Source organism: Lepidochelys kempii, chromosome 11 (genome assembly GCF_965140285.1).
Source record: "Lepidochelys kempii isolate rLepKem1 chromosome 11, rLepKem1.hap1, whole genome shotgun sequence".
Lineage (NCBI taxonomy): Eukaryota > Metazoa > Chordata > Testudines > Cheloniidae > Lepidochelys > Lepidochelys kempii.
Window position 1 is genome coordinate 2,864,319 of NC_136390.1, and position 568,939 is coordinate 3,433,257.

General features: G+C 54.2%; 1 protein-coding gene across 36 annotated transcripts; it reads left to right on the forward strand.

Moving 5' to 3' along the window:
- Positions 1-73,894: 73,894 nt before the first annotated feature.
- Positions 73,895-346,699, forward strand: TNS1 (tensin 1). Of its 36 annotated transcripts, none has more exons than XM_073304965.2 (34): positions 73,895-74,107; positions 89,963-90,077; positions 102,548-102,585; positions 189,705-189,743; positions 203,528-203,569; positions 212,927-213,033; positions 214,635-214,806; positions 217,677-217,727; positions 219,977-220,099; positions 221,504-221,568; positions 223,016-223,099; positions 228,312-228,424; positions 229,551-229,611; positions 233,104-233,179; positions 233,687-233,816; positions 240,622-240,687; positions 243,677-243,838; positions 278,137-279,924; positions 285,741-285,827; positions 301,520-301,716; positions 302,024-302,162; positions 307,044-307,136; positions 318,120-318,303; positions 322,314-323,182; positions 325,426-325,512; positions 330,108-330,239; positions 331,071-331,163; positions 331,921-331,998; positions 332,799-332,870; positions 334,338-334,506; positions 335,879-335,947; positions 337,532-337,564; positions 339,326-339,491; positions 340,366-346,699. In XM_073304965.2, the coding sequence occupies exons 1-34, from the start codon at positions 74,027-74,029 to the stop codon at positions 340,441-340,443; spliced, it is 5,859 nt and encodes a 1,952-aa protein (XP_073161066.1). In that variant the 5' UTR covers positions 73,895-74,026; the 3' UTR covers positions 340,444-346,699. The 36 variants fall into 36 exon arrangements, with proteins under 36 accessions (XP_073161066.1, XP_073161072.1, XP_073161070.1 ...); XM_073304971.2 differs by having other exon boundaries at positions 302,024-302,099; XM_073304969.2 differs by having other exon boundaries at positions 243,677-243,793.
- The last annotated feature ends 222,240 nt before the right edge of the window (positions 346,700-568,939 follow it).

Here is a 568,939-nt window from a genome sequence, read left to right on the forward strand (position 1 = left end):
AGGGAGGGGGCTGGGATAGCAGGGGCTGTGGGTCGGGAGTGAGGGGCACTGGCAGAGCTGGGGGTGGGAGGGAGTCCACGGCTGGGTTAGCAGGGGGGCTAGCAGCAGTCAGGATTGAGAGCTGTCAGCAGAGCAGCTGTGGGGCTCCGGGCCAGGACAAAGGTGCATTAACAGAGCTGTAAGCAGAAGCTTGCATTGCACCTACCCCCTCGGCCCCGCAGGCTGGGCATTGGAGAGGCCCCCCCCGGTCCCTGGCCCTACAATTCCCCCATCAGTATCCCTCCTGCCTTCGCAGTACGGGCTCTGAGCAGCTCTACGGCCGTTAGTCTCTTGCCGCTGCGTGAATCTCAGCTGTGGTGGGCCCCGGAGAAGGGCCCCCGAGCTGGGATCCACCTGTCTGAAAAACTGACACATGTTCTGACATAGCCCTCCAAGCTCATCTCCTCAAGGAGCTGGGCCTTGTCCCTGCAGCCCCTGAGAGTGGGAGTCTTGGGTTGCTCCCGGGCCGCGGAGCGCTGCAACGGAGTATACCAGCTGCTTGAAAGTGCTGGGTTTGTGCCCAGGACAGCTGCAGTGAGTCATAATTACAGACAGGTCCAGGGTGGATACAAATTGGAAGAGTTTTTTTTTTAAATTAAATAAAATTCCTTTTTAAAATTTTTTTATAAGTTTTTCTTTTTAAAAATGAGCCAGTTTAAAATGAAATCAGAATTAATACAAAATATGTTGAGGCCTAAACTTAGAAGATTATAATAAGACATTTAAATAACAAATAAATAAGCTGAATCCATGACCCTCTCTTAAAAAAACCACACCCCTCTTTGAATTAAAGGTTTCTTTTCTAGATAAAGAAAGAGTCAGTGAAAGCATCTAACTTTTGAGGTCAAGTTTCAAAAATATGGTACGGTTGGTAGCCTAGGTAATTTAGGAGATTGGCTTCTTCTCGAGAGACATAGGCGAGACGAGAACTTTAAGCCCCAGTTACTTTCCCTTAGGCGTATTTGAAAATTTTCACAGACCAACCTGAAATAATCAGTTTAATTCACTGACTACAGTTAATCCCTCTATTTAATAAATTATTTATTGTCAATGTGAAACATCTTTTGATCAGAGAAGTTTGGGTCTAAAACATTTAAGGTTGTCTTGTCTAATACAAATAAATTTTCTATACTGGTTTGCGTGTTTAAATTCCAGTTACCATTCTAATGCAGATTGACACAAAACATGAGCAAAAAGTTAATTATCTAGTGTGACAAAGTTCCTGTTCTACCTTGGTGGGTCTTGCGCTTATTGGCGGATTTGCTCGCCTTGGAGCTTCACGGCAGCCCTCAGCTTGGCCGTTTTTCTGAATTCACAGTCCAGGTCAACTCCTCCTGTGTCTGACCAGGAGTTGGGAGGATTTGGGGGGAACCCGGGCCCACCCTCTACTCCAGGTTCCAGCCCAGGGCCCTGGGGAATGCAGCTGTCTAGAGTGCCTCCTGGAACAGCTGTGCGATAGTTACAACTCCCTGGGCTACTTCCCCATGGCCTCCTCCCAACCCCTTCCTTATCCTCACCACAGGACCTTCCTCCTGGTGTCTGATAACGCTTGTACTCCTCAGTCCTCCAACAGTCCACGTTCTCACTCTCAGCTCCTAGTGCCTCTTGCTCCCAGCTCCTCACACGCGCATCACAAACTGAAGTGAGCGCCTTTTTAAAACCCAGGTGCCCTAATTAGCCTGCCTTAATTGATTCTAGCAGCTTCTTGATTGGCTGCAGGTGTTCTAATCAGACTGTCTTCCTGATTGTTCTGGAACCTTCCCTGTTATCTTACCCAGGGAAAAGGGACCTACTTATCCTGGGGCTTATATATCTGCCTTCTGTTACTCTCCTATAGCCATCTGGCCCGACCCTGTCACACTAGTAAATAAGCAACATATCATTCACCATTTTCTAACCTACTAAAAGTGTTCGGTTAATAAGAATCTGAAACTAGTAAGCTATATAATTGCTTAAATGTATATAGTTATGGTGTACACTTCTAGGTAGCAAACGGATGTACCAAATCTACCGTAAAGTGTCTGTTTAGTTGTAAGTCGAGGTGTTTTAATGGTGATATCAACTAACGAGTGCATCTTTCTTTAGAAAATAGCTGGAAAACAAATGGAAAAGCTGATTTAAATCGGCCCACCCTGGACATGTCACAATGCGTATTTTCCCGAGACTCAGACGTTCCAGTCCTAACAGAATAGCACAGCTATGGGAACAGGTATAGCAGCTACTGGGACTGACCACTGTAATGAAGTCAGTGTTAAACTTCAACTAACCCTTTATTAAATTACGCATAACTTTACTCAGATTCCTTTTTGGTCTGAAATTTCGTAGGCTCTGTTTCAGTCCACAAATAACGGTATTTTAGTGGGGGGGGCTGTGTACATGCACGCATGTGCTGTGAGAGCTTTGGGAACAAATATATCCGTCTCCGCACCCCCCTCTTCTAATCCAGCTGGAATTCTTGCATGCACGTGAGACTGTTTCTATATTGTTTTTTATAAACACCTACACTGAAGGCTGAACCCAGTCTTGCATCACCGGAGACTGCCATTAATCGGGGAAAAGATAAGGGACGCTTAGCATTATTGCAGCGTTAGGGTTATAATCAAGCAGTCAGGTCAGGAACTTCTGGAAGTTACGTCTATTGAGTGTTTAATTCTGCTCTGGTGCACACGTATTTTTTGTGTGTCCCTGTTTTGATCCTTAACACAGTGTTGAATCCATTCCATAAAATACACAGGCTGTACACTGTGGCAGAGATAACGTTATAGTTCAGAGTTCAACAAACGTCTGGTGATTTTTGAATTTGACGACTTCTGAGCACTTGATTTCACAGACTTAATTTTCATTAACACTGCGCCAGAGCTGAGGAAACAGAGCCAGGTGCTGAGGAAACACATCCCAGGGCTGGAGTGTGCAGTCCAACCCCCGCCCCCCCCCCCATCACGGGCGTTAGTTCGGTCAGAGGCTGACCCTCCAGCTGCTCACGCGGCAGAACCCAGCCAGGGGCTGAGCAGGCTCGGCTAGGCCTGGTGCTTCAATCCCCGTTGAGGCTGCCGTCAGCCCAAGAAGGGTGGGCAAGGGTTGGCGGAGAGTCGCAGGCCGAACTGCCGGCCGCAAGCAGCCCCAGTGTCGCTTCTCACCGCCCCAATCTACAGAGCCAGAGAGGAATAAGGCTGCTGCAGCCAGAATTTCCTTCGCTCCGGCTGCCATCCTGGGCTCGCCCAACATGTGACCCTGGCTGTCAGAAAACTCCCCAGCTCCCTTTAACAAGCGACTCTCCCCCCTGCAGTCACTGCAGAGGACAAACTGCGGGGGGCCAGCTCTTGCTTAGGGAGGGGGAGTTTGAGCTCTTTACATTGGCTTTGTAGTGACACGAGCTCCTAACCAGCAAGGATTCTTTTAAAGAATTTGTTTAGCTCAAATAATAGCAAGAGCCAAGAGATTATTTGAGCTAAACAAATTCTTTAAAAGAGGCAGGGTGGGGAGTAAACAAAAGCCTAAATTACAGCACGTAGCACGTAAACGGGAAAGTAGAAGTGCTAAAATGGCTTGTGAAGAGCAAATAACTGAAGGGATATAGACAAACACTTTAAGGAGATCAAAAGCCTGGGAAAGAACGGGTGGATTCAAGAGAGCGATTAAAGACGACAAGGACATTGCTGAGAAGCTAATATTTTTGTCTGTGTGTCTTCTGCCTTTATCACAGAGGGTGGTGGAGAGAGATCTGTCTCAGACCGGTTCTCTTCTAGTAAGAGAGGTACCATCGGGTCTTGAGATAGCAGCAGAGGCGATCCCGGACCAAGCTGATAATTTATAAAGTAATCCCCGCCCCCACTTCTTCGAGCTGGACTTCATCCTAGCCTTAGTAGTATAAGGGCTTTACAACTGAACCCCACCCCTTGACCCCTTAAACACCACCCCTTGACCCCCTAAACCCTGCCCACCTATCACTGGAAGTCTCGCCCCATGGGGGTATTACTTCTGGGGTCAAGGTGGCCACATGACCAGAAGCAAGGTGTATCATGTGATGCCTCTAAGAGCTTCTCCCACTGCCCTCTACCAATCAGGTTGGGTTTCGTCCCCATAGGTCCGCCCCGAGAGGAGATTTGATCAATCAGTGGGAGTTCTGGGGCAGGGTGATCCATCTGGAAGTGGGTCATGTGACCCCTTTAACAACTCCTCCCACCTCCCTCTACCAATCAGGAGGGGTTTCGGCCACTGGCGACCTCCGAGAGGAGATTTGATCAGTCAGGGGGGTTTGGGGGTGCGGTAACCCATCCGGAAGAGGTTCGTGTGACAGCTCTAAGAACTCCTCCCACTGCCCTCTACCAATCAGGATGAGTTTCAGCTGTTGTGGACTACCCCTGAGAGGATATTTGACCAATGGAGAGGAATTCCGGGGCAGGGTGACCCGTCCAGAAATGTTTCATGTGACCCTTCTAAGAACTTTTCCCATCACCCTCTATCAATTGTGATGGGTTTCGGCCACAGAAGACTGACCTGAGAACAGATTTGACCAAAATAGGACAGGTTCTGGGACGGGGTGAACCACCCAGAAGAGGGTCGTGTGACCCCCCTCTAAGAACTCCTCCCAGTGCCCTCTGCTAATCATAGCACAGCACCATCACCCCATAAGTCCCAGCGTCGAGCAGAAGAGGCCATCTTTTACCAAGAACGCATGTTTTAGAAATCGTGGAAACATGGACTCCTTCACCACCCCCGTGAGAACTTCGGATTTTGTTGTAGCCCCGAGGGTCTTTGCCCATCCGTGGAGAAAGTGCTACATCAGCAACAGTTCCAAGGAGGAGGAGGGAGCGACCGAGGGGAGCCCTTTGGCCCAGCCGTTGATGGTACGCCAGAACCCAAACCCGAAACCCAACTGCCTGTGGGACACCCCGACGAGCACGGTGGCCTCTTGTCGTCCACCCCCGTAGAGGAGGAAGGCGAATGCAGCTTGGGGGAGTCACCAGCGGACAAGGTGAATGGAAAAGATGTCGCCCAGGTAAATGAATGATTAAGAAGTGATGGACGATGATGGGGCGTAATGGGTTAGGAACTGGGGGTTGTGTAAATCTAAAAAAACAAGCAGTGGGAACTTACACTTGTTTCTTGTCTGAAAATCTCTCAACAGCTCGACGATGCCTTTCTAGAGGCCTCGGAGGCCTTGGACAGTGTTTCATCAAGCAGCGAAGATGAACCGGGCTCACCTTGGTTTTGCTCAGCGCCGATCCAAATTGTTGAAGAGGACTCCGAGGATGACGGCTAGGAGGAGTTTAGGAGGAGGCTTGGCATGGAACTAACTGAGCCAGTGCCACGTCGTGAGCGTAAAAAAGCCATGCAGACTCTTGTACGCGTTGCTGTTTATGCTGTCCTTAACCACTGCCTTAGGGAAAAGCTCTTTGAAGATTGTGAGGGCTGTGTCATAGATGTGCCAGCCCAACGGCACCATGACTGTGTGACTTGGACTTCAGTGGATAAAACTGCCAGCTCCGGGGCCTGTGTGCTGAGCTGGGTTTGGAAAGCTTATTAAGCACTGTGATTGCCATAGGTTATGCTATGCAATGTCTGTGCCTCACCCAAGAAGATTTAGTGCAAGGGGTGACCTTGATAAACGCTGTGCAATTCAATGGAGACCCTGTGTTTTTAAAGAAAATGACCAAACCAGAAGATGCCTGCTCGCAGCGTTACATTGACCGTCTAGTCCACGCAAAAATTACAGAACCCTGCTTAAGAAAAAGACTCTTTGTATGAAATCTAAAAGGATTACGTTAGAGAACAGTGAGGGGGCAAACATGCGATATAAAACTTGGTAGCTGTAAATTAAAAAACAAACAAACGTTGAAAAGGGCTTTATGACTATCTGTGTTTCTGTTGGGAGGTCTCTGGCCCTTACGTGAGCTAAAAGTTTTAATGAAGCATCTTAGTTTGTTTTCAAGGAGCTGTATGTCTTTTAAATAAAAAATAAATTGTCTGTGAGAACCTAGCTCTTGTGGTTTTGTGTAAAAGAGAACGATTTACAGCAAAAAGCTGAAATGTACGTTGTGGGAGGGAAACAAATCCTAAAAATGTGTTTACAATGAAACAAAGCAAACAAACCAAAAAACCAAGGAGGGATGGTTCAGACATGTGGGTGAGTACAACAGAGCTGACTTATCCTGTTGCACTGAATGGTTTTAACCACACCCCCACTGAAGAGCCAGGGTGACTGTGAGTACTCACCCTTGTTGCCGTAGGGTTAAATTTGATAGGGGTGCACCCACAGTCAGGGTGGGGATAGTGAGTTCTGATTACAATGAAATGAAATAAAACCTCAGGAATTGGCAGATGCTATTGGACAGTTTAAATATAACCCCTGGAGTTGGCAGAACTCTATTGGACAGTTTAAATATGGCCCAGGAGTTCGTTGAACGCTATGGGTCATTCTTTCTAGAAAACACCCCCACCCCAAACTTTAAGCATGAAAGAAACATGTTAAAAAAAAACAAGCCCCAAGACATTCATTGATATCTGCAAAGGGTCCCCACTTGGAACTGTTTAATACTGTAAGAAGGCCCTACAGAAAAATGTATTTTAACTAAAAGGAAAAAAAGAAAACGAAAAAGCCCAGTTGTGCAGACAACTGGATTCCCCCACCCCAGAAGGCAAAAGGGACTGCTGGGAGGGGGGTGGTGCCTAAAGCCCCTAAGTATCTATTATTTCAGAGCTGTGGTGATTAAATTAACCTGCTAACTACTATTTTGAAGTCTGTTTGAAACAAAGAGTTAGGACGGTATAAAAACCTCAGGTATTTTGGAGACTGTCTTTGTCAACAGAAACTCTCTTGAATTGCTGCTGGACTGCAAGAGGAGGAGGTATGCTCCCTGTTTTTAACTCTGAAAATATATATTATATAATGCCACTCTTTGGTGTAATTCTCGCGGGGCCTAGCAACTGCGGGAAAATTTACTTTATAAAAAATATTTTGAATAATGCCAAACAGACACTGTCTGTTATGCCTGAGAATATCGTGGGGTGTTACAGTTGTTGGCAACCTCTGCATACAGAACTGCTCTGTAAATATCCCTTTATCAATTTTGTGGAGGGGCTGCCTGATGCTTTTGACGATGACCGTTTGTTTCCTACCAATAAAGTAAAGATGATTATCATAGACGATCTGATGAACTCTGCTTGTGAAAGCGATGAAATCGAGAAAGCCTTTACCAAGTACTTGCATCACAGGAACTGAGCATTATGTATATTGTTCAAATCATACTTTGTCAGGGGAAAAAGAGTCGCACGATTAACCTAAACACAAAGTACATGGTTCTGTTCAAAAACCCCAGGGATAAATTACAAATCGCTACGCTCGCTCGGCAAATGTACCCCAGCAAAGCTCAATTCTTTCTAGAAGCTTTTGCGGATGCTACCAAAAGACCTTATGGTTACCTGGTGGTGGATTTAAATGTTTCCACACCAGAAGCTTATAGACTAAGAACTGGTCTTTTCCCTCCAGACCGACCGGCAGTTTATACTTTGAAAAGAACAACAGCCGGGCATAAAAAGAGATGAATTATTGGCAGGCTCTGTGGTTAATGGTTCTAACATGCTCGACTTAGTCAGGGCCATCACCCAGACATGTTCTGTTCCTAGCAGACATACCTAAAGGATGGGACGTGTTTATGAATGCCATGGCGGAACTGAACGTACCATCTTCCTTCATGGGCAACGCGGCCAACGGAGATCTTTTGGAACGCCTGAAGACCTCGACCACTGACACCAGGGTGGATCGAGAAACCGTGATCCCTTTTTTGCCATCTAAAAAAACGAAAATTGGCTAAAAGATCCGAATGGCTCAGTGTGTAATATTTTTTCATGTTCTAAAATTTTTAAAACTGGTAATGTTTTGCTTTAAATAAAACATTTCTATACTTTTTTTTAAAAAAAAAATTTGTGTACTTTTTCTGAATTGGTCATTGTTTGTTTTTTTAAAAAAAAAGAACAAAAAGCCCACCAAACATCAATTGTCTTTAAACCCCTGTTTGGTCACCATCAGCACAGGTGACCATGCAGAGTCCACCATCTCAAGAGACCACGCAGTCCCGGATTCGCAGACGAGCTCCAGCACGGTCCGAACAGGAGGTACTGGATCTCATTGCATGTTGGGGAGATGAATCTGTTATGGCAGAACTATGTTCCAAAAAAAGGAATGCAAATACGTATGGTAAAGTCTCCAGGGCCATGACAGAAAGAGGCTACTCCAGGGACACAGAACAGTGTCATACAAAAATCAAGGAGCTCAGGCAAGCGTAACAAAAAGCCAGGGAGGCGAACGGGCGCTCTGGGTCACAGCCCCATACACGCCGCTTCTACCGTGAGCTGCATGCAATTATGGGGGGTGACGACACCACTACCCCACCACTGTCCGTGGGCACCTGCAAGGGGGGAGTAGCACGGAGCGGGGAGGATGAGTTTTTGGAGGACGAAGAGGAGGAGGAGGAGGAGGACAGTGCACAGGCAGCAAGTGGGGAATCTGTTTTCCCCCCTAGCCAGGAACTATTCTTAATGCTGGAGCCAATAGCTTCCCCCTACTCCCAAAGCATGCCCCCGGACCATGACCCTGGAGAAGGCACTTCTGGTGAGTGAGAGCTTGATCGGAGCCACGTGGTGGAGGGTGGGGGGAAACCCAGCCGCGTTGGGCTGTTCGCGTTTAGTTTAAAGGGCTCATCCCTGCTCAGAGCCTCATCGGAGCCCAGCGGTGTGTGTGTCTGGGGGGGGAGGGGAGGGAGGGTGTTGTGTGAAGCAATCATCCCAGAGAGCCCACAGGCTGCCTGCAAGCTGAATTCTGTTGCCCGGCCGCGTGTGATGGCTTACTCACACCAAAGTGGCAGGCACTTCAGTATAGGAGGTAAAATGAGACCTTGTACAGAAAGAATATGTGCTGTGTACTATGAATTGCCTGTTTCACTGAGAAACAGTGTCCCCTTTGTTCTCTAAAATGTATCTTTTAAAATACTACCCTCCCTTTTTCTCCTCCTGCAGCAGGTGCAAATGTTTCAACGCGGCCGCTATCTACTCCGTCCCAGAGGCTGGTCCAGATTAGAAGGCGGAAAAAACGAACTCGGGACGACATGTCTGCCGAGCTCATGCAGTCCTCCCACACTGATAGGGCCCAGTTGAATGCGTGGAGGCAAACAATTGCGGAGTCTCATAAAGCGTTACATGAATACGAAGAGAGGAGGGATGGTATGGTCAACCTCATGGGGGAGCAAACTGACATGCTCTGCTGTATGGTGGATCTAATGCGGGAAAGGCAGCAAGACCACAGACTGCTGCTGCAGCCCCTGAATAACCACGCTCCCTCCTCCCCAAGTTCCATAGCCTCCTCACCCAGATGCCCAAGAACACGGGGCGGGGGGCGGGGTGGAGGCTACGGGGACCCACACAGTCAACTCCAGAGGATTGCACAAGCAGCAGAAAGCTGGCATATCCTAAATTTTTATTTGGTTTTTGGACTTGTCCTTCCCTCCTCCTCCACCCCCCTAACCCAACCCCCACTCCTTCCCCCGTCTAGCTTCTGATTTCTCTCAATGTTTTGTGCAACAAATAATAAAGAACGGTTTTTAAACAATTGTGATTTTATTTCCTTTAATATATATATAGGGGGCGGGTAACTTTAAGAGAAACAAACACAACTCTCACACCGTACCCTGGCCAGTCATGAAACTGGCTTTCAAAGTTTCTCTGATGTGCAGCGGGCCCTGCTGCGCTCTTCTAATCGCCCTTTTGTTTGGCTGTGCGAAACTGGCTGCCAGGTGAGTTGCCTCAACCTCCCACCCCGCCATAAACGTCTTCCCCTTACTCTCACAGATATTGTGGAGCACACAACAAGCAGCAATTACAATTGGAATGTGGGTTGTGCTGAGATCTAACCAAGTTGGTAAACTGCGCCAGCGTGCTTTCAAATGTCCAAACGCACATTCTACCACCATTCTGTACTTGCTCAGCCTATAGTTCAACTGCTCCTTACTACTGTCCAGGGTGCCTGTGTACGGCTTCATGAGCCATGGCATTAAGGGGTAGGCTGGGTCCCCGAGGATAACTATAGGCATTTCAACATCCCCAACAGTAATTTTCTGGCCTGGGAAGTAAGTCCCTTCCTGTAGCTGTTCAAACAGACCAGAGTTCCTGAGGATGCGAGCGTCATGCACCTTTCCCAGCCATCCCACGTTGATGTCACTGAAACGTCCCTTGTGATCCACCAGTGCTTGCAGCACCATGGAAAAGTACCCCTTGCGGTTTATGTACTGGCCATCCCGGAGTTCTGGAGCCAAGATAGGGATATGCATTCCTTCTATCGCCCCGCTGCAGGTAGGGAACCCCCGCGCATTAAAGTCATCCACAATGGTCTGCACATTTCCCAAAGTCACTACCCTTGATAGCAGCTGGTCAATGATTGTGTTGGCTACTCGCAGCACAGCAGCCCCCACAGTAGATTTCCCCACTCTAAACTGATTCCCGACTGACCGGTAGCTGTCGGGCATTACAAGCTTCCACAGGGCTCTGGCCACTCACTTCTCAACTGTGAGGGCTGCTCTCATTTTGGTATCTTTGTGCTTCAGGGCAGGGTGATGGTTGTAACTCTTTATAAAGTCAGGTAACACAGCGATGTAACGAAAGGTGTTATGGGCTGTAAAATATCTCCACATCCTAGTTTTTAAAGTTCTGTTAAATCACTCCACAAGCTCTGCTTTGACTTCATTATTAGTAACAAAATGGTGAACTCCATGCCGCTTTAACAATCTGCTTAAAGGTTTGTTTAAAAACTCCTTCCTCCAATCGGTTTGTAATTTTTGAGGCACGCGACCTTCGCTGAAAATAGCTTTAAAGGCCTTGGAGACCTCACCACTTGTCTTGTCTCTTAGGCCTAAGGCCCAGGCATATTTGGATAGAGTGTCTATCACTGTAAGATGTACTTAAAACCGCTGTTGTGTTTGGAGAACCGGTGCATATCCACCAAATCTGCCTGCCATTGGGCATCCACATCGGAAACAATGGTCTTGTTTCTTTTAAAACATATTCGAGCTGGTTTGTGTAAAGTGTAAGCATCCTGGTCTGAAAGCCAAGCTGTTACCTGTCTTCTATTTAAAGTTTTACTATGCTTTTTGGCCACTTGAAAAAGAGGGTTCACCATGCCGAAGCTCCCAACTTCCCCGGGGGTGTAATATATTTTCTTTAACAGAGCCGTCTGTGTAGACATGATGGTTACTGGTATCGTCTTTTACTAATGGAAGTATGGAGGTGGACACATTCATATTGACACATTTAAATAAGTTTTATTAATCGCCTGGTTTAACACACCCTTTTAAAGCTGCCTGTAAAAATGGATGCCAGGACCCCTACCATAAGGGAGTCTGAGCTGGTTCATTCTTCCATTTTGTCTTTTTCCAGACTTTCCTCTTGAGATTTGTGTCTCAGACATGAACAAAAACAGCTGATGCACGATACATTTACTCCCACAGGGCTACCGATGTGTAAGTTCTCAAAGGCCTCTAGAAAGGCATCGTTGAGCTGTTGAGAGATTTTTCAGAAAAGAAACAGTGTAAGCACCCCACTGCTTGCTTTTAGATTTATACAATCGCAGGTCGGTTCCTAACCCCATTACACCCCATCCTCAACTGTCACTTCTTAATCATTCATTTACCTGAGCGACGTCTTTTCCATTCATATTGTCTGCCGGTGACTCCTCCAAGCCATGATCGCCTTCCACCTCCAGGGGGGTGGGCAATGAGAGGCCGTCACACTCATCGGGGTGCCTCATGAGGGTTTGGGTTTCAGGGTCGGGTTCCTGCGTATCCATCAACGGTTGAGTCAAAGGGCCCTCGTCGGAACTGTCACTGATGTAGCACTTTCTCCACACAAGTCCAAAGGTGATCGGGGCTAAAGCAAAGTCTGAAGTTCTCACAGGGGTGGTGAAGGAGTCCATGTTTCCACGATTTCTAAAACACGCATTCTTGGTAAAAGATGGCCTCTTCTGCCCAGCACTGGGACTTATGGGGTGATGGTGCTGCGCTCTGATTCGTAGAGGGCGATGGGAGGAGTTCTTAGATGAACCACTTCCGGACGGGTCACCCTGCCCCAGAATTCCTTCCCGTTGGTCAAATCTCCTCTCAGGCTAGTCCCCAGTGACTGAAACCCCTCCTGACTGGTAGAGGGAGGTGGGAGGAGTTGTTAGAGGAGACACATAAGCCACTTCCGGATGGGTCACCCCGCCCTGAAACTCCCCCGATTGGTCAAATCTCTGCTCAGGGTGATCTTATGGGGGCGAAACCCCTCCTTATTGGTAGAGGGCAGTGCGAGGAGTTCTCAGAGGGGTCACATGACACACTTTGCTTCCGGTCATGTGGCCGTGTTGACCCCAGAAGTAATACCCCCATGGGGCGGGATTTCTGGTGACAGGTGGGCTGGGTTTAAGGGGTGGGGTTAGGGTTTGATTGACTGTAAGGCCTTATACTACTAAGACTAGGATGAAGTCCAGCTCGAAGAAGTGGGGGCGGGGGTTACTTTGTAAATTATCAGCTTGGTCCGGGATTGCCTCTGCTGCTATCCCAAGACCCGATGGTACCTCTCTTACTAGAAGAGAACCGGTCTGAGACAGATCTCTCTCCAAAAGCCTCTGTAAAAAAGGCAGAAGACGCACACACAAAAATATTAGCTTCTCAGCAATGTCCTTGTCGTCTTTAATTGCTCTCTTGAATCCACCCGTTCTTTCACAGGCTTCTGATCTCCTTAAAATGTTTTTTAGTGTTTGTCTATATCCCTTCAGTTATTTGCTCTTCACAAGCCATCTTAGCACTTCTCCTTTCCCGCTTACATGCTACCTGCTGTAATTTAGGCTTTTGTTTACTCCCCACCTGCCTCTTTTAAAGAATTTGTTTAGCTCAAATAACCTCTTGGCTCTTGCTATTATTAGTGGCCTTGCTGGTTAGGAGCTCGTGTAACTACAAAGCCAATGTAAAGAGCTCAAACTCCCCCTCCCTAAGCAAGAGCTGGCCCCCCGCAGTTTGTCCTCGGCAGTGACTGCGGGGGGGAGAGTCGCTTGTTAAAGGGAGCTGGGGAGTTTTCTGACAGCCAGGGTCACATGTTGGGCGAGCCCAGGACGGCAGCCGGAGCGAAGGAAATTCTGGCTGCAGCAGCCTTATTCCTCTCTGGCTCTGTGGATTGGGGTGGTGAGAAGTGACACTGGGGCTGCTTGCGGCCTGCGACTCTCCGCCAACCCCTGCCCACCCTTCTTGGGCTGACGGCAGCCTCTACAGGGATTGACGCACCAGGCCTAGCCGAACCTGCTCAGCCCCTGGCTGGGTTCTGCCTCGTGAGCAGCTGGCAGGGTCAGCCTCTGACCGAACTAACGCCCGTGATGGGAGGGAGGTTTGGACTGCACACTCCAGCCCTGGGATGTGTTTCCTCAGCACCCGGCTCTGTTTCCTCAGCTCTGGCGCAGCCCTCTGGGGCCTGATCAGCTGTTGAAGGCAGGGGGATTCAGAGCTAGAATTTCGTATCCTGCTAAGCATAGCTGGGGCTGGGCGGGGTGGGTGGGTGGTTAGCGGCTCCGTGCGTGCGGGGGCTCTTGGTGCTGCCACTTGCAGGGGGCTGGCAGCAATTCTTGGGAGAGATGGTTAGTGCTGGGGCTGCAACACGACTGCCTGGCATATGCCAGGCTGGGCTCTGCAGAGTTAGCACCAAATGAGGCTCGGAGCAACCCCCTGCCTCGCCCTTGCCTGGGGCTGCTCAGAGTCCCTGCCGGCGGCACCGCAGCTGGTGAGGGAGTAGGGGGAAAAGTCTCCTCCAGCAGCCGGGTCTCCCCTCTTATGGAGTCCACCCCTTCTCTGCTTGCCACTGCCCCCTGCCTGCCAGGAACGACTCACTTCTGACTCCCACACCCTGCTGACCAGCCATGGCTCCTGCCTGGGCCAGGATGGGAACACCCCACGGGGCAGGGAGTTTCAAACTATGGCTGGGGAGAGGATACCCCAGAACCAGCCCCGAGGGCTTTCTCCCTGCTCCGACACTCTGCAAGTCACTCCAACTGGGTTCTGGCTCCCAGCCACCATGCGATGTGGCTGCTGCCCCCTGCCCCTAGAACCTCTCCCCGATTTCCCCCCACCCCTCCTCCCAGCCCAGCAATACTGCTCAGCCGTGACTTACAGCAGGGCAGGCCGTCCAAGCCTCCTGCTCTTCTCTGGCTTCAATTGCCCATCATGTACCCCAGGGGAGGCAGGTGGGCCTGGTTATTTAAGAGCATGCAGGGCACCAGCCACCGCTTGTATTTCTGTCCTTCAAGGTGCTCCCCGCCCCCAATCCATCCGGGCAGAGAAGGCGAAGGAGCTGGGTGGAGAGTCAGTCCCCAAGATTACTGGGATCAATTTGCCTTTGGCCTCGTGCCCCACGAAGGCTAGGAGAGGTGTCGTGCACACAACCCCACTGGGAGCTGGCGTGAAGCACAGTGTGGCAGAGCGGCTACCCTGGCTCTTTGCCTGCATGGCTGGTGGTAGCTGGGGTGGGCAGGGCTGGGGCTTCCTCTGAATGCATCCGATGAAGTGAGCTATAACTCACAAAAGCTTGTGCTCAGATAAATTGGTTAGTCTCTAAGGTGCCACAAGTCCTCCTGTTCTTTTTGCGAATACAGACTGACCCGGCTGTTACTCCGAAACCTGTGAATCTCCGCTATCCCTGTACAGGCTGCAGGGGGACCTGGCTGGGGCCAGTGCCTTGGGGGCGGGGAAACCAGGGTGAGACCTTTGGGAGGCAGGATCCCTCCCTTGGGCCTGCTCCTGCTGCAGGTGCTGGGCTTGCCCAGGGCCAGGTCAGAGGAGACCCTGTGGCCACAGAGCCCTCCTGCATCTGGCTGCAAGGAGCCTTGGTTCCATCTTTGTCCCAGGGAGGTGGGAAGGTTGGGTCTGGGGGAAGTTGGTTGGCTTTGTGTGTGGGCAGAGGAGGCCAGCTGCCCCCCCACGGGCAGTGTGTGTGTGGCACTGGCCCCGGACTCAGGGGGCAGGGAGGGATAATAGCTGCTGCTCTCAGGGCAGCCTTCTCGCTCAGCCTCCCTGGGCAGTCCTGGCGCTGGGAAGCCAAGAACCCAGTTAGTCCCAAGGCACACGTCCTCCCCAGGCTGAGGGGAGCTGCCTGCTCTGGAGGTGAGGAACCCCAGGCTGTCAGAGCCCTCTCCCCCTTGACTCCTCCCATGGGACAGAGCAGACTTGTAGGGGAGCCATCCTCAAGGGCAGGGGATGGGGCTGAGTCAGTGAGGGGGCTCCCTGGAGCAGGGAAACCCCTCTGTGCCTAGGTCCTCCCACCCGCTGTCCTGCCCCAGAGCTCACTCACCAGGGTCCTGCAGGCTTCGCTCAGGAAGGCGGGGATGGCGGGGGCCGCCCCCTCGGCCAGCTGGCTCCGCACGAGCGTGCGCAGGGGCTGGCAGCTGAGGAAGGGTGCGCAGCACAGCAATGCCACCCTGCACGCCTGCCGGGGAGGGCGAGAAGGGAGCTGGGTGAGCCTCCCTGAGCACCACGGGCTGCCAACTCGCAGGCTCTGCGTGGCTTGGGGAGACTCCGCTGGGCCGGAGCAGCAAGGAGCCACCTCTTTGCAGAACCGCCTCTGGCCTGACGGTTGATCCCAAGGCCACCACAGCCCCCATCCCCAGCTTGGCTGGGTTGAGGGGAGCCAGGCCTGAGTGCTGGGGCCGGGGAGGGACAGGGAAGGGGCCATTCCCTGTGGGTCCCTGTCGGGCCGTTAACAGCACTGCCCAGTAACCAACGTACTTGGTCTCCCCTCAATCCCAGGCACTAATGGGGGCTGCTACTCGGGGGGCGGGGGGGGGATTGCTGCAGGAGGCTGGTCATTCCCAGACAGCAGCTAGGACACAAGGGAGGGCAGGGCAGCAGCAGTGGAGGGCCAGCCGGCCTCAGCGACCTGCCCTTCCCTGAGGCCCTGCTTGGGTCAGGTCACGTGCTGGGGGCCACAGATAGACCTGGGCCTGGCCGCTCAACAGGGCAGGCTGTGAAATGGAGCCAAAGCCGCGGAGAGTCTGGCTGGGCAGGGAGGCTGGAGGTGCCTGTGGGGAACGGAGGAGGAGAAGGAAACCCCACAGGTCTACCCCACAGATACACTCTGAGGGCTGGCAGAGCTCTGTGTGGGGTGGGGGGGCTGGACTAGTGGCGGGGGCGGGATCCCTGTCCTGGGTGCCACAGGTCAGCACTGAGGAGATCTGCGGCTTGGAGGGCAGAGGTTGCACCATCCTTGCCATGTTGTTATAATGCCCCCAGCCACCCCTGCCCCTATGAGCTCTCAGCTGCACTCACCTGGGGGTCCCCATCCTGCAGGTGAATGAGCAGCGTCCCCAGGCTCTTCTGCACCTCAAACCTAAAGAGGGACGACTTCTTGGAAACCAATTTGCTGAGGTGGCCAAAGAGCTCCATGGAGGCCCGCCTCAGGCCGCTGTTCTCCTGCAGACATGGGGTGCAGGGCGGTTAGGGGGACAGGCTCAGGCCCTCACATGCTTTGGGAATCAGCCTGGCAGCTGCAGAGCCCAGAGAGGTGTCAGCTAGTTCAAACGACAGGGCAATTCTCTGCAAACTCCCCTCCTTCCTGCTGGGCCCCAGGGCTGCCGAACAATTGTGGGCCCCGGGCCCACGAATGACTCTATCCCTGCCTCCCCTGACAGTGGAGCTGAGCTGCCCCACAAGTCCAGGAACACACCTGCATCGGACACTGAGCCCCCTCCCTCCGCGTGAAGGCAGGTCCTGAGCATCTCCCCCTGTGGGGTGCCCTACAGCGCCATGGGGCCTGCCCTGCTTGGTACTTACATCCTCAAAGAACGTTCTCGCCTGCAGGGCCAGCGAGACGGCGACGTGCGCCTTCCGAGGTGCCTTGGGGTCCCGCAGCATCCAGCAGAGCCCTTCCATGGCGTCCAAAACAGCCCGGGGGTCGCAGCATTCGCACACGGTGCAGACAAAGCTCCCCAGGATCTGCTTTCATTTCTTCCTGACCTGCAGAGAAGGGGTTGGACGCCGCTCGGTGAGCAACGCTGTCAGCTGGAGCGTAACCACGGTCCGGGCAAGTCAGCCTACAGCCCAGTCTGCTCCACAGGAGCCATGGGCTGGGGAGAAGGGGAACCAGGAGCTTCCAACCCAGCCCTCTCTGCCTAGTACCCTGCCATGCCAGACCCACCTTGCCCGGGAACTCGGTGACTGCGTTCCTGAGGCCGTGCAGCGCTCTGCCTCGAATGTGGATGTTGCTGTCCTCTGTCCGCTGCAGCACGGCCCTCACAACCTGCTTCCGCATCACCTTGGGCTCATTCTCCATCAGCAGGGGCTGCCGAGGAACTAAAGGGACCGAAAGGAGCTGTCAGCGAGGGCTGGGCGAGGCCAGTGGGTCCTAGCCCGGCCGGAGCAAGGGGAAGGGAGTATGATCAGGGGCCAGGAGCTGACTTAGATCCGTACCGACTGCTGTCCACGAGAGGCTGGCTTCAGCTGAGCTTAACAGAAGTGAGACGAGCAGGGCAGAGCGCTCCCTCTGGTTCCAGTGGGGTGCTCCCAAAGCAAAGGGATTAATTTACAAGCAATACACCACCAGGACCATCTCTCATTGCCTGACCAGCAATTGGCAGGGCCGGTGTAACCACTAGGCGAACTAGGCGGCCGCCCAGGACACCAAGTGGTTGGGAGCGCCAAAAAGCACGCTCAGGGGAGGCGGTGGAGTGGAGGTGAGCTGGGGCAGGGGGGGTGCCGCAGGGCTGGGAGCTGCTGCGGAGGGAGGGGCGCCGCAGGGCGGGCAGGGGTGGGGAGCTGCCGCAGGGCTCCCCGGGATGCTCTTCAGGGCCTCCTTTGGGTGGCTCACCATGGGCCTGGGAGAGAACAAGACCTGGGGTTTATGTGTGCATGACAACCCTGCACATGTCAGAATCCGGCCCAGTCCCGCCCCCCCCCCCCCATCTCTGCCCCACTAGGCTCCAGAGCGAGAACGGGACTCCTCCAGCCTCTGTCCTCACCTGCTAAGGAGAGCGAACCCCTCGGGCTGGGCCTCCTCGAGCAGCTGCCAGCCTCGCTCCTGGTCCATTAGCGCCACAGCCGGCTGACTGCCCCCGAGGAGCAGCACCCACGCCAGGGCCTGCGTGGCCATGCTGGGGAGAGAAGGAGGCAGGAAACGGGGATGTGGGGACGCCTGCTCTCTGGGCGGGGTGGGGGGCAGGCCTCCCTTGCTGCAGCACTGAAGGGATCAGGGTGAGACTAGAAGCTGCCCCACTTCTGCCTTTGGTTCCCCCGCAGCCAACTGTGTGGGGGGGGGTGTCTGCAGATGTGACCTACACTCTCCTCCAAAGATGTGAAACTTGCCGCCGCCCCACCCCCCGCCAGGAAACTGACCCTGGGGAGAAAAGTACATGCCGTGCCCCCTGAACACCCTGCTGCCCTGAGCCCTGCCCCCATGAGCTGCCCACTCTGAGGACGGGCCCCATTGGGGATGATGGCCTCCGAGGGATGACGGGCCAGAAGCAGCAGGTTGAGCCTGCTGGAGGCTGACCTCAAGGCCTTTCAGGCGCTGGCCGGTTCTCAGGGGTTCTGTCATGGAGCCCCGGGCGATGCTCTGGAGCCGCTCCCTATGAAGCCAGGCAGGACTCTGGGGAAGTCTCCTCTCTGGGGGCAGCCTGTCTGCAGGACACACAGCTCCCCCGGCTTCCACCTTCCTGGGTCTGACCTCGGAGCATCCAGCCTCCTCTGCCCCTCCGTGCGCTTCCCACAGCGAGTCCGCCCAGGCGGGGCTCCTGGGGAAGCCAGAGGGTCCTGCCCCCCAACTTCGCAGTCAGACGTGACTCTCAGCCAGCCAGTAACACAGAAGGTTTATTAAATGACAGGAACATGGTCTAAAATAGAGCTTGAAGGTGCAGAGAACAGGACCCCTCAGCCGGGTCCATTTTGGGGGGCAGTGAGCCAGACAACCACGTCTGCCCTTCACTCCATGTCCCAGCCAGCCCCCAACTGAAACTCCCTCCAGCCCCTCCTCCTCTGGGCTTTGTCCCTTTCCTGGGCCAGGTGGTCACCTGATTCCTTTGTTCTCCAAACCTTCAGCTTTCACCTTGCAGGGGGGAAGGGTCCAGGCCATCAGTTGCCAGGAAACTGGGTGTCGGCCATTCTCTGTGTCCAGACCCCTGCACACACCTGCCCTCTAGGGCTCTGCAATGATCATACACCCTTACCCCATCACCTAGATACTTAAGAACTGCCATGGGGAAACTGAGGCACCCCCACAATATTCGGAGGAAACATTAAGAACAGTCCCACTTCATCACAGGTTCATGCCCTCCTGCCTGGGCACTGCCAGGGGCGCTGTGTCACAGTGAGGGATGGGTGGAGGTGGCTAGGCTCACTTCTCCCCGATGGGAACCAGAGGGGCTGGGGTTAGAGCCCCCATGGGGAAAGCAGAGACTCCCGGCTCAGGGGTGGGGGCTGGTGTGAGGAGGTGCCCACCCTTGGGGGGAGGCTAGGGCTAGGTGCTGGGCTGGATCTCCTGAGCTGGGGGGGGGCAGAGTGTGGGGGCTGCGGGCCAGGAGAGCAGGAGCTCCTTCCCCATGGGGCAGGGGGTGGGGGGTTCAGGAGGAACAAGGCTCCAGTTCTGGCCACGCCATAGCTCTGGGGTGGGGGGTTTGGAGAAGGCTGTAAAATGGGTGCTGTGCTTGTCGGCTCCGGGCAGGACGCAGGGCAGGTGCTGCTGGCCCGGGGGAACCTGGCAGGCTGGTGAATCGGAGAAGACCAGCCTCTAGGGGTGGGATGAGGCGTCTAAAAGATACCAGGCTGGGATTCCGGGGGGGAGAGGGCATTTTCCAGCCGGGGGGAGGGGGTGCCCTTGCGGGGACATGCTCAGTGTAGGGGTGTCAGTGGGGGCAATGCAGTTAGGCTGGCCCCTCTCCTGCCTCAGCCTGGAGGGATGCCCTGCCGGGAGCAGGGGGGCCATGCTGACAGGGGGGGTGACCCTGCTCACATGGGGTCTCTCCTGGTCTGTGTTGTGATGGGGGGGCCCTGGAAGACTGTTCTGGCCTCCAGCCAGCCAAGCCATTGCACAGCCGAACCGGGAGGGGGTGGACTGGTTAGCACAGAACGAAGTGGGGGAGGGTGAGGGCCGTGTTAGGAATAGCTCAGCCGGGGGAGCCCTGAGCCGGGGGTCCCAGAGCACATGGAGCCCTCCAAGGGACAGGGAGGCTACTGGTGACAGCATGCCGGGGCAGGGCTCTTCCCGGGGGCCTGTGTGCAAGGGGAGGGTCTGTGCTGCGTGTAACCATGGTGCTGTGGAGTGACCCCATTAAGGCTGGGCTCAGAGGCTGGAGGGGGGTGTTTTATCCTTTCCCTGGGGCCAGCGCTCACCGCTCGTAAGGCCAGGGCATCTGCAGGAGGATGCTGACCGCAGCCTTGGTGTGCTGTCTGGCCAGTAGATGTAGGACGTCTCTTGTCCCTTCACTCAGCCGCCCGCCCCGGGGTGGGCACAGTGTGTAGGAAAGAGCCGCATGCAGATCCTGCACCTGTGGAGGCAAAGCGGGGGGCTGAGACCCTACCCCCGCTGTGGGTGCCTGGCAGGCAAGGGCCAGGAGGAGCTGGGCAGGCTCAGAAACAAGTCTGCAGTCACATGGCCCGGCAGATGCCATGGATAAACTCTCCCAGCAAGTGACTGAGCCGAGCGGGGATTGGTACCTTGAAACCCCCACCCCTGATCCAGCTCCGTAGCACGAATCCTGCTGCCCAGTGACACCCCACCACCCTGGCTATCCCGGCGGTCCCTCCCCTTGTGACAGCACGCCTCTACGTCAATCCGTGTCCACTGGGCAAAGAGTCAGTGGACACGGGGGACCCCACTGCGGGCTCTGTTCCCCCAGCTGCGGGATGAGTCTGGAGACAGGGCACATTTCCCAGGGAATGAGCCGGGCAAGCCAGGCCCCTGGGATCAATGCCTGCAAACGACAGGGCCGTGCCCAGCGGCCACTCTGCAGACAGGGCATGCATGGGTCCCATTGATCAATGATGGTGAGAAGGGACGTCTCCCCTCCACATCCTCCCTTGTGCCCCGGGAAGTCTAGGCACGGGGAAAGATGGAGCTGCCCGAGATGTCCAGTGCCCAGCCATTACTTGGCCCTGTAGCTCGGATTCTTTCTCTCTCAGCACCGCCTCCATGACGCCCACCAGCTGGTCAGCACACTCCCCCTTCTCCAGCAGGCCCGCCGGCAGGTGAAGCTGAAGGGCATCAGGTCACGCGACGGCAGGTGCTTCGCGATGAGCTGCAGGGAAAAGCACAGGCCGAGTGTGAGCAGTGAGCCCCGGCCCGGGGAGGTGGGTTCGCTCTGTGGGGAATGGGGACAGAGACTGGCAGCCTGTGCCCAGGGCTATGTGAGTGGGCATTGGGGCCCATACCCGGGAATTTCCATCTGCCGGCTCCTCATCGAGGGAAGGAGACAAGAACGCCCCCTTTCCCACGTGTGTGTCTGTCTCTCACAGTCTCTTTTACTCACCAGAGGGCTCTCTCTGCAGCTGGCATCCTTCTGCATCTTGCTCAGCACGGTCGCCACCGCCCCGTCCTGGTGTCCACGACGGCTGCACAAGAAACCGGCAGCGCTCAGGCAGGGCTCTCGGAGCCGGATTCTTCCACCTCCCCGTCGAGCCAGGTCAGAGGTGCCAAAGAGCCAGACTCTGGCCGCAGCTGGGAACGCCCAGCTAGGGTGAGCTCTCAGCTGGCTCCTGGGCCAACTGCCCACCTATCACCCTGATGTAGAAGGTGTGTTGGGGCTGGGGTGGGATCAGGGGAGGTCCCAGATGGTCCCAGGCACCTGGTGAAGAGTAGATGCCAGGTCTGGTGGCCTCCTAAACATCGAAGGCCTGGCTTGTCAGCAGCCCAGCCATGTAGCCCTGCTCTGCCATGGGTTTCAGGTCCTAATGGGCAACTGAACAGAAAATCAGGGCATGGGTTGGGGAGAGCCCAGCTCTGTCTGTATCACCCCCCCCCCACCCACTCCGTGAGTGCTGTGGGGGGCAGCAGGGTCTTTGAAGCTATAGAACGTGAAGAGATGGGCGCTGGCTCTCACAGCTCGGCTCCTCTCCTGGGCTCGGGGAGAGCAGATCCACGGCTGCAGGTGCTGGGGAGCAGGGAGAGAGCCATGTGAGCAGCAGCAATGCCGGGGCGACCCCCAGAACCTGCTTCCTGCCCCTGCAGGGAGAGGACATGGAGCATTTAACCCCTTCTCCTCCACTTCTGGACACTGGAAGTCAGCGCTCCTCGGGACAGGTCTGAGGATCTTGAGCTCAGCACTTTGAGGATTCTCCCCATTGATCCTGTGGGGTCTCGGGGCTGTTTCCTTCGGGGCACAGGAGCACCAGCCCAAATTTAGGAGGCCAAAGTGACACTCCCTGGGGCAGGACTAGGATTGTCGTGCTGGATCCCAGGGTCGGGTGTATGCCCCGTGGGGACTGGCTAGTTCCCAGCGGCCGGAGGCCTGCTCAGCCCCTTTGGGATCAACTGGAGCCTTCCCTCTTGTGGTTCGGACAGAACCCGAACAGCTGGCCCATCCCCAGCTGGCCAGTGCTAATGGGCCCCTCCCTCTCCCCCTCCTCCCTCCCTGTCATACCAGAAACAGACGCAGTAGCGTGGTGGGGTGAGGTGCTGCTCCAGGAACGTCTGCAGCACAAGATCCAGGCCCTCCCAGGGCAGTTGTTGGAGAGACTGAATTCACCAAGGAGCTGAACTGACTAAGAGCTGAAATCACTGAGTGTTGTGTTAAGTAGTGGGGGAGCCTGAAGATCTATTGTGGAGACGTTTGCGGGACGGCTGGAGTGCCTTGTGGCTGCGGAGCTGAGCGAAGGAGTTCGTGGGGCGGCTGGCGGAGCGGAGCGAAGGCCTATGGAGCTGTGGGGTGGTCAGCTTCAGATCATGTAAGGTGCCTCTTACCCCCGTCCCATCTCCACCCAGGTTGGGAGGTAAAGCTCCGCAGATCAACTTTTGAACTCTGGGGCTGCCCTGACCAGGGACAGAGACTTTTGGGTCATTGGACTTTTGGGACTTTGGGTGATTTGGGGTTGCTGGACTCCAGAACCAAAGGGAAAGGGCATGCCCCAATTTGCCTGGGGTGGGTTTTTTTTGCTCATGGGTTGTGTTATGAATCCTGTTGGTGGTGTTTCCCCAACATAATGCCACATTGTTTCTCTCTGTTATTAAAAGGCTTTTTGCTACACTCAGACTAGGTGCTTGCGAGAGGGGGCGTATTGCCTCCGGGAGGTGCCCACCGGGGGTGGTAAATATTTGTCCCAGGTCACTGGGTGGAGGCTCGAGCCGGTTTGCATTGTGTTACTGGAATGGATCCCCTAGATATTGAACCCAGCTCTTGTTGCTGCCAACTCTGACGGGCAGAAGGGTTACATTTTTGGGGGCTCGTCCGCGATGCCAGTACTCCTCGCAAGCACCTGTTGAGTGATCCACTACATTGGGAAACAATTTATATTTTTTTTGTTTGTGCTTATATTTTGAGAAAATTACTGTTTGTATAATGGCTAATATGTCAGGTTTGTTGGGCCCTGGCTCAGCAGCTTCTAGCTCGGAGGCTGCAGCCTCGGCTGATGATTACACAAAAGCTCTGGGGCAAATATTGGAAAAGGTTGTGCTGTCCCATGCTGCGTCAAACTCTTGTCGTAAGTTAAGATTATTTGCTGGGGAGGAGGAGTTTGAACCCTGGTTAGAGCATACCACTGAAATGCTGCAAGAGTGGGCCGTACCAGATGCAGAAAAGTGAAGATGCCTCATAGAGAGCCTTGGCGGCCCAACATTAGATGTGATTCGCACCCTGAAGCTCATTGACCCTGGGGTCAGTGTGAAGGACTGCCTAGAGGCCCTTGAACACAACTTTGGGAGCGTAGAGGGCCCTGAAGACAGCTACTGTAAGTTCCTTAATTTCCGACAACAGAAGGGCGAGAAGGCTTCAGCCTACATACAGAGACTGGAGAGACTGCTTCAGAGAGCTACAGACTGGCTCAAATTGTAAGAGGAACTCAGTATCAGAACCCGATTCCACTTCATCTCCAGCTAAGAGAACGACGGGAACATCCCCCAAGTTACTCCCAGCTGATAAAAGAGGTCAGAGAGGAGGAAGAAAAGCAGGCTGCCAGTGAGTTTTGGGAAGCCCAAACATCGGATCCAGCCAGCACAACACCACTGCAAACGGCCAGTGTACTGATGGTGAGCACCAGAGAGGAACTTGTCCAACAAATGCAGGTCCTGACGGAACGGATAGCTGAGCTGCAAAGTACCGTTGACCGAGTTAAGACTTCCAGGAATAAGAAGCCTCAAACTGTGGCGATTGAGAAGCCCGCACTTAGAGCCACCATCCCACCCAGGCGAAGGGGGAAAGGTCAGTTCTTCTGCTACCGATGTATTGGATGGACACAGTGGTCAGGATGGACACAGTGCTGCCAAGTGCCGTAATGAAGAAAACCCCTCCTTAGTGTATGGAAAGCTGAGGATCAGTTGGGAGAGATCCGGTAGCTGCCAGAGGGTCTGGGGACAGGGACCCCCCAGGTCTGCAGGATTTGAAGATTCCCCCAGAAAAGACTGTCCAGCTGGGATCCCCGCAGGACTGATAGGGCCTCGAGCAGAGGTCATGGTGAGGATTGAAGGGGTGGAGTGTAAAGCAGGGCTTGACACTGGATCTCAAGTGACTATTATATTTCAGTCATTCTACCAACAGATGCTTAGGCACCTGCCTATACAGCCACTGACTGGCCTTGGCCTGTGTGGCCTCAGCATGGATGAATACCCCTACCAAGGGTATGTCATAGTGCACCTGGAATTCCCAGAGGAGGTTGCTGGGGTAAGAGAAGAGGTAGACACAGCTGCCTTAATATGCCCTGACCCTAAAGGGACTTCTGATGTGTCTGTGCTGATAGGGACCAACTCCAGTCTCTTCAAGGTACTCGCGGATTACTGCAGAAGGCGGGCTGGGGACCAGTACCTGAATACCCTGATGATCCATACGCTTTGTGCTGAAGCCTATAGGAAAATTGAGAGCGCTAAAAGGGACACATCTGAGCTACCGCTTGGGGCACTGAAGTACGCGGGCACAACCCCCTTAGTAGTGCCTGCAAGGACGGAGCAAGAAGTGCTTGTCATGAGTACCTGTCTGAAAGGCAGTAAAGGGACGTTAGCAATGATAGAGCAGCCGATGGGAGGAGAGCTCCCTGAAGGAGTGCTGGTCCCCAGGGGAGTCATAACCCTACCTGCTGAAGCCCAGGAAAGGGTGACTATACTGATTGCTAATGAAATGAGTTGTGATATTTTTGTGAAGCAAGGACAAAAGACAGCAGACCTCTTTGAGCCTGAGTCGATTGTAAAACCCCAGTGTGAAACTCAAGTTCCGACAATAGACCCAGCAAAGTTTGACTTTGGAGATTCACCAGTGTCCGAGGAGTGGAAATATCACCTGAGGAAGAAACTTTGTGAAAGATCCAAGGTGTTCTCACTGCAGGAGTGGGATGTGGGATGTGCAAAGGGAGTAGAGCACAATATCAGACTACATGACTCTCGACCTTTCAGGGAGAGATCTAGGAAGATTGCTCTCTCTGAGATGGAAGATGTGCGACATCATCTTCAGGAGCTGGCTGCGAATGGCATCATTACAGAGTCCCGCAGCCCATACGCCTCACCCATTGTGGTAGTCCATAAAAAGAATGGGAAAATCCGGATGTGTATTGACTACCGCACCCTAAACAGCCGTACTGTGGTCGACCAGTACACTATGCCTCGAGTGCAAGATGCCTTAGATTGTTTGCTGGGAAGCCAGTGGTTCTCTGTGTTGGATCTTCCAAGTGGATACTACCAGATCCCTCTGGGAGAAGAAAATAAGGAGAAGACAGCCTTCATCTGCCCATCAGGGTTTTATCAGTTGTCACGCTGGTAAGGAAAGCGATCCGGCTGGTTTGACACGGAGACTGCTTGAAACACCCTGCGGGTCGGGAGTGAGGGGCACTGGCAGGGCTGGGCAAGTAGGGGGCTGCGGGTCAGGAGTGAGGGGCACCGGCAGAACTGGGGGGGCAGGGCTGGGCTGGCAGGGGGCTGCGGGTCGGGAGTGAGGGGCACTGGCAGAGCTGGGGGGAGCCCAGGGCTGGGCTAGCGGGGGGGCTGTGGGTCTGGAGTGAGGGGCACCGGCAGAGCTGGGGGGAGCCCAGGGTTGGGCTAGCAGGGGGCTGCGGGTCGGGAGTGAGGGGCACCGGCAGGGCTGGGCTATCAGGGGGCTGCGGGTCAGGAGTGAGGGGCACCGGCAGGGCTGCGGTAACAGAGGGCTGCGGGTCGGGAGTGAGGGGCACCGGCAGATCTGGGGGGAGCCCAGGGTTGGGCTAGCAGGGGGCTGCGGGTCGGGAGTGAGGGGCACCGGCAGAGCTGGGGAGGCAGGGCTGGGCTGGCAGGGGGCTGCGGGTTGGGAGTGAGGGGCACTGGCAGGGTTGGGCATTTGACATTGGCACGTATCTGTCCCACGCTGGAGCGGGTGCCAGGCAGGGATCCCCAGGGCCCGGATGGGGGGGTCCCCAGGGTCCCCTCTCCCTTGCAAGGGTCCTTCTGCGCGGCCGCAGCTGCTTGCTTTTGCAGCCACCAGGTGGCGCTGAGAGCCCGGGTGTCCTGGGTCCAGCCCCACCGCCCCAGGCTGTGCGGGAGGCAGGGGCTGCAGCGCCGGGCCCTGGGCAGGGGCAGAGCCTGGGGCGGGGATCCCACGTCTCCAGGGCGGGATGGGAGTGGGGCAGGGGCTGCCCTCCTGGACCTGATCCAAGGAGCATCTGAGTGAACTGCAAACAGGGCACTGAGAGGCAGAGTGTGCAAGGACCTCGGGGCTGGGCTAGCAGGGGGCTGCGGGTCAGGAGTGAGGGGCACCGGCAGGGCTGGGGTAACGGGGGGCTGTGGGTCGGGAGTGAGGGGCACCGGCAGGGCTGGGGTAACGGGGGGCTGCGGGTCAGGAGTGAGGGGCACCGGCAGGGCTGGGGTAACGGGGGGCTGCGGGTCAGGAGTGAGGGGCACCGGCAGGGCTGGGGTAACGGGGGGCTGCAGGTCAGGAGTGAGGGGCACCGGCAGGGCTGGGCTAGCAGGGGGCTGCGGGTCAGGAGTGAGGGGCACCGGCAGGGCTGGGGTAACAGGGGGCTGCGGGTCAGGAGTGAGGGGCACCGGCAGGGCTGGGCTAGCAGGGGGCTGCGGGTCAGGAGTGAGGGGCACCGGCAGGGCTGGGGTAACAGGGGGCTGCGGGTCAGGAGTGAGGGGCACCGGCAGGGCTGGGCTAGCAGGGGGCTGCGGGTCAGGAGTGAGGGGCACCGGCAGGGCTGCGGTAACAGAGGGCTGCGGGTCGGGAGTAAGAGGCACTGGCAGAGCTGGGGGGGCAGGGCTGGGCTAGCAGGGGGCTGCGGGTCGGGAGTGAGGGGCACCGGCAGAGCTGGGGAGGCAGGGCTGGGCTGGCAGGGGACTGCGGGTTGGGAGTGAGGGGCACCGGCAGGGCTGGGGTAACAGGGGGCTGCGGGTCAGGAGTGAGGGGCACCGGCAGGGCTGGGGTAACGGGGGGCTGCAGGTCAGGAGTGAGGGGCACCGGCAGGGCTGGGGTAACAGGGGGCTGCGGGTCAGGAGTGAGGGGCACCGGCAGGGCTGGGCTAGCAGGGGGCTGCGGGTCAGGAGTGAGGGGCACCGGCAGGGCTGCGGTAACAGAGGGCTGCGGGTCGGGAGTAAGAGGCACTGGCAGAGCTGGGGGGGCAGGGCTGGGCTGGCAGGGGGCTGCGGGTCGGGAGTGAGGGGCTCTGGCAGAGCTGGGGAGGCAGGGCTGGGCTGGCAGGGGACTGCGGGTTGGGAGTGAGGGGCACTGGCAGGGTTGGGCATTTGACATTGGCACGTATCTGTCCCACGCTGGAGCGGGTGCCAGGCAGGGATCCCCAGGGCCCGGATGGTGGGGTCCCCAGGGTCCCCTCTCCCTTGCAAGGGTCCTTCTGCGCGGCCGCGGCTGCTCGCTTTTGCAGCCACCAGGTGGCGCTGAGAGCCCGGGTGTCCTGGGTCCAGCCCCACCGCCCCAGGCTGTGCGGGAGGCAGGGGCTGCAGCGCCGGGCCCTGGGCAGGGGCAGAGCCTGGGGCGGGGATCCCACGTCTCCAGGGCGGGATGGGAGTGGGGCAGGGGCTGCCCTCCTGGACCTGATCCAAGGAGCATCTGAGTGAACTGCAAACAGGGCACTGAGAGGCAGAGTGTGCAAGGACCTCGGGGCTGGGCTAGCAGGGGGCTGCGGGTCAGGAGTGAGGGGCACCGGCAGGGCTGGGGTAACGGGGGGCTGCGGGTCAGGAGTGAGGGGCACCAGCAGGGCTGGGGTACCGGGGGGCTGCGGGTCGGGAGTGAGGGGCACCGGCAGGGCTGGGGTAACGGGGGGCTGCGGGTCGGGAGTGAGGGGCACCGGCAGGGCTGGGGTACCGGGGGGCTGCGGGTCGGGAGTGAGGGGCACCGGCAGGGCTGGGGTACCGGGGAGCTGCGGGTCGGGAGTGAGGGGCACCGGCAGGGCTGGGGTAACGGGGGGCTGCGGGTCGGGAGTGAGGGGCACCGGCAGGGCTGGGGTAACGGGGGGCTGCGGGTCGGAGTGAGGGGCACCGGCAGGGCTGGGGTACCGGGGGGCTGCGGTCAGGAGTGAGGGGCACCGGCAGGGCTGGGGTAACGGGGGGCTGCGGGTCGGGAGTGAGGGGCACCGGCAGGGCTGGGGTAACGGGGGGCTGCGGGTCGGGAGTGAGGGGCACCGGCAGGGCTGGGGTAACGGGGGGCTGCGGGTCGGAGTGAGGGGCACCGGCAGGGCTGGGGTAACGGGGGGCTGTGGGTCGGGAGTGAGGGGCACCGGCAGGGCTGGGGTAACGGGGGGCTGCGGGTCGGGAGTGAGGGGCACCGGCAGGGCTATTGGGGGGAGCCAGGGTTGGCATCGCAGACCTGTGGGGGCACCAGCAGAGCTGTAGGAGCACTGAGGGGTTCTGGGATTGACACCGGTTCAGAGGTGAGAGAGCCCCCTCCCCTTTCTGCAGCACCTGGGTTTTCTGGGGATCCCCCACCCTGGGCTGGCTCTGGCATTGGCCGTGTGAGTCTCTGGCAGCCTCTGAAGCCATTCAAACGCCTGCCCCTTCCCACTGTGCCCCCAGCCCCGCTTCAGGGGGCAGCGCCCTGGATCGACACCCCCCAGAGCTTTGGGGGAAGCTCCGCTCCAGCCCCGCACAGTGTCGCAGGGTACCCAGGGGCTGCCGACGCAGGACGCCCTGAGCTGTTTCCGGCATGTCCCCTGGGGGAAGCTCCGTTCTGCTGCCGGGGCTCAGACCCTGGGCACAGGTCCCCTCCCCATCACTGCACGGAGGCCATAAACTCCCCCCTAGAGCCGCAGAGGGCCAAGGGCCGGCTGAGCCCTGCCAGATACATTCCTGCCATAGCTCAGCTAATTAAAGTCAGGGCTGGGGCAGGGGGTTCACCTCTGTGCTCCTGGAGGGCATGGGAACATGGCCAGACCCTGCTGAGGGCTCGCGGCATCGGCTGGGGAGAGCAATGGGGCTGAGATCACCCAGGGACCAGACCTGGATCTCCTGAGCCCTGGGTCAGTGCACTTGCTGCAAGGCCAGTCTTCCTCCTGCCGTGCTGGGATTTCCATGCAGCTGGACTCAGCTCAGGTCTGCAGCTAGCCCTCTGTGCCTCAGTTTCCCCATCTGTAAAATGGGGGGTAGTACTGGCACCACAAGGGTGGGGCTCAGAATGCCTGTAAAGTGCTGCTAAGTCCTTGGATGGAAGATTGATCTTTATCCGTCCTCAGACACCCCTCGCTCTCCCCTGACACCCGTCTCTCTCCGCATATAGCCCTATCTCTCCCCACACGCCCCCTCCAGCTATCTCTTGTCTCTCCCCATATACCCCCATCTCTCTCTCCTGGCTGGCATAGCTAAGAACGGCCAGACTGGGTCCGACCCAAGGTCCATCTAGCCCATTGCCCTGTCTGCCGACAGTGGTCAATGCCAGGGACCCCAGAGGGAATGAGCAGAACAGGGAATCGCCCAGTGATCCATCCCGTCGCCCATTCCCAGCTTCTGGCAAATCAGGTGGTAGCTGCTGGCAGTGGGCTGAAATCTAGCCGACGCCCAGGGCCTGGCGAGGCCGCTGGCTGGCACACCCAGCTGGGCTGCGCTGGATGCAGTCGGCCTCCGTCGCTCTCCTGGCCCTGCTGCCAGCCATCCGGTTTAGCTGCCGGCCTTTCCTCAGCCGGCCCCGGGCCCTCCGTGTTCTCCAGCAGGACATGGCGCCCCATTGGCTCCGGAGCGAGGACGGGCCTGCGGGGCCCTCGGGCAACGAGCTTTGGCCAGCTCTGGTTCTAGCTCTGTCTGCCCGCTGCAGAGAGCTGAGGTGCCGGGCGTGCCGGAGAGCAGCCTGGCAGGGTCGCCATAGCAAACCAATTACCCCAGAAGGCTGGAGAAAGGCCTCCGGGTGCCCAGGACACCAGAGAGCTGGGGGGCCCTTCTGGGGGCGCAGAGGAGCCAGGCTGCCCCAGCGGGGCTGGGGGGAGAATCAGGTGGGTTTCAGCCCCTCCGGGGTAGCCTGGCTGCTGGAGTTGCTGGGAGCACCCCCACGGGACAGTGCTCCTGCCCCACTCCCCACAGCGCCCCCTGCGGGGAGAGGCTGGACCTGGAGTAGCTGGAGCCCAGGATCTCCCAGGTGAGAGACAGAGGCAACACCCGGGCTCTCTGGCTGTGCTGTGTGAAAGGCCAGGTCCCCATTCAGAGCGGGGTTGGACCTTGCTCCCTGCCTCTGGGGAAAACCCATTCCCTGTCTCCGTGCGGTGAGGACACAGCCTGTCTGAGGCTCTGCAAAGCCAGCTGGTGGTGTCAGCCGGGCCTGGCGGGGGGAGGTTTTTCCATTTGAACACGGGGCTGGACTTGAGCCCGTTCCCCCCTCTAACTCCCGCCCCTTGTAGATGACCACGTCATCAGGCCCGATTCACCGGATTAGTGCCATTAGGGAATATTAGGGCAGTGAAAAGGTCAGTGGAGCGGGAGCCTGGCACAGCCAGACCCTCCTTTGCAGCCAGGGCCTCGGGCTCCTGGCAGAGGGGGCGGGTAGCTCTGCATGCAGAAGAACAGACCCGCCGGGACTCGTGTAAACCAGTGTTGCACGGCCTTTGAGTTCGTCTCGCACCGGCCTTGTCTTTGGGGACCGAGGCGGCCAGGTTTGGAGCATGTGGCTGTCTCGCGGCATGCCCACCACTCGGGCAATGAGGAGAGCAGATCTCTGGGGGGCTGCTCCCCTGAGACCATTTAGAAAACCCACAAACAGCCACAAACGACGGCTGAAACTGGCACCTTGCCTGGGTGGCAGAGCTCAGCGCTGGAGGTAGGTTTTGCACCATCCCTAAAGGCTGGGAGCATCTGGACCCAGGAGCTTGGTTCTGACCCGTCTTCCCTCGACAGGCACGTATGAGAAGCCAGGTTCTGGCCTTGGTTACACCTGCCAGGATTGGGCCAGCTGGGGGAGATCAGCAGAGCCCTGCACCCATACGCCAGCTGAGGGTCTGGCCCACGGAATCAATAGGGTTCCTGGGCAGAAGCTAAGCTAGCCATGCCCAGCCCCACCTCTAGCCCCGAAGGGTCCCCAGGCCTTTCACACAGACTGGATAATAAATGGAACACTTGCCCACCGCTAAAATGCAGCCACCTCTGGGGTGTGGAAGGCGGCTGGTGTCTGGAGGCCTGATCCTGCAAACTGCTGAGAGGCTCCCAGGAGATGCTCCAGTCTCTCAGCCTCCAGCAGCTCCCACAGCGGGGCCCCCAGGCCCCACAGGAACTGCATGACTCCCAGCTGATCCTGCAGCAGTTACCATGGCGTTGGCCTGACAGCTGTGTGCGAAAGCAGTCTCTCTCCAGGCAGGAAGGCAAATGAATACAGTAAGGCCTTGGAAGCCAGGACCCCTGGGTTCTCGTCCCAGCTCAGGTGGGGCAGGGGAGTGTTGTCTAGTGGCTAGAGCGACTGGGTTGGGAATCAAGTCGCCTGAGTTCTCTTCCCAGGTGTAGTGAGGAGCCGGGACGGAGAATCTGGGGTCTTTGTTCCGGGTGTGGGAAGGAGCAGTGTCAAGTTGCACAGGCCAGGAGACCTGGGTTCTATTTCTACCTTTGCCAGTGTGTGACCTGGGCCAACACGCGTCCCCGCTCTGTGCCTCAGTTTCCCCGGTCTGTAAAACGGAGGTGGAAATACTCGCTTCACTCGGGTGTGGACAGAGGCTTCATTAATTGTTTGCAGATAACTTCCATCAGGACTCGCTTAGCAGGGCCAGCAACTCGACCTGCAGCCGATCCCTGCCCCCATCCTCCTTCCAGCATCAGTTCGGGGGCAACCAGCTTCCTGCTTTCCCACCTCTAGGACCTCGGAGCCTCGTGACTCATAACACCAGAGGTGGCAGTAACGTCCCTGCTGCCTTGTCCGTCCAATAGCAGGCGCTGGTGAGTCGCCCTCCGGGGTTGCTCCAGGTGGAGAGGTGTCGGGGGTGGTGATGCACCCAGCGAAGCAGACTTGCAAGGGATTCCCCCCTCCACGCCGATCTCCGTCCCCCCTGCCTGGAGGACACAGGGTCAGTGACTTGCCCAAGGTCACCCAGCGCACAAACCGTGCTGTATCAGCCAACGGCGCGGCCTGGCCTTCTCCCCTGCCCCACCCTCGCACGTGCCTGACATTCCCGCCAGCCATAACCCTGCAGACACCAATGGACGTGTTTGACTTTACGCACCTGAGTCCAATTGAAATCAACCGGGGGGGTCCTGCAAACTCTCTGTGGCAGGGGCTTGAGTCTCCCTGTATGGACCTGTAACGATCCAGATAAAGATGTGAGACATAGATACACGCAGACCCACTCTTCGCATTGATTCAGGACGAGCTGGCCTTGGCTGAGATCTGACTGAGTCCAACCCACGCCGCTTGGCAGAACAGCCGAACCCGCTGACAGCACGGGGCGGAGAGGGGGGGCATTGTCCCTACAGCGCTAGACGCCACTTGCCACCCAGGGGTTGGAGCTGAGCCCCTCATTCGTTCAGAGTAATTGCTAGCTACTCAGACGAGCTGGGGGTTTTGTGAGCTCCCGGGAGCAGGGTTCCCTGGCTGTACAGCGCCTAGCGCGCAGGGATCCTAATCCAGAAATACAAATACTCAAAACTCTTACTGAGCCAGGCATGGGGCCGAGTGGTCAGAGCAGTGGCCTGGCCCTCAGGGGGGCTGGGTTCTGTTCCCAGCTAGGCTGCTGGGTGATGTTAGGTGCATCCCCATGCCTCAGTTTCCCCATCTATAAAATGGGGATGGTGACACTGTCCTGCCTTATGAGATCCAGGGGCAAAGAGAGCCAGGGCTGTATTATCATTTTAATTCCTCGCTGGGACTACTTGAGCCCCGGTGCAGGCAGCGTTAGCAGGGAGGCTAAGGACGGCACTGGAAGAGAGGCTAAGGACGGAAGCGAGGATCCCCTTCCTTGTGCCCAGAGACAGGCCCTGTTGGGGACAGGGTGGGGTGTCGGGGAGCTGACCTGTTCTAAGCACTGTGCTCTTCTCCCAGGCTAGCTGTCTGGCACCAGCATAAAATCCCCTTGCAAACAGTCCCTGCAAGCAGCCGCTGGCCGGAGGGTGGGAGTTTGTTGGCCTGGCTTTGCTTGTGCCAACTCCCAAGCAAAGCAACGTGAATGCACACGTCTCACTTGCAGGGAGCGAGGCCGGAGTGTGCACCTGGGAGAGGGGAGGGGGGCACCTGCATAAAGGAACCCCGGTCCGGTCAATTGAGTGCTGTGCTCGAATGGGGCCAGCCAGGGGCTGATCTGTGGGGATGTTCGACAGATGACAAGTGCTCCCCAGCCCGGTGTTCGACCTAGAGGCGCAGGTCTCCTGGCAGATACATTGAAAGAGATCTCCACCGGCCCGCCCGATGAGCTCCCCTGAACTGCGCCGGGATCCCCTCCACAAGGTGGGGTTCTCTGGGCCCTGCCCCATCACCAGCAGAGCTGGCATCAAACCTGGGGGTCAGGGAGTGCAGGAAATCCAGTTTCTGGGTGCTGCTGTAGATGTTTGACCTTGGCTGGGGGGCCTGGAGGGGACAAAGCAGACATTGCACGCTTGTTAAATTGGGGCCAGGAGATGACACTGAGGGAGAAAGGCCCAGATCCAAAAATGTATTTAGGCTCCTAACTCCCCCTAATCTCTGGGCCCCGAAGCCCCCCGGTGTGGCAGGGGATTGGTGCCTGGGGCTGAATCAGCTCTCCGGCTGTGCCCACGCCCAGCTGTGGACAGATCCCTTGTGAAGGGGAGCCAGGGGCAGGCTGGGGAATCCCTGGCAGCATGGGGCTGCAGAGCTGTGCCCCCAGACAGCCAGAGAGAGGTAGCAGGGGGTGGATCTGGCTTTGAACTGATCCACACAGACCTCTAAATCGGGGAGGGGGAGCCCAACCCTGCCCTCCCAGTAGAAGAATTCAAAGGCAGTGGTGTGATTCCACTTCCCCCCTTCCCCACCCCTTTGATCTCCCAGGATTTATTTGCTCCTTGCAAACTAACCGAGCGGGAGCTGCCTCGGAGGTGAGATTAGGGCAGATCAGTGCTGCCGAAGGGCAAGAGAGCTCCGGCACCATGGGGGAGCTGCACCTGGACACAGGTTCTGGGCTGGACGTGTCTAGGCGAAGAGAGGTCGCAGGGGCGTGGGGAGGATGGAGTAGGTGACCTGAGAGAATTCCTAACGGGAACAGAGCTCTTCTCCGAGGGCCTCCTACCTGCCTGACGACACAGGCCATGCCGAGGGAGCGAGCTGTCTGGGGCCCGGAGAGAGCAGCCCCTGCACATGCCGGCCCCTGAAATCAGCCAGGGCTTTAAGTCAAGACTGGACGGCTTTCTAAAAGTTCTGCTCTGCCCGGGACTCCCATTGTGACCTTGAGCGTATCTCGTCCTTGCTCCGGGCCTCAATTTCCCCATCAGTGGAATGGGGTTAATGATGCTGATCTGCTTCTCCAGGGGTTTTAGTCTAGGCCTCTGACCCTTATGAGGATTCAAGGCTTAAAACGAAAGCCTAAAAAAAACCATTCTCAGCACCTCTCCCCAGCGGAGGTTGGATTGTGGGCCTGTAAACCGCTGCTCAGTTCCCTGGTAGAGGGAAAAGGCCACCTGGACCCTTTAAGATCCTCGGGAAGTTTGCAGGCAATTTGGGCGGGTGTCTGAGTCTCGCTGGTTGCTAGGTAAGGACTGGGGCTGGTTCTCACTCTGCCTTGGTACTGACGGGTTCTTATTAAAGGGACGCGCCCTCGTTACTTCCACGTGAAAAGGTTTGTAGCTCCCATTGTTCCAGGTCCCCTCTAAGATGAATAGCGAGGAAGGGATTCATTTTTTTCGGTGGTGTGTTGGCCTTAAGAAGCGGAGAAGGGAAGGTCACTTGGAAGGAACATTCCTTCTAGGCACTGGAGACCCGGCTAGGGCAGGCCCCTCACACGTGGGTTTGACTCCTGCTGCCCTGTGGGGCGCCCTGCTCTCGGAAACCAGAAGTAAATGTAGTTTTGAAAAAGCAGTGCGGCCACGCTCCTGGTGTCCTGCGGGCTACAGGACCCCTTACGCTAGGCCCTGGACGTCCACGCTGCGAGCTGGAGGGGTGAATTCCCCCACGACACCTCCCCGTTCTGGCACCCTGCTCTGGTCAGTGTCTGTCTATGTTGGGGGGTGGCTGGAGGTGCAGGACGCTGGGTGCAGCTGGATTTGCTGGGTGGGGTCGGTTCATGGACTTGGGGGGTTCTAGGCACCCCCTGTGGGAGCTGCCCCGGACTCAGACCCCAGCCGGAGGTGCTGCCGGCGGCTGGTTGCTGGAGGGGAGGCGGCTGCTGTCTGGAGCGGGCTGTTAGCCCTGGGGGAGTGCAGCCCAGCGCCGGCCACGCCCCGGCACCTTCCTGCGGGTCTGCCCGCTCCCAGCCAGCCAGGCGGGGCTCCGCGGAGGGGGCCCGAGCCAGGAGCCGCGGGCCGGGGCTGCCCCATGGGATGCGCCAGGAGCCCGGGGTGCTGCGAGCTGGGCCCTTTGGCGCGGAGCCGGGAAGGGGAAAGCCTGGAGCAGCGCGGGGGCCCATGGAGCCAGGGGAGGGGGCAGTGGGGGGAGGGGGCAATGGGGTGCCAGGGGAGGGGGCAGTGCGGGGGAGGGGGCAGTGGGGAGGAGGGGGTTGCGGTGCCAGGGGAGGGGGCAGTGGGGGGGAGGGGGCAATGGGGTGCCGGAGGAGGGGGCAGTGGGGGGGAGGGGGCAATGGGGTGCTGGGGGTGGGGGCAGTGCGGGGGAGGGGGCAGTGGGGAGGAGGGGGTTGCGGTGCCAGGGGAGGGGGCAGTGGGGGGGAGGGGGCTGCAGTGCCGGGGAAGGGGGCAGTGTGGGGAGGATCTGTGGTGCCGGGGGAGGGGGCAATGGGGTGCTGGGGGTGGGGGCAGTGGGGGGGAGGATCTGTGGTGCCGGGGGAGGGGGCAGTGCGGGGGAGGGGGCAATGGGGTGCCAGGGGAGGGGGCAGTGGGGGGGAGGGGGCAATGGGGTGCCGGGGGAGGGGGCAGTGGGGGGGAGGGGTTGCAGTGCCAGGGGAGGGGGCTGCAGTGCCAGGGGGCTGCTGACCCCAGGGGCAGAGGGCAATGGGGTGCCGGGGGAGGGGGCAGTGGGGGGAGGGGGCTGCAGTGCCAGGGGTGGGGGCAGTGGGGGGGAGGGGGAAGTGCGGGGGAGGGGGCAATGGGGTGCTGGGGGAGGGGGCAGTAGGGGGGAGGGGTTGCGGTGCCAGGGGAGAGGGCTGCGGTGCCAGGGGGCTGCTGACCCCAGGGGCAGGGGTAAGCGGACTGGGCAGGGGCAGGCGTGGATGCTGTTAATACCCCCAGAGCGTCTCCTGAGCAGCCCCTTGTGATGGCTGTGGGGAGACAGGGGGCAGGCGCTCCGCTGTGGGGCCCAGCATGGGGCAGAGCGGCAGGGCAGGGAGAGCGCCAAGAAGCGGCACAGGGACGGGGCTGGCGAGAGACCAGGCTGGCCCCGGCTGGACGGCCCAGCTGTGAGGGGCGGGGGCGGGGCGGCGCTGTGCTCAGCCGGGGGCCCGGAGGGCGGGTAATGCCAGGCTTGGGTCCTGACCTCTGGCCTGGGAAGCTGGAGCTGGCTGGGGGTGCTGCCCCTCAGCTGGTGGGGAAGGAGTCTTGCGACAAACTTTCCCAACTTCCCAGGAAATCCGGGAGAAGGGGGCGTCATTCCCTCTCCCCCAGCCCAGCCCCAGGGACCCTGCCCAGCCCCTGCCCTCATGTCCTGGTGGGGGGCTGCCCAGGGCAAAGCAAGGAATGAATCCGGTTGGGTGAGCGTGGGGCCCGATCCTGCCCCTCTGGACTTGGTGGTTGGGACCCGGAGCTGGAGCGTCATGGGATTTAGCCTGCTGGGGCCTGATCCTGCAGCCAGTGTCTCACTGAGGCAGGGGAGGCCGGCAGGACTGGGGTGGGGCTCCTGGGCCCACGGGAAGGAAGACGCTTGCCCCGGTGGCCCTTCCATCGCTAGTCTGTTATTGAAGATCTCACGGCTGCAGAAAGCAGGGGGGTCAGGGGAGAGAAGATGGTTGTTACTCTGGGCTCCGATTCCCTCTGCCAGCCAGGATCCCCCCTTACATCTGCCATCCCAAGCTGCTGAAAGAAGCAATTCAGGGCACTCTGGAAGCACCTTGCCCAGGCCAGCCCCCACAGGACCCCGCCAAGGAGATGCCGGGCATTTCTAAGCCCTCAGAAGTTCATGTCTCGCTGTTCTCTGCCAGATCTGGCTGGTTGGAGCCCAAACTTCTGTCCAGGCCGCTGCATCGGCTGTGTGGAGCCGGACCGGTTCATGCTGCAGCCGCCCCCACTCAGGCATGCACTTGCATGCCGGCGAAGCTCCCCACAAGGAGCTGTTACTTGCACTCTTGAGGGAGAGGGTGACGGCTGGCGCCAGCCAGGGTGGGAATTCCAGCCCTGCCTGTGCAAACACCAGCCTCTGAGAACAGCCAGGGCGGGGATCCCCCCGGGCATGCCCGAAGCACGGGTGCTTTCCGGGATGGCTCCCCAGTGAGCGGGTCAGGGGCATGCAGGGCTCGCGCAGGCATCAGGGGAAGGGGTACGGCCTTCGCCATCTGAAGTGGGCCTGCTCCCCCGCCGACAGGGGAAGGCAGGGATCAGTTGCACACATACAAACTAGGCAATGATGCCTGGGCAGGAGAACTGCGGAAAGGGATCTGGAGGTCCCAGTGGACCACAAGCTAAGTATGAGTCAACAGTGTCACGCTGTTGCAAAAAAAGTCAGCACCATTCTGGGCTGTATTAGCAGGCGTGTTGTCAGCAAGACACGAGCAGTAATTCTTCCGCCCTACTCTGCGCTGACCAGGCCTCAGCTGGAGTATTGTGTCCAGTTCTGGGCACCACCTTTCAGGAAAGACGTGGACAAATTGGAGAAAGTCCAGAGAGGAGCAACAAAAATGATGAAAGGTCTAGAAAACATGGCCTAGGAGGGAAGACTGAAAAAATTGGGTTTGTTTAGTCTGGAGAAGAGAAGACGGAGAGGGGACATGAGAACAGTTTTCAAGTACATAAAAGGTTGTTACAAGGAGGAGGAAGAAAAATTGTTCTTCTTAACCTCTGAGGACAGGACCAGCAGCAAAAGGCTTCAATTGCAGCCAGGGCGGTTTAGGTTGGACATGAGAAAAACGTCCTGACTGTTGGGGGGTGAAGCCCTGGAATAAATTGCCCAGGGAGGTTGTGGAATCTGCATCACTGGGGATTTTTAAGAGAAGGTTGGACACACACCTGGCAGGGATGGTCTAGCTCAGGGGTGGCCAACCTGAATCTGAGAAGGAGCCAGAATATGTCAGCAGCCCCCACCCCATTCAACCCCGCCCCCCCTCTCCCAGTGCCTGCCCCCCACCGGCAGCCCTTCTCACACCTCCCGATCAGCTGTTTCATGACATGCAGGAGGCTCTGGGGTGGGGGGGTAGGAGGAGGAGCGAGGGAACGGCAGGCTTAGGGGAGGGGGTTAGGGTTGGTTAGGGAAGGGGTGGAGTTGGGGCAGGGCCCGTGGCAGAGCCAGGGCTTGAGCAATGAGCCCCTTCCCCCCCCTCCGCGCCTCGGCACGTTGGGAAGTTGGCGCCTGTCGCTCCAGCCTGGAGTCGATGCCTGTACAAGGAGCCGCATGTTAACTTCTGAAGAGCCGCACGCGGCTCCGGGGCCCCATGCTGGCCCCCCCTGGCCTTGAGGCTGGATGCTGGTGTGTAGGCATCAACCCTGCCCTCTGGTGCATGGAGTCAGATCTGCTCAACCTTGCGTCATAAACTCCATACTGCTCCCGCTAATGGAGATGCTCCTTTAAGATCAGGAGCTAGGGGCCCGTGCTTTGGGAAGAGGAGGTTTGAGCTCTTTCCCCGCTGTTGTCTGACAGGCCCTTGGCTCCGTTCTGCAATCTGCAGAAGCTGCTTTGCCGCCCCAGCTCAGGAATGCAGGGGGCAGATGGTGGGGCCAGCGTGGGGCACCGTGGATCTGTCCCCGTGCAGATGCTGCTGGTGCCGGCGGTGGACGCCTGCCTCTAGCCCAGCCGCCAGCTCTGCTGCCCGCGGGCCCCCAGGGGAAGCCCCCCTCACTGGAGGCATCATTGCACATTTCTGCTGTGCCTGTCACGGTAGGCGAAGCCCCGCAGCCCGGGGCCGGGAGCGGATCGCGGGAGGCCGGTGCGCTGCGGGCCCCTTCAGGAGCCAGGCCGACAGCTGTCAGACAAAGCAGACTGAAGCCCTCTGATGCCGTGTTGCCACCCGGGGAGATGGGATTGAAAGATAGCTCAGTGGTTTGCGCATTGGCCTGCTAAACCCAGGGTTGTGATTTCAATCCTTGAGGCGGCCATTTGGGATCAGGGCAAAAATTGGGGATTGTTCCTGCTTTGAGCAGGGGGTTGGACTAGATGACCTCCTGAGGTCCCTTCCAACCCTGGTATTCTATGATTCTATGATTCTGAGCGTCAACCGCAATGGGCAGCGCCGGCGGTAGCCCTGGAGGTGCCCGGCGGCACCGGGAGCCGAACGAAGATGGGTTCGGGCGGAGCCCCTCTGCCTCATCAGGGGTGGGCGCCAACTCTGCTGCCCCGGAGCGCATGGCTTCATGGCAGCCGCCGTGCTGGCCGGCTTGGTAATCCTGGAGGCTGGCAGCCAGGAGGTGACGGTTGCTCACAGGTGAGGCTGGCAGCCCGTTATGAGGCAGTCCTCCGGTGAGGTGGCCCCAGCGCTGGGCTTCGCAGTGCCAGGGGGCCGGCACCGGCTGTTCTCAAATGCTGGCAGCCTCCGCCCTTAGAATCTGTCCTGCTCCTGCCTCCCACCCCTTGCTATTTACTAGGCCAGAGAGTTGCCTGCAGGTCGGAGCTGGAATTCTCCCTCCTTGCAATCCTGCCATGCCCCAGACCCGGGGGGCTGGGGCAGCTGAGCTCCCCCTTCCCATCCCGGAGTCTCCGCCCTACAGAGCAAGGGACGGGAAAGTCCAGGGTAGAGCAAATCTGCCCTGCCACGAAACGCCTCCCAGATGTCCGCGGCTCGTTAGGAGACTAAATTCTTTTGCTTTGTTCTAATCCTTACCTGCAGATGATCCTTTGTCTGTGACATCTCAGTTGGTTGCCATAGAAATTGTCGGGCAGGGCGTGTGTTTGTGTGCCGGGAAGGGGGAGAAGTCAGGCCGCTCAGAGCCAATTCCCCAGCATGGCTCTAGGGGGCGCTGCACTGCGGGGGGGGGCATCTTTCCGATAAAAACGAGGGTCCTGACCCCTTGTGCATTAACCTCAGCCTCTTGGCCGGATCCCAAGGCAGCTCATCCCATTCTGCCTGCTTGAGTGCCTCTCTTCCCATCCTAAGCTGCTGCCTCGTGTGGCTGCCCGCTGGGAGCCAACTGCTGTGCTTCGCCCCAGAGGTGGCTGCAGCTCAGGGGCAGGCAAAGCAGTTCAGCCTGTTGGGATCCTTTGGGAGGAGAGGCTTGGTCTAACGTCCTGCTATTACCACCGACCGACAGGAGCTGGTCTGGGTCCGTTACGGAACGCAGGGACATTTCCTAGCTTGCTTTTTAAAGGGAGGTTGGAGTCTCCACGGCAGCCAGAGGGAAGGAGAGACGCTCTGCCGTAGGGAGATCGGGGGGCTAAGCAGGGAAGCCCCAGATCTCAGGACATTTCAAGTCACACAGACAGAATCCCAATCAATCTTTCGCAGGAGAGGACGGGGCATTAGCCTCTGGAGGAATGGGCTGGCACAGATCTCTCCTCTCTGACGCCCAGGGGTTTGTTAGGACCAGTTCCCACTGGCACTGAACTTTGCAAATATTTCCCCCCTTAAAGCTGAAATTTTTTAGGCTTGGCTTCTGCTCAGAAGTGAATTTTCTCCTCACCCCATTTTGAGAGACACCCTCCAACACACTTGGACTTAAAGTGTGTGTGGGGGGAAGAGCAGACTTTATGGCACCTGGCTAACTCAAAGGCTCCCTGGCCTTTAAACCACCAGTGACCCCCTGTATCTAGTTCTCAGGGGAGTGGAGTCAAGGAGGCAGATCTGGAGCGCTGATAAATCCTCATTGCTCTGTTGACTTCAGTTGTTATTCTTAGCTAAATCGTGCCCTGAATTGTTCTGGGCACTTGATAATAAAGAAGATCCCCTGCCTTCGAGATTCATTCCCTACAAGATGCTTCTCTAGCCGAGGATCTGCTCCACAGCGTGCATTTGGAAAGCCTTCCTCTGAAACTGCCCCTTAGGAATGAGTCCGGATTAGCTGTGTGCACTCCCGGGAAACAGTCTCACCCAGTGTGACGCTGCATGAGGGACCCCAGCCCACGCCGGTCCCATGGCCTAGCACTGCATGCCAGTGTCAGGACAGTGGTGACGGGCTGTGGAAATGCCGGCTGACTCGTGCCGGAGCGTGTGTATCTACATCTCAGTGAGCGCAAGCCCTGCGGTCACACAGCCCCATCGGGAGGCAGCGAGGTTCAGATTTCCCTTTCGGTTCCTTGCTCGTCTCTTTGAGCCAAGGAAATGAAATGCATAAACCCATCAGCTGCCGCGTGGCACCTGGAGCCGTAAACCTGCAAACGACATGAAATGGAGCAGGTTCACCTTTAATCAACCTCCATTGCAGGGATGATTAACGGGAGAGGAAGGCTGGCCTGGCGCTAGCGTGCTGAGCTGGGATGCAAGAGATTTGGGATCAAGTCCTTGCTTTGCTGGTGGCCCCTGGTGCAACCACGGGTCAGTCACTTTGTCTCTCTGGGCCTCAGTTTATCTGTAAAATGGAGCCAATAATCCACTGTTGGTTTGGACTGTAAGATTGGAGCAGGTGACTTGATTGTCAAGTCCAAGTACGGTCACAGGGAGAACATATCGGGGACTAAACACAGGCGGAGGAAGTTAGAACCAGACCCGACAGCTGGAAGGCCACGCCAGACAAATCCAGACTAGAAATGAGGCAGTTTCTCACGAGTGGAACAAACCGCCCAGGGAAGCGGCGGCTTCTCCAGCCCTCGACGTCTCCAAATCCAGCCTGGCTGTTTTTCAGCAAGACGCTTGAGCCAAACAGACGTCCCTGGGCTCAGCACTGGCGTAACAGGGTGACATCCTCAGGCCTGGGCTAGACAGGAGGCCGGACCGGGTGCTCTAATGGTCCCCTCTGGCTTCCAGCGCTCTGCGCCTCGCGAACCCTTCAGCCTCTCTCTGCCGAGGTGCTGCACCAGCAGGCAGGCTGGTAGCTCTCCCGCGGGAGGAGCCCGCGTGCCCGCGTCCTGAGGGGGCCCAGGCGTGTGCAGAGGGCCCTGCATGCGGACGGTGGGGGCAGCTGGGCTGACGCAGCTCAGAGCCGGGCTCTACGCGACGGCACAGACTGGGCGTAGTAATGTAGCCCGTTCGCTGGGCGTACGCGCAGCACGCAGCTCTGGCAGGCCCCGATGTCACGGGGGCCGGTACACAGTAATAATCCCGCTTCAAGGCCGTTGGCACGAGGCGGGGCCCCTGCAGCTCTTGTCTCCATTCCCCTTCTCTAGGGTTGCCAGTTTTGCTTGGACGTGTTCCTGGCGGTTTCAGCACATGGCAATCTTTAATTAAAGATGAGTCTTTGATTCTTGGCGACTCCAGGGCAATCCTGGAGGGTTGGCAGCCCTAGCATCCCTTCTCAAGGCAGGTGATTGTACAAACGGGGCCGGCCAACACACCCCACGGACCTCCCCCTTGCCTTGGCTGTCCTGGGAAGGACACCCCGCTCCCCGACAGCCCCCCAGGGCAGGAACGGGCAGGGGGAGAAACAGGAGCTCTTGCCAGATGGGTGTAGACGTCCCCACACGGCGCCTTCGGGAGCGGGCTAAGGCTGGTTGGGTTCGGCCGGCTCAGGAGGCCAGGGAGGAGGGGACGACGGACGTGTCGTGGCACCAACCCGTCCCCCAGTCCAAATCTCTTATCCGGGGGAGAGGCAAAGGCTCCCGGCGAAGAGTTGGGGAGAACCGTCCCTTCCCTCTTCCCCCGGCCCGTGCGGCGCGGTGGCTGAGAGGGCGAAGGCGCGACGGGGGGCGGGGGGGGTTACCTCCGCACATGGCAATGGCGTGCCCATTGCTGGGTCCATGGTGGCCCCAGTTACCGACGCAAGGGCTGGAAACTGGCCTCCTGGGCTCCATCCATGTACTGATCCCAGAGAAGGCGAAGGGGCGACTCTGTCCCAGTCTGGAGGGGAAGAGGTTTCCTAGAGGAGCCAGCTCTTTCCTCTCACAGACAGAGGTCTTGCAAAATCTGGTGGGACCCCCCCAGGCTAGAAATGGGGGCACGTTTTTCACAGCGAGGGTAACGAATCACGGGAGCAGCTCACCTAGGGACGCAGGGGGTGGTGGATTTTCCATCACCGGGAGTCTTTTAATCAAGACGGGGCGTCTTCCTAAGGGCTCTGCTCCAGTTTGGATTTTGCGGGCTGGAAGCCATGGGTGGGTTCTCTGCCCCGGGCTATGCAGGAGGCCAGACTAGATGGACATAGTGGTCCCCCTCTGGCCTTAAACTCCATGGCCCTCCCCTTCTGTCTTGCTTCTCCTCTCTGGTGCATAGCTGCATCGCGACACTGCCCCGTCTATGTGAACCACGGGCGGTTCAACCGTGTTTGAGGGGGGAATCTGGCTTAGTCGTCCTTACCCCCTCTAGCCCCCATACCCATTGGAAGGGGGGTTCCTCTCCTTGTCCCCCAGATTTGGGGGGCAGAATTATCCCAGAATTTCTCCCCGTTCCCCTGGGTCGAGCCCAGGAACGTGCGTTTGGCTAAAGCAGGGGTCTCAAACTCAAATGACCCCGAGGGCCACATGAGGACTAGTACATTGGCCCGAGGGCCGCATTACTGACCCCTCCCCCCGCGCCGCCCTCGGCCCCGCCCGCACTCCACCCCTTTCATGAGGCCCCGCCTCTTCCCACCCCTTCCCTGAAATTGGGGTCAGTCCTGATTGGGAGAGGAGAGCGCCCCCTACTGAGCTCCCACCTCACCCCATGCACAAGCCGTACCATGGCCTGTGGGTTTTTTTCTTCAGTGCATAATAATCCCAAGCATTTACCGAGCGCTGACCATTGCACCGAAGGCAGGCAAGGTGTTGTCCCTCTTCCACAGACAGGGGAAACTGAGGCACGGAGCAGTGGAGTGACTGGCATGAAGGCACCCAGCAGAGCTGTGATCCGACCCTGTGGTCTGATCCCTCCCTGGCATTGCCGCCCCCCCCGCACCGGCTGCTGGGGATTATAAATCACTCTGCACGGCAGAGCAAGCCGCAGACGGAGAAGGGCCCGCCCTGGAGCACCTGGGCCCTGGGCCACAAAGCCACATTGTGCTGAGTACGGGCGTTCCTCTGCGCGCTTCCTGCGCTCTCGCTGCAGGCCAGGGTGGGTGGGATTTAAAGGGAACCCGCCGGGCTCCAAGCCCAGAACTGAGGGGGGTTCCCATTGCCTCTGACCTCCCGTGGCAAGGGGGAGTGCGGCTCTTTCGTTTCGCTGGGGGAGCAGCCCTGGTGGGCCCTTGTGCCCGCCCCTTGGCAAATCCCCACAAGCCAGTGCCACTCACGCCCTTGACCGCAGATCCAAGCAGGGCTGGTGCTCCCAGGCATGCAGCCTCGCCCCTTCCTTTGGGAGTGTGTGCTGTATTGGGGGGCTGGGTAGCAGAGCCAGGCCCCCTGCTTCCCCCCGCCTCATGTGTCTGAGGGAGGAAACAGCCTGAGCCAGTCCTTCTGCTAAGTGGGGTTAATTTAATCCCTGGGGCCTCTCCTGGGGCAGCTGGAATTGAGGGAAGCGTCCGCATCTTTAAAGGGGCAGTGTCCCATTTCTCCATTGGGCAGCGAGGGTCCATCCTGCTTGCGCGGGCTGGGGTGGATTTGCAGACTGCGCAGGCAGGGAGGGGACCGCTGGGCAGTGGGCGGCCGGCAGGAGGCTAACGCTGGGACACGGGGATGGAATCATAGACTCATAGGATATCAGGGTTGGAAGGGACCTCAGGAGGTCATCTCGTCCAGTGCTTCTCAAGCTATCTGATGTGGGGGACCTGCAATTTTTTTCCCCAGTGTGTGCATAGGACCACCACTTTGCATAGCACTGATCTAGTCCAATCCCCTGCTCAAAGCAGGACCAATCCCTGGAGCGGCGAGAGAATCAGGGCAGGACAGGAACAGCCAGGCTGGCAAGCGGTATCGAGACTCGCTGCGCGTTGGAGAAATGGGGCACTGCCCATTCTGAGCCCAGCCCCCTGCGGATGGTAGAGCAGCCTCAGGGCTGCTCTGATTTACATGCTGCTGCCCGTGCCCCCTGGTGGGCTATGGGAAGCGGAGATTAGCCAGAGCTTGGTGGTGCCATAGAAGGGGGGCAGCACAGTGGGCTGGTCTCAGAGGGCCGGATTTTGTTTACACAGGCGGGGTTACTCTGGGGTGATGGAGACCAACGGCCGGAGCCGTCACTCAGGGCCGTGCAGCAGGAGAGCCCCAGAGAGCGGCCCAGGAGCCCCTCAGCTGCAGGCCCAGGGGCTGAGAGCGAGGCACGTGGCTGATGTGGGCAGCATGGGGGGCTGCTAGCACTCGCTGACCCCCGGTGGGAGGGAGAGGAGAATCCACCCCCGAGGCCTGCTTGCACCCCTGGGGCGTGCTTCCCGGACAGAGACACGGGCTGCAGCCGCTGGGTCATTTATTCTTCATGACCATTTGATCATTAGCTGGGGCCATTGCACCTGCTGCAGCCCCGCCCTGCCCGTGGGGCTCTCCCGGCTCTGACTCGGCCTGGCCTCCCCACAGCTTCTCCTCGGCTCTGGCGCTGCCAGGGGCTGGGTTACTGTGGGGATTGGCGCTTTCGCCTGCCGCTCCCTCCCCGCCCCGGCTGGGCTCTGGGAGCCCTTTGTGTTCTCGGTACACAGGTGTTTCTCAGGTTACCTTCCCAGAATCTGTTTATCGCTTGCTCTGCCTGGCAGACGGGGCTGCGTTAGTTTCCCGGTGTGGGTGTGTGAGACGTTGCGTTCTCCCCTGCACCCAGATCTCTGGCTGTCCTGGGCCCCGGGCACCCACTTGCCCAGGGCCAATCCTGGCACGGAGCTATCCCTGTCAGCCCCAGTCCTGTGCAAGCAGCCAGGCCAGCTGCCGGCCTCTCCAGGAGAGGCTGTGTGGTGTAGTGGGCAGGGCTCCGGCCCAGGTCCCGGCCGCTTTGGGCTCTGTTCCCGGCTCTGCCGTGTGAGCTTGGGGCAGGTGTCCTCTCTGTGTGACTCTCTTTCCCTTCCCACCCTTGTCGCTTGAGACGGCGAGCTCTTACCGTAACGGGGGAGGATGGCCAATGAGGCCTCGCGGTGCCCAGGGGTAGGAACCGAGGGCTGCAGGGATCTCTTGGGCTGAGCCTCATGCGAGCTGGCGTGGCACCGGGGAGCAGGGCCATGTGCTCTCTGGGCAGACGCCGGCGCTGGGCGATCCTGCCCGGCAGCTGGGGGAGCGGGAGCTGGGCTGGTATGTGGGGTCCATCGCCCGTTCCTTCCCGGGGGGGAGAGGCGTGCCCCCAGCAGGATGGTGCAGCGGGGAGAGGGGCAGTGAGGAGCGGGGTGCTGGGGCCACAGACGTGCCTAAGGGAGACAAGTGCCCAGCGTGAGGCTCTCCGGGGGGGACCCCCGCAGGCCTGTTTGTTCCTGACATCCCCATGTTTGTTCCCCTCCCCACCCGCTGCTCTGCTCGTGCCATCAGCTCTTGCGCTGGGTCCGGCCTCTCCTGGCCCCGTGTGAGCTCTTCCGCTGGGAGGGGGGTCGTGAGCGCCGAGCAATGGCCCCCGCGGAACAGGGTTCGGGGAGGGGACCTCCAGGGCGCCCTCTCCCTCTGGAGTGCCCTTGGGCTGGGCGCGGTCCCTGCTCTGCTGTGTTTTGTCCCGGCCCCTTCGATGGGCCAGGCCCAGCTGGAGCTCGTCCCGGAGCGAAAGGAACGAGGCCTCCCATGTGTGACCCTGTGGCTCCCAGGAGGTGCTGGCAGCTGTTGTCACTGTCCCAGGGGCGACTGGCCTGGCTCCGGAGGGGGGGGGGGGGCTTTCCCCCGCTTCCCAGGCCCCCAAGACAACACCCCAGCTGGCTTCCTTCACCTCCCACCTTCTCGCCTCCTCCCCAGCCCAGCCCCCTATTGCTCCAGTCACACCAGGGCTGGCTGAGCGGGACCCTCTGCAGCTGGGTGTTCTCTGCCATTCCCAGCAGGGACAGAGAAATACCATGGGCTGGGGGTGGGGGTTCCCCGGGCACAGGGGCTCGTGCCCATGGCACTGGGCTGGATGTGCGAGGGGGTCTGCACATGCCAACGAGATGTAGGGGGGGATTCCTTTGGCTGGGGGGGGGAAGCCCTCTGCAGGGTGTGGGGCGCATCCAATCCAGGCATGTCTAGCGGTTCTGAATCTCGGGGGAGGAGGCTCTGATTCCCCCGTGGTGTCCCGTTTGCAGCCGTCTCCAGCTCCGTCTGTCCGCACGTCCATCCTGGCCTCCCTGCTAGATTTTGCTCCTTCTCCTCCTTGCTGTTGTTATTACCTCGGGCAGGGCTAGCAAGGCTGCTTGGTAACTCGTCTGGCAGGCCCAGCTCCAGCTTGCCGCATTGTTCTTGCAATTACAGCAGCTGGGATCTGTGCCCTGCTATGCCAGGGACAGTACAGCCACATGGTAAGAGACAGCCCCTGCCTCAAAGCACAAGGCCTGAATCGACCAGGTGGGCACAGGGTGGGACGGGAGGGGACAGGCCCAAGGCCATGTGGCAGAGCCAGGAATAGACCAGCGCAGTCACATCCAGTGCTGTCTCTCTGGCCCGAACCGCCTCCTGCAGCTGCAAAGTGCCACCGGTGGCATGTGACCCCGCGTGTCTGGGCCCCAGGAGTTTCCACCAGGAAAGCGCAGATACCGTGGATGCCTTGGGTGGCTCGTGGGCCCCCTGAAAGCGAGCGTCCCACATTAGCGGGCCCTTGGTCCGATGCGCCGTAGGGGCCAGGCTGCGAGTTGGCTTCCATCAACGCCCCATTGTGGGAAGGAAGCAGGAGCTTTCCGCTAGCCAGGACTCATGTCGCCCTCTAAGCTGCCGCTTCCCAGGGAGGGACGTAGGCCCCGATCCTTCTAGGTTGATTGCAGTGGGAGTTAGGAGCGTGAATACCTTTGAGGACCTGGGGTTCAAGCCCTGGTGCTACAGGCAGACCCTACAAGGAGGATCTGCTCCCCCCGCCCGCGAACCCGGCAGTCCGTATTGTCCAGGAAGGCAGCGACCGCGGCAGCTCAGATACATTGGAGTCGAGACCCGCAGGGGCGCCCGGCCAGGCAGCGGGAAGAGGGCTGTCATCGGGGATGTGGGCGGTCAGGCCTAGTGGTGGGAGCCAGGGGTCAGCTCTGGAGGCAGGCCCGATCGCTGCTGCGGGTGTGTGCATTGAGCAGTCAGAGGCCGGCTGCTGCTGTTGGCTTTCCTTCGAGCGCGCTCCCTGGCAGTGAACGCTGCGGGCCACCCTGGCACCCCTTTGCCAGGCCCTGGGCGTGGGCCTCTCTCCCTCCGAGTGGAAAGCGGGGTCCGAGTGTTGCCCCAGGCTTGTGTTTCCTGCCGCACAGCCCTGGGCACCGGCAGCAGCATCGCTGTCCAGATAAGCGAGGCCCTTTCGCCCGGCTTGATGGACATCCCGGTGAGAGATAAAACCCGTGTGACCCCACTGGCAAAGAGCCCTGCCGTCCCAGCCTCCGTTGCCCTGTCTCCGGGACACACAGCAGCGCCCCAAGCTGTGCACAGTTGGACAGCCAGGAAAGGTTTAGTCATCGAGAGCATGACAGGCGCCCCCAAGCCGAGGGATCGGGGTGTAAGGAGCCGTGGGGCCACCGACAAGCCATCCGGGGCTACCTCCTGCCCGGAATCAACTGCTGGACCAAGGTTTATCTCTGCCCATAACTCCCTTGTGCGTAGGGTGACCAGACAGCAAATGTGAAAAATCGGGACAGGGTGTGGGGGGTCATAGGAGCCTATATAAGAAAAAGACCCAAAAATCAGGACTGTCCTTATAAAATCGGGACATCTGGTCACCCTACTTCTGCTCCCCAAACACCGTAGTGCACTCCTGCGAGGTCAGAGCCAGCCTGGGACGTCCCTCTTTAGTCTTCACGCCTGCCCCCGCTGGTGTCTTGACTTAATGTGACCCACAGTGTCTTCCTCCAGCCCCACTCCTCCTCACCGGGAGAGCCATGCAAATGCCCAGCCTTCCTGGCAGCTCAGAGCCTGTGTATGCAAGCCGAGAGTAGCATGCATTTCCGCTGATGGCTTGGGTCACCGAGCGGAGAGCAAGCTTGTAACTGCTGCGTTTGTAACCAAGCTGGGAGGGGCTGCTAGCACTTTGTAGGCCAGGATTAGAGCTGAAATGGATCTGGACAAATTGGAGAACTGGTCTGAAATCAACACAGTGAAAATCTGAAATTCACTAAATGCAAGTGCAAAGTGTGTCACTGAGGAAGGAAAAATCAAATGCACGACAACAAAATGGGGAACAACTGGCGAGGTGGTCGGGACTCCTGAAAGGGCCTGGGGGTTCCAGTGGGTCACAAGTTGAATATGAGTCAGCAATGTGATGCTGGTGTGAAAAAGGCAAATCTCATACTGGGTGTATTAACAGGAGGCCATTGTCCTACCCTGCTCAGCACTGGGGAGCCCTCAGCTGGAGTATTGTGTCCAGTTCTGGGCGTCACACTCTAGGAAAGACAGAGGTGGATTATGGTTTTGTGGGGCCCTGGGCCAAAGCAAGTGGGGGTCCCACCCCACCCCTTCTGCCTGCAGCTCCCCACCCCCGGTGCTCCTGCCTGGGAAATGGGGTTGGGGCACAGGGACTTGCCCCACGCCGCCTCTGTATGCCCTTGCCCCAGTGCCCAATGGGGTGGGGTGGGGTGGGATTTGCCGGGTGGCTCTAGAGGGAGCGCGGGCTGGCTCGTGTGCGTGTGAGCTGGGTCCTGGGTGGCCCAGAGGGTGCATCCCACTCTCTGCAGCCGGGATGCTTTAGCTAATCGCCCTGAGCCTCGGGGAGCGCTGGGAGGCTTTCCAGGCTGGCTGCCCCCTTGTACACTGCAGGGCCCTGCTGACTTCTGCTGCCTGTCCCACAGCCTCAGTTATGGGGCCCCCAACCTGGGATCTGATCCCTCAGCAGCCGGAGCTGCAAGTGCTCAGGGTGACACACTTGGGAAGGGTCCCGCCCCACATAGAAGATAACAGCCTACTGCTGCTGCCAGTGAATGCTGGAGTTCCTCCTCGAGCTCTGTGCTGAGGGTCTAGGGGTGCAAACCCTACCACATCTGAAAACCAGGCTTTCGCCTCGAGCCCCGTTCTTTCATACCTGCTGGTGAGTGGCTTTTCAGAGCCAGCTGCTAGCAATGCCCCCCCTCCCCCGCCCACAAATAACAGCATGTAGCTCCTCCCACCCCCAGCTGAGTGGGATAAAAGCCCCGCCCCTTGGCCTGCCCTGGCTACGGGAGCTTTGGGGAATTGAGCCAGGGAGTAGCCTGGTTTGGAAGCGGGCAGGCGAAGGAAGCCAGTGAGTATGAAAGCTCTGAGCCGCTCGCTCCATACGGAGGGTTCATAGGCAGTGTGATCGGGGGGCTGGGTCTTTGCGGTTCTCACCCAGCGCTGCCCTGGGTTTGCTGGCAGAGCCGGTCATTGACGCAGAAGTTCTCAAACATGCCCCTGGCCGTGGGCATCTCTGTTTCTGGGTGCCTGGGTTGAGCCAGCTGAAGGGTTGGCAACCAATGGGAGTGGGCAGGGCCCAGCACTTCGGAGAGTCTGGCCCCTGGAGTCCCAAGTTGGGCCCCCCAAATCAAAGGGGGGCTTTTGGAGTCTGAGAGTTTCAGGCCAAAAGGGACCACCAGCTCCTCCAGCCTGACTCTGACCCCCTCTATGTCATAGGCCACCAACCCTGCCCAGCACCTGCACGCTGACCCCTCCCTGCCTCAGTTTCCCCACCTGGAGTAACAATACATCCCGGCAGAGGGAGGGTTAATTTGCAAATGAGTTTCACATGCTGCTTGGCTCTAAATCAAACTCGAGGCACTCGGGGCTCAGCACCTCTGGGCGCAGCACCAGCTGCCAGAAGGGTGGCTGGAGGCTGAGACAAGCCATGAGTTCTGGCCGCTCCGGACGGATGCGGCAAAGCCAGGCGCTCGGAGAAGGGGGCTGGGAAGCCCCTGGTGTGAGGTTTATTTCCTCACCGCTTGCAAGGCAGAGCTACTTTGGGCTCTCCCCTCTGCCCAGCTCTGGGGACCCCCACGCTCCCATCCAGCCGAGCCGGAGACCCAGCAGTGGGCACGTCGCTGCTAATGGACCAGCCCTGCCCCCTCCTTCCCATCCCCTGCATCCCATTCCCCAGAGCCCGGGGAGCCCGTTTGCGCCCTTGGCCAGAGCAAAACGCAATGAGCTGGGTCTGTGTCGCTGGAGGTTCCCTGCCTGTGCCCTTGCAGGGGGCGGGAGGGGGGCTGCAGGGACTGTGGGCTATAAACCAAGCCAGGGCGGCTGCGGGGAGTGGGCGGCCCGTAGGCTGTGGCAGCTGGAAGTGCGTGGCTCAGCGGTCCCATCGGCACCACAGCCTGGCCCCCTGGGGCTCACGCCCCCCAAGAGCCCCTGGGTTACTCGCTGGTGGCGAGATGGCGTGCGGGAAACCAGCGGAGCAGCGAGGGGAAAATGCCCGCTGGCCCGTCCCCCCACCCTTGGGCTGATGGGCACCTTACGCCCCGGATCGGTCAGTGTGCGGCCGGCATCGAAAGCATCTCTGGCGACTCCCACCCAGTTGCATCTCCCTGGGACCCAGGGCAGGTTGGCAGCCAGATGCCCCTGGGCGCTTGCCCACCTGCAGTGTGGAACCCAAGCGGGCTGGCTTTATCTCCTGGCTTTAACGGGTGTTGGCGAACCTGGCGACGCGTTCTCCTGGCGCTACGTGACGGGTGTCCTGCGTGGGCTGCCAGCCGGGCCCCGGGGGCATATGGCCCTCAGGGTCTCGCTTTGGCTGCTGTCCTGCTCCCCCCTGGGTTGACACCACACAGCGCCGTGGGGGGGTTTCTCTGGGGCTCGTGTGCCTCTAGCCGGAAAGTGCTGGGGCAGCCCCACTGGCCCAGGAGCTGGGCTCTCTGTCCCAGGGGTGTGGGGTGGGTTTGGGGGGCAGATGGGAAAGACTGATTTGGGCCAGGAGGGAACGGGGACCCGGCTATTGAGCTGTACTTGCATTTCCACCAGACGCCTGGGCCCGGTTCAGAGCCGGGCCCCCAGGAGACCAGCGTGGCTACGTGCCACGGATGAATGGCAGGGAGGGGGCAGAGGAGTGTCTGTCGGGGGCGGCTATTAGAACTGGCTTTGGGCGCCCTCCAGGCTGGTGTTGGTGGAAGGGCTGCCGACTAGGCCACGTCCCAGGCCAGGCCTGGTCCTTGGGCACCCAGTGAGCCTGGCGTGCTCAGCCCAGTTTGCCCCGCTGAGCTTGGTCCTGGCACTGCACAAAACTTGCTCGGTGCAGTGCATCACTGTCTAGGCGGTGGGGCCCTGGCACTCAGTGGGGATACAGGGGGGCTGAGCCTCACCCACTCGTGGGAGCTGGAGGGTGACCCCCTGCTGGCTTCCCCACAACCTGCGACCCCCCCCCCCCTTGGGCTGGCAGGTGGCCAGCGGCTGGGCCAGGGGCAGGCAGGTTGGGAGGGCTGGCAGTCCGAGGGGCTCAGCAGAGGAAGGCTTGGCGTGGGGTTGGGGGCGTTCTCCACTCCCCACCAATGTGGGAGGGCAAATTCCTTGGGGCTGTGCCGAGGGGCCCTAGAGCAAGATCCCTCGGGGCTATGGGAAAACCCAGGCTCCCCCCACCCCTGCTGGCCAGATCGAGGCCCTCCCCACCCCCCCAGCAGCTCCCTCTCTCGTCCCCCTCCCCTCCCCTCTCCTGCCTGCTGCAGTGACTAATTGGGAGCATCCTGTGATTTCCCTGGGGGGTGGGGGAGGTTAATAGCATTAGTGGTGGAGCCTAGCTTGAGGGTCCACTCCCCTGCCCCTTGCCCGTTCGTCACCTGCTGCCCCATCTCCATCAGCAGAGCTGGCTTCCAGCCCGCTGGGCAGGGGCTCGGCTCCCCTGTCATGGAGCATTCCCCACAGAGCCCCTCTCTGCTCCCCCACCCGGATGGGCAGGATCAGCTGTTTCCCTAGGCTCCTCGCTAGGGATGGGGGGGACCCCAAGGGGTGCTTCGGGGGAGGGAGGCTGGTCTAGTGGCAATTCCTGCTGCCTTCTATGTGACCTGGGGCTGGCCACAGGATCTTTCTGTGCAGCGGTTCCTCATCCGTAAAATGGAGCAATAGATCCCCCTTCCCCACGCCAGTCAGCTAGTGATCTCCTCTGAGCTGGGCAGGGACCGTCTCTCGCTGCGGCACCTTACACAACGGGGACCTGATCTCAGCCGGGGCAGGGACCATCTCTGTGTGTCTGTACAGTGCCTGGCACAATGAGGCCCTGGTCTGCCCCCGGCCCCGACAACCTTGCAGTCGAGCATTGATCCACACGACTCACATCTGCACATCTCCTTTCTCTCAGAGATCAAATCTAAGAGCAACGCTGTCCAGTGACTCCTGTTGCTTTCGAGCTTTCTGGGTGACTTTTGTTTCACGAGACGTGAAAATTCCTTTGGACGACTGAAACCTCCTGAGGTCTACGCCGCGCTCTGTTAGCGGCACGCCACCTATCATCAGACGTGAATAGCATGTGTTTTTTGGCTCATCCTTGCTGGGTGTGGTGCTGTACAGAAATGCCGTAAGACAAGGTCTCTGGGCTGAGGACCACACTATAATCCACTTGGCCTAGAGTGTCAAGAATGTGACACTTAAGTGTCAAGGGATGGAACAAAACCACTGCATGGTAGTACGCCAGCATTTGCATCTGTAGCATGGAGAACCTGCATTTAACATGGAGTACGCGCATTTGGAGGCCAGTTATCCCTTGAAGTAGAAAAATTGCAAATATTCATTTTGTAGAGGAGAGAGACTCGTGTTGCTGACCAAATGATTAGTTTTCAAGTGTGATATGTAACCACAGTCATGTGGAGTGTGTCAAAAACCTTGCTAGACATCCTCGGCTGCAAGCGGGGAAATATGGTCTAGATGAGATTTCCATAAGGGAGGTGCACAACTGGTTGGAAATCTGTACCTAAAGAGTAGTTCTCACGTCCTCCCAGTTTGCCAGTGGACCATTATCTAGTGGGGTCCCACAGCGGTCGGTCTTGGGTCCAATACTAGTCAATATTTTCATTAACACCTTGAATAACAGAGTGGAGAGGATGATGCTTACAAAATTTTGGGATGACACCAAGGTGGGAGGGGTTGCAAGGACTTCGGAGGAGGGGATTAGGATTCAAAATGCTCTTGAGAAATTGGAGAACTGGTTTGAAATCAGGAAAATGAACTTCAGTAAAGACCAAGTGCAAGGTCCTTCACTTAGGAATCAAACACGCTGCTTCAAAGTGAGGAATAACTGGCTAGGTCGCGCTGCTGAAACGGACCTGAGGGTTCTCGTGGATCACACCTCGAATGAGTCCCCTGTGTGATGCTGTTGTGAGAAAGGTGATTGTCACTCAGGTGTCTTAACAGGAGTGTCGTATGTAAGACAGAGGAGGTCGTTGGCCCGCTCGGCTCAGCACTGGGGAGATCTGAGCTGGAGTCCTGCTTCCAGTTCTGGGCGTTGTGCTTTAGGAAAGATGGGGAGGCACTGTGGGGAGTCCCAAGGAGAAGAATAAAAATGAAAACCTGACCTAGGGGGAAAGGCTAAACCCTGGGCGCATTTAATCTAGAGAAGCCTGAGGGGGGAGCTGATGAGTCTGTAAACATGTAAAATCTTGGTGTAAAGAGGCTGGTGATCGATTGTTCTCCATGTCCACTGAGGCTTGGACAAAAAGAAATCAGCCCAGTTTGCCGCAAGGCGGATTTTGGTTGGATTTTTGGAAGAACTTTCTAACTCCGTGGGTGGGGAAGCTCTGGGACAGGTGCCTGGGGAGGCCCATCACTGAAGGTTTTTACGAGCAGGGTGGACAAACCCCTGTCAGGGCTGGGCCTAGATTTCCCTGGCCCTGCCTCGGTGTGGGGGGCTGGGCTGGCCGAGCTCTCGAGGTCCTGTCCAGCCCCACGTTTTGATGAGTGCAGTGCAGTGTGTTGGGTGGGGTTTAATGTTTGAAATGTCCATGCTGGTTCTAGTGCGGGGCGGGGGCGTCGGCGTGCCTGGCAACAGGGCCGGTTCTTGGCACTGCAGGGGTTTCCAGGCTCTGTACCAGCAGCCCTGAGCTGGGGCTCCCCTCTCTCAGCCAAGTGAGCAGACCCTCCCCCCATTGCATGGGGGAAACTGAGGCAGGTAGTAGGGAAGGGCCTCACCTCCATTTGCACTGGCAGACCTGGGACTAGAACCCAAGAGCCCTGCCTCCTAGCTCCGCACTGTAATCGCTGAACCCCTTTGACTAGGAACCGTAGCACAGGGTGTCCCCTGCCAGCGCCCCAGGCCCCTCCGCTCTGCACCTCACCATGGGCTCTGTTGAAGCAGAAAGGACGGTCTGGCGGTTAGAGCACTTGCTGGCACCCAGGCTTCAAATCCTCGCTTTGCCCCAGCCTCCCGGTGTGACCGTGGGCAAGTCAGCTAGGTGCTCTGTGCTCCAGTTTCCCATCTGTCCCATGGGGTAACAGCCCGGCCCTGCCCCACTGGGGCGCGGGAGGATAGAAACGTTGATGATTTGCCTGCGGAGACACCAGAGAAATCCCATAGATGAGCGGGAAGCAGCAGAATCTCCCTGGAGGGGACTCCCCCTGCCCAGCTGGGCCCAGAGCTAGGGCTTGGCGAGCGCTCTCAGTCCTCCCCTTGTGCCTTGCTCATCCCTGCCCTGCATCCCCGGGGTTTTGGCACAGCATCGCTCGGCTCCAGGGACGAGCCCGGTGCCCTAGCAAGCGCCGTGAAGGACACGAGCTGCCGAGCGCGCGGAGGGGCCAGCAGCTGCAAGGCACAGAGCCTGAGCGACCCGCGCTGCCGGGGGAGGAGAGGGGGGAGAATCTCATTAGCTAATGGGGGGTGGGATTTGCCGGACGGCTCCGGAGGGGAAGCAGTGCCTGGGCTGGCTCGTGTGCGTGTGAGCTGGGCCCTGGGCGGCCCAGAGGGTGCAGCCCGCTCTCTGCAGCCTGCCCCTCGGGGAGCGCTGGGAGACTTTGCAGGCTGGCTGCGCCTTCGCACGCTGCAGGGCCCTGCTGGCTTCTGCTGCCTGTCCCGCAGCCGGGGTCTGGCTGTGCCGCCCGTCAGGGAGCGGGGAAGGTTTAGCCGGCGTCTCCGGCACCTGGACGGGGCGCACAGCGAGGGACTGAGGGGCGCTGGCCCCAAGAACTGCACCCAGGTTGCTCAGGAGGGGCTGGGAGCTGCCTGATGGCCACCCGGCTCTGCGGTGCTGATGGCACGGTGAGGGGCGGTCGGGATTAGCCCAGCCATACGCTGGGAGCCACTGGTTACTTCAGAGCTCAGGAACTGCCCAGCATCCATTGGAGTTTTAGCTGGAAACCACCTTCCCCTGGGGGCTGCAGATTGTGGGGGAGCCAGGAAGGAGTGAGCTATGACCTGTCTCAGCTGGTGCTTCGGCTTGATGATCCGCTGGGGGAAGTACCTCTTCTCCTGCATCCTGCCCCGGTGCTTATGCTGGCCCAGGAAGGTAAGTGGGGGCGTGGGACATGGAGGTTGCGGTGGGGGGGAGCCTGGCTTCGTATCTGCAAATGTGGTAGCCCCTGGGGAGCCCTGATTTTCAGGGGTGCCGTTGTGGGAGGAGGGGGTGGTGGGCTGGCTAAGGAAGGGCAGGAGGTTGCCTGCTGTGGGGGGATCCCTGTGGAGTGGGGCATGTCGATGGAAGAGCCCTCGTGTGGGTGGCCTGAGCCGGCGCTGTCTCAGGCAGCAGGGGCAGGCCAGCCCGGCTCTGGGGTCTGGGATCCAACTTTCTCATCCTGAGACCATCCCTGCTGCTTGCACCCCTATGTGTCTTGCCACTGGCCTGTCGCGCCCCCCCCATGGGAGGGGACCCTACTGTGGGGTCCTTGGCCTGGCCAACAAAGGGGGCCAATTGTACTGGTGGGTGCCAGGCTGAGACCCCCCCCAAACTCATTGCATGTAGCCCCTGAGCAGCTAGGGATGGGTGGCAGCTGGGCAGAGGTACCCTCTCCCATTGCCAGTCCCTTAAGGTGCCCGGACCCCGCCACTCACCCTTAGTGGGTTTTAGTTGGGCAGCGCCCAATGCTGGGGCCTGCCCAGGGAGGGGGAGGTAAGTGGTGGCTGGGGGACCTGGCTGCATGGTGTGCAGGGGTGGGAAGAATGGTGAGGGGCCTAGGGCAGCGACCCTGGGAACAGAGAGTGAAAAGGGCCTGACCTTGGAGTGGGGCCAGGTGAGGGGAGACTGGATTGAATCCTGATTGGGGCCCAGCAGGGAGAGCAGGGGATGCTCGTCTCTCTCAGCAGGGTCATGGGGGCAGCCGCTGAGCTTGAAGGGTGGCAGGTTTGATAGTGACCCAAGTCAGCGTTGTTGGCCTGGGGAACTCACTGCCACAAGAAGCTGCTGAGGCCAAGAATTCACCATTAGGAGAGGGGGATCGGACGTTCTTAGGGAGAATAAGTATAGCCAGAGTTAAAACGACTGACAGTCAAACCTGGAGTAGGGCCTGAGCACCTTCTACTGAGCACCTCCATCCAGAGCTTTTCCTGGGGGACATGGGAACTGCAACCTTAGCCCAGCTGTTTGGGACAGGAAGTGAAGTCCCTGGAGGAGGCCCAGGACACTGCTGTCCTGCTTCAGCGCAGGGGGCTGGATTGGAGGACTGCTCGAGGCTCCTTCCAGCCCGACAGGTCAGTGATTTAGGGCCTCTCCACCATGGCTCGCGGCAGTACTAGGGGTTCTCCCCAGACGTTTCCTGTTCCATCAAGGCTGCAGCCTGCTACTGCTTGGCGAACCCGGCGGCAGATGGAACGAGCGTGGCTGCAGCTGGGTCCATCCGGCGCAGGCTTTTGCTGGCAGCACGGGCCTGTGCTCAGCCCTGTTAGTGTGACCAGTAACCACCGCCCGCTCTCCCAGCTGTAGCTGGGAGATTTAACTTTTCGTTCTCCTTCTAAAGAGTGCGTGCGTTTCCCCCACACCCTGCCCACCCCAGACCTGCTCTGTGTCGCTTCTCAAACAAAACCCGGCCGGCATCTTACAGCAGCGGTATTATGAAGCACTGGCTTGTGCCTGAGGGGTCCCCTGCTCTCTAGTGGTTGGACTCAGAACTGCACTCTTGTGTGTCCTAGACTCTATACTGCTAACAGCAAATGGGGTTTCTCTGCTCTGTCCCAGATGGGGCTGTGAAGTTCCCAGTGTCGCTGTGAGGTGTTGGCTGGCCGGGTTTGTGGAGTATTGTGGTGTGTAGATAAGGGCCCCACAGAAAGCTCCGGGAGAGTGGCTTGTCTTCAGTAAGGCGCCCCAGGGACTCTGAGATGGCTGCTAACAATCCAGTGTGTGTGATCTCCTCTCTGCACACATGGGCCCTGGGAAGGGTGGCAGAGGGGCTCATGAACAGGCAGTTTCCGGTACTCCGTATTGCTGTAATTGGGGCTGCCGCTGGGGGGCGCTCAAGCCGCAGGGCCAGATTGTCCGTCCCAACCCCACTGTAACTCTAGGGAGGTCAGAGGAAATGCCCCTGATGGACAGTGGCTCCTCCCAGTGCTCATCACACCTTGGCTCGAGAGGGGTGGGGGACAGTGGATAGGAGCGAGGCCTCTGAGCTACGAGCTGGCCAGGCCTGAGCAAGAGAAGGGTTCCTGCTTGCGGGGGGGGGGGGGGGGGGGGGAGTTGTTTGGCTGGAGTCTGAGAGGGTTTCCCGGATGTGGGCCTGGTGGGGGCTTTGCAAAGGGATGCAGAGTCCGATCTTGATGCCCCTGGCTGGCTGCTCCCTGTCTGGCAGGGCTAGCATCCAGGCAGGAAGAGATGCTGCTTTGCAGGTTGTCACGGAGCCCCCATGAAGGATGCTCTGGAACTGCTCCCCATGAAGCCAGGCAGGACTCTGGGGAAGTCTCCTTTCTGGGAGCAGCCTGTCTGCAGGACACACGGCTCACCCGGCTCCACCTTCCTGGGTCTGACCTCGGAGCATTCAGCCTCCTCTGCCCCTCCATGCGCTTCCCACAGCGAGTCCACCCAGGCGGGGTCCTGGGGAAGCCAGAGGGTCCTGCCCCCCAACTCCGCAGTCAGACGGGACTCTCAGTCAGCCAGTAACACAGAAGGTTTATTAGACGACAGGAACATGGTCTAACACAGAGCTTGTAGGTGCAGAGAACAGGACCCCTCAGCTGAGTCCATTTTGGGGGGCATTAAGCCAGACAACCCCATCTGCCCTTCACTCCATGTCCCCAGCCAGCCCCCAACTGAAAGTCCTGCCAGCCCCCCCCTCCTCTGGGCTTTGTTCCTTTCCCTGGCCAGGAGGTCACCTGATTCCTTTGTTCTCCAACACTTTAGCTCTCACCTTGCAGGGGGGAAGGGCCCAGGCCATCCATTGCCAGGAAACAGGGTGTTGGCCATCCTCTGTGTCCAGACCCCTGTACACACCTGCCCTCTAGGGCTCTGCAAGGATCCCTTATCCCACCCCCTAGATACTTAAGAACTGCCTAGGGGAAACTGAGGCACCCCTACAATATTCAGAGGAAACATTCAGAAGAGTCCCACTTCGTCACACAGGTGACCTGCCCTTAGGTTGGGGAGTTCAAACATGGCCTGATCGGAGCTCTGCCCCTGCCTCTCTCGGAGGCTGACAACTGATGCCCGGGCAGCAGGCGAACCGGGGCAGTGAAATGTTCTTCCCGGACCCTGCGGGATCCGCTGATGCCTCTGAAATCTGAGCGATGCCCTGACCCTCGTCTTCGCCGTGACGCACAGCCAGGGTCTTTGCTGCTCGTGAAACGATCCGAGAAATCAGATCTGCTCCTGCCCTCGTGCAGCAGCTGGCAGGACGGTGCACGGCTGGGCCCGGGGGGGTGGGGGGCGTGTTCCCTAGTGCTTTGGCTATCTAGTTGTAGCACGCGCGCGTGTGTGAGAGAGAGAGCGAGCACTGACTGCCTTAACCAGGGTGCAATCTATTATGTGTCTTGGCTCCTACGCTGCTAAAACCAAAGAGTGATTCCTCTGAACGTAGACAGGACGGCTGGGCTGGGGAGACAGGTTCTGGCACTTGGGGGATCCGGATTCAGTGCCCAGCCTGTGGGGCCTTGGGCCTGGTGCCACATCTCTCTCGCAGTCTGTATAAGGGTGATGCTCCCTTTGTTTAGCCTGTGAGCGCCTCAGGGCGGGGCCGGTCCCTTGTTCTGTGTCTGTGCAGCGCCTGGCAGCCCCATCTCTGCTGCTGTCAGATCATGTCACAAGTTCCGCCCTCCCTGCGACGGGTCATGTTTCGGGTTGCTGGAGCCATATGCCCTGGACCCAAACTGATCTCAATCTGTTACTGGCATTCCCAGGCCCTGCTGCTCCTTCATGGCCCAGTCCTCGCTGGCGCAAGCAGCTCCTCTCAGTCCAACGTTGCCTGTCGGTTTCACGGCTGTGCCTCTGTAGATCTGGGATGAGCTCCGGGCTCTGAGTTGAAGGCATCCTGCAGCAGGGAGTCCCGTGGGTTACGGTGCTGAGAGCAGCCTTTAAACCCGGCCTGGTCTGACCGCGCCACCCCTTTGGTTCACAACGCAAACCCGTGTTCTCCCTATTATGGGATGGCAGAGGGGGCGGGGTGCCTGGGCTGGGCCCTGGGCAGTGTCATCAGCTCTGGCGACTTGTGTGGGGAGTGACGGGTGCTCCCCCGGGGCTGGAGCCAATCTCTCAATGACACGAGTGGGCTGCAGCTTCTCGCGAATTTGAGCTCTTCGGTTGGCTGCTTGTCCCATTTGCTCTGTCTTTGGGGGCAGAGCAACCAATCAGAGCTGCTGGAAGAGCACCCCCCCCCCCAAGAATGGCTTCAGGTTGCTGAGAATTGGGGGGACAAAGACGCCAGCTGCTCGGGGCAGCTCCTCCCCTGCTCCCCCTCCCCTTCTGTGAGCAGTGGGGACAGGACGGCACCTCTGCTTCCTGCAATGCAGGGGGGAGGAGCCCCCTCCGGAGCTGCCCCCGACTCTAGAAGGGGCAGAGGGGACCACGCTGCAGCCGCCCCCACCCCCAGGGGTGGGAAGAGCCCCAGGCAGAGCAGAGGGGAGGCTGGGGGGGGGCAGAACCAATGGCTAGCCAGGGTTCATGTTGTCTCCTCCAAACGCGCGCAAGCAGCCAAGAGGGCTACAGGGGGATCCCGGCGTGTTCCCGCCGGGGAGGACAGACGGGGCGTCTCCCGGCGCGTTCAGGCCACTGCTGTGTTTGCTCACTGCTCTGTTCGGTGCAGCTGGCCCAAAGCCTCTCCCGCCCGGGGCAATGGCTAGTCCCGGGGCAAGGCTCCTGGCTGGCTGTGCAGTGCGGGAGGGGCCTTGCAGTCTGTCTGCATGGCCCTCTCTCCTGTGGTGTTCGCGGCCCCAGCTCTGCCAGTGTGACTCCAGGCTGAAGGCAGTCGGGGTGGGGTGGCCCTGTGGAGCCAGCGAAGGGGCCCCAGCTCGTGGGCGCTGCCCCCTCCTCCCCAGCAGGGGATACATGTTTGAGGTCCCCGTGGGTGGCACATGGCTGGAGCTGCAGCCCCAGGTCTAGGAGCGTCCGGACACCCTGTGCCGGACCCATGGTTTGGAAAGGAGGCGGGAATGTTTTCAGGAACGTGGGACTGCCCCTGAGGCTGGGGACAGAGGGAAGCCTGGGTTACCCGCCCAGGGCGGCTGGTCCTATGGCACAGGCAGAGCTGCGAGGAATTTTGGCCTGAGCCACTGGGCATCCTGCCTTCCCCAGCGGTTGAGCTGGTGAGCTGAGCCCGCTGCATGGAGGGTAAAGGGCTGCCCCGCGCTGGCGGTCACGTGGCAAGACCTGCCCTCATGGTGTGGGTGGTCTGGGGGTCTGTCCTGGACCCCCAGGTGGGAGTGGGAGAGAGATTTTTACCTAGGGACAGAACATGGTGTGGGTGACTCAGCAGGGGGCACTGGCCCCTGAGTCCCTTCAGACCCCAACACCCCAGCGGGGTGCTGGGGGTGGTGTGCTGCAGGAGGGGCCGTGTGCCATAGGGAGCGTGAAACGGACCCCTGGACGATACTCAGCGAGTGGGTTTCTGAGGGGGAGAGCTGTCTAGATCTGACCAGGACACCACAGCTAAGGTGGATACATGAATTTGGCCTGCCTGCCGGTCCTTCTGCGTTCCAGCCAGGCAGTCTGTGAGGAGAGCCAGTAAGAGCGGCGCTGTGTGCTGTTAGGCAGCTCCTGTGTTCTGCCCCAGAAGTTGCTGCATTTCAGTGGAAGGTGAAGTGCTTTGGGCAGGATGAAAGGTCCCGGAGAAATATTTATCGCCACTTTCCAAACCATTAATGGATCCTCCAGCAGCCCTCTAGCTCGGGAAAGGTTGAGGCTGTTTTACAGCTGGGGAAACTGAGGCAGAGAATTTGTGGCACTGTCTGAGTTGGGGTCAGCTCTTGGGGGTGTTCCAGTGCCCCAGTCCTGTGATGTGGCCTGTAGCGCCCACTTCTCTGCCCTGGAGCAATGCGCCATCTGTCGGTGTTATCAGTGTGCTCTGGTGGGCCCAGCCACTTGCCGGCCACGGCCCTGAGCCTGTTTGGCCGGACAATACAAGTGCCTGAATGCAGCCGGCTAATAACCGTGCCTGCTAGCGTCTCCCTGCAGCCTCCCTGGAAATCTGCTCACAACCTACCAGCCACGACACGTCTTCGTGATGGCGAGCTGCATTGCTGCCCGGGGAGCCGGTGGTGGCTTCTGAGCCCTCCTGTGCTGTCCAGGATGCCGAGAGAGCTGGGGAAGGCTCCCAGCACTGGCAGCTACTCGGCATCCAGGACACCTGCAAATGTGGCATTCAACAGGCTGTTGCTCCTTGTGTGTGAGGACGCAGGCTGGCAGCGGGCTCTGACGGTCTAATCCAGGCCTGCCTCGGCATTCCTGCCCATCGCTCCGCTCTGTGTGGTCCCGCTTACGGCAGGGCCGTGCTTTGCTCCTGCCGCTTTCGAGACAAACGACGGGGGGGGCCCTTCTTCAGCTAAAAGACCCGGGGATTTATCTCCTCCTTTACAGGCTGAGCAGCGGCTGTCAGAGGAGCCTGTGTCCCTAGTTCTTACGCGTTCTCTCTCCCCGCTTTGCGCTGCCTGCCGGGGTGTCTGTACTGAGGCAACGAGCTTTTCGCTCTCTCCAGCCTAGCTTCAGCCTGGCACCGTTCCCAGAGTCAGGTGTGCACAGAGCACCTGACGGGTGCTCGGGGGGCTGCCTGGCGCGCTGGGTCATTACCGGACGCTCAAGGCAAATCCAATGCTTTCCGCCCAAAGTGGTTTCGGCGTGGCTGTGTGGTCCAGGGGTTAGAGCGCCAGACTGCCAGCTGTGGGGCCCAGGTTTCAGTCCTATGTCTGCAGCTCCTGCTGGGTGACCGTGGGCGTGTCCTTTCCTCTCCCTTCCTTTGGCTTGTCCGCTTCGCTTGGAAGCGCTTCCTGGCTCTTGCTGGGTGTCCGTGTGGTGCAGTGCCGTGGGGCTGTGGCAGTGAGCTAGGCCTGGTGGCCGCACCCTGGGATTTGGGACTGCAGGGCCCAGGTTCAAGCCCCGCTTGGTGATGTGCAGTGGGGCTGCCCATGTGGGCTGATCCAGCTGTGCGAAGCACCAGGAGTTGTCTCCCTGCTGCAAGATTCTTGGGAAGGACAAACTCTCCCCCGCCCCCTCCTTGCAGAGACCCCCCTCCCCCCCAGCTATTGGGCAGTTTGCGGTCATTTGTAGCCAATGGTGGACATGTTTTTTGCATAGGGCAATGGGAAGGGGAAAGTGAGGGTGGAGCCTTGTAGTGTTTGAAATTCCCTTTCCTGGTTCCCGCTGATGACTCTCTGAGATTCATCTGGAAAGAATCTGACTCTCTACGAAGCTCTTAAAATGTTCCACAAGAAACCCCGCAATTGCCCAAAGCTGTAAAACGCTTGTGACGTGTATCCAATGCAGCGTAACCTCCCTCTGCAGGGCAGCTTTTATAGCCACTGCATCCAGGGGGGCTTTGGGGTTGGGGGGCACAAGACAGCAGAAGCCGTATGGTGTAAATTACCAACCACGCCGGGGGGGAAGCATCGGAGGGTGAATAAACGAAAGCAGCTGCATCGTGGGGTGAATAACGGGGGAAGGGAGAAATGAAGAGGTGCGAAAGCAATCTGTTGGCACAGGGGCCAGGAGAGGAGAAGGAGCAGTCACGAGGCACAGGGGTTGTATGGAGGGTGTTCTAGAGAACTGTAGCAAGGCCTTGCTTGATCCAGCATCACAACCAGCCCCTGCCTCAGTTTCCCCTGTTTGTACTTCTCAGGCTGCACCCAGCTGCTTGCAAGTCCATTAACACCAGACCATGCAGAGCAGGGATGCTCTGCCAGGCCCATGCTGGTCCTCTCCCCTGATCTTCTGGCCCCAAGTCTCCCCATTTCTGAGGGAGCAGGCTCCCTCTTCTAGGCAGCCCTCCCCGCAGGCTGCAATCCCCAAGCCAGGGCTGGATGACTGAGCACAGGACCAGGCGAAGCCCACCCCATGCCAAGAACGATGCTGCAGGGATGTGGAAGAGATGCAGGGGAGGTTGGAGCTCGAGGAGTGGGGGGCAGAGGGGTGCAGAGAGAGGGGCACGGAGATTGGCACCAACTGGCCTGAGCCAGGAAGTTTGCAGCCAAGGGTGGTTTTCGGGGAGATGCTTTATTTACATTTGGAATGAAATGCTTAAAGGGTTGCAGAAGTAATATAGGAATACATCTCTGAAACATGAAAGACATTGAGAAGTGGGGGGTGTGTGTGTGAGAATGGGTGAGTGGTGCCCTCTATGGCTGGAACACAGAACTGTTTGCCTGTGTGTCCTGAGCCCTGTACTGCTAACCGTAAATGGGGATTCTCCTGTTGCTCAAGTTCCAGAGGCCTCCCTTTTGGAACAGGAGGATCTGAATGATGCCCTGGTGGCTAGAGCCAGTGGCCTTGCCTGGAGCGGAATTTGGCCCTTGCTGTCTGTTGCAGTGGCTCTGGGATGGTGGCAGCGTGGGAAGGCCAGGAACATGAATCTAGGTGGCCCTTTTGCAGAGCTGGAAGGGGCTTGGGGCTGGCAGCTTTCTTTAAGACCTGGAGCCGGTCCAGTCCCTCCCCTCCAGCAGTGCAGCGAGTACAAAGGATCGTATGAGGGACAGCAGAGGCCCGTTGTGTGCTGGAATGGCCCGTCCTGTGGCTAGCTTGCAGGGACCTCTGTCCTATTAAAGCTGCTGCATCAGCACCCCCGGCTCTTTAATTAAAGCCGGGCCCTGCGCGGCTGTTTGGCGGGCAGAGTTATTGTCTGCTAAATGAGATCTTCCTGAGTGGTTTTCACTGGGAATTAATCTTGCGGCTGTTGGCAGCTTAATGGCTCACCGAGATGCTATCGGCCGGTCCCCGTCTCGCCTTTCTTGCCTGAAGTAAGATGTGGGGCTGCCCTCGGATCCATGGGGCCTGGTGTGGGGCTGCTCTGTCTGATCTTCTAGCGCCTCCCCCGGACTCTCCCCCTTTCCAAAATAAGAGTCCGAGGGAAGGAGCCCAGCCCTGAAATAGCATCCTAATGGTGCTGTGCAGAAGGGAGGTGATCTCGCTTGTTTCGGATCACAGCACTGTCTGCCCAGGACTGGGATGGCCGGCAGGGACATGAGCTGTCTCTGGTTCCCCTGACTCTCCATGGGAAATCTGGCCTGAATCTCTGCAAGTTTGTGTTATAGTAATTTAGCATCTCCCCCCCACTAACGGATTCATTTTCACAATGCCCTGAGAGGCAGGCCAGAGTTGTTATCCCCCTGTAACAGATGGGGGAAACTGAGGCACGGAACTGACAGGACTGGCCCAAGGTCACCCAGGGAGCCTGGAGCAGAGCTGGGAATTGCACTCAGCTCTCCTGCATCCCAGCCCTGTGCCTTACCCACAGGCTGGCCTCTCTCATTTGCAAATGTCCTTGAGATGTGGGCTAAGCAGGAGCCCCGAGAGGGGTGGTTAGCAGTTTGGGGGCTAGGCTGGGACTCAGCTCCCTGCTCTGCCACAGACTCTGTGTGACCCATGCCTCAGTTTCCCCTTCTGTCCAATGAGGATGGCACAACCTCTCTCTGTGAGCTAGGGAGGTGCTGAGGATAAATACATTCAAGAGTGTGAGCTGTGGGGGCCGGATAAGCACTTTGAGGAGATGGCGCACTCTGGTTCTGGCTCAACCCTTTCTGAGCCCCTTGGGCCCCGCCTGCAGTAGCTGACGATGCTGCCTTGGGGGTGGGTAACGAGGCATCAGTGGCTGCTTTGCTCCTTTGGCTAAAACCAAAACGTGACGCCCTGTTGTCTCTCCCGGTGCTCGGGCTCTGATTTGCTGTGTGTTATGAGCTTTGGCACTGGGTGGCCGAGCTATGGACCAACCTCAGGCCTCCTGCAGCCCCCTCCTCCAGTCCCCAGCCCATGCATCTAACCTCTCCCGTCTCCCTCCCCTCCTCTCCTCAGGCCGCGCTGTGGCCCTTTGCACAAGCTGGCGCGAGAGCCGTCTCCACCGCAGCGTGGGTGAGCGGCCGGTGGATCGGAGCGGAGCCCGGCGCGTGGGGATGGCGCAGGGATGCTGGATTTCTTCGGAAGGGGGCTTGCTTCTAACACCGGAGAATCCCGGCTGCGAGTGATGCTGGCGGCCAAACTCCAAGGGGTGTGACACGGGGGGGGCGGTGGTTCGGGGAGCTGGGTGTCTGAACCGGGCTGGCTTTTGGCAGGGGGATCTCGGGAGGGGGTGGCTGACGGTGCCCGGCTTCTCTGGCCCCCTGAGAAGGGTGGGCTGGCTCCCCGCCCCCCTGCCCAGTGTGGCTCAGCTCGGTTGCTAAGTGGCCAGTTCGCTCGTTGACCTGTCCCAGCTGGCGCCTGCTGGCCAGCGGGGGACCCTGGCCTGCTGGAAACCAAGAATGGCCAGCAACGGGGCGTCCGGCGGCTCCCCCCTCTAATGAGCCCTAAATCACGCTAATGGCCCGCGCCCACTGTCCCTTGACCCTTCCCCTGCCCCTCTGGAGGGGCCCAGCCTCGCTGTGCTGCTGAATGGGCCGGGGGGGAAGATTTATGGAGCCGATGGGACTTCGTGAGGGCGCCTGCCACGCCCTCTCCCTTACAACGGGCCACCTGGGCCATTGCGAGCTGTGATTAGCGAGCCAGCACTGACAGATGAGCCTGTGATTGCCCCCCAGCCCAGGAGGAAGCCCCTGGGGAAGGACACGGCCCCTCCCCACCCCAGGGACTAATGAAGTCCCTGATTTAGGGACACTTAACCAGATGCCCCGGGAAGGGTCTGATCTGCCTTTGTGTTGGGCTGGCAGGGCTGCCCCAGCTCTGGGGGGGCCCCGTGCAGCTCTCAGGGGGCCCCAGCCCTGGAGCACAGCATCCAGCCGGGGCACCTCGTGACTGGAGGGCTCTCTGCAGCCCCGATGGGGGTCAGGGAAGAGACAAGTGATGCGGGGGTGATGGGTGGGCGGGGAGCTGAAGTAGTGTCCGTGCCTAGCTTGGCCCGAGGCTGAATGTCTTCTGGGCATTTAGCTGTTGCCGGCATGGCACCCATGCAGCCCCCCAGCGTAGATGTGATCTGCCCCGGGGGCTGCTGGTTTGCAGCTGCAGGAGGCTGTTCTGATGCCAGTCGCGCTGCCCCGGGATTTATCGTCTCTCCGTTGGGTGTTTGCAACAGCAAGTTCCAGCGGTGGCTAAAATCCCCGTGTAGACGAGGATGTTTCCACCCAGGGGAAGTGGCCCCAGCATGTGTAGGTCTGGAAGGAGGGGGAGGGATTGATCGGGCGCCAGGGTGAGAAGGGTCTGGCTTTGGGTTGCAGAGAGCCACAGGGGTTGCACTGGGCTGGGGAATCCTCTCCTCTGGGGAAGGGGTCGGAGTCCCACTGGCACAAATTAAACCAGTCCTGTCCCTCTGAACTGCTTGAATTCCCCTCTTGCACCCAGGTCCGCTCAGAAACACACCAGCGTCTCCTTTCCTTTCACCAACCCCATGCCCCAGGCCCTCTCAAGGAGGCGTGGGGACCCACCCCGTCCTAGCGAGGTGATGGAGCAGCAATTGGAGGCAGGGAAGAGTCACCCACCATCGCTATTTCGAGCCCAGCCCGAGGAGGCCCTTAGCAGAGATCTCGGGGCTCGTTCAGGTAGCGTTGCCAGGCTGGTTTGGCAGAGCCAAGCCCCAAGCGTGCGCTGCCTTGGGGCGACCTAGCTGGGAAGTCAAGTGCCTCTCTTCGCTGATGTAGTTACTGGCCTCCAGGAGCCGTCCCGCACCGACAATCGATCCGAGCGCTCCCGGGACGGACGCACCCTGCCAATGCAAGGAGCCAGCAGGCTTGTGCTCCTGAGTGATTTGATACCCGACCGCCGTGAGTCAGGCGGGCGTCATTTTGTCGTGTAGACGTGGCCTGAGGGAGGGGGAGCTGCGGCTCCGAACGAGGGCCTCTGCGCACATCTGGGTGGAGAAGGTGGGAGCTAGGGTGGCCAGTTATGGTTGGCCGTATTCCTGGAGGTTTCATCGTCTTTAATTAACGATTCAGCTCTAATTTCTGGAGACTCCAGGACCATCCTGGAGGGTTGGCAGCCCGGCTCTTCGCTTTGCTGGGCGTTGAACTCTCGGAGCGGGAATGGGCCCTTTTCATGGGAGGGGAGCGCGGGAGCAGCCAGCAGTGAAAGCACTTACGGGGCGATAAAGAGCTTTAATGAGCCGCAGGCCCCGCAAGCTGTAAACCGAGAGCGAAGGGGAGAAAGCAGGGGTGCCAGCCGGGGGCGGGGAGGGAGGTTTGGATCCACGCCGAAAGCACCTGAGCTGCTCGGGCTGGGAACTGCCGTTGGCACGAAAGGGATTTCGTTGGTTTTCTGCTGAGCAAAACCCTTGGGGTGATCAGGGCGTCTCCATCAGCGCCAGGGCAGCGGATGCTGCAGGGTCCCAAATACGCTACGACCGGCACCGGTCCGACAGCACCGTTCTCCGCCCTTCACACCAGACCCTTCCCAAAGCACTCTGCTGTCCCTGCCCGGAGTTGTAACCTGTTGGATCCTCAGCGCACCGGGGGCCCCCCGATTTATGGGGACAAGGGGGAAGCCAGACTCTCAGGCGGTGAAGCGGTGCCATGGATTTCTGGCTGGGTGCTGGGCCGGTGCTGGGGGCGGGGGAAGCCTGGAGGTGTCGGGGCGGGAGCCTGCGTGTCTGTCAGGTTTTTGGTGACGTCCCAAGTTTTCCATTTGTTTCCTCCCTAGGGAAGAAACTCAAGGTCACCGGGCGCGATGCAGGAATCTCTGGGCAGGGGATCAGGCTTGCTGATGGCCCAGCAGGAGGGATGCGGCTGAGCTGCGGAGTTCGGCTCCGGGTCTCCGCTCCCCCTGGGCTGGAGGGGGGCCTGGCTCTAGGGCGTTGGTTTGGGGCTCTCTTCCCAAGCGGTGCCCAGATCAAGGTGGGGTATGCAGCGAACACCCTTGCCCTGCCCCTGCCCTGCCCAGGGGTTCAGAGTATGGGAGGGGACTCTGGGGTGGAGTGAGGGCTCTGGCTGGGGGGGTGGGCTCTGGGGTGGGGTTGGGGATGAGGAGTTTGCGGTGCAGGAGAGTGATCCGGGCTGGGACTGAGGGGTTTGGAGGGTGAGAGGGGAATCGGCTGGGCAGGGTTTTGGGGTACATGAGGGGGTGTGGGGGTTCTGGCTGGGGGTGAAGACTCTGGGGTGGGGCTGGGGATGAGGGGTTTGGGGTGTAGTAGGGTGCTCCGGGCTGGGACCGAGGGGTTCGGAGGGCGGGAGAGGGATCAGGGCTGGGGCAGGGGGTTTGGGTGTGGGAGGGGGTGAGGGCTCTGGCTGAGGGTTCAGGCTCTGGGGTGGGGCTGGGGATGAGGGTTTGGGGTGCAGGAGGGGGATCAGGGCTGGAGCAGGGGGTTGGGGCGTGGGAGGGGGTGAGGGCTCTGGCTGAGGGTTCAGGCTCTGGGGTGGGGCTGGGGATGAGGGTTTGGGGTGCAGGAGGGGGATCAGGGCTGGAGCAGGCGGTTGGGGCCTGGGTGGGGGTCAGGGGTGCAGACTCTGGGCAGCGCTTACCTTGAGAAGCTCCCGGAAGCAGCGGCAGGGACCTCCTGCCTGAGCCTGGTCCTGCTGGGCCAGATCCTCCATGAGCCTGCAGCAGCCTCTCCATTGGCTTTGGCTCAGGCCTGGAAAGTTGGGTGAAGCCCCCTTGTTTCTGGGGTCTTCTCGGACCCTGGAGCCCTTGGCTCTGCCCGCCTGCCCTGAGCGATGCCCGTTCTCCAGCAGCACCAGGACGCGGAGCCCCTCGCTGGCTGGGGTCCCTCGGCTGGGTATCTGGGCAGAGCCTCTACCCAGGGCCTCAGGGGCGATGGTCTCTCCAGCTCCGCATCTCCCCAAAGCTGGAGGGCATGTCACTTCCTCCCCAGGCGTCCAAGCCTCCTCTGCCCCATCTGCCCCCCCCGCCTCACCCTAGGCACCTTGGTGCTTTCCCTCCCCAATATGTCCTGGCCCCCCTCTTTGGTCCTGGCTCCGCAGCCCCTACCCCCGCTGCTTCGTTTCTTCCATGGCGTCTCAGCCTAACCCTTCTCTGATGGGTCCCCAAAGTCCCCTGCCCCCTTTGCGGCCCCCTGGTCCTTTTCTGGTGCCCTGTGGGGTGTCCCCCGCCTGCTCCTGAAGCACCTCCCCAGAGGGGCATGGGCTGATGGGCCAGGCCCTCCGTCCCCAACGGGAGCCAGGGGTTGTTGGAGCCAGGGTTGCCCTCAGGGAAGGGAGCCCGGCGGGTGTGGGGGACTCGGAGCAGGGAGGGGGTTGCGTGTTCCCAGGCAGTGGGGGAGGCAGGGAGCCGGGGTGGTCCCGTCCCACTCTTGGCTGCCACGGCCCCATATATAAAAGGCAGCATTGTCTGGGGAACACAAACAGGGGCTCGCCTGGCCCTGCCCGGCTTGCAGGCTTTGTCGCAGGATCCTATTGAGCTTGGGAGGGAGGGTGAGAGGGGCTGGGGCACAGTGAGAGGGGAGGCAGGCAGACAAGCAGAGCAAGGGGGGGCAGCCTGGCTCTCTGGCTGCTTTAGCAGGGCCTGGGGTGCAGGGTGGGCAGAGGGGGGCTGTGATGGGGGTGGGGTTGCAGAGGGGGAATGTGTGAAATGGTGGGGGGGCTGTAGAAGGCTACGGGGGAGGGGATGTGTGAGGGGGGAAGGGGGCGAGGGGTGCGCACCAAGGTAGCGGTGCCAATTCTCTGGCCCCACGGGCACTGTGAGGGCTCATAGCGCAGCATCTCTCTCCCTTGCCCCCCGGCCACAAGGCGGCTGCTGCGGGAGCCTTTGGGGTACAGATGTTTGGGGAGGGGGGCTGGAAAGCACCCCCACAAGAAAGGACCCAAGGGAGCGTGCAGAATCCTTCCCGGCCTAGGTGCAGGTGATGGCCAGGTGTCTGCCAGGCCCCAGCCATGTGCCAGGCACCAGAGGGCACGTCCCCCGACCCCAGGGGCACTCTTCATTGGAGGAAGCAGCAGGTGGGGGTGGCTGGGGTGCCGTGGGGAGGGATGTAGTCCATGGAGGGGTCATTCTGGGGCATCTCCCTGGCCTGGGCCAGCGGCTTTCCCTTGCTTGGGGCATCCTGGCATGTCCGCAACTGAAGCCGTGATGGCGTGTGTGGCGCTGGGGGGAGGGGAGCTGGCATTCCCTGGGGCTGGGGTCGGTGTCAGGCCTCGATAAAGGCTCTGCTGTGTCGTGGAAAATTAACAACGCGTTGTGTTTGGCAGAGGGCAGGTTGGCAAAAGTTCACTGTAAAGGGGAGGGTTCAAGGCTTTTGAGAGCCCTTGGTGGGGAAGAGCCCCCAGCGCCCTTCTCTGCATTCACCCTAGCCGCAGGACAGCGGCAAGGGACCAGACTGCTCCCTGGGTATCAGGCTGAGCCCCCCAGCTCCCCCCTCCCCTCCCCAGGACTGCAGGAAAGGGCTAAACTTTGCAGTGTTAAGCCCCAAGCAGGTTCCTCCTTCCCTCTCCCCTCCTCTTTGCGTCTTTCCTTGAAAGCGGCCGGCCCCCCTGCTCCTCTGGGCCCAGGCACATGTGGAAATTGGATGGGAGAGACCGCGGGTGTGTTGGTGGAAGGAAATGGGAACCAAATGTTGGCTTGGACCTTGAGGGGAAAATGTGTTTGCAGGGCGAAACTGTTCTTAACGAGGGCCTGGCTCGGGGGAGCCGGGCGCGCAGCTGGTTGGAACGTGCAGGAGCCGGTGGTTGGCCGGAGCCCTGTGCAGCTGGAGAACGGCGCCCGGCTTTGCTGGAACAGGGGGGTTCCCGGTGTCCCGGCCTGGCTGGCGCTGCCCTCGGCTTTTGCAGGGCTCTGGGGTTCCCTCAGAGGTTTGTGCCCTCTGGCTTTGGGCGACTGAGCTGGGCAGGAATAGGGGAAGTGCAACAGGCCGGGCAAAGTCTCCCCGTTTTGTCCGGGCCCAGCTATGCAGGGTGACCGGCTGGCTGGCTAGCACGGGGGGCCGGCAGTGAGGGGACCCAGTCATCTCATCGCCAGGTGGCCCGTTCCAAGGCAGGTTCTCATCTGATGGCTGCTTGGAATAGTGCGCACGTCCCCCGACCTCCACCCCAGCTGGTACTATCCTTCTCGCCAGTTCCCCTGAGAGACCACAGGCTGAACGTCTGCAGAGACGCGACCCCCGAGGGCCCTGGGCGGGGGCTGCGTGCTGTGGGCAGCTCAAAGTCTGCCTTTGTTCCGGGGACACATGGGGGACCTTGGTCTCGGCCTGGCACCTTTCTACCCCCTCTGCCAACTTTCCAAGCGGGGAGGGAGCTGGGAAATGGCCCGTCGAAACCCAGCCAAGTCTGTGCTTTGCCACCAGCCTGGAAACGGATCTCTCCCGGCGCTGAGCTGGGCCAGAGCCAATGCGCTGGGGGGCTGAGCTGGGAACCGGATCTGCACCCAGACCTGCTCCCGGCCCTGCAAAGCGAAGGAGGCTTCGGCAGGTCCAAGGTGGGGCAGGTGGAGAGGGGATTGCCCCGCTGGGGGAGGTCTGCTCGGGGGGGCTCTCAGTGGGGAGATGGGGCTGGCAGATGCCTGGGGAAATCCGGGCGCTTGGGTTCTTTAAAGAAGGGCCAGTCTATGCAGCCGGGGGAGGATTTTGTAGGCGCCTGGCAGGGTTTTCCTCCAGGCACCGCCTCCTCCTCGGAGGCGAAGGAACTGACCCAAGAAGAAGAGAAAAGCTGGAGTGACAGGGAAAGGAGGCAGGGACTAGTGGAGCGGCTGAGAAACACACTCGGGTGCTGCCTGCCGGAGAGATGGGCTGGCATCTCTTCTGGCGGGGCTGGCCCGGCTGCCCCACCGCCGCCCCACGCCCTGGGCTGCCATGCCCACGGTCTCGCTGAGCCTGCCGGGGGCCCGAACTGGCGACAGGATGACCTGGGTTTGCTTGTCCTGCATGCTCTGGGTAGGTGGAAGCCGTGCAACCTTGCCTGGGGACAGGCCATTCCCAGAGCCTTCCCCGGGGATGAAATTGGAGGGGGGCGGTTGGATTTATGGAGGGCTGGCAAACGACTAAACTGGCAACGCTGCATGGAGCACGTGGAGGGGGATGGGGGAGTTGGGGGGGGGTAGGGAAATCCCTGCCCCCCCCCACACTCTGGGCTGAGCTGTACAGTCATCAGCTGGGGGTGGGATGGGACATGCTTCCCAGTGGGGGCGGGGCTGAGCCCACGGCCTAGGCTGGGTTGATTTATGGTCTCGGACTGAAGTTCCTGGCAGGGCAGCTGTGGGGGGGAGTGTGTGTGTGGGGGGGGTGCTGTTTCTATCACCCCCCCCACACACACTTGGCAATCGATCCATTTACTGGTGTTGGTTACAAGTGTCTGCAGCTCCGGCTGGCGAAGGGGGGGGGCGGGGGGACTGACGGGGGGCGGGAATAGCAGCCCTGTGACCTAAGAAGGGGGTTCCTCTGGAGGCTGCTTTGCAAGGAAATTCTTGAAGCTCTCCGGGAGCATGTGGCTACCGGTGCTGCTAGCCAGCTGGCTGTGCTGAGGGTGGGAGGGAAAGTCTTGGGCTGGGCCCGGCTCTTCTAGTCTCTTTTCTTTGCTCCTTTGCTAACTGCTCCAGCATCACTTTTTGGGGTGCCTGATTTTGCATTTCAGAGGGGGGGTTTGTCCCCCTGGGGGTCCCTGCTCTTCCCTCCCCTCCCCACAACCTTGGAGGGAGCTCAGCACCTCGCAGCACCTGGGAGCTGAGGCAGGGTCAAGGGAAAGTGCCCCCTGGTGTGGGAGGTGTCTATGTCTCGCTGTAAGGGGCTGGGGGAGGGATAGTCCCCTTGGGATAGATGGCATCTTCCCCCCCCGCCCACCCCACCCCCACAGTGCCACAGACTGGGGGGATGGCCGGGTGACTGGTTGCTGGGGGGAATGGGATCAGATCCAGCTGTGGGGCTGAGCTGGCGTGTGAAGATTGGGGGGGGCACCTGGAGTTATGAAAGGCCATTGGGGGCAGATTTTTCAGTGTTTTATTCTTGTTTCGTTGCCAACAGGCCTGGGAGCCTGGCTGTGGCCCTGGACACCACTGCGCTAGGCGCTGTACAAACCTAGACCCACTGGAGAGTCTGTGCCCCATAGCTCTGCTCTGTGGCTCTTCCATTGCCCCCGGAAGCCCCTGCCTTTCTCTCTGCCCACCGTGACACCCCAGTGCAGCCCCCTCCTCCAGCAAAAGTCCCACTCCTGCCACTGGTGAGACTGGGAGTGGGGGTGTCGGGCTCTTGCCCCGCAGGACGACAGCTGATGACAAGCGCTCCACCCTTCCCAAAGCCCCTCCCCCCCCCCTTGGTAGCGCCATGGCCCTGTTGCCGTAAATGCTTTGAGGGGTCCTGGGCTGACATAGCCAGGAGGGGCCGGGAAAGCTGTCCCCGGCCAGACCTACCCGGGCCCGTCTCAGGCTAGGCTGGACCGAGTGCTGGTGGGCAGGGTGGCTGGCCCGGACGGGGCCTGTTCTAACCTCACGGGGTGGAACCAGCCCCTGGGGCAGGTGGATTTGGAGGTGGTGACAGTCCAGGGATAACAGGAGGCCGGGGAGGAGTGTAGGCGAATCGGGGACATGACAGCAGAGATCGGCAGCGAGAATGGGGGTTGGCGCTTTCTTCCCCCACCCGACTCTTTAACGAGCTAATGAATAACCCGCTGCTGACGTCAGGGCTTGCGGGGGGGGGGGGGGGAAGCTCTTTGCACCGGTCTAGTCCTGCTTGTTCGAGGTTGAGCTGGGACGCAGAGGATGCCAGGCTGTCTCCGAGAGGAGAAGCTGGGGACCCATGCAGGGGAAGGCTGGGCAGGCAGCTCTTTGCTTGGGTTCTGTCTCCTGGATCTCTCTCTCTCTCTGGGGCGTTGCCTATGCGAGGGCCCCCATCCCTTCCACGGTCACCCGCTTGCAGGGATCATTGGAGCCGGTGGGGCTGGTCCGCCTCTGGGCACACTGGGGTTTCGCCAGGTTCTCGAGGATCTCCATTGCTAGTGAGGAGATGCCGGTGGGCAGGGGCAGGATCCGAGTGGCCGCGGGTTCGAGGGGCCGAGGGGCCTCTCCGAGCGCTTCGGGGTCCAACCCTGCCACTCCCGTGGGGAAGGGCAAAATCTTCTTCGAGCCGTTCAACAGCTGAGTGAGCTGAAGCCTGGGAAGAGGTGGCCTGTGTGATCTGCATTTCCAAAGCACCCAAGAGTAGAACCTCCATTGTGCCAGACGCAGGCCAAACAAGAGACAGGCTGTGCCCCACAGAGCTTGAACAGAAAGACAGACGGAGGGTGGAGGCGGAATGGGCAATTGCCCGAGATCACCCAGCACAGCTAGTTGCAGAGGTAAGAACAGAACCCAGGTGTCCTGACTGCCTTAGCCACTAGCCCAGCCAGCCTCACAGCAGCTAAGCTCGGCCTTGCATAGATCTCCGATCTCAGTGGCTCTCTTGGGCTGGGACAGCCTGTTTTCTGGACCTTTTGAAAATGCCAAGTGGGATTTAAAGCAGTGGGAGCGTGGTGAAAAAGCAGAGGGGAGCTGCTTCCTTCCAAATACATCACAAAAATAGTTTCTGAACACTTCTGCCTTGTCTGTATTATCAGGGACAATTCTACCATCCTGCTCTAGTACCCAACCTAGACCACAGCTAGTTTCTTTTGTTCCTGACCGATTAAAACCACAAGTTCTTCTTATCCTTAACCTAACTAGCCAATACCTTTAGCTTCCCTTATCAGTTGTCTGCATGTCATAATGGCTCATTCAGAGACGTTGCTATCAACGCGCCCCTCTTTTCCATGTATGGCTGGATCTGGGGTGGAGTGCTCTTTAATGGTTGGAATAAAAGACGGGGAGTCAGGACCCTGGGTTCTATTTTTGGCTCTGCTACTTGCTTTATCTTTCCACAATTCTCCCTTTGCTTTTGCCCGTCTGGGAGGCCCATTGTGTCTAGATGTTTTGGGGTATGGGTGGGGAGGGGGTGAGTTGAGCAATGTCACCTCTCGTCTCCCGCTGCAGGGACTTCAATGCTGTCCTCTTCCTGGCTTATCTTGTAGTGAGTCACCCGCAGCCAAGGTCTGGCTTTGCTTTGCACCACCTTATCTTAAGCAATTAGAAATAAAACCTAGCGTGACAGCTCGCGTTGGGCACAGGCAGGCGAGCGGGCAGCTGCGCTCGCCTGGCAAGAAGCAGAGAGTGCTCATGCGGATGAGGGCAGTGATGGGGCAGCTGAGAGCTAGATCCCAGGAGGAGACCTCAGCCCTGGGATTAGCTAGATCAATGCCTTTCCCCCTGTTCTGTGTGCTGGGGGATAACGGGAGAGGACTCCAGGGCTGTGGAACAGAACCATTAACAGAGGTGCTGCAATTGAGGCCAGCATTCCAGCCATGTGCCCTCAGCCTGACTGCCTGGTGCCTCCTCCAAACTCGTCCCTTCTGCACCCTGGGCTCCTCCCTCCACGTTCCCTGCAGGGGGCTTCACTTCCCAGTGCATCGTGGGAAAGGCACACGGAGCAATGCGCTCTGCTGCGGCCAGTGGGTTGGTTTTTGGTTTGCTTTGGCCGCCGTGTTGTGGCGTAGCTCAAGAAGAGGGGAAGTGAGGAGAGCTGGTGCCCCCTAGAGCCGGGAAGGGACAGTGGGGTCTCGGTCAGTGACTGGTGGTTGACACTCATGGTCTAGGGCACAGTCGGTCTCCCAGGGAAGAGGTGGGATGATGCCCCAGGGCAGAAGTGCACGATTGCCTTGTTCCGGGGCAACCCCTTTCTCCTTCAACCCGGTCTGATGGAGCCGTGCGAGGTTGCGGGGTCAATTCAGTGGCTTATTGGTGTGATGAGTGTTGCTGCGGTCGATACAGTCGGGGGGTGTGGGGAATGAAAGGGGGTTCCAAAGAGGATGGAGCTCAGCTGTTCTCAGGGGTGGCAGATGACAGAACAAGGAGCAATGGTCTCAAGTGGCAGTCGGGGTGGTCTAGGTTGGATGTTAGGAAAAACTTTTTCACGAGGAGGGTGGTGAAGCACTGGAATGGGTTCCCTAGGGAGGTGGTGGAATCTCCTTCCTTAGAAGTTTTTAAGGCCTGGCTTGACAAAGCCCTGGCTGGGATGATTTAGTTGGGGACTGGTCCAGCTTTGAGCAGGGGGTTGGACTAGATTCCTCCTGAGGTCCCTTCCAACCCTGAGATTCTAGGATTCCCCATGGGGCCGAGTGTGCCCCTTGTTTGATGACTGTCAGTGTCTCTGTCGGATAACATGGGCAGAGAAGGCAGGTGGGGCAAGAGGAAGCAAAAGACCCTGTTGAAATGTGAACTGGCTGAGTCCGGCTGTTGGAGCCTGTGCGTACGCAAGCCAGGACATCCCCTGCAGCAGGGACACACAGACGCACCCACAGATCAGGGCTGTGCCCTCCAGCTGGGGGCAGCAGAGAGACCCCCCCCCCCATGCTGCGCACACACTGGGATTGGGGCTCATGCCCTCCAACGGGGTGGCACCCAGGCACACCAGGACTGTCCTCCCTCGTGGAGAGGGACGGACGGACAGTTGCCTTTCAAGGAATTTTCCTGACCTAGCTGTGCCGGTGGCCAAGCGCAGCCAGAGGGAGCGGAGAGAGGCCGGGCTTGGCTTGGCAATCTTGCGGCCCTGGAATTGCACGCAAAGGTGCGGGCTGAAGGCTGCCCGTCGTGTCCCTGAGCGAGGGGAAACCGGCCCTGCGAGATCAGCCCGAACGGCCCTGCCTTCCGGCCTCCCCGAATGCCACCGGCGGGGCTGAGCCAAATCTGCCTCAGCAGCTAGTTAGAGGGTGTGGGCGCTGGGGCTTCTCCCTGCCACAGGCTGGTGAAGGGGCTGGGCCACCAGGGCACAGCATTTGCAGCCTTTTGCACCCTGCCAGCCCCCTACTTCCTTCCTCACCCAAACGTGTCCTAATGATTACACCGCCTCCCGCAGCCCCCACGGCCAGTTCGCCGCCATCCCCTTACGGCTGCCTGCTCCTTTTCAGCCACCCTGAGCACTTAAAAAGCCACCCCCTTCTCCCCCCAGCTCCTCTCCCTGGCTCTCCCTAGGCAGAAATGGCGGGGAAGTGAGAACCTTGCTCCGATCCCAATTCATGGGCAGCCTTTGCTGCTCAGGCCCTACCGCGGGAGAAGCTTTTGCCATGCTCCTCAATTTCAGTTCCGCCTTGTGGCCATTGCTTCCCTTGTCTCTGAAAGGCAGCCGCCTCTGGGGTGGAGCACGGCAGCTTTTGAATGGCACACAACACCACTGTGCGACAGTCGGGTGGGAACGGAGGAAGAACAGACAAAACTGCATGGGGAATTCAGGGAGGCAGAGTGGAATTGCAGGGCTGATTACTAGGGTGTATATATAATACCTTGTAGTCCTGCAAAAAAAACCCACCATGGGATCTTAAACGGGCAAAACGGCCTGGCTGTTTGAGTTGAGGTGGACTTGGGTGGTCTCTGGCTTCCTGCCGCCATGCATAGGGCTGCTGGCAATGCCTGGAGGGGCAGGCGCCAGGTGCAACATGGGGGAGATCGTCATGTCAGATGTGGGGTGGGGAATCCCCGCCTTGGGTCTCTTGGGGCTGGGACTTGTTCTGTGGTTAGCAGACCCCTTTGCCGTTTGAAGCTGCTGGGAGCGAAATGAGGATAATCGCGGCTAATTAGACAGCAATTAAACTGGCGTGATGCTGCTGATCGGGCATCCGTGGTGCTGGGGTGGGGGTGGGGGTGGGGGGTCACCTTTGGCTGCTGGACGGCGCTGGGCTGGCTCCTGAACTTCCAGGCCCCAAAGGCACCGAACGCTGGCCCAGAGGCCCCGTCTCTTTCCTGCCCAGCCTCCCATGCCCGAGCACAGAGCCGTGCCCGCCTGGCGTAGTGTCTGAACCAGGTTTGGGTCTGTCCAGGCCGGGGGAGCCTGTGCTGAGCTCCGTCCTCCTCCCCGCAGTGAGGGAGCGGCTCCTGGATGCCCTGGCTCAGCTCTCTGCGCGCTCCCCAGGGGCGAGGGCATGGGGCCAAGTGGTAATTGACGAGGTCAAGAGGCAAACCCACCCCTGGCCGCTCAGCTCTGGAGGTCAGGGTTAAAGAGACGCCAGGCTCCTGTCGCTGAGCGGAGATGCCGGGACTTACCCGGCATGGGGGGCTCGGAGACCCTTGTTTATCTAAGCTGCTCAGCTGGCGGCGCTGGGGATCGGCGTCCCTCCTTGCCGAGCCCTGGCCTGGGGCTTTCGTTGTTTGCAGGGGCCAGGGCAACCTGCCTAGCCACGTAATCACTTTTAGGTGTATGGTGGGAGCACCTAGAGGGCCCGGCTCAGATCAGGGGGGCCCAGGGCTGCACAGACTCCATCTGAGAGTTGGGGGGGTGGTCGGCACTGCACAGGCTCCATCTGAGGTCAGGGGAGGACCCCATCGGGCCTGGTGCTGCACGGACCCCTCTGAGATGGGGGGGTCCCGTCGTGCCCGGCACTGCACAGACCCCGTCCGAGGTCGGGGTCCTGTCGTGCCCAGTGCTGCATGGACCCTGTCAGAGCTTGGGGGGCCCCCTTGTGCATGGCACTGCACAGACAAGTAACAAGAGACCGCTCCGGCTCCAGGGCACTCCCAATCTAACTGCCCCAGAATAGGGGTCTCCGTTACACTCCTCCGTCAGGGAGCCCAACCGATGCCACGTGACCGATCCGGATCCAGCAGTGCCCGCGCCGGGAGCGTTGGCTCTGGTTTCTGGCAGACCGTTTTCAGGGCTGAATGCAGCCCGGGGGTGGCGCTCAGGGCTGGGGGCGAGCCCTATTCCCAGGGCAGCAAACATGGGCCCAGCAAGCTGGATGAATGGTGTGCATGCAAATGAGTTTGGACATGTAAATTAGCCCATGGGTTCATTTGCATAAAGGGCCACACCTGGAGCTGTCCAGAACCTGGCAGCTGTGAGATGCGAGTGTGGCTTGTGCATCCAGCTGGGGAGGGGAGCGGGCACTACCCCCCCCCCCCCCCCAGCTGCTCCAGGGCTGGCTTGAAGCTAGTTTGCTTTTCCCATGGGCAGATGAGCAGGGCCCCTAGCCTGGGGTGAGCGGCCGGCAGGGCTGGCCTCACGCGGGGCCGTGCCCGTCCCATGATGGCAGTGCTGGGCTGCGATCCCTGCTGGGCAGCAACTCCAGGGGGCTGTCCTCATGCCCCCTTCTGCAAGAGAGCCCCCTCGGACCTGCCAGCCGGAGCCGGGCCCCGCGCCTGAGGGAGAGGAGCTGGGCTGGAAACAAACAAGTTAATCCCCCTCTCCCGCCCCGTCCCTGCTGGGGGCTCGTTTTGTGTCTGGGTCCCAGGGCCAGGGCCTGGGAGGAGGGGTGTGAGCTAAGCTGCCTGGGAAGGTGTCGCACACCCCACGCTCCAGCCGTGGGAAAGGGGGTACCCCCCCCACACACACTGATTAGGAAGCAGCTCACACTTAGCTGTGGCCGGCACAGGCTGCTCCTGTATGCGCTGAGCTCTGAATAGGAGACGTGTCCCCAGCCCCTGGGGGCCCGGGAAGCGGCAGCTCGAAGGGGCCCACGCGGGTGGCCCCCGAGGGCTGCGTGGAGGGCACTGTGGCAAGAAGCCTTTTGCCTGCACTTTGCTCCAGCATCAGCCTCGCCGCCTCCGCTGAACTTCTCTTCACAGCTCCCCACCGCATAAGGCAGGTCGGGGCTGTCTGCCCCATTGCACAGATGGGGAAACTGAGGCACAGAGCGAGGCACAGGGTACCAGGTAGAGCTGGGGGATCGAACCAGCCTCCTTTGCGGCAGCTTTACTGCCCAGGCACTTCTGCCCCAGCAGAGTTTGGTAAAGGCCTGCCCTTCTCCCCTGCCTGAGGGGGCCTGAGCTCCGCAGCTGGGTTGTGTGCACAGCTGGGCCGGCCGCTGCCAGCTGGGGGGAGCCAGGGTGTGGGCCGGGGGCCACCTGCTGGCTCTCCCTCTCTGAGATGGAAAGAGCGTGTTCCTGGGGGCTCCAAGGCATGGCTGCCCGCTCGGCACTGGGTGTGTGTAATGCCCAGCCCCACAGGGGCACAGAGATGCAGCCTTGTTATGATCTGGGCTAGTTGGGAGGGGCTGTGGGCACAGTACCCTCCTTGTCATCTGGCTTCTCTGGTGGGTGGTAGCCGCTTTCTTACCTCTTCCCACCGGTCTCTGTATGCCCCGCTCTGGTGCTCTTCTTCCAGCGCGGTGGTATCCTGATGCCCCCCAGCCAGCCCTCACCCGGCTAAGAGCACTCAGACGCTCTGTGCTATCCGTGCCCAAAGAACGCCCCCTCCTCTCTGCACCTGGCCAGAGGCCTGCGCCTGTCCCTGTCCTACCCGGGCCAGGCCACGGTGCCCGGGCACTCTGGACCCCCTGGCGCTGTCAGTGTAGCTTGTTCGCGCCAGGGATGGAAACTGCTGCCCGAGCTCGCCAGCAGCCCGTCTGCCCAGCAACACCTGGTGCCGGGAGCCCATGTCCCTGGCGTCCCACCCCTGCCCTGGCTCCAGAATGAGGCAGAGCCCCATGCAAAGTCTGTGTCCTGACATACAGCCCACCCTGTGGGATCAGTCCTGAAAGATGCCTCCTTCCCCAGCCTCCCCGCAGGGCAGGGACACCGTCACCCAGTACGGGGAGCTGGGGAGTGCAGGAGACAAGTCTGTCCCAGACTCTGGAACTCATTGCCACCAGGGAAGAGGGAAAGCATCCCCCAGCGAGGGGGCCTGGCCTGGCGCTGGCAGGCATCACTAGTCTAATTAGGGCTTTGCTTGTCAGGAATGGGTGGATTTCGTTTGGTTTAATGACTTTCCCCAGTGGGGAGGAGGGAGTGGGGGACTCCTGGGGGCCAGGTCGCTCGGCAGAGTAGAACCCCCCCAGTGCAGTCTCCAGCCGCCCCGGGACACCGGCACGGCCCAGCTGGGGAGCGCACAGAGGTCAACCCCGCCCGGCCCCTGTGGCCGAGCCCCTTTGGGGCCCGGAGGAAGGCCGGCCAGGGGGTTCGAGGTCAAGGTTTGGGACGTTCCTTAGCGGCAGCTGCGAGCAGCTGGCCCTCGTTAGAGTCGGGGGCCGGAGGGGGGGGCAATGAGCCGAGTGGCCGGTTCCTATCCTGTCCCCGCAGAGAGTCTGAGCTGCCCCCCGGCGTAGGGCTCGGCGCCCCATCGCCCGGGGGATGCCTGGTTCTGCGCCCGAGGAAGAGCTGGGTGACCTGACCTGTCCCCCCCCGAGTCTGGTTTGCTGGAGGCGCCCTGGCTGGCCAGAATACAGGGGAGGGGTCCCGGTGAAATGTGCCCCTCCCCACGAGGCGGCACCGCAGCCCCCTGCTCTGTGCCGGCGAGCGTCTGGGGGCCTGAGGCGATTGGCCGTGTTCCCCGGCGGGGGCCAGAGTCGTCCCGCTCCCCCCGGCAGCCCCTGGCCTGCCCCATGGCCGAGGCTGGAGGGGCAGAGAGGAGCCTGGGATGCAGACGCAGGGTTTAGTGCCACAATGCCTCATTCTTCAGGCCGGCTTAAATAAACAGCCCAGGCTGCAGCTTCTCTCGGCAAGCGGGGCTGTTTGCCGCTCGCTTCGCCCAACAGCCAAGTCCGTCCCTGGGGGGGTTAGCCGGGATCGGCCGGGCCGGGGCTCAGCCCGGGGGGTGAGCCGGGATCGGCCGGGCCGGGGCTCAGCCCGGGGGGTGAGCCGGGATCGGCCGGGCCGGGGCTCAGCCCGGGGGGTTAGCCGGGATCAGCCGGGCCCAGGGTCAGTCTGTGGGGTTAGCCGGGCCCAGGGTCAGTCCAGGGGGTTAGCCGGGATCAGCCGGGCCGGGGCTCAGCCCGGGGGGGTTAGCCGGGATCGGCCAGGCCGGGGCTCAGCCCGGGGGGGTTAGCTGGGATCGGCCGGGCCGGGGCTCAGCCCGGGGGGGTTAGCCGGGCCCAGGGTCAGTCCAGGGAGTTAGCTGGGATCGGCTGGGTCCGGGCTCAGTCTGTGGGGTTAGCCGGGCCCAGGATCAGTCCGGGGGGATTGCCAGGATCGGCCAGGCCGAGCCTCAGTCCATGGGGTTAGCCGGGATCGGCTGGGCCCAGGGTCAGTCCGGGGGGTTGGCCGGGATCGCCCGGGCCCGGGCTGAGTCTGGGGGGTTGGCTGGGATGGCCCGGGCTCAGTCGGGGGGTTGGCCGGGATCGCCTGGGCCGGGGCTGAGTCCGGGGGGTTGGCTGGGATTGCCTGGGCTGGAACACAAGGTTTCCGAGTCGAGCCCATTGCTGAGGTTACTGTTGTTTCTGGGCTGGGGCAGAAGGCAGCTGAGCGAAAGCCACCAACAGCCGGGCGCTCCGCGGGCACCCGGTTCCCGTCCAGCTCGGCCTGCTCCAGGGCAGGGCTTGAAGCTGGGCGTGTCTGGCAACCTGCCAGCTGGGAGCCCTGATCCCCGGGCCGTTGGCACCGAGCCGCCTTGGCTGAAGTGTCAGTAAAACAGGCACGTTCCCGTTAAACATTTTGCTTGTATGGACCTGGCGTTTTCCGGCGCGATACCCGTTCGGTGACGAGTCGCTGGCCAGCTGCAGCTGGGGGGAGCTGCCCCGGGGAGGGGGCTGCCCCGAGAGCCCCTCAGCTCAGTGGGGCACCAGCAAGGGGGCGAAAGGGGTCCTGCCCCGGGACGCGCGTCCGGCTGTGGGGACAGTGGCCTCATCGCGGCACAGAGCAGACCTGCCCTGCACCAGATGGGCTGAGCTACTCCTTTAGCCAGGCCCTGGGCTGGAGCTGGGACAGGGGCTGGGGGTCTGATCCCCAAGGGCAGCCTGGCACCCAGATCTGGCTAGTCCTGCAGAAGGGGATTGCTGGGCGGCTCCCCTGCCAATGGAAACCGGGCGGGCAGTATCCTGGGCCCCTGGGAGCTCAGCAGAGCCCCGGTGAGTTCTGGCCTGGCCTGATTCAGAGCCGAGGCACTGGACTGCCCAGGTGTGGGGCTGAGGCTGTCTGCTGGCGCCCCCAGGTCACTGTCTGTGTGTGGGGCCAGGGCTGTCTCTGGATCAGGGCTGCCAGCATGGGGGGCTGGGGCAGCTCCACATTCCTGCTGCGGGGAGTCCCCTGGGCCCTGTCTAGGCCCCAGGGCTCCCCCAGTTTCCAGCACGTTGGTCCCCTAGAAAGGCTCCGAATGGAAGCGTTGAGGCAGTGAGAGCGAGCTGCCCCCGGAGCCCCCTGGCCCGGGCCCGGGGCGAGGTGGGATCTGAATGCAGATGAGCCGTGGCCGAGCGGCTCATGTGTCCTGGCCCCAGCCCTTGCCAGGCCGGGCGCACGGTGCCGGCATCGGTTTAACAGCCCCTATTCTGCATCAATCACGACGCCTGGCCCTGGCGCAGACCGAGCCTCAAGTGCAAAGGGGCCGGCATGCTAATGAGCGCAGCGTCTCCAGCAGCCCCTGGAGCGGGCGGGGGCAGCCCAGGGGCCTGGGCAGGGTGGTGTGGAGATGGGGCCCCTGCTTCTCACCCAGGGGGAGCTGGGCTCTGCTTCTGCCATGGCTGGGGGGGGTCCTCTCTCACTCCCAGTCAGTCACAGCACGAAATCGCAGTGGGGCTTGGCACAGACTTGTCCTAACGGGTCGGTTCAGCTCCAGGGACACTCAGAGCTGGGTTAGCAGGGGGCTGCGGGTCGGGAGTGTGGGGCGCCGGCGGAGCTGCGGGGGGGAGCCCAGGGCTGGGCTAGCGGGGGGCTGCGGGTCGGGAGTGTGGGGCGCCGGCGGAGCTGCGGGGGGGGAGCCCAGGGCTGGGCTAGCGGGGGGCTGCGGGTTGGGAGTGTGGGGCGCCGGCGGAGCTGCCAGGGGGAGCCCAGGGCTGGGCTAGCGGGGGGCTGTGGGTCGGGAGTGTGGGGCGCCAGCAGAGCTGGGGGGGGAGCCCAGGGCTGGGCTAGCAGGGGGCTGCGGGTCGGGAGTGAGGGGCGCCGGCGGGGCTGTGGGGGGAGCCCAGGGCTGGGCTAGCGGGGGGCTGCGGGTCGGGAGTGTGGGGCGCCGGCGGAGCTGGGGGGGGGAGCCCAGGGCTGGGCTAGCGGGGGGCTGCGGGTCGGGAGTGTGGGGCGCCGGCAGAGCTGTGGGGGAAGCCCAGGGCTGGGCTAGCGGGGGGCTGCGGGTCGGGAGTGTGGGGCGCCGGCAGAGCTGCGGGGGGGAGCCCAGGGCTGGGCTAGCAGGGGGCTGCGGGTCGGGAGTGAGGGGCGCCGGCGGGGCTGTGGGGGGAGCCCAGGGCTGGGCTAGCGGGGGGCGCCCAGGGCTGGGCTAGCGGGGGGCTGCGGGTCGGGAGTGTGGGGCGCCGGCGGAGCTGGGCGGGGGGAGCCCAGGGCTGGGCGAGCGGGGGGCTGCGGGTCGGGAGTGAGGGGCACCGGCAGAGCTGTGGGGGGAGCCCAGGGCTGGGCTAGCGGGGGGCTGCGGGTCGGGAGTGTGGGGCGCCGGCAGAGCTGCGGGGGGGAGCCCAGGGCTGGGCTAGCAGGGGGCAGCTCGGAATCAGGGCTCTGGGCCCCCTTGGCTGCCAGCGAGGTGGGCACTGAGTCTGGGGAGCTGCTCTTCCCTCTCCCCGGCAGTCTTGGCTGGGCCCTGCTGGTTGCTCTGCCAGAGGCCAGGGCCCTTAACGTGACTGGGCAGGCCGGCCAGTGCTTGGAGTGCCCGGCAGGACATCCGGGGGTGGGGGGATCGTGGCTGGGATGTGTCCCTGAGCCCAGGGAGAGACGGGACAGGCCTGTCTGGGCTGGCATCTGGCATGCTGCCGAAGGGTTCTGGCACTTTGCAGGGCGGGTGAGGGCCATGGGAGGGAGCCGGCTAGGAGTTTATCCCTGGGGGGGGTTGAGAAATCCATAAACCCCACAGCAGGTCCATTCTCCCACTGGCCTCTCCTTGGGGTCCCCTTGTCTGTGCTGGGCCAGGAGATGCCCAGAGCCCTGGCCCAGATGGCAAAGCCGTCTCTAGCATGGAGCTGCCATTGGCCCAGTGCCCGGCTCAGCTCTGGACTGGCTCTGCGGCAGGGGGAGACAGTGGGAGAAGGGTGCCAGGCGTGCCGTGACCCTAGGGAGCCAGCAGGCACTGATCCGAATGGGGAGGTTGGTGTCCAGCCAGTCACGTAGGGCCTGAATTAGCCTTTGGCATGCCCGAGGGAGGGAGTGCCAGCCGGCCGGGTCGCTTGAGAAACCTTCAGCCCCTGCCGCTCCGGATCCGTCTCCTGGAAGGGTTCCCAGTGGGGCAAGCTCTCTGCAGGGAAGGATTGGCCGGCCTCTTGCTCAGATCTGTGCTGGGGGCATGGTGCCGGGGCACAGCCCGGGCACTTTGGCTGCCTGCTCCTTGATCCTTGCTCTGGGCTCGTGTCACGGAGTCCCCGGGCGATGCTCTGGAACTGCTCCCCACGAAGCCAGGCAGGACTCTGGGGAAGTCTCCTCACGGGGAGCAGCCTGTCTGCAGGACACACGGCTCCCCCGGCTTCCCCCTTCCTGGGTCTGACCTCGGACCATTCAGCATCCTCTGCCCCTCCCTGCGCTTCCCACAGCGAGTCCGCCCAGGCAGGGTCCTGGGGGGGCCAGAGGGTCCTGCCCCCCAACTTTGCAGTCAGACGTGACTCTCAGCCAGCCAGTAACACAGAAGGTTTATTAGACGACAGGAACATGGTCTAACACAGAGCTTGTAGGTGCAGAGAACTGGACCCCTCAGCTGGGTCCATTTTGGGGGGCAGTGAGCCAGACAACCACGTCTGCCCTTCACTCCATGTCCCCAGCCAGCCCCAAACTGAAACTCCCTCCAGCCCCCCCTCCTCTGGGCTTTGTCCCTTTCCCGGGCCAGGAGGTCACCTGATCCCTTTGTTCTCCAACCCTTTAGCTCTCACCTTGCAGGGGGAAAGGGCCCAGGCCATCATTTGCCAGGAAACGGTGTCGGCCATTCTCTGTGTCCAGACCCCTGCACACATCTGCCCTCTAGGGCTCTGCAAGGATCATACCCCCTTATCCCACCCCCTATATACTTAAGAACTGCCTGGGGAAACTGAGGCACCCCCACACTATTCAGAGGAAACAGTAAGAACAGTCCCACTTTGTCACAGCGGGGCTCCGAACCCAGGAAGCGAAGCTGTGGGTAGCGATGTCGCCCCCTAGTGAGCGGCTGCATCGACACGGAGGATAAAAGCCCTACTACTGGGGCGTTCTCGCGCGAGCTCCACAGTGCCGCGGCTCTGCTCCCAGGGCCACCAGGCTGGGCCGATGGCTTTGCTACAAAGAGCTGCTGGAGGCAGGGTTGCTTCCACACCCCTGTCAGGCTGTGCCCAGGGGACTGCCAGCCCGGGAAGCGCCCCTGGCTGCACTGGGTGGTGCGTGTGGGGGGGGGAGCTGTGTCCGATCCACTTTTGGGGTGACGTTGGAGGAAGCAGACCTGAGTGGAAAGGGGTCTGGACTCAAGTGGCTGGCAGTAGGGGCATCTTACCCACATCTCTTAGGGCTGATGCGGTGTCTATCACTGTGGTGTCTGGGCACTGGGGTGGGGGCTGCCAACTACCCCCACCCCTCGCAACTAGGCAAAGGCGCAAGAAGAGCAGAGGAACGTTTTGTTAAATGTTATTGGGTGTCACTTGTAACGTCCCAGCCAGCGCAAGTCGCCTGCTCCCTGGGGCCCAGCCCGGCCTGGCCTCCCCTGCTCCGTCGGGGGGCTCTGGGCAGTGCAGCCGGGGCAGGGGTTTGCGGGCTGGGGGGGGGAAGGGGCTGGAGCTCCCTGGAGGGTGGGTGGGCTCACGCCGGCTGCGGGGGAAGGGTAGGACGGAGGGGGTGAGAAACGCCTGCATCCCCCACCGGAGTTGGAGGATGTGGCCTCAGTTTCCCCAAGCAGTCACTGGTGCTAGAACCTGGGCTGTGGCTTAAAGGGGGGAGAACCAGCCACTGGCGAACACCCAGGTGCAGTGCGTAGTGCCCCTTTAAACAGCTTGTGAGTCTCTAGCGGCGCTCACTGTGTGCCTGGCTTCAGGTCTCATCCTCACTGCCTGCTGCTGGGTCTTGGCTCTTTACAGGACAAACCCGAAGCAGGCGTAGGGGCACCGGGGAGGACGGTAACTGAGGGCACTAACCATACACACCAGGCCGGGCCTGGCTACACACACACGGCTGTTCTGCCTGGTGTCCGGGTGCTGCAGGGATGTGGGACACAGTGAGCGCCGCCCGGGGGCCCACAGACTGTTTAAAGGGATCCCTCCCGATTTCTAGGTGCTACACGCGTGCGTAAGGCAGCCTCCCTGCCCCCAGTTTGCTGCCAGTCCTGGCACGTTTGGAGGAGCAGGGGGGATGGGTGTGGCCAGAAGACAGTTCCCCAGAGCTAGCGCTATGCCCATTTACACCTGCTGAGGATTTGGCCTGTAATCTTTTCCTCATGTAGCAGTGAGTTCCACAGGTTAATTGTGTTGCATAAACAAGTGATTCCCTCTGACCCTGCTGTTCAGTGGTGTTGCCTTTTTCTTATTCTTGGGATTGATCTATCCTCCTGGGGGTCAGACTTCACGCTTACCTGAACACGGGGGGGGGGAGGGGCATGGGGCAGATGCTCAGCTGGTGCAAATCAGCGTCTTCCACTCAGCCCAGCAGAGCTGCACCAGTTTGCACCTGCTGTTGAGCTGTGTTTATTCTGCAGGAATGGGAGCCAATCCATTGTGCTACTAGAGGGGAAACTGAGGCACGGGGTGGTGAAGTGACTTGCCCAGGGCTGCTGACTGAGGCAGTGGCAAAGGCTAGGTCGAGCGCTGGGACTCCAATGTCTGTGGTGCTCAGCCAGTTGCTGGTTGCAGGGGCCGGGGGCGGGGCGGGGGGGCTCAGCAGGTTGGAGCCCAGCTGTGGGTGACTGACCGCTCTCCTTTCTGCCCCCCCACAGCCTGAGGACCTGGAAGCCCCCTCCTCCCACACGTTCAAGGTGAAGAGCTTCAAGAAGGTGAAGCCATGTGGGATCTGCGGGCAGGCGATCACGCGGGAGGGCAGCATCTGCCGAGGTGAGTTCACAGGCTCCGACGCAACCGGGGAGTGGACTGAGCCAAGCTGGTGCTGTGTGGTGCCCACCGGGTGGCCTGCCATGAGATGAGCGGGGGAGGTCTCAGCCCAGTTCCCAAGGGAGGAGAGCCGGGTTCACAGCCAGGCTGGTGGTGTGATCTGAGGGGCTAAGGAGGGAGCAAGCTCCGTCCGGGGCGGGGCACCAGACTCCCACGGGGCCACGGGGCACTGCCACGTGCCTGGGAGCATCGGTGACACTTTTGGCCTTCACACCATCCCCTGTCAATGAGTTCCACAGGCAATGAAATGTTCTGTCTTATTTTCTGTCCCTTTCCTAGTTCTTCCTAGCACACTGCTAGCCTTTTTGACTGCTGCTGCCCATTGAGCTGAAGTTTTCGGAGGACTACCCACAGTGACTCCAAGATCTCTTTCTTGGGTGGTCACGGCTAATTCAGACCCTGTCCTTGGACGTGTAGAGTTGGGATTATGTTTTCCGATGTGTGTTATTTTGCACTTATCAATGTTGAATTTCATCTGCCATTTTCTTGCCCAGTCACCCGGTTTGGTGAGATCCCTTTGCAACTCTTCACAGTCTGCTTTGGACTTCGTGATCTTGAATAATTTTGTATCGTCTGCAAACTGCCACTACGCCGTTCACCCCTTTCCCCAGATCATTTATGAATACGTTGAACAGCACTAGTCCCAGTACAGACCCCTGGGGGACCCCACTGTTTACCTCTCTCCACTGTAAAAACTGACCACTTATTCCTACCCTTTGTTTCTTGTCTTGTAACCAGTTACTGATCCACGAGAGGACCTTCCCCCTTATCGCACGCATGCTTACTTTGGTTAAGAGACCTTGTCAAGGCTTTCTGAACTTCCGGTACACTAGATCCTCTGGATCATCCTTGGCCACATGTTTATTGTCCCCCTCAAAGAATTCTAATAGATCGGTGGGGCGTGATTTCCCTTGACACAGACGGTGTTGACTCTTCCCCAATAAATTGTGTTCAGCTACGTTTCGGATAATTCTGCCCTTTACCATGGTTGCAACGGCTTTGTCTGGCATTGAGGTGAGGCTCACCGGCCTGTGACTGCCAGATTCGCCTCTGGAGCCTTTTGTAAAAATAGCCATCACGTTAGCTGCCCGCCCTGTCCCCTGATGCAGGGGCTGATTTCAGTGGGGTGCCGTTGCAGTTCTCCGGGCTGGCCACAGGATGGCACCCCAAGACTCTGCATCAGGAAGAGCTGTGGGTGCGGCTTGCTGGCCAGCGCTGGATAAAGGGGGCTGCACCTCTCTGGGGCAGGAAGGGACCATATGTGGTGTGCTGGGCTAGGACCCCCCCTCAGGGATCTTCCCAGCTGCTCAGCCCCTAAGAACCACCTTGGCCATGCCCAGCCTTCACTGGGTGCTGGGGAGTCGGACCCTGGGGAGCAGGGATCCCCTTGTCCATCAGTGACTGTGCAGCCAGGAGGGATCCAAGGCCCCTGCCCTGAGCCCGGGAGGGTCTGGGGTAGCGGGGGGTCCTTTGCCCCAGGCCGTGTGCTCTCTCTGGGGTGAGGCTCCGTCTCCCTGTGGAAGGGGCTGAGAGAGCAGGAGGCAGTGCTCAGAGGAGGTGGGGTGGGGATGAACCAGCTGGGCCCACATGGGGCAGGGCAGTTGAGCCCCCTAGCTCGGCCCTGGCTCCTCCCTCCGGCACCTCGGAGGGGATCGGAGAGAATGGGGTTTCCTTTCTGTGGGTTCCCAGCACGGCGCGGCCTTGAGTTATCGATAGGGAACCTGGATCCAGAGGGGCCAAAAGCCATTTCACAGAGGGCTTGTGGGCCAAGGTCCTGACCGGACGTCAGGGCGAGCCCAGATCCCCGGAGGACGGGCCCAGTCCGAAGGGGTTGGCAGGGGGATCCGTGCAGCTTGCACTGGAGACCCTAGTGCTGAGGGGCTGGCAGGTGTTGTTTGACTGAACGCAGAGGCAGTTAGATCTTGGAGAAAGGAGGGCCGAGCCGCAGCTCTTGTTTGAAGCGGAGCAAGGGGGTCTGTTTTCTCTGCCTGGGGCTCCCTTCTCCTGGGCCGTTCCTTGGGGGCTGAGCTGCTGTCTACGTGGGCCGGGAGCGTGGGAACAGAATATTTCTCCCTCATGGTTTTTCCAGGCGTGCGGAAGGGGGAGGTTCCTGGCCGGGGGTCCCGGTCGAGCCTCCGCCCGAGAGGAGAGTGGGCAGGGGTCCCCGGAGCTGGGGGGGCCGCCTGGCGCTGATCTAGCGTCCAGCCGGGCCTCTGGCTCAAGTGACCTGTCCCTGCCTTCAGACGGCTGGGGGGCAGGTCTGAGCTCACCCTGTTGGCTGCTGTCCCCATGGGGTCACAGAGCTCAGACCTGTTCTGGGGGGCCCATGCTCAGCCTCATGCCTCATGCTTGGGAATCAGCCTGCGCTTTCCTTTGCTCACCCCGCCTCCGCCCATTAGCTCGGTCCCACCCCCACTGACCCCCTCTCTCTCCTTGATCTCGGTGCCCTTCAGAGCCCCATAGCTGGTCCCTCGGGCTCCCGGAGGCAGGACGGTGCCCGGCGCAGCCTCACCCCACCCAGAGGGGCACCACAAGGCCTGCAGGTGGGACGGCTGCAGGGCGGGGATTGACCGTGACATTTCAGGGGCTCTAGGCGCAACGTTGGGTAGCCTGGCTGGAGGGAGCTGTGTCCGTTCACTCCAAGGCCGAGAAACCGCTGTGTGCTCCTCAGAGCCGCTCCCCTGAGCGCGAGGTGATGCCCGGGCCTAGTGATCTTTGCTCTGGCCGCTGCTGGTGATGTGTTGGGAGATCCCTAGCGGGGAAGGTGCTATAGGATCGCAAGGGGTGTCCACAGCCTCCGCGCTAAGTGGCCAGCTGGGCTCCGTCCCTGCATTTTGGGACCTGGTCCTGCCAGGAGCAGAGCCCTGCTGCCCACTGGGGCGACGGGCAGGAGCCCTGAGGAGGTGGGAGCGGGCAGCACGGCCCTGTCAGCTGGCACGAACTGGGGGAGATCAAAGCAGAGAAGGGGTAAGGAAGGGAGAGGAGCCCTGTCACGGCCCCCACCGCAAGGTGGGGGAAGCCAGCATGGCTCTATGTGGCCCATCCCTTCAGTGGGCGCTGTCCCCATGGCTGATGTCAGCGGAGACATTTCAGACCCCGATTCTCCCCTTGTGTGACCGTCCTGGTTGGACCCCACAGAGCCCCGATGGCAGGACTGGGGTCTTGGCATGTTCAGTGCTGCCTCGGAGCTGGCAGGGGGAGCTCACACATGGATTTGATGGTGCCTCCCCCTGCCCAGTTTAACTATTTGTTTTCCTGTCATGTCCGAGTGGTGGGCATGGGGGCGGGGTACCGGTGGGTGTCCCCCAGCATGTTGAAAAGCAGGTCGGGGTTGGAAAGCAGGGTGCCAGGCATTCGCTGTGGGCCAGGATGTGCCGCCTTTCGGGGATCGGGACCTGCAGCAGCTGTGCGCATGTCGTGCTGCCCACCCCGGGGCATGATCATGTCCGACTGCACTAGCCAGGATGGATCGGCCCCGGCCTGGCCTGGTGGGTAAGGCACTGGAGTGGGATTCAGGAGATCAGGGCTAAAATCTGGTCCTGCCACAGGCTCTTGGGCCAATCACTTAGTCTCTCTGGGGATCACATCCTGCTTGTCTTGGCTGTGTAGATGATAGATTGCCATCAGGGCGGGGACTGTCTCTTACTCTGTGTATGTACAGCACCTAGCGCGATGGCACGTGGATCTCGCTCGAGCCCTCTAAACATGCTGCTGGAATACAGGGAGTGGGTGGAGGTACCCTGGTACTGCAGCAAATAACATTATCCATTCGGCACGGGGTACTTCCCGGTTTGCCTTTCTGAGTCAGTGCCGGGCCATGTATAATGCCAACGGGCGTGGTGCTTCCTCTTGGATGAGACTCGGGCCTGAGACCTTGTGATCATTAAAGAGCTCTGGATGCTTTTTGTGCTGGGGCGGGGATGTTTGTGACTTAAATTCCTTCTGTTCTTGTAGCTGGAGCAGGCGTTCTCTGCTTCCTGACTTAAGCGGGGGTGTTGTGTGCGGCTGTTTAACAGTGGCTCCGCTCCACCTCAGAGGTGGCTGCATTTCATCAGGGAGTGCAGTGCTTCGGGAAAGGTTTTACTGTAAGCTGGATGGGGCCGCAGCTATGGAAGGTCATTCTCTCTCTCTCTCTCACATGCTGCCCAAGGCATGTGTATAAAGGCGGAAGAACACGTGCACGGAGGGAAAGGAGGATATGAGCTGGCCGTGGCAGACCCCGGCGCAATTCAAGTCCCACTGATATGGATCTGTGGCGAGGTGAAGTCACTGGGCAGTGAGCCGCAAGCTCCTTGGCCCAGCCAAGTCCCTGTTATCAGGGCGGTCAGGTGCACCCCTGCTCTGTGCTCATTTTCCGATGGCTCTGCCGAGAAGGAAAAGCTTATTCAGGTTGCAACAATGCTGGCTTCCTGTGTTCCCTGCTGCACCAGGAAATAACCCCAGAGAGGAGAACCTCGAGGCACTGGGCAGCTAGCAGGGCTGAGCTTTGGGGTGGGGCGGGAGGGATCCCTTCCCGGTCTCCTCCCCTTTCCAATCAGGGACTCTGTGGTGCTTGTGTCCCTTTGCCAGCTGGAAAGGTGGTGGCGAGAGAATGGCCTTAGTAGCGTGATCGAAAATCCTCGCTCTTGCTTATAACAGCAGCCCCTTTGGAAGTTCAAAGGCAAATCCGCTTCCTTCCGCGCTGGAAGTTGTGGGTCTGGGTTGTGTGCTTGCACTTCCCGGTTTGTTGTTGTAGGGTTGCTGCTGGGATCTGCCGGGGAGCTGCTGGAGGTTGCTATTGTGTGTTGCTATTGTAGTGTTCCTCCTGAGTGCACAGGTGGCGTTTGCAGACCCTGGTTTGTTATTGTAGGGTGGCTCGTGATTGTGAGGCTGTTGGTTTGGGTTCAGCAAAGCGTAGGGAAGAAAGTGCCCCGGGGAGAGTTGGCCTGGATTAAGGAGCGATGAATCGGCTTAAATAAAACAACTGACCCGCATGCGCGCACGCCGGTATGCATGCACACGCAGAGTTTTTCCTCTGTTTTCCCCGTCTGCACTTGCCGGTCCAATGGTCTGAAGGGATTTCTAGAAATCTCAGAAGAAAGCATCTCTCTGCAAGATTTCTTGCCCGGGGGGCTCAGGCAGTTGCGTGCATCTGGAGGAGGTTCTGAGAAGCATCGGTCCGTTTGGGTTCTTAGGCACTCTGGACCTCTCCAAGCTCAGCCGTTGTTAATACTTGTCGTACAGACAGCCCGTGGTGGAAGATACAGGCTGAAATATAGTTGAGATTGGAAGAGTCTCTTCGGCTCTGGTTATACTGTGTGATCCAGTGGATGCTGCCTCAGACTCAGAAAAGCTAGGTTCTGGCACTGACCCACTGGCTGATCTTGGGCAAGTCATGTCCTTGCTCTGTGCCTCAGTTTCCCCATCTGTAAAATGGGTATGATGCTACTCCTCTCTTTTGTAAAGTGCTTGCAGCTGTGCAGGTGAGAAGCTCCGTCTAAGACTGAGCTGATTATTATTAGCTGTTGTCAAGGCTGATTCCCCACTCTGGCACTTCAAGTGCAGAAGGTGGGGGGCCCGCGAGGATTAAAAAAATGAATACTGGCCACTTCAGGCTGGTATTAAACTCCCGAGGTCACCGCTTTTCTTTGGCCTTGGATGGGTAGATGCTGCCACCACCCAAGTGCAAACCCCTTGAAACCCAGGAAGGAAGACTTAGGACTTCCGTCCTGTGGGGGACCCTCAAGCCCTTTCACCTCCCCCGGCCGGGGAAGAGCTGCGAAAGAAAACCAAGGAAATCCGCTGTTGCCACCAGCTCATTGAACGACATATGCACAGACCTCTTGGGACACTAAAAATCCAGTCCTGTTCTTTAAAAAAGGTAAACGTTATTAAACCCAAAAAGAAAGGAAATACGTTTGGAACTTCGGCTTTTTGCTAGATCTTAAAAGAAACAATTACAAAAATTAAGCATCAAGATCGCGCTCTTGAGGTTCAGCGTAAAGGTTACAAGCAAAACAGAAGCATCTGGGGTTAGCACAGAGGCGTCCACAAGCCAGTAAGAAATATCCCTAATCGCGTCTTTCTAAACATTCCTGATCTACTTACACATGTGGGTTGCTAAAAGTAGTTCTCGGTACGATCTGACGATTTTCATATCTGACTTAAAGCTTCTCACAGCATAACTGCTCCCTGTTCCCCTCTTCCCCGGAGAACAACAACAGACAAAGGGGAAGTTTTTTCCCAACTTTAAAAAGTTCTAGCCTTCCCATTGGCTCTTTTGGTCAGGTGCCCACTCCTTTCCTTTTACCTGTGGGCTTCTTAACCCTTTACAAGTAAAGCAAGTAGAGAACAGCTACTAAGAGGGATTTTATAGCTAACGGGCTGAGCTACCCCCCCCTTAATTTATCACAGCTGTGCTGCTGCTTGGGAAACATGGAACCAGATTTCCCAGAATGAAAAAGTGCAGTAAAATTCCCCTGGGATGTGAGAGTCAAGCTGGGGTCTTTGTGTCCCCCCGCACCATCAGCAGCAGCCCCTTCGTTCCCCCCATAACTCCGGTCACAGTGCTGATGGGGATGATGCAGGAGCCGGAGTGGAATCCAGCTGTGAGATCTAGCAGGAGTTTCAGATCAGACTCCGGAGACTCGCAGGGGGCAGATCGCAGTTACCTTAAAAAGTGGCCAGTTCAAAACCAACCGAAGGGAACAGTGTGTAACTAGCCTGGCCAGTCGCTGCCATGGGAAGTCACTGGGGACGAGAACTTCGCACAATTCAAGGAGGGACTGGACATTTACATGGCCCTAACGGATATGCAGCGTTAGCATAATTAACGATGGTGGAAATTTCAGAAGGGTTATTTCAACTTGATGCTTCAGGGCTTGGGCAGATCCCTAGTAGAGACAAAAGGCAGATTATCCCCCATCTGCGACTGCCGGGTTCGTACCCGTGTCTCTGAACCCACTGTCAGAGGCCGGATGCGGGGCTAGATGGACCTGGGTCTGTCTGTTCCTATGACACATACCCAGGGCCTTTTTTACAGACCCTGGTCATGGCAGAGACTCAAAGGGCACTGTGCAAAGTCATTTCCTCCTGGCCTTTATTAATGTGACTTCCCATGGGCTCTGGCAGAGATGGGGTTAAAAGGCCACCCCCAATAGCCAGGTCTTCCTGACGCCAGCATGGAAGGGGGGGCAGGTGAGTCTCGTTCGGAGGAGATGGGGCTGGGCAGGTGTTGCAGGGTGGGAATGTTGGGGAGGGGCTCCCTGCAGCCCTGTGTTGCATGGAATGTGGTTTGGGGCGGGGTGTACTTTGCATACTGAGCCCCCTCCCCCAAAATCTCTTCAGTTGCACCCAGAGGGGACCCTTCCCTTGTTTGAGTAGCTTGCAGTCTGTTGCCCGTCTCGGCCATGGGTGTGTTTCGCAGCCTTTAGGGAATGTTCTCATCCCCAGATGGGGAAACTGAGGCAGCGGTGGACTGTGTTACTGTGCCCGGCGGGTAGGTTCCAGAGTGGGGCTGAGCACCCAGGAGTCTTGAGTCTTGCACTAGTGCCTAGTTCAGCCAGTCTCCCTGGGTTAGAAAACCCAAGGTAACGAATCCTGTCCAGCACAGGCCAGGCCAGGCCCCCCCGCCTCTCCCCGCCAGGAACAATGACTGTGTTGTATCAAAGGAACAGATGCTGTTTCTGGCAAGGCTGCAAACTGCAGTGTAAACCCTTGGGGGCAGGGGGCGGGGAACTCTACCTGGCCCGGGGGCTTTGCTGGGACTTGCCAAGAGCTGGCGGGCAGTGCCTACGCCGTGTTGGCATCCACAGCAGGGTTCAGAAATGTGAGCGCCAGCCAGTTTAGGACAGGGCTGAAACCCGGGGTTATGGAGGTCCCACTGCAGCAGGAATACCGTGGGCCAGCCCCCCAGCGCTGGGTTTGCTGGTGGTCTCCTGGCTCATGCCAGCTGAGACCTGGCCCGTTGTGTGGGTATTTTACCCAGCTGGTGGGTCTCCTGGGAGTGCACAGGGCAGCAGCTGATGATCGGCTTTGTCTGTGCCCAGCCGTGGGCAGCCTGTCTCAGCTCAGCCATGTGGCGATTCTCGAATGCCGTCCGGCGGGATCGCCACCGTATGCCAGCCCCATGCCTCCGTGGGGTAGAGAGCTGGGATCTGACACAGCCCCCTGGGGAAATGCGCCGTAGGGCTCTCTCCAGGGGCCTGATCCTGCCCCTTCTGAGGTCCGCGCAGGATCAGTCCCTGAACCTCACAGCTCTGCACTGGGCCAGCCCCAGGGCAGCTGTCCAGGCTGTTACTCCAGCCTCTCCTCCCTGCTCTGCCTGCCCCAGAGAACCAGTTCCCCCGGGCCTGATGTCTATGGGGCTTCCTTCTCCGAGTCCCGTTGAAAGTTAGGCAGCAGGAGCCGGGAGGGTGTCGGTGGGGGAGGACTTAGTGTGTTTGCACATGGCACCTGTGTGTACATGCCACAGGCCCGGCCGTGGGTGCGAGATGATGGGCCCGCGGCACTCGTGAGAGGCGTGTGCCCACGCACACGCAGCAGGGGCATGTTTGGGGGCCAGGGCAGGCCAGGCATGTGTGCCAGTGATGTAGGGAACTCCACACGCCTGGGAGCTGAGCTGTGTCCAGGCAGCTCAACGGCCATGGGTCCAGCCCTGCTTTGTGCCCGCTGACCGTGCAGATCAGTGGTCTGCCAGACTGAGCGTGGGGTGCTGAGGGAGACGGCCCAGCGATACCTGGTTGGGTTGGGCCACGAGCCTGTGAGAATGGACTTGTGAGAGGAGCTCTAGGTGCTTCCGACACAGCCCTGCTGCCGTTTTACAGCTGGGGAAACGGAGGCACAGAACAGTTAAGTGACGTGCCCAAGACTGCAGAGGAAATCAGAGTCAGAGCTGGGAAGAGAACCCAGGAGTCCTGGATCCCTCTCCTGTGCCTCACCCTTCGTCCCTCTAGATTTGGCCAGCTGCAGAGAGCCAGGGCCTGTGCCTGGCAGTGAGACACGGCTGTGTAGCAAGGGCAGAATGCCCCATGCAATCCCACTCAACTGTATTCCCCAGGGAGGAGCTGGAGGGGGCAGCGGAGGGAGGGAAGCCCTTTAAAATATCCCCTGCCCTGCCCCAGCCGTTCGCTTCAGTCCGCCTGGGACCTGTCCTGGTCCCTGGGCAGCACCTCTGCTCTGTGCCGAGGGCCCCGGTGCCTGGGGTCTGGGTGTGAGGGAGGGAAAGTGGGAGAGGGACAGAATGTGTTAGAGGGATGTTCGATCCCTAATGGGGACAGAAGGGTTCCCAGGGATCGCTTTGCTGGACGGACTGCAGCAAATCGGGTGCGTTTTGGATTGAAAGTGCCGATCTGCCTTGAAGCGGCACAGCGGGGCAGAGCCCAGGTGTGCTCAGTGACTCCCGCTCACATGATGTGGGGGGTTTTCCTGCCTGTTGACCGGTAGCATGTTCCTGGACTCTGCGGTCAGACTCTAGTGTGGTGATGCCAGGGAGCTGCGCCGGCCCTGCAGGGACCATGGCTGGCCTGGCTTCTTGCTGTTGACATCAGCTGGGCCAAGATGTCACCACCTGAGAATAAACCAGTGTATTGTAGGCCCCGATCCTGGAAACACGTGCTTGCTTTTAATAGGACTGCACCCCCATGCAGATCTGCCTGGGAGCAGGTCTCTGGAGTTTGCCAATCCCGTTCTTAGACAACTGCCTTGCAGGTCAGAGCGACCCTGCAGGAGTCCCTTGGTGGTTCTGTAATGCAAACACTGCAGCCCTGTCTTAGAGAGAGGAATGGCAGGAAACTGACCTGGCTGGTTTCACGCTCCCTAGCTGAGTGAGCTGCACACACAAAAAGGGGAAGGTAAATTACACAGCCTGCGGGCTGGAAAAAAGAGATCTGGGATTTTCAAATGTTCTCTCAGTTTCGAATCAGGCTGGAGAAGGGAAGCCTGGGAAGGCGATTCTCATTCTTGATGCTGAGTCTTGAAATTGTGTCAAATATCGAATTTGCAGCTTTGCATCGGGGGCTTCTGTTTGCAGGTTGCACCATTCGTGGCATGTTAAATCAACCGTGCAGCTATGCAGAGACCTGGTGTTTTTTAGCTGTTTTAGCTGATATAATATTATATGATGTATTTAGTGCTTTTCATCCGTAGTGCTCAAAGGAGCTCAGTGTCATTTCCACCTGTAAAATGGGAAAACTGAGGCACGGAGCGGGGAAAGTGACTTGCCTACGGTCACACAGAGCTGGGACTCGACCCCAGGTCTCCTGAGTTCTAGCCATGCTGCCTGCACATCTATGGGGAGGATCCCCGCCCAGATACTATGGTGATGGGCAGTTGGAGACCATCGAAGTACCCAGGGCTTCTCTGATATAGTGTTGGGCAGTGCTTGTACGGGCCCTGGGTGCGATGGGCGGGCTGAGGAGCAGAGAGACGTGCCCTTCCCAGCCTGTGATCACCTAAACAGGGAGTGGAGCGTCTCGGTCTCTGGCCCCTCAGTGGGAGAAGAGAAGGAGGGTGTCACCGGGCGAGGGGAACCGGGGGCTGGCCTGCAGGACTCCAGGGTGGCTGGAGGTCCCGAGAGAGGGGCGAGGGAGCGATGGATGAGCACCGCAGAAGTGTGGCTGTGTCCACCCTGCTCTGAAGAGCTCACCTGCCGGGCCCCAGGCACTGCCTTGCCTGGCCTCAGGATCCCATCGTACAGGGATTGCGCCTCTGGGGACAGCTGGGGCCCATCGTGTGCAGAATGAGGGGTGAGCTGCAGACTGGCCGCTGGCAGGAGTGGGCGTGGGGGAGGGCAGGTAAAGTAGGGGCTGGATGTAAGCTGGATACCTGGCAATGCTAGTGGAGTGCCAGGCTTGGCCCGGGGCCGCGGGAGACGCTAGCCCTGGTCTGAGCCATGGCCCGGGTGGCTTAAGACACACCCTGCAGCTTGGACATCAGGGGCTGTGTGGGGTGACTCAGGATGCCGGCAGGGCTGGGGGCCGCAGGCTGCACCACCTGGCCTGTCTCCAGCGCTCCCCAAGCAGGACTGGATGGTGGCGTCCCTGGAGGAAGCCATCCGGCAGGGGCCCAAGGAAGATGCATGTTGCGTCCCTATCTCTGGGTTCTCCTCAGTGAGCAGCTGGAGAGCCGAGCGCCCGGGAGGGCTGCCCTCAGAGAAATTGGCCCGTTTCGCCCATCACATTGCTGGAGGTGGCCAGCAGCAGCCAGAGCCATGGCTGTCACTTGTCTGGTGCAAGCCTCGGGAGGTCTGGGACATCGCATGCAATGGTGCGTTCTCCAGCCGTGGCATCGTCCGGTACCACAGTGACCTCGCACCATTTCGCTCCAACCCGTCACAGGGCACTGCCATGTTGTGGTATGGCCAGGCTCCCCGTGCCCGGCTGGTGGGTTGGCAGGGCAGGCCAGGGCTCCTGGCACCAAGAGGAGTGACGTTTTCTGGCTCATGACCTTTGTCAAGAAGGTGGAGGGTCCTGTCCCCCTGCTTTTCCACCCCAGTGCTCCTTCCGCCCCGTACCCCAGCTCTGCCGCTTCCCCTCCATCTCCCCCCTGCTAGCCCAGCCCCGGCCCACCCTGGAACTGGAACCTGTGCCCCGCTCGGCAGCCTGGGCCCAAGGGGAATCCCTGACCCCAGCCCTCCTGCTCGTCCATGCCGGGCCCATCTAAGAGCGCCGGCGGTGCTGAAGTGCCAGGCGGGTCTGGCGTCATGGATGCCCGGCACATGGCGAATGGGCACCCCATGCGCACCCCGGCTTTCGCTCTACACCCACAGCCCAAATCTCTCCGAGGGGGGCCCCCCTTCTGCTCAAGCCCGGGCTCTGCCCTGCCCAGCAGGGTCTGCGGCGAGGGGCTCCACAGAGGCCTCAGACGGGGGGCCGCGAAAACTCCTCTTTTTTGTTTCCTGTCCTGGGGCAGGGAGGCAGCTCCCCAGCGCCGATGGCTGAGCAGCCGGCCAGGACAGGCAGGAGGGGACCGGGCCGCACATTCCTGCTGGAGCGAACTGCTTAGGAACATGACTCCTGGAGCGAGAGGGCGGGCCAGGCCTGCTCCCTGCGTGCTGTGCAGTCAGGAGAGAAAGAGGAAGGGGGAGAAAAAGGGGTAGGCAGGCGAACCCTGAGCCCCGGGGCAGGCTCTGACAGTGCGACAGGCAGCTCGGCACAATGGGCTCCGTCTCCTCCCGAGGAGCCGGGCTGCTGCTGCGGGCTGGCATGCTCCAGCGTACCTGTGCCGCCGAGGCGATCGTTGGCTAGGGGCCAGGCGCTTCGCTTTCCTCCCCCCGCCCTCCGCCCCGGCCTGCGCCTGTGTTTCCCGCAGCAGCCCGGAGAGTTTGTTCGGGTTGGTGTTTCTGTCCTGGGTAAGCCGGCCCAGTTCCCTGCACTCGGAGCCGGGGAGGTGAGCTCCCGACTGAGTCCTGGTTTCTTTCTCTCTCTCTCTCGCAGGGTGCAAGCTGTCCTGTCACAGGAAATGCGAAGCCAAGGTAAGGAGCTGCCCCCCCTCGTCCTTTCCGAAGGGGTGCAGCAAAGTTTCCTTGTGTCGTGGGTCCCGGGCGGGTTGGAGTCGCTCTGACTCTGGAAGGGGGAAGCCTCTCTCCGCTCTCCTTGGCTTCGTTTCTGCACTTGGGTCCTGATTGTCGATCAAGGTGACACGCTCCGGGGTCCTGCCAGGGCTGCAGTGTCCGGTTACAAAACGTTGCTGGGGTCCTGGGCTGCTGCTCAGGGGAAAGTGAAGCTCATCCCTCCTGTTCCCAGCGCCGGGGGCTTTTCCTTTGTACGTACGGCAAACAGTGGTTCCTTTCTGAGCTGCCGCTGGGCACCCAGCGAGCCTTGTGCAGAGGTGGCTGCTGCTTTGCAGGTGAACGGTCTTTCCTGCTCCCCGGCCCCTAAAAGCACGGTGAGATCCTGGCCCTGGGGAGGTCAGTGGGATTTTTGCTGTTGATTTCACTCTGGGCGTTTAAAGCACACACATTTCCAACTGGTTTGCCTTAGCTCCCCGGCGTGCTTGGGAGACGTGCCCCCTTCACGGCCGCTAGAGCGGAGTCCTTGTCCCGGCGCCGTCCGGCCTGCTCGGGTGGTCACTGGTTGGTGATGGCTTGGTCTCGAGCCTGGGGCTGCTGTGAGCTTGCCTGGCTGATCTATTCGGCGCTGGGGAGGCCTCATCTGAAGTATTGTGTCCAGGTTGGGGCCCCACACTACAGAAGGGGTGTGGACAAATTGGAGAGAGTCCAGCGAAGGGCAACGAAAATGATCAGGGGGCTGGAGCACATGATTTACGAGGAGAGGCTGAGGGAACTGGGATTGTTTAGTCTGCAGAAGAGAAGAATGAGGGGGGATTTGATAGCTGCTTTCAACTACCTGAAAGGGGATTCCAATGAGGATGGATCTAGACTGTTCTCAGTGGTGGCAGATGACAGAACGAGGAGTAATGGTCTCCAGTTGCAGTGGGGGAGGTTTAGGTTGGATATTAGGAAAAACTTTTTCCCTAGGAGGGTGGTGAAACACTGGAATGCGTTACCTAGGGAGGTGGTGGAATCTCCTTCCTGAGTGATTTTTAAGGTCAGGCTTGATAAAGCCCTGGCTGGGATGATGTAGTTGGTGTTGGTCCTGCTTTGAGCAGGGGGTTGGACTAGATGACCTCCTGTGGTCCCTTCCAACCCTGATATTCTCTGACTCTCTGGTCTGGGTTTGTGGCTGCCCCCGGGGCACGGCTTTCCTTCGGGGGCACATACATTGCACCGCCCGCGGGCATGTGGGCAGGGTGCAGCCGCAGGCCGGGTGCATGGGGCAGATTCTTGTATCCTGGGTGCCTGTCAGTCCGTGCGCCCGTGACCCATCGGGCTGCAAATATGCAGTGGATGCAGCAGGTAAATTTGGGGTGACGTGCAGGAAGAGTCTAGTCCGCTGGCCTCCCAATGCCCCCCGTCCTGCTCCTTCTCCTGCCTCTGGTGCACGGATGCTTGCTGCTCCTTCTGGCTTCTCTGGGTTCCTCGTCTGCTGCTTGGGCTTCTCCTCCCCAGTTGTTTCCCCTGCTTCTCGGAAGCGCCGTGCACAGCATCTGTTCCGAATCGCGGCGCACAGGCCCGCATAAGGCCCAGTTGCCCTGCTCCATGGAAGGGTGTTGATGGAGAAGGTCCTGGGGCCTGACAGCCTCCATCCTTGCATAGGGGGAGAGGAGGCTGGCACAGAAGAGCTGGGTACGAAACAGGGTCTCGGCCACCGTCTGCTTGCTCCGTTGGATGCTGCGTGGGGAGGTCGGGCGCTGGGGGGAGAAGGGGAGGAATCTCCTCAGGTTGGCTGACGGGGCAGGTGATGCTAGGACCTGGCCATGGAGAGGGGGCCGGAGCGCCTGGGAGTCACTAAGCTGGTGGTGTCTGACACAGCATCTCCCCACATCTCTTCTCCAGCTGCCAGGAGCCACCCTAGTGCGACAAAGCCCCGAGCTGTGTCTCTCTCCTGGGGTCCCCCCTCTGTGCCAGATGATCGCTCTGGAGCCAAACGGAGCATGTAGAGAACGGAGCTGGTGTCACCCATGGGACGGTGTGTCCCACGCCCCATGGTACAGAGGAAGGCGAAAAACCTCCAGGGCCTCTGCCAATCTGCCCTGGAAGAAAATTCCTTTCCGACCCCAAATATGGCGATCAGCTAAACTCTGAGCACGTGGGCAAGATTCACCAGCCAGATACTACAGAAAATTCTTTTCTGGGTAACTCAGATCCCACCCCATCTAACATCCCATCACAGGCCATTAGGCCTATTTATCATGAATATTTAAAGATCGATTAATTACCAAAACCATGTTATCCCATCATACCATCTCCTCCATAAACTTATTGAGTTTAATCTTAAAGCCAGATAGATCTTTTGCCCCCGCTGCTTCCCTTGGAAGGCAGTTCCAAAACTTCACTCCTCTGATGGTTAGAAACCTTCGTCTAATTTCAAGTCTAAATTTCCCAATGACCAGTTTATATCCATTTGTTCTTGTGTCCACATTGGTACTGAGCTGAAATAATTCCTCTCCCTCTCTGGTATTTAACCCTCTGATATATTTATAGAGAGTGATCATCTCTCCCCTCAACCTTCTTTTGGTTAGGCTAAACAAGCCAAGCTCCTTGAGTCTCCTTTCATAAGACAGGTTTTCCATTCCTCGGATCATCCTAGTAGCCCTTCTCTGTACCTGTTCCAGTTTGAATTCATCCTTCTTAGGCGCCAGTCTGTGCTGCCCCTGCGGCCGTGGGCGCCGGACAGACTGCAAAAGTGGCCCAACCGCCCCTCCCTCATGCCAGCAGGGAAGGGGCCTCCCTGCTTACGCCACCCAGCTCCCGTCAGGAGCCAACGGGCAGGGGCCAGGACCCCCTTTATTGCACTCTGCCGAGTTCACCCACTTACTTCCCTGGTCCTTCTCGCATGAACAGAGAGCAACAATACCCGAAGTCCAAAGGCGCAAACAATTCGATGTTTATTGGGGTGAACTTCCAGCAAGCATGATTCCAGTTTCCTTCCTTAGTATCCTCCTTCCCAGCTCTGACACTGCAGAGCCGTACACCTGTGTCCTTGTTCCCATTCCCCCCTTAGCCAAACATGATTCCAATTTTCTTACCCACATTCCCTTTTCCCATTTTCCCCACACACACCCACCCACCCACTTTCTGATTGACTGCAGACTATATAGTAAAACTTGAGTTCTGCTTTGCTATACCTTAACCAATCATTTTCCTGAAATTTAACTAACCAATCCTAACATATTGTAACATGATTATGTAACCAATTATATCCCACCACTTTAATTAGTTTACACCCAGCAAAATTAATTATACAGCAGACAGGAACAATCACAGAACCAGACAGAGATTATACAGACAAACAATAGCAAAGTGGGAACTACAATGACAAGACAACACAGAAGTGAGGATTTCACATCCCAGCTATTGATAAGTGGGTTCTTGACAGACAGGATGCTATCAAACTAAGTTTCCTTTTACATTTTCTAGGCACTTCCCTTTCTCTGGAGGTGATAGGAATACAATCCTGTCCTGATAGTGCCTAACAGCCCAATCGCACCTTATTTCAATGTGACTAGTTTGGAATGGGAGGATGTGACCGGTCGCTTCCCAGCTTAGGGCTGCCTCTGCTGCTTAACCAAAGGCCTTAACCTAAGAACAGGGCCCCAGATTGTCGCAGTGAGAGAAGGCCCTTACACCGGCAGACAGTGATTTTGATTCTTTCTTTTGTACCTCTATCACTAACCAAGTGATAAGAATACACCTAAATTCTTAGAGTCTAGGCCTTGGCAGACAGGCCTGAATATCTGTATCCTAACAGCGCTCCCTGTCTCCTGTGCCCATGACTGTAGCCCAGTGCACCGGGAGGGCATCAGAGGAAGAGGATGGAGGGAGAGATACCAGCCCTTTGGTTTGGCTTAGAGCGGCTCAAGTGGAATAAATCAAACTCCCAATGTTCCTGGCCAGGCCAGCCCGTCATTTTGGGTCTCTGTGGCTACGGCTTCAAACCCCAGCCGAGACCTTGAGCTGTCACGTTTCCAAACCCCCACAAGCCACGAGCGCGTCCCATCCACCGCGGCGGCTGCTGCTGCTCTCGCTTACCCAGATGGGCTCCGTCTCGCTCGTTAGCCTAACCAGAGCAAAAAAAAATACATAAACCTGACCTTGGGGATGAGGTTATTTCCCCCTCCTCCCCTCACAAACGTCCTCGAGATTTTACACCCTATAGGAAGAGGAGAGGGGGAAATCTCAATAGCAGGCATCCAGTGCCACGGAGACCCTACAATAACACAGCGGGGCTGGGCAGTAACAACAATGGGTGTTTGCAGAGTGCCCGGGGCTGCTGGGGTTGCAGCCCTGGAAAGGGCTGGAGTCGTTTTATTTTTGGTAAATCCATCACTGGGGCTACCAAGAAACAATTAAACAACAACCACCAAAAAAAACAAAGAGTGCCTTTAAAAAAACTCCTTAAACGCTGGACTGGCACCTGGGCCGTTTGTACCATTCTCAGGTGCATGGGCAGCGTTCTCTAGTTCTAGTTTTTCTTTGAGCCCCCCCCCCCCAATAAAAACTCCCTGGCCCAGCTGTGCCACAACAACTGGTTTTCTGCATATAAGAGCCAGGGCTGGCGTTAGGGGGTAGCAAGCAGGGCAATTGCCCAGGGCCCCGCGCCACAGGGGGCCCCACAGGCTTCGGCCTCAGCCCTGGGTGGTGGGGCTCAGGGCACCGGGCTGCAGTCCCTTGTGGCGAGGCTTTGGCTTTCTGCCCTGGGCCCGAGAGTGTCTAATGCCAGCCCTGCTTGGCGGTCCCCCTGAAACCTGCTCACAGTCCCCCAGGACCTCTGGTTGAGAACCCCTGCTCTAGTTTAATACTAGGTTGGGTATTTTAGGGTTGTGGGGGGGGCAGGGGAACATTTGCTTTTGGTGCAGGGAGGGGGGACCCATCCTAAAAGTTAAAATTGCCAACAGATATACTAGCTTCGTAATTATTAGTCTTGGAGCAGCTCCGGGCCGCACTGTGCAAGGGGCTGTACGACCGCAGAGCAAGAGCCAATCCCGGCCCTGAAGACTGTACGCTCTACACAGACGCCGCACAGAGAGGAAGGAGGAGGCCCGAGGCTCGGAGGCAGCTGGTTACGCTCCCGCGGTCCCGCAGGGGGGCGGTGGTGAAATCAAGACTGGACCCTGGACCAGCTGTGAACTTACGCAGCGTCTTTCCCCCTCACAAGGTCCAGTCACGGCAGCGCCCCTTTAAAAAGCACCAGCCCAGGCCGATCACCTGGCCGATCACCTGACCGGTGGGTTCTGTTTGCTCTGAAGCAGAAGAGGTTTGGCTGGCGGTCTCGGAGCGGGCTGCGCCTATAAACCAGCGGCAAAGGCGGGGGAATGGGGCAGAGTTCTTGAGGCGACGCCTGCCGCACAGAATATGCTCGGCCCTTGGGGACGGCCGGCCCCTGTGTAAGTTCCCAGCCAGCAAACGGTGCAGAGACGAGAGCAAGCCAGAAGGATGGGTGCAAAGTTACCGTTGGGAATTCATACTCCAGTTCCCTGTGCGTTAGGTGGGGGCGTCCATTAGAGACCTTTGCAGCAGGGGGGAGCGGGGGCAAAGCCAGCCACAGCCAGCCACGGCCTGAAAGAACAGGCCCAGCCACTGGGCTGGGGAACTTGGGAGATCTAGGTTCAAGCCCTGCTCCGCCACACTGTGCTGTGACCTTGGGTCGGCCGCTCCGGGTATGCCGGCACTGCAAGCAAAGCCCGGATCTGTGGGACTCGTGTTCCCAAGCCCGGGTTCGAGCGTCCACACGGCACCGGGAACCCGGGCTTTGCAATGCGCTGACGCGTCCACGCTGCAGTCTGCAGACCCGGTCCGAAGCGTGCGCTCTCGTATTGCGGGTGGGGGGTTGCTGCACGGCGGGTTGCAGGAGAACTGGCGGATGTTTGTCGGGTGGTCTTGCCGCGTCTCCCGTCCCTGGCTCTGCAATGGGGATAGCAGCCCGCCCTGCCTCACCGGGTTGGGGGGGGCCGGGGTTGTGAGGATAGATATGTCGCACAATGAGGTGCTCGGATGCTCCGGGGATGGGGGGCCAGAGGGCCCTTCCTGAGACAGGTATCTCTGCATTTCAGAGGCTGCGCCTGCACTTTGCCAGGCTCAGCGTCTCGTTGGCCCCAGAGGGTCGCACGCAGAGAGGGCTGTGTCCACGCACGCATTGAAGGCTTGTGAGGTGCTTGGAAATCCTCAGAGGAGCAGGGCCAGGGATGCGACCAGCAGAGACTACGGTTCCCAGCATGCAATGCACTGCTCAGCTCAGGATGGAGCACTGCATGTTGGGACTTGTAGTCCCCACGAGCACAGCGGTGGGTTAAAGTCACGGCTGGTTGCAGCCTTTTCAGCCCAGGTGTGTTCGATGCCCCGAGGGGAGATGCCTTCCAGCCCAAGCGACTGCAGGATTTGTGTCCCTTGGGAGACGGCTAAACCTGGGAACTTGGGCACAGTTGTTTCCTCTCTCCTTTTTGCATGCAGAGGGCTCCGTAGGGCGGACGATCCGAGCGATGGCTGAGCACTGCTGTTGTTGCAAAGGCAGGGAGTTGAGGTCTTCAGACAGCTAGCCCCTTCCTACGCCTGCTGTGTAGAGTGTGTAACCCTTCTGCCCGTCAGAGTTGGCAGCAACCAGGGCCGGGTTCAATATCTAGGGGATCCATTCCAGTAACACAATGCAAACCGGCTCGAGCCCCCACCCAGTGACCTGGGACAAATATGTACCACCCCTGCTGGGCACCTCCCAGAGGCAATCCTTCCCTTCTCACAAGCACCTAGTCTGAGTGTAGCAAAAAGCCTTTTAATAACAGAGAGAAACAACGTGGCATTATGTTGGGGAAACACCACCAACAGGATTCATAACACAACCCATGAGCAAAAAAAAACCCACCCCAAGCAAATTGGGGCATGCCCTTTCCCTTTGGTTCTGGAGTCCAGCAACCTCAAATCACCCAAAGTCCCAAAAGTCCAGTGACCCAAAAGTCTCTGTCCCTGGTCAGGGTAGCCCCAGAGTTCAAAAGTTGATCTGCGGAGCTTTACCTCCCAACCTGGGTGGAGACGGGACGGGACGTAAGAGGCACCTTACATGATCTGAAGCTGACCACCCCACAGCTCCATAGGCCTTCGCTCCGCTCCGCCAGCCGCCCCACGAACTCCTTCGCTCAGCTCCGCAGCCACAAGCAGCTCCCGCCGTCCCACGAACTGCTCCACCAGCCTGTCCACGAGGCACTCCAGCCGTCCCGCAAACGTCTCCACAATAGATCTTCAGGCTCCCCCACTACTTAACACAACGCTCAGTGATTTCAGCTCTTAGGTGACTTCAGCTTATAGTAGGGGAGCCTCAGTGCTGGTGCACCGTTAGCCCAAAGTGAGCTCAGCAGCCTGTAATTAGACTCCTAATGGAATCAAAATTAGCTCTGATATTCCACAATGGAGAGAGGAGGAAGTGCATTAACCTCACCAAGGGGCCCATGCCACCAAGTATTAATACTTATCCCCAACCTCTCTCTCTCTCAATTCACAGAGTTTTGGAACCCATGACCCTTGCCTAGCGAGTGCCACTTAGTTGATGGTGAGTCCCTCCATCATAACAAAAGGCCAAGTACAGTTCCAAGCACAGTTCCCATAATCAGGGTAATAACAATTTATTCTTCCTGCCCCAATAACAGAGACACTGGGGATCCCACAGCAGCCAAAGTGACCATTTGGGCAGCTATGGCCTCGTTCTAGGTAGGGTGGGTGTGCCTATGCAAATGAGATCGGCCCCTGAAGTTCTTTTCCACAACTTGCCACACCTCACCACCAGATGTCAGGGTGGAGCTCATCCTGACACTGCTTACAAGTAGAAGGAGTTGATTAGATTGAGTCGAGTCAACTTAATCTGCTGCTGCACCTTGAAATCCTAGTCTGCAACACTGCCGACCCCAAGACCTCCAAAATCCCGAGATTGGCTTAAAAACCATGAGATTTTTTTTTTTAAAAAAAAAAATACATGGCTTTAGGTTCTTGTTCGTTTTCTGGTGGTGTCGTCCTTGCAGGTCACGGTCTTGACCTTTTCCCCCAAAACCACAAGGGCTAAAAATGTTTTTTTTCTCTTTTTTTTTTAAAGGAAATCTGTGTTTTTCTGGTAATCCCTGGGTCCAGGAACTGGGGCTTTAGGAAAAGCAGCACGCATCACGAGGCTCGTGATAAAATCGTGCAAGGCCAGGCGGTGTGGGGGAATGAGGCCTGCCGTGTGAACTGGAGGGGAGTGGCACCCCCCGGAGATCGGAGGGGAGAACTGCACAGGATGGAATTGGACTTGTCGTCTGCATGACGCGCTGATAGACACTGAACCGCACAGAGGGTTGGGGGAGGGACTCCTTCGTTGCTTACAGTCACCGGCAAATTGGCCTGTACTATTAATAAGGCTTACCTCAGGCTTCAGGCATCCTTCCCTCCCTGCATTCCTGGTGTTGGAGCTGCTGAGACCCCCCCTGCCCCGGCCCCCACCAGAGAGCTGTTTCCTTCAAGCCTGCTCCAAATGCATTCAGCCCTTGATTGCTCAAATTGCTGCCATCTGGTCAATGTTACGGTGAAACTTCCTGTGGTTGGTTGTAAAACACCAGGCCCGGGTCTTGGGGCACCAGGGCTGTCGCTTGCCGAGACGCTGGACGTTTTTGCTCCTGAAGCGTCCCGGGGAAGGAATCCGCCTCGGTGTGGAAGGAATCCGAGTCCTTTGCCAGGGGCCTGATGAAGTTCATTATAGATCAGCTCTTCCCACGGCTGCCCTGACCTGGAGGGACCCCCTGCTAGGGAGGGGAGGGGCCGGCAGCCTCCAGAGCTCTCCTAGGCCTCGGTGCCTCTGCTGAGTAACAAAGGGCCCCGTTGGTGCCAGTGGTGGGGTGGGGTGGTTTGGGATGTGGATCTCTCCCCTCTTGCTCCTGCGCTAGTGAGATCAGAATCAGGCCCTGGGGGACAAAAGTCTTCCCCTCATTCCCCTGAGCTCTCCAGCTCCCCAATATCCTTGCCCACCCACACGAGAATGGCCGTCGGATGAGATCCAGCCACCCCCGGTTTGTCCTGGTAGGGCTGGTGACGAGGACGGGGCTTGTGATTGCAGGGTGGCCCCCGAGGGGCCACACACGCTTGTTTTGTTATTGTAGGGTCTCCTCTGAGGGCTGGGCTGCACGCCACGGCTCACGGCAGGGCTGTTCACACGGCGTGGGTGGCTCACCCCAGGGGGATAGCGGGGTCCCTCGAGAGAGAGCCGCGTTCACTCAGGTGGCATTTCTGACCTGGCCAGACACAGGGAATGCTAAACCTCTTTGCGGTGGCTGCTCCCAGGAGAGATCCCTGCACGAGCAGATGAGCCGGGGCTCTACCTTGCAGCCACTGGTGCCTCCGGGTGCTTTACACTGCCTCATAAAATCCTTCCCTTCACTGCACCCCTTTCCCTCCCCATGTCGTGTCTCAAATCCCCGTCCTGAAATGCGGCCTTGAACCATGCACCCGGAGAGAGCGCTGTGTGGTGTGCTCAGCTGTCCCGGCATGAGCAGGATTTAGGGATACCCCTAGTGGTGATGCTGGGCAGTGCAGGCTGGGAGCTGGAGAGCCAGAGAGAGCCCCAGGCTCTGTCTGCGTCCAGTGGCCTCACCACCCAATCCCCTTTATTGTCCTCGCCGGCTCTCGACCCGGGCCGGGAACGCTCCCCCTCGCGTACTGGAAGTCGTCACTTGCAGAGAAAAAGCAGTGGGATCATATTTACTTGCAATGCATTCTTCGACCACTAGATGTCTCTGTGCCGTACAGAATTGCAGGCAGGGCGTGGCCCCTGGTAAACATTAGGGAGACCGCAGACCAAGCTGGGGTTCAAGCGGTGTGGAAGCTTCTTTGTATGGTTGAACACCGTCTGCTGTAACTGGCTCCGTGAATACCGCGGTGCCGAGCGTGGGAGAGGCGCTCTAGAGAACAGGATACATGGGTTCTGACAGGCGAGGTCTGCTCCATCGAACGGCCATGGAACAATCCAGCGGCGGCTTTAACTTGGAGAGGTTTCCAGAGCTGCCGCAATCAATGACGCTGTCAGCCTGGAGCCTCTCTCCCGGACAGAGATCCAGAGCTTGAACAGCAACATTTGGATGGGCTTGTGCCATAGAAAGTTGGCAAAAGTGGGGCTCTGGAGTCGCTCTGCCAGGAGGCTGGAAGAATTCCATTTCCCAAGCGCTCTGCTGCGTGTTAGCGTTCTTCCCCGTGGGACTCCCCAAGGGCGAAATGATCTGTCCATTGCCTCGCTGGCAGTGGGGCAGAGGTGGGTGGAGGGCAGTATGCAGTCATTATGTTGTCAGTAGTGACCAGGGAACTTCGGGAACGTGTGAATTCAGATGAAGAGGCTGAAATGTGGCTGCTTTCGGACCTCTCCCAATTCCTTTGGGCTCTGCTGACTTGGAGATGTCAGCATTTTCACGCCTGCTCCCAGCCAGGCCCTGGAAAACAAACTGTTCCTCTCCAGCCTGATTATTTTGCATCTGAGCGTGATTCAGAACCTGTCACGGCGAGTGGGGGAGTCAGGGCCCTGAACCCCCCTCTTCCTGCGATTCCCCGTAACTCTCAGCCAGCCAGTAAAATGGAAGGTTTCTTAGATGACAGGAACACAGTTCCAAACAGAGCTTGTAGATACAACCGGGACCCCTCAGTCAGGTCCCTCTGGGGGGCAGGGAGCTTAGACCCCAGCCTTGGGCCTCCCTCCATTTCCCCAGACCGCTCCAAACTGAAACCCCCTCCAGCCGACTCACCTCACGCAGGCCAGCCTTCCCCCAGTTCCTCCTCCAGCCTTTGTCCAGTTTCCCGGGCAAAGGTGTCATCTGGCCCCAACCCCCCTCCTGGCTCAGGTGCAGGCTCAGGTATCGTCCCATCCCCAATGCCGACAGTCCCAGTAAAACTCCCCTGTGACATCCCCAGGTCAGTCCTCCCCACTCCCTGCCCCGTCACAGAACCCAAGCAGGGTTTGGGGTTTCTGGTCGGTTCCTATTCTGTCTGCAGTGGTCTGGGTCAGAGCGGCTGCAAAGCGCCGGTTCAGTGGGCGTTTGGAGCCTTGGGTCGGTTCTCGTTTTCAGCCGCACCGGTTCGCCCCGTCTGAACTGGGAGTGGGGCCAGAGCGCTGTTATGGCTGAGGGGCTTTTAGGCCTCTCTCAGGACACAGAACGTTGTGGCCTTTAATTTTGCATGGGCAGAACAGTAAAGGCTGCAGTAGAGACATATACTGTGCAGATAGCCCCTTCTTCGCTCGGGGAGTGCAGCCCCTCTGGGGTGGAGCCCAGCAGCTGCGGAATGGTGCACAACACTTCCTTGGTGCCAAGGTGATGGATGACACTGAAACACAAGGATAGCAGGAGGCTGAGTGCATGTGTGGGACAGGTTCTTTAAGAAGAAGAATCATAGAATATCAGGGTTGGAAGGGACCTCAGGAGGTCATCTAGTCCAACCCCCTGCTCAAAGCAGGACCAATCCCCAATTTTTGACCCAAATGGCCACCTCAAGGATTGAACTCACAACCCTGGCTTTAGCAGGCCAATGCTCAAAAGTGGGGAGGCAGAAGGCTTTGTTAAAAACATGGGGTGGGGATGGAGAAAAGCTTTAGCAGGATCTGAGGGGGGCAGAGGTTTGAGACAACTGAGCAGCTCCTTAGCTGCATAAACAGAGGGGCAGGGTGGGTGCCGCACACCGCCTTGGTAAGGGCCCACGTGGGCTCCTGTGCCACGAGCGGCTTGGGCATTGCAGCGCCGGGAGGCCCTCGCCAGCCCCCTCCCCAGCGCAAACCTCAGCTGAGGGGTCTCGTCTCCCTTCGGCTGCGTCTTGTTGAATGCTGGCCCGACAGCCCTGCAGCCTTTCTCCCTGCCAGGGGTGTCAGCAGGGCAGGCATCCTGCCAGACCCGGGATGCGGGGGGTTCGGAAGGGATCCCCGTCTCTGGCCCTGTTCGCTCCGTGTCCTGTCTGCCCAAGTGCTGCGTGTGGCCGACGGGGGTGCTCGTCTGTTGGCAGAGCCACTGGGGATGGGCCGTCGTTGGCAGACACAGCCCGTGGGCCCTGATCCCTTGCCGAGGGCTCAGGAAGCAGGGAGATGAGGGGAGTTGCTGATCAGACCTGTGGAAAGCCACCTGCAGGGTCATTTTAACGATTCCTCAACCCTCCCGGATTGCCTGGTGTTTGTTCTGCCCTGGCGGCCGTTCCACGCCCTCCCTGGCAGCCCGTCCCTTCGCCCAGGCTATTCTTAGCAATTTCATGTTCTTTCCTAAATATTTCATCTAAACTCCCCTCCTGCAGCCCAAGTCCCGTGACCTCTTGTTCTGCCCTGGGCTGCTCATAAGCAGAGATGATCCCTGTCTTTGTCAGGTCCCTGCTGCTTGTTTGTCGGCAGCTGTCCCGGCAGAATTCCACCCCCCGGCTCGGCACGTCCAGGTCACTTGCCCTCTCCTTGCAAAACGTGTTAGCATTCGGGGGGGAGGGGGAGCTGTTACCCGTATCCCGGTGGTTCACCGAGGCTGCCGTTTAGATCCTGGACCCATTGCACTCGGCAATGTCTGAAATGGAGGCATGGTGAGATCAGGTGATGAGGCCAAGGTCACACGGAGAAGCGGTGGCAGAGACTGGAATTGAAGCTGGCTCCCCCGAGTCCTATTTGAGGACCTTCCTCGTGAGGCCATTCGTCCTGTTGCCTTCCTCTTGGCACTCTCCCGTTTGTCCAGGACCGAAACACGGTGCCCAAAGCTTGCGGGAAAGCTCTTGAGGTGTTGCCCTGAACATTGGGGATCTTAAAGCTAGCAGGAGGCTGGGGTCTGGCCTGTCCCTGCAGTGCTGCTGATGACCGGGGCGTGAACAGAACCAATCGGACCGGTACAAACTCTCCCTCTCCATGTAGGTCCCAGAAGGAACTGGAGACTCTAACGCCCAGACGGAGAGACTCCAGCTAGTCCCGCTGGCGAGGTGAAATCCTTGTAGCTCCGCACCGCGCCTGAGCTCCGGCGGGCAGACCTGGCATCGCGGGCTGGAGGTGCCTGCAGCCCCAGTCTGGCTCGAAGCCCAGCCCCAGGGGCTTGGTAGCTGCCGTCCCAGTCCGGGGCTATGCGCGCAGTGCCGTGGCGAGCCACGCAGGACAGGGGCACTTCCCCTTTGTCCGCGGGGGCTGCAGCCCCCCGCTTGCAGCCCGCGTGACTTCACCTGTGGGAGCATCCCCGCGGCCCCCCGCTCCCCGAGGGGCTGTCCGGCCAAGGAGACGTCCCCAGCACCAGTGTCGGGAGGGGCTGGCTGCCCCAAGTCCGGCCTTGGGCCTTGGGTGGGATGGGACTCGGGGTGGCCAGCCTGTCCTGCCGGTCAGCCGCAGTGGCCACGCTGCTATTCGAGATGGGTTGGCGAGTGTGACGGGGAGGGGAGAGAGGGGTGTGTGTGACTGTGCGGGGGGAGTGTGATGGGGAGGGGGGAGGGGGGTGTGTGTGACTGTGCGGGGGGAGTGTGACGGGGAGGTGACTGTGTGGGAGGAGTGTGACGGGGAGGGGAGAGGGGTGTGTGTGACTGTGCGGGGGGAGTGTGACGGGGAGGGGAGAGGGGTGTGTGTGTGACTGTGCGGGGGGAGTGTGACGGGGAGGGGAGCGGGCTGTGTGTGTGACTGTGCGAGGGGAGTGTGATGGGGAGGGGAGCGGGGTGTGTGTGTGACTGTGCGAGGGGAGTGTGACGGGGAGGGGGGAGGGGTGTGTGTGACTGAGCGGGGGGAGTGTGACGGGGAGGGGGGAGGGGTGTGTGTGACTGTGCGAGGGGAGTGTGACGGGGAGGGGAGAGGGGTGTGTGTGTGACTGTGCGAGGGGAGTGTGACGGGGAGGGGAGAGGGGTGTGTGTGTGACTGTGCGGGGGGAGTGTGACGGGGAGGGGAGCGGGGTGTGTGTGTGACTGTGCGAGGGGAGTGTGATGGGGAGGGGGGAGGGGTGTGTGTGACTGTGCGAGGGGAGTGTGATGGGGAGGGGAGCGGGGTGTGTGTGTGACTGTGCGAGGGGAGTGTGACGGGGAGGGGGGAGGGGTGTGTGTGACTGAGCGGGGGGAGTGTGACGGGGAGGGGGGAGGGGTGTGTGTGTGACTGTGCGAGGGGAGTGTGATGGGGAGGGGAGCGGGGTGTGTGTGTGACTGTGCGAGGGGAGTGTGACGGGGAGGGGAGAGGGGTGTGTGTGTGACTGTGCGAGGGGAGTGTGACGGGGAGGGGAGAGGGGTGTGTGTGTGACTGTGCGGGGGGAGTGTGACGGGGAGGGGAGCGGGGTGTGTGTGTGACTGTGCGAGGGGAGTGTGACGGGGAGGGGAGCGGGGTGTGTGTGTGACTGTGCGAGGGGAGTGTGACGGGGAGGGGAGCGGGGTGTGTGTGTGACTGTGCGAGGGGAGTGTGACGGGGAGGGGAGCGGGGTGTGTGTGTGACTGTGCGAGGGGAGTGTGACGGGGAGGGGAGAGGGGTGTGTGTGACTGTGCGAGGGGAGTGTGACGGGGAGGGGAGAGGGGTGTGTGTGTGACTGTGCGGGGGGAGTGTGACGGGGAGGGGAGCGGGGTGTGTGTGTGACTGTGCGAGGGGAGTGTGACGGGGAGGGGAGCGGGGTGTGTGTGTGACTGTGCGAGGGGAGTGTGACGGGGAGGGGAGCGGGGTGTGTGTGTGACTGTGCGAGGGGAGTGTGACGGGGAGGGGAGAGGGGTGTGTGTGACTGTGCGAGGGGAGTGTGACGGGGAGGGGAGAGGGGTGTGTGTGTGACTGTGCGGGGGGAGTGTGACGGGGAGGGGAGCGGGGGGTGTGTGTGACTGTGCGAGGGGAGTGTGACGGGGAGGGGAGAGGGGTGTGTGTGTGACTGTGCGAGGGGAGTGTGACGGGGAGGGGAGAGGGGTGTGTGTGTGACTGTGCGGGGGGAGTGTGACGGGGAGGGGAGCGGGGTGTGTGTGTGACTGTGCGAGGGGAGTGTGATGGGGAGGGGGGAGGGGTGTGTGTGACTGTGCGAGGGGAGTGTGACGGAGAGGGGTGTGTGTGTGACTGTGCGAGGGGAGTGTGATGGGGAGGGGAGCGGGGTGTGTGTGTGACTGTGCGAGGGGAGTGTGACGGGGAGGGGAGAGGGGTGTGTGTGACTGTGCGAGGGGAGTGTGACGGGGAGGGGAGAGGGGTGTGTGTGTGACTGTGCGAGGGGAGTGTGACGGGGAGGGGAGAGGGGTGTGTGTGTGACTGAGCGGGGGGAGTGTGACGGGGAGGGGTGTGTGTGACTGTGCGAGGGGAGTGTGACGGGGAGGGGAGAGGGGTGTGTGTGTGACTGTGCGGGGGGAGTGTGACGGGGAGGGGAGCGGGGTGTGTGTGTGACTGTGCGAGGGGAGTGTGACGGGGAGGGGAGCGGGGTGTGTGTGTGACTGTGCGAGGGGAGTGTGATGGGGAGGGGGGAGGGGTGTGTGTGTGACTGTGCGGGGGGAGTGTGACGGGGAGGGGAGAGGGGTGTGTGTGTGACTGTGCGGGGGGAGTGTGACGGGGAGGGGAGAGGGGTGTGTGTGTGACTGTGCGGGGGGAGTGTGACGGGGAGGGGAGCGGGGTGTGTGTGTGACTGTGCGAGGGGAGTGTGACGGGGAGGGGAGCGGGGTGTGTGTGTGACTGTGCGAGGGGAGTGTGATGGGGAGGGGGGAGGGGTGTGTGTGACTGTGCGAGGGGAGTGTGACGGGGAGGGGAGGGGCGGGGAGTGGGTGTGTGGGGGGGGGGCGAGGATGGGAGAGGGGAGTGCAGGGGGGTGCGAGTGTGAGTGTGTGTCGGGCAGGGCCGGGCCGGGAAAGGGCTGTACTATGCCAGCTGGGGTTGTGCATTGTTGCCCCCTCGTGTCTGTCGCACAGAGACCACCTGGCACCTCCCCCCCCCGTCACCCCCCCAGAGGCAATGCTTCCTCCGCTCGAGGGTCGGGGCCGTTCCCGCGCCCTGGGAGGACCTGGATCGCTTTGCGTGCGTGTGTGTGTGGTGTGTGTGGGGGGATTCGGTCCGGCAAGGGGGGGCCGCGTGCAGGAGACTGCCAGCCAGCGCTCTCCCCCCTCACCCTGTGGGGCACGGGGCTCCTGGCCCTGCGGCGAAGGGGGTGCGGGGCCGGGGGAGCAGCCAGGGATGCTAATTCGGGCCCGACGCACAGTGCCTCATCTGGGAAGCATTAAGCCGCTGCAGATGCCCATGTAAGGCTGTCCCCTTGGCCGGCGAGCGGCCAACCCTCGGCAGCGAGGCCAGGGGTCAGCGCGGTTCTGGGAATTTTTACGTGCTTACAAATCACTGCTCCCTTCTGGCTGGGGTTGTGTGGGGGCGTGGGGGCGGGAGCTCCCCCTGATTCAAGGCTGTTCTTCCCCCACCCTCCGAGACTGGCCTGCGAAGCCTCCCCGGGGCAGCTACAGGGCTGCTTTCATTCCCAGCTGAGACCTCGACCCCTCTCTCTGTCTCTGCCGGAACGGCTGACGCCCCTTTGATCCCAAAACTTGAGGCAGAGCAGCGGGGCTGTGAAACCTGCGGGAGCCTGGCTCCCTGCCACTCCCGACAGAACAAAGCGGGAGCAAAACCCTCCTGTCGGGCATGAAAGCCTAATCCTGCGGGCAGATCCCACCAGGCTGGAAGGCACAAGGCGGGGCTGGGCTGCCCACTCCCCACATCAGCACATCAAGGGGAGATGCAGGCAAGGAGGCCCCCCTGTCCTTAAGCTGTCTTTGTGTGCTATATTGAATCCTCCTGGGAGGTAGGCATGCATTCCTCAGCTAGGGAAACTGAGGCATATAGTCACCCAGGAAGTCAGTGGCAGAGCCAGGGGTAGAAACCGCAGAGCCTTGTCCTTGCCTGGTGGACACGTCTTTCTCCAGCTACGGCTGTGCAATTAACAGCATGCAAAGCTGGAGAGCCCAGGAACTCGGGGATTCGTAGAGCAAAGCCAGAAGGGGCCATTCTGTCCGTCTACTCTGACCTCCAGGCCAGAGAACCTCCGACAGGGAGTCCTGTGTCCAGCCCATATCTGGTGGTTGAGCTAGAGCCGATCTCCGAATGATGGAGACGCCGCCATGTCATTGAGTGATAGGTTCCCAGGCCAGAAGGGCCCGTTGTGAACATAGTCTGACCTCCTCGATAACGGGCCAGAGAACTGGCCCAGAATAATTCCTAGAGCAGAACTTTTAGCCAGACATCCGTGTCCTTTGGAAGCTGTGCCTGTGGAAACTGGTAAACTCAGATCACGGGAGGATTTTCCAGCCTCGCCCCTGGCTGGGAATGCCCAAATATCACCGTTGATTAGCCCTTTGGGATGGGGACCATCAGTTCTGTGTTTGTACAGCACCAAGCGCCGGGGGGCTCCTAGAAACTACTACATACATAATCTTCCGGAAAAGGCTCTCAGGGGCGAAGGAGGGGATTGTGGTTTGTAGCGTGGGCAGGAGCAGTAAACAGAGGAAGTCTCTCTCTTTGCCAAGAGCCAGTTCTCTGGAAACATCCAACTCGGCCTTTGGCGCGGTCGGGCTTTCAGGTGCCTGTCGGAGCCTCCCAAGCTTCTGGAGTTCCCACGCCATGCCTGGGAGCTCCCCGTGTAGAGCCAGAGCCGGGTCTGGCCACCCCTGAACTCAGAGAGGGGATGAAAGGTGTGTCTGGATCTGAGCTTTGCCTTCCACCCCCATCTCTGTTCATGGCCCTTACCAGCTTCTTGGGTGCAAAGCTCTGTTGGAATGGGGGGCGCGGAGCCATGACTGTTGGTTGAAATAGCTTGCACTGGGTGAGAGAGGAGACGGGTGTTTGGATCCGTCCTCTGCCCTGCATATTATCCGGTGTCCCGATTTGCTTTCACGGGTGCAGTAGCCGGGGTCGGGGGACCCAAGGGACCGATCTGTTTCTTAGCAGCCGGATTGCAGGGAGGAATGTGCTCACTGGGTGAAAAGGAAACTGCGAGCCGTTTGGACACAGCTGGGATACGTACTCTCTGAAAAGACAGTGGCAGGCAAAACCGGGCCTGGGCCAGAGGGCGGCATGGGCTGCAGGCTGGATCCGGTGCGGGTTTTGCCCTTGCAGTCAGCAGGAGGAGGACAGTGGCTGGTAGCCGAGTAGGACTTTGTGTGGGGAGTCGTGGTGAAGTCAAGGGGCCTGTAGGCAGGAGTTCCCCCTTTGCAGGATCCGGGCGCGTGGCCGGCATGTTTCCTCTTCGCTGGCTCGCCTCGGTCACGCGGTCTGGGCCTGAGCGGGTCTTTCTCATTTGGTTTAAAAAGCCAAATGGATGAAAATCAAGGGGTCTGTGGGCCGCACTGCTGTGCTGTAACTGCGTTCGTCGCCGCCCAGTTCCCGTGGGGGGTGTCGGAGTAGTTAGAAATAAGAACCATCGTTTGCTGGGGTGGGTGGAGGGTGTTTTGGGCGAGAGCCGGATTTTTATAGGTACCTAGAAAGCATGAGACTGGCCCTTTCTGTGATCCCCTCCCCTCTGCACAGCCCGGAGCCTCGCTGGCCCCTTAGCCGTCTCTGCTGCCCATAACCCGAGACGTATTTGTGTCTTCTCCAATCTGCTCCTCGCAGCGGTGGTCCGGGCCGCCCGGCCTTGCTACCCGCCCCGTATGGCGCGCTAGAGAGCAGTTCCCTTCCTGCCATCCTGCAGCTATGGGGAAGGGTTCTTGCAGGTTTGCCTCAAGTGCCCCAAAGGTTTTTAGGGGAAAAAAGCAAAAAGCAAACAGACAGTCGTCCCCCATCCCCCAGGAGAGATCTACCGGCTTGCTGCAAGGACAGCCATCAGCACTGGGGAGGAGCAGTGGCCCAGCCCTTGGTTCCGTTCCCTGCCGCAGGTTTACTCTGTCTCCATGCCCTAATGTATAGTAATGCTCACGAGGTGCACGGGCCCTGGGAAGCGGGCCATGGATGTTTATCTAGATCCCAGGCAGCGAAGGGAGAAGCCCGGCACCCACCCACACACGCACACAGTATCGGCGCGTACGCGTGTAATACGCACTTAATACAGAGCAAAGAGAGAGCAGAGAGCCCAGATCCCAGACTGGGGGAGGGTCGGCTTTTTGGGACTCGGGGTACATAGCCATTAGCGCCGAAGCTCTGTGGGGGTTACCGAAGGGGGCTCCCCTCTGCCGGTATGGCATTGGTGCCCAGCGGGGTGCTGCGCGCGCTGTGCTTGGGTTCACCCGAGGCCCTGCCGGCTCCTGGGGATCGGAGGCTCTGGTACCCCTTGGCGTCCTGGCTGAATTCCTCTTGGCAATTCAGTTGGCAAGGCCACTTCTCTACCATCTGCAACCCGGGCCTGTCTTGCAGGAAGGGCTGGGGGACTGGAATCGCTGACACGTGTGTGTGACCCCCCTGAGGGTCGCCAGCCCCCTGGGCCGGGGCGTCGTTCACTTCCTAGCCTACGGTGCCGGTGCCGTGCAGCGTTGGTGGCCGAGGCTCCGTTTCGGGGCTGGGTGGAGTGATCGCAGCGCGCCCGATGGCTCCTTTCACGGCGCCTTCCCCTGGGCCCTCTGGCCCTGGGCTATTTTCATCGCTCAGCAGCTGGAAGTGGATCCAAGCAGTTTGTCGTCGTCCCCCCAGCCCCCGACCACCCCAGCTTGGTGTTTGTCTGACAGCGATTCTTACAAGGGAGAGAGGGGTGCCTGGATGCAATCAAGGCGGGGAGTCGCGTAGGGTGCTGCGCTGGGACTGGATCCATTGGCCACTGGAACCTGGTTGCTTCCCAAATTCCAGGATGGAGGGAGCATGGGAAGGGGCGATCGGTGACCCAGCCCCTCCTGGGACGCTGAGAATGCTCATGTGTTCAGTGGATGATTTTGGAGAGGTGCCCCCCGCCCCCATCCCCGGGGCCTCTGGGAAGGGAAGGCCTCTGTGCTGCTAGCTGGCGCCGAATCCATGAAACGGACGATCCTTCTGCATTGATTTTTTATATAGTGCTTTTCATGGGGCCGGATCACTGGGTGGGGGGAGTCATAGCAGGAATGGGAGGGGGGCAGATCATGGTCTCTGGGCCTAGTCCCAGCACACGAGCAGGGCCCAGGGGTTTCCTGTTCGGATTGGTTCAGGGGAAGGGGTCTCCCAAGCAGGTCCTTGGTAGCTGCTGTCTCCCCCCAGCATCGCGGGGCATAGCTGGATCTTTATAGCCCCAGATCATGGCCTGGCCCCGCCCGCCCGCCTCTCCCGCCTGCTGGCATAGAGTATCGCTCTGTGGCACACCCCTGTGAACCTGCAATGCTGGTTCACTGCGTCCTGCCTTCACCTGGCACCACCCTGCCAGTTCTGCTGGCTGTCGGGCCTGCCACACAAATGGTCTGAGGACAGGATTAATCTCCCCCTAGTCCATATGTACAGAATACTGTTTCACTTGATTGGGTGCAGCTGGTTCTGGGGAGGAACCCAGTAGCCATTTATAAAAGGGCAAGCAAGGCTACTCACAACTTGCCTCCACCTGATGTGGGAGGGGAAACTGGGGTGGGTGCAGGTTGGAATTGAGCCAGGGGATCTTCAGTGACCATGCGGGCTTATTTCTTCAGGTGATTTTTACTGGAAATGTCAGTAAATGCGCCTTGGCGTGCCTCGCACAGCTCAAGGTTTACAGCAGCTGCATGCAGGACAATATCTCCACTGGCAAAATCCAAGGGGCTGCAGGTTGTGGTTGACTTGGTTTCTTAGCAGCCCCCACCCCCATTATGTTTTGGACCAGTGGAGAGTCCAGCAGGAAATACCCAATTTGTCCCAGTCAGGTTACCGTGGAGAGCACAGGACGCCTGGGTCTATTCCTGACTCTGCCACTGCTTGCCTTTCTTGGGCAAGTTAGTTTGCCTCTTTGAGCCTCAGTTTCCGCATCTGAAAGACAGGGCTCACAGGGGGGTAGTGGCTGGGCTGCTCCTGTTCATGCTGCCGAACTCTCTGGGCAGGGGAGTGCTGTGGCAGGGCTAAGGGCCCGTTCCTGGGGAGGTTTGAGTGGTTGCTTTCCCTTGGAGCAACTCCCAGCCACCACTGCCCAGGCTGGGTGGAAGATGTATCCCATCCTTCCCGGGGGGATTCGGCCGCTCTAATTCTGTTTTCTGACACAGCGACCCTGACCACGGTATTGAGATGGGGCCACAGGTTAGATTGAAAGGCCTGGAAGGAGCTAGTTACTCTTCGCCAGCTGCTCCCGGCTGCAGGGGTGCAGGTCCCGGTCAGTTGGAGACTGTGTGGCTGCAGTGAGTATAAAGGGAGAAGATTTTATGGAGGCGGCTGGATGCAGACAGGCACCAAGTCCAGACTGCGTGGCCATGCGGGGTCTGTCTCAACGCTAGCCTGGAGTCAGCAGGCAGGGAATGAGCTGCCGGCTGCTGTACGTAGTGTCCTGGTCACAGGTGCACCCGAAAGTCCCCAAGCCCTTTGCGGCAAGGCTGTCCTCACGGCGTCTGCAGAACACTTGGAACCAGGAGGTACCCGGCGGTTCATCCCCGAGCCAGACTTCTCGCCCTGCCTGGCCCCCTGCGATTGGGCTAGTGAGCGACCGACTGGGTGTTGGTTCAGACTCTGCATTCTCTGGGGAACCCAGTTCTTCTCTGCAGCGGGAACGTGTCCGTGCAGCTCCGCAAATTGTGCATGAGCGTGAAAATCCACCGCCTGTCTGTTAATATTTATTGGCCTGGCTTGCCAAGCAGCCCGTGGCTTCTCTGCACTTAACTGCGGCCGGGGGGAGGGATAAATATTTCATGGCTTGCAGGCCAGCGTGGGAATGGCTGGTTCTGCCCCCCGGGGGAACCCGGCTGCCGGTTTGCATCCGCTTGCTCTGAGAAGCAGGCTCTGCTGTGGTTTGGAGCCCCTCAGCCCTTTCTCTCTGCCCTCTGAAGGCCACGGGCTGATCCGTGTGGTCGGGGGAGCTCACGGAGCAAGGAAGGTGTGTGCGTCCCATGGACCCTGCACACGGACCTCAGACCAGGTATACAGGAACCAAGGGGCCAGGCTAGGAGAAAGGCCGGCAGTCCTTGGCGCGTTCCTTCACTGACTGGGCCTATACTGGAGTCCTGTGGCCAATAGACTGACCATCCCCTCTGGCTGCATCCCTTCGTGAGCTGGAGGATCCGGCCTTGCCATCTGTCAGGAACAGGCTGGATTTCTCATTAGCTCAGTCTTCTGAGGAGGTTGGGAATCTGCCCAGTCTAGTCTCCAGGGATCGATATTGTCATGATACCGCGCCCCCGATCCCACGTCCTGAGCTCTCAGGCTCGTGAGCTGGCTGACGTGTCCCCAGGTCGTGCCCTGGCTCGTGCCCATGGTGACTGGCACAGCGCTGTCCATGTGAAAGACGCACGTTGTGCCCTAATTCCCCCTGTCTCTCCCCGCCCCAGCGGCAGCCCTCCAGCGCCCTCCGTCCCCAGGGGATAGACGCTGGCCGGTGCCTAGTGGGGGCGCTGGTGGACTGCGGGGTCGTCTCTTTAAAAGGACAGCTTTGGTGCCCGTCCTGCCTTTGGAGAGGGGGGCAAATGGGCACAGAGCTGTGAAGGGAGGTGCAGGACAGGCGAGGCACATCGGGGTGTGTTCCTGGAGTGGCGGAGGGTGGGCTAGGAACCCCAGTCCCCTTCCTGAGCCAGCACGGCCGGGACCTGGAGTGGGATCAGCCACTGGGCCTGGAGGGGCATAATGAAGCTTTGTAAAGGCTGGTTTGTGGCAGGAGGGGGAGATTTCTCGCTCCCGCCCTGTGGGGTGTCCAGAGGTGCTGAGCAATCCAGCTGTCCCCAAGATGAACCACGCTGCTCCCTCCTGCCTGCTCTTCCTGCCCACTGGAGCATTGGGGAGAAGAGGGGCTGGGCAGGGCACCAGCTTGAGACTCGCGAGACCTGGGTTCAAGTCCCTGCTCTGCCACAGACTTCCTACGTGACCCTGGGCAAGTCACTTAGCCGCTTGGTGCCTCAGTTTCCCATCTGTGCAATGTGGCTAAAGAGCCCTGTCTCACAGGGGGCTGTGAGGCTAAATACACAGAGGGGGGGAGGCGTTCAGATCTTATGATAAGGGGGTACATGCACACCCTAGCTATCCGGATCTGCCAGCCTCCTTGCCCACCCCAGGGAGCGGAGCGTTCCTCACGGAGCATTCTCTAGCGCCTTGGCCAATCTGGGTCTCAATGAGCCAAGCACCGAGGTTTCCACCCCTGCCCTTGGGAGATGGTTCTTGCCTCATGGGCAGACATTACCAGTGTGGCCTGCATGGGTCTCAGCTCGTCGTCCCGGGATCATGTGCATCAACGTGGGATCTTTGGTTCCCAGAGGCCCTTGCTGCGGCTGCTAGGGTGGGGCGCGGCATCCCCCCATTCGCAGCCTCTCCGGCGTCCTGGCCCTGGCACGGGCAGAGAGGCTGGGGATGGAACCCGAGGTGCGTGTGAAGTGGGCGTCCCTTCCGTGCCTGTCCTGCCGCCCCACACAGCTCGGCTGGAGCTAACGGGGTCGCTCCATTAGCCGGCGGCAGCAGTAGGGGGCTGTTATCCTCCAGCGGACCGGCCCCAAGTGGGGCACATGACGCGGCTTGTGCCAGTGTGGTGTGTCTGCCCACCCAAACATTGCAGCCTTGTGCCAGGCCTCGAGAGTCCTGAAGGGACCAGAGGAGAAAGGGAGGGTGATGCAAGGTGCCCAGCCCTGGCCCGACTGCTGGGAAGCAAAGAATGCCAACCCTGCCGGCTATAGGGCCCAGGAGCCCTGACTCTCGGCCCCCTTGGAGATGGCTGCTGTGTCTCAGACAATTAGGCTACCGCCTGAGGGGGGCAGGGCTGCCCCTTGAATTGAGGAATTTCAGTCCGGTGGGAAACAGACGGTCCACTAGACACGTGTCCAGTCAAAGCAGGCGGGTGCTGGCTCCTCCGTGGCACAGAACCGGTGAGGACAAGGGGAGGCGGTAGCCCTGCCCCCCTCAGGCTGTTGAGGGGGCACCTCCTTCCCGCCCCAGCCCCCCCTCAGTGAAACGATCGCTGATTTCTCCGGTGCCTTCTCCTTGCTGGTACCGACTTGGCCTTCCCGTTGTAGCCAGGCCAGGGGGAGAGAAAACCAGCGGTGCCCCAGGTAGCACCAGTAGGGGGCGCCCTCGAGCGGGGAGGGGTGTTCATCTCCGCTCCCCAGCCCCCCTGCACCTTGCACTGCCTTCTTGGAGCCGTGCAGAGGACACTGCTCCTCGCTGGCCCACAGCCACAAGCTGCTTGTTGTTGCAAAATATCCCGCCCCCGCCCCCACCCCCCGCGAAATCTAAGCTAATGGCCATTTGTACATTATTAAACAGGCTGCTGGCCAGCGTCCAGCAGCGCCCGGGAGCCGAGGGGCAGTGCCTGAACGCTGAGTTCTGAGACAAACAATTGCCCCAGGCACTCGGGACAGCTGGGAGAAGCTTGGAGCAGGTATGGGGGGCCCCGGACCGGACCTTCGCCCCAACCCCGGGCACGGCCCTACCACCCGCCAGCGAGGGGGCGGGAAAGGCACAGAGCACGGCCGGAGACCCAGCGCTGGTTCCCCCTCTCTCTTGTGTGCAACCCCCCCAACAGTTCGCTCTTCCTACCGCTGGGTGTGCAGGGGACCCGCCCCCAAGCACCCTGCACCAGGCTTGGAAGGGGGCGGTGGGGCTGCTCCCTGCCCCGCTGCACAGACCCAGTGCCGGCGTCCAGCTCCAGTCAGCAAGGGAACCCAAGTCCAGGGATGGGGGACTGGTCGCTCTTCAGCTCCCAGGGCAGCGGGTAGCTCGGGGAGGGTCATGCAGCCAGGTCTTGGGAGCAGGACAGGCCCGTGTGCCGCCAGCATCCCCATTGGAGTCACCCTCCTCCTTACAAGCCTGTTTCCGGGGTCGTTTCTGTGCAAGGGATCGCTCGCTTGTGAACGTCTTGTGGGTGCCGTGGGGCAGGGCTACCCACGGGTCACCGCGGGGGTGGGGCAGGGCCAGAGCAGGGGCGATGGGAAATAGCCATGCGTGGCTGGAGCGTTGGGTGCCGGATGGCACATGCCGTAGGGTCTGGGCAAGCTCTGCCCCCGCCATGCATCGTGGGGGGTCAATGCTGGGGGGAGGGAGGGGACAGCCACGCAAGCCAGGCTTAGAGGAGCAATGCCAGGCTGCTTGGGTGTACCCCAGCTCCGTAGGGGAGTGGGCAGGGGTCGGAGGAGGGGCACGAGTGCCAGGAACTAGCACAAGGGCACTAGGCCACCAGCAGCGCCTGGCGTCGCCCGCGTTTCTCTGTCCGGGAACCTGGCTTGGGCCAAGCTGGGGGCGGTGACGGGGAGGCCGCGGCGCCTGGAAGCCTTCACCCCAGCAGCAAGCCGTGCCTGGCAGGGTCGCTCGCTGGATTCCTGCCGCTGCTCTGCCCAGGTGCTCCCTCTGGCCCCGGGCTCCAGGCCTCTCGCGGGGGCCGGCGGAGCAGCGTGCACGGGTTCCGGAGCTGCCATTCCTCGGGTCCGCCTGGGCCATGACACAGGCTCCGTGGCGCGTCCAAACCCACCGAACGCCAGCGGCAGAGGCCAGGCCTCCTGTGTCCCAGTTCGGTGCTCTAACCACTAGACTCTGCTGCCTCGTTAGGCCGCCATCCCCCCGGGGCTGGGGGTGGAACGGTGACCTGTGACACTCCGGCCTAGGGCTGAGCCTGTGTCCATCGACCGCAGGGGCCATTAGAGACCCCCCTGCCCAGGCCCAAGCCGGCTGATGTTGCAGCAGGTTCCTCCCTCGTGCCCACCGTTCCCCTCCTCTCTGGATGGAAAGGTAGCAACCCCGTTGGTCTCCACAACACAGGGCCGGCTGGCCGGGGCTTTGTGCACTGAGGAATGCAGGAATGTGTGTCCTTGTGCTGCCGAGTGGGCCCGGCTGGTGCCGCGGCTCTGGGTAGCAGGGGTCAGTCGCACCCTCCCTGCGCGGGCAGGTCGTGTTTACTCAGTACGGGGGGTGTGTGTGTGTGAGGGGGGAGGGGGGGCGGGGGGTTGTCGCTGCAAAGATATTCGGCGGCTCTCTGAGCTCCAGGGGGTCACTCGGCCCCGGAGAAAAGCCAGGCCATGTCTGCGGGGGCTTGGCATCGGCCCCAGCAGCCCGGAGCCCATCTCGTGCCCAGAGTCGGCAGGGTCCCTAGGCAGCTCCGCAAGCTGCCCCGGGGGGTGGGAGCAGTGCTGGCTGATGCCCCACCTGTGCTCTCTGCTACCTCCAGCCCGTGCAGCCCCCCAGCACCTGCAAAGCACCAGAGGTGTTTCACCCCGCCCCCCCAGTCAACCCAAACTCGCCCTGCTGGGGGAGCAGCGGAGGGACTGCGTGGGCGGGGACCAGGATGCAGGCTGATGTCTCACCGTCTGGGGTGACGTGATGGTTCCTCCTACATGGTCTGGGGTTTTCTGCAGGGATTGTTTGGGGATGAGTCACCCGGCTGGGAGAACTGAGCCCCACCTGCCCTGCGATGGGGGAGGGGGGGCGGGAATGGCTCCCCAGCCCCCTCTTACACACCTCAGCTGGGACCGTGGAGCCCCCAGCAATCACCTGCTTCTGTGAGCCCCCAAGCAGCGGGCAGCTCCTGACCACAGCCTTCGGAAGAGGTTTGAGACCTCAAACACGACTCTGTGGGCAGAGCTGCCCCATCGCCCAAGCCATGCAGGGCGGCAAGCCGTCCTGGACTTGTGGGAAGTGTGGGGCGGGGAGCCAGGAGATGTGGATTTTATTGCTGATGCCCTGAGAGAGTCACTGAGCGCCCGGTGCCTCGGTTTCCCTGTCAGTGGCTTGAGGATGCTGCTGGCTCTCCCGCGGAAGCACTGAGACCAAATGGGTGAAAAAGTGCGAAGCCAGCGGGGCCGAGGGGACCCCTGGGTGCAGTCAAGAGTTTAATCACGAACACGTGGGTCTCCAGACTCCGTCCCATTGCAAGGATAGTCCTTTCTTCTATCTGTTCTTCTTGGGGCACGGGCAGGCCTAGCGCCGATCCTTAGCTGCTTTGCGACTGTGAAGGGGATCTGTCCTTGCCACACGGTGGAGCTGTCTGAGTGCGCAGGACCAGAGCAGCCCTTTACCTGCGGAAGGCCTGGTGGCAACTAAGCCATCTGCGCCCCCTCCGGAAATCAGTGATATGTTGTAAATCTTTGTAGAAGGAAATGCCCTGCCAGGCCCCAAACTCCCCCCACAACCCGTCCCATGCAAATCGCTCAGCTAATCAGGATGGACTAATCCAGTCTAGGAGCTGCTGATGCTGGGAACTCCAAAAGGACGGGGACCCTGCATCCCGAAGGCACCTGGCCATGCCGTGTTGTGCTCTGGGTGGGACGGGGGGAAGAGCTCTCGCCCCAAACAGCGGGCCACTCCTGCCTTGGAGCACGTGAATTGCTGGCTCTTGGGGCGTCAGTCCTGACGAGTGCAGAAGCTGTTGTTAATTGCAGGAAAGTGTCCGTGTTTGGTACGCATCCAGAGTTAGATGGCGAGCCACAGCAGATGTACCTTGGCAGGAGCAATCAATGCTAAGGAGGATTTTCCTTCCCCTTGCAGCTGGATCTCAATTCAGGTACCACCCCACCATCCTAACCTGGGCATGGGTTTCTAGCGGGAGCTTTCCTCTCTGATCTCGCTGGCGCTTGCATCCTTTGCTTATCATCAGCAGGCTGGGCAGCAGTTCCCCTCCGCCCCATCAGTGATGCCATGGTCTAGCTAGAAACAGCCCCGTAAACAGCCATGTTAAAGTCGGCGGCTCTCCCTGTTGGGCTGGGCTTGCAAGAGCCCCGTCGGCTTCTTCGCTGTCTCCACCAGCACCTGTTCTCGTGCTGGGCGTGGAGCATCCATGCAGACGGAGGGGCTTGAAAGCAGGGTCGTGGCCCTGGTCCACATGTTTCTGGGTGGCCCCAAATGTCCACCCGTGATGGTCACCTCTGAGTGTCTTGTTCTGGGGTGGGGGTAGTTCTCGGCCTAGTTCTCCGCTCGGTTACACCGATTCCATGGCAAATGGAAGCGGCTGGCGTAACGGAGAGGGGAAGGGTGGCCACAGCATTTACCCCGGGCGTGTGCTGGGGGCAGCTGTCTCACGGCAAGCTCGCGGCGGTGGTCCTTGCCCGGCACGGCCTTTCAGGACATCGGCCTTCAGCGGGATTGGTGGCCCAGAGCAGTGATGAGAGACACCTCCCAGAAAACAGGCCCCTCCTTTGCTTCAGCAGTGCCTAGAGGAGTCAGGCAGGTAGTTTGGGTAGGGAGCAGTCTCCGTTCCATTCGAGGAGAAGAAGGGTGGATAGTGAAGAAAACAGCTGGGCCACCTGCAGATGAGATGTACCGGGAGATCTGGGGGTCGGAGAGGACTCAGAACGTGGGCTTCCCCTAAAAACATACCGAGATGCCCCTCCTCTGGCCGGTGGGGAAGTAACGGGTGGCAGAAAGGGATTTGAATGAAGAGACGGTGATCTGACGTGGGATATGATGGGTGGGCCATGCGTGTAGGTAGGACTGGAGGTGTCACGAGGATCCTTGACACGGAACCCACTGGGTGAAACAGCTGCTGTCCTGGGATTCCCATGTTACAAGCCACATCCTCCAGGGAAGAAGACATCCAGAGACAGAGTAACCCTTTCCCTGCCCGTTAACCTGCACCACCAAACCCTGCAGGGGGAGATCTAGCCTCTGTACAGGGAGAACAATATTTGGGAACGGACCTGGGTCATAACCCAGCAATCGCCTTTCCGTTCATTAATCTGGAACCTGTCGCCCTGTGTGTATTTACGCCGCTGGCTGGGCCCAGTTGTTTATCCACATGGGGTCCGGCATGTCCCAGGATTTTCTGGCCCCTTGGAAGCTATAAAGTTTCCTGCGATTTCCCAAGAAAACGCGGCTTGCAAGGCTGAGCAAGCAGCTGCTGGAATCTCTGGAATCTCGTCAGGCCCGGAGAGGCACGCAGCGTGACGTCGTGCACAGCTCCCGCTGGTCAGCTCGCTTGTACCCCTAGAGCCACGAGAGAGAATGAGTGACTCGCTTATCGCGCCGAGGAGCCCAGAGCCCTCGACGAGCTTCGCTCCAGTGCTGACATGCAGCCACCTCTGGGGTGGAACGCAGCTGGCAGGAAGCAGGCTGCTGCATCTCAGTGTGAATGCAGGGGGGAATGTAAAGGAGGCAGCATTGGAATTTGGCAGGACTCCAGGTGTTGACAGCCTTGCTCCTGGGGGAAAGCCCGGCGTCTGCAACGATTACAAGACGGCAGGGGCCTTGGCCGTGCACCTCCTCTGAAAGGCCCCTCCGCTGCGTCCTGTCTCCACAAGGAAGAGCACCCCGTCTTGGGTTAGTCTCCTGCAGCGCTCGGGGTTTTCTTCCCCATGGAAGGGTCTCACGCGAGTGCTGGCCCAGGCCCAGTGTGTGAGGTGTGCCCCAGGCTGTCCCTGTGAATGCAGGCGTGGCTGTCCGGGCTGGACGTGGCAGGCTGATTTCTGTGGTTCGTATCCTCTTTAATTCGCAGGGATTTGAGCTCTTCTCCAACGGCTGCTCAGACCAGCTCAGGAACGACCTAGGCGCTGGCCCCGCCCGTCTGGCCTTGCTTCCACCATGGAGCTCGCTCGGAACGTGTTACAAACCTCTCGTGGGCTGGGGTGCGCTCCCCGAGATCACCAAGCTGGCGCTCTTCCCATCACCGGCCTGCCTACGCACCACGGGCTGCAATGCACCAGGGCTCGCATAGCTAGCAGGGAGGACACCAGAAAACTCCCCCAGCTTTGGGGTTCCACCCTGCAACCCCCGACCTTCCCACTGTATCTTCCATTCGAGTCAATGGCAAAACTCCAGTGCACGCGGGATCAGGCCCTTATATCCCCACCCGAGCATGGGCTGGGGGAAGTGGAGTTGGACTGAACCCTGGATTCCCCAGGGGCCAGGTGCAATCTTCGCCCCCATTGCAGCCTGAGAACCGCCTCGTGCACGGTGCTGTACAAGGCGCACTGACCGTCCCCTGGCCCGGAGGTCTGATGGGCAGATGCCGCATCAGCCTCAGGGACGTTGTGACCCCAGTGGGGGATCCAGCCCTGATCCCCATGCAGCATGCGGGGTGTGTGCCGGGGGGAGTGACACGTGAGCCAGATGGGGCAGGGATGCGAACAGCTGGGCTGTGATCAGTGCAGGGATGGGGGGAGTGCTGTCAACCGGCCCGTGGTGCCCACGCTCCAAATCCTGGTGCCGCGGCCACCTTTGAGATTCTTGTCCTGGCCTCTCACAGCCCTGCCCTGCCCTGCTCCCTCCTCTCCTGCTCTCTACTCCAGGAGCCGTGCCAGCCTGGGTCATCGTTGTCTCCCACCGCTGGCCCCGGGCCCTCCCCCAGCTGGTCTGTACCCCACGTTCCTCCCTCCTGTCTCCTCTTGAGACCCCCTGCTTCCCCGACACATACAACAGCTTGGCCCCGGTCCCATGGGGAAGTGGAGGGGCAGATGGGTTCAGCTCAGGGGTATTTAGTTAATTAAAAGACAGTGGCACCGATGTGTACAAGTGCCGGATTGTATCCCTCGCCTGTTGTGCGTCTGAGCTCTTGGAGGCAAGGGCTGGGTCTTCCCGTGTGTTCAGGCCCTGCCTCGCACAGGATGGGTGCCGGCAGAGGACAAATTCACTGCAATAAGAAATCCATGAAATTGTCTGAATGGGCCACCTGTGGGCCAGGCCATGTGAGTTTGGGGGTGCAGTGCAAGCTAGAGCGTGGCAGGGGGGCTGAGCTGTCCAGGAGGTGGCTGATGGACAGACACTGATCTCGACAAAGAGAAGGTTAACGGGTGACTTGACTACAATTTACATGGGGAATAAATATTTCATAAGGGCCTGTTTGATCTAGCAGAGAAGGGTCTAACAGTGGTTGTCAACCTGTGGCCTGTGGACCCCTGGGGGTCTGCAGGCTATGTCTAAGATTTCCAAAGGGGTCTGTACCTCCATTCAAATATTTTAGGGGTCTGCAAATGAAAAAAGGTTGAAACCTGCTGATCTAACAAGACCCAATGCCTGGAAGTTGAAGCTAGAGAAATTCAGATTGGAAATAAGGCATAAATTTGGAAGAGGGAGCGATTTACCAAGGGCCATGGTGGATTCTCTGTCTGTGGCTATGTTTAAATCAGGCCTGGCTGGTTTCCTAAAGGATCTGCGCTAGGGATGATTTGGGGGCTGTTCTCTGGTCTGGGTTACACAGCAGGTCAGATGAGACAATCCCAGCTGGAATCTGTGGGTCTGGTGTAAACCCACCGAGCCCCGCTGAGTGTGGTGTCTCTGGTGAGGCATGCTCGTTTTAGTTCCTTCCTCTGAGTCTGACCCCCGACCTCTCCGGTTTGTCTGTTCCTTCCCTCCGGTTCACCTGCTCCGTGGGATAAGTTATGAGCTGTCTGGGGCCGTCTGCCCAACGCAAGTGGTGCAATAGGTGTCTTTATCCTTGGGTTCCCAGGAGTTATTGCAACATAAATACTACCTGGCTCACACTGGCTGTGGGGTCTGGCCAGGGACCTGGCTCCCCTTGAGGGAGTGGAAAGGGTGCATGGAGGAAGGGAAATGTCTTCTCACGGGGCTGCTCTTTGGTGAGCAAAGCCATGAAGGCTGTATGGCTCCTCTGCCTTGCCTGAGGCTTTCCGTAGGATGCAGCTGGGGATGGGAAGTAGGGTAGGAAGCGGACGGGAGATGTTAAGCGAAGATTTGGGCCGGCGTCTGTGTGTTACGTCACTGTGCCCAGGAAACAACCCAGGGCAACGTGAGGGTCGTCGGGAGTTGCAATAGAGGTTTCTCCTCTGGCTTGTTTTCAGTCCGACCCTTTGCCCCCATGAGCAGCAACGCAGACCCGTAACCTCTGGGCAGAAGGGCAATGGTTCTCCCCGTCCCTAGTGACATTGGGGTCTCTCTCTGTGGCCGTCCAGAGGCACCTGGGATCCTGCCAATGTCCGTGTGCCAGGCTTGTGCCCGGGGGGAGGTCTCTGTGCTTGCTCATGCCATTCTGTCTCTAGGCAATCGCTGGCAGGAGGGCGTGCTGCTCGGCAGGATTTCCAATGCTCTTAGCCCCGAGTCCGTATGTTGGGCTGGAAAGGGGAGGCCCTTGCCTCCAGGGTGGAGTGCTTGATAGTCACAGGAACCATGGCAGGTGTCCAGACGATCAACCATCTGGCCTGGGGATCCTGGAGACGGTCCCTGCTCTCTGGCTGGCTGGAAAGCAAGGTCCTACTCCTTCCAGATCTGGCTGGGCTGGGCTGGGCTGGGCTGTCAGCCTCTGGCCTGATCCAGTGGGGAGATTCCTGTTGACCTCAGCGGGCTTTGTGTCAAACCCATAACTGCCAGCAGCCATCTGTGTCTGTGCTCTCCAGCTCTCAGTTCAGCCCAATGGGAGCCGAATGCAGCGACGTTGGCAGTCTCTTAGCCAGCTCCTATGTCTGCTGAGGGAACTTGCTGAGGAGCAGGGAGATCCCTTCCCTCTCCCCCGAGGGGGCCACCTTCTGGAGCATCCCCCAGCCCCTGCCTGCCTGGGGAGTGAGGGGCCAAAGCTTGAGCACCCCTGGTTGTTTTGTTTTGCTGCTTATACCTGTGGTGGGGATGTGGCTGGAACCAGAGAGGCCTTCCGGCTAGCTCAGAGCCCAGAGAGCTTTCAGCACCAGATTTTGATCTGGTCTTGGGTCCTAACCCCCCGCCAGTGGTTCGCAAACTATGGGGCGGGCCTCCCAAGGGAGGCATGGGAAAATGTCAAGCAAGGAGTGAGCTCTGTGGGTGTTTTTTGAAGGGCTCTGGTTCATGCAGAAGGGCTGTGCAGAGATAGAGTGGGAGGCAGAGATAAAGGGGACAGCCGGAGCCCCACCACCCAGGCTTGGGCTCTCCTTCCTCACCCCCAATCCTCACACGCCAATCACCTATAGGCAGAGGGGCTCTGGCTGTCAGACCTGGGTTGGCAGCAGCAGAGCAGAAATAACGGTGTCAAAGAGGCACAAAGTCCCATTGTGAAAAGTGATATAGTTGAGTATCACTTTTCACATTGCCACCCTTCTGTGCTGCTGCTCTCCGCTCTGCCTTTCGAGCTGGGCGCCCCGCCGGAAGCCGCTGCTCTCCGCTCTGCCTTCGGAGCTGGGTGCCCCGCCGGCAGCCGCTGCTCTCCGCTCTGCCTTGGGAGCTGGGTGCCCCGCCGGCAGCCGCTGCTCTCCCCTCTGCCTTGGGAGCTGGGTGCCCCGCCGGCAGCCGCTGCTCTCCGCTCTGCCTTCGGAGCTGGGCACCCCGCCGGCAGCCGCTGCTCTCCCCTCTGCCTTGGGAGCTGGGTGCCCCGCCGGCAGCTGCTGCTCTCCGCTCTACCTTGGGAGCTGGGCGCCCTGCCGGCAGCCGCTGCTCTCCGCTCTGCCTTGGGATCTGGGTGCCCCGCCAGCAGCCGCTGCTCTCCGCTCTGCCTTGGGATCTGGGTGCCCCGCCAGCAGTCGCTGCTCTCCCCTCTGCCTTGGGAGCTGGGTGCCCTGCCGGCAGCCGCTGCTCTCCGCTCTGCCTTCGGAGCTGGGCACCCAGCCAGCAGCCGCTGCTTTCCCCTCTGCCTTGGGAGCTGGGCGCCCCGCCGGCAGCCGCTGCTCTCCGCTCTGCCTTGGGAGCTGGGCGCCCTGCCGGCAGCCGCTGCTCTCCGCTCTGCCTTGGGATCTGGGTGCCCCGCCAGCAGCCGCTGCTCTCCGCTCTGCCTTCGGAGCTGGGCGCCCCGCCGGCAGTCGCTGCTCTCCCCTCTGCCTTGGGAGCTGGGTGCCCCACCAGCAGCCGCTGCTCTCCCCTCTGCCTTCGGAGCTGGGTGCCCCGCCAGCAGCCGCTGCTCTCCGCTCTGCCTTGGGAGCTGGGTGCCCCGCCAGCAGCCGCTGCTCTCCCCTCTGCCTTGGGAGCTGGGTGCCCCGCCAGCAGCCGCTGCTCTCTGCTCTGCCTTGGGAGCTGGGTGCCCCGCCGGCAGCTGCTGCTCTCCGCTCTGCCTTGGGAGCTGGGTGCCCCGCCGGCAGCCGCTGCTCTCCGCTCTGCCTTGGGAGCTGGGCGCCCCGCCAGCAGCCGCTGCTCTCCGCTCTGCCTTGGGAGCTGGGTGCCCTGCCGGCAGCCGCTGCTCTCCGCTCTGCCTTGGGAGCTGGGTGCCCCGCCAGCAGCTGCTGCTCTCTGCTCTGCCTTGGGAGCTGGGTGCCCCGCCGGCAGCCGCTGCTCTCCGCTCTGCCTTCGGAGCTGGGTACCCTGCCAGCAGCCGCTGCTGGTCTCCGCTCTGCCTTCAGAGCTGGGTGGTGGTGTATGTACTTTAGAAAACGGTTCCCTAATCCTTTAATGCACCTCATCTCAGCAGATTTCAAATGGAAACAGAGACTTGACTAGACTAGCAACCAGACCAGCCTGGGTTGAGACAGCATCTTGCCAGCCCGGTGAGGATAGGGTTGCTCGATATCAGGATGGGGGATCTGTCGAGTTAGCCCTGGCGGTGAGGGGTGGGGAGAGGAGAGAAGGTGGGAGGTGACACTTTGATGGGCCCAACAGATGCTGCTGTCTGGCTATGGAGCAGGTTGGGGTCTGTTGGATAAAATAAGTCCTCTCCTTGTGTCCTGCCTGCCTATGGGGATGGGAACCCTGCTCTTGGGAGAGACCCAGCTCATTCTGCAAAGAAGCAATCAGGGTTTGGGGAGGCAGCCTGGGCTTCTCCTGATGGAGTGGGGCTTGTGGGATCTTGTCTCTGGCTTGCGGAGTATGGATGGGGGGAGACACAGGGCTGGGTTACCCAGCCTCTGACCCCTAGCCAAAATGTCCATCATTATTAAAGGGCTAATTTTCGGATGTGCTGAGCTTTCACCCCCCGGCTGAAATCGATGGTGGTCTCTCTGCCAAATCGGCCCTGATGTTTACTTCAGTCATGTATGAAGTGCCCATCACCAAGAGGCATTTGGACTTAGTGCATTTAAAAAACAAGTCAATATGTGAATAAGAGACTTGGCACAGTCTCCACCCTCCGTAGCCCGAGGATCTAGATCTGCCTAGAGCGGGAGACTGGAGCACAGAGATGAAATGGCTGGGAGGGAAGTGGTCCCAACAGAGAGCCCTGCGGAGCGGTGGATGGCTGCTGTGCTGGGGAGCAGGCTCCAGCCGGGGGATTGCCAGCCTTGCAGGATCTAACCTGGGGACTTTCTCGTCTGGAAGAGCTTGCAGGGGGTAGGTTCCCACTCTCTGTTATTTATCTGAGATTAGGCCTCTAACGGGATCCCATTTTGCATGGGAGATGCCTCCTCGTGGCCTCTGTGGCTGAGCCTGCAGTGAGAAGAAGAGGAACAGAAGCAAACCTTTTCACACTCGTTTAACTTCACTTTCCCCCCTCTCCTCCTTCCTTCCCCCTCCCTTCTTCTTCTTCTTCTTCTTTTTTTAAAACACGTTGCCTAGTCCTGCTTTCAGAGGAAGCCATCAGATCTGCCCCTCGCTTACAAACCACAACTGGAACCAGATGTGCAGTAAAGCACACTGCGGAGAGGGAGGGAAAGCCGGGAAAGCTTGAGTCATCAATGGCTGGTTGTTTCTGGGGAGGCGGGCTGGGTTTGGGGACAGCCCGCGTGCAGAAAGGAAGCCAGCAGCAAAAAATGAATTAACCTGGCCAGGAGCGACGGGCTCCTCCAAGGAGAAGCTCGGGTCTGCAGTGGCTGTTGTAGCGACCGTGGTAAGGCGCATGGGCATTGTGAAGGTAGCTCTGTGGATTCCTTATTTGCGGCTGATTGATTGGTGCCCAAGCCAGACCCTGCAGCTGCCCGGATCAGATGAACGGTAACAGCTGGGGAGCACGGCGGCCAGTAACGAGGCCGTGTCCACGTCTCCTGCGGTGGCAGGTTAGCAGTGGGGTCGTGCGCTGCCTGCGAAGGAGAATCCAAGAGCTCAGCGCTGGAGCTGGGAGATCCTTGCAGTGTCGGGAGGGGGCAGTATTTGCAAAGCGGCTTTGGATGCCTGGTAGGGAGAGGACAGGAGACCTGGACTTTTAGACTTTGCCTTGAGTAGGAAAAATGGTCTCATTAAGATACTGATCTGGCCCTCATTCCCTTTCCTCTGAGCACCTCCCAGCATTCAACGTATTTATCCTCAGGACACCCCGGGAGGTAATTCCGTCATTTGGGGAAACTGAGGCACAGAGTGGCTGAATGACCTACCCCAGGTCACAAATGGATTCTGGCAGAACAGGGAATTTGAACTCATTAAGTCCCAGGGCAGGGCCCTTACCAGTGGGACATGCTGCTTGGGTTCAGCCCGGGCTTAGCTTGCTCATGCTGGGCAAGGAGCTGCAGCTGTTGGACAGCAGGGTCCTAGAGGCTGAGGTGTGTTGGGTCACGATCTACCGGGGTGCGGGGGTGGGGAGAATGATGCTCAGGGGGTTGGGTCTCTACGAACCGCCATGTGGCCAAGGGTCCGAGCCCTCCAAGAGGGAGGATTGCCCAGTGGTCAGAGCACCAGCAGGACTTCAGAGACCCGGGTTCAAGTCTTTGCTCTGGCAGAGGTGCCCTGTGACCTTGGGTAGGTCACTTATTCTCTCTGTGCCTCAGTTCCCCTCTGGCTGATGGGGGCGCTGGTGCTGCCCTGCCGCCCGGGGGTGCGGTGAGAGTAAATACACTGAGGAGTGCTGTGCCCAAATGCTGCGGTGATGGGGGGCCAGCCAAGCCCCCAGCATGGACAGACGGCGATACGAGGCATTGCGCTGGCTGGGAAAGGCAGCTGGGGTTCGGCTGAGGCAGGGCAGACTAACGCCCAGCCAGCTCCCCTGCTTCTCCCCGAGGGCTGGATGGGGCTCGGCCCAATTCTGTGTCTGCACCGGTTCCCCAAAACGCGGCGGGTTGGCTCCCTGTCTCCTGCCTTCCTCCCACCGCCCTCTAGTGTCTGCGGGTGGGCACGGCACTCCCTCGCACCTGCTCTGTTCAGCGAGCGGCCGGTGTCTCAGCACAGACGTGCAAGTTGGGCCGGTGAAACCTCGCCCTCTTCCCCTTGCCCCGGTGCCTTTCGTTCAGATTTTACAATTCAGTCGCTCTGTTCGGCTGCTGTCCAAAATACTGTGAAGCCAGTTTATCTGCAATGACCATAGGTAGTCGGAATGTTAGCTCGAGACCAGATAGCACCAAGGCCCAGCCCTGCTCAGCCTGGGAGAGCTGCCGAGCTTGCAGCCCAAGGAGGTACGGCTGCAGGCCCGGGCTTCGCAGAGGGCAACAGAAACAAGGGAGAGGAAAAAGGGTAAATGTGACCAGCGTCTGTGTGTGTCGCACCATAACTGCCTGCCGCTGGGTGCGTCGGCTTGGACCCGATTCCCTTGCATGCTTTCCTGTCTGACAGGTCGTTCAAACTCCCAGCATCCAGCCAGTCACGTGCAGGGATCCTCCTAAACCTCCCCCACTGCTCCACTTCCCCTGATATTGGCGAGTCCCTGCTGGCACCAGCTCCAGATCGTACCAGGGTGGATGGGCCAGGGCGCTGCTGGGCGTGTGTCAGGGGCTGACTTCTCTCCAAGTTGTTTTTCGGGTGCTGGGGGGTGGCTTCTGTTGTCACCTCTGAGCATGGCATAAAGAAGGCAGGAGACCTGGGGTTTAGTGTTCTCTTTGGGGTAGGGACTGTCCATTTGGTCTGTGTTTGTACAGCACCTGGCGCACTGGGTTCCTACTCCTCGGCACTGGGGGAATACACAGATTATGTAAGAATGAGGAGAAGGCAGAACAGGGAAATATGCATCCGTGGTGGTACAAACCCCTCTGTCTTGCCATGGTGCCGGTGCCATTTGCTGGGGTATTGCCGTGGGATGCCAGGAGATGGGTGTCGATGGGACGGGAAATCAGGCCCTATAATGAGGCGTCTGGAATCCCCAGGGGCGTGGGCATGGACAACACCCTCTCGTGGGTTGTGGTGCCAGCTGGACTGTTTCCTGCAGGGCTGAGTTCGCAGCAGTAAGGATCACACCGTGTCTGGCCCCGGCCCCGAGTCAGGGATGTACAAGGGGCAGGCCAAGTACTGCCTGACGGCCGTCAGGAGAACGGTGCCCTCGGGGTACATTGTTCCATCACTGGCCTTTAGTGGGTTTTATTTGCCCCTTTCTCTGTAGCAGCTGGCACTGCCCACTGTCGGACACAGGATCCCAGCTCCCTTTGGCTCTGATCCGGGCTGGCAATCCCCAGTGGGGCAGGGAAATGTCCTCCCCCCTTGGACACCACTGTCCTTGCCCAGGACGTCCCCCAGGCTGATCCCGAAGCCCGGTGGGGTAGGTGCCACTAGATCCAGACCAAACGCTGCAGGGCGCCGGGGCTTTCAGGTGACTTTCCTCCCAGCCCCGGCATGGCAGAGATGCCAAACACTCCAGCCGGGCGGCGGGTGATAAGGGCCAGACAGGCCGCCCCTCCGTCTGTTTGCATAGGAGCCTTTGGAAACAGGATGGATGACCTAGTTTGTTGTTGTATCTGACTCCCCCATCCTGTGCTTTTCCAGCCCCCTCTGCCTTGCCCGCCCTCCCGTTACACAGATGGGCCGGTTTTATGCCTGCCATGCCCTTTAAGGCGGGGGGGTGGGGGGGAAGGCCCCAGGCAGCCGGCAGTGGTGGGGCTGGGAGGGAAGAAGGAAAAAAAAAAAAAAGAAAGAAAGCTTTCCTAATGAGTTGGAGATTGGGCGGGTGGGAAGGAAACCCCCCTTCGCGCAGTCCTGAAAGCTTTTGCTCCGCACTTGGTCGCTCCACGCTCCGCTCTCTAGCCTCACCCTCCCCAGACGCTTGGGGCTGCCTTGATTTCTCCCTCCGCCTGCAGGAATCCAAGCCCCCTCTCCCCCCGCTCCCTGTGCCTGGCTCTTTCTCTCTTCCCGGGGGGGCAGCTCTTTAATTTCTTCACGCCCGCCAGCCTGCGCTTCAGCAACGCCGGGACCCTCCCGCGCCCCGGCCCCACGCTTCTCCCACCCCACTCACCCCGCCAGCCAGGGGAACGCCAAAGGGGAAGCGCCCAGTCCTTGGATGTAACCGGCTCGGAGGCCGAGTGAAATCGGATGGATTTTGGGAGCGTCATGAAACAGGTAAGAGCCACCTAAGGCTTCTGCCGAAGGGGAAAGCACCGCCCGGGGCTGGGGGAAGGCTCCCTCTTTGGAGGCGAGGAGCAGCAAGAGTTTGGGAGGGCTGGGATGTGGGGCAGAGACTGTCGGAGAAGATAGATGGGGTGGGATGCCCAGCTGTGCTCAGCAGCTCCCTAGGAATCTTGTTCTCAGCCGTGACATGGGGACCAAATCCCGCGGCAGGTGTAACCCCCCGGCAATCGGCGCTGTCCCGCCAGGGATAAGGAGGAAGTCTCAGTGCGTTCTGTGCCCTTTGCTCCATGCAAGAGCTTTTTGGATCACGTATGACACTTGTGTGGTAAGCCAGCATTGCTGCGTTTTGCCGATGTCTTCCCCGGCTCCGCCTTTGGGACAGGCACAGGAAATCCTCTAGCTCCATGTCTCTCTGCACGGTGCCCGCCACCGGGGTCTCTGACCTCACAGGTGGCAGGGGGAGGGCAAAGACGTGGGTACAGCAAACGTGCTGAGGTGGGGGACGGGACGAGTTTGGGTCCGGCTGGAGCAGCTGGGAGAAGGCGGGGCAGGGGTGGGGCTGGGAAAGGTGTCTGCAGTTCCCGGCTGTTATCTTAACGGTGTAGACAAGACCTGCTGGTGCCCGAGTGTGAGCTGGGGACCTGGGGACCGGTCACTGCAGTGTCTGTGTGTGCATGCAGGGGATGAAGGGGGAGAGGAGGAGGAGGAGGATGCCATGGGCAGGGCTGGGAAGAATGTGACAAAGTATCAACCAAAGGGAGCAAAAATGTTTCCTTGACCAGCTGCAACGGGCCGGGATCCCGAGCCAGCCCCACCGACGGCTCAGGTCCCTCTCCCCCATCCTGCTTGAGAGGTGCCGGCCACTTGGCGTTTTCACTCCTTCCAGAGAGCCGTGGCTGTATGGGACAGCGAGCCCGTCCTCCCTCCTGTGGGAGCACACAGGGACCTGGAGAGCCAAGGGTTAATTCTGCCCCCCAAGCCCCTTGTCTTGGCTCACACTGGCTGGTCCAACCTCTCCCCGGGGGCTGGGGCTGGGGAACGAGCAATGGTTCATCCAGCGGGTTAATGAGTGCCCAGATGATTCAGTGGCATGGAAATTAAAGAGCTGGGATCTAGACATCGCAGGCTCCTGGGGCTCGCTGCCCTGCGCCCCTCGTGGTCCCCGGCTGAGAGGGTCGCGAGGCCGTGCCGGGGGCCTCCTGGGCCCAGGTGTCCTCTGAGCCGAGGGGCAGGGAGCACACGGACGATCAGGTCCAGGAGAGAGTTAAGCGAAAGCTGCTGCTTGCCTAGCTTGGCCCCGGCTCCCCGCGCAGCTGTTTTTAGGCTTGGTCTCTGCTGTGTTCCTAGAAAAGGAAACGGCCCTCACAGGCCTGGAAAGGAACCAGGCATCAGCGTTGAGAGAGAGAGAAAAAAAAGCAAAACAAAGGCCTGGATCGGAAACTCCTAATGACCCACTGCAGGAGCCAAGGGGAGCTTGTGCAGAAGGGTGTGTGGAGACAGGGAGTGCCGAGGGGGGTCAGGGCAGGGGGCTGGCGTGGATGGGGGGAGAAGGGGCCATGCCATGCTGGGGGATCCCTCAACGTCGCCCCACAGAGGTCTGCTGGTGGGTTAGGACAGTCCGATGCACCTCACTAGCTGGCTGTGTTCCTCGGTGAGGTTGCGGGGGGCGGGAGGTGGGACGTGTCTCAGCCCAGATCCTACCAGATAGGAATTGATAGCTACCGAGCCAGGGCGTGTCGCTGGAACACACCCGTCCTCCATGGGTCAGGCCCAGAGCGGGCTGCGTCATACCCTGAGCACTGGGCAAGGTGGGCCCTGAACGGGGGAAGCACGCCCTGTTTTGCGATGGATGCTCGGAGGACTTCAGTCCCCAGGGCCTCACCCCAGCAGCTAGTGAGTGGATCCTGCATGGACCCCAGAAGCCAAAGCACGATCGCTGCTGAGAACCCCTTGGGCTTTCTCCCTTCAAGCTGGGGGACCGCTCACCTGGGCGGAGAGCCAGTCCTGCTGTGGAGGTGGGGTGCTGGGCCCTTTTAAGGGGCTCATGTGTACTAGCAACCCAGGAACGGTGCTGTTCCCAGACTAATCTGGTGGTCTTTAAGGGACACGCCACCACGGTGAAGAGGACAAGGTGCCATCTTCTCATCCAAGAACGATCTAGTACTTCAAATATCTGCTTTAGCAATTCAAGCGGGGCGGGTGGCCCGTTGTTTTCGGGAGGAGCACAGCGCGTTAATGAGACTTCCCCGGGGCTGGCTGGCTGCAGACTTGACAACAATCAGAGGTTCTTTCCCGCTGCACCATGGACTTCTCTTTCCCCCGCCGGCCTGGGCTGGAGGCTGCTCCCTCCTCAGCCCCTCCCTTATCTGCACTCTGGCTGGATGAGACAGCTGTCAGCGCCGGGGGTCGCGTGGCTGGACCAGCGCCGCGTTTCCCATGCCTCTCGCCAGAGAACGTTGTGTACGTAGGAGAGCAGGAGTTTGGGGCATGGGTTGCCGGGTCCTGGCAGGGTCAGGCACTCCTCATCAGTGACTGGGGCTGGACAGAGAACTGCCCCGGGATGAACCTGGCTTGCAGGCTTTATTCGGAGTTCTTTGGTGCAGGTGGTTAGCTGCCCTCGGGGCGTTAAGGTTTGCACTCGACAGCTGCCAGTGGCCTGTAGAATAAGCGGGGGTCCTGTGTATCCCCTGACCCACGAGCACCATAGAGCTGTCAGCCGTGGGACCGGGGACCAAACGCACTATGGAAACTGACCCATCTCCACCCCAGCCCCGGATGCTCCTCTGATGCCCTTGATTCCCTCGGCTGCCCGGGTCTCTGCTGCGGGGCGACTCCTGGCAGAAAAGAGCAAGTGACTCCTCCTAATAAAGTCAATGCCGGTGGCTGCAGCAGGGGTGGGACCAGCCTTGCAATTCAGCCCTCCCTCAGCCGGTGCTCCGGTGCCCCAGGGTCTGGCCTGGGCCAAGACAGCAGGGGCTGGCCCTGCCATGGTAGGGAGAGTGACCGCACCCTTTCCCGGGGGGGGGGAAATGTCGCCAGCAGCCTGTCGTGCTTGACAATCCTGAGGACCCGGACGGCGGGCTGAGCCGGCAGCGTGGACTGGGCAAGCCCAGGGGCGCTGCTCTGGCAGGGAGAGGACGTGGTTGTGGGCAGGTTCCTCCTTCACCCGGTGTCTCCTTAGCAGGGTGTGTCCCCGCTCACCCCACTCCCGCGACAGCCCCGCTTGACCGGGGGCTCCCCGGCTCCCAGCGGCAGGGGGAGGGCCGGGTTATGCAGCTTTCCAGGGGGGCCGTGTCCGTGACGAAGGGCCCGGAGGATCAGCTGACTGGCGCGCGGGGGCCCTGCCCGAGGAGGCCTGCTCCGGGTGGCTGGGCCGTTGTTTCGTGGCGCGGCTGGGGTGGGGCGGGATGACTGCGCGGGGCGTTGATGGGGGGGGGGAGCGGAGCCCTCTGGGGTCCTGGCGTCTGTGCATGGCGAGGCCGCTCTGAGTCACAGCAGCCGGGGCAGCCCCCGCCGCGGCACGGTCTCCGCTTTGGTGGAGTGGGCATCCCGCAGCGAGCCGGATGGGTTCCCAGGCCCTGGTGCCAAAGAGCCCCTCCCGGCCGGGCGGGGGAACACACCGCAATCCCAGCCGCTGAGCTGCTCCGCGCCTCTGCCGTCAAAGCTTTGGAGGGAGACGCCAGTTTTGCAGCCCGGGGCTGTTGTGCGTGTTCCCGCCCAGCGAGTCCCCTGGGGCCCCCCCGGCCTCTCTTCACAGGAACTGGTCCAGCGTGGCCAGGCGTGGCCAGTACCTCCCTGTCCTCAGACCTCCCTGGGCAGGCGACGTAGTCTCGGGGGCACCTCCCCTCCCAATCGTGACCCCTTTCACCATCCCCATGGCAACACCCTCGCCCGCTCCCTTGGCAATGGGCTGATGCTTATGGCATTTCCCACTGTGACGTGGGAGCCAAGCTTTGGCCTTCGTTCAAGACAATGAAACTCATTCTTGCCCCATGCTTCCTTGTTGCCTGGTCCGTCTCCTCCTCCATGCCTCCGTCCCCACCCCGGCATCTTCCACTGCCCCGCTGGGCAGCCTTCCTCCCCGCTCCCTGCACCCCGGTGCCTTTCTCCTCCCCTCCTGGCCCAGGCTAGGCCCAGGTGAGAGCCGTTTGCCCAGGAGAGGTGCTGCTCCTATTACACCATAAAGCCGCCAGAACGTGCCTGCCCTGGTGCGGCCCGGCTGTCCAGGTCATGCAGAAAGCCCATGGACAAGACCTGGCTAGCGGGTCTCTTGCACCGGTGCTAGAGACTAGCATGGGGTGCGGGGCAGGCCGTGGATGGGGGCTGGCAGCTCCAGGGTGCAGATGGAGGCAGGAGCGGAGCACTGCTGGGTTTCCCCTGTGCCTGGGGATCCCAGGGGAACCGCACCGGCTAGGAGTCCCTGCTAGGGTCAGATTGGGGGGCGATCCCCCAGGGAGCCGGGGCGTCTCGGCAAGCGTCGGGCGGGGCAGGATTCCTTGCTTCCACTCCTCTTCAGCTGTCCCTCTGGGCAAGTGGCTCAGCAATCCCCGAGGGGGGTTCTGCATGTGCCCTCTTTCCGGGGGGGCGAGGAGGGGGGTTGATCTCCACACCTGATTCTGGGGTCAGGCTTTTCAGCGGTTCTTGGCCACTTTCTGGGGGCGTGATGTGAAGGAGCTGACCCAGATCCTGCTGGAATCGGGGGGGGGGGGGCAGCCCCACAGCAGCTGATGGCTCTGATCTTTCCCCCGACCCTGAGGCAGTTCCCAGAGCTCCGTCCAGCCAGGGCTTTGCTCCACCGGTCCCATGCGCCAGGTAGAGCCTGTCTCCAGGGCAGACACAGGGTGGGGAAGAGGGTTCCCTGGGGCTGGGCATTGGCCTGGAATCCGGAGAGGAACTGATCTGGATCTCACCCTCCTTCCTGGAGGAGCCCATTACAGGGGGCAGGGGCGTGGTCAGGGGGGCTGGGCACAATGCTGAGTGGCTGTGGGATGATTTACCAGGCTTGGGGAGGGGGCGTTATGGGGACGTCAGGGTGGGGGGTGCTCTGAGAGGCAATCAGTGCTATTCCATTGGCATTTCAGTGCCAGGTCAGGCCAGTTGTGCCAAGTCCCCCCAATGCCTTTCCCCTCCCATGCACGCTCATCTTACTGGCACCATCGTCACGGGGATAGGATGCGGGGACCACACCTGGGCGGGTCGGAGGCCAGCTGGCAGGCGATGCTACCAGGGCTGGTCGATATGCTGGCAGTCAGTTGCAGCATCCCCTCTGCCTGCTTTCAGCCTCCCGGCTGGACACCCTGCCATCTGGTCCCCATGCAGCTTGCTCTCCTGATGCAACATTGGCTTTAGCCCAGACCTTCTGCTTGGGAGATTTGGCGTGGGCCGGGAGTCTGGGTAGCCCTGGCAAAGTCAGGAGCATGGCCACCCTGTCTCTCCTGCTTCGGCAACCTGCGTTGTTCTGCCTCAGATTCTAACCCGTGCGGCTGAGTGGATTTTTTTCGCCTCTGTCCGATCTCGTCGGGACGGTGAGAGTCGGGGATGGGGCCAACGTGGGCAGCAATAAACGGGGAAGGGACAAAGTGGAGAGCTCAGACAGTGGGCATCGGCCCCCTAGTGCCGTGAGATCCCCATGTGCCGTGAGATCCTCTTGGGTAGGTGTGGGCTTTTGTCTGCCTCCAAATACCGCCAGGTTGGCTAGTGTTCAGCCCGTACACACTGCATCTAGGTGCTGGTGGCTGCAGGTACGATGATGAGTAGAGTCGGATGCTATTGGCTGCACGGTGCTGTCGTGTCAGGACGATCGGCGTCCCATGTCTGGCCAGGAGTTTTCAGAATACAACTGTGCTTTCCAGCGTGCGAAGGGTCGATAGCCTGGGACATGAGTGTTTTGCTCTTGTGCCATGGATGAAACGCTCTGGGCTGATGAGCCTTGCCAATCAGTTCCGTCTCTTCTTTTCCCATAAAATGTAGGTGAGACTTCTCTAGTGGAGTTGTTTCAGGAAGTCCTGCCTTCCGGAGGCAGTATCTCCTGGAATGCAGGAGGAGGAGGAGGGGATCGCCAGGCTCAGAAGAGGAGTGGTGTAGACAGGCTTCCGAGCACAGCTCCACCCTCTCCTCCTTGGCCAGCAGGATGGGCCATAGGACTTTTGGGGGGCAAGCCCACAGAGGAAGCCATAGCATGGATTTGCCCTGGCTTGGAGTCTAAACTCACCCTTGGTGTGGAGGAGCGGAGCCCATGCAGGGATAATCCGGCATCTTCCGCCTGGGGGACGCAGGCCATGACATGCGCCGGGGGCGCAGGAATGCTGATTGAGTGCAGTCAGGGTTGTGCATTCCTGGGCATGGCATTCTGCTGCCATCTGGGCTGGGTAAACAGCCGAGGCAGGTGGCAGGGTTAAGTCGGGAGAGCTTCTGCAGACTGGAGCCCGTGGGCCAGAGCCAACCCTCGGTGCAATGCACCCGGGCTTGCACTGGTGCCTTGGAAATGTTGCCTTTTTAGGCCTTGGAGCTGAGGCATTTCAGCAGCGAGCTCCAGTCCCAGCTGTGCACAAAACCCTCCCTTCTGCCCACGACACCGGGGAGGGAGCTGCTGGCTAGAGGCTCACCCGAAAGGGCCTAGAGCGAGCCCTGCCTCTGGTCCGAAACGGACAGCTGCCTTCCAGACGCTGCCTGCCCAATCAGATGGCTGCCTCCTGTTTGCTAAGGGTCCTTGGAGTCGGGAAACAAACCGATGTCTAAGGGAGACCTTCTTATCCCTCAGCCGACTCCCCGGGGGGGACGTCTACATGCAGCGCTGTGCCGGTGTGTGATGTCAAACTGATTCCGCTAACCCAGTGCAGAAAACCGTGTGGACGCGCTTTGGTTTAAACCCGGGTGATTTCAGGAGGTCAGTCAGGAATTGGTTTAAGCTCAGGTGCAATCAGCTCCCCTTCACCCCCAAGGTGAAATGAGTATCCATGCAGGGGCTTGCTCCGGTTTGAGTTAAACCGGTTTAGCTAAGCTAGTGGAAATCCCCTGTCCTGCAAGGGCTTCGATGGTCACACTGGTCCCTTCGCGCCTTAGCATTGGGCCTGGACAAGTCCTAGCAGACAAGGAGCAGTGCTTCTTCCTCCGTCGGTCCTGCCAAGCCGACACAGATCCCGGGGCAGCTGGTGGGGCTGGCAGGTAATCAAAGCCGTTTTGAAACTTGCAGCCCGAACAGCTGTAACCTGCAGCAAGTGGTGAGCGATTAACACGCAGCCCTCAGTGTTGTTTTTAGATCCTGCAGCATCTGATCAGGACCGTGGAGATGGAGTGCGACTGATGGAAGGCAGGGTGGTGGGGATCCGGGGAGGGAGCCGGGGTCTTTCTGATTTGGAAAGGAGATGGGGAGATCTGATAAGGGGATACGGAACAAGGTGTGGAACAAGGAGTTCCTGTGTGCCCTGTCCTGTAACATGAGAACAGGATGGCACTCAATGCAAGTCTATTCGACTGTTCGTACAGCTCCTTGCACCATGGGGTCCTGGCCCATGGCTGGGGCTCCTATGAGACTAGCTAGTGGCTATCAGTCTCTCTGCTCCAGGGAGTGACCGAACCGTCAGCTGGAATCAGGAAGGGCTTCCCCAAATGGCACAATAGGGATCCGTTTGATCTGTTCTTAACAGAGAGCAGGTTAAGGGGTGACTGATCACAATCTCTAAGAACCTACCTGGGAACAGAAATCTGAGAAGAGAGGGCTCGTCAGTCTAGACCAATTCAGACTGGAAATAAGATGCCACATTTTAACAGTGAGGGTTACAAATCATTGGAACAATCTGCCAAGGGGCAGGATGGATTCTCCATCACGGGACTTTTTTAAATCAGGACTGGCCAGTTTTCTCACCGATTTGCTCCAGGAATGATTTCAGGGCAGTGCCCTGGCCTGGGTTATGCAGGAGGTCAGACAAAATGGTCACAATGGGGGTCCCTTTTAGCCTTAGATTGAATCTGGGGAAATCCATCCTTTTTGCCCACCCCAAACTGAGCAGTGAATTCTTACTCCTTTGCTGTTTGTTCACCCTTTGCAGAAACCATATGCAGATAGCGAGAGAGGGAAGGGACAAAGTGCACAACACAACACTCTGTGATCTTAACCAGTCGCTTCGTACATAAACAGAGCACCCGGCACGTCAGCACAGAAGCCAGCAGATTTGCCCTGACCTTTCTAATGCAGTTGGATGTGCAGCCTGATGCGGGAGCTGTGGATGGGCTGCGATCCCTGTTCCTGAGCCTCAGAAAGATCAAAGACCCATTGGGTCACACCTCGTCCATCGCTCTCTGGTACCGGGGGTTCCCCCGGGGTTTTGCCAGCTTTAGTTCGAATGCTCTCCAGCATTCCACCCCTTCCCTTAGGAGAATGTGCCTCTGGCTGAAGAAATCGCAGGGGGTTTTTCCTGGTTTTTTGCCTAAAATTCCCTTTGCTCAGTTTCCTTCTGGTTAATTCTCACTTGCATTACGGCAGCCCTGGAGAACCCAACCGAGATCAGGCTTCCTTGTGCAAGGTGCTGTCCCGACACCTAAGGAGGGACAGTCCCTGGGCTCACAGCCTATATAGACAAAGGGTGGGAGGGGAAACAGAGACAGGGAGTGACCCAGCAGAGGTAAGAATAGAACTCGCGATCTCCTGAGTCCCCGTGCGGTGCTCTATCCATTGGCCCACGCTGCCTCTCTTTCATCTCCTTCTGCCTGCTCTACCTCCTTATCTCCTCCCCTGGCATGAGCAGGCCCCGGGGTACCCGCTCTCAGAGCATGCACAGACGAGCTGGTATCATAGCGGGGCGTACCTCCCGGGGCAGCCTGCGGGCCCAGGACGGCTAGCTCCGAGCACAGCCACGTGTGCTGAGCCAGGGGGCTGCCTTTCCCAGAGGGAGCTCAAGCAACACGTGACTAACCGCCCCGGGTGGAATCCTGGGGCTTAACAGCCTCCATCCACCCGCAAGGCAGCAGGTGTTCCTTCCACCCCGGGGTGCCCGTCCCCAGCCGGACTGCTGCTCCGGGCAGGCCGGGTGACTAGGATGCCAGAGGAGTGTTGGCTAATCCATCAGCCCAGAGCCACTGAATCCTGTCTTCTGTTTCCCTATCTAAAGGTCCCCCCGCCCCCAGCCCTCATATCCCTCCCTAGACCTTGGGGGGAGCGGGGGTGGAGTCAGCTGGAGTAGCGGCCGAACACCTGGGGGATTCTTAAGTAAAACCCGGTGACCCAGCTGGAGAAACCCTGTGTCTTGGGGCTCATCTCCCAGCCCCTGCTGTCTGAGCCTGACACGCTCCCCCCCCCACCCCCAGGCCTTTCCATTGACCTCAGTGGGCTTTGGTCCTGCCTTTGTCCCTTCTTCAGCTTGACAGTCCTCAAAGGGAGAAAAAAAACCCAAATCTGGAAACAGACGGACACCGGTGAATGCAGAGGCTTTGCAGGTAGAGCTCCCCACAGAGCCGCTTCCCTCACCCCTTCTTCTCTGCTGTCTCCTCTCCCCTTCGCCCCCAGCCTGTCGGGATTATTTGCTCTGTCTGCCAGTGACGTTGTACGGGGCAGGGACTTTGCTGTCTGAACCTGCTGCTGTTTAAATAACACAGGTAAGCGACAGGTGAAGGCTGTTCCTAGGATTGCTTGGAGGGTGGAACAGGGACCCCCTCATTGATATGCAATTGAATGAAACCAGAATCCAGGCTCTCCCTGCTGAACAGGTGAGTGATTGCTGTCTGGGGAGGCAGTAACCCTTGCAATGCTGAAGCCTGGATCTGAGCATGGGGGGCAGGGCTGGGGGAACAGCCCGGCTCTGAACCCCGGAGCACAGTGCATGCAGGGATGAGCACGCGGCAGGGAAGCAGGCATTGCCAGACTGTCTCAGAGCCGAGGGCCGTCCAGCCCAGTGTCCTGTTTCTGACAGTGACCGGCACTAGCTGGGTCAGAGGTGTGAGAACCCCCAGGAGCAGATAGGAGATAATCTGCCCCAACGTCAGGTCTGATCCTGGTCTCTGAGAGGTAGACATCGGCTCAAGCCCTGAAGCAGAAGGTTTAATAGTCCTTCCACAATTATTAGGACAAGGCTGGAGATTCTTGTGCTCTTTGTAGATGTGCAGCTTCTCTTTGAATCTTGGCCTCAGTGACTTCCTGTGGCAGTGAGTTCCACAGGTTAATCACACATGGTGTGAAAAAACGTTTTCTTCGCTCAGGATTGAATTTCTAAATTCACTGCATCTCCCTGGTTCTTGTGCAATGGGGTAGGAAGAACAGAACCTCCTGATTTCCCCTCTTATAATCTACCTGCATGTCAGAGTTTTTTCCCCAGGCCCTGGATCACTGCTGTTGGTTACGCCAGGTGCAACCAGACTTGTTCTTTCTTTCTTTGCTGTATTGCATCATTTTCCCTTCACATGTTCTAGGGCTCATGCTCTACTCCTGAGGGAGAAGCGTCCGAAGCGGTTGTTACAGGATAGAGACAGCAGTTAACAAACGCTGTGCGGAGCGCTAGAGCTGGGTGCAATTTACTGGCTGGGCGGCTGTTTGGGAGAAGGTCACAAATATCCTGCAAAGGCTCTTTTACTTAGTATTGGGAATGGACCCGCGATCTGATCCCCTGGGAGCTTTCGGAAAGGGTGAGGGCCCTAGGGCCCCAATCCGGTGCCCTTTAAAGTCAATGGAAAGTCTCCCCTGGCCTGTGGTAGCTGGATGCGTCCCCAAGTGTGCCATGAAAGGAGAGAGAGGGCTGGAAGCGCCATTGCATTGCACTGTGTGTCACCATTCCCCACCACCACCCAGTGCAAAGCAGTAGCAGCCAGACCAGTGGCAGTGGAGAATCAGGCTCCCTGAATGTGCTTACGCTGATACCAGGAGGGGCTGGGTGCTCAAGGGGAAGAGGGAGAAAGCTGCTTTGGGGGGAGGGTGACTTCCCCAAGAAGAAAACTTTTTCCTTTTGGTTCTGCCTTGGGTGGGTAAGCTTTTGGCATCAGGCGTAAGGCGGGAGGGCATTGGAGCGGGGCTTGATGGAGAAGGCAAAGCAAAATTTTTTTTTTCGGGAGGGACTGGCAGGAGAAGAGGGAGGTTGTCCCAGGCATTGGGGGTGCTGTGAAGAAAGGGGAGTGGGCAAAATACCGGAGCATCCCGACCTGGGGCAACTGAAACACAGAGGGGGTGAGGCACAGAACTTCCTCTGAAGTGTGAGTGCTGGCCACGGCTGCAGATGGGTGCGGAGGCCCGGGGCTCTGGGTGGCACCGAGAATTCTTCCCGCACGCTGCTTGGCTGGCTGGTTCTTGCTCACATGCTCAGGGTCTAACTGATCGCCACATGTGCGGTCGGGAAGGACTCTTCCCCCAGGTCAGCTTGGCAGGGACCTTTGGGGTTTTTCGCCTTCCTCTGCAGCGTGTGTCCCTGGCCAGCGCTCTCTGGGTGTATCTCATTTAATCATATCCCTGCCATTGCGGGCACTTCTAGCACGGTTCTCTCTTATCGGTTTCTAGATAAACTAGCCTGAATTGCTGGGCGTGGTGTGATCCAGGGGACAGCATTCCCCAGGAGAGTCCCAGGAAGGCCATCTATATCCCTGGTCATGATCTAGCCTCCAGGGCGACGCCCAGAAAGCAGCATGCTCCTAGCACTGCGTTTAAATCTCCAGGCTGGAGAGGGTGGGGTCCTGGCTGAAATCATCGGCTTCTGATGCCAGCTGAGCCACTGACTCACCTGTGGCTTTGGCTTCCCTATGTCTCAGAGAGATCCCGAGCGGGGAACAAGAAAGCAGGGCCCCCACCGAAAGCCAGATGCTGTGTTGGAGCATCAGCGGCCCTGGAAAAATAAAACTCCAACCCCCGAGTGTTTGGAACGGGATAGTGCTCACGCCTTCCCACTCCCAAATCGGATGCGTGGTTCCCCCCAGAGCATTCCTGCCCCCCTTGCCTGAGGGCCGATTGCGAAACCGTCTATCAGGTTGATGGGCTCCTTGCCTGGTTGGGGCCCTTCTGCTCTCAGGGCCCAGTGATTGTCCAGGATCGTGCTGGCAGGCAGTGGTTTGGAGGGAGGAGAGGGGAAACAGCTGAGAAATTCTCTGGGCGTGGAAAACCCCTCAATGGAAACATGCCGTCCTCTGTGTGCGTTCCTTGTGCAATAAACAGAAGATTAGTCGGGGCTGTCAGAACTCTGCCGCTAAAAGAAAAAAGACAAGACGAGATCGAGGCAGGAGCTTCTCCAAAGGAATTCAGTTTTGCCAGCTGATGTGCTGTGGCTGGTGAAGGCAAAGATTTGCAGCTGGCTGGAGACAGGAGTGGGACTGGAATAGAGAGGAAGGGCCAGCCTTGGTGGTAAAATACCCCTGGGACTGGCGACTACACTGGGACGGGCTGTGTCAAGTCCTGGGCCAGAACGACACCAGCATTTGCAAGACCAAGAGATCGAAACTCGTGTGCCTCCTTTGAGAGAGGGCAAGGCTTCATTGGGGTGGCTGGGAATAGAGCGTCCTCGTCAATGGCTACCTCTGCAGCAACAGTGTGCGATTTGAAGGGAAAGGAAGGGAATTATTCCAGCCTCCTTGGTAGATGGTGGGACAAGGAGCAACCGCCAGAAGCCGCTAAGGAGAAATTTAGACTAGACTGTGATGGGTTAGACCCCCTGCTTTCGGGGTGGCACCGGAGTCCCACTGGGGTCTCACTGAACCCACCTGTCTCACCAGCCTGGGTTTCCTTCACTCTGGGCTGCTGTGACAGGTTCTCAAGCCCCCTTCCAGCACACACACAAGTAGGGACACACCCAGCTGTAGAATCACACAGAGTCTGTGGTCAGCTCTCTGGGGGAGGCCTCAGCTAGGGGATTGCCCAGCACTCCTGTGCGCACCCTCTCTGGAGTATAACCCCCAAATTATATTACCTTGCGCTGTACAGAAATCCATATAGCGTAAGCTCATGAAATCCTCCCCACCCCGCAACGTGGAGGAAGACATTCACAGCTTTTTGCCTTTCCCACCAGTTATGATGGGTTTTGGTATAAACCAGAAATAAATTTATTAACTACGAAAGGTAAATTCTGAGTGATTAGAAGGGATAGCAAACAGAACCAAGCAGGTCACTGAGCAAACAAAACAAAACACACCAACTAAGCATCATACACTAAAGAAGCAGGTTACAAATAGTCATTTCTCACCTAAATGTTTTTTTAGTCAGGTTGCAGAGTTTCTGCAGCTCAGAGATTCAGTTATTTCTCTTTACAGGCTAGACACCTGTCTCAGCCTGGCCTCAGCCCTGGCCTTTCCCCTGCTTAGTTCCTTTGTTTCTTCAGGTGTTTTCAGCAGTCTTCCTTCTTGGGCAGGCAGGCAGAGAAGAGCCTTGATGGACTCACTTCCCAGCCTTAGGTAGGATTTACATAAGGCAGGAATCCTTTGTTTCCACTGGAAAAATCTCAGCTGTGTCCAAGGTGATACTCTGCACCAGGTGACATCATTCCATGCCCCATCTTGCCTAAATCATAGAATCATAGAATAACAGAGTTGGAAGGGACCTCTGGAGGTCATCTAGTCCAACCCTCTGCCCAGAGCAGGACCAATCCCAACTAAATCCTCCCAGCCAGGGCTTTGTCAAGCCTGACCTTAAAAACTTCTAAGGAAGGGGATTCCACCACCTCCCTAGGTAACGCATTCCAGTGTTTCACCACCCTCCTAGTGAAAAAGTTTTTCCTAATATCCAACCTAAACCTCCCCCACTGCAACTTGAGACTATTACTCCTTGTCCTGTCATCTGCTATCACTGAGAATAGTCTAGATCCATCCTCTTTGGATCCACCTTTCAGGTAGTTAAAAGCAGCTATCAAATCCCCCCTCATTCTTCTCTTCCGTAGACTAAACAATCTCAGTTCCCTCAGCCTCTCCTCATAAGTCATGTGTTCCAGTCCCCGAATCATTTTTGTTGCCCTTCGCTGGACTCTCTCCAATTTCTCCACATCCTTCTTCTAGTGTGGAGCCCAAAACTGGACACAGTACTCCAGATGAGGCCTCACCAATGTCGAATAGAGGGGAATGATCACGTCCCTCGATCTGCTGGCAATGCCCCTACTTATAAATCCCAAAATGCCATTGGCCTTCTTGGCAACAAGGGCACACTGTTGACTCATATCCAGCTTCTCGTCCACTGTAACCCCTAGGTCCTTCTCTGCAGAACTGCTGCCTAGCCATTCGGTCCCTAGTCTGTAGCGGTGCATGGGATTCTTCCGTCCTAAGTGCAGGACTCTGCACTTGTCCTTGTTGAACCTCATCAGATTTCTTTTGGACCAATCCTCCAATTTGTCTAGGTCCCTCTGTATCCTATCCCTGCCCTCCAGCGTATCTACCACTCCTCCCAGTTTAGTGTCATCCGCAAATTTGCTGAGAGTGCAATCCACACCATCCTCCAGGTCATTAATGAAGATATTGAACAAAACCGGCCCCAGGACTGACCCTTGGGGCACTCCACTTGATACCGGCTGCCAACTAGACATGGAACCATTGATCACTACCCGTTGAGCCCGACAATCTAGCCAGCTTTCTACCCACCTTATAGTGCATCCATCCAGCCCATACTTCTTTAACTTGCTGACAAGAATACTGTGGGAGACCGTGTCAAAAGCTTTGCTAAAGTTGAGGAATAACACGTCCACTGCTTTCCCTTCATCCACAGAGCCAGTTATCTCATCATAGAAGGCAATTAGATTCGTTAGGCATGACTTGCCCTTGGTGAATCCATGCTGACTGTTCCTGATCACTTTCCTCTCATCTAAGTGCTTCAGAATTGATTCCTTGAGGACATGCTCCATGATTTTTCCGGGGACTGAGGTGAGGCTGACTGGCCTGTAGTTCCCAGGATCCTCCTTCTTCCCTTTTTTAAAGATGGGCACTACATTAGCCTTTTTCCAATCTTCCGGGACTTCCCCCGATCGCCATGAGTTTTCAAAGATAATGGCCAATGGCTCTGCAATCACATCTGCCAATTCCTTTAGCACTCTCGGATGCAACGTATCCGGCCCCATGGACTCGTGCACGTCCAGTTTTTCTAAGTAGTCCCGAACCACTTCTTCCTTCACAGAGGGCTGTAAAACACATCTTAGTTATGCCATATCGCAACAGTATTTCTATGAAGAATATGGGGTGTAGTGTCACATTGACGTTAGGTGGAAAAATCCCCTTTGACAGTTCGGGCAATGGGACAGTGGACAAGGCACGCCAAGGGGGCGTCTGCGGAGGCCTCGCTGTGTGAGACGCAGGAATGGGTTAGCGATGAGCCTTCATGGGAAGGATGCTGTAAATTGCAAGATGAACAGGCTGGGCACCCACGATGTCTCTCCTTACCCTATGGTCCATGCTTCACCACATCCAACCCTGGGCCAGGGCTATACAGCCCCCTTAATAACGCGTGGGCTTGAGCTGATCTCCCGCTGGGTCTGGAAGCCCTTTCCCTCCACCTTCAGGGTGGTGCTGTGCAGTGTGGTGGGTTGTAACTTCTGCCAAAGCCCTGGCCTCTTTTGGAGACTGGCTGCCAGCCTAGGTGGACCTCGGGTCTCCTACGACATGGCAAGATCCCCTTCTTCCTACTGCAGCAGCCTCTCGCAACACAAACGCTGCCTTCCAGGCCCCGCAGGGCTCACGCTCTCTGCGCAGGGAGTGACAGGCATGCAGCAGTGCTGCATGCTCGGGGTGTTCTCTGCAGCATCCAGCCCCTGACCACTGAACGCTCCCAGAGGTTCCAGGCCTGCCGTCTCCAAAGGAACGGTCCGCCCCGGCCTGTAAGAGTTAACAGAGAGCCAGCACTTTGCTTAGCCCCGCAGCACTGAGATCTGTTTACAGTGAAAACAAGACTTGCGTAGTGTGAAATGACTCCAGCCACAGAAAACAAAGCGCAGGGATTCAGCGAGCAAGGATACAGGAAACCAGTGGTTACGTATAAAGCAAGATCATAGCACGCTCTCTCGAGATTCAGCTTAACTAACTGGGTAGCCTCCTGCCTAGAGAAGCTTAGCTGCCCCAAAGTTCTTTGCGGTGTTTTTTGACATGATGCAAAAATGGCGGGGAGGAAACCTTTTGATGTGTTCCTTGCCGAGGGTCCTCCTTCGCGCCCTGCTCCTTGTCCCTTCCTGTGAGCTGCTTTCTGAATTCCACACAACCTGTCCTTGACATTCAGTTCAGACGGGGGGGCCCACGGTGACAGAGCCAACACTTGGTTTACACGTGAAGAGACAGAAGCCTAAGCAGCTCTCGTCCGGCAGAAAGCCAAGGTTTCACCTTTGCTGGTGACTTGTCTACACTTAATCCGCTAGTCGTTGTAGCACTTCACCGGTGAGAGAGATTCTCCCGTTGGCATCGGTAATCCTCCTCCCCGAGAAGCCGCAGCCTGGTTGGTGGAAGAATTCACCCTTGAGCGATGTAGTTATGCTGACCTAATTTTCTAGTGTAGACCCAGGCTAGCACCTTGACACAGCCTTTGCGGCTGCATTTTCAGAGTATGGACCGAACTCCTTACGCAGTGTTGGTACGTCCATTTCACAGCAGTGCCGAGGATCAGTGTGCCACCCCGCTTTCCTTTGAGACCTCGCGGCTGTTCCTTGGTGGAACCGGAATCCTGTAACCCCTCTGCACCCCTTGTCCGTTGGCATTCATTGGTTCTTGGGTCCACCGGAGGGACTGGCTTGCTCCTTGCTAGATCCAGCGTGAGGAGGTGGGGGGAGTGGATGGCGCTGTGGTCTGGGGGGGAGGTCTGTGCTGGAGAAAGGGGGTGTGTTCTGAGCAGGGGAGGAGAAGGAGGTGGCATGGGGCACCGGACCAGAGAGGCTGATCCAGACATTGTAGCTGGCACGAGGGAAGGTGCGGACTGCTCACGGGAGAATTCAAGCGCCCTTTTCCTGTGCTCTCGCGCCCCTCCCCACCTCTCACGCTCCGTTGTGCGGAAACGGGGGGCTCTGTCTCCCCAGACGTCCTCTGCTCCCCTTGTTTATTTCCCCGCCTGAAATCCTCAGTGGGTGTTTTTGTGACAACCTCGACCGTCCCCATGGCAACCGGGTGACTCGGAGACCTCCTGGAGCGCGGGTTGTAACTGCAGCTGGGGACCTGGGAGCAGCTGGGCTCATGGAGCAGGGAGCCCTGCTTTCAGGCCAGTCCCGAGGAGCGGAGAGAGATGGGAAGGAGCTGAGGCAGCCCTGCCGAGCGCCCCGTTCCGATCCCTTTGTAAGGCCCAGCTCTTCCCCGGATCCATCCTCTGCCAGCCGCCTCGCCGCTGCCGGGCTGTTCCCCGGCACTCAGTCCTTCTTGTGGATGCCGGTTGCTCCCCAGGCCACAGACCCTGGACCAGGTGTTTCTAAGGAACATAGGTGCTGAAAAAGACAGATCGGCACCGACGGAGATTTTCAAAAGCGCCGTAGCAAGCTCGGCACCGAAGACCCACTGAAATCATAGAATCATAGAATCATAGAATATCAGGGTTGGAAGGGACCCCAGAAGGTCATCTAGTCCAACCCCCTGCTCAAAGCAGGACCAATTCCCAGTTAAATCATCCCAGCCAGGGCTTTGTCAAGCCTGACCTTAAAAACCTCTAAGGAAGGAGATTCTACCACCTCCCTAGGTAACGCATTCCAGTGTTTCACCACCCTCCTAGTGAAAAAGGTCGCTAGAGGTTGCGCTGGATCTTAGGCGCCTGAATCCCTTTGGCAAAATCTGACCCCCTGGCTTACTCCGTGCGTTGTGGAGGGCTGTGTGCCGCTGCGGCATTGCCGACCTCCCCGACGCTCAGCTGAACTCGTGGGACTCGGGCGTCAAGGAGAAATGGAGCATTCGTTCTTCGCAGCACGGTATCGTCCCAGCGGCTCCCACTGAGAATGGGGCCCTGCAGGGCCGGGCGCCAACGGCATCAAGAGGCCCAGATTTGTAAAGGTGTTTGGGGATTGCTGTGCCCAGTGCTGCAGCACCTACCAATCCTTTTCCAAAGGGATTTAGGAGCCAGACACCTATTGACAGTTGATGGGGTTTAGGCTCCTGAGTCCCTGCCCCAAAGAGCTTACAAGACAGATGAGTGGGAGGGAAACTGAGGCATGGAAAGGTGAAGTCACCCAGCAGGTGGGAACAGAACACGGGTCTCCTGAGTTATAGTCAAGGGGCCTACCCACTGGGCCGTGCTGCCTCTCGCTGTAAGTACCGCCTACTCTTACTAACGATAATACTTAGCGCTTTGGCTTGCTCCAGCCGGCAATGCAAGGGAATATCATTCTCTGTGGTTTGTCGACAGGTCTCTGTGGACCACAGTGGTGTCTTAGGGTGAAAGACCCCCTTCCCCCCGGGGAGCGGCGGTATGCCAGTGAGGAGCGCTGCAGCTGAGGGGCTGCGTCTGTCCGGGGAGGCTGCTCCTCCGGGGGAGATGCCCGGCGCAGGCGAAGCAGAGTGGGTTCTCATGCCTGCCGTGGCTGGAGTTGCCGGTGCTTGGAGGTACGCCCTGCGGGCAGCCGTGGGACAGGGCCGGGTGTTTGGGTAACCAGGCCCGTTGCGATGGGGCCGGGTGCCAGAAAGGAACCTAGCACCACACCACTGACCTACCACCAGCTGGGGACTGGCCCGGGAGTCTTCTTGCCAGCCTCGGCCGTTGCTTACGCGGGGCAGCGCTGTTTCCATGTGAACACTAGTGCTCTCAGAATAGCAGGGTAGCCGCGGCAGCGGGATGGCCCGGCTGCCCGCAGCCGATCCCGTCAGAGACCCTAGGTAAATCCTCGGGGGGGCTCGCCGCTCCCAGGGCCCATGCTGCCCTGGCTCTGCTGTTATCAGCCTGCTAGCGCGATCACAGGTATGTCCACCGGCCTGGGAATTACCTCTGCGGCTGCAGCTTGGGGGCCAGCGGGTTCCTCGGTGCAAAGAGGAGCATACCAGCATGGGGGCCTTTTCTGGGCCGGGAAAAGCCAACCCCTGAGCTGCAGGCTGGGTGCAAACGGGAGGCCAGCGGGGCAACTGTGCTTTCCCCCTGCAGCCGTACGTTCTTTTTTCGCTCCTCTGGGATTTCTCAGCCCTCTGTCCTTCCGGGTCCCAGGGTTAGCAGCAGGGAGGACCGACTTCCTCTGTGTGGGTTTGCGTCTCCCTCGCCGCTTGACCTTCCCCTCGTGGGAAGCAGGCAGGGCTGGGGGAAGGAGGCCAGTGAGGAAAACATCTGGGGATGTTTTCAGCTACTTTGACAGTGGGAACATGGTTGGGTTTTTGTTTATTTCACGCTGCCAAAGGAAGCCAGACCCTAATCCCCTTCCCTTGCAAAGCCCAGCCTGGCGCGTGTGCCCAGATGCAGCCTCTCCCTTCGCAGGGATCTCAGGCAGCTCCCTCCCGTCTGTAACATCAGCTGGGCTTGCTGCGCATTTCAGTTTAACCCTTTCCGTGCTGGTCTCTCTCCTCCCCTGGGCACCTGGCCCGGGGGCACTCAGCAGCGAGGTCAGTGCGCTGGGCACGCACCAAGCCTGCGTGCGTTTCAACCTGGGCGTGCTTTGTATGTTCATCGGCAAAGCAAGCGCCCCCCGCCCTCCAGGCCTGAACCCCACTGCTCCCAACTGCTCGGATTATTTCACTGTAACTGATCTCCAAGGCCTCGCTGAGAACAGGCATAAAGCGCCTGGCTGCCGGTTTGGTGATTAACTTTCTTGGCTGTGGCTGGCTCCTGAGAGACCTTCAGCGGGGGGGGGTGGGGGTGTCGTTGGGGGGCAGAGTCTGTTCCTAGTTACTGCTCCCTGGGGCAAGCCCCGGAGATTTGAGTTTAAAAATAGAACAAACAAATCCTGCTTGCAGTGCTGGGTTTGGTTTGTGCGGGCTGGCGAGCTCCTTCTTCAGGAGACCTCCCACCAGCGCGGCCACCCCCTGATGTCTCCGGATCTGTCTTGTAGCCTCTTTGCATCCCCAGCTCCCTTCTGGCCCGGTGCAGCCGTGTCCCGCCGCTCTGCTGCTTGCACCCCGGTGCGGCGTCTCTGGGCATCCCACCCTAAACACTGTGTCATGCCCAGTGCGGCGGCTGCATCTCCAAGCTCTCCGCCCGGCGTAACTCAGGGGGGTCAGCCTCCAGGTGATCCCGTGTGGCCCTGCAGTCCATGATGACTGCTCTCCGTGTGGGGAGAGCCCCAGCCGATGGGGCGCGATGGGAATCGCCACTCAGGAGGGGCTGGAGTCTATGTGGCTCAGGAGTGAGGTTTGGCGGGGGAGCTGGGTGGGGAGCCCAGGGCTGGAATAGCAGGGGGGGGCCGCTGCACGTCAGGCTGGGTGCACTGGCCGAGCTGTGCGTGGTGAAAGTTGCATCTGCCTGACCAATGGCCTGGTCCCGACCCCAAAATTTGTCTCTCCCTTTAGGAGCACCACATTTATTGCCCAGCTTCCGTCCTGTCTTCTAGCCCTTAACCATCCTCGTCTAACGTTGGCTCAGTCCAGCACGGCAGGCGGTGCCCAAGAGATGCCGCTGATTGGCTCCTCCGGGTCCCCATCGGGGATCGGTCTCTGATGGAGCCCCCAGGGCTTGCAGAAGGAATTCGGCCCCCCTGAATTTCCGACCTGTCCGCCTGTCCTGCGGGGCAAGTCTGCACGTCCGGACGTGGCACTGCTTCCGTTGCACCTTGGCCACATTGGGCACATCGAGCCCCGGCATCTGCACGTCACGGTGCAGCGTGCTGGGGCCGGGACGGTATTTCGGGCTCACGAGCTGGGCTGCCACCTCGCCCAATTGCTCGGTTGACATGAGGGTCCAGCTAGCGGGATGAGCACCAGCCCTGAAGGAAAACCTCCAGGAGGCTTCTTCGCTAGCAGCCGTTTTCGGGGGGTGGGGAGGGGAACAAGGAGCCGTTTCCCCTTCCAACGGCTGCCGCCGGTGCAGAACGAATGTGCGCAGAGCAGTGCGAGTGGCCGGATGCTCCCGGGGGCTCAGGCAGGCCCCTGGCAGTGCTGTCTGTCACCGGTGATTGGCAGGAACGTTTCTGAGGGTCCCGGCTTGCAGGGAGTCACACCCAGCTTTCCCCAAGGCGCTCTCCTCCGCGGCACAGCGGCTGGGTGGGCTCCTGGAAGGGGGAAGGGAAAGAGATTTTCTGAGCGTCGCGGCCAGCTCCTCCGTGGCTGCGAAGGGCGTGGCACTGATGGGCATACGCCGGCCGAGAGTGTGGCCCTTTAATCTGCCAGGAGTCCCCAAGCCTTCCCCTTCCCAGCTGCTTCCTATGGTCCTCTGTCATCATTCAACCGCTTTGGCCCCCTGTTCAGCCCCCCTTCTCTTCCACTGACCTCCCGTCCAGCCCGGGCCATGGCCTCTCTCCTGTCGGATGTGGAGAGTCCCGTCTAGCTTTGTGCACCCAGGAGCTCTTCCCTCTCGTCTCCCTGCTGCCCTGCCTCTTCCGCACTCGGCTCGACCGAGCCTCCTCTGGCTGGGCCCCCCGGAGCCCTTGTCGCCAAAGGCCGTGGGGCTGCCTGCGGCGCCGTGGGGGCTGCAGCGTGTGCAGATGTAGGTACTGACGGCAGGGAAGCCGCGCGGGCGAGCGGCTGGAGTGATTACTCAGCGGGCCAGGCGGGCTTTGCGGGTCTCGGCAGCCAGGCTCGCTAGATCCAGGCTCGCTCGGGTACGTGGGCTGCAATTCCCCGCCCCCGCGACTGCAGTGAGGACAGACCCTCCCATTGCTTAGCACGGCTGGACGCTGCCGGGAGCAAGTCTGCCCGCTCCCACGCTGCCCGTCCTATCTTTGCTACCTCTCCCTCCCGTTTCTCCTTCTGCCTCAGGGGGCTCCCCGGATTATGGCTACCCCCACCTCTGTCAGTCTCACCGGCCGGTGCTACCTAGGTGGATGGGCTCTCTCCTGGGACCAGGCTTTATGCCCCGTTGTTGCGCTCGGCCTGGAGGAAGCGGGATGCAGGAGACTTTTCCCCTGGAGCCGGGCCCGCTCGGCTCTGCTGCACATCGGGCCCCGGCAGGGCGTGGTTGGCGGGAAAGTTTCTGTCTCATTGGAATCCCCGCGAATGGATTGGGGGAGATTCCGAGGCACCCCGAGGGCAGGTGTGTTTAATAGCAAGGAGGTGCCGATGCAGCAGGCATGCAGAAAGACGCCCAAACACGCCGGGTTGGACGGGGCTTGCGCTGTGATCGGCAGAACATTACCCCTCAAATGCAGCAGGCCGCACGGGCAACGCGTGATGGGCTTTCTGTGCAGTGCTGGGGCGGCCGGCCTGGAAAGACATCCGGATGCTCCCCGTGGTCCGAATAGGGGCACAGTTGTGTTTGGATAATGGAGAGGGCAGGAGCCATTCAGCAGCGGGGTGGGCTCCCCCATGGCCGGGGGCTCCTCCTCGCAGTCCTGGCTTGGGGGTCTCTGCTGTGTTATCCGCAACCCTTCCTTGTCCCCGAGCTGAGAGACGTGCTGCAGGGGACATGTGTCTCGTGCATCTCGTGCTGGGGGATGAGGGATGCGGCTGATAACTCTCGATGGGCACTCCTGGGGTGCAGCCCCCGGCCTGGCAGAGGAACTGTTTTGTGTGTGTGTATGGGGGGGGTGTCGAGGGAGTGAAATGAATTGCCATGGAATAACGCTGAGCAAAGGCAAGTGTCGGCTGATACCTGGGTACCTGTGGCATGATCACCCGTAGCGAAGGGAGGGTGGGAAGCCTTGTGGCTAGACTTATTTATTAACCCTAGAGCAGGGAAGGCTCTGGAGGGCTGGGGAGGGGGCGGCTGGTCGCAGGGGCATTTTCCGTCGCTGATACAGCTTTCCGTTCCCCCTCCGTGGACAGCTCAGCTGGGGAGCGCTCTGTGTGATGCTCCAGACGCAAGGTGTGCGGTGCAGGACGCCTGCACTATGGCCAGCCCCTTGCATCAAAAACCTCCTGAGCCCGCCCCTTCGCCCCAGCCCTCCAAATCAGGAGACGGGCTTAAAAATCACGCGATTTTCTAAGCTGTAATAGACGCGGGGGTCTGCGCTCCCCTCGCCCTTTTAAACTCTCCTCTGCCCCCGTGAGGCACGGACACCGAGATATCTCTGCCATGTCGGGCTTCCAGCAGCTTGGCTTGTGGTCCGATCACCAGAGCCGGCAATGCTGCACCATGGCTGGAGGCTGGGGTTGTGTCCATTGGCAGCAACCCCTTTAGAAGGGCAGGTATTTCCTGGGGGTAGCCCCTTCCCCGTGCCCCACGGGTGCCGTCGGGAGCAGAAGAGAAATCTCCCATGCATGGGCTGGACCGGGCCTATGCTGATGCGGCCGTGGAGGGGAATAGGGTGATGAAGCAATTGCCCGCTTGCAGCTTGAGGGCTGCCAGGAATGCAGCTCTGGCTGCTCCGGGGAGGGATGGGTGACCCGCCCCACCCTAGGAGCAAACAGGTGGAGACTAGGGAGAGCCATGGCTCTGCCCCTCTTTGTGCCAGCTGGCTGGTCGTACGCACCCCGTCCAGGGACATCACAATTTAGTCTGTCTGTTCCCCCCCACGGCAGCAGAGCCGTGAAAAGGATCGTGTTTCCGCGCGCAGCACTGCCTCCCGGTGGTCTGCCGAGGGCAGTGCCCCTACCGTCGCGGGCGCGGCCGAGCCCCACCAGGGGCGACGTTCTGGAGCAGGACGCCGGGTTAGCGTCAAAGCCCCGAGCACAGCCCTGCCCCGGGCCAGGGATCGGACAGCCAGGAATGTTTATGGGAGCCTGTGGGAAAGGAAGGGACCTACGTCAGAGATAGGCCTAAACAATCCTCCGCCATGCAGGCCGCCTCGGCGCTGGGTGCGGGCCAGCTTTCAGTCCTGGGCCTGGCTCGAGCTGGAAGAGGCCACGCTCCCTTCCTGAGGTGCAGCGGGGGGGCGCTGGGGGGAGGTGGAGGCGGTGGAGCTAAGTATCCGCTGCAGCCCCAGTAGGGCCTGGGCTGTTTACGGCTGGAGGAGCCGGAGGGCACCAGCGGAGGCTGTTGGTTGGCCCCTGGCATTTCCTGGGGCTGGGATGGCGGCCCTGAGCCGGTGAGTTTCACTTTCTGTTTGATTGATTATGGGGGTCCAGGGCCCCCAGGTGCCCGTGCTCGCGTAGACACACTGGGGCTAGCTTCGATCCGGCTAGCACGCTAAAAATAGCAGCGTCGGCCCGGGCCTTGGCACAAGCTAGCCGCCTGAGCGCGATCCTGTCCGAGACCCTGGGCATGCCTTCAGCTAGCCTATGGACCGCTAACGCATCCCGCCACCCGTCCCGTCCCGCCTCGCCTACGCTGTTCTTTTTAGCCTGCAAGGGCCAGCCAAGCTAGCATGGGTGTGTCACTTCCAGCTGCCATGTCGGCGTACCCCAGCCTGGACCATGGTTCCTGGTCCCTCTGGGTCCCTTCCTAGTTAAAGTCTAAGGCGCTCTCCTGCAGGGAAGCGCTTTACTCCCTTAATCCGCGATTGAGCTAAATCGATGTAAACCGATTTCAGAGGGTCCGGTGCCAGGGGTTACGCCGGAGAGACGAGGCGGGGGAGGTGATACCGTTTATCAGACCGACTTCTGCCGGTGAGAGAGACGAGCTTCCGAGCTTGGGGTTACCCCGGTTTAATTCAATTGATCCAGAGATGGACAGAGTCAAATTGGTGCCATTTCTGGGTGGTTCCTATTTCATGCTCAGAATGTGGCAGCCAGGGCTAGGGTAACCAGATAGCAAGTGTGACAAATCGGGACAGAGGGTGGGGGGCGTAATAGGAGCCCATATAAGAAAAACCCCAAATATTGGGACTGTTACTATAAGATCAGGACATCTGGTCACCCTACTCAGAGCCCCGTTGTACCAGGTGCTGTACAAACCTGTAGTTATGACCGTCCCCGTCTGAAAGCTTTAGGACAACTGGCACTTCGGCCTGAAGGAGGCTTATGCTCAAATAAATGTGTGAGTCTCTAAGGTGCCACAGGTCCTCCTTTTCTTTTTGCGGATACAGACTGACCCGGCTGCTCCTCTGAAACCTGTCCCTTCCAAGAGACACTCGGGCGAGCAGGCGCATTCAGCCAGGAAAGGTGATTGAGCCGGAAAATTCTTTTATGCCTCGCTAAGAAGATTTGACTCTGACGTCATCGCGTTGGGTCTGTGAAAATCAGGGGGAGTTGGGTGGAAAAACCCAATGGAAAAAATGGGGGGGAAGAAACAGAGAGGCGGAGAGTGAAAAAAATTCAAATGAAACGATAAGTCCGGTATCTAGGGCAACACCTGAGGCTGTGTGGTCTAATGGATGGAGCACTGAACTGAGACTTGAGAGCTGGGCTCGATTTCCGGCTCTGCTGTTGACTTGCTGTGGGACCGTGGGAGGTCCCTTCCCCTCTGTGTGCCTCAGTTTCCCCTCTCACCCCATTGTCTGGTTTATTTGGATTGTAAGATCTTTGGGGCAGGGACCGTCTCTTGCTGTGTGTCTAAGCAACACCCAGCACAACGGGGCCCTGATCTCAGCTGGGGCAGGAACTGTCTCTTGCTGTGTGTCTGGGCAGCATCTGGCATAACGGGGCCCTGATCTCAGCTGGGCAGGGGCTGTCTTTCCCTGTGTGTCTGGGCAGCGTCCGGCATGTTGGGGCTCCTCCATGTGACCATAACAATAATTACGTGGTTCCTACATTTTGGAAAGCTGAGCCAAACTTCGGGAAAGTGAAACCAAGTCTGCCCCCCTCTCTCTTGCAGCCCTACCATCTTGTTAAAGCCCTACATACCTTAATGCCCACAACTTTGTACCCCCACTGAGGGCAGGTCACGCTGGGAAAATGCTGTATACCGGGTACACAGAAACGTGCATCCAGTGCATGCGCTTGCTAGCAGCCTTGCCTCTGGTGCTGCTCGGAGCCTTAATATACAGCGCAGTCTTCCTCTTTTGCTAGAAAAACATTTTTTAAAAAAATCCCATCACTCTTGAATGAAGCTCTTATGTTCACAGCGCACACGGAGAAGGGCTATAAAAGCATAACGCTTCTTGCTGGAAGGTTGCAATGTAACCCAACTTCATTTCTTAGAATCCAGAACCTTAACACCCCAGAACTGAAAACAGAGAGAGACAAAGCAGGCTGCTCCATAAGGCAGCGAGGCACAACTCCCCCAACCTTGCACTAGGCTGGCTCTCTGCAGACTGGCTGCTGACAATGCAGAGCACAAACTTCCCTTCAAAGCCTTGTAGCGTGCAAACAGGACCAGGAAATCCTTTATAACTTGGAGTGAAAGCTTGTAATTTTAACACTGGTTTCAATGTATTGCAGAAACTTGGGTGTAAATGAGAGGGGTAGTAAGGCTGGTGTATGGGGCAGAGTCCTGAACTAGTTGGTAGGTTTGCAAACCCTCCTACTCCAGGAGGTTGATCCTCCCCCTTGACATCAGCAGATCAAGGCAATAAAGAGTTTGTAACAATTTCAGTGAATTTCGCTCTTCTTGCTCTTTGTGACTTGTCCACATCTGGATCGCGAGCGTCTCAGGTTCATTTGCAATTATGTGCAAACCTCCCCTGTGAGTAATTCTTCCTCGGCACATCATTCGCCAACCGCCCCTGGCCAAGGTCTGCAATTCACTCGGGGTTGGCCAGTGCTGTAAGTCACATGCTATTGTTTCGGTGCCCCGATTGGCTGAATGATGTAACTGACCAGTACAGCGCTAACTGCCAATGTGGTCGCTCATGTTCTCGTGATGTCCATTGCTAAGGTACCTGAGTGCCTCAAATGCACTGGCCTGTCGACAAAGGTCCTATAGAATTGAGCGGAAAGTCTTCCTGAGCGTATTTTTGAGCATCCTATAAAATTGACTGCAAAACTGTATCCCGGCGGAACGATTGTTTAAAAACCCAAGCAATCAGAGAACCTAAAGAAAGGATCTTTTAATATTTGTTTAGAATTGTAGAGTAATTTCCATAGACCCTAGAACTCTGGTTTTCTCCCTATGAAACCTTTTCCCCACCAGAACCGGTGAGCATGTGAGCTAAAAAAGGTCTTTTCATGGGAGTTCACACTAGCAGCATCTGGGGACTGGAGTGTTCGTGGAAAGCAACTGCAAAAGGGTGGTGAATATGGACGAATTGCATTCCCCTTTGCTGAGCTCTGATTTACCTCCGATGTGCTGCTTATATCGTACATGTGAGCCCAAACTCTGAGAAACACAAACTGGATCATGGCATCTTTTGAGGTATTTATGCCTCCCCCATTAGATAGTGTCTCACAGTGTTTAATGTATTTATCCTTGTGAGGCAGTGCAGGGCTGGGAAACCGAGGGACAGAGAAACATCACATGGGCAGGGGATTGAACTGGGGTCTTCCAAGCAGTAGGCTAATGCTCTGGCCGTTGGACCGTCCTTCCTGAGTGGACGAATCGTGTGGAAGGTGTGGAAAGGTTCCGGTTTACTCGTAGATCTGGATAACCGGAATGGCATGCAGCTGGATGGGATTTTAGTTAAGGGTCATATCTACCCGTGTAAATGTGAAGAGAAGTGTCTTTGTATACAAGCCCTCATGGGCTGCCTACCCGAGAAAACAGCATGCCAGGAGAATCACAGTATCACAGGAGAGTCCTATGACCAGATTGTGTCAGAGCTCTGCAAAACATGCCACTTCCTGGCCTGAGACACGGTTTGGCCGGACTATGCAGTTGGGAGACTTCCCTGGTCAAATGCGATCCCTTGAGGCAGTGGTTTACGCTAGTGTAGATGGGCCCGTTTGGAGGACTGCCCCCTTTGCTCCATGCCGTGGCTAATCGAGTACCACTCCGGACCAGGCCGGACCCAGAGACTGTTGGGGTGGATTGGCTGATGTCTGGTTCCTGCAATGTACAATGCATCCCTGGCCCTTCTGGGTAGCTCTCTGCATTCCTGTGCAGGGCAGAACGTGAGGGGCTGTGCTGATATTTGGAGGAGATTTTGAGGAATGTAAACACAGGAGCAGGGAGGGAGAAAAGCTTCTGTGTTTTCAATTAGCCTGCCTTGAAATTCGAGGGAGGCTGATCAAAGGTGGGCCGATTGGCAGCAAAGGGAGCGGCTCCTGGGAGGAGGAGAAGGGGGCAAATCTCACATTCCATTCTCTCTGACAACACCTTTCCAAATCCTGCAGGCCAAGGGAGGGTCTGCGGATGTCAGGGCAACCTCCCCGCCGCAGTGTAAGCCAGGTGCATGAGACCCAGTTCTCTGGCACCCAGTGCAGAAGGGTAAGAAGAAACAGCTTCTCCACCACCGCAGTAGTGTATTCCACCCCAGAGACAGCTGCATTTCACGTGTGGCTGAAGCCAGGCCTATATATTGCCTGCAGTTTGTACAGCATCGGGTGAAAGACACTCTGGAAACACAAGCTCATATTGTTACCTAGGCTGCCTGCACCTGCTTTCTTCTGGAAAGGGACTAGGGTCCTGATTAGCGCTGTCGCCTTAATGAAGGTTCCTGCAACAGCCTCTTCCTCCTGGTTCATCAGATAATTTCCCTTTGCTCATTCCAACCTCTCCTCCAAACTCCTCGGTGAAGTCTCACAGGACTTCTGCTTCAGTGGAAGGAACGTGTCCCCTTGTCCACACCCCTTGGAGAGCCGACCAGCTCTCGGCCAGCTGCTGGCTGTCGGCTGTTTGGACTGGGTAGGGCCAGTTGGGAATTTAGTGAGCGAATGCTTTTAGTTGGAAAATGCTGATTTGTTGAAACCGAACCTTTCTGTGGGGATGGGTCGCTTTTGCTGAATGTCCCATTTTGGAAAAGAGGTTGTGAAGTTGAGCACCCGCCTGCCCGCCAGCCCCTGCCGCCCCAGTCCTGGGCCACCGGCTGGCCCACCCCAGCTGCCCTGGCCTGTCCGCCCTGAGTCCTGGCCTGCCCGCCTTAGCCCCAGTCCCCACCGGCTTTGGGGGAGAGGCTGAGCAAGGGGGGAATCTCGGGGTGGAGTGTGGGCGGGGCCCCGCCTGGCTGTTTGGGGGGGCTTAGCCTCCCCTTGCCTATGATACCCGCCGCCCATGGCCGGTCGCTGAGTCGATGGCTGGTTCTGTGGCATTAGAAGACCAAAGACAAAGAGCAGAGCAGAGCTGGGGTGCACCGGGTTAGCCCGCGGTGGCTGATAGCCCCCGGTGGCTCCTAGGGAGTCAGGCCCCATAAATAAAAGACGTTCAATCAAGGGTGAGCGGGGCTGCTGGGGAGAATGGGAGCGTTGCCCCTCGTCCCACCGGGAGGAGAAGAGCAGGACACTGCGTCTCACGCAGCAGCGGCCTCTCCGTACGCTGATCCCCTTCCCAGCCGGCAGGGCTAAACTCCGCTCCAGCCGCGCGTTTCCTCCCCAAGCCTTCCCAGCCATCTCGTCAGGCCAAGGATTCAGCCAGCCAGGTGATGGACACTCCTCGGGAAGCGCCGTCCCGCAGGAACAGTGGTTTTTTCCCCTTGCATTGCTTTTTTTCCCCTCCATCTTGTCCCTTTGCCCCAAGACCAGGAAAAAAAATTCTATATAAGGGAATGGCAGAGTCTGAAAAACAAGCAGGGAGCAGGGGCGGCTTTCCAGGAATGGCACGAGGAGGGGCGGGGGGTCAGGGCCGACGGGCCGGGGGAGGAGACGTAGCAGCGCTTCCCAGAGGAGCGAGCCGTGCTGAACGCGGCCCGCGTGGCACCTTGCCCGGCAGCGGGCGTTGCAGCGTGGCTCGGTGGCAGCCCGGTGGGGCCTGCTTTCTGTCGGCTCGGCTCGGTCTCTGCGGGGAGCGTGAGCCTCATGCTTTAGAAGGCGCTGAATCAGGGCCGGGTGCTGCTGTTCGGAGCGGGAGCGACGGTCGCTGCCCCGGGCCGTGGCTCTCGCCAGGGATGCTTGGGGCCTTGGGGCGGGTTGGAGTGGTGGTGGCTGAATGGCTTCTGGCTTGGGGTGCGGGGAGCTGGGTCCCATAGAGCTGCCTGCCCGGCAGTAGTGAGGGAAGCAGCCGCGTGGCGTCATCTCACAGTCACTACCTTTCTTAACTGAACGCCCCCCCCATGCCACTGTCTGTGGCACAGCGCCCCCTGGCACCAGAGTGGTGCATGGGGGGGTCAGCCCCGGCTGTGAGGGGAGAGCGCCCCCTACTGAGCCCCCTGACTCCCTGCAGCACAGCGCCCCCTGGTACCAGAGTGGGGCTTGGGGGGGGGGTCAGCCCCGACTGTGAGGGGAGAGCGCCCCCTACTGAGCCCCCTGACTCCCTGCAACACAGCGCCCCCTAGCGCCAGACTGGGGCATGGGGGTGGGGGGTCAGCCCTGGCTGTGAGGGGAGAGCGCCCCCCACTGAGCCCCCTGACTCCCTGCAGCACAGCGCCCCCTAGCGCCAGACTGGGACATGGGGGTCACCCCTGGCTGTGAGGGGAGAGCGCCCCCTACTGAGCCCCCTGACTCCCTGCAGCACAGCGCCCCCTAGCGCCAGACTGGGGCATGGGGGGGGTCAGCCCCGGCTGTGAGGGGAGAGCGCCCCCTACTGAGCCCCCTGACTCCCTGCAGCACAGCGCCACCTAGCGCCAGACTGGGGCATGGGGGGGGGTCAGCCCTGGCTGTGAGGGGAGAGCGCCCCCTACTGAGCCCCCTGACTCCCTGCAGCACAGCGCCCCCTAGCGCCAGACTGGGGCATGTGTGGGGGGGGTCAGGCCTGGCTGTGAGGGGAGAGCGCCCCCTACTGAGCCCCCTGACTCCCTGCAGCACAGCGCCCCCTAGCGCCAGACTGGGGCATGGGGGGGGGTCAGCCCTGGCTGTGAGGGGAGAGCGCCCCCTACTGAGCCCCCTGACTACCTGCAGCACAGCGCCCCCTAGCGCCAGACTGGGGCATGTGGGGGGGGGTCAGCCCTGGCTGTGAGGGGAGAGCGCCCCCCACTGAGCCCCCTGACTCCCTGCAGCACAGCGCCCCCTAGCGCCAGACTGGGACATGGGGGTCACCCCTGGCTGTGAGGGGAGAGCGCCCCCTACTGAGCCCCCTGACTCCCTGCAGCACAGCGCCCCCTAGCGCCAGACTGGGGCATGGGGGGGGTCAGCCCCGGCTGTGAGGGGAGAGCGCCCCCTACTGAGCCCCCTGACTCCCTGCAGCACAGCGCCACCTAGCGCCAGACTGGGGCATGGGGGGGGGTCAGCCCTGGCTGTGAGGGGAGAGCGCCCCCTACTGAGCCCCCTGACTCCCTGCAGCACAGCGCCCCCTAGCGCCAGACTGGGGCATGTGGGGGGTCAGCCCTGGCTGTGAGGGGAGAGCGCCCCCTACTGAGCCCCCTGACTCCCTGCAGCACAGCGCCCCCTAGCGCCAGACTGGGGCATGTGGGGGGGGTCAGCCCTGGCTGTGAGGGGAGAGCGCCCCCTACTGAGCCCCCTGACTCCCTGCAGCACAGCGCCCCCTAGCGCCAGACTGGGGCATGTGGGGGGGGTCAGCCCTGGCTGTGAGGGGAGAGCGCCCCCTACTGAGCCCCCTGACGCCCTGCAGCACAGCGCCCCCTAGCGCCAGACTGGGGCATGTGGGGGGGGTCAGCCCTGGCTGTGAGGGGAGAGCGCCCCCTACTGAGCCCCCTGACTCCCTGCAGCACAGCGCCCCCTAGCGCCATGCTGGAAAATTGGGACCACAGGTGCCCAGGCTTCCTCTTGGAAGTCTCCCCTCCGCGGACTTGCCCTGCCTGCCTCGGGTGAGCTGTTATCAGTCAGGCGTCTTCTCGTTGCAGCCCCCGGCCCTCACGCTGCTCGGGGGGGGGACAGGGGCCCCAGAAAGACAGCAGACGGCTGCGGTCGGCGTTTCCTGCTTGTGTTTCAGGCCTGCTGGCTAATCTGCTCTTCGTGGGGGGACTAGAGGAAAGGTGAGGAATGGGGGCGGGCGGGGGCAGCACCTTGTTGGTGTCCGGCTGCCCCGCGTTGCACCAGGCCGGGTGCCGACAGAGTGCAGGAGCCCGGGTCTGCGACGGGCCGTGCGTGCGCGGCGGGGGCGTGCAACCCGTGCTGGCCCTGAAGGAGCGTGCTGCCCAACGTGATCTCCGAGGCGGCCGCGGCCCTTTGGAGCTGGCCGCCTTGATCAAAGGCAGGCCGTGATTCGGGGCGACAAGGGGCGGCGCCCCCGGGTCTGACTAGCAAGAGAGGGAGCCGACGTTCTGTCTCGCTCGGGCGCAGTGTCTTAACCCCTGGAGGAAGCGGAGAGAGTAGCGGACGAGGTTGGGCGGATGAGTCTGCTGTGGATTTATTTAGCAAGCGCGGATCGGCTTGGCTACAAGGCCTGGCGGTGGGGGATAAAACCCGCAGGTTTAGCTAACAGCTCTGTGTCTCACGTACTGGCCTGGGCACCGGGTCTCTGATCTCATCAACTTCTGCCCTCCTGCCCCGAGGGCCCCGAAATCTTGTCAGGCCCCAAAATCGTGAGATTGGCCTAAAAAAACATGAGATTTTTATATATAAAACCGATGTTCTGGGGGCTTTTCCTTTCCCTTCTGCTTTATGAGCCTTTAAGTCACGTTTTCTGGCGTTTCTCTATAACCAGGAGGCCGAGAAACTTGCTCTTCCTTTGAAAGTGAGAGCCGCGATTCTCCTCCAGTCACGTGTCTCTGGGAGCTGAGGCTTTAAGGGGAACCACAAATATTGTGAGAGGCGATAAAATCACTGGTTAGCGCTGTGCAGCATGGTCCCCGGCTCCATCCGTTTCCCCCGGCCCCACTGGCGGGTGAAGGCCTTTTCTGTGTTGCTCCTGTCCGTTCTGCTGTATTTTCACCCTCACCGCACGGCTAAAGACTCCTCCATGCTCCCTTTGCCCATCACATGCTCGATCCCGGCAGGTCGAGGGGAGGCATGACCCTCTGCACGAAATGCATCTGCCCCACTGGGTTTGCTGTTAGTCCGCGGGCTGTCCTGTCCTGGTTGTGGGGGAGCCGTGTTGGACGTGCGTGGAGACGGGAGGGTTGTGAGTCAGGGGTTTTGAGGAAGTTGCCCGGGCCCACATCAGTCCAGGCAGACAGTGAGCGCCTGCAGGGAGGGAATGTCTTACCCATCGCGACGGTGACTCAGTGCCTTGTGGGCATTTCCTAGCCGTCCTCTGAAACCCGCAGCGTTGGCCTGTGCTGGAGGCAGGACTGGTGGGGCCGTGATCGGCTAGGACGGGAGATGGGTCATTCCGTTATTGTCCACTGGGGGGGGGGGGGGGATCTTGCCCCTACCCTGGTGCAGTTGGGGTTGGCCACAGCTGGAGGTGGGATATAGCAACTAGATGGACCAATAGTCTCCTCTGCTGTGGGCAGGAGGCGGGGACACTGGACTGCAGGAACCCGGGGCCAGATCCTCAGCTGGTGTAAATGGGGGTAGAATCGTAGAATCTCAGGGTTGGAAGGGACCTCAGGAGGTCATCTAGTCCAACCCCCTGCTCAAAGCAGGACCAATCCCCAATTTTTGCCCCAGATCCCTAAATGGCCCCCTCAAGGATTGAACTCACAACCCTGGGTTTAGCAGGCCAATGCTCAAACCACTGAGCTATCCCTCCCCCCCAAGCTCTGAAATCAGGTGGCTTGACACCAGCTGAGGATCTGGCCCTGGCACCGGGGCGCCCCCTGCTGGGGGGGTCTGTGGCAGGCATTGCCCGGGGCAGTGACGGCGTATGCTGTGGCCAGTGTCTTGGCATGCGAGGCTCAGGCCGGAGCAGGCTGCCCTGGAGGGTGCCCCCAGGGATCTCTGCTGAGCCGGACAGGGCAGGAGGTAACAGTGCTCACTTCTCCCTCTCATTCCTGCCTCCCGACCCCGATTCCTGTGTCGTCATCCCCCCGCAACATGAGCCTGCCTTGGGCACGGCAGCCCCCTACGTAGCCGTGCCATGGGGCCAGGGGTTGCACCGCGGGCTGTCACCGGGCGCTGCTCGCCCCCAAGGGGGCTTCTGAAACGGAGCCTGCTGGGGCTGTTGTTTTAAGAGCAGTACCTCTGCTGGGAGGGCCGTGCAGGCAGGCAGAGAACAAACCCGCCCCGCAGACAGCTCGAGGGTGCAAACACGGGGCGTGAACTGGAGCACTCCGGCTTCCTCAGGGCCAGCGTGGGCATTGCCTGCCAAGCTCCACGTCGCGGGGGGTCAGCTCGGAGGCGTATCCACCTCCCTGGGGACTGTAGCCTGCCCCCAGCAGCGCTGGACTCTCTGGTGCACGACCTTTGAACGGTTTCAGAGTAACAGCCGTGTTAGTCTGTCTTTGCAAAAAGAAGAGGAGGACTTGTGGCACCTTAGAGACTAACCAATTGATTTGAGCATGAGCTTTCGTGAGCTACAGCTCACTTCATCGGATGAACGGTTTGCTGGGGACCTTATTGCCGTCCCTGGTGGTCATGCAGCACCAGCGAGCGGCCTGCCCGGATTTCTGAGGGTGCTGGGGGGCGGTGAGGGACGGTGCGGGAGGTGATCTCTTGTATTGGGCCAGCTTCTGTGATGAGACCCAAGCTTTGGAGCCACAGAGCTCTTCCTCGGGGCTGGGAAAGGGTCTCGCGGCACGACGTCAGGTGGAACAGATTGCTTGGCAGGAGTAGCTAGCGCATATGGTAAGGGACCATTCCAGATACAGCGGCCCATTAACACCCCTGCAGTCGTGAGACAGAAAAGGGGGGCTAATGGGTAACAGGTTGTTGTCATGAGCCACAAATCCAGTGTCTCTGCTCAGTCCATGGTTTTTAGTGTCTAGAGTTATGAATTGAAGCTCCCAGGCTCGTGTTGTGTGGGTTTCCTTCGAGGACGGAGAGGTCAGATCGAGAGGGATCGCTTTGTGAAGTGTTCGCCCGCAGGCCGGAGGGTGTTTGGGTCGTTTATCTGTGTGAGGTCATTCGAGAGCGCGGTGATTGTCTGGTTTCACCCCCGTCGCTGTTACTGGGGCATGTAGTCCACTGGATGGGGGGCAGCATGTGTCAGACCCATGGAACTTGAAAGGTGTGTTGTAGGGGGTGAGTGAGCTTTTAAAGTCCCCTAACGGGACTTCTGCGTCCCACACAGAAGGTGCAGACGGAGCTCCAGGCAGAAGATCCGGGGTGAAATGCTGGCCCCATCAAAGTTAATGGGACTTTTGCCATTGATTATCCTGGGCCAGGATGTCACCCCCACTTCTCCTCTTCTAGACACCAGCTTTTGCGTCCCTGAGCATGCCCTAAGGAAATGGTTTATCCGCATCCTGTGTGAGCTGCCTTGCTGGAGAAGATCTGCATGCACCGGCCTGGCAGGGCACCTGGGAATACCCTGTAGGGGGGGCGGGGGGCAGGGGCTGTCTCCTTTCCACCTCTCCCACTTGTGCCTCCGTTCCCTCTTGCCTCCGTGTGCCCCGTGCCCGTCGGACAGGTGCCCTCGCCTGTGTGTGCAATGAACGAATATGGGCCGGGATCGGGGCCAGGTCACTGCAGCTGGTGCAAGGCTCCAAGGTCCCTTCTGGGGGCAGGCTTTGTACCTGGGAGCCTGATGCCGAGAGGAACCGGCACATTGTGACTCCAGTTGCTGTCCCAGGATCAGGTCCTCGCAGAGAGTGGGGCTCACAGCCCTGGAGAACGACATCCTCCATGGAGCCACCGAGCCGGAGCAGGAAGGGCTGCGCGGGCTTCTCTGATTTGCCGCCACCCAGGCCTGGAGGGGCGAGGCCTGTGGTCAGAGCAGAGCCCCCTCTCTGGCCATTGATTCTACCGATACCATGGTCCCAAAGATGGTGGTGGGCGGGTCCTGTGCCCTGCACTGGACCTCCCCGTCGCTGGGCTGGGAGCCATGCACACTGCTGAGCTCTGCCCCATCTCTGCCCCCCGCCTACAGTGTGCCAGCACCTGCCCCCTCCTCACACCGACGTGCCCTCGCAAAACTCCCTTTTGGAAGCCGCTGAGTGGTGTGGGAAGCCAGCGCCCATCTTAGCGGCTGGCAGAAAGCCCCAGGTGGTGGGCACGGGGATGCTAGCAGCTCTCCAAGCCTTGGCGTCGGCCACAGCCAGATTAAACTTGCGTCCACCCCTGCACCGACCCACCCCGGGCCGTCACAAATGGAAGGTGCATTGCTGGTGTGCGAGCATGGCTCAGGGGCTGGTTCCGATTCTTGCCAGGATAAAACTTGTTCCCCATTTGCCCGTTTCACTGGCCTGCACTGACTCTCGGGCACCTCGGGTCACTTTCCCTCCCCTCTCCTGGCTGCTTTCGGTCCAGCGAGGCGGGTCCGGAGTTGATGTTTAGCGCCCAGTTCCATTACATGCCAGACGCCCCCTGCGAGGGCAGCCGCTGGTAGAGACGAGGCCTGGATCTTTAGTACGTAAACCCACAGACGACTTGGGGCCTACGTGCTTGAGCGAGATCAGTGGGGTTGGGCCTGCGGCCAGTCTCAGGTACCCTCTGGCATTAAGGGGGGCTCCCAGCCTTTCCCACCCTCAGATCTTGCAGTGGGGACGTTTCTCCCAGTCACTGGTCAGTGGGGCCTTTAGCGTGTTTCGCGGGAGAACGGAGACGGGCCGGGGCTGTGTGAACTATAAAGGGGATTCTGTCTTGGGGCATCCGGACACAGACGGACCCTGGGGTTCTGTCTGTTGCGCCGGTTCCCAGTCTGCATCACCATGAGGGGTCTCCCGCAGAGGCCTGGCCTCGGCAGCCAGGGGATGGGGGCTGCCCTGGCAGATGCTCTGGGAGAATGGGTTCAAGCCCAGGGTTAACCGGCATCCCCAGCCAGGCTGGCTTGAGCGTGTGTGGGGAACGCAGGCCACCGTGTAGCTGGAGGGGGCTGAATGAAACCCCATGGCCCCATCCCGGGAGCTTTGTCGTGCGAGGCCTCAGCCCTGAACTGCCCTGCACAGGGCATGGGCACTGCACAGAAGAGGAACCTCAATCCTGATCCGCAGCCCCCTGCTAGCCCAGCCCTGGGTTCCCCCCGCTCTGCCAATTGCCCCTCAATCCTGAACCGCAGCCCCCTGCTAGCCCAGCCCTGGGTTCCCCCCGCTCTGCCAATTGCCCCTCAATCCTGATCCGCAGCCCCCTGCTAGCCCAGCCCTGGGTTCCCCCCGCTCTGCCAATTGCCCCTCAATCCTGAACCGCAGCCCCCTGCTAGCCCAGCCCTGGGTTCCCCCCGCTCTGCCAATTGCCCCTCAATCCTGATCCGCAGCCCCCTGCTAGCCCAGCCCTGGGTTCCCCCCGCTCTGCCAATTGCCCCTCAATCCTGATCCGCAGCCCCCTGCTAGCCCAGCCCTGGGTTCCCCCCGCTCTGCCAATTGCCCCTCAATCCTGAACCGCAGCCCCCTGCTAGCCCAGCCCTGGGTTCATCCACCCACCAGATCTGCCAATACCCCTCCTTCCAGACCGGCCCCCATCTCTACTGATCATAGAATCATAGAATCATAGAATATCAGGGTTGGAAGGGACCCCAGAAGGTCATCTAGTCCAACCCCCTGCTCAAAGCAGGACCAATTCCCAGTTAAATCATCCCAGCCAGGGCTTTGTCAAGCCTGACCTTAAAAACCTCTAAGGAAGGAGATTCTACCACCTCCCTAGGTAACGCATTCCAGTGTTTCACCACCCTCTTAGTGAAAAAGTTTTTCCTAATATCCAACCTAAACGTTCCCCACTGCAACTTGATGCCCCTCACTCCCGACCCGCAGCCTCTGCTGTCCCAGCCCTGAGCTCTTCCCCCCACTCCCTCTGCTCTGCCGATGCCCCTCACCTGACATGCCTCCCCCTGCAATTCACTGAGTGATTAAGGACTAAAGTGAAGCGACTTCTCCCAACCCCAGGACACTTTGGATCTCAGCTCCCCGGGTATCCCATTTCCCCATCAGCTGGCGCGTGGGTTGCACCCAGTGTTGTAACTTGTATTGCTTGTATCCCAGGGTGGGGTTTTTCCCGCCTTCCTCTGGCCACAGCGCAGGGGTGAACCCCTGCGCTGAGGTGGGACAGAGACCCCCAGTTCCTAGACTCCCGTGCCAGATAGCCAGTTTTGGGGGGTGGGAAGGAATTTCCCCCCAGGTCACATTGGTGAGGTCACTGGGGGGTGCGTCCGCCTTTCTCTGCAGCATGGGGTGTGGGTCGCCTGCCAGGATCAGCCTGGCTTCCCTCCACTGCCATCACAGGGGCCTCAGGCACTGACCGCACCTGAGTCCCCCTGTTCTCTGCCTGAGGACTGAAAGCTTTGGTCTAACAGGTTGCAGGAATACAATACAGGGCTCAGTTACGGCGTGGAGCTGAAATGCCTGTGATCTACAGGAGGGGAGACTGACCCACTGTCCGGCCCCTTGGGCCTCCCGCTCTGTGAAAGGCCTCGCCCGCAGGATCTACGCTCTCTCTTAGGGTCTCAATCGGGGCCCAAGCGGGAGCTCCCTAAATGCTGGCACTTCATTATTTTTTTTCTTCTCATGCAAATGTCTAGAGACACTGTGTAAACAGCCCTCGTCCCGTAGCCAAAACTCGGCTCGTGAGCAGGTCCAAGCAGAACATTCCAAGCGCGCTGTGGATCGGCGCCAGCCCCGGAGGGCAGGAGAACGGGGCCTTTTATGGTAGCATTTCTCCATTCAAATCGAAACCCCAACCCAAAACAAAACAGAGCCGGGAACACAAACACGGCTGCGAGAAGACGCAGCTGGGGAGCAGCCCGGGAGGGGGGACCTGGGGGTTCGCAGTAGAAGGAAGAGCCAGTGATTAGCAGCCTGCCTGGCGCGGCGTGAGCAACGGGATGGACAGGGGGTGGACAGGGAGGACAAGCAAATAACCCTGCTTGTGGCGGGTGGCCGGGGAGGAGAGACTGCGTTTCCTTTTCAGTGCCGTTGGTGGATTACTGGTAACGAATGAATCCAGCTCTGGACCTGACCGGCTTGAAGGCCTCTACAGAGCCATGCGGTGAGCACAGACGAAGGGCAAGATTCCCACCCTCTGCCCCCCACAGCCCTGTCAGCGAACTGGAGGGAGCATCTCTCAGGGGATGAAACACCCTAGTCAAGGCTTGTCCCCCTCTGATGAGCTTTCCACCGAAGAGGCCAGGCCCTGCCTGGCGTGGGGAGGGCCTCTGGAGATGTGACGGAGGTCGACCTTCTAGTTACACACCGGTCCCCGGGACGTGGGCAGGTGGCTCAGAGCTCTGTGGAGAAGCGAGTGAGAACTTGAGGATACAGCAACTCCTGGACCAGATCAGACCAGGCAGGCGTGGTGGGCAGCCCATGTTCACGAGCTTGTCTACACACGGGCATTTACCGCAGTAGCTATGCTGAAATAATTATCTAGGTATAAGGCCCATGTGGACTCTCCTCTTCCAGAATGAGAGTGCCCGCTTGTGGGTTGGCTTTATCCACGTTGGAGTGATTGTTTGGGAGTAGCTCCTTCGGTAAGTTTCCGAGTGGAGACAGATCCTGAGTGGGGGAAATGCGCTCCTTGGCGGTATAAGCAGGGGAACATCAAGTAGGAGTAGGGCAGACGCATTACTTCTGTTGGCAGCATTGGTACTCTGAAGAACAGGCCTGGTAGGGGGAGACTTGAGGAGTTGGGGTTAGCTTGAGAAAGAGAGGGTTAAGACATGACGTAATCATGCTCCTTTGTAGGAGAAGGTTTCTGAGAGTAGGTGGCTCTTCCATTGAGCAGAAAAAGGAGTGGTGACATCTGTGGCTGGAAGTTGAAGCTGGAACAAGAAATAAAGCATTTAATGGTGAGAGTCATTAACCACTGAAGAAGTTACCTAGGGATGTGGGAGAATCTCCTTCACTTGAAGGCTTTTTAAATCAAGACTGGCTCTCTGTCTGAAAGATCTGAATTGGAAATGATGGGACTTGATAACAGAGGCGCTGGATGAGGTTCCTTGGCCTGCCATGTGCTGGAGATCAGACTTGATGCTCAGAACGGTCCCTTCTGGCTTTGAAGTCCATAAATCCAGTGTTCCATGGAAAGAAGGGGAGGGACTCTGGATTCCCACCAGTGTAACCAAGAATTAGCCCTAAATTTGTCGCTGTTCCTTCCTGGTCTCCAGCCAAGTGATTCTTTGGGTGGGTGGGTCCATGGGCGGTCCAAGGACAGTCTGGCTCACCGGCCCCTGGCAGACTGATGGGAATTACCAGGGGTGGCTCCCTGCAGTGCAGCAGTTTCTGGCCAGTGTTTCTGAGCCGCCAGGAAAGACAGAGGCCTGTGGTGGGAGCAGCCCCGAAGGAAGCCTCCTTGGGAATAGGGAGCGTCGTCGTCCAGACAGAAAGAGATTTGGCCTGAACCTCCGCTGAAACTCAGCCCATGTTGGATTGCTTTGGGAGGTCTGAAATGGTTGGCATCTTCTAAATCATGTTTGTCTTTCCAAGTTGAGACTGGGAGCAGAAGTGCCAGGACAGAAGAGACCCTGGCTGGATAACTCAGAGAACCTCCAGCGCAGGCAACTGGATGTTGGGGTCTTCTCCCATCCAGACGTTGTGATGACTCCCGTCAGTGGGAATGCCCAGATTTTAGCAAGGGACAGGACCCGTGAGCTAAGGGTCCGAGCCCAGGCTTGGGAGTTGAGAGAAGTCTGTTCACTCCTGGCTCTACTACGGACTCGCTGGGCATGAGAAGCCACAGGGCTGCAACCTGGGTGACTCCTAGGGGCTGGGGGCTGGGATCCCAGGGTGGCTGCCGTATCCACGCCGCCCCCTCTGCAAAGCAGGGAACAGCAGCCTGTGAGCCCTCCGGGTGCACGCACCACTGGATCTCCTGCCCATAGAGGTCCCACCTGGCGGAGCCGACCACATTCCCTGATTGGCCCAGGTGCACTATTTCAGGCCTAGGCAAAGCACCTGGAGGCTGTTTCTGCAATAAGGCAGGTCCCTGGGTTGCTGCTGCTACAGATCCTGCTGTGTGGTCCTGATCCTTGCTCCTGGTTCCAGTTCCCAGTTTCTTGCCCCCGCTCCTGACATCTTGCGCTGTCTCTGTTCCCCTAACTCTACTGTGGCTGGCGTTCTTCGCTCTCTGCTGCAGCTCATAGAGTTCAGCTCCGACCTAGTCCTACGGTGTGACATTGGTACGGACTTCTGCTTCTGCCCTTAACCCTCTGCACTGAACTTGGACCATGTTCTCGAGTCCCCTCCACCCCAAGCCCCCACCTCGACCCGGATCCCATAGCTGGAGTCCTGACACTGTATGACCTGGGGCACGTCACTTGCTCTTTCTGGGCCTTGATGTTCCCATCTGTAAAATGGGGACAATTACTAAACTGGTGATACTAAACTGGGAGGAGTGGTAGATACGCTGGAGGGGAGGGATAGGATACAGAAGGACCTAGACAAATTGGAAGATTGGGCCAAAAGGAATCTGATGAGGTTCAATAAGGATAAGTGCAGGGTCCTGCACTTAGGACGGAAGAACCCAATGCACAGCTACAGACTAGGGACCGAATGGCTAGGCAGCAGTTCTGCGGAAAAGGACCTAGGGGTGACAGTGGACGAGAAGCTGGATATGAGTCAGCAGTGTGCCCTTGTTGCCAAGAAGGCCAATGGCATTTTGGGATGTATAAGTAGGGGCATAGCGAGCAGATCGAGGGACGTGATCGTTCCCCTGTATTCGACATTGGTGAGGCCTCATCTGGAGTACTGTGTCCAGTTTTGGGCCCCACACTTCAAGAAGGATGTGGATAAATTGGAGAGAGTCCAGCGAAGGGCAACAAAAATGATTAGGGGACTGGAACACATGAGTTATGAGGAGAGGCTGAGGGAGCTGGGATTGTTTAGCCTGCAGAAGAGAAGAATGAGGGGGGATTTGATAGCTGCTTTCAACTACCTGAAAGGGGGTTCCAAAGAGGATGGCTCTAGACTGTTCTCAATGGTAGGAGATGACAGAACGAGGAGTAATGGTCTCAAGTTGCAGTGGGGGAGGTTTAGATTGGATATTAGGAAAAACTTTTTCACTAAGAGGGTGGTGAAACACTGGAATGCGTTACCTAGGGAGGTGGTAGAATCTCCTTCCTTAGAGGTTTTTAAGGTCAGGCTTGACAAAGCCCTGGCTGGGATTATTTAACTGGGAATTGGTCCTGCTTTGAGCAGGGGGTTGGACTAGATGACCTTCTGGGGTCCCTTCCAACCCTGATATTCTATGATTCTATGATTCTATGATTCTATAGCATTGCAGGACTTCAAGGGACCTCGAGAGGTCATCTAGTCCAGTCCCCTGCCTTCATGGCAAGACTCAGTATTATTATCCAGACCATCCCTGACAGGTGTGTGTCTAACCTGCTCTTAAAAACCTCTAATGATGGAGATTCCACAACCTCCCTGGGCAATTTATTCCAGGGCTTAATCACTCTGACAGTTAGGACATTTTTCCTCATGTCCAACCTAAACCGCCCTGGCTGCAATTTAAGCCCTTTGCTTCTTGTCCTGTCCTCAGCAGTTAAAGAGAACATTTTTTCTCTCTCCTTGCTGTAACAACCTTTTATGTACTTGAAAACTGTTCTCATGTCCCCTCTCAGTCTTCTCTTCTCCAGACTAAACAAACCCAATTTTTTCAGTCTTCCCTCCTAGGTCATGTTTTCTAGACCTTTTGGTTGCTCTCCTCTGGCCTTTCTTCAGTTTGTCCACATCTTTCCTGAAATGTGGTGCCCAGAACTGGACACAATGCTCCAGTTGAGGCCTAATCAGTGTGGAGTAGAGCGGAAGAATTACTGCTCGTGTCTTGCTTACAACACTCCTGTTGACACATGATGTTGGCTTTTTTTGCAACAGCGTGACACTGTTGACTCATATTTAGCTTGTGATCCACTCGGACCCCCAGTTCCCTTTCTGCAGTTCTCCTTCCTAGGCAGTCATTGCCCACTTTGTATGTGTGCAACTGATTGTTCCTTCTTAAGTGGAGTATTTTGCATTTGTCCTTATTGAATTTCATCCTATTGACTTCAGCCCATTTCTCCAGTTTGTCCTGATGGTTTTGAGTTCTAACCCTATCCTCCAAAGCACTTGCAACCCCTCCCAGCTTGGTATCGTCCGCAAACTTTATAATCATCCTGACTGCAGAGGTGCATGTCAGTCTGACTTTCCGGTTGGTTGTGAAGTGCTTTGAGATCCTGGGATGGCAGGTGTTAGTAGAGGGCAAAGCTTCACCGTGTGAAACTGGCTTTAAGATTAGGACCCAGAAGTATGTCTTGGCCACACCCCGCAATGCCCAGGGGTGTTCGCGTCGGGGGTCTTCATAGATTTTGAGTCCAGAAGGGACCGATATGATCACCCAGTCTGACCTCCTGCATCATCCAGGTCAGAGAACCCCCTATTGATTCCTGCATGAAGCCCGTCATGCAGTTGTAGTAGAGCTAGACCCTAGTTTAAGATGCTCTAAAGACTTCAAGTGACGGAGGATCGACCCCGCCTTTAGATCCATTGTTCCAGTGGTTAATTACCCTCACCGTTAAAAACCGGGGCCTTGTTCGTAGCCTGAATTTCTATAGCTGCAGCTTCCAGGCATTGCACCGTGTCCAGCCTGTGCTCTCAGAAGTCAGTTCCCCTTGTGGGGGCTTGGATAAATTAAACAGAGCCCGTTCCTTCAGTCTCTCGCTGCAAGCTGGCTTTTCCAGACCAGGAATCTTTCCCGTAGCTTTTTTTCTGACTGCTCTCCGGCATTACCAGGCTTGGTTTGGCTGGTTATAGAGATGTGGGCCAGCTGTGGAATTCAGAGCTGGCTCCGAGTCCAAGACTTTGGGACGTGGGATTTGCTTTGGGGTGCTGGGAAGTTGGACCCCTCAGCAATGTTCGTCCATCCCAGAAATCTCAGCACAGGGCCTGAGAAACACTGGAATGATGGTGCAGAGACATTCCGGTCACTTCCCTATGTCCATCCCTCGGAGGGGGACATGCAGGGGCTTGGGTACTTAGCAGCTCTTGCTGGGAAGTAGCTGTGGCTTCCCTGGCATGCGTGTCTTCGTGCCGTATCAATATCAACAAATAGTTTTGAGCCACAAGCTCCTTCCAGGAAATTCTGGGTTGGATTGCCAGTGCGAGTGGCAGGATATACTGGGCGGAGCGGAGCTTGGCGTGTGGTGCGGGGCTGGGGACATGGGAAAGTGAACCAGCAAAACTGGGCTTACGCTGCCCTTGACGCTGTTTTCTGCAGTGGGTAAAGATCACCCTGCGTGTAGAGGAGAAAAGGGCCAGCCCAGGAGCAGCATCAGAAGAGGTTTGCTGCCCGGCGTGAGTCCCAGCTGTTGTCGCAATCAGGATGATGGCTGGGCCACTCTGTTCTGCTCGGCAGGAGCCCGGGTTTGAGCCCCTCCAGAGCTATTCGATACCCAGACCCTGAGTCCTTTGGCAAATCCGGACCTGACGCAGGGACCAAGAGGAATACGGAGGAAACAAAGCCCGAGGTTAATTGGCAGTAATTTGCCTCTGGTAATTACTGGAACAATAGCTTGGCTGTTTCGTCTGACATCTGCGGTCTTTTGCTCCACTTCAAAGGTTCCATGCACGCTGCTTAAAACAACTTTACATAATGACCCCGGGCCCTGAGCCCAGGTTCTTCAGCACTCTGAGCACAGGCCCCTGTCATTTGAACTAAAGGAGCTACTCAGTTGGCAAGTAGCAGTGGTAGGCTGTTACCCTCTGCAGCCCAGCCATTAGAGGAGGCCACTGTAGCAGTACGGCCTTTTGATAGCAGCCGAGACCTCTCTTCACACAGGACCGTAGGCCAGCCCTGCCTCTGGAGAGCAGCGTCCGTAAGAGCAGACATCGCTGTCGTCAGCTACTGCAGCTGCTTGCCTGCGGCTCGAGGGATCGAACTGACGATCTGCTCTCTGAACATCCAGCCCCAGCCCCTCAGGTCGAAGGGCAGTCTCCATCAGGGAGGCACAGTTTCAAAGAACTCTGGTAATTAACTCATTAGTTAATTCAGCAAATGAGCTCTCAGTGGGATTACCCCTAAATACTCCCCTGGTATTAATACAGAGCACTGCTTCAGCCTTTCCAAACATGAATCCTCGGCCCAGCAGCTTCATACCCATTCAGCAGATGGGGAAACTGAGTCACGGGGCAGGAAAGGGACACATCTGAGCTCAGAGAGAGCCTCAGCATCAGAACCAGCAACAAAAATGAGGAGTCCCATTCCTGGGCTCAGATCGAGATCCTCAGCCTCTCTCTTCTGTTGGGGTTTGTTTTGTCATGCCTTCAGCTACTAGATAAACCCTGCAGCGGGAGACCCATCCGTCCATCAGTGTCCGTCCCCGGGGTATCTGAGCACTGAGCCAGCCCCTGCGGGCTCACCCCGGCTGTCGCTGGCTGGGCACTACCCCAGCAGCTCGCCGGATAAGACACAGTAACGCCATACACCACGATTCACTTTTTCAGCATCTTTCATTGAAGCTGCTTCTCACGGCGCTGGCAGAGGGCTGATTTAAGGAGGCGGAGAAGGGACACGGGGCATTCCAGGTGCTGCGCCGACGGATGCTCGTGCGCGAGCACTGGGCAGATGATGTGGGCTGCCGGGGGGACTCTGATGCTTGGTGAGCAGAGGGTACGTGGAGGGAAGACGGCTGAGAGGCACAGGGAGGGACCTGGCATTGATGACCTTGACCAAAGGTTAATGTCCCCGACACGTGGCAGCAGCCAGTGGCTACTGCGACGAGCTACCAGTGTAGATCAGCTTGCTGGTGCGGCTCCGATCCGGAGCATTTCCTTTCTTCTGTGGGAGGTTGCTGCAGCTGTTGTGTTTCTGGGGGCAGCAGGTGGGAGGGAGAGGAGCGGTGGGAGAGGGGGCACATCATGTTTTCGGGGGGGAGCTGCAAGGGACATACAAATACCTTCCAGCACTGAGGGGCGCATGGGGGGACAGCTGGAGCTCCGGGTGGGCAGAGAAGCTGCTTTCTGTGTGTGTGTGTTTTTGCCCAAGTTCGATCTTTGCACAATAAAACTGTCCCCAGGAAGAGACTCAGGCCGGGCAGTGAGAGCCAGCCGGAGTGAGGGGAAACTGAGGCAGCGGCTAGCCCGAAGCTAGGCTCGGTAGGCGACAGCCTGGACGTAACGGGCGAGCGTGGGAATCCATGCTACGTGAAGGGGAGCGACTGCTCCCACTTTCGAACACTGGGGCGGAGGATTGTGCAGAGCTCGTGAGCTCTTGCTCTGACCACGCAGTCTGGCTACAAGACCCTTTTATTCTGCCACAGCTGCCATCCGGAATAGCCAGCCTCCTTCATTTCCCCTCCAACAGCTCTTCTCTTCCCCTCCCTTCCGGGCGAGGGACCAGAGCCAGCATGAGCATCTTTGGATGAACCTGCACGGCAATTATTCGCTCGCACCAATGTGAGACGGTACACGGGACGCTAGCCATGCCCCGGGAGGCTTGGCAAGATGCTTCTTTGGGCATGTGAGATGCCGGCTACGAGGAAAGCCAGAGGCCAGCTGCTTGCGCTGAGGTCTGTGCAGCGTGGACAAGAGACGTTGCAAGGGGTGGTTGGTCTTTGCAAGGACGGGGCTGCTGGGCTCAGCAGAGGGTTCTGTGCTTCTTGCATGTGGGGGGGGCAAGCAGGTGAAATGCGCCTGCTGAGTGTGCCTGGGGACCCCGCCTGTCCGTGGAGGCTCAAGCCACGTTAGCTAACAACAGTCGTGCAGCTGGTGCGGGGCGTGGGGGAGGGACTGCAGAGCAGAAATGTTACATACTGGCCCCCCAGTGCCCAGCAGTAGCAGGTGCCATGGCCTAGCAAGATGGTTTCTCGCTGGAGGAGAAATCCGTGGCACGCACTGAGTTCACGCTTCGCGTAACTCGTTTATCCAGCGGCCTAGGGCCCAGGTGGTCACGAAGGGCAGGGAGGCAACGGCTGCTTTAGCCGTCCCAGCCCAACTCTACTGCCCAGTTTCCAGGGAGTAATGCTGCCCCAAGAACGGACTCCGGCTAGGGCGATTCAAGCTCTCCTGCCCTTTGCAACAGCTCCCCCAACCAGAAACTACATCACAAACTGAACAGCCGCGCAAGCATCGTCTCCTGCTACGCGAGAAGCCGGTGTAATGCCGCCACCTGGTGCCTCCCACCGTAATGGGGCTAACCTGCCACGCGGTCGCCTTCTCCATGCTGGAGCAAAGTGCCGGCGTTCCCACTCCTAGCCTGAGTTCCCCAGTCTTGGCTCCTTCAGGATCCTACCATCTAGAAACAACGAAACCCGCCTAATTTCCAAAGCAGTTGTCAAAATCGAATCGCTCTCCTTCTTAAGAGGCAAATCGATTCCTCTTCCCTGGCAGACAAGTCACCTGCTGTCTGCCCTTCAGCCTGGAATGTGCCAGGAAACCGTCAGATCCCCCACCTCAGCCCATGATGTGAGAAGGGGCTGGGGGTTGAAAACAAAGGGACGCATGGTTCAGGCAGAGAAAAGGAAGTCCTCTACGCTTAAGTTGGCGTAGTTCACTACTGGTGGGAGTGGGGGCTGGGGGGGTCATTGAGGCAAATGCTGAGGCTGGACTCCAGATTCTGTAACTTCTTTGCTGTGTGAGCTGAAATGGTGTTTCAAGGGGAGCCACCCTCATGCTGCAGGGCCGATCACCAGCAGGGGTCAGGAGGAATTTCTCCTTCCCTTGGTATAACACAGCTCCGTTGATCAGGCTCATTGGTATGTTCCCTCCCACCTCTGAAGGATCAGGGGTAGGTCACCACCAGAGTGGATGGAGCCACATGGAACGCTCCCTGTTCTCGGCCTCAGAGGCCCTGCTGGTTTGTTGCACATCGATCCGCGATGGGCTGGGTGCGTGGGTTAAGCTAATCCAGGAAATGATCATGGGGGGCGTTTTGCAGATGTGTGTGCGAGTCCCGTCCCAAAGCTCTGCCGTGATTAGAGAAATGCCCTCTGGAGGGGGCTGATTGCAACATACCACCAGCCAAGGAGCCTGTGTGAAAAGCAGTAGCCAGCCAAGTATGCTCAGATTAATGCTTGCAGTTGATACAGCAGCTCTCCCTCACATAGACCCTGGGCGGTCCGAGGACCGGGGAAGACGAAGCCAGGGCCCTGGCATGTTTGGGGCAGTTGGGTCCACGGGCAGGTCTCCCTCTTGTGAAGCAGTTGAGCATTGCACAGAATGGTGTGGTAGCCATTGCCAGTGGGTTCTAGGCTGGGCCGTCACCCCCTTCCTTCTGCACGTCCCTGCGCGGTTCAGGTCTTCCCCGGCCCATGTGAAGGAGCGCAGCCATTCGCCAGAGCTGACCACAGCCGCATCGCTCAGTGGAGCAGGCCTCCGTGGACGGGGGGAGCAGACATGAGGGGGGGTGTCCGGGGGCAGGCTCCTAGCGGCGGCCCCCCAGCCCAGGTCACGCCGCATGTAAGATGACCAAGAGCCCGGTCTCCGCTTTGCCGCGCCTAGGGACTGGTGACATTCTAACGCCGGGTCTTCTTGTGTTTGCTTCGCAGGCGGCTACCCCGTGTGCGCCTCCCGCCAACTCTGAGCTGGTAAGTGGGCCGACCCCTCTTCCCCGGGGGCACTGTGGCCGCGGCTTCACGGCGGCTCTTGCCACTGCAAAAAAGGACACGGTGAAACAGCATTGGCACCTGGGGAGGGAGCAGAGCACGGGGCTGGGAACCAGGGGAGTTGCATTCTTGGCTCTGCCACGGAGCCAGCGGTGCCTCAGTTTCCCTCTCTGTCCAACATGGGCCTGCCGTGGTCCTTCCCTGTGGCAGGGGCAGTGGGATGCTGTGAGGGGAGGAGCAGAATTATTTGGAACAATCTGTAGAGCCCATTAGGGTGTCAGTGACCAACTAGCTGGCAGTGCTTAGGTGACCCAGAAGGAACTGATCCCCTGTGGGTGACCTGGAGTCTAGAAGGGCGTGGACGGAAAAGAGGGTCTGGTATAGGGAGAGGAAGGATGGTCCGGGGGTTAGCCTGGGATGTGTGAGACCTGGTTTCTAGTCCCTGCTCTGCACAGGTTCCCTGGGTGGCCTTAGCCAAGTTACTTAGTTGCTCCGTGCCTCAGTTTCCCCTCTGTAAAATGGGGCTAATGGCCCTGCCTCACAGGGGGGGTTGTGAGGGTCTGTGGATTGAAGGCAGCGAGGTGCTCTGATAGTATGGTAAGCGGGGGGTTAGGTAGATAGGGAGGTTGGCATGAGAGGGTGGTCTCCGTGTCAGGGGGGCTGGGGCTGGCCCAGACTCGCCCTGGCAGAGTTTGGGTGGTGGGTGAGCGAGGGCTGTTCGCAGCCAGGCTGGTGCTGGGGTGTTTCCGAAAGGACCAGACAAAGGGCATTGAATTCCCTCCACTTGCCAGGTTCAGCAGCTGGCTGCGTGTACTCCAGAGTGAGCCCGACTGGCTCTGAGAGCTGCCCTGGGACACTTCATCCGCCCCTCTCCGTCCTGTCCCCAAAGCCCCGTACAGCACCAAGGCAAAGCACTGACCGAGCTGACAGCTCAGAAATGGGACCCATCGGTGTGCCAGTAGGGGGCACTGTTGCCTCCCGGTCAATACTGAACTGCTGCTGCCCGGCAGGATTTAGCAGGCACTGGATAGCTAAGAGAGCCAGCTTAGCGAGGGGAAGTCAGTCCCAGCTGGTGGCTAATGCTGATCAGGAAGTTTCTTGTGGAGCAGGTCTTGGCGCCAGGCATGCTGGGGTAGTTACATTCCGCTTGCTGCAATAAGGAAAGCCCCGGCCGTTTCACTTCTCTGAACTGCAACACTGGTTACTGCCACCGTCCCCCTTTCGGTGGCAGGTGAATTCCCTCCTGATGTGACGAATCTGGGCTGTCGCTGTGCTCAAGCCCCGGCGAGAGAACGTGGATCCCCCTGCTTGGAAAGAGGTCTCTTGAGCTGTGGGAGAATCACCATTAGCAGTATAGGGCCTATGGCACACAGAGAAGCACTTCCAATTCCCTCCAGTAGAGGACAGTGGTGCACATACACACTTGCCGTTTATATGTAGGGGTGGCGTCACAGTAGCAAACGGCTGGCGTATGACGCATTTTGGCCTCAGGATCCTCAGCTGGTGGCCTGTATTCATTTTCGGAGGCCTAGTCTCCGCGCAGCTGACTCTTGAGGAATTGTTGCTTGCCACAGATCAGCAGTTCAACTCCCCGCGCCTCTTGCTGTTGGGTCGGCATGGGAAAGTTATTCAGAGCTCAGAGGCAGCTCAGTTCTGGTTCAGCCCGCTCTGTGGGCCTAATGCATGTGCCATCGGGGGGCGATAGCAAAGGGGGGTGCAGGGGATAGGAGGCAGATGCAGCAGGCTTTCCTGTTCTCAGGGTCTGGCCTCTCCTCTGCCACCTCCCCTAGCATTAGCAGTCACAGGTGAGTCAGCAATTACCGGGAGCAGGTGTCTATCTCGGTGCGCTCGTGTTATGGCCCTGTGCACTTGGAAAGCCCGCCAGGAAATCGGCCTGGGAAACCTGCATTCTGGTCGGGACCCAATTCTCCTTGCCGAATTCTAGGGGACGGTTAGTCAGGATGTTTGGGTCGGTCCAGGATAGAAACAGGGCCGAGGTGCAACGCGCAGATTCAGATTCAGGTTAGGATCTGGCCCTGCCCAAACCCGTGGGCTCTTGGCCCCGGGATTAGTTCAGATAGAGATACGGGCCAGCTGTACAATTCAGGGCGAGATCCGCAGCGGGACCCCGAGCCCCCTTGATGTCTGGGGAGGGGCTTGGGCCAGGATCCATTTATAACTCATGAGTCTTACCCCATCCCAATGGCATTCGGTTCCCATCACACCAGGGGCACGCTCAGATTCCACCACAGCCAAGTAATTCTTGTCCTCGCCTCCCCGCAGTGGTCTCATTTGAAATTGGTGGGACTGCAGGGCTTCATGGCCGTGCCAGGAACAATACAGCTCCGGACGCGGGGGTCTGCCATTTTGAAGGGCGAGCCGGGAGAATCTGTTCCTGATGTGGGCTCACCCAGGTCTCAGTTCCCTTCTTTGGGCATGAAGCTCTGCCATCCTCAGCAGCCTAAACTCGTATGTGCCACGGGCAGAGAACAGCTGGGACCCACCAACGCCTGATGCCTCTGCAGTGGTAGGGAATTGACTAGGTGAAATATACCCAGATGATCCCAGTTGATGAACCATGTCCCCGCCAGCCCCGCTCCTGAGCTGACCCGGGGGGGAAATTCCGACTCGGATGATGACCCTTAGCCTGGCCCTCCGACTGCAGGACAGCCTGGCAAGCCCTTTGTCTCTGCACGCTGCCATGGTGAATTCCTAGCGTGGGTTTGTGGGCAGTCACAGAGCAGGGCATTCGAGAAGCGACGTGGGGCCGGCGCTGTGTCTTCCCTTTGCCTGATTGACAACCGAATCCCTAGGGAGCGGCTCAGGGCACTGAGGGGCAGTCCAGGGCCCCGATCCAGCCGGGCACTGGTGCACGGGCCGTGTTCAAAGGGACTTTAATTGGCACGAAGAGCTGAGCGGAAGCGGGGCCTTGGCTTTTTGCCTTGTCTGGGCTCTTTGAACCTGTGGGCCATCCCTCTGAGCTTGCCCCCCTGCCCGCCCAGCCGCAAGCAGGACATGTGCTGTGTCGGAGCCTTGCAGCTTGGAGATAAGGGGGTTGCTTGGGCACCGTGCCACTGAACGGTTATTTTGACATCTCGGCGGTTAATGTAAGAAGCCAGCAAGAACTCCCCCGCTGTGCCCAGGGCAGGCTTTTCCCTGCCCAGAGAACCAGCCGGGCTTTCCTAGAGGCTGGGTCCTGCCCGGTGTGGATGTGGGGTGCTGAGCTGGGCGGCCCTGATCCTGCACTGACGGAGTTAGTCTGAGCCCAGTTTCTTCGGCAGGCCTCCAGCTGCCGGCGGGCGACAGGGGCCCAAGAGTGGGTCTGATCCCAGTCAGTAGAGGACAGCGGGTTGCCGGTGCCGTAGTCAGGATGTCTGCCCCACAGCAGCAGAGCTCAGTGATTTATACCCCTCTCCAGACCAGTGGTCCCCAAACTTTTCAGGGTCGTGCCCCCCCTTACCCCTGTCCAGCCCCCCCAACCCCCACAGGCCGTGAGCGGGGTTGTGGCTCCGGCGGGGAGTGGGGGGGGAAAACGTGGATAGGGGTAAGGGGATCAAGGCTGGGGGCAGGACTGGTAGCCAGGGCGCAGGGCTGGGAGTGGGGCCGCCGCCCCCGGTGGGAGGCAGACAGGGGTAAGGGGGCCAAGGCTGGGGCCACAGCTTGGGGTGGAGCTGGCATCTAGGGCCCCTGGGCATGGAGCCTGAAGCAGAGCCCTGGGTGCGGGCTTGGCAGCTTGGGCCGGGAGCGGAGCCTTGGTTGTGGGGTGAGCAGCTGGGGCCGTGGCCAGGAGCAGATCTGGGCAGCGCTTCCCCCCTGCCCCCCATGGGGGCTGGCCTGGGCCCCAGCCTTGCCCCTCCCTCCGCCCCGGAACGGTCCTCTGTGCCTCCCCGGGACGGTGCGCCCCACAGTTTGGGGACCTCTGCTCTAGACCATAGTGTGAGGTGGGGGCTCAGCCCCACAGCTGGCGTGGAGGCAGGAGGCTGCTGCTGTCTGTGTGAGGCCAGTGCTGGGCACCTCCCGGCAAACAGCAGAACACGAGCATGAGCCGTTGCCGCTGAGTTTCTGAGCAGGTCCTGCCCTGCCAGCAGCCGGCAAAGTGCCCAGAGAGCTGGCGGCGCCAGTCCCAAGCAGCCAGAAGCCCTGGAGCAGCCCCGCCCGGTGCCCTGCCAAATCACAAGAGTCGCTTAAAAATCTCGAGATTTTTAAAAAATTTAAAATTTAAAAAATTAAGGCCTGGGGGGATCTTTGCCTTCTGTTTCTGAGCGTTTTGGGGGCCCCTCGTTTCTTGTTTTCAAGTTTTTCTCTGCCATCCCGCATGGGGCAGGGCAGGAACTTGTTTGTTTGGAAATGCAAGCTGAGAGTCTCCTCCAGTCCCATGACTCCGGGAGCTGGGGCTTTAAGGACATCGACTATCTCAAGAAAATCAGCAGAGTTGGGAGGGCCCCCTTGACCACGTCAATGAAATCCTCGCCTGACGCGACTGCGAAATGGACTGGCGCAGCCTGCAGCAGGGAGGGCGCATGTGGCTGGGCCCACTCCACCCTTCAAGGGCAGCGCTGTGACTCTCAGGAGGGCAGCTCGAGCCAATTAGAGGCAGGCGTAGAGGCCGGTCCGTTCCCCACCTGCCCTCCTCTGGACGGGTAGCCACCACCATGTGCCACTGATGGCCCGGGAGGGGGACACGCAGTCAAAGATCCAGAACTGAGCAGGGCCCCGTGCAAAGGCTGGGCTCTGTTTTCCTTCAGAGCCTGGGGCGTTTATCTTCCCACCCGGGGAGATCGCTCTAGCAGATGTGCCCGGGGCTCCTTTTCTTTTCTCTGATGCTGTTTAGATTGAGGAAGATGATTATTTTCACCCCTTGTTTTCCCTGGAAATCTTAATGTAAGTCAGAAACAATTAAGCTGACAGGCTGCAGGGATTTCTTCGCCAGAGCAACAAACAGGAACAATTCCCAGCAGGTCTCCGCTGATAGAAGAGGAACAGGGAATTGCTAAAACAGCTGTCCTGTGAAACAGCCCATGTTGTTCCATCTGAACTGTGAGCCGTGTGTGTCCTCGGGGCCGAGGCGCTGGCTTCTCTTGTCAACAAGATCTCCTCTCTGCTCCGCTCCGAAAGCTGCGGCAGGCGTCTGTTGAAATGTCCCACTGCTTTGTTATTGTAGGGTTACTTGTGAGTGGCGGGCTGGGCTTTGTCAGTGGAGGGCTGGGCTAGGTTTGTTATTGTAGGGTTCCTTGTGGGCACCAGGGCGTGCTCGCTGGTTTTATTATTGTAGGGTGGCTTATGCATGCTGATCTGCCGATGAAGTGAGCTGTAGCTCACGAAAGCTCATGCTCAAATAAATTGGTTAGTCTCTAGGGTGCCACAGGTCCTCCTGTTCTTTTTGCAGATACAGACTAACACGGCTGCTACTCTGAGATCTGCCAACAGCGATTGGTTGTTGCAGGGATGGGACTTTGTACACAAGTTTGTTATTGTAGGGTTGCTCCTGAGAGTTGGTCTTTGTGTACTGTTATTGTAGTACGTGGTTGCTCTTTGCTGGCTGTGCTGGGTGGGGCGGGGTTACCCCCTGTGCTCGGAACGGACCCCCGAGGCTGCCATGCACTTGCCATAAACCAATGAGGCCCCTTCCCCCAGCCCTAGTCACTCGGGTGGTCTCGGCGGGCGGGTCTGGGGTTTAGGAGGAGCCCGAGGGCGCTGCCTGTCCTGGGATCTCCCGGGGCACAGCCGGGCTCAACTCTCCAGGGCTTTCCCTGGCGCGGCCATCATGCCACCTCGGGTGCCCCCTGTGAAACAGGTGCCTGTGAGTGACTCCATCCCGGGACGCGAACTGGGGGGGGGCTGGGAGCAGTGACAGATGGGGGGGTGGGCTTGGTCCTTCCCCTGCCGGGCCAGGCTTGGCTCCTCCCTCTGCGTCGCGGACGGTCAGCTGGTGCCGCAGGTGGTCCAAGCCACAGGGGCGAGGAGGGGGCCCTCCCTGCTGTAGCAGCTGGCAGGAGCTCCCGCCTCGCCCCAGATACCCCGGTGATGGGCACAGTGCAGGACAGGATTGAGTCTCCTCCACAGACCTCGACCTAGGACCCGAGGGACGGGATGTTTCACTACGTCCCTGATCTCCTCCCCAAGGGGTATCATTGAGCCCCGAGAGGCCAGGTGCCCACCCCATCTCCTGACTGATGTGCTGCCCCCCAGTGTTGGCAGGGGGCGTGGCTGAGGGCGGCCTCCCAGTGCGTCTGCTTGTTCGTGGTTGCGTTTTAAGCCCAAGATGTACCAGCTGGAAGCCAGCCCCCTGGGGAGCCTGGAGTATCTTTCCCCTGAATCCCAGATCCAGGCCTTGGTGATGTGGTTACAGGCAATGGGAGGAAATTACCATGGGAAAACGGGCTACATAAATCAATCCGGAATTAATTGGAAACACCATCCGTGCGAAAAGCCAGGGCTCGTGCTTCACTCGGGAAGGAAGGTGGCCAGTGGGGGCTGCAGAGAGAGCCCATTGCAAAGGCCCAGCTGGAGGGGAGATTGCAGAAAGGCCGCTGTGGAGGGGCTCGAAGCAGGAACGAGGGGGCTGGGGCCTGCTCTGAAGGCTTGGCCCAGGCCCCTGGAGCAGCAGACAGGCCGATTTCTGACTTGCATCTGACAGTGCAAAGGAGGGAGGGGAAGAGAGTCTGGCTGAGCGCGCATGGGGAAGGGCAGTGTGCACGAGGGAGTGTGCGTGGGTGTGGCTAAGTGTGAGATGCGTGAGCGTGCATGGGAGTGGGTGAGAACGTTCACGGGAGCAGGTGAGTATGCGTGGGTGAGAGTGTCCATTGGAGCAGGAGTGGGAGAGAGGGTGCCCGGGGAGGGGGAGTGTGGGTTGAGAGGGTACCCGAGGGCAGGGGCGAGAGAAGGTGCCCAGGAGCGGGTGAGCAGGTGACTGGGAGTGGGTGCCCAGGGGTGGATGCGAGGGGCCCCAGAAGTGGGTGAGCAGGTGACTGGGGTGGGTGCCCGGGGCGGGGGCGAGAGTGACCGGGGGGTGGGTGTGGGTGTGAGGGTACCTGGGGGTGGATGCGCAGGGGCCTGGAAGCGCGTGAGAGGGTATCAGTTAGCTTTGCGTGTCGTGGGAATGGATCAGTTGATTTTGCATGTGCACCGTAGCCCTGACGCACCTTCTCGTTGTACGTTAAGCAATGTGATAACATCTGTCCCATGTTCTCTTCTCCTGTCCCCGTACGGAGAAGCGTGTGCAGCGTTTTGGCAGGGTCTGCTCTGTCCTCTCTTTTCCAGCCCCTGTGTCCCAGGGTCGGGCTTTCTGTGCGGGCGTCTTGCTGTCAGCCGGGAGGCGTCGGGGTGACAGTCCTGCAGGCCAGTATTAACAAGCGCTGAGTGATTTTCGGCCTGATGCCCGGAAAGGACTAAACAGCTGCCTCCTGCCACACGGGCCCCTGGGGGGCGCTCGGAATCGCTTGTCTCGCTTGCAAATCTTGGCTTGACATCTCCTGTGTGTGCACGGAGCAGACACCCCCGGGGCAGCACGCTCCCCTGCATCTTCTCAGGCCAGGCCGGACGTACCTACGTTCTCCTTTGGGGGTGATCTCTCGCAGGTACTTCCCTGGCCCCCATGACTGTCTTCTCTGAGCACTTCCCAATCTGTGGTGGCTGTCTGCTCACACCTCTCCCCGCTTCCCTTGTGAAGCAGGGCAGGGCTATTCTCCCACATTGTACAGAGGGGAAACTGAGGCATGGAGCGACTCAGGCTCGGATCCACAAAGGTGTTCAGGCTGAGGGGCCGGAGGAGCGAATTCAGGGGCCTAAGACCTTTGTGGCTCTGGACTGAAGTGACTTATCAGGGGTCCCAGAGAGCGTTTGTGGCGGAGCAGGGATTTGAACTGTGGTCTCCCAAGTGCTAAGCTCACCATTGGACCATCCATCCTCTCAGCTCTGCCTGCCTGGCTTAATCACAAGGACCCCTGCCTGATGGGAAGCAAGCGAAGAGGCACCGTGCTCATTTCACGCCAAATCTTTCCAAGCAATTATCTTCTGCGCTTCCCTCACCAGTGCACCGTGATGTGTCTCGCATTGATCCAGCTGCTGTTATCACAGCCTGGGGTTTAATCTCTCCATGGCACATCCATGCTGCGAACGCTGCAAGGAGCCCGCCGGTCCCAGAGGAAGCTCGCCAGCCCGCTCCAGGATACTTATCTGGAGAAAAACACACAGTCTTGTCCGTTTGGGACCGTTAGTGCAGTGTCAGGAGGAAGCTGATGGGGGTGTGAGGAGCCCAGCCCAGTCTGGAGATTATGGCCCAGGCTGGCTTGCAGGCCCAGCGCATGCCTGAAACGAGACGGGGAGTCCTGTGTTTGGTGGAGCCAGTTCATGGCTAGAGCCGGGGCTGGAGCGGGGGCTGTGTGGGGAGTGGCGGGTAGGGCAGATTTGGGACACAGCCCACCTTGTAAATACCTGCCCCATCGCAGGCAAATGAACGAGGTGGCTCCAAAGGCATCTCCCATCACTGACAATGCAGAAATAGACCAGGGTCTCCACGCGGGACTCCCTGCCAAAATGGGCTTACCCCGCGTGCACCTCTGCCCGGATAGGCCGGGGCCATCAGTAACGCTCGCCGTCCGTGGAGGTGCCATCCTCTCCGATTGGCCCTGGCCCCCGGGCACAGTGGTCTGGAGGCCCCGGCCTGCCCTGTTTAGCTCACCCGTGTCCACTGAGCTGAGAGAAGCCTGAGCTAGAGACAGCCACGAAGGCCTTGGGCCAAATGGACCTGATCCGGAGAAGTACTGAGCTCCGATTTCCATGGGAGCCGGGGTGCTGAGCCCTGCTCAGAATGAGGTCCGTAGTTGATGGGTAATGTGGCCTAGGAGATCTGTAACCAACAGCAACAGCTGAAAGCTCAGGGCTGGGGATCACAGCTCTGGGGGATCTGCGAGAACTATCACAGCTTCACTCAGACAAGCTCATCGATCCTTGGTTAAATCACCGTCGCTTCCCTCTCCTGCCCCAAGACCTCCATGTTACCGCTGCCAAGAGCCTAGCTGCCATGGGGATGGGCACAAATCAAACTCTACAATAGCTAGTAGCAGGAGAGAGGCCTCATAGGGATCCTCTCGTGAAGCTGCACACCGGCATGGCAAAGATGCTGGTGGAAACTGACAGAGTCCCATTGGCCAGCGTGGGGGGCTGGATACAGTACTCCCCCAGAAAGACGGCCCCCGCCCTTTCCCCAGCAGCTTGTGTCTGGAGACCGCCCTCAGGCAGGAGCGTGGCTGCTCCCGACGAGATGAGGCAGGTCTCGTGAGCCACCTGTCGGGGGATATTCTGTGCAGAAGGGGAACGGTTTTGCTGCTCCGTCTCCTAGCAGGAATGCGGTGGCTCAGGTTTGCCCAGTTCCTCTCCTCGCAGGATTCCTGCTCACCGAGGGGGCTTGGCTTCTCCCTGGTGGAGCTGTGCCAGGAGGCCGTGGCTGCTTTGCTGCTGGAAGTCTTTCTTTTCGCGTACCCTGTTCAGAAACGGTTCCTTAAGTGGCTGTTGCGTTTGTCCCCCCCCAGCCCTCGTGCCTCCTGGGAATTGACCCTGGAAACAGCCAGAATGAGAGATCCCGCTTAACCCAAGAGCAGAGCGACTTCACTATCACCTTCCCCTACAATTTGCCGTCCTAACTGGAATTCGGCAACTAGAAGGCAGGACCCCGCGGCCCCTCCTCCATTGTCAAGTTTGCAGGAGATGGGGTGGTGTTACATCTCCAGGGGCTTGTTCCTGGTTGGGTTAGGATTCCATCCATCCTTCCACAGCCCTGTCTGCCTCCGCGTCTTGCCTGCGTCTTGATCTCAGAGACTTGTCAGATGGCTACACGGCTATCGGTTCGCACCGGTGCTCAGTGCCGCTCTCTTGATGCTTGGAGCCGCGTCAGACGCCGGGTACTGGAGGCTGCTCCTGCTGGGTTGCCCACTCTGAGCCACCTCTCGGGGAGCAAAGATGGTGGACGGGGAATCGTTTTGCTGCTTGCTTTCCTGGAGCCGGCTGGAAGGGGGAACATTACTGAAGCTCCCTGGATGTGTTGCCTTCCCAGATCCATGCTGACCGGCCTCCCTCCCTGCTGCTTTGGAGCCTTGACTCATTAGGCAGAAGATCCAAGCAGGGTGTGAACCACCAGTCCATAGTGTCCTGTGTGGAGCGGTCGGTGGCCATGCACGATCCTCGGCATGAACTGATTTAGGGCCAGTCCCAGCTGGGTCTCAGATCCTCCAGCCAGAACCTCGGTTGAGGGCCCCCAGCACCTTGCTGTGCCAGGTTCCTAGAATGGGCCTGGGGTTTGCCAGGCAGAGCATGCCACGCTCTTGCTGGGTGGCTCTGTGGCACAGCACTTGGCCAGCTCCGTGCTGGTAAATAACCGTCCTTTCCTCGGGCCGTTCCTGGGGTAGAGTGTGAAGGGATGCGAGGCTGGGAGGCTTCAGGTAACCGAATGATGCTCCAAGCTGCAGGGACCAATACACACCCTGTGGTGGTGCTTGTCTGTGTGTTCCTAGCAAAACCTCTTCATGAGGAAACTGGCAGCAGAAGAGTTAAACCGTGGCAGGCCGGGGCTGGTGGCAGGTGTTGACAACAGGGGGCGCTACCAACGCTCCCTCTCATTTTTGGCAGGCCGTGTGCGCAAAAACTGTCTTCTGTGCAAATTGTTGTGCGTCTGTGCAAATGTTTGTGGGCGCGGTGTTTCGCCGTGTGTGCAGGGTTTGGGATCTGTGTGCGTGTGGAGGGACCAGTGGGCTCTACTACCCCTGAAAGGGATCTTTCCTGGCTCCCGGTGCAGCAGATTTCTGCCATCCCAGTGAAAAAGGTCCACAGTGATTATCTGCAATACACAGCCGTTTAGTGAGAAGGAGTTACACGAGCGGTAAAGGGTTATATTAAGCACATAACTCCTATGTTAGACATTAAGAGCGATACATTCCTCTGAACAAGTCTCTCTTTCACAAACAGGCCCTGTGCTAGCCTCACGCAGTTCCTGCTTGGCAAACAGAGAGGGTGGTTACCAATTTCTTCCCTCCTGGTCTGTTCTTCCCAGCCCTCTGCTCTGTCTCGGATTCCCTCGAGGCCAGACCCGCTCTGGTCACAGTCCTACTCCAGCCCATGGAGCAGAGTTTTGGCCACTCTGTCTAGCAGCGTTGCTTTCTTCAAGCGTCACCAACCACAGTAATGCACTTTGCTCGATTTTTGTACTCTTCTTCCTCAAAGGAGTCCCTTGTCTTAAAAGCGTGCCCAGTGGGCGTGTGGCTACTGATTTTACCTAATTCCTGTTTTAGAAGGGGCTGGGGGAGTGGAACCAAAGGAAGATCACCGGACGTTTACTCACTCATCAATCATTCACTCGGTCTCTCTGCCTGAGGTTCCTGCTGGCAGGTCGCTATAACCAGGTCAACCTGTGCTCCATGCTGGAACTTTATACCTGTGATGTTCACATCGCATGAGCCCGTGGTTGCCGAACAGTAGGTTCAATATCGATCGTGCTTGTGGATTTTGCCAGTTCTTCATCAAATCTGCTTCCGCTTAAAGGGACCCTGCTCCCAGGATCCTCTGCAGCCCTTCAGCCATGTTTAAGTCATGTCAAGTTATGCTCACACCCTTCATTCAGCATGGCCACATGACCGTCCCAACAGCAGGGAGCCAGTGGGCAGCAGAGGGCATGGGTGGGGTCCGAGGATCGTGAGTGAGATGGGGAGTTCTCCCCCGCTGGTTGTCCTTATTTACATCGGTTCTTCACAGGGCCGGCGGGCAGCTGGGAGCGCGGGAGCAGATCCAGGAGGTTTTCTAAGCGATAGGAGCACTGCGCTCAGCTCCCTCGTTTCTCGGGTTCAGAGCTTGGATTCGTGAATGGCATTAGGCCTGGCAGGCCGAACACTGTTCCATGCAAGGAGCCCGCGAGGAATTGACTTTCTCCAGCGGGGGCTGTTTGGAAGCAGAGCTGCTTGCACCGAGCCAGCCCCACATGTGAGCGTGGAAAAGCCCAGCGCGGAGGTGTAAATCACCCCAGCCCTAGTCCAGTGGGGCAGCCAATTGTGATACCCCCAGCGAGGGCTTCGCGGCAGAAAAGTGACTCTTCTTTTGTTAGTATGTGTTTATATAGGGCCACTCTATAAAATAACCGGTCCCTGTCCTGTGGCATATACGGGGTACTCTTTCCCATTCAGACCCTGGCCAGGACATATACAAACCCATCTCCAAGACCAGGCTCGGTTTCTTAACTATCTTCTTATCTACCTGTCAGTTTTCACTCCTTTATCTCTTCACACTGGCAGCTGTCAGACCTGGTAAAATCTCTCTGCAATAAAAGGAGAAGTGGACACTGTGAAAGATCACAGCGTTTTACAACGAGAGCGTTGCTGACCAAATATGGATTCACCCCCCTCCCCCCCGAATTTCCATATATGCACATTGTCTCAGTTAACACTGGTTTGGGGCAATTCCATGAGGTTTTATTCACCTACTAACCTTTCTGTCAGGGAATACAAGCTACCTGCTGTAAATAATGTGAACTCGTCGTTTCCGGCTAGAGCTGATCAATCACTATGCCGCCAAGCATGGGCGCTGACTCTGTGGGTGCTCTGCGGCTCAAGCACCCGTGGAGAAAAAATGAAGGGGTGCTCAGCACCCACCAGGCGCAGCTGTTCAGCTTGGCCACCAATCAGCTGTTGGGTGGCTGCTGGAGCCACTCGGGGAGGGGGGAGAGGGGCGAGTGGCAGGTGGTTGGGGGGCCTTGGGGGAGGGGCGGAGCAGGGGCAGGAAGAGGCGGAGTAAAGGCGGAGCCTTGGGGGGGGCACAGCGAGGGCGGGGCCTCAGGGGTAGGGGCAGAGTGGGGGTGGGCCCTCGGGGCAGAGTGGGGGTGGAGCACCCATCGGGGGAAAATATAAAAGTCAGCACCCGTGATGGAAGCAGGTGTTTAACGTGCAGAACATGCCGACGCCCCATCGCTCGTTGAGGGCGGAACAGGTGCTGAAATCAGCATGGCCAGCTTTTATGATTGTTGGCACGGCCTCGCAAGACCCCGGTCGCTGGCGTCAGAGAGACTCTCTGCGCTCCCTTTTTCTTTTCTTTTTTAAAGTCAGTTTTCTGGACCTCGTGGTTGAGACAAGCTTGTAAACGTGACCTGAGCGTGAGCTGAGAGCTCTGCCACCAGACCGCGGGGAAAAAAGCATCCACCATTTTTAGCGATCTCAGGATTTTGAAGGCAACCTTGCGAGATCGGGGCCCGACTCGTGCTTTGCGAATGCGTGGCGTTGGCGTTGGTGTTCTTTGTGGAGCGGGGACCGTGAGCCTTAACTCTCGGGCACGGCGACCCTTCAAGCTGGGGGTGGGACTTCCTGCTGTAGGAGACACACCCGCGCTACGCTTTAAACAGAGGATAGCCACGGTGGTGTCCAGGGCAAGCTGCCCTGCGGATGGTCTCATGCGAGACACGGACACAGACTCAGGTGGCTAGCCCCTCCCACCACAGCCCCTCTGCTATTTTTAGCATGCTAGCACGATCAGAGCTGGCGTGCGTACGTCTCCTTGAGCTGGAATTTACGCCCGCAGCTCGGAGCGTAGCCGCTGCTCTGTGAAATCCCCATCCCATCCATATAGAGCCGTGGCCAGGTTTCCAGGGATTGCTGGCCTTTGATGCTTTCCTTCCAGCCCTGAGCAGGGAAGGGAGCGGGACAGCTTAGCCGCTCCTGGGAAATGCGGAAAAATCAGAGGCCCTTTTGCTGTGGGCGGAGCCTTAACCGTCTCCTCTCTCTCTCTTTCCACAGCCATCCAACGGGGAGAGCACCACCAAGCATGTAGACGCCACAGTAAGTGACATGCCCTGGCGCGTTCGTATCGATGCCAGGGTTCGGGCCGAAGGGCGGGGTCCGGAGTCCGAGACAACCGAGTCTCTGTTGGTGTTCTCGTGAAGGGACTCCCACTCTTCTCCCTGTGTCGGTTTAACGACACCCGTTGTGGTGTGTTGCCCCCATGAGGGACTTATTTTGTTAGCAAGGGAAGATGGAGGCCTTGAGATTTGGCCCGCTTCCTGCTCAGGAGCATGTCCATTGAGCCATTTCCTGTCCTGAGAAGTACTATACTGGGAAGTGCCACTAGAGGACGACAATACATGACCTGCAAATGTTGCAGCTGGTACATGACATGCTAGATTTGAGGTCTTCTTCCCGAGCTGAAATCAGAAACTGTCCCCTCGAATAAGCCGTGGGTTGCACGCCTGCTGTGAATTGAGCTGAACGGCCATGCTGCAAGCACCGTGGCCGGGCCAACTGGCTTTGGAAACCAGAGAGCGGATTTCAGCTTTCTCACGGAGCTGGAACGCGTCTGGGAGCATTTCTGCAGAGCCGAGAAAGGGCTGATAAAACGTTGTCCCTCTTAATTTTAATTCCCGCTGCATCCTGGGGGCCAGCAGGGAGGGGCAGTGGACGGTCTGAGGACCCATGCAGGAGGTGTCATGGAGTCAGGCCAGCACGAGAAATCTCCTGTGAGATGACCACCTTGCATATGCTGCTATTGAAGTCTTCTCCAAGGAGACCCATCCAATCTTTTGCGGTTCTCCCAGCACCACGAGCCCGTACCCCCATCTCCCCAGACGAGAGAGCGTTGGAGCCTGGCTCCGCGGCTGTGGGCCTAACCATCCAGCCCAAACAAATTAACTAGTGAGCTAAATCCTGTGGAATTAAACTGAACGAGGCTTCTGTCTGCAGCAGCAAAGCGGCCCTTTGTTGGCATCGGGTTTTTTTCCATTACGTGAGCAGCTGTAAACATCCTTGCGGGCGTCTGACAATAGGTTTAAGTGCTGTTTGTGGCCACGAGGCAGCAGCAACGCCCGGGGCTGTGCAGTTGAAATTCGCATCTGATCCGCACCGCCGTTCCATAGGGGGCATTGTTAGCGGGAGCAGAAGCTGCCAAGGGGTGGGGTTGCAGCAGCACCCAGAGACCCCATAGTACCAGGCACTGCCCAGGCACAGGGTAAAAGCCTCTGCCCCAAAGATCTTCCAGGCTAACGAGACCAGAGAAGGTTGACTGGCCCCGTTTCACAGATGGGCAGTGGAGGCAAAGTGACATGGCCAAGGTCAAACAGAAAGTTGGTGTCAGAGCTGGGAACTGAACCCTGAGTTCCCGAGTCCCTGCCACAAGGCCGGTCTCCCTGGCTAAGGGCGCGTATGTGGCTAGTTTGCTGGAGCCGTTGCCGATCAGAGTGTATTTATTGGGTATTAGAACTTGGATGCGTTACCGGTTTCAGGAGAATTATCCTGCCAGGACCCAGCGCTTCCCTGCGCTCCCTTTCCACCCCTGCTACGGTAAATATGCGGGGGCGTGGCTAGCGTAATGCAAACGGCCTGGAGCTTCGTTAATTGCCAGACCTGCTGCCCGATCTGTCTTTTGGATCTTTGCTTCCCAGTCAGATTTGGGCACGGCTCCCCTCTCCCTTCAGGGGTCTGCGGCAGGGGAGCGGGGGGGGGGGGGGGAGCCGTCTGTGAATCGCAGCTGCTGGCACCGTTTAATCCCATGAATCGTGGCCAGCCTGACCAGGTCTCAGTTAATCAGTCCAAGAAAAGGTCATTGCAATCCAGTCGCCGCCCGTGGGACCGTGTCGCCCCCCTGTGTCAGATGGGGCTGATGAGACCTCCTTTGTAAAGGTGCTTTGAGAGCGACTGAGGAAAAGCCCGGTGTTAGAGCGAGGGGCTGTTGTTACATCATTTTCGCCTGACTTTAGCAGGCAGGTTCAGCGCAGGCTTCCCCTGCCCTGTGCTGTCAGTGCACCTTAATACCGATTTATTGCCTCGCCTTCTGGCTCTGCAGCTAGGCAGAGCACCTCTGCAGGGCAATCCAGCCATGCCCCCCTCTTGGGAGCGAGGTGGGGGAGGGTTGGGGGGGGGAGTGTGACTTGGACAGAGGTCTGCCGGAGCCACTGTGTTCGTTGCAATTTACATGAAAAGTCTATTTTGCAGGGAGTGCCAGGAGCCGGTGTCAGGCGGGTGGCGGTTGGCTGCAGCCCCCCAAAACCTCCGCTCCTGCTTTGGCGGCTCATTTGCCGCTTCACTTGCCTGCTCTTCCCTTAGAAGTGAAGTGAAACAGGCGTGACTCCTCTCCCCCCGGGGTCCCCACCCAGCACACCCATGGCAGCCTCCAGGGCAGGAGCTGGCATTTCACGGTCTTCATGGAGAGCAAGGCGCTGGCGAGGCCGGGTCACCTGGCAGCGCCTGGCACGCTGAGCAGATCTGTCTGGACAAAGGGATGCCCGGGGCAAGGCATTATGGGAGACCAGAGCAGTAGCTTTGGGCCAGAGGCTGGTTTGTCACACCAGCACGAAGACATTTGCCCCCCCAGATTTTCCCCGGCCCCCTGAAAACTCTCTTCTGCCAGCAAACCTGCAAGAGACTGGACACCGGTTCGGTTGCTGGGAGTGCTGGCAGTCGTTACAAGTTGGACCCGAGACCAGAATCGGGGGAGCTACACCCCCAGGAAGGTGTTGGAGGAGAAAGTGTCTGGAAAATAGAGAGGCCCTGCTGGGTGTTCTGTGTAACACACGAGGCCTGGACATTTAACTGGCTATCAGGACTAGCCCGAGTTCTCACAACGAGTGCGGAAAGGCTATTAAACCTCATGCAAACCAGGACCTACTGTGGGGGCAGATCCTGCCCCGTCTGCTACTGCCATGTTCTTCTCCCCCTGGGGCTGCTCTGGTCAGAGACGGGACCGTGAGCCAGATGGAGCCGAGGGTCCGCGCCCGTCTGGCCATGCCTGCGCTATTTGCTCAGCGCTACGCTAGGTAAATGGGCAGTGGATGGGGTCCGGTCTCACTCATGTGGAGCCAGCCCCGCGAGGCAGGGATCGCCCCAGCCTGTTGCACGAGAAGGGATCTTTTGTAGCTTCTCCCTCCCTGCAGCTCGGATCTTGGCTGCTGCTCATCAGAAGCCCTTAATAACATTAGCCTGGCCTGTTCTTATTGCTATCAGCTGATAGCTGCCTGATTCTTCTGCTGGGCGGGAGGGGGCCGGAGGAGTGGGGCGGGGGCGGTTCCCTGAGCGAACGGACCAGGAGCTCGCTTGTGGTGAGCCGCGAAGTGGAGGGGACGGGGGAGCTCAGACCTAGAGGCAGAATGACTGAGCGCGGGGCCTGTTCCAGCCTCACACCCTTCCAGTAACCCCACCGCAGTGACCTAGCTCTGCAGTGGGCTGCAGCTCAGATTCGCTGCCCCGGTGGGGGGATTGCTTGGGAAGGTCTCGGGGCAGAGGAGCGGCCATGCCTTGGAGGCGGATTAGCAGGAGCTTCACCTGGTCCAAGGTAAATCCGTGGGCCAAGGGGGGAAGGGGCCGAGGCGGTGGTGGGAGGGGAGAGAGGGCCGCGGGTCCACGCTGCTCGGCTTTGCCCTGGGGTTTACGCACCCCAAGATGGGGTTGGAAATGGGCTTGTCGCCTCCCCAGTGGTGAAAGATGGAGTAGGAGGGCCAGGGGGTGTACATCACTGTGGCGATGGAGCGGGAGATGCTCTGACAGGCCCTGGCCATCAGCGCAAGAGATTTCCCGGGGGCTGTCCGGTCTCATTTCCTTAAAGGAAGGGTACAGAGCGGGCAGCAGGCAAAGGCTGCTGCTGACCTGCTTCGCGGCCATGTGATTCCTCCCTCCGAACGTGCCCAGCCTGGCCCGATCTCAGAGGCACGTCGGTTCTAGCCCCGCGGGGGTGGGTGTGGTCCGGCGGTTAGCACTGCGGACTGGTGCTCCTGGCTCCTGGGTCCATTGGCACCCCTCGCTGATTCCTGCTCGGGCTCCTAGGATGCCCTCATGCCAGCTGGGAGCAGCAGGGACTGAGAGGGGCCACGGGAGCGAACTGCACATGCTGGAGGGGACCTGGCACGGTGCGTGCCCCGTGCTGGAGGCCACTGGGCGGCGTGGGCAAGGATCCCGGCATGAGTGTGATTCCCCGGTGCAGGGGGCTTTGTCTGTCCGATCGTGCCCGATATACTGACCCCTGCTGCCCTGAGGACAGCCTGGAGCAGGAGGGCAAAGGCCAGTCGTGGCTCCAGGCACCCCGGAAGCCTGCAGCCCAGTGCCTCTCTGCTTCTGGAAGCGTGGTGTTGCCCTCACTGTTTGTCTGTTTTTGGGCAGAGGAGGAGGGGGGGGCGGGGGTCACCATCGGAAGCCTCGAAGGGGACGCCCACACTGCGAAGACAAAGCCGCGGTGCTGACGGACCCAGAGGCTCGGTGCTGCGGGTTTTTCTTTGCCGTGTGGACGTCCCCGAGGGGGAGCGAGCCAGGTGTTTGGGAGGTAGGGCCGCCCGGTGTCTGCTCAGCCCCCTCGTGCCCTGCAGGAGGCCGTGCCGAAATCCAGGTCCATGCCCAGCCCCCTTCTGGGTTCACTGCAGCATTCAAGCAGGCCGTCACCTGGTGGAATCCCAGCGTCCACCCAGCAATGTCCGCCTGACGGCCACGCGCTGCAGTGGGTCCCGTCCACACTGCAGCCAGCAGTCGGACGACCCGTGCTAGCGGGATCTGAGCTAGCAGTGTGGAGGTAGCGGCTCTGGTGGAGCCTCGGTCTAGCCACCCGAGCGCGGACGCAGGGAGTCGGGTGGGCCTGAGCTCCAGCCCAAGCTGCAAACAGCCACACTGCTACTTTCAGCACGCCGGCTCCAGCCCTGCTGGCAGGAGCTGTCTCCCCTGCCTGGGAGGCTCGCAGGCAGCTGCAGTGTAGACCCAACCTAAGGCGATGAGTTTGGACTCGGAGGAAGCCCAGCGAGTGGCTTTTTCTCCGCAGCTCGGCCTCATCGCTGATTTCCGCAGCAAGCTCCCAGAGGCTGAGATGTCAGGAGCCACATCTGAGAATGGACGCAAACTCCTTGGGCGCGTGGGGCGGCGGGCTCAGGATTAGCGAGCCTGGGCTTGGCTGTCAGTCTGTGTGAAAAAGGCATTTCTCGCGGAGAAAGGTGGAGCTCTCGGCTGTCACTCACGGCGGGTCCTTAGACAGAAGGATCGGGAGCAGAACGGGCTCACGGAGAACACTGAGGGCCTTCTGCTACGCTGGCTTGACCGGTCTGGCTCACCTTGAAAGGTAACTTGCCCACAACCGGGAGCCGAGGAAGGAGATCGTGGCCGTGATGTTCAGCATCGCCCTACCTGCTGCCCCTGAAGCCCATGGTAAAACTGCCCTGGATGTCTTCGGCCAAACACAAGAGTCCTCTGGAAAACCCCTCCACAGCGTACAGGCCCCGTGGGGGAATGAGCCCTCCGTTCCTCAATGACAACTGATCAAACCATTGCAAAGGTGATTTGCAGCGAGCATGACGGGTCTCCTTTGCTCTCGTTTAGGATTATATTTTCCATTGCGGTGGCCCTGGGGATGTACCCAGCATGGATTCACCAAGGGAAGGTCATGCCTGACTAATCTAATCGCCTTTTATGATGAGATTACTGGTTCTGTGGATGAAGGGAAAGCAGTGGATGTATTGTTTCTTGACTTTAGCAAAGCTTTTGACATGGTCTCCCACAGTATTCTTGTCAGCAAGTTAAGGAAGTATGGGCTGGATGAATGCACTATAAGGTGGGTAGAAAGCTGGCTAGATTGTCGGACTCAACAGGTAGTGATCAATGGCTCCATGTCTAGTTGGCAGCCGGTATCAAGTGGAGTACCCCAAGGGTCGGTCCTGGGGCCGGTTTTGTTCAATATCTTCATAAATGATCTGGAGGATGGTGTGGATTGCACTCTCAGCAAATTTGCGGATGATACTAAACTGGGAGGAGTGGTAGATACACTGGAGGGGAGGGATAGGATACAGAAAGACCTAGACAAATTGGAGGATTGGGCCAAAAGAAATCTGATGAGGTTCAATAAGGATAAGTGCAGGGTCCTGCACTTAGGACGGAAGAATCCAATACACCGCTACAGACTAGGGACCGAATGGCTAGGCAGCAGTTCTGCGGAAAAGGACCTAGGGGTGACAGTGGACGAGAAGCTGGCTATGAGTCAGCAGTGTGCCCTTGTTGCCAAGAAGGCCAATGGCATTTTGGGATGTATAAGTAGGGGCATAGCGAGCAGATCGAGGGACGTGATCGTTCCCCTGTATTCGACATTGGTGAGGCCTCATCTGGAGTACTGTGTCCAGTTTTGGGCCCCACACTTCAAGAAGGATGTGGATAAATTGGAGAGAGTCCAGCGAAGGGCAACAAAAATGATTAGGGGACTGGAACACATGAGTTATGAGGAGAGGCTGAGGGAGCTGGGATTGTTTAGCCTGCAGAAGAGAAGAATGAGGGGGGATTTGATAGCTGCTTTCAACTACCTGAAAGGGGGTTCCAAAGAGGATGGCTCTAGACTGTTCTCAGTGGTAGCAGATGACAGAACGAGGAGTAATGGTCTCAAGTTGCAGTGGGGGAGGTTTAGATTGGATATTAGGAAAAACTTTTTCACTAAGAGGGTGGTGAAACACTGGAATGCGTTACCTAGGAAGGTGGTAGAATCTCCTTCCTTAGAGGTTTTTAAGGTCAGGCTTGACAAAGCCCTGGCTGGGATGATTTAACTGGGAATTGGTCCTGCTTTGAGCAGGGGGTTGGACTAGATGACCTTCTGGGGTCCCTTCCAACCCTGATATTCTATGATTCTATGTGGGGTGGCTGAGGGGTGCCTTTAAAGGGGCAGATCCTCCTGAAAATCTCCCAGCTGGGTGTGCGTGTGTGCAGCCAAGCAGGAACCCCCGCTAAAAACTGTCCTAGGTGGGTCCTAAAGCCCGGCCTGTCCAGTGTGTGGAATAAGGATGGCTCCTTGACCAGACCTAACAAGGGCTTCCCGCTGCGTGTCCTCTTGGGGACTCCCAGTAGGTGGCGCTCTTCTCTCAGAGTCAGTACTGAACGAATGTGCCGGCAGGAGCCCAAACTCCTCCTGCAGTTTCACCCTGGTACAGGATTCATTGTCATTTAGTGTCCTAAGCCGTTGTATGCCGGGCATTTTTTTAAACAGCTGCCACGCTCCACCCCAGAGGCAGCTGCATTTCTGCAGGGGGTGTAGCGACTCTTGGCTCTTTAGGGCTGGAGCCTCAGCTGGTGTCCCCTGGCATAGCTCCGAGAAGGATCCAGCCAAGGAACTGGTCTGCGGTTTGCTCAGCGTTGTGGGGCCCTCCGTGAGGTCAGATTTTACCACTCAAGTAAGATGAGCATTTAAACGACTTGTCGCTGATGGCTGGAGATCCTAAAACGAATGAGGTGTGAATGCACGGAGGGGTTTTGGAAGCCCCACTCTGTTTTTCAGCTGAGGTCATGAAGTCACCCAACAAACCGGCTGTGGATGAGATTCTTGAGGCTGGGGATCGTGTGTAAATAGACGCTTCCTGCTTTGAGAACTCAAACATTTCCTCTGATGAGCCAAGCCAAGGCAAATGCTGGCTGCTCAGGCAGCCTGGCTTGTTAGGTAGCAAATGTGTCCTGCTGGTGGTATAGACCTGGCCTCTGCTCGGTGGAGACCAGCCCCCCATCCGGTACAGCACAGGGGCCGGGAGCACACGCACGGACAGTTCTGTGCAACTGGCGTGGCTGAGACCAGAGAAACTCATGACATTAATCGATCCATCTGAGTTTCACTTGGAAATAGATCAGGAAAAAAAGAGGGGAGGTTTTCAATGCCCCTTCCTCTCATCTGGCCCATACATGATAACTGTAGGGCTCTGAGAGATGGACTTAACCCTTTGGAAGCCAGCTGGATCTTAGATACAAGGCACCTGCCAACGGCTGTTTGGGGGCGGGTTGTTGGCCTGCAGGAGGCGCTAGCATGGGTAAGTTTCCCGTAGCGATGACCTGGGGAAAGGATGTGCTAGGGCAAGGTCCCATGGCTGGAAAGGCTCAGCAATCTCTTTCCCCCATGTGGCCTCCCTCAGCGCTGACCAGAAGAGAGAATGCAGCTTGGCTGGAGCAGATTTGTTGCCAAGAAGGCCAATGGCATATTGGGCTGCGTTAGTAGGAACGTTGCCAGCAGATCGAGGGAAGTGATTATTCCCCTCTCTTGGGCACTGGTGAGGCCACACCTGGAGTATTGCGTCCAGTTTTGGGCCCCCCACTACAGAAAGGATGTGGACAAACTGGAGAGAGTCCAGCGGAAGGCAACGAAAATGATTAGGGGGCTGGAGCACATGACTTACGAGGAGAGGACGAGGGAACTGGGCTTGTTTAGTCTGCAGAAGAGAAGAGTAAGGGGGGATTTGATAGCAGCCTTGGGGGGAGGGATAGCTCAGGGGTTTGAGCATTGGCGTGCTAAATCCAGGGTTGTGAGTTCAATCCTTGAGGGGGCCATTTAGGGATCTGGGGCAAAAATTGGGGATTGGTCCTGCTTTGAGCAGGGGGTTGGACTAGATGACCTCCTGTGGTCCCTTCCAACCCTGAGATTCTATGATACCTGAAGGAAGGTTCCAAAGAGGATGGATCTAGACTGTTCTCAGTGGTGGCAGATGACAGAAAAAGGAGTAATGGTCGCAAGTCGCAGTTGGGGAGGTCTAGGTTGGATATTAGGAAACTCTATTTCACTGGGAGGGTGGTGGTGAAGCACTGGAATGCGTTACCTAGGGAGGTGGTGGAATCTCCATCCTTAGAGGTTTTTAAGGTCAGGCTTGACAAAGCCCTGGCTGGGATGATTTAGTTGGGGTTGGTCCTGCTTTGAGCAGAGGGTTGGACTAGATGACCTCCTGAGGTCTCTTCCAACCCTAATCTTCTGTGATTTGCAGCAGGAGCAAGGGACTCACTCCCAGGCTGGCTGGGGGTGCTGTGTGGATAGGGAGTGTGAGGGGGTTGGGGCTGCGCTGTGGAGGGGTAAGAGAGGGATCAGGAGTTTGGGGAGGGGTGGGGTACTTTATAGGGTGGGAGGGAAGGTGGAGAAGCAGAGGTGAAGTGTACAGAGTACAGGAAAGGGCTGACAAACAGAGGACAGGTTTTCCTGACCTGGGTAAATTTTGGAGACTTTGAAATTGTTTCCCACCCTAAACTGAACAAAAAGACAAAACCTCTGAATTTTCAAGACCCGACTAGCCCGGCTGCTTGTGATTTGTTACCGGGATGGGGAGGCAGGCGTTAGCTCTGAGATCTGCGTGGTCGGAGACACTGTTCCCCGAGCTGTGAGCCCTGCTGTCTGTTTCCCTCTCTGATGAACCCCCACGATGGTAACTTTGCTTTTCTCTCTCTTTTCTTTAGGAATCCACGAAATCCTCCAAAAGTGCCCAGCCACGAGGCAGACCTTCCAGGTACAACCCCTGTGATTGCCCCCCAGCACCATGCCATGGGCAGAGACTTCTCCCCCGGTGAGGAGAGCTGCGCTGGCCTCATTCTCTCCCCAGCAGTGTGAGATCAGTGTAGACAGGGTTTGTTACTGTTCGATCTACTCAGTCTTGTGTTTAAAATCAGAATCTGGAACTCGGCCTCCTCTTGGGGCCTCCTGCCGATGGCTGGTGCTGTGGTTTGTGACCATGGCAGCGTGGAAGCCTGAAGTCTGAGGTTATAACCAGGTGCCAGCCTAGGGTATAGCGAAGAATTTCTTCCCCTTGTGCTGGTGGTTCATTAGCTGATTGCTCCTCCGCAAGTTGGTAATTGACCAGAGCTCTCGCAGGGTGCTAGGGGGCGCTGTGCTGCCTAGGGGGATATCCCAGGATGGGGCGCTCTCCCCTTCGAATGGTTCCTGTGGGACTGAGCTTCAGGAGGGGGACCAGAATTTTCCCAGCAAGACTAAGGCCAGCCCCCACTCCCTTCCCTTGAATGCTCCAGGCTGATCCCCATCTTGGTGTCTCCCCACTGTGTTCTTCAGCCCCTGTCCTGTAGTGCGCTCAGCTCCTTCAGCTTCCAGTGAAGGCAGTGGGAAGGAGGGATGCTCAGTGCCGGGCAGGGTAGGGCCCATTTCTGGGGTCCTTGTGGGCTCACCCATACTTCAGGTGCCCCTTTCTTCATCTCCTCTATCTCCTCGGGATGTCTGTGGTCTCCAATCCTCACCCCCTGCTTAGAAACACTGCACGCCCTTGTCAAGGTGTGACCTCTGCATCCTTGCAGGGCAGAGCATTGCTCCCCCAGGCGGGCATAGGCTGCCTTGGCAGCTCTCTCCCTCAGGCTTATCTAGGACCCCACAGTCTGTTTGCTTGGCCCGTGGTCAGATGCCAGGAGCGAGAGAGGCCCGTGGAGTGCGTTCCAGCCAGGCTTCACTTGGATTTAATGGATTATTTTTTGTAACCGAGATAAGCTCCCGGAGATATGGAACTGGTTGCCAAGAGGCAACAATAGGAGTATGTAACGAATGGCACTTGGAGATGGGGATGGGCCGGACAAGGTGGGGCCTGGGTCAGCACAGGAAGGATCTCTTGACCTGTGGGGCCTTGTAGGGTGCTTGCTACTAACTCCCCACCGGTGTCGGGCTGGGTCTTTGGGAGGGTTAGCTCTGGACACGGTTTCCAGGAGCCGGGCTGGTCCTGCTGCTTCCTGCTATGGTCAGTGGCCGTTTGGACAGCTGAACCCAGAGCCATGAGCTGCACCAAGAGCACACGGCTGGGTGCAGAGGCTGGCACGGCAATTGACCCCGTCTCTGCGCCAAGGCAGCTGGTGGCTAGAGTAGGGCCGGGGCAGCCACCACACCTGAACTCCATGGCTAGAGCTGCCATGGGAGTCTCAACGTGTCCTCGCTCGAGCCCCTTGACCTCTCCATGTCCATACCTTGCCCTGCCCATCTGTGGATCGGGGATGATAATAATTAGCTCACGGGTCTTAATGACCTACAGCTTGCAACATGCTTTGCAGTCGTCTGGTGAAGGAGGGTGCTGCAGGAATGCCACCTTGTTTGGGTTCCAGATCTCTAGACCTTTGCCCCGCAGGCCTGTAGCGCCCTGCTGGGACCTGAGTTGGCTGCTTCTTGTTGGCCCAGGAGCGTGAGCATGGCCCAGACCACAGAGGACAGCTGCGAGCTGGACCTGGTGTACATCACCGAGCGGATCATCGCCGTCTCGTACCCCAGCTCGGCCGAGGAGCAGAACTTCCGCAGCAACCTCAGGGAGGTGGCCCAGATGCTCAAGTCCAAGCATGGAGATAGCTACCTGGTAAGAGTCACCGCCTCGCTCCTCGTCTGCGGGTGGCCAGTTGGAGGGCCTGGGGAGGGATGTCGGGAAGGGTGTGGAACTGACTGTGGGAGAGGAAGCTGTAGGGGTGGGGATCCTCAATTCCTGGGATTGCCAGGCCATCCACCTCCCCGCAGCATGGGGAAGGTCCTGGCATCATGTTCCAGAGCCAGACGGGGACTCGGGAATCTCAGGAGGGTGTGAAGTGGAAGCCCAGATTCCGAGATCGATACATTCATGGTCACGAAGGTCCATTAAGAATATAAGAATGGCCATTCTGCATCAGACCAATGGTCCATCTAGCCAGGATCCTGTCTCTGATAGTTGCCGGTGCCAGGTGCTTCAGAGGGAGTGAACAGAACAGGGCAATTAGCGAGTGAGCCATCCCCTGTCATCCAGTCCCAGTGTCTGACAGTCAGAGGTTTAGGGACACCTGGAGCATGGGGTTGTGTCCCTGACCATCTTGGCTACTAGCCACTGATGGGCCTGTCCTCCATGAACTTATCTCATTTTTTTTTTAACCCAGTTATGTTTTTGGCCTTCACAACATCCCCTGGCAAGGAGTTCCACAGGTTGTCTGTGCGTTGTGTGAAGAAATACTTCCTTATGATTGTTTAAAACCTGTTAATTTCATTGGGTGACCCCTGGTTCTTGTGTTCTGTGAAGGGGTACATAACGCTGCCCGAGTCACTTTCTCCGCACCCCTCATGGTTTTATGGACCTCCCTCATATCCCCCCCTTCGTTGTCTCTTTTCCAAGCTGAACAGTCCTGGTCCTTTAAATCGCTCCTCACATGGAAGCTGCTCCATCCCCCCAGTCATTTTTGTTGCCCTTCCAAACCCCACCTTTTCCAATTTGAATGCATCTTTTTTGAGATGGGGCAACCAGAACTGCAGGCAGCATTCACGGTGTGGGTGAACCAGGGATTTAGAGAGTGGCATTTTGATATTTTCTGTCTTATTCTCTATCCCTTTGCTAATGGTTCCTAACATTCAGTTCGCTTTTGTGACGGCTGCTGCACACTGAGTGGATGTTTTCAGAGAACTCTCCACAGTGACTCCAAGATCTCTCTCGGGTGGTAACAGCTAATTTAGACCCCATCATTTATATGTATAGTTGGGACTCTGTTTTCCAACGTGCGTTCGTTTGCATTTACCAGCACTGAATTTCATCCGCCGTTCTGTTGCCCGGCCAGTCAGTTTCATGAGATCCCTTTGTAACTCTTCGCAGTCTGCTTTGGACTTCCCTATCTTGAGTAATTTTGTATCATCTGCCAACTTTGCCGCCTCACTCTTGGCCCCCTTTCCCAGATCATTTATGAGAATGTGGAGCAGCACAGGTCCCAGTGCAGATCCTCGGGGGACCCCGCTATTTGCCTCTTTCCGTTGTGAAAACTGAGCTTTCTGATCATCCAGTCCAGGGGGCCTCGGCCTTCTCTCATAGGAGGATCCTGCTCCCGTCCAACTGGGACACGCCTCCCATTTTGCCAGACTATCACATCACCTGTTTGTGAGCCTCCCCCCCCCATCCCCCCGGGGCTCTGACTCCAGGCTCTCGTCTGAGCTCTGGTTGAGACGCCCAGATCTAATCAGATCTCCTGGGTCACGCCGGCGGTGGCATTGCACCCAGCCATCTGGCTGCTCCGTCATTCTTGCGGTAGTCACTCAGGGTCGTGACTTTAGGCTGCAACAGGTGCCTGTCCGCCTCTGCCCGCCCCACAGAGAGACCCTGGAGCCAGGCATGGGTCCCCACCTCCTCTCTGACACAGGAGCGAGATTCCCTGTAGCTCCAGGCACCTGGCCCTGCTTTCGCCCGAGTCACATCACCGGCTGTGTGACGCCCCGGGCAAGGCAGCCATAACGCTCGCGGCCGCTTTGCTGCGCTCCAGGGGGCCGGTGGCTAGCAGCCTCATGGAGACTCCCCCTCAGCCATGGCTCTGCTGTGGGACAGGCCCAGCCCCGGGGTCCCCACCTGGCGCGCAGGGAGCACGAGGGGGCTGTACCGGCCCTGCAGGCTGTGGGGGGAGAGTTTTGTCCCTGAGGGTGCAGTGATATGGGTGCGGAGTCCTGTTCCCAGCCCCAGTAATGAGCGGGGCTCCAGCAGCTCAGTGCTGCTGGTTCAGGGGGGCAGCACGGGTCTCCTGAGCATCCCGGGGCACCGACGAAATCCCCCTGGCTGCCCCTTCTCCGCTGCACCAGAGCCCAGCTCCCTGCCTTGCCTTCCGGCCCTGCGTTATCCCACCCTGCTCTGAGCCGAAGAGCTGCAAGATCTTGCTGCTGTGACTCCATCCTTCTTCCCCTAGCCCCTGCCAAATGTCTGGGGCTGGGGCCGGGTCTGTGCGGGGTGGCCGGGGATGCTGCACGCTGTCCCTGGGACTGGTACCGGTCTGTGTGGGGTGGCCGGGGATACTGCACGCTGTCCCTGGGGATGGGGTCGGGTCTGTGCGGGGTGGCCGGGGATGCTGCACACTGACCCTGGGGCTGGGGCCGGGTCTGTGTGGGGTGGCCCAGGGCTGTTGCACGTTGTCCCTGGGGCTGGGGCCGGGTCTGTGTGGGGTGGCCGGGGATGCTGCACGCTGACCCTGGGGCTGGGGCCGGGTCTGTGCGGGGTGGCCCAGGGCTGTTGCACGTTGTCCCTGGGGCTGGGGCCGGGTCTGTGTGGGGTGGCCGGGGATGCTGCACGTTGTCCCTGGGTCTGGGTCTGGGTCTGTGTGTTGTGGCCCAGGGGCGCTGCACTCTGTCCCTGGGGCCGGGTCTGTGCAGTGTGGCCCAGGGGCACCGTCCCTGGGTTTGGGGCCGTCTTTGCTCCACCATTGCTCTTCTCCTAACTCTTTCCTCTCCTTCTCTCCCAAGCTTTTCAATCTGTCCGAGCGCAGACACGACATCAGCAAGCTGCACTCCAAGGTAAGCTCCGGGCACTATTGTGGGCTGGGAGAGGGGACAAAAGGCCCAGGAGGAGCCGGAGTCGGGGCGGGTCACAAGGCAGGTGTGTTTCCACCCGTAAGCAGTGAGTTTGGCGGGTCCCAGCCCAGCGCCCAGTGGGCCACGTCTCCAGAGCCCCCTCCCAGACAGCCCCGGTGGAGAGGCCAAGAGTCATGGAAATGGAGCACCCCTCTGAGCCCCACAGGGGGTCCTTCAGGGCAGGGGAGGCCCTGGGGCGGAGGGGAGGTGAGACCTGCCCCTTTGTGGTGCCCAGACAGCTCTCTTCCCCCTCCCCCAGCCCCAGAACCGAAGGGGGGGACTGGCAGTGACGAACCCCAGGTCACTGGCGCCCCCGCGGGTGTGTCTGGGGCTGCAGAAGTGCCCAGGAATCCCTGAGCCCTGGCAAGGACCGGCCTCTCCTGGCAGCCCAGCCGAGCCCGCGCCGTCGCGGGGGCAATTCTCCGTGGTGTCTGGGCTCTGGGGGCCGGCCTCAGAGCCACTTTGTCACTCCCCAGCCACGCCTGGGGGCTGCCAGCTGCGATGGGGCCGGCCCTGATCCCAGCGACTCTTCGGAAGCTGGTTGAGTGACTGGCTGAGATCAGAATGGGGCCTGGACGCCAGAGCCCCAGAGTGGGTGGGGGGCTTAGCCGGAAAAGGGGACTCCCGTGAGGACCCGCCAGCGGCGAGAGCGTCCGCGTCGGGACAGGGCTGCTGCCAGCCCTTTGGATCCCCCACTGGCTGAGTGTTCCTTCGCCCCGCGGATGTGTTTTCTTTGTCCGCCAATCCCATCCTGCTCCCGCTGCCTCTGGCGGCCTCACGGGCTGTGCGAGGACTGGGAGCCAGGCGCGCGCCGGGATCTTTCAGCCTGTCCCCCAGCTCCGTTCCCGGGGAGACAGCTGGAGTGCTGCAAGCCCCCTCGGTGTGCCAGGTGGGTAGCACCGGGGCAGCGGGAATGGATAGGCGCGGGGGCTGTCTCCTGGGAGCAAAGAAACCAGCACAGGGCCAGGAGTCCCCTGGGTCTCTGCAGCTGGGTAGCACCAAGGAGGAGGGGAAAGTCGGCTGGGCCGGGGCTCGGGGGTGGGCTCCGGCCCCTTTCACCTCCTGCTTTAGTGGTCCAGGGCTTGTGCCAATTCACTCAGTGGCTGGAGGGATGCTGCACATCCCTTGTACCCCGCCTGCCCACCCAGATCGCTGCCTCAGATTGGCTCCCTTTGTGGTCAGTCCGAGCGGGCAGCCGAGGCCGTGGGCTGTCCCTACTCACTGGGCCGAGCGGGAGGCAGAGCCCCCAGCCCTGTCCTTGGGAGAGACCCTGCCCCGCGCCTTACGGGGGCTGGCTCAGGCCCTGGCAGGGTGGGACCCCGGGTTTGTGGGTGGCTCCAGCCTCTGTCCCCTGTGCTGCCAATCAATCAGGGTGGCACACGGCCCCTCCCGTGGTACCATGCCCGTGCCTTGCAGAGGGGACCGCCGGAGCAGGGATGCGGGCCGGGCTGGCACTGGGCACAATTAACCCCTTCCCGCCCATGCACCCCACAGCCCACCTCCCCCAGGTCCTGGTTCAGCACGTCCCATCGCTGTCTTCATGTCCTCCTCCGTCGCTGTCCCACCTGTGCCCTTTCCCCCAGGCTGATGGGCGGGTAAGGCCAGCCAGCGCAGCGTGGGTGAGGCTCTGCCATGGGGCTTGATGGCACCACACCAGAGCTGCCTAATCTCAGCATCGACGGCTCCAGGAAGGGGCAGAGCAACGGGTGGGTGTGCCAGGGAATTGGAGTGCCCGGGGGCTCTCGATAGGGGTTCCTGCGATCCATCCCATAATGAGGTGCTAGTTCCTTTCCATTCTAGGTGTGGTGGAGGGCAGGGCAGGCTGGGGGCCAGGGGCTTGGTTGCTTTGGCCCCACTGCTTAGCCCAGGGTCTTGGGCAGCTGGCATGGTGCCCTCCCATTCCTGCTGGGTACCAGGTGTGGGCAAGGCTCCCTTGTGGAGATACCTCAAGGCGGAGGCCTGTTCTGCCCCTGGAAGGGAATCACCTGCATCTCTCAACCAGCGGCCCCGTGAGTGGGTCCGCACACCGTGGGTCCCACCCGGGGCAGGTTACCCGGCGGGCGGCAGCGCCTGTGAGGCCAGGCTGGCGTGAGGAGCCCTGGGCATCTACGGCAACCGGTAACCAAAAGCCCCAGAGGGAGCCTTCGTCTCATCCAGCCTCCTCCTCCTCCCCCCGTCTCTGCCCATCCCAGGTGCTGGATTTTGGGTGGCCCGACCTGCACACGCCTGCCCTGGAGAAGATCTGCAGCGTCTGCAAGGCCATGGACACGTGGCTGAGCGCCGAGCCCCACAACGTGGTCGTCCTCCACAACAAGGTGAGCGAGAGCGCCCCCTCGGGGGGCAGGGCCTGTTCGCCAGTGGCCTGGGCCAAGCGGCCCCGCTCGCGGTGGGGAGAGAAAAGCAGGGGGTTGCTGTCTCAGGGGGCAGGGCACAGGGACACAGGGGAGGGGGAGTAGGGCTTGCGGGGAGACGGGGAGCAGCTTGGAACACTTCCCGGAGGGGCTGAACGAGGGACAAGGGGTGAGATGGGGCGCAGGGGCAGGTCTGTGGCCCGGTGACATCTTGGACTCAAAGGAAAGAGCGCTGCGGCCAGCCCTGTGCCCCCCCTGGCAAGCCCCACCCGGCCTTCAGTGCCAGCAGCGACCGTGTCACCCCCGGAGGCTTTCCCAGCTCCAGCACCGGGCGCTCTCCCAGCCGGCAGCCGGGCTGAATGGAGCCCGGCCCTACACGGGGCTGGTAACTAGCCCGTCTGTGCTTTACTGAGAGGGTGGGGAAGACCCCGAGGAGCAGGTGTTTGTAGATGCTCCCTTAAGAGCTCTCAGCGACCCCTGGGACCTACGTCTGAGTCAGTGCCCAGTGCGACGAGCTAGAAACTCCTGGGTTCGTTGGGTCCTTGGGGTCAGACCGTGCCATGGTCACCTCCTGTGTCATATCCTACCCCACCCCCTTGTGCAGCCTGGAGTGTGCTGGCTGCCTTTGAGCCACCCCAGAGGTGGCTGCAGTTCAGCGGTCCTGGCAAGGTGCTTTGGGAGGAGAGAGGTACAGACGAGATCCTACAGACAGGGAAATTTAACCCACAACTTTCCACTCACCACTGAAATGCAGCCACCTCTGGCTCCCAGCTGTTCTTCCTGCCTCTGGCGCAGCTTGTCAACTCAGCTGTCCCGCAGGGAGGGGGCCCAGCCGCACCATGCGACCGAGCAATCTGGGGGAGGCGTGCGACCCTGCATGCCCGCCCCCCCACTCGTCACCTCTGGCCTGGTAGATAGGGGAGTGAGGGGACACGCACACAGTCAGGCATGACAACACACTCCGTGTGCGTGATACATAATTAGAAACACAATAGCTTCCAAATCCAGACACAGCACTTCCCTTCTGTTAAAAGCTTCTGCAGGGGGTTATTCATCTGGCTGGCCAAATACAAGATCCCAGTATGGATGTCTCGGATTCCTCTCGCACCTCCCTTCCCTAGCGGATCGCTCTGGGCGGTGCAGGCTGGAAATATTGTGAACATTTTGCTGGCTGCTGCAATGCAGCCACCTCTGGGGTGGAACGTGGCGGCGGGTTACCAGCGCCCAGCAATGCGGCGCGGCACTCGGGGCCCGGTCTAAAGCCTGTTGAAGTCAAGGGGAGGACCCTGCCGCTGGCTGGCGGGCTCTGGGATGTCTCTGGTTGCCCCCTGGGGTGCCCAACGCCCTCTTTGTTCTGGTCTTTTGCAGGGAAACCGAGGCCGGATGGGAGTCGTGGTTGCTGCCTACATGCACTACAGCAACATTTCAGCCAGGTGAGAGGAGCCTGGCATCCGTGGGTGTGGGGCACCTGGAGCAGCACCCCCGGCGTCTCCTCTGGACCCTCTTCCCACAGCCTAAGTGCCCCCCAGGAGATAACCAGCCCGGGGACCCGCCTTTCAGAGCCCGGTTCAGGAGGACGCTGCTTCTCTTCAGCGTCCTCCCGCTTCCCAGCCGCGGTAATGGTGCCTTTGGCCCAGCCCCCCATTCTGGGCTGGGCTCTGGTGCCCACCCCTTCTTCTGCCTGGGGGGACCATTGGCAGCTTCTCGGCTCCTGGCATCTCCCTGGCCTGGCTCAGGGGGGACCATCCGCCCGAACCAGCCACCTGGGAGGGCAGCAGGCGGGGCAGACACAGAGGGAGGAGAAGAAGAGACCACCTCCTGGGGGGCAGGGACGTGGGGGCCTGCAAATGAGATATGGGGCCCTTTGCCTCCAGGCTAGCACTTCAAACCCAGCCCGGTCAGCTGCTGGGTGAGAGGAGAACAGGGTCCCTCACCCACAGCTGTCCCCAGCGCCCTGGGTTGGCAGCAGGGAAAGGTGGCCAAGGACTGACAGGACCAGGGCGGCTCCTCGGTTGGGGGCAGAATGTGGGGGGTCGGGGGATGCCCCTGCCCCTATGCTAGAGGACTGCAGCCTGCAGGGTTCCTGGGGCCGGGCATCGTGGACTGGGTCTCCGCCCGCCCGGCTCAGGCTGCAGGGGGAATTTCAGGTCTGTGTCCATCCAGCCGGCTCCGGTTTATGTCCGTAAATCCGGGGGGCGAGTGGGAGCCGCCTCCCTGAGCTGGGGTATCCGGTGCAGCCCTGTGGAGACAGCGTCCGGGACCCAGGCAGCGTGGGTTGGGGGCGAGCTCTGGAGTGTGGGGCTGACTGGGAGGGGGAGAGGCGAACTGGGCAAACACCCTCCTCCCGCCCCACGATGCTGCCGGGGCACCTCAGCCCTGACCCACAGCACCCCCTGCTCGTCCGGGCCTGGGGTGCCCCTCAGTCCCGACCTGCCCTGGCGTCTCCCCCAGCTCTGCTGGGGCCTCTCAATCCTGACCCACAGCCCCCTGCTACTCCAGTCCTGGTTTCCCCTCCTCCACAGCTCTGCCAGGGCCCCTCAGTGCCAACCCGCAGCCCCCTGCTACCCCAGCCCTGGGCTCCCCCCAACAGCTCTGCCGATGCCCCTCACTCCCGACCCCGCAGCCCCCTGCTAGCCCAGGGCTCTCCACCCCTGGCCCCCAAACAAGCCCTGAGGGACGTTTCCCCAGGTCAGATAAAACCCGAAAGGCCTCGAAATAGCCCCAGTGAGCTCTCCGGCACCTCCTGTTTATAAACGTGTCGGGCGGAGACCGAGCCCCCTTGCCACGCCCTCCCGTGCACTGGGCCTTATTGCCGCCCGCCTTGCGTGCAGCCCGGAGCCCACCCCGCCCCTCTGACCGCGTGCACCTTCCCCCCCGCAGCGCGGACCAAGCCCTCGACAGGTTTGCCATGAAGAGGTTCTACGAGGACAAGGTGCTGCCGGTCGGGCAGCCGTCGCAGAAGAGGTCAGTCCTGCGGCGCCTCCCTCCCTGGCGGCCCGAGCTGTGAGCACTGGCCCGGGCCCCTCCTGTGGTGATGGAATTAAAGGTGGTGACTGAGCCGGTGTTTGATCGGGCATGTGGTGCCCGGACATGGTGTGCGCGGGGCATGGATTCAGGTGGGAAAAGGTGCCCCTTGGTGGCAGGACTTGGTGTGCCTGGTGTGTGGTGCATCAAATTGGGAGGGGGAGAGGCCCTCCAGCAGAGGTAGCTGGGTAAACTCTGGCCCCCCTATGCAGGTTAGAGGGCTGGAAAGCAGGAGCAGGATGCCTGGCCTAGATCCAGAAACTGGGTCCCTTCTGGCTCTGAATCTGATCCAGACCCAGATCATAGGCATGGGTTTGGACACAGGGGCTTGATGCATGGCGGGTTGGGTTTGAGATTCTGGGTCGGCTCTGTCCTTGCTTTAAAGGAAAATATCAAGACCCCAACCGAGAGCGAGGAGCTGAGGCAGTGCGTGTGGGGGGCTGGCCCTTTGTACCCTGGCTCCTGCACTCAGCCAGGATCTCAGGGTGGGGCTTTGCGTTCCCACAGCCGCGGTGGCCAGGGGAAACTCTCCTGACACGGGCTTGGGGACGAGCCTCCTGCGGACCAGCCTGGCCTGCCAAGCACCCTCTGCGTGCCCCTTGCTCTGCCAGAAGCCTTGGCAGATTAACGGTGCTGAGCCGAGTTCTGGATTTGTTCAGCTGACTCCCCAACCCAGAGGAACCTGGGAGAATGAATGCCCCACCTGCGGGCAAGTCTACAGCCCCCACAGGGACAGACACACAGACAGCAGGCGGCTGCAGGGCAATGTGCGAGCAGCCAGCCCAGGACCCGTCCGGGCTGTTGGGAACTGAAGGTGCCTCCCAGGAAAGGGGATTTGCCTTGCACTGCAAATCAAGCTTTTTCGCTGAGCTTTGACGCCCACGGCTCTCAGTGACCTGCACCAGGCCGACAGATGCACCAGGCCGGGCTCAACAGGCTGCAACCCGGCATCCACTTAGCAGGGTAAACGCAGTAAAATGCTTCCTTTCTCCAAGCAGCATTTGTGCCACCTGTAATTGCCCAGCTCTGGGTATGGGGCATGTGCGTGTCTCAAGTTATCTGCAGGGCACTATCCATATAAAGGCACACAGGGGCTGGGTCAGATCCCGGACGTCGGTGCAGTTCGAGTGACCTCCCTTGCGCTGGGTCTGTTTGCATCAGCTCGGGATCGGGCCCCATCTACCAAGTGGGTGTTGGGCTCTGTCAGTGGCTGCTGCTGGTCGCGGGTTTTCTGGGCAGCGCCCTGTCAGGTCGGCCCATGGCATTGTTCCTGCCAACATCTGGCCGGCGCGATCGGGGACTCGGTAATGGCCCCGTAACTTCCACTTCCCGTGCGTGTCACGGGTGCTTCAATAGAGGAGCAGGCTGCCCATCAGATTACACGGGCCCAGCTGCCGGTTACAGCCACAGGGCCAGCTCTGCCACCCGCCCCGCGTACTCCTTGCTTCTCCCTTGAACCAAGTAGGGACCAGGCACTGCCTGGTTGTCTCGGACAGGGCATGGCGCCAGCTGTTTCAGAGCGTGGGGTGCGACACCCCCTAGTGGACAATTATGGGACAACCCATGAGGGAATTGCCCTTCGAACTGCCCTCTTGGGTGCACCCTGGCCCATGCTGACACAGAAGCCTGGGCCAAGTGGCACTGCCCTCTCCTGTCCTGAAAGGGACCTGGCTGGTATCGAAGTGACAAGAGCCCTCTTGGCATATGGGGTGCAGGTCAGATGAATGGGGCAGTGCTCCACCCGGGCCCCCCTGTTGCGGGGAAGGAGCCTGCAGAACTCCCAGATATCAAGCGTGCGTTCCCCTCTGCTCCACTAGGGGGCACTAGAGGCCTCCCGCCGTCCATGCCGCTGTCCCAGTTTATCCCTTCCGGGGGCTGGAGCTGCTGAATGGCAGCCGGGGGGGAGATTTTCCTGGTGCTGCAGGGGGATCCGTAGAGATTTCGAGCCCGTCTCCTCTCCCATCGCTGCCTCTGCCTCCAGCTCTGCTCCCCTGGGCTTTCCCTCGCTCTCATGCCCCCGCACCCTGGCCTGGAAACCAGGGCAGCCCACGGGCAGGTGTGAACACAGCTCGGAATCCAGATCGCTCTGGCTGGTGGGAGAAATCCAACCCCAGCTCAACACCTTGGGATCCGCGCAGGGCAAACGCCAGTGCCTGGGGGCCCAGAACACCCAGCGGCTCACTGGGGCCGGGGGTTTGATTTAGGAGCGGTTTGGGTGGAGGGCCCACGTCCTCAGAGGGATAAGGTGAAAACAACAAGAGTCTGGTGCCTACATTTTTGAGCATCTGGGCTGAGATCTTCTGTGGGGGAAGCTTACCTTGCAGTTTGCAAGCTTGTGGGTTTCACTGTTTTCTCTCTCTCTCTATTTCTGCATGCCCATCCTGGCACTCTTAGTTGAGCCTTCTAAGGTAGATCAGTTCTTCCCCAGTTTGGGTTACTGTGTCAGTCATTTGCTGGCCCCACTCCCAGAACCACTATTAGAACAGAACCTCGTTAGGTTTATCACATCTCTTGGGACTTCTGAGCCAAACGCATGTGCGTATCTAGTGTGAGCTCTGTATGAGGAAAGGAGTTAGAATCATAGAATCATAGAATATCAGGGTTGGAAGGGACCCCAGAAGGTCATCTAGTCCAACCCCCTGCTCGAAGCAGGACCAATTCCCAGTTAAATCATCCCAGCCAGGGCTTTGTCAAGCCTGACCTTAAAAACCTCTAAGGAAGGAGATTCTACCACCTCCCTAGGTAACGCATTCCAGTGTTTCACCACCCTCTTAGTGAAAAAGTTTTTCCTAATATCCAACCTAAACCTCCCCCACTGCAACTTGAGACCATTACTCCTCGTTCTGTCATCTGCTACCATTGAGAACAGTCTAGAGCCATCCTCTTTGGAACCCCCTTTCAGGTAGTTGAAAGCAGCTATCAAATCCCCCCTCATTCTTCTCTTCTGCAGGCTAAACAATCCCAGCTCCCTCAGCCTCTCCTCATAACTCATGTGTTCCAGTCCCCTAATCATTTTTGTTGCTCTTCGCTGGACTCTCTCCAATTTATCCACATCCTTCTTGAAGTGTGGGGCCCAAAACTGGACACAGTACTCCAGATGAGGCCTCACCAATGTCGAATAGAGGGGAACGATCACGTCCCTCGATCTGCTCGCTATGCCCCTACTTATACATCCCAAAATGCCATTGGCCTTCTTGGCAACAAGGGCACACTGCTGACTCATAGCCAGCTTCTCGTCCACTGTCACCCCTAGGTCCTTTTCCACAGAACTGCTGCCTAGCCATTCGGTCCCTAGTCTGTAGCGGTGCATTGGATTCTTCCATCCTAAGTGCAGGACCCTGCACTTATCCTTATTGAACCTCATCAGATTTCTTTTGGCCCAATCCTCCAATTTGTCTAGGTCCTTCTGTATCCTATCCCTCCCCTCCAGCGTATCTACCACTCGCTGAGTTCTGCTCAGCGAGCTTACCTGGGCACAATAACATACCCCAGCAAGCCTGCACCGTCTCCCAGGTTAGCTGGTCTGTGCGTACACAGATCAACCACAGCAGGTGATGCTGACGTGGCAAGTCAAGTTTGGATCCTATTGGAGGCCTGGAGGAGATGATCCGCTCAGTGGACTAAGGCCCAGCTTTGAACAGCTAACGGTCTCGAAGGAGTTCTCTTTTGGCCAGTCAGACATTCCAGATCAGGCTGTTCCACTTTGGAGAATTCAGTGGGGACGCGTGGTCCCAACAGCCTTGTGCTTTGTCGGTGTTGGGTAGGTCATGAGGGCCAGGTGGACTGGGGGTGACCAGAACCGCACACAGCATTCGAGGTGGTGATGTACCATGGATTTAGACAGAAGATATCATCATGCCACTATCTTATTATGAGAGGGGTAGCCGTGTTAGTCTGTATCCACAAAAACGACGAGGAGTCCAGTGGCACCTTAAAGACTAACAGGTTTATTTGGGCATAAGCTTTCGGGGGTAAAAGCCCCACTTCTTCAGATGCATGGAGTGAAAATTACAGTGCATATTCGTAAATGATCTGGAGAAAGGGGTAAATAGTGAAGTGGCAAAGTTTGCAGATGATACAAAACTACTTAAGATAGTTAAGTCCAAAGCTGACTGTGAAGAGTTACAAAGGGAATCTCACAACACTGCATGAGTGGGCAAGAAAATGGCAGATGAAATTCAGTGATGATAAATGTAAAGTAATGAATACTGGGAAAACATAATCCCAGCGATACATACAAAATGATGGGGTCTAAATTGGCTGAAAGATCTTGGAGCCATTGTGGATGATTTTCTGAAAACATCCACTCAATCTGCAGCGACAGTCAAAAACGTGAACAGAATGTCAGGAACCATCAGGAATGGGATAGATAATAAGATAGATGCAGGCATACAGTCAAGTTCTAGGCCGGGGCCGATACCAAGGATCAGAGTCCGAGTCAGGTTTCAGGGTCCGGGTCAGGAGGCGAGGTCCAAATCAAGGTGAGATCAAAGCCAGGAGTTGAAGAACAGGGAGTAGGAATGATGGTGACAGCTAGAGGAGAGGCGCGCTGTTGTCTGGAAGCTTCCTGGAATGCTCCCTGGGTTTATTTATATAGGGGAGGAAGCCAATCAGGAGCCATGGGGCTGCTGCCTGTCAGACCACTTGAGGTGGGACTTCCTCTGGTCTGTGTCCTCTGGGTTGTGGGTAGTGTAACATGAGCTGGTTATAGCTTCTCCTTGGCTGGAAGCATGGAGATGCCTGCCGCTTGGCAGCTTTGAAGGCCCAGGTTTGAGACCCCTTGGGCCTTCTAGCCAGTCCTGAAACCCTCCTCCCTGGCTGTGAAGTTTCTGGCCACCCTGTTTCTGCTCAGTCGGTGCCTTTGAGTCTCAGATGAGCCTGGATCCCATGGTGTCAGCTGCCAGGGTGTCTCCTTTGGAGCAAAGGATTCTGGGGACGTATTGGAATAGCTTCCAGTGCAGGCAACTGAGCCGAAGGGTTGGTTTACAGACGGAAAGGGCTACTGAGCGGGGTATCCGGGTGGAAGGAAAGAAGCAGAGGGAATAGGGGGCAGGTGCCCAGCCCCCTCCTGCAGCGGGGAGACCAAAGCAGCTTGAACAGGCCATGCACAGACACCACTAACCTCCCGAACCCACGCTGGTTTCTGCCCCAGGTATGTCCATTACTTCAGCGGCCTGCTGTCCGGCACCATCAAAATGAACAACAAGCCCTTGTTCCTGCACCATGTCATCATGCACGGGATCCCCAACTTCGAGTCCAAAGGCGGTAAGTGTCCCCCCGGCTCCGGCACGGGAGGGCTGTTGGCTGCCCCCCAGCGTGACTCTACTTTCCAGGGGCACAGAACCTGCATGAGGGGTAGGGGGCATGGGGTGGGTAGGGTATATGCAAGCGAGACTGGAGGCTGCGTGGGCTCCAGGGTGCCATGGGCTGCCGTGTGTAGCTTCCTGCCGGTCACTATCAATGCCTTGTTGACAGGATGAGTTTGGGCCTCAGCCGTCTCTCCCCTCGCTAGGCAGGGTGACCGCTTTTCGAAAGGCTAAAGCGGGACGGGACGCATGCAGGAGCCTCACCCCTGCCCCTCCTTTCCCCCCAAAGGCTCTGCCCCCTGGCCAGGCCAGAAGCTGGAGCCGGGCCATGGTAAGCACTGCCCAGGAAGCCCAGGCCTCTGCGGGGAGCCCCGACGTCTCCACCTGCCCTGGTGGGCATCTGGGTTGCCCGAGAGCAGCCCCGGCCTGTGTCCTGGCCCCCTGGGGCACGCCACCCAGAGCAGGTGGAGGGAAGGGCAATCACCCTGTCGCTAGCCACTGTGCAGCTCTGTGGTGGGAGCCCTAGTGTAGACAGAGCATCTTTGCCAACGGCTCATGGCCATTTCCAATGGATTCCAGAATGGAGCTGCAGTTGGGCTTATTGTGGGAACTCAGCGGTGGCCCTAACTCCGGGGGATTGCTGGCACCCCGACACACAGCCGTTAAGCAGGGGGGTTGCCATCCTCCAGTCACCAGCCCGGAAGCTGCATGGGCTCCCCTCTGTTGTCATCAGCAGGGCCTGGCTCACCCCTGGCTGGTGCACTGAGTTCTCTCCAGTGCTAGTTGTTAAGGACTCTGGACCCCAAGGGCTGTGATTGGGCCGGGGCAGCCTGCCATGTCTCACTGCGGTCTGTCAGTAGGAAGGGCGGACAACGTGTAGGGGCCTCTCTGCTCCCACCTCCACGTCTCCGGGCCGTCTGTTGTCCAGGCCTGGGGAAGGTGCTGCGAGAAGCAGGCAGGCTAGGGAAAGGTCCCCAGCACCCTGTCCCACTCCACCTGGCTGGGCTGTTTGTTTTCCTTCCTGGTGACTAATCCCCTTGGCTAACGAATGCTCCTTCTCTCCATTTCTGATCGGTGTCTTCTAGGTTGCCGGCCCTTTCTGAAGATCTACCAGGCCATGCAGCCGGTGTACACATCTGGGATCTAGTAAATATCAGCTCTCTCTTGGGTTCCTCTCTCTGCCTAGAGGCCCTTACTTCCAGTCCCTGTGACTGTCTCCTGCCTGAGAGATGGTCCCGGTGACCCAATGGGCCTTCTGCATCTCGGACTCCGACGAGCTCGGGTGTTGGTGTGAAACATGGCTGGGTCCTGTAAGGGAAGGGGAGAGCTTGGGGTTGAAACAAGCTGCACTTTGCGCTTATGGTTAATGTTGGCCGGGGTGGGGGGAGATTTTTCTGGGGGTCCCAAATCCGCCATTGTCCCCCCGAGCCCCGCTGCAGACACATGCCGTGTAGACTCGCCCCCGACACGCGCCTGACCTGCTCCGAAGAATCCCGGCGGCATGGGCGGATCAGCGCATCTGACCTAAAAACTGCCCTCCCCTTCCGGTGTGCTTGGAGACGCCCTTCAGTTCTCCACGTGCCCAGTCCCCAGGGACTGCCACTGCCTGGGCTCTGCTGGAGGAGTCCCGCCGATCGTTTTTTGATGCCTTTTCTGCACAGGCCTTTCCGTAGCCCTCTTCCTCGCCCACCCTCCCTGCAGTGCACCTGGACCTTTGAGCAGCTCAGCAGCCGTCTGGCTGGGAGGGCGGGGGACCCTTACTTCCTTAGCAGGAATGGAGCTCTTACTCTGCTGCCCAGAGAGCAGGGGCACATGCTTTCTCCTCCGGCCGGGAGAGCTGCACTCCAGCTTGTCCTTTGACATATCACCTCGTGGGAAGTTTCCTGGCTGGCTCCAGAGCCCAGGTGACGGGCAGCCCCTGTCTCAGGGCGTGCGAGCGAGGCGCAGTCGAATGGGAGACAGACGATGCACTCAGGGGGAAGTTCTCTCCCACGCAGCCAAGCAGCGCAAGGCCCTGAGGGCTCAATGGGGGACTTTGATGGTGCCCAGCTTGCACGCTGGCAGATCCTGCCCTAAGGGAGAGAGGGGAAGCCCAGGACAGTGGTCGCAAGGACAGCTGCAGTGCTGGGACACGGGACAGTGGCTGGGAAGCAGGGATGTAGCATTGTTTGTGCTCATCGGGGATCCCAAAGCACTTTGTGCATCTCCCAACCACTTGGGCTGAGGAATGGGGCTGGGAGTGTCACGAACGGGCTCTCTCATGGCATCTCCCGCCCCGTATTTCGGGGCTTCCCCCGCCCAGGAAAGCAGATGTGGGCAGGAGTGGGTGGGGGGAAGCTCAAGCACAGAATGGCACCCACCAGCTACCTCCAGCCACTCAACGACACATCGAGGCTGGGGCAAAGGTTGGGGTCAGCTCCCAGACAGGCTTCCCCAGCCCCACCTTCCAACTCTCCCCGCATTGAGCTGTCTTGCCTGGCACCCGCCTGGCTCCGGTGCTGATGTGTGCAGTGGGGAGCAGACAGTTTGGCTTCCATGTGCTAATTTGAAGCTAGAGCCCTGGGCAGTGGGGTGGGGTGGGGTGTATGTGCCCTGGTGGACACACTGGGTATGTCTACACTGCACTCCAACCCCGGGCTCTGACTCAGGTTTGAACCCAAGCCCCCTTCCGTCCACATGCAGATCCGTCTGACTCAGGTCAGCAATCACCGAGGACCTGGGTCGTAGGACCCTGCTAGGGGGGTGCGTCACGGTGTGAGTCCTGCTGCGACTTGGGTCCAGTCGCTGTCATTTTGCAGTGTGGACACAGCTCAAGCTGCAGACCTGAGTCAGAAGGCCTGTGTAGTGCGGTATGGCCGCGTTAGCCCGGCTGTGAGACCTGGGGCCAGCAGTTGTAAATCCAGGTTTACAAGGCAGTGTGGACACTCACATACAGGCATTGGAACCACCGAGTCCACAATTCCGAGTCCCCTAGGCGCGGGTTTGCAAAGCAGTGTAGACAAGGCCTCTGTGAACACCGTCACAGACAAGGGGGCGTGGAAAAACGCTTGTCTCTTTTCTTTTTCTTCCCTTGTCCCCTTGGCCTGTCTGACTGCACCCCTCTTCTCCCTAATATGTGACCTGCCCATACAGGACACGCCTGTTTCTAACCAGGCCTGATGCCATCTCTTCAATGAAATTTACTACAGGCCCACTCGTACCTTTCAGCTTTTAATAGCCTGTCTATGGGAAGCTGTTAATAAACCCCAAGTTTATCTCACCCGTGAAAGCTGAGCCCCAAGGCCAGTGAGTGACGAAACCACTTGGATTAACTCTCCTGGACCATTACATCCACTGGGCTGGGGGCGGGGAGGGCAAGTGAGGAAGTTGCTGGAGGTGGAAGTGACAGGCCCAGAGCCCCATAGACAGTTAGGGGCAGAGCTGTGGGGTGCTATGTATCCTGGGTCGTATCCTGCTCGAACCTCTAGACTAAGGAGTCGTCTGGTGTCCCAGTCGGGCACTGCTCCTGTATAAATGTTGATCGTTGGGTCAGGGCCCACTGGGAGAGACGGGGATGCAGTTTTGCTGCTTCTCTTTGGTTTTCCTGGGACGCTGTTGAATAGTTTAGACCCCAGCAGCGACCAACTGTATATTATAATCAGCTGTCAAACGTGCTCCAGACTCTAAAGATCGGCTTTAAAAAGGGCTGCAAAATGGCAAATCCAATAGGTAGTGTTTTTCGTAGGACCTATACAAAAACAATGGCTGTCACTGACATGATACTTGTGAGCTCCCCCTACTGGCTGGGCTGACACGGTCAGCAAGGCTGGCGTGCCGATGGGGCACGTGAACAACCACAGCTGGGCTGATTTTACGCCCCGTTCCCAGCTCAGAACTGCAGGGATTCCCCTGGGACTGTGGGAGCTGAGTGACTAGCTCAGAGAAATTCCTGCTGGCCCGAGCCGGCTGCGCTAGGAGCTGCTACTCTCAGCCCCCATTGTGAGCGTCCGGGTGAACAAGGCCCCGCCTCACTGGCCCCCCAGGCAAGTCCTCCCCCAGGCTCCAAACCGGCATTGGGGTTGCCATGGCTTTTTCTCCACCGTCCCCTTTTGTTTTGGAAATTTCTCTGCCCCTCCTGGGTCCGTGGGGGCATCTCCAGGTTCAAAGCCTGGCAGCTGGGCTGCACCTGATGGGGGGTGGGGGGGGTAGCAGGGAGCACACTGTGGGGTGCCATGGGGCGCCTGGGGTCTGTTCCTGTCTCTGCCGTTAACCTGCAGCGTGACCTTCGGCAAATCATTTCCCCGCCTGCCTATTTCGCCCCTGAGCTCTTCGGGGCAGGGACTGGCCCTGTCTATCTGTACAGCACCGAGCGCAATAGGGCCCTGATCCCAGGTGGTGCCTCCAGGCGCTGCTGAACTGTATACAAAGACCGTGATGATTTTCCTGGCCTGGGGGGCAGCTGGAAACAGCAGAGGCTGCATGATGGAGCCTTTTCTCATGGCATTTCCAGCCAGGCCTCGGGTGAGCTGGGGAAAGCACCCGCCTCGCTAGGATTTCTCTCCTCGCCCACCCCCGGAGCTGCTTGAGATTGCCTGCCCCTTGGCTGATGGAGTCCTTGGGCTCTTGCATCCAGGCTGAGTTATTTCCCTCTCTCCGCAGCAACGTGCAAGGAGACAGCCAGACCAGCATCTGCATCACCATCGAGCCTGGACTGCTCCTGAAGGGAGATATCCTGGTAAGAGACTGAGAGCAGCCTGCCCTGAACCTCCCATCCAGTGAGGAGCTGGGCCCACTGGGGCTGCCGGGGGAGAAGAAACAGCCCCTGGGGGAAGGTAGAGGATAGTCCATAGGGGTAGGGAGACCCCAGCTCAAAAGCTGTGCAACACCGAGCCCTAGGGGGAGCTGCCAGCGCCTACCCCACTGTTCTGCAGGTGATGGGGAAGGGTTCCCAGCTTTGCATCTTGGTGCAACGGGGTGAACTGGTGCCTTGCAATGGCCACGTGCTCACATGGCATCAAAGCCACCTCCACGCTGCATGGCCTTTGGAAGTCACTGCAGGATCCGTCCACTCTGCCCTGTTGCAGTCCAGCCAGTTACCCAGATAGGAGGGTGCGCGACAGCTGGGAAGAGAGGAGAGAAACCACTCCTGCTAGGCCAGCTAGATAAGGAGAGGCGGCGAGACTGAGACCCGGCATTGCCCAAGGCCCAAGAGGGCTGACACCTCTTCCCTTCTCCCGGACAGCTGAAATGTTACCACAAGAAGTTCCGCAGCCCGACCCGAGACGTCATTTTCCGGGTGCAGTTCCACACCTGCGCCATCCATGACCTCGGCATTGTCTTCGGGAAGGAGGACCTGGACGAAGCCTTTAAAGGTGATTGCGTCGTTCTTGCCAGGCGGGGAGAGGGATGTGGGACCCAGCCTGGATGGGGGAATCTTGTGCCGCTCATGGTTTGAGGGGTTTATTGATGAGTTACTGTGACGAAGTGGGACTGTTCTTAATGTTTCCTCTGAATAGTGTGGGGGTGCCTCAGTTTCCCCTATGCAGTTCTTAAATATCTAGGGGGTGGGATAAGGGGGTATGATCGTTGCAGAGCCCTAGAGGGCAGGTGTGTGCAGGGGTCTGGACACAGAGAATGGCCGACACCCTGTTTCCTGGCAAGTGATGGCCTGGGCCCTTTCCCCCTGCAAGGTGAGAGCTAAAGGGTTGGAGAACAAAGGAATCCGGTGACCTCCTGGCCCAGGAAAGGGACAAAGCCCAGAGGAGGAGGGACTGGAGAGAGTTTCAGTTTGGGGCTGGCTGGGACATGGAGTGAAGTGCAGACGTGGTTGTCTGGCTCACTGCCCCCCAAAATGGACCCAGCTGAGGGGTCCTGTTCTCTGCACCTGCAAGCTCTGTTTTAGACCATGTTCCTGTCGTCTACTAAACCTCTGTTTTACTGGCTTGCTGAGAGTCACGTCTGTCTGCGAAGTTGGGGTGCAGGACCCTCTGGCTTCCCCAGGAGCCCCGCCTGAGCGGACTGGCTGTGGGAAGTGCATGGAGGGGCAGAGGATGCTGAATGCTCCGAGGTCAGACCCAGGAAGGTGGAAGCCATCTGAGCTGTGTGTCCTGAAGACAGGCTGCTCACAGAAAGGAGACTTCCCCAGAGTCCTGACTGGCTTCGCAGGGAGCATTTCCACAGCATCGCCCGGGGGCTCCGTGACAACTGGTGGCAGAAGTGGAATCTACTGCACCCCGTGGGTGGCGCTTCCTGCAGTAAGTGACTGGGGAGCAGTAAAACGAAGGGGGATTGATGGGGACCAGGCATGCTGAAGATTCAGAGAGAGACGGTTTCGGGGGGCGGTTAACCCCTGGGAGTGTGTGACCAGAGAGAAGGACTTTTGCAGTAACAGGGTCCCGCGGGGGATTGCAGCGAGCGGTCCCAGGGGCGGAGGAGTCTGCAGCTCGACCCTGGCAAAGAGGGGGTGATCTTGAGAAGGGCTGGCACACTAGGGGTTCTCCCTGGAAACCGTGGGGAGCTGAGAGCACACAGGCCTGTGAGTCCACAGCAACTTGGGAAGAGCGGAGTGATGGCCTGTCACCATCTCCTTAAGAAGGACATTGTAACCCTGTGCGGAAAGAGAGGGTTGAGCATTGGAAAGTTCACCAAAGCAGAGTTCATCGTGCAGCTGGAGGAGGATGACTGCCCTAAGGAGCAGATTCCTGACCCCCAGTGGGGCTATCGCAGGATCTGGGAGCAGCTGGAGTGGTAGCCAGGCATCGCCAAGACTCCTGTCCCCGACCAGACGAGGGTCTTCACGATCGGGTTTCCCATCGGGGGATCGGAGATGGACGGGATTGGAGCTGAGTCGGAGAGAGCCAGAGGACTGTCAGAGACAGCGAGAGCCTGAGAAAGAGCTGCAGAAGCAGCAGCAGCATGAACTGGCGGTGGGGGAGCGGAGAGGCCTAGGGGACCCCCCAGGGGTGAGTGGGGATAGACCCCGGGGGGCCAGTTCCACAGGGAACCTCGAGACTAAATTGCTGCCCCTGGTTAAGGGAGGGGGGTATGTGGATGCCACCTCACTGCCTTTGAGCAGGCTGGCGATTTGAACCAAGGGGACCCTGCGGAAAAGCCCCGGTGTCTAGCTCCCTTGCTGGGTCCCAAGGCCACAGACTCCGTCAGCCAGATGGGTGGGGAGGTGGACACGCTCCCACTCCTGACCCCAACCTATATGTCTGTGTGGAGTTTCCTGGGGCCAGGCCCCTCGGACCTCCGGTGGGAGCGAAAGGTGATGGTCAATGGGGAGACATTCCTGGGGTGGCGAGATCCTGGGACAGAGAGAACTGTTGTCAGGCCCTGGGTGGTGCAACCTCAGAGGCTGAGGGGCTGAGTGAACTGGGTGAAGGTCCCAGGGACGAAGCCCCTCGCCCTGCCTATGGCCCAGGTCCCTGTGCAGACCCAGGAGAGGTCGGGCTGGCTGGTCGTTGTGGTTCTTCAAGATACCAGCTGCGAGACCCTGTTGTGGGGTGACTGTGTCTCTTTGGGACAGGATCCAGGCCCTGCTCCGGTAACTGCCAAGGGTTTGAATTTGAATCCAGGGAACCAATCGGTGAAGAGGGTAAGAGCAGAATTTCTGGGAGGGGTGAATTGTTGCACAGAAAAGCCCTAGGGAAAGGAATCCTCATGGAGTCTTTGCAAGCAGTTTACTGCAACTGAAGGGTGTGAAAGTGATTTAATCAAGAAAGCTTCAGTTCCTAACAGCCAGAAATTTTCTGTTGTGAATGGATCCACTGACTGTCCTGTTGAAAGATCCAGTGTGGATAGCTTTGAGAAGGTCTCAGATGAAGTGAAAGTTGTTAAGAAAGTTAAACAGTCCTCTAACCAAGTGGCTGTGTTTGGCCAGCTTGTTGGGGAGAAGACCCAATCCCAGTTTGACCCCCTGGGATTTTGGGGGTGGCCAAAGGGCATGGGCTGCAGAAACCTTCCCACATGCGGCCTGCGAGTGCTATCGACCACCCCCGACCTAAGGGAGGGCGTGAAACTGGAAGGTGTAACTCCTACCAAGGAATTGGAGAGATGCTGGGGCATCCATGGGAACGTTGGTGGCTTCGAACTTCCCCAGGTCACTGGCTAAAGTGACCCTGCTCAGTTCGATCTCGAAGGGGGGAGAGATGTGACAAAGTGGGACTGTTCTTAATGTTTCCTCTGAATAGTGTGGGGGTGCCTCAGTTTCCCCTATGCAGTTCTTAAGTATCTAGGTGGTGGGATAAGGGTGTATGATCATTGCAGAGCACTAGAGGGCAGGTGTGTGCAGGGGTCTGGAAACAGAGAATGGCCGACACCCTGTTTCCTGGCAAGTGATGGCCTGGGCCCTTTCCCCCTGCAAGGTGAGAGCTAAAGGGTTGGAGAACAAAGGAATCCGGTGACCTCCTGGCCCGGGAAAGGGACAAAGCCCAGAGGAGGAGGGACTGGAGAGAGTTTCAGTTTGGGGCTGGCTGGAGACATGGAGTGAAGTGCAGACGTAGTTGTCTGGCTCACTGCCCCCCAAAATGGACCCAGCTGAGGGGTCCCGTTCTCTGTACCTACAAGCTCTGTTTTAGACCATGTTCCTGTCATCTACTAAACCTCTGTTTTACTGGCTTGCTGAGAGTCACGTCTGTCTGCGGAGTTGGGGGGCAGGACCCTCTGGCTTCCCCAGGAGCCCTGCCTGAGCGGACTGGCTGTGGGAAGTGCACGGAGGGGCAGAGGATGCTGAATGCTCCGAGGTCAGACCCAGAAAGGTGGAAGCCGGGTGAGCTGTGTGTCCTGAAGACAGGCTGCTCACAGAAAGGAGACTTCCCCAGACTTCCCCAGAGTCCTGACTGGCTTCGCAGGGAGCATTTCCACAGCATCGCCCGGGGACTCCGTGACAGTTACTTTGCCTGCTTGGTTTTCACATATCTGCTCCACTGCGGTTCTGATACAGCTCCTATGACTAGGGTGTCTGGGAACATAGATATATCAGCTCCGCACTGGGGGACTTTGGTGATTTTCAGAGGACTTGAAATATCAGAATCCCAATGTGCTCCCCAAACTGTCTCTGCTTCTCTCTCTGTAGCATATCTAGCTGTTATCCAGGTTCAATCCGCCCGGGGGACCTGGGGCGACGCCTTTCTCCACATTAAAAGTGCAATGGGATCTGTAATGACCTCTTTGGTTTTGCATCTTATCTAAGATGGTTGCACAGCACTTCCCAACACCATGGTGGCGCATTGATCCAGTGCCAGCCCACTGGAAAGGGCATCACCAGGTCCACGTCCTCCAAATCTGGGCTGTCTTTGGCCTCTCTAGTCCCACCCCTCCTTATTTGTGAGATCCGATTAGCTCATTCATGGGCTGCCTGCCTACCTAGGCTCTTACGTGGCCCTTCTACCACCACGTCTCAGCACCGGAAGTTGGGAATGTCCCACCGATGCACATGGAGGTTCACGCCTGCTCCTGTCTAGGGCAGCTGTAAGGAATATCTGCCAAGCTCAGCTCATTGGGAAGTTGCTCTCGACATCTCGTCCAGCTACCAGTGGGTACCAGCCTGAGACGGGGGTTTTCCGCTTGATGCAAACCTGCCCGCTAGACCCGACTGGGAGTTTTCATACCTGCATCCTACCCTCCACGTCCGTGTGACCACAGTGAGCTGAACGTGGTCAATAAACACACAATGCCTGGAGAGTAGATGGTATTTTTCTTGCCTCCAGCAGCACTGTATATCCTAAGTGGTCCCCATTGATAATTCATTGGGTCAGTCAGTCTGTTCATCCATCCATAGGCTGCTGTTGGGTGAAGGTCCCTTCAGCTCTGCCCCGGTCATTCCTCTGAATCATCTCCTCTCAGTTCTGCTCGGGGTTCCTGCCACTCGTCCATCTACAGCTGGTTGGTCTACAGCCAAGAAAAATCAAAATTTTCTGACCACAAAACTTGCAGTTTTCTACAGCCACCCATCCATTCTGAGCCACTCGTCCACCATTATCAGCCGCTTTTAAGCCCTACTGGAGGACTCGTGCACAAAGCTGGTTGGAAATCTTTTATCAAAACAAATTTTTTGATTAAAAATAACTTTTTGGTAAAAGGGAAATTTTAGGGGAAAAAATTCCATTTTCGATGAAAACGAAAACGAAAAAAAAAGAAAAAGAATTCAGCGAGAAATTGAAACAAAATCAATTTTTTCCCTTTGTTGAAATTTTACGGAAGACAAAGAATCATTTCCTGACCGGCTCTCTGCTTGAACCTCTGCTGCTTCCCTCCATCCTCATCTCCAGGTCCCTGCCCTACCTCAGGGTGAAGGTCTCTTCTGCATTGCTCCTGTCCAGCCAGCCCTACCGTCCGCTCTCCTCTGCAGATCACTGACCTGGGGGTGATCTCCCTCTGTAGCAGCTGCTCTGTCTCTCCGCCCACATCACTGCAGGGGAGAGACCTGGCATTGCTCCATCCCTATCAGCTGCTTTCATCCCCGGTGCAGGCTGAAGGTCTCTTCCTCGCTCCTCAGGCCGGATGGGTTTGCCTGCAATCTACACGTGTGGCCAGGGATGTCACCCTGCTCGCCAAGTCGTCTTCCTCAAGCTGCACCATGGGGTTGAACTCGCTGGGGGTGGTTGCCCCCCTGGCATCTCTCATGGGTTCTTCAGCAGACTGATCCCACTGCCGGAGTCATGCCTGGGTCACTCAAACCACTGTTCACTTGCCGGCTGGTCCGGTAACACGTGCTGTTACTCGGTCTTCTGCACCGTCAGAGCGCCACGATACAAAGGCCTCCCCTAGCTCCAGCAGCTCGCCCTTGGACACAGGTCCGCTGGATTCAGCGAGTAATTTACAACCATGCCCCAGAGAGGCGGGGAGGTGAAACATGACGCTCCGGAAATACCCGAGGTGATGCACTTCACGCGGGGGCTGTGCCAGCAACTGTTGCCCTAAGCCCTGGAACAATATTAGTCACTCCAGCATGGACACTGTGACGTTTTTACAGCTTGCAAGGGCGGGCAGGGGATGGGTGTCAGACTCTAGACCATGATGAAGTACTTTTGATGGAGCGTGATGCTGAGGATGTATTTCTTAATGTAATGACCCCTTTGGCCCTGGAGCAGGCTCCCCAGCTCAGGTTCCCCTGCGTAGATCTCTCACCTTCGCCTGTTTTAAGTCTCAAGAGTTGATTGAATTGGAGAGCGAAGGGAGGAAGCCACATATTGCAGCTGGTGGCCAAGGATCACTCGTTATTTCCATCGGAGGCGTGTCTCGGGCCTCCCCCAGTGGGAAGGACTCCCCATTACAGCAGCGACTGACAGTGGGGTGGAGAACGTTGCTCAGATGTTCTGATGTTGAGCACGGTGTGAAAGGCAGATGGGGCACCCCCTTGTTGAGTGGCGGGGGACACCTTTCTTGGGGGTGTGTTGGCGGCTTATGGGGTCCTCCATCTCTATGGAGTCAATCACTGGAGGGGGCTGCCATCCAAAGGCCGGTCTCTGTGAAATGGTGTCATGGGCCTTAGTCCATTTCCTAGCTGGGATTCAGCCGTGTCTCTAAATCGGCACTGATTGGCCCTTTGTGGTTGACCCCAGCAGGGAGGCTAAGAACAGAATGGCCATGGAGGTAGAACGCACGCTGGCAATTGTGGTTCAGTGGTGGTTGAACGCACACCGGTAGGGGACTGTGCTCCTGGCAGGACTGTGTCATCCCTGCTTTATAGGCATCAGACCCTAGGCGGCAGGGGATGGATCACTTGATGATTCCCTGTTCTGTTCATTCCCTCTGGGGCACTGGGCATTGGCCGCTGTCGGAAGACAGGATACTGGGCTAGACGGCCATTCTTATGTTTTTATGTTTGATGAAGGGGGGGCTCTGTCTCCTCAGTTGGGAGTCTGACATTTTACCCAGGCTAAGCTCTCATGGTGGAAACAGCAAAGGGTTGCCCATGGCCTTGCCCGTCGGTGAGCCACTTCTGGACTCCCCTTGCCAAGGGCCGCTGGGGTTGTGGTGGGATCAGTGCTAAGGCTCTAGTTAGGTGCAGGAGATTCTCGTGATAAAGACCAAGGTCCCTGTTATTGCCCGACTGTCCTGAATGCAGGTGCTTGTGTGTCGGTTTCCTTGGTGCTGGCTTTGGGGAGGTGACTTGGCTGCTGCTCCCGCGGGTTGGACATACACTGAGTTTCCTGTGTTCCGTTTCCATCCTAGACGACCGGTTTCCGGAGTATGGGAAGGTGGAGTTTGTGTTTTCGTACGGCCCGGAGAAGATCCAAGGTACGGCCGGTGGCCCTTCTGCATGGGGCATTGCAGCCCAAAGTTACTAATCCCTGAGCCCCTTCCTCCCCCTTCCCACCTCTTCCAGTGCCTGCCACCTCTGCTCCCGTCCCCTTCAGCCCCTGCTCTTCTCCTTGCATCATTCTCCCTGCCCCTGTGCCAGCACCCCACTGGTGCTGGGCAGCTCCTTGGTGGGTGAGTGTGGGCGAAGGGGCCCTGCTGCCAGGCGCTGAGCATGCCCCCTGTGTGGGGGCCAGTCTCGTACTGCTCAGTAATACAGCCTCGCTTGCAATGAGGCATCCCCATGGTGACCTGTCCTGGCAGGGGAGTAGCCCCCATCCCCTCCTCCACCTTCACGGAGGCCAGAGCCCATCTCTGGGCAGGACACACAGGGAGCTGCTGGTCCCGGAGCCTTTCCAGGAAGGGCTTGTAGGCCCCCTCCTTGGGGCCGGTAGGGGAACTGGGTCCCAGCCTCGCCCCTGGGTTCCAGCCCAGAGCCCTGTACTGCGCAGCTGGGCTGGACCTTTTCTCCCTATTGCAATTTTCCCTGGGAAACTTCCTACCTTGCCTCTTTATGACCCCTCTGGGTTTCCCAGTCTCTTCCCTGGCTAATCAGGGTCTCTCCCAGGACCCCTGCCTGAGAGCTTTCCTCCCTCTCTCCCTGCTCTTAGCCTCTTTTCCTGCTCTGGCTCCCCTCTGCTGAGTCAGGGCCCTGCAGTCTCTTACCTCCAGCTCTTTCTCCACTGGACCCTCTTGGAGCTTAAACCTGGCTCCTTTTACACAGGAATCATCTGGTTCATAGGTTCTTAGAGTCCAAGGCCAACGGACCATTGGGACCATCTCATCTGACCCCTCCTCCCCCCCCGGCCATAGAGGTGCCCCAAAACAATTCCTAGAGAAGGTCTTCTGGGAAAAAAAATCCAATCGGGATTGAAAAATTGTCAGTGATGGAGAACTGACCATGACCCTGGTAAATTGTTCCTTCCAAGGGCGAATTACTCCAACAGTTACGCCTCATTTCCAGTCTGAATTTGTCTAGCTTTGACTTCCAGCCACTGGATCATGTTAGACCTTCGTCCGCTAGACTGAGGAGCCCCTTATCAAATGTTTGTTCCCTGCGTAGGTGCTTAAAGACTGTGATCAAGTCACCCCTTAACCGTCTCTTTGTTAAGCTACATAGACTGAGGTCTTTGAGTCTGTCATTATAAGGCAGGTTTTCTAATCCTTTAGTGGCCTCGTGTGGTTCTTCTTTGACCCCCCTCCAATTTATCAACATCCTCCTGGAACTGTGGGCACCAGAACTGGACCCAGGATTCCAGCAGCGGTCGCACTAATGCCCAATCCAGAGATGAAATAACTCGAGATCCCCCTGTTGATGCAGCCCAGAATCGCATTAGCTCTTTTGGCCCCGGCGTCACGTTGGGAGCTCATGTTGAGTTGATTACCCACCACGACCCCCAAATCTTGTTCAGAGTCACTTCTTCCCGCTCAAGAGTTCCCCATCCTGTGAGTATGGTCTCCATTCTTTGTTCCTAGATGAATATGTTTACATTTAGCTGTATTAAAACACACAGTGTTTGCTTGAGCCCAGTTTACTAAGCGATCCAGGTTGCTCTGGATCAGTGACCTGTCCTCTTCTTTATTTACTCCTCTCCCAACTGTTGCGTCTTCTGCAAACTTTATCAGTGATGATTTCAGGTCATTGATAAAGATGGTAAATAGCGTAGGGCCAAGAACCAATCCCTGCAGACCTGACTAGAAACATACCTGTTAAAATGATGATTCCCTATTTACAGTTACATTTTGAGACCTATCAGTTAGCCAGTTTTTAATCCATGTAATGTGTCCCAAGTTAATTTTATATTATTCCAGTATTTTAATCAAATGTTGCTCAGTACCAAATCAAATGGCTTACAGAAGTCTCTATATATTATGATATATACCTTTATCAACCAAATTTGTTATCTCATCAAATAAAGTTATCAAGTTAGTTTTCCATAAACCTATGTTGATTTGCATTGATTACATTACCCTCCTTTAGCTCATTGTTAATTGAGTCCCGTAGGAGCCGCTCCATTATCTTACCAGGGATTGATGTCAGGCTAACAGGCTTATAATTACCTGGTCATCCCATTTACCCTTTTAAAAATTGGCACATTTGCTTTCTTCCAGTCTTCTGGAACTTCCCTAGTGTTCCAAGACTTACTGAAAGTCAACATGATGGTCCAGTGAACTCCTCAGCCAGCTCTTTTAAAACTCTTGGATGCAAGTTATCTGGACCTCTGATTTGAAAAGTCCAACTTTAGTAGTTCCTGTTCAGCATCCTCCAGAGATACTAATGGGAATAGAAAGAGTGTTATCATCACCATATGAAAGTGGGGCTCATCCTGTAATCAGGGTTGGTTTAGCCACAGGCGCTCTACCCCAAGAGAAAGCCACTCTGTTACAGTACCCCTCAGTCTGTGCATCTGTATACATGACCTTCTGTCACTGTCCATCCCCATACATGTCCTTGTGTCTGTCTTGTTTGCGCCTTTCTGTCCATCCATATACACGCCCCTCTGTCTGGCCCCATCCATCTCCCTCTGTCCGTCTGTCTGTTTGGTCAGGAAGAGCTTCCTGACAGTTAGATCTACTAGTTCACAGGATGCCCTGAGCAGGGAAGTGCTGGGAGTCCAGTGTCAGGCAGGATAACCCCTGGTGAATGACTGATTGGAACAGCCTGGCTTTGGCAGAGAGACAGAGTAGGTCCTGTGATGAGTCTTTCCCATCTCCAGAGGCTATGATTCCTTTCCTCTTCCTTTTGTCCTGCCTTTTCCCCCTCTCTCCTTTCACTTCCTGTCTCTTTCTAATAACCCAGCTTCTCCCATCTCTCCGCACACCCCCAATCCTGCCCGGCCTGTTCCCATCTCTCCCCTTGAAGTTCCAACACACCACACTCGTGTGTAGCTTCGGCCTCCTTTACTGACTCACCTCCGCTTGCCCCCAGGGATGGAACATCTGGAGAACGGCCCCAGCGTCTCCGTGGATTACAACACCTCGGACCCCCTCATCCGATGGGACTCCTACGACAACTTCAACGTCCGCCGAGAGGACAGCCTGGAGGGTACGTGGGCTGGTCCCCATGAGGCCCACAAACCTCCGGACACAGGTCATTGTTATAACATATTATTATATTGCTGTGGCCCCTGTGAGAGCCCCTGATGTGCCAGGCACCGTGCAGACAAGTCATAAAGAAGGCAGCCGCTTCCCCAGAGAGCTCCCGATCTTGGGGGTCAGACAGGTGGATGAGACAGACAAATGGCGGGCTGGGTGGAGGAGGTGGCGATAGGGCCCTCTGGTCTTCCAGCTACGTCTGTGTGCTCGGAAATAAGTGCGGGGAGCTATTTAGATTTATAAACAAGAGACACCTGTCTTGAGGCTGCGGCCGCCTCTGAGAGCGGATTAAAAATACAGTAGCTCAATATTATTGATGGGAGCGATGGAGCCAGGCCCATGGCGTATGCTGGTTACGCGGCAAGGCTAGGACCAAGCTATTCCCCACGTTGGCATGCTCAAGACACAGCAGCCATCTGGGCCATCAGCCCTTGCAGCTCACAAGCTGGGGGTGAGGGGCGCTCTTGCAGGATTGTTTGGGGGGGCAAAGGGTCCCTCCTTGAACCCCCTACCTCCTTTATACAGAGGAAGTCTAGCATCAGCATCCCCTGCATGTGACCTGCGGAGAGAGGGGGTCTTGCAGGGAAGTTCAAACCTGAAGTTAACAGGCAAAAGGGGGTATAGGAATCCGAGTGTGTTATTTATGGAGCCCTCATCCCTGTTTAAGTTCTAACCCCCGCCTCACTGCCCGCAGGGCTCGGTCCTTCCAGCTCAGGGGCGGGCGCCTTGGCGGGGTAGCGCTGGGGGGAAGCTGGCATTGCAGCTGCCCATGCTGGAGCTGCTCGGTGGGATGGGACAGGCCTCCTGTCTCTAGGGCTGTGGATCCAGCCCCTCGCTACCAGTCTGGAGTTTGGAGAGGGCATCCTGGCCTTGCCAAGCCTGAGTGAATCCTGAGTGCTGGGTAGATTTTGCCTTCCCTGGGAGAGGGGCCAGGGGTCTCAGGCCAGAAGGGCTCAAAGTGCCCTGTGCTTGAGGCAGATACGGCTCAAGAGAGCCAGGGAGCGGGGCAGAGGGCAACACAACCCTTCTCTCTCGCTCCTTCCCTACCTGCCGTTCCTCGACAGCCCTGCTGGTACTGGCGGCTGGGACAGGTTGGGGCCCGTCACTTGCTCTGGGTTCCAGGCCGCCGAGAGGTGAGGCTTGCAGGGCGTGGGCAGGCAGGGAGACAGGCAGGCAGCGAGTGGTGCTGCATGGCGGAGAACCATCATCCCACCTGCCTTCCGTACCCAGGCCTGTCAGCTCCTCAGGGTCTCGGCAGCCTCTTCCGTGGCCTGCAGGCAGCGAGGGTGACGGGCGGCCCCGGCCCGAGAGAGCTGGGATCGTTGTGGGTCTGAGTCGGGGGCTCAGATAAGCTGCCCAGAGTGCCGGGGTTCGTGCAGACCGCCCCGTTCTGCAGAACTGGGCTGGGGATCTCACTGGAATAGCTTCCCTGGCTCCTGGCCAGAGCCCAGACACGCCAAGTTCCCAGAGAAACGAGACGCAGGGCCAGACGGATTGACTCCAGCAGAGGGTGATTATCAGAAACGGGAGCCCTGCTGGCCGGTGCAGGACTATCATAGAATCATAGAATATTAGGAGACCTCAGGGAGGTCATCTCCAAGACGCAGAAGAAGACTCGGTCCCTGCCCCAGGATCTTGTGACCCAAATGCACCATTAATATATGTGGGGAGGGGATGGCGGGGACCTGGGCCTGGGTGGCGGGCTGTTACTGCTTCAATGCTTTGTCTTCCCGACATGCACGTGGACCACGGCTCGTGCTTGTTCTAGATCCCAGCAAGGCGGGCGATGGCATTTGGGATCTCGTCCCAGACAGGGCACCGTAGCGGGTGCGTCAGAGAAAGCTGGCCTCCCCTCGCCCCATCACAGGGAGGCAGAGCTGACGCCTGGCACTCGGCCGAGGCTGTGCAGCCCGAGGGTTATTACCCAGCCGTGAAAGCGTTTGAGCTCCCATCCTAGCATAGCGCAGCTGCCAGCCGCTGGAGGGGGCGATTGGGTTTTGGGATTGGCAAGAGGGAGCCACTCAGCTGAACAGCAAGAAGGGGCTTAGTCTGAATGTCCATGCCGTACCGGGGGTTAGTTTCTGAAGGGGGTGGGGACTGTTGGGTGTGGAGAGCCACTCAGCTGCACTGCTTAGAGCTGGGGGGATCTCAGCATGGCCCAGGGACTAGGAGCAGCAAGGGCAGAGGGGGCAGGACGGGGGTCCTCTCTGGCCGTGGGAATGACCCCACAGTCCCTGCCAAGGCAATGGAGTGTGAAGTCACAAGCAGTAGCACCAGGGAGGAGAGGGACTGTAATGGGAGCCCAGCTGGCTGCACTGAGGGTCAGTGGGTTGTTGGCAGTGGCAAGTGAGAGAGTAGAAAGGGCTACAGTGTCTGAGCCCAGTCACTAGCCCACGGCGATCCAGCCAGCCATGGAGAATGCAGAGCACAGAAAACCTGGAAGAGAAAAGCCAGGGGGCACGTGCCTGGGAAAGTTGTTATTTATTATTAACCTTCTGTCCTTCCCTGGTGCCTCCCATCCAGGGGGTCTCAGCATGCTTTATACCTCACAGCTACCATGTAACACCAGCGGTATTTAGTGCTTGTCTGACCACACACACACTCACACTCTAGATCTAAAGCACTTGACAAAGGAAGGTCGGTCTCATTAATCCCATTTTACAGATGGGGAAACTGAGGCACAAAGAGGGGAGAGCAGCTTGTCCAAGGACTCCCCCCTCCTTCCCACCGGCGATCCAGGAGTCAAACCCAGATTTTACAGGATGATTAGCCTGGGGTTAGCCTTGAGTCTCATTTTCTGTTGTTCGCGCTATCGCAGATTTGGGCAAATCGCATGACTAATCTGTGCCACAGTTTCCCCATCTGTGGAAAGGGGGTAATTCTATCTACCTACCTGACCTGTGGGGGAGTGGGCTAAGGCTTTGGACCTAGCAGATCAGCAGCACTGTAGATAGGCAGAGTATTCCCTCTTTGCTTTTTGCTCCTGCCCTTCGCCTCTTGGTCATCCTTGACCATTGGTGTTGGGTTGCAGGGAGCAGATGGTGTTTTTATTTTGAAGGTGTATGGGGCACGTGTCCCTGGCTCCCTGGACATTTGCCTGACTGTCAGATGCCCAGTCCTTGCTGCCGCCACCGGGGTGACGTGAGTGTTTACAAACTGCCCAGCTTGATGTATGAGCAAGCAGAGCCTGCATTGCTCCTATGGGCGCCCCAGGGGTCTGTCCAGTTCTGGACATCTTGGCTTCTTCTGTGTCCTGCGGGCTGCGAGCGCTGCACTCGGGAGTCCTGAGTAAAATCTCCCCCTCCCCATGGTTTGGTTCACAGTATGGGCATGGAAAGCTGGCAAGGGGCAGCCGCCGAATTCCTGGCAGGGAGGAGGAAACAAGGACTCATGACACACGGGCTCGGGCATGTGCCTGGCGTATCGGGTACCTAGGGTGACCTCATTAGTTCTGCAGAGAAGGGTCCCGACCGCCCTTCCCTAAGGAAAACAGCGATGCTGACATCTTAAAGGGCCGGAGACCTTCCCCAGCAAGATTCCAGTCCAAGCCAATGGCAGGTTTTGCCTGAACAAGGATTGAGCAAAACCTCAAGATCTGGCCTGTTCACAGAATCTAAGATCAACAAGTCATCCTGGGCCAAAAATTGCATCCCCGGCCCGTCAGCCTGCAACAAACTCGGTCATGAGCTATATTTAAGTGCTGGCTGGCTCAGCCTTGCTTCATTCGAGCCTCCCATTTGCCTGGGGCGTGGAGAGCTGCTGATGAGCCAGTGAACGTCACGGAGATGATGGTTCCCCTAACTCTGCGTGGGGAAGTGGTGGCTACACGAGGAGAGGGCTGGAGTGAGAGCAAGGCCTGACAACCGGGCAGCTGCTTTGGCATGTGCATTGGCCAGAATCTAACTCAAGAACAGTAGGAAAAAGCAGAGCTCCAGGGGAAATTGCCCACGGCGACGAAGAAATGTTTTATGCCCTGTAGGCTTCGCTTTCTGTCTTGCACGTGGAACTCCTTTCCATTCCCTTGTAAGGTCAACGACGGTTCCCGTTCCTGGAGGCCTGCGCTCGAAACTTTTCATCCCCCTTGCGGGAAATGTTAACAATAACGGAGGGCTCGTGAAATCCTTGGAGGGACCCAGCTAAGCCTCGCAATTTATGACTTCTTTCTGGTAGAGCCACGCCTGCCTGACCAAGCTGTCAGGAGGGGCAGGTACCGAGGACGTGTATTTATCATTCCTGGCTCAGATTCTCATGGAAAACCCTTGGACGAGTCAAGCCAGGGATCGCCCCAAGAAGGACTGGTTAGTTATTTATCGGTGTTCTCCTTTTCACCGCTCTCTGCCAGCCACAGCCGCTGAGAGCCAGGCATTGCAGCATTTGGCATTATGGGCACAAGGAGGGCTACCCTGTCTTGTGTCTCTGGCTCCTCTTCTCTTCCTACTTGGACAAATCAGATGACCCGGGCCTCCACCATCCCCGATTGTCTGTGTTCTTGGCGTCTCTGGGATGTTCTAGTCAGGATTGCCATCTAGGGACAGGCTTGGGGAAAGTGGCAGCTCCCTGCCCCTTTCCTGTTTTCACAGCGCCCGGCGGGCAAATGATTCCTCTCTTCTTAGGAGCCTCAGCCTTGAGGTGAGACCACGGCATCAGGTTTCTCCAGACTCCTTTCTTCACGGCATGCTCCTGCCACATCAGAGGAGCAAGATGGGCCACCTCAGCACCGGGAGGCTTGTTGGGAAAAGTATTAGTTGCGGGTATCGGGCCTGATTCTGCATCCATTGGCAACCCCCCGCTGAGTTCGATCGGGCAGGATCCAGCCGCAGCCTGTCCGTGTGGCGAGGAAGTAGGCACAGAGGAGACAGTCAAAGAGCCATCGATTCCAAGCAGCAGGGACCTCCAGCTCAGCTGGTCTGACATGCAGCACATCACGGGGCACTAACCCCGCCCAGGCCTCTCTGCCTCGAACCCCCAAACCTGGATGAGATAAAGAACCGTGGCCCACAGGAAACGAAGCTGTCGTACGCCCCAGGCAGAAAACAGGAGGGACGCCGAGGAGCCACCGGTGCCGGAGACCCCCACCAAGGCAGGGGATAGATGAGCTGAGATGTACCTGGTCATGCAGCAGCATAGTGGGGCCGGGTGTCCAAGCTGCAGGGGTCTGGCATGTCAGCTGGAGCCTCAGGGAAGGATCTCAGTGAACCACACTGCAGGACCTGAGCTGCCGTGACTTTGGGTCTGGATCGGTGCACGTGGCCCATCTCTGATCTGAACTGAGCCGGCAGACTCCTAGCCCCAGGCCCTCCCTGCACCTTTCTGGGGTGGGCAGGCCTCCGCCTGCTCCCCTCTATTCTGGTGGAGCAGCTCCACTGCGTGTAGTGTGGGGGCGCCTCCCAATCTGAATTAAGCCCATCGTGCAATCTGCTGCCAGCATCGTCCTCTCCACCAGGTGCTTTCCATGCTGCAGGTGCTGGGAACACTTCCACTCCCACCGCTGCAGCTCCAGCTCCCTCGTGGAGCTAAGGTCTCGGATCGGCGGCCGGCAGTGGAAGGTCTTTTAGCAGAATGCTCTGGGCAGGACCGGAAGCGGAGCTGGACGGTCAGTGCAGCCGCAGGGATAAATTAACGGTGGTGATGGATGTAGAACATGGACCCTGCCGGGTTGTGAGGTGGAGATGGAAGGACTCAACCAATCGGCAACGAGGAGGGAGAATTTTGCTTTGGTTGTTGAATTCCACCTCATTGATCTTTACATAGCACCCAGCCCTAACTAACTACTACTCTCTCTATGCCTGGGAGGTAGGGGCTCTCACACCCAGTGTGCAGAAGTGGGGAAACTGAGGCACGGGGCAGCGCAATGACTATGCAATGTGCCATTGCTGGGAATAGACCCCAGAATTCCCAAATCTTCTCTCGCCACTAGACCAATATCCTTCCCTCAGGAAGAAAAAAAACCCAACAGCGGCTCAGAGAGTGTTTGGGACCAGCTGCTTCCTGATTTGATTGATTGTTGTTGATATTGCAGCAAAGGATTTCGGTTGGGTTTAGTTTTTTAGTTAGTTAGTTTAAACAGCATTTATGGGGCAGGAAATGCCTGCTGATGGCTACCTCGGATGGGCAGCGGATGTGGAAGAAACATCTTGTCTTCTTGGACTGAGTCACAAATATGTATTGCCACTATTTAGAGGGGACCAGAAAAGGGTTTTATTGAAAGTGTTTAAAATCCCAAGGCCTCAACAGAATATCAGTGTGGTTCTAACATTTTCAAACTTCAAAGAAATGGAGGACAAAGATCCCAGCTACTTGTGTCCATCACAGCTCTCAGGGCATTTTTGGCAATAACTGGATGTTACCCTCAATGCCCTGGCCACATCATAACACTGAACAGGTCATTGCATTTTGCCTCACGAACTTTCCCCTGCTAGTTTAATTGGGTACATTTCTATCATTCACTTCCTGATCTCAGCTGTTGCATAGCATTACTGTTCCATTTGGACCTGAGCCAGCGACCCATCAATCAATGCAAAGACTCCCTTTGCGTTTGTTAGGCATTGGATTGGGGCTGAGATCCTCAAAGGTATATAGGCACCTGACTCCCATTGGAATCAGACCTTTGAGGAGCTAAGCCTAGGCCCTTAAAGGGTTGCTGAGTTCTTCCCCAGAGGTGGCTGCATTTCAGTGATTCCTATAAAGCAGGGGTAGTCAATAATTTTGTTTGTCAAGGTCCAAATTTTTTGGCCAAGGTATAGTCCAGAGAAAATAATTAAAAAATCATACTAATAATGATAATAAGTAAATAAAAAGATGTTGAGGTCCAATCGAAAGCATCTGGCCGTCCGGATTTGGCTTGCGGGTCCACTTACTGACTACCCCTGCTACAACATATGTAGACCAAAAATTCAACCCTGGGTCGCTAAGGTTAGACTCTGAAATCCAGGCTTCAGCACCTAAACAAAAGCTTACATTGTGCCTGGAGCTGGGCTGCTCTCACTTATGCTGGGGGCCGCTCTGGCCTCTGGAGCAGCCCAGCATCTGGGTTGTGCAGAGATGGTGTTTGGGGCACAGCCCAGAATCTCTTCCAGGGCGTATGAGGGATTCGGGAACGAGGTGCCTTGCTCAGCTCTGCATCTTTGTCGCATGAGCAGTTGCTGGAAGCCTGAGCTCAGGCCCTGGCAGGTGAAAAAAAACAACAACCCTTCTCCTGCCCCTCTCAGAGGCACGTGGCATCCTCCAGGCCTGGGATCTTGGAGAGCCACGTCTAATGTGTTTAGAAACACTTCTGGTAGGTCTCCGCGGATGGGCCCATCTCCCTCCCACATCCCGCAGTGCCAACATGAATCGATGCAGCCAGCTCTCTGGAAGGCAGGGTGTTTGCATAGGCCCGGAGGGGGCTTCACGGATCCCCCCACATCCCCAGCTCTGTCAATGCAAGGCTGAGAGCCACCGTCCTGTCCCCATCTCAGGCGGACTTGAAATAGCCGCTCCCAGGAGAGGTTAAGGTCTGTGAATCATGGCTGGGCAACTCGATCCTCCCTAGCAGTGCAGAATCCCTGCAGGTCAGCCTGGTGCTGGCGTCTATAGGGTGAGCAGCCTGGCCCACTCCCCGCAGGGGACCCCACCTCCCCATGGTACCCTGCCCCTGTGTGCTGGTGAGCCGGGCCAGGGTTTCTCATAGAATCATAGAATATTAGGGTTGGAAGAGACCTCAGGAGGTCATCTAGTCCAACCCCCTGCTCAAAGCAGGACCAAACCCCAACTAAATCATCCCAGCCAGGGCTTTGTCAAGTCAGGCCTTGAAAACCTCTAAGGATGGAGATTGCACCACCTCCCTAGGGAACCGATTCCAGTGCTTCACCACCCTCCTAGTGAAATAGTGTTTCCTAATATCCAACCTAGACCTCCCCCACTGCAACTTGAGACCATTACTCCTTGTTCTGTCATCTGCCACCACTGAGAACAGCCGAGCTCCATCCTCTTTGGAACCCTCTTTCAGGTAGTTGAAGGCTGCTATCAAATCCCACCTCACTCTTCTCTTCTCCAGACTAAATAACCCCAGTTCCCTCAGCCTCTCCTCATAAGTCATGTGCTCCAGCCCCCTGATCATTTTCGTTGCCCTCCGCTGGACTCTCTCCAATTTGTCCACGTCCCTTCTGTAGTGCGGGGACCAAAACCGGACACAATACTCCAGGTGTGGCCTCACCATTGCCAAATAGTGGGGAATAATCACTTCCCTCGAACTGATGGCAATGCTCCTATTAATGCTGCTCAATATGCCTGTTGACACTCTTGATTCATATCCAGCTTCTCATCCACTGTAATCCCCAGGTCCTTTTCTGCAGAACTGCCGCCTAGCCATTCGGTCCCTAGTCTGTAGCGGTGCATGGGATTCTTCCATTCTAAGTGCAGGACTCTGCACTTGTCCTTGTTGAACCTCATCAGATTTCTTGGCCCAGTCCTCCAATTTGTCTAGGTCACCCTATCCCGACCCTCCAGCATATCTACGTCTCCCGCCATCTTAGTGTCATCTGTGAACTTGCTGAGGGTGAGTCTTGGCTCTTTTCCACACCACCCATGGGGGAACGTGCTCTCCACCGACTGGATAGGAACCAGCCCCCACCCAAACAGCGAGGCCCGACCCGAGGTGGCCGGAGAGATGTTCGCACTGGGACATTGCAAGCGTCATGGCCTGAAATGTCCCGTCCTGCCAATGCTCAATCGAGCGCTCTCTGAGGAGATTCGGGGGGTTCCAAGCCCCAATGGGGCAAAGGGATTGAAGGCACAAGGTGGGAGGGTCAGCCTGCTTCCTCCTTGCTTTGGCTTGACCCATTCTCTGCCAGCCTCCAAATTGTTGTGTGCAGGACCTTTGTTCCAGTGAATTCACGTAGCTCTGTGTTCAGAGATTGCACTGGTTCTTTCTTTCTTTCTTTCTTTCTTTCTTTCTTTCTTTCTTTCTTTCTTTCTTTCTTTCTTTCTTTCTTTCTTTCTTTCTTTCTTTCTTTCTTTCTCCCTCGAGCATGCCTGTGTTGAGTTACCTGCTTGTCTCTTAAGCACTACCAGGCCCTGAGGTTTGTAGCATTGCTCTCTGATAACCCTAGGAGAGGCTGCAGTGGGTGGGTGGGTAGGGAATGAACCGAGGTGGCTCGTCTTTCAGCATGTTTGTGGCTCCCAGGGATCCAGGCGAACAGGCAGGGAGAGGAGAGGTGCCCTGGCAGACTGCAGGAGCCTCTAATCACATGGAACTTCAAGTGGAAAAAGAGGAGAGCCAAGCCTTTGATGCACTGCTTAGCCAGAGCCCAGTCCAGAGAGGACAAGCCAATGCAATCGGGAGGGGGCGAGCGGGTGTCCTAGGGGGAGCGGGTGTGTGAGACCTTGTTTACCATTGTTCTCGCCTTATTTGGTCCGAGAACTGCATGCAACATTTTTGGCATAGCAAGAATGAGTGTGTATTGGTTGGGGAAGCTGGCACAGGGATCAGAGAGAGAGGGAGGGATCAGGCAGCTGGTAGCTTTCTTCCAGCACCACTGTCTTGTCCCTAGGTGAGAGCACTCCCCGATGGCGGGTGCAGCAGGCCGGTGGGAGGGCGAGGTGGCCATGTGAGTTGGAGGGTTGGCTCCCCGTTCTGTCTCTGCCTCAGGCACGACTCCCCTCAGGAGGGCGCAGCAGCCATAAGGAACGAGACCTACTCAGCCATGCTCTGTGCTGGCGAGCCGAGGAGGCTGTGGGGGAGCACACAGATTATCGTCTCTCTTTAGGGTGCAATCCTGAGAGGTGCAGGGCAGGTGCGGTTCTAGGGGCCACTGCAGGAGCTCGGCGCCCGTGGGAGCTGGTGGATACATTGGGCAGCAGCCGGAGGAGGAGGGCTGGGACTCGGCGGCGAGGCTGGGGTCCCAAGGCCCGTTGATCTGCCTTTCCCCTTGGAGGGGGTATTTTAGTCCTGGGGGTTTCTCCCTGAACACGAGTGCGAGTGATGGACAGGCTGAAAGAGCGGGGGAGGACTGACCTCTGTCACGCTGGTGTCTGAGCACCCCGCAATCTTTAATTGGGCGGGCAGCAGGCCAGGATCCCAGGGACGGAGTGGCAGGGAGTCCCGCAACAGAGTTTAAATGTTAACCGGAATACCTTATTGATAAGACTGATGCTTATCAGTTAATATTTTACATCCCTAGTATTGATACCTACGCACCCCCGCCACACACCTAGGAGGACATTGTATTGAACCCAAAGAGACTAAGGGCCAGAATCTTACAGGCATTTCGATGCCCAACTCCCATCATTAGGTGACTAAATACCTTCAAAAATCTGCCCCTAAGTGACTTGCTCAAGGGCCCCAGGGAGTTGGTGTCACAGCTGGAAACGGCCCAGATGTTGTCTGTTCTCTTTGCAGGAGAAGGCTTTCTCCGAAGAAGGCGTGTCTGGCTAGGGGCTTGGCTGGTGTTTCTCTGGGGAAAGTGCCTTATTAGAGGCAAGGCAAGATTGCGTCTCTTGTGGGCGGGGAAGGCTGCATCGGGCAGGGGGTTGAGGCAACCCCTAGTTCAAGCACAACTCCCAGTGAGTCAGCAGAGCTGTGTGCACGAGGGATCATGGTCTGGGGGTCCCTTCTAGCCTTAAACCCTGTGACTGGGGCACTGCACCACGCGTGGTGGGGCTGAGCCTGGTTCACTTATTACAAGTGTGGAAAGAGCTGGAAAATTCCAAGTAGTAAATTCCTTCCGGATCCTTTTGGTCAGACCTGGGCAGATCATCTGCAGCCAGTAATTTATTTACTGGATGAATTTAGCCTCTTTTTGTGCCTGAAGACGATCCAGAAGCAGATTGCGATGTCCTCCAACTGGTTTGTTTGAAATTCTTCGCCAATTTTCTTTTTGCAAGTGTTCTTTGGGAGTCCTGGATTTTCAAACTGTGTTGCTTAGCTGCGCCTGATCAGATAAATCGTGTGCTTGGTTCTGTCTGCTGGTTGCCTTAGCCCTGAAGCCCTTGTGCATTGGAATTTAGAATTTAATTTGGGGCCAATGATTTGCTACCTTGCATGGATAACTTTGAAATTTGCCTTCCGTGAACACCGGCCCCAGCAAAATGTTACCGGAGAGCGAATGCAAAATTGTCCCCTGCCCAGCGAAACTGAGTGCCATGGAAAAGTGGACGCAGACTTCACCCACCTGTGCTATGTGTTGGGAAACAGGGAACATTAGATAGACAGGTTTCAGAGTAGCAGCCGTGTTAGTCTTTATTCGCAAAAAGAAAAGGAGGACTTGTAGCACCTTAGAGACTAACCAATTTATTTGAGCATAAGCTTTCGTGAGCTACAGCTCACTTCATCGGATGCATAAAAGTGCACTTTTATGCATCCGATGAAGTGAGCTGTAGCTCACGAAAGCTTATGCTCAAATAAATTGGTTAGTCTCTAAGGTGCCACTAGTCCTCCTTTTCTTTTTATTAGATAGATAGGAACTGCCCCCTCTGGACAGGCCAGGTATCTGTCTGACAGCCTATCTTAGATAGAATCAGAGAACTGTAGGCCTGGAAGGGACCTCAAGAGGTTGTCAAGTCCAGCCCCCCATGCTGAGACAGGACCAAGTAAACCTAGAGCATCCCTGACAGGTGTTTGTCCAACCTGGTTTTAAAAACTTCCAGTGATGGAGATTCCACAACCTCCCTGGGAAGCCGATTCCAGAGCTGCACTACCCAGAGAGTTTAATTTTTGTCCTAATCTCTAATCTAAATCCTCCTGTCAGATTAAATCCGTTACTGCTTGTCCTGCCTTCAGTGGACATGGAGAGCAATTGATCACTGTCCTCTTTATAACAGCCTTTCACATATTAGAAGACTGTTATCAGCTCTCCCCTCGGTCTCCTTTTCTCAAGACTAAACATGCTCAGATTTTTAAATCTTTCCTCCTAGGGCAGGCTTTTGAAACCTTTTCTCGTTTTTGTTGCTCTCCTCTGGATTGTCTCCAGTTTGTCCACATCTGTCCTAATGTGAGGAGCCAGCACCCAGGACTCCAGCTGAGGCCTCACCAGGGCCGAGTAGAGAGGGACAGTTCCCTCCCGGGTCTTACATACAACGCTCCTGTTAATGCACCCCAGAATGAGATGAGCTGTTCTCGCATCAGCATCACACCGTTGACTCATATTCAATCCAGTAGCCCCGGATCTTTTCAGCAGTGCGACCGCCTGGCCAGTGTGTCGATGTGACTCAGCAGGGAGGGGGGAGTGTTGACCTGGGAATGTGCCCTGGGGATGGGAGACCTGAGAGCCTGTCACCTGAGCCAGGAGGGGGAGGTGACACCTCTGCCCAGGAATGTGAAGACAGGCTGCAGGAGAGAGCCTGCTGCCGGGTTTAGTTTCAGTTTGGGGCTGGGTGGAGGAACACAGGGAACCCCAGGGCTGGGGTCTAAGCTCCCTGCTCCCACAAAAGGACTTGACTGAGGGGTCCTGGGTGTACCCACAAGCTCTGTTTTGGACTGTGTTCCTGTTGTCCAATAAACCTTCTGTTTTACTGGCTGGCTGAGAGTCTCAGTGGATCCCAGGAAGAGGGGTGCAGGGCCTGGACTCCCCCCCACTCCGTGACAACTGGTGGTAGCGGTGGCATGTACTGCACCCTGTGAATGGCGCTTCCTGCAATAAGTGACTGGGGAACAGTAAAACGAAGGGGGATTGACAGGGACCAGGCGTGCTGAAGATTCAGAGAGAGACGATTCCAGGGGGCGGTTAACCCCTGGGAGTGTGTGACCAGAGAGAAGGACTTTTGCAGTAACAAGGGTCCCCCGGGGGATTGCAGCGAGCGGTCCCAGGGGCGGAGGAGTCAGCAGCTTGACCCTAGCAAAGAGGTGGTGACCTCAAGAAGGACTGGCACACGAGGGGCTTTCCCTGGAAACCGTGGAAAGCTGCCCGGCCTGCGAGTGGCCAGCAGGGAGATGTACGCTAATAAGAGCGACTTGGTGGAGCTGTGCAGGCAGAGGGGGCTGCGCATCGGGAGGTCCACCAAGGAACAGCTGATTGCCCAGTTGGAGGAGAGGGATCGTTGGATGACCCGATCCCTGTCCCTGAGGGAAGCCGCCCGGTGGACGCAGCATGGGCCCTGGGGCCTGACCGGGCTGGGAGGGGTCAGACTGCTGCCGAGGACATCCCGAGACCCTTCCGACCTAGGCCTGGGGGAGGGATTGGGAGAAGCCCGGCGAATACCGAGGGCACCCTGACCCCAGCAGCCAGCAGGGGATCCTCCCGGCGGAGCTCCCCATCCCTGGAGCGGAGGCGGCTGGAATGGGAGAGGGAGATGAAAATGAGGGAGCTGGAGGATCATGAAAAACAACGTCAACATGAGGAGAAACAACGTCAACATGAGCAGGAGGAGAAGGAGAAACAACGTCAACATGAGGAGAAGGAGAGGGAGCGTCAGGAGAAGGAGAGGGAGCGTCAGGAGAAGGAGAAACAAAGACAGCATGAACTGGAGCTGGCCAGGCTGAGGAGCAGTGGGGCGCCGGCTGCGGTGAGTGAGGGGGGACCCAAGACTGCAAGGAGCTTTGATAAGTGCTTCCTGGCCCAGCGTAAGGAGGGGGAGGACACAGATAGCTTCCTGACGGCCTTTGAGAATGCCTGCGAGATGCACAGGGTTGACCCTGCAGACAGGCTCCAGTTTCTCACCCCCTTACTGGACCCCAAAGCCGTGGAGGTGTACAGCCGGATGACAGGGGTGGAGGCAGGGGACTATGAACTGTTCAAACAGGCCCTGCTCCGTGAGTTTGGGCTGACCCCCGAGATGTACCGGAGAAGGTTCCGGAGTCAGCGTAAAACGCCTGAGGTCACCTACCTACAACTGGTCAACCGGATGCAGGGATGTGCCCGCAAGTGGACAGCTGGGGCCCAAGCTAAAGAGGACCTGCTTGACCTAATCGTACTGGAGCAACTGTATGAACAGTGCCCATCTGACCTGAGGCTGTGGTTGGTGGACAAAAAGCTCGAGAACCCCCAGCACGCAGGGCAGCTGGCCGACGAGTTTGTGAACAGTCGGTCGGGGGTAGCAGGGAGGAGTCCCAAAAGAACAGGCCCCCCCGATGCAGAGAGAGAGTCACCATGGAGCCTCCCAGCGGGGAAATAGGGAGAACCCCCTCCCAAGGGGAACGCCTGGCGTCAGGCCCGTCCGACCCGCTCGAGGGGACCAACGTGACCTGAGCTGCTATCACTGTGGCCAGAGAGGCCACGTACGGACCCAGTGCCCCGGGCTCAGGGACAAACTGAGCAGACCCAACCTACTCAGGGTTAACTGGGTAGGGACTCAGCTGGACGAGGGGCAGACGACCCAGGAAAGGGGGGCTGCCAGTTTACCACCTGCTCAGGAGGGAAGAGTACCCCAGGCCAGCTCCGCCAGAGGGCTGGAGGCTCTGGACTCAGGGTGCTCGGTTTACAGGGTGGGCGTGGGGCTGTCCCTCCGGAGCGAGTGCCTTGTTCCCCTGGAGGTGGATGGGAGGAAGGTCAATGGATACTGGGATACGGGCGCGGAGGTGACTCTGGCCCGGCCCGAGGTGGTGGCCCCAGATCGGGTGGTGCCCAACATCTACGTGACCCTGATGGGGGTGGGCGGGACCCCATTTAAGGTGCCCATGGCAAGGGTACACCTGAAATGGGGGGCCAAGGAGGGCCCCAAGGATGTGGGGGTACACCACCATTTGCCCACTGAAGTTTTGATGGGGGGAGACCTAGAGGACTGGCCAAGCAAGCCCCAGATCGCCCTGGTTGTGACGCGTAGCCAGAGCCGGCGAGGGGCACTGCGCCCTGACCTTGGGGAGGGTACCACACCGGAGGCGCAGGACCCTGCCCTGGTGGGGAGGGAGCGCCGAGGGGCACGGCTCAGAGAGGTGGAGGCCTCAGACCCGGCCAATGAGAAGGAACCGGGCCCCGTCCCTTCCCCAGCCGCTGAGTTCCAGGCCGAGTAGAGGAAAGATCCCTCCTTGCGGAAGCTCAGGGACCTGGCCGACCTCAGTGTGGTACGGACCATGAGGAGAGGCTGCCAGGAGAGGTTCCTGTGGGAGAAGGGGTTCCTGTACCGAGAATGGGCTCCCACAAGGGAAGTGGAGTCCTGTGGGATCAGGAGGCAGCTGGTGGTCCCCCAGAAGTATCGCCGCAGGCTCCTGTACCTGGCCCATGACATCCCCCTCGCAGGGCACCAGGGAATCCGGCGCACCCGGCAGAGGTTGCTACAGAACTTTTACTGGCCCGGGGTCTTTACCACGGTCCGGCAGTATTGCCGATCCTGTGACCCCTGTCAGAGGGTGGGGAAGGCCCGGGACAAGGGGAAAGCGGCTTTGAGACCTTTGCCCATCATAGAGGAGCCTTTCCAGAAGGTGGCCATGGACATCGTGGGGCCTCTCAGCAAGACGACCCGGTCGGGGAAGAAATACATCCTGGGGGTGGTAGATTTTGCCACCTGCTACCCCGAGGCAGTGCCCTTAGCTTCCATTGAAGCCGACACCGTGGCCGATGCGCTCCTGACCATTTTCAGCCAAGTGGGGTTCCCCAAGGAAGTCTTGACAGACCAAGGCTCCAACTTCATGTCGGCCCTGCTCCGGTGCTTGTGGGAGAAATGTGGGGTCCGGCACGACTGGGCCTCAGCTTATCACCCCCAGGCCAATGGGCTGGTGGAGAGGTTTAACGGGACGCTAAAGATGATGCTGAAAACCTTTATGAACCAGCACCCGCAGGACTGGGACAAGTACTTACCTCACCTGCTGTTCGCGTACAGGGAGGTGCCCCAGGAGTCTACCGGATTTTCGCCTTTCAAACTGTTATATGGAAGGAGGGTGAGGGGCCCCCTGGACCTGATGAGAGACGAGTGGGAGGGGAAGGCCACTCCCGATGGAGAGTCAGTGGTGGAGAATGTCCTGATCTTCCGAGAGAGACTGGCTGAACTCATGGGCCTGGCCAGGGAGAATCTGGCCAGAGCCCAGAGGAAGCAGAAGGTCTGGTATGACCGCACGGCGCGGGCCTGTGCCTACGCCACAGGGGATCAGGAGATGGTTCTCATCCCCGTGAGAAAGAACAAACTACAGGCCGCCTGGGAGGGCCCTTTCAAGGTTGTCCAGCAGCTCAATGAGGTAAACTATGTGGTGGAGCTGTCGAACCGGGCGCACCACCGCCGGGTGTATCATGTGAATATGATGAAGCCATATTATGCCAGGGGGAATGTGGTGTTGGCCGTGTGTGGACAGTGGGAAGAGCAGGGAGATGACCCTTTAGTAGATCTATTCCCTGGGACCAGAGCTGGTTTCCCCCTGGAAACAATTCCCCTCTCGGATCAGCTAACCCCTGCCCAGCAAGCTGAGGTCAGGGGGGTGCTGCATCCGTCCCGACAGCTGTTTTCCAACCAGCCTGGACGCACTAATCTGACTGACCACCGGGTGCAGACAGGGTCGCACCTGCCAATAAGATGCTCCCCCTTCCGAGTCACAGGGAAAACTGCTCAGGTCCTGGAAAGAGAGGTCTGGGACATGCTGGCTTTGGGGGTGATCCAGCCATCGGCCAGCCCTTGGGCCTCGCCGGTGGTGCTGGTCCCCCAAAAGGATGGGTCCGGTTCTGTGTGGACTATCGGAAGCTCAATGCCATCACTGTATCTGATGCCTACCCCATGCCCAGGCCGAACGAGCTCCTAGACAAGCTGGGAGGAGCTCGGTACCTTACCACCATGGACCTTACAAAGGGCTACTGGCAAGTGCCGCTGGATGCAGATGCCCGGCTGAAATCGGCCTTTATCACCCCTCTGGGGCTCTATGAGTTCCTGACCCTGCCTTTCGGCCTCAAGGGAGCACCGGCCACCTTCCAGCACCTAGTGGACCAGCTCCTGAGGGGGATGGAGAGTTTTGCCGTGGCGTATATTGATGACATCTGTGCCTTTAGCCAGACCTGGGAGGACCATGTGTCCCAGGTTAGACAAGTGCTGGACCGACTCCAGGGGGCTGGGCTGACTGTAAAAGCGGAGAAGTGCAAGGTGGGGATGGCAGAAGTATCTTACCTGGGCCATCGGGTGGGGAGCGGCCGCCTAAAGCCGGAACCAGCCAAGGTGGAGGTGATCAGAGACTGGCCCGCTCCTCACACCAAAAAGCAGGTCCAAGCTTTTATTGGGATGGCAGGATACTACCAAAGATTTGTGCCCCACTTTAGCACCATAGCCACCCCTATCACGGAGCTATGCAAGAAGGGGAAGCCAGACAAGGTGGTCTGGACCGAGCAGTGCCAGGAGGCTTTCCGGGCGCTGAAGGAGGCTCTGGTCAGTGGCCCAGTTCTGGCAAACCCAGACTTTGACAAGCCCTTTGTGGTGTTCACCGACGCCTCTGACACGGGACTGGGGGCGGTGTTAATGCAAGAGGATGAAAAGGGGGAGAGACACCCCATCGTGTACCTGAGCAAGAAGTTGCTACCCCGGGAGCAACGCTACGCAGCCATTGAGAAGGAGTGCCTGGCCATGGTGTGGGCCCTCAAGAAACTAGAGCCCTATCTCTTTGGGCGACACTTCACCGTGTACACCGACCACTCTCCCCTGACCTGGCTGCACCAGATGAAAGGAGCCAACGCCAAACTCCTGAGATGGAGCCTGCTCCTGCAGGATTACGACATGGACGTGGTCCACGTGAAGGGAAATGCCAACCTGATAGCGGATGCGCTGTCCCGGAGAGGGGGCCCCGAACTTCCTCAGGTCACTGGTCACAGTGACCCCGCTCAGTTCAGTCTCGAAGGGGGGAGGGATGTGACTATGTGACGCAGCAGGGAGGGGGGAGTATTGACCTGGGAATGTGCCCTGGGGATGGGAGACCTGAGAGCCTGTCACCTGAGCCAGGAGGGGGAGGTAACACCTCTGCCCAGGCATGTGAAGACAGGCTGCAGGAGAGAGCCTGCTGCGGGGGTTTAGTTTCAGTTTGGGGCTGGGTGGAGGAACACAGGGAACCCCAGGGCTGGGGTCTAAGCTCCCTGCTCCCCCAGAAGAACTTGACTGAGGGGTCCTGGGTGTACCCACAAGCTCTGTTTTTGGACTGTGTTCCTGTTGTCCAATAAACTTTCTGTTTTACTGGCTGGCTGAGAGTCTCAGTGAATCCCAGGAAGAGGGGTGCAGGGCCTGGAGTCCCCCACACTCCGTGACAGCCAGTCATTCCCCCATTGGGTAGCTGTGCACATGATATTTCCTTCCCAAGTGCGGTACTTTGCACTTGCCTTCACGGATTTCCACCTCGTTGATTTCAGACCCATCTCGTTTTGAATTCGGAGACGCCCCTGTTGCCACAGTATCTTCTCACAATCTTTATCGTCCTTCATTGTCACAACACCACCCCTGTGTGGCAGGGCAGAGCTATCATAGCAATAGGCGATCTCGTATCTGGGTACTTAGCTGGCCCCCGTCTGTCTGATTGCCTCACAGTCTCTACCCTCCCAACAACTCCGCTAGCGAGTGCTAGGGACGAAAATGGCACCATGTGCCAGGCATCCCTTTTTCCTTCCCGAGGCAGATCTCCTCTGTCTCCTGCTGCAAACAGCTCCTTGCACTTCCCCCTGTGGGCATTTAGCGGGGCTGAGCCGAGCCCTGCGGCTGGGGGATGGCAGTGGGCTTTGCAACAGGAGTTTTCTCCACAGATGCTGCATTGTTGGCTGGGGTCAGAGTTCGGCCTGGTGACATCCGTCATCACGTCACCAACACCGCCGGGAGCTGTGCCAGGAGCGCCCATCCTCAGCTGTGCAGAGGGGCCACCGGGCGCACGGAAAAGCAGCTCAGAGACAGGTGCCCCCAGAAACGCCACGTCTAGAAACGTCCAAGCAAGCCCAGTCCAGGAAGGAGAGATTGAGCCCACCACTGCACTCCAGAGCCGCCACTCACGGTCTGACGGGAGTGCTCCGGGAGCCGTTTGGGCACCCGCATTCTTCCCTGGTGATGGGGCCGGGAGCGAGTGAGGTGATGCCTCTGTCTCGCGGCCCACCAGCAGGCCTCTGCGCCGGCCCCTTATTATAGAGAAACCTTTTTCTAAAGAACGTGGCAGAGCATCTGCAACCGGTTTGGACTGGGGCTGTTTTACATTGGGCCAGATCCTCAGCTGGGGTAAATCGGCATCGCTCCCTGAAAAGTGCCCACGTACACCAGCTGGGGATCTGGGTCGATGGCACGATGCTGGTTTACTCCAGTTGGATACCTGACCCCATGGCTTCAATGAACAGGCCTTGGAGAGATGAGAAACATTTAGAACCAGTACACTATAAATGACCTTAAATTGCTTTTCCCAGCAGTTGTGTCTGTGACACTCGGCCCGTGGATTGGTTACGACAAGGCAGTTTATATGGATTGGTTTCTCATGTTTTTTCCAGCTGAGCCAGCATGGTTATTTACAGCCCAGAGCACGGAGCCTGCCCCAAATCCCTCCCCGTCTTTGGTAGCATTTGTCTCCCTGGGTTAAGCACCAAAGCGACCGCATATCACCGCTTCCTGCCTCTCACCGGGGTGGCCGCGGCCAGTTTGCGGGTGAGGTCACGGCAGGTGGGAGCGGGGAAATGCATACATCAGCTGCTTCCAGCGGGGAGGGTCTCTTCTCGCTGGCCCAGCTTGTTAATGTTCACGGCTCTGAATCTTTGCTTTAGACAGGAGTTCAGATCTCCTGGGAATCCGTGTGTGTGTAAGTAGCACCTAAGTATGCACCCATGTGGCAGGAACTGTAGGGAGCAAAGATGGCTCTTCGCTTCCTTCCTGGGCCCCTCTTCCTGGCTTTGTTGGAGCACATGAGCACTTTGGCCATACAGCCATGCCCCCTAGGCCCGGGCGTGCGGATTAGAACTTGCTCCTCTGGCCCTATGCCATGTGGGCTCCCCTGCCCCTGGCAGACCCGTGCAATGTAGCCGCAGTGGGAACCAGGATCGAGACCCCACTCATTTGGCTAGACAGACCATCTGCAGTGGTCTGAGTCCCAGCCCCCGAGTTCTGTAGTGTGTACAAGACCTTTCTTGAGGGATTAATTATTGCCAGCTGTTATTCTATGAAGGGCCTTTGTGTTTGAAATCATTCAGCCTAAGGGGCACAAAATATTTATTTCCAAACACTGTGTATCCGGTGGCCATGTAGGCAGACCCGTGACTTCAACTCCTGCCTGAGTGGATAGGTGCTACCAGAGGAGAAATGAGAATGAATAATCACCCAGATTAGAGTGGTTCAGGGAATGGACAGATTTTTCTTCCCCGCCCCCCAGTATTTCATGGAAATTTGTCTCATTTGTCAACAAATATTTTTTCAGTTTAGGCAAAAAAATTGGGGTTTTAAGGTTTTTTTGTTGTTGAAAATCAGGAACATTTTGAAAGAAACAAAAGTATTTCTTTAAGAAAAAGGCCATTTTTCATTGAAAGAAAGTTTTAAACAAAGACATAGACTAATAATAGATCTAAATATGGTTACATGAGAACTCTAGAGGAAGATCTATCTGTCCGTCTATCTATCCATCCCTGAACATAGATAGATAGATAGACAGACAGTCAGGTAGAAGGGTTGGATAGATAGATAGATAGAAGGGATAGATAGACAGACAGACAGACAGAGGGGGTGTATGGAGATTATATTAGATAGACAGACTATCTATCTATCTATCTATCTACCTATCTATCCCCATATACCCCGTCTGTCTGTCTGTCTATCCATCCCCATACACTCCGTCTGTCTGCCTGTCTGTCTATTCCCATACGTCCCATCTTCCTGTCTATCTATCCCCATACACCCCTCTATCTATCTATCCCTCTACACCCCGTCTGTCTGTCTGTCTGTCTATCCATCCCCATACACCCGTTCTGTCTGTCTGTCTTTCTCCTAGAGCCCTTTCACCATCGTATCTGAGCACTGTCAAGTCCAGGTCATGTCTGAAGTGCGTCTTTCAACTCTCTGCTGCGCTGTGTGTCTGCATCACTGGAAATAAATCCAGGGTTAATCACGCTGGCATGGTGAAAATAGCTGTTGCACGGGGTGTATTTCAGGGCTTCCCATGAGGCAGCGCATTTATCCTGTGACTCCAGGGCTTTGTGGTATCCTCATAAATAGCATTCGCCTGCAAGGGACACTCTGAGAGTGGCTGGCAGAAGCCATTTCTCTCTGTAGCTTTCTCAGCCATGCTATCGAACTGGGGTATTGGTGAGATCAGAACCGTCCCGCGCGATCCAGGCTGGAGTGACTGAGCAGGGGAAGTTCAGCCATGGAAAAGATCAACTAAATATTTGCAGAATGGCCCTGTGTGTGAGATGTGTCTGTCTGTGTTTCTGAAAGAAATCCCCTCTGCTTCTGGCACGCCTCTGCAATGGCCTCCTAAAGAAAGCGATGGGTGCCCCAGTCACTTGAGACATGTAAAATGAGGCTGGATGGAGCTCTGGTGAATGTAGTGTAGGGAGATCTTTTATACTACTGTGGTTAAGGCGCTGGACTGGAACTTGGGGGATCTACGATCACTTCCTGACTTTTCCACAGACTCTCTGTGTGACCCTGGGCCGGTCACTTCATCTTTCTGTGCCTCAGTTTCCCCCTCTGTAAAATGGGGGGAAATTATCCTTCCTTTCTCCTACCCTTTTTCTGCCTTATCTATTCAGAGTGTAAGCTCTTTGGGGTGGGAGCTGTCTCTTGCTACAAGTCAGTGCAGCACGTAGCTCCATAGGGCTGTGGTCTCGGTTGGGCCTGGTTGGTCCCATACTACAGATTCATAACAGCGCGCTGCCTGCTGGAGGACCTAGACAGGGCCTCGCTCCTGCCAGGCTCTTCTGTCTCGAAGTCTCCATCCATGGTGATCTGAGGCCTTGGGCGTTCTGTTGCTTCACCTCCATTGCCCGTGGGAGGTTGAGTAGCAGGTTCCTCCGGAAGGAGATGGTAATACACAGTGCGATAATAGGTTAAAACCAGTCTGAAGTTATAACTGGTTTAGTTTTCTGAGTGATGGGGGAGAAAGATCCCAGGGTCCAACAACCTCCACCATCATCTTTCTCTCCACTCCAATGGCCTTTCTGCTGGCTGGTGTAGGCTAGCTGCTAGGAGACCATTAATGCAACATCTCCATCAACAAGGACTTGCTACTTCAGCCACACACCTGGATCCCACTGGGAACAGGGCGGGAAGGAAGTGGACATTCGATCCCTCTGTACCTTCAGCAGCCCGTTGCCTCCCAGCCTGGGGCTGCCAGGCCGGCCCTTCCTTCTGTCACTGGAAATTCATAGAATCAGAGAATCTCAGGGTTGGAAGGGACCTCAGGAGGTCATCTAGTCCAACCCCCTGCTCAAAGCAGGACCAATCCCCAACTAAATCATCCCAGTCAGGGCTTTGTCAAGCCAGGCCTTGAAAACCTCTAAGGATGGAGATTGCACCACCTCCCTAGGTAACCCATTCCAGTGCTTCACCACCCTCCTAGTGAAAAAGTTTTTCCCAATATCCAACCTAAACCTCCCCCTCTGCAACTTGAGACCATTGCTCCACTGAGAACAGTTTAGATCCATCCTCTGCAGGGGCTTGTAATGGGGACCTGGATCCCAAGGAATAGATGTTATGTCCTGGCCTCGGAAAAAAACGTGGAAGTCACGGAACGTCGCATTACCTTGAACAACACACGCCACGTCTGTTCTTACTGCTCCTGGGTGTTGGCCTGTCGCTGCCTTTACCCCCAGTAAGGCCAACATTTTTCAATGTAGGTGCCTGCAGTTAGACACCGGTGTCCGTATTTAGGCAGCTAAGTAAGCCAGGGTGCTGAACATGCGCGACTCCCTTTGACTCCAGTAAGGGCTGTAAGGGGGGGTAATTGGGCCGTTTATTTTAGTGCCTCAGTAGGGATGTGTGGGCCAAACGTTAGGCACCCAAATGTGAACATTTTTTAACTCAGAGATTTTCCACCCCATGCACCAGTGGAAACCCAGGAGTCCTGACTCCCCCCACAGCTCTACTCTCTAGCATACACTGCTCCACTCCCAGAGCCAAGCTGAGAACCCTGGAGTGTCCTGTCAGTCCCCGGCTTTAACCGTCTGCCAGGTGGCCTCCAGAAATCCCTTTCCCTGATCTGCTAGTCCCAGTCCTGCAGCACACAGGTGTGCGTATGACTCCTGGGGAAGCCAGTGGGAGTTTGGGGCCCTGGGCGGTGCGTGTGCTGATGTACTGTATGGCAGGGGGACCCCGGCCCATGCACGTCTTTACCTCAGGATGTGTGTCATGAAATCAGTCCCACGGTTCGTTATGGGGCAGCGTGGCCCCCTAGGCAGTGCTCACACAGCCCTGCCATAGCTTCTCCACAGCAATGGTTCTGTCCATTCCTCCCCTAAATCTCTCCACCTTCCCCGGTTCCCCACTTTCTCTGTTTCTCCCCCACCTTCCCCACCCCGCCCCCAGTCTGCTGTTAGCTAAGCGATTTTGAATGTCGTCTGTGAAAGGACTTTATGGGCTGGTGATGGGAGATTGGATGCCTTTGACCCGCGTCCAGCTCCGACATCTGCAGGAGACTTGCTAATTCCCCACCTGAGTAATCGCTTTGGCATGAGCCTCTCGCTGCTGCTGGAATTGCTCCCCCATTGCCTTCCTGGGGTTGTGTTTACAGCAGCCTGGCGTGGCGGTGGGCTTGGTCTGCCTAGGCCTTTAAAACATTCTGCAGATGCTGGAGCCACCGCCCCTCCCTTCTCTCCCCGGCCGGCGGTTTGATCTCTTGCTCCCTTTCCTGGCACACCCACAGCGCTCACCGGGCTCGGGTCTGCTCCTGCGTCCCATCAGCCTCTGGCACTGCCGGAGCTCATCACGTTCCTTAACTAGGTGGCGCAGGGCGGGCTGGAGCCGCACCCCTGAGCTCTGCGTCTTGACGATTTGGGTGATCTCCCCACCCCATTCCAAAACCCATCCCTTCCACTTGCCTGCAGAGCGGAGTGAGCCACAGCCTCTCCTCTGGCCTGTGCTCACAGGGACGAGTTACCCGGTGGGAGCAGCAGGGCAGGAGGTGGCTGGGGAGGAGAAGACGGGGATGGTGGCTGCAGTGCGAAGGGCCTGGGGCAGGTGCCCGGTGATGAGACCTGGGACAGGCACCCTGAGAGGTGGGCTGGGTCCAGGAGGCAGCGTGGGAGCAAGACTCAGTCTGTCACGCAGCACTGCGCCAACAGGAGCCGATCACAGCCTGCCCAGGGGCAGCCGGCAGCATGTATTAACCAGGGTGGCGGTGGTCTGGGGGAGTGCAGGTCCTGCCCCCTTCTCAGCTACGGCGTGGCACCCAAGAGCCCACGGTACAGCCAAAGCCTGGGAGAGCTCTCTCCTGTCGGCACCGAGCGGCTACATGAGTTGTAAGCTCGCGAGTGTAGACATGGCCTAAGGTTGAAGAACTCTGGTTTTCCCCTCCGCTGGCTTGGGCTCTGTGCCCGTTCCGTGATGTTAAGGCAGAGGGGTGCAGGACTGGCTGGTACTCAGGGGGTTCTCGTTAGCAGGACCGGCGCAGTCGCGAGGGACATTGGACATACCGAGTCCGTCCACGCTGCCGTCGGTGGTGGGCATGCAGCGGGTGGAGATGTGCCCGAGGGTGCGAGTCTGCTGGCTCCACTAACAAGAGCCGGGAAGCATCTGTAACCTGGGCCATACAAACCTGCCTGGGACCCTGTTCTGTGTCCCTGAGCAACCAGCCCGTGCTGCCAGGTCTTCCTCTCTCGAGCGCAAGCAGAGCCAGCTCGGGTCTCTCCATGCTTGCTGCAGGCACAGCTCCGATTGGCAGGTAGACATACCCCTTATGATGATGGAGAAGGTGGCCAGATGCCCTTCTGGAGTCACTGCCACCCCACTGGCTCCTGAACCGGCTCACCAACAATAAGAGCCGACCTGAACCTTTGGCAGAAACTCAACCCCCGAAATGTTCCCTGTCTTCCAAACTAACCCAGCTCATCCTGCTTGTCTGTTTCACATCCACGCCCTGGCTCCAAAAAGGGAAATGCTAAACAACTGGGACAGAGCCTGTTTTCATGAGCTTCCCAGAAAATTCAGATAGATCAGAGCTTTGAGGGGGCAGCATTGTCTAGTGGCTACCGCATGGGACCAGGCGGCAGAAGAGCAAACTTCTTCAAGACACTTGACTTCCTGGGGCCTCAGTTTCCCCATCTGTTAAATGGGGACTGTCATTCTCACCTATTCCCACGGGTTGCTGTGAGCCTCGCGGCAGGAATGTTTGCCAAGCATGTTGGGATACCAAGGTGGAGAGCAAGTGTTAGAATCATCCCCGCTTTGGGGTATTTTTCATAATTCAAACGCTGAATCTTCACCCTGATTTGGAGTGGCATGGGGCGTCCAAAACCTAGAGTCCTGGGTGCTGGACACCTCTCTGGAGTATTCCCCATCTGTGTTCTGCCATCAGAGGGCACGGTGCCAGCTGGGCTCTCTCGATGGGTAGGATGTCTTGTGCAGCCTCTTTTGTCTAGGAAAAGTAGGAAAAAATGGTTAATACCTAGTGAAAGTTATTCTTTATTTTCACTGTCGAAGTTTCCTTGAAACTTAACCCTGTCTGAATAAGAGAGCGCGAGCGCGTAAGAGCCCGTCTGGCTGGAGTTGTGTTTGGAACGTGTGCACTAGAAGATCTTCCAGCGCTAAACCTGGCTGCTAAAATCACAGGAGGCCGAACTGCGTGCCCTTGCATGGCTTGTGAGAATGCCTTTGTGTTTCAAACCTCCAGAAGGTTGGGGAAGGATTTTCCAGGCCCTGAGACTGCCCTGTCCTGATGCTATTTAAGCTGCGATGCCTGTCCCGGTTTGAATAAAAACGCCCCACACTAGGGCTTTGTTCAAGACTCCTTAACCAGACCAGAACCTACTCTTGTTCTGTTCTGAGCTTCCTGGTTTTGTTGAGAATAGTAGATGGAAATACAGATGATTTCTGGAAACACCTCTTCTTGCAGTTTTTTTGGGCCAGCCAAACCCAAGAAGTAAGCTGAAAGCTGTACGGTAGTCACCTGCCTACTATAACTGGCCAGTAGATTTCAGTCCCCAGGAGAGACTCTTTGTTGTAAGAAAAGGAGGACTTGTGGCACCTTAGAGACTAACCAATTTATTTGAGCATGAGCTTTCGTGAGCTACAGCTCACTTCATCAGAAGCTGTAGCTCACGAAAGCTCATGCTCAAATAAATTGGTTAGTCTCTAAGGTGCCACAAGTCCTCCTTTTCTTTCTGCGAATAGACTAACACGGCTGTTACTCTGAAACCTGTCTTTGTTGTAAGCGGTTGGTGTTCCTCAGCCAAGTATCATAATAGTCCAAAAAATAAAGGTTGGTGATGAATGGCAAGCATCCTCTCCTCTGGAAACGTCACCAAAAATCACCTTTGCTCTGTGCAAGGTTTGCAGCCTGCTTTCTAGACTAAAGGAGCTGAGTGCCACAGGAAATCTGCTTTGGAGAAGCATCCCAACTTTGGGAGATGCCTGAATGGGGCTGAAGCTCAGAACATGGGTGAGATTGGTCACGAGTGGAAAGCAGTGGGTGGGGTTCAGCTTTGGCTTTCTCTGGTGAAAATGTCTGGAGTGGGGTACAGCAGAATCCCAATACACCCCTTCTTTCTTTCTATCTATCTATCCATCCATCAATCCCTATACACCCCCTCTATCCATCCCTCTATCCCTCCATCAATCCCCATACACCCCCTCTATCCATCCTGCTATCCACCCATCAATCCCCATACACCCCCTCTATCCATCCCTCTATCCACCCATCAATCCCCATACACCCCCTCTATCAGTCCATCAATCCCCATACACCCCCTCTATCCATCCCTCTATCCATCCATCAGTTCCTATACACACTATCTATCTATCTATCTATCTATCTATCTATCTATCTATCTATCTATCTATCTATCTATCTATCTATCTATCTATCTATCTAACACCTGTCAGGGATGGTCTAGATAATACTTAGTCCTGCCTTGAGTGTAGGCAACTGGACTAGATGACCTCTCGAGGTCCCTTCCAGTTCTATGATTCTGTCTATCCCCATACACCTGCTCTATCTATCTATCTATCTATCTATCTATCTATCTATCTATCTATCTATCTATCTATCTATCTATCTATCTATCTATCTATCTATCTATCCCCATACACCCCCTCTGTCTGTCTGTCTATGTATCTCTGCTTCCTTCTCGATGGGGGCTAAGTTCTCACCCTTCCATTGCCTTCAGTGGGGTTCAATCGGTGAATTTGTCCCGGTGTCACTCTGTTAGCCCCAGGCTCTGTTTAACCCCGCTCCTTCCCATGTGATTGTTCCACAGCTGGAAGAGCACGGACGTCCCTTGTGTGGTCCCATTCGCAAAAAGCTGGGGCCCAGAGGGAATGGAAAAATCACCTCCTCTTTTGGGCTGTCTGTCTCTGGTTTCTGACTTTCCGTTGTCTGCCTCTCTTCATCCCCTGCCCCGCCACACTCTCTGCCCATTCACCTCTCCTCCCTTTCTCCACCTCCTTCCCTCTCTCCGCCCGGCTCTGGGCGAGCGCTCTGTCTAGCGGCTGTGCGGTGCAGCCGCCCAGTGCTAAGCTGCTGGACTCGCAGCCTCTGTGATGTCATGCTAAAATCACATAGCTGCAGGATGATAAATCCTTGGGATCCAACTGGCTGAAATTACAGACGGCGTTTTATCCCACGAGCCAGGAAACACCCCGCTCCAGTCCCTGACAGGCAGAGAGGCAGGGCAGGAGACAGGCAGAGCTGGGGCTGTCGTCTCTCAGGAACTCTTAGAAAGCTCCGGCACTGAAGGAAAAGGGAGTGAACAGCGAGGGAAGGAAATTAACCCAGTTCCTCCTCTTCTGCTGGGTGTTTTCCTTCCATCCAGCTGGTAAGTTCTGACTCTGGCTGGGCTTTGCTTCCTCGGGAATCTGACCAGATTTGGTTTGCCAGATGGGTGACTGTAATCTGCTGTTTAACAACACCCTAGAGCCAGGCAGATCTCAGCACTTCCCCACTGAGGGCAGGGACGGCTCCTTGGCACTGCTGAGCCTCATAGCTGAGCAGACGATGAAACGGAAACCCTGTCGGGATTGAAGGGCAGGGGCTGAGTGAATGCCTGGAGCTCCTGTTGGGAACCCAGCCTGATTCCCGTGCTTCCCCGTCCCGTCGCAGGGTCGCGCGGTCCCCACCTGCCAGCCAGCCTAGCTGTCACTTCGGGGCCACACGTTTGGAAACGACCCGGGGCCGGATTCCAAGTGGGTGTAATTCAGCCCTGGAGTCAGTGGAGCTGTACTGATTTACGCTGGGGCTCAGAGCCCAACGGGCAGAGTTGGTCACACTGCGGGGAGGAATCTTGGGATGGGGGACTCAGCTCACCCGAGCATCGACCAAATCAAGTAGCCACATCCCCAGGTGATTCTGACTCTGCTTCTCTCCTGTGCTGTCTTTCCCCTCCCCCTGCGATCTGCCGGCGGCGTAGAGGCCGATTCGCTTGTTTCCCTTCCTCTTGGGCAGCGGTTTATGCTCTGCTGTGTCAAACCTGCTTTGCACCATCATCAAGTACCTGGCTGGCTGTTTGAGAAGCAGATTTGAATGTGGCCACAAGTGTTTGGAGAAAGTTGGATTGATCTGAATCAGCCGCTAGATCAGCCACTCTCTCCTTTCCTACAGTCTGTTTGCTGTTCGATTTCTCTCTGCGCAAAGGGGAAGGGACAGGCAGGGGGATGAAGGCCAGGGAGCAGGGTAAAGCCGTCAGAGAATTGGAGAGTCGTGCTGTTTCTATCAGTGTGCCTGGGTCCGTGGGATCAGAGAGGACGGTGGTGGGCGAGGGGTAGAACAGACTGGGGAATTCCTCTAGCAAAGCCTGGAGGGTTTTTTTGGATCCTTTTCCATCCTCCCTGCCTGAATCAACACAGGTGGATCGAACAAAAACCACTCTTGTAGTGTCAGATACCTTTGAAAAATAAAAGCCGCTGAGTCAATAAGCTAATGGTGGGTGCTCTGCACGCCACGGTGAGGATGCTGCTACCATCCCAGATGGTCTAGGGGAACATAAGAGACAGATGAGGTGGGGCTTTCTCATTGGACAGAGAGTCGGACTGACTGTCCCTAGTTTGGCTTTGCACTCGTGTCTGACAACTGACCATGGGAGCAGGTGCCCGCTTGCTGGGATTCTGCCAGTTTTGCTGTGAAAGTGGCGAATCTGCCCCTCCCTCTCCATCACAGCAGAGAGAATCGTAATGCTTTGTTTCATGGCAGTAGAAGCGTTTTGTCATTTTGAACCCTGCTCCCTGCCCTGTCGGACCCAAAAGGATGGTCCGGATTCAGGCCCAGAGAGCTAGGATGCTAGTTCTGTGTCCTCCAAAGCGATCTGAAAGCCATGAGTTTGGGCTGTATCTGCTGCATGAGGGTGCATAAGTGGATTCAGGAGGGTTTTTCTGTCTCTCATCTCCATCCGTCTGTGAGCAAGTTGCTCTTGTACAGTGTTGTCTAGCGGTTAAAACACAGGTGCAAGAGTCAAGAGCCCTGAGTTATAGTCCCAGTTCTGACACCGACTCCTCGTATGGCATGGGTGAGTCACTTAACCCGCCTGCAGCTGGTTGTTTTTACCTGCCTCGTGGGCGTCTGCTGGGACCGAGCGGTCGGGGTTTCCGAACCATGGTGGAAAGGGCTAAATCAGAGCAGGAAATAATTTGGCTCCAATCGCTCTGAGCCAGCCCAGCTTAGCCAGTAGCAGAGCTTGGTGCAACTCCATGGAGACCGCAGGCTGGGGGCGAGCTCCTTGGGCTGGGAGGCCTCTATCTCCTGAATTCCCCCGGTCAGTTTGGGCTGGGTGGTGCTCGAACATCTACCCTGCAATTTGTAGCCCCATCGTCTGAGTGAGATGACAGGGCTAGTCACAGCGGTGCCTCGGCTCTTGTATTGCAATGTAGACGTCCCCTAGGATCTCCCATCAGACAGCAACACTTGGAAGAGGGCTGGGGACTTAGGCCATCAGCCTGGCAAGGGCCTCGTGGGTAGGGTTGCCAACCCTCCAGGATTTGCTTGGAGTCTCCAGGAATTAAAGACGACTCTTTAATTAAAGATTATGTCATGTGATGAAATCCCCAGGAATGCATCCAACCAAAATTGGCCACTGTACCCATGGGTCACAGAGCCCAGTCCTGGCGTATCATCCCATGTGTAAACTTATCAAGCTCCCGCTTTGAGCTAGCTGGGCTGTTTGTCCCCACAGCTTGGCCTCCCTGCTGGCTCGTTGCCTACATCCCTCTCAAGGAGAATCTGGTCCACAGGCCACTTTGGGACTGTGCTGGCCTTGCCTTGAGCTTTAAAAATCCCCCCCATCCCCTGCCAGAAGGCCATTCTGCAGATGCTTTTGAGATGCTTCTCCCAGCAGCAGGGCGGGTTCTGAATCAGGGTGCTAATTCAAGCCTCTTCCCTCTATTTCCCCTGGCCCACGTGCTTTATTTATTTGATGTGGACATAACCTGCAGGCACGTTATTCCTGCCTCTCCGGGGCTTGTGCCCAGCCTCCCAGGGCACCCCTAGAGTCGCTGTCTGTTGTTTCTGTCATGCTTGTGCTTCGGCGCGAGGAACTCAGCCCATCCTGAGTGGCAGCAAAGAGCCTAGAGAATTGTGGACCTGGCTGGTGGGGTGAGCCCGGGAGAGCTCCAGGGAGCTGGTCTGGAAGGAGGCATTGCTCAGGTTCTCCCCTCCGGGAAGAGAGCTCCGCTGAGTCAAACCCTGGCTTCCCCGCAGAGCCGTGTCGTGGAGGAAGGTTGGATCAGCATCCTCCCCACAAAGCGGGGCAGAGGTGTGTCAATAGGCAGGAGAAGGCTGGGCGCTCTCCGGGGCTCTGGGTGCCCAATTCCCTTCGTTTGACAGTTCGCCTAGCAGTTGCTAGAGTAAGGCTGGGGACCGGCCGGTTTGACAGGGCTGTACAGAGCCATTGGAAGCCATGGCGGGGCTGGGCATCTCTCCCTCGGAAAATCTTAATCATCCTTCCCAGCCCACGGTCTCAGACTGCTGGGACAGAAGGAGATTTAACCCCTGATGTCCCAGGACCCGTTCAGTGGGCTGAACTTGCTTTCGACTGAACGTAACCTGGCTACATCTGCACAAAAACCTAGCGAAGGGCTGAGGGCTGAAAGTGAATGCTACCGTGTAGAATGAGTGTTGTTATGGTAAGAATTTGTGGCCTGATCCAAAGCCCGCGGAAATCGGAAAAGAGACTTCACCGCGCTCGCTTTGGATCAAAACCCCCCATCTCGAACTCGGTTTCCCTAGGTTTGTATGTCCCACTCTGGTGGTGGCATATGCGCGGTACAGAGAGGACTTTTTGCCGTCCTTAATCAAGAAATAGTTGCCCAGAGGGTTGCTGTGTGGGCACATGGGTGCACACGCAATGCGGGGGAGTTGCCGTGTGTGAGTCTGCATACACAGCGTGTGCATGGGCACACACCTGTCGTGTGCATGTTGCTGGGTGTTTGCGTGGCTCGATGTGCGCTCCTGGCAGGGGTATTGCTGTGATTTTGTGTGTGCACACACTTTGTGGCACGGTCGCTCGCGGCGGGGTGTCCCTGTGCGATGTGTTTGCCTGCAGATCAGAGTGTTCTGATTTCACACTGTCGCATGAGGCCGTCTTCCGGCTCTCAGTCTGGCCTCTGGCTCGCGGCCAAGGAAGAGTCACTTTTTCCTCTAAAAAGAAAGCGTTTAATGTTGCCTCCATGGCCTTCCAGGAAACCTCACTGGGGATCTGGAAAAAGAAATGGAGAGACTCCAACGGGGGGAGAGGGCGGAGTGGGGAAATGGACAGCTTGCTCTGGTATTCCATGCCACACTCAGTGCCAAGGCAGCGCCTTTGATACGGGACGACATTCTTCCGGTACCTGGGCCCATTTGAAGCAGCCCATCTTCCCCAATTCCCTGCATTCGCCCAGGGCATTGGAGCCCCGGGCAGCCCTGGAGCAGAGAGCAGTTTAAAATTAAGGCTGGAGGACCAGTTTGGAAAAACCTGAAAGTCACCTGGAGGACGACAGCTGCCCCTGCACTTTGCAGAGCCCCAACGTGCCAGCATGAGGGAGCAGGCTGTGAGGTTGCTCCCATGCCGGGATCAGGCCCGGATGGGATCTGCAGAACTAGGGTTGTAGGGCCCGCAAGAGGGTGGGGTCCGAAGCGGCTGGTTGCTTCGCTTGGGCATGAGGTCAGTCGGTACAAACGGAGCATGGCGGAGTCTCCCAAACTGAACAGCTGACTCGGCATAGCTCTATGGCGAGGCGATGGCGTCTGATTTACGGCGTCGACCTGCCGGGGCTCGGTCATGGAGCGCAAGGTTCAGAACGGAGCAGGCTGCTTCCTGCAGGCGGGTAGCCCGGGTCTCGTCCCGCAGCGGGACCCCATTTGGCTTGTGAGGCTGTCGTGGCGGAAACGTGGTCACGTCGTCACAAGAGCGGTGTCCGGGGTCACAATTGTATCGGTCTAAAATGCTGCTGTGTGGGCTGGCCCCAGGAGAGGCTCTGATTCTCTGGGGGGGAGCAAGGGAAGGAGGAAGGGATAGATCCATTAAATGGATTTAAAACTGGCTAACAGTTTTAAAATGTAACCGTTAAAGGAGAATCATCTTCAAGCTGGTGCATGTCCAGTGAACCCCAGAGCCCCATGGGGATGAAGCCAGGAGCCCTGATGCCATGCGGGGCTAAAGCCGGGAGCCTAAAGCTGGGAGCCCTAACCCCTAGTGCCCCATGGGGCAGGCAGAAGCCCTGAGTCCCCCTGCCTCACAGGGCTAAATCCCCAAGTCCCCCTGCCCTGTATGGCTAAAGCCAGGATCCTGGATCCCTGGTGCTGAAGCAGCAAGCCCCCCCCACCCCTACCCCAGTGGTTGAAGCCTGGGGCCCTGAACCCCACTCCCTCCCCCATGGGGCAGAAGTCCTGAGCCCTCAGCCCAATGGGGAAGAAGCCCCCATCCCCGCAGGGCTGAAGCCTTGTGCCCCACCCCAATCTGGTGGCTAGAGCCTCGAGTCCCCCTATCCATGTGGCTGAAGCTCAGAGCCCTGAGCCCCCAGCCCTGCATGTCTAAAACCCAAGCCCCTTGTCCTCCAGTGGCTGAAGCCCACAGGCCCCCGTGCTGGGCCCTGGAATTTCTATAGCATGTTGGGGGGCCTCAGAAAGAAAAACACCGAGAACCCCTGACCTCACAGACAAATACCCAATGGCTGGAAATTGAAGCTAGACAAATCCAGACTGGAAATAAGGCATAAATGTTACCAGCGAGAGTAATTAACCATTGGTACAATTTACCACGGGATCTGGTGGATTTGCCATCACTGGCTATTTTAAAATCAAGGTTGGATTTTTTTAAAAAATGCCTCCTTTTGAGCTAGAGCGGATTATTTTAGGGGAGTTCTCTGGCCTGTCCGGTCAGACTGGATGATCACAATAATCCTTTCTGGCCTGGAATCTAAGATCCATCCATCCACCTTGTTTGTGTGAGAAGTTCTGGAACAGCCTTTCCAGGGGAGCAGTGGGGGCTGGCTTCAAGACTGAGCGTGATAAGTGTACGGAGGGGCTGGGATGATGACACTGCCTACAATGGCAGGTGGCCGACCTTCTACTGCTACCAGCAAATATCCCCAACAGCCGGGGATGGGACACCGGATGGGGAGGGCCCTGAGTCACTACAGAGAATTCTGTCCCAGGGGTCTGGCTGCTGGGTCTTTCCCACAAGCTCAGGGTCTGACTGATCGCCAGATTTGGGGTTGGGAAGGAATTTTCCCCCTGGTCAGATTGGCAGAGACCGTGGGGTTTTTGCCTTCCTCTGCAGCATGGGGCACAGGTCACTTGCAGGTTTAATCCGTGGATTCTCTGTAACTTGAAGTCTTTGAGACTTCACTAACTCAGCCAGAGCTTAGGGGTCTATTGCAGGAGTGGGTGGGTGAGGTTCTGTGGCCTGCAATGGGCAGGCGGTCAGGGGGTCTGGGGCTGCTTTCCAGTCTCGCAGGGCCATACGCCTCACGCAGCCCCCTTTCCAGTTTGAACCTTGCGGGAGAGCTCACATCAATGCTCTATCGATCCAGCCTGCAAAGCATCCTGTGCTTTCAGCGCAGTGAAAGCAGGTTTCCAGTAACATCTCAGTAGACGCCGTCTCCTCTGGGGCCACGTTAGCCGCAGAGGACACACCGCCGGCGTCTCCGGCAGAGCAAGCGTCCGCAGGAGAGTGGTGGGAATGTGGTGCGTATTTCACGGGGAGGCTGAGTGCTCGGCAGCTGGCTGACAGGGCCCTTATCTCAGCGTTCAAACTTCGAAGCCATCGGTGCTTAATGGGAGCCATTAGCTCGCTCTCCCGCCCCGAGCGAATTGTTGATCTGCTTTGTTCCCTTCTCCCCATGCAGAGCTTGGGCACACTCAGGGGCCGCTGGACGGGAGCCTCTACGCCAAGGTGAAGAAGAAAGACTCGCTCCACGGTAGCACCGGCGCCGTCAACGCCAGCCGCGCCCCCCTCTCTGCGGCGCCCAACCACCTTGAGCACACGCTGTCTGTCAGCAGCGACTCGGGCAACTCCACCGCTACCGACAAGACCGACGAGCAGGCGGCGCCTGCCGGCGGCCCCCCGGCACTGACCCCCGAGGAGAAGCGGGAGCTCGAGCGCCTCTTGAGCGGCTTCGGCTTGGAGAGCGAAGCCCCCATGCGCAACCGCCACCCCGGGGCGGCGCCGGCCGGCAGCTCTGCCCTCCCGGGGCGCCACGTGGTGCCGGCCCAGGTGCACGTCAACGGGAGCGCCCCCGCCCTGGTGGCCGAGCGGGAGACGGACATCCTGGACGACGACCTGCCCAACCAGGACGGGCAGAGTGTCGGCAGCCTGGGCACCCTCTCCTCCTGCGACGGCATCACCAACGCCAGCGAGGTTGGCTACCAGGAGGTGCCCCGGATGGAGAGCCTCTCCTGCCTGCCCAACGGCCCGTCCAGCTTCGACGGCGTGGACAAGCTGCACAAGGAGGGGCTGTATGACTCGGAGCCGCTGATCAACGGGGGGTACCCCTACAACAACCAGAACACGCTGCGGAGCATGATGGGGCGACACCCCCAGCCCCTGCTGAGCCAGATCCGGCCCTCGGTGTCTGCTCAGGAGAACCTGTCCGACTACCGGCAGCAGCCAGCCGGCTTCCCTGAGCCCGGCTGGCTGCAGCCCCGGCCGCCGGCCACCACGCAGCCCTACCTGTACGGCTTTGACTCCAGCGACATGTACCATTCTCAGTCCTACCCAGCCGCCGAGCCGGGCCTCCAGCTCCCCCCGGCGCCAGCTCGGAGCACCAGCAGCCGGGAAGCCGTGCAGAGGGGGCTCAACGCCTGGCAGCAGCTAGGCGGTGGCAGCAGCGGTGGGAGCAGGCCGCCCTCCCGTCAGCAAGACGGCGGCCTGGAAAGCCAAAGCCCTAGTGTCTCCAGTTCGAGCCCCCAGCCCAGCCCCTTGCCGGCGGCCCCCCCTCCGAGCCACAGCATCCCTGAGTTCCCCCGGGTGGCCTCCCCGAAGGAGATCGAGCAGTCGATAGAAGCACTGAACATGCTCATGCTGGACCTGGACCCGTCTGTCTCAACGATGCACAAGTCCCAGAGCGTCCCCGTGGCCTCCAGAGAGGAGCAGCCTGGCCCGGTGGTCTCCTCTCTGTCTGCCCAGCCAGCGTTGGGCCTTCCGAGCCAGGCGGCCCCTCAGGTGACCCAGCCGAGACCCAGCAACGCCTTTGGTGCCATGCCGGAGAGCGTGTCCCACAATGCCATGGGCACCGCTGTCACCCAGCCCCCACCAGCTTCTGAACCGCTGTCCAAAGCCTATCTGCCAGGACCGCCGGCCCAGGTGGGCCGGGGCGCTGGAGAGCCAGAGTCCAAGGCGCAGGATTTTGGGGTGTCCTACTCACCCTACGGCTATCAGAACCAGCAGCCTCCTGAGCCGCAGACAAAGAGCTACAGCCGCGCCCCGGGAAGCCCCCCAACCTCTTCCATCCCTCTGGCAACAGCTTACAGCCCTGTTCGGCCTCAGCAGCCCCTGATCCTGTCGCCCCCCTCTCCCACAGCGACAGCCCAAGTTCAGATGCCCCTGAAGGGAGCGGAGCATTACCAAGAGCCTGCTAGACCCTCGGAAGAAGAGCCCTTGAACCTGGAAGGGCTGGTGGCACACAGAGTAGCAGGTAAGAGGCTTTGATTTGCAGTGCCACCTCTGGCTGGCCGTCACCCCAGGGCCAGGCTGCACTGGTCCTCGACTATTGGGTGAGGGCGGGTTATGCAGCGAGCGGGTGGGGGCCTGCGTGCCCGGCTCTTGCGGCTGCGTCCACACGCAGAATGGAGCCATGAACGCACCAACGAGGCTCTGGCTGCGTGGGAGGCCCACTGGGATGGAGGCGCCCGTGCCCCATGCCCCAGCCTGGCTCCAGGCCCCCTTGGAAACTAGGCTCTCTGGGCCCCTAACATACCAGGGGAACCCTCTCTATCCTTGCTCTTGGGAAGAGGCAGCCCGGGGAGCTCAGCCAGACCCCCTCCTCAACGAGCGGTGCCCAGGAGAGGAGAATCGGGGCCTGTCCCTGGGAACGGGGTTGGACCCGGGAAGCATGCACGGGGTGCAGAGGGAAAAAGGGATGGAAGTTGTGGGAAGGGTGAGACGAAACGCAGATGCGCAGGACAGGAGGGAGCTCAGGGAAGAGTTAAACGTCCCTCAGCCTGTTCCCAGAGTCCCCTCTCCATGCAAACGGGGTCATGACTGGAGGGGAGGTGTCTGCCGCACGGCCTCGCTGTCCAGGCTCGACCACTGCCCTGCCCCTGGGCAGTGCCCAACTGGTGAGGCGGGGGACCGCGTGAGCAGCACGGCTGAGCTCAGGGCTTCTCTGTGGCTGCGTTAGTTACTCCGTGCGCCTAGCTGTGCGGGAAAGAGGGCCCGACAGCCTTTGGCCTGCTCTGATGAGATGGCCAGTCTGGCTTCGCCTTCCTGAGAGCTCTGGCTGGATCAGCGCTGGCATGTCTGGGGGCGGCTCCAAACTGCCCTGCTGCCCCGTTTGCTGGCGGCTGTCGAGCGGTGGGGGCTGGGGCTGGCTCTAGGACCGTAGCGGCCTGCAGAGGTGTGTCGTGGCTGCGGATGATGATCTCTTCCAGCTGTCCTCCTGCTCCCTCTGCTGCTCCTCTCTCTGCAGCCAAAGGGAAATTGCGCCGGCTTCCTGTGCGAGGAGCTGCTGGGAGCAGACTGATCAGTCCGGCCTGGGAGCAGGAAGGAGGCAGGACAAAAGCGGAGAGGCCAGCACCTTATAAAAGCAGAAAACAGCGAGTTGGCCCTACTGCCCCCGGTGATGGATTTTCAAAGGGGTTCAGGGGCCAGGTTTTGCTTGTGGGGTTCATGGCTCCCATGTGGGAGGCCAAGCCGTAGCTATCCTCCTTGGGAGACATCAGTTGGAATGGCCAGACTGGACTCCACTTTAGATACCCAGCGATAGCCCCTAGCGCCCAAAGCAGTCATGCTCACTGTGGGACCTTCCCGCTTGTATTAGGTGCTGTACTTACGTGGCTCCCATTATCACAGACTCTGAGTACCCTGCAGTCTTCAGGGTAATCATCCTCCCAACCCCCCTTTACAGCAGGGCAGTGCCGTCACACCAGGTGTACAGATGGGGAACAGAGACACAGAGAGGCCAAGTGACTTGCCTAAGGCCACATAGAGAGTCTGTAGCGGAGCAGGAGATTGACCCCTGGTCTCCCACGTTTTGAGCACGCTGGCTCTGTTCTGAACAGGCAGGAGAATGGAAATTGTCACACCCCTCTGAAGGTCTTCCCATAGACATGACCCCCTGGATCTGTTGTCAAACTATCCATTCAGCCTCAGAGCTTGGATCTGCACTGGGGAAACAAATGGCATAACTGGGGGGCATATTTAGAACCAGGTCTGTCATTGATCCTGATGCTTCAGGGCATATGGCCCCCAGTTGGGGTCAGGAGGTAACTTCCCCATGGGATAGTATGGCACAGTTAGGTGCACTGTAGGGAATTGATGCCTTCCTTGGTAGTAACAGGCGTTCACCATGGATATGGTCATTGACTAGTGGGACTATTCCAGTGAGGCATTTTTACCATGCACAGGGTGCGTGGACGGAATAGCCAACTGGCCTCATCTCTTTGGGACTCCGTTCGCCCCTGGCCTAACTTCAGAGCTCAGGCCCCAGCCTGAGCCTGGGAAGCAGGAAGCCAAGTCCCTCTTGGCCCGTCGGGCCTGGGGAATAAATCTGTGGCTTCTGGGCATGCACAGTGCCTGGCTCTGTCAGTGGCCGCCCTGCCTTCCTCTCCGTAATTGCCCTTCCGTGGGAATGCCAGGGCTGCGATCCAGCCTCCAGTTCCAGGGCTTGGCAGAGCAGGGTTTAGTCCAGCCAGCACCTTGGCCTCGAAACACAACGGTATTAGAGGGAGGGAACACAGCTCAGTTGCAAAACACCCCCACCCCTCCTACACCCCCCCCCAGGCTGAGTCACTGCTCCGCAGAAGGAGGGAGAGAGGAGGGAGCCAGGTCCTGGCAGGCTGGTGCCGGTGTGGATTGCGGGGAAAGCTGGCTGCTGGATTGTGGGGAAAGGGGCCGCTGCAGCTGTCATGTTAGCCTCACGCCCTGAGCAATGGGCTTGGTTTACCGCAGTGTTAGGGGGCTTATTCCTTCACCCACTTACTTCCCTGGTCCTTCTTGCATGAACAGAGAGCAACAATCCCCCAAGTCCAAAGGTGCAAACAATTCGATGTTTATTGGGGTGAACTTCCAGCAAGCATGATTCCAGTTTCCTTCCTTAGTGTCCCCCTTCCCAGCTCTGACCCCACAGAGCCTTACACCTGTGTCCCTGTTCCCATTCCTGCCCTTAGCCAAACATGATTCCCATTTCCCCCCCCCGCCACACTTCCTGATTGACTGCAGACTATATAGTAAAATTTGAGTTCTGCTTAGCTATACCTTAACCAATCATTTTCCTGAAATTTAACTAACCAATCCTAACTTACCGTAACATGATTATTTAACCAATTATATCCCACCACCTTAATTAGTTTACACCCAGCAAAATTAATTATACAGCAGACAGAAACAATCACAGAACCAGACAGAGATTATACAGACAAACAATAGCAAAGTGACAGGTTTCAGAGTAACAGCCGTGTTAGTCTGTATTCGCAAAAAGAAAAGGAGTACAACTATCATGACAAAACAATACAGAAGTGAGGATTTCACATCCCAGCTATTGATAAGTGAGTTCTTGCCAGACAGGATGCTATCAAACTAAGTTTCCTTTTACATTTTCTAGGCACTTCCCTTTCTCTGGAGGTGATGGGCATTATCAGGACAGGATTGTATCCTAGCAGCCCAATCGCACCTTCTTTCAATGTGACTAGTTGGGAATGGGAGGAGGTGACCGGTCACTTCCCAGCTTAGGGCTGCCTCTGCTGCGTAGCCAAAGGCCTTAGCCTAAGCACAGGGCCTCAGACTGTTGCAGTGAGAGAAGGCCCTTACACCGGCAGACAGTGATTTTGATTCTTTCTTTTATACCTCTAGAACTAGCCAAGTGGTAAGAATAGACCTACATTCTTAGAGTACAGGCCTTTGCAGACAGGCCTGAATATCTATATCCTAACACCCAGCTCAAGGACACAGTGACTGTCCCTTTAATGCCCTGAGAATACGCCTCTCTCCCCCCCCCCAGCCCCCTCCATCCCACCCCAAGCTATAGGGAAATCACGGAGTGAAAACTGGAGATTTTTAAAAAACCCAAACCAACCATGGTGTCTGTGCTCATTTCTGCAGCACCTTACATCCCAGAGCCTTTCCCTGGCTACTAAACGGATCGCGTACGCAAATCACTTCGCCCAGCCCTGAAATGCAGCCACCTCTGGAGTGGAGTGTGGTAGCTGCTTAACAGCGCCCAGCCACAATGTGTCCTAGGTTAGGGCAGGAAAGGAGGCTGTAAACCGTTTCTGGGAGTTGAAACTGCAGGGTAATTTATGGGCCGCTTTGGGCCAGGACATCAGGGCTAAGACCTGGGCTTCAACAAAACCCCCGTTGAGTCACCCACACAGCTGCCTGCGTCAGCCCGGATTCCCCTTGGATCCAAGTGCCGCCCAGGCCAGATGCCGCTTGGTGGTAGGATGCGGTTCTCCGAGGAGGTGAGGGACCAGGGCGAGGCGGGGGGTGGGCTCACGCTGGGAGCTGTCCCTGGAGCAGGGCCGTATGTCGCCATTGGAGGCTCGTGGCCCGTCGCGGGGAAGAACAGCACAGCACAGAGGGCAGCGCGGCCTGTTTACATCAGGGGAGAACAAGGTGTCCCGAGAGCAGAGCCAGCAGCACGTGGCGTGAGTCAGGGCGCAGCCTGGACACGGGAGCTGGGGAGGCTGCGGGAGAGAAGATAGGAGGTGACGGCTGCTGGCAGGGGGAGGGGGTTATTTATGGCCCTCGCTGCTATAAGTTGCCTGTTTGTCCCAAGGCAAGTATGTGGGGAATTTCACACAACATCCTCCTCCCTGGGACTTGCAAGCAGGACAATTCCAATTTCCTAGGGCTGGCTGGGGCTGGGGGTGCCACAAGGAGGGTTACACAGGAGCGGGGATGGATGTCAGCAGCCCCCACCCAGAGAGACCCTGCTGCCTGCCAGCCCCAGAGCCTGGGGACCGACAGTGGACCCAGAAAGGCACCGGCAGCAGCTGCATGAGCCAGCTGGGCTGCACTGTAGACCCCTCAATAGGAGTTTGTTCATTACCGACGGGCTGATCCTCTAACATCAGAACGGCCAGGCTGGGTCAGACCAAAGGTCCCTCTAGCCCAGTGTCCTGCCCGCTGCCAGCCGTCAGGGCTAGGTGCCCCAGCGGGAATGAGCAGAACGGGTAATCATTGAGTGATCCATCCCCTGTCACCATTCCCAGCTTCAGGCAAACGGAGGCTAGGGACGCCATCCCTGCCCATCCCTTGCACCCAAACCGGCTGACGCGCTGGGTCGGATTCTCCACTTCCCTGTGTGGTCATTTGCATGAGGAGTGTAAAATGCTCCAATTCTCCACTTGCCAGCACCGGGGGGCAGGTAGCATTTTACACCTGCTGTATGCTCAGGCCAATTGGCTTTCTGACCTCTGTCCTGGAGGGCTGGACTCTGGGTCAGAGCCAGGCCCTCCCGCGGGTTCTCCAGCCCTTCAGTCCATTCCCCGGTTGTCCCGCGGGGAGCAATCGCAGCCCTCTGCCCATTGGGTGTACACAGACACTGACTGTTCCCTGCCCCACCCCTCCATCCTTCCAGTAACGCCCGTGGGCCTTGTGACTTTCTCGCTGAGCTCGGCCAAAGTGTGTGAGGTTTGCGTGTGACTGGCACAGGAGAATGGAGCGGGGAGCTTCCTTGGGAAGCTGGGTTCCCTCCCCGGGGTTGGTGGGGGGTGTCGCTTGGAATGGCAACATAACAGATAATTGGTCAGATAACGTAACACGCCCCAGGCTTAGTGCTCCCAAGTCCAAGGTCCCTCCAGTCATACCTGTGGGGTCTGTTCCCACCCTCGTGCATGCAGCCACCTCTGGGCTGGGGACTCCCGAGTGGTTGCTGTCCAGGCACAAGGATGGTCTGCGTGGATTGAAAGGAGGCATCAGTCCATTTAATTCTTCACTGTTTCCCTGGAGAACAAAATTCAACTGATGCCCAGACACTGCGGCTGCTCCATTCACCAAGCCTTCCTGACCCCTTTTCTTTCTTTCTGGGGTGCAAGAGACATGTCCCTGTTCCAGGGCAGTGGGGACCCCCAGTGTGTGCAGTCCCGTGCTGCCCCCTCTGCTCTCAGCGTCTCTGGGCTAGGCCACCATTCAACTCAGGATCCCAACTAATCTTTTCTCGTGTTCTTTTTTTTTCCTGTCTCCGTTGTGGTGTTTGTCCTGTCTGTCTCTCTCCATGGTGGACTGTGTCTCCTCCCTGGCTGACCTCCTCCTACTCCTGCGCCCCTTCCCCCCCTCCACCTCCCCTGCCAGAGTACAACGCCAAACTCCAGGGCATCCGGCAGAGCACGAAAGCCCCCCATCTTCCTCTGCACCGACAAAGATCCTTCTCCTTCGCTGGTTTGTTCCGTTCCTCCTTCCTCTTTCGCTCCGCTCCCCCCTGCTCTTCTGCATGCCGGATGGCTCCCCACGGTTGCTTCGATGTGGTGTGGCAGGGTTTGGTAGCACGCCCTGTTAGGGGGTGGGGGACCTGCTCAGAGTCTAGTGCAGTGGGCCAGGACGGGATGATCCCCACCATGGCAGAGCCTCCCCGCCCGAACCCCAGTCACTGGAAAATCCCAGACTGATGCCATTAGCTGACACACACACCCTTTGGGACAGTCATTGGGAAATCCCCCTCTGTACCGTGGTGCCTCGCGGGACTGGATTCTGGGTAGAGCTCTCCTCCCAGCCACAGCGCTCCTTGTTTTTTCATTTGGTTTCAGGCTCTCTTTCCCTGCCTGGGTGTTTGACTGGCTTGAGAGTGATGCCAGGGGCCTTAGATTCGGTCCATTCTCAGAGGGCACCCCCAGAGCAGCTAAGGACACGCAGGAGGTCACTGGCAAAGGGAGACTTGCTTGCCCAGTCGCTGTGTGTGCATGGGGAGGGGGCGGCACACAAAGGGTTAACAGTCCAAATCGGGGTGGGTTTATTCGGAGGTGGCAATGTATGTAAAAGCGCTGCAGTGGGTCCAGCTTTGATCTTTTATGCTGGATCTGGAAGGAGTCACTGAAATCCCTCCAGGCCAACACTGACCCCCCCCCCCCAATATCCACATGGCCCCATGCAGCCATGTGTGTGCACTGGCTGGTCCCTCTCTCAGCGGGTCGTTGTCGGGGCAAAGCCTCCAGGCGGATGGCGATCCGCCGTCCGGAGGGCACACGCTCAGGGCTGCATGTCTCGCAGAGGGGCTATGCCACTGGGCCCGCTTTTAAAGCAGAACTTCCGGGTCCTCCCTGCCCGGTTGGAGAGGTTAAAGAAGCTGCCCCAGGCTGCTTGTTTGACTTCAGTCTCTGGCTGGGGCAGTAGCCTGCTCGATGTCGGATTCAGAGCAAACGCTTTCTCGCCCATCTGCACTGGGATCCGTCCAGCTCCCTCTGGAACCAGTGGAAAGATCCAGTGGGGATTGCGTCTGGCCCCTTGTGTGAGCAGCGCAGCTCAGAGAGGAGACGGGCAGTAGTGGGCAGGTGGGTAGGTGGAGGGGAGGGAGACTGGATGGATTTTGGGGTGGGTGTTGCAATGGAGGATGTGCATGTTGGAATGGCGTCTGGCCTTTTGCTCTGTTGGGCTGAAGACTCGTGAATCTTCTGAGCTCTCAACACAAAGTTATTTGATTACATGTACTGCTACCACCGGGTCTGTTTCGCTCTGATAAAGGGAACGATGCCGTCAACTGGTTCAGACCTGAAACGTAACCTTGCTCTGGAATTGCTCTAACCGGGTAGGGCACCAGTGCAGAGGGATTAGCAACCCAGGCTTGGAACCAGCCGAGGAAGCCGGCTGCTTGCTAAACAGCTAGGATGGGTGTAAGGTCAGCCATCCATGGACAGGGCAGTAACTCGGGGCGAAGCGGAAAATGAAACAGTGATGGGATTGTTATAGGGTGACCATTCATCCCGTTTTGGCCAGGACAGTCCCTTTTTTAAGCCCTGAACCGGGCCAGAGAGGGCATTTGTCCTGTTTGTTCTTGTTTGGCAAGAGCAAACGGGACAAATGCCCCTTTTCTCAAAAAGGTGGGGTGCAGTGCAGAGGACCGGGTTGGGGGCAAGCGGAGATGCCAGCTCCGTGCTGGGCACTGGGGGCTGGGCTGGAGGGGATGGGGGAGGAAGGTTTCTAGAGATCAGCGACCAGCCACAGCCTCGAGCAAGGGGGCCAGCAGTGTTTGAGTGACAGTTGGGAGGCACGCTTCAGGCGAGCAGCTGGGACCAGCCCCGCACTGGGGGGGCCTCGGGTGAGTGGCTGGGTCCAGCCCCACAGGGGGGCCTTGGGCCAGCCCCGCACTGGTGTCCCGTTTTCCTTTTGGGAAATATGGCCTCCCTATACTGCTGTGTCTGCAGAGGTGGAGTTACACCAATTTACATAAACTGAGGCTCTGGCTTCCTGGGATTTCACCCTATCCTGGAGAAACTCTGAATGAGGCTGAACTTCATTCAGTGGGTGACCGTGGCCCCTCTGCATGGGTGGTGACTGTAGGTTTTTGCATCAGGTTTCTACTGCGGAAAGGTCCCGAGACCCCTTTAGGTTGGATGGCAGAGCACGCAGCAATGTCTCCTTGCTGAGCTGGATAGATCTCAGCGCTCCATGGTTGAGGGGGCCAGGAGCGCTGGAGTGTGATTAGGTGTTGAGGCGAAGGCCAGGAGTCAGTGGATCTGGCTCGCGTTAACGAGCATCGGGGGGAAGCCGATTAGCCATGGTGGAGCAGTTCTTGGAGCACTTGAGAAGGACCTGCCACCTGCTTTAGCAGCGCCGCAGTCTCCTGGTGTGTGAAGGGCCCTGTTATTCGTAGAATAAAAGCTTTTTTATCCGGCATGTTGGGGGAATGTTGCTGGTAAGTTAAAAATGTCGGTTGACTAAGAGGGAGGGAGTTTGGGAGTGGGTGTGGGGCGGGGGCTTGGGGCGTGGGAGGGGGTTCAGGAGTGGGTGCGGGGAGCCGGATCCAGGGGCTGCTCACCTCGGGAGGCTCCCTGCAAGCGGCGACTTGTCCCAGGCTCCAGCTGCTCCTAGGCGGAGGCACGGCAGGCGGCTCTGCGTCCTGCCCTTCCCGCCCCCCCCTCATCGTGCCCCCCCTCTCCGAATGCTGGCTGCGCAGCTCCCATTGGCTGGGAACTGCAGCAAATGGGAGCTGCCGGGGCAGTGCCTGCAGGCCTAGGGGCAGCCGGAGCCCAGGACAGGTCACTGCTTGTGGGGAGCTGCCCGAGGTGGGTGGTCCCCGGATCTGGCACCCTGCACCTATGTTCCCTGTAAGCTGCACAGCCGTGCAGCAGCCTATGTAACGCCATGCAGGTGCTTAGGGAGGCTGCCCAAGGACCGGTCGAGGGAGGGGCGCCCCTTTCCCGGCCCCCACCTAGCCCGGCCCCCAATCTGCCGCAGGAGGGGCGCCCCGGTCCCAACTCACCCTGTGGCCCAGACCTGCCGCGGCCAGATTGGGCCCAGGCACGGCCGGTGCAGCCCAGCCCAGCGCGACCCTGGAGCAGCCCAGACCCAGCTGCGTGGCCTGGACCTAGGCACAGACCTGCTGGGTCCAGGGGAGGGGTGCCTATCCTGCAGCCCCAGCCCCAGAGCTCCGGCACCGGGGACAGGTGCCTCTCCGGCCCCAGCCCAGGTGCTGCTGCAGGGAGAGTGTGCTGGGGGAAGTCCTCTCTCCCCGCCATAGTCCTGGAACACCCTCCTGCACCCCAAGCCCCTCATCCCTGGTCCCACCCCAGAGCCTGCACCCCCAGCCGAAGCCCACACCCCCTGCCCTGAATCCTTGCCCCAGCCCTGAGCCCCCGCATCCCAGGGCCCACCCCCCACAGCTGGAGCCTTCACTCCCCTGCACCCCAACCCTGAGCCCCCTCCCACAAGGATTCCTCGGCCCCTCATGTCACACATCACCTCCATATTGGTGCACATAACAAAATTCATTCCGCACACGGGTGGGAAAAATTAGAGGGAACACCACCCCGCACCTGCTCCCGCCCCCCAAGCCCCCTCCCGCCCCCAAACTCCCTCCCAGAGCCCACGCTCCACGCCCCCTCCTGTGCCCCGAGCCCTTGCCGGCCCCGCACCAACCAGACTGTAAACCAGCATTTCAATGAAGATCAGAAATGCCAGTTTACAGAGCTTTCCGGCTGGTGAAGTGCCGGATAAAACAGCGTTTGCTGTAGTTTATACATGATGAATGGGTGTTGTGGGAAGTGGTGAATCACTTGCTGTTGGGTCCCCAATGGGGTTCTTATCCCCATCTGTGACACATTCTCCCCATGTGCGTGTGGGCGTGGATAGAACAGCTGTCAGAGTAGCAGCCGGGTCAGCCTGTATTCGCGAAAGAACAGGAGGACTTGTGGCACCTTAGAGACTAACCAATTTATTTGAGCATAAGCTTTCGTGAGCTACAGCTCACTTCCTCGGATGCATACTGTGGAAAATACAGTGGGGAGATTTATATACACAGAGAGCATGAAACAATGGGTGTTACCATACACACTGTAACGAGAGTGATCAGGTAAAGTGAGCTGTTACCAGCAGGAGAGCGGGGGGCGGGGAGAGGGGGGAACCGTTTGTAGTGATAATCAAGGTGGGCCATTTCCAGCAGTTGACAAGAACGTCTGAGGAACGGGGTGTGTGTGGGGGAATAAACAAGGGGAAATAGTCTCTACTTAAAAGAATAAATGGACACAAATCAGATGTCAAGAATTATAATATTCAAAAACCAGTCGGAGAACACTTCAATCTCTTTGGTCACTCGATTACAGACCTAAAAGCTGCAATTCTTCAACAAAAAACCTTCAAAAACAGACTCCAACGAGAGACTGCTGAATTGGAATTAATTTGCAAACTGGATACAATTAACTTGAGACTGGGAGTGGATGGGTCATTACACAAAGTAAAACTATTTCCCCTTGTTTATTTCCCCCCCTCACCCCCCACTGTTCCTCACACGTTCCTGTCAACTGCTGGAAATGGCCCACCTTGATTATCACTACAAAAGGCCCCCCCGCCCCCCGTCCCCCCCAATCTCCTGCTGGTAATAGCTCACCTTAAGTGATCACTCTGGTGACAGTGTGTATGGTAACACCCATTGTTTCATGTTCTCTGTGTATATAAAATCTCCCCACTGTATTTTCCACTGAATGCATCCGATGAAGTGAGCTGTAGCTCACGAAAGCTTCTGATCAAATAAATTGGTTAGTCTCTAAGGTGCCACAAGTCCTCCTTTTCAATAGCACAGCTGTTCATGCCTCCCTCTAACGTGTCTATAGCTTGTCTGTATCGGTGATTAGCCCTACGTACAAATCTTTCCTTAGGATAAAGTGTGACCGAAATAGCGCGGGCCGAATGGAAGGGCTCGCGATAGAGGTATATGGAAGGCGCCAGGGTAAATGGGAGTGGCTGTCCGCCATCTGCGAGAGAATCGGTCTCAAACCCGTTCCAGCCTGAGCTTTTCTCAGTGTCCAGAGCCCCCTGGGCCTGTTTCTTCCCATGCAATGGAGTCAGGCTGCTATCAGGGGCGTCCTGTCTGGAGAGAGGGGTGGGGCACTGTTATTTGCCAGCCAGTCCCAGCTGCCTAGGGCTGGAGAGAGCCTGACATTGGTGACTCCCAGAATGAGGGGAAGCCCGGGCTGTGGCCACTGTGCTCTCATTCAGTGCAGGGGGGACCGAGGATCCCAAGAGAGCCTGGGGCTAGCCACCCAGATCTTATTGCTGCCATCGGTCTGTACTGACCCTTCAGGAGAAGGGACCTCTAGCTGCCCAGGGCGGGCGGTTGGAATCCCTGCTCATGGCTGACAGACGACGTAACCCCCACCTAATGTTTTCACCAGACCTGGCTGCAAGCTGCTCCTTTATATACAGACCAGGGGGCGGTTTTGCCCAGTGGAAAGGGCATTGGATAGGGACTCGAGCTTTGGACTCTCTTTCTGGCTCTGCCACAAACACCCTGAGTGGCCTTAGGCAAGTCTCGTCCCAGCTCCATAACTTAGTTCCCCCATCCAGAAAATGGGGCTAATGATCCCTTCCTACATTACTGGGGGGTGGGGGAGGGTTGTGTACATACATTCTTTAATGTTTGCAAAGTGCTTCAGCGATCGCTGGAATCATCTGGCTAGATAAATATCCTTATCTCCATTTTACAGCTGGAAAAACACACCCAGAGAGCATGAGAATCATAATACCTAGCTCTTATATAGCGCTTTTCATCCTTTGCTCTCAAAACACTTTAAAAAAGTGAGGTCAGTATCCAAATACAGCTGGGAAAACTGAGGCCCAAGGTCATCCAGCGGGCCAGTGACAAAGCTGGGCATAGAAACCAGGTTTTCTGATTCCCCGTCCCCCTGTCTATCCGCTAGAACACACTGCAGTCTATCTGATGTTGGGCTGGAGTTTCTGGGCACTGACATTTAAATGTGACCCTGGAGGTTCTCAGAAAACACCGGACTTCTGCTGCTGAAGTACCCACGGGCCATGGAACGCCGGCAGCAGCAACGAGAAAGGGGCGTGATGACAGCTAAAAACCATCTGAGTAAGAGGGTGACGCCTCAGAGAAAGGAAAAGGGCTGCTGCTCCTGGCAGATACCTCAGGCGATGTGTTTGCCTAACATACACCAAAGCTCAAAAAACCATGAGAGAGGCTGAGTGGTCCCCAGGCTAGTTCAGCTATCGATCTGGGTGGTGGAAAGTTGCTGTAGGTCAGAGCCCCTCCTCACACTGTGATTCCAGGTGAGGGTCACTCCGGTTTTATGCGGGTGTGATTCCACGGAGGTGAGACGTGAAACGGGAGTGGCAGAATGCTGGGTTCTGGGTTCCCCGAGGCTGCCTGTACTCGGTGTTAGAAGGCAGAGCTTGTATTCCTAGAGCTTGCGCCATCTCAAAGGGTCTCGGAGTGTTCTTTCAACCGTTGGTGTGGTCCCAGCCCTGCCGGGTGCTAGGCCCGTGGTGGTTTCCCTGTTTCCATATGCAGTTCAGTGAGGTCACACAGCAAATCTGTGCGGGGCCAGTAAAAGAACCTTGACTCCTGGTCAATCCCAGCTTCCCCATGCTGCAGTGCGGACGCAGGCCGGATTCTGCAGGGTCCTGGGTGCCTCTTGCTGTTGCCATTGAAGTCAGACGCCCCATTCCCAGGAGGCAGCCGGTCCACTCCCGGGTATAAACCCGGCTCCCAGGTCTCTGCCCACAATTGAAGTCTCAAATGTCCCTGATAAACGTGGGAGGAATAGGCGCAGGTGGCTACAGTGGAGTCTGCATAATTTTGCAAGGCAGTCTGTAGTTCCCCCGATCCCCAGCACATAGGCGTGGCTGAAGGAGGTTATGAAGGATAGGTCCATCAAGGGCCATGGGCGGCAGGTATCATAGGCAGGGGGAGGCTGGGCCTCCCCAAACAGCCAGGCGTGACCCCAGCCACACTCTGCCCCCAGACCCCTCCCACACACGTCTTCTTCCGCTCAGCGCGGCTGCTCTAGTCTCCCTGTGGGGTGGCCCCAGATAGGGCCGCGCCCGCTGCCCTCCCGGCGCTCCGGGGCTGGGGGAGCTTCGGCCATGCCACCTTCCCTCCTGGTGCTCCGGTGCTAGGGGGGGCTGCGGCCGTGACACCCACTCTGGGGCTGGGAGGGGGAGGCTGGGGGCGCTCCGGGGCGGAGCGGGATAGCCTGTGATGGGGGCTTTGGTGGTGGTGGGGGGCCTCTGGGCTCAGGGCGGGGCTGGGGGCTAGCCTCCCTCAGCCGGCAGTTCACGCACCACCCATGTCAGGGATGCAACCCCATGCTCTGGGTGTCCCTACCCTCTGTTTGCCAGATGCTAGGAATGGGCGGCAGGGGATGGATCACTCAATAACTGCCCTGTTCTGTTCATTCCTTCTGAAGCACCCGGCACTGGCCGCTGTTGGAAGACAGGACACTGGGCTCGACAGACCATTGATCTGGCCCAGTGTAACTGTTCTTATGTAAGGAGCCAGGAGGCATCCCTGTTGTCCGGTCCAGGCACACTGGGATCTGTCGTCTCCCTTGGCTCGGCCACCATATTACAGGTGTTCCAGATGCGGCCCAGCACGTGGCCTGACGCGGCCCTTGGGTGGGCAAAGTCACGTCTTCTTGAAGTAAGAGGCAGAGGCCAGTGACAAACCAACAGGCAACGCCGTTGCTGAGGGGAAGCGCCGCTGAGCGACTCCGGCACGTGCTGTGAGCGAAGAGGGACGTGTCTGTGTGTCTGCTGAGAATTTTGCTCATGCGTTTCGCCAGGAGTGGGGGAAATGCCATTTCATTTGAAAAGAGCAGGTTGCAAGGCCTGGAATCGCTGAGTGGTGCTTTGCTGAGAGCCCCTGTTCCCCTCTGTCTGACTTTATCCCAGCTCCAGCCAGCCGGCGAGCGTTCCCATTCCTGGCTCCCAAACAATGAGTTTCTTTTTCTTCTGTTTGTTTCCCGCTTGTCGGGAAGAGAAAAGACAGGCCGGGGCATTGATGGGTGCCCCGAGCGGGCCCGGCCTTCCCAGGGAGACGTTGTGAAAGAGGAGTTTGAAATGGGCACAGCCTGGCATGGCCCAGCGTTGGCTGCTGCCGCGTTCTGGGGTGGGAGAGGAATGTATGCCGCGGGGGTGGGAGCTGCCTGTCGGGCTTCTCCGGCATTCGTTAGCAGAGCGACTTTCCTCCGCTCGGTGCCAATCCTCATGTTGCCTTTCCGCCCCGTGCTGCAGTCTCTCGCTCTGCCTCCCGATGTTTCCCCCCTTGAGGTCTTCATCAAGTCACAGCCGGCCCCTCTCCCTGGCCCCCCCCGCGGCATTCCTCGCGCTCTTCTTCTCACCAGGGAAGAATGGGACGTTCCTGCAGCTTTTCCTCGCTGACTCTCTTGCTCGGCGAGCACCTGCCGTGGCTTTCCGCTGTGCTCAGTGGCTCCGAAGGCTGCCGAGCTCACGAGACCGTTCTGGGGGCTGCAGGCCGTGAGCAGCTGGGACCGTTGGATCCCTTTGAGCCATTATTATGCCCCCTCCATATTCAGGTGCACTAGCCCCATCCCAGGCTTTCAGTTGGGTGTGTGGCCCTGAGATTTAGGGAACCCGTGTGTGTGTGTTAGGGTGACCAGATATCCCAATTTTATAGGGACAGTCCCAATATTTGGGGCTTTTCTTTATATAAGTGCCTATTACCCCCACCCCCGTCCCAATCTTTCGCACTTGCTATCCGGTCACCCTAGTGTGTGTGTGTGTGTGTGTGTGTGCACATGTGCACATGCAGGGGGCATCACACAAGGATTGCACAATTATTGTCTACCCTGGCCTGGCCATATGCAGCAAAGTATAAGTAGGGGCATTGCCAGCAGATCGAGGGACGTGATCGTTCCCCTCTATTCAGCATTGCTGAGGCCTCATCTGGAGTACTGTGTCCAGTTTTGGGCCCCACACTACAAGAAGGAGGTGGAAAAAATGGAAAACGTCCAGCGGAGGGCAACAAAAATGATCAGGGGGCTGGAGCACATGACTTATGAGGAGAGGCTGAGGGAACTGGGATTGTTTAGTCTGCGGAAGAGAAGAATGAGGGGGGATTTGATAGCTACTTTCAGCTACCTGAAAGGGTGTTCCAATGAGGATGGTTCTAGACTGTTCTCAGTGGTAGCAGGTGACAGGACAAGGAGCAATGGTCTCAAGTTTTAGTGGGGGAGGTTTAGGTTGGATATTAGGAAAAACTTTTTCACTAGGAGGGTGGTGAAGCACTGGAATGCGTTCCTTAGGGAGGTGGTGGAATCTCCTTCCTTAGAGGTTTTTAAGGCCCGGCTTGACAAAGCCCTGGCTGGGATGATTTAGTTGGGGATTGGTTCTGCTTTGAGCAGGGGGTTGGACTAGATGACCTCCTGTGGTCCCTTCCAACCCTGAGATTCTCTGATTCTATGAAAGTGCCTGTGATGGGTTGGGCCCCTTGGGATACCACTGAGCCCACCTGTTATGCCAGTTTGGGCCCCCTTTTTCCCTGTCTTGCTGTCCAGACTACTAAAGCCTCCTCTAACACACACACAGGCAGGGCCACCCCCAGCTCCAAATCAGCTCTGGGAAGACGCAGCTTAAGGCACTTGCTCCAATACCCTGGTGCTCGCTCCTTTTAAGGGGTACAAGCCCAAAGGTTTCATGAAATTCGCCCCCTCCCTCAATGTGGAGAGAGGTATGCACACTTCTTGCCCACCCCCCAGTTAGAAATTACAGAAACTGGGTTTAGAAATAAAGAAAACAAATTTTATTAACTATAAAAGGCAGATTTTAAGTGGCAGAAGGGGTAACAAACCCCTGGAATTGCCCGTATGCTCAGCAGATTACTAAGAAAATGAAATCAAACATGCAAACTAAGCTAGTTTCACTAAAGAAATTGGTTACAAATAGTATTTCTCACCCTCGATATTGTTGCAGGCAGGCTGCAAAGTTTCTGTGGTTCAAAGTTCCAGTGATATTCCTTTTCAGACTGGACCTTTGTCTCAGCCTGGACTCTCTACCTCCCCCCCCCCCCCGCCTTCCCTTTTGCAGTCTTTCTCCTTGGGCAGATAGGCCATGGAGAGAAGTCCTGTTTGCCTTCCTCCCCACCCGTAAATAGGATTCACATGAGGCAGGAATCCTTTGTTTCCCATATTTGACCCCCCTTTCCCTTCCAGTGAGAAGTTACCAGAAGTCCCAGGTAATGTTTAGGGTCAGGTGACAAGACCACCTGACTCTGTAGTATCACAGAGTCCATGAGTCAGAGGCAGTATGGAGCGTCAGGCAGGAAGGCCAAGCTTTTCACAGTCCATTGTCCTCGCTGATGGGCCGTGACCCCTGTCTGGCTTTTCCATTGTTGTCCTGAAGTGTTAGCAGTGAGTGTCATCCAAAGTAGCATAGTTGAAATACAGATACATAGTCAATATTCCTAACTTCAGATACAGAAATGATACAGGCATGCAAATTAGGTACTCGCATTCAGTAAATCAGAACCTTTCCAATGGTATTTCACAAGAGCCGTCTGGCATAAAGTACAGTTATGTCATATTCATATCATAAGCATCTTTTCATAAAGAATATGGAGTGAAAGGTCACGGTGCCCTCCCGGCATCACCTAGCATCATCCCATTGCAACATGCGTCTCCACGGAGCCGTGCTGTCTGCTCAGTGAAAGGGGGTGACGCCCGTTGAATGAAAGGGACAGCGTCCCCTTGAATTCTGGGCAGCAGCGTTAACTGCCTTTCCAGGTTCTGCCCCGAGTCCCATTGAGACCGTGTTTGTGCTGGGTTCACCGTCACATTTTCCTATGACAATGGGGTTTTGCTGGGTAGAAGCATCACCCAAGCAGACCGGGGAGGTGACCAAGCCCTGCAGACAGGCATTACGCGCAGCACGCAAAGAGTTGTGTGGAAGGGTAGTTAAGGGGGACGACCTGCTGCTTAAAGATAAGCAGGCGTGTGCGTTACGGTCACTGGCTTGGTTATAGCTGGAGCTGACCCAGGGGCCTCCTGAACTAAAAGCAAGTGCTGTTCCAGCTTGAGTTAAAGACCCAAGCTCCAGCAGTGGGCAGGTATTTAGGTGCCTAACTCCCATTGGTTTCAATGTATCGATGTCAGTGGGAACTGGGCACCTAAATACCTTCAAGCTGCTGGGCCTTCGGCCTAACTAACTAACTGGACACAAAATACTACTAACTGCACCAAACAAAGTTTTTTTTCCTATCCAGTCTAGTCATTTGGGGCGGCGGGGCACTTAACAAAAGTGGGTAGGAAATTACCCCTGGAAATGTGATATTGTGAAAGCTGGTTGTGTCCCTTTCAGTGATGACGGCATGGGCTCTGCCATACAGCTTCTCACGCCCCGGGCACGGTCCTGTAGGAAGCTTGGCATGCCGCCACCCGCTCACGACGAGCCTTCTCCCACCCAGCCTGTACAATGAGTCTCTTACCCCCAGAGTGGCTCATTTCCGCTTCGGTTGCTTCTTCTGCAATCGCTGCCCCTGGAAATTGCCCGTACGCTCAGCAAATGACCGACGTGCGGCCGGCTCCAGCAGACTGGATGGGCGAATTTGGTTCCAAAGTTGCTGTTAATGGAATTTTCCAGCCTCCATCAATTACGTGGGCAACTCCATTTGGGCTGTGCACCAGCTTTCAGCTCTCTTGCATCTCCCCAGTGTGGTGATTTTGTGATTATCATCATTACTGTGATTATTATTTAGAGACTCCCTTGGAAAGGCTTCGTCTTTCAGTGATGTAGCTAAGCAGCCTGTGCCAGGAACTTGCAGCCAACTTCCTCCCTATTTCGTTAGCAGATTTTTCAAGATCTGAAGAAGGGGGGCATCAGCATAGCTCAGAGATTCAGGAATAGTTCTCTGTAAGTCAGGAAGAGCCAGGGCCCAGCCTGATGGCTTTTCAGAGGCCTCTGTGAAAGAAGTTGGGGTTCTCAGTCCATTTTCTAGTGCCCAATGTTATGCTAAATTCCTCGAGGCAGGGTCTATGAGGTGGCTGCCTGGAGGGGAGAGAGAGAGAATGGCTGTGTGTGACAAACTGGACCAAGGCTGATGAAAGGACAGAGTGTATATCTGAGAGGACAGTAGACAGCCCCAGCTGGTCTCCAGCACTTTCCTACCCTGCTCTGAGAACAGTGCTGAGCGTCTCTAAGCCGCAATATGTCTGTGTGTCTCTGCTGAGGGTGGCCGGGGGAGGTACCGGCAAGGGTGAGTTACAGGGGCAGCATATATGTCTTTGGGCAATGCAGGTGCATCTGTGCTTACCGATTTCATTTTCAGTTTACTGTGTAACGGTCTCTCGGGCTTCTACAGCACCTTTCGTCCCAAAGGATCCCACAGCACTTCGCAAACTATTTCTGCAGAGGTCACGGCTCCCAGCCTTGAAATGCAGCCACACCGCAGGACAGAGACAGGAGGTGGGGACAGTTTGGCCAAGGGCCACACCCCAGCACTGACACAAAGTGCCCTGGGAGCTTTAATGTCCCCACGGCGCAGACAGGACCTCAGATTGTTAAGCAGCCCCCTTTAAAGGGCCACGTCGGTGAATGTCATGGGAACTCCAAAGCGGAGTCTGCCTGGACAGGATCTAAATGTGGGGTTCCTAGGCAGCAGGGAGAAATGGGTGTAAATGAGCCTTGAGCCAGCTCCCCATCCCCTCCTAAGGCCCTGGTGCAGGCCATTCCCTGGCTCATTGATGCAGCCTGCTGCCCTCCCCCACTGCCCCGGTACAGGCTTCTCCCCACTGCCCCGTGCAGCCCACTCCCCTCCGCTAGCCCCGCTGCCTGCCGCTAGCTTGGCAAACCATTTTCTCATTTCCCCCAACCCTGGAGGAAATGCACCCAAAGCATGCTGGGCAATTTGGAGGAACAATCTAACCCCCATTCCCTGACACGCTGAGGGCTGGATCCTGATGGTTTATTCACGCTGATGAGTGCTCTGTGACCGGTGCAGTTCCATGGAACTCAGTTCTACGCCTGGGGATGTTGTGGGAAGTAAATTAGCATCAGCTCCTATGTTGGTCCATCTGTAAATCCAGCACGTGAAACCCATAGGGGTCCCCTGGGCTAAAAGGCACTGGCATAAGTACGAACCTTTCTTACTGTTGTGGCTGCTTTCCTGGCCTTTGGAATCGGGATCCCTTGGGCTTTTGTCAATCCTGCAGGCCCTTTTAGAAATCAGATCTAGCAGATTCGAGCTGGTGCCGGGAGCCCGTTCTGCTGCTGGTGCCCTATGTGTAAATCTGAAGAAAGATGCATCTGAAGAAGTGGGTTTTTTACCCACGAAAGCTTATGCCCAAATAAATCTGTTAGTCTTTAAGGTGCTACCGGACTCCTGGTTGTTTTTGTGGATACAGACTAACACAGCTACCCATCTGATACTTGACTCTGTACCTCAGTTTCCCCACCTGAAGAATGGGCATAAAAGTCTTTCTCCACCTCCCAGCAGGGTGCTGAGCTGAGGGTTAATTAGCTAATCACCTTTGTAGCATTAGGAGAGGTGCATGGTCTGGGAGAATGGAGAGAGGATCCCTGTCCTGGTAGAACAGCGGGCTGCTGCTTTCCTAACGCGACGATTGCTCGGCAGGATTAGCAATTCCCCGCTTCTTCCTTCCCTCAGGGCTTTCCCCCCGGGCCAGGTGCTGCATGTTAGTTGGTGTCATTGCCATGGAGACAGCCGCCCTCCCCCTCTGCTAAAGTGGACATCTGCACTCCGGTGCTGGAATCCAGGCCAAAGCCTGCTCCCGCTCCGTCGCAAGTGCTCTCCCTGGCTGACTGCCACTCGCAGCGAAGAGCTGACAGGCGGGGGGAGACCCCAGCCCACCAAAGGGCTGGAACACGCCCCCCCCCCAGCTTTACAAAGCCTGCAAGCCTCTCCCTAGAGGTGTTGCCTCTTTGCAGCCAGGCTGCTGTGTGCGGGGCTGGAAAAGGGGGGTGCCTGGCCGCTAGCGGGGATGCAAACAAAGAAGTGGATTGGAATGTGCTCCAGATTCCTGGCATGGAGACCTGTTTTCCCTGGCCAGGCTCTGAGATGCACTTCTCTGGGGATCGTTCCCGTGGACGGGGGGCGGGGGCGGGGTGACGCTCAGGCTGTAGGGCCCATCCCTGGCTTAGTTATTTGGACTTGCTCGGCCCCTCTGCTCAGAGGGATCCCTTCAGGATGCCCGCCCCATCGCCACCAGCCCGGGTCTCTCTAGAGCTCTGTCTCCCATCTGCGGCTCCCTGGCCTTGTATGGCTGTAGCGTCCATTTCACTCTCTTTGATGGCTGTGGACTCGGTCCTTTTCCCTGTCCAAAAGCCACCATCACAGCTGGCTCTGCAGCTCTGCAGCCTGATCCAATGCCTGGCCAAGTCAAACTCCCGCGGACTGCAGTGGCCTTCCAACCAGGCACTGAACTGGTACATCTGCTGGCAGCCTCCAAAGCAAGGCGGAGGATTGATCAAGAGGGAAGAGGTGGGCCAGTGGTTAGGGCGCTAGCCAGAGACCTAAGTTCAATCCCCTGCTCCATCACAGACGACTTGTGTGGCTTTGGACAAATCATTTAATCTCCCTGTGCCTCAGTTCCCATCTGTAAAATGGGGATAGCACCCTCCCTGCGGCGGTGTAACGGAGATACAGGCAGTCAGGTGTGATGGGAATGGGAGATGCAAAATATTAATGGTTATTTATGGTGCATTTTCCATCCCATTGGAGTCATGGAAATGGCAGGTGCCCTGCGGATCAGGCCTTGCGTGTTACAAAGGCCACTTTCCCTGTCATTGACAGGCATCCACTTCTGGGCAGAAGGCAGCTTTGCACTGATTCTGGGCGTTGGGCTTGGTGTGCGGGTGGCTGGGTGCTGTGGGTGGCCTGTGCTAGACAGGAGGTCAGACTGGATAATCTGCTGGTCCCTTCTGGTTTTAAACTCTATGCCGCTGACATCCACCTTGGTCCTGGCTCAGCGCAGACAGGCTGAGCTTGATGACCTCTCGAGGTGCCTCCTCCCAGCCCTCCAGGTCTCTGATCGTCCGGGCAGCACAGAAGTCATGCAGAGCAGAAAGGGAAGAGTTATTGTCTGCAGTGGAACTGGCAAGGTATTGGGAGAATACCTGGTCAGGATGCCAGAGCCTAGCCTCGCTCTTTAGGAAGGAGTCCCGGGTCTTTGATGACCACACGCGATAAAAACTTCTGCTTGATGTCTCCTCTGACCACAAGGCCCTCCTGCAGCACCAAGCCCTGTAGCACTGTACTGGGTCTCCACGCAGAGCAAAGGCTGTTTTGGCAGTGGGCACGTCCGTTCCTTGGTTCTCTGCAGGTCGGGATCAGGGCGGCAGGGTGCTCTCCTGCTCACGCTGTGCCTATCCTGTAGGAATCAGAAGTCTCCAGCTCCCCTAGCCTTTATGCAGGCCCTTTAAGGCAGTACAGATGGCCCTTTAAAAATGTTTGGGGGTAAAGAGTCCTCAGGGAGAGCCCCAAGATGCCAAGGAGCTGGAGTCATCAGGTGAGGAGTGGCTCATGCTTCAGATAAATCACCAACGTGCCAGCTGCCACGTGGTTCCCTGAGGGTGAATTTGAACCTGGATGAGCCTGTTGCTGGGCATCGTCCTTTTTAACGAGTGCTTCCCTCCTTGTGTTTGAATTCCAGGGGTGGAGTCACGGGACAAGTCCCCAGAGGAGCCCGGAGCGCCGAGCCGAAGACGCACGACCAGTGACGGCCAGTACGAGAACAGTCCCCAGGAGCCCGGCACGCCCCGGAGCCCCACTGCCCGATCGCCGGTCCACAGCTTCTCGCCAGAGGTGGTCAGCAGCATTGCCGCCAACCCGGGAGGGAGGCCCAAAGAGGTGCCTTTTCCTTGGTCTTTCCCCCTGCTGCTTTGTAGCGGGGCGTGTGGTAATGTGGATAGCCCTGCTGGAGGGGGACCTTGCCATTCAACCCCAGTTGCCAGGGGGTGGGAGGAGGGGGCTGAGGCTTGCCAGAGACCCACAAAGAAGCTGAAGAAAGTCCCTAGTTCTTTCTGGCAATGAAGCCCCAGCGGCCGCGAGCCTGGGTTGGTGGGTGGCTGAGGATCAGGTTTCTGTAATGGGGCTGTGTTTGCCGGGGGTCTGCTATTTCCACAACTGACTCAGCCTCGCTTGCTTTCTTCTGCAGCCTCATCTCCATAGCTACAAGGAGGCCTTTGAAGAGCTGGAGGGGACCTCACCAACCAGCCCACCCTCCAGCGGTGGTGAGATCTCTCCCCCAACCCCTGCCTTTCCTGTCTCGCCGCAAACCCCTTATGGTCACCTGCGTAAGTTCCGCGGCTCCGGGAGGCGGTGGGAACCAGCGGGCGGCTCTAGCAAAGCCAGATAAAAGCAGCAAGTCAAGCAGCTCCAAATTCCAGACACCTGCCGCCATTTAATCTCTCTCTCTCGTTCTCTCATCCCTCCACCCCTTTCCCATGGCAATTCCTTCCCTGTCACTTCTCTTCTCTGCTTGACACCACCCTCCGCCACTCCACGCGCTGCAGATTTCCTTGATTTCGTTGTTATTTCATTTTGACAGCCAAGTTTTACAGATAGCGGGGTGTAAAATAATATATCTGTCCTGGGGACCCCTGAGGGCATGTGATGGAAAAAATTAAACCCTATTTTGGGGGGGGCACATCCCCATCTACTATGAAAACACCCTGAAAATAAAACTATCTCCGTATACTGAGGAGACTCCCATTTCAATTGGGTTCCATGCCACATGGTATATGTAACACATAGCCCTGGCTCTCACCACTTCGTCTTCTGGGTGATGGCTGCTGCATGATGCCAAATAGCTTTGGGATACTCTCCGGCATCCTGACCCTGCAGAGTAGCCGGGCCTAAATCTCTGGTCATGTCGCTTTCCTCGGCAGCGTGTTGCTCCAAAGTTAAACTCAGAGCGATCACTTTCGCAGCCGATCCCCTCCTTTTTAGAGGGACTCGCGTAGAATCCCAAACTGAACGTCCACCCCGGAAAGCTGTCCCCAGGCAGCCCCCCTGCGCTCAGTGTGAGTCTCACAGACATGCTGTTGGCTAACGAGCTCCAGAGAGTTTTAAAAAAGCAAATATTTTGGGGGATGGGGAGGAATCCAAACAGCTGGCAACAGCTGGCTCAATTACAGAGCTGTTTAGGGATCTCCATCAGTCCCGCGTCAGTGACAGCTTTTCGAGATGGCACCACTTTGAAGTGACCCTCACAGTCTGACAAAGCCGGAAGGAGGAACTTTCTCCCATTCAGACCCAGCACCTGCTCCTAGCTCTGGAAGGGAGAGTTGATTTTAAACCAGTGATTTTTTGGGTGGGGGTGCACAGAAAGGCTATTTTAGGCCCATTTTTATGGCTTCCGCCAAGTCCTGGACAGTTGGACCCATGGTGGCTAAGGCAGCTAGTTTGGAAGGTTCTGAAAAATAGTCCCGATGCAATTGTTTTAAAGCTCCCTGAAATATTCCCCAAAGAGGGTTTCATGTATCCCCTGAGATGGGATACATGCTGGCCAGGAGTAGGATAAAGTTGGTATCAGCATTTATTTGGGCTGATCTGCTTCGACCAAGCCAAAAAGTCCTTTGTACTACGCTGCGGACAAGCTGTAATCAGAGTCCCAGCATGGTCGGAACTGTGCAATCCTATCATGCAAATATTGTCCTTGCCTCTAAGAGCTTAAACTAAGGACTGTCATGTTCCCCCCGTGTACCTAGCTAAAAACATGCTGTGTATGCACATATGTGTATTGCATGGTATTCCACTCCCTTTAAAGAAGGCACATTTGGGGTTGCACTGTCCATTCAAATCCATTCACCGTTCATATCCGGATGTCCAGTTAGGAGCCCATGGCGTGTAGCCGAGTGCAAGGTGAATCCCCTTTACCTGAACAGATTTGCAGATGGGAAGGGGGAATGACAAGGGGAGTTAGATGCTACTTAACATGCAGGTGCTCTGCTGAACCTAAGGTAGGCAAAGGAGGTTTCAGCAGTTGCTTTGCTTCTGGAATTGTCCCGTCCTTGCAAGTTGCTGGGAAAGTCTGACCCTCGAACTTCCCGTTGCATGTTCTGACCTCCTGACTCCTCCAGCCAAGCATGCGTCCTACTGGCTAACCCTTGATAACTTGGTGGTAGGTTTGGAAGAAGTGAATTCCGCTGTGACCGGTTCTTGCCGCTGTCCCACAGTGCCACAGGGGCACGGCTGAATCAGTGTGCAGCAGCACAATGCATTGGTGAGCAACTGGGGAAAAAAGCAATGGCCACATCTGATGTTCCTGTGCATTGAAAAGTGGAATAGAGGAGCTGAAAATGGATTGAGATGCTCTGGTCCCGATCAGGAGAGATTTTCCAACACGGCAGTCACCTCCCAAACTGTATTCTCCACATCTCCTGTCTCTGCCCCGTATGGATGTCCTACGGCCACAGACTAGTGCTGGGCAAAGATTTTCCATCAAAAAAATTTTGGGGGGTGAAAAATGGAGATTTGGTGACACCAGAACATTCCCAAATTCACGTCAATCTTGTCAAATTTTTCTGAATTTTTCCAGCATTTTATTTTTTAGGGTTTTTAGGGTTTTTTTGACTGAAACATTTCAATTTTTCCTTTCCACATTTCCTTTAATTTTGTTTTATAAAAATCCGAAAAATCTTTTCAAACAGTTGAATGTGAAACGTTTCATTTCGGGTTTCCTTTGACCTGGAACAAGGGTTGTTTTTTTTCTTCTTCAACTTTTTGACTTGCTGAAAATTTAGAAAAAAATGAGTTTTCTGTTCAAGCCCCAAAGCTTTTATTTTGAATTTCCAGCGCATTGAAACATCTGTTTTTCGCTCAGTCCTCGTTGGTGACTGCAGTTGCTACACACCAAGTTTAGCAGGAGAGTTGTTTTTAACCCCTTTGGTGCCACCCCTTCCCCTGAGAAACACACATCTGGGTAAGGTCTTCTCCCGTTGGGGATGAAGGGTGAGGGTGTGGCGGGGACATTCGGCTGCACTTTGAATGCTCAGCACACTGCAGCGGCTTCTTGCCAGCAGTTCCTTCTGTGGATGAATTTCAGAGTGACAGGTTAATAGTAGAGGCTTGAGATGTGCCCTCAGGGCAACATCCCTTACCCAGTGCAAAACCGGGTGTGTTTTGCATCTCATCCCTGGCCAGCTTCTCGATCAAGCAGGCTCAGTGCATTAGCGGTAACACTTGGCTGGAACGTCTTGGCCCGTCCGTGGAATTGCTTGGTTTCCCAGTAATTCATCTGCATTGAGCAAACAGTTCTAACCAACGTAGCAGCCGTGAAAACGTGAGCTCATGAGGACTGGCTTTTGTTTCCACGCCTGCCTCTCCCGCCTCCTCCCGCTGCCAGCGTGGGTGCCCGTCTGAATCTGTAAGTCAGAAGGTTGAAATGCAACAGCGGATAAAGCTAAAGGAATGTGTCAAATTTCCTTTAGGGAGGTTGGAGCCTCATTTGTCTCCTTGTTTTTGCTTTTTGCAGCATTCCCACACCTCTTCTGTGTCCTGAGGTCTCTTCCTCCCAGTTAGAAAGCCTGAATTGTTTCGAGCCGGTAAAATACAGTGTCAGGGAGATAGAAATCAATGGCAAGAACTCTCCCCCCCCCCCACACACGCAGACACTATAAAGCCTTATTTGTGAGACTTGTCGTACACACATCTCACATATACATCTGCATCTATTTGCTCCATCACTCCCCGCTTCATGTGTGTACCCTATATATAGCACACATGCTATATATATACATACACACACAGCCCCCTTTGTACATACATACTACATACCGGCCTCTGTCTCTAGAATATGTACGTGCAGTCGAGCTATAGAGCACGTGTTGAGTGCATTCGTAAACAGGCTGGTGGGTATGTGATACCTGTCTCGCTGCACATCTGGCTGGTTTTCCAGATGTGTGTCTACGCCATATGTGTAAAAGTTCGTGGCATGGGCACCGTTTAGGTCTCTCTACCAGAACTAGAGCGAATGCTTCGACGTAAAGTGTGGGCCCTAAGTTAGTTTTTCAAGGGGAAGATTAGGTAATGGGGCTGTTTTGTGAGCATGGTGGTTTGAATTTCTGAGGGCCATATTGTGTTCTCGTTTACACCGGGGTGAATCTGGAGTATCGTGGTTGAAGTCAGTGGAGCCCCTCTGGATTTAGATCTAGGGCACGGAGATCGGAATCTGGCCCACTGTGTTTATGTTAATATCAGTCTGACTACAGAGGAAATGCTGCTGTTTTTGGAGGCATCTCTGGCAACCTGTGCATTGAACAGTGAGCCTCTGCAGCACTTCCCCGCAGCAGACGCATACTGGGTGGTCTCATGTTTTGGAGTGTGGAAGTCAGGGCTCCTAGGTTCTCGCCCTAGCTGCGCTGCCAACTTCCCAAGTCACTGCGGGCAGGACATGTTACCTTTGGTGCCTCAGTTTACCAACCTGTCCAATGAGGGGAGTGCAGCTAAATGCCCTCATAGGGTGGGGAGGTGTCATCAATTAACCATGGCAGGGAGCCTTAATCAGTGAGCATTGGGGAAGGTGCTTTGAGATCCCCTGGATGAGAGGCACTCGGGCAATGGAGGGCGCTGTTATCCAGCCAGGGGGCTGCTGCTTTGCAGACTTGCCCAGTGTTAGGATTCCTGCAAACCCCGGGAAGTCATTCCTGCCGGTGGACTGTCCCTAATGGCCTCGCCAAGGTGCTCTCTCCTCAAAGAGGCAAGGCCTTCAGGCTCCCAGCGCACTCAGGCAGGATTTATAGGCATCAAAGGAATTTGTAATCCTGCCCCGCCCTCTGGACCCCTCAATCCGTCTTCCTGTAACTGCCCATCAATTATCAGCAGGGGGTTTCTTTGTCTCCCCCCTGTCTAGTTTCCCTCTGCACGTGGCTGGCATCGGGGCTGGCCGAATCACCGTCTCCTAAAAGAGAAGCCAAAGGTGTCACTTCTAATAAGGGGGCCTGCTCTCGGCTCCTGCATTCCTGTGGTTTCTGCAGGCCAGCGGGCTTAAGTGTTTCCAGTTGCACACGCACCTTGCCAGGACATAATGACCGTCATTAAGTAGGACACGTAGTGCTGAGGCTATAAACTCACATTTAGTAACAACCAAGATGACTCTAGGATTTATTGCGCTTCAAATTTAATTCCTCTTTTGATACCGTTGGATTTTTTTTTTTTTTTTGGCCTGACTACAGCGCGCTCCCCACCCGGCCTGGCCAAGACCCCGCTGTCTGCATTGGGGCTGAAGCCCCATAACCCAGCCGAGATCCTGCTGCAGCCGGCGGGAGGTAAGTGAATGGCTGGGGTCAGAGGGCCAGTTGCAGATAGAAGGTGCTGAAAGTTAGGGCCAGTTCATCCTGGCATCTTATTCCCCTCTCTCCTATATTGAATCATAGAATCATGCTGCTGCACAGAGAGGTTGAGAATGCCTTATTTCTCCAGGGGCTTCTGCTGAGGCTGAATTTGCAACGTCGGCCCGTCAGGGTCACTAAGGCTGACTGGGTTTGGTCACTGGCATGTGCACCCAAGGCTGAGCTGTATGCTGCCGGACAGCAATGCGGTGCCTCAGGGGCTGTGGCCAGTAGAGGAAGGGTCTTGTGGCAGCAATGGGGTTGAGAAATATGCCTGTCAAGCATAAGAGCGGCCAGACTGGGTCAGACCAAAGGTCCATCTAGCCCAGTCTCCTGTCTTCCCACAGTGGCCAATGTCAGGTGCCCCAGAGGAAGTGAACAGAACAGGGTAATCATCAAGTGGTCCTTATGTATTGGTATACTAAATTCTGCCTTAGCGCAGGGGGTCATAGAACCAAAGGGGCCACAAGGATCACCTAGCCCGACCCCCTGCCAAGATCCGAGGATGGGCTAGCTAGATGACCTCTTGAGAGCCCTTCCAACCCTAGAACCAGGTTACACTCATCCTGATGGGCAGGTTGTCCCATAGCTGCGTACAGTAGGAGTTCCTTGCATTTGCCTCTGAAGCAGTTGGTACTGGGCACTGTTAGGTCACTGGCCTAGCTGGACATAGCGGATCTGACCCAGGCTGGCTATTCCTACGTTATCAAACAACAAGCTTCAAGAAGGTAAGGAACACGCTGTCCGGTAGAGTGGTTGCTCATTACCACCAGCGCTTGGTTTCTGTCACCCTCTCTGTCTGGGTCAGCACCCGAGGTCCTTACTCAGGGTCAGCTGCCCCCGATGGGAGCTGTACTGAAGGAGTGCGTAAGGTAGTTAGGATTTGACTGTCTATGGCTCTCTCTCTCTCCACTCCCGCTCCTCCTTTCTCCCTCGCTCTCTCCACCTATATGTGGCGTTCTCACCTCGCCGCAGTTCAAGAGGGCTAGAGAAAGTGCAACTTGCCAGTTAAAACAATATCCAGAGCATCCGCTGTCTCTGTGTGAATCACCAGAGTGGAGCCCCGGGCCCCGCTTCTAACTCCTCTCCTGGCCTCTGACAGCTGTCTCGGGGACGGATACCAGAGCCCAGGAGCTGTCTTCTAATCCAGACAGATCCCAGCTCACCAGCACCACCCCTCCCCTTCACAGGCTTTCAAGAGCTTCCTTTATGTTCGGAGCCTTGTGTCTATCCTGCTCATCGCAGGCAGAGAGAAGCAGAAACTAGAGTTTACAGTGGGGAAAGCCCCTTTGGGGACCGATTCTGGGGCTGTAGACACCAGCATTTCAGCCACTGGCATCTTTTTACAGCCAGGCTATAAATGTGGAGCAGCAGAGAGTTTAACAGCAGAAAGGCCGATGCACAGCCGTAAAAATTGGATGGAAAAAAGGCAGCACTAGGAATGTTCCCAGCGGGGTTTTCTCAGCACGCGGAGAGCCAATCAGTGTAGGCTTGTGTGGCCCTGCCCCAGACCTGCCGTCTGAACCGGGAAGGCCAATGGCTTCTCAAAGGGTGGAGGGAATCAGAATAATAATGAATAACAACATCCCTTTTGGACATAAACCATCTCCCTGCCTAGGGCTTGTCGGTAGGGAAAGGTTAGCGGTGAAGCCATAGGAATGATACTGCCAGGTGAGTGCTGAGGGCCAGGTGAGTGTTAAACTAATGGGTTTTAGGCACCTAAATACCTTTAAAAACCAGGGCCTCTTTCCTGTTTCTGTGGCAATTCAGGTAACTTGCACACATGTAGTTATTTACCAGGATGAAAAAGCAGAGAAGATTAACATCGATTTCTCTCTCTCTCTCTTTCTTCCCTTTGCATCACCGTGTTTCCTTTCTCTTCCACTGTCTGTCCTTCCCTGCCTTGCTCCTCCATCTCTCGTCTTTCCCCCTCAGAGCTAGATGGGGAGGCAGTAGTTGAATCTGATGAAGGTAAGAAGGGATATTTTCTCTTTATTCATGTTAATTCTTTTGGCCAAAAAGAGAAGCTGAAACTGCTAAGCTCATTAATGGTGAGACATCTGGTTGGCTTGATGTGTGTGGTATGCAGAAGGGTCAAAAGTGCATACAGGATTGTACCGCAGTGCGGCCTGCCAGGGAATTATACGTAGGAGCTAATCTCGAAGCAAATAAATCCAGGTAGAGCTGCCTGAAACTGAAGTGTGCAGGAAAATGATCAGATATCCAGCAGTGGCATTTCAGCCTCTGCCCATCACTTGGTTCCTTGTGCTCTCGCATCATTTCCTGTCTTCTGGCAGGCGGTACTTCCTGGAGTGCCGTTCCCACCCCAGTGAATCAATGTGCCGTGAGATCATTGCACTGGCTTCTGCAGAGGTTCGTTCTGAAACCCAGTCAGGACGGTGCCATGAGATAGAGCCGCAGCCTTGGGGTACACTGCTCTCTGTCCTTCCCGCACGCCCCACAATGGGGAAGTAGTGATGCTGACCACTGTTCTTTTCACCTTGGTCCATGCTTCCCTCAGTGTGTGTACAGCCAAGGGACAAGCCTAGGTGAAAGGTGAAATTTTCATAAGTGCCTAAGTCCCATCTTCAACAGCGGCAGAGCGTAAGGATCCAGAGGACGAGAACCCGGGTTTGCAGGGCTCGGGGTGACAGCCGGGCAGCTGTAGCAGAGGCGTGATCCACACGTTATAAACCCTGGGGGGCACAACACGCCATGGGAAGTGCTGCCCACGCGAAGCCCCGATTGGCATCACCACCCATGACCTCTGATTTGTCCAGGCACGCTATTTAAGTGGGTAGGGAGTTGCCGGAAGCTGTCTGTGCAACCTGGCAGTACCTGGCCTGCTGCGACAACAGGTGCTTCTCTTGTTCTCTGACCTATGGCCCTGACTCCAGCTCCGACCTTAGGCCCGACTCCTGGTTTCTGACTCCGGCTGTGACCCCTCGCTTGACTCCTCCTCCCGCCACCAGGGCCTACTCCTGCTCTGACCGCTAGGCATGGCTCCTGGTCCTACCCACCAGGCCAGACTGCCACATTCTGGTTGTGGAACCGTTGGAGAACCATTGACTTTCAGTAGGGCTTAGCCTATGTCTACATGGCAAAAGGTGTGCGTGGGCTAGCCTACCCAAGCTAGCTTCCCTCCAGCTAGTCTCAGTGAAGACAGTGCAGCATGGGCAACAGACTTTCAAAGAGCTCATTTCCAATTTAGGTACCAAAATAAAGGGCCACATTTTCTTAACTGCTGAGCCCCCAGGAGCTCCCATTGTGACCACAGGGATAGATTTCACAGAGGTCAGTTCTCAGCGACTCCTGAGACATTAAGATAGTTTTGTGACCGATACCCTAAGGCCATAAGACTCCCAAGCTCTGTGCTTTTGCTGACCCGAGGGGAGTGAAAATATAAGCAGAGATACAGAGCTCATGAATTTCAGATGCCATGACATGCTTTAGAACAGGTTCACTTGCGGTGCAGTTTGTGCTTTCGGTGGCTGCAGCCTTTCAGACAAATCAAACGGTCCGAGCGGAATGACAAACACGGTTAAACAAGAATGTGCAAGTGTTTATAAGTAGGGGATGTTAGCTTCAAACGAAACATAAGCAAGCGCCTTGTGGATACAGAAGTTAAGAGCTTGGAATCTACACACCTACACAATCTGTCTCTGTGCTTTCCTACTTCATGTGCTGCAGCCGGATGGTGATGCTGTGTTTGAGATGGCACTTTCCTTCAGAATCTCTGTTTTCAGTCACTTCTGAGTTACTCCTTGGGCTGAGTTTTTTGCATGTATTTCAGTCCCGTCTGGACCTCTCTGGGGAGTTTCATAAGAATCTGTCCATTTTTGTTGCACCCAAAGCAGTCTTGGCAACCTCTCATGATTGTACCACAAATCTTTATCGTGGTGTTTATCTTAAAGACCCAGTTCTTGGAGTCAGGAGATTACAGGACAATTTCAGCTCTAATTAAAAAACAAAGTTTCTGGTCCTTATGGCTGCAGAGAAAAGCCTAAAAACATGGCGAGAGCTTGCTGCAATTTTTGTTGTTGTTCAAAATGTTTTTCAACAAGAAAATGACTTTTTTGGTCAGAATGGCATTTTCTGTGGCTAATCTCCTTTTTCTACCATTTTTTCCCATTTTTCATTTAAAAAAAGGGAAAATTGCAGCCCAAACCAGAATATTTTGGGAGTTTGGCTGAATTCTTTTCAGCCAGAAACAGACAAATGTTTGATTTTTCAGGTTTTCGGTGGTTTGACATAACCCCAAAATCCTTTTGAAGAAAAATTTGGATGAAAATGAAAACGTCTTCATTTTTATCACAATTGTTTTGTAGACCAGGTTGAACTGTGATCCCTACAGTTCAATACCAGAAAGGAAATAAAAAAGACATGAGATTTTTTAAAATAATACATTTTGAGTTCTTTTAAAGCCAATTTCATGGGGTTTAGGGTCTGACTCATGCGTTTTGAACACTTTGGGTTGGCAATACTGCCTAACCATTACAACATTCTTTCACCCATTTTCTGCATGACTCAGATAATTTGTGTTTTAAAACCTACCATGTTCTGGCTCCTGAAAGAGGACCAATGCTTTTGCCGCGGGGAAGAAATTAGCTGAGCGAGTTGACTTTTTTTGAAAGAAAAAATTTTAGATAGAAAAATGCCCTTCCCCCCAAAAAACGATGGTTTTGATTTTGTCAGTCTGTTGTGGGGTTTGTGCCTTTTTTCCTAATACATTTGGAAAAAGCTTCTGTTTCCCCAAAACCAGTTTTCACAGATGGAACATTTTGGTGACGTTTTTAATAACGCTTTTGATAAAAAGAGGGGGGAAAATTTGGGAAATGGAAAAAAGTCTGTTTTTTGAACCCAGTGCAAAAATGCAAAACTAACAAAGTTTTGAAATTTTCTACATTTTTTCCCCCAACTACGTTTAGAATGGTTTCAGAGTAGCAGCCGTGTTAGTCTGTATTCGCAAAAAGAAAAGGAGTACTTGTGGCACCTTAGAGACTAACCAATTTATTTGAGCATAAGCTTTCGTGAGCTACAGCTCACTTCATCGGATGCATACTGTGGAAAATACAGAAGATGTTCTTATACATACAAACCATGAAAAAATGGGTGTTTACCACTACAAAAGGTTTTCTCTCCCGCCACCCCACTCTCCTGCTGGTAATAGCTTATCTAAAGTGATCACTCTCCTTACAATGTGTATGATAATCAAGCTGGGCCATTTCCAGCGTAAATCCAGGTTTTCTCCCCCCCCCCACCCCTTTTTTTTTCAACACACACAAACCCACTCTCCTGTTGGTAATAGCTTATCTAAAGTGATCACTCTCCTTACAATGTGTATGATAATCAAGGTGGGCCATTTCCAGCACAAATAATAAGAATGTCTGAGGAAGGGGGGGGTAGGAAAAAACAAGGGGAAATAGGTTACCTTGCATAATGACTTAGCCACTCCCAGTCTCTATTCAAGCCTAAGTTAATTGTATCCAATTTGCAAATGAATTCCAATTCAACAGTCTCTCGCTGGAGTTTGGTTTTGAAGTTTTTCTGTTGTAATATCACAACTTTCATGTCTGTAATCGCGTGACCAGAGAGATTGAAGTGTTCTCCGACTGGTTTATGAATGTTATAATTCTTGACATCTGATTTGTGTCCATTTATTCTTTTCCGTAGAGACTGTCCAGTTTGACCAATGTACATGGCAGAGGGGCATTGCTGGCACATGATGGCATATATCACATTGGTGGATGTGCAGGTGAACGAGCCTCTGATAGTGTGGCTGATGTTATTAGGCCCTGTGATGGTGTCCCCTGACTAGATATGTGGGCACAGTTGGCAACGGGCTTTGTTGCAAGGATAGGTTCCTGGGTTAGTGGTTCTGGTGTGTGGTGTGTGGTTGCTGGTGAGTATTTGCTTCAGGTTGGGGGGCTGTCTGTAGGCAAGGACTGGCCTGTCTCCCAAGATTTGTGAGAGTGTTGGGTCATCCTTCAGGATAGGTTGTAGATCCTTAATAATGCGTTGGAGAGGTTTTAGTTGGGGGCTGAAGGTGACGGCTAGTGGCATTCTGTTATTTTCTTTGTTAGGCCTGTCCTGTAGTAGGTGACTTCTGGGAACTCTTCTGGCTCTGTCAATCTCTTTCTTCACTTAAGCAGGTGGGTCTTGTAGTTGTAAGAATGCTTGATAGAGCTCTTGTAGGTGTTTGTCTCTGTCTGAGGGGTTGGAGCAAATGCGGTTGTATCGCAGAGCTTGGCTGTAGACGATGGATCGTGTGGTGTGGTCAGGGTGAAAGCTGGAGGCATGTAGGTAGGAATAGCGGTCAGTAGGTTTCCGGTATAGGGTGGTGTTTATGTGACCATCGTTTATTAGCACTGTAGTGTCCAGGAAGTGGATCTCTTGTGTGGACTGGACCAGGCTGAGGTTGATGGTGGGATGGAAATAGTTGAAATCATGGTGGAATTCCTCAAGGGCTTCTTTTCCATGGGTCCAGATGATGAAGATGTCATCAATATAGCGCAATTAGAGTAGGGGCGTTAGGGGACGAGAGCTGAGGAAGCGTTGCTCTAAGTCAGCCATAAAAATGTTGGCATCCCGTGGGGCCATGCGGGTACCCATAGCAGTGCCACTTAATCGGCGTGAGCATCTGCTCTCTATTCTCTTCTGGCCCCTGCAACTCTCCTTAAGTGTTCAGCTTGTTCTGTGCTTTGTGCAAAGCCCAGGGATGGTCTAACAGAAGTGCACCCTGGGGTGGATGCACCCTGGCACTCAGAAAGGTGCACCTGGAGAGTCAGTAGCTGCACAGCTGGAAGGGTGGGACTGAGCCCATGGGAATGCGACTGTTTTCATCGGATGTGTAAAGCGAAGCAGGGTTTAGCTCGGCACTATGGAAACTATAGCTGTGTTCCTGTCCGCGTGTACATTGATAGATACATCGATAAATCCCTGATAGATAATGGGATAGAGAATTTGGCCAATAATATAGTCAATTAGAATAGAAAGGAGCTGCAGGTTTTTCTGCACTAGTCCTCTAGTCAGACTGTCTACACTGAATTTGTGCATTGTTGATTTATGTTTAAACAGCATCTTTTTACAAACAAACACACGTGCACACACGCATTCACACACACACCCCAATCTTTTGAAGTCAACGTCCAGTTTTGCAAGTGAATTATGAGCACAAAATCGCAGGTGCAGATGTTCAAGTTCTAATTTACTGGATGGTCCTCCAGATCTGACCAGCTGAATGCTGAATATCTGAATTTCTACCTGCAAGGACAGAGAATGGATTGAGGGCCCTTTAAAAATAATACCCTGTGTGTATCCGGGTGTCTCTCTGGCATTTGGGGGGTTATAATGAGCTCCCACCCACCCTCAATTGTTCATGTGTCTCTTCCTTTGTTCTTAAGATATCATCCATAGAGCCCTTGCAGAAAAATCAGAACAGATGAGCTCTACATTTTTAATCTAAAAAAATATGCCAAACTCTCTTTTCTGCCCCCAAACTTGGCACACCCACCTCCTCTCTTCTTTGCCCATGCCCCTGATTTCCCTTGTGTCGCTGCCGTTCTGCAGCCGTTTCTCCTGAACCCCTGGCAGGCGGACTCATGCACTTGGACTGGCGAATTTTGGTCGGGGTAGGGAGCAGGATTTAATGACCGAAGCGGGGGAAGGTGTATTACCCCCATTCTGCAGGTCACCCTAAGCAGCACTTTGGCCCCAGGCCGAGCGGACCCAAGTGCCGGGTTCAGTGAAAATCCCGAAACCCAGCTGGAATGTTCTGTAGGAAAAGATTAGCCCAGCTCCCTTCAGAGGTCAGCTCCTGCCCCATCTGATTATGCAGGGTGGGGCAGGGCTGGATGGAGAGCTTATACCAGGAAAGGGGAACCTGGTAGCCTCTACCCCAAAAAGCTCACGGGCTACAGGCGATCAGACAAATAGACCATGGCTGTGGGGGGAGGAGACTGGGTAACAGAATAATAGGGCGTGCTCACTTCTTAGCCACTCAGGAGCCGCGGCGACGTTAACTAATCACCGTAGGGGTCCGTTTTATTTCCAGCCGTGTATTGCGTATGCCGCCCACTGCACTAGAGATGCCAAAGATCTCTGGGGTTATCTTACCCCCGGCCTTGCCTACGCGGGACTGGCTCCTCCAGTGAATTGTAGGAGGGGAGAAGGGTCCAGGGGAAGATGGGGGTCTCTGATGCAGTCGCTCACGGAATGGAAAGGCTGAAAAAGCCCTGCTGCTAGACACGTGGCTTTGCGAGACAAGGAGGCAAGGCCGGCTGGTGGGTGAATCTCAGGTCTTTGCGGGCAGTGCCACTCCCATCATATGGGTCCCTGGTATGACACCCTCCCCCGCACCTCGTTTCCTTCAGCAAGAGGCAGAAATTCACGCTGGGTGCTGGCCGGGAGAAGCGGGAAGGCAGCTTGGCACCAGCCCACAGTGACGCCAGGCCCTGATGGGGCATGGACAGCATTCGCAGGAGCCGCCTGTGGGCTATTGGAGAGGGATCCCACTGGCGAGGACGGGCGGGAGGCAGAGGGTGAAGGTTCCCGAGCCTCCTGGACTCGCTCACGCACTCAGACGAGGCCACGGTGCAGCCCTGCTGCCCGGGTAAAGGCAGGGTCAGGGCAAGGTCCCCCAGGCAGGCGGGGAGTAAGACAGCCAGGGAGGCAGGGAGCATGAGAACGGGGCGCCTCTGTTAGGGAAAGCAGGAACAATCCCAGGGCTCGTTGCCTTCTCCTCGGAGTGGGGGCTGCAAAGGTGGGGGGAAGGGATGCAGGCAAGAACTGGGTGTTTATACCCAGGGGGATTGGGGCCAAAGGGGGAGCCGGGCAGGGGGCAGAGGAGGAATGGGGTGAGTGTGGAAGGGGGTAGGAGACGGAAGCCTTGTGGGGCTGAAGCGGGAGGGCCCAGAGCTCTGGGAAGAGTCTCTGAGAAGCCGCCTCCGGGGGGCAAAGGGGGACGGGTCTCTAAAGCCTGGAAACCGTGCGGCTGTCTGAGCAGGGTGACCGCGTCCGGAGCTGGCAGGGCGCGGGGGGGCGGGGGGTCTAGGCGACGGCTCTGCTGCCGTCTGGGGAACTCGGTTAGTCAGCTCTCTCCGAATGTGCCCGGCTTCTACATGTTGGGGGGCCAGATCCGGCAGCTGGTGTAAATAAGCGTTGCTCCACTGAGGTCAGTGTCACGCTGCTTTACGCCCACGGGGGAGCTGACGTCGCGGACATCGCCGATAGTCTGGGCGGGCGCGGGGCCCTGGAGGGCAGCTCGCCCGGCTCGCCGCGGGGGTGACCCGGGCCAGTGGCTGCTCAGCGGGTTTGTGGCTCGCAGGGTCCAAAGAGAGGGGCCTGGCGAGCATTGTACTGCCGTGCACCGGCCGTGTCGGAAAGCCGCCTAGTTCTGTCGGGTTCCATCCCCTCCGGGCGTAGAGAGCACCGGCTCTGCCATCCTTCCTGCCACGCAGCAATGGGGTGGGAAGGATGGGAGGCTGTAGCAAGGTTTCTCCCCTCATCATTGGGAGTTACCTTTGTTTGAGAGGATGGAGCTGGGCCACTGCAGATGGTTGCCCTGCGGCTGTCCCGCGGATTGCAGGGCAACACGTGTTCCTGCGGCGGCCGACAGAACGGCCCGGACTTGGGCTCATGGTTCGACACAATGGTGAGTTTCGGTTCTCGAGACGATCATTGCTGCCTCTTGGGGTTCAGAGAAGCCATCTCACTTCACCCCCAGCGTGCACCAGTGCACCCCAAGGGCCTGCCCATCCTTCCCCCTGCCGGTGCTCTCGGGACACACCGCAGCCATGCTAGACCAGACACTGAACCCAGCTGCTTCCAGAAATGGAACGAGGCCGTCCTGAGGCACCAGCCCTGTGGGCGTGACAGGCTGAGATCACCCTCAGCAATGCAGTGGGCAGAGATGGGGGAGTCTTTAACTGCCTGGCCAGATGGTGGCTCCTGTTTGCTTTTCTCACCTGCGGCTCGTAAGAGAGAGAAGCTGGGGGTTGGAAATGCAGAGATGGGAGAGTCCATTTCACTGCGGGCCCAAGAGGGCAAATTCGGGGTAACCCCGGGAAGGTGGATGCAAGGATTAGATCCAGCTCATTCCTCTGTTGGTGAACATACTTGGAGATAAATGCCTCGAGGTTGGGGGACGAGGGTACGTCGAAACTCGAGCTGGGTCTGTCTCATTACACTGCCAGCTCCCGTGTAGACGTAAGAAGTTCAGTTTGGCTGGATCTAAATTAAGGCGCCCCCTGTCTGAGAAGGCACCTCCCAAGCTGCCAGGCCGCAGCTGGGCTTTGCACCTTAAAAAGACACCAGGTTTTGTCTGCTATGGGCACCTCGTGTGATTGATTTCTCCAGCCCATAGAAACCGTTCCCGCCTGGTGGAGTCACAGTCTCATCTTAGGAGTGAGCCAGTGTGCAGGGAGGTGGGACAGGGGTTACTTACGGCCAGTCATACAGTAACTCTGCTTAGCCAGCTGCATGTCTGGCGGGGGTGATTCAAAAGGATCTATTTTTAAATGATGACGAGGACTGACTTCTCATGGGCACAGTGGTGCCTGCAATGTGTAACAGGCACGAAGCTGTGTGTTGCACAAGACTCATGTAGGGAGGAATGACGGGGAAGACGATTCAGAGGGGGCCGGGGGCTATGTCACACGTTGCATCTGTTTTGGCAACGCCCTAGCTGGGTGGAGGTGGGGGGATTTCATTCATTGCTTGGCGTGGGATGATGGGGATGCAGTGGATTTCTCAGATCAGCTGTCGCGGCCGCGACGGGGTTATTGATTTGAAACGGGGTGACTGATATTCGGGCCCTGGCTGTGATCGGCCCCGATCCTGAGCTGCAGCCAAAGGGCACATGCACGCCGACCTCCCCGGGTCAGTCGCCAGCTTCACCCTTCCTTTCCTTTTGCCCCCCAGGTTCCAGGACCTATGTGGAGTCGGTGGCCCGCAAGGCGGCGACGGGGGGCGGGGGGACGCCCCAGAGCCCCCCAACTCCACAGGCCTACAGCACAGAGACACCAATGAGGAACGGGGCCTTCATGAACTCCTTCACCTCCCCCAGCCCCATCTCCACCAGCAGCCCCATTCACAGCATGGACGGGTAAGGAGAGCCAGGCACTGGGGACCACTATAGTGCTGGGTTTAACTCCAGGAGTGCTTTGCCCTTCAGCCCTTCCTCACCTGAACACGCCCATCAATGACTTGGGTCACACGAATAAGGGCCGTGCTGTGGTCGGTTTGCAGCTGTGCATTCTCATGCTTCAGGGTGTCAGCTGTCACCACAGGGTCAGGAAGTGTGTGTGTGTAGGTGGTTGTGTCCAGGGGTACATGGGGGTGTGGCGGGGAGAGTGTGTTTGGGGGGACAAGGGTGTGTGTGTGTGTGTAAGGTTTTTCCCGTGTGTATTCGAGAGGGTCTGCGGTTGTGTGGGTTTGAGGGGGGGTTGTGTGCATGAATGAGGATGTGGTCGAAGAGAGGGTGGGTGTGTACAAGACAGTGTGGGGAGGGGGTGGGTGTAGCTGGTTGTGTGCAGGGGAAACAGGGGTGGATGTGTGGTTGCGTGTGCGCTTGGGAGGTGTGTGGGGAGGTGCGCATGAGGGGTTTGCATGTGCACACGTGTCGGGGTATGTGGTGGGCACACATGTAGGGTTGTGTGTGCAGGGGGGTGATTGGGAGGGCGTGTCCGCGGGTGTGATCGGGAGGGTGTGTCCACGGGTGTGATCGGGCGGCAGTGCAGCGTGGGGAGTGGGGATTGTCCGCTGGCTCGGCCCCCTCGCAGCTCGCGCCCCGGGCTTGCTGTTGCTCCTGGCTGTTCCCTGCCGGATGGAGCTGCGGGGACTGGGTGCTGCAGGGGGCCATCCTGCGTCTGAAAGGCTGCTCCTGTCACCCTGTGTCACGGAGTCCCCGGGCGATGCTCTGGAGCTGCTCCCTACGAAGCCAGGCAGGACTCTGGGGAAGTCTCCTTTCTGGGAGCAGCCTGTCTGCAGGACACACAGCTCCCCCGGCTTCCCCCTTCCTGGGTCTGACCTCGGAGCATCCAGCCTCCTCTGCCCCTCCGTGCGCTTCCCACAGCGAGTCTGCCCAGGCAGGGTCCTGGGGAAGCCAGAGGGTCCTGCCCCCCAACTCCGCAGTCAGACGTGACTCTCAGCCAGCCAGTAACACAGAAGGTTTATTAGACGACAGGAACATGGTCTAACACAGAGCTTGTAGGTGCAGAGAACGGGACCCCTCAGCTGGGTCCATTGTGGGGGGCAGTGAGCCAGACAACCACGTCTGCCCTTCACTCCATGTCCCCAGCCAGCCCCCAACTGAAAGTCCTGCCAGCCCCCCCTCCTCTGGGCTTTGTCCCTTTCCCGGGCCAGGAGGTCACCGGATTCCTTTGTTCTCCAACCCTTTAGCTCTCACCTTGCGCGGGGGAAGGCCATCGGTGGCCAGGAAACAGGGTGTCGGCCATTCTGTGTCCAGACCCCTGCACATACCTGCCCTCTAGGGCTCTGCAACGATCATACACCCTTATCCCACCCCCTAGATACTTAAGAACTGCATAGGGGAAACTGAGGCACCCCCACATTATTCAGAGGAAACATTAAGAACAGTCCCGCTTCGTCACACCCTGGCCCTAGCTAACCCCTTCCTCTCCTCTCCCAGTGGGCTGGGATAGACACTTCTCATGCCCAGTGGGTGGGCAGGGCCCCAGCGAGCCCTCGGACCCCAGCAACCCCCATTCTGGGAGTAGGAGGCCTCACAGCCCTTCCTTCCCTTCGCCCGCCATGCACAGAGCCCCTTTCTGACTTACCCTGATTAGTCCAAAGGCCCCCTGTCGGGCGGTGCTGAGCCCCAAGGCCTCCCTCCGAAGCCAGTGAGCTCTGGGGGTGCCCAGCACCAAGCCATTGTACAGGATCAGGTCCCAAACGACTGACCGACTCCTGAGAAAAGTCCCCTGGAGCGGCTGCTCCTGCACGCCTGGTGTTCCCCCTGAGAGCCTGCTGGGCTCATTGCGAACCATGTGGGGCTGCATGGTTTTGACCGAGGACACGTTCAGGTGCGTGGCTGCAATGGTGGGTTGGTCACTGCTCAGGCCCGGGTGACCAATCAGTTGGTGTTCGGTGCCCCAGGCATCAGGGGAACCCAGGACACAAAAACCTAAGGCCCTGACCACCAGCCATTTTAATCCGGCCCTCTAGCTCCCACTGGGGAGCGAGGTCTGGGGCTTGCCCTGCTCTGCGCGGCTCCCAGAAGCAGCAGCATGTCCCCCCTTCGGCTCCTATGCGTAGGGGCAGCCAGAGGGCTTCGTGCGTTGCCCCCACCCCAAACACCACCCCTGCAGCTCCTATTGGCTAGGAACCGCGGCCAATGGGAGCTGCAGGGGCGGCGCCTGCGGACGGGGCAGCGCGCAGAGCCGTCTGGCTGCGCCTCCGCATTGGAGCCGGAGGCGGGACATGCCGCTGCTTCCAGGAGCTGCTTGAGGAGGTAAGCGCGGCCCAGAGCCTGCACTCCTGATCCCCTCCTGCACCCCAACCCACAGCCCCAGCCCTGATCCCTCTCCCTCCCTTGAACACCTTGGCCTAGCCCGGAGCACCCTCCTACACCCCAAACCCCTCATCCCCAACCCACCCCAGAACCTGCACCCCCTGCCAGAGCCCTCACTCCCTCCCATGCCCGAACCCGCTGCCCCAGCCCAGAGTCCCCTCCCACACCCTGAATCCCTCATTTCTGGCCCCACCCCAGAGCCTGTGCCTCCAGCCGGAGCCCTCACCCCCTCCCGCACTCCAACCCCAATTTCGTGAGCATTCATGGCCCGCCATACAATGTCCATGCCCTGATGTGGCCCTTGGGCCAAACATTTGCCCACTCCTGCCCTAGTTCCTTCTGCAGTTCGGTCATCCCTGCTGAGCTGCATGGTATTATGAATTTCTTCGGAAGGTGTCACCATGACCAGGGCGTCTGGGCATCAGTCCCATCACGTATAGACTCAGAGAAGAGCAGCCCCCTCTGCTCTCTCTTCCCTCCACGGGCTGAGCTCTTTGCCGACCAGAGACAGAGTCAGAGAGCAGGGGGACGTAGGCATCAGCTTCCCTGCTGGAAGCATCCTGCCCTTGTAGGGGAAGGTTCAGTAGACAGAGGGGCAGGATGGCTGCATTTCAGTGTTGTGTCTAGCTGTCGATCGTTTGTTTCAGCATGATCCAGTAGACAGGGCCAGGGGGAATGGAAGTCAGGAGAACTGGGTCAGTGTGTCACCTGGCCAGGTCACTTGGCTGCTCCGTGCCTCAGTTTCCCTATCTGTGCTATCGCTAGAAGGAAACACACTCTCCTTTGAGGATCTGGGCCTGAGCTCTCTAGATGCTTTCAAAGCTATTCAGACATCTAACGCCCTCTGACATCAGTGGAAGTTAGGGACCTGAATCTTCGGGGACCTGGTTCTGACTTGTACTATCGTGATGTATTTGTCTAACACTCTGCAGGATCCTTTGGGTTGTAAAGTTCCTCCTGTTGCCTCAAGATGGCACAGTGCTGCTGGGTTGGGCAGGGGCAGACCTGGGCTTTCAGGCTAGATACAGAGGAACAAAGTTTCAAAGCTTCCCACCTAGGCTGCCGTGCTGGCAAATGGCTGCTTTGCGCCTACCTGTGTTTCCAGCCAGCCGGTGGGTATTCCAGAAGGGAGGTCTGGTGTGGGCACGCACTGACAGCAGTTTGCAGCCAGATGCTAAGCTGGGACGCTGGAAAATGGGGCCTTGGCACAAGCACCTGGGGCCCGACGGAGCCAATTCCACAGCAAAGGGAGGGTGATCTTGTGGCTCGGACACTGAAGTGGGGCTTGGGAGGTCTGGGTTTGATTCCTGGCTCTGCCACAGATTTCCTGGGTGGCCTTGGGCAAGTCGCTCACACCCAGATCCTCAACGGTATTGACGCACTTAACTCCCACTGAAATCAATGGGACTTTAAGGATCTGGGTCTTGCTTTACCAGTGCCTCAGGTGTGGTGTGGTGCCTGACCTACACGAGTTGCCCTGAGGGTACGGTGATGTGCACCAGAGGGAGGCCAATAACTAACTCAGGCAGCAGTGAGCCTGGCGTGGAGCAGTGCGAGCTGAGCTCGTCCCTTGCCTTTCCCAGGGTGTCGATCCGCAGCTACCCGTCGGAGAGCAGTGCCCACAGCACAGCCATGCCCCCGCGGCCCTCGGCCGAGTCCAGCTCCCGGGCACCGTCGGCACACAGCAGCTACCAAAACGCCTCGCCGGTGTCCTTCAGCCAGGGGGGCCCCGCGGGCTCCCTCTACGTGAGCCCCGAGTACCCTGATGGCCGAGCCGGCGCGCAGCAAGACACCCACACGAGGCCGCAGCCCCAGGTCAGCGTGGTGGGTGTTCACGTCCTGCCGGGGAGCCCCCACACCCTTCACAGGACGGTGGCCACCAACACGCCGCCGAGCCCTGGCTTCGGGCGAAGAGCACTCAATCCCGGCATGGCAGCCGCTCCCGGGAGCCCTGGCCTGGGCAGGCACCCCGTGGGCACCCACCTGGCTGGGACCCCGGGCAGCCCGAGCCTCGGTAGGCACCAGGCCGCTAAGGGAGGCGGTGCACCCGGCATGGCCGGCAGCCCCAGCATGGACAGGCACATCATGTACGGCTATTCCACCCCGGAGGAGCAGCGCCCCACGCTGTCCCGGCAGAGCAGCGCCTCGGGGTACCAGCCCCCCTCCACTCCGTCGTTCCCCATGTCCCCGGCCTACTATCCCGGCTTGAGCAGCCCGCAGTCCTCCTCCCCGGACTCCGCCACCTACCGGCAGGGCAGCCCCCTGCCGCAGCCGGTGCTGCCCGAGAAGAGGAGGATGTCGGCCGGGGAGCGGTCCAACAGCCTGCCTAACTACGCCACGGTGAATGGCAAGATGTCCTCGCCCGTCTCGAGTGGCATGTCCAGCCCCATCGGCGGGAGCAGCGTGGCGTACCCGCACACACTGCCCGACTTCTCCAAGCTCTCGCTGCCAGGTAAGGGCTCACCCATCGCGGCGCGGGAACCCTAGAGCATGGGGCAGGTGCCTGGGGGCAGGCCGGAGGGGGTGGGGGTGGGGGGGCCTATGGTGCTGGAGGACACATTCTCTCCAAAGGCCAAGTGCTCTCCAGCTAGACGGCGCTGTCCTTCACAGCCTGCTTCAGAGCGGACTCCCCTGAGGGCTTCTCCCCCCACCAGAGGGCCTCCCCTGAATGATCAAATGGATCTTGGGCTTTCCCCTCCTTTGCACCTGCCATTAGCAATGGGTCGGACCCTGGGTATAAATCCCAAGGTCCTGGCTCAGTTCTCACCCAGTCCTCACTCGGGCCGCGCTCCCGTTAGCTGGGGAAGTACATTAGGGTTGGGACCCGGCAGGGTATCTGATGTACTTAGGGTCCTGGCCAGCCCCTCAGCGCACTGCTCGCTCTCTTAAGGTTACGTGCTGCGATCCGCAGAATGGGCGCGCTCCACTGTTATCCCCGGGCATCTGCACAGCACCCTCCTCCTCCAGAGGCTAGATTATTTCCTGCTCGCTGCGCTCCTTTAGGCTTTCCCCTGAGGGCCGCTATTACTCTGGTCCCAGCGCTACTGTCCTGCCTACCGCTGCTCTGCGATTCTGTCCTCTGCAATGCAACCTCCTGCAGGCACGTGCCCTACAGTTCACAGAGCCGCTGGGAATGGTAGGGGTTGCGTATCTGCTTTGCTTCCTACGTCAGGAGACATAGATATAGGAGTCACCGCTGGTGCCCAGGCCCACCCCCTCTTTTCCTTCTTCTAAAATTAGCGGTCAGAATCAAAACAGGAAAATACAGAGCTAGCATCAAAGGAAGAACCACCACACAGTTGATGTCAAAAACACAACAGCTTGCAGGCCGTGAGGTCAAAGCAACTCGGTCGGATATAGTCCTTTGCCCTGCCGCCTGCGGGGCAGAGCTGAATCCAGCACTCTCTGGGGAAGGCTTTTGGAAAGGGGCACCGTCTGCTTCATCATACTCGGTCTGAAAGGATTCGAACTGCGCCTGTCACAGGTGACCCCTCAACTGCTGTTGCCCAGTGTAGCTCCCCGGAAATCAGTGCAGCTAAGAGCTGGTCTTGTGGATTTATACGGCCAGCACGGCGCGCCCTAGGTCATAAGCCGTCCGGTCTCGGTACGTCTGACAGGTTAGGCCGGGGGGCCAACCAGGGCTCCGGAGTTGTATGCGGCTCTTCAGAAGTTAACCTGCGGCTCCTTGCATAGGTGCCGACTCCGGGGCTGGAGCGACAGGTGCCAACTTTCCAATGTGCCGGGGGAGGGGGGGTGCGCTCACTGCTCAATCCCTGTCCTGACAGGGGCCTGTTTTCACCTCCCAGGAGGTGTTTCAGTAGTGGCGGGTTGGAGGGAACCCGGGCCCGCCCTCGACTCCGGGTTCCGGCCCAGGGACCCGAATGGCAACAGCTGTCGGCAGCCGACCTTTCACTGCCAGAGTTGCTACATTTCCCTGGGCCTCTTCCCCACAGCTCTCCTGCTTCTCTCTCTTAACGCCTTCTTCACCCTTACCTTAGGGCTCCTTTTCCAGTGGCTTGAGGTTGTCTTCACTACCCAGCCCTTCAGCCGCACTTCCTCTCCTCTGGCCCCCTGGCTTTTTTTGGCCTGACCGGAGTGAGCCCTTTTATAGTATCAGAGGAGCCTTAATTAGAGTCAGGTGGTCACATTAGCTTAACGGCCTCACCTGACTCTTTGCAGGTTAATTGGAGTCAGGTGTTCTCATTAGCCTGGAGCAGCCCCTGCTCTGGTCGGTCAGGGAACAGAAAACTGCTTATCCAGTAGCCAGTATATCTGCCTTCTGCTACTCTGCTATACCCAACCAGCCTGGGTCTATCACCCCACGTATGTCCCTGATCCTTCAAACTCTTGAGCACATGCTTAATTCTCAGCATATAAGTATCCCCATCAACATCAACGGGTTTAGAAAGTTGAAGCCTGTGCGTAAGTGTTTGCTGGCTCGGGGAAGCGGAGGTGCCCTTGTGATCTCCAGATGGAATTAGTGGTGGGGTCAGGATATTTACAAGGGTTAAAGGAAGATTAAGATATTTATACTTTCAAAGAGATGCAGCTAAACAAGACCAGTAAGAGTATCTGTTCCTGTCCTGTTCTCTGGGAGGGCTGCACCGTGAGATCCCTCTGAATTGTGAATCTGGAGTGGCTATAAACATGTCTCGAATGCTTCCCTTGATTGTTTCTCTCCTTCCCCTCTCTCAGACAGCAGCCCCGAGACGCGGGCCAACGTGAAATTTGTCCAGGACACGTCCAAGTATTGGTACAAGCCAGAGATTTCCAGGGAGCAGGGTGAGTAGCCAGCCCCAGTGAAAAGGAGCAGCCGGGGGGATGGGAATTGGGAATCAGTGTGCACGCATGTGCTGGTTCTGAGAACCATGTGGGTTATCCTGGTCCTGGGTCATTTTGCCCACATCCTGGCGTTATGGCTGCCCACATCCTGCCTGGGCTGTCCCTGGTAGATGGGCGTCTCTATCGCGCCGTGGTTCTTTCCAGGGATCCCATCTGCCCAGGGTGGTTGCACATTGTGGCTGCTTGGGTGACTCTGGACATTTGGGATGATCTTGGGTTAGACCCAAGTAGCCGCAAGAGACCGACCCATTGTGTGCCAGAGGCAGAGAGCAGGCAGGCCTGAGTGCACTGGGGGCAATGACAGGGAATGGATTTGGTGAGATACACCCAGATGACCCCAGCAGGAGATCCACGCTCCATGCTGCAGAGGAGGCGAAACCCACCTCCCCCAAGTGCCTGCCAATCTGACCTGAGGGGGAATCACTTCCCGATCTCACACCTGTGTTTGGGCTTAGCTCTTCCACTCCTCTCTGCCAGCAGGCAATCACCGATCCTCTTGGCAGTGCTGGAGCCCTGTTCCCGACCCGTCTCAGCCCTCTGCTCGTTTGTTAACTCGCTTGGGGGCATTCTCCCCACATTGCTGCGACCCAGCCTGCCGCACCCCCCCGACTGGCATGACAGAGGGACGCCAGTCCGAGAGCTACCGAGAGCTAGTCCCTGCAGAGGGATAGCAACCTGGCCAGGGCTTGTCTCTGTTCCTGCTGGCAATGTTGCCAGTGTTTGCACTTGGCTAGGAATCTCCCCTCCCGGCCCCTCTGAGAGCCGCTCCTTGCAGCCGAGAAATGACCCCACAGTCTATCCCAGACCTGTTCCCAAGGGAACCTCTGCTGGAGGCTCGGGCAAGAGGAGACAATGGGGCTGTCTGAGGAAGTGGCTCCTGGGGGAAAGGTTGTGGGTAAGTGGCAGGTAATGGGAGAGAGGAAGGATGGTTTGGACCCTACTCTTGGCCCCAGGAAACCCCAGGTTCAATTCCTTGCTGTGCCACAGACATTCTGTGTGACCTTGGACAAGTCATCGAATCCTAGACCTGGAGAGGGGAAGGGTCCTTGAGAGGTCATCAAGCCCTGCCCATAGCAGGACCAAGGAGACCTCGACCATCTCTGACAGGGGTTTGTCTAACTTGGTCTTAAAAACCTCCATTGACAGAGTTCCCACAACCGCCCTAGGAAGCCGATTCTGAACCACCCTCATCCTGAGAAAGTTCTTCCTAGTAACTAACCTAACTGTCCCTTGCTGCAGATTAAGCCCATTTCTGTTTGTCTCGTTTTCAAAAGGGATTTAGGCCCTTAGGAGCCTAAATCCTACTGCCCATCAATCTGATTTAGGCTTGTAAGTGCCTAAATCCCTTTTGAAAATGAGGTGTAGGTTCCTAAGTCAGTTAGGTATCGCAACACCGAGCACAGTGCTGCCTACATACCTACATGGGCCTTATTGTGTGTGTGCCTCAGTTCCCCATCTGTACATTGGCACTGCCCTACCTCACAGGGGTTGTGAGGATAAATATGGTAAAGACTGTCAGGTGCTCAGATACCCTGGTGAGGGGGCCAGCTAAGCACCTAAGATACACAGGAGAAGATGATGGGGAAGCCGGCAGGAGGGACTTTGAATAAGGTGAAGCTACAAAAGTTTGTCTCTGGATGCAAATTTCAGCTCTTCAGGGCCAGGTCCATCTTGCAGCCTGCTGGTGCGTTGGAAGCTGCAATGCACCCCAGGCTCGCAGTCTGCCTGGAGGAAGAGTTAGGCCAGGGGCTCTCAACCTTTCCAGACCACTGTCCCCCTTTCAAGAGGCTGATTTGTCTTGCGTACCCCAAGTTTCACCTCACTTAAAACCTACTTGCTTACAAAATCAGCCATAAAAATACAAAAGTGTCCCAGCCACACTGTTACTGACAAATGGCCGCCTTTCTCATTTTTACCATAGAGTTACAAAATAAATCCGTTGGAATATAAATATTGTACTGATATTTCAGTGTACGGCATATAGAGCAGTGTAAACAAGTCGTCATCTGTATGGAATTTTAATTTGTCCTGACTTCGCTAGTGCTTTTTCTGTAGCCTGTTGTACAAGTAGGCAAATATCTAGAGGAGTTGATGTACCCCCAGAAGACCTCTGCCTACCCCCAGGGCTCCACATACCCCTGGTTGAGAACCCCTGGGGTAGGCTGCTGGCTGGGATAAAAAGACATTGTCTGTGTGTCGGTGCATTTGCTCGATCCCTTCCGATCCCCCTTGGGAGAGCTCAGCGCCTCCTTACGCCAGGGCAGGACACCTGTGACATGGCAGAGATCTTGGCGTGTTAATTACCCCTGCTGAGCTGTACTGCGGCAGTGCCCAGACACCCCCGTCCAGGATCCAGGCCCCCATATTGCTAGGCTCTGTCCAGGTGTATGATGAATGGCAATCCCTGTCCCAAAGACAATCTGAGTATGCGATGAGAGGTCCCAGGGACATACAGCCCAGGGACTGGGGTGTCACAAGGCACAGGGAGATGACTAGACTGGTGCATTTTAAAGCCAAAGCACGCCATTGGGATCCTCTAGTCTGACCTGGCAATTATAAGAAGTAGCAGCCACAACACACCAGCTGCCAGGCCACCGACAGGTTCACTTTGCCCTTCCCTAATGCTGGTTCCATTGACATGTGGGAGCCCAAACCCCTCAGCCCCACCACCTGGCCCAGAACCACCTTTATTGCCTCTTTCTCTCTATTGTTCCTTCCCCGCCCCCCTTGGCTGATTACGCAAAGGACAATATCCCCATTGAGATACATGGGAGGTGATCTCGGAGAGAGGGCTGGGAGTCAGGGCACCTGGGTTCTATCCCTGACTCCCTACGGGGGACCCGGGGCTGGTGATGTTGTTTCCCAGTTCCCCTTCTCTGCAGAATGGAAAATGATCATGCTACTAACCTCACTGGGAGGTGAAATTCATTAGCAGCTAAAAGAAAAGGAGTACTCGTGGCACCTTAGAGACTAACCAATTTATTTGAGCATAGTAACATTTCTAAAGCACTCCCTGGTGGCAGTAGTTAACGCGCTCAAAGGGTACCAGATCTCACAGCCCATTGGCCCCAGGAGGTCAGTAGGTGATTCTTATGATCTCCTTTTTACAAGGAGAAACTGAGGCACAAAGAGGGCTGAGGCCACACTGTCAGATCTTGGGGGATGGTAACGCTAGGAGCCCATCTCTGTAATAGGCACATGCAGGGCCGACGTTCAGACTGCGACCACTGGAGTGCTGCGACCGCTGCCCATCCTGCCGACCAGACTGTCTGCCTGTGGCCTTGTCCCCCTCACCCTTTGCTTGGACCCAGCTCTTGTCTTATGCTTGGCTTGGAAGCAGGTGCCAAATTTTTGTTCTGTTTGTACCGCACCAAGCACACTGGGGTCCTGGCCAGGACGCAGGCACCTAGGTGCTACAGTAAATATCAATAATAAATAAGAATAACACCTCTGCAGGTGCCAAGATACTACGGTGATGGTCACCACTTACTACAGAGAGGGATGGGGGGAGGGGGATGCTTAATGTTTGGCAGCCGTGTCTGAGAAATCAAGTGACGGGTCCAAAGGAGAGGACAGGTTTGAGCCTCCCAAGTCTGTGCCTCGCCCATTGTAGAGACAAGGTGGGGGAGGTGATATCTTTTATTGGATCAGCTTCTGTTGGAGAGAGAGACAAGCTTTCCAGCCAGACAGGGAAAGGTACTGGAGCCTCGCAGCTAAATGCAAGGTGGAACAGATAGTTTAGCATATGTAGTTAGCACATATTGTAAGGGACCATTCAAGGTAGAGTGGCCCGTTAACACCCCTGCAGTCATAGGACATAAAAGGGGGGCTAGTGGGTTACGGATTGTTGTAATAAACCACTAATCCAGCACCTCTGTTCAGTCCATGAATTTTAGTGTCTAGCAGAGTTATGAATTGAAGATCGCAGGCTTGTCTTTTAAAAGTGTTGTGGAGGTTTCCTTCGAGGACGGAGAGGTCAGATCGAGAGTGATGTTCTCCCGCAGGTGACAGGGTGTTTTTCATTTTCCTGTGTGAGTTCATTCAAGAGCGCAGCGATTGTCTTGCCGTGCACTGGGTGGGGTGCAGCACATGTGCTAGGCATGTGTAGGACCCATGGATCTTGAAAGGCCTATTGTGGGGGGGTGTCGATCAGTTTGATGCCTGGGGATTTTGTACCTGCTGTTCCGGCAGGGTCTGGTGCCGTTTGGGTTGGTGTGCCCTGGTCTGTGGGGAGCTTGCTTCTGACGATGAGCGTGGAGAAGTTGGAGGGTTGTTTGAAGGTCAGAAGTGGGGGTCCAGGAAAGATTTCTTTCAGGATGGGGTCCCCCTTGAGCCTGGGTTGTGGTTGGTCCAATGAAAGATATGACCTCCCCCATCTTGTCTCTCTCACGTCCTGAGACCACCACGGCTACAGCTACCCTGCATAACTCGCCCAGTGTAGCATTCTGCCTTTCCTGGGGCAGCTGCTCCGTGCTCAGAGGCGCAATAGCTGCCTCATGGCGTGTCCTGACTCCTGTGCTCCTCTCCCGTCCCAGCCATCACGCTACTGAAGGACAGGGAGCCCGGAGCCTTCATTATCCGAGACAGTCACTCCTTCCGGGGAGCCTACGGGCTGGCCATGAAAGTAGCCTCTCCGCCTCCAACCATCCTGCAGCAGAACAAGAAAGGTATTGTCGTCCACCCCCGCGCGCCAGCCCCCGGGAGCGCACGGTACTTCCCCCCCCCCATTGTTCTGCTGGCTGAGCACGGGGCCGCTCGGGGCAGCGGAGCGCAGCTGGGTATGTGCTGAGGCAGCAGGAACCCGCCTGGGATGCAGGGCGTTTAGCTCTCGGCTGGCCCGTGGGAGCCTTTCCACTGAGTTATGGGAGCTTAGATCCAGGCCGGGGGTTGCCAGCAAAGCATGTCTCTGTGTCCTCGTGGGCAAAGAGCCCAGGGGCGTGGTCCCCTTTCTCTCTGCTGCTGCCCTCTCTGCACTGGGGATGAAGTGTCTGGTCCCAAGTGCCCCTGGGCCGTAGCCTAGCTGTCTAGAATAGTGTTCTGTGGACCGGGCTCCCCTCCCACCCACCCCAGTGCAAACTGGAGTGACCCCAGTGACGTCAGTGGAGTTAGTTAGCCCAGGTGTACGCCACTGGGGCCTGGAGCTCAGAAGCTGCCTCTTTCATGCAGCCCGTGGGGGGGATTTGAAAGGAGGCCCCCGGCTGGCTGCTGACGCTCTCTCCGGCCGAGCTGCACCAGCTGGGATTCCTTAGCTGCACTGCTCCCTCGGCTCACCCACGGGGAAAGCAAAGCCCAGGGCAGCTGGCTGTTGGACTCTGCTCTCGCTCCCCAGAGCCTGGGGCCTGGATCACCCAGCGTGCACTGAGGGGTGGGGCGGGCAGGAGGGATGTTCACCCTAAGGGGCCAGGCCACTCCAGAGCCCGCTGTCCTAGGGAGCACAAGGGGGTTGGTTTCAGGAGGGGCCGGGAGCCTGGAGTGACGTCGTCCTCTCTCCCCCCAAGGAGATATAACCAATGAGCTGGTGAGGCACTTCCTGATCGAGACCAGCCCGCGCGGGGTGAAGCTAAAAGGATGCCCCAACGAGCCCAACTTTGGTAAGTGGCAATGACCCTCCCCTCCCTTATTCAGCCCTAGGACCGTTCAGTGCCCTCTGGCAGCGACGCCCCCTTGTGGGGAGTAAGCGGCATTGATAGGAATCACCGCAGGCATGGCTGGATTTGGGGTATCCTGTGGGCATCTGGAACAGAGGCCAAAAAGCACCTCCCTAACAGTGACACACAAGCGCGGTCACACCCCCCCCCCCCTCCAAACACCAACACAAGCTAACCAGGAGTTTGGCAACCAGACATCCAGGAATGACAATAAAGCTGGGTCCTCTGTTAGGGTGGCCAGTTTTGGTTGGACATATTCCTGGAGGTTTCTACTCTTTAATTCAAGGTTAAGCTTTAATTCCTGGAGACTCCAGGACAATCCTCGAGGGTTGGCAGCCCTATCCCCTGTGCTTGGGGTGTGCAGATGTCTGGCTCCTACCGAAAGGAGGGAGAACAAGGCCCCAAAGAGCTTGCCGTGTAAAGGGACGACAGTGAACTCCAGGACATGGGGTGGTGGGAGACACTGGAAAGCACAGAGCCGGTCTGGTTCCCTGAGTATCCCCCTTACTCAAGCAGTGCCAGTGAAGTCACCGGGGCTGCTCATGACTGTGGGGATCCGAGTCGGGGCCAAAGCGAGCAGGTGGGGAAGCTAGCGGATGGCTTGTCAGCTGATGGGGAAGGAACGTCCCCACTCTAATGCAGGCTGTGTCCATGCCTCAGCGTTAGACTGACGGTGTTCCCTGCCGGGCTCTCTCCCCAGGATGCCTGTCTGCTCTGGTGTACCAGCACTCCATCATCCCGCTGGCCTTGCCCTGCAAGCTGGTCATTCCCGACCAAGGTAGGAGGCACAGGGGAATGGGGCATGGGGGATGCACCGGGGACTGGGGCTGGATGGATTTTTCCCCTTGCTCAGCACCGCAGGGCGGAACTGGAAAGCTTTATAAGATCCCATCCCTAACACTGTGTCTGACCCCGGAGATGTTTCGAATTCGGTTCCTTCTTTACTTATCTGCGAGGCTTACTTACCCAAGCCCAGGAGTCATTGTCCTCTGGCAGAAACCACATGTATCAAGTAGTATGTTCAGGACCCGTCCGTCTCATTAGTATTATTTGAGTTACCACGGGGCCTAGGAGGAATCCTGTACCACGACTGCAGCTCCTAGGCCCTAGGGTAATGGATGGATGGTTAAGCCAGAACAAATCCTGCATCTTGGCAGGGGGTTAGGCCAGATGACCGTGGTGGTCCCTCCTAACCCTATGGGTCTGTGCCTCTAGGAGTCTATGGCCAGGACCCCATTGTTCTTGATGTGGTACAATGCCAGAACAAAAAGAGCTTACCATCCCTCTTTGGGATCAGATCCCTCAGCCCCCCGGATCCAAACTCCCCCAGCCCCCGGGAAAGTTCTGATCCGCCCCCCAAACACGACGTAATGACTCAGACTGAGAGGGCATCCGATTCGGGTGTATCTCTGTAGAGATTCCCATGGAGACCAGCGCAGTGCGTACGGCTCCTCAGTGACATTGTTCCTCCATCACACGATCGCCCCCGCAGATCCCGGCCGTAGGAGCCCCAGCGTGTATTCCCAGACCGCGAGTGGCAGAGGAGTCACTGTCCTTCCTCTCCCCGGTTTTTTTTAGATCCCACGGACAAACCGAAAGAGGCAACCTCAGCCGCCAACTCGGCGACAGACCTGCTCAAGCAGGGAGCCGGTGAGTGGCCGGGACGTGGCGGGGAGCGTGGCAGGGAGCTCCGTCTGCATCGGGCCGCCTTTCCGCAGGCGTTCTCCACCGCGGCCTCCTCCACTTTACCCGCTGTGTGCCGCGGACGCACTTCGCTCGCCCTCGGAGGTGCAGGCAGAACGCGGAGGCTTCGAAAGCGTGCGGTGGGGGGGCGCTTAGAGCCCCTGGGGGAGCCCTGGGGTCCAACCGGACAGCCGTGCCACGCTGGCCCCTGCGGCTGCACTGACGAGGCAGCTCACAGGCGTTCTTTTAGGTTAAGAAAGATTCAGATAGGGAGGGCTTGCAAACCTCTGCCCCCGCCCCCAGTGGAAGGGCAGGTGCCATGCTGGAATTGCATAGCCGGGGTTTGGCTTCTCTCAACGTCACGCTGAACGTAGGCGATGCTCAGATATACTGGGTGGGAGGGTGGTCTGGTGATCAGAGTGCGGCCTGGCAGCTAGGACTCCTGGGTTCCTTTCCTAGCTCAGTGAAGGAACATGGTCTAATAGTTAAAGCAGGGCATGGGGTGCCAGGACTCCTGGGTTCCGCTCCCAGTTGCGCCACTGCCTGGCTGCGAGCTTCCCCTCTCAGTGTCTGGGGAATAAGGCTGTTTCCCTTCCAGGTGGGGCTGGGAGGCTCCATGAACGACTGTGAGGAGCGGTTCCAAAAAGCTGCTCCTCATCGTTAGAGATGGGCCCCAGCCCCGTCACTGGGATCCAGAGCTCGATTTCAAATCTCCTGCAAAGCCTGGGGCTGCTTGGCCGTAGGGTTTTGTATAAAGGACCCTGCTGCGGACCCTCAAGCCTGACCAGCAGCCACCCCTGCTATTCTTGTTCTGGGCTCCCCGCGGGGACACACTCAGCTCTTCTGAGGCCCCTCGATCCCAGCTCACAGCCCTCCCTGTTTTCCAGTCCTGGGTTCCCCCCAGGCAGGGCTCTGCGGACGCCCCAGAGCCTGCTGGTATCTCAGCCTGGGTTCCCCCCTCATAGCTCTGCCTCAGTCCTGACCTTCAGCCCATCCTGGACTCCCCCACACCGCCACCCCCAGCTCTGCCGTGCCCCTCGCTTTGACCCACAGCCCGCTGCTACCCTACCTGCAGATTCCCCATGGAAAGAGCTCTGCCGATGCCCCTCGATCTTGACCTGCAGCCCCCCAGACCCCCCGTTTCTTGTCCAGCCCTAGGCACTGCCGAGAGCCAGTGTGTTAGGGTTTGGGATGTGCTCAACCAGGCCCCAAGCCACAAACGTCACATTCCCCCGTGATCTGAGCTGGGGACTGGAAGCGGGGGGTCTCGAGACAAGAGAGCCGACACTCTGCACCCTCTCCAGCCCCCCCGCCGTAGCTTAGTTCCCGAGGTGGAGGACAATAGCCAAGCATGAGCTGGCCCTTGCGTGGGTGCCCGGCCCGTCGGTGACATTTGCACCCCTTCCCTTCACGCCTGCCGTGTTTCCCTTCCAGCCTGTAACGTGATCTTCATCAACTCGGTGGAGATGGAGTCACTGACGGGCCCACAGGCCATCGCCAAAGCCATCAGCGAGACGCTGGCCCTGGTGCCCATGCCCGCAGCCATCATCGTGCACTTCAAAGTCTCCGCACAGGGGATCACCTTGACAGACAACCAGAGAAAGTAAGAGCCCCGCCTGGGCCCAGCTCCCGCGGGGAGCCTTGTCACGCGGGGGTGCCCAGGCATCGAGCACACACAGGTCACCACGGAACGAGCTGCGGAGGGGCTGGGTGAACAGGTAGGAGGGCGGCGGCTGGCCACCCCTGCAGGAATTTGCCCTCCAAACCTGGCAGCTTCTGTGGACGTAAATCCACGGTGAGGTTGGTGTCACGCTGGAAGAGCCCCCAGAACAGGCTGTCAGGGGAGGGCCGGACCGGAGGCCTGTGAAGAATAGCCAGGATCTGGGAAGGAGCTGAGGACTGGGGAGGAAGCATTGCCCAATGGTTAGGGTGCGATTCAGGGACTTGGGGAAGCTCAGGTTCAATTCCCGTCTTTGCCAGGCTCTGTATGTGACCTTGGGCAAGTCCGTTACTCTCAGTGTCTCAGCTCCCACTTGGTACAAGGGGGAGCGGGTACACTGTCCCATCTCCTATGGGTGTAGGAGACATTCAGACACCATGGGAGCAGGGGGTCAGGTAAGTACCATAGATTCCTGCAGTGGGGGGACAGCTGGGCTGGGGGTGGGATACAGCTGCTGTGGCCATTTAACCACAACTCTCGGGAGCCTTCCTGAGGGAGACGGGGTTTCTTTGTCTCACCAAACGGAGGTAAGACAGAAACAGATCTGACTGGAGACTCATTTACATGAGAAATGGGGTCCGATCCAGACTTGATTTCAGTTCCCAGCCCAGGAGAGGTGCTGGGTTTTGGTTTGGGTCCAGCTGTCTTTTTCGGAGTGTGTCTTGAAGAGCGAGTTTGGAGCTATTCATCTTTTAAAAAGGCCCGTGCTGTGTGTCAGGTGCCGTACTGCCATGGGAAATGGAGGATTTGATCCCCAGTCCTGGCTGCGCTGACCCCTGCTGCTGGGAAGGGTGCATGCACCGGGGGAGCGAGTGCCTGGCATTCAGGGCTAGTTACAGACCGGAACTGAGACCTCACCCCTGCTCAGTCCGCTGTAATTGGGAGACTGCTGCCTGGGGAACAGGCTCTTGGAAGGATCATCACGTACCTGGATGCTCCCGGGACGGGCCCAGTTTGCTCAGGTCTGACCCACCTCCGGCTGTCAGCTAACAGGACAACGAAAGGCTCCTTGCCCCCTTCCCTATTTCAGGCATGGCAAGGCAAAGTCACCATGTCCCGCGTTCACCCGGCGCCATTGCCTCAGCCCGTGCTGGGGTTGCAGGGCCGTATGAGGATGCAACATCTCGTTAACGCACCTCGTGGCAGGAGGATGCAAACGTGGCGGGAGAAGAGCTGGCGGGGCGGGGCTCCAGGCGGGATGCAGAGCCTAGAGGCTGATCTTACGCGCTCACCGTGGCCTCTGCTTGTGTTTCAGATTGTTCTTCAGACGACATTATCCCCTCAGCACCGTCACCTACTGCGACCTGGACCCCCAGGAACGAAAGTAAGTGCCGTAGCCAGAGATCCCTGAGTGGGAATGGGGTTGGAGAAAGAATCCCCCTCTCTTGGGTCTGTGTGTGGGTCAACGGCTTCACTAACCACACCCAGCTTGCTTTTGAGGAGGAAAAAGGCTTGATATCCCATTGAAATTCAGAGGCAGCCAGCAGTCTGCCATGGAGGGGCCACCAACACCTGGGAGAATGAGCAGCGGCGGGGCAATCTGTCAACACCAACTGACCCAACTGATGGGTCATTCCTGCTCTGTGCTGCCGAGAAAGGCAACATCCCCCTGTTCTCGGGTCTCTGCCGATATCCCCCGGGAGGGAAATCCCTCACGACGCGGTGGATTCTCCATTACTGGGAGTTTTTAAGTCAAGACTGGATGTCTCTCTTGCTCTAGCCTAGTTCTGGGCTGGATGCAGGATCCCTGAGAGAGGTTTTTTGGCCTTGTTGTGCCGGAAGCCAGGCCAGATGAAACTAATGGTCCTTTCTGGCTTTAAAACCTATGAAAATTCCTTCCCAATCATCAATTTGAGCTCGCGAGTGGGAAACGCTAGAGTTAAGTATCCAATCCCATTGACACCCAGCTTTCCTGAGCGGTAATAGCTCATTTAGACGCCATCGTTTTGCATGCAGAGTTGAGATGATTATTTCCAGTGTGCCTTACTTTGCACTTATCAGCACTGATAAGTCACTGGTGTAGCTGTACCAGCCCGAACGCCTAGCATAGACCGGAGAATCGGCTATCAGCGGCAATTTGCATAGGTGCAATTTACTCTTTACTTGAAACTGGGGTGAGCAGCCTGGGTGCAAAGGGAGTTTATAGCAGCTTTGCCTGCCTATTCTCGGGGGTTAGACCAGTGTAGCTCTGGGCTCACCTATGGAAAATCCCCAGTGTAGATAAAGGGTCAGGGGAGAAGTACGCTGGCTACTGGTATGCTGAGACCCCTCCCCGCTCATGCTGGCCAAAAGCATCCGATTATATCCTTGTGCTTCCCTCTTTGCTGTTGATGGCCCTGCAGGATATGGTCACTGCCAGATACTGCAGCCAGGCAATCCTGGGATGATGCGCCTAATTTAGGCAGTAGAGCATGATCTTTGTAGCAGCTGGCCTTCGCTCCTGGGCAAGGGAATCTGTTTTCAATGGGGAACAGAGGAGTCAGATGGAGCCTATTGGGTGTCTCTGCTTAACAGGGTCAGGTTCTGATAAAAACAGTGCTTCAAAGTAGATGGTTTGGGTGTGGGCGTTTGCCCGTGGGCCTGGGAGCGCTTGTAGGGGGCTCAGTCCATAGAAGCAGATCTTAGAAACAGGCTCATATCTAGTTCCAAGACATCAATGGACTAGAGTGACTTTATGTTTAGGGGAGTTAGGTGCCTAAATACCTCTGAGGATCTGGGCCTTACCCCCTTATTTTCAGAGGTTTCCCCAGCCCCCCATGGCCTCATTTAGAACTTCTGAAAGTCAGGCCCGGACAGTGACTTTGCAGCTAGTGCTTGGCCTGAAACGGTGATGCTAGCAAATGAGTTTGGTACCATTGTGCTTGGTGAGAAGAGCAGTAATTCCCTGGGGCTGTTTTTCTCCCCGCAGATGGACTAAATCAGACGGTGGAGGTCCCGCAAAGTAAGTGCCATGTATCGAATTCTTTGCTGCCGTTCACATTCTGACCGTTGGGTTGCGTTCGCGTTTTGAGTTGGCCCCACGAGCCACCTGCTGAGTGAATGCTCCATGCCAGCAAACCGGACCAGATCAACCCTGCCAAGCGTAGATGCTTCTCCAAGTGTCTTTTGTCAAACAAATCGGCCATCCCGACGGGGTGACTCAAAGGGCACGCATCACAGTTTGCTCTGTCCTTCCGGTACGGGTCCGGTGCATGCGAGCGGCTCCTGTCTCTGGCCTTGGTGGAGCAGGGGAGAGGCAGCTGCCGGAAGGCGTGACAGGACGTTTTGAGTGCCATGCTCAGCTTGTTCTCCAGGGTGCTCCGGGGGGGGGGGGGGGGGGCGGGGGCGGGGCAGGGCACATGCTGACTCGGCAGTGCCCCCTCTGGAGCTGGGCGGGACTGCAGGCAGTATCATCATCCCCCAGCAGGCAGATGCACCCAAATCTGGTTCCCCCAGCGTTTGCATGTTCTTCTGTGATAGCCAGATGCTGCCCGTCGCAGCTGGGAAACATTTCCCGCTGTAGCCTGAGACTGTAATAACCAACAACAAAAACAAAGGCCGCAGGAAGAGACCATTTCCCTGCGGGGGGCCAGTGGGACATGCCCCGAGGTGTGGGGTCCCGTTGGCATGTGTCCCTTGGTGGAAATTTTCTTGGGGGGAGGAGAGGCAAGGAAAAGAGCTTTGTTTGGCTGAAGAGGCTGGTCTATAGGAAACATTCCTGCCCCAGACCCTGCCCAGGCTTAATAAGTCTCCTCCATCCCAAACTGGCTAGACAATGCAGTCCCTGACCATTCCCATCAGTGTGAATGGCAGGTCTGCAGGTAGCTGCAAAGACCCCTCGCCTCCTCCAGGCCTGGCCGGCGTCACACGTCCCCAAGCGAACGAGGGCAGTGGGAAGGGGCAGCCGTGTGGATCTGGCTTTTCTCTTCCCACTTCTAAGCTGACTAGCCCTTTGCCCTACGTTGCCCACAGGAGGACGGAGCTGCCGGCTGAGTCCCATTCGAGTGAGCCCAGGCTCCACTAATTTTAGTCATTGTGTTAGCGAAGGGCTTTTAATTAGTATCCCCAGCTGTTAGGATTTTTCGCTCTCTAATTAGAAATGACCTGGCAGGGAGCTGGCTAACATTCTGTTCCCCTCCAATCCCATATTTATAACCTGGCTTTTAATGTTGAAATTAAAAAGGACATTTTGTTTGTACAGGGGGAGGGAGATTTTAACGGGGCCGGACAATCCCCCTTCTCCTCCCGCCCCTCGTCTCCTCCAAGACTAACAAACCCTTCTTTCCCCTTCCATGTATGGGGAGATGAATCACCATAGAAACGCACGATCGACCACCTCAATCCCTGGGAGAGGTTCTGAATGGGCAGTGCGCACCCAGGACAATGCCTGTCTGGGGTTGCCGTAGAACAAGATGTCCCCTGGGGAATAAATATTCTTGTCCTTTGAAGCATCTGGACGTGATTATTTTGTAGTCTGCTTCATGGAATAGTCACGTTTAAAAAAGCCCAAGGGTCTTGCCAAGCAGAGCATGCCCATCCCCGCCTCGCTGGTAGGATCAGGGCGTCACCCGCCTTTTCTCCTTGAAATGCAGCCTGCCTCAGATGGGTGGTTGGCACAGGCCACGCCCAGGCATTAAAGGGACGATGGGTACGGTGGGCACCAATGCATATGAATGGTGTCCTCAGAGGGAAGGAGCCATCTGCAGCTCCCCTTGGCTTTCAGGGGTGTTGCCCGTGGCTCAGCATCTTTGAGGATTTGGCCTGAGCTCACAAGGCCCCGGCAGAGAGCGGCTGGTGGAGGGGAAGAGAGAAGTGTGAACAGCACTGAGAGGGGGAGGAAGAGTGAAGAAGGCAAGGCTGGAGGACGGAGAAGGAAAGGAGAAGCCATGGTCAGTGATTCACACAGTCGCACTGGCAGGCTTGTGGCCACTCCGGTCCCTTTGGGGACAGCTACAGTGCACAAACCAAAACCCCAGACCAAGGGCTTGGGGGAAGTTCAGATCTGGGTCCAGGCTGGGCCCCGCAACCCCAAACCCACTTTTGTGGTGTCCCAGGAGCATGCTGCTTAAGAAGCTATCGATGCAGGGTCCTACAGGTTGCTCTGAGGCCTCGTTCAGCACGTGGGTGTTACCCCTTCCCAACAGCCGCTTCCCAGACGATGTCCCCGGCCCCATTTGAACCGAATTGGATTTGAATTGTGCCAGTGGTGTTGCTGATCTTCTGGACACCGATTTACTCCTGACTCACGCTGCCCTGCATGAGAATTGATAGACACGTGGGCTGCGATATAGACCCCCTTTCCCATTCATTCCAATGGGAGTAGAGCACCCAATCCTTCAGATGGCTTTGAACTTCTCAGCCTGAAGGCAAGGAAATGTTCCCACTGAGGCCTGATCTCCGTGAGTCGACGGGAAAAACTCTATCAGCACCAGTGGAAGCGGAATGGGCCCTGAGGATGCGTGTGCCGAACCAGCTCGGGTGTGTTCCCCACTGCCGTGCAAAGCATGGTCCACGTATCCTGAGCAGCGGCCAACAGTTCTCTCCTGCGGGTGATCAAGTGTAGGCTGGGACGTTGGCTCACCAGTTGGGGGGGGGTGGTTTAGCGGCTTGTCATCCAGATGGGCCAGATGTTCTAATGTGGGCTGCCCCATCCCTTCACTTGCCCCGGCGAGCCATATCCCGTTGCTAGATATATGCTGTTGTCTCATGATCTCTGCTTCCTTGCAGCTCTCTCATGTGCATTCTCTCTTTGTGACCCAACAGGCTCTTTGGCTTTGTGGCCAGGAAGCAGGGAAGCACAACGGACAACATTTGTCACCTCTTCGCCGAGCTGGATCCTGACCAGCCGGCCACCGCCATTGTCAATTTCGTGTCAAGGGTCATGCTTGGCTCCGGCCAGAAGAGATGAGCCGCTGGACACGGGTAGTTCTTGCCCTTGAATTTTGGAGAAGGACTTGGAGTTGATCCGAGAAGGAGCGCGAGGAAGTGCATTGTGGGAGAGGGAAGTGAATCGGGGGGAAACGGTCTGAATTGTGGAAGAAAAAAAACCCTCACCCAAGCGTAACAAAACAAAACTAAAGGAAGCGATGTCAGCGCATTTCCCCACGCAGGGAATGCGACCAGCGCAACGGCCAGGAGTCGGAGGAGTGGAACTGGGTTGGCTTTTGGATCAGCGTCCCCGCGGGAGGTTTCAAGTGGCGAATTCACCCCGGGTCAAAGTGAGAACGTTCGCGGCCCTGCCGTTTGAAAACCAACAACTCTGTTTGCAAATGTCAGTCGTTTGTTTTAAACAACGCCCATGGCTAACGAATCGAATGAAAGGCAGGTCTGCAGGACCACCCCCGCCCACCCCCCGCCCCCCGGGAATTACCCATTGAAACAGCTTACCAGGGGCTGTGGTGGGCTTTCTCCATCACTGGCAATTTTCAAATCAAGATGAGATGTTTTGCTAAGAGATCTGCTCTGGTTCAAACAGGAATGAATTCAGGGCAGATCTCTGGCCTGTGTTACACAAGAGGTCAGACTAGATCTCAGTGGTCCATTCTGGCCTCATGACCTATGTGCTAGAACAGTGGTTTTCTACCTGTGCTCCGCAGACCCCGGGGCGAAGGGGGGTGGTCCACAGACTATGTCTAAGATTTCCAAAGGGGTCCGCACCTTCATTTGAAATTTTTTAGGGGTCCGCAAATGAAAACATGTTGAAAACCGCTGTGCTCGAGTGATCAAGCAGGAAAACAAAGGATGGTCAATATCCCTTTTAACCTTCCCTGCTCTGAGGTCTGCCACTCCTGTGTATATGAAGTGAGTGTGGGGATGTGTCATACATGTATATTCACAGCGGTGGGGTTTATATATAAGCCTGTAGCCCCCGAGCGACTCCCTTTGGTCTCTGTGCTGCACGCCACAGCCCGTCAGGATTTCCTGGCAGCAGAAGGGAGAGAACTCAGATCCTCCTGCTCCAAAAAGCACAGGACCTAGGCCACTTGAACGAAAGGGGACGCAAGGTTAGCAGTATGGGATCTATGACACACAGGTGAGCAGTTCTGATTCCATCCAGTACAGGGCAGTGGTGATGCATACACACTAGGCAGTTCTTACACACACACAGAGTTGTTTAGCAGGTTGCCTTCACTAACTGCATTCAGGAGCATGCTTTCCAAAGATCATCTTCACCAGAAAGATCTTCTGGGCTATATACCATATATATATATACTGGACCTGCAGTACCATACTTTACCCTGTATTTTCACCTGCAGACTGTCACATGTTCTCTTAAAAACTAACATACCGGAAACGGACACAGGTCTGGTCGAGCCTGGTCTCTACTCCTTCTGTAGATGTACAGGCGATTTGTTCATTGCATGGACATTTGGTTGCACGAAAGGCAAATAAGTATAAAGCAAACTCAGGCATTTTTGGAGGCCACTAAAAGAAAAGACCCTGCAGTCTGTGGGCAGCTTTGGCTCTGCATGATCCTCTCAGCTGATCCAAAAGCCAAGAGATCTCATGGCCGAATTTCGTTCTCAGATGCTCTGCCCTGTGGAGGCTTGGAGTGCTGAATGTATTGTAGTTTAGTAACAACGCAGTAGGCGTAAGCTTTGCTTTTGCTTCAGAAGGCCATAGGCCCCAGACTTTGCACTGAAATGCTAACTCACAAGAGATATCGACTAGTGTTGCAAATGTGGATAGATGAGGCAAAGTTCCCAGCCTTGCAAATCCCTGCACGACCTCCTCTCTGCTTGGGCCTTTCCATAGGGAACAAGATGGTGCGGCAAAAAACGTGCATTGCCCACAGATACAGGGCTCGTGTCCTCTCTCTGACTCCACACTGGGCCCCATGGGACGATCTGTGGTTAATATCTGGCTCTGTGTAGCTCGGCTGAGATAGGAGCCACCAGAGGACAGTCCAGGAAGTTAAGAGATGTTTTTCGTTCTCCCTGGGGAATGGCCAGGTAAAATTATGCAGGTTTTACCCCTTCCTCTGACACAGCTGATATTGGCCAATCCCTGTGGCAGGATAGCAGATTGGACGGGCCAACACGTTCTTCCTGTGTGGTAAATCTTATGGGTCTATTTTTCTTTTTTTAATGCTTAGTTCAAGCTAGAGCTGAGACCCAAGCTATGAACAGCCCCCCGGCCCAAACACTCCCCACTTCTGGAGGCGTTCCAAACCCAGATCTGATCTTCAGCTTCCGCCCAGCTCTGGGGAACCCTACAAATTTGCATTAACAGCCAATCTCCCAAGCACCTTTCTGGGGCTTTCGGAAAACGCCGTAACCAGCTTGAATCACTCAGATATGGTCAGAGGTATTAGGGGAGGGGGAAATCAGGAAGCAGGAGAGATAGGCCTTTCCTTGTTTGTGCCACATTTCAGTGCAAGGTTATGTGATACAGGCTGTCTGTTAATAAAACCAAAAAACACCCGAGAACTATAAACCAGCTAAAATATTGCAAGCACCTGGATTCCCCCAGAGCACTCTGCTCTCTCATACAGAGGCAGTGTCCTGATATATATAATATATATATGAAATATACTGAAAAATACTGTAAGCTAATCAAATTTTTAAAAGGGGTTAAATTTACACAAAAATATTTATTTTTTTGCCATATTGCTTTCTGTGTATCTTACCCTCCTCCCTTATATACGGCCCCCCACCCCCCATCCCCATATAGACTCTTGTACGTATAACTCATAATAGAGTGTAACAGACAAACATGGTTTATTTCGGTTATACTAGTGACATGGGCAAGGCTCCAAGAGAGTGCAGTGTCCCTTTAGACACCGCCCCCAAGGTGCAATGCGTATGATTGGTCCCCCACCTCTAACCCCTGCCCCCTTTCCCTGTTGAACATGGACATTTGCTAGCGCCTGGAGCACATTAGCATGTGAGGCGTGTGAGTTTGAAACCGTTGCCAAGTGATGCAAGGGTTGGCGGTGTGCGCGGATGTGTGCGAGTGTGTGTGTGTGAGGGCCACAGCTGCGTGAGCGTGTGGAGGGCTCTTTCCTTTCTGGATACCGTAGGAGGGTTAGATTTGAGTCAGGGAGGTGTTGGGAGACTGGTACTGGGATGGGGTGGGAGGGGTCACTTTACGACGTCCACCAGGGCCCTGTGTTCCAGCCCACCCTGTCGTATAGCATGTTGAGATATTTTTATTTTAAGTTGTTAAAAAGAAATTCCCTCCTTCTGCAAAATTCAAGCACGAGGAACCCCCTCACTTGTAACCTTCTCACCCTGCCATTAACCAATTAGACAAACACTGTGTTTATAGATATTTAAATATATAAAGGTATATTTTTTGAAAGTCTCTATTTTTCAGACTTCATTTTTCTCACAGCTAAAGCTAATTTTATTATTTTTGTTTTAATCTGCTGTCCTGCCCCGGGAATTGGGGCTTGAGCCTTAAATGCATATTTTCCCCCCATAAAATGAACCCGTATTAAGGCATCCAGCAATCTCATCTATAAAGCAATCACAGCAGATCCCCAATAACAACCGAACCCTTGCTTCCAGCCGTGGCCGGCAACGGCTCATTGCTAACTCACGAGCTGAAGACGAAAGATTTAGACGGGGTCAGAATCTCTAACGCTAAAATCACCATAGATTATATTTTTAACACAAAGCTAATCATCTTGCAAATGACATAGGCAGGCGTTTTCCAGCTTCAATTGAAGAGCTATTTTTTTTTTAAAGTACATTTTTTGGGTAACTTCTTTCTGTCATCCCTGATTTCCCGAGACAGACCGTCAGCTTGTGTAAATCGGAGCCGTTCCACTGATATCTGTGAAGCTGCTAAGCCAGGCAAAAACCTGGCTTTACCGGCCAAGGTTTAAATTTTTCTTTCCTAAAGGGACCGAGAAGATTCTTTGTGTTTTAAAAATGCAGTCACAGTATTTGAGATTAATGCTGATGCAATTTATTCCAGCGGATGTATCCTAATAATCACACTGCCGTTTTTTTCAGCAGCGGATGTTATATCTCTCACACACGCAGACACTCACACCTACTCCCTGCACAAGGAACTGCATATATTCTTGCCAAAGATAGCCTTTAAAATGCACTTTTCCCAGCCAGTTTTGTTTTGTAAATTGATTGTATGTGCTCTTTTCCCCTCCCCCCCAAGGACCCCTTTGCTGTCGATTTTGTTGTGTGTATCAGTAAACTCTGATTCCCGGAGCGGCCGGCTGATGTTAATTTTATGTAACTCTGTGTTCCAGTAGAGTCGGAGATTCTTAAAATAGTTGACACAAGATATCCTGATTTCTTTAGTCGCAGACTGAGTGATGAGGGCAGCAGGTCAGTCAATTCTTCTCACGCTTCTCCTGGCCTTCCCTTCTCAAACCCCTTCTTCGGAAAAGAACCCCGGAGACAAAGCAGCATGCTGTAGTTGCTTGTGTCTGGTGGCATTTCAACCAAACTGCTATTTATGTCTCCTCCATATCTTACTGCTCAATAAACTTCCTCCCCATGTCCCCCAGAAAGGGAAATAGAAATGTCTTTGGCGTTCTGATCCAAAAGCCATTAAAGTCAATGGGCGTCTTCCCATTGACTTACGAGCTTTGACTCAGAATCTTAAATATACAAACATCCACTAAGCGCATTGTCATCCTTCAGTCCAAACGCCCTTTCATGGGATTGGATCCAAATTGGTCCTACCTCCCTTTTTACCAACTGGCTAACCAACAATGTTCCAAACTTTAGACAACTTTGGCCCTTCATCCAGGGTGTGTTATTGGCCATCATTGTGTTGATCAGTACACCGGCATTGAATAACCCAGTATCAAAACACTGGATCTAGGCTTTGGGATCTCTCCTGGAGCTCTTGTAGAGGTTGATATAAAAACAGAATCTGTTTGAGCCAGCATCCATTCCTGGAACTGAACCATTTCTGAGTTTCAATAAACGCAGACCCTGCCTCACTGCATCCCGTTTCCATGTGGCCCTCTTTCCTGGCTGTAGCTGGGATTGGAGCTGCCAGCAGAAAAGCTCCTCTCACTGCACTGCAGCTGCGTCTCCCAGAACCTGTTGACACAGCCCATTCTTGTGAGGTTCCCAAGTCCGGTTTTTCAGCTTAACAAGGCTTGGGTGAAGGAATTGATTTTTTAGGATCTTATCGGAACCAAACCAGTTTAGAGATTTGCCCTGCACTGGTTAATGTCTTTCCAGTCTGTTCCTTCCCCGCACCCGAATCTGGTAATGCAAACAGGAACTACACACATACAACAAGAGAAGTCACGATAACACAAGCCTCGTGCCCTCCCACCCCCCCAGTTCATCCACATAATGGGGCCAGATTTGGCACTGACTCACATAACACCTTCCCCCATACCGGGGTTTGGGGCTGATCCTGCTTGCACTGAAATCAAGGACAAAACTCCCTCTACTGGTGCAGATCCTAAATCCTTGTGGTTAATGTTTGTAAAGCACATTGAGTGCCTCCTTTAAAAGGCACTGCAGGTGTGCAAAGTATTATTTTAAAAAAACCCTCAGTCTCATAAATAATCCAGATGTCAAAAACCTGCTAATCAAACCGACAGGAAAATCGTGCAGCAAAGTGGGCTGGTATTTTTTTGTTTTGCAAAATCACTCTTTTTTTCAACATTTCATTTGCTGTTGTGTTGCTACCATTGTCGATTTGGGAATGTTACAAATGTATTTGCTAATCAGTGTTAACGAGCAGTTTAAAATAACTTACCTTCAGTTTGCATCATGTCCGTTTTTTCAAAAAAATGTAAGAAACACAAAAGAGGAAAACCAGAATTTCCCATTTCAGTGTATTTATATCGATGGAAATATACTTTATATTTTTCATCTTTGTGCCCATAACTTTGTCACTTGTATAAAGGCGACCTGTGTTACTCATTGTCCATGTGTGAATGCGCACTACACCCCTTCCCTAGCCTTTTCCCTCTCCTTTGTACAGAGGACTGATTCTTTGCAGTTCATTGTATGGCTTTATAAGTGATAAAAGAATCAATTATCTATAATATACTGTTGCTTGGAATGCCAGCGCGGTGTCTGGATTGCTGGAATTGTATCTCGAAATTTTAAGGGAGTGCAGGAATAAATGCTCTGTTCTTTTTGCACAGGGAAATCTATATGGTGACTGTATTTGCTCCTGCCTGAGTTGCTTCTCCCCTTCCTAGGTGGAAACGTGGTGCCATGGGCTTGATGATTGAGGGCGGGTGCACGGGGATGTGATGATCCATGATCCATGGGCCCTGTTAAACAGGCGACGTCGTTTAAAGAAAACGGCTACAACTACCGACAGAAACAAACAGTCCCTTGCGCAGCTTGACTTCCAGCATGGTCTCACTTTGTTTACCAGGGACATCACCCTGCCTGGAATCCTTCAGCTCACAGCGGCATCTGGTGGCTAAATAACATACTGCACGTAAACTAATGCCATGATGTTTGGCCGAGCCCTCAAAGTGACTCCCACGGCTGCTGCCCCCCGCTACCCCCAAGCACACACTTTGCCTACGCTCCCCCGAAGTTTCCACATAACCCTGCCTCCTACCTTTGATAGCAGCCGTCCTTCTTCCCACAAGGCAGCGTGGCCATCCTCTCCACCTTCCCTTTCCGCATGCCCTTGCTAGCTGCACCTTCCCACTCGGCTTTGACCCTTCCTGACTCACTGCCCCTGCTGGATGTTCCCCCATTTCCCCTCTCCGCAGCCAGGGCCAACCAGAAGGAAAAGGTGGAGGAGAACTGGAAGGAGCTGCCCATGCTCTGTACCTGCCGTGAAGCTTCCCTGCTGGGCCCTGCGGCCATTAAGGCCCAGATCCTCAAGGGCATTCAATTGAGACCCATGGGAGTTAGAAGCCTAAATACCTCTGAGGAGCTTGGGCTCAGCCCCCACAAGCACTATGGATGCTGTGGGACAGGGTGTAGCAGACTTCCCTGCTGCAGCGTCTGTCTCTCTCTGCGCCCGTCAGCCTAGGCTGGCGCCTTAAGATTTCGGTGCACCCTTTGATCCTAGGGTTTGGCCTGGGGAAATACACCTCAGCAGACGAGCGGGAGCCCAGCCAGGGGTATCCCCCCATTTACTAGTTTCCCTGCTGTATCCTCCAGGACTGCTGAGTAGACCTTATCTTTGCCATTGTTTCATGTCCTGTTAGTCTCCCCCCGCCCCCCTCCAGCAGCGTCTGCGCTGAGGCAGGACCATAGCACACCACCCTGTCTGCATGCCAGCCTGCGTGGCGTTCTGCCTGTGGATTTCAAATCGCACCTCCTAGGTTCCCTCTGCGGGAACGTGCAGATGCAGAGCACCCACTTTTAAGTGAAGTGGCTTCAGTTCTGGGGGGGAGGAACTGGGTTGCCAGCTTGGGAGAGCAGAATCTCCTGTTTCTCTGCAGAAGACCAGCAGCGGCAGTGGGCAGGGCCTCTTGCCACCCCCTGGAAAAGCCCTCGCACCTTTCCTTGGGCGGAGCTCCCTTCAGACGTAGCCCCCGAGTCCGTTCCCCTCTGGCGTTCTCCGAGGAGCCTGCACGCCGGAGCCCTCAACGTGAGAGCTGAGCTGGTGTGTCTCAGATAGTTCCCAATGTCCAGCCTACGTTACACAAGAGGCCACCAAACCATCACTGAGGGCAATGGGCTTCAGTTGAACCTGGGACCGAGCCGTGCAAGGTCACAGGTTCGATCACCGAGTCCCACCAGCAAGGCACATGCCCTGTCCCGTTCCTGTGAGGAGGAGGCTGCTCTGATGGAAGAGGTTGGTGGATGGCACAGGAGAAAGGACGGTGAGGGGTCACTACATAGTCCCGCCCATGCTGCTGGCTGCTCGTGGTGCTAATCATTCAACTGGAGGCCCTTTCCGCTCCATCTCCTCCGCGGTTGGGGCTAATGCATGCTTCGGGAGATGGGGGCAGCGGGTGCGGTTGAGCGGTGAGACGTTTGTCTGATAGGAGACCCCTGAGGAAAGCAGCCTGTCTGAAAGAGCAACCACTATGGCCTCTGATTGCTTATAGAGAATCCACTCCGCAAGCCCACAACATGAATGCCGTGCTACTCGAGGATCAAGGAAATGCCGTGTCTCAGGGCACTACAGCCTGGAACTAACACATGAAGGGAAAGGACTTGCCGCTTCTGATAAATATAATCCTCCTTGCCCACAGGACCGGCTCTCGGCACCAGCAAAGCATGCACGTGCTCGGGACGGCACAATTCCAGGGGCGGCTTTCCGGCTACCCTTTTTTTTTGGCGCTCTCGGAACATGGGGTGGCAAATTTTTTGCTTGGGGTTGGCAAAAAACCTAGAGCCAGCCCTGCTTGCCCAAGGTCTCTATAGACCAATTACCCCTCCCTAACAGCTGCTGGATCTCAAGTCAAACCTGCCGGTGGGGGAATGCAGGAGAGTCTACTGGGGTTGCTCCAAAGTTCTGGTTGCGAACACAGAGAGGCTCTTTCCAGGACATTACATAGGGGTTTCTAAGGGCCGTCGTCATCTGCAGCCTGCCACCGCTGTCCCTTTAACCCTAATGATTGGCGCTGGTCAGAAGAACATCAGCAGATCAGCTTTCCAAGGGAGAGATGTCAACATTGAAACGCTCTGTGAAACCGGGTCGATTTCGCTGCGATTTTGTTTGGAAGAACCAAAAGGGGAAAAGCTCCACTACCATGAAAAGACCCATCGTGACAGTGTTGGAATGACACCGTTCAATGTTACCCTTGCAAAATGAGGTTTCGCTTTGATTTTTTTTTTAATTGTACCAATTATAAAAGGAACAGCCAACATCGAAATGAACCAGGTTGAGCCAGTTCCTCCCCTCCCCCAAAACAATTCTCTTTTTTGGGAATTTCCTTCTGTGGATCATTGCGGGGGAGGGACAGCTCAGTGGTTTGAGCATTGGCCTGCTAAACCCAGGGTTGTGAGTTCAATCCTTGAGGGGACCATTTAGGGATCTGGGGCAAAAATTGGGGATTGGTCCTGCTTTGAGCAGGGGGTTGAACGAGAGGACCTCCTGAGGTCCCTTCCCACCCTGAGATTCTATGATTTCATGATTTCAGAATGGGCAGGTTTCGTTCCTCATGGGAATGAAAACAAATTGTGAAATCGCGCCAGCCTCCGTGAAGCGGCGTGTCCCGTCTCTGCACAGCCCCCCTAGTTATGCCTTTATTCCCAGGCCACAGGCCAGCACGGACCGTTCTCCCAGCTGATTTGCCCCAGCTGGCCCATTAGTTATCCCATGTCTAGCGCCTCCCTGAACAGGTCCCTGCCCTGCTTGGTGAATGGCACTGTCAGCAAGCTGCTGCTCCATCACCAACTGCCGTAACGGGCAGCAGGCTTCCTAGCTGCCTCCCCTGGCTGTCTGGTCCTGCTTCCTCCCGGCATGCTGCAGAGCGATGGGCAAGAAATGGGCTCCCGGAACGGATTGAGGGTAATGATAAGATAAATGTCAGCCAAAGCGCTGGCTGCTTCCCTGGCACCAGCACTCCCGCGCCGAGGCACTTGGCATCCCCCCGGAGGGCTAAAAATACCCTCGCCTCGCACTCAACTATATTTGGCATAAACAGCGTATTTAGGGGGCTGTTTATTGGTAAATACGCGCTGTTCCCTAGTGACTGCAAGCTGGGGCAGGGCTGGTTGGCCCTGCGGGGAGCCACGCCATGCTAACCCTACAAGAAACCTAGGCAAGGGCCTGCCTAGCTCGTGAGGCATGTGGCCAGGGACTCCTGCTCCTCTGGCAGGTAGGCTGCATGAGGCAGGGGCTGGGAGCGATACAGGTTAAGATGGGAGGGGCCGCTCAGTGCACGGTGCTTTTGGGGACCCCCAACACCCCAGAAATAGCGGAAAGGCTGGAAACACGGAAGGAGGGTGCCCAATGACTTAGGAGCAAACAGCAACCGTCCAACGGGGCAGCTGAGCAATTTGTTCTCAGCTAGGACCTGCCATGGCAAGGCAGTCTCCTAAGGGAAGGGGTAGGAGCCTCATTGTCCATTTCCACCTAGCCTAAGCGCTGTAGGGAACTACTCTGCTAGCTTTCCCCACCCGATGGGCCAGCACACCAGAGCTTGGCTACGCAGCCGAGTCTTGGTGTGGCCTTTGTGATGCCAGCCCATTTCTGAAAGGCAGTTGCGGCTCGGACACCTTGGCGTGCGTGTCTACGTGGCCATCGAAACCCCAGGGCTGGCCCACGCCAGCTTACCTGGGTTAAGGGTAATTGTTTAATTGCAATGTAGACGTTTGGGCGCGGGCTTCAGCCCGGGCTCTGGACCTTGCAAGGGCCCTAGAGATCTACGCCGCCATTCAACAGCCCCTTAGCCGGAGCCCCGTGAGCCTGAAGCAGCTGGCACGGGCCTGCCGCAGGTTTCTAATTCCAGCGTAGCCCATACCCAGTGCGGGCACCACATCACCCTCATGCAAACCAAGCTTTAACCCCCTCCACGGGGCACTGTAAGGAGCCTTCACTTGGAGGGTGGGCGGGGGTCCAGAGTGGAATGAGCCCTCTGAGGGCCAAATGAAAGAGGTGAGAAAGGAGCAGCAGCTCCAGGCTAGCCCCAAAGACCAGAGCATGGAAACAAGGCAAAACCTTTTTAAACAGAGGGTCAATAAACCGGGCGCCTTTAGGACTGGCCCTCCACGAGCCTCATGGCACCGCACTCAACCCAGGCTGAGCGGGAGCCGGCAGAGCGCGATGGGGGAGCAGGGTCAGGTCCCTTTCACTTGTTGTGCTTGTGGGGGGAAGTCAGTGCCCCCCCATAGACTGGAGGGGAGACCAGGCCTTCAGGATCCACCTCTGAGAGGAGAGGGGGGAGCCAGAGCCCGGGGTGGGGGGTAGAAATGGGATGGGGCAGACACACATTGGCGTTTGGGAGCAGGGCGCTTTGCGGAGGGGACAGACACTTGTGGGGTTGCATCTGTGGAAAGTGAGGGGTCAGAGGCACATTAGGGGGTGCAGGGGTGTAAAGCCATGTGGGGGCAGCTGAGGCACATGGGCGGGTCTGGAGGCCACCTCGGGGTGTGTGTGTATCATCCCCCCCCCCCCGACATGAACCTCATTGGGCCAGAGCAAGTGGGTGACCCTTCCCCAACCCCACTGCAGCCCCACAACAGCTTTTGCTCTTTTCTGCCCCCCCCTCCAATTCAGCCCCCAAGACCAGAGAAGCTCTGTTCACATGTCATGGCCCTGGGGGCTGGGGCGGGGGGTAAGAGCTCCTCCAGTCCCAGGGGCTCAGTGGGGGTCCAGGCACTGGGGCGTCTCCTGCTTCTCCTGCCCAGCGCTTCTGCTGGAGAGCAGGGTCGGGCACGGGGGCTTCCCACATCCTGCAGCTTCTGCTGGGGACAGGGCTGGTGGGTGTTGGGGGGGGGGGGATTCCTCCTGCCCTGCCCACCCACCTGGCATCAGATTTTTTCCTGGGGCCCCCCTGTTGGCCAGGACCCCTGTGGGTAGCATTGCCAGGTGGAACGCTCCCTGCCCAGCTCTGTGTGGCTCCTGGGAAACAGAGGCATGTCCGGTGCCTAGTTGGAGGGGCGGCCGGGGACAGGGGGCTCTGCACGCTGCCCCCGCCCACAGGCACTGCCCCAAACGCCGGCTCCCATTGGCTGGGAACCTGGGGCACTGCGGCCAATGGGAGCCGTGGAGCCGGTATGATCTCTATGAGGTAAGCCTCTCAACCCTGCCCTGCCAGTATCTTAGCCGAAGTTCCCGCCTCAGCCCTTCTGTCACAGTTGTGAATGACTAATGCATTCTAGCCACTGCTCTCCTTCCCAGCTCCCCGCTCATGTCCAGCGTTGGCCACGTCCATCTCCTGCCTACTAGGTAACACTTCCACCTGGGCTGCCCTGGGGGCTCCTCCACCTGAAGTGACTTCACCTTGGATTGCTGGGCCAGAAGGCACATATGCGATTAAGACAACTTGAACTACAGCAAAAGAACGCTTGAAAGTCTCTCTCTCTCTCCACCACCTCACCACCTCCTGCCACCCCAAAGTCACCTACCCTCTTGAGATTGCCTCTCTGCTTAATTTTCAGAGACAAATCAGTGATACCTAAGACCTTTAATAAGCTCCTTTTCAACAAACACAGAGAAAACAAGATTCCTTTGTTCTTCTCCGCAATCTTCTCTGGGGACTCTGGGCTTGTTTTCTCCAGGGGGGAAATACCCAACCCTACCAGATCGTGGTCAGGGTGACATCTCACCCCAGGAGAAGTCTCTTGCCCTTTCATTTCTGAACAGAGATAATAGCATTTGATTGCCTCCAAGCGCAACACTTATCTGTATTTTAACTAAAACGCCCCAAACTGTCACACAACTGAAATGCAAATGAGGCCTGCCCCATTCAGCCCTTTCTCCTTGCCCATCGCCAGATGGCGGCAGTGAGCTCTCTTCTCGAGGGCACCTCTGTTCATATGGGGGTCTCAAGCAGCTCTGGGCCGCCCTGCGCCATGCTCAGCGACTAGGATTGCCGACTTTCGAATAGCACCAAACCGAGCCCCGCCCCTTCCCAGAGCCCCCCTTTCCTGCCCCTTCCGCGAGGCCCCGCCCCCTGCTCACTGCAGTCCCCCTCCCTCAGTGGCTCGCTGTCCTCTGCCCTCACTTTCACTGGGCTGGGGCAGGGGGTTGGGTGAGGGTTGTAAACGGGGGTGTGGGCTCCAGGGTGGGGCCAAAAATGAGGGGGTTCAGGGTGCCGGAGGGGGCTCCGGGATGGGGCAGGGAGTTGGGGTGTGGGAGGGGGTGAGGGCTCCAGCTGGGGGTGCAGGAGCTGGGGAGGAGGGGTTTGGGGTGTAGGAGGGGGCTCCAGGCAGGCAGGTGGGGTCGAGGAGTTGGAATGTGGGAGGGGCTGCGGGTTGAGGCAGGGGGTTGGGGGTGTGGCTGGGGGTTCAAGCTCTCGGCTGGGGGTGTGGGCTCTGGGCGGGGATGAGGGGTTTGGGGTGCAGGAGGGGGCTCCGAGTTTGGGTGAGCTCAGGGCTGGGGCAGGGGGTTGGGGCTGGGGTTTGGGGCGCAGGCTTACCTCGGGCAGCTTCCAGTCAGCTGGGCTAAGGCAGGCTCGGCGCTGTGCCCCGGAAGTGGCCAGCAGGTCTGGCTCGTAGGAGGGACGGGTGGTTGCTGGCCAATGGGAGTGCGGAGCCGGTGCTTGGGGCGGGGGCAGCATGAGGAGCTCCGTGCGCCCCCCCGGTTTAGTAGCTGGATCTGCTGGCCGCTTCCGGGACGCAGCGTGGTGCCAGGACAGGTAGGGACTACCCCGCCTTAGACCCTCAGCACTGCGGACCGGACTTTTAACGGCCCGGTTGGCGGTGCTGACCGGAGCCGCCAGGGTCCCTTTTCGACCCGGTGTTCCCGTCGAAAACCGGACACCTGGCAACCCTACCAGCAACCGATATCAGTAACGCACTTGTAACAGAATCTACTGGCCTTTGTTTGCAAACGTTGCCGTGCTTGTTAAAAAAAAGAGCTTCCATTTTGTGGGAGGGCGTGGCCTGCCAGAAGGGGGCGGAGCTCAGGAGGCGCCACTCGAGGTGGTATGCTCCATAGGGACACGCAGTAATTTATGTTGCTGGCAAATCGGCAAGGAACGCTGCTCATGTCCTTCTCAGGGGCTCCTCTGCCCTCAGATGGGGTGTGGCATGCAGAGCCATGGCGAGCCACCTTAGCACACGAGGTGGAAGGGCCGAGCATCAGCGTAGCTAAGCGGGGGATGCAGGGGGTTAGGATTTTTCCATGAAGCCTTAAATGCCGAGTGCTCAGGCCGCCACGTTCGTTGTCCCATGCCATTGCCGGCCCCACCCACAAGAGGAGAGAAGATGCTTTCGCCCCCCCCCCCCCGACACTGCAGAGCATTTGAGCAGTCATGTTTTCCCTCATGCAGCTGCCACCTCAACCGCCAGTAACGTGCACCGTCTCTGGTGTGGAACTCTGCAGCGGCTGGACAGCGCACGGCAACGCCACCCAAGGGCTTCGGACACGAAATGCGGGGGACTCCCCGAGCCAAAGGAGCGACGGGTAGGCAGAACGTAACCAAATGAGCGGAAATGTGCCGGGGGACCTGGGCTACTGCACCCCTCTTACACGGAGGCCTCAGTTCCACATCTCGCCAAAATGGCGGCGGCCATTTTGATCTCAGCGCTCTCGCAGTTTGTTACGGGGGGGGAGATGCACACCCTGGACTCTCCCACGGGGACTCTGGTCTTGTTACTGTGATAGGTCGCTGGCAGGCCCTTCCACGACTGCGATAAAAGGAACAACAGGCTGGCATGCTAGTGAAACAGAAAGGGACAGGGTCTCGCTTGTGTCCGTTGGCCTCACGAACGAACCCCCATTGATATTCATGACGGCTGGGTTCTGGCTTTCCTCTGCCAGGAGCGACCAGACCAGCCAGCGTCTGCCTGAACAGTCCTTTTCTCTCACACACAACGTCCGCCCCCTCCCCTCCGCCCCGAATTATATGTGAGAGCAGAACGAGAGAAGAAGACAAATGGCCCCCTCTTCCTGGCTAACGCGTCCAAATGGAGGGTGAGATTTCCGAGCTTTTCCTGAAATTCCTTCCTGCGCCCTGGGGAGCCCTGCAGTAACCCAGTCCCGTCACTGTCCCAAACCACCCACCCGCCTACCCTGTGGCTGACCTTTCCCAGGACTCTCCCACTGCCTGGGAAGTAGAGAACAGCACTCCAGCTGTTCTCGAATGACATTGTTATGTCTCACCTCGGAGAGGGAGCGAATTGCAAAGGGAGGCAGAAACCCATTTGTCTTAAGCCATAAACCACGGCATTTTTTTCAGCAGCTAATTCCCCGTTTCCTTTCCAGGATTCCCCGGGAGCTTCTGGTTCATGTTTTTCCTCAACATGTTCCTTATCAGTCCCTCGCTTTCCATGCACTGGGCTTTCCTTGTTCTCTCTCTGAAAACTCTGGGCTTGCATGGCTGGCCTCGCCCATGTAGCGGCCAGGCCTCTGCCTGTTTTGGGACAGAGGGGGGTGACCCTTAATATCAAGGCAAAAACCTGCATTATAATTTATTCTTGTTTTAGGTTCTTACAAACTTGCCTCCGCCTTTACCGAATGTCTAAGACATACTTACAATTATTTCCATACACATGCTGACCGAAGACTAGGGCAGCTCAACTGCTTATTATGTCTGTTGCTTGTTTAATTGTAGGAAATGTCAATGCAAATTCCTGGCAGATCTCTGCTTCCTGTCAATGTGATGGGGTAACGACTTTCCGCTGACACTTTGGGAGCCTTTATGCAGACTCTGAAATGCGGCTTTGTAGCTTCTGTTTAACATTCAACACTATTTTCTTTTAGTCAGGGCCAGTGATTGTGATTCTGGCCTTGCACAGAATGGTGGTTCGGAGGCTTTCATTGCAAGTTGAACATGCTATGTATGGCAGATTGTTGGGCTTTTTGACCAAACGGGTTCTACGTTTACAGTCCCAAGATTCTTACCAGTCGCCGGGACAGCTCCTTATTTATCTAAGACGACGTTGGGTAGGTCAGCGCTACCTCAAAACCCTCCAGTCTCATAGATTCCAAGGCCAGAAGGAACCACTGTGAGCATCTCACTGGACCTCCTGCACAAGGGAGGCTGGAGAACTGCCCCTACGGCAGAGCTGGTTGGAAAACAGCCAGTCTTGATTTCAGAACGGTCAGGGGTGGAGGATCCACCACGACCCGGGGGAAATGGTGCCAATGGTTAATTACTCTCACTGCTAAAAAAAAATACACCTTATTTCCAGTCTGGATTTGTCTAGTGTCAACTTCCAGTCACTGGATTGTGTTAGACCTTTCTCTGCTAGAGCAAAGAGCCCGTTATTAGATATTTGTTCCCCATGTACCTCGTTGTAGGCTGTGATCAAGTCAACTTTCTCTTCCTTAAGCGGTAAACTAAAGATGAGGGCCAACATCATCAAAGGTATTTAGGCTCCAACCTCCCATTTCAAAGGCCTAAATACCTGGGAGGGTCTGGGCCTAGCTCCTCCAAGGGGACATAGACTCAGCAATGCAGTGCTTAACGTTTAGGTGCCCTGCCGCCTAGTGGCATTCACAACCTCGAGTTACGTGTCCAAGCTCTCTATACAACGCATGGGGAGAGTCAGGCAGCTAAAGTGGCCTTACAGGTTTCAGAGTAACAGCTGTGTTAGTCTGTATTCGCAAAAAGAAAAGGAGGACTTGTGGCACCTTAGAGACTAACCAATTTATCTGAGCATAAGCTTTCGTGAGCTACAGCTCACTTCATCGGATGCATACTGTGGAAAGTACAGAAGATCTCTTTATACACACAAACCATGAAAAAATGGGTGTTTACCACTATAAAAGATTTTCTCTCCCCCCATCCCACTCTCCTGCTGGTAATAGCTTATCTAAAGTGATCACTCTCCTTACAATGTGTATGATAATCAAGGTGGGCCATTTCCAGCACAAATCCAGGGTTTAACAAGAACGTCTGGGGGGGGGGGAGGTAGGAAAAAACAAAGGGAAATAGGTTACCTTGCATAATGACTTAGCCACTCCCAGTCTCTATTCAAGCCTAAGTTAATTGTATCCAATTTGCAAATGAATTCCAATTCAACAGTCTCTCGCTGGAGTCTGGTTTTGAAGTTTTTTTGTTGAAATATCGCAACTTTCATGTCTGTAATCGTGTGACCAGAGAGATTGAAGTGTTCTCCGACTGGTTTATGAATGTTATAATTCTTAACATCTGATTTGTGTCCATTTATTCTTTTCCGTAGAGACTGTCCAGTTTGACCAATGTACATGGCAGAGGGGCATTGCTGGCACATGATGGCATATATCACATTGGTGGATGTGCAGGTGAACGAGCCTCTGATAGTGTGGCTGATGTTATTAGGCCCTGTGATGGTGTCCCCTGAATAGATATGTGGGCACAGTTGGCAACGGGCTTTGTTGCAAGGATAGGTTCCTGGGTTAGTGGTTCTGTTGTGTGGTATGTGGTTGCTGGTGATTATTTGCTTCAGGTTGGGGGGCTGTCTGTAGGCAAGGACTGGCCTGTCTCCCAAGATTTGTGAGAGTGTTGGGTCATCCTTCAGGATAGGTTGTAGATCCTTAATAATGCATTGGAGGGGTTTTAGTTGGGGGCTGAAGGTGACGGCTAGTGGCGTTCTGTTATTTTCTTTGTTAGGCCTGTCCTGTAGTAGGTGACTTCTGGGAACTCTTCTGGCTCTATCAATCTGTTTCTTCACTTCCGCAGGTGGGTATTGTAGTTGTAAGAATGCTTGATAGGGATCTTGTAGGTGTTTGTCTCTGTCTGAGGGGTTGGAGCAAATGCGGTTGTATCGCAGAGCTTGGCTGTAGACGATGGATCGTGTGGTGTGGTCAGGGTGAAAGCTGGAGGCATGTAGGTAGGAATAGCAGTCAGTAAGTTTCCCGTATAGGGTGGTGTTTATGTGACCATCGTTTATTAGCACTGTAGTGTCCAGGAAGTGGATCTCTTGTGTGGACTGGACCAGGCTGAGGTTGATGGTGGGATGGAAATTGTTGAAATCATAGTGGAATTCCTCAAGGGCTTCTTTTCCATGGGTCCAGATGATGAAGATGTCATCAATATAGCGCAAGTAGAGTAGGGGCGTTAGGGGATGAGAGCTGAGGAAGCGTTGCTCTAAGTCAGCTATAAAAATGTTGGCATCCTGTGGGGCCATGCGGCTACCCATAGCAGTGCTGCTGATTTGAAGGTATACATTGTCCTCAGATGTAAAATAGTTATGGGTGAGGACAAAGTCACAAAGTTCAGCCACCAGGTTAGCTGTGACATTATCGGGGATAGTGTTCTTGACGGCTTGTAGTCCATCTTTGTGTGGAATGTTGGTGTAGAGGACTTCTACATCCATAGTGGCCAGGATGGTGTTATCAGGAAGATCACCGATGGATTGTAGTTTCCTCAGGAAGTCAGTGGTGTCTCGAAGGTAGTTGGGAGTGCTGGTAGCGTAGGGCCTGAGGAGGGAGTCTACATAGCCAGACAATCCTGCTGTCAGGGTGCCAATGCCTGAGATGATGGGGCATCCAGGATTTCCAGGTTTATGGATCTTGGGTAGTAGATAGAATATCCCAGGTCGGGGTTCCAGGGGTGTGTCTGTGCGGATTTGATCTTGTGCTTTTTCAGGGAGTTTCTTGAGCAAATGCTGTAATTTCTTTTGGTAACTCTCAGTGGGATCAGAGGGTAATGGCTTGTAGAAAGTGGTGTTGGAGAAAGTGGCCTTAGTGATCCACTGGGACATGCCAAGCCGAGGGGTTTGGCCCAAGCCCTGCCCCTCAGAGGGAGTCGGTGCCTAAATCGAGGCCCAATGAGGAAGCGGGTGAGTTGAACTGGGCGTCCCACGTCCTGGGTGAGTGCTCTAACCAGTTGGCTAAAGGTGGGCCCCATCTTCTCCTCTGGTGCTGTTATGGATAGGTCTGTACATACATGACACTAAGCCTGGTCTGTGGGATCCAGGCTTGTGGACTCGGTGCATCCCAGCCTGTGCTGGAAAGTCCACACTACACTGCAGACCTGGGTTTACAGTCGCTGCACCTGGGTCATAACTGGGCTAATGCGTCCATGCTGCACTCTGCCGACCTTCTGCGGCTCGAGCTGTGGCCATACTGCAATATGACAGGGCTTCACCCCCAGTCACAGCAGGATTTGAGCTCAAAACCACACCCCTAGCAGAGTCACAGGACCCAGGTCCTCAGTGCTTGCGGACCTGAGTCAGGCTGATTTGTGTGTGGACGGAATAGGGCCCTGGGCTCAAACCAGAGCCCGGACTTAGTGTGCAGTGTAGACACACCCTGAGTAGTCAGCCTCTGAAATTGCCTCCTCGTGGGCCCCGCAGGCAAGATCGGCTGGGGCATAGGAGTGAGCTAGGCATCTGGGCGTCAGGACTGAGCGGGCTGCATGCAAGACCAGCAGCAGAAGTTCAAGTGCCTTGGGAATTTAGGTGCCTACAGGGTTAGAGGGCAGCTGAGCGGCAGTTTCGAGGATCCAGATTTCGGACTTAGGTGTTTCACTGCCACTTGAGGGGCTAAGACCCTTTGTGGGTCTAGCCCTAGGTGGTGAAATTGGGGTTTCTCCCCCACTGCTCTCTTTGTAGAGCAAAACCTCAGTCTTACAACCGGACAAAGGATTCTGGAATTACTCTGATTTAAAATGATTTATTGTATTGACCCTCAAAGTCTTCATTCGTTGCACTTTAAGGAAAACGTGTAGAGTTGAGAATTGTTTGGGTCACATTTAACCCCCCACATTTCCACTTCGTTCCCTAAACGCTTAAGATGACGCGAGTTTTTGTTTTTTTTTAATAAGACGTGTATTTGCACATACTTCGTACCTCCATGCAAGCATTCATATGATAACTGCCTGATACCATTCATCTGTGGCTACTGAGATGTTTTACATACCCGTATGGAATCATCTGCGGCTATAGCTGGTTGTAGCCACTGGGAATTAATTAGGTATCTGGTAATGCTTAAGCAACTCCTTACCGAACTCAGAAAGATAAGTGTCACCTCTCCAAGCATTGGTGAAAAGAAAGGACAATAACTCCTTAAATGATTCTTCAAGAAAGTCTTTAAACCTAAAAGCTCATTAAAGTGTAAAAGCTATTTTGAGACCTGAAAGCCCTTTCTATAGGAAATAACAGGGCTTAGATTCACTTGAAACAGAATTTCAGCTCCTATTAACCCCTGATGGACCTAAAGGGGTTCAGAAAATGGACTGAATAGAAGAAGCATTAAAACTCTTAACTTTAAAGATGCCCTGAGAAGTTTCCTGCCACAAAGACAAAGAAAGCGGGACCCCTGCTGTCTCTGTGTTATTCCTTCTAATTTATATGTAAGCAGCGTCTCACCCAGGAGGTGTGTGGGTTACATATAAACCAACAATAGCTTCACTCAGCAGATGGGAGCCCCGTGGAGTGGGTCTGCTGAGTGTATATCTACACCACACACTGAGCTTCAGCTCTGCCTCGGGTTTGAACCTGTCCACACACAAATCAGTCTGACTTGGGTCAGCCAGGCCTTGGGTCTAGGACTCTGCTAAGGGGGTTGGTCACAGTCCACAGCCTGCTGCGTCTTGGATTCAAGTCAGTGAGATTCAGGCTCCTAAATCCCACATTCAAAAGTGACTTGCACTGATGTAACATAGGTGCTTTTGAAAACCGTACCCCTCGTCTCGATGAAATGAGGGGTGTGAGCCAGCCAGGGCTTCGCTCACATACGGACATTGGTGAGTCTCCAGCGCTGCCATCCCGAAAGTCTCCAGCTTGCTGCAGGACAAGAGGATCTGCCGGATGAGAGAAAGAAAGCGAGAAAGTGACAGAGAAACAGCAAGAGATCAAAAACCAGCCGGCGTGGAAACCTGCCAAAGGGCTCACGGCCTTTAAATACCTACAGGGCCAGGGAGACGTGCAGGAAATGGACAGATCCCCCAGACTGCCCATAGCCAAGTGCTGGCTTTAGAAACACTGCAGCACCCCCGTGGGTGCTCTGCAATAACCTGCTCTTCTTTTCCGTTCCAGCCTCCTCGCTGCCTTGCTGTAGTGCTCACAGATTGCCAATGAGTCTCAGAGTTTAGATGCCCCTGGAGGATAACTGCACTGAAATCAATCCAGCTTGATTGTCAAGAGAGGGGCCAGGATTGCCTTGGCCAGAGCCATGCAGCTGCCTAGCCTCTGGCAGTGGGTTTTACACATTCAAGGGGTGATGGCCCAGGCTGTGCACCAAGAACTTCTCCAATAAGCCCAGCTCCCTAAAACCAACTGGGTCCCTGCGGCTGGAAGCTGCCGCAAAGCGCCAGAAGCACTGAGCGGGGCTTATCCCATATGAACCATTTTTTGCAGGGTGCTCTCGACTCGTACAGCAGCTGCATCCCAGCCAGGGGAACAGCATGTCCACAGCGACTCATCACCTGCCATGTCTGCAAAGCATCCCCCACCCGGGCGCGTGATAGTGATGCTATGGACAGGTGGGCTTGCGGGGAGGCACCAGGGTACAGAGCTCATCTGCTCCAGGGTAGCAGGGCAAGTTGGTAGGGACGGAAAGGTCCAACAATCTCTGGGCTCTCGGGTGACCTTCATTAAAACATGGAGCTTGGCCCAGGTCCCTAGAGAAAAATTACTTCCCCCGGGGTACAAGTGTCTGGTGATAGGACATTACAGGGTATTAAAGTAAAGCCTGTTATTATTAGTTCCCGCCATGAACCGCTTTATCAGTGAAGCCAAGGAACGAATGGGCTTATGGAGACTGAACTGCCCTCTGTCCATCTGTCCATGGCTATTTATTTGTATAGCCCCAGTCGCCAGGCTAGCTAGCCTGTTCATCTTAGAAGGGGCCCCTCCAGATCCACTGATGTCCAAGGGCGGGGTCTTACATGTGCTGGACGCTTGGCTTCTCCTTGTGCTGCAGAGAAATACTGGGCCTCTGTCGCTGGAGTGATTGGCCTGGTTCTTTTCACCTGCGCTTTAAGAACAAACACAGCTGGGCCCAGCTAAACACAAAGCATCAGCCTTGGGGGGAGTCGCTGGACACTTCCCAGGCTGCTGGGTTGGGTCCCAATCCACTGGACCCACATGCTCTAAGCTGCTCTGGATCTGAGTAGGCTTTAGCCATGGCCTCATTTTCTGGGCACAAGATATCAGTCTGATACCCCTTCACACAAGGGGGACCACACGGCCTGGGCTCCAGGACCAGTGCTGAGCCCCAGAAGCTTTGTGTGGGTTCAGTGATCACTCAGGTGCTGAGCTCTGCTTTCATCTGTCTGGGAAGCTCAGCCCTTAAAGGCACAGCCCCAAATACCACAGTGTAAGCACACACTTTCCCAGAGCTGCAGCTGTGTGGGTGCGCTGGGTTTACGGGTGAACGCTTAGGGGCAGGCGATAGTGAAAGCAAACGGACACACAGACTTTGCACAGGGTTCTAAAACAAATTACTTTTTACTTAAGGTAGCACAAGAGAGGCACAGATCCAGACAAAATAATAACCCCTCCAGGATGCAGTCCTCTGCCTCAGTTTCCTCACTGCTCTGACAGAGCCCTACAGGGTGCCCAGAATGCCCCCTCCTGCACCTGGCTTCTCTTCCAAATCATTCACTCTCTTCTCCAAGTTAGATCGCTTTCTTCAACCTTGGCTGGTCCCACAGTTCTAACCAGCCCCTAGAGTTGCCATATCTAAGGTACAAAACACCAGGACCTCCGGGCTGATCCTGAGCCCATAAAAGTGGGCAGCTTGCACTGAGCACCCTTACAGATCTCGTGGGACAGCTGTCTCAACAAAGGGATGATCCTGGGAAAACCTGGACGAGTGGCAACCCTCCAGGCCACTGTGCTACAGAAGCTGCCCGTCTCTTCTTTGCTCCTGCCCCAGATTCCTGCGTGTGTCCCTGACCCACCCAGCCTCAGGGGTTGTAATTGAGCATCGGTGCGTGGGTTTCTTTGCTCTGCAAACCCCAGCCCCTTGCTGAGCTCCTGGAGGAACTACTACTAATAAAGGCCAGCTCTTTCCTTAGTAGATCTCAAAGCACTTGGCACTTGTTAATGTGTTTAGCCTCACCGTACCCTCTGAGGTAGGGCACAGCCGGGGAAGTAAAGCGCACAAAGGCAAAGGTCACGTCTACAGTGCAAAAAGATGTACAAAGTAGCAAGTCTCAGAGCCTGGGTCTACAAACTCAGGCTACAAAGAGCCATGTAGACACTCAGGCTGGAGCGTTGAAACCCACTCCCCACACCAGGCTTCAGAGTCTAAGCTGGTACATTTACTTTTAGCATGCAGACCCAGGAGCTAAGACTTGCTCCCATGGGGTTTTTTTGGTGGTGGTGGAACGGACATACTCTTAGTGACTTGGCTAAATCTGTAGCAGACCAGGGAGTTGAACCTACATCTCATGAGTCCTAGGCTAATTAATGCCTTTACCACTAGGCCAGCCTCCAACTAAGTATACTAGCTTCAGCCAACCCACTGCCCCTAGGTTTTCCCACCTGACTGGGCCATCATTACAGTTTACTGACTGACCAGGGCCCCTGCTCTGGCAGTGTCCCTATCTAGTCACTACACACTGAGGCATGCCACAATACAGCAATCTCAACCAGAATTCATAAGTTGTACATAAACAGATTTCCCCAAATTGCCAGCCCCTCCGACAGCCCCAGGAATGCGCAGACCCTGGAGACGCTGGGATTCAGGTTTTCATCATTATCTGTATTATGGTAGCGCCGGGAGGACCCAACCAAGATCAGGGGAGCTAATCGACATCCCCCCTCCCCTTGCACCCTGCACGATGCAAGACACAGGGGACAATGCCGTGATTACAGCTGCTCCACTCTTCCACGAGCCGATGGGGATGCTCACACATGGAAAACCAGGTCTTGTGAAACTGACTGCCATTGCTGTGCCATGACAGTACGTGGCTGTGTGTGTGATCACATGTCCCTCAGACAAGCCAGGAAACAACCAGAGGCTGGGTGCTGGGCTGATTCCTATCGACTCAAACAAAAGTTAGGTAGCATAAGAACATAAGAACGGCCATGCTGGGTCAGACCAAAGATCCATCTTGCCCAGTGTCCTGTCTTCCGACATCAGGCAATGCCAGGTGCCCCAGAGGGAGTGAACAGAAAGGCAATCACCAAGTGAGCCAATTGAGCAAATTGATCCTGGTTTAAACAGACTGCCCTGGATGGTCTCAGATGATCACAGGTGCATCCATCAGCTCCTCTTTAAATTCAGACTCCATCCAATCTATGACCCTGGCTGGAAGACCCAATGCACGGTGGTAAAGTGTGAGCTGTGTCTGTTCCATGACGCTCAACGTTGCAATGTGTCTTGGTTCTAGGCACTAGGAGGACCAATACAAGACATACCTCACCCACCTCCGATGAAGTGAGCTGCCGCTCACGAAAGCTTATGCTCAGATAAATTTGTTAGTCTCTAAGGTGCCACAAGTCCTCCTGTTCTTTTTGCGGATACAGACTAACACGGCTGCTACTCTGAAACTCATCCACCTTGTCTCTCTCTAACAGCGTCGGGCCCCACATGGCTACAACAACACTACAAACTGCCCCCTAGATGGCAGCATGGCTCTTCCATCCGACTTCAGCAAGTGCTGGGCTAAGACTCCTTCCCAAACAAGTGGGGTGGTTTGTATCCCCCACGGTCACCCCCCGCAAACACTCCTGGCCAGCTGAAAGCCATTATGAAATTCCTTAGACCTAACCATGAGGGCTCAGTGCTCACCAGTGGCTGATGCTCATGTCCACAAGGGAACGGAGACACATAGGTGGTTTCCAGTCCCGGATGGGGGAGTCAGACTCTCTGGTAGTGAAGCAAAAAGAACATCTTTTTTCCCCTGCAATTATCCTTGGCAATAAAGGAAGAAGGAACACTGCAGAAACACAGAACCTCCAGGCAGAGCTGACCCTGCTTTCCATGGGGCATCAGTGGCTCTTTACATTTGCACCAGGGAGGTGGAAAAAGAGAGAGAGAACGAGAGAGAGAGAGAGAGAAGAAACGTAGTGACAAAGCCACACTGATTTTATGCTTGCCAGTACACATTACAAGCAGCTGGAGCTTGCTATTGACAATGGGGACACAACTCACACCTCCTGCTCCAAAAGCACAGGCCTCGGCCACCTTAGTCAGAGGGGACTGCCATTAGCTGCTAGCAGTATAAGGCCTATGACACACAGTTGAGCAGTTCTGATTCCATCCACTAGACGGCAGCAGTCACACCCACACGCAAGCTAGCCTGTAGTATAGAAAAGACCCACGGAGCCCGTTTTCCCTCCCCCATTGCTCCCACACTCCAGCCGTATCTGCTTTTTATTTTTGTAATCGAAACAAATCGTTGCAAGGTTCCTTGTTTTAGTCCCTAACAGCTGGATTAAAACCCACAAGCCATACCCTCTCTCGAGGCAGTGCTGCAATCTGGGGCTGGAATGAAAACACAGGGGAAGATGTTTCATTTTAATACCTGCTATGCGTCCACCACTGATTTCTTCGGTGCATTGAACGAATGCAGCAAACTATGGCACGGTGGCCTGGGGAATTCGCTGCCCAGTTTGGATGTTCAGACCCATAGACTGTGGAGCCGAAGGGTGAGTTGATCTGTGCTGAGACTCAATAGTATTAAGTCAGTGGCTTACGCTCTCCCCTGCCTGTATCCTGCTCTCCTAGCATTTCCACATCATATAGATGGAAGGGTTTCTGGGTGAGTCGCACCAGTACCGAGTGCTGGTAATTCATAGAATCATAGAATCATAGAATATAAGGGTTGGAAGGGACCTCAGGAGGTCATCTAGTCCAAACCCCTGCTCAAAAGCAGGACCCATCCCCAATTAAATCATCCCAGCCAGGGCTTTGTCAAGCCTGACCTTAAAAACATCTAAGGAAGGAGATTCCACCACCTCCCTAGGCAACGCATTCCAGTGTTTCACCACCCTCCTAGTGAAAAAGTTTTTCCTAATATCCAACCTAAACCTCCCCCACTGCAACTTGAGACCATTACTCCTTGTCCTGTCCTCTTCCACCACTGAGAATAGTCTAGAACTATCCTCTCTGGAACTACCTCTCAGGTAGTTGAAAGCAGCTATCAAATCCCCCCTCATTCTTCTCTTCTGCAGACTAAACAATCCCAGTTTCCTCAGCCTCTCCTCATAACTCATGTGTTCCAGACCCCTAATCATTTTTGTTGCCCTTCGCTGGACTCTCTCCAATTCATCCACATCCTTCTTGTAGTGTGGGGCCCAAAACTGGACACAGTACTCCAGATGAGGCCTCACCAATGTTGAATAGAGGGGGACGATCACATCCCTTGATCTGCTCGCTATGCCCCTACTTATACACCCCAAAATGCCATTGGCCTTCTTGGCAACAAGGGCACACTGCTGACTCATATCCAGCTTCTCGGCCACTGTCACCCCAGGTCCTTTTCCGCAGAACTGCTGCCTAGCCATTCGGTCCCTAGTCTGTAGCGGTGCATTGGGTTCTTCCGTCCTAAGTGCAGGACCCTGCACTTATCCTTATTGAACCTCATCAGATTTCTTTTGGCCCAATCCTCCAATTTGTCTAGGTCCCTCTGTATCCTATCCCTGCCCTCCAGCGTATCTACCACTCCTCCCAGTTTAGTATCATCCGCAAATTTGCTGAGAGTGCAATCCACACCATCCTCCAGATCATTTATGAAGATATTGAACAAAACCGGCCCCAGGACCGACCCCTGGGGCACTCCACTTGATACCGGCTGCCAACTAGATATGGAGCCATTGATCACTACCCGTTGAGCCCAACAATCTAGCCAACTTTCTACCCATCTTATAGTGCATTCATCCAGCCCATACTTCCTTAACTTGCTGACAAGAATACTGTGGGAGACCGTGTCAAAAGCTTTGCTAAAGTCAAGATACAATACATCCACTGCTTTCCCTTCATCCACAGAACCAGTAATCTCATCATAAAAGGCAATTAGATTAGTCAGGCATGACCTTCCCTTGGTGAATCCATGTTGACAGTTCCTGATCACTTTCCTCTCATGTAAGTGCTTCAGGATTGATTCTTTGAGGACCTGCTCCATGATTTTTCCAGGGACTGAAGTGAGGCTGACTGGCCTGTAGTTCCCAGGATCCTCCTTCTTCCCTTTTTTAAAGATTGGCACTACATTAGCCTTTTTCCAGTCATCCGGGACTTCCCCCGTTCGCCACGAGTTTTCAAAGATAATGGCCAATGGCTCTGCAATCACAGCCGCCAGTTCCTTCAGCACTCTCGGATGCAACTCATCCGGCCCCATGGACTTGTGCACGTCCAGTTTTTCTAAATAGTCCCTAACCACCTCTTTCTCCACAGAGGGCTGGCCATCTATTCCCCTCCGCCCTTCCTCCCCTTCCCCTGCCCCGCTTTCTGCTGCGACACCGGGGGGTCCTTTGTGCCCGAATTAGCCTCAGCCATGGCGGTGAGAAAGAGCCTTTGCCTGTTTCCCAAGCAGAGCCGGGAAAGGCCGGTTTGGTTGGGTGAGCTCCCAGGAGAATGTGGGCTTCCGTGGGAAAAGGAGACCCAGTGGCGTTCTCTGAGCCAGCCCTGAATGACTGCCCCAGTGCCGTGCTGGCACCCGGGGCTGGGGTGCCCTCTGCATTCTGTCTATGGGAGAGATGTGAAACCAAGGTCGTCACCAACTCATGGCCACTGGAAGAGACCACAGCACTGGTCACAGGCACAGGATGCAACTGAGTGGGAATTTGCTGTCATATTTTGTATGAATAGTGGGTGTGCCTCAGTTTCCCCTATATGCAGCATTAACTAGGTGGCAGGGAAAAGGTTGTTGACTCTCTGCAGAGATCCAGCGACACAGGTATGACTGACGCCTAGCTGCCTGGGGTCTGGACCCCATGTTCATGGAGAGTCCGAGAAGACAATGGCCACACCAATTGCCTGGACATTTGGTACTAGCAACTAACGACCATGGATGGCCCACCTCTCTGCTGGAAGCCAGCCATGTTTGCCTGGGAACAAGAACAAAGGCCTGAGGTTTCAGAGTAGCAGCCGTGTTAGTCTGTATCTGCAAAAAGGGAAGGAGGACTGGTAGGGAATGCTAAGTGGGGGCTGCTGAAAGCTTGAGTCTCTCCTGAGCTGGAGAAAAAGAGGGGACAGAGGACTCTGGGCTGACCAAGATGGAGCAACCAAGATACAGACATTTGCAATAACTGCCTAAGATCATGCAAAGCTTGGATTGGACTAGTCAGTCACATGAGACATTGCAAACCATTTACATCATAGGCTGCAATTCCCACCGTCTCTTGCAGACGAAAGGATGCCAACAAAAAAAAAAAGAAAGACATCCAATAAACCCTCCTGCTTTTACATCACTGACTGAGAGTCCCTGCAGGTGCTAAAGGTCAGGGTGCACTGCTCCCTTTGTGGATACAGGTCTCTCTCAGGTGCTCAACTCAGCTGGAGTCGCTGAAGGGAGCTCACGCGTGAAGCGGGGCTGCTGAAGGCTCCGGGGTTCGGTCTAAGGAGGCGGTGAAGCCGAGCGACTTACCCTAGTGAAAGAGTGAGACCCTAAGGGGAGTCTGGCACGTTGGAGGGGTCCTTCTAGGGACTGTTGCAGAGCATCGGGCTGGTGGATCTGTGACACGGGGGCATTAAACTGACTGATGTTTTAGGGGTGGGGATGGTTTTATGCCTGGAATAACCGCTCACCTTCTCATACATGTTTACGGGGGTGGCTGAGGGGGCTGGCCCTGGAACCGCAGCAGGGTTTGCATTTCCCATCTCAGCATCTGTCTTTGCCCTGTAAGCTCCTCTGGGCAGAGGCTCCCAGTCTCTGTGTCTCATACACACCCAGGCACGTCACTGGCATTTAACCAGGAGCCAAACAACCGGGAACACACAGTAGCTGGGGAATGGAACAAGTAAGCCGGCTTCTGTGAACTCCGCAAGGGGAGCCTAAAAATAACAGGGCTGCTCAGGTTGGTGGAGAGGAAGGAAGGAGGCTTAGGTTTAAGACATTAAATAAAACTGGTCCCGATGGCTCATCCCTGAGGCATCCAGCTGGAACGGTCGCGCATCGGGGAAACAGACCAGGCATTCAATCCTCGGCGCTCTCCAGTTCCTGTGACCCTGGGGTGCTCTGCGGAGAGGATTAAGGCTGCATTTTGTAGAGTGACCTTGAGTGTGTGTGAGAGAGGGGGTGGGATGTGGATACCAAATCCTGACGCCCTGTCCCCAGGGCCTGGGGCGGCTTTCTGTACCCGTCCCAGTGTTGGCCTCGTGCGTTCCTCAGGTCACCGTATTACAAGTCACTGTCTTAGATTCCTGCATGCTGCTCGTCAAGCTCCTGCTGCGGGCTCATTTAAGAGGCTGCACTGAGTGGAAAGTCCCTTCTGGGAAGAGGGCACCATCGGTCAGGGGACTATTAAGACCTGGGCATAGAGAGCCATGGGAAGGACTCTGAGGAAAGACGTGAAAGTCTGTCAGGAAAGATGTGAACGGCCTGCATCTCCAAGCCATTGCCATGAGCAGTAGCTGAGGCCGACACGTTGGACGGCTGCCACTTCCTGCACCTTCAGGCAAAGCATGGAGATCTGCAGGGGTTCTGCTTGCAAGGAGCCCGCTCTAACCCTTTGCCATGGGCAGCGCTGGGGACACACAGGGGACTGGATCGCGCACGTCTTTATAACTCATTTCCGCCTATCCGCCCTTTGGCAGAAACGCTGGGGTGTCTCAGAGCAGCCGCGGGCTCTCTCTGCCTGTCGGTTAGCTGAGACGCAAGCGCTGGAAGCAAATGCTGGACCCCCCCTGACCCGAGGGACCCATCGCTTCGGCCTGATCTCCACCAGCAAGAGTGATGGAGGACGAGACGCTGTCACCCAATCTCAGCCTCCACCTGGAGGAAGACACTCGCAAGCCCTCATCACTGAGGTATCTGAGCACTTCACCCTGCTTCCTGGACTTTATCATAGAATCTCAGGTTTGGAAGGGACCTCCGGAGGTCATCTAGTCCAACCCCCTGCTCAAAGCAGGACCAATCCCCAATTTTTGCCCCAGATCCCTAAATGGCCCCCTCAAGGATTGAACTCACAACCCTGGGTCTAGCAGGCCAATGCTCAAACCACTGAGCTGTCCCTCCCCCCTACGCAGCCCCCCTTGGGAGGCAGGGCCAGAACCTCCCTCTCCATTTTACAAATGGGAAATTGAGGCCCAAGGCAGCTTAAAGTGACATGCCCGAGGTCACAGCCCAAGCAGTGTCCTCTCTCCACCCCCTTGCAGTCCAGCTAGGTCCTCTCTCCCAACTTGGCTTCAGTCCACAACCGTCACTACGTCAGCAGAGGCCTGGAAACTCAGTATGAAGATGCTGAAGGATACTGGTACAGTAGACTCCTTTCCCCAGTTTCCTCCCAGCTCCTTAGGTAAGCCCCTGTGACAAATCTCCATCCCTCCCTTCTTCAAATGCCGGTCAAGAGTTATATAGCCCTCTTAGCCAACAGAACAAGCTCTTTTAATTTCACCCCCAGACTGTCCAGCGGAAGTTATTACAGCAGCGGCGTGTGTCCAGAGCCGAGCGCCAAGCCCCAGTGCGCTAGGTGATGTATACGGGACAGTCCCTGCCACAAAGAGCTTCCACTCTAAACAGACAAGACAAAGGTGGTGAGGGGAAACCGAGGCACAGAGTGTGGACGAGACTGCCCCGAGGTCACGCAGCAGCTCAGAGGCAAAGCTGGGGAAAGCATCCAGCTGACTCTCAGTCAACGACCCTAGGCACAAGACCACACTGCCTCTCTTACCTGCCCTGCTGATGCCCTCCACCCAGACCCTTCATAATTTCTGCATCTCTTCTGGCCTGTCCCTCCACTTCACGGCCGTCTCTCAGGGCCTGGCATGCCTGGAATGGGAGGCAGTGTTCCAGGTGTGGTCTTGGCAAAGGGGGATGGTCCCTGCCCTGCACTGGGGGATGCTGCTTGTCCTGGGTTCTCTGGAGTATCCCTGGGTACGGCTACTCTGCAATTAGACACCTGCAGCCGGCCCATGCCAGCATCAGCCTGAGTTCTGGGACCCTCCCACCTCGCAGGGTCCTAGAGCCCGGGCACCAGCCGAGCCCAGATGTCTATACCCCAGTTAAACAGCCCCTTAGCCCCAACCCCTTAGCCCAAGTCAGCTGGCACGCAGTGCAGACATCCCCATGGAGCTCACGCCTTGCAGCCCAGGAAGAACGTGGGTGGTTGTGGTGTTTGGCCACTAGGGGTCAGTCGCTCCCTACAGACCGGACCTCGCAAGGAGGGAAGCGCCCCCCGGGCCAGGCCTGCCTGTAAATAGCTTGGCCAAGGGACCCGTGTGTGCGCGAAAGATACTTCCTCTAGGATTGACATTTCTACAGGCCCCAGGCCAGCTTTCCAGCCCTGGTGCTGTTCCCCGTAATAGATCAGCCGGCTTGACATGGCAGAAGAATGTCAGGGCTTGGAAGGGCAGGAGAGACCTGAAATAGCCGGCGCGCCAGCTTCTCCTGGAAGAAAACGGGTGATGGCAGCCGACGCAGGGCGAGCGCTCCGTTCCGGGCCCCCTGCGGCACAGCTGATGAGGGGCAGCCCCGGCGGAGCCGTGGGGCGAGCGGGAGACCGAGCCGACCCAGAGCGCGGCCAGCGGCCATAGAAATGGCTCTCGGCACCGGCCGAACTATCCCGTTCCCCGGTGATTGCTTGGCTGCCGGGACGTCTGGCCCGGCCCCAGCAGAGCAGAGGGAGGAGGGGTCCCCCAGACCCGGATGAGCAAGCTTATATGGGAGCAAGGAAGCTTGAGATCCTCCCTCTCGCCACGGCTCGTACGCTGTAAGGTTTAAAGCATTGCAGGGAGAGTTTGCTGCACCAGTGCTCCCCAGTTCAGAGGAGCAGCAACAGGTGGGACATGTTGTATCCACTAACTCTTAGCCACCAGCCCCCTCATGATTAGCATGACTTACCTGGGGCATGTCTACACTGCAGCGTGAGCCCAGGGTTAGTGGGACTCGAATCAGCTGACCCGTGTTAAAGAAGCCTGGGCTTGAGCGTCTACATTGTATTTTAACCCTATGTTAGGGCTTTCCTAGCCCGTGCTTGAACCTCGGGCTCTGGCGTCAGTGTGCAGACTGAGTCAAAGTAACCATAGCCCCGAGTCCCGAGCGCCCTTCCTCCGCCCCCCAAATGTGGTCGCTGTGGCCCTAGGACCATGGTGCACCGTGGGAAAACTTTGCTGCCCTCCCTGCACGTGACCCGGACGCAGCTCACTTTGCAAAAGGCTTGATGGGTTCGCTCTCCATTGCAAACCCAGGACGCTCGCTGGCAGCGTGCTGGCAGATCGGTGATCAGGAGACAATGGGTTAACGCTGACCCCAGCTGCTGCCCTTCACAAAGGGAGGGGAGGTGGCTTCCGTTTACAACAGCGCGGATTGCAGATTGCTGGGAGAGAGAGGACTAAGGAAGTTCTCCCAGGGAATTGTGGGATACTTCCAGCTGACTCCCGGGGCTGCATTTACACTGCAAAGCAACAGGGCTCGGACCCTGGGTCCCAGCTTAACTTGAGCTCAGAGCCTCCAGCCCTGCAGGGTCCTAGGACCCTGGGTGCAATTGCAGTGTAGACGCAAGGGGGCTTAGGCTTGATTCTGGACTCAAGCATGGGCTTACGTTGCAGGGTAGACATAACCCTAGAAGGCCCAACTGTATTCAGGGTGCAGACCGTGCCAGTCCTGAAGAGCTTATTCATGTCCGCCTGGACAAATGCATTGTGGGGTGGCTTCGGCGTGTCCAGGAGAGGGCGTTAGAGTCAGAGGGAGATGGGGTTTGCAAGAAGATCACATTCAGTGGTTGGAGTGGCCGGCATCACGCAGCTGGCTCCCTCCGCTACAGGTGGCAGTTGTTTGGGAGCACGTCCTGTTACCTGGCGGGGGGAATGATGGGGGACAGGAGCTAGTGAACCCCCACCTGCGGCTTACCTTGTGCACCAGATCAGGAGCACTTCCTCACCACTAGCCAGCCGGTCACGTTGGTACCTTCCTGGGCAGCTCATCCCGGGGTCTTGCTAGCTTGGCTGGCCTGAGGTTTTCCTGTGGGTCTCCCACCGGACTAACGAGTCCCCACCTTGCTCACTTGGTGATGGTCCAGCAGCTCAGGCAGAACAGATGTCGGTGAGAGGGTCGCTTCCTCTCCAGTGTTGTAATCCTCCAAGCTGCCTAATGATGCTCTGCCAGAGACCTCTTTGTCCAGGTCATTTCAGGCACCTCCCATCTAGCCACCTAAGCCAAGTGACCAGATGACAGCACAGCTCCCACTGAAAACGATGGGCCCCTGACCCCTTCCAGCGCTCTGCGAGGCAGACACCGGGGGCATGACCAATACTAACACCTAGCTCTCATACAGCGCTGCTCACCCATAGCTCTCAAAGTGCTTTACAAAGGAGAGAAATAGAATTTTTAAAGATGGGGAAACTGAGGCAGAGAGCTAGCAAGCAACTTACCCAAGCCCACCCACCAGAACCCAGGTGTCAGTGCTTTGGCCACTATGATTCCCATTATTGGCTGCCTTTGACCGGGGGGGGGGGGGAACCAAGCTGCCAGAACCTTTCTTTCCGCTCTCCAGCACTTTGCGCTGTGTTGAGTGGGTGAAGAGGCTATGCCATTCTGCACTGGGCATGTTTTACAGCCGCATTGTACTGGGTGCAGGGCCCTGGAGAATCGGAGCCACAAAATACACCTAAATGGTTCAGGGATACAGAAGCAATCAATGGCTGAGCTGGTGTAGGAAGGCAGGCTGCTAATGCTGTGCTCACCTTTACTTCAACTCAGGTCAGGGGTAGCTGGTCGCAGCCCAGTGTCTGAAATCTTCCATTTGTTACCTAAAGCCAGCCAGTTTTTGCAGTATTTGAAACTCAGTTCATGTAATCAGAATCCTATGGTATGAGGGGGAAACCGGCTTTAAATAAATACCGGTGTGTTTTGTGACACATAAACCAGATCCAGTGTGTGGAAAATATATCCTCTTTCCATCTGGAAATGGCTTGGGATTATCTGCTTGTTCTTGTAACTCATTTTCTGGATGTCTCTGCTTCAGGGATGATTTACTGCAAATGTCCCGATGTTCTCTTGCATGGGCTCCTTAGCTATATTGATTCATAAGAAATCCTTTTGCAGTGAAATCATTTTTTCCATGCACCGAAAAAAAAAAAAGTTAGATCGAAGATGAAGAATATTATTGTAACAGGAGAATGGCAGGGATAAAGAAAGCTTATAATTTTGTAAACAGAGGTTGGGAGGAGGCACGCAGCACTGGGTTTCTGGGCAGTAAGTCAGAGGGTTTTTGGAAAACGATATTGGCAACATTTGCAACCCAGTTAACATAAATAAATACAAACATTTCCAGCAGCTCCTCCCTCTAACGTGGCTCTGCAGGACCGGTCGGTTAGTTAACAGAATCTGGGGTTCAGTGCTGAATGTGCAGAATAGCTCATGCAAGTGTTGTGTTGTTATGGTCTTCTGCCCAAAACGATGACAACTCACCAAAGTTTGGATGCGAGCGACTTTAACATGCTTCTGAAGCTGACCAGTTAGGGAGCCCAGCCCGAGGTGTCATGTGAACTAGAGCTGGTCAAAATGTGTTTGACAAAATCTTTTTTTGGGTGGCAAGTGGCTTTGCAAATGCAACAAATGTTTTCAGTCTAGTCCTAAAGTTCTGGTTTGCCATCAGAGAAAAGGGCGGTGGAAAACCAGAATTTATTTGGGTTTAGGGAAACGTGCAGTAAAAAAAATTCCAGTTTTTGGTTTTTGAAACCGAAACATGTTTATAGACAAAAAATGGCTTTGTTTTTAACAAAAACGGTGGGTTTTGTTTTGTTGAAAAGCAGTGGGGGTTTTTTGGCGGGGGGGCGGGAGGGTGTTCCTACAAGAATCAAACAAATGTTGCAGGAAATTTGGAAGGGGGAAAAAACGGGCTTTTTTGACCAGCTCTACCAGTGACAATGATCAGGATAATTTGGTTTCCTAACCTCTGCCCATCGACTGGCACAATTCCTGCACAAGGCGTGAGTGGAGCCACTTCGCTTGCATTAAACCCTTCTGCAGCATGTGTTGTCAACTGTTCTTAGCATGCGTCCCTGCATCACAGAACCTGGAGAGCATGGGTGGAGCAGCTCTACCCACTAAATCTGGGTTTGATTCCCAGCCCTGGTGCCTCACTCGGGGACAGCTCCTCAGCAGCGTTCGATCAGCAAAGCACTGCCATCTTCACTTAATGCCATCTGAGGGCTGTTGGTGTCTGATGCTCAACAGGTCATGGGTAGGCATGCTTTGTCTCTTGCTTGTGTCCCCTCCGTGCAGAGTCTTGCTTTACGGGTTTTCTGCAGCTCCATCCGCCAGCATGTCAGAGATGTGTCCTGTACCTCGGTGCGTGGGGCTTGCATGTCCTCTTCAGGATTCTGCCCCATACAGGGAGGCGGCCGGGGAGCCTGGGGACTTAGTCAGTATCAGGAAAGTTCTTCCTGGGGTGCCAAATCTCTCTGTGGGGACCTCTTGTGCAAACACACTAAGTTCAATGCCAAAGACACATTTTGAAGATGCTGATCCTGGAATCTTGGCAGCCCAGACCCCAGCTCCAGTTTCGGAGCTTTCATGAGTTTTCTTGGAAAGCCCTCAAGCCTTCTCCCTTAGCTCACCACCTCCCACCCCAGCTGTAAAAATAACCCTCAGTGTGATGGTGGGCTAGAGCCCCTATGGACACCAGCAGATGCTGCGATGTGTGATGCAAGCCGGGGCTGTCGAGGTGCCAGTGGAAGTTGGCTGGCAGCGTGTGTGTGCGGGAGCATGCAGTTTATTCCCTCATCTATCAGGGCTCTGATTGCTGCCTGACAACTGGCAAAATTAGCATTCCTCAGCCCCCCCCACCTCCTCCTGCCAATGTAACCGAGTCCTGCCCGCTGCGATCACAGCTAGATGCACAGGGCTGGCCGGAGGACTTGGGCGGAGGGTCAGTGAGGTGACTGGAAAAGGTCTTGAAGTTTGAACTGAGATTAGCCCCGACAACCCCACTTCCTGAAATGGAATATCTGCTCTGTCCCTTGCAATGTAGCAGGACTCATGCCGATGCCCACGATTTGCCTGGGTCAGGAGTCTCAGGGATGTGACCAAGGGCATAGGACAATGTTAGATCCAGGCACTGGATCACAACACTGAACTCAGAGCTTCATTGACCATGACGGCACTGCATGACCCTCCACATGACCAAGCTCCCCAAGTCCGGTTCTGAGACGTATTGTACTGAGTTTGAAATCCGGGCTGGATTCTCTTGGATCCATCTCCTTCTTTGGCTGCTCCGAGCTTCTAGCCAGGGAGCTGGAGATAGGGCCCCCAGAAGACGACATCTCCAGGAGATGACAGAGGAGAACAATCTCTCCATTGTCTAACTGGCCTTGTAGTTACAAAGCTTCCCTTGACATTTAACCTGGATGTCTTCTTTTCACATGGGGATTGGCACCCAATGGGGTTGGCGCGCCACTTACCCGCCCACAGAAGCAGATGGAGTTCTGATTTGAGGTCAGAGCCATGGCACTGCCAGCAGAATAGCTTACGAACATCAGAATGGCCAGATTGGGCCAGAGCAATGGCCCACCTAGCCCCGTATCCTATCTTCCACCTGGTGCTTCAGAGGGAATGTTCAGGACAGGGCAATTGATGAGTCATCTCCCTGAATCCCGTCCCGTGATTGCAGGGGGAAAGGGCATTTCTGCACCGGGGATTCTACAGTTTCATATGATATTGTGCATAACGGAGTTAAGCTCATTTGGCCCTTGAGGCTGGTCCAAAATCACAGACGTGGTGGGCTGGCTCCAGCTGTGCCGGGCAAGTGAACAGTGCGTGGGGGCAAGCGTCTGCCGCCCGCTCCTTCACTCAGTGTCTGCTCACCTCCTTTCCTATGAAACCCCACTGCTATGAGGCGTTTGAGCCCATCCACCAGGAGCAGATGGACAGCTCCAACATCTGGGTGCACAGCTGGGCCTGGTGATAACACCGGCATAGCAAAGCTGACCTGCTTATCACCATATTGTCCTCTAGTCAAATTTGCAGTGGAGCAGCAAAGCAAATGGCAGGGTCTTGGAGGGACCAGGGGGCATGTCCCATTTCAGCAGCTGTTTTGACTTTGCTCATCTTGGCGTGCACTTGAAATCTTTGATTTCCTTTTCTGATGCCAGTTCTGCTTAGCAAAGCTTGTAGGCATACACCTTGGGCTCTGAGTAATCCTCCAGGCCCAGTGTCCTGTCACGCACCGTGACTAACTCCTAGTGCCTATGAGGGGAAAAATACCCTCTGAATTAATGCCGAAAATTGAGCAGTATCCTGATGTGGGCACAGGGAAACCCCATGAGAGTGCGTCTTGAGCTCAGGCAATGGTCCGGTAAATTGCATTCAGTTTTGATTCTCCTTAAGGGACCCCCATTCATCTTAAAGAGATATGTGACATACTGAAGCTGAGAAGCAGTGTGGTCTAGTGGTCAGAGGACTCCTGGGTAATTTTCTTGCCAGTGTGTGACCCTAGGGTCCCAATTTTCAGATGTGTCTTCTAATTTTGGGTCCCTCAGATCATCTTAAGCCATTTAACTTCTTAGTGCCTCAGTTTCCCCATTGTAAAAGGGTGTGTGTCATAGCACTCGTTTACCTCCTGGGGCGCTGTGGGGCTTAATTCATTAACACCTGCCGAGTGGATGAAATAAAAGGAAGCGATTCTCCCACATCTGCAAAGAGCCAGCCTAGGGCTATGGGAAAAAGTTCCCAGTGAAAGACAAAAGTCTCATCTCAGCAAGGTTGCGCTCTCCTTTGCAGGCTCATCTGATATCTGTTTTGCAACTGCATTTCCCAGCCAGTAGAGCCAGGTGGCCATAGAAGAGATGGACCCAAAGCGAAAAGCCCAAACAGAATCACGCCAGACGTTGTAGCTGTTTCGGATCCAAACCTGGAGCCTGGTCTGACTTTTCCAAATTGCCCCGCTGCCCTGGATCCAAGCCCTCCTGAACTCAAATCCAAAAGCTGGATCACGACGTACCTCTTGAGCCCATCTCTAATTAGTACCACAACGAGCATTGTCCAGCATTTGGGGGACAGGTTTTCAGAGGAATGAGGCTCCTTGGTACTGGATTGCACCACTGCTGAGACTGCACTGCACATGCTGGGATCTGCCTCCAGCTGGTTGGAACATTTTCAGTGAAATGAACGTGCTCAGAAATATGCAGTTCCCTGAAGCCGAAACATTTCCCGGAGACGTATCAATTTTGACAACGTTTTCATCAGAGAGCTTGAGAGACAGGATCTAACGCCCTGATCTGGAATATGCCAAACCCACTTCCAAAGTGAACTAAACGAAACCGAATTGAGGCCACTTTAATTCTGAAGAAGAGCCCCCCACCAGAGGTTTAATGCAGTTTAACTGATCCCCTCTAAATTCACATCTTTAGTTAATTCAGATGAATATTCCTTAGTGTCCCTGTGTAGATAAGCCCTAAAACTAATGTTGAAACCTCGAAAAAGGCCCCGAAGCAGAACTGGTGGCCTCCAATCAGTTCTAGTCCCGCGATCCTTTCACTCCACATGTCTGCTCCCTTGTGACGGTCCTGGAGGGGGGTCGATGAGTCAGAGGACTGGCTCCCTCGGCCGCTTGGCCAACCCACCAGCAGAGAAGCTGGTGCTGAAGAGCGGAAGGATACAGCCTAAACATATAACCCACGCCTGCAAACCTAACCAAACCTGGGGGTTGTAATTTCAGGCCCAGAAGCCTTGTCCCTTTCGTAGTGCGGCTCCTGCAGGCTGCAGCCCAGCTGACGTGGGCTTGTGCCGGGCTGCACCCCAGCAGAAATTTCATCACCGCGTTCTTTCCGTCGGCTGCTATGCCAGGAATGAGCTTTGGCAGCCGCCCCGTTGCCCGTAATGAGATCGTCGGGGTGTCTGGTTACTGACGGGGTTAGTGGGAGGATGGCAAGCTCTCCAGAGGAGGGGGCTGGCTCGGAGCTTGCCCACCCCCCCGGTGTGGGTGTGTAGGTGTGCGAGCCGGGCTCAATGCGTGGTGGGGCAGCTCTGGGTCGGCGGCCCGGGTGCCGTCGTCAGGAGGGCCGGCGCCTGGTTGAGCACGCACAACTCCGACGCGAGCCTGGATGAGGCGCAGTGGTTTCCCCCCGGTCTCTGGAGCAGCTGGGGCCGCTGAGGAGTGACACCAGCCCACGACGACAAACGAAGCGACGGCCTCGGATTTTGTCCCAGCTCCAACCCAGGGTCTTGTTTCTGCACCAGGGCTGACAATTCAGGCTGGCAGAGAAGGCAACACAAACCATAGGCAGGGCCCTAGCGCCATCAGGAGCCAACCCCAGTTGTTTGCCACCCTTCTCACCATGCCAGCGGGGTCTGTTAAGTGCCCCCCTCTCCCGCTCCAGCTACCACACACATGCAGTCAGGGTCAATTATGGGACTGGCACAGTCAGACCCCTGAGGAGCAGCAGAGAGAGAATGGGGCATGCTCGGAGGGCAAAATATACAGGGTCAAATTAAGCAGGGGCCGGACACGGCGCTGGTTGTTAGATGTCTGGGAGCCCCGTCGTTCAATCCCTACTCTGCTGCCTTGGGCCAGGCGCTGATCCCCTTTGTAAGTGGGGTTAATAATCCTTTGTTGTGTATTTACATGGGTAGCTCGTGGGCGGGCACTGTCTCTCCCTGGGTGTCTGTATCGCACCCCTGGCCTCCTAAAGTGCTTTCGTAACAAACGACGTCATTAATAACAACCTCCGGTGCAAACGGGACAGGGAACAGGTGTAAGTGATTCTTTGCGGCTGTCTGATTTGCACGCCTGGCTTCAGTCGGGGTGGCCAACGAGTGGAACAAGCACCCTGGGCTTACAGTCAGCTTTGTTCCTGCGGGCGGCCCCTGTGGCAGCCGCTCCAGATTTGCACCGGTCAAGGTGGAGGCAGAGTCGGGGGCTGGGGAGGGTGGGGGCAGCTGTCGTAGGGAAAGCGCTAGCCGGTGAGATCAGGCCTTGTCACTTGACTACGAGTCGTCTTTCGGCTGTCTATTCGGAAAAAACAACTCCTTGGGGACACCAGCCTGGAGAGCCAGAAGCAGAGGGAGCTTTTCGTTGGCAGGCACTACTCGGGCCGCACACTCCCCTCTTGCCCCAGTCATGGGTCCCTCCCGGGAAAGGACGAGCCGCTGGAGCTGGAGGCGAGGAGGAGCTGTGCATGGCTAGCTAGCCCTGATACCGTCCACACGGCACCTGACCCGGGGACGGGGAATCCGAACATAACCTAGCGCGTGCCCAGGGAGGTGGGCAAAAGGGGGGGCATTATTTCACACCGACGTGGCACTTTTGGCTGAGGAGCTGATGGCATTTGGAAACAGCAGTCAGTGAAGCCTCATGGCTCCCCGGGGCAGCCGGGACCATAATCCCCAGTTTATAGGTGGGGAAACTGAGGCATGCGTGGGCCAGAATTTGCACCAGATCTGTTGCAGAGCTGGGCAGAGAATCCAAGTCCCCTCAGCCCCCCCATGCACCAAACCCTCCAGCCTTGTCCCTCTCTGAATAAGAGAGGGGTGAGATGAGGAAAAGGAGGGGTGGGAAAAGCAGGGAGAGGAGAGGACTCATTTTCCTGGCCATACCCGTGGCTTTCAAACCCTCCCTGGCACGGCCACTCATCACAACAGGATGGGACATGCTTGTGAGCTCCCCACCCAACCGCAGCCAGCCCTGCCCTTGGCCTCGCTGCGGGGATGGATAATCACGGGGTGGGAGGGTGCCCGGGTGAACAGTTCGCTCTCCCAGGGAGCCCGCACATCACATCTCACGTAGACACTGAGCCATTTGATTGGGGGTTGGGAGCTGGTGTAAGCAGACCCCCCCCTCCACCCCATGTGCTGTTGCCTGTCACGCCAACTCAGGGAGAGAGAAGTGCTAACGTGGCCCCCCAAGTCATAAATTTGGGGTCTTTGGCCGACGGCCCAAATGGAAACAAAGCCCTGGCGGATGGGGCTGGGGGAAAAGCAGATTCCAAAGGAGGAATGCTGGGAGCAGGCTGAATTACAGGGCCTTTCCCACACACAGCCATCACGGCATTAAATGCTAAATTAGCCCACGGTAGCGATCGCGCTCCACCCCGAGGCTGCAGGCGGGGGCTATGCGTCTTCAACCGATGCGAATGGTCTCCTGGTTTCGCATGCTGACTTCCAGATTGGTCTCATCCCCAGCCCCCCGGTCTCTTCCCCCTTGCCAGCTGTCTCGCTGTCTGGGCAGATGTTTCTGTGCATCCGAATGAGAGAGGAGAGCAAGCTGCAGCCTTCAGCCCCACAGCTGGATTGCAAACATCTGGATCGGGGGAGGGCTTGGCTATGGGAGTCCCAGTCACGCCGAGGCTATTTGCAAAATTTGGAGGCCGATTTCAAACGCACCACGCCACCCCCAAATTGTGGGGGGAGGGGAGGGGGGAGCTCAGCTCTGGGGGTCTCGGTTCAGGCTGAAGGAGAATTTAAACCGCCCGGCACCACAGGAGGAAGAAAATAAGAGCTGACCCAACTCTGCAGCCCGATTTGGCCTCAGATCCGCACTGCACTGGAGAGAAGCTCTCTGACTTCACCCAGGGGAATAAGGGCCAGGCTGAAATCCTGGCCTGGTGGAATCAGTGGGAATTTTGCCATTGACTTCAGTGGGGCTAGGATTTCACTCAGACTGAGCTCCCCTCCTTTCCTCTTCTCCTGCCCCGAGACCCCACTGCCCCTTTGCACAGGCTCGGCTACTGCTTGAGCGCCAGGGCTCAGGGCCGTTCCAGGCTGAGACGTGACCCCGCGGTCCCTGCCCCTTGTGTGCGTTGCTAGTTGCTAACAAATGGGGGGGGTCTCCCCCTGCTGGTGGCTCTACCCCGAGAACCCAACCGCTTGTCAGAGGTCTGGCGCTCCCCTGGCTTGCAGAGCACAGTCCGCCCTGGCCTCTGCAGGTGCAAGTCCTGCTGGAGCCAGCAGGGGTCGCCCCACTCGCCCCAAGGCAGAATTGGGTCACTCCATGGTTGTCGGATGGGACTGGAAGATCTGCCCAAGGCCCTTCTGGACTCACAGACTCATTCACCTCCTTAAGGCAGATCTTCTGCATCTGGGAGCTGCTGTCTTCCACAGGCTGCGCTTGTGAAGCCCTGAGAAAAATATCTGAGCAGCTTCTGAGGGCTTCTGAGCAGCCCCGGCCTGATGCTGAGGCTCCTCAACTCCCAGCAAAGCCACTAGGCACAAGGATGCTTGGTAGCATCCCAAAGGCCCTTAGTGTACACATGAGACCTGCACACCCAGAGCGTTCCAGGGGTAAGAAGGACCACTGGGATGGCCATGCCCAGAACAGCAACACAAAGCGGGTGATCGGCTCCAGCCCGCGGCATGGCCAACGGTGGGGCTTCTGCCCTCTTCAGGGTTCATTTGCATGGTGCAGCAACGAACGTGGGCGCAAAGCGGGATAGCACGTTTGCACTTTACCTTGAGGGTAAGCAATGCGGAGCGATACGGGCTGGGTTAGAAAATGGATGCTGCCCATTGGTAACTGGTATGGGGTGCTCAGATACCCCAGTGGTGAGTGAGGGGTAGGAGCAGCATTGAAGCAGGCTGAAATAAGCTACTACCTTGAAGCAGCGATGAAAAGGCCTTGACCCTGGGCACACGAGAAGTAGGCATGGATAAGTGGGTCGTACCAGCCACCTGCTAGCCTGCTGAACCAAACCTGACCTTCGGTGCATTAGTGTCCGACCAATATGTAGTGTCAAGAGGAAAAGACTGTAGCCCAGCCCCGAGGAACCCTTATCTCCAGAGCCTGGGAATTCCCAGACTTCATGGCTGACGCCCAGAATCCCCAGGCATGAAGAAAACAACAAGGGAGCCAGCTATGGAAAGCTCACTGTCCACGAACCACACCTAGGAAGGTCCAGAGGAAGGGTCTGCGCTCAGGTGTTTTACCTCGGAGCCCTCGCCACCGTGGATGAGCCAGAGGGAAATGGCCCAAGAGGCGTTTCTGTCCCTGCTGCAGACAACGGGGACATGAGGAGCTGCTGGCCAAAGAAAGGAACGAGAAGGCAGAGACGCCTCGGCAGGGACTGTATGTTACAGCAGCAGGCGGGGGGAGAGGTTCTTCCAGCTGTTGACATTGTCCCGTCAGCAGCCAGCGAGGTTGGTTGGATTGCCGGCTCTGTCAGAAACTGACGGGGACCATGTGGCAGCTGACGCAGGGGAGAGAGGCCATACCACGGCTTTTTTATTTACGATTTCATTGCGTTTGCAGCTGCCTGTGCGTCAGGGGCTGGCGGGCTGCGGCACGGTGGCCTTGCGCCAGACTGAGATGCTGCGTCAAGGAAAGTGTGGTTCCAGATACTGCAGAACGTACGGCGGCCCCTGGGGTCCCACCGCATGGTTCGCCACTAATTGAACGAGGCCGGCTAACCTCTCATTGTGGCCACCAGGAGCAACCTCCGCGGGAAGGAGTGTGGGGATGAAGAATTAGAAGGGATGGGCCTGGTCCATCCTCCAGAACGGGACTGTCGCCTTGTGTGAAGCTTTGAACGCTGGAGTGCAAGACGGGGGGCCACGTGCGGGAGAGGAAACCCTTCCTTAACACAAGGCCTGCAAACCCCTCCTGTGGCTACCCTCTGCTGGATCAGTTCCATAGTTCATCTGGTGCCGAACTAGCGACCCTTCTCCAAGAAGAGACAAGTCCCAGCCAGGAACAGGGCTGTTTGCGCATATTTCGTCTGAGACAGGTGGTTTGGGCTGTCGCATAAAGAATGGCAGTGGGCAGCAGCAGGGATGGCTTAATTCTAGCAGCAGTTACTGTGCAATCTTGGGAACTCAGGCTCTGGGCCTGGGTCTCTCCGTCTGGGGAAAGGAGATAAGAACATAAGAATCGCTATACGGGGTCAGACCAATGGTCCATCTGGGCCAGTATCCTGTCTTCTGACAGTGGCTGGGGCCAGGTGCTTCAGAGGGAATGAACAGAACAGGGCAGTTATCGAGTGTTGTCCAGTCCCAGCTTCTGGCAGTCAGAGGCTAGGGACACCCAGAGCATGGAGTTGCATCCCTGACCATCTTGGCTAATAGCCATTGATGGACCTGTCCTCCAGGAACTTATCTCATTCTTTTTTGAACCCAGTTGTACTGTTGGCCTACACAACATCCCCTGACAAGGAGTTCCACAGGTTGACTGTGCCTTGTGCGAAGAAATACTTCCCTTGGTTTGTTTTAAACTGGCTGCCTGTTAATTTAATCAGGGGACCCCTGGCTCTTGTGCTATGTGGAAGGGTAAGTAACACGTCCTGATTCACTATCTCCACAGCAGCCATGATTTTATAGGCCTCTGTCATATCCCCCCTTCGTCATCTCTTTTCTAACCTGAACAGTGGCAGGCTTTTACTCTCTCCTCACATAGAAGCTGCTCCATCCCCCTCATCCTTTTCTTTTGCTTTCTCTGCACCTTTCCCAATTCTCATGTATCTTTTTTGAGACGGGGTGCCCAGAACTGCACACTATATTCAAGATGTGGGCGTACCATGATGTATATAGTGGCATTTTGATATTTTTTGTCTTATTACCTACCCCATTCCTAATGGTTCCTAAAATTCTGTTCGCTTTTGTGATGGCCGCTGCACTTGGAGTGGATGTTTTCAGAGAACTATCCGCACTGACTCCAAAATCTCTTTCTTGAGCGGTAACAGCTAATTTAGACCCCATCATTTTGCATGGATAGCTGGGGATTATGTTTTCCAATGTGCATTACTTTGCATTTATCAACGCTGAATTTCATCTGCCGTTTTGTTGCCCAGTTACCCGATTTTGTGAGATCCCTTTGTAATTCTTCGCAGCCAACTTTGGACTTACCTATCTTGAGTAATTTTGTAACATCTGCAAACTTTGCCACCTCACTGTTTACTCCTTTTGCCAGATGATTCACGACTATATTGAACAGCCCTAGTCCCCGTGCAGTTCCCTGGGGGACTCTGCTATTTATCTGTCTCCACTGTGAAAGTGTCCATTTATTCCTGCCCTGCAGTATTGACTCACTTACTGTGGTGGGGATGAATTTGTTCCTGTCTGTAAAGGGCTTTGAAGACACAGAGCCCTTTGCCTTCACTGCGATAGCTCGAGTTACTCCACTTCAGCTAGCCTTGCTCCAGTGAGGGTGACCACGCTGCGGCCTTGTCTACACCTGAAACCCTACAGCGGCACAGCTGAAGAGCTCCAGAGTAGACACTACGTATGCCGGCAGGAGGGGTTCTGCCATCGACGCAGGTAATTCACCTCCCTGAGAGGTGGTAGCTAGGCCGATGGAAGAGTTCTTCCATCAACCTAGCGCTGTCTACACCAGAGGTTAGGTTGGTTTAACTGTGCCCCTCAGGCACCCCTGAACGATGTAGCTGGTTCGCGCTAATTTTTGTGTGTAGATCAGGCCTGTCAAGCAACACCCTAGCTACACAGGCCTGTCTACACTACAGAGTTAGGCCAATGCAAGGCAGCTTACGTCAACCTAACTATGGACGTGTCTACACTGAAATTTTGCTCCCGCCGACATAACCGCCCCGCTACGCTGACTTACTAACTCCATCTCCATGAGAGGCATAGAGTCAAGGTTGATGTAGCTGGGGCGATGCAGGGTCAGCGGAGACGCCCAGTTGCTTACATTGAGCGTTACCGGCTTTCCGGAGCCATCCCACAATACCCCACGCCGACAGTACAATCGATACAAGCTCGCCTGCTGAGGATGCGCACTGCCGACACAAGGAGCAAAGTGTAGACACGCACAAGCGATGTAATTACTGCGGCGGCTGAGTGCCGAGGTAAGATAGGTTGACTTCATTTTGTAGCGGAGACATGCCCACAGAGCACGTTAGCAGCGCAGGGTGACTGCATTAGCAGCTGGTGAGTTGCGCTAATTTGAGATGTTGCCCGTAGCTGCAGCCTCTGTGCCGTGCCAGTGTGAACAACACCGCCATGGGCCAGTTACCTGAAGTGTGAAGCACCGCTTAACTTGAGCCAGAGATTTTTGTGTGCGGACAGGAGTCGGGTTACAAGCAACGCTCACGCTGTCCCTCGAGCGAACCTTGCCGCAGAGCCGAGCCCTTGGGAAGGTTAAGGATTATTAACATTGGTGATAGAGTACGTTTCATAGAATCATAGACTATCAGGGTTGGCAGGAACCTCAGGAGGTCATCTAGTCCAACCCCCTGCTCAAAGCAGGACCGATCCCCAACTAAATCATCCCAGCCAGGGCTTTGTCAAGCCGGGCCTTAAAAACCTCTAAGGAAGGAGATTCCACCACCTCCCTAGGGAACCCATCCCAGTGCTTCACCACCCTCCTAGTGAAATAGTGTTTCCTAATATCCAACCTAAACCTCCCCCACTGCAACTTGAGACCATTACTCCTCGTTCTGTCGTCAGCTCCCACTGAGAACAGTCTAGATCCATCCTCTTTGGAACCCCCTTTCAGGTAGTTGAAATCAGCTATCAAATCCCCCCTCACTCTTCTCTTTAGGAGCATGTCAGCTGCAGCCCACAGACTCGTAGCCACTCGCCCACATGGGGTCCTCGCTGGCAGAGAGATTGGCCATCCCACTCCAAGAGGCTGAGAAGACGGATACTTTTAGCTTCTTCTGTGAGGCTGAGGTGTTGCTACCTGCAAGCATAGTGGCTAGTTTTAAGAGCTGTGTAATCCAGAGGCCATTGGAAGAGCACGGCAAGAACAACTTTCTCGGGTGTACAGACCGACGAGCAACGTTGCGTAATCTTTTGTGCCAGCAGATGGTGCTCTTTATATTAAGCATCTTCATGGTTATGCTGGGAGGGGCTAACGGCTGCCATCAGGTGAGTATTGGACACAAAAACAATCTCAGCTCTCATTAAAGCCAACAGGTGCCAAGCACCATCCTGCAAGCTCAACAGAAAGAGCAATTGAGCCTCTTGATGTGGTAAAAAATGCTGCGGACAAGGGGGGCTACCGTCCAAGGCATTAGGCCATGCAGCCAGGCCAGAACTAACCTACGTAGGGGTTTCCCTGGCTGCAAACACAGGGCTAGGATATCAGGAGCAAACTGCGTGCCTTGGAAGCAAAAAACCAGGAGAAGGAGTTGTGAGCCTAATCCTGAGGGGAAGCAGAGAGACAGACCTTCTTGGGCACAGAGCCTCCTTGAGTGGCAGATGGGGGGATTTCTGGGCAAGGGAACTGCCTGCTGCTATTTATTTCTACCGTGTTTAAGGAAACAGGACTTTGTGGACTTTTATTTTTTTGTTAATGAACAAGATTGCACCAAAGAATACACCTGTCTCGTATGATCCATTTCTCCTCCTAACAGAAACAGACCTGCAGGGCCCTGCATTTTGCAGAACCACTCATGCCAAAGGAGCACCAATGTATACAGCTATCTCACTTTTATATCTCACTCTAGTAACAGCAAAAAGAACAGGAGGACTTGTGGCACCTTTGAGACTAACAAATTTATTTGAGCATAAGCTTTTGTGAGCTAGACCTCACTTCATCGGATGCATGCAAGCTTATGCTCAAATAAATTTGTTGGTCTCTAAGGTGCCACAAGTCCTCCTTTTCTTTTTGCGGATACAGACTGACACGGCTGCTACTCTGAAACCTGTCTAGTAACAGGTTGGACTTGTCTCTTATGCAGGTGACTCCAGGAATTTCCTTCATGGAAAAGACTGCTGGGTGTTTTTGCTGTGTTATGTTATACAGTAGAAGGATGCACACTGAAGTGGCTTTCTAAAACAGTCTGATACAGCTCTCAGAGTCTTTTCTTATTCTCCTCCAGCTCTGAGTTCTGCCAACAAAACAACAACAAAACAAAACAGAAAAATTTGGGAAGATAGAAAAATACAACTGTTTTGCAAATGTAATCTTCAACCACGGTGTGCCTGCCAAAACCCAGCAGTACCAGAGTCCAGGTCAGATGCTGCAGTGAGGGGCACTGTATAAGAATCTATAAAAGTAGAGAAAGAGTTCCAGAACCAAGCAGCCCTAGAACAGTGTTGCACCCAGGTCTGGGTCTAGAACTTGAGATGCTTGGAATGTGACCAAAGAGAGCATGGTGTCAGAGCAGAGCATCTGCAAAGCTACCTGGGAAAATCCACCAGGCTCCGGTGGTTTACCTTTCAGTTCTAAGGAGGAGACTTAACTGAAGGCTGATTAGCAACAGCGAAACCAGGCTGAGTCAGGTCAAATACTGGTGAGAATCAAGCCGAATTGCCTGCAACTAGGAACATTTAAATAGATAAAAATTGAGGGAAAAAATGCATAAACGCCGTAATTTCACGCAACTGTGAAAATTTAAATTGGTACAAATTGAAGAAAAAATGCTTAAAAATAAAATCAATATTACCCAGTGGCATTATTAGTACAAATGAAAAAAATCCGCCAAACCTAAATATGTAGGCCGTGTTGTTGTAGCCTTGTTGGTCCCCGGATATTAGAGAGATGAGGTGGGGGAGGTCATATCTTTCACTGGACCAACTTCTGCTGGTAAGAGTCACACAGAGATCTTATTTAGTCTGGGAAAGGTACTCCCAGTGTCACAGCGAAATGCAAGGTGGAACAGATGGTTTAGCATAAGTAGTTAGCACATAAGGAACTATTCAAGATGGAGTGGCCTGTTAACACCTCTGCAGTCATAGGATAAAAATAGGGGGGAGGGTGTTAGTTGTGTGGCACTCTGTACCTCAAAGAAGCACCCTGGAACCCCCATATCCACCCTGTCATATAATTAGGATATATTTCATACAAAGCATGCCATGTACGATATCATATGAAAGGTCATTATCTGCTGAAACCCATTGTTCTGTCCAAGTATGTATATCATTAGTGTGTGTGAATTTATGGGATTTTTCTGTATGTAATATGTTTGAGAGTCTCTAATGCTTGGTAATGAATCACTCCCAGGAGGGTGTTAAACGATCATTAATCAACAGGGGAGTTGTAATCCAGGGGTTTACGATTCAATGACAATTGTGCAAGCACCAAACATAGGGGACTGCTCAACTTTATGACTCAGTTGCACAAGACCACACCAGGGGGATTGCTCAACTCTGTGACTCAGCAAAGCCCACCAGGTATGCCAGGGCTAGTGTCTTCCAGGCATATGGACTGAGGGTATAAAATAAGGGACAGTGGCATCATGCCTTGGCCTTTCTCCTCCCCCACCTACACTGGAAGCAACAAAAATGCTGAGAAGATGAAGACTTCAACTGAGGAGACTGGTCCCAAGCTTGACAGAGAAGCCTGTGTATTAAGAACTGTAACATCCAGTGGGGTGAAAAAATTGCTTGATCTAAATACTGCCTAGTGTAATAAGGTTTAAGATTTAGATTGTGTGGTTATCTTTTATTTTCTTTGGTAACTATAAGTGGCAGGCATAAAAGGTCAGAGATAATCACTTAACATTTATCTTTCTATAGTTAATAAATCTGTTTTATATTTTACCTAAACCAGTGTGTTTTGGTTGAAGTGCTTGGGAAATCTTAGCTCAGTTTACAAAGGCTGGTGCATTGTCCTCTCCACATTGAGGGAGGGGCAGATTGGTTTATAAATTAGGGCTAGACAGTACAGCTCTGTGTTGTTAGGCTGGGGAGCTAGGGGGAATTGGCTGGTGCTTTTCTCTGTGTGATTCGTGAGTGACTCTGGGAGCACTCATGGACTCTAACTGGGTGTAATGTTGTGCTGAGTGATAACAGTGCCTGGAGGGGTTTTCTGCTTGTCACTAGCAAAGCATTGTGAGAGACAACCCAGGCTGGAGAGGTAAGAGGTCACAGCAGTACCCCAGTTACAGGTTGTACCCCAGGAATTCCTTCACGAGTGGGTAACAGGTTGTTGTAATGAGCCATAGATCCAGTGTCTCTCTTCAGACCATGATTTTACATGTCTAGCAAAATTAATGAATTTAAGCTCCCAGGCTTGTCTTTTAAGTGTTGTGCAGGGTTCCTTTGAGGATGAGGAGTGAGAAGTCAGATCTAGAGCCTGAATTCAGTACTGGGCAAACTGGTTGAAATTATAATAAAGAACAATATTGTCAGACATATAGATGAACATAATTTGTTGAGGAAGAGGCAACCTGGTTTTTGTGAAGGGAAATCATGCTTCACTAATCTACTAGAACTCTTTGAGGGGGCCAACAAGCATGTGGACCAAGCGGATCCAGTGGATATAATGTACTTAGATTTTCAGAAAGCCTTTGACAAGGTCCATCACCAAAGGCTCTTAGGCAAAGTAAGCTGCCACGGGGCTAAGAGGGAAGGTGCTTTCATGGATTGGTAACTGGTTAAAAGATAGGAAACAAAGGGTAGGTATAAATGGTCAGTTTTCAGAATGGAGAGAGGTTAATAGTGGTGTCCCCCAGAGGTCTGTTCTGGGACCAGTCCTATTCAACATATTCATAAATGATCTGGAAAAAGGGGTAAACAATGAGGTGGCTAAATTTGCAGATGATACAAAATTACTAAAGATAGTTAAGACCTAGGCAGACTGCAAAGAGCTACAAAAGGATCTCTCAAAACTGGGTGACTGGGCAACAAAATGGCAGATGAAATTTAATGTTGATAAATGCAAAGTGATGCACATTGGAAAGCATAATCCCAATGATACATATAAAATGATGGGGTTAGCTGTTACCACTCAAGAAAGAGATCTTGGAGTCATGGTGGATAGTTCTCTGAAAACATCCACTCAATGTGCAGCAGCAGTCAAAAAAGCAAACAGAATGCTGGGAATCATTAAGAAAGGGATAGGTAATAGGACAGAAAATATCATGTTGCCTCTATATAAATCCATGGTATGCCCACAGCTTATATATTGCGTGCAGATGTGGTCGCCCCATCTCAAAAAAGATATATTGGAATTGGAAAAGGTTCAGAAAAGGGCAACAAAAATGATTAGGGGGTATGGAATGACTTCCGTATGAGGAGAGATTAATAAGACTGGGACTTTTCAGCTTGGAAAAGAGACGACTAAGGGGAGATATGATTGAGGTCTATAAAATCATGACTGGTGTAGAGAAAGTAGATAAGGAAGTGTTGTTTACTACTTCTCATAACACAAGAACTAGGGGTCATCAAATGAAATTAATAGGCAGCAGGTTTAAAAGAAATAAAAGGAAGTATTTCTTCACAAAACGCACAGTCAACCTGTGGAACTCCTTGCCAGAGGATGTTGTGAAGGCCAAGACCATAACAGGGTTCAAAAGGGAACTAGATAAATTCATGGACGATAGGTCCATCAGTGGCTATTAGCCAGGATGGGCAGGGATGGTGTCCCTAGCCTCTGTTTGCCAGAAGCTGGGAATGAGCGACAGGGGATGGATCACTTGATGATTGACTGTTCTGTTCATTCCCTCTGGGGCACCTGGCACTGGCCACTGTTGGAAGACAGTATACTGGGCTAGATGGACTTTTGGTCTGGGTCAGTACAGCCATTCTTATGTTCTTATGTTTACAGTGGTCACTTTGTGATAGGGTGTTTTGGTCTTTTATCATTTTCCTGCACAAGTTCATTCAAGAGCACAGTGATTGTCTGGTTTCACCCACATTGTTGTTTTTGGAGCATTTAGTGCCCTGGATGAGGTACACCATATGTTGTGATAGGCATGTGTAGGACTCATGGGTCTTGAAAGGTGTGTTGATCATTGTAGCAGTGGAGATATGCCTGCTGGTTTTGTATCTGTTGTTCTGGAAGGGTCTGGTGCCGCTTTGAGTTGGTGTGTCTTAGTCTGAGGGGAGCTTGCCTCCGATGATTAGTTGCAGAGGCTGGGGGATTGTTGGAAGGCCAGAAGTGGGGGTTCAGGAAAGATTTCTTTCAGGATGGGATCCCCGTCAAGTACGGGTTGAAATTTGATGACACCCTGCATGGGTTCCAGTGTGGGGTGGTAGGTGACAACTAGGGGTGTGCGGTCAGAGGGGGCGTTATTTCTGTATTGATGTTCTCTCGTGGTATGTGGGTGGCCTGATCCATGATGCGGTTTACTTCTCTGGTGGCGTGTCCTTGTTTGGTCAAGGCAATTTAAAGTGTATTAAGGTGTGTATCCGGGACTTTCTTCTGAGAGCATAATCTGTGGTACCTGAGTATCTGGCTGTAAATAACAGATTTCTTGGTGTGTTTGGGGTGGTTACTGGATCTGTGAAGGTAAGAGTGAGGGTCTGGGGGTTCCTTGAGTATGGTTGTCTGTAGGGTTCCATTGCTGAAGCCGATTGTGGGGTCCAGGAAGTTGATGCTGGGGTGGGAGTGCTCCAGAGAGAATTTAATGGAGAGGTGGTTGCTGAAGTTGTGGTGGAAATCTATGAAGGCATTTAAGTCCTCTGTCCAGAGGGTGCAAATATCATCAATGTATCTCAGATAGATCAGTGGTTTTGTGCTGCATTTGTCCAGAAATTCTTCTTCCAGGTGGCCCATGAAGAGGTTGGCATAGGGGGGAGTCATCCTAGGGTGACCAGAAATGGGACCTCCTGTATAGCACAGAGAATTTCAGTGATTCCTGCAACTAGTTTAGCGACCTGTGGTCATACTAGAGCATATGTTTTAGACTGACTTGCAACGATTCTGTCAATCTATCTAGGCAGGCATGCAATACACACAACACTGCCAACTGCAAGCATTCAAAAATTATGAGTCAGGCCCTCCAAAATCATGAAATGGCCTTAAATAGCATGAGATTTTCGACAATAACAAACATTTCAGGTTTTCTCTTGCTTTCTGTTTTTTTGAGGCTCTGGAGTTGCACTTGGCTCCTGTTTCCAGGTTTTTCTCTGCAACACTGAGGGCAAGAAACTTATTCTCTGTGGCTGAAAACTGAATTCTCAGCCCAGTCACTTGGCTCCAGATGCTGAGGCTGTAAGAAAAAGACTCACATCAAAGTTGGCAGTGCTGTCTATGTGGCTCCTTAGCGTTTTCATAAATTCATAGACTCCGTGGTCCGAAGGGACCCCACTGTGATCATCTAGCCTGACCTCCTGCATAGCCCAGGCCAAGAGACTGTCCTGACACGCACCTCTGAGCACTTCTGGAGTAGCGGTGTGGCTTTTGTTGCAAACCACACAGGGGAGTATTCGTTTGGTCCTTTCCAAAACTGTTTTCATTGGACTTAAAAAAAAAAACCCAATGAAAACATTTTCACTGGGCTTAATTTTTCTATAATAGTATCTTTTGGGCCAAGTTTGACAGAGACTCACTGGATGAAAAACATAGTAAATTATTATTATGAATAATAAACGTAATGTAATATACTAAACATTTATATTGTGGTAGCATGTAGAGGTCACTGCTAGGTTGGCCCCCCTCTCATGCTAGATGTTGTATTAACATATAATCATAATCTCTAGTTCTTATGTAGCACTTTTCATCTATAGATCTCAAAGCACTTTACAAAGGAGGTTCAGTGGCATTGCCTCCATTTTACAGCTTGGGAAACTGAGGCACAGAGTGAGGCTGACGTGACTCAAGGTCATCCAGAACTGGGAAGAGAGCCCCAGTTTCCCCGAGCCCCAGTCCAATATGCTGTCCACTCAGTGTTCCCAATAACAGTATAATAAATTATAGTCTCCATGCTAAGGATTTTATAATCTAAATGACAAAGATGTAGCTGGTGGACTGGACAATAAGGAGGCTAGGTTGGGTTAGGAGGGAAATAAATACAATAGGAGGAGGACAATTCTTAGCTGGTCAGTAGCATCACCATGATCAGGTCACACTTTACTGAGGGCAGCACAAATTGATGGAGATCTGTGATTTCTTTAACCACGGAAGCTTTTAACCAAGGCAAAAAAAAACCCCAACAACCCCCAAACCAAAAATCCTCAGCATAATTGTACCAAGGCCTGGAATGATCGCTAGAAAGGAAAAGGCTTTCCAGAATTGATGCAGCCAAGAAAGGAAGCCAGGGTTAAAGGGACAGGGGCAGGACTCCAGAGGTTAACACGTGGGGAGGATCGGCCGTGTGATAAGCAGCAGCAGGTGGGATGGGGAAATTAGGTTGCTCCAGCCATCCACAAAATTCAGCCAGAAGCTAATGTTAGTGTATCTCCTTTTGCATTAGCATTGGAGGCGGAATGGGGGAAGCAGAGCCCTCCTTCAACATCTCCGACGCAGTTTGCAGAGGAAAGGCCTTTGAAAGAGAAGAGGCCAGAATAAAAAGCCCAGAGAGTTTTGTCTGGCACCAAGGGTTTGGCGCCTCCTCAGACATTCGCTGCCAAATGCTACCAGGACTCTCTTCCTGTAGTGTCCCATGTTAGCACATGATAAAGTCATTAACACCATTTTAACACTTTGATCTCTGGAATCTGCCACTTGGGATTCAGTCCGGTCACTCCTCAGCATGGCCCAGAAGGGAATGTTCCGAACTTCAATCCTAGCTAGGGACGGGATGGACATCAGAAGGCTCCGCTGCCCCCGCTCAAGGGGCTACTTCATCCTAAGCTACGGAATCTGCTAGATTCGCACGTGCATCTAATCAGAACTGCAGGGCACGGGACTCAGGGACCCAAGAAGTCCCTGCCAGTCCCACAGGACAAGCTTTCCTGCATAGACGAGAGGTACATCCTGCTCCCAGTTAGGTAAGAAATTCAGTGAGAGGAGTGACTCTGGTGTTATTTCCATTTTCCTGGAAGCAGAGGTCATTGGAGACAATGGGCTGAGAAGACAAGGGGACTTTTACAAAGTGAGACACTAGAGCTTGATAACAAAGTACCTAGACGACAGCATGAGCTTTACTGAGTATTTCTGCATGGCCATTCACAGGGCACTCCCCTCTCCTCCAAGGCCCACTCCAGCGTGCATTGGGGTGTCAGGTTCTGTCTACAGTATCAGCATCTTTGATGGTTGTGGGGGGGACGTCCCATGTTCCCGAGATATCGTAGGCACATCTAGGAGCGAGTGTGCCATTGGGAGAGGTTGAGTAGGCTGCTGTCTCTGAGCTTGGCTGAGGATAGGCTGCAGACCCACCCTAGGACAAATGAGCACTGCCCATCTTGCCTCTGGCATGTGCCAAAAAAGCCCAATAAAAGCTGTCTGAAATATCTTTGACTCCACCAGAGACCACGCAACCTGGCAGAAAACTTGGGAGGGTGGTATATCCACCCCAGCACCCCCAACTCCCTCCAGTAACCAAGCACAGTCACTGCATCCTCAAGACACACGGATTGGACCCAAGATCCCTCCAAATTCTCCTTTGTCGTGTCACCTCCCAAGTGTGGGTGACAGCTTCCCAACCAGCCATTCTGGAGCCTTCACCCATCCCTGGAATGAAACATATGGAAAAGAAATGTATTTTTTTTTTAAAAAAGGGTCCAGTGTCCTTTGCTACCTCCTCTGGCATATGCACCATGGAGCAACTGTATCAGGATAATCTGTGGGTTTGTCAGGTGCTGTCCCCAGGGTGTGGAAAAGTCAACTGCAAGGCCTTTCAGGTCAACGAAGAATAGCCCGCAAAGTTGGCTTCCTGGTCTACAATCCAACAGCCCTGAAAAACCAGACGTGTCCATTACATTGCTTTTCCAGACCAGCTAACAGATCGCACCTTGCCCCATTTCCCCCTTCATTCGCTCTCTGACAACATCTGCTCAATGTGCAGCAGCAGTCAAAAAAGTAATTAGGAAAGGGATAGATAATAAGACAGAAAATATCATATTGCCTCTAAATAAGTCCAATGTACACCCACATCTTGAATACTGCGTGCATATGTGGTTGCCCCGTCTCAAAAAAGATATATTGGAATTGGAAAAGATACAGAAAAGGGCAACACAAATGATTAGGGGTATGGAACAACTTCCATATGAGGAGAGATTAATAAGACTGAACTTTTCAGATTGGGAAAGAAACGACTAAGGGGGGATATGATAGAGGTCTATAAAATCATGACTGGTGTGGAGAAAGTGAATAAGGAAGTCTCATAACACAAGAACTAGGGGTCACCAAATGAAATTAATAGGCAGCAGATTTAAAACAAAGAAAAGGAAGTATTTCTTCACATAAAACATACAGTGAACCTGTGGAACTCCTTGCCAGAGGATGTTGTGAAGGCCAAGTTCATAACAGGGTTAAAAAAACAACTAGATAAGTTCCTGGAGGATAGGTCTATCAATGGCTATTAGCCAGGATGGGCACGGATGATGTCCCTAGCCTCTGTTTGCCAGAAGCTGGGAATGGGCAACAGGGGATGGATCACTTGATGATTACCCATTCTGTTCATTCCCTCTGAAGCACCTGGAATTGGCCACTGTCAATAGACAGGATACTGGGCTAGATGGACCTTTGGTCTGACCCAGTCTGGCCGTTCTTATGTTCTTATGTTTTCAGGGCAGCTGGAGCCAAGCTCACCTCTGGGGTAACTCCATTGATCTCAGCTGAGATACACTGGGGATGACTATGGCCCATTGAGTCTGTACTGGTTTTCTGTGAGCCTTGTCTTCTGAGCCTAGCACATACTGCAAGTCCTTAGTAATAAACAATCATATGTTAATTCATAGCCAGAGGCTCAGCCGCTTCTGTGACCCAGCAAGGGGGAGCCCTAGGGGCTGGCCAGAGGATCAGCTGTGGTCCCTTTAGATTATCCTTCTCCCTTTAGAAAGCATGAAATAAATATGGCTCTTTGGCCATCACCACCTGTTAGAAAAGTTCCAGCCAGCCCCTGTTCAGCTGATTGCTTTCATTCAGCACAGGGATAAGCAGAGATCTCCCCTGCTATCCCCACCTGCCTTGCTGACAAAGATACTCTGTTTATTTTAGGGCAGGGACACACACACAAAAACCCTGTGCAGAAAGGGAGATACACAAAAGGGACCAAAGCCAGGAGAGTGCCAAGGAATTTCAAGGCTGAATGAGGAGCATTCAAGGAGTGACAATAGAGGCAATGAGCTGTGAAAGGGATGAGCTATTGCAGAGGATTTCATTACACACACACACACACAAACACACACCACTTATTACTTCACTTGCCAGCCGCTTCACTGCCAGGTTTCCCCCTATAAAATTCCAGCTGGAAACCGCAATGCCAGGCAGGAAACACATGTCCCTAACCAAGCTAGATGCATGAACAACTCAAAGGCCATTCTTTCGTTGCAGCTGGTTCTCGCCGTAGCTGGAGGCAGGATGCTGGGGCTAAATAAACCACTGGTTTGATCCAGCCTGGTAATTCTGATGAGCTCTCAGGCTGGTGTCCCCTCAGCAGGTTTCAGGTCGCAGGGGTTTTCTGTATAGTGTTGGTGCAGATTCTCTAATCCGAATGCCTTATAGACAATTACAGTCAGGCTACTTTGTCCAGCTGTTAGGCCCGTATTAACAGTCCTGCTCTAATCCCACTGATTAGCTCAGAGCTTTCTAAAAGCCCCAAAGCTGCCTGCCAGATACTGGGAGGTGGAATGGAGCAGCCTCTCTGGGTCTTGTTCTGGGCTGTTAATCGTTATTACGTTATTTTATTGGGGTAGTAGCCAGAAGAACCCCAATCAGGATCCCTAATTGTGCTGAATGCTGCACAAACTTAATACTAACAAAACTGTGTCTGCCCCAAGGAATTTTCATTTTTGGGACCATGAGCCATCAGAATGCTACCCCCTCACTGTTCTTGAATGTGGACTTCAAAATCCTCCTTTGTCCCCATTAATTTCATTTCATTTAATTTCATTTCCACATTTCCTGGGACTTCTTAGAGGAAAGGGAATCTAGTGGACTGAGTACCGGCCTGGGATCTAGGAAATCCCAAATGCCCCAGTTCTTCCCCTGTTTTGCTGAGCTACTTCGCTCTGTATCTTGGTTTGGCCCGACCGGAAAGCAAGGTATCCTTTTCTTCTCACAGTAAACCTCTGCTTGAGCTTGTCTGTTCATAACGAGGACACAGAGCGTCATCGTTAATGTCGCCTGCGTTTGGAGATCCATTTTTGACATTGTTTAGATTTCTTTTTTAATCACTGTTTTTTGTTCCAAGGGAAATTGCCCTGCATGTATAAGTACATGTTTTTCTAAGCAAACGGATTCCTTTACATTACAGTTTGTGGGATGAAAAGCAAACAAAATACAAAACTCAAAAATGAGACCAATGTGCCCAAATCTGCATCATGCTTTTGGGGTTTGGGAATCATATGGATTTTTTCCTCCGCCTCTTTCCGAGCATGAGCTTTATGAGCTCTACCTTCCCCTGACCTTAAAAGTCCCTGGTTTCACATCCTCTGGGTAATTTTGGTATATTTTTGCAGCATTTTGTGTATTCCATCTGCTCTGTGTATACAGCACCGCAGTAGACAGCCAGGCATGGCAGTGGGGGAAGGGGAAACTGACCCATTCTAATGCTCATCGTCATCAAACACACATAGCCCGTTGAGCCAATCAGAGTGACCATGGCATTGCACCAGGAGCCGCGTAATGAAGTTTCCATATCTGGCTCAATCCTGCGAATCCACAGATCACTGGGAGCAGCCCTGCTGGTGGAACCAGGTAGGGTCAGGATGTGCGCGCCTTCCCTTCATGTGCCGATGGCGAGTTTGAGAGCGTCGCCTTCCGGGGTGTTTTTGTCCCTCCTGGCGACGTGGTTGACAAGCGTGCCATGCTGCTTTGGAATACAACGCGCGACTGAAGGAAGGCCAGATCTTTCTGAGATTGGATGCATTCTCGCCTTGGCATTATTCTGCAACGCTAGCGACTGACCGTTAGACCGTGCTGCTGTGCATGTCAGAGTCAAGGTTGGTCAAGAAGAGCTCGCTGACCATAACTACGTTGCCGACACAGCCTGGCTTGTAGAGAAGTCAGGGAATTTCAGCCCTGCTCTCCAAAATGCTGCCCCCCACTATGGGACTGAACATCTCCTGGCAGAAGACCCAGGTTCAGAACCTCACAGCTGGGCCACCAGAACCCCTGGTGCAGGTGGGGGTGGAGTACTGTGTAGAGCGTTAATGAGTTCATCTAACTAGGCAGCAAGCAGGGTTCAAATGGTGGCAGCAAAGCAGATGTCCTGCGACGAATAGGTCTCGCCCCCTCCTGCATGAAGTCCACGTCTTGCTTATGGACACGAAAAAATCTTTGCACAAAGTTCAGGATTTATCAAACCCGCGTACTACCTGTATTGCAATGTGGGACAGAAACTTGGACCCTCTTACAGGCAGCTGTGGAGGGGCGAGAGGTATTCCATATGTCCTGTCAGCTCCCAACCCTGAGCAGAAAGTGGTTTCACTTTGCACAAAATGTCAGAATCTCTCCAATATCTGGCTTTCATTCAAACCCTGATCCCAAGGAAAAGCCATGGGATCATTAGTCTGTCTAGCCACATCTGTCTTTTTTCACGTGCCTCAGACAAGACCCGCATAGAGGAGATTGGAAGATATGGGTGTCAGGTCTCATTCAACCCGAGCAGCAGTCTCTTGAGCTGCTCGGGAATGATGAAAGGCCGAGTCAGCCATTCCTCCCAGGTGTCCAGCTATTTCAAACCCAGTGATTAGACAACTCAGCTCTCCGCTGCCTGCCAACTCAACCCTGTGAGGAATCTGTGAGCTGCCCAGCACCTCTGTCTTTGTGACAACTTCTTAAGAGCACCAGAGCAGGTCACCTCCTAGCCTGGGCAGCTGATCCACTGAGCTGTCTTGTGTTTTCCCCACCGGACACATTCTAGAGGGCAGCGGACATCTTGGGGGTGGTGGGGAGTCCCGGGAATACTGGTGAGAGGGGAGGGGAGTTGGGTAGGGTCGATAGGTGCCTACTACAGTGAATCTGAGCAGCTTAGGAAGCATGGCATTATTCCAAATAACAGCGTCTACAAGTCAGCATTTCTCCAGGGGATTTTCTTGTGGCCACAGCCTCCTGGGCTGTGATTGGGGCGGGGGGGGGGGAGTGGCAAAGTAGTGATCCCTCCCTATTGCTCCGGGATGCCCCACCTTGGTGTTGGTTGCTGAAGCTGCCAGCAGGGGTTGGACCCTGCCCCCCGCTCCAGAGACACCTGGGGCACAATGCTGGAGGACCAAGCAGCCCGTGAGTTCCCCGCCTTCCCAGGGGTGGTGGACCTCAGGCTTTGGGCTTCAGCCCTGGGGAGGCGGGGCAGCAGGCTCTGGCTGTGGGGCTTTGGGCTCCATCCCTAGGCCCCGTCCCCTGTCCATGGGGCTTCAGGCTCCAGCCCCTGCTGCATCCCCCATCCACCCACCCACCAACCCACCCCATCGCTCTTGACCCCCACAGGGCTGAGTAAGTCTGCTGTGAAAAGTGATACTTGTATGTTTGTTAATATCACTTTTCACAGCAGACTTACTAGCTAGCAATGAATAAATCACAGTGATTTGCGTGTGTATACGTGCATATTTATTTGTTTTTCCTAAAGCTAATTAAGTATAGTGTGAGAGCGGCCACCGGCAAGAGTTGGTGGCCGCACCCTGAGGCCACCCAAAAATTTGTCCTGAGAACCCCAACATCGCATAGGTGCCTTTTGGCGGCACCCTAACACTTCCACCTGTGCTGACCCCATCTCTCCAGGTCAGTACCATCCTCACACGCTCTCCCCAAACTTTAGGGAATTTGACTGCATTTTTGCCCTATCTAAGATGGGAACCTTTACATCAACTTCAACAGGAGTTGGATCAGGCCCTTGTAGTATAAAAGCCCTGGGACATATACACCAGAGGCGAATCAGTGGTCTGCCAAAATAAAGCAGAAATGTTTCCTGGTGTTTTTTGCCAACGTTGTATCTTAATTTGGGGCAGTGCTTTAGAAGCAAGAGGCGGATTTTCATCTTCTCCAGCAAGTTTTGTCCCTTCCTAACTTTGACATAAAATATCAAAGCCAAACCCCTAGCCTCACTGGCATGGCTTCTTTTTCAGTCACCTTTCATTTCTTTGGCTATAAATCACATTCGTTTCAAGCCAAATCGTGTCCCGGTCTGAGCACACTCTGTAGATTCTTTCCTCCATGAGCTCCCTAGGGAAGGAAATATTATGAAAAAAAGAAACCCCCAGCCCCCAAAAGACAAATAAACAAAAAACCAAAACCCCCACACCATTTGCAAGTCTCCTAAACTGGAAAATGATCCTGTTCTCAAGCATCCACAGGCAGGAGACCTTTGTAATAAACACAGGGCACTTACGTCAAATTATATACTCAGAGCTAGCTACAAATCACTGCTTATTCCCTGGGAGAGAGATGAGAGGAAAACATGAGAGAAGCCTTCTTCACAGCTCCAGATCCCATGAAACTGAACTGAACAGAGCATTGGGGAGTTGTTGTTGTGTTTTTTTTTTTTTGGCCCAAACCACTATTTCATGTTGTACTTGGAGCACGACTGCTGGGCCTGGTATTTCACTGAAGGTCTGTCTCTCATCACGAGTGACACTGGGGCTGTGCAAATGACAAATGAGGTGGCCAAGGGGGTCATCTCTGCACACAGTTACCATGGCTGTGTGTGCAATCATGGTGGAGCCATGGCATTTTTGAACACCCAGTTGGGCAAATCATTCTCCCGCCGTGTGCGGCAACCTCTGTGTTGCAAATGCAAGAGGACACCTGCCGGGTGAGTCCATAAGACCTTTCCACTGTTCAGATCCTGCAGAAAGAGCCAGGTCGCAGGCAATGAGCAATCTGCCCTCCTACACTTAACTTTTATCCAAGGGGGATAAGTTTAGCCCTTTTTAAGCAGGGGCAAAGCCACCTGAGTCAGTGACATTACTGCAGGGGTGAATTTCGCCCAGGGTTCCTTGTCGTCCTGTGTTCGTGCAGAGGCAGGGCCAGGTTCAAGCAAAGGCCCTATAAGCTGGTGCCCATGCCTCCAGCTGCAGAAGTCACATGATTATCTCAGACTCTCAGCTGCCATTAAAATCAAAAAGGACATTTCCAGCCCTCGTAGTTGCAAAGAAAACTTGAGAATGTGCCCCAAGGTCATCAATGCAGCAATGTCTGCCTGAGTGTGCACAGAGCCTGAAGAAAAGCTCTGAAGGGGCAGAGATGGCTCCATGCATCTCGACGGGGTGTGAGCTCCATGACCTACTGCTCTGGGGAACCCTGCCCACACCATCCCAGCTCTCTGTGAGGTAGGAGCGGAAGCGCACATGGGTTTGGCTCACGTACCAAATAAGATAACCCAGCATCCTTAGGGGGTTGGATTGGAATCACCTGACACCCTCCCATCTAATTGGAGGAACTGAGAAGGAGGCGGTACTTTTCCAAACTCCGCCCACAAAATGAGCCCTGTCCACGCAAATGGCCAGTTCATGGGAGATTGTGCTGTCTGAGCTTCCCTCGGTGCCCTTTTGGAAGGGCTGGAAGATGGCCATGGGCTCGGCCGGGCTTCTTTGTCTCAGCTCCTTCTTGGCCAGGGGAAAAAAAGTTAAGTGGGGGCATTTCCCAAGGGCCAGCCACTCGTGGCACCAAAATGTGTCGAGGCTTAGTGGGCAAATCTGTGCCTCTCCCATTCGTGTCTCACACAAGGGATGAAATCGTTACACTACCGTCCTTTAAACTGCCCTCCCTGAGCGAACCCCTCCCTGAGAGGAATGTTCACACCTCTCCGAGGTGTGATTCCACACACATCTGCGCACTGATCACAGGTCTGGGGGGTCTCTTCACACTCAGAATGAAAGCTGAGACTGGACATCATGACAGCCGCTTGACGGAGAGGGTGATCTGCTGGATCGCTTTGAACTGGCTGAATTTGAGCCCGGGTCACATCTCATTTGATATTTTCCTGGCACAAAACTAAGGGGGGTTGGAAGGCAGTGCATCTTCTCTCGCCACTGATGCTAGATGCAGCTGCAATGCACAAGGGACATTCATGCTATGGAGTTAATTAGCTGCCTTTGGGTTAAATATAGGAAGTTTCAGATCGCTCCATCTTGAATCTAACTCAGTGCCAATGCCCATTGACACTGGAATCTTTAAAGAGATGTCATGATTCAGGTGGGCACAAATATGAACTTCAGTGCCCATGTAGGGTTTCAGATGAGGTACCGTGGCTGGGAATGGATTTCTCCTGGGGACGTGACAGCAATCGGCACACACATAATGTTCACTAACTCACAGCCCCTCTCTTTTGATTCGCCAGAATGTAGGGGTCTTTTCCTGGAGAGAATCAAAGAGAGCACAAGAACGGCCAGACTGGGTCAGACGAATGGGTCTGTCTGGCCCAGTGTCCTGTCTACTGCCAGATGCTTCAGAGGGAAATGAACAGAACAAGGCGATTAATGAGTGAGCCATCCCCTTTCATCCAGTCCTAACTTCTGGCAGTCAGAGGCTTAGGGCCACCCAGAGCATAGGGCTGCATCCCTGACCTTGCTGGCTAATAGCCATTGATGGAGTTGATGAACACTGAAGAGACCAGCCACCATGATTCACCTGAAATACCAGGAAGGGCAGCAAGCTGACAAAGTTTAATTATGAAGCTAATTCCCACCCTGGCGGCCCAGTGGGCACAGTGCTTTGCAATGCTAGGTGTGAAACTCACATCCGTCCCTAGACCTGTGATCCACCTGGGTAACAAAGGCCGGAAATGCAGAGAAGTTAAAACCCTCAGACCCTGATGAAGATATAGCCACTAGCACTGCATTTCCATGTTCCTTCCAGGAGATGTAGGAGCTGGGAATGGCATCCATGGATGCTCCCCCCTTAGTCCAGGCAAACGACTCCCATGGATATGCAAGTTCTCTCTTTTAGTGAACAATTCCGTGTGGACACCAGAAGTAGTGCAGACCCAGCTGCAGGGGGTTTGTGTGTGTTTGTGCGTGTCTGGGAAGGGGTATACAACTCCTCACCGGGCCAGACAGGGCTGATGAGCTAATGTGGACGCAGGTGGCCCCGGCCCACCACACCTGTGAGAGATGCCAGACCTAGGGGGAGGAGCTTAAATGGGGAAAACAGCACAGTTGATAGTAGACCAGACCTCCAGTCCTCGGCTCTTGGAGAGGCAAGAGCTCTTTTGTGGGGATTAGTTCTCCATATTAGCCTGTAAGCCCAGTTGGAACCACAGCTCACCAGAAGCCCTCTGAAGGATGGGAGCCTTCCTTCACAAGTGGGGCTATTCATCTGTGTGAATTGCTTTTTGTGTTCATTGATGGCCCTGGAAGGGGCAGGCTGTCCGGGACTCAGATGGAGCCTCGTATGCCTAGATTGGTGTGGTGGAACAATCGGCCAACGCAGATCAGAGGTCTGGCCTGGGGCCTAGAAGATGCCCTGGGGAAGGGACCCGGTGAGAGTGTCAAAACTGGATCTAACCCAATGACACTTAAGGCAAAAACTGTGGCCAGAAAAAATGGACTTTTCACCCCATTTACTGATTTTTCAGGTCAACGCAAAGTTAATTTACAGTAGTTAGCCTGAGCTACCCCAGAGCAACACCACTTTCCAGTGTGAACGTAAATTAACATAGCTCTGGGGTTGTGTGCTAAAATAAACAGGGACTAAAATCCACAGTCCTGCAGTTGTTTTTGGTTTTTTTTAAAGTTCCTTCCCTGTGTTGTTTGACAACACTAACTTACATTAGTAAAATAGAAGGGATTTTTTAAAATGCTAATTTACTCCTCCCTGCTGAGGCTGCTTGGTTTCGGGGGATGGTGTGGTCTGGTGGGTAGGCAGCTGCCTAGAAAACAGGAGTGCTAGCTTTCAGTCCTGGAGCTCCCACTGATATCTATTTTCCTTTGTAATGTGTTTTAAGATGAAAAGACCTAGGTATTTCTCAGCGTGACTGATCAATTTCACTCGCCCATTCCCATGGACTAGTTCATTCCCTTTGAGTTTGGATTTTCAAAACCGATGCGTCGCAAAACTCAAATCTGGATCCAAAGGTCTGCAGATCTGGAATACATGGGGAGTGGGCGGGGGGGGGGGAATTGGTTTTTTTGCACCCAACACCAATAAAACTACTGTTTAAATAAAGAAAAAGTGAAACATTTTCAACCTGGGGGATATTCGATTTTTGTTAACATTGTTATACCAAACCTAACTATATGAGAGGGCAGATAGATGGGCATATGTGGCCATAGCTAGATGTCTCAGGTGAAAGCGAGCTTGTCAGTAACAGAGAGCGCATTAGAGCATAATAGATGTTTCCTCAGTTTCATCACACCCCATAGACAAAGCCCGTGGAGAAGACAAGCCCGTACACTTTCTAACTCCCAGCAGGGGTCAACCCCTTTTGGGTCATGCTGGAAGATAAGCATATGTGGAACACACAAAGGATTTTATAATAACGCAGCAGTTACAGACAATTGCCTAATGGGGAACAGATGGGGCGTTTTATTTTAAATTGCCTTAACAGCATTCCGATCTAAGCTGTGTTTTTTAAGTAATAGGGTTTTAACGAGATGCCCGTGCAGTCTTATGCTACAGCAGGGTTTGATCACGGCTGAAGTTTTTAAATGGTAGGATATTGGTCTTTGCTTCTCCCTCTCTGTGCAGATTTTCATCTGTGCGCGCATTAGATTTTCCGAGACCATTTTACATTTTTGGGGCTGCTTAGTTCCTCCCCACCAGCTCCACTCACCTCAGACCTCAAGGGAGCTGTGTCAAAGGGACTTTCCCCTTCAGAGGAGGAGGGCTGGGTTCAGCTATCTCCTGAACACATCCATTCAGGCAAACACTAAAGAGGTGCATTCTTCCATCAGGTAGAAGGTGCTTTAAGAACACAAGAACGGCCATTTCTGGGTCAGACCAATGGTCCATCTAGCCCAGTGTCCTGTCTTCCAACAGTGGCCAGTGCCACTTGGAAGGAATGAACAGAACAGACAATCGTTGAGTGATCCATCCCCTGTCGTCCACTCCCAGCTTCTGACAGCTAGAAGCTAGGGACACCGAGAGCAGGGGGTTGCATCCCTGACCAACTTGGCTAGTAGCTATTGATGGACCTGTCCTCCATGAACTTATCTCATTCTTTTTTAAAACCCCACTGTAGTTTTGGCCTTCACAACATCCCCTGGCAATGAGTTCTGCAGGTTGACTGTGCAGTGTATCTCTGAGATGCACACCCGTCACAGCACACCGTAGGCCTTCCCTGCAGATTATCTTGCATTGTAAATTAAAAAGCTCAGTAATGCAGATATGTTGTTAAAGGGGCACTGCCAGCCTAAATAGACACAACCTCATGTTCCCTCCTCCCCCTTTCATGTCAATAGGAATTGTGCCTCTAAATCCCCTTGGCGACATTGAGAATTTCAGCCATGTAGGAGACAGAGTGTGTGCACATGTCCGTTTCCCTTGATCCACGACCCCTTTGGGAATGGATATTTGGGACCCTGTCCATCAATCACAAGCACCTCACTGATGATCGTCCCAAGGGGATTGTTATATCCTTACCTAGCTCTTTGCATCCATAGAGCCTAACTCAGTCAATCAGTTTATTATCCCCATTGCTCTGCTGGGGAAACTGAGGCACAAAGCAGGGAAGGGCCCGAAGAGGTTAGGAGCAGCACCAGAGCTACCGAGCACTGGGCGTCTTTGCCTGCAGATCTCCTCAGTGGTGCAGCATGTGAGATGTGCAATGGATTCCTTCGCAGCTTCTTCTTACACAAAGAGCATGTCTACACTGCAAAGAAAACCTGGCGACGCTGAGTCTCAGAGCCTGGGTCAAGGGGATAAAAACAGGAGTGCACACATTCCCACTCGGGCGCTGAAACCTGGTGAGGAGCTCAGAGCCCAGCGGGGAACATCTATGCTGCTTGAGTGAATTAACCAGGGCTTGAGGCCTTGGGTTTTTGACTTTGCAGCGTAGAAATACTCCTAGCGGGTTTGGCTGAGATCTGAGCACCATTGTACTAGGCATGCTAGACATACACGGAGAACTCACAGTCTAAGCACTAAGGGAGGGAGAGAAAGCAACTTAGCTGTGGTCACACAGCAGGTCCAAGGCAGAGATGGGTCTAGAACCCACGTATTTTAACACTCACCTCAGTGCCCTCTCCCCAGAGCCAAGTGCTTCCCGCAAGACCAGCCCTTCAATCAAACTTCTGCACCCACTGCCGCTAGCCAAGTGTTTCAGTTAATGACACAGACGTAGGTCATGGCCAGCCATGCGGCACAGACGAATACTCACTCTACTAGCCACATGAGCAACCCTACAATAACCAGCCAGTGCGCCCAGATGTAATGGAGGAAAATAAATCGCAGCTAGGACACAGCTTCCAACTGGAGCCTGGATCCAAAGGATGAATATTTTGAAGAACAGGGAATGGTGGGGGGAAGGGGAGAATTATGGAAACTCCCTTGACTGTATCTGTTTAGTACCCTTGCTAAATTCAGGCCATACAGTATTTGTGAAACTCCAGCAGACGTTTAAATGAATGATCTCTGCCTTTCACCTACTGTACACTGCAGACTTTTTTCCTTTCCCTCTGCTGCCAGAATTTCTGGTAAATTACAGACGAGATCTGGTCTTGATTCTCATCCCAGATTTTCAGATGCACTTTGGAGAATGTTATACAAAGGACATGACTGCGGTGATTAAATGTCATCAGCATTTTTTTTACCTATTCGCTTTCTAACAGCTGCAAGTGAAAATATCTTTCCATTTGTCACTGGGCTGGGGAGATGCATGGACAGAGAGCTTATGAATGACACTGGGGTTTGGGAGATTTATCCAGCTTTCCTGTATCCTAAATATCACAGGGCTCTGGGCAGAACCACGATGCTCCAGCAAAGCACAAGTTTCCATTCCACCAGCAACGGCCTGGTTTCCTTAGCAGTTATTATTTATTTGTGTTACGGTAGCAGTAAGAGCCTCACTGTGCTAGGTCTGTACAGACACACAGCAAGAGAGAGTCTAACTAGACAAAGGGTGGGAGAAAGGAAGGGGTATCCTCTCTATCTTACAGAGGGGAACCCCCTCTCCCCCACGATTTGTGCTCAAGACCCCCATCTGTCCACACACCAATCAGTCTGATTTGGATCAGCCAGCGCTTGGGAACCAGGTCCTGGGACCCTGCTAGCGGGGGTGGGTTGGAGCCCAAGTCCTGCTGTGACTGGGCTCCAAGCCCTGCCGTTTGGCAGCATGGATGCAGCTCAAGCTCCAGACCCGAGCCCAAAGGGCCGCAGGGCGCGGTACGGATGCTTAAGCACAGCTGTGAGACCCGGGCCCAGCGACTGTAAACCCAGGTTTACAGGGCAGTGTGGACGTTCAAGAGCAGCATTGGAAACAGCGAGTCCACAAACCCAGACCCCACAGACTTGGCTTCACAGTGCAGTGGAGACATACCCTAAGTGCCTTGCTCGAGGTCACCTAGAGCGTCTGCGGAAGAGCTGGGAACTGAACTGGATCTGCTCGGAGCCAGGGCAGGGCATGAACCGCACGGCCACCTTCCCTGGAAAGATGCAGGCTCTGCAGAGTCAGCTGTGTCAGGTGGTGGCCGTACAGTCCAAAGAACACAAGCCAAATGGGTAGCGTAAGAAGGTAGCGAGCAGGAAGCATCAATAGTTATGAAGCAGGGTTCTGTTGGAGCCCCTAGTCTGCTGTGTGGGGAAACACCAACCCCGGGTCCCAGGGATGGGTTCCCCAGAGAATTCTCCTGGCCTGGGAGCTCCCTCCTCTTCCTCTTGTCCTTTCAGAGCAAGGAGCTCTCCCTGGCTAGCCACTTCCCCATATGTCTGGGCCTTCTGCTGCCACCTGGGTGGGATGTGGCACGTATGGGGTGTGGATGTACGGTGTAGTCAGCACCCCGTTCCAGGAGTGATTGGTCCAGGCCGGGAGTTCAGCAGAATCTGGGTAGTGACACTGTGCAATACAAGGGATGGTCCCCAGTCAGTGCGCTGGGGAGTGCAGACATCTACGTGGCCAGGGGTTTGCTTCCCAGGGCACTGCTGTTTCTCTGTGGCCAGGGACACTGCAGTGAGGCGGAGCTGCAGCCTGGCAAGTGCTGAGCAGGCCCCACCCGTATGAGAGGCCAAGCCCAAACCCTGGACCGGGACACCTTAGCATCCCTGTGCAGGACCATCGATGGTGCTGTGGGGCGGCCTCCCTTCCTGTCACTTGATCCCAGGGTAGGGTCACTAAGAATTGCTCATGCGGCCGCTGAGGATTGCCAACCAGCCCCGGTTCTGCAAAGCGACAGTATCGGCATCCCTGGGCCTTTAAGCTGCCAGCAATGTGTGACGCTTTCCTCTAACCCTCCCTCTGAGAGGAAGGGTGGCTCAGGGACTGTGGGCTACCCCGCAATTTTGGGAAACCTAGGTTCAGTTCCCTGCTTTGCCAGTGTTTCTGCGTGAGCTTGGACAAATCATTTCGCCTCATTGGCGAAAGGGGGATAATTTTGTATCTCACGGGGTGTTGGAAGGGTGTTAGAGACGGCGAGATGCTCAGACACTGGAGTAAAAGGCGCTATATAAATACCTTTGATAGGTCTAATTCCTTTTGGGACACCAGGCACTAGCCTCTGAGGCCCTGTGCTTGGCTGACAATGTAATTCTTGTAGCCGTCTCGGTCCCAGGACATTAGAGAGAGCAAGCTTTCGAGCTACACACAGAGCTGGTTAGTTTCCCAGACCTGAAGAAGAGCTCTGTGTAAGTGCAAATGCTTGTCTCTCTCACCAACAGAAGTTGGTCCAACAGAAGATATCACCTCCCCCACCTTGTCTCTCTAACGTAATTGGTGTCTAGTTTAGATTGTAACTCTCTGAGGCAGGGACCTCACTGTTTTCGTGTCCATAAAGTGCCATGCACACCTATGGCCTCCATTTATGCCAGACGTGTGGTCATGTGGTCACCACACCTGAGGTTGCATCCTCAATCCACTAATAAAGTGCTAATGCCAGACGCTTCAGAGCAAGGTGACGTTCCTGCATATCCACTCATTGTGCAGTGTTCTGTCACTGGATGAGATATTTCTTCCTGACTCCTCGGGCTGGGATCAGGGTAAGCCCTGGAGCATGGATCCTAGCTAGAGTTACTGGAGGTGCTGTTATTTTCCTTTTACCCATCATTTAAGCAACACAAGAGCCATGAATCTTTTTTAGTCGCCATCACGGCCTTAGATGACCAGAGCAGAGTATTTCTCTGGTGGATCATGGGTTTGGCTCCCCCCTGGTCCAAATCAAGGCCAGCGCTCTTCACACTAGTTCTGAGTGTAACACTACCCAGCCTCAACTCCAGCGCGAGTGCCCCGAGTCGGATGAGTCATGCCACAACCTGATGACTCATTTGAGATATTCATGAGTCCTAAGTGTCCAGCCAATCCAAAAGCCAGGGTCTCTCCAGGTCACCCCAAGGCACCTAATGAAAGCAGCCACTGCAGTCTGCTCAATGTTGCTACCCTCCTGCGAAAGCCATGGCCAGGCGCCCGGCTGTCCTGACAAACTCCGAAGACATCTGTTCCTGGAAACAAGAGAAGAAAACAATTCCCAGCCCTTAAATAAACAAGCGCTGGCCTGTCCTCCACAGCCCAGCAGATGTCTCTGTGGTCAAAGGAAATGACTGGTGAGCCATTGGTTGGTGGAAGAACTTTAACAGGAGGGGAGAAGAGAAAGTGATGATGGAATGAAAGAAAGGGAAAGCCATGCAGCTGAGGTGGTGAGGAAAGACAGCGGATACCGGAGTCAGCAAACACGGACGTACGTTAACTCCTGAATCATGTCGCGGTACGACGCGGCGACAGGTGCCAAGTGCCAGACAGTGCCATTGTTCTGTGCAGCTGATTGCACAGAGATGGGTTTGTCACTGCACAGCGGGGATGGGAGAAGGCTTGCTCGCTGCGACAGAACGGCCGGTAAATTCACGGGGCCCTCTTTTCTGGTGTAGAAACTCCCACGTCTTCCGGCTTGCGTGTGCCCACAGTCGTTGACGTGAACTTGGTCAACTAGCAGAGTTCCTGTTGCTGCTGAAAGAAAAGGAGGACTTGTGGCACCTTAGAGACTAACCAATTTATTTGAGCATGAGCTTTCGTGAGCTACAGCTCACTTCATCGGATGCATATCGTGGAAACTGCAGAAGACATTATATACACACAGAGAATATGAAACAATACCTCCTCCCACCCCACTGTCCAGCTGGTAATAGCTTATCTAAAGTGATCACCAGGTGGGCCATTTCCAGCACAAATCCAGGTTGCTGCTGAGTGGACCTGATCTCACTGGTGTGTGTGTGTTCTGCACACACGGCAGCCATGACTGGACCCCGGACTGCCATGTGGGGTGGAGCCCTGCCGAACTGGTCCAAGCTGGTCACTATTCTGCGGGTATCTAGCAGATCCTTCCTCAGAGACACACAAGCACGGCAGCGAGAACAATGGTAGAGAGAGGGAGCAGCTTGTACGTGCGTGCGTGTGTGTTTTTGGAGCTGCCCTCATCACCCGCCCCCTGCCAGCTGTGGTGCATGTTTCCTGCAGGCATGGAGTCAGTAATTTGTGGTGAACGCCATGGCCCGAGAGTGGATGCAGCAGCTTCCGCACAGCTGGGAAATAGAAGGAACCGGGGCATGAAGTAGTAACTAGAGCAACAGTGAGTTGGCTGGTAAAGAGGCAAAATCTTGGGATACCAACCAGCGCTGGAGATTCCCTCCCAATGATCTGGCCTCCCTGCTGGCTGGTGCTTTGACCCACTGCCACAGCCTTGGAGCACCTGCTCCTGGAGTGATCCCGAGCAGGGGTGTGAGCGGCCGCTGGGTCACTTTGAGAGGGTGCTATGCTGGCTGGATTAGAGAAGCAGTGTGGCCTCGTGGGTAGGGCTCAGGACACCTGGGTTGCCTCCCTGGCTCAGCCACCAGGCTGCTGTGGAACATGAGGGAAACAAAGAGTTGTCTAATATGTCTCCTGTGACTGTAAAATCATAATCATAGAATCATAGAATATCAGGGTTGGAAGGGACCTCAGGAGGTCATCTAGTCCAACCCCCTGCTCAAAGCAGGACCAATCCCCAATTTTTGACCCAAATGGCCCCCTCAAGGATTGAACCCACAACCCTGGGTTTAGCAGGCCAATGCTCAAACCACTGAGCTATCCCTCCCCCCTGTCTTTACAGCACCTGGGCTGTGATCCTGCGCGGGGGTCTCTTGGTTCTGCCATAATACCAATGATGAGACTCGGTGTCTACACCTACCTATCTACTTACTTAGGTGGTTTCCACTACTGTCGTATCTGAGTCACCCTCCTTTAAATTCTGGAGCTGCTCCATAGCCTGGCTTTGTAATAACAGGGCTCAGAAGCCCCCCTCTCCGTGCCATCAGTCTGCCACGACTCGGTTTACCTTTGTTGCACCATCTTTCAGAGGTTTAATATTGCCAGCTGCTCCAACAGCTGCTAAAGACAGCACGTGAGTGAGGGATTGGTGAGGACAAGAAAAATCATGCCTGTCATAAACCGAGTGGCCTGGGAGAGCGGGCAGGGCTGGGAGGATGAGGCCGTCAGGCAGCAACAGTGACCTTCCAAATTCTGTATGGTTCAGTTTCAAAACTGCAAAACAAAGCTCTGAGCAAACAATGCAACAGCAGCCCCTTCTGACCGGCAGCTAATATCGAGATAGCAGAAACGTTCCCTTTCTGTTATTGTTTCACTGGAAAAGATTCTCCCCCTCGCATCCAGCAGCGGGATTGTTTCATGAGAGCAATTAGCTTCCAGCTGAAAGATGTTTTGCAACCCTAGCCTATTCCAGTGACTCGTCTGGAAAGCCCATTCCAAATCTGCTCCTCTGTCTCACTCAGCGCTCCGACTAAATGCCATAAAGCTAGGGACAGGTTCAACTCCATCACATGAAGAATTGTGTTGCTTTTTGGGGAGTTTTCTGAAGGCCTGGGGTCCTTCTCCGCCTAGCCAAAGATTTCTCTACCCCTTAACGGATCTCTTGCTTATAAACAAAAAGACAGTATTATTTGGCCATGGTCCCATCCCCTGCAATTTAAAACTTTGTTACAACTAAAGCGGGTCAGCATTTTTCAAATGAAACTCTCTTTTTTTTTGGCCAAAAAAATAAAGATTTGGGGCAGCTGGAAGCTTTTCAGATTTGCACTGAGTTTGCTCAATTGTCCCAGCTGAAAAACAAACCCACCAAAAATTCCCCAAAATTCTAAATGTTACGTTTCACCATTTTCAAAAATGAAACATTTGGTGTTTTTTTGTGTGACTTTGTATTTTGTATCTGGTTTCAGTTTTGTTAGAAAATTTTAAAAAGACAAAACAACAACAACAAAACCAAAAACCCCTTTGGAATGAAACTGATTTGTTCCAAAGTGAAACTTGTTTGATTTTTGCCAGTTTGCCAAAACCATGGTTCATTTGGGGTTGATCCAAAACAAATAAAAACAATTTTTTTGGTTCAGCTGTCGAACAGCCCCCCCTCCCCCAAGTATGGTATTTGCACTTCTCTCCCTGCATCCATGGCTGGGGAATCTTATAGAATCATAGAATCTCAGGGTTGGAAGGGACCTCAGGAGGTCACCTAGTCCAACCTGCTGCTCAAAGCAGGACCAATCCTGCAATTTTTGCCCCAGATCCCTAAATAGCCCCCCATAACCCCCTCAAGGATTGATCTCACAACCCTGGGTTTAACAGGCCAATGCTCAAACCACTGAGCTATCCCTCCCCCCTAAAACGAGAGCCTGACTGGGCCCAGTACTGGTGAAGAGAACTCTCTTGCATGGTACAGAATTAGGAGTAATGAGATGAAATAAGAGAACAGACATTTAGGCTGGAAGGAGGAGTCTGTGACTCAGACACTGGCTTGGGACATAGGACACTGGGGTTCATTTTCTTGCTCTGCTACTGACTTTTCTGTATGACCTTGGGTGAATCATTTCATCCCCCAGTGCTTCAGCTGTGGCCGATAAAATGGAGAGCGCTTTCCTCTCTCTCTCACCTTCTGTTTGATCGATTTAGAGACTCCCATTGATTTCGATAGGGTTTGGATCAGGCTGTGTTGTTTCTGCAACAGAAGATGCTTCTTAACATTGGGACAGTTAGCTCAATATAGCTAGTCCAGGTCAACCCCATATCCCACCCCGGGCTGACCCTTGGCAGCCAGCCGGCTTCCTCACTGGAGGAGAGGAACGCTGCTCCAGAACAGGAGCTCAGCCTGGCCCAAGTGTGGACAGGGGTTGGGTTTCAGGCCACCAGGTCGGCTGCGGGCCGGGTGGCTGGCACAGGGGCGCGGCTGGGAGAGGAGCCACAGGGCTGAGGCCAGGACACCGGTTGCTGCTGTCGCTGGAGGAAGCCGGCCCAAACGCAGAGGCAGCTCCGCAGCCAGGCTGGGAGAGCAGCCCGGACCCAGAAGGGGAGCCCTGGCCAGCGTGGCGACCATGGGGAATGAATCAGGCCATGTGGCAGAGACTGGAAACTGCTGGCATTGTGCCCAGGCTCCCAGGAACCACCGCAAGGGGCAGGGGGACCCTGTTTGGGAACGGAGAGCCCGGGGCTGGGAGCAAGTTGGACTCTTAGTTGGGTTCACTAGTATCTCTCTGTATATTTACGCCTCGGGGTCTTAGCAGCACACTGTGATATCGCTGGGGATGGATGCGTGAGCCCCATAGAACCCCCCCGGGAACGGTCCCTGGGACGGAGGTTTTGTCCCTGCCCAAATAGCGTGAGGAATGAGGACTTACGGCTGCACCTGCCCAGTCTCCGTGCAGCCTCTGAGCACAGCTGAGCCGCAGCCGGGCCGCCAGGTTGATCACTCCTCCTGGTTAGCCAAGGGGGCCAGCCAGCCTGCTCTTACAGCCAACCACAGCATCTGATCCCTGCCTGCTCAGCGCACCCGCCCGGAGCTGCAGTCCCCTCCTGCTCCAGCCTTGCTTCCCTGCTGGCTTCCTGACTCCAGCTCTCACCCCGAGCTTCAGCTCCTGACTCCAGCGGTGACTCTCTGACTCTGGTTTCTGGCTTCCTGGCTCTGACTCCTGCTCCGACCACTGGGCTTGGCCACCCACGTCCCGCTTCGTGACAGATCTGACATTAGCACTAGACCCCAGTGCAGCATTTGTGTCTGGGGATAATCCTGCCTCCGTTATGTTACTCGCAGCTGCCTTGACATTTCATTGTAGAAGTAACCCTGGAGACGTAGGGTGTTGCTGCTTCTGGACTGATGGAGATGCTGCTCCTTAGTGCAAATGCACAAACTCAGCTAGAGAGCGTCAGGCCAGCACCCTGCGGGTTTTCTAAGCAGCCGCAGCTAACCATTGCCTTCGGCTGGAGTTGCAGGTGTTGCTCCTTCTTCTGACATTAGCATCCCATGCTAACACTGACGGCACCCCTCTGCAGATCGCTCGTCGATGACTGGGGCCTTGTGGGTCAGCTTCCCGCAGGGGGGGAGATCAGCAACGGGGAGCCCGGGTATGCACTCGCTTTATTTACACACGAACACCAGGCTGGGAACGAGATGGACAAACAGCCTGCGGAGCGATCCCTTCTCCCAGGAACCTCAGCCTGGCGTCACCGCTCAGTTCTGCTCAGCAGTGACTCCAGTTGGAGCCCAAGGCAGGCAGCAAACTGCTGGTGTTTGCACAGCTGCCTCTACACAAAACCCCGAACTAACTGCGACCCACGATATGTCTTCTCAAGATTCAACATGCGCTTGCGTCCTACAGAAGAGAACTCAGAAACTCATGTGTGATTGCACCACCTGTCACAACCCAGCTCCCCATCCCCATAGTGTCTGGTCACCGCAGAAAATCAGAGCACGTGTTTAGGTGCTGAAACACAGGTCCCCAGGCTGGAAACCTGCGACCTTCCCAAGGCCGGGAAGGAAGTCAGGGTCAGAACTGGGGACTGTATTCCAAGAGTCTGTAATCACAAGGGTCAATAGCCTGAGGATATGATTATACTTTGCTATCATTGTGCATGGCACTTAACAGAAAGGGAAGAAAAGAATTAGTGAAGATCTGAATCTTGGGTATACACATGTTCTGTATGTAACCAGCGTGCGGATTCCAGGCGCCGTTCATGAACAGATTTAGCACATTTTTGTTTAGAAACTCGCTCCCAAGTGGGCCTGTTACAGTTGCTTTACCAAAGCTTGCAAATATGGAACAGCTAGGACAGAGTGTGCTCACGGAGTGTGCTCACACAGTTAATGCTTAGAGACGGTTACAGTTTGTACTGACAGCTCTGGCAGGATCTTGGGATGGTTTTTGTGCAACATTTGTATAAGCAGGAAGAAGCAAGGTCTGTTGGTTACAAAACTGGCCCAGGATTACTGAGGAATGCTGGGTTCAGTTCTTGGCATGGTCCCTGGCGCTCTGTGTCATCGGCGGCAAATAATTTAAAATAAACAAACAACATTTTAAAAAAAAAAAGGGTTGGTGCCTCAGTTTCCCCAGTTGTCTGGGGTGCTGAGATGAAAAATCCCTTAAGCTGAGGGGATCAGACTCTACAGTGATGAAAGCCACATGAGTACCCAAGTTAGATGGTTTCAGTTTGGGTACTTGGAATCACAGGTAACCTAGAGACGTTTCAAGCATCCTCCAGAATACTGCCGACAGCTATTGAGAAAGTACTTACAGACCACTGGTAACACAGCCCGCTTGGAGCCGCAGTGTGGCTCTTTCTCCAACTGACACGCTTTCATGCTACATATAGGCCCGCTCCTGAGAACACTTACTTGCTTTGACTTCAGTGGGACTACACGCGCGAGTAAGGGACTACAGAATTAGGCCCTATGTAAGTATGGAGACTTGTGAGGTGTTGCTTAAGGAATTGCTAACTTTACTAGCTCAATCCAGCGGAGTCTCTGTGGATTCCCTGGAGAGACTGGACCTAATTCTGATTTGGCATACATTGGCGTAACTCTGGAGCCATACAGCTGAGGTCAGAATCTGGCCCACTTTAGAACAAATGAAAGAAAATGCTCATTCGCGCCATGCAGATGCAATCTGTTGAACCCCCTGCTTTGGGAGGGCAAGTTAAATCCCGCGGCTGGATCAGTGCCTGCTGACATGTCTAGCAACATCAGCCAAGAGAGAAGTAACCTGTTCTCCGGCTTTAGGGAGTCACATCACCACAAGAGCCAGGAAGTAATTAGTCCCCCTCCCCCGCTCCTTTCAGCAATTCAAAATTGGCCAGGTGCATAATGGAGGCTTATTGACATCCTCTGAACCAATATGGCCGTTCTTATAGCCATAGCCAGTTGGCTTTTCCATTCGGCTGTTCTCACTTTCCCCTGGTGTTTACCCTTTCTTGCCTTCAATAGTCCCCTCAATTTCACTGTATCAAATTCTGCAGAAGTCGCTGGAGTTACACCAGATATGGATTTGACCAGGGAAGTTTACTATTGTGTAAATGAGACCCTTTACATGCAATCTAAAACAAACTGGATGTCTCTTTCGAAAAGCCTCAAGTTATCAGGCTCATTGCAGGACTGATGGGGCGAAATTCTGCAGCCTGTTTTAGGCCGGACAGAATAGATCATAAATTATCTCTTTTGGCCTTCAAATCTACTTTTTTTTTTGGCTAATTTTTTCAAACTCAATTCACTTTTGTTGCAGGCTTGAAAATGTAAAGTAAATTTGCTGATTGGATAATCATAATTCAGAATGTTTAGAAACTAGAAACAAGTGTCTCTTCACAGCACCTCAGATCCTGATCTGAGAACAAGCCAGAGACCCTGAAGCCAATCTTTCATCTCTGTTTGAATCTCTGAAGTCTGGTATTATCTAAGAGTCTGTACATGGCAGATTCAAAACAACTCGGTACTAGAGATGGTTGGACAGGTTTCAACCAAGGCTAGACCTAGTCCAAGCCTTTGTACTCCAACAAAACCCAAACCTTTCCTGACATATCTGCGCACTTCTTGGTTTTGTCAGAAAGCACAACCCATGTCCTGGCCCCGATGGAGTCAGCGGGGCTAGGGGTTGACCCTAGCACTGGAAACGCTGTAACAAGAACTTTCCTTATGGTGTTTCTGAAACAGATGAAAGAAGGAAATCGTGGATTCTTTCAGAATAGACCCTGCCCTTTTAGTGAGATCCAGCACAAATTGCAGAGCCCAGAAGTTTGCCCATCACTAACACAGGAATATGGGAATCGCAGGACTAGATCAGACTCAAAGCCCATCTAGCTCAGTAATCTGTCTCAGACAGTGGCTGGCAGCAGATGTTTCAGGGAAAGGTCTAAGAACTCCTCAGTAGCGTATGTGACCCCACATTAAGGCTCATCCTGATCTCTGATAGCTAGAGACTGACTTGAGCCCTGAAACATAAGGATTAATATTCCTTCCAGAATTGTTACCATTTATTATGTGTGAGATATGGTGACTATCCCATACACAGTCTTCTGTGAACTCTACCCACTATCAGGAGTTATGAAACCACCCATCCTCTTTGCTGGTCAGAATCCAGCCCATATCAGTAGCACCTAAAGTATTTCCCAGATGATAGCTCCAATACGGTCTGCGAAGTGAGTTATGGAGGCCACGGTCCAGTTCCTAGCGAACCAGTCACAGCACAGAGAGCAAGGATGGTTCAGTGATTAGGACATCAGGTTCAATTCCTGACTCTGCCACTAACTCCCTTTGTGACCATGGGAAAGTCATTTAGTCTCTTTGTGCCTCAGTTCCCCAACTGCAAGTGCTTACTGACCTCACAGGATAAACACATTAAATACTGAGACACATTCAGCTCCTGTAATAATAGGGGCTAGACACATATCTCACCTAGATGGATGTCTATTTAAATTGTCAGCTCTCTGGGACAGGGACTGTCTCTTACTATGTGTATAAACAATGCTTGACACAATGGGGCCCTGGATCTCTAGCTGCTGCTTCCATATAAATAATAATTAGCAACAAAAATCCAAAAACCCTACACGAAAAGAACCTTACGGCTGCAAAAACAAACTACCACTTAATCACAGAATCATAGAATAGAATCATAGAATATCAGGGTTGGAAGGGACCTCAGGAGGTCATCTAGTCCAACCTCCTGCACTTCCACCTTTAATAATCAGCTTGGTCTTTAAATGCCAGACTCATAACATTTTATATATTAAAACAAAAGAGAACAAACCAGAGGGAGATGTCAGGAAGGGAGGAGAAGGTAGAGCACAGAAAGGAGTGAAGGAGACAGTAAGCGTAATGGAGAGAGAGGAGTAGGGGTGGAGGGGTGTTGGCTTGCTAAGGAGGTTTTTCCAACCTCTCCCAAGCTCTGATTTATACAATATCAATAATTAAAAACTGGGCAGACCCAACACTAATCCTTGTGGTACTCCACAAGCAACTTCCTTCCAGCTTAAAAAGGATTCCATTTAGAATTATCCTATGTTTCTTGCTCTGTGGCCAACTTTCCACTCGCTTCCATGAGTTTGTGCATGGAGGTCGGGTTGTCCCCTTTCTGTGGAACTCCCCCAAATATGCAGCAAAACCCCCGGAACGTGATGTCCTTGCTGTTCCTCTTTCCTCCAGCCACAGCGTGATCTCTGCTATCTCCCAGCAGACTTCGAGATGGACGTGACTCCCTTTCCTTGAAGGCATCTTTAACAGCACTGTGATCTCTGAGACCTGCCTAATCATTTCAGCCCAATTGCTCGACCAGTTCTGAGGCTCTGACTTTTCTCCTTTATGCCTCTAGATCTCACTGGTTTTAGATGGACGTAGATTTGGCTATTCATTATGGAAGTGGTGAAGCTAGAGAAAGGTGAATTCTGCAAAGAAAAAGTCTGCTAATAGTTAAACAGACTTTTTTCATGACCAGTCTCTGGCCCTACTCTCGGCAGACAGGCGTTTGCCTTGATTGATTTGCCCTGGCCTGAATGTTGGGTGAAAGTGAATTGCAATGCCACTCACTCGATAGACTGGGGAAATTTAGGTTTGCACATGCTAGTGTTTGCACCTAAAGGGCTGGTGCTCTCTCAGCCAATCAGGAGTCTGAAACAAAACCATGTGATTTATCTGAGCAACACAGAGCCAACCAGCCCAATGGTAAGCATAAAATACTCACAGCAAACTCCTCTGGATCAATGCGTGGGGCCACAATATGTGCAGAAAAGAGTGTTGAATAGTCTTGAAAAATCACACCATGTTGTTGGGGCTGTCCTTGGGATGAGTACACAACAAACTCAGGCATGGGTCATCAGCAAGCTTTGAACCCAAGACCTTCGGCATAGACTTCTTCCTTCTGAGCTGAAGGAGGAACTCCATTAGCTGACAGCAGTAGTAGTCTATTATACTCTAAGCATTAGAAGGGGATGAGATGCACACTTTGTAACACAAAGCCTACTGGGTGAAAGAGGAACCTGCTGATAGGGATTCAGGGAACATGGAAAAGAGGTTAAAGTCCTGATCCAAAGCCCTTTGGATGTCCAAGGTCAACTGAATGTACCGGGCTTTGGATCAGGCCCTAACTTAATTTATAAAGTACTGGAGGTGAATTATTCCCTCTCAGCTCTTGTTGCATGTGCGCATTGGAAGGAGACTTCACAACAAAGGCTGGTTTGTTCCTTGTTCTCTTCCCTACAGTCAGTGTGTGGGATTTGCCATGGGTACTTCCTACTTGGTCACTGTCCGTCCCCGTAAACCAGAGTTGAGGAGCAGCTAACTTCTCATGGGAAAATGTCATGGCATGGTCTATTCATTAACCAGCCTGCTGAAACGTCCTGCTATGACCTCACTTTCTGTTACTATGGGAATTAACTTGACACTAAGCCCTTTTTGTTGCTCAGGAGTTGGAACCATAGATGAAAAGGATCTATTAGCTCATCTATCTTGGTTCTTATAAGGGCCTCATTACTTGGTGTCTGAGCAGCTCAGAAATAGGGTAAGAGGGGCATTGAAAATTAGCTTTTTGAATGGACCAGAAGTTTAGACAAGCTACAGCTTGTCATAAGTGTTGGGTGTAGCGTCCCGAGACATGTTTGGTTGTTGATGAACAGGGAGCTGGAAAGGCCCAGAGATGGGGCTGAAGACCTTGGTGAGGGCTGACAGTTGTGTTGGACTTTTTGCTACCCCAGGGCGGGGGGGGGGAGATATTATTTTTTGTGGGGTGAAGTTGCAGCAAACTCTCTCCATTGCAAGGTTGTTTAAAGTTAAAAACCAAGGGCCTGACCTGAGGGAATCTTTTCCTTTGTCTTCAGTGGGCTTTGGATGGGGCCGGTAGACCTGCATTATATGATCTTTCCTCTCCCTTCTTCCATGCGTTGATGAACAATGAAATAGTTTAAAATGCTGACATTTAACATATTGTCCCTGGCTTCTGAGTGAGCAGCTGTTGAAATGGACAGGGCAGTTCACACCTCAGAGCTCTTGATCCAGGCTCTCCACAAACACAAGCATCAGCTACATTCGGCTCACATTTTTCAAGGCTTTCTTTGCAACCATACCGGCTAGAGATGATTTTTTTTTACTGTGAAGAGAACAATTGAGAGGTGAGTCTGTCATTTCCTCTCTCCAAGACAGCTCCCCTACCCTTCGGGAAATGCCGCCCTATATCACTGTGAAGGGCGTTGATTTGTAATGCCCCTTTTTTACCAGGGTTCTAAGTCCCTGGGTTGCACAGGAGGCCAGAGCAGATGATCACAATGGTCCCTTCTGGCTATGAAACATTTCACCAGCTTTCCACACTGATTACAGAACTGGGGTGGGAGGGATGGGTGGAAGGAAGACCCAGGTGTTCAGGCTCTTGCCTTTGTCTGCTCTGCCTAACTCCCCTTGATTTCAACAGGAGTTGGGTGCCTAATGTGCCTAGGCGCCTTTGGAAATCCCATTTTGTGGCTACTTGTGTCGTTAGGCACCTAAATAAAAACTGGTCCTTAGGGAAACTGAGGCACGGAAAGGGTTTTGGTTTTTTTGGTAAATAGGGGCTAATAGCCTTGCCTTACCTCCCCAGGGTGTTGTGAGGATGTACATTACAGACCATGAGGTGCTCCGATACTGCGGTAAGTATCTATGATAGATGTGGTGATGATAAATCCCAAGGCAGGAGGAGGCAAGCGCTGACAACACACAGCAAGACCCCGCCACTGGGCAGGGAGAGAGTGTGTCTTCAGCCTTCACCAGCTGAAATTGCAGAGGAAACATTCAAGTGGTCAGCTTGGTCAAATTGGCCCTTGGCCGGGAAGCCAAAGTTAACATCTTTGGACTTGAGAAGAATACAGTGGCACGTTTAATGACCGAACAGTTAGGACCTTGATTTCACAGCTCAGCAAACAGGCAGATCATTGCTGTATCCCAGAGCGTGTGACTGATAAGCCAAACAACTCTCCGAAAGCCACCCGGCACTAGAGGAGATACCGATTTGTTCCTTGAATTCGGTCTGCAAGTGCTACAGTGGAAGTGAGGCTGAGAAAGAGGTTTCTGGGAAAGCCAGCTCCAAAGACAGATGGTTGGTGTTTGGGAACGGGGAGTGGATCTCTGCATACTTGGACATATCATTGGGGATGACTAAGTTCCATAGAACAGCTTGAATGTCTCTGTTTAAGGGGGAAATGAGAAATAAACATTTGCAAAGTGACACTGATTCAAGTCTTTTTTGGTTTTTGTCTCTGACATGGCGCCCCTGGTCTCACTGTACGTACGCGGCTCTTGGCAGTGGTACGTTGACAACACCCGGCAAAGACGAAATCGACGGACTGGGAGTTTTCCCCGAGCGGGGGCTCAGTCAGGGCAGCAGCATTCAGCCATGAGTTTAGCCAACAAGTACTTGTGCACTGAAGACAATAGAACTGAGCTCACAGAAACGCATGATGAACCCTGCTGTTACATGATCATTCTAGCCATTGCTAATGACATCCCATCCTTCTGGATCACAGCCATGAAGGGAACAGGCAAATGGATCCCTGGGAGAGCTTGTGAATCCACTGTGGTAGAATAACTCTATTTATTACTTAGCAAGCACCCCAAAATGCATGGAGTGCCCATTCTGCCCCGGCTTGTTCAAGGACCTTGCTAGCCATTCTCCTTCTAAGCAGGTTCGCATATGTACGCTCCGCACCGAGCGTGGCCGAAACTTTCAGCCATGTCTCCTGGTACACTTTCCTGTCATAGCCAGAAGGGAAAAGTGGTTTGGTGAGGAGAAAAAAACTTCCCCCAGTTCTCATTCAACACTCAAATCCTACTGAAATTCTGACAAATGTTGGATCATTTTATTCCCTGGGGTGTTTATTTGTCATGCTCCCCTGCGCTTTCTGATTTCACTCAGATCCATCTTCAGAAGCTCAGAAATTGCCCGAGAAGGCTTCGTCTAGGGGTGATTCTGGCTGAAACTGAGAAGCACTGCTGATCTGGTGCGAGAAACTACTTTTAGGCTGTTTCCAGGGAAGAGTGGTTTGGAAAGGAGTCAAATAACCATTTGGGGGGAGGTCAGATTCACCCTGGTGTAAATCAGAGGAAGACAACCGAGTTACACCAGGAAGGAAAGGGGAGGATCAGTAGCTCATTTGTAAGATGCTGCCTCATGGATAAGTTACTGTCCTAGGATATTGGTGAGACATTAGTGCCCTTTGATGCGTGTCTAAACCCTTGACTAGGAGAGGAAGGACCCTCCAGGGGTTAGTGCACTAGTCTGGATCATGGAAGACCCAGGTTCAATGCCCTGCTCTGCGGCAGACTGCCTGTGTGCTCCGAGGCTAGTTTCTTTGTGCCTCCATTCCCGACCTGTGACGTGAAGATAATAATACTTCCTATCTCATAGTGCTCAGATAGTACAGTGATGGAAGTTACATAACTACCGTAGATATCTGCAGCCTTGTGGGTCCCAGGATATTAGCGAGACAAGGTGGGGGAGGGAATATCTTTGATTGGACCAACGTTGGTTGGTGAGAGAGACAAGCTATTGAGCCGCGCAGAGCGCTTCTGCGGGGTTGGGAAAGGGCCTCCGAGCATCACAGCTGGACACAAGGTGGAGCAGATTGCGAAGCATCAGAACTTGGCCCTTGCTCTTGCATGTGTGTCTGATGTCGCCAATTGGGATGCGGGCAGGGTCCTGTCATTGCTGATGCCCAGGTTCAGCCGTGCTGAGCTAGAATTGAATGTCAAAACTCAGCCCTTTCACCCAAGCATCCCTGGGCACTTTATAGACATTATTTGGGCCTCCTGGCACCCACGATACCCTGAGAAGCAGAGATGATAAACTGCTTGCCCAGGGTTACAGGCTGAATCAGTAGCAGAGCTGGGAATGTAAACCTACAGATTTCTGGTCCCCTGTTCTAACCACAAGCCATTCCTCCCTCCTTTTAACCAGAGATCCTGGGGATGATCTGCTCCTTCCCTTCTTTTTACTTTTCCAAAGGCTTCTAAACTCCAGGGAGTCAAACAGGATCCAATGTTTAACCAGCGCTCAGATCAAAAGGTCTCTCCCCATAGTGGATCTGGGTTTCTGATGGGAAAATTGGAGTTGGAGTTTGGGGCTGTGCATATTTCCAAGCTGGCCCAATTCACCATCCTCTCGGGATCTGAATTCTTCCTCGGTCTTGGCAAGCGCAGACCGAAGAGTCCACAGAATAGCTGTAAATCACTCGGTGGGACACACTGGCTGCAGGGGCTACCCCTGCTCTCTCATTTCAGCAAAACCACCAGTGACACAACCTAACGTGCGCTCGCCCCGAGGCCCCGGGAGTGGATTCTGGAAGTCGGCGGGCTCTGCGGTACAGTCCATTTCAGCAAGCAAACATACCATTTCGGGTCTGCAGCGGTGCCATTTGGAAGGCAGCTCATATTTCCTTAACTGCAGGCAGCAAGCTCTGAATGTAATTACGGGATTAAAGGCGTGTTCTGGAGTCAAACACATGGTTTAGAAGCAGAGGTTACACTTCCAGTCTGTTTACAAGACATGCCCAGCCCTGCTTAACCCCTTCCAGCCAGGGAATGATGGGGGGGTGTTTTGGGGGATGGAGCCAGGAGCACAGGGGTGCCATGGTTATCACTCAGAGCCCACAACAGCTGTATGAGGTAGAGAAGCGCTCAGGCTCTCTTACCCTTTTGGGCTCCATTTAGGGTTGCCAACCCTCCAGGAATTAAAGATTAATCTTTAGTTAAAGAGTATGTCATGTGATGAAACCTCCAGGGATCCGTCCAACCAAAACTGGCAACCCTGGCTCCAGGGTCTCAACCGGCTGTGTGAAGTAGGCCTCTTGCTCCTGACCCAAAGAAGGAATGACGTGTGGAAGCGGGCCTGCCAGGCAACTGTGTTTAAGTCCCCCTTGAAGAGAGACCATGGAGAGAGCAGCCATGTCCTGAGTGGGCACCCCACACACAGGAGACTTTAGGGCATGGGAAGGCGGACCATGGGCCAAATCTGCACTTCCAGCCGCTTTTGAATGAACCCCCAAATCTTTTAATTTACTTATTATTATCATCATTGTTGTTATTTTTTTAAAATTATTTTCTCTGGAGTCTGGACCCTGACTATACCTTGACCAAGAAATTTGGACCTTGACAAAAAAATAGTTCACTACCCCTGCTTTAGGGCCTGGTTTTGGGGTGGGGGTAGGGTGAGGAAGGTACAGGCGACAGCTTCTTGATGTAGATGGTGGGCGGGGAGAGGAAGGTGATTCGGTTGAGCTGACCATTCCCTCGACTAAGTGATGGTCTCTTACTTCAACCAACAGCAAAGCAGAAACTAAGACAAGGGCACAAAACAGCCCTATCTCATGATCCCTTTTCAAGTTTAAAATCTTCCCGGAGTTCCTCAGCTTGCCCCATCGCCCCATTGTGTGCCGATTCCTGGATATTAAGGTCAGAAGGGACTGTGATGACCTCCTGAAACCCACAGGCCATAGAGTTTCACCCAGTGATTCCCACATGGAGACCAGACACTTGTGATGAAATTGGAGCATCTCTTTAAGAAAGGCAGCCGACCTGGATTTGAAAGCTCCAAATGGAGGAGAATCCACCACAGTCCTCGGGAAGCTAGTTCAGTGGTTAATTACCCTCCCTGTTAAGAATGTGCATCTTGCATCCATTTTGAACTTGGTTGACATCAGTTTCCCACTGTTAAGTCTTGGGATCCCTTTGTTATGCCTTTGTCGATGGTGTTTCTCCACCATGGTAATCGCTAAGCATTAAATTTACTTCATTGTGGCTCAGCTCAAGAGGAAATTTTTGATTCTTCAATTCCTAAATGTAGACAATAATTTACCCCTTCTTTTAAACTTTGCCTCCTTGTCTTGGGGGGGAGGACGACTCCTACCTTAAAACACACGCCCTGACATTTCTAACTATACACAAGACTCTTACAGAGACATTTAAAAGATCCACATGCAACCTCAGAGTGGAAATTGGATTTAGCATCTACCATCATAGAACAAATATCCTCTCTCAGGCCTTGTCTAGACTTGGAGAAGTCACCAGTGTTGTAGCTCTACCAAATGGCAGTAGTGGTGGATGTTTTGGCCATTCTGTGACCTAACCCTGATCAAACCCTATCCACGCTGCAACCTCCATCGTTGCTGCCTTTGATGGAGATGCACTGGTGTAAGACAAGTGTGGACATAGCCTAGAAAAGCCAACCTGGGCTTGTTATCCTAGCCCCGAGAGAGGGGGTCAAGACTGTCTCACACCAGAAGAAACTTTCTGTTGCCATATTTCAGTATAGATCCTCACGGCCCAACCTTGGGAGGTCAGCACTTGGTGTCTTCTGACTAATGTCTACATCTTCATTTCTCCCCACCCTCATTTTTTTATTTTGTAGGGGTCTTCGATGGGGTGTAACTGGCCCTTCAAGCCCCATGGTCCACCCACACCCCAGGAAGGAGCAGCAAAGTTGGGCCCTCCAGGCCTGCCTAGAGAGGCTGCACAGAAGCAGCTGATCAGAGACGAGCAGGCTCAGATAAAAGGAGCTGCAGGGCCTGAGCAGGCCAGTTCCTGGCTGGGGCTAGAGCTGGTGGTGTTGGCATTCATCAAGGAGGAAGAGGATCTGAGATCTTCATCCCTGAGCCCAGGGTGAGGAGAAAGGGGCTATTTGGGAAAAGGCCCAGGAGAGAGCAGCAGCAAACTGAAGGCCGTAGTACATGGCTGCTGTGTAAAGGGCCCCTGGGTTGGGACCCAGAGTAATGGGCAGGTTCAGGTTCCCCTGCTCGCCACTGAGAAACTGTACCAAACCCTAAGAAGGCGAAAAGGCTTGTTTAGAAGCCTGATCGAAGGGCAGGATTTAAAAGGCCCAGAGACGGGGCTGAAGACCTTGGTGAGGACTGATAGTTGTGTTGGACTTTTTGCTACCCCTAGGGGGGTGTATGTGTTATTTTTTGACTGTGTGACTTGGTTGGAGGGCTGAGCCACTGAAGACCTACAGGGGGTGCCAGGGGCAGGAAAGGCCTGCAGGAGGTGAGTGCCCCATCGCAGGGTTGATAAGGCATTGAAAGAAGACGGCTCATCTGCTGCACACTGACATCACAATGCTGTCACCTCTGTTTTTAGTTACTTCCCCCACCCCTGCCCCGAAATAATGGTCAAGCTCAAGACCAAACAGAAACTTTAATGGTTCTCCTTTAATGTACTCTGCTCCCCCTGTTGTTTGGTCCTATTGTGAGAAGTTGCTTTGTATTACGGTGGTGCTCAACTGAAATCAGATGCTGATTGTGCTAGGTGCTGTACATTCACTTAGTAACAAAAAGTCTGAGTGCTAAAGAGATTAAAATAGAGGCAAATAAAACAGACTCGGAGCGGAGAAAAGGACATATTCTCAGCTCCATTGTACAGGTAGGAACTGAAGCAATTTTCCCAAGGTCACACATGAGGTCTATGGCACAACTTGAAATTGAACCCAGCTCTCTCCGGAGTCTCAGTCCAGGACCATCCAGGTTCTGGCTGGAGCGTAAGCAGGGATAACATGCAGGAGGCATTCACACAGCAAGGGACTCTGCTAATCAGCTCAGTCTGGCCACCAGCTGGCAGACAAGAACGTGTGACGTGGAGCAGTTTTCTTCTCTCTCCCCCCCAATGAACTGCTGTGAAATGAGAGGGCAACACTACATATCCCTGTTCAGCACCATGGATTTACAGCCACATCCATCTATGGGGATGAAAACGCAGCCATCCGTGTCCTTGCTCTGGTTTTCTTTTCAATCCCTGTGGAATGACAACAATTCTGGCACCCGCCCAGCCAACAACCCAAGAGGTGTGGATGGAGACAAGAGACTCCTTCCCCATGGAATCCGGGAACTTAAGTGATCAGCTGGCTAAATTGATTCCATGCTCCAAATGTGAGAACTTTTCGTGGAATCAAAGCCTGGAGAAGTTCACCGTCTGGTTAACGTGTTACCTTCCTTGTGTCCTTATAAATGGGAAGACTTTATGAAGCCGGGCAGCTTTTACATTTGTCTCCTTAATACAACCCAAGAGAGAGGGCAAGCACCCGGGAGACAATCTTTAAACAGGGAAGAGTTTTCACAATATAAAGGTTTTCATGGCCTGGTAGATTGTTTAAAGCAATGGTTCCCAACCAGAGGTACACGTACCTCTGGGGGTACACAGAGGTCTTCCAGGAGGTACATCAACTCATCTAGATATTTGCCTAGTTTTACAACGGGCTGCATAAAAAGCATGAGTGAAGTCAGTACAAACTAAAACTTCATACAGACAATGACTTGTTTATACTGCTCTATATACTATATGCTGAAATGTAAGCACAATATTTATATTCCAACTGATTTATTTTATAATTATATGGTAAAAATGAGAAAGTCAGCCATTTGTCAGTAACAGCATGGCTGGGACACATTTGTCTTTTTATGTCTGATTGTGTAATCAAGTAGTTTTTAAGTGAGGTGTAACTTGGGGGTACACAAGACAAATCAGCCTCCTGAAAGGGGGACAGTCGTCTGGAAAGGTTGAGAGTCACTGGCTGAAAGTATGGCATTTCTCAGCTGTTTTTATTACATTGTTGTGTATCTAGCCATGTGTCTACTGTGTTTCTATAACACCCTTTCCTATAGACCCCAGGGCATAGGGTCCCAGAATGGGAGACCTGAAAATGCAGGCCATGATAAGGCACTGCAGATGCCACCCCCTAGACTTACTAAAATTTGTGGGGCTCTATCCATGCTGTGATTGCCACACATTTGCAATGAAATGTCCATTTTGCACAGTCGAGGCTGCTAGCAAACGGCAGAGCACTGGTGGCTGGTTGCCCCTGGAAGAGGGTCTCCAGGCAGCCAAACGCAAGGTCAGACCAAACGACAAAGGTAAGCCGGACTGACAGGATGGAAGACTGTATCCTGGAAACCAGCGACTCAGCGAAAGGTATAGGGGTTCTGGTGGGTGACCAACGGAACTTGATCTCCCAGCTTGAAGCTGTGGCTAGAAGGGGTAACACAACCCTTTGATAAACAGAGAGCGAGGAAGTCCTTTAATTGTCTCTTGGGAAACTAATGTGTCCTGACCCATAGGTATGGGGTCTCTCTTTCTCCAAGAACAGATGTCATTCTGCCTTCACCCTCTTTCCCCCCACCATCCATGCTGTGCCATCCCAGGGAATGCTTGATCCAAAACTCCCACTCAGCATAACACTTTGGGCCCTGTCCGTGACCAAAAGGCAGAGAGCAGGTTGAATGAGTCTAGTCCTTTTGTCCCTGTTAGCACTGCAGGGTCTGTCTCACATGCCTGGAGGATTCCTGGCGCATACGGCCACACGTACAATCCCAACCGTACACAGTTCTTGCAACCGCTGTTTGGATCACTGCCGCGACGGGCTCCACCCCTGGGGTGCCGGGGTAGATAGAGAGGACAGGGGTGATCACGCCATTGACGCAAACAGTCCTCCCACAGTGCACCTGGACATATCTCACCTAATCAAGTCCCTGCTGACCAATATCGTCTCATTGTCTCCTGGTCCTCTCCCATCTGTTTGTCTGTCTCCTGTTTTCTCTTGTCTTATATGTAGATTGTCAGCCCTTTGGGGGCACGGACCATCTTTTAGTTCCATGTTCGTACAGTGCCTGGCAAAGTGGGGTCCTGGACCAGGATTGGGGTCCTAGGTGCTACCACAAAAATATAATAATCAGTGAAGCCCCAAACTGTGGTTTTTACTGCACTCGTTTAAGGAGGGATCTGGAGGCAGACAGGGAGCAGGGAAGTAAAAGCCCCTCTTTACATAGCTCAGATGCAGCTGCACCTGGAATACTGAGCTCAGCTCTGAGCCCTGTATTACTGGAAGGCTACTGACCAACTAGAAAGGTGTCAGAGCTGAGCAACACAATGGGGCTGGAGGGGCTTCCAAGGACAGATGAAAAGAGACAATATGTACGTACGGGGCTTCCAAGGACAGATGAAAAGAGACAATATGTACGTACAAGGAACCACGTCTTAATTAGCCTAGAGCTTATATATTTCCCCTCTCCCACTCTCTCACAGCTCCCTGGCCTTCCTGTATCACACACGGCAGTGCCTGATCATGGCCTCATTGTGCTAGGCACTATATGCACACAGAGCCCATCAGTAAGGGAATGTCTGCATAGCCGCTGAAAGGCTTCTTCCCAGCACAGATCGACAGACACACACACGTTTGTATGCCGGTGGCTAGCCGAAGCCGCCGACCGTGGCCACACGGCGATTTTTAGCTCACTAGCCCGAGCAGAGCTTGTGTGTGTCTGTCTACTCATGCTGGGAAGCACACCCCCAGCTGCTGTGTGGACAAGGGGTGACGGTCAAAGCGGGCACGGGCAGGGAGGGGAAATGGATGGAAAAAGAGGAAGCAACACGCTCAGGTCACCCAGTGGCTGACGAGTCTCAGCACAGCTCCCTACCCGCTAGATCGATTATGCGGTGCACTGGAAGTCGTGGAAGCTTCAGGGCTTGGATTGTTTTAACACTCGGCGGAATGGAACTCAAGGAAATCTACTGGAAGGAGCTCCCTGCATTGGCAGGCGGACAGGCTGGAGCACCAAATGGGCCTTTTCCTGCTCCTAGTTTCTCCGTTTGTCGGAATGTTTACGCTACACCACAAACATTGCGGGCAATTAAGAAAATGCTCCACTGAGTTGTGGGCTATCATTATTGGTCTAGACTTTGGGTTGGCTCCACGTCGTAATCACGTTTGAGCTGGAGGGGATGGTACAAAACAGGGGCACTGAAAGGCTTAAGGGAACGTACAATGAACCTATAAATAATCATAAAAAAACCCAACCCCAGTGCATGCTCTATGGCCAAACTTTTCAGAAGTGCTCACTGATTTTCAGTGCTTCACGCATGCAGGGCCCAACTTCAGGCACGTTGGCCTGATTTCTGGGTCGCTGTAGCCCCACTGAATTAATTTTTAAAGGTGCTAAGCAGTTGACACCCGCCCGAGTTGTGAAAATTATTGTTATTGTTCTGACACAGAAACCCTCGCTAAGATCAGGGCCCCATCATGCTGGGCACCATACGTACACATAGAAAGAGACAGTTCCTGCCCCAAAGAGTTGACAGACTGAATAGGTGCGACAGAGAGAGTTCGGGAGGGGAAATAGAGGTGAACTGATGGCCCTGAGGTGACATGGCAGGTCAGTGCTGAGCCAGGAATAGAACCCCGAGCCCTGCTCCTGTGCTCCAGCCAATAGGTAACACTGCCTCAGGTGAGCTTAAATCACATCCAAGATCTCTCTGATTGGGCAACCAAAAAGGGAGTCTCAGAATTAGTGATCATTTTTAAGTATATACAACCAAATATTCAGAGCAAAAGAGGCTGCTAATAAGCACATAATTCCAGCGCGGACTGTAGACACATTCCTCAAATGTTATTTTTAAAAAATCGACCCCTCCCCCTCAATTTTCTATAGTTTAGTGTTCAAAATCTGAGATTTTTCAGGAAGAGGTTTCCGAGCAGCCCGTGGTGACATTTATGGTTAAGGGAGACATCTTCCCCATTTCTGTTGCTTTCAGAGCAAAATTCCAAGTGGTGAGAAATCCAAAGTTTGCCTCATGCGAGTGAGCTAATCTTTCTTCTGTTCTTTGATCTCATCTATTAGTTTAACAATTTCAAGTATTTTCAGGAGGATCCATTTGTGCACTATCTAGCAACCAAGAATTTCCCTAGCCCAGTTTCCCTGCTCCAACCTGGAGAACAAGCCTCACCACATTATTCGTTATTATTCTTCCTATTAGATGCTTCTTAGAACATAAGAATGGCCAGACTGGGACAGACCAAAGGTCCATCTATCCCAGTATCCTGTCTGCCGACAGTGGCCAATGTCAGGTGCTGCAGAGGGAATGATCAGAACAGGGAATCATCAAGTGATCCAATCCCTCTTGCCCATTCTCAGCTTCTGGCAAACAGAGGCTAGGGACACCATCCCTGCCCATCCTGGCTAATAGCCATTGATGAACTTATCCTCCATGAATTTATCTAGTTGTTTTTTTGAACCCTGTTACAGTCTTGGCCTTCACATTCAGTTACTTTAGATCCTAAACCCTTTGGGGGGCAGGGACTACCTTTTCTTGTATGTTTGTACAGAACCCAGAACAATGAGATCCTAATCATGGCTGGGACCTCTGGTTCTCATCACTCAAACGTGCTCGGTGACCCGACCATCGGTGGGTGAAAACATTTTCTTGGCAATGGTTCCACATGGGTTTTAACAGCCACAAAACACAGTGGGTCAGATCTTCAGCCCTTGTAAATCTGTCTAGCGCCACCGAAGTCAACATACTGCAGTCAACGGAGCTTGACTGGTTTACACAGGCTGAGAATCTGGGCCTAAGCACGTTGTAAGAGCCAGACCTGGGCTAGGCCTGGAAATCCACTGTTGTTTACAACCAAAACAGTTCTTCGAAAGCATCCTAGATGCAGGAACAACGATGTGCAAACAGCAGGGACTCCAAACCCAGCAAATACCATGGCAACACACACACAAAAATAAAATCTTCGCAGAAAGCTCCCTGAACGAATGGTAGAAATTGTCTCCCTTCCAGGGCCATCTGCCTACCATCTATCATTTGTTTTGCTTTAGTATTTCTAGAAAAAAAAAATCTGGATCCCCTTGTGATTTATGCTCTGAGCTAGCCAAGGTCGTCAATTGCTTAAATCCCCTGCCTGTCCAGGGCCTGCCTTCTGCAAGAAGTGATCCCCATGATAATCTCGATTTGACGGGACATGGCTTGTTTCTATGAGCGTTTCAATACGGAGTCCCTGGGACCTGCATTTCAAGTTAATTTGCTGATTACCCACTCTGACCCTCGGACCTGAACCTTCCCATCTGTTCTACTTCGAAGAAGGCGACATCAGGGCTTCTCCCTTTTTATAGTAGATGCTCTCCTCCCAGTGCCTCGTTTCAGGGGTTTACGATTAGTTCATAAAAACTCACTGCAGCCTGGAACTTGGCACGTGCAATCTTTGCCCTTCGAATGTTTCTTTGCTGCGAAGACTCGTCTCAAGGGGTGGGAAGGATTGACAATGAGGTGCATACAGTAATTATGGGGAAGGCGGTAACATAATTAAGCTGATATTTGATGATGTTAATAATACAATGTAGCCCTCCCTTTCTCTCTTGTTCTCTCGGTGTAGATAGATAGGTAGGGATGTAGCTAGATCATCTATCTAGGTACTTTTATGGTCCTCCTCAATCTTATATCAGACTTCTCCCCACCTTTTTAAAAACAGAAGTAGCCATGATAATCTCTCTCATTCCTCCTTCCAGTCGGGTCAGGCTGGGGAGGCTACTGGCTGGTCGTTCGGGGTACTTGGGTGGTTGTGAACCTTTTGATTTTCTCCGGGAGGAAGAATCCCAGCTCACTTGGCTCCATCTCAATCAAACAATACTCAGTGTGCGGCGAGCGGACGAGGCCGTGCCGAGGGAAGTGAGGCTGAGGCTCTGAGGGTTGTGGGGGTTCCAGGGGAGGGTACAGGGACAGAACTTAGAGGGAGCTCCTTCCACCTAGGGATGGTGTCAGACCCACTATTACCTTAGCCAGGGCTCTGCGGGTGGAATTATCCAAGGGAGGCTTTGCCCCGGTGTAGGCCCCATCTTTGTTCAAAGTGCACGGGCCTTGTTATAAGGACCACCAGATCGTCTAGCCTGCCCTCCTGCATCTCATAGGCCACCCATATGCGCACACTAAACCCAACAACCAAAATGAGACCCGACTATTACAGTGCCCAGGAGACATGACTCTTGCGTGAGAACGGGTGGGACCGAGGTGGACCAGTGCTCCAAGTCCCCGCAGCGGACTTACTGGAGCAAATCCAGCCCTTTCCCATGGCTGCCAAGGGGCCTTGTGCCGCAGATCCAGTGTGGCTCTGATGACGGGCATTGGATGGACGCACAGGACTCCTGCAGACGGATTCGGGGGGCGGGGGTGTGGGTGTTGCCCTGCTCTGTGCAGACTGCCTGTGCAGGACGTGAGTATGTGTGGGGTGAGATCTACTTCTCCATGGATTCTTCCTTTTCCCATGCAGGCGGTGAGGGGGTTGCATAGCCGCTGGCCTGCACAGCAGCTCCATGGGCTGGGAGGGGATTCCTTCCCCAGTCCTCAACACACATCCCCAGCACCTGGCCTGGGCAGTGGATTGCTGGGTTGGGGATTGGCCCCACTCTGAGTAAAACAGACCAGAAGGAATATCCCGAACCTGTGCGTCACCTAGAGGTCTTTTCCACCTCAGGAGCTCAAAGCATTTGACCAGTAACCTTCTGTGAGGCACAGCAAGGGAAGTATCACCAACCTCATTCCACACCTGGGGAAACTGAGGCACAGATAGGCTAAGTGACTTGTCCAAGGCCACAGCAAGTCAAGCTGGTTAAAGGGGGGCCTGGCAGTGGCACAAGAAGGTTAGAGTAATCCAGGGTTTGACTAAGTTTAGGGTACACCGGAAAGTCCTTCCCTTTGATCAACCTTCCTCACCATCACCTGAATGACGACAAACACATCGGGAGCAGAACTTTCTCTCACTGGGGAAGAGAGAAGAGTCAAACAGTCAGTAACCTCCATGAGAAAGTGTGCGGTATAGGCCTGATTTACCTGTGGCTATTGAGATGGTTTTTATAGAAACGATAGACTGACAGATCTGTCAGCAGATAGACGTTGGGTAATAGAACCCAGGAGTCCTGGTGTAATTAAGAGAATGATGAGTCTCATTTCTAAACCACACAGGTAGGGAATAAGTGACCTCATTGCTTGGAAGCTTAGCTCAACATCTTTTCTAACGTACACAGTCAACTGTGGGCCCCATATTGCCCCAGATGACGTGTGCGTTTATAAGGCTCCCAACTGAGGTTAGGGCAGAATTAAGCTCTGGGTATAAAATCCACTGCCCCTTCTCAAATGCAAGGTCAGTGATTGGGGTTTCGCAAACGGGCGGGTGAGGAAACCCAGCCTAGGGTGGCGTAAGAGCTATGCATAATAAGCTTGATTAAGAATAACGCTGCACGGAGCGTGGTCTTGTTTCGTTCACTCTCATGGAAAACACAATGACAGGGGATTCCATGGCCTTTTTTTTTTTTTTATCCTCTCTCTGTCTTACCCTAATTAGGCAGGCAGGCAAAAATCTGCCTTGTCAGTACTTTTCAGAGAGACTTAAAGAGACACGAAATATACCTGCCGGCTACAGGCTTTTCAAGACAGGCTTTTGTGTTTTGCTGTCTAGGCAAAAGGGCAGCCAAGCATTTAACTGCTTGAGAACTGCTGCGCGTACCGAGTTTGTGGGACAGAAATACATGCACGTCCCAGTTTGGGCTGTTATGCTATCTCCATGCAGAATCAATAGGCTGCTGCATTCCACCACCGCCAAAGGAGAACAGCAGTGAAACAGCTAGCCCCACTTGCTACTTCGAGAGGGGCCAAATGCAGCCCACCGAGTTCTGTAAGGCAGCCCATAACTTCCTGCAGCTTCAGTGTGGTCGGACCACATTACTGATCCAGCGTGCAAAGCACTGTGCAGTCAGCATGGACGGATCAAGATGACATGCTGAAGATCTGTATTCTTCGTGGGCTGCCTGTCTGTTTGGGTGATGATGTGCAAGCTCCAAGCTGCTCTGTGTTCTCCCTGTTGAGATGGGGACAGCAGGACTGAGGATAGTATTCCCAGAGAGGGTGAACATTAATGAGAAGCATGGCATGATCAGGTGCTCTCCGTATTATTCTCTGTCCCTTTCTTGGTATAGTCATGTTGGTTTTCTTGACCATACTCAGATCATGGGCCTTGGAGGCTGAAGTCATCAGAAATTAACCACGGTCTCAGTTCTGAGTAGCATTTCCCCCAGAGGCCTTAAAGTCCATGAGCAAGGTTGAGGCCTGGGGTCAAGATAACAGGGAGAAAACATATGCTGTTTTTGCCCATTCTGCACCCTTTGAGTAGATCCATAGAACATTTCATGATCTCCCGTGCTGTGCATCTATCACCTTCCGATAGGAAATATTTACTAAATAAAATATGAAGGAACAACCAGTTCTTGACCTGGATGCATGCCCTTGTTCACAAGGAATCAAGTGGGTCTACCACGTCTTGCGGCCTGCCTTTCGCCACTGGTCTTGTCACATCACAGTCTCTTCAGGAGATATTCTATCCTAGGATGTTTGGTCCCAGGAGGCTGTCTCATTCCCCAGCCCAATCTCTGGCCGAATTCATAATTCCAATGCACCTCCCTTCTGCCCACAAAACTGGGGAGTGGGGGTGACATGCAACCAGATGGTGCTGACAAAATGCAGAAGAAAAAAAATTCAGACATGGGCCAGATCCCCAGTGGTGTAACTAGGCATTGCCTATTTGATTTGGCCCCCACGTGTTGGAGTGCCATTTAATTTCTTTGTGACTAGAACTAACAAGGCTAATGGCTTTACAGAAAACAAATCTTCAGAAAACACACTAACAGCAGAGGCTTTCTCACCCATCTATTTTTAATTTAAACCATGCCCCACAGGGCATAATAGCCAGTGTAGCCAAAACACACTGATACGTCCTTATGAACGGTTTTCCTTTTATATATTCCCTGGTAAATGAAGAATTAGCCCTTTGTGTGGGGCTTTCATTGCTCTGGAGCACAGTTTATTGTCTGGAAGAATTTTGGGCTGATTATTTTTGCCCTACACCGGTTCCTCGCTCCTCACCCTGCGGCAAGTCTGCAGATCAGAGTCTGCCCGTAAGAGAGCATGTCTCGGGGGGCTTGTTCTGTGGGAACGAGATGCACTATTCCCATGGTGCCATTATAGCAAAGGTAAAGGCAGAGGCTACGTACCTGTCCAAGACTGTACAACAGGGCTCAGACATACGCCATCAGCTGTGTCAAGGTTCCTCCCCCACTCTGAACTCTAGGGTACAGATGTGGGGACCTGCATGAAAACCTCCTAAGCTTACTTTCACCAGCTTAGGTCAAAACTTCCCCAAGATACAAATTAATTTTATCTTTTGTCCTTGGAATATCCACTGCCACCATCAAACTCTAACTGGGTTTACTGGGAAACGTAGTTTGGACACGTCTTTCCCCCCAAACTCCTCCCAACCCTTGCACCCCACTTCCTGGGAAAGGTTTGGTAAAAATCCTCACCAATTTGCATAGGTGACCACAGACCCAAACCCTTGGATCTGAGAACAATGAAAAAGCATTCCGTTTTCTTACAAGAAGACTTTTAATAGAAGTAGATAGAAGTAAAGGAATCACCCCTGTAAAATCAGGACGGTAGATACCTTACAGGGTAATTAGATTCAAAACATAGAGAATCCCTGGAGGCAAAACCTTAAGTTACAAAAAAGACACACAGACAGAAATAGTCATTCTATTCAGCACAATTCTTTTCTCAGCCATTTAAAGAAATCATAATCTAACACATACCTAGCTAGATTACTTACTAAAGTTCTAAGACTCCATTCCTGGTCTATCCCCGGCAAAAGCAGCATACCAACAGACCCAGACCCTTTGTTTCTCTCCCTCCTCCCAGCTTTTGAAAGTTTCTTGTCTCCTCATTGGTCATTTTGGTCAGGTGCCAGCGAGGTTACCTTTAGCTTCTTAACCCTTCACAGGTGAGAGGAGTTTTCCTCTGGCCAGGAGGGATTTTAAAGGGGTTTACCCTTCCCTTTATTTTTATGACAAGCTGCAATAAGAAACTGTTCCTTTAGCTCAAGTGACAAGCCAAAAGAACGCCCCCCCCCGCCCCAGCTACAGATGAGTAGATCTAGAGCCACTCTCTGGAGACGGATGATCTCTGATGTAGCAGAATAATGGTTTCTTGAAGCTTTCGGGCATCCGAACAAGGCAGAGGCATTAGCTAGAAGATCCCTTCTAGCTAAGGGGTAGGTGGGTAGCAGGACCCAGCGAGGAAGGAGTCTCGCAGATCCAGGGGTTGGCGTTGGCTGCCGTCACAGTGATGTGAGGAGAGCACTGAGATGCTGTGTTTCCCTGTTAGGGCTCTTGAAAATCCTGACCGACAGCAGCACCGTTTGGAGGAACTGAGTAACCCGCTGCCCCCCTCCCTGCTTTCTCCATTTGATTTCAGGAACCGGCCTTCCTGCCCGTTATGCAACCTTGGATGGAAACTGCAACCTTGAGGTAGGTGGAGCTCCTGCCCTGCTCTGCACAGAATCTGCGCACAGACACACTCACGCTGTACTGCCTCCAAAGCTCCCCGCTCCCCAGGGTTGTCCTTTATTTGTAACTCACTTAACAAGAACCAGAACGTAAAGCTCACCCTAAGTTTCCTCCCCAACCCCAGCTGTTCCTCCACAGGGAGGTGTTTCTCCACAGGGAGGCCCTGTCTTAAACACCAATTCCCTCTACTCAAAGGATCACACTCACTTCCCTTGTATGTAGCGTGGCGTTAACAAGCCACACCTGCCGCCGTGAGTCAGCAGGAATAAGTCATTATCTCCTGACAGGCTTTGAACACGAGGCTTTCTGAACACCTGGTCAAGAGATGAGCCCTGCCACCCTGTTAGATGCCAGCTAGTCAGTTCTTAATCCATGAGTCTGGATGGCCTGTCTTTGGCATGCACCTAGGGTAGCATTAATTAGAAGATTTCATATCAGACTATCAGGGTTGGAAGGGACCTCAGGAGGCCATCTAGTCCAACCCCCTGCTCAAAGCAGGACCAACCCCAACTAAATCATCCCAGCCAGGGCTTTGTCAAGCCGGGCCTTAAAAACCTCTAAGGATGGAGATTCCACCACCTCCCTAGGTAACCTGTTCCAGTGCTTCACCACCCTCCTCGTGAAATACTGTTTCCTAATATCCAACCTAAACCTCCTCCACTGCAACTTGAGACCATTACTCCTTGTTCTGTCCCCAGTCTCAGGGCCACAATAGACAGGGAACTAGGAACTACAAATGGGATCTGAGACTTTTGCATCTTGAAGAGCAACAGAAATCCAGCCCAGGTTTAGTCTGCATTATCTAGGTGCTTATCTGCCCCCCGCATCACCACAGTAGCTAAGCGCCTCACCATCTTTAACATATTCAAACTCCCAGCACCGCTGCGGGGCAGGGCAGTGCTATTATGCCCAGTGTACAGGCAGGGAGACTGAGGCTCAGAAGGTCATGTTTGCAAAAATGTTTGTGGCTTAGGCACCTACGTCCCATTTCCAAAAGAGACCGAGGCACTCAGGAGCCAAAGAGTGATGGGGATTTCGGCTCCTAAGTGCCCGAGTGACTTTTGAAAATGGGATTTAGGTACGTCTGAAAATTTCACCCAGAGACTAATGCCAGCTGAGTTCAATGGGGGTTGGGTGCCTGCCTAGGAGGCACCAGAACTAGGTGACTTGGCCAAACTCAAGCAAGGACAATAGGTAGCACAGGGACTTGAACCACCATCCTGGGAGTTCTCAGGCAGCATGCGAACCACTGGACTACCCTCAGAGGCTGCCGGGGGCAGCACCCTATCTAATAGAAACCCTGCAATGCTCGTAGGCGCCAGTAAGCGAGACTGGGTGTTTGGTGACATAAGTAGGCAGCCGTAGTCCACATAATAAAAACCACCATCACAATTGCCACAGTGACATCTTTGTCCTTTTTGCTGACGTGGCCCGCCAGAGTCTGATCCTCAGCTGGTGTACAGGACTGCAGCTCTGCTGGCTTCAGTGGAGGCTGGACTTCCTGCCAGCTGAGAAGCTGGTCCTGAATGGGTACGGACCATGACACTTCGCCCAGAGATGTTCCCTGCCCCCAGGGTGAGGCGGAGGCACAAGGATGGCATGCAAGAATGCCCCAGGGTGTGGTCCGTTGGCTAAAGCTGAAGACTCCAGCTTGCAAACCTGGCAGTCATCAACAGCAAATGGGAAGAAAATAACACACTGTGATGGAATTGTTCCTTTTCTTGCCACCTGGGGCAGAGAGGGCCAGGTGTCTTAGTAGTATGTGGATGGGAAGCCAAGAAAATGCCATGGCCAAAGGCATTAATAGTGCAGATCAGGCTGAAAGCTTTAAAACCCGGAAGGAAAACATGGCTTCCACCAGCTCTGACAGTACGTGACAACCTAGTGAAGTTTGCTTCTTGACTGGGGAGGACTTAGAGAGGGCTACCATCTGGCTTCCTCCCACCCTCCATTGGACTCCATCAGCTCCCTTCCTCTTGGAGATTTTAATTTGAACATCAAGTTCCAGAACAGGGACGGGAAAAGGCGACCGTGGCTATCATTTCACGGAAAAGCGGCGTACGCCGAAGTCGGTGTTTTTCAAATTCCTTTCAGCCACCATCTCTGCTGAGCTGGGGACAATGCAGTCCCTCTTTCTGCAGCCAGAATGGACCATGACTGGTCTCCTGCGATCAAATCGAGTGTGAAAGGAAAGCAGGCAGGACGGACCATGTGGTGTGTTAATTACGCGTCACATGACCTGCTGCTGTGGGAGGGATCATTTGGTGTGTTAATTACATGTCACATGACCTGCTCTCGTCAATGAGAGGCCAATAAAACATGCGAGGTGCAGGGGTGGGGGAAGAGAGGGAGGAGACTCTGCTAATACTGCCTGAAATCCTGCCCTTCCTGAAATCAACAGCAAAACTCCCATTGACTTCAAAGGGACCAGGCTGTCAGCCATTGTGTTGGCAGGGTCCCAGTATTAGGGGCTTTGTCTTAAATAGGCAACTGTCTCCCCAAAAGTGTCCCAGTTTTTCACACTTGCTATCTGGTCACCCTAGAGGGGTGGATGCATGCTGCTTCACGCACATACGTTGCACGGCTGCTCACAGGCGCTGGCTTTTGCTTTTCCTGCCGGGTGCTCCACCCCTGCTCCCCTCCGAGGCGCTGCCCCTCTCGGCCTCTTCCCCTGAGGCTCCGTCCTCGCCCCACCTCTTCCCCCCTCCCCTGAGATCCTGCTCACTGGATGCTCGCTCCTCTCTGCCCCCTTGTTTCCCCCCCGAGCACCTCCCGCCAGCTCGCTGATCAGTGGCCGGCCCCGGGGCCCCGCTGAGCACCCACGGAATCAGCATCTGTGTGGCTGCTGGTACATCCAATGCTTTAGCCAGTCAGAAAACCCACTGGACCACACTCCCAAAAGCCTTCACAGTTGCCCCAGTCAGTTTAGCCAGCAGAGAAACTGGCTAAACAATTAACGACGGGGTGGGCGAGGTAATAGACCAACTGCTTTTGGTGAGAGAGACCAGCTTTCAAGCTACACAGAGCTCTTCTTCAGGGCTGGGAAAGGTACTGAGAGCATCACAGCTAAACACACAGTGGAACAGATTGTTTAGCATAAGGAGTTAACACGTATTTCAGGGGCCAGTTAACACCTCTCCAGCCAGAGGAGCGGGGAGGGGGGAAGAGGAAAAAAGCTGGGGAGGGGGTAAGTGGGTTTTATTTTTTTTTCCCTTTCCCCCGTGACTGGGGCGGTGTTAACAGGCCACTTCATCTTGAATGGGTCCTGAAATATGTGTTCCCTACGTCTGCTAAACAATCTGGTTCCCTTTGTATTTAGCTGCGACACTGAGGGCTTGTCCACACTGTGCAGCTTTTAGCGACAAGTCCTTGTGGCTATAAGTCGGCGTGTGTGAACGCTCTCTGTCGGTATTTTGTTGGCACTTTTGCCGACAAAATACTTCCAGCCCCGCGGGCGGCGTTAGCTTTGTCGGCAGCAGAGCGCTCCTGCCCGACAAAGCCGCGTTCACACTGCCACTTGCGTGGGCAAAACTTTTGTCTTTCGCGGGGGGAGCTTTTCAAAGTACCCGGGAAAGACAGAAGTTCTATGACAATGTCGCAGTGTAGACAAGCCCTGAGGCTACATGCACACACTAGAGCACGAAGAGCTGTGCCCCGCAGTGCTTTAACTCCTCCCTCCCTAAGAGGCGGTGGTTATGTCAGTGGGAGACGCTCTCCTGCCAGCATAGCGCTGTCTACACCTGTGCTTAGGTTGGTATAATTTACGTCACTGTGGGGTGTGGATGATTCACGCCCCTGAGCAACATCAGTTATGCTGCAGTATCCCGAAGTGTAGACAAGGTCTGAGCCCCTTTCCCAGACCTGGAGAAGACCTCTGTGTAGCTTAAAAGCTTGTCTCTTTCCCACCAACAGATTCACTGGTTGAAGCCTGGGGCGGGTCTGTGCTGGGAGCCAATCAGAGTGCAAACTCCATTTTCTGCTAGGGTAGATGTAATAAAGATGATAATCTCATGGGTGCACTTAAATAAAACTGTTCATGTACAAGTGAGACATGTTATTAGCACACAGCAAATGGCACATCCCACTCAAACATGGAAGGGTCAGTTCTACTGACAGTCATTGGGCTTTTGAAGCACTGGGATGGGTTCCCTAGGGAGGTGGTGGAATCTCCTTCCTTAGAGGTTTTTAAGGTCAGGCTTGACAAAGCCCTGGCTGGGATGATTTAGTTGGGGATTGGTCCTGCTTTGAGCAGGGTGTTGGACTAGATGGCCTCCTGAGGTCCCTTCCAACCCAGATATTCTATGATTCTATGATAAGAATGGCCACACTGGGTCAGACCAAAGGTCCATCCAGCCCAGTATCCTGTCTACCGACAGTGGCCAATGCCAGGTGCCCAGAGGTAGTGAACCTAACAAGTAATGATCAAGTGATCTCTCTTTTGACGTCCATCTCCACCCTCTGACAAACAGAGGCTAGGGACACCATTCCTTACCATTAGGAAACGCTAATTCACCAAGTGGTAAAGCACTGGAATGGGTTACCTAGGGAGGTGGTTGAATCTCCATCCTTAGAGGTTTTTAAGGCCCGGCTTGACAAAGCCCTGGCTGGGATGATTTAGTTGGGGATTGGTCCTGCTTTGAGCAGGGGATTGGACTAGATGACCTCCTGAGGTCTCTCCCAACCCTAATCTTCTATGATTCTGTGATTTCACGGGATGAGGATTCACAATTGCTCATTTGCATTGAGCAGCGCTGTAGTGGGGACTGTAAGACTTCTGAGTCCCTGTTATAGGCAAATCCTCCTATCTAACACTATGGGGCGACATGTCCTTCCACCAGATATCTTGCCACAGCACACGTGTTCAATGTACAGCCCAGCAAGAGGGCTGAAGAAGCGTGTTTATGGCAAGTTGTCCAGGAGGCTCCCGTGGTGAGCTTGATGCTGAGAAGAGCTGGGTCTGGACTACCATACACCGACCTATCTCCAAAGGGAGCCAGGCTGTGCCTGAATTTTTCAAGCCATTTTACCAGCTAACTACCTGCAAGAAGAGGGACTTTGCCCTTGAACTTGTGAAGGGCAGGAAGTTTCTGAAATGCAAAACAAATCAGTGCCTCTCTCTCTGTAGATATATATACACACACACACACATTGCATACAAAGAAAAGGACTTGTGGCACCTTAGAGACTAACAAATTTATTTGAGCATAAGCTTCCGTGAGCTACAGCTCACTTCCTCGGATGCATCAGCTCACGAAAGCTTCTGCTCAAATAAATTGGTTAGTCTCTAAGGTGCCACAAGTCCTCCTTATCTTTTTGCGAATACAGACTGACACGGCTGCTACTCTGAAACCTGTCACACTGCATACAAGATCTCGGTGGTTCTCAGGGACATTGTTCTCTGCTCAGATTGTCTTGGTGGCCATGTCACATGGTCAGGTCACTCCAGCTGCATAATGTAGAATGTAATGCAACATGACTAATGCAACCAAGTAATGAGACCAAAGGATGTCCTATCCTGGGGATATCAGAAAGCAACTCCCATACAGTGCATTTCAGAAGGGAAAACAAATGCTCTGCATTTCTTTTCCTGTGTTGTCATGGTTCCTCTTGGGTGAAAGGTCCCCCCCTTATGAAATCTCTATACTGATGTTGAAAAAAAGAGTAAAGTTGCACAGGAAACTGATGAGGGATGGGTAGCTGAATGGGATGGGGTATGGGGAGCAACCTGGTGTCCACGGATCTGGGTTCTACTCCTTGGAGAGCTAACTCCAAATCCTGGTGTTTTGAAATATTCAGTGAAATGTCAGGCAGATTTTCCAAAAATACTCAGCTCCCATTTAAGCCCCAGAAGGAAAGGGTCAGATTTTCCAAAGGGCTTAGTACATGGCCTGCTGAGCTCTGGCAATCAGTGTCACAATGAGAGCCGCTTGATGGCGGAGCACTTTTGAAAATCTGGCCCTGATTGTGGGCGCTGATTACTTGAACATCTGGTCCCAAGTCCCTCCAAAAAGCTGGGCCCAGAGTCCCTCATTCTTTCGAATCATGATCACTGCTGTATTCCACACCTCTGCATTTTGCCTGGAAGCAAGTGTGCGGACAAGCCACATGTGTGAGGCTGCACTTGTGAGACTTCCAGGCCTATTTTGCAAACTCAAGAGGGTCAGGGAATTTGGAGAACCAGACACATTTTTGGGTGCTCACCTGAACCAAACTGCTGTCAGATTTTTGTATCTTCCTTGCTGTGAGCATGATATGGGCAGAGCATTGCACACACTGTAATCAGTGCTCAAGAGTACTACGCCTTGAAAGATAGGTGGAAAATGAGTCTCATGGCCCTGCACAGAAGCTGTGGATCTCAGCAGGTGAGTCATGGTGTAGGTCTCACGGCTGCTTTGGTTTGCTGATATGCAAAATGAAATCACCTTTCAGACTGGAGACTGGACCAGGACGCCAAGTCTGGAGCCAAACAACACCAAAGTTTGGTGTGTGTGTACAGATCTGGGGGTCTGGACTAGCCCATTGTAGACATAGGGCCAAGCATAGGGCTTTGGCTCCAGCATTTGGGGGTTTGGGAGTGGGATTAGGGTCATGCCTCGTTAATAGATATAGCTGGGATTTTCAAAGGTGCCAAATGGGGTCAGGTGCCCCAAATCCATTTTAAGAACAGTCTGGAAACATCAGTGGGAAGCTGATGTCTGTTGCAGTCCTTGGACCAAAATTGGATCAAGCTCTGCAAGCCAGAGGATGGATTTGAAGGCTTTCATTGTATTTTACCTGTTCGCCTGTCACTAGTAATGAAGTGTGAATTAGATGCAGAATTTAGGAAGAAGCAGCCCATTGACTTCTATGGAAGTTGCATACCTGTGTCTGACGGACGATTCTGCTCCAGCTTCAGTAGCTGGACAGCTGCAAGCCCACCAGTGTTTGAGCCCCAGGGGGGCACAGGCCATCTGCACTTGTCGTCTGTGTTGTATCCCAATGAAAACGAACAACGAGGCGTCTGTTTTGTGATGTGTAACTCTCCGGCAAGGTACTGCCCTCTTCCGGCACAAGAATAATGGAGTGAACTTTGCTTAAACCAGCAGTAAAGGGAGCCTGACCCTCTCATAGCAAAGCGCTAGAGAAATAGCCTGGGAATGATTGGCAGTGAGAGGGCCAGAGGGGAGAATTTATGGTGTCATGGTGAGTTGAAAGAAAATGGAAAATTTGTGCGGTGCAGTCACGGCCTTCACTCACCAGGAGGGCGTCTCCTCCTGGTGGCTCTGGGGATTAGCTCTTTCCAGGTGCTGTACCCTCCTCTGGCAGTCTCTCCACCCGTCTCTGCAACTCCAGGTGCTCCTTCTTTGCAACTTGGCCCTCCAGCCAGGTCACTATCCGGGTTTCCCCCTTCCAGGGTATCTAAGCTCTTCAAGGCGAACAATCCCAGGCAGTCCACTCTCCTCTGCCTGGTCTGTGGCACTTTCCTGGTTGCTGGTAGAGGGACCTGGGCCCGCCCTCTACTCCAGGTTCCAGCTAAGGTGCCCCCGCTCAGCAGCCAAAGTCTGCCCTATCCCTATCCCTATCCCTATCCCTATCCCTATCCCTATCCCTTGCTGCCTTTCCCCTGAGCCTTTCCAGCTCTCCCCCTCCTCTGGGTCTGACAACCCAAACTCTGTCCTCCCTGGGAGTTACCCTTTGTGGTCCCAAGCACAGCTCCCTTCCCCAGGGGGTGACTGCAGACCGCTCCCCTGCCACTCCATTCTGCTCTCAGCTCCTGGGCTTTATATAGGCCCCAGCTGTTCCTTTCCAGCTGAGCCTCAGTTAATAAATCCCTGCTCTCTGGCTCCTCCTCCACACCTGGCCACCTTAACCCCTTCCAATCTTGTGTGGGGTGGACCCCTCATAACAGGTCACTAGCCAAAGCAATTACAAGCACTCTGTTGACCATCTTCACCAGGGAAGCAGAGAACTGCCAGAATACCCCTTCTCTGCCTAGAAGGGTCTAGAATACCCCTTCCCTGCCTCTCTCCGAAAGAGCAATTAGCTGTTGAAAAGTCTCCACAATTTTCTGAGTTTGCTGAAGAACTGAGAGCCCCAAGTATCTGTTTAAGCCCCAACATGTTGGTTTTTGGTTGCCAGACATTTTGTTTTGGGGTTTTTAACAAAAGCCTGATAATATTTCAACGAAAAAAAGTGCCAAAAAAAGGAACTGTTTAGTTTCCTTCTTATTTTGTTGTGTGTGTGTGTGTGGGGGGGACATCGTAAGACCGTAAGAGCTGCTATCCTCAGTCAGACTAATGGCCCATCTTACCCAGGATCCTGTCTGCAACAGTTGCATGTACCAGAGCTTCAGGGGGAGCGTACAGAACAGGGAAGTTAGGGAGTGATCCATCCCTGTCTTTCACTCCCGGTTTCTGGTAGGCAGAGGTTTAGGATTGCACCCAGCATGCGTTTGTGTCCCTGGCCATCTTGGCTAATAGCCATTGATGGACCTATCCTCGTTAAACTTATCCAGTTCTTTTTTGAACCCAGTTATATTTTTGGCCATCACAACATCCCATGGCAATGAGTTCCACAAGTTAGATGTGTCTTGTGTGAAAACGTACTTCCTCTTGTTTGTGTTAAACCCACTGCCTGTTAATTTCATCAGGTGACCCCTGGCTTTTGTACTGTGTGAAAGGGAAGGTAACACTTCTCTGTTCATTTTACCCACCAGTCATGATCATAGAATCATAGAATCATAGAATATCAGGGTTGGAAGGGACCCCAGAAGGTCATCTAGTCCAACCCCCTGCTCAAAGCAGGACCAATTCCCAGTTAAATCATCCCAGCCAGGGCTTTGTCAAGCCTAACCTTAAAAACCTCTAAGGAAGGAGATTCTACCACCTCCCTAGGTAACACATTCCAGTGTTTCACCACCCTCTTAGTGAAAAAGTTTTTCCTAATATCCAATCTAAACCTTCCCCACTGCAACTTGAGACCATTACTCCTCGTTCTGTCATCTGCTACCATTGAGAACAGTCTAGAGCCATCCTCTTTGGAACCCCCTTTCAGGTAGTTGAAAGCAGCTATCAAATCCCCCCTCATTCTTCTCTTCTGCAGGCTAAACAATCCCAGCTCCCTCAGCCTCTCCTCATAACTCATGTGTTCCAGTCCCCTAATCATTTTTGTTGCCCTTCGCTGGACTCTCTCCAATTTATCCACATCCTTCTTGTAGTGTGGGGCCCAAAACTGGACACAGTACTCCAGATGAGGCCTCTCCAATGTCAAATAGAGGGGAACGATCACGTCCCTCGATCTGCTCGCTATGCCCCTACTTATACATCCCAAAATGCCATTGGCCTTCTTGGCAACAAGGGCACACTGCTGACTCATATCCAGCTTCTCGTCCACTGTCACCCCTAGGTCCTTTTCCGCAGAACTGCTGCCTAGCCATTCGGTCCCCAGTCTGTAGCGGTGCATTGGGTTCTTCCGTCCTAAGTGCAGGACCCTGCACTTATCCTTATTGAACCTCATCAGATTTCTTTTGGCCCAATCCTCCAATTTGTCTAGGTCTTTCTGTATCCTATCCCTCCCCTCCAGCGTATCTACCACTCCTCCCAGTTTAGTATCATCCGCAAATGATTTCATAGACCTCTATCATATCCCCCCTTAGTTGTCTCTTTTCTAAGATAAACATCCCTTATCTTTTTCATCTCTCCTTGTATGAAAGCTGTTCTATACCCTGGATCATCTTTGTTGCCCTTCTCTGAACCTTTTCCAGTTCCACGATATCCTTTCTGAGATGGAGCCACCAGAACTGGACACAGTATTCAAGGTATGGGCATACCATAGATTTACATAGTGGTCTGATGGTATTTCCAGTCCTATTTTTTATCCCTTTTTGAATAGTTCCCAACATACTTCCAGCCTGTTTGACCACTGCTGCACACTGAGTGGATGTATTCAGAGAACTATGCATGATGACTTCAAGGTCTCTTTCTTATGCTCAAATAAATTTGTTAGTCTCTAAGGTGCCACAAGTCCTCCTTTTCTTTTTCCGGATACAGACTAACATGGCTGCTACTCTGAAACCTTTCTTGGATCGTAACTGTGAATTTAGAAGTCTTCATTGCATAAGTATCATTGGGATTATTTTTTCCAATGTGCATTACTTTGCACTTATCAACATTAAATTTAATCTGCCATTGTGTTACCCAGTCACCCAGTTTTGTGGAACCCCTTTGTAACTTCTCACAGTCAGCTTTGGACTTAACTATCTTGAATAATTTTGTTTCATCTTCAAACTTTGCCACGTCACTGTTCACCCCCCTTTCCCAGATCATGAGTGAAAATGTTGAACAGCACAGGTCCCAGCGTAGCTCCTTGGAGGACCCTTCTGTTCACCTCTCTCCATTGTGAAAATGGAACATTTGTTTGTACCCTTTGTATCCTATCAATTCCTGACCAGCTCCAGTTTGGTATCCTTAGAAGAGGTTGATCACCAGCATCCGAGAGACCTTGAATGTGGCAACATCTTGTGGGGTTAAATATTTTGTCAAAATATGTGAAATATTCTTCTGACGCTTAGACTTCGGCATGCAGAAATCCAGGTACAGCGAGCAAGCAGTTGCTGTGCAAATCATTACTGGACCATGTTCTGTGAAGCAATACAGACAGCCTCAGACACAGGAAACCTCAAAGGCACTTTTGACGCCCTAAAGAAAGCTCTAGGTCCCACTGTCAACAAGATTGCCCCTCTCAAATCACACGGTGGTGAAATCATTACAGATAAAAGCAAGCGGTTGTCTCATTAGATTGAACACTATTCAGAGCTATACGCAGAAGAAAGAAACATCGCCGGCGAATCACTGGACCAAATGCCAACTCTACAGGTCATGCCAGAACTCGATGCGGAGCCCACTGTAGAAGAGCTAAGCAAGGCCATTGATTTGCTCTCAAGTGGCAAGGCTCCTGGAAAAGATGGCATCCCAGCAGAAATCCTCAAGTGCAGGAAAGACAGCCTACTACCCTATCTTCAGTGGCTGCTACTGAAATGCTGGAAAGAGGGCGAGGTACCACAAGAGATGCGCGACGCAAACATCATCACTCTGTATAAAAATAAAGGTGAAAAGAGCGACTGCAACAACTACAGGGGTATCTGACTACTAAGCGTAGCAGGAAAAGCTTTCACAAAAGTCATCTTAGTGCGCCTACAACAGCTGGTGAATCGTGTCTACCCTGAATCACAGTGCGGATTCAGGGCTGGAAGATCAACTATAGACATGATATTTTCTCCGCGTCAACTCCAAGAAAAGTGCAGAGAGCAAAACTAATCCTTGTACATCACCTTTGTGGACTTACCAAAAGCATTCGACACAGTCAGCAGAGCAGGTCTATTTGCAGTACTAGAAAAGACAGGATGCCCACCAACCCTTTTAAATGATATACATTCATTCCATAACAACATGAGAGCCACTGTCCAGTTTGACGGGTCCACTTCAGACAGCTTTGAGATGAAAAGTGGTGTGAAGCAAGGATGTGTTCTTGCCCCTACACTCTGGAATATTCTTCTTGGTACTCTTGAAGTGTGCATTTAAGGACCTGCAAGATGGAGTGTATCTCCACACAAGATCAGATGGGAAACTCTTCAACTTGTCCTGACTTAAGTCAAGACCAAAGTCAAAAAGGTGCTACTCAGGGGACTTCTATTCGCTGATGATGCTGCCCTCATAGCCCACAGTGAAGGTCTACTACAAGAACTCATGGACCGCCTTTCAAGTGCCTGTCAGGCATTTGCTCTCATCATCAGCATCAAGAAAACAGTTGTGTTAGGACGGGTGGTTCCACAAGATCCTTCAATTACCTTAAATGCAAACCAGCTAGAAGTTGTCCAAAAGTTCAGCTGTTTAGGTTCTACAGCGACCACCAACCTCTCACTGGATGAAGAACTAAATGTTCGCATTGGAAAGGCCACCACCACCTTTAGCAGACTAACTAAAAGAGCATGCAACAACTCAAAGCTTACCATCAAGACCAAAATGCTAATGGACCAAGCCTTCATCCTCAGCACTCTCATGTATGGTGGGGAAACATGGACAACTTATGCTCATCAGAAGAAAAGGTTGAACAGTTTCCACCTACATTGTTTACACTGCACACTCAACACCAAATGGCAAGACAAAGCCCTGGCTGGGATGATTTGGCTGGGGATGGTCCTGCTTTGAGCAGGGGGTTGGACTAGATGACCTACTGAGGTCCCTTCCAACCCTTATCTTCTATGATTCTATGATAAAGTCACCAACACAGAGGTTCTTCAAAGGGCAAATTTACCAAGTGTGACAGCCCTGCTCGAGCAAAGATGACTGTGCTGGCTGGGCCATCTGAGTAGGTTCGAAGCTGGATGCACACCCAAGGACATGTTATATGGGGAGCTATCAGAGGGTACAAGAACAACAGGACATCCCAAGTTTCGCTATAAAGACACATACAAGCGAGATATGAAGGAATTTGGAACGGATCCTGACCAATGGGAAGTCTTGGCAAGTGATCGTAACAAGTGGCACCATCGTCTCCAACAGGGTATCAAAGTCCATGACAGGAGCTATCCGCCCTCCCCCACCACAAAGTTTAAGGAGAAAAGAGCCTGTAGGAAGCAAGCAGCTCCCAGCCGAGATACAGACATCTGCAATAACTGCCAGAAGTACTACAAATCTCGGATTGGACTATTCAGTCACATGAGACATTGCATGAGACATGAGACAAGCAGAGTTATGATGCTGGGCACAGATGTAATACTTAAGACATCTGTGAGCTGTTACCCTTCCCTCCCTCCATGTTCCTATTGTTTGATGTACCTCGGAGTACCTCGGAGTATTTTAAAAGGCCAGCCTCATATGGGATGAGAGTTACATAGTATTATTTATTATTTTATGGAAGCACCCAATGTGAGCTAGAAGGGGTGATCCTTGCTTGCAATCTAACGACAATCAGATGAAGTCACAGAGATTAGGGGAAGGGAAGTTGATTCAATTATAAAGCCAGCTTGATTCAATGTAAGCAGCACACAGAAGCAAACCTTAAAGTAGGGTCTTAAATGTGGACAGGTCAGGGGCTTTTAAATGAACACCACATCCTCTATAACAGCATCACCAGCTCTCAAGAATTAATGGGCAGTATCTGGTTGTTTTTACAAAGCTCCAGCTCGTGGAGTCACGTGAATTCATGAGAATCTCAGCTTTCATTTTTAAAACATGAAATACATTTCCAACCCCCATGGCTGCAGAGAAAAGCTTGAAAACATGACCCAAGAGCAACCTAAATGCACCAGAGGTCAAACAGAATCCCAGGTGTATGGTTTTTAAAAAAAGCAAACAAACAAAAAACCACCCCTCATGATTTTTAAACCAATCTCATGATTCTGGAAGTGGTTGACTCATGACTTGTGAACACTTGGGTTTGGCAATGCCGCTGTAGTTGGGGATCCAAACCAAACCCCCAAATCTTTGCTCTGACATTCCCTGGGTTGCGTGTTCAGAATCCAAGCCCCTTTTTAGCCCTGAATTTTGCAGCCGCCTCTGTCACCACAATAAGACCAAACTAAAACCTCTAGATCCAAACATCCGCCAGCTTTGGAGATGTTCAAAACCCAGATCTGGCTCTTAATGTCACAGCTTGAGACCAGCTCTGAAGTAGACTCATTTAATACCCAGTGGCATAATGCGTCTCCGCTTTTGGTAGGAGGGGAGGTCTGGCTGGGGAGAAGTCAGGAAGAACTTTCCTCCCTGGTCATCTAAACAGTCAGGCACCTACAGGATCCCTTCTTCTTTCCTGTTCTCTTCCCAGCAGGTGGCTGCAGCCCTGAGAATCAACACAAAAGGGGTGGCAGATAGAATCTCCCTCATTCTTTTCCCATTCTCCCTATCTGCACTCTGAGGAATAAGCTGTGGGAGGCGCTGTTGGTCTGCCCGAAAAGAAAAGGGTTTGAATATCTGCTGTCTCATCTCTTCCCCCCCCCAACCTCTCCTCAAGGCAGCTTTAAATAAAAGCAAACAAGTGAGTCTGTTTCTATGTGAACTTGGGGTTGGAACTGAGACATAAACGGTAAAGAGACGTTGGGAGACACTCCCACGCAGTGCTGGAGTGGGTTTGGATTTACCACTGAGCTGCTCCGGCTGGTGTTTCCGCAGAGCTCTGCCCAGAATCAATCAGGGTGGGGAGGAGGCTGATTAGTGTAATTATTATTATCTGTAAAAATGGGGTCGGCAACAGCTAAAAGGGAGACAGTCGCCGCACGTCTGCTGTATCTTGGGGAGGCTGATCCATGCGGGGCAGAGATGGTTGTGTGGCTAACATCCAGGGCCGGAAACCTTGGGGGGCTGATTTGTCATAGCCCTTTGACATATTTCTGCCAATCCAGTGCCCCGGGGAGCAGACCTTATGTGAGGCAGCCAGAACGTAAGTCATAGTAGCCTTGAGGCTGCTCTGTCTTGGGCCAGTGGAATAGGCATGGCCTAGCTGCTTGGACAATGTGGGGAGAGTGAAGGTGGCTTAAAGCTACCTTTGCCCCGGCTCCCCCAATCTGTCCCTGTGCTGAACGCAGGCACGGAGCAACGCAGAATGTGGTTTCTATTCCTAGCTGTGCTCCAGAGTCCTGTTGTGAGTGTGGGCATGACAGTTCTGTGCCCCAGTTCCCTCGTTCGTACAGCGGAGACAATAAAATTACCGACCTCTCAGGGATTCACTTGGAGATCCTCTGAGAGGACATGCCATAGCAAAGAGGTGCATAGGTGCCGACCCTGTGGGTGCTGCGGGGCTGGAGCGCCCACGGGGAAAAATTAGTGGGTGCTAGGCACCCACCGGCAGCCAAGCTCCCCCCCGCCCCCACCCCCTCCTCCTCCCCCGAGCGTGGGGTCCCTGCTCCTCCCCCTCCCTGCGCTTCCCGCCTGCCACCTAACAGCTGTTTGGCAGCACTTAGGACTTTCCGGGTCAGGGAGGGAGGAGTGGGCACACTCGGGGGAGGAGGCGGGGCAGGGGTGGGGACTTGGGGGAAGGGGGTGGAATTGGGGTGGGGTGGAGGTGGGGCAGGGGCGGGGTCGAGCACCCGCGGGGCAGAGGGGAAGTCAGCCCCTATGAAGAGTGTCCATTTTTAACAAGGAGGACAGTTAATCAGGGAACAATTTACCAAAGGTGGTGGTGGATTCTCCACCACTGGGAATTTTAAAATCAAGATTGGATGCTTTTCTTAAAGATCTCTAGTTCAAATAGGAATTAATTCAGGGAAGTTTTCTGACTGATCACAGTGGTCCCTTCTGGCCTGAGATTCTATAAAACTCAAAACATGATATGTGAATTTGCATACACATCAACAGAACCATGCACAACTTACCTGCAGCGCTTTCTGATGTTCCCTCTCTAATACTATCTATGTTACAAGGACCAGAAGAAATTCAGTGAAATTAAAAGGCAATATGTTTTTAAAAAAGGATGAAAAGAAATAGTTTGTAAACAATAATATTATTAACCTGTGTAACTCCCTGGTGCAGGATATTAGCAAAGCAAATATCTTGGTGAAATTCACACATGAAATGTTACACCTATAGGAATTGAAGCTGCAGTTGCAATAATGGGGACAAACTTGCCATCACAGCTCATATTTCAGGGCTTATGCGGATCAGTGACTGGGGCTGAAGAGGATTTCCCACTCAATAGTATGGGAAGGCACAATAAAAATGATCAATAGTTCAGCACTGGCCTCATACTTTTCACCCCCACATGATTTTGATCAGAAGTTCGTAAGGTGATTTACAAACATCAGCTAATTAAGCCAGTCAACATGCCCATTAGGGTATTACACACAGTAGGCTTCACTTCATCCACCACTGAACGGCAGCTACCTCTTGGGAGAAACACAGCAGCTGCTGAAGGGACCAGTTTTGCAAGGTGCTGGGTGCCCCCAGCCAGACGTGTCTTCAGAGGGAGTTAAGGATTCCCGGCATTCCTCAGGACAGGCTTGGCAACAGGTTTGGAGCAAGGATGGACTGAGCTGAGGCACTGCGGGTTATCCATGACCCCACTTCTCCCTGCTTTGGACTGAACTAAAGAGGAATCCTGCAAGATTAAAGTATCTATTGCTATCTTCCAATGCCAGCCCAGTTAAGCTCAAGGGGTGAGGAAGAGCACCATCGACAGTGAGAATGCAGGGAGACAGAACTGAATGACTGGAGGTATGTTTCGGCCAGGAAGACTGAAGTTAACAACCCTACCTTGGTGGAAAGGATTGGGAATGGCCATAAGTCATCAGGACCACCCATCTCATTCAGATGTGCTGCAGCATTGGTTCAGAACTGAACCATAGGAAAGAGCACCATAGACTGAGCAATAATTCAGCCCACTGCTCTTCCAGCTTCCAAGATCTCACAGGATCATAGTATCATAAGTACATGCTGGGTGCGTTACACCTTGTTCTGTAGCAGCAGAGAGAGAAAATGACTTGGTAGATTGTTCGTCTGCAATTCCTGTTCTTTTATACTCTCCCCTTGACTTATAGCAAAAGGCAGAGCAATAAATAAATAAATAAAGGCAGAGTAGTAATATTTTGCATTGTGGGATGCAGCACTGAATTTCATTTAACCGTTTGATGCCTGGTTCTCCCTTTCACGCTGCAGAATGCATCGTGCGGGGGTCATAGTGGATCACAAGCTAAATATGAGTCAACACCATTGCAGAAAAAGCAAACATCTTTCTGGGATGAATTAGCAGAAATGTTGTAAGCAAAACATGAGAACTAATTCTTCCGCTCTGCTCCATGCTGATCAGGCCTCAACTGGAGTATTGTGTCCAGTTCTGGGTGCCACACTTCAGGAAAGATGTGGACAAATTGGAGGAAGTCCAGAGAAGAGCAACAAAAGTTATTAAGAGTCTAGAAAACAAGACCTATGAGGGAAGATTGAAAATATTGGGTTTGTTTAGCCTGGAGAAGAGAAGACGGAGGGGGGACATGAGAACAGGTTTCAAGCACATAAAAGGTTGTTACAAGGAGGAGGGAGGTAAATTGTTCTCCTTAACCTCAGAGGACAGGACAAGAAGCAATGGGCTTAAATTGCAGCCAGGGCAGTTTAGGTTGGACATTCGTAGGGTGACCATATTTCCCTATGCTGAATACGGGACACCTGGTAAAATTACTCGTATTCAAGCGAGTTCAGTGGCAGTCAACCAGAACTATGCAGGACAAACGTTCAAATTAACATCAAGTTACTGACTGAGCCCCGTTAAAAAGAAATACTGCTTAGTTGGAGTCTTTTTATTTACCGTCTTATCTTTAAGGTTTGCACGGGGAGAGGTGACACACACACGCTCCCATATACCTCTCTTACACAGGGGCTGACCAACTGACCTGACCCGACCCTCCTTGCTGGGCACTCTCTGCCCTCTATGCCTGGCTGGGCCCCCGGGATGGATCCGCCTCTTCTGGTACCTGGCACGTTGCTGAGGCAACATGGGTGGGGAGGGGCACGCAGGGTCACAGGCACCCCCGCTTCCCAGATACGCACCAGGGTTCACACCAGATTGTGGCCAGCCGCAGAGGAGGAGGAGGTGGGGAGGGAAGATCTGGCCTATGTCTTTGCAGAGCTCATCTCTCTCCTCACCCTGCTCCCCCGTGGCTGGAAGCAGCTTGTCCCTTCCTGTCCGCAGAGTGTGGAACAAGCTAACACCTCCAGGCTGCTGCTGGCCACTGTCATAACCCCACTGCTACAGCGTGGGCAGGAAGGGGTTAAGCTGTAAGGATGCATTGAGCAAGGATGCAGGGGCTTCAGCAAACCCGGCCAGAGAGGTGGCTCAGCAGGGGAGGGTGCCTAGAGGACAGAGCAGCCCCACGCTCCCTGGGGGCAGGACCCAGGACAGGAGGGAAGAGGGGGCTAAGCCCCTGCCCGGGGGGCTGCTGTGGAGCCTGCAGGGTCGGGGAGTGAAGGGGCTGGTTCTCCACACAGTGCTGGGAGCGGGACGCGTCCCACCGGGGGGATATGGAGGAGCAGCGGGGCTGGGGGAGGGGGTGAAGGGGCAAAACAGGGAGAGGAAAGAGAGAAGGGGGAGCACGTAAAGGGACGACGGGTGGGCAGCAGAGGCGACATGTAACTGGCTGGCGCCTGCCCGCACACCCCAGCCACCGCAGCCAGCGCTGGCCAGAAACGGAATGGGGGGCAGAGTCCTGTGGGCCGAGAGCCGGCACACAGCGGGGACTGTGCTGACGGACCAGCAGGGGGAGCGGTGGGCCGCAGGCGCGGCATCTTCGCCCCACCCCCAGCCTTGCACTCCCACCCCCATCGTTGGCCACTGGACCCCACCCCCAATCACCGCTGGTGGGCAGGTTGCTGCCCAGAGGGATCCGGCCAGCAAAAGGACCTGCCTGTACTGATGGGGGGAGCCAGAAAATACGGGACAATTTGCCTGTTTTTCCAAAAAAGTCAGGACACCTGCAGGAGGGTTTAAATACGGGACTGTCCCTTTAAAAATGGGACATCTGGTCACCCTAGGAAAAACTTCCTAACTGTCAGGGGGATGAAGCACTGGAATAAATTGCCCAGGGAGGTTGTGGAATCTCCATCATTGGAAGTTTTCAAGAGCAGGTTAGACAAACACCTGTCAGGATGGGCTAGATAATACTTAGTCCTGCCTTGAGTGCAGGGGACTGGACTAGATGACCCCTCGAGGTCCTTTCCAGTCCTGTGATTTTATATTCTTTGGCTAAAGAACCAAATGGTGCTCAAATGGAGGAAGTGGTAAATGTGGGGCAAATCTCTGCTGTTGTGAAAAGAGCTGGAGGATCTTTTAAATCCTCCCAGGACCTTGGTTTATTCAATAGACCCCGTAATCCAGTAAAACGGAGCTCAGTTTACCAGCTGCAGAAGAATTAATGAGACTTAGCACTTTACACCCATAGATCTCAACTTAACACTGAGTTTTATGAGCCTCAGGACTGAAATACTTCAACTCCCTCAAACCACTGGTGCAAACCTTGCAGAGCCAACTTAGTCACATTCCCTGTAGAACAGCCACCCACAGCTCTATACGTTTGTGATCCAGCTCTCAGTGGAGTCCCATTGACTTCAGTGGGGAGGCTGATCATTCCCTACATGGAGCAGGTTCAACTTTAAATGCAATGCCCTCAACAGCTAGAGGACAGGACTACTCCTCCTATACTCTGAGGGCCAGACCCTCAGCTGGTATATATCAACGTAGGCCTATCGACTTCCATGGTTTTCACCAGCTGAGGAGCTGGCATGGAGATATTCAAATCCGTTTGAGTAACAGCTCCCCCTGCTGGTGTAATTAGTTGTACATGCCAGGACCATGTTAAAATCCCAACATCTGGAAGCTCACAGCATCTTTGCTTACTACTACCTATTGTATTGCGGTAGAGTCCAGGAGCCTCAGTCATGGACCAGGACCCCGTTGTGCTAGGTGCGGTACAAATGCAGAATTGGTTCCTGGCCCTCTGAGTGTAAGATCAGAAATAACATAAGAACATAAGAACGGCCACACTGGGTCAGACCAAAGGTCCACCTCGCCCAGTATCCTGTCTTCCGACAGTGGCCAGCGCCAGGTGCTTAAGGGGGGATGAACAGGAGAATGCACCAAACCAAGGGGGGAGCTTCCACATTCAGAGAGTAGAGTGAAGAACTACCAGATGCTGTTCCGTTTGTTTCCATGGGAGCCATTCATGTGCAGGCCAGGAGATCATGATTCTTATTTTAATTATTGCAGCTGATCAAAAATCAGAATTTCCATTCCATGGGAAATTGGGATGAAAAGTGGAAATAGCAACCTTCTTCACCGAAAAGAAAATCGAGTGAAAATGGGAAATGTCAAAATTTTGTGGTTCGTTTTGGTTCAACTTTGACCTGCATCTGCCCAGGCTGCCGCAAAGCATCAGGGGAGATTTTGGTCCAGCCAGGGACCTGAGCCCATAGAAGAAAATGCATGAGTCACCCAACCTGTAACGGCCAGCAGCACTTCAGGCAGCTTTGGCTGACCCAGACGAAGGCGGAACTGATGCAAAATATTTGACATACCCAAAAAGTTTTGAGTCAGGACAACTTGACCTGAAATGAAATATTTCATTCAGATTTTCCAGATGGAAAATTGAAACATTGAGACAAGACTGAAATTTTCCCCAAAAAGATTGACAGAAAATTTCTGACCAACTCTGATATACATTAAAAAGACATTCCCAGAAAAATTTTCTTACTACGGACGTGTTCTGTCTGCTATTCCTTTTTGGACTGGATTTTCTAAAGCGTTCAGTGTTGGCCCAGTTTGATGTTTGTTGAAGTAAATGGTAAAACTCTGATTAATTACAATGAGAACAGAGTTAGGCCAAGTTTGGGTGATTATGGAAATTCCGTCCTTTTTTCTTTTTGTATTGTTCTATAAGCTGTATGCGTTTTGAAATGTGTTGTCTGTGGTTCCTCAGTGGCAAACTAGTCGAAAGCTTTCTCTGATTTCCCCATCTTCTATGCTCAGTTATAAAATCTATGGTTTGCTATGTTCCTAATTTGCAGAACAAGAATTATTCACGAAAGAAAGTCACAATTCCAAATAGTGAATACTTTTGAGAGTTTCACAGACTGGTTCATGGATACTTTGTTAACAGAAAGTGAGAGGGGAAAAAAGCAATATTTATGGAATTAATTATTTGTTGTGAATTATTCAGCCAGATCTAACTTCTACTGTACTTGTTTAGCCTCTGAAATTAAGGGTTGCCTTCTACTGTACTTGGTTGCCTCTGAAGACCTGTCTTTATGGAGCCCTTAGCCCTTTTTCTACTTGGAGCTTTGAAAATACTCTTAGAGTAGATAAGTGTTATTGCATTCCAAAGCCAACACCATACCATGGATACTAGATTTATAGAATCATAGAGGTTAGAAATGCAATAAACTTATTAACCTATTAGCCAAATTCTCCCCTTCCATTACAGTTTGGTTCCCTACAGAATATTCCCTAGTTATTTGTTTAGTCTAGTTCTAAGTGCCTAAAGTGATGGGCCTTCCATTGCTTCCCTTTAGGGTGACCAGACAGCAAATGGACAGGGGTGGGAGTTAATAGAACCCTATATAAGAAAAAGACCCCAAAATCGGGACTGTCCGTATAAAATCAGGACATCTGGTCACTCTACTTCCCTTGGCAGACTCTTCTATAGCTTAGTAGATCTCACCATTAGGATGTTTCCCTTGGTTCTTTTCCCAGCATGCGTACTGTGCTATCCTTTGGGTAATCCTGTGTTCAAACAGGATGGGTCCCAAAATGTGCAAGTTACAAAGATTCTACTCCCTGAGACCAGGGTTCTTGTAAGTTTCAACATCCTGCCTGATGAAAAGAATGTAGACAGAATGCAGGACAAAGGAGTGAGCTGACATACATGTGACAACAGTGAATCAAACACAGCTGATTTTTGGCCTATCAGCCTCGACATGCACCTTCTAATAAAAATTCCAGCTGGCTTCATTAGTATCCTTCAACTGATCTCTACTGTTTTCTACTGCTCTCTGTTGGTTTCATGTGGAAAACTGGTATTTCCAGGAACCAGGAGCCCAATAGATCCGTTTTTCTATTCCAAAAGCTAATTCTCAGTTGGAACCAGCTGAAAATATTCAACTGGAATTTCTGCTAGGGTTTATTTGATATCTAAATATGTCTACATATGTAGAACTAATCTATTGATCTGGGAACTCAGCTCTTTAGTTTACATTAAAAAATAAAAAATATTCCTTGATATTATTGAAACATTTCACCTTTCCCCAAACCAAACACACATCTAATGTAGCAGTCCCATGTGCCACTGATAACTTTTAGGCTCACAATGCAAGATGAAGCTTGTTACTTATCATGGGACAGAATATATGCATTTACTATAGAATTTGGTATGCTAATAGCGTTGAACTGGAAGTCTTAATTTTATATCTCGTACTTGGGATCGGAGATGTGTTTGTCTCATAATTTCCTACAAGGGAAATGTCTCTGACTTCTCTGCTCTCTATGTTTATTAACCACTCCAATTTCCAGAGCAATTCTGGATGTTTGAACAGATGCGTATGAGTTTTGGATCAAATTTGCAATGTGATGTAAGTCAATATTTTGATTGGTATTGTTTGAAGTAGGGCTGGATAAAAAATACAAGCCCCTTTGCAATGGCCAGTGAAAGCTGGTCCAGCCACACCCCAAAATTGCAAGTTTGACTGATGTCATTACAATTTACGTCACACCATCATAGGTCCACCACACAGGTCTAGAAGAGTCCTAAGCACTAGGTCCCCATCCACAGAGAGAATCAGGCAGGAGAGAGCCAAAAGCCTAGGCCAAAGTAAGTCTTGTCTTCTGTGCTCCAGGGTTGGAAGTTGTCAGTTGGGTAATTCAGAATGGTTGAGAAGACGAGAACAAAGAGGAATGGTGCCAGGACACAGCCTTGTTTCACCCCAGCAGATATGGGGAATGGTTCAGAGAGGTCGCCATCTAAGAGTACTTGACATGTCATGTTTTTGTGGAATTGATGAATTACGTTAACAAATTTGGTGGGGCAGCCAAACTTTTCTAGAATTTTCCCAAGGCTATTGCTGCTCGTAGCATTGAATGCTTTTTTTAGGCCAATAAAGACAGCATACAGTTCCATGTTTTGTTTAAGGCATTTGTCCTGAATCTGTCTGTGACGTTCCCCTGGTGTTATCCAGACTTGTGATCTGCTGGTCACTCCAATCCTTGACTCTGGGAGCCAGCCTTACCCTGCTCTGCTGTGAGAACCCCCACTCCCGGGCTGTTCACACACAGCCTCAGGCATGTAAGCTGCTCCCAGCAACTGAATGACACTAGCCAATATCTCCAGTCCCAGACACAAACCTCGGAACCTCTGTCTTGCAGTGTCCAGTTATGCCTGCTGGACACTGCAAGCTTATATAAGTTCATCAATTTAACAAAGAAATTGATTTGTACCAGGCTTGTTATCCCAAGGGGAGTCTCTCACATGCTTCAAACCAAACACTGCTTCAGGTAGAATAAACAAACACATTTATTAACTACAAAGATAGATTTTAAGTGATTATAAGTCAAAGCATAACAAGTCAGATTTCGTCAAATGAAATAAAAGTAAAATGCATTCTAAGCTGATCGTAACACTTTCAGTGCCCTTACAAACTTAGATTCTTCTCACCACAGCCTGGCTGGTTGCCCTTCAGCCAGGCTCTCCCCTTTGATCAGCGCTTCAGTCTCTTGGTGGTGATGTCTGCAGATGGAGGTGGAAGAGAGAGGAAGAGCATGGCAAACGTCTCTCCCTTTTTTCATGTTCTTTCTTCCCTCTTGGCTTTTACCCTGCCCCCCTTCAGAGTCAGGTGAACATTACCTCATTGTAGTCCCAAACTGACCAAAGGAAGGGGGGTGACTCACTTGAGAGTCCAACAGATCCTTTGTTGCTGCCTAGGTCAGTGTCCTTTGTTCCTGTGAGGCTGGGCTGGGTTTGTCCCATACATGCCCTGATGAGGTGCGAACTGCCCCTCTGCTCTTGGAGAGTTTTGCCTGGGCTTGTTTTAAGCCACGCGGACACATTTTCAGCCTCATAACTATATACATGAAATTACAACCTATAACATCACCATAACAACAATGCTCAGTGCATCATGAGCCTTCTGAAGACACCCAACATGACAAACTTTGAATTGGATGCCACACAATCATGTTATAAGGATGAAGATAAGGGTGTAAGGTGTTCCCACGAGGTACAGAACATCACACTGTCTCCCAATGAAAATTATGTCTGTGGTGCTCCCACCTGATCTGAGTCTACATTGGATACTGTTTTGACAAGCTGAGTGAGCAAAATACAAGTGAGGATTGTACCACTGTCAGAAATCAGGGAGAGCCCCGTTAGTTGCTACACTCAGATTTGTTGCTTTTATTTGTGTATAGCATAACTTCGATTGCATCTGTGAATGTTCTCTGTTTCCAGATAGCCTTGTTAATTTCATATAGATAGGTGACAGTTTTTGGGATGCAAGTTCAAAGATTTCAGCTGTCTTTGCTTGGTGATTTACCTGATAGCACAGAGGTGGGCAAACTATGGCCCGCGGGCCACATCCGACCACAGGACCGTCCTGCCCGGCCCCTGAGCTTCTGGCCCAGGAGGCTAGCCCCCGGCTCCTCCCCTGCTGTGCCCCCTCCCCCTCAGCCACGCCGCCGTGTGGGCAGTGGTGCTGCAAGCTTCTGCCACTCTGAGTGGCATGGTAAGGGGGTGGTGGCAGCGTGCACGCGTGGTGGTGGAGGAATTGGGTAGGGGATCCCAGGACACAGTCAGGGGACAGGGAGCAGGGGGTGGTTGGATGGGGAGGAGGTTCTGGGGTGGTCAGGGGTTGGGGAACAGGTAGGAGTTGGATAGGGCATGGAAGTCTCAGGGGGCCTGTCAGGGGGCGGCGGTGTGGATAGGGGTCAGGGCAGTCAAGGGACAGGGAGAAGGGGGGGTTGGATGGGGGTGGGATTCTGTGGGGGGAATTTGGGTCGGGGGGGTCCCAGGAGGGGGCAGTCAGGGGACAAGGAGCGGGGTTGGATGGGTCAGGAGTTCTGAGGGGGACAGTCAGGAGGTTGGAAGTGGGAGGGGGCGGATGGGGGCGGGAGCCAGGCTGTTTGGGGAAGCACAGACTTCCCTACCCGGCCCTCCATACAGTTTCACACCCTGATGTGGCCCTCAGGCCAAAACGTTTGCCCACCCCTGTGCTAGCATATCAGCCTATGGCTAAGTCACTATAAATAAACTCGCCCTGCCTTACCTGACTTCGTTTGTTGGCTAGGTGGCTGTGCAATTTCTTTATGTACCAGGTGCTGGGTTACCTCGTCTGAGTCAGGTGGGCTGGCGGTAGAAGGACGGTGGAATAGCTCAGTAAAGAGCCACCCCCATCCTTCCGAGATGCCTCTTGTGCTTGATTAATGTAGATCCATCTTAACGCTTGAGGGGAGCTGGTCCCAATTTTGATGGGTCCCGAATAGTTTTTAGGAAGTCATAACACAACTTTGTGCTGTTAGTACCAATGCAATGCTGTATTTCTTACCTTTCTTTTCCTGCTAGTTATCCTGTAGAACACGCAGCTGTCTTTGAGCTTTGGCTTGCAGGTACTTGAATTTGTTTGTCTTTGATGTTGATTCTCTGTCGTTTTGCCAAGACATAAACACATTGTACTTTGCCTTGAGGATCTATTTGATTTCATCATCATTTTCACCCAGCCAGTGTTGTGCTGTCTTTAGTTTTTCCCTGGAATTTCTTCTGAGGCTTGAAGGATGGCCTATTTGAATAGATTCCACGTTTCAAATGTGTCATGGGGGGATTACGGGATGCTCTCAATTTGTTCCTCTAAGTTTCCCCTTATTTTTCTAGATGAAGTGGACGTCTCCATTTAGCAATGTCCGATTTCAGTTTAATCTGCCCAGCATTGTTTCACGGAGGGTTCACGAAGCAATGCAAAAATTCAAAATGGTTCTGATCAGCCTGTTGTCGATCCACCAGTTTTCTCCTGGGATTTCTCTGGTGATCTTGATGTCCCTGGTGTCTGTTTGCTGGGTAATGACATAGTCAAGCCGGTGCAAGTGCTTTGCTCTCGGATGCATCCATGAAGTGTTATACTGGTTGGTTTGCCTGACGATCGTGTCGGTAATAACAAGCTCAGACTCAGCACACTTGCTGAGTATGGGGAGACCGTTGCTGTTCATTTTGATGACTCCATTGTTCTTTATTACTCCACTCCAAGCCACACTGTCTTTTCCAACTCTGGCATTAAAAGCCTCCCAGTTTGTCTTCCCTGGGTGCAGATCTAATTCTTTTATATCAGGTCATCCAAATCAGAATAGACCTGCTCTGCTGTTTCTTCGGTACGGTTCATGCTTGGTGCATAGGCACTGTTCAGAGTGGCAAAGTGTGAATTTACAACTGGAAGCCGCAGAGTCAGTCGGGGCTGTTTTTAATGGCATAACCAATGCCACACATTCTGTCTTCCTCTACTGGTTTCCCTTTCCAAGAGAAGGTGGTAGTCACCTCCTCGTTCCTTGACGGAGTCCTCATCTGCAAGGCTGGCTTTGCTAAGGGCAGCTGTGGCAGTGGTGGATCTAGAAAATTCCCTTGCAAATAATGTTGTCTGTCTTTCAGCTGCTGACGGGTTATCCCTGTCTGTTAGGGTCTGTATGTTCCATGTCACCACAGTGAGAGAGCTTCTACTTCTTATAGAATGCCTGCTGTGTGGATGATCCCCTAGTGGCACTGAACTGGCCAGATTAAAGAGGGGCTGGCAGTACTGAGGGCACCTTTCCTAGCTTCTTCCCTTACTAGCATGAACCATGCTGTCCTGAAAAGGGCTGCTCGGTCATCTGGGGGGTGTTGCTGAACATCCTTGCTGCCCAGGATTCAAGGCTGAAAGACCAGAGTCCCAGGTTGGTGACTTTGCCTTCTAGTGTTCATCTCCACCTGTCACGTCACCCCTCGCGCATTGCTGCAGTGGGCTAGCTGCTCCAAGAAGCAGTCATTAGGAGAGGTCTCCTCTGTCCCTCCGCCAAAGCAGACATTTCCCCTCATGGCTACCCTTCAGCTGGTTTAGCCCGCCAGTCGAGGCAGCACCCTCGGGTGTGGCCACTGCCACATACGAGCAACTACTTCGAGCCACAGGTGAGAAAGAGGGGTTATGGGAGGACCAATGAAAGGGAACCACTCAAAGAGTGCAACTGTCTGACTTTCAGAAGAACACCGTCTCCTTCTACGTGTCCCCCCGCAATCAAACAGAAAAGAATCATCCTAGAAGAACAAAGTATCCAGTTGACTAAGTCCAGATCCAAAGGTGTTCCTGACCTATTGGGGTAAGACTGTGACCGTGGGGGTAGAACCTTATTACAGCACTTAATTAAACTTAAGTGATCTATGCAATTGAATTTTCAACTGGAAACGGTCATCTAAGCCATGTTCAAATGGAGCATTAGCATATCATACAGCAATAAATTCCATTCATTCAGAGCAGGGCAACTTAGGCCCGGTCTATGCTACAGACCTACAGCGGTATAACGACGTCGCTCAGGAGTGTGAAAAATCCAGACCAGCTGCCGTTATACTGACCTAAACTCCGTGTAGACTGTGCTATGTTGACACGAGAGCGTCACTTGCTGACATAGCTACCGCCTCTCAGGGAGGTGGATTAACTACACCAACGGGAGACCTTCTCCCGTCGGAGGAGGAGTTTCTTCACTGCACTGCTGTAGCGCTGTACGTGAAGACAAGCCCTTAGTTTTTTTCTCCCATCTGTTATCACAATTCAGCCATGCCTCCTCAGTCATGACTGAGAATTCCTTGTGGCATTTCCTTTGGACCTTCACAACAGATGCTTTTCAAGGAAGTCTATACAAGGGTACTTCTGTCAGGCTCACCACTTGTCAGCTATCTGCACGGCACAACCTCGGGGGTTCAGACCCTCTCATTTAGAGCCCTGAGTGCAATAAGAATAAAGTTACCTTACTGTTAATTAATCACCTTTCTTGCGAAAGGACCTCAATGACGGTAAGTTATCTTGACACACAAAATCATTTCACCCACCAGTGCAATGCAGCCATCACTTGTGTGGATGCAGCTGCTGCTTAATCGCTCACCGCCACATTATGCAGAAGTTTAAGAAGGAAGTGAAATGATGCTGGAGGATGATTTTAATTACGTGTTTAACTTAAAGCATGTGAGAAATTCCACAGAAGTCAGTGGGACTTACGCACATGTTCAAGGGCATTACTGAACTGGAGCCTAAGAGGGAAGATGGTTTAGTAGTTACTTAGAATCACAAAAGATTAGGGTTGGAAGAGACCTCAGGAGGTCATCTAGTCCAACCCCCTGCTCAAAGCAGGACCAACACCAACTAAATCATCCCAGCCAGGGCTTTGTCAAGCCAGGCCTTCAAAACCTCTAAGGATGGAGATTCCACCACCTCCCTAGGGAACCCATTCCAGTGCTTCACCACCCTCCTAGTGAAATAGTGTTTCCTAATATCCAACCCAGACCTCCCCCACTGCAACTTGAGATCATTGCTCCTTGTTCTGTCATCTGCCACCACTGAGAATAGCCGAGTGCCATCCTCTTTGGAACCCCCCTTCAGGTAGGTGAAGGTTGCTATCAAATCCCCCCTCACTCTTCTCTTCTGCAGACTAAATAACCCCAGTTCCCTCAGCCTCTCCTTGTAAGCCATGTGCCTCAGCCCCTAATCATTTTCGTTGGGGCACGTGACTTCACATGAATTCAAATGGAATTGGACCAAGAATCTTGCATGCCTTCTCTTGCAAAGTTCTACAGAATCTTACTGATCACAAGTGATTAGGGACTAAAGAAGGGTGCCTCAAACAGCACTGCTCCATGCTGGGGTACGGCGCTGGAAAAAGAGTCACAAACCAGTTCCTTGTCCCTGTTTCCTATAGCCACCTGGGGTTCTGTCCGGAGGTTTCTTGTTGAAGTATTACTCTGGCCCAACTCTTAGTTAGCTCATGTGATGAGATGAGATCTGGCCCACAGTTGCACAATATTTGCAGAGCCAGCGGCTGGGTTCTTTGACCTGCCCTAGAGTCCCATCGCCTTGCCGCGTAACAGCATTGCAGCGGGGAAAATATTAACCACAGAGATAGCAAAAAAAGGCTGGATTTGTCAGATCAAAGCGAATAAACTTGATGATACCCGAGATTAAATTATCTAAGGATGATAAATACAGTCATAAAAGTCTCTAAAAATAAACTGGAATTGTACTGCGAAGGATCTTTCAGCCACTGGAGAATAGTGTGTGGTCCAGGGTGATTAACACAAAAGGTTAAGAGACTAAGGAGCATCCGGGGTTTAAATCTGGGGCTGAGTTACTGCATGACCTCGGGCAAGTCACTTGTGGCTCTCTTCATCCTTTCCCGGCCAGCTCAGCTGAATAAAACTTAGGGATGGGAGAATTGGCTTTGAATGGTAAGAGCTTAGCATTGCTCTCTGTGGTACTTTCAGGTCTAGATCCTCAGGTGGTGTAAACTTCTGTCATTGCCCTCACTTCATTGAATCTAAGCCGATGTATACCAGCTGAGGATCTGGCGCATTATCTCCCAGTGCTTCACAACCACCAGTGAATCAAGACTCATAATAGCCCTGTACGCCAAATATCCTTATCTCCCATTTCATAGGTGGGGGGAGAAAGATAAATCTCAGGAACAGAGTTCAGCCAACTTCTTGAACAAGAAGGAAGGAGCAGGGCCAAGGGGCTAGCATAGCTCTTCAAATTAGCTTGAAATAAGTAAGTTCATGGTCAGTGTGTTCTTTCACAAGCAGGTTAGGATGGTTTCAGAAACTCCACACTGCCACGGATAGGACCAAATGTTGCTGGCTTACTATTCATAGCAATGTGCCATTTCCCCTCTCAGGGTCAGCCTTTCAAAGAGCGAATGAAGAAACAATGCTTTCCCGAGCAGATTTTGGGTAAACAAGAGTCAGACGGATCAAGGATGCTGTGTAAGCATTAAAGGAAGCCCATGGAGATTTCAGACCTTTAGGGTGAAATTCACCCCTGTACAGAGGGCCAGCAAAACACCTATGGGCCCCTTAGTGGCGCACAACCAGATGCTGGCCCTCTGCGCAGAAATGGATTTCCCACTGTGCACCCTCTAAGCAGGATTTTGAACTTTGAAGTTATCTGATCCTCTCCAAAACCAGCAAAATCAAGCAAATAAGAGGGAAGATGGTCTTGTGGATCAGGTGCTGGACTGGAACTCAGGAGAATTAGGTCCAAATTGGTGCTGCCATTGACTCCCTGTGTGATCTAGGGCAATTCCCTTTGTTGCTCAGTGCCCCAGTCCCCCATCACTGCCAGGGGGTGTAATGAGTCCCCCTTTATCGTAAGGTTTTTCATGACAGGGCCTGTTACTCACTGTGCAGCACCCGGCATAGTGGGACTCTGATCGCAACCTGGGCCACCTCATTACTAGGAACTATGGACATCAAGGAAACTCCATGGAGGAGGCTTTAATAGAATGGCCACCGGGTCAGAGTAAAGGTCCATCTAGCCCAGTACCCTGCCTCTGACAGCGACCAACGCTTGGTGCCCCAGAGGGAATGAACAGAACAAGGAATCTTCAAGTGATCCATCCCCTGTCGCCCATTCCCAGCTTCTGGCAAACGAGGCTAGGGACACCATCCCTGCCCATCCTGGCTCATAGCTATTGATGGACCTACCCTCCAGGAACTTATCTAGTTCTTTTTTGAACCCTGTTATAGTCTTGGCCTTCACAACATCCTCTGGCAAAGAGTTCCACAGGTTGACTGTGCTTTGTGTGAAGAAATACTTCCTTCTGTTTGTTTGAAACCTGCTGCCAATTAATTTCATTGGGTGACCCCTAGTTTGTGTGTTATGAGAAAGAGTCAATAACACTTCCTTATTTACTTTCGCCACAGGATTGGTGTAGCATCTGCCAAGACAATCAGGTGGACAAGAAACAGACAAAAGAGCAGAACAGCGAAAAGTTTGATATCACATAGTGGCTAAGTCATTATGCAAGGTAACCTATTTCCCCTTGTTTTTTCCTACCCCCCGCCTCCCGGAGACGTTCTTGTTAAACCCTGGATTTGTGCTGGAAATGGCCCACCTTGATTATCATACACATTGTAAGGAGAGTGATCACTTTACATAAGCTATTACCAACAGGAAAGTGGGTTTGTGTGTGTGTGTGGGGGGGAGAAAACCTACATTTGTGCTGGAAATGGCCCACCTTGATTATCATACACATTGTAAGGAGAAAAAAGAAAAGGAGGACTTGTGGCACCTTAGAGACCAACCAATTTATCTGAGCATAAGCTTTCGTGAGCTACAGCTCACTTCATCGGATGCATCCGATGAAGTGAGCTGTAGCTCACGAAAGCTCATGCTCAAATAAATTGGTTAGTCTCGAAGGTGCCACAAGTCCTCCTTTTCTTTTTGCGAATACAGACTAACACGGCTGTTACTCTGAAACCTGACCTTGGGTTGGAACTCTCTGTGCATTGTACTACACCTAATTGTCATGTTTTTAAGGATTGCTGATATTCTCAGCCATTTGGAATGATTTTGTTTGTCTTGTTTTGAGACCTGATCCTGCAACTGTAATGTCCCTGGCTGCTACATAGGTTGGTAGCAGAACTGTGCAAATAATGCTGTCAATTTTGAAAAATTGAAAAAAAAAAAAAGCTTTGAATCCAATGAAACGTTTTGTTTCAACAAAATTGAAATGTTTTGCTTCTATTTAGACGATTTAAAACAGTTTGTTTTTTCAATAAAATTAAAGGAACTGTTGAAAGAAAAAGTTGTTTTGAGTTGAAAAATCAAACTGTTTACTTTAGGAAATGTTGAAACAACCATTTTGATTTTTTCTGATTTTCCAAAACAATTAGGCAAACTGACATGGATTTGTGAAATGTTTCAATGTTGCTGAATCTGCATTTTTTGATTTAAAAAGTTTCAGCAGAAAATTTTTGCTCAGCTCAATTTATTAGCAAGATCTGATCTCATGACTGCCCTCTCCAAAGCACAGATCTCTGTCACTTGACCTAAAAGAATACATCTAACATCTCCCAGCAGTTGTAGACTGTTATCTTCTGTAGGCTGAGCAGTGAACTGGGATTTAGAAAAATATGGAACCAGTGGGCTACACAAACATTGTTGCCCGTGAGTATCTGTATTCATGTGAGTAGTCTCAAATTATTTATTTGTCAGGCAATGTGAAGATTTAGCAGCACGTATAACAGGAACAATTCAGAAATAACAAAACAAAACAGAAATATTTTAACTAGCCTGTGGCAGGGAAGACTCACTTCAGGGGTGCCCCCTTGTGACTGGGACCTATAGAGAAGGAACTCTCTACCTCCTCTCTCCTGGGTGTCTCCATCCTGGGTCTCCCTTCTGGACCCCTCTGTAGCTTTCACTCACTTCCTTGTTTTATGAAGAAGACCCAGCTCTTCCCCAGCTGGGTTTAATCACAAATCATAGAATCATAGAATATCAGGGTTGGAAGGGACCTCAGGAGGTCATCTAGTCCAACCCCCTGCTCAAAGCAGGACCAATCCCCAATTAAATCATCCCAGCCAGGGCTTTGTCAAGCCTGACCTTAAAAACATCTAAGGAAGGAGCTTCCACCACCTCCCTAGGTAACACATTCCAGTGTTTCACCACCCTCCTAGTGAAAAAGTTTTTCCTAATATCCAACCTAAACCTCCCCCACTGCAACTTGAGACCATTACTCCTCGTTCTGTCATCTGCTACCACTGAGAATAGTCTAGAACCATCCCCTCTGGAACCACCTCTCAGGTAGTTGAAAGCAACTATCAAATCCCCCCTCATTCTTCTCTTCTGCAGACTAAACAATCCCAGTTCCCTCAGCCTCTCCTCATAAGTCATGTGTTCCAGACCCCTAATCATTTTTGTTGCCCTTCGCTGGACTCTCTCCAATTTATCCACATCCTTCTTGTAGTGTGGGGCCCAAAACTGGACACAGTACTCCAGATGAGGCCTCACCAATGTCGAATAGAGGGGGACGATCACGTCCCTCGATCTGCTCGCTATGCCCCTACTTATACATCCCAAAATGCCATTGGCCTTCTTGGCAACAAGGGCACACTGCTGACTCATATCCAGCTTCTCGTCCACTGTCACCCCTAGGTCCTTTTCCGCAGAACTGCTGCCTAGCCATTCGGTCCCTAGTCTGTAGCTGTGCATTGGGTTCTTCCGTCCTAAGTGCAGGATCCTGCACTTATCCTTGTTGAACCTCATCAGATTTCTTTTGGCCCAATCCTCCAATTTGTCTAGGTCCCTCTGTATCCTATCCCTGCCCTCCAGCGTATCTACCACTCCTCCCACTTTAGTATCATCCGCAAATTTGCTGAGAGTGCAATCCACACCATCCTCCAGATCATTTATGAAGATATTGAACAAAACCGGCCCCAGGACCGACCCCTGGGGCACTCCGCTTGACACCGGCTGCCAACTAGACATGGAGCCATTGATCACTACCTGTTGAGCCCGACAATCTAGCCAGCTTTCTACCCACCTTATAGTGCATTCATTCAGCCCATACTTCCTTAACTTGCTGACAAGAATACTGACACAATCAAGCCTGACACAACCACCCCATGCAGCAAGGTGGGCTGACTGGGCTCAGATTCCTGTTTACCCCACAGAGGGGAACCAAGATTTAATACCCCATCACATAGCCCTAGAAGTTACATAATCTAGCTGTGTGAGCAGCTGGACAGGTCTAACAAGTGGTTTCTGATTTTATTCAAGTGGGCATTGGCCATCCCCAATGGGACTCTACCCAGCCCTTGTCAGATGACGATTCTCCATAGGCCACAGGGGCAGAGGTAATCTCTGTGGAGGGCACATGGAGGCAGACTCAAGGGGTCAGCATCCCAGCAGGGAAAGAAGGAGCCGGAAGGACCTGTGGCCGCTGAGGAGGGATTAGAAGGAGAGGTAGGGTAGTGGCTTTCAAACTGCTAGGGCAGGGGCAGAAAGTAAAGCTGGCTACAAAATTTTGCAATGTCAATACATTTTTCATCAACATTTCAATTTTTTTGGCTTACTAGAGCTGGCTGAAAAACAGGCCCTATTCTTTGCGAATATTCTTACATGCGTTTTCATCTAAGGGTTAGATTCACTGAGGTAATCAAGTGCCTTTCTGCCAATTTCTGAGGAGCGTTGGACCAGGCCCTGTATATCCAGCTCAGTTCTGTGACCTGCAGTTCCCACCCCGCCACTAAAAACAGCAAAGTAGGGGAGAAGTGGAAAAGGAGGAGAAAGAATGGCAGAAAAGGACTGAGACCACCGGCCCATCACGCTGACCAACATGATCTTCTTGGGTACGTTTACATAGTGAGTCGTAGAGTCTGGGTCAACTGACTCGGGTTTGCAGGGTTTCTACTGCAGGGCTAAAAATAGCAGTGTAGACGTTCCGGCATGGGCTGGAACCCGGACTCTGAAACCTGGGGAAGGGTTTCAGTCTGAGCGGGAACGTCTACATTGCTATTTTAGCCGTGCCACATGAACCTCCCTGAGCCCGAGTCAGTTGACCCGGGATCTGAGACTCGCAGCCATGGGGTTCTTGTTTTGCTGTGTAGATGTACCCCTATTAGGCTTGCACTGCTTTGTCTGTCTGCATCCACGTCTCTTGTCTTATAGTTAGCATGCAAACTCCTTGAGGCATGGATTGCCCTTGTGTTCTGTGTATGTACAGCACCTTGCGCAGTGGGGTTCTGGTCGAGGGCTGGGGCCCATAGGTACGGCACGGAAGGGGAGGAAAGAGCAGGAGAAGAGAGAAATCGTTAAAACCAAAAGGTCCCGGCTGATTTGGGAGAAGAGGCAAGGGAAATGAAACCATTTGCCTTTGCCATGGGAAGCCAGAGTCATGACTGGAACCATGGGCAGAGGCGCGCTTGATGGCTGGTGATGCTAAGCAGGGCTCGGGCTGCTGCATGAGCTAACTCAGCCTTAGCTGCAGTGCAATGGTCTGCCTCTGCCTCTAGCCAGGGAGGGAGGAAAACTCAGGCTCCAACTATCATTATTTTAAACGTTAATCCTTTACAATCATACCAATCTCCAAAGGTTTTCTCCTGGCAAACAGCCCCCGGACCGATGAAGTAACAGAGCTGTGGGTGGATTGTAATTAGTCCTGCAGCCTGTGCCCAAACCTTCCTGCAGGCTAAGCGCTCTCCCCTCTTGCCTTTCATCTCCTGAATCCTTTCCTTGCGTCCCACACGCGCTGCCACCCAGCCATCAAGCCAGCCTTGGCATCTCACTCGTGCAGCGATTGCAGGTGATTGCACGCGTTCTCTCGCTACTCTAAAGCCTGCCCTTCAGTCATCAAGGCTGACAGGAAGCTGGCTTCGGCTTTTCCTGCAGAAACACCTCTCCGATTCCTACACGCTTCTTGCTGTTGGCCATAATAAGCTTTCCTGGCAGCGTGACTGTGTGTTTGAGTTGCATGCTTGGGGGCTGATAGCAGCAGGAGATAAACCGAAAACGACAATTCCCGTTCCAAGCGGAGAGATGGTTCTACGTGACTCGCATGTGTGAAGGAATGGCATGTCCTTCTCTTAGAGGCTTTAGCATCCGTTTAGTGGGTTACAGCTGCACCACAAAGGGACGTATGTTGGGTTTCATAAAAGCATCAGCTCCTGCAGACTGTCTGCCACCGAAGCCTGGTAGCAAGCGTACGTGGGCACGTATGGGCCGGAGCAAGGTGGAGATGGCTGCTCTGCTGTGGTGGGTTTGGCTTGTGGGATGAGGCAAACTCATGGTTCATGGGCACTTAGGAGGAGGGGGATGAGAAAAAGGAATGTAAAATTCAATTCTTCAGCTCAGCTGCCCCTCAACACAGTCTTCTCTCTTTGTGTCTGTTTTCATCCGCAGACACAGAGCTGGACCAGTCTGGAGCAGGTGGGTGTTCACAAGGGAGATCATTTCAGGATCGGTTACAATGGCTGCTGTCTTCTAGGGCTGCTCATTCCAGGATCCCACAGCCCAGGTGCCAGGTATGGAGCAGAGAGATTTATGGTGGCTGGCAGCTAGGCCACCCTGAAAACAGCAGGTAAGGCGTGAGATGTTTTACTTGTTCGTCTGCTTTTCCTCCCTCCTTTTAAAGATGAGGATGACTTGCATGTACGCCCAGCAGCCGCTTTGCCAGAAGGATCCCACGCCACTTTGCAAACACTTTCACAAACGAATCGCTATTTAGAGGAACTCTGTGACTCCCCGCTGAAACACAGCCGTCTCTGGGGTGAGGCGCAGCAGCTGAGTACGAGCTCACTGTACCCCTGCACGAGAGATGGGGACAGGAAGTGCAGAGTGCCTTTTCCGCTCGAAACTGCAGGAGGAACTGGGAACACAGGATGCCGTTCCCTGGGTTAGAAATTGAATGGGGCCCCAGGGCTAATGCCCACACTCATTTGAGAAGCTCTGTGGTCTCTTTAACGACCGTAAGTGATCAAAACCTCCATTGTGCATCTCCTCTGAAGGAAGGCACAGTACCTCTTACAACCTCTCTGGGGCATGGTCAGAGTGCCTCCCAGTGAATCACTAACATCACATCCTTGCACTCAGAAGTCTTCTGCCAAAGTCTTTTTCTTGTTCATGTGTTAGCTTACCTTATAATCTGCATTACAGACACTTGGCTTGGGCTAGCCCGGGACACTGTAGACCATCCAGCATTGCATTCTTCAGAAACAGCATCTGACCACTTGCCAAACAGTGAGTGGGTGGAATGTAAATCAACGGAAAATTCCCTTTGGATTATTATTGATTGTTATGTATCTGATGCTGTGGGCATACAGAGTGCTTTGTGAGCGTATAAAAGATAATGTTCCTGCCCTGTCTATTTCAGGCTGTTGCAATGCATGGGAAACCAGTTCAGGGTCAGGAACAAGTGGAGACGCTATCAGTGAGGGGTCAACGCTGGAAGCACAAGAAGTGTGAAGTTGTTCCAAAGACAGAGGGCAGTAAATACCCTCTTCCGTCTGCAAGCCAGCCACTCTCAGAGAGAGCCTAGTTTGTTATCTCTTAACAACTGCAATGCCCTGTGTGTGTGTAGCTCTCTGGGCCAGGCACAGCTAGGACTTGGCAACCGGGGCGTTACTATGTATTGTTCAGGGCTGTTGCAGATCTTATCCATATAGCAGTGCTCCTCTCTATGTTCCTGGCAGGATCCACCCTTTAGGAGCCAAAGCACTACTGAATTTCGAATGAAACTTGAGCGCCCGTGTGCACAATGCATGTCTGAAAAATGGGACTTAGGTTTTTTTGAAATGTCAGCCTTGCATCTTTAGCCTGTATTTGTGCAGCCCCAAGCACACTGGAGCCCTGATCTTGACTGGGGCCTCTGGGTGCCACAATAAAATAAAATAACAATACCAAATCTATTTACAAGGCACTCAGACACTACAGTGATGCATACATTATAGGAACCTTTGTGGCTGGCTGGCTTGGTTGCCATAATTCAAGAGTTACACATTTCAAGGCGAGAAGGGGGCATTACGATAATAAGGATCAAATGGCTAGAAGCAGTGGCAAACAGCCAAATCCAAATAAGATGCAAATTTTTAGCGGAGAAAGTAATTAGCCATTGGAATGCACATGGTGGATTCTACATCACTTGGAGTCTTTAAATCCTGACGGAATGTCTTTCGAAGGGTATGTCTGCAGCTGGGAGGGTGTAGACTGCAGCTGGGAGGGTGCGTCCCATTGTGGGTAGACAGATACTAGCTCTGCTTGAGCTAGCGTGCTAAAAACAGCGGTGTAACCAGGGTAGTCTGAGCGGCGGCCCAGGCTAGCTGCCTGGGAACCACCCAGGTGGTTGGGGTTGGGTTGCCCTCAAGTTTGGTTGCCCTTTGGAAAGGGGAGGGGGGAGCTGGAGCCGGATACGCCTGCTTCCCCTGGATTCCTCTAGAAGTAGATGGGCCAAGTGCCTCGCTGGTGGAACTCCACTGACTTCAACGGAATTACCCCAGGGTGGCGTTGTGCCACCAGAACTGAAACTGTACAATGATGTCTTACCAGAACCGAATTTTTCCTCTTGCTCTCTTCTCCAGGATATTTCCCCCCCACACCTAGCTTGAAAGTACTGGACGTTGGTCTGATGCTTAACATGCACAATCTGATCTTCTATAGCAAAACCTTAGGATTCAATTCCAAGCTGACTTCCATGCTACATAAGCTCAGTGATGTAGTTGCAGAGCGTGTGTGGAATTCTCCTCTGTTTCCCCAGATGTCGTCTTCTCTGATTTACTTACTCTATAGCAAGATGTTTTTTTCAGCCTGTGGATTCCCGTCCCTTCAAGCTACTGCTCACGGCAGTTTTGTTTCCTTTCTTCGTTGCTGTCTTGCACCATTGGAGGTCAGGTCTCCTAATCGCTTCCCTTACAGACAGGTTCTTTGTCCTAATTCTCCTAATCGCTTCTTTGTCCTGACTTGATGCTGAGGAATTTAGGGGGTTTATTTATTTTCATTCAATGAAACAGCAGCAAAAGCAGAAACTATACATGTTACATCAAGACTTCTAGCTTGAGTTTGCAGTCTGTCATCTATATAAAACAAAATCTGCATCTTTCCATTCACTTCGACATTCTCTTCTGAAAGAAGATCCCTTTCCTAGGCTACAGACACTGTGCCTAGCACAGCCGTTTCTTGCATTTTCACTTGACGTGTATTTTAGTATACCTTATTTCAATGCCACTTAAAGAATACACCTGTTTCTAGAGCCTTCTGGGGAGTTTCCAGATGGATGACCTTTGGCAAAACTGATCCACATTCTTCTTTTATTGTAGTTTCTTCATTTGGAAAAACAACAACAGCATTGGATTGGGCATTTATATGGATAACAAGACTATCTAGAGCTATAATACAAAGGAATAAAAAAACCAAGCAGTCAAATCCTCATGTTTGAGGTCATTAGCGAACCGTTAAGCAATGGATGTTTGGAAGGAACACTCTAGCCTCTAGACAGACTATCTGATGACTACCAACTGCACGGGTTTCTTTTTTGCACCTTCAAAAGTCATACATTTTAGGGGGGTTAGACCAGATTACTCTTGTGGTCCCGTCTAACTCTATAATTCTATGATTCCTCGGAAGCTCCTGGCACTGTCTATAGTCAGAGTCAGAAATTGCCATCCCCGCACAGAGCAATGGTCCATCTAGGTCATAGATTCATAGATTCACAGACTTTAAGGTCAGAAGGGACTATTATGATCGTCTAGTCTGACCTCCTGCACAACGCAGGCCACAGAATTTCACCCACCCACTCCTGTGAAAAACCTCTCACCTATGTCTGAGCTATTGAAGTCTTCAAATCGTGGTTTAAAGACTTCAAGGAGCAGAGAATCCTCCAGCAAGTGACCCGTGCCCCATGCTACAGAGGAAGGCGAAAAACCTCCAGGGCCTCTTCCAATCTGCCCTGGAGGAAAATTCCTTCCTGACCCCAAATATGATGATCAGCTGAACCCTGAGCATATGGGCAAGATTCACCAGCCAGATACTCCAGAAAATTCTTTCCTGGGTAACTCAGATCCCACCCCATCTAACATCCCAGTGGCCTATGTGCTGAATTTGCTGCTGCTGGATGATGTCTGATAAGATGTCAGAAGGACATCCTTGGAGATGAAGATATTTATTTGCAGACCAGGCAAGAAGAGCCATGAAGAACAAGCCTCTTCCCTGATCCGAAGAGACAGCCTCTAGGAACAAAAGGGAAGGTCATGGGCCTCACTTTCTTTGATGGTGGCTTTCGTGTGATGGGGTCACCTATGATTTGAACGGAGAACCAGTCCTCACAATTCATTTGATGCACTGGTAATCAGTTAGTGACTGCCAGCCTCATCTAAGTTCAGGCCAGTGACTTAGTGGTGAAAGGATCCAAAGGGAATTATTAACCTCCCAAATTTCTTCATTTTAAAATCAACATACATTTAATGCAGGTGCATCGGGCTGAGAGCAACTTTTCGGCAAACCAGGCCATCCCAGGGTCTCTCTGTCATCAAATCTATTTTATTGGTTTTGTTTCTTATCTGATCGAATTCCTCTGCTGCTGGTGAGCCTGCTCTCTCATTGGGGCAGGTCACCCCAACACCATCACTCCACCTGCACATTACAAAATGTTTTTTTCCTTATGTCTAACCACCACCGCACATATAGTAAATAATAATGACCAGGAGTTTTCCACATTGATCTTTAGACTATTTCTCTTTTCTCCTCAACCCCCCCCGCCAGCCTATTTGTGGAATTCAGCCCTCCACCTTTCCTCCTAGGTATTAATGGACACTGATATGGTTTTATCATGACTCATTCCCTCTACACCACTTCTCCATCTTTTCCAGGCTACAAACATTCAGCACCATTCGCACCAGTTCCGTTCTCTAGATCATTTCGCTTCCTGATCCAGCTCTTCTAAATCGCAGGCTGCAATCATAGACTCATAGAAGATTAGGCTTGGAAGAGACCTCAGGAGGTCATCTAGTCCAACCCCCTGCTCAAAGCAGGACCAACCACAACTAAATCATCCCAGCCAGGCTTTTGTCGAGTCGGGCCTTAAAAACCTCTAAGGATGGAGATTCCACCACCTCTTTAGGTAACCCATTCCGGTGCTTCACCACCCTCCGCGTGAAATAGTGTTTCCTAATATCCAACCTAGACCTCCCACATTGCAACTTGAGACCATTGCTCCTTGTTCTGCCATCTGCCACCACTAAGAACAGCCCAGCTCCATCCTTTTTGGAACCCCCTTTTAGGTAGTTGAAGGCTGCTATCAAATCCCCCCCTCACTCTTCACTTCAGCAGACTAAATAAGCCCAGTTCCCTCAGCCTCTCCTCGTAAGCCATGTGCTCCCAGCCCCCTAAGCATTTTTGTTGCCTTCCGCTGGACTCTCTCCAGTTTGTCCACATCCTTTCTGTAGTGGGGGCCTCAAAACTGGACACAGTACTCCAGATATGGCTTCACCAGTGCTGAATAGAGGGGAATAATCACTTCCCTCGATCTGCTAGCAATGCTCCTACTAATGAAGACCAGTATGCCGTTAACCTTCTTGGAAAAAGGCACACAGCTGACTCATATCCAGCTTCTCGTCCACTGTAACCCCTAGGTCCTTTTCTGCAGAACTGCTGCCGAGCCATTTGGTCCCTAGTCTGTAGCGGTGCATGGGATTCTTCTGTCCTAAGTGCAGGACTCTGCACTTGTCCTTGTTGAACCCCATCAGATTTCTTTTGGCCCAGTCCTCCAATTTGTCGAGGTCACCCTGGACCCTATCCCTACCCTCCAGTGTATCTTCCTCTCCCCACAGTTTAGTGTCATCTGTGAACTTGCTGAGGGTGCAATCCATTCCATCATCCAGATAATTAATTAAGGTGTTGAACAAAACCTGCCCCAGGACAGACCCCTGGGACACTCCGCTTGATACCGGCTGCCAACTAGACATTGAGCCATTGATCACTACCCGTTGAGCCCAACAATCTATCCAGCCTTCTATCCACCTTATAGTCCATTCATTCAATCCATACTTTTTTAACTTGCTGGCAAGAATACTGTGGGAGACCGTACCAAAATCTTTGCTAAAGTCAAGATATATCATGTCCACCACTTTTCCCATATCCAGAGAGCCAGTTATCTCATCATAGAAGGCAATCAGGTTGGTCAGGCATGCCTTACCCTTGATGAATCCATGTTAGAATCATAGAATCATAGAATATCAGGGTTGGAAGGGACCCCAGAAGGTCATCTAGTCCAACCCCCTGCTCAAAGCAGGACCAATTCCCAGTTAAATCATCCCAGCCAGGGCTTTGTCAAGCCTGACCTTAAAAACCTCTAAGGAAGGAGATTCTACCACCTCCCTAGGTAACGCATTCCAGTGTTTCACCACCCTCTTAGTGAAAAAGTTTTTCCTAATATCCAATCTAAACCTCCCCTACTGCAACTTGAGAATGTTGACTGTTCCTGATCACCTTCCTCTCCTCCAAGTGCTTCAGAATGGATTCCTTGAGGACCAGCTCCATGATTTTTCTAGGGACTGGCAATCTAAGTTATCAGGAGACAATAAAATGGCATTACTTTGTGTGCTTCTTTTGCTATGGACAAGACCATTCCAATACGAGGGGGGTGGGTGCAGTTTCAGAATCTAAGGAGGAAAGAAGTTCTCTAAATTCTGTATCCTGTAGCCTTATTCACGTCAATGGCAAAACTCCCATTGAGGGCAGCAGGGCAGGATCACACCTTGCACAGTTAGGAGGATGGCAGTGGTTGCTTTCTTTACAACATTGCTGTATTTCAAGTTCCCGGTCCTGCATGGCGCAGTGTGCCCTCAACGTCTGGAGAAGTCAGTGGAAGTTGAGGGTACAAAGTGCCTTGCAGGATTGGGCCCCAATTTATTTTCCTGATGTATTCCTCAGTTTCCTCTCTCTGTATTACACTTCCCTCATCAGCTGTCTCTCAGCTTCTGTCTCTACTGAGTATGATGTTCACTGCCCCTCCACATTACTAGCACTGTTATCTACTGTCAGTCCCAGTCTGTTTACATCTGGCCATGTCTCTACAATTAGCAGAGATGAAGCAAACTGTAGCACATAGGAGCCTTGGCTGAAGAAGATTAGTGCATTTTGCAACTCGCGGGTTGTTGGTTGAGAGGGTCCTGTCCTGAGATCCCTTGGGAGTGCTCCCCCGAGGGTCTGATCTAATCCACACTGAAGTCCACACACGAGCTTCCCGATAGTTCTCAAAATGTAACTGTAAATGGGAACTCATCATGGAATGGGTATGTTTCTAGTGAGGCCTGCAGGGATTGGATCTTGGCCCTCTGCTATTTAACATTTTTATCTATCACTTGGAAGAAAACATAGAATCATAGAATATCAGGGTTGGAAGGGACCTCAGGAGGTCATCTAGTCCAACCCCCTGCTCAAAGCAGGACCAATCCCCAACTAAATCATCCCAGCCAGGGCTTTGTCAAGCCTGACCTTAAAAATATCTAAGGAAGGAGATTCCACTACTTCCCTAGGTAACGCATTCCAGTGTTTCACCACCCTCCTAGTGAAAAAGTTTTTCCTAATATCTAACCTAAACCTCCCCCACTGCAACGTGAGACCATTACTCCTTGTTCTGTCATCTGGTACCACTGAGAACAGTCTAGATCCACCCTCTTTGGAACCCCCTTTCAGGTAGTTGAAAGCAGCTATCAAATCCCCTCACATTCTTCTCTTCTGCAGACTAAACAGTCCCAGTTCCCTCAGCCTCTCCTCATAAGTCATGTGTTCCAGTCCCCTAATCATTTTTGTTGCCCTCCGCTGGACGTTTTCCAATTTTTCCACATCCTTCTTGTAGTGTGGGGCCCAAAACTGGACACAGTACTCCAGATGAGGCCTCACCAATGTCGAATAGAGGGGGACGATCACGTCCCTCGATCTGCTGGCAATGCCCCTACTTATACATTCCAAAATGCCATTGGCCTTCTTGGCAACAAGGACACACTGTTGACTCATATCCAGCTTCTCGTCCACTGTAACCCCTAGGTCCTTTTCTGCAGAACTGCTGCCTAGCCATTCGGTCCCTAGTCTGTAGCGGTGCATGGGATTCTTCCGTCCTAAGTGCAGGACTCTGCACTTGTCCTTGTTGAACCTCATCAGATTTCTTTTGGCCCAATCCTCCAATTTGTCTAGGTCTCTCTGTATCCTATCCCTACCCTCCAGTGTATCTACCTCTCCTGCCAGTTTAGTGTCATCTGAAAACTTGCTGAGGGTGCAATCCACACCATCCTCCAAATCCACACATAATAGCATCTGGTAAAGTTTGCAGATGACACCAAAATTGGGGGAATGGTAAATAAGGAAGAGGACAGGTCACTGATCCAGAGTGATGTGGATCACTTGATAATCTGGGCACAAGCAAACAATATGTATTTTAATATGGCTAAATGCAAATGTATACATCTAGGAAAAAATAAATGCCGGCCACACTCACAGGATGGAGGACTCTATCCCGGGAAGCAGTGACTATGAAAAAGATTTGGGGGTTGTGGTGGATAATCAGCTAAAGATGAGCTCCCAGTGCAACACTGTGACCAAAAGAGCTACCGTGATCCTGCAATGCACAAAGAGGGAAATCTCGAGTAAGGGTAGAGAGGTTATTTCACCTCTGCATTGGGCACTGATGCAGCATCTTCCGGAATCCTGTGTCCAGTTCTGGTGCCCACAATTCACAAAGGAGGTTGATAAATTGAAGAGGGGTCAGGAAAGAGCCCCAAGAATGATGAAAGGACTAGAAAAGAAGCCTTACAGCAATAGACTAGAGGAGCTCAGTCTATTTAGCTTAACAAAGAGAAGGTTAAGGGGTGACTTGATCACAGTCTATAGGCAGCTACATGGGGAATAAATATTTAATAACGGGCTCTTCAGTCTAGCAGAGTAAGGTCTAACACTGTCCAATAGCTGGAAGTTGAAGCCGGACGAATTCAGACTGGAAATAAAGCATAGTGAGATTAATTAATCATTGGAAAAATGAACCAAGGCTCGGGATGGATTCTCCATCACGGACAATTTTTAAATCAAGTTTTTCTAAAGTATCTGCTCTAGGAATTATTTGGGGGCCGTTTTCTGGGCTGCGTTGCTCCAGGGCAGACTAGATGATCACAGTGGTCCCTTTTGGCCTTGAAATCTTTGATATATTGCCCCAAGAATCTGATTGCAATTATTGCAAATAAAAAGGGGTATTAAATCATGATATTGGCAGCAGGTGATTTGCTTCAATTGCATAAAAAATGTAATGGGCTTCCTTTAGGATTAGACTATTTATGAAGAACAGATTTTTCACTGGCAATAAGGAATGAAGCTGCGCGGAAGGTCTGGGGCTGGAGCAGTCCCGACGAATGTTATTATGGGCGTACTTTTGAACTCCTTGCACAGCTAGCTAAGTTGGAGCACACTTCAGTCAATCTCTCTCTTTATGCAAGACTGTTTTTATTTGTAATATGGGTGTATTTTAAAAATATGCATTTACATATATATATATTTGCTGTTTTCTGGCGCTCTGGGCACCGATAGCTGGTGACATCACTTCAGGAAGGAGTTAGCTTTCACCCACCCTTTCTCTATGGGGAGTAGAATGGAATCTGACCCCACCCTGCCATCCCTTTCTCTGCTGTATTTAGCCTTCTAGCTGCTCTGTTTGCTTTAGAGGGACAAGAGGTTTAGCTCAGGGTGCTACATGAAAGCTCTTTAAATGAGATGTCCTGTTAATTCATAGAACAAGGTGCCCATAGGTGGCGCTCAAGAATATGTAGCATAGTCCCGTGGTTTTGTAGGACCTGTACAGTATATTGCTGTTCCAGTACCGTGTGAATGACATCTCTGGCAGCTGCTAACATGGTGTCAGAAGTAAAACAGTTTTTACTGCTCCACTGTGGCTACATTAGATAAGGTAATCACCTCTCTGTTGAAGTTGCTGCCCATCAGGCAATGGGCAGGGGGAGAGGGTGGTGTGATTTGGGCATCTGTGCAACTGGCAATGTACAGAGACCACCAAATCTTGACACATAATCCATTGAATGATGATCAAATGGTCATGACAAAGATGGGCATAAACTGGAAAGCTGAGATCTGATTTTCAGGCCAAATCCTCTGATGGAGCAAATCAACATAAGCCCATTGCTGTCCACTGAGTGATGTCAGTTGATGTAACCCTTATATTTTGGGCAGATGATTGGTCGGGATTTTGGTCTAGACCGATCACTGACTTTTGTTTGACCAGTCTGCCTGTCTCATCACAGGGATTTCTGAGCACCAGTCTAGCTGCACTTGAATCAGGGAACCTGAGCTGAAATGGTTCTCTAGCCGTTACGAACCACCTGAGCCTCTGAGTCCTCTGAAGCTTGGTGATGACATAGAAACACAATAAATAATACACATAAGGGCAACAGAAATGAGGCAGAGATCAGAGGCTATGACTTATATTGCTATTATTAACTATTTGCATTGTGGTAGTACCGAGGACCTCCAGTCATGAACCAAGACCCCATTTGGACCCCTCTGTACAAACACAGAATAAAGGCAGTTCTTGCCCCAGGGATCTTACAGTCTAAAGAGCAGTTGGTTGAGTTTTACACCGTGGTTTGAAAAAGTCCAGTGCTGAGTGTGCCTTAAGTAGAATTTATAAGAGATACCGAGGGACCTGACCGAAGCGAATGGAGGTGCATCAGGAGTGAATTTGGTCTATAGAGCTTAGTAAAGAGACAGCTCCTTGGTCTGCATGATCACAGTCTAAATATCTCACAGATAAATAAAGGAAAGAGGAATTGTTTGTGATTTAAGCCGATGATAGGACAAGAGGCCCCGGCTTGAAAGTAATGGAGGAGACCTTCAGTGCCATGTGATAATGGTAAAAAATAACAAAAAGAGTCACTTTCTTCTAACACTGAACAAGGGACTCCATTAGAACAAGGAAAACAGTATTATCCTTAAAATGTTTTGCTCTCTCTTCTTCACTGTAGATATTCTGCCTAACTTCCTCTGCTACAGGTTTAAAGAAACCGTACACATATCCTCCCTCATAGTCAGTACATTGCCATGCTCTGACTTATGGGAACATGGGCTATTCTGAGCCAACGCTGTGATGTTATGTGCCTTGATTGGCCACAGGGTGACATTTCCTGGTGCAGCCTGGCTTCGGGGCATGTTTGCTGAACTTTGTGACTGGAACCTGAGCTCATCCCCAGCGATCTTAGAATTCGGTCCCCCCACCTGGTGCTATCATGGAATTGCAGCTATCAGAGATGGAAAGGACCTGTTAAGTGCCCCAACGCCTACTTCCTCTGGAGGGGTCAGTGTGGCCCACCAGCAAGGCCCAATAGATAGAGAAAATCTAACCTCTGTTTCTAGCTCACCCGATGTCACACAGGAAGTTAGTGCTAAAGTCACTTCCTCTCTCTGCCTCTGTTTCCCCTCCACCCCTTTGTCTATTGTAATAGATGGCGAGGTCTTTGGTGCAGGGACCAGCTGGTGCTCAATGTGTGTTCATACAGCACCTAGCCCAGTGGGGCCCTGATCTCAGCTGGGACCTCTAGGCAGCACTGAAATAAAGTAATTTACAATAAGTAGAGTGGCCAGCTCTGGGGGCTTGGTGAGTTCTTTAGCCAGCCTCAGCAATGGAGGTCCTCAGCAATGCAGCATCCCTAGGGGCTGACAGGAGACTGTTCGGCGTGTCATGAAAAATGCACAATATTCAGTGAAGTCCCATCGATTTCACTGGTATTGGCACTACATAGAGCTGTTCTAGAAAAGGAGCAAGGCGGGCCCAATGGTTAGGGTAGTAGTCTGGAACATGGGAAACCGGCATCCTACTCTGCCACCGACTTCCTCAGTGACCTTGGGCAAGTCACTTAGGGCCGGATTCTTAAAGGTATTGAGGTGCCAAAACACCTTTAAAAAATTTGGCCTTTAATTTCTCTGTGCCTCAATTCCACATCTGCAAAATGGGGTCATTGCACTTCCTTACCAACAGGGTTTGGAGGGAAAACACATTAAAGATTGGGAGGAGCTAAGAAGCTGTGATTATGGGGACCAGATGAGTACTTCAGATAGAATTTATGCCTCCCCTTTCAGTAGTTTCATATCAGGACTCTCAGTTTAATGGGAACTGTTACACTGGATCAGATTGACACTCCATGTAGTCTCTTATCCTGTATCTGAAAGTGGCCAAGGCTGGATACTTTGGAGAATGGAGCCCCACCCCCTTCACTGCTCAACAGCATAATTCACTTGTGCCTTGGTGCAACACTATACACAGCAGGGAGGGAAATTCCTGCCTGTCTCCAGCTGGTGATCAGTTTATATCCTGAAGCATGAGGATTGGTGGCCCTTGTGAATGTCTTCATGGCTGGCATAGCTGCCACTCGATGCTGACGCCTTTTAGCAGCTGATAGATAGTTATCATGTTACCCTCTGATCTCGCCAAGTCTGGGTGTGAGGATCCCCACTTCATATCGCAGGGCAATTGTCTGCATCTGAGGTTCTTTTCACTGGTGTTTTTATGAGCGAGAGGAGAAGAGTCCAGGGTGTATTTATTGACCCCAGGGGACATGTGTACATCTGTTAGAGATTATTGAGAGATCTTTTACAAGTGGATTTCCCTGAAAAACCCATAAAAGGGATGACATTCAGATTGCTCCTTTGGGGCTACAGGGGGCTGGAAGTGCTGCAGAGGGGAGAGGGTTTTTGGGTCGTGGTGTTTGTTCAGTGGCTGATTGAGGAGCAGCACCAGATGGGCTCTTGTTATTCCCAGTCCCAGATTTCTGGCTGGAGAGGCTGGGAGGAAGAGAGACAAATAGCCCATGGGCCAGCTCATCAAAATGCTCTCAGTGGCCACAGGGTTTCAGTCCCTTTTCTTTTAGCCTCATAGATTCCAAGGCCGGCAGGAACCACCGTGATCATCTAGTCTGACCCCCTGCATAGCACAGATCAGAGACCTGCCTTTAGCTCATTCCTAGAGCAGACCTTTTAGAAAAAAAAAATCCAATCCTGGTTGAAAAATTGTCCATGATGCACAGGTGCTGGCTTCCTCCGGGCCCTGGGGGTGATCAGACAAAACCACTGCACTCCACAGGAATGATTCGGCTGGATAGACCCGGCTTCCAACCATCAGGCACTGGGGACAGACAGAGCATTTGATCTGGCGCACCCACGGAGTCGGCGTCTATGCATTCTTGCTCCTGGCTGTGGAATGCTGTGTCAGGAGAGCTCGGGATGATTGGCCGATTCTGGTGTAGTACGTTCCTTTTAGAAAAAGCTCTCCTCTAAGGTCAATGCACTTAAAAATGAACAAATAATAACTAACAAAAACCCCGCCGCATAAATCACACTCTTCTGTCCAGGAAGAACAGAGAGGAGGAAATGACATTTTCTTCTGGAGCTCTTTAATTTTGTGCAATGCTTAAATACCATGATGATAACCACAACATCGAAACCAGAGATAGAGAGGAAGGGAGAGAAATCTGCCTTAAAAATAATCTTAAAATTAGCTTCACTTGACCCTTGCGGTCCTTGCAAGAGATCCTGTATCCCATCATGCATCCGACATTGCTCCTAGCAAGATTGTTCATTACAGACACAGGCAACAGTCTAGCAGCTTTTGAATTTACTTTCTGCAAACTTGGCCTGCCTGACAGCTGGGCTGACCACCTGTGGCGCGGCAGAGTCCAGGCTGCTCGATGAATATGTCAGTCACTCTGTAACAGCCTGTCCTTCTCCCCACCCCAGCCCTGCACTCCCTTTCTAGCTCCGTGCAGTTCCAAGATCCAGTTTCACCGGAATGTAAACACAATCCGAGCCCCCCCAAATTTCCCTCCTTCGTTTCCGCTGCGAGCGCACTTGGGGTGTATCAGCGGCCTGAAAAGTAATTATCCTCAGTTCCCACCTGATAAATTAAAAGCCCCGGGTTCTGCGTTTAATGGTGCAGAGCGACCTGAAGTTATTCTCCTGGAGAAGCAGTTAGGAGAAACCCCTCCCAGCAACCCCACACCCCTCTGAACCTCATTTAGCTGGGACGACAGCCCATTAATCAGCACGACCTGGCTTTGGGATGGCAAAGGTCACGCTGTGCTGCGCATAATATGAAAAACATCAGCACAACAGAAACCGACTTCCAACCCTCCCCTTTGAATTTCCATGGAGTGCATCCCGACCAAAGAGAGGGGGAACCTTGTTTGACTGCACACATGCAATCAACATATTGAGTACTTTTCCAAGCAGAAAGGATACAGCACAAGTGATTTGCATGGCTTGCCCTCTTTAGGGTGGGATTTTAAAAGCACCTAGAGGGTTTAGGAGCACACGCTGCACTGACTTTCAGTGTGACATGTGTGGCTAAGTCACTTGGATGAAATTGAAAATCCCACCCTAAATCTAGGTGCTATTGGGAAATTCCTCTCTAAATCCATAAGTACTTTTAATTTAAAAAAAATTAGGAAATTCTCGGGTTTGTGCTAATGAGGAGGTCAGGGCAGAGCAACATAATACGCAAAATCAGTGGATCTGTGAAATAATGAACATATTAGAAAATATGTCTATTGAAAACAGCATCAACAAATTGGTTTCATGTTGGGTTACAAAGTTCTGGACACGGTCACCTTTCAATCAAAAACCACAACACAAAAACCAGGGCTAAAGACGGCAGGTGTCTCCTGGTGCTGAGCGAGGCTTGAATGTCGGAAGTCATGATCTACCCATTAGGCTCAAGGAAACAGTAATCCAGGCTGAGGATTGATTTCTTTGGAGGAGTATCCATATTTCTCCTCCATCTAGCCTTATTTAAGGAAGAGAATGATGTTGTGCTTCATTTTGCTATGTAGGGTACGTCCACCCTGCAGCTGGGAGCGTGCCTCCCAGCCTGGTAGACAGACACACGCTAGTGTGCTCAGAATAGCAGTGTGGACATTGTGGCATGGGCTAGCGACCCGACTCCCAGCCTGCCCTATCCGCCTGCGTCTGAGCTTGGGTGGCAAGCCCATGCTGCAGTGGCCACATTCCTATTTCTGACTCAAGCAGAGTTACCGGGTGAGGCATGCTCCCAGCTGCAGTGTAGACATTCCCATAAAGTTCCCCTTCTCATCATCTCCTCCTCTTTGTTCTTTGGAGAAGCACCTCCCTGTTATCCATTCATGCTCAGGGTCAGAGCCTCTGCTGGCGTAACTTGGCCTAGCTCCACCGCAGAGGGTGAGATGAAAGAGAGCACCATTACATCATCTTTCCCACTCCCACCGACAAGGGAGTGCAGTTGCCTGATAGTATATTCGGCAGTGCTGTGTCCAGTCAACTTTTAAATGACTCAAGGAGTTGGGCTTCCATCAATGCCCTCTAGGGAATACGCTGTTCTGATAGATTGCACCATCGGGAAGTTTTCCCTGATATTCAGCCCAAATCGCCCTTTCAATAACAATCCCCTTATGCCTGCTACTTGTAAAATGTTATCAAGTTTCCCCCGCCTTGTCTCTTAGCCAAGCTATATGTGTTTAAATTCTTTTAATCTCTCAAAACATGTCATATTCTCCAGCCTTTCATCCTTACAGAACTTCCAATTATTTCTGATCCATTCTGATCTCATTTCCTTCTGCATTCGCACTGATCATGAGTTCATTCCCCGACATGTTCCTCCTCAGGCTACGTACCTCATGTGCGAGGTTCAGTGTCTCTGAGGAGGACTTCTGGGAGACTCCATCAGGGAAGTGGGAGTGAGACAAGCAGCTCATCTCACGTGGGCCTCCAACAGCTGTTGAATGTACGAGTTTTCGACGGGGGTAATAGCCGACCAATGCTCCAGCGGTTAGGGCCGTATCCAGCGACTTGAGAGACAGGCATTCAATTCCCAGCTCAGCCACGAATGCCCAGGGCCAGCTTGGGCAAGTCACTTTGGCTTCAAAGGTATCTAGGTGCCTCTGAGGATTTCGGCCCTACACCCTTTGTTCCTCCCACGTGTGTGTGTGTGTGTATGTATGCAGGGGGAGGGGGTTGTGAGGATAAATCCATTAGAAGATTGTGAGGGATGGTATTACGGACCATAGGCAGAAAGCTTTCCTGTCAAAATGTAGCTACTTCTAATGGTTTGAGTTTGTCCAGGTGTTGTCTTCACTAAAGAGTGAAGATTTGGCAGTGGGCCCTCCGGGGACATTGCTGAGGGGGGTGACATAGAGACAAGACAGAATCTCGCAATTTCTTAAATAAAGGAGCTTGTTCATCAGCCAAAAGCATCCCCCTTGGAAATTGCTCTTGCTCGACATGGTCACGCCATTTCATGTGTCTTTGGTTGGCTGGGTGCTACTGGGGTTCTGGGGCTCCTGACAACCGCTGTGTTAGCCCCTGAAGAGCCCCTGGCTCTGCGCTCCCAGATGGATCAGCCTGCATGATTATGCCTCCTCCCTGTTCCCCAAAGGTGGTGTGTTTACGTCTCGGCCTCGTTGTCGGATGCCCCTGTGGCTTGCTGAGAACCTAACCTCTGCCTCTGAGAACAGCTCCAGCCAGCTTTCCATTTTAATTTGATCTGAATTTCTCTCCCCTCACAATAACAATAATGGCCCCATTGTTTTACAGCCCCCAGCATGCACAGCCGGCCCCCCCAGACCAGCTAAGGAACAAAAGGGAAGCATTAGGAGCACAATGTCCTCTCCAGAGCAATTAAGCTATCAGTATGGGGGTGGAGAGTTAAGCCTAGCAGGAGGGGCATTAGATTGATAGGCTTCCCAGCCGGGCAGATGAATGTTTCATTAGCCAAGAGTGAAGCTGAGTTCAGGCTACCATTGAGCAAGCTGAACTTTATTAAACCCTGCTCTGTCCACGTGGCTGCACTGCCCTGCAGTGACTGACCCACTGGTGTCCCATCAGTAATGGGCCCTCTGACTCCAATTCCACTGATCATCATATGCGCCAGACTGCTCCAGACATCTCCCGAGCTGCGCGTATACGGTCTCCCCTCCACAGGCCCAGCCTGTGCATGTGGCATAGCTGACCGACCCCAGGCAATGCTGTCTGGGGCTTCGTGCCTTCAGGTTCTGTGGATGATGCTCATGCATGTAAGCTCTTCATAGCCCTGGTGCAATGCACCAGGTTTGCCTGGTTTTTTTGCAGGATAAAAAAAACGCACCCTCGAAAGGTGCTGGTCCTTTCATGGCAGCTGTGGTCAACCCCCCCGGTTATTGGGACTTTGGCCCCTGTAAGGCCAGGAATTTGGTGTGATCGGATTTGCCAGAGGAAAGCCTGTGAGTGGGGGAGAGCGAGCGACTGCCGGGAACGCAGGACCTCAGGCTCCCCGTGGCTCAGTCAAACGGGGAGGAGCTACAGGAGAATCTCTCCGCATTGGCCTAGGGAGAGCTAGCTAGAGTAGCAGCTTGGCTTGGAGGCTTCTGGGGAAGGCCAGCAGCTGGCTGGGGAAGCCCTGCAGGAGCCAGACCCCGTGCCCTGGCTGAGGGAAGGAGCCTGGACAGTGACAGGCGTGGGAGGAGGAAGCTCCTGGCGCAGAATATTGAAGCTGGAGTGGACGGCTGCTCCTCTATATAGGGCCCAGAATGTGGGGTAGAGGGAGGGAGTGGACTCCCCTGAACCCGTGCTGTGCCACCTGGAGCCGGTGACTGGAAAGGAAGAAGAGCAATCCCCATGCAATGGCTGCCATCTTAACCGGCACACCCGGGGACCATCCGCGCTAACAGCATGAGCCTTCACAGGCTGAGCTAAAGAGCCGGGCTCCTGCTCTGAGAGCCGGACCACACCCATCCTCTGTGGGTCGAGCAGGGTGGGGAACGTGGAAAACTCGCTGACCCATGGGGGAGTCCCGCCCTGAGAGAAAAGGACTGTTTGAGCTGGTGTGGGTGAAGGGACCATTTGTGTTGTCTAGGATTTTAATTTGGACTCTAGTGTTAATCGTGGGAGAGGGGGATTTCTAGGTACCTAGAGGCAGTGGTGAGCTGGAGCCGGTTCGCGCGAACCGGTTGTCAAATTTTGAAGCCGGTTTAGAACCGTCTGTTAAAGGGGTGGGCAGACTCTGGCTCGCGGGCCACATGCGGCCCGTGGGACCGTCCTGTCCATCCCGCCTGAGCTCTCAGCTGGGGAGGCTCCCCTGTGAATTTTTACTCACCCAGCGGCGCTCCGAGCCTTCAGCGGCACTTCGGCAGGGGGTCCTTCCCTTGCTCCGGGCCTTCGGCACTTCAGCGGCGGGTCCCGGAGTGACTGAAGGACGTGCCGCTGAAGTGCCGCCGAAGAGCCAGAGCGACTGAGGGAACTGGTTCTTCAGCTTCTGGCAGCTCATCACTGCCTAGGGGGCTACCACCTTCCCCCCCAGAACCCCAAAGGACAGGACAAGTGACTGGAAGGGGAAGCCCGGCCACGTATCCAGGCAGGGAGTGGGCATTCCAACTCTTTACCTGTTTCTTCACCATATTTGCTGCAAAGCGTAGCAATAAAATACATAAAACCCTTCTCTGTGGGCTGGCTCCTGAGGGCTTTGCTCTGCATTAGCCTTGTCCGGCGTGCTCAGACACCCTGGTGACAGGAGACCTTAGCAAGACCTCGACTGAGCCCCACCTCTGCCACTGCAGCTGCTTACGGGGATGAGTATCTTTAGGCACCGAAGACGGATGGTTTTGGCCATTGCAGGTGTCAGCCTGCTTAACCGGATGGTGATGATGATGATGGACTCATAAAACTTCTCTTATCCTAAGAAAGCTCGAGGCAGCAGTGCAATAATTAGCCAAGGGGAGGCTGGTGCCAGTCCATGGCTATCTATGCTCAGAAAGTGGGCCCTGTTTCCTGCTGATTTGGGTGAAATATACCATACCTTGTGAGAGGCCGCATGGCCGACCGGACTGAACATAGAACGGAGCACCTGCAGGTCCTGAGACTGAACTCCACTGGCAGGTGCTACCAGCTTGCTGTGGATTTTGGGGCAAGTCCCATAATCTCTCTGTGTCTCACTGTCCATCCTGGACAGAGGGTGGTTGTGAGGCCCAGGGCTTGTCCACACTTGGAGATTTTATGGGATAGCCATTGCACTTTGAATTCAGAGAACTACCTCAATCTGAATTAACTTTCAAGTGTAGACAGAACCAGGGGTGCTGGAACAATTTGTATAGTGTGGGTGCTGATGGCCATTGAATCAAACTGTAAACCCGGCATATGATGGAAACCACTTCAAGTCGGGGGTGCGACATTCCCCCTAGTTCCAGCACCTATGGACAGGCCCCAAGTGAGTGAATGCATCCAGGGCACTTTAAGATTCAAGGGTGATTCCCTCTAGGGGAGTGCAGAACATTGTATTACACAGAGGAGCTTGCCACAAGCTGAATGCGAGCAATGGCCGTGTACAGGCCCAGATGTCTCTCCAGTTTTCTCTGTTGGGGAAAGCCATGCCAGCTGAGGCGGACAGAGAAGGGCCAGGAGGGGGGAAGTCGGAGCAAGCTCTCCCCTGCCAGCTATCATCACCAGCGCCAAAGGGAGATTTTTGAGAAGCCCAGAAAGTATTTTGCAAGCGGGGACCCAACCCAGCGTGGCAAACGCAGCGTGACGCTCCCTAACGCAGCATGAGCGAGGTGATGTGGCCCAGCTGCTCGGCTGCCCCAGACCAGGGTCGTATTCGGCAGCTCCGTACCTGCTGCTGTGGCAAACAGCAGCTTGAAGGCAGATTCCAGTGTAGGATTTGGGGGAAAGTTCGCTAAGGTTGAAATGTTTGGAAGGAGCGAAGCAGAGACAAAGTGGGGTGGAATGCCAAGAGTTATGGGAAGCCAAGGCGAGCATGTGAAAATAATATAACACAGGTCCCCCTGGTGCTCTCTCCTGTCTTAGATAATAACAGCAGTGATAACAATCTAACCATTGACACGTCACCTTTCAGCCCTCTGGCTCCCAAAGGGTTTCACAAATTTCACATATGTAAGGAATCTTGTGACCTGCCACTGGAATGCAGCCACCTCTGGAGCGGAACATAGCAGCTGTTTAAAGAGGTTACGGAAACCAAACAATTCAGGCCAGGATGCCATATTCTAATGACTGCTATAGTCAAATGAAAGTGCAGGGGAAACTTAGGTAGGCAAAAATGAAAAGTGCCACAGGAGTTTTAATTACTACAAGTGGTCAGGCTTTCGGTTTTGTATCCCCTCCAAACAGCACAGCTCCACTAGCCTTGTGATAGGGCATTGGCATCAATCCTGACTCAGAGGGAATCACCCCCTGCAGCTTGGAGCCCCCTAGCACCCCTCTGGGGCATTGGCGTCAGCTCAGACTCAAAGGGAAGAGAGCCCCCTATTTGGTCACTCACACCGCACCAGCATCAGGCTGGGGGACCGGCTCAGTTTCGACTCAGGGGGAGGCATGCTGCTGGTGCCATCTGCCCCAGCCCAACCCTGCAGAGTGGGAGAGATGTCATACGGCCACAGCCCAAGGTGGGATGGCTGCAGGTTGAAAGGGGGCAGTTCTTAAAGGAAGATAAAAGCTAGGACAGGATCAAGTGGGTAGCTGGACAGTTGATACTCTCTCTTTCCGGTGACTGGGGAAATGGCATCTCAGGCCGAGTGATAGATTAGCTATTGACAAGAGACTTGGTTTGCAATGAGCCCACAGAATGTGTGTAACGGTGGCTGACCAGTGGCTGGACCATGCATGAGTCTGCTGCTCCCTTCAAAGCAAGGGATCTAAGCTGACATCTTCCAACTCCCAGGTGCCTAAATCCTTCGGAGGATCTGGGCAGCTCCCGCTGTCGAGAGGTTTATGCTTTGAGATCCATCCCTGCCCCTGAGATCCTCCTGGATACCAACAGGATGAGCATGGCGCACCTGGGAATTCCAGACAGCACAGGGAATTTTACACTGAGGTTACAGGGCGGGGTATGCAAAGCGGTGCGGCTGATTCCAATAGGGATGCAATCAGCTTTGCAGAATCTCTCTATTGTCCCAGTTGCTGTCGCCCAGTCACGGAGGCCAAGAGTTTAGCAGGGTTCAAACGGGCACTGGACACTTATAGCGACAACAAGAGCATCCAGTATTACAATAGCACGGACAGGCTGTAAGCCCTCCTGTGTGCAGGGCATAAAAGTTTCTGTCTCGTGGGGACCAGGAGAAGACTTTCTGGTGGGCAAGCTACACCAGACCAGGGTTTCTAAATGCAGGGTTTCTAAATGCATCTGCCCCTGAAGCCGCCAGTGCTGGCCACTGTTGAAGCCAGTATAACGGAGGCCAGATCCTGAGCTGGAGCAAATTGTCAGCACCCACTCCGGCCTTTCCCCTGAGGCCCCGCCCTCACCCCGCCTCCTCCCCCAGAGGACCTGCCCTTACCTTGCCTCTTCCTGTCCCCACTCTACCCCCTCCCCCGAGCATGCCCTGTCCCCGCTCCTCTCCCTCCCTCCCAGAGCCTCCTGAGCACCACGGAACAGCTGTTCTGCGGTGTGCGAGGCTCTGGGAGGGAGGGAGAGGAGTTGATCGGTGGGGGCCACTGGTGGGTGGGAGTGGGGGGGCAGGAAGGAGAGCTTGGCTGCCGGTGGGGGCTAAGCACCTGCTAATTTTTTCCCCGTGGGTGCTCCAGCCCTGGAGCACGCACAGAGTCAGCATCGATGAGGGGAGGGCAAGAGAGCGCTAAGGTGACTTAGAGAAGGGAATTGGAGACAGGGACATTTAGGATTTCCTTTAAATACCTGCACTGCCTTCATTCCACCCTATCCTATTCAACTGCAAGGAAACTCTTTCCCCCGCTCTGTGTTCAGGCTGTAGCCACAAGAACAGCAGCAGCCTGGCTCCCCTCCAGCTGTCCAGCGAGAGAAAGGCGAAAGCATTAGTTGTAACACACACACGCACACACACAAAAGGAGGCAAAGACTCATTTTTCCTGGCACACGGGGATGCGCGGCTCTGGGAACGGGGCCTGTGAAAGCTCTTTGTTTAGCTTATTCCTCTCCAGCCCGACAGCTGAGAAATCCCATGGCGCAGAAGCAGCGGACCGGGCGCGGGCGAAGTCCATTCATCTTTCGTCTGCCCATCAAGCTCTCGAAGTGGAGCAGGACACCTCTGCCCCGATACACCCCCAGGGCTGCTCTCGCCTCTCTCTCTCTCTCTCATGCGTGCTGTTGTTTGGAACTGGGGAAAACCCAGCTTCCTTCCTGCCTTCCCTTTCTCTCCAGCCCCAGAACAAGGGCTTGTCTGCCCTGCACCTGCTCCCTACAGCTGTGAGCCTCCTCTGGTGAAATACTGTGTGTCCTGCCAAGCAGGAGGCCGACAGGGCCTCTCTGGCTTCCCCTCGGTCACATCGCTGCTCGCTTAATTAACACACTTGTTCCGTGGTTCTCTTAGAGGCGCCTTGTGCTTTTCCTGAGCACTCACACTTTATCCAACCCCCTTCCTACGTCCATTAAAACAGAGCTTTGCAAGCACGGCTGCTTCAGGCTTCGGAGTCACTAACTTCCCGCCCTTTTCCCTGGGCTCTGATCCCGCCAGTCCCGGGTTTACAATGGCACGAGCGGCGCCGTGCCCACACTCAGAAGGGGCCCCGATGCCCTGACCTAGGGTGGCCAACTTTCTCATTTGTGAAAACCGGACACTGAGCGCCTTCACGTCCCCGCCCCTTGCTCCACCTCTTCCCCTGAGGCCCCGCCCCTTGCCCCACCTCTTCCCCCCGAGGCCCCACCCACTGCTTGCACCTCTCCCCTCTGTGGGAGCAGTGGGCAGGGGCTCATGGGGAAGAGGCCAAGCAGGGGCGGGGTCTCGGGCTGGAGAACAGGCAGAGCGGGAGGCAGGCCCGCAGTCCAGGGCCCACAAAGGATGAATCTGGCCCTGGATCTTGTCAGCTGCCGAGCATTTCCTGGGAGGTGAGGAATGGATCTCCACCCTCGCTCATTTCAGGGCGGGGGGAGTGATGGTCATTAGCACCTTCCACAAGCAACGTTCCCTCTAATTTTTGACAGGCCGTGTGCGCAAAAAATTTCTTCCGTGCAAATTTTTGACAGGCCGTGTACACGAAAAATTTCTTCTGGGCAAATTGTTGTGCGCATGGTGTTTCGCCGTGCGCACGGGGTTTAGGGCACAGCTTAGAGGGAACAGTGTCCACGAGGTGCCCACCTCTTCACCAGACATTGCCGTACCTTCCCCCGCAGGCTCTCTTCTCGGTGGGAGCGTCTCTCCACGCTCCACCAGCCACAGCCGGAGAGAGCGTCATACACCCACCTGGGGAGAGGTGGAATCGGTTGTCCTCTATGTGCACAAACCCCACAGGGCCAGGGATCACCTCTCCCTCTGTGCCAAACACACGGAAGGCAATTAAAAAAAATATTTGTAGGTGTGAAGTAGTACAACAGGGTGGAGTGTTGCAAAATACAAAGGGGGGGGGAGAGAAAATTGGGAGACTCAAGGGGGTCTTTTCTGGCCCTGTGATTTATAATCTAAGCATATTATTTCCTTGTAGTCCCCCGTCTGTCTGTCTCTTGCTTTATGCTTAGAGTCTCAGCTGTTTGAGGAAGGGACTGTCTTATTGTTCTCTGTATGTACAACACCTTACACAGTGGGGTCCTGGGCCATGACTAGGGCTCCAAGGTCCCATAATATATTCCTAATAAATAATAATAATAAAAATATTGTGGGCTGTCAAAGAAGCTAATGCAACACCAGACTGGCCAATGGAGATGAACTTACTGATGATCGGTCCTGAATATATGGAGATCCAGCCAGTAACTTAGTACCGGGACTCACTAAAAAGAAAAAAGATTTTAAATGATTGACGTTAAAAAGTTTCCATGAAGACAGCCAGCAGATCTGAAAGCAATTCAATTTGGCACGCATTTCACGCCTAGAATGGCCCTGTTCCTCCGGCAGGAAATGTAACTCCTCTGGTTTCACTTGAATTTGCTGGGCTACTGGGGGCATTTACAAACAGGGCAGTATAGCGGTGGATTCCTGTTCTGCAACATGAATATGTATTTTGACCACACAGGTGCTTGGTTTCTTTTTCATATAGTTTGCTGGTGCAATGTACACACCTTGTTTGCAAAATGTAGCCTCTAACGTTTAACTCATTCATCTTTTTAATAGGTTACACTTCATGAGCTATTCCGGTCCGATCCCACAGCAACCTCAGGAACTTCAAAAGTATGCAGCTGGGTTCTGTCTAGCCACCAGACGGACCAAAGTGAATGCCATCAGCTTAGCGGAATCCTCCCCATATCACATGGCGGGGCTGATGGGGTGTGCCTATATCCACCACAATAATGTGGCCCCAACTCTAATAGAACCCTCATGGTCAGTAAGGAGCAGAACAGATCTCACCAGAGCCGCCAGGAGCCAGGATGAGCCGGTAGGAACTTGCTAATGTTTGTCTCAGCTGGATGTCACCGGTCTCTGCTGTTGTATCATTTAGATACAGCTTGAAGAACCGGGGGGGGGGGGGAGAGAAGTGGCTCAAGTATTTTGTAGACTTGTTGAATCTGGGTCGGCTCCATTAGGAAAGAGGATATCTAAGAGTTCTTTTCATTCCTCCCTTTTCCAGTGGGTAATTGCTTTCCACACGGTGCATTGGGTTTTGATGTGATCCCAGCTGCACTAAGACAACTTATTGGAAGGGATGTTCCAGTGAAAATGTGTTATTCAAGTGTCTCTTCACACACTCACTCACTCACACACTATGACTAAACGGAAGCAGCTGTGGCCGGCGGGCCATCAATAGTTCCTATCGCACAATCTGGCGTTTCATGGAAAGTTTGTGTGTTTTCATTTGGGAAACCTTCCTGCTTCCATGGCTGGAAATTTTGAAGAAATTTTGTGTGATGGAAGGAGATGCCATGAGGAATGACTGCCCTTTCCGGAGAAGATGTGAGCCTAGCACTGCTTTATTTCCACCAAGCATAACATATCTATGGTCTGCCATGGGGGACAGCTCTTGACAACGGCCTACATGTGCTTAAAGGCATAAATGGCACACAAGGAGAGGGCTGGTATAGGGTGGAACTTGGAATAATGGGAATAAACTAAGCAATGGAAAACTTAGCCCTTACAATCAGGTCTATTAGTCTGTGGCATAGTCTCCCACTGAAAATGGTGATACCCCATTTCACAAGTCTTTTAAAAGTAGCTTGGACGAAGCACTGAAGAATGTATATAAAATAGCGACCAATCCTGTTTTAACACAAGGAAGCACCAGGTGGCCTCATCGGTTCTCCTTCGTCTCTGGCTTCTATAGTGTCATGAATTACAAAGGTGGGAGTGCTCAGAGATCAGGAGAAGATGGCAGGAGGTTGATGGGGATGGTGCAGGAGCCTGAGCATGGATTTGCAGTTGTCAGATTAAAAAGAGGCAGAACTATGAATTAAATTCTGTCTGTGATGTGCACATGGAGGATCCATTCTAATAACCACCTCCACAGGTTAGAAAGAGGGATGCACTTCCGAGCACTTGTCTCCTAGAGAATACCCCCTTTATCCAGGGCGTCTCCTTTCCTATTGTTAAATCATAATCTTGGGAGTCTTTTCGTTCCCCCACTGCTATTAGATGCCATGACACATCCAGAGTGGCTAAATAGGCCTTTTCCATTGGATTCAACTGAGTTGTTCTAGTTCTACACTGATGTAACTCAGAGCAGAATGTATCTCTTGTATCCACTTCCGGCAGCACGCCTGACCATCGGGGCCTAGACTGTAGGAAGGCAATAAAGGTTATAATAAATAAACTGATTTTCACTGATTTTCATATTCTGTTGTGGAGAGTGAGTCATGGACTGTCTTGAGGTTTCTTTCCCAGGGGATGAGGAAAGAGGAGGCGACTATACAGTGTGGAAGACCCCGTGCATGCTGGGAAAAGACCGTCATTCCATGGCTCCTCCCCAAGCAATGGTCATGGACACAACCGAATGGTGCAGAGAATGTACCTGTAGGAAGAACATGGAGATGTTGCAGAGGTAAGAAACCAATTTCAGGCTCTCTGCACAGGTACTACTTCTGAGAGTGCCTTGGAAGGGTTATCTGAGTGAAGGGATCAGAAGGAGACCCCATCGACCGGAAGGCCTGGGATGCACTGTCCTAGGGATGGGGGTTCCATGACCACCACTCCCAAGAGGAGGAGATGGGTGGTGGTGGTTGGAGACTCCCTCCTAAGGGGGACGGAGTCATCCATCTGCCGTCCAGATGGGGAAACTCAAGAAGTGTGCTGCTGGCCTGGAGCTAGAATTCAGGATGTGACGGAGTGTCTGCCGAGACTGATCAAGCCCTCGGACCGCTACCCCTTCCTGCTTCTCCACGTGGGCACCAATGATACTGCACTGAGTGGGTCACTGTAGACTACATGGTTCTGGGAAGAAGGATACAGGAGTGTGAGTCACAAGTCATGTTCTTGACCATCCTCCCTGTTGAAGGAAAAGGCCCAGGTAGGGACCATTGAATTGTGGAGGTAAATGCATGGTTGCGCAGGTGGGGTTGGAGAGAGGGCTTTGGATTCTTCGACCATGGGATGTTGTTCCAGGAAGAAGGATTGCTAGGAAGAGATGGGATCTATCTAATGAAGAGAGGGATGAGCATCTTCGCAGGCAGGCTTGCTAACCTAGTGAGGAAGGCTTTAAACTAGGTTCGATGGGGAATGGTGACCTAAGCCACAAAGTAAGTGGGGGAGTGGGATACTGGGAGGAAGCACAAGGAGGAGGGTGTAACAGGGAGCCTCCTGATTCACACTGAGAAAATAGGGCAATCGGCTAGTTATCTTCTTGGGGACCATAGAACCTTATGGGCCCCATTAGCAATACAGGGCCCAGGAACAGCTGAGCCATTCTAATTCCATCCACTCCAGGGAGCAGAGGGGCACCACCTCATTAGCCAATTTGTTACAATACTCACAAGAATCTGAGCCCACGTGCTCAGAGAGGCTGCTGAATTGAGGACTGCCTTTCTGAATTTGTATCTGTGCACTCATAAGGTCATTGTGGAGATTAGTCTAAGGTCTTCAAGAGTTGGGCTGTGCATTATGCCCCATTGCTAATAGGCTCCCTTACAGCCTGGGAGATTTGGCAAGAAATTAAATTGTAACAGCCCAATGTTACATTTATTACCTTCAATTGAAGAGAGAAAAAAAAAAGATTTACCCAACAGGCCTCAGTCCAGAGACAGAATCTGTTTCCAAAGAGATCATACGTTCCCCAGTCAGCCAAGGACTTGCCCAAGATCACACACTGAGCCACTTGCCCAGCAGGGATTAGAACTCATGTCTTTGGTTCCAAACTTTATCCCCCCTCATAACGCTAGCTCACACAGCCGGCTAAACGTGCGTCTGTGCACGTGAAGAGAAGGAAGCACAGCCACACAAGGATGATCTGCTTCGTTTCCAGAGGGATATAATAGTTGGCAATAGAGGTCTAAGTCATCCCCAGAAAAAGCTTATGGTTCAATAAGACCACCCCACCTTGGTGTGTTTCACATTCTGAACCCCATCTCGTTTTCTCCTTTCATCTATTTTTTATGCTGGAAGCGAGTTGCCTCTGTCTTTAATCATGGATTTTTCTTCATGAAATTGGCTTTCTTAGTAATATATTTCACACATTCACTGCTCTTTGCCTGGGAATGTCTGTGCATGGATTTCCTATTTAACTCTTCATTTCCTAAGTTTTAGGTAGAGAGGTTCTAAAATGAATCCACGGGAATGGTCTATCCAGTCCTATTTTATTAAACCCAAAGCGCAGCTTTGCAACTCTACAATGCGTTCAATTACCTGGCTCAAACTATGTATATATATATGAGAGAATTCATTTCAGCCAGGATTAAGCTAGTAGGTGTTCTGGATCAAAACTGTGATGTTCGTGTTGTAATACAAGATGGAAACGTTCAGTTCCTAGGGATTCCAGATCAGCTCTCAATCCACATTCTGAAGTTCCTGGCTCCCAGTACTGAGTTCAAGCCACTGGTTCTTCTCTGTACACACTGTAGTATCTACCATACACATCATAACATATCTGAAATTTATATAGGCTCCTATGGCCAAAGTCCTTTAGGTGCATTACCAAAAATGGAACTAGAGTGAGAATTAACCAAAACCAGGCAGTACACCTAAACATAAGGAATTTGGACATACAAACATATACATTCAGCTTTATAAATAACCTTTGTGTCCATGTTCATTGGGCTGGATAGATAGATAGATAGATAGAGGGGGTGTATGGGGATTGGTGGATGGATGGATAGAGGGGGTGTGTGGGGATAGATAGATAGATAGATAGATAGATAGATAGATTTCAGCATCTTACCCTGGCTACATATAGTACAAACAACCCAGCAGGTAAGTAAATCTATAAAAGGGAAAGGAGAGGAGAGGTCTTGAGCCTTGAAACCTGAAAGATGCCACAGGTAGATCCCAATTTATAATCTAGGCTGTTATCTTCTTGGCAAAAGCTTTCCCATTTGGGCGCTTCTGTTACTGAATGCAGTACATCTCCAAAAGGCAGGACCAGGTGGAGAAGAATTGAAGAGTTGCTCCATTTTTCTGCTGTGGTGTATTGAATACTGTGTTGGAATTACAAGCGATCACTTAGACAACGTGCATAGAGGTGTCCCTGGTCCTCCTTGCAGGTAGAGGGCTCTGTAGCAAAGTGAGTGATCAGAGTCATTCTGGAAAGAGCCAGTTTAGAGCAAAGTGGTGTGAGTTCTGCCTTGCTGCCTTAGGGGGCAGCCTGTTTTTTCTCCCTCTCTCTCTTTGGCTTCATGTGTGTCATGGTCTGATTTCTAAGAATCAAAGTAGAGTGATCCTGCAACCTTCCAGCAAAAGTATGTATGCTTTTAGCTCATTTCTCTGCGTGTATGCTGTAAACTTAACATTCACTGTCTACCTGTATTTTGTGCTCCTCCTCCTCTGAGTGCCTTCCACAGTTCCACATCAAATTAATTGGCAACAGAGAAGTAGCCAGCAGATTTCATGGAATCTGGAGCCCTTTTTAGGGTTGCCGACTCTGAGGTACAAAAAATTGGGACATCCAGGATGATCCTGGGTCCATAAAACTGGGCAGCTGGCCATGTGAGTGAGCACCTTACAGATTTCCCAGGACAGTTACCTCAAAAAAGGGACAATCCTGGGAAAACCTGGTCAGGGGGCAACTCTAGGCCTTCTCCATTTTCAAGTTGCAGAAAGCTCTGTTTGGGGTATGACTTGTTTGTTTGTTTGTTTCCTTTAGATTTGGTTTTGCAGAAGGAAGGAAGAAGGCAGTAGGTGAGGCTGGGAGTATCATTCTGGTTATGGTGGAAAAGCTTTATCAGACAGAAAGGTTTTGAGGCATTTCTGAAAGGATATTCTGCATTTCCTCTATTGTAACTCAGATCAGAACATGGCTTCAAGTCAACAGGGACGGGTAGAAGGAGGTGCATGGTTAAAGCATGGGGCAGGGGTTCACCCTCAGTTCTACCATGGACCTGAGGCAAGCAGTACAGTCCCTGAATGTCAAAATCCCACATTTTGACAGGAGCTCAGTGTTATTCAATGGACTTCACCCTGCAGGGCAGTGGAATTTGTAGGCTCCAGGATTGTGGATTCTTCTCAGCAAGTTAATTGTTCCTTGCGCCTTCCTATTAGTCCTCTATTTGCCATTGTTTGCCTGTTAGCCTCCATCAAGGCTGATATCTCCTTTTACATCACCACTTTTTTCTTTACCTACTCTCCCTCCCTTGCACTATCCTGACCTTGCCTGGAGGGTTTATCTTCCACTCATGGGGACAATCCTCTCACTTCTTCCACCCTGCATATGCTTCTAATGGTGCCAGTGCTTTCAATCAATTGCCTCTCTAGTTTCTTGCTGGCTTTTGCTTTTCTTAGCATCAGCAGTAGCTTATGTTTGACCCACATCCTCCACACCTCCTTCTATCTCACTACAGTGGCACGGCCATTTGGTTCCTACCAGTCACTAGTGGGGCATGACCTGAAGCCAATGGAAAGATGCCCGTTGCTTTCCAGTGGCTTTGGATCATCCTGATTTTGCAAAATTTCATTAATGTCTATTAAATCAGGGGCAGTGCTATGACTGTTGGGAGAAGGAGACTTTCAAAATCTAAGCTATAAATACACCGGGTTGTTTTTTTTTTAAAAGAAATGTTAGGTAGGCCAGATAAATAAAAGGATTTTTTTTCCCTTGGGAAGGAGAGAGCTAAATACATAATTTAAATCTTAGCTAAGTGCCCTCTTCGTCACTGGGTGAAATTCCCTGGCCTGCATGATAGAAGTTGTCAGATGAGACAAACACAATGGCCCCCGGTCATCTTAAAATCTATGAATCGCCCCAATGAAAGCAAAGAACACACCTCTGAATCCTCTGTAGAAACTGCAATTCCCAAGTGGGAAACATGCTGTCGTCCGACAAGCAGATATAAAACTTTATTAAGGAGGCTACATGTTCTCAAATAAATGCCTTCCAGATAGAACACGTCTATGTTTATTAAATTTGACCAAAGGGCTCCCTGAATCCTAATCTGAGAGCTTGATCTACCAATTCCCCCAGCCCCAGCTGCCGTAGCCCAGCGCAGCTGTATCATGGATATAGAATTACATTTTTGTAATGACTCAAATCTTTTCCCAAGTCTTTAAGTCTTAAAAAAACCCCAAACCACCACTCTCCTGAAAAATCCAGGCACCGACTTCAAGTTGTGTGTGGTCTTTTTGTCTTGCTTTTTGGCTCGTTTCGAAACAGGGCTTATTCCCTAGACCTGGATGCAGTCTCAGACCCTGGTGAGCTGGCCAACAATTGCACTCGACAACGAAGTCACCTTTGCAGATGCCAAAATAAATGTCAGTTTCCCAGCTACCTGTCCCAGCACTGACAGTGTCTTAGATGCCCCAGCCCCGAATACAGTGTTAAGACAATAAGTTCTTGTCTCTCTCAGTGCACAGAGCTGATATTTTAACAGGAAGATTCAGAAGATTGTGTGCAACCAATTTTCATGCACTTTATTTAGAGAAGGATCAGTTGTATCGAGAATTCATTGTGACACCGAGTTAGCAACAGAAACAAAATACATGAAACTAAAATAGTATTAATGTGTGATTTGTTTCTACCTATCAAAACACATGGACCAGATTCTGATGTCAATTTCACCATAGTATGCCCAGAGTAGCCCAACTATGGTCCAATCCTGAAATGTTTTAATCATGGAATTAGTCCCATTGGACAATCGAGCCCATAGTTGGGATTTGCAAGGTGCAACTAAGATTAGAATCTGGCCAAATTCACTTGGGAATGTAAACAGTGGAGTAAGTTATGCGTCATATGTAAACTGGTCAGAAAATGGGTATAAGAGAAAATTGGTGCAACCCAGGCTAACTGATGAGCAAAATACGGGCAACTTTCACGCCACGGGGGTAGAAGTACGGTGTCACAGGAAAACCAAGTAACAGAGGATCCCTTCAGATACAGTAGGAGGAATTATTGTTGTTGTGTGCCAGGGCAAATCCTATGTTCCCCCATATAAAGGCTGACACTCAATGACCGTGATCCATAGTCATAGAATCATAGAATATGAGGATTGGAAGGGACCTCAGGAGGTCATCTAGTCCAACACCCTGCTCAAAGCAGGACCAATCCCCAACTAAATCATCCCAGCCAGGGCTTTATCAAGCCGGTCCTTAAAAACCTCAAAGGAAGGTGATTCCACCACCCCCCTAGGTAACGCATTCCAGTGCTTCACCACCCTCCTAGTGAAAAAGTTTTTCTTAATATCCAACCGAAACCTCCCCCACTGCAACTTGAGACCATTACTCCTCGTTCTGTCATCTGCTACCACTGAGAACAGTCTAGATCCCTCCTCTTTGGAACCCCCTTTCAGGTAGTTGAAAGCAGCTATCAAATCCCCCCTCATTCTTCTTTTCCGCAGACTAAACATCCCCCGTTCCCTCAGCCTCTCCTCATAAGTCATGTGCTCCAGTCCCCTAATCATTTTTGTTGCCCTCCACTGGATGTTTTCCAATTTTTCCACATCCTTCTTGTTGTGTGGGGCCCAAAACTGGATTCTGTACTCCAGATGAGGCCTCACCAGTGCCGAATGGGGGGAATGACCAAATCCCTTGATTCAAATGAAAGACTCCTATTGACTTCATGATCACTTGATGATTACCTGTTCTGTACATTCCCTCTAAAGCAACTGGCACTGGCCACTGTTGGAAGACAGGATCCTGGGCTCGATGGACCTTTGCTCTGACCCAATATGGCCATTCTTATGTTCCTGTTGGACTATGGATCGTATTCTAATTGTGTGGGTTTTGTTACTTTTGGGTGTGTGTGCGAAAATGAGCATTATGAAAGGAAGGATTTGATTGGTTAATGAGTCTTGACCTGTACTGGTTATACTTGATCTTGCAGAGTTGTAGCTTTCAGCAGCGAAGCACATGCTTCTTTTAACAATCCTCATTTCATTAAAACTATACGTATGGTGTAGAAAAACACAACACTTTCTCTCCCTTCACTGCAGCAAACAGCTGGCCAATCTATTTAAAGTTACAACATTTCACCAAGCAAAGACAGAACAAAGCTCTTGAGGCTGCTTCCAAAAGACGTGCAGATGTGAAAGTAAAGAACAAATAATTAAAGATAAAAGCAAGTTAAGATTAGTCCAAAAAAACTAAATTAGGGAAAACTATTTCCCCTGAAGATTTGTGGAGCAACTGACCAAAATGTCAAAGACAAACAGGTTTAGAACATTGCTTTTTTGGACCAGCTAACGTGTTGCTATCCCCTTTCTTGGTTTAACATCTGTAACACATATTTCATCCCTGGCAGTCTTATATGAGGGCACCTTTCCCCACCAGTGTGGAACATAGCATATGATGCATGAGAACATAGGTGCTTTTGAAAATGTCCATCTATGTCATTTAAAAGCCTCACTCCCACCGATAGTCTGTTGGGGAAGAGTCTCGAAAGCTTGTCTCTTTCACACACAGAAGTTGGTTCAGTAAAAGATCTGTCCTCACCTGCCTTGTCTTCCTCATATCCTAGGACCAACGTGGCTACAACTCTTTAAAATGAGGCACATGTAATCACCAAGGACCTTCCCCATCTAAGGGGTCTCTCACATGATGCAGGCTTGCTCAGAGTCTGCATGCTCTAGGAGCCATCTTGTTATGTACTTCATAAAGAGAGTTGTGTTTTCAGCTTTACGTCCCTTGCCTCATTTGGAGTGCCTGATGTACAGAGACTGCCGCATACTCACAATGAAGACAGTCTCGGCTGCCTGACTGCGCTCGCAAGCGCAACATGGTATCGGCAGTGATCATACGCAAGAAGTGGCTGTTTTGGTTCCATACACTGTGGGTCAATAAATAGTGCAAACTGCTACACACAGACAAGAAATTACCCTTAAACATGGTGGTTACAAGCCACCCCCCACCCCCGCAAAAATCCCCCCAAACTAGATAAGGTCATGGCGGATAGGTCCCTCAATGGCTATTAGTCAGGATGGGCAAGGATGGAACATCATGCTCTGGGTGTCCCTAGCCTCTGTTTGCCAGAAGCTGGGAGTGGACGACAGCGGATGGATCACTTGGTGATTGACTGTTCTGTTCATTCCCTCTGGGGGCACCTGGCATTGGCCACTGTCAGAAGACAGGGAACTGGGCTAGATGGACCTTTAATCTGACCCAGTCTGGCCGTTCTGATGTTCATCTTTCCTTGGTAATTTTGTTGTGAGTTGGAGGAGTTGGGTGTGATGATGGCCAAGGCCATAGGCAATGGCTAAGAACTGACCAACTCATAGCTGGAAACCAAACCAGCTCACCGGTATGTTAGTTCTGTTCAAAATAAGTACTTTTAAGAGTGTATTTAGTGTGTAGACTCTATGAAATGCTTGTAAGCTGCTGCATGCTTTTATTTTATTTGTAATGTCTGCAGTTCCAGACTATAAGGAAATATGTAAGTTTTGTTTTATAACTTTGAAAATGTTTGCTCTAAACTTGTGAGCTGAGATGGGAAGAGTGCTTTGTCTCGCCCCTCAAGATCATCTCTCAAAATCAGCTGGGCCTTCAAAGAACATTGCAATACAAAGGATTGGTGAGTGGCCCTATCACACCTTGGAAATGCTATGTGCAAGGAAGCTCCTTCCATGGACTTGGAGGCTCAGTGAAGGAAATAAAACAAAGACACAGGAAAATTTGCCATCTCTTTGCTGTTTGAACTCTCACAGGGCCAGAGACAGTAAACTGAAGCCAGAGATCCCCAGGGGTTACTCCTGGGTCTGCCCCGAAAGACACTTCGAAGCTTTTGCTCAAATAAATTGGTTAGTCTCTAAGGTGCCACAAGTACTCCTTTTCTGTTTGCGAATACAGACTAACACGGCTGTTACTCTGAAACCTATCATTAGAACTCTGTCACTCTGGGGATTTAGATGGCAACTCATCTGTGTGAATGTTTGCTTGCTTTCACCTGTAAGTAACTCTCATTCCTTTTGCCCAGTTAATAAAACTCTAGATAGTTTATTTCAGGATTGGCTACAGGCGTTGTCTTTGGTGTGAGATCTAAGGCACCAGTTGATCTGCAGTAAGTGACTGGTCTCTTGGGACTGGAAACAACATGAAACTATTATGATTTTTGGTGTAAGTGAACATTTATCAGTAAGTCCAACTTGTCTTGGTGGCAAGATAAACTGAAGAGTCTAAGAGGACTTCATGGTAAGACTGTTATAGTGATCCAGGAGTTCGCATTTGTTACTGGCTTGGGGAAATCTAATCACAGAACATACCACCAGTTTGGGGTGACTGCCCTGTTTTTGACGGTCGGCCTGAGGAAGGCATTCGCAGTCGTGAGCCGCTCCAGACAGCGTGACACGGGGAACAACATTGCCCCAGCTATGGGAAAGCCTCCGGAGCAGATAAAAAAGAAGGGGACCTATAAACAGTCATTTGCACATAGTGGAAAAGGAGGATGGGGAAGTTTTTAACACACTCGTGCAGCAGGCAGCTGCAAATGCTACTGCTTGGGATAAGGTCTTACCAATGCTACTGAACTATAGTAACCCGAAGGAAAATGGCGGTTTTGAATAATACCAGTTCCAGTCTCTGCCGCACCGAGGGAAAGAACAGATAGACATATCATAGCGCGGAGGCAAAATCCAGGACACTGTGAGTTTGCAAATATTGGAAATGACATGTTCCGAGACAAACTGTGTTCAGTGTCACTGATGAAAGACGAAAGGAACAGCTGTTGGGGAGCCTGATTTGGGCTTGTGAAAAGCAGTGGACATTTGCAGATTCTCTTCAGCAGTAAAGACACAAATAGAGATCCTGTCTGGGTCACGTCCTGATGAGTTTGGGCAGGCTCTTGCCAAAAGAGCGGTCGGGGCCCAGCCCCCCTGAGTGTCAGATCAATGCAACACACCAAGAGTTCACACAAGAAGACGGGGCACATGCTACAGCTGCCCAGCTTTGGGTGTGACACATCACAGCCGTGGAAAATTAAATCCCTGCTCTTCTGTGTGCACAGCAATGGGTCCACCCACAAGACAAAGCCGCTGAATGAGACCATGAGCAGGCTCTGGTACATACAGTATCCCAGGGCAATCGAAATTGTCCAGCGCTCCTGGCAGATCCTTGGTCTTCTACACGCTATGTATAAGTAAGGCTACGTTTTAGTCTCGGGTATTTTTAGTAAAAGGCATGGACAGGTCACGGACAGCAAACAAAAATTCACGGCCTGCGACCTGTCCATGACTTTTACTATATACCCTTGACTAAAACTTGGCGGGGGTTAAGAAGGGGGCTCAGGAGGGCGACCCTGGGAGCACCACGGGTGCTGGGCAGGGGTCATGACCCAGGGGGCACCACAGGTGCTGGGGGTGGGGTTGGTGGGGCTGGGACAGGCTCCCTACCCAGCTGCTGGGAAGTAGTGACCCCAGCTCCTAGCTCCGCATGCTGCTTCTGTTCTGCGCCAAGCCCCAGTTTTGCAGCTCCCATTGGCTGGGAACTGCGGCCAATGGGAGGTGCGGGGGCGGTGCCTGCGGGCGGAGACAACACGTGGAGCTGGGAGCTGAGGGAAAGGAGTTGCTGTCACCCTTCCGGGGAGCCCCCCCAGGTAAGCACCGTCCCGCATCCCAATCCCCAGCCCTGAGCCCCCCCACACGCAAACTCCTGCTGCTGGGGGGCGGGAGGGCCGAGACTGCCCCAGCAGTAGCCGGTGCACCTGGCCCGGGGGCTGCCTGAGCTGCTCTGGAGGCCCCTGCCAGGCACACCGGCCGCTGCAGAAGTCACGGAGGTCACGGAATCCATGACTTCCGTGACGAACACAGAACCTTATGTATAAGGCACGTACATATAAACTAGTAGCTTGATACTAGGGCTGAAGCAAACGGTTTACCCATTCATCTTTTGAAAAAGATGCTGAGTCCCACCCAGATAAAGCAGTCTGATGTGATGCTTGCGGCATATGGGGGCGGCTCCAGAATAGACTCTGAAAGAGAGGTCGCCCTAACAGCAGGAATGGCCAACACTAAGGTCAGTCTTCGGTTCTTCATCACTGAGAGAAGCTTGCACACAGCAACACCTGCTGCGCAGAGCAGGTATGCTGCACACCAAGGCAACCAGCGCTGAAGAAGAATTGATTGCACAATAGCCAGAGGACTAGGAGTGTTCTGTGGGAAGCATCACATAAATTCAGGCCCATAAGTGACCCTGTCACACACCGCTGCAGAAATATCCCCTTTGCAGTGACAGGCCACCTCAGAGATGCACTCAGGCAGTTCGACAAAGAAAGGGCCATAGCCTAAGTGAACACACCCACTCTGTGGGTTAAAAGCGTGGTCAGAACTGAGAGGAAAAATGGCCAGATTAGGATTTGTTTGGGTCCCAGAGAACTTAATAAGGTTACCCTGAGACAGCTTGACTCCATCCCCACACCAGAGGTCCAGTTTCTAGAGGAGAAGGATGCATATTGGCAAGTCACCTTAGATACGGAGTCATCTGTATTTTCAGCATGCCCTGGGGCACATACACGTTTCTCCATCTACCTTTCGGAATAAAGTCTGCTAGTGATGTGTTTCAGCAAAAGAGGCATGAACCCCCCGGCGATATTGCCGGCATCCGTATAGTAGCAGGCATCTTGATAATACCCACATCAACTCAGGCAGAATGTGATAAGAGACTGAAGCAAGTGATGACAAGGGCACAAGCAGAGAATATCAAGTTCAACCCAGAGAAAATCCAGCTCATGGTAAAAGAAGTCAAATATGTGGGACACATTCTGTCATCACAAGGAATTAAGCCAGATGACAGTAAGGTTGAAGCCATAGCTAACACGAAACCTCCATAGCCAAGAAGGCATTACAGAGGATCTGGGGATGGTTAGATTCCTTGCACAGGACATCCCAGGTGAAACTGCTCCACTGAGACAATTGACTGCTCCACTGAGACAATTGCTCCGTAAGAACATAACTTCAGCAGTGGTCATGGGAACATGACAGGGCACTGCAATAACTGAAGCACGCGTTCTGTAACACACCAGTACTTTGATTCTATGATCCAACAAACCAGTCGCCAATTAAGCAGATGCGCCCAAAGAGGATTGAGGAGGTTGTCTACTGCAAAACGGACGCGCACGGACAGACAGAACAAAATTATGCCCAAACTGAGAAGGAATGACAGACTGTTGCCACAAAGAAACTTCATCAGTACATGTATGGCGTATAGGTGAGGTATGGTCTGATCATAAACTACTGAAGGCGATATTTTCCAAGCCTCTTGGAAAAGGATCTGCACGGCTACAACGTATGCTACTTCAGTTACAGAAATATGATCTTAAAGTTGCACATCTCCCTGGTAAAGACACGTTAATTGCAGACATATTATCAAGAGCTGCAGTGAAACATACTACAGACCCAGCTGATGAAATCACAGATGAAAAGGTCACCTGTGCAGAAAACTCTCACTCTACACTTGTTAAACAAACTGAAGGAGGACACACAGAAAGACCCTGTAATACAAGCCGTGCATGATACTGGGTGCGAGGGCTGGCTGGGCAGGAGAAGACAAGTGAATTCCAGCTTGCAGCCGTACTGGGCTGGGCAACCCTTTCATTACGACAAGGGTTGTTAGTAGCTGATGACTAGATAACTGTTCCTAACACCACAAGGCAGGAAAGGCTTAACTGCTTGGGAGAATCATGCCAAAGCATTCAGAGAACAAAAACAAGAGCTAGGTAATTAATGTACTGGCCAGGTATGACCAAACACATTGAACAACTGATAGAAGCAAGCAGACTATGTCAGGAACACAGGCCAACCAGTCAAAGAGAATGATTATGGTCTCATGAGATTCCTTATCTACCAGGCACAGGATAGCTGCAGACATTCGTGACTTTGGCAGGCACTGGTATCCAGTCCTAGTGGACTTCTTTTCCAAATTTCCAGAAGTTCTTCATCTGCCAGACACCTCAGCACATTCTCTTATTGCTAAACTGAGAGCTATATTTGCAAGACACGACATCCCTAAAGAGTTAGTAAGTTGCATTTGCAAGGAGAGAAATGGGTAACTTCACAAGATCTTCCACTCACTCAGTCCTGGATACCCACCATTGAATGGAATGGCTGAGAGAACCATTCAGATGATCAAATCAGGCTGTTTTGGGTAGAGATCCTTACTTAGGTCTTTTGGAGTCGAGTACCACGCCTACTGTCCTGCACCTTTGCTGATGGGGAGGTGGTTGAGACTACCTCTTCCGTACTCACATGCACTGCTACAACCCAAAATACCTTGCAGGGCTCACCCCAGATTAGAGCAGCTGCAGAAAAGGCAGAAGAAATACTATGCCTGGACAGCTAAGTCACTGCCTGAGCCCCATCATTGAGATCCAGTACGCATGGAAACAATACAAGGTTGGCAACCAGCAAGGGTGGTAGCAAAAAGTCAAGAGCCACCGTCGTATTACACTGAGACACCTACAGGAGAAAGGTACACGCATAACAGAAGACGCCTAAGACCTGACCGTACAACGCCAAGAACATATACACAGCAGACCGCTAAATCGGAAGAATCACAGGAGTTGCAACTGGCACCCGTATCAGAAAAGCAGCAATCAGAATCAACAGCAACATCATCGGAGGCACAGGCTGCCTCAGAAAACACCAGAAAGTAAATTTGCAAGATGCAGATGTCAGGTGCACAGGCCAGCCCGACCCTGAGACTGGTCTGAAAACATTCTATGGGAACTCCATGCGGAAACAGACTGAGCCAATGGCAAAGACTGAGCTCCGTCGGGTTAAGTGTTAACAACTTCTGAGCCACACAGATGAAAATTAAACAAGTGAGCTGTAAGCAGTGCTGTGATACTCTTCTCATGCCTCTGGTCTGGTGCTGAGGGCACTGGGAGATACAGTATATTGAGGGCCTTGTCTCTTTAAATTTATTCATACGTAATCCCCATAGAGCGCCCAAGTGGAATGGGTTCCTCTCAGGAAGGCTCAGGGTCTGCATGCTCAGAATCTAGAACCCATCTTGTTATGCATCCAGTAAAGAGAATCGGGGTTTAAATTTTATATCCTGGATCTCACTCTGGGTTCCTGATGTACTGAGGCTGCAGCCTACTCACACGAAAGACATTCTCCGCTACCTGACCGAGCTAGAAAGCACAACAGTCAATGGGACGTGGGCTGGCTAGTTATTAAGGTGCTGTAACCATAGTGCATATCAGGAGAGGGGAAAGACAGCTCAGTGGTTAAGACTTGGGAAAAGCAGACTGAATTCCCTTTGCTGCCACAGGCTTTCTGTGTGACCATGCACAAGGCCTTTAGATGCTCCTGCCTCAGTTTCCCACCTGTAAAACTGGAGATAGCAATACTTCCCTACCTCACAGGGGTAGTAATAGAAGAAACGCCTTTTTAAAGAGTTTGAAGTGCTCTGAGACCCACTGGTGAAATGTGCTATATATATGAACCAGGAAGTGAAACTGACAATAAACAGAAAGCAAAACTGACTGGATCTATTTTTTCCCTGTGGAAAGTAAAATAAAATACTCAAACGTTAGAGCTGCTTAACATTTTTCTGTTGGCTTAAAACAAAAAGAAAAGAAAAGGGCATTTTGGACACATTTTCATTTCTTTTTTTAAAGATAGATTTTCATTGAAAAAACCCCAAACTGATTTTTTGTCTTCAATTTTTGGCAACCAAAACCTGAAATTGTTAACCCCAAATTTTCAGTTTCCAGTTGCCAAACCCAAAAGATTTTGGTGTTTTTTTTTTTCCCCAGGGTTTATGTGTTTCAATGAAAGCCAAAAATATTGCGAGGAAAGGGAAAAAAATGGTTTTTCCTTAAAAATTTTCATGGAGGGAAAAAAATTTTCCTGACCAGCTCCATCACACAGCAGAGCTGGTACAAGGCAAATTATGGTGTAGCAGGGTGGCCGGTCCCAGGACCCTGAATTGGAACCTTTCGTAAGTATACAGAGTAACTACCTTTGAGTATGCTGAGAGGTGGATCTTGTCAGGTCCAGTCATGATGTAAAAGTGCTTGGAGTGTCTGTGGGGGGCAGCAGGACCTACAATAAGTAGTTGGGACAGAGAAGGCTCTGCAGGTCAGCTTTCAGACCAGCTTTCTCTGGAGGAAACACTATTTCACTAGGAGGGTGGTGAAGCACTGGAATGCGTTACCTAGGGAGGTGGTGGAATCTCCATCCTTAGAGGTTTTGAAGGCTGGGCTTCACAAAGCCCTGGCTGGGATGATTTAGTTGGGGATTGGTCCTGCTTTGAGCAGGGGGTTGGACTAAATGACCTCCTGAGGTCTCTTCTAACCCTAATTTCCTATGATTCTAAGTTTATATTTTACTATCTAATCTGAGTGACTGATAAAGCCAAACTCAGACACTAGGCTTGTGCTCAGGCACCGTGGTGATACGGCAGCGTAAAGCCCTAAGATAACGGCAGAAAGTGGGTAGATGTTTGGGCTATCCACTGTCAGATTTTCAAAATTTCTTGGTACGCAGCAGCTCCTACTGAGATGCTTCCATTGGGTGACTGGACTTTTGAAACTCTGGCTCCGGGTGGATGCATTCTGAGCAGAGTGGGCATGCCATTCGTTGGCATGCATTTGCAGAATTCTCTTATGATTTGAAAAAAGAGATTAGCTAGAGAAGCAAACAAAACAACTACCAAACGAGCTAGGTGTGTTTCATTTGACGATGCATCTTTAGCGTCCACCGTTTTTAGAGCTGGGCTTTAAAAAAAAAACGTGTTCGTGATGCGTGCAACAGGCAGCACGGCATGTAATGTTATACCTGTGTGAGAAAAGTCAGATGTTAAACAATCACCGGTTTATTCTCCTAGCAAAACAAAAGACAACCAGCTTGTATCATGCACCTGTAAACTCATCAGGAAAAGTCCTGAATCTATCAGCTGTAAATCACTTGTAATTCTGTGGGACTCCAATACTCAGAAATGTCTCACCATATGTATTTTTCCATTAATAAATTTCATCCACTTTTGCTTACAATGGTAGGATTATTTGCCTGATATTAATTACATAGATGGGGGTTCTCTCCTGGTTAGGACGTACTGTATTTCATTGAACATTAAACATTCACTCAATAACCCATGGCGAGTTTTGTTATAATATATTTGCACATTGAAAGTGAAGTCTGTCCTGACTGCTGATCACAAGTTCACTACATCATTGTTTTTCCATCATCAGAAATCTTTAGACCATATCCTCTGCTGACCTGGTATAGCTCATTTAGAATCATAGAATATTTGGGTTGGAAAGGACCTCAGGAGGTCATCGGGTCCAACTCCCTGCTCAAAGCAGGACCAATCCCCAATTTTTGCCCCAGATCCCTAAATGGCCCCCTCAAGGATTGAACTCACAACCCTGGGTTTAGCAGGCCAATGCTCAAACCACTGAGCTATCCCTCCCCCCTTAATCAGCTCCTTGCCACTGCAGGGGTTTCAGGTGTTGGTGTATCTTAGTTCCTGCTGCTCTCTGCCTGTGGCACACAATAGTAGTCTTCCAAGGGTTGGAATACTCTAGTGGTTGTGTTTTGTATGTGGGTGGAGGGAGGTAGTGGTGGTGGCCTGTGTTATACAAGAGGTGAGAACTCAGTGTACTCCATTGATTTCAATGGAAGATCTCAGTCTTGACTTCAATGTAAACTACAGTAGCTGTGGAACAGGTATGTTAGACTGGAATATGGCAGTTGCCATTAAAACACAGGCACTCGCCACTTGAAGATGTCAGCTGGTTAGGAAACCGGAACGTATCCTATGAAATGTGCTGATTGGAAATGAAACGGCACTTGGTATGTTTGTTTTCTTTCAAAATGTCCTTCCAAAATGAAAGGAACATTTTTGTTTTGCCTTAACATGCCATTTTGCTGTGGTTTCCGGAGAATGAAAATTGGGGGGAGGGTTGCATTTTGGTTTTGGGGTTCCCCCCCATTTTGTTTCCACTGTAAAGAGGGGTCATAGGGGTTTAAAAACATAAGAATGGCCCTACTGAATCAGACCAAGGGTTCATCAGGCCCAGTATCCTGTCTTCCGACAGTGGTCAGTGCCGGGTGCCCCAGAGGAATGAACAGAACAGGGAATCATCCAGTGATCCATCCCCGTCACCATTCCCAGCTTCTGGCACACAGAGGCTAGGAACACCATCCCTGCCCATCCTGGCTAATAGCCATTGACGGACCTATCCTCCATGAATTTATCTAGTGGTTTTTTGAACCCTGTTATAATCTTGGCCTTCACAACAACCCCTGGCAAGGAGTTCCACAGGTTGACTGTGCGTTGTGTGAAGAAATACTTCCTTTTATTTGTTTTAAACCAGCTGCCCATTAATTTCATTTGGTGACCCCTAGTTCTTGTGTTATGAGAAGGAGTAAACAACACTTCCTTATCTGGTTTCAGAGTAACAGCCGTGTTAGTCTGTATTCGCAAAAAGAAAAGGAGGACTTGTGGCACCTTAGAGACTAACCAATTTATTTGAGCATGAGCTTTCGTGAGCTACAGCTCACTTCATCAGATGTATACTGTGGAAAGTAGAGAAGATCTTTTTATACACACAAACCATGAAAAAATGGGTGTTTACCACTACAAAAGGTTTTTTCTCCCCCCACCCCACTCTCCTGCTCCTTTTGTAGTGGTAAACACCCATTTTTTCATGGTTTGTGTGTATAAAAAGATCTTCTCTACTTTCCACAGTATGCATCTGATGAAGTGAGCTGTAGCTCACGAAAGCTTATGCTCAAATAAATTCACTTCCTTATCTACTTTCTCTACACCAGTCATGATTTTATAGACCTCAATCATATCTCCTCTTAGCTGTCTCTTTTCCAAGCTGAAAAGTCCCAGTCTTATTACTCTCTCCTCATATGGAAGCCATTCCATACCCCTAATCATTTTTGTTGCCCTTTTCTGAATCTTTTCCAAGTCCAATATATCTTTTTTGAGATGGGGCGACCACATCTGCACACAGTATTCAAGATGTGGGTGTTCCATGGATTTATATAGAGGCAATGTGATATTTTCTATCCTATTATCTGTCTCTTTCTTAATTATTCCCAGCATTCTGTTCACTTTTTTGACTGCCACTGCACCTTGAGTGGATGTTTTCAGAGAACTATTCACAATAACTCCAAGATCTCTGTCTTGAGTGGGAACAGCTAATTTAGACCCCATCATTTTATATGCAGAGTTGGGATTATGCTTTCCAATATGCATTACTTTGCATTTATCAACATTAAATTTCATCTGCCATTTTGTTGCCCAGTCACCCAGTTTTGAGAGGTCCTTTTGTAGCTCTTCACAGTCTGCCTTGGAAGAGAGAGAAAGTGTGTTTAAAGGGGTGGAGTGCTTAAAAATAAATCCAACAGGAAAAGCATGGAAAGAATTTAAAAGCAAGAGTTTCCTCCACCAGTTCCTCCACTTGTCTCAGACTAAGGCTGTCAGCTCTTTGGGGTAGGGAACACCATTTTGTTCTGTGTTTGTACAGTGCCTAGCACCATGGGGTCTTGGCCCGTGACTAGGGTTCCTAGGCAGTACCCCAATGCCAATGATAGTTAAGGTAGCACTTTCCAAAGCTGGCCCTTGCGAGTATCGCATCAAAATCTATATCCCAGGCTCCACGATCTACACTGCCCAGAGGCGAGTGCCATGCCTGACGGGATGCTCACAGATGCTTCCATGACAGTCTGCATTGATGGCTTTTTAGTATTGTTCTGTTGGAGGGCTTGGCCTTTCAAGCATCATTCCAAACAGGACTGGAAAGCCAGCCTGGGCCACTCACTCTTCAAGCTTAGGGTGAAATGTCAGTGGCTCAGCTCCACTCCATGTCGTAAAACTGACCACCCTGGCCCTGGCCATCCTTAGTCTACGGATCAGACCATGTGCCCCTCTGACCCTTTTCCATGGTGCCTCTGGGCCAGGGTAGAGAAGGCACATGGGCTGCGGCATGGCCACTGCTGTCTATCTCTCCTGGACCCATGAGAAGGACTTCAGCTGCCAACCTGACACTTTCCCCCAGCTCCAAAGTCACACACCTGCAAATACATTAAAAAGCCTGGAAGAGACGAAAACTCTGGCTGATGCTTGTGTGGCAAGGGACAGGCAGGGGAGAACAGGACATGGTACATCTTTTATGAGCCAGTGTTCAGGTTTATAAGCCTTTTTTGTTGTTGTTGTTCTCTAATCTGAGCTGGGATATTTCCTAGTGGCTGACGCGTGGAAGAAAAGGGACATTGCCTGGCGAGTGGCTTCATTACTAAGGTTTCAGAGTAACAGCCGTGTTAGTCTGTATTCACAAAAAAAGAAAAGGAGGACTTGTGGCAGCTTAGAGACTAACCAATTTATTTGAGCATAAGCTGTAGCTCACGAAAGCTTATGCTCAAATAAATTGGTTAGTCTCTAAGGTGCCACAAGTCCTCCTGTTCTTTTTTTTCATTACTAAGCTATCCTGGATGCATTTTAATTCTTTTTAATGACTCTGCCTCCTGTCAGAGCTTTCATTTGTTAAAGGGGTTTGTTAAAGAGATTAGGTGGAAGAGGAACATGAGCCTCGAAATACCAGATCCCTCCCTGCTCCTGCCCCCAAGATTAACATTACTTCAAAAAAAAAAAATAAAAAAATAAGGCCTTTTCTGTGAAACACATTACACATTATTTATGAACCAGAGGTGTGGAGGGTAAGAAAATGTGCTCGAATCTTTTAACCCCTGGACCAACAGTGAGCTCAGAAGGCTGATATGATGTCATTCAGAGGATGGTTGTCCTGTCCATATGTCTGCTAAAGCGTTGTGTAAACACAGCTGTTTATTGGAAATGCCCACTTAGGAAAACATCAACCTTCTGCCTTAATTCCCTCCAATGCCCCCTTCCTACTGGGGAGCCTAGAACGTCTCCCCCCACCCCCGAAAAGTAAATGTGCTGTGTGATTTATATACCAAAAACCTTTCGACTGAACTCCAGGGCTACAGAGGAATAAAGCAGCTTCCCACACTCAGCTACAATGTATGCAGAACCTTCCTGCTCTGGGATCTCAAACATGAATGAATGAATGGAGCCTCAGGTCATCCCCTGGTGAGGTGGGCAAGTAGGTCCCATTGGACAGGTCTGGTGGCTGGAAGGTCATTGAGGTTTTAGGGCCCAGTCCTGTGCCCACTGAAGTTGATGGGAATCTTTCTATTGGCTGCAGCGGGCTGGGGATTGAACCTTTTGAGATGTGACCAGTTTCCGATCTAGTCCGTATCCCTAAAATGGGGAATTCCTTTAGAACTGGAACAGGCTTCAGAAGTGCTCCCATGGCATGCCCACTTACATGCCAACGCCGTATGTTTTGCCCACTGGACTGAGATGAGATCATATATGCACGAATATGGGAGTAGCCCCTCTGTGTATTACAGCCTTCATACACGTATGTAACGTGAATCTGATCAATGAGATACGTTCTGTTGATTCCCGCAAACACTGGGTCTGGCTCTTCGTAAGCAAATACAAAGGTGCTTTCCACCTGGGGAACCCAGGAACCCAGATTCCCAGGCCCCTGCTTTAAGTATTAGACCACATTCACTCCTTGGGGTGAGAAGAAAATAAATGTGGGATGGGATCAGGTGAAGAGACACTTCTTTATGATTATATTCCTTTGCTACCTTTGAAGTTTGAAAGACAAATCCACCCTGGCAATGAGCAAGAAAGCTCCACACATAAAGCCAATATAATGAGTCGAGCATGGTGCCACTCTTGGTTTTATTTGAGCTTGGAGGACATTAAAGATAAGCATTGTGCAGAGAGAACGGGAATGTCTCATGGGTGCCAAGTGAAAAAGGGTGATGTCTTCTGGAACCAGATCTGGAGATCAATGCAAAGCCGAGTTCAATTGCTGCCATGAATTGCAGGTGGGATGAAGAGTTTGGCTAGGGCTAGAAAGAGTGGGGAGACTTGTATCTTCCATTGGTGACTTTCTACTTTTAGTCCAACTTCCCTCGTACAAACAGTATCTAAAATTCAAGCTGTCCTCCTTCCCCTATGGAAAAATGCCATATAATTTAATAATAGTGATGCAATCTTTCAAGCATCTCACAGAATTTTGTAGAGAATTGGATTCTTGCTAGAGAATTCTATAATATGGTCCAAAACCACCACCCCAAACCCCTTGTAGGATAAGATTTTTAGAGAAGCCAGGGGGATTTGGACACATCCTCTTTTAATTTTAATAGAAGAAATTATTATTTGTATTATTTGTATTGTGGTAACGCGTAGAAGCCCTAGTCACGGACCCGTCCCCCATAGTGCTATGGGCTGAAGAAACACAGGACAAGTGGGTCTTTGTCCCAAGGAACCGACAATCTCATTATAAGGCAAGAGACAACAGACGGAGACAGACAGTAGTGACGTAGCTAGGTTGGGTCTCTGCAGCGTGGACCAGCCCTGCAAGGAATTATCGAGGGTTCTGGGCATGTGTGTGGAGAGCAGGAAAACTGTTTCCCCATGTTTATCCCCCCCCGCCCCCCGGCCCCACTGTTCCTCACACGTTCTTGTCAACTGTTGCAAATGGCCCACCTTGATTATCACTACAAAAGGTTTCCCCCTGTCCCCCGCTCCCCTCCGCTGTCCTGCTGGTAATAGCTCACCTTACCCCATCACTCTTGTTACAGTGTGTATGGTAATACCCATTGTTTCATGTTCTCTGTGTATATAAATCTCCCCACTGTATTTTCCACTTCATGCATCCGATGAAGTGAGCTGTAGCTCACGAAAGCTTATGCTCAAATACATTTGGTAGTCTCTAAGGTGCCACAAGTCCTCACGTTCTTTGTGCTGTGCAGTTTCACTTCTCTGGAACCTGAACTAGCTGGGATAAAGCTAGTCTGGGTGTGTCTACCTGAGCTGTAATCACACCCAAGGACTGCGGCCTAGACACACCCCGAGTGGCCTAAACCGCTTTGCAAATTTCAACTATAGAAAGGATTTCGCTCCTTATTAAAATCCATAGGACTTTAGAGCAATTTCCATAGAAGCCAATGAAATCCTTACAGAAATTCTACTGGTTTCACCCCTGGTAGATTCGAACAGACTTTCCCACAAGCGTATGCTCTTTTGCTATCTAGACGGGGAAATCTGCGGCGGCAGAAGGAGAGAGACACAGACAAAGGACGAGACAAAACACAGTCACAAAGTGTTCGGCACTGCTCCAGGATGCCCGGTCTCTTTACAGCTGAAATTCTTCTGAAATCTATTGGTACTAACTAGCACTCATCACTCCAGTCCACAGCGATCTGTTGGTGGCGATGTCCCACATCCAGCTGGTGACCTCCTGCCCTGAGAGGTTAAGACGGTTTTTATTCATGCTACTGAACTTGGCCTTGGAACGTTAATGTCATGCTTTTGCCTGGCTTTTTTTTTTTTTTTTTCCCATGGAGGCTTAGAGTCTGTGGAATTTTTTCCAAGCAAGCAGGGAAGGAATGTGCCCGATGCACAGGCTGTCCCAGATGACGGCTGTCCAGGAATGGCAAGAGGATGACATACTTACCCAAGCCAGGCTGCCACTTTGCAGTGTTATCGAGCACTGTTGGATTCTGTAAGTTGCCCACTTTTTTTGCATGGCGACGGGAGAGGAGGGATGGCCCAGTGGTGAGGGCATTTAGCCTAGAACTTGGGAGACCTGGGCCCAATTCCCTGCTCTGTCACAAACTCCATGTGTGGTCTTGGGCAAGTCACTTAGCCTCTGTGTCCCCCAATTCCCCTCTGTACGCTGGGGATAACAGCACTGTCCTACCTCACAAGGGGTTGTGAGGCTAAATTCATTAAAGACTGTGAGATGCTCAGATACTCTGGTGATGGGGCCCATTTAAGGGGAGGGATAACTCAGTGGCCTGCTGTGAGTTCAATCCTTAAGGGGGCCATTTAGGGATTTGGGCCAAAAACTGGGGCTTGGTCCTTCTCTGAGCAGGGGGTTGGACTAGATGATCTCCTGAGGTCCCTTCCAATCCTGATATTCTATGATATTAAACATAAGTACCCTAGATTGAAAAGGGTCCCTATTGGGATGGCACTTTTGGTTCTCAACTTATGAATGGGCTGAAGAAACATGAATCTGAATGATTAGTGACCTGTTGCAGTCAGTCACTAGCCCAGGTTCTGGATCTCTCCCACCTCACAGGGTCCCAGAACCCAGGCTCCAGCCTGAGCCCAAATGTCTACACTACAATTAAACAGCCCCTTAGCCCAAGCCCTGCAAGGCTGAGTCAGCTGACACGGGCCAGCTGTGGGTGTTTAATTGCAATGTAGACGTTCCCTTAGGGTATGTCCACATTACAACGTAAGCCCAGGGTTAGTAGAACTCAAGTTAGCAGACCCTGGGTTTGTTAACCTAGGGCTTGAATGTCTACACTCCCTTGTAACCCCAGGTTGGGAATTGTTGATCCCTGGGTGCCAACCTGGGGCTCTAGCATCTACACTGCATCATGCGAGCTGGAGTCTGACCATCCATATCCCAGACTTCCTAGCGCCCTCCCAAAATGTGGCCGCTCTAGCCCTTTCTTCATGGTGCAGTGTGGGAAAACTTGACTGTCCACCAAACTTTACTGTCTAGAGGACAATGAAAGTTGGCCTGTGGGGTACTTTCGGTAGACTCCCAGAATACGAATCCACTGGGGTTGTGTCTACACTGCAAAGCAATTGGGCTTGAACCCTGGGTCCCGGCTTGACTCAGGGTCGGACCCTCCTTTGTGGGCTCCCCAGCCTGGCTCTAGCCCGAGCCCGGTCCTCTACAGTGCAATTTTATAGCCCTACAGCCCGAGCCCTGTGAGCCTGAGTGAGCAGCCATGGTCCAGCTGTGTTTTACTGCAGTGTAGACATATCCTTAGACTTCAAACCTGTCCATCCAGGCACTCATCGCTGTGGCAGCTGAGTACTTTCCAAAAGCAAACACCGTAAGGATCTCTCTCTCTCTGCCCTTTTAAAGAACAGGAAAATGCTGGTCCATTGTTCTTGGATTTTTTGGTTTATCTTTATTTCCACTTCACTCCAGGACAGAAGTCCCCCTCTTCCTTTTATCAGCTCTTCTTTTTCATTATTTATGGAGCCCCATAACTACATGTGATGCTGCAGAACAAATAACAAATAAATACACTTAGCCCCTGCTTTGAAGGGCTAAGAAATCAGAGGAAATCTCGGCTTTGAATGCTCCTGGACTTTGGAGAAGCTCAACTCCAGCTCCACCTGTCACAGTTGACCGTTATCTGTACAATGGCCTGAACGGGACCCTCCCAGAGTTTGGGGAATCATAGAATCAGAGAACATCAGGGTTGGAAGAGACCTCAAGAGGTCATCTACGTCCAATCCAAGCGGGACCAATCCCCAACTAAATCATCCCAGCCAGGGCTTTGTCAAGCCGGGCCTTAGAAACCTCTCAAGGATGGAGATTCCACCACCTCCCTAGGGAACCCATTCCAGTGCTTCACCACCCTTCTCGTGAAATAGTGTTTCCTAATATCCCACCTAAACCTGGGAAGTTCAGATCAACACCTGGATCTGCACATTGTGACTCAAGTGCATCTTTAGGTACACTCTGAAGGCAGGAGCTAAGGTAACTAAGGACCGTAGTAGGAGGTGCCTTAAATGGTAGTCTTCATAGAAGAGGTGTGGGAGGGGAAGAACATTGGTTAGGAGGCTGTTCTGAGCATACAGGGCAGCAGGAAGGAGGGCACCAGTGCAGATGTAGGGGAAGGAGGCAATGGGAAAAACTAGGAGAGAGGGGATGCGGGTAGAAATGAGGCAGCCATAGATGCAGATGTAAGCTGGGAGACAAAGAACCCCCAAGGTCTTGCCTGCTCGTATGAATCCTTCTGATTGCTCAGATTTGGGAAATGGGTGGAAACAGCCCGTTGGATCTGATTTTTGCCCCACGCCTCGTGTCACCGTTTAAACTGGCACAGAGCACCCTGAATCGGAGCGGGTGTAAATGCCCACCAAACCCACAGGGCAATGGTGAACCTGGCCCCTTTGCAAGAGTCATGCAATGAAGCCAAATCCAGTGTAACAGTGGCCACTTCTCGCACAATGTTTGTTTCTGTCTGGACTGAGAGAGGAAATGTTCTGGGAAGATGATCTGGCATTTTTCCCCTATCCCCTCCCCTCCTTTCTCCCCACACATGCATTCCAAAGAGTTATACACCAGATAAGCAGCACTGCTGGCTGGCTGACTACTGGATAAACGTTATGGACCATCTGGGAACTTATAAAGCCTGCAGGATATGAGTAGGGGCTGAGCTGGTATCTTGTGTCTAAAGACCAACACAGCTGTTTGGGGCAGGAAAGGGAAACCCCCCAAGGAGAGATGGCAAGGGCTCTTCTTTACGATGGAGATTATTTCTGAATTATTGAAGTGTTTGTGACTCCTCGGTTCGAGCCCACGAAACGAGATGCCCTCTCACGGAAGGTGCTGTGGCCGCAGCAGCAGACTCAAAGGGTTTGGTTTATAGCCGTTGGAAAATGGGTGTGTGTGTATGCAAGCGTTCAAATGACTTGAGATGCACAAACTATGTATCATCTGCTGCCCCTGGAAAGAACTCAACATGCTTAAAAGAAAGGGGGCTTGGAAGACATCAGTTTTCCCATACTCCGAGCAGAACCAGCTTTCACCACCCTCCCGTGTTATGTGGAGAAGAATGCCCTGGCTCAGCACCATAATGGGCTTTGAACAGGTGAACCAGACTGCTGTGCTTTCGATGGTTTACATACAAGAAATACAACCGGGGTCTCTCGGACAGAAGGAGTTCAAACTAAAATTAACAGGGTTTTCTTAGTCACATCTGGAGACCCTCCTTAACATTCTTTCTGCTCGAAAGCTCTCAGACCCAAAGGAAAAGGAGGACTTGTGGCACCTTAGAGACTAACCAATTTATTTGAGCATAAGCTTTTGTGAGCTACAGCTCGCTTCATCGGATGCAAATTTCAAACTTCATCGGATGCAGACCCAAAGGAGCAAATTTACCCCTGGCATGACACCTGGGTAGTGGCGTTACACTGGGCATGAAGTCAGCCTTTTGTGACAGTCCCTAACCAGCCCGATTACAATTACATTTGCGCTAAGGCACTGGATTCTTTACATTGCTCAAGCTATTCAGTGCATATGACCATGTCGCCTCCTTGCGGCTGGGCGCAGAGAGCATAGCATGCTACCTACCGATAGCGTTCACCCAACTTTTAGAGGTTTCACATTATGTTATAGGAGGGTGGTGCCGGCTACAAATACATAAGAGAGAGTTCCTGACCTAAGCAGCTCACAATCTAAGTCGGGGTGGGCAAACTGCGGCCCACAAGCCGTTTTAAGTCAGCCCGCAAGCTCCTGCTGGGGAGTGGGGTCTGGGGCTTGCCCCGCTCTGGCGCTCCAGGTGGGGCGCCGGGTCTGGGGCCGCACCACGTGGCTCCCGGAAGCCACGGCATAGCCTCCCTCCGGGGCGCAGGGTCGGGGGCCACTCCACGCGTAGGAGCTGGAGAAAGGACATGCCACTGCTTCCGGGAGCTGCTTGAGGTAAGCACCCCTTGAGTCTCTCCCCACACCCCAACTCCCTGCCCCAGCCCTGATCCCCTCCCGCCCTCCGAACCCCTCGATCCCAGCATGGAGCACCCTCCTGCACCCCAAACCTCTCACCCCCAGCCCCACCCCAGAGCCCACACCCCCAGCTGGAAACTGCACCCCTTCCCGCACCCCTGCCCCAGCCCTGACCTCCCTCCCACTCTCCAAATCCCTCGGTCTCAGCCCAGAGCACCCTCCTACACCCCAAACTCCTTATCCCCAGCCCCACTGCAGAGCCCGCACCCCCTCTTGCACCTCAACCCCAATTTCGTGAGCATTCATGGCCTGCCATAGAATTTCTATTCCCCGATGTGGCCCTCAGGCCAAAAAGTTTTCCCACCCCGGTCTAAGTAGACAAGAGAGATATAGTGGGGGAGAAACTATTATTCTCATGTTACAGATGGGGAACCGAGGCACAGCGATATCAAGTGACATGACCAAGGTTATTCAGGGCAGAGCTGGGAATTGAATGCAGATCTTTGGAGTCCCCCTTTGCTTCCTTACCCCTAAGATCTGCCTTCCTCTCTTTAACTCCCTGGCCCTACCTTTGTCCTAAGTTAAATGCACGTTTGTATTAAAAGGGAACTGTTTTGACGTGTAACAGTCAAACGGATTTTACACAGGGCTCAGTTCCTGTTGGGACAAGAGGTTCTGTTCATGCACACATCAAAACAATTAGAACTTGTGACAAGATGACACATTCATCTCCTGTCATTAGTTCTTACTTCATGCTAAGTAGTTTATGCATCAGCCACACCCCTCCAATTCCAGGGAAGCCCTCGGCCAAGAGAAAAACCAACCATCAGATGTGCTATTTCCAAATCATATTTGAATATCAAATGCTGCGGACTTACATTTGCAGAGGTGTCTTTCCAAATAGCTTCTGTAGCCTCCAACTCACTGACAATGCCTTTCAGACAGAGCAGCTGAAGAAAAATTTCAGATGCAGTTCAAGTCTAAAGAAAAGGAGTACTTGTGGCACCTTAGAGACTAATCAATTTATTTGTTCAAGTCTAGATTTTCCTTTTTCCCTGAAATGCTTATGTATTCCGACTGCTGTACTTTTTGAACAACACTTCAAAGGGAACTGGTAGAAGAAATCATTATTATCTAAGTAGTAGCCTGAATATTTATAGGACAATCACCTTTCCAGAAGAAGACCTCCACCATACCCTGGCACTGATGCCTTCAATTCTTGGAGGGTGGGGTGGTGGGGGGGAATATTGAGACGAGCAGGAAATCCAAATGCATTTCAAATTGATGTAGCTTCCCTGAGATCTAAAAATAAAGTCATACCCAATCCAAAAAAGGAAAATAATGATCATAAGGAAAATATGGGCAAGATAGAGGCAGATCGTTTTGTATTTTTGGATGATTGTGAGCTGCTCAGAGTGAAGATAATCCAGAACTCGCCTTTATTTGCAATCGTGTTCATAATAAAATCAACCGGCTCATGTATTATGACAGAGCATGCTTGGGAAGCCCAGTTGGAGACGGTTAACAGGAGCTGACAATGTAACAGTTCTACGGTCATTAAAGTTAGACACAGTATTATGATGATTGTAGAACAGAGAGGCTTTACCTGAGATGAGGGCCACAGTGTGCTAGGTTCTAACCACACACAGTAAAAGCCAGTCCTTGCCCTGAAGAGCTCCAATCTAAACTGACAAGAGAGACAAAGGACGTAGCAGTGTCCTGATTTACAGAGGTGGAACTGAGAGATTAAGCGATTTGTCCGAGGTCCCAATGGGAGTCCATGGAACACCCAGGGATAGACTCCAGATGTCCCAAATCATAATCCAGTCCCTTAACCTGCTTGAGACCCGGGCTTGATTGTTTCTCTGTATTTTTCTAAATGTTCATTTTCACAAGGACCCTAAGTTTCTCTCCCACCATGTCGGTTATCTGTAACTGTGGGAAAACAAGTCAAAGACAAATGTGCCTGCGTGTATTCTCCCATCTAATTTTAAATATCTCATGAGATGGCTCTTCCACCACCTTCCTGGAGAAGAGTGTTTTACAGGTGGAAAGATCTCACTGTTAGCAGGTGGATTTGTTTACTTTCTTTAAGAGACAAACCCTTCTCTTATAGTGGCATGCACGTAGCAAAACTGTCCACATTCTCTCTGAATGTAGGGTGAAGGCTGGGCATTTCATGATTTTATCCGCTCAGAACATGAAGGCACCACTAGGCAAGACACAACAACCGATAGCTCAGTGGTTTGAGCATTGGCCTGCTAAACCCAGGGTTGTGAGTTCAATCCTTGAGGGGGCCATTTAGGGATCTGGGGCAAAAATTGGGGATTGGTCCTGCTTTGAGCAGGGGGTTGGACTAGATGACCTCCTGAGGTCCCTTCCAACCCTGATATTCTATGATTCTATGAATCGTAGCCTGGTCTAGGACAATAAATCCTCAAACATTATCCAGCCTATGAATTAAACCTCCTTACAGAATGTAGACGAAAGATGATATATAATTGAAGTGCACCAAGAGTATATCAGGAGACCTGTTCATTCCCTCTGGGGCACCTGGCATTGGCCACTGTCGGAAGACAGGATACTGGGCTAGATGGACCTTTCGTCTGACCCAGTCTGGCCGTTCTCATGACCAAACTCCTCAATGGAGATTTCCATTGTAATATGGACTATAGGAGACTTCTGACACCCCTTGTTATTCCAGTCCTGCCCCCCACCTCAGCTTTATCCTCAGTCCTGATATCTCCAGCACCCGCTGCTATTCCCCTACCCCCTTATCACCCATTGCTCCTCTCAAACGCATTCAGCTTTGTCAATACGTGGGACTCCTGTCCAGCTGTGCCCTGTGGCTAATTGAATCCCAGGGGTCTCCAGAGCATGAACGATCATTCCCACCCAGGCAGAAAGGTACCAGACTGGGTGGTGACTCTAGGACCCTGCCACGTGAGTGCAAGAAATCTTCCAAATTCTTTCATATGATCTGAGCAACTGATACTTTCTACCAGCATAGCGACTGAAAACAGCACACCCCAACCTTCACCTGAAGGGAAAGCATCTAATTCAGACACCAGCCCTTTAACCAAACATAGGTCTCTGGGAGTTGGTGTATTCCCGTAGGGGGAAGGTCAGGATCCCCCACGGAGAGCTTATCTTGCTTTAGAGAGACTTGCTGCCCTTGTCAGGATAGAAGGGTGGGATTAAGAGACTTTTAAAGGGGCTTTTCGCTGAATGAGATTGAGAACGCAATGCAAGCGCTGTTACGCAGATGGGGAAATCCCTGGGCTGCAGATGGATTCGGCCTGGAATCTGGTAAGCCATTTAGAGCACCCGTTGGCTTCCCATTCGGTTAAATTGCTTTGCAGCTCGGTGTCTGGCCCAAGGGCTTTCGAAAGAGAACTGCAAATGTCACGGTGTAAGGTGGGGGAGGGGGCTTCTATGCATTTGCTTCGGCCAGTTCCCGTGTAGAAACAGAGTTGGGTGAGGCACTAAAATAACCTGGTGCTCTGCCCTCTACTGGACAGAATCAGCTGTGTTTCATAGGCTCTGTCCCGGGAACGGCTGACAGCTATTGTGAAGTCCTCACCAGCGGCAGACTTCATGCAACAAAGAAAACACCCTCCAAATAGTTTGCCCAAGCCTCCACTGGAGCCTTTAGGCAGGGGCAGACATAGTCAGGGCACTTCCCCCAATCATCTTCCATCTGCACCGCCTGGTGCTGGCTTGGGCAGGAAGCGCCAGACACGTTGCAAGGAAGAAGAGTTGTGTCTTCTACTCTTTGCACAAGCAAAACAATATGAAGAAACCACACGCGCACTGTTGGGTCCCAAATAACCATGTAGCATGCCAGGCTCAGCTACATACATATTGCTGTCCTGACTGGTTTCGGGTGGCTTCTAAAACACAAAACATGGTGAGTGCCATTAGACGGCTCACAAGCTATTTAAAGGGGTACTACCTAATTCTTATATATCACAAGAAGGCTGACCAAGAGGTGTTAGTTGGAAGCCAGAAGTATGAGAGGGCCTGAAACCGCATCGATGGGCTGAGCTTGCAAGTCGAGTGGCTTTTGTGTGGCTTCACAATTCCATATTTGGATACTCCTGAACTTTAGGGCCATAAAAGTGTCCCTAGTGAAGTAGGGCTGGACTGGTGGCCCAGGCAGGAGACATGACTTCTATTCGAAGTCCTGCTGTGGACTCACATAAGCCCCATCATAGTGTCTTATTTTGCCCATCTTTAAAATGAAGACAATGATACTCCTGTGGGTGCCATGAGGACTAGTTAGTGATTGTAAAGTGCAATGGCTTAGCCATATTGCAAGGTGCCCAGTGTTATACCAGTATGGTCCTTCAATATCACAATGCTGATTTTCCTCAGTCTCTCCCATTCTCGCTCTTTCTTTTTCACTATAACCTTCCCAAAGCCTAAAAATCATTCTCCTCATGCATGAGCAGCTGCTTTCAAATGCCAGAGCTCAGGCCTGGAAAGAAGTCAACTTCTCTGAAGGCTGTTTTCATATATTTGCTGTTATCAGTCCCCATCGCAGATCACAGTGCATTGGGGTTTGTGGTTTTACAGCCGATGGCAGGTTGCCTGCATATCTCAGAGCTGAAATGCAAAAAGAAGCCAAGCATGAAGGCAATATCTGCTTGATGCTACATGCCTTCCCAGGGCTAAAAGATAAGAGATATCGCTTGCACATAGCTAACCTGTTACCTCAAGAAAACAAAGAAGCTTTTAACTGTGGTTTGGTTTAACTCTCCTCTTGCTAAACAAATACATTGAAAGATTCAGCGCTGAACACACAACGATATATAGCCAGATCATCAGCTGGTGTAACATAGACTTCAGTGGAGATACAGTGATTTATTCCAGCTGCGGGGTTGGCTCATATACCATAAAATGCTGTCTTGGGAGCCAACAATGGTCCGTCTAGTCTTGTATCTTGTCTCAGGGGGTGGCCTGTGCTGGATGCTTCCACACAAGGGGTAAAACCCATTTATAATGCCACTAATGGTACTATATACTATCCTCTGGGTAAGCGACATTTGGTCTTGACCCCAGCTGGGGAACATTTTATGAAGTGAAGCACAAGGACTGACAGCCATTGTAATGTTTAGCCTCAGTAAAGGCCACGTCTGCACTAGAGAGCTCAAAGCAGCACAGGAGAGAGCTCTCTCCTCGACATAATAAAACCACCTCCATGAGTGGCGGTAGCTAGGTTGAAGAAGCAAAAATGGTGGTGTCGACAAGCCCTAGCTCTCATCACATTCACAGAAACTGCATGTGTTGTGTGAATGGACTGTCCTGGCCCCAAAGAGGACAGCCAGAGCCGTCTGTTTTATTACAGCAGCAGATCGAGGGACATGATCGTTCCCCTCTATTTGGCATTGGTGAGGCCTCGTCTGGAGTACTGTGTCCAGTTTTGGGCCCCACACTACAAGAAGGATGTGAAAAAATTGGAAAGCGTCCAGTGGAGGGCAACAAAAATGATTAGGGGACTGGAACACATGACTTATGAGGAGAGGCTGAGGAAACTGGGATTGTTTAGTCTGCGCAAGAGAAGAATGAGGGGGGATTTGATAGCTGCTTTCAACTACCTGAAAGGGGGTTCCAAAGAGGATGGCTCTAGACTGTTCTCAGTGGGAGCTGACGACAGAATGAGGAGTAATGGTCTCAAGTTGCAGTGGGGGAGGTTTAGGTTGGATATTAGGAAAAACTTTTTCACTAGGAGGGTGGTGAAGCACTGGAATGCGTTACCTAGGGAGGTGGTGGAATCTCCTTCCTTTGAGGTTTTTAAGGTCTAGCTTAACAAAGCCCTGGCTGGGATGATTTAGTTGGGGATTGGTCCTGCTTTGAACAGGGGTTTGGACTAGATGACCTCCTGAGGTCCCTTCCAACCCTGATATTCTATGATTCTATGATATTCTATGACATTGCCCTGTGCCAGGGTTCTGGCTAGGGGTGGGGCATGGTCTTAGGTGAGATAGATGCAGTTGTGATGGGCACCCTCTTGGCCAATGCACCAGGGACTGAACTGGGGACATCCAGAGCCAAAAAACATGAGCTTCAAAAAAGCTAGGCTTAGCCCCGGGGGCGAGTAACTACTCATATCCTCTGTGGATTGGCACAGAGGGGGACCTATAACACACACTCACCACTAGGTGACATGGTCACATATACATATTCATACTGTTTAATTTAGTGCCAAAACTCTCCCCGAGTGACAAACTAAACTTAAGAAGCTGCTCTTTTCCCAGAACGAAAGTGTCTCTGGGGAGGTAGAAATATCCTGGTTTAAATTTGCCCCTTCACTTACGCTGAAAAAATCTTTTAGAGAAAGCCCAAGTCAGCAGACACAGATCAGAATGGTCCACAGAGGCAGGGAATTGGTTAACACAGCCATTCAGCACTGTGTATAACCACTAGGTGTGGGGTGATTCCATCCATTTAGGAATCTCTGGATGCTAAACAGCAAGCTAAAGATTTAGTCAGATACCAAATAGAAATCTGGACAATAAGCATGCCGCTGAATTTGGCTTAACATCTGAAAAGCGTTTCAAGAGTTTAAGACTCTTAAATTGCTGTAACTCTTGCGATTTAAACTCTTTGCTGCTCCAGAAGAGTTAAGGTGGTTTAAGAATTTTATGTCTTGCAGTGCAATATGTTAAACTGCTTTAAAGATTTAAGAGAGCTTAATTCCTTAAACCAGTTTAATTTCATAAAGTGACGCATGCTGGTTTAAGAAGCTGAACCAGTATAAACTGGGTGAAATTCAATGGTCCGTGCTATGCAGGTGGTCAGACTAGATGTCCACAGTGGTCCCTTCTGGTCTTGGAAGCTATGAATCTGCATGAAATCTGTATGTGTTTCAAGGCCAAACAGTAGCCAAATAGAGGCTCGAATTGTGTGCCACTCCAAACCAGTTCAGGTATGCAGTGTGTCAACATCCATTCATTCTGGTGCTTATTTGTTCTTCTTATCTTTCAAATCTCTGTTGAAAACCTACATGTTTTGTCCTAGCCTTCCACTGCATCTTAACTACAGCATGACTCTCTCTCTGGGACTAGTGAAAAACAAGGACACATTTTTGACCAGCTTGCAGCTGTTGAGCTCTTACGCCTCAACATAAAAATGCACAGTGCATGTCACAGATCATTTGTCTATAGCACCATGAGTGTGCATGGGTCCCATTCCAGTTTTTGGGACACAGGCATTGCCAGACAGGTTCAAAGGCGAGGTCCATCTAGTTCAGCGTCTTGTCTCTGACGGTGGCCAGCGACAGATGCTTCAGAGAAAAGTGCTATAAATCCTGAAACAGGAAGATGTGGGATAATCTGCCCTCAGGGAAGTCCCCTAGCCTAATGGTCAGAGACTGGCGTAAGTCCTGAAGCATGAGGGTTAATATAAAAAAACCCTGTAAAGGCAATATTTACAATTATAACTCTAGATGTTTTTGTTCTCCGTATAAAAGTTGAATTTTGCTAAATCCTTGGCCTCAGTGACATCCAGTGGCCGTGAGTTCCACTGTCTAATTACATGGTGTGTGAAAAAAGTGTATCCTTTGATGAACTTCAAATTTACCACCTTTCATTTGCACTTAATGTCCCCTTTTTCTTGTGCTATTGAATGGCAAGGACAACAATGGTTCTTGGTTACCTTCTCTAGACCATTCATGATTTTCTGTACTTCTCTTATTCCTCTCCTTGCTAAGGTAAACAATCCCAGTTGTTCCACTCTCTCTTCATGTGAGCTCCTTAAGAGCTGTGGGTGCTCAATGCCTTTGAAAATCAGATCACATTGATTTAAATGCTTACATATATAACTAGGGGTCAAATTTTAGGCTTCCAGCTTTGCAAATGTAGGGTCCTCCCCCTTTGCCCTGAGGATCCTAATTGTATTGTTCATGTCCAAGTACAGGTCGAAAGAGCAGAGATGTTGCCCTGGAAAGACCTGTAATGAGCCATACACGCCCATGGTGCTAAGCAAGTAGTAATCTAACAATATTTATCTGCAAACCTAAATTTCAAGTCACTTTTAGCCCACAATATTGCAAATCTTGATTTCTCTGTCCTCGTCCGGGGATATGAGTGTTTTGCCTGAGTAGAGACTGAGAGAGCAGCTCCAGGATTTGGCTCTGAGATGTTTTATTTAAATACCGCTGTTTTTATCAGCTCTAGGAAAGGACTTGGGTTGGTTTTATGAATCACCCAAGTGTGTATCCCCTCTCTGTGCTGAGGGTACTGTCATGGCTCCTGAACCCATTATAACATGCTTTCCTCTGGCCTGAACAGGGACACAGACAGAGCCCTGTCCAACGTGAAGGGAACTCTCGAAAGGAAGCACAGGAGTCAGGTTTCTAAGGACGGTCAATGACCGGATCGTCTTGTACAGAAAACAAAACAAACTCTGGCTTTCATTGTATTATAATCAAAGGTTCCCTTTTTAATGAGTCCAATTTCTAGTCAAATGGAACTCGAACTATCCAAGTGAACTAGAGGGAAGAGGAGGTGGCAGGGGGAATTTCAGTGAAAAGCTTCCTCCGTGAGGACTGGAAGGCTCCAGAAATTGGTAACAGGATATGGACCTTTTGCCTCCAGGTCGCCAGTTCAAATGCATCTGACAGCTAATGGTGTTTGATAGTTGTTATGCTCTGCTGAGCGCTCCCCAAGTGCACGCTGCGTTTGATAGGTGTTCCTCCCCGTCCCATGCAGAATCCAGGAATCTCTTTCTTGGTCTCAGTGTGAACTCGCCGCCCTCCGTGTCAAAATCATCTCCGCAGCAGCCAATTGGGATTCACTTGGTCATGCCTGGGCGGAAGTCTGAAGACGTACAGCTCCGTAGGCTGAATCCAGCTGCCCTGGAATCAGTGGTAGTTTTGCCAGTCAGAGCGGGAGTGGGCCCTATACATGGGCTGAGTATTATTATGAGAGAATACAAGCAGAGAAGGTCCAATATTCACCTGGAAGCAGTTGATTTGGATTTGGGCCTCCCCCCCACCCAGTTTGTGAATCATCTACAAACCGAGCACAATTTTTTTCCAAACATTTCACTGGATGAAATCCTGGGCCCACTGAAGTCAGTGGCAAACCCCCAGCAGAACCAGGATTTTCATCTTAAAAGTCGGGCAAATATTACACCCATATTGGATGCATACCTCTTCTTGAAAAGTGTTTGTCGGCATGGCTCCTCCCAGGATCTGACACCCTATGTATACCCTCTTTGATTGGCCACCTAAATTAGATGGCATGGTTTCTGTTCCCAGTTTGCATGATCTAACCTTTATAAAGTGGAGCAGTCCCTGAAGAAAACATTAAGATCCTCTCTCAGGGAGAGAGCTGTAGCAAGAGGGACACATTTTAAATGGCTTCCTTGACCCATTTCACACAAGAGCACAAAAGTGTACCCAAACACATACAATTGGTCCTGCCTGCTCCAACAGCTGGTTTTGAACCTGGGACCTAAAAGCATAGATCACAAGCAGCTTGCACTAAAGGACCAACTCCGTTAGCGCTAGGCACAGTCCTAGTTCCAGCCACTAGAGGGGGACTTTGCTAGTGCAAGTTACATGCAGATCCCAATCGCAACAGCACCTCGATTTCTTCCTCAGTGAGCAAGGGAGTTAGACGTCAACTACATTTAGTGGCAGTCTAGCAGAGTTTACATTCAATTTTCTCTTCTCATATCGCCATCTGGCAAATATATATCAAGGCCAGGGAAACACTTTAACAGCAAAGACATTTGTTCCCACTTGAATATTCTTGCTTGTGCCTCAAAAGCCATACTCATTTGAATAAAAGCTCCACCCCCAACCTTAGGGCAGAAATGAAGGGGTCACACCAATTTTTGTGGCAAAGTGAATACAAGAGGTATGCACCGGCACGATCAGAGCAGACCATTCATTTGTCAGGTTTCAGAGTGTTAAGGCCGGAGGAGACCATTATGAGCGTCTAGTCTCACCGCCTGCCTACACATGGCACAAAACCTCCCCTACCAGTTATTACATGGAGCCCATTAACTTGTACCACAGCCACCCCCTGGGCCAATACAGCAAGATTGAACCCGGAACCTCCAGAGCCAAAAGCATGAGCTTGAGCTAAAGCTACATACCGAGGGGCTGTATCAACTCATATACTTTGTGGATGGGAGCAGAGGGAGGCCTGGTAACACACACTCACCAATAGATTACACTTGAACCAGAGCATTTCTTCTAAAAATACACCAGTCTTGATGTCAAGATTCCAAGGGATGGAGAATCCCTTTGGAATTTGTTCCCGTGGCTAATCCCTCCCTACTGACTTCAGCTTGCAGCCATCAGATCCTGTTATGTCTTTGCAGATCAGAGAACCTTCTCAGGTTGGATAGCTTCTCCCTGCACAGGTACTTAAATCACCTGCTTAGCCCTCTAGTCGGTAAGCGAAGCAGATTGATCTCCGTTGCCTTTCATTGTAAGGCATGTTTTCCTGACCACAAATCACTCTTGTGGATCTTCTCTGAACCCTCTCTCGTTTTTCAACCTAGTTTTTAAAGTGTGGCCACCTGAACTGGATGCACATTCCTGTCTCACCCATAATCCAGAGCTAGGGTTTGAGAACACGTTCACAAACTTTTCCCAGCTCCAGTGGTATCTGGTGACACATACTGGTTTTCTTTTCTTTTTTTTTATGTCATGCGCTTTGACTAAATGGAGTTGCCATGGGAATATCTGCCAAAGCTCCCCCATGAGACATCCCACGGCTCTTTGCAGAATGCAGAAAGAGAGGTGACAAGGGGTTCAATTCCTCTTAGCATTGTGGGACATATAGCAGCCTTCAATCACCAAGATTTTTCTCATGGATTGGTGACAAGTTCCATTGCCTGTAGGGTGTTCCCAAGATCCGGCTGCCCTGTCTAAGCTGGAGAGGTATGGCACCTGCTTCCTAAAGGCTGCCATGTAAAGGGTTTGGAATCATCCACATTCGTACTCTACAGGGCCATTCCAATAGAATAGCCTGCTTTACCTCCTCTTTGTATCAAAGAGGAAGATTTTCAATGTAACCCGCTCTGAAGGGCTCATGTTATAATCTCTTGTGTAAGGGGCTCCCTGCCTGTCAAATGAGGTTTACAGCTGTCACTGTCATTCTTCTGTGGTCATCTTGGATTTCAGGGCTGATTCTGCCCCCTGCAAGGAGTTCACTTGGGGGATGCTCAATAGTAGTTCCACATTTAGGTCATAGAAACTGCAGGGGAATGTTTGCTTTATACATTTTAAACTGAGAACTGTATCCATTCCTATTTCTTTTATTATTAGTCAGTTAAAAAAAACCACACACACGTTTTGGGCTGAATTTGATCAGACAACGTCCTTTTAACACAAAGAGGGAATTTATACTCCAGTTGGACAATATCGCAGATTATTTCCTGTCTGTGTTTTGACTATCCTGTTCTAACAGCTTCCAAGCCCAGCAAAGAGTCAGTGAATAGAAACAACCCACAGCTACTATTCCTGGTATCCATGCTACTGAAATAATAAAAAGCAATGAAACCACAGCCTGCCTAGTGCAGAAAGGAGCCATCCAAAGCCAGAGTCAATCCGAGTCTCGCTGTGTCTTGCATTTGTTCAACCAAAGGTTTTGGGGTTGATGCAGGTATTACTGGGTGAGGTCCTATGGCCCACATTATTCAGAAGGTTGGACTCAATCAGAATGGCTCCTTCTGGCCTTAAAACCTAAGAATACTAGATAATACTGGTTCCAAAGTGGGTCTGCAGGTCATGAGTGATCCAGAAAAGACCTGCAGATGGTCTGCAGAGAACTATCTGCTCTGTCTTTTTACCAGCAGCTGGATCACTTCAACAACAAATCACATACATGAAATACTTTCCTAGGGTCACTTTTCCATGTAAGACTTCACGCAGGGATATCACATGGCCATGAATGGGAGAGGAGGCTGGTATGTGCAATTGTTAAAGTGAGGGGAGGTGGTCCACGTGATTAGTCTAGATGTACTGGGGCTGGGAGGGAGGGGGGGGATTTGTTTTTCTCTGAAGCATTGGAGATCAGCCACAGCTGGAGACGGGACAGCAGATGGTGCTCTGAGGTTGTACACAGACTCCTGTTTCTAGATGCCTGGCTGACTGGTTCTTGTTCACATGCTCAGGGTCATACTGATCACCAGATTTGGGGTTGGGGAGCAATTCTCCCCCAAGTCCACTGCACAAGGGCCCTGGGGTTTCCCCCCTTCCTCTGCAGCATCGGCTGTGGATCACCTGCTAGATCAACTGGGCATATCTCACCTAATTGATTCCCTATCACTAGAGGGGCCAGAGGTGGACAAACTCCCCAGAGGGGTAGAGGTGGGCAAACTACGGCCTGCAAGCCACATCCGGCTCGCAGGACCATCCTGCCTGGCGGTTGAGCTCCTGGCCGGGGAGGCTAGCCCCCAGCCCCTCCCCTGCCGTCTCCCCGCCGCCACAGCCTCAGCTCACCATGCCGCCAGTGTTCTGGGTGGCAGGGCTGCGAGCTCCTGCCGGGCAGCGCAGCTGCGAGAGCCGCCAGCCTGCCCCGGTGCTCTAGACTGCGCGGCAGCGTGGCTGGCTCCGGCCGGGTGGATGGGTGACGGGTTCTGAGGGGGGCAGTCAGGGGGGTGGGAAGTGGGAGGGGGCGGATAGGGGGTGGGGGCCAGGCTGTTTGGGAGGGGCACAGCCTTCCCTACCCAGCCCTCCATTCAGTTTTGGAACCCCCATGTGGTCCTCGGGCCAAAAAGTTTGCCCACCCCTGCCTTAATGACACCTTGCTCTCACCTGGTCTCTGCATAACAGCTTGGTCGCCTGAGAGCTGAAATGCTTTGCTCTCCCTCATATCCCAGTTTCGAGAGGGATTTATATCCCATAGACTTTCAATGAGACTTAAGTGCCTTTGAGAATGATGTGTACTGTCGTAGCATTGTGCTCAGGGCCCTACAAACACAGAACGAAAGACACTCCCTGTCCCAAAGAAGATGCGGGGGGTCAGTCCGAGCATTGTGAGATGGATAAGGAATTGGCTTGCCGTGGAGAAGGCAATGGGTTGCGCTGAGAGGTGAATTATCAGACTGGAGAGAGTGGAGCTCCTCTAAGATGGGTCTCGGGAACAATCTTAGTTAATATTTGTATTAATGGCCTGGGCACAAAAAGTAGGAGTGGCCTAATGGAATTTGCTGATGATACAAAATTGGAAGGCATCATTAATACAGAGGAGGATCGGAATATAATGTACAGGAACATCTGGATGACCTTGAAGACTGGAGTGACAGAAACGGGATGAAATTCAGTAGTTCATAGTGCCAGATCATGCACTTAGGTCTAATAAGAAGAATTTCTGCTACAAGCTGGGGGCTCATCAGTTGAAAACAACAGAGGAGGAGAGAGACCTGGGGGTGTGGCTCAATTACAGGAGGACTATCAGCCGTTAATGAGCTGCATCTGTTAAAAAGGCAAATGTGATCCTAGGATGGACTAGACAAGGCATTTCTAATGGAGATAGGGAAGTATTAATGCCATTGTACAAGGCAATGATCAGACCTCATCTGGAATACTGTGTACAGCTCTGGTCACCAATGTTCAAGGAGGAGGAATTTAAACTGGAACAAGCGCAGAGAAGAGCTATGAAGGTCCTATCTTCTGAGAGGAGACTGCAAGAGTTTGGGATAGGATTGCTCTCTATCAATATCTTAGTGCAGGGTTTCCCAAACTTGGAATGCCACTTGTTCAGGGAAAGCCCCTGGCGGGCCGGGCCGGTTTCTTTACCTGCCGTGTCCGCAGGTTCGGCCGATCGCGGCTCCCCCTGGCCAGGGTTCACTGAGCCCAGCCAATGGGGGTACAGGAAGCTGCGCGAAAGGACAGTGTTGACATTATAAAAAATGGATATAAACTGGCCATGAACAAATTCAGGCTGGAAATTAGAAGCAGGTTTCTAATCAGCAGAGGGGTAAATTCTGGAACAGCCTCCCCATAGAAATTGTGGGGGCAAACAACTTAATTAGTTTTGAGAGAGAGCTGGACAAATTTATTAGTGCGATTGTACAGTGGGTTTGCTTGTGACGGTGGGGGGCAGGGCTTACTTCCAATTTATGTCTTATGTTCCTAAAGCTCTTGCTTCAGGGTTTCAGCTGGCCACTGGCAGGGGTAAGGAAGGTCTCCCCCCCCCCCCGCAGTGTGTTCTGGGAGGGTTTTATTATCTCCTTCCCCTGAAGCATAAGAGATGGCCATGGCTGGAGATGGCACATCGGGGAGTGGGCCAGGTGGCACTGAACATTCTCTCTCTCACGTGCTTGGCTGGCTGGTTCTTGCTCACGTAGGTGAGGTCAGGAAGGAATTTCCCCCCTGGTCAAACTGGCAGGAAGTATTTATTCACACAACCTGTGGAACTCCTTGCCAGGGGATGTTGTGAAGACCAAGACTATCACAGCGTTCAAAAAACACTAGATAAGTTCATGGAGGATAGGTCCATCCGTGGCTATTAGACACGATGGGCAGGGATGGTGTCCCTAGCTTCTTTTTGCCAGAAGCTGGGAATAGGCGATAGAGGATGGATCACTTGATGGTTACCTGTTCTGTTCATTCCCTCTGGAGCACCTGGCACAGGCCACTATCAGAAGACAGCATCCTGGGCTAGATGGACCTGTGGTCTGACCCAGTCTGGCCGTTCTTATGGGTGTTTTTCACCTTCCTCTGCAGCGTGTGGGTGTGGGTCCCTTGCCAGGATCATCTGGGTATATCTCACGTAATCATTTTCCTGTCATTATGGGGGCCTCGGGCATTGGTGCGCCTCAGTCCCTTCTCTTCTCTGCCTGTGGTGCATCATAGTCTAGTCTCATGTGGGCTGTGATACTTTGGTCTGGTCTAATTTCGGTTGCTGGGTTTAGTGTGAGGGTGCTGGGTGGTGGTGACCTGTGATAGACAGGGGGTCAGGGCAGGTGATCTGGTGATTTCCCTTCTATAATTTACAGTCTAAGTATAACACAAGAGACAACAGACAGTTACAGACAGAAAAAGGAGCATAAGGCAACAATGAGACAATATTGGTCACTATGCTAGGTGGTAGCCTGAGCAAGCTCACTGGCCTAACCGTTGCCAAGTTGTTCTATAACCCCACCCTGAATAGGCGTGAAGGCTCTGAGTCTCATCCACAGAGAGAGTCACTCTGGATTTAGGCTTCAGGCAAACTGTGGCAAGAGGCTCATTTGCCTTTACTGCCAGTGTAGCAAGATGAAGTGGGTATGGCTGGTGCGAAAGGGGCACGATGAGGGTTGCCTTTATGCCAGGCCAATGCTCATCCATGGATTCAGACCCTTGGGGATGTTGGCAACTGGCATAAATTAGAGCAACCTTCAGGCTGCTCTAACTCTGCACAAGGAAGCTGAGGAGCGTCCAGATGAGCTTTACACAACCTTCACACACACAGATCTGCTGTCGGCGCTGCTCACTTATGCCCTAGGATCTGAGCCAGTGTAGATTCAGAAAGCTGCTTACATACAATATCTATGGTATCGGCTTCTTCGCACATTCTTTGGTGTCAGCATGTGCTTCCCTGGAGGTTTTCAAAAGGAGGCTGGATAGCCATCTGTCTTGGATGGTTTAGCCACACCAAATCCTGCATCTTGGTGTGGGGGGGGGCTTGATTAAATGCCCCTTGAAGTCCTGTCTAACCGTGTGATTCTATGATTCCCTGTCTGGTTGCTAAAGGGAATCTAGGTCACAGTGGGCATCATTTTATGGGCATAGGACTATAAAGAGGAATCCATGGCAGGTGTAACTCCCACGGCTTCAGTCAAGTGACACCAGGTGGCAAAGAACTCTCAGGTGGCTGTGTTTCTAATCCCTAGTAGGAAAGGCCAGTGGCTAAGCAGTGGGAATGTGAGAGCAACTGGATGAATGAAATCTCAGTCTTTTCATCTACCCGAGTCTGATGGTGGGTTGGGAGGGGGCTTGGGGAAAATGAAATAAAATTTTAAAAAGCATCATGCAAGGTACAGTAAGAAGAGGGCTGAAAGGCTGTCAGATGGATCATTAAGCAATAAGATACGACAGGCTGCGCATTTCTGGCTGATTATCACATGCCTGGCAGGGTGTTCTTTAGGAAACAGCCTTTTGCCGCACGAGACACGCAATCACCCCCTAGGGCCGGGCCGGCGGGAGGGTCTAATTGCTTGTATTAGGAAAAGAATGTTTAAATAAAAAGGGAAGGGAAAGAAAAGAAAAGGAATTATTTTCTTTTAAAATGAGCCCCATCTACTTATTTGTAGGGCGTTATGGGGAAGAGGGTGAGATCACCGGTGGACAATCAGCTGCGGGAGAGGAGTGACATCACTGGCAGCCAATCAGCTTGTCACCTCCTTACCGCTTTGAGACTGCCATTGTCTTTTCTTGTGGTTGTTATTTCTCTTCCGTCTCCCTTTGTTGCTTCTCTGCTTTGCCTGCCTGGAGGCTCGTGCACCCAACCAACTTCTCTAGCTCTGTTTGTTAGGCATTTCCCTTGTTTTCTCCCTCTTTTCTAGCTCTTCTCCCTGTATGTGTCTTTTTTCTCCCACTCGCTGCAAAGAATCAGAGAGGTTTGAGATGGGAAAGACCTATTAGGTGATGCAGCCTAGCCTCTCGAGGCCAGGGCTCCCCCGAGGACTTTTCTCAGGAAAAATCTTCCCCTTTCTTGCTCTTTCTGACACGCTCTATGCACACACTTGAAAGGACTTGGGCCATTACTACAGAAATACAGCCCCACCTTAAGAGCAAAAATGAGCCCCGCAAAGTGTGCTTGAAAAATGGTGCCCAAGACGCATCTCCCCAGTTGAGGCTGAACAGCAAGGACAGGGTAAAGCCCAGATATGGCCAGAGAGAAGTCGAAGGGCCGATCACCAGGACAACGGAGTAATGGCCCAGGTAAGACTAAAAGAACCCAGATCCATTCAGCACGGCAGCAGCCAGGAATAGTGACAAAGCACAATGCAGACCCCACAGTTCCTCCTCCTGAGCTCTTTCAACCAAATATCTCAAATGCTACTAACCTCAAGCCCCTGGCATCATGATGGGTATGGGTCTGCACCCAGCAAGTCCTGGCCATGCTGGACACTTAGGAATTGCTCTTTGGTCTGCAATGATGAGAAACCCTGGTGCTAACACCCTCCAGGCTAACACTGGTAAATGGACCATCGCCATGCCCAGGTAGGACACTTGGCCAGTTGCTCCCCAACCACACACACGCGCATGCAGAGACAAGCCAAGAGACCCACTGCCACACATGGGAGCTGGGCAAGTCGCCCTGGTGGCTAAGGACTTGCACACACACTTATTGTCAGCACAACAGCAGATAACTGCACCGTCCATCCACAGGACCTTGCAAAACCCCATGCTTTAGCTTTCTCCACTGGAACCCAAGGTGCCCCTCGACGCTAGAGCTGGATAACATTTTTCAACTGAGACCTTTTCCCGACAATATATGGAGTTGCATCCAAATTTAAACATTTCCCAGAAAAACGTGGATTGCTGTGACATTTTCCAAATTGGTAATGGGAAAATTCGAAAGAAAACTTTTGTTTCAGATCACACACAAAAAATCCAAATGTCTCATTTTGACGTTTCCAAAGCTAAAGTTTTCAAAACTTTCGGTTCTGTGAAAAAGTTCACTTTTGATCCCGTTTGGGGATGAAAAGAGATGGTGAAACATCCTTGAAAAAAGCAGAAAAGGCATTCTCGAAAGCACTCCTCATCCTCCTCTGCGACTCTTCCCCTTTGCTTCTGCTTTGAAATCCCCTGTTACTGACGAGAGCAAGGCCCCATTGTGCCAGGTGCTGTACAAACACAGTCTTCGCTAGGTCTAGACACTGAGCGGGAGGGGAGATGAAGCGACTTGCTAATGTCACCTAGCAGGCTAGCAGCAGGGGCAGGATTAGAACGCAGAGCATCTGAATGCCAGTAGAGTAGTTTATCCCCCAGACCATCCTACTTCTGGCCACATGCTAGTGACACAATCCAGCAGGCTGCCCCCTTCTATGTGACATGAAAGCCCAATGCAGCTTCAATAACCAGCTTGGCAGCCCGGGCAATTGAGCCAAAGGTGAATTTATTTCACTTTGCTTTTGCTTCTGACTAATGGTCCTGGATTGAGCTATGGGCTCCCCATCAGTAGTACACTGCCACCATGCTGTGGGAGGGAGTGAATCTCAAAACAGTGTTTGAAGGGGACTTTCAATGGGGTGTTGACTGGAGCAAACAGGTTGGCTTGGGGGACTCAGCCTTGGCAGTGGTCTTTGGGGGGAGATAAAGCTTCAGCAGCCAGTGAACATGAGAGAGACCAGATCATCCTGCTCTAGTTGCACTTAACCACCTGCAGATGGCCCAAGCAAGCAGCCATCCTTGCCATTAATTATATTTGGTTCCATGGGAAACCTCCCTAATTAAGCAGATTTCCTCATTAAATGCATCCTGATTAATTAATGTTCACAAAGTACATTGAGAAAGTAAAGCATCCCGTCAAAGCTCATCATGGTTATTAATTATGTGATTTATGAATGGATACTGATGAGTCGCATCTCTGCAGAACAAGCCAGTTTCTAGCCAGGGAGCTCCGCTCTTAAAGCGGACAGGTGGTAGAATTGTCTGATAAGCACCAGGCTCCTGTACTGCTGAAGCCACCTAGGGGTGTCCTGCGCGCTTCGTGGGATATGCCTTTTAAATGCCATCACGCAGGAGCACACATCCGCGAGGGATGGAGCACCAATGCCCAGCGCTAAAGGACTAACTCTGGGAGCCGGCAGCAGTCGCCGGCTGCTATCCTCTGTGACGGGGACGTGACACCCACTTTACAAGTGTTTTACACACCCAGGGCTCAGAAGGGAGGAACGGGGCGCCAGGAGTGGAGGGGTTAAGTGAACTGCTGCCAGATGAATGTAAAGAAGTTGCTTATGCAGACATTTCTCCTAAGAATCTGGTCTCTGTCTATGCATTAAGTACACACAGAGACGCAGTGTACTCAGGCTGACAGCTCTGGTGTTATACAGCTGCGGTGGAAGGTTAACCAAGCACCATGGCACCGCCTGGAGGAATTTAATAAATGGACTCACCCCCCACCCCACACACACACTTTATAAACCTCAGTCCCCTGCATCTTTCTAAGGGCAAACTGAAATGGGAGACTGTGAAGGGTTAATAAACAATCCTCTGGCTTATGGATAGTGTTTAACCATCACGTCAAAGGGTACGGAGGGGCGGAGGACTGGGGGGGGGGGGGGATGATACCGCAGATTTAAAGAGAGGAAAATGGGTCACATAGACCAAATATGGTCATTCTTCTTCTTCTCCTCTGAAGTGCTGGCGAGAGCCCAGCCCCCGGCGCGGAAGGCTCATCAGGGATTTGGAGCGTCGGTTCCAGAGGAAACGACAGCCAAGGTGGGGGCAGGGGAAACCCGAGCAAGGGTTTCATCGGAGCAGGGCAAACCAACGTGTGCCGTGGACGTCAGCTGGGATTCGGAAAGAAAGGGGCTCCGGCGGAGCGAGCGATTGTGAATGTGCGTGTCGCCTCTGTGTTTCATTCCAGGCGTATCCCAGCCAGCGCGTTTCCACAGACGAAGGGTGGTTCAGGGGTTAAGGCCTAAAGAGACTCAGGAGACCTGGCTTCAATTCATGCTCTGCCACAAACACCCCAAGTTATTTAGGGTATGTCTACACTGAAAAAAAAAAGCCCAATCCCGCACAGCAGTGAGTCTCAGAGTCTGGGCCAGCTGAGGGCTAAAAATAGCAGTGTAGACATTCCCTCTCAGGCTTGGGCTCGGAAAGCTGGGTAAAGGGTATAGTCCTGTCGTCAGCTGACCTAGGTTCTGAGACTTGTTGCTGCTGCTTTGGGGGCTGGTTTTTTTGCAGTGTAAACATACCCTATCTATAAAATGGGGATAAACAGCACTTCTGGCTGGTGTGAGGATAAATATATTAAGCGATTCTGAGCTGCTCTCATGTTACGGTGACGGAGGCCCTCTAAGCACCTCAGATAGAACTGATAGATGCAGTAATGCTTGAGGAAACGGGGAATTTTAAGTAAATACCAAAGAATATTTATGGAAAGTGAATTCTGGATTGATAAGTGTGAGTATGTGTATGGAAAACCGTCATCCTAAATAATCCTCAGCCAACTGGCAAAGAGATACACCCCTCATGACCCATGGACAAAATTTGTAAATGTAGGAGCTCAGTTCAAATTTGAGCATATTGATCACATTTGCAGATAACACAAGGCAAACCCTTTGGAGGACAGAGCTAAAATTCTGAGGGATATTGATAAATTGGAAAACTGGGCTATAGACAACAAAATGAAATTCAACCAAGACAAATATAAGGTGCTACATGTAGGGAAGAAAAACCAAATGCACAAATACAGAGTGGTGGATAACTGGCTTGGTAGCAGTACTGCTGGGAAGGATCTGGGAGTTGTGGTGGATCACAACCTCAACTTGAGTCAGCAAGGCGATGCTGTTGCAAAAAAAGCAAGCACAATATTGGGTTGCATTAACAGAGGCATAGCATCAAGTCATGGGAAGTGATAGCACCATTCTACTTGGCACTATTTAGGCCTCAGCTGGAGTCCTGTGTCCAATTTTGGTCACCAAGGTATAGAAAGGATGTAGAGAAACGGGAAACGATCCAGAGGCGAGCACCAAAGATGATCAAAGGGATGGAATGCAAGCCATACGAGCAAAGGCTGAAAGAACTGGGTATGTTTAGTGTGGAAAAGAGGAGATTAAGGGGGGACATGATAGTGGTCTTCAAATACTTGAAAAGGTGCCGTAAATAAGATTGCCACAGAGAGCAGGACAAGAGGTGATAGGTTCAAATTACAGCATAGCAGATTTAGATTAAAACTCAGGATAACTTTCCTCACTGTAAGAACAGCAGGACAATGGAACAGACAACTGGGGAGCTTGTGGAAGCTCCTTCGCCGGAGGTTTTCGAGAGGAGGGTAGAGCCGTCTGTCTTGAATGGTTTAGACACAACAAATCCTGCATTTTAGCAGGGGGTGAGACTAGGTGACCCTCGCGATTCCCTCTAACACTACAGTTCTGTGATTCTATGATTCTACTCCTGCAGCATGGCTCAGCTTGTCAAAAACCCTGTCTAGCAGCTAGCAGATCTTGGCTTTCGATCTTAGCAGTGCTCTGCTTGCATTTTAGGCATTTATGGATCAGGGTGACAGCTGCAGAATAAGAATCTGAATAGAAAGCGTCTCAGAAAATCAGGCTATTTTAGTTGAAGTGCTTAACTTTGGAAAGGAAAACATTTCATGTACATGGCCAACTGAACCAGGCAGCATTTTGTATTTTGAATACTCACAACAAACTGTTCCCAAGACACCTAGAGGCACAGAATTATGACCGGAAGCTAGCACTGGCCAAAAATGGGGGGAAACAAATCAAAGTGTTGTTGGTTTCTTGCTTTTTGGTTTTCATAGGGATTCTCTTCAACAGAAACTTTCAGATCAACTCTGGCAAAAATCCTTTGTTCAGTAACCACAAATGAGGAATACGTTTGAAAAAAAATCACGTGACAATCAAAGATGATTGGCGGATGGCGGAGGGAGAGAAAAGAGACAAAATTCTCTGACGAGAAATTATTTACTACAAAGTGTTTCCCCAATTCTAGTGGCAAACTCCACGGACTTTTGTGTAACTCAGCAAAGATTCAGGCCAGTCTAGAATACCTTTTTCCTGCTTTTTAAATGGCTATTATGGTCATTATCATTTATTTACTGTTGTGTTGTCGTAGAGCCTAGAGATCTGGGCCCCATTGTGCTAGGTGCTGTACAAACTTATAAACAGAGCTATAGGCCCTGCTTCAGAAACTTTACAATCTAAGGAGAAGAGTCGATATACAACAGGTGGTTACATTAGCGTGGTGAGTCCACGGGAAGAATGAGATGAAACTGGTCAGCATGATAAGCGGTGTGGTCACAGCTCACCAGCTGCCTAACCATGGCTGAGATTTATGTTGGCAGAAAAGGGTTTTAAGGAGGGATTGGAGGGAGGAAAGTGAGCCGGCTTTGTGGCATTTGCAGGGAGATTCATGCCTAAAGGGAAGCATGGGAGAAAGCATAAATTTCTAGTAGTATTAATAAATATTCATTGAATTTTTGTTGGCCTCAGATGTGGAGTGAAATTCAGATTACGCAATTGAGTTTTCCCTGTCAAGTATGGCCAGAAAACCTGTCTTGTCCTCTCCCTGCACTGGTGCTAAGGTCGGCAGGGGGGGTGTCTCTCAGAGGTGTGCGTGCCACTCACCGGCTTGCAGAGTTCACACAGCAGGGCCCCTTGCTCAGATCACCTCCTTGGATCTGTTCCAACTTGCAAAGCTGAGTTACAGGTGGGGAGGCGAAGCAGCAAAACAAAATCAGAAACTGATCCTGACTCAGTTAAGATGCTTTGGAGATAAGAAGATGCAATGAGTTTTACTTGTGTTTTGCACACCGTGAGGAGGTTGCCAGGAAGGTCTCTCTTTTTCTGGCACATAAGGCGGGCTAGTACTGGCAGGGTAACATTGTAGAGAGGAGGTAGAGAGAGATTCCTAAAAATACAGCCTCACTGTGACAAATATCTGGATTGGAAAGCTCTGTTGGAATTGCTATCTCCCCATGCTGGCATTAATGCCTCCCAGTGACCTCTCCTTTCCAAAAGTAAAAAAACCCCAAACCCCAAAACCAACACAAAAAAAAATGGATGATGGGTCCATCTCAAATCATGTAAAAGGAAAATGACTTTCAAACATTTCCAGCACATTTTCCCAGCCAGCGCTAGGAGCAGCAGGCACTGTCCCATAGTGGCATGTGGAATTTCTTAACCCTTTCTCTTAAAGATCCGAGGTTGCCACCTTTCACAATATTGGGGGTTTCTTTTGCCCCCGCCCCCTCCTGGAGTTCAATGAGTAAGTGAGAATCTCAACTTTCCTTAAAAAAAGGGGGCTATGTTTCTAAACTTCATGATTGTGGAGAAAACTGGAAAATGTAAAGGCTACAACACCGGAAGGCAAAGAGAAACCCTCTCCCTCAACACATTTATTTCATCTGGGATTAACAATATAGGAAACCCAACTAATTTATAAGAACATAAGAACGGCCCTACTGGGTCAGACCAAAGCTCCATCTAGCCCAGCACCCTGTCTTCCGACAGTGGCCAATGCCAGGTCCTCCAGAGGTACCTGAACAGAACAAGGAATCATCAAGTGATCCATCCCCTGTCACCCATTCCCAGCTTCTGGCAAAAAGAGGCTAGGGACACCATCCCTGCCCATCCTGGCTCATAGCCATTAATGGACCTATCCTCCATGAACTTACCTAGTTCTTTTTTGAACTCTGTTATAGTCTTGGCCTTCAGAACATCCTCTGGCAAGGAGTTCCACAGGTTGACTGTTGTTGTGTGAAAAAATACTTCCTTTTGTTTCTTTTAAACCTGCTGCCTATTTGAAAAAACTCCCTTTGCAAGATCTCCGCATGACACAGGCCATCAGTTTTAAGATCAGAGTTCCCTTTGAATCGTTCCATCTGTCTGTGCACTGACTAACAGGTACATTAATCTGTCATCAAATTCCCATTGGGGGGGTCCTTTACCAGTAAGCACTAACCCAAATAATTCAGAGTGTCTGAACTTGTTACCGCCTTCCTTCTGTTCTGACTGATGATATGTCAAGCAGAAAGAAAACAGCTTAATATTTTCACAAGCTTGGTTGATTTCTGAAATTAACTAACAACAAGAGGATTGTTTGAACTAGTAAAAGAAGTAAATATGTCAGTAACACCAGAGACTACAACACCCCTTCTGATGTCTTCATTTATACTGTTATCCCAAGTATCCTATCAGTGTCTACAGACAGGCACAGCTGAAATTCAAGTCTTTAGATTTCAAATGCCCCAAGTATTGGTATGTTCAGAGGTAGGTTATTGATTTGCTCCATTATAGAGATGCACTGTGTGCATTTATTGTGCTTTGTTATTATCTATATTTCACTACTATTACTAGCTTTATTCGTCTCAGACATGACTGCATTGCTCTTAGGACTGATATGTCTGATTAATTCTTTCACCTTTGTTACCACTTCAAATATAGTCCAGTTTGGTGGCCCTTAAAGTCATTAGCTTATCATGGCTATTTGGAGGCTAGTGATTTGATATCCTCTATAAATACTAGAGCTGATTGGAAAATGGGGGACTGGTAGGGGAAGATCGTATGGAAAATTATGACAAAAACAAAACGAATTTGGTTTTCACTGAAATTTTCAAGGGCAAATTTCACCTTTTTATGAAAAGAAAATGTTTTGGCTGAACACTTTTCAGTTTCCATTGAAAAAATCAAAAATTTCCATGGAAAACAGACTCTTTCCAAGAATATTTCATTTAGTCAAAACCCCAATTTTCCATTGAAAAGAGGTTTTGACTATAGCTGCCTGGGGATCAGAAGTTCCATTCATGAAGGATTTCAAGATTTTGAAATTTGTCTTTGTACTGAATAGGGGCAAAGGCTGAACATTTCAAAATTCTCCATGAAGGAAAATTCTGGGGGAAAAAAAAATCATTTTGGCTTGAACAAAACATTTCATTTCAGTTTAGACTTTCCCAGATTTTAAAAACATTGAAAACAGAAGACGTCTCAAAACAAAACATCCAAATGTTTTCTTCTGAAAATACCAAAATGGGATGTTTTGACCCCATTCAGAATCAGGGCTTTATTGTGCTGTTTGCTGCATGGGCTCACAGGAATGGACAGTCACGGCCTGGAAGAGGTTATAATCTAAAAGACACCAAACAGAGCACACACGGTGACGCATCATGGGCCTCAAATCTGAGCTTGTGTGTCCCTAAGCAGTGCCCAGACTGCAACTGCTACCTGACAGCTCTTTGAAACCAGCACGGGAGGGGGCTAGTGGAAAACTGGCCCCTCAGAGCTCTGCCTACAAAGCTCCCAATTGGAGTAGACATCCGGCCCCACTGTTTGGCCCAGATGCACTATTCAAAGCAGAAAGAGGTGCAAGAAGTTGTCCGAGCAACTGGTTGAGCTCCCAACTTGCTGCTGTACTGTACTCCTACCCCAGTCTTGACCCTCTGTGTGACTCCTGACACTGATTCTCATTCAGCCTTTGGCATGACTCCTGACCCAGACTCTGGCCCCGACCTTTGGTGCTATCCTGAATCTGACTTTAGTTCCTGGCTTTCACTAGACCTGACTGCCCACGCTCCATCCCTACACATGCAAGTCAATGGTCAAGGTGATGGTTGGCAAATGGCATGTTAGTTACCGTGTGGTTATGTTGTTATGTGGGGTTGGGAGAATGGAAACGACAGGGGAGTGATATGAGGAATGGGGTGGGAAAAAAGAGGAAGAGAATGGACATTGGGTGGAGGAGTGAGGGCAGGAGGACGGAAGGGAGGAGTGCAGTACAGAAGGCAGGGAGAGAGACTGTCAGGGGAGAGGACTGGGAGAAATAGGGTGGTAAGAGGCCTTGACAAACAACTGCGAGGCACAGTCTTGCAGAGAGGAAGACGATCAGCTGATAGCTCTGGTTCTGTTCTGTAGCCTCCCACTCTACAGAGCTCCCCAAACCTCTTGGTGTGGTTGTTTTGTGACTTATTTTCTGTGGGCCGCACCCCAGACATTTCTTGGAGCCTGTTGTCTGGGGCAGTTTCGAAAGGCAGAACTGCCACAGCCTATTACAGAAGAGGACATACCTACACGAGTTCTCTTCCTCTCTCTCTTGTGCAAACTTTTCTTTGGTTCTTTCTTGTTGGGTTGGTATTCCCCACTTCTTGCCCCCCTCCGGGATCTAAACTAGATCAACAGATTCAAAGGCCAGAAAGAACCATTGTCATCATCTGCTCTGACCTCCTGGGTAGCTCAGGCCAGAGATCTTCCCCAAACTAATTCCTCAAGCAGATTTTTAAGAAAAACATACAATCGTGATTAACCAAAAAGTCATGCAGAAGGAAAAAGTCTGTTATTTGTGCATGGAAATCCATAACACACGGCAGAGGTGACCAATATAATAAATAAAAATGATTCTGAAAGCATTTGAAGAGTAGTTTGGTATGTCCGGAGCAGCCGTCATGCATGCTGTTATTTCAAGGCTGAGAAACACAAATGTGGTTTGAAAACTCTAGTGAATGGCCGCAAGTTTTGATGTGCTTGGTGGAGTAGGTGCGTGGTTTGGCTTTAATATTTTGGTCTTCAGTGGCTAATCTGATGCCTCTTTACAGTGCAAAATGAAGCCTGCTTTCGCAGGAGGGAGGATTGTTTACGTATGAGATGCAAGGCACTGCCTCTCGGAAAACCAACACAGGCTGGCCCAAGAAATACACAGTTTCCCAATGACATAATTAGTCTTTTTTCTGCCTGGTTGCCTAATATGTGGTTAGGAAATTCAATCCATGTGGGCTGTCTTGTGTTTAGCATCACTGAGATTATCACATCGGAACTGGGTAACTTTCTTCCGGAAGATCCTTCACCTGACCTATTTTAATCAATCCCCATAGCCCTGACCCAAACCTGCATTCAGTTCTCCAGCCCCAGTCAACAACCTTTTCCAAGGCATGGATCATGCTGGATAAAGGATCCTCTCAGGTCTTAGGCAATAGGGTCTTAAGGCTAGCAGGGGTATACCCTATTAGCCAAGATGGTCAGGGATGAAACCCTAACCCTCTTAGGCTATATCTACAATTAAAAACCCAGGGCAGGCCCATGCCAGCTGACTTGAGCTTGTGGGGCTCAGGCTGTGGGGTTTTTTAATTGTGGTGTAGACGTTCAGGTTCAGGCTGGAGCCTGGGCTCTGGGACCTTGTGAGACGGGAGACGCTGCAGCCCGAGTTTGAACATCTACACAGCAGTTAAACAGCCCTGGAAGCCCGAGTTAGCTGGCATGGGCCAGCAGCAGGTGTCTAATTACAGCGTAGACATACCTTAACTGACAGATGCTGCGACTGGATGTCAGGGGACGGATCACTTGAAGACTGCCTGGTTCTATTTATTCCCTTTGAAGCATCTGGCGTAGGCCACTGTCGGAAGACAGGATACTGGCTGGGATGGACCATTGGTCTGACCCACTATGGCCGTTCTTACCGTTTGATGATGTCTCCTATTGAAACACTTTGCTTTTTGAGGCAGACTCTCCCAAAGGGCAAAGTGTCCCACTGCGGACTGCAAGGGGGCTGAAGGAAGAAAGGGAGGCCAAGTCCAGGATTTAAAGGGTTGTTGGGTCTCAAAGCATCTCCGAATGAGCAAATGTTCACATCGCAACTACCACCATCACAGTCATCTCTCTGCCGTCACTATCAGATATGCCAAGGACCGAGTTTGTGTCTGAACTTGCCCTTTGGGGAATGGAGCCCAAATGGAAGAGAAAATGCAACTGAAGGAAATTGTAGCTGACATTCCTATTTATTTTGTGCCTTTTATCCCAAAAGCAGTCATGTAAAAGAGGGGTCTGAGCCCACAAAACTTTGCTCACATGTGTAGTGCTTACTCCTGCAAGTAGTCTGTGGAATTACTTGCATGAGCGATGGTTTGCAGTATTAATCCTATTACAGAAGGTGTCTGGCAATGCTTTATAGCTAAGTCTGAAGAACAGTTTCCATTCTATGCTCCTATTTTCTACATCCTTTTCAACTTTCTAAACTGTTCACTTTTTAGGCTGAAATTTTCCAAGCTTGGGCTGTGTGTGAATGCGAATTTTATTGGAACGCTTGAGCAAGACCGCTTCTGCCTGCATGGAAAGAAGTGGGGGGAGCCATGTCGTGCTTCAGGGGTGCCCGTGGATCACTGCAGGGTCAGATTGTAACCACCCCAACCTCAAATGCACATCAGTGCATTATGAGGTCTGAATTGGAGCTGTAATTTCTTCCAAAGCATCACAACGTGATTGTCAGATGGTCTGTGTGGCTGCTGTGGGGACTGAAGATCTTAAGCTCCATCAGAAGCATGGCTTACCCTGTCTCATCTACATGTTCCCTTGCAATTGAAGGGCATTGTAGAGCAAAGAGTTGATCTCATTCTATTAAAATACCTGGGGTCCTTTGTTCCACCTTTGAGGTTTCATGCCCCCGCACTACATCGGACAGTGACTGGGGAAGCAGTTGGTTGCCTTGCCCTTTCCCAAAACAAATCTTTCCGAATCTCTCTGCATGTTCTTTTTCTGGAGCAGCAGAAAGGTCATGTTTGATCTGCCCAGCCACTGATAAATGCAGCATCTGATGCTAGGACTTTCATAGAACATAACCCGCCTCCAGGAAGAAAGGTTTATTTAAAATTTCATCTGGTGATGTCCCAAAGCCTTTGTGTCGGGAGAGCTCTGGTTTATTGCTGGCAAACCCTGCACTGAGGTAAACTCCCGGGCTGCACTTGGCTCACAGTACCTTTCAAAGAGTCACTGCTAACGTTGATTTATTTAGTGGTCGGGGTGGTAGATTTTGGAAGAGGCAGGAGGAAATGCTACAGAAGCTCTCCCTTCCTGTTCATACACAGCTGCGCTCCTCCGAGACCCAGCTGTCTTCATCGGAGGGCCATCAGCCCTACCAGAGGTCCATCACAACCAGTGTTTACAGGCATTCCACACAGGCTACCAATGTGTGGTCAGAAACTATTGGAGAAGAAGCAAGTGAACTAAGACAATTGCATCCAGTGGGATTCATTCTCTCCTCCGCCCCCAGAGCCGCAAAACTGCGCTGTTATCAGATGTCACACAGGCACCAGAGCTGGCTAAGTAAGAATAATGGGAGACTTGCTGTCTTGTGTTACCTTACACTGCAGCCTCTGCAGGAGCCTTCCTCTGGCTGATAAGCAGTATTCTGCTTGAAGGCAGAGTCTGGGGATCCCGTGATACAGATGTGCACCTGCACAGCCCAGCACCCTGGCAGCAGACGATGTCATGTGAGACATGTTGTGTTAAGACAAGGCTCAAGAAATCGTTGGCGCTCGCATGGGCCAGAACAATTAACTCCGAGGTGGGCACCATTTGTATTAATATCAACACCTGATTGGGCGGTGATTCTTATTCTGTTATCTAGTGTCTAGGAGTCAGAATCCTCAAGCTCTGTCCTTGGCTCTGTGTTGCCTCTCTATGGAATGCTGAGTTCAATGCCTAACCTCTCAGTACCTCAGTTTACCTCTCTGAATAAAGGAGCCAATCACTCATACCAGGGCTGTTGGGAGGGTTGATTTAGGAAGTGCTTTGAGATACTCAGCTGCTGTCACATCCCGTGGGAATAGGCGCGTTAGAAAAACAGACACAGATAGAAGGCTAAAAGAAAAGGAGTACTTGTGGCACCTTAGAAACTAACCAATTTATCTGAGCATGAGCTTTCGTGAGCTACAGCTCACTTCATCGGATGCATGCAGTGGAAACCTGTCAGATAGAAGGCTGTGTATGCTAGTGAGTTATCTGAATTTGCATCACTGTGCAGATATGGTGACTATTACAAGGGCCACATTTAAAAAAAAATATCCATGGATCCTGACATTTGGGGATTTTTGCATGCAGATGAGCTTGGAGGTCAGGGGGAAGCTGCCGAGGGGAGGCAACCCAAGGGATATGATGATAAAAGCTCCGACAAACTATTGTCCAACGGTTCTCCTTGAGAAAGGCTTCGTCACCTCCCGGTCACTTCAGCAACTCAGAGTACTGAGCTCCGTATGGGCTTTCTCATCTCACACAGGGACGGTCGATGTACAACTTAATTCCACAATGCGTGTTCATAGATACTAAGGTTGGAAGGGACCATTATGATCATCTAGTCTGACCTCCTGCACATCGCAGGCCACAGAATCTCATCCACCCACTCCTGCGAAAAACCTCTCACCTATGTCGAGCTATTGAAGTCCTCAAATTGTGGTTTAAAGACTTCAAGGAGCAGAGAATCCTCCAGCAAGTGACCCGTGCCCCATGCTACAGAGGAAGGTGAAAAACCTCCAAGGCCTCTTCCAATCTGCCCTAGAGGAAAATTCCTTCCCGACCCCAAATATGGCGATCAGCTAAACCCTGAGCATATGGGCAAGATTCACTAGCCAGATACTATAGAAAATTCTTTCCTGGGTAACTCAGATCCCACCCCATCTAACATCCCATCACAGGCCATTAGGCCTATTTACCATGAATATTTAATTACCAAAATGATGTTATCCCATCATACCATCTCCTCCATAAACTTATCAAGTTTAATCTTAAAGCCAGATATTTCAGGCACACTTAAATCAACTCCTCTACCATGGTTACCTGTTCTCGGCAATATTGCTCCACTCAGTGTTCATAGAGATGAACACATAACAAAGCTCATGAAGAAATTGTGTCATATGCCATATATATTGTTAACTGAAGACTTGTTTAATCCTCCACATGGTAGTCTGTCCTCAAGGCACCCACTGTGGATAAGTTTACTAGGTGAGGGATTTATGGTAGAGGATGTGTGGCGAGCTTCATGGTCCACAGAGAAGGTGACAAATAATTATCTTGTCTCTGACCCCACTCAACGTCAGCTGAGGTTTGATTGACCGTGAAGGCAATGGAGCCTTCTGAACTGGTTTCGTACTGGGCATGGAATTTGTTCTGCAGTGGAATTTTGGTAGCATTTTAGAGACGCTGTGGGCAGCCACAAACCATGACATACACTGTTGAGGACTGCAAAAGGACTCAACTTCCAGGAGGTCTTCGTGCCTTGAGCATGGTTTATAAGCACGCTATGGCTTGGCTTGACTGGATGACGTATGCAATAAATAAAATAAACTTCCTGATCTATCCAAGTGGCTAGAAAGGGGCCAGTTCTGAGAGCCCTTTGCATTCAGAACTGCCCCAGCCCCTGCACAGTCATGCTGCCAATGGGTGGGGAATCATTTAGCAATGTTTTAGAAAGTCCATCCTTGCCAGCTGCCATTTGCTGCACCTCAGTGGCAGGGCTGCCACATCCTTCTCTGGCAGAGTCTAAACCTCTAAACTTTCACTGGCATAAAATTAAGAGGCTTCTTTCCAGCCTGTGGACTCCAAAGCCCCAGTAAAGACCCAATCTACACCCACTGACTTCAATGGCAAACCTCCCATTGGCCTTAGCAGGAGATGGATCGAGTCCTTGGTCAACACCAGATTCTTACTGACCAAATTGGCATCATGTACCATGATAAACCAAGCCAGGGAGTCACTCACATTTCAGGAAGACGTGCTATATTTCACGTTGTATCCATGGTGCTGTTGACTGCACACATTACAAGACTCTGTTTTAGGGCTTGTCTACACTATGCATTAATCTCCACTAAAGGCGTTTAAATTCTCATGTGCATGAATGGGTTGCACACTAGCTAATGGGCCCGCATGGACCCTGCTGGTGCACACAAAGTTCCCTAATGCGCAGTAATATAGTCCCATTTCAAATAGAACGACATTAATATGCACTAGGGAACTTTCAGCGCTAGGATGTTGCACACAAGGATTTACACCCCTCTAGTGTGGACTAATGCACAAAGCAGTCAAGCCCTTAGGTATGGATTTATCACTTTCCCTCACAAACTTGCTATTTTCTGGAGCTGTGTCAAGCAAGCTGATGGGCTGGTGAGAATAACCTGATTTCAGGTCCTATAACAAAGTCAGAACGTGAGCCGAGTTGAAGGAAAGGTTTGCTACTGCCAACAAAACTCTCCAATGAACTTGGGCTGCCTTCTGAGGAAACCTGGGGCAGATTTCAAGAAAACCTGGGCTGATTTATGGATCTGAGTGACAACCAAGCAGGCTCAGCAGAATGGAACAGTATCAAGTCCCACCTGCAAAGCAGGTGAACTTGGTTAGCAACATCTGAGTTTAGCATTGATTTGTTTTGAAATGCACAATAAAGCTCAGGGGTTAATGAGACCATCTGAAATAAAATGGTGGAAAGTCTACATAGGAGCCCCTCGGAAGGTATTAAACCCAGTGGTTTTCAACCTTTTCCTATACCAAGATCCTTTCTCCCATCCAACCAGGATTTAAGCCAGGACTCCACTCTGTTTAGTAGAGCATTGTGGGAAGTCTGTTTGTGTATTCTTGGAGGTGGTGGTGGTCATGAACCTCTGCCTTAAGCTGTCCAATTTCACACAGATATAGGGCAAATTCTGCCCTCCATTCAACCCATTGACTTGAGCAGGACTGCCCTAATATTGATGACATAGAGAGAGAGTAACTGAGAGCAGCTTTTGACCCTAATGTTTTTCCAGTGTGTTTACTCTCTTAAATGTACATTGCAAATGCTAATCCCCAAAAGTGCAGCTATGGAAATCTTTGTCCATGTTCATCAGCATCATCAACCAAATGGAAAGATGGAGGTTCTCCAGCATGATGACAATGGAAAAATGTGACTTGATGTAAGAAACATTTGGAAGGCAGCTTTATTGTCAGGAGGGTAAAGACCCACCCGCTGCTTGGAAAGTTGGGACAATCTCTCACTTAAATAAAGAGGAGCAGCGAGCAAGTTATCCAAGAACTGGGGAAACCTGACCAAGGTCCATGAGGATTTTAAGTTGTGGGATTGTTTGTTGTTTGACTTTAGTCACACCAATTCAACAGAGAGGTTGTGCTTTTAAAGGGAATAATTGGCAGCTGGATTGTTAAGAGTCACAAGTCTCCTTGGTGTAACGCCATTGAATTTAGTCCATCCTGTCTTATTTAATGGGTAGATGATATGCAATGCCATTTGAATTTTATTGCAGTTCTTTAGGATATGGAATATTGTATGCTTGCTGATAGCTTTTGGCACTAACTACTGGAAAATAAAAATTTTAAAATACAAATAATACATATTAAAGAGATGACTCTGACAATCATCATAATCATCTCTCCTCTGCGGGGTTATTCATTCGGAGTTATTTTTCACACATCGAAAAGGCTGCATTTATCTCATGCTTGAATGAGACACAATTCGATCTGATCCAGATCATGATCTTCCCAACGTGTGTGGGGTGAGGACTGGATCCAGGGTTCTGATTTGGCTCATGTTAAAGGTACGATGGTGGCCCCATCTGCAATGCTTGAATCTGGAAAGAGGTTCAGACTGCAAACATCCGAGAAGCTTGGACCCATCTCGAGTTTGCGCCTCAGAAGTGTGAGCGTTCCAATGCCTGTGACACGGTGGGGAAGATGTCCCAGCAGACCAGCTGCAATGCCAAGTCCAGTTGAAATTGGAGCTTAGTGTATTCTAGGTAATGGGGACATGCTTCCAGCAAAGGCTGGAAACTTAGTACATCCACAGTCAAAATCCTTGTGTGTTTCCCAGAGGGCAGAATTAGCGAAGACCTGGGAGAGCTTTCTGCTTAAATGCATTGGCCATATGTGAAAAATATACTGCATCTAAAGCCGGCCAAGTGAGAAAGCAGAGCAGGCCAGGTTGACAAAGATGCAATAACTAGACAAAGGACCCAGCTAAAGAAGGTATTGTTAGGGCAACACATTGTCCTCCATCTTCAAATCACCCTGGTAGAGGTTTCTAAGAAAACTCAAGATAGCCCGATTGGTCTTGTTTGGTTTGCTTGATTTTCTACAATTAACCCTCTCCCCAGGTGAAATATTTTGGGTAGATATTACAGTTGGCTTTTTATTTATGTAAGTCTTGTTCATTTCAGATGTTTATGAACAAATATAACTGGTTTCTTTTTGCTTAGAAAAATGATTAGACTTATGGAGTTTTCATTCATCACATGGAACATTTACAGCTAGGCTGGACCAAGCACTAAATGATCTTGCACGGGGTAGGGAGAGATGGATAACGTGACCTAGAAGGTCTTTTCCATCTCTGGATACATCAGATTCTATGATACTATGCAGAAAGGAACAGAGTAGCAGACGTGGGGTCCCTGGGAGTATTTGGACAATTCTGGGGAGTTCACAAAAATGTGGATGAATCCTCCAGATAGGTCCTATGATGATTCGTCCAAACAGAAAGTGCATTATTTGTTATTCACTAGAGTTGACATGAACAGTTTCTGAATGTGTAAAACAAGATTTGTAGGTGCCCCATGGCCCCTTGTGGTGCTCCCTAGGCTGGCGTAATGGGTCATGGGGAAGATGGAAGCCCCTTCATCCTGGGGAAGACCCTCACTGCAGGGTATGTTCTGGGGAGGCAGGTTGGGGGCAGGATGAGTTGCGTGGCCTGGACTTTCTGACTACGTGGAGATTCTGAGTTATGAGGAGAGGCTGAGGGAGCTGGGATTGTTTAGCCTGCAGAAGAGAAGAATGAGGGGGGATTTGATAGCTGCTTTCAACTACCTGAAAGGGGGTTCCAAAGAGGATGGCTCTAGACTGTTCTCAATGGTAGCAGATGACAGAACGAGGAGTAATGGTCTCAAGTTGCAGTGGGGGAGGTTTAGATTGGATATTAGGAAAAACTTTTTCACTAAGAGGGTGGTGAAACACTGGAATGCGTCACCTAGGGAGGTGGTGGAATCTCCTTACTTAGAGGTTTTTAAGGTCAGGCTTGACAAAGCCCTGGCTGGGATGATTTAACTGGGAATTGGTCCTGCTTCGAGCAGGGGGTTGGACTAGATGACCTTCTGGGGTCCCTTCCAACCCTGATATTCTATGATTCTATGATTCTATGATTCTTCATCCTTGCCCCAGCCTGTTAAAGCAGGGATACAAGTTAGGGAAGCCCTGAGAGCTATCCTCACTTGCACTGGGAGTGAAACCATCTGCCTGTGGCCACTGAATAAGGGAGGTACACACCCTCTCCCCTCTGTCCCTCTGCCAGTCCTAGCACCGGCAGAGGGATGAATGTTATCTATAATTTGAAAATTATTCCTTGAGGCTCTTTGGTGAAATCTTCCAAACAATGAACTGGAAGAACTGGCGGAAGAATGATTCACTAACCACAAATGGGACCAATTTTGTACTTGATGTCATAGAATCATAGAATCATAGAATATCAGGGTTGGAAGGGACCTCAGAAGGTCATCTAGTCCAACCCCCTGCTCAAAGCAGGACCAATCCAGCTTGTTTCCCTTAGGAGACTGTTCCGTGGTCTAATAGATCTACACATTAGGAACATATTCCTCATCTACAGATGACATTTGCCTTTATTTAATTAGATTATTCTTAATTTGTGTCCCTTTTCTCCCAGTCTCACATTCAGTTCCTCCCTTTTTGGTGTTTTACACCTTTCAAATACCTGAGCATGTTTATCACATTCCACTGCTCCTTTGAATGTTAGTTGACCAAGCTTTGTCTTTTTAGTTCTTCTAATTTTTCTGTGTGCTGGAAACTAAAAACCTGGTGCTATGGTTTATTAGCACACCACCCCCTCTTGTTTTCCCCATGTTACTTACTTATGCTAATTGGTCAGGTATTAAACAAGCACAACAATTAATAAGTGGTTTAATTGGAATGGGAAAGAAATAATGTACTGCCGATTTTACTCACCCACACAAGTGTACAGAGCAAAAAAAGAAAAAAAAAAGAATGAATCACAGTTTAGAAGACGTGTTTTCATCCATTCAGTATGGCAGACTCTTGGGCTAACACTTACTCGACTGTACTGTAGGGCATGGTATGTACTTAAAGTGCTTTGAAGATAAAAATGTGCTATATAAGTCTTCAGTGCTATTATTGTTAAAGGGAGTGGAGAGGAAGGGAGAGATTCGGGTCACACTGTGCGTGAACTAAGGGCTCCATGGTGAGCTCAGGTCTGGAATAGCTAGTGTTCAAATGGGCCATCCTTTGAGAAAGAGGAATCTCAGCTCACCTCAGGTTGCCTGGGAAATAAGAGTAAAACACACAGGGAATGTGTTGTCAACGTAGCAAGGTAGGTGGAAGGTCCTCGGGTTATGGAACTAATATAGGATTTTCAAGACTTGCACTTAATTCCCAATTTTAATCTGCAGTGCCTTAGTTCCCATCTATAAATTGCAGATAACAACTCTTCATTTGTCTGTCTTGCCTCTTTATGGATATCAGTGGGCTCTGTCTGACACCCTGGCATTATCAACTCCCCTGGGCATGGAGCGTCTCTCACTCCTGTATATACGGCATCGAGCACAATTGGGCCCTGATCTTGGTTGCTACAGAAATAAACTATAGTAATAAGCAAGTGTGAGCCTAATCCTGGTGTAAATCTGGAGTCATCACCCTGGAGTGAGTGAAGCTATCTTGATTTACACCAGCTGAGGGTCTGGGGCATAGCTGTTAAACTGGTATAAAGTGAGAGGCCAACCCGCCCTCAGATCTGACACTGAAAATGGAATAACCTGTCCAATAACATCAGTTGCTGCCTCAGCAGCACTGTCTGGCCCTAACTAGATCCTGCTGTTTATTTGTACTTAGGAGTCTTAGTCATGGACCCCATTGTGTTAGGAGTGGCACAAACACAGAACCGAAAGACGGTCAGTTGTCCCCTCATCCTGAATGAGGAATGCTGGAGATGTAGCCTGGAAAACACTGCAAGGTGGGATTGTTGAGCAAGTCGGAACAGCTCAGGGATCTGTCAGCCTGAAAGACACATACAAACACTGCCTCTTGGGCCATCAATCAGTCTGTCATGGCTGAACAGGCCTGGGCTGTCCCGGGGCCTGTACCAGCACAAGGAAGGGTTTAGCTCACAGACCCGGGGTATCTGGCTTGACAGTTTAGCAGATAATGAATCAAGTGAGCTGCAGAAAAGAACCGTAGTGGTGAGGAGGTCATTGGGAAGGCCCAGGATGGTGACCCTACTTCAGACTCTCTCACTGCCTGCACCTCTTTAATTAAAAACACCCTCGGACCCATCTGCCTCCACATTAAAACCAGTTCACCCTTCCCTTTGGGGCTGAGCAGTGGCAGTGGGTCGAGCACTGGACTGGAACGCAGGGGAGCTCAGTTCTAGTCCAAGCTTTGCCGTTGGACTGCTGCAGGACTGTGGGCAAGCCGCACCACCCATCTGGGCCTCAGTTTTCCCATTTGTAAAATGGGGATAATGATCCTGGGCCTCCTTTGTAAAGCACTTTGAGATCTACAGATGAAAAGGGCTAGATAAGAGCTAGGGATTATTATTGTAATCTATTCTTTATCCTGCGCCTGGCACAGAAAGAGCAACAAGTGTCCAACTACAACTGACCCCGCTGTATCAAGCCCCATCGGATTCTCCACCGGAGCTATCACCTATAATAATATATAATATTATGTGTCTCCTCAATCACATCTACCCAAACCCGGGAGATGAATGCTGCAGGGATCAGCTTTTCCTGTTACCGCAGGAAAAACAAATCAAAACATGTTTCCAAAAAAGCAAGGCTTAAACTCAGACAGAACTGTCTGGAGCAGAGCTTCGGTAAATATTTTTAAACCTATGGGAGCCCCGGCACCTCCTGCAGGGCAGAAGTCCCGAGCCCCGGAAGAAACTCTCAGTCCTGGTGCACCCTGCTGAGCAGAAGCCCCAAGCCCCAGCACGCCCCGTGGAGCAGAAGCCCCAGCAAGCCCTGTGGGGCAGAAGCCCTGAGCCCTGGGGCTCCGGGAAATACTCAGGAAGAATTTAAGCCCTGCAAAAACCCTGTAACAGGGTGGCTTGCCCCTTTAAGGGTTAAAGGTCTGGGGGCAGCCAATTCTAATGACAAAACAGGCATCAGGTGATTCCTCTGTAAGAGCATCAGGAAGCTGCAGAGAGGGGGATGCACAGGGAAAGACAATCAGAGGAAGTTGTGGTAGAAACCACAGACAAGCTGCAGTGAGCTGGCGGTTCTTGCAGGAGACCCTTGTGCAGGAGGAAGGATTCGGGCCTGGAAGCCAAGCTGGAGGGCTGAAGAAGGCTGAGGATGAGGGAGAACAGATTCCTTGGGAGTACCAAAAGGTGCCAGCCTGCTAGGGCTAAGAGGGGCCTACCAAGGCAAGGAAGAACTGCAGAGACCTGGCTTGGCTGAGAGGCCAGAGCACCAGGACTGAGTTTTGTTTTGTGTCCTAGGTCAGTAAATTAAACTCTTAGAGAAGGGTCCATTACTGGACAGAAAACCTGTGTGGAATACATTTCAGAAGCCCCTTGGAGAAGGAAACTGAGGCAGTCTGCCTGTAGCATGACTTCAGGTGGCAACCGGGAAGTCGTTTGCCCAGGAACAAAATGATATAAAGATATGCAAGGCATTTTGGTTCCTCCCTAAGGATAATCTAAGGCTCATGGAAGTCAGTGGGAGTTTGTCAGTGTGTTCCCATATTCTTCATTTATCCTTTGGGAGAGGAATGGCCCTCTGGAATTCTTTGCCTGGGGAGGTGCTGGCCGGGTTTACATTGCTAGGAGAATGCAGATAATGGTATTTCAGCGGATATAACAAGTGATCAAGTAGAACGCTGCAACAACAACAACCCACTGCATGAAGGCCCACACCCAAAAACCTTACAGTAGCAGCTCAGTGCATAAAACCCAGCACACCTGGACAACATGGAGATCAGACAAGATAGTCGCTTCTGGCCTTAAAATCTCTGGCTCTATTAACACAACAAGCTAATTTGTGAAACCCAACACACACGCAAACTCGGTTGTGACCCGCCCATGCACCCATCACATCACACCTAAGCAACCTTGCAATGACAAACCAACGTTGGCTGGAAGGAAATTACATTTCAGGACGGAGAGTTTAATCGGAGGCTTTAAAAGGATACAGACAACAGGGACAGAAACAGAAATATTAGGAATCCCCAACAAAATCTTGCCCAAGTCATTTCTAAACTTTGTCTTGTGATTTTCTGGCCACCCCACCCCGGAGTCTAAAAAATTTGTATATACCGCTGCTGCTCTGAAGCAAGGCAAGGAGGACAACCAGAAGGATCTGGCATATGCATTGCAGAGCCAAAGTGCAATGCAAACATAATCAGATACATAGCCCAGTGGCGACATGCCAAACAGCTGAGCAGAGGAACAGATCTGATGCTTGGCCAGGGAAAGGTACCTAGTCCCATCTGTTGCTGCAGTCTCTGCTATTGCTGTTTTTCAATGCTAGAGCGTTCTCAAGTCGAACACCACATCGTGGAGAACAGCATGGCAGCGGGGATGGCTGTCAAAATGGTCACATCATGGAGAAAGTTAGAAAGGGTCCTTCCTTTTGCCTCCAACCACACAAGGTGGCCGAGATCTGTTGAGGAACTGACCAAGAGCAGAAAACAACCAAAACTGAAACCGAGCTCAGGATACGGACCCTGGACTTCAGGAAAGCAGACTTCGAATCCCTCAGGGAACGGATGGCCAGGATCCCCTGGGGGACTAACTTGAAGGGGAAAGGAGTCCAGGAGAGCTGGCTGTATTTCAAGGAATCCCTGTTGAGGTTACAGGGACAAACCATCCCGATGAGTCGAAAGAATAGTAAATATGGCAGGCGACCAGCTTGGCTTAATGGTGAAATCCTAGCGGATCTTAAACATAAAAAAGAAGCTTACAAGAAGTGTAAGGTTGGACATATGACCAGGGAAGAGTATAAAAATATTGCTCGGGCATGTAGGAATGATATCAGGAGGGCCAAATCGCACCTGGAGCTGCAGCTAGCGAGAGATGTCAAGAGTAACAAGAAGGGTTTCTTCAGGTATGTTGGCAACAAGAAGAAAGCCAAGGAAAGTGTGGGGCTCCTTACTGAATGAGGGAGGCAACCTAGTGACAGAGGATGTGGAAAAAGCTAATGTACTCAATGCTTTTTTTGCCTCTGTCTTCACTAACAAGGTCAGCTCCCTGACTGCTGCGCTGGGCATCACAAAATGGGGAAGAGATGGCGAGCCCTCTGTGGAGATAGAGGTGGTTAGGGACTAGTTAGAAAAGCTGGACGTGCACAAGTCCATGGGGCCGGACGAGTTGCATCCGAGAGTGCTGAAGGAATTGGCGGCTGTGATTGCAGAGCCATTGGCCATTATCTTTGAAAACTCGTGGCGAACCGGGGAAGTCCCAGATGACTGGAAAAAGGCTAATGTAGTGCCAATCTTTAAAAAAGGGAAGAAGGAGGATCCTGGGAACTACAGGCCAGTCAGCCTCACCTCAGTCCCTGGAAAAATCATGGAGCAGGTCCTCAAAGAATCAATCCTGATGCACTTGCATGAGAGGAAAGTGATCAGGAACAGCCAGCATGGATTCACCAAGGGAAGGTCATGCCTGACTAATCTAATTGCCTTTTATGATGAGATTACTGGTTCTGTGGATGAAGGGAAAGCAGTGGATGTATTGTATCTTGACTTTAGCAAAGCTTTTGACACGGTCTCCCACAGTATTCTTGTCAGCAAGTTAAGGAAGTATGGGCTGGATGAATGCACTATAAGGTGGGTAGAAAGCTGGCTAGATTGTTGGGCTCAACGGGTAGTGATCAATGGCTCCATGTCTAGTTGGCAGCCGGTGTCAAGTGGAGTGCCCCAAGGGTCGGTCCTGGGGCCGGTTTTGTTCAATATCTTGATAAATGATCTGGAGGATGGTGTGGATTGCACTCTCAGCAAATTTTTGGATGATACTAAACTGGGAGGAGTGGTAGATACGCTGGAGGGGAGGGATAGGATACAGAGGGACCTAGACAAATTGGAGGATTGGGCCAAAAGAAATCTGATGAGGTTCAATAAGGATAAGTGCAGGGTCCTGCACTTAGGATGGAAGAATCCAATGCACCGCTACAGACTAGGGACCGAATGGCTAGGCAGCAGTTCTGCAGAAAAGGACCTAGGGGTGACAGTGGACGAGAAGCTGGATATGAGTCAGCAATGTGCCCTTGTTGCCAAGAAGGCCAGTGGCATTTTGGGATGTATAAGTAGGGGCATAGCGAGCAGATCGAGGGACGTGATCGTCCCCCTCTATTCGACATTGGTGAGGCCTCATCTGGAGTACTGTGTCCAGTTTTGGGCCCCACACTACAAGAAGGATGTGGATAAATTGGAGAGAGTCCAGCGAAGGGCAACAAAAATGATTAGGGGTCTGGAACACATGACTTATGAGGAGAGGCTGAGGGAGCTGGGATTGTTTAGCCTGCAGAAGAGAAGAATGAGGGGGGATTTGATAGCTGCTTTCAACTACCTGAAAGGGGGTTCCAAAGAGGATGGCTCTAGACTGTTCTCAATGGTAGCAGATGACAGAACGAGGAGTAATGGTCTCAAGTTGCAGTGGGGGAGGTTTAGATTGGCTATTAGGAAAAGCTTTTTCACTAGGAGGGTGGTGAAACACTGGAATGCGTTACCTAGGGAGGTGGTAGAATCTCCTTCCTTAGAGGTTTTTAAGGTCAGGCTTGAGAAAGCCCTGGATGGGATGATTTAACTGGGAATTGGTCCTGCTTCGAGCAGGGGGTTGGACGAGATGACCTTCAGGGGTCCCTTCCAACCCTGATATTCTATGATTCTATGACCAAAGCAGTCTCCCACCCCATTGAAGAGAAGTGGTCCCAACAGGAGGGACAGTCATCCACAGAGTCCGTGACAGGATTACTTGGACTCACTTTAGTTCTGCAGGGTTGGGGGAGACAAGTAGGCTGGTTGGGATCAATATACCCCTTTAAGATTGCAGCTGTCCTACCCTGAGCTGGTTACACTTGATTGCTTCCTGGGCGGTGCTGAGCATCTCCATGCAAGCCATGGTTATTGGGGAACGCTCAGCACCTTACAGGAATGAGCCCAAACTAAATGGCAGGGGCCTGGTCAGTATTTGGATAGGAGACCTCCGAGGACGAGCTGCTGGCAATGATGTTCATTTGGTGGGAACAGTTTGGGCGACTGTTACTCACATTGGGTGAAATCCTGGCCCTGATGAAGTCAATAGCAAAGCTCTGGTTGATTTCCACGGGGCCAGAATTTCACCCAATGAGAGCTTTTCTACTGAGTACATCCCAGCCAGAACTTCACCCCTTGAGTAATACGTCATTCATTGATTTCCATGAGATTGGACACAGATCAAGGCGCTTCTCTGGGCGAGCAAGGGTCCCGGAGAGTAGAAATAGCCTCTGAAATATTGTGATTCCTCCTCATCTGCATACCGTCCCCCCGGTGGTGAAGTGTCACCATGCCGAATGTTATGAAGCAGTGTTATCGCCCTACAGAAACTTACTTTGGGGCCGTTGGAAACCATAAATGAATTGTGTTAATTTAACGGACATTGTTATTATTAATAGTAGAGTGGGCACAAATTGGGAGTGTAAATTGCATGGACAATCGGATGGCACAGCCAGACTTAAAACAAACACCAAAACAGGGTTTTTTAAACGCTCCACAGCATCCACGAGCTCCTGATATTTTTATTCAATTTCTACTCAGCCCTTACTCATGGCGTCCAATGGAAATTTGGCTTGTGAAAGGGACTGAATTAAAACCGAGTAAGGATTTTAGGGCTCAGCCCTGAATGCACACAGCGGTCACTTGACTCAAGACGAGCATGTAGCCCCTTTCTGGGGTGGAATGCGACAGGCATGCTGCACCATCAGTACTATCCGATAGCTTCTTGAGATGGATGGAAAGCCGAATTTCTTTCCTATTTGGAATGGCAGAGGGAATAGGAAGAACATATTTACCCATATTGGGGTTTGGCCAAGATAGCAGCAAATAATTCCCCTACTACTGGGAAAAGTGTCATAGGATCGCTAACAACCACAAGCGGTGAGGACCGTGGGCCTATATTTCTTTCAAAAATGGTACAATGCCTCCCAATGATCTTGTTGAGTCATTGGCTCAAGCCTGATCAAGGAGAAGGAGTGCCATCTACCGAATCACCAGTCTTCCCATGCTGGTCTTGGATCCAGTACTGACTAGGCCCATCCTGTTTTAGCCTACGAGATCTGATGCTTTTGCAGCCTGCTCTGGCATGGCTGTGAGCCATGCATAGAATTATGTCGACAGGATGGGCGGTTTCCAAGGAAAAACACACACAGCAAGAACCAGCTGAATATTTCCCTAAAGCAACAGGCACCGTTGCCAAGCGAGGCCCAGTAAAGCTGCTGAATGTACCAGGAAACATGCTCCCTTCCAATGTAAAGCTATAAAACAAGACATTAAACAGCGATTACGGTCAAAACAAAAGGGTGTAAAGTCTTTCCCTTGCTCTTATCCTGCTCCACACATACAGGGCGAGCATTAGGGAGATGCACCCCAGGCTCCTTGCACCATCAGAGCCATGGCATCCCAGCATGCCAGCCTGAAGCCGCCATTTTGGCCTGGCTTCTGTGGAGTAAGATGCCCATGGCTGCTTTTCAGAGCTGTGTTTTGCTGTGAAAGGAACATAGGTTAGGCAGATAATGTGTTACCATCTTCCAGGTGAGGTACTCTTGATCTTCTCAGGGTCACAGAAGAACCCATGACACTCCTCCCAGTGAAGGGGTGTTAACGCCAATGTCTTGGCCGTATTACAACGTAGGTAACAGTTGATACTTCCGCCTACTTACGTTCCCCAGATGAGGCTTCAATTGGATGCAGAATCCTTCACCTCCAGCCCTACACTGATTGGGGAGTTGTTTGCGATGCCAAAGAGCTAGGTGGTGACAGGTGATCAAGAGTAGGTGGATCGCCAAGTTTCTCCCCGGAGTTGGCTGCATCCCAGCCAGTAGGTGAAGAGAAGCAATCCCTTTGTGTATACTAATTTGGTACCCTCCAAAGTGCTTTGAAGCTTGAATGAAGCGTTCTATAAGTCGATTATTAGATAAATAAATGCCATGCTGTCTCCTGATAGGTTAGGAAAAAGAGAGAGAACAGAGGGAAAAGCGCTA

Coding starts and splice junctions, on each gene's coding strand:
- TNS1 (XM_073304965.2), top strand. CDS start 74,027: ATGCCCACGGTCTCGCTGAGCCTGCCGGGGGCCCGAACTGGCGACAGG. Junction 213,034..214,634: donor GGGCAGAGACTTCTCCCCCG/GTGAGGAGAGCT, acceptor TTGTTGGCCCAG/GAGCGTGAGCATGGCCCAGA. Junction 330,240..331,070: donor CCTGCAGCAGAACAAGAAAG/GTATTGTCGTCC, acceptor TCTCCCCCCAAG/GAGATATAACCAATGAGCTG.